Raw genomic sequence first — 515416 nt, forward strand, 5'->3', positions numbered from 1 at the left:
GCACATGCGCAGATTATTTGTTTACCACTTAGAACACAGGATGTCAGCGCCATCTTGCAACGGCGAATGTGAGGGCGGCTTCCTACAGACTTACAGTCATAAAATAGAATCGTGATAAGCGGAGAGTAGCAACTCTTGGGAAAATGGAGTTGCCCTTAACTGTCTACAGCTCAGTTAATGACCCCAATAAACTCGCTCACTCATCAGTATAAACTTAAATTCAGTCCTTCAGGCTGCTGGTGCCACCCTAGACTCCTCATAAAAATCATACAACAGCTATTTATTATGGAATAACAAATCACACTGAACCATGCACCTTAAAACAATGAACACTTATAACTGTTCAGTTTACACAGAATAGGAATTCAGGAATAGTTTGGCTTTGTGGTTCTGGCTCTGAGTTGTAACAAAGTGGTCAGTAGAGGCTTCAACTGCAAGAAAGCTTGAAACCAATGCTAGGGAGATGGCTCCTCATTGTGTAAAGTGTGTGCTGAGCAAGCATGAGAAGTGGAACTCAGGTTTATCAAGGGGGCATGGAGGCAGGCATGTAGCAAGGGGGTGTGGTGGCTGGCATGCAGTCCTTGGAACAAGTTAGCTGGTTAGACTAAATGGACCAGCAACCTTTGGGTACAGGGGAGAGATGTTGCCTCAAAAGGTGACCTCCACATTCACACAAGCACCTGCACACATATGTGCATCCACACACATATGGACATGCACATATATATTTATACCACCATATGCAGCATGAAATATTAAAAATCAATCCACACTATCACCGGCAAGGCACCAGTCTGTTCTCATCGTCTGGAGACTCTCTGTCCCGGAACTCTGAAATCTCTCCACCGAGTTGGCTAGGCTCCCATGGTGGATCCTTGCCATGCCAACCCCACACTTCAAATTCCCAAAGCTGGCTGGGGTGCCCTGCCACTGTACCTTTTCTATGGAACTCAGTTGAGTCACCGCATGAAGGAAAACACCACACAATTTTAGTTTAGAATCAAAAAGCAACAAGATCACTGGGTGCAACATCTAGTATCCTAATGTGTAAGCCATTCTAAGTTAAATCCTCTGGTAGTGGACTCCAACAGATCCGACACCTAAACCGGGTGTGTGTGTGTGTGTGTGTGTGTGTGTGTGTGTGTCTGCTACCTACATCTTGACTCCATCATCCTTCCCATCCAAAAAGCAGTATCTTTCATCCACACACATATGGATATACATACATATATATATATATATATATATATATATATATATATATATATATATATATATATATATATTATCACCATACACATACATATGTCAAAAAAAAGGAAAGGAAGGGGGACAGAAAGAAAAGGGGAAACAGTTCAACCTGCCATGCAGTAGGAAAACTTAAATCAGATCTCCAGCACCCATGTTAAAACCTGGGACCAATGTAAAAATCACTGGACACAGCAGTTTACGTCTGTAACCCCAGTACTGGGTGTCCAGCAGGGACAGAGAGATCCTTCAATTGTCCTGCCACATGAGTTAAATTGATGAGTTCCAAGTTCATGAAAGATCCTGTCTCTAAGATAAGATGGAGCATGATCAAGGAAGATATCCAGTGTCAGCTTGTAGCCCCCACACTAACAAGCACGTGAGCACCTGCACAATTACATGCACACTGGTAAATAAACTCATTTCCCACACACCACAGGGAGTGGAGGAAGAGGGAAAAATTGACTGGTAGAATTTTTCAGTGGTACAAGTGCTCATAAGTCCCCCACACTCCTGCAAGTAACTCCAAGAAACTCATTAATTCTCAAGCTAGACTTGCCATAATTTTTTTTAATGTGGTGATTCCCTCTCCATATGAGGAAAATAGACATTTCTTTTATGCCTCATTAGAAAAGTCACTGGTATCATACCAGTTGCCAGCCTGGTCTACAAAGTCAGTTTCTAGGAAAGCCAGGGCTACACAGAGAAACCCTGTGTCAAAAGAAGAAGAGGAGGAGAGTAGGAGAAGGGGGGGGAAGAAGAGGATGAGGAGAGGAGAGGATGTGGAAGAAGAGAAGAAGGAAGAGGATGGTGATGAAGAAGATGAGGAGGAGGAGAAGGGAGAGGAAGATGAGGAGGAAGAAAGAGGAGAGGAGGAGGGGGGAAGAAGAAGGAGGAGAAGGGGAAGGGGAAGGAAAAGAAGAAGAAGAAAGTCATTCAATATGGGGTCTACCTTCTTTCTTTCACAGAGATCCTCTGATGGGATGGATTCTCTATTTTGGTATAGCACCACAGAGAGCCCCAGCATGTCAGTTGTCCTTGCCCCAGCTTACAGAGTTATGCAGGGAGGATGCAAGGGACGTTTCAGGAGCTTGAAGCTGCTGAGACCCCTTTCTACCAAGCAGTTAGCTCCTGTGGCAGGGGTGTCTCTTAGGGCGACATACTGCTCCCACCACCACCACAGCACTGGCTCAGGGATTTCACTGGGCACAGAAGATGGAGATAAAAATGAGGCCTTTAGATCCTTACACAAAGGACCTGACTTTCTTTGCCAGCAGGTTGTAGGGAAGTTCAAGTCTACAAACATTTTCAAAAACAGTGGTGGGATGGGGTTAGGAGATGGTTCAGTGATTAAAGTGTTTCCTGAAAAAGAGTCAGGGCCAGAGGCTGGGTCTTAAGAAACCCAGGTAAATGCCATCTGGGCATGGTGACATCCCTGTAGTTCCAGGCCAGCATAAGAACTCCAGAGCAAGCTGGTTAACAAGATGAACCACTGGCAAGCTCTTAGTTTGAGTAAGAGACCCCACCTCAGAAGGGCAATGGAAGAGGATCTTAACATCAGCCTCGGCCCTTCTCGTGTGTGTACACATGTGCAAATCCACACACACATTCACCCACACACACGCAAAAACGTACATTGCACACACAAGGAAATGGTAGAGGAAAGAAAAAAATGGAGGTTTGTGAGAGGCGGTTTAGAGGAAGATGATAGAATTTGAAGTGGTATGCTACATAATAGGCTGCCTGGTTGTCTGGAGAGGAATTATTTTTTAAAAAGGAAAAGAAAAGGAAAAAAAAAAGAAAAAAGAAACTGGAGAATTCCCCTCGAATCTGAAGGATCGCAAACAGTGAGTTAGTGGATAGTTCCTTCGAAGTAGTCTCAGTCTGGAGACTGGATCAGAGAACTTTATATCCTGAACTGTTGGAGAAAATAATGGAGCATTCAACCTACAGTTATTGGAGCTTTGCAGCCACGTGTGGTCAGGAAGAGTCTGTGAGTCAAAGAGTCCTACCAAGGCCATTGCTACTACCCTAAAGTGCCTAGATACACAAGATTGCTCTAGGGAGGGATAATAAAGGCTTCAAACACCACCTGGCTCAAATACCATTCCCTAAAACGCAAGTAATAATCAGGAATCCTGGACAGAATAGAGCGGGATGCGGAGTTCTGAGACACAAAAAGTCATCTTCCAATGAAAAAATGAAAGACGGGGAAGCAATAAAGTATGCCTAATAAGCTAGTGGAAAATCAGGTTTGACTGGGATGAGAATTCACAAACTTAGCATTTCAAAAGCGCGGGGAAGAGCTTTTCCCTTTGTATAAATAGCGGTAAATGCCTTCTTGGTTCAACGTGTGTTACTGAGCTGTCACAACAATTCTGAAAGGTACCTATAATATTCGCGGTGTCAAAGATTTTCATAGGTAACAGAAACAGTAGCCTAATCCTAGCTCTAACTCTTTGTCTAGCTATGAATCAGGTTCATAGCCAGCAAGAGCAGCAGTCTGCCATTTCATTTCCCGTCTATAATCATATTGCCTTCCATGAAAAACCACATGAGGAAACAAAAGACTCAAGGGATTTTGCATAACTTGCTCCATATCAAACGCTAAGATATCACTGTGTCCAGCAGATGGCAACCCAGAACACGGCCAACAGCAGGCGCAGGATAAGGCGCTGAACTACATACCCACAATGCTGTGCGGAGACTCAAAGTCCCGAACTCCTGTTTGGCTGTCTAAGGTGATGCCTGTGCGCACCGCTGAGGGATTGTGTGTACTGAAACCATATAGGTTCTCGTCCTGCCTTCAGAGCGCAAAGTTCAATTAATTCTTAAATTCCGTAATTGGTCTTTAGTTGGAGAGCTGTATGCCTGAAACAAGACTGCTCTTTTTTGGTCTCATTTACCCTAGCCGAACACGAGGGCCCTTCACCTCTGACCCAAAATGGCCGCGCCCAGAGCGTAGTTCTTTGCTTCTCCGAGGCGAGCTAAGATTAAAATCCTACATCATGTCCAAGCTAAGCCGGGCCACTCGGACCCTCAAGAAGCCCGAGGCCGGCGGCGTGATCCGGTCCATCGTGCGAGCAGGCCAAGCTATTCCTGGGCCTCCACTAGGTCCCATCTTGGGTCAGGTGCGGTGTGCGGAACCCGGCCTGGGAGACGTGGGAGAGTGCGCTGGAGCCGGGGAAGTCTCCTTTATAAACGTTGTCTCCACTATTCACACCTTCAGGCCTTATGTCCTTGTATTACTTACGGAGCCTCTTTTGACCTCAGCACCTCTGACCCCCAAGTTGGCTAGTTGCTGATTAAGTGGTACCTTGTGGACGAATTGCCTGGCACCCAAAGCTATAGAACCAGAGTAGAAGAAATATAACAACACACACCCATACCCCCGCCCCCCCCCCCCACACACACAAAGATGAAAGGACAGGGGCTCCTGGTTGGTAGAAAGCCTTCAGCTCCCATACTTAACTTTGTGTATGCGTTCCTTATAGCGAGGTGTCTCTATCAACCAGTTCTGCAAAGAGTTCAACGAGAAGACAAAGGACATCAAAGAAGGCATTCCCCTGCCTACAAAAATTTTTATAAAGGTAGAGAGACCCATTCTCCCATATATTTCCTTGGCCCTTGAAACTAGTCACTCTGGTTGCTTCTCTGACTCTTAACTTGGTTGCTACCTTCCACTTATCATTTAAACAGAAGCCTAGACCATAATTTCTCTGAACTGGCTTGATCCTGCCATATTGTGGTTCTTACCTCTCATCTCACTGGGGCTTCCAGAGGAGATTTGGGCTAGGAATAAAAATGGCAGGGATGTGTGCTGTAGATTTGTTTTTCTGTCTTTTGTGGTGTGCAAGTTGGTGGGAGAAGGAAAGGGACATTAGAAATGTCTTGGACTGGATAGAAAACCAAGAAATTCTCATGTATCTTTGTCTGTTAAGCCCGACAGGACATTTGAGCTCAAGATTGGGCAGCCCACTGTTTCTTACTTTTTGAAGGCAGCTGCTGGGATCGAGAAGGGGGCCCGGCATACAGGTAAGGACTAGAGTGGGCACCTGAGAGTCTGATGTATCCAGAGAAATGTAGTGGCACTTGAAGAATTCTTTGCTCCTTCTTCCCAGGGAAAGAGGTGGCAGGCCTGGTGAGTTTGAAGCACGTATATGAGATTGCCTGTGTCAAAGCTAAGGATGATGCTTTTGCCATGCAAGATGTGCCCCTGTCTTCTGTGGTCCGTTCCATCATTGGCTCTGCCCGTTCCCTGGGCATTCGAGTGGTGAAGGAGTGAGTATCTTGAGAGGAATCCAAGTAAGTTCTTCATTTGGGAGGAAAGCTGAGAAGGCCCATTACAGTGAGGTGGTTGGGCTTTATTTGTTCTTCTTAATTTATAGCCTATGTTAGTTATGCATATTAAGCTTCATTGTGACATTTTCATACATGTCTAGCAGATTCTAGCAGAAGGATATGGGTTGAAGCCTCATCTTGTTTGGAATATATTTCATAAGCACCTGTTCTGTCCTGGACATGGATCTGGGCACTGGCTAGAACCAGGAATGGCCAGTAGTGCCTGGCCACTCTGGAGAAATGTGTAGTCCTAAAGGCCGACCCATACATAGAGGCCTAGACTAGCAGGTGTCAATGTTATAAAATCAATGGATGTCATGCAAGCAGAGAGGAGATTTCCTGCTTTTACCTGATGTGTCATTGAGGACTCTGAGGGAGGTGACATGGAAACTGCCCAGGAAAAGGAGGGTAAGAGAGCGTAAGATTACAAGGAGAGGGAAGGAGCTGAAGCTAAGTTCACTCTGGTCGAGGAGTCTTGTCTAGAGGCATATGGGATGTGGCCTGAGGGAGGGACGAGTCAGAAGGTTCCCTTGTCAAGTAGGAGAGCATTTGCCCCAGAGCGCAGCAGAGACAGGAGCAGGGACAGTCATCACTGGCCGCTTGCTGCTGGTGTCATTCCCTACAGCAAGACTGGCGTCAGTTGTTCCTCACGGGGGTGAGGTTAGAGCACAGTTTTCCTGGATGGTTTAAATCCTTAAAGTATGTAGATTTGTGGCTCAAAGGAAGGCCTAAGAAATCCCAATGGTATAATAGAGGCCACAGGTTAGGTAGGACTTTAAGACAGAGTCAAGGCAGAGGAAGGTAGCGTGTGTGAGTTGTGGTTCCAGGAAGAGAAACCACAGATGAGTAGAGGTATGACAGTTGGAAAGTCCAGGGAGGGGAGTGGACAGGGCAGCTGGGATCTGCGCCAGGACCCGCTCCTCACTGACTGTCTGTCTCCTTCTGTAGCCTCAGTGCAGAAGAACTGGAGGCTTTCCAGAAGGAACGAGCTGTGTTTTTGGCTGCTCAGAAAGAGGCAGATTTGGCAGCCCAGGCAGAAGCTGCCAAGAAGTGACCCCAACTTTCTACACTCTGAGAATTTGAAGTGAGAGGCTGAGAAAGGGGGCCACAGAGGAAGCTGAGCCAAAGGACTTCATGGCAACCCGATTTCTAGTTTCCTGACATGTTTCTGTACATTTGCTGTGCCAGGGGATCAAGCCTGAATAAATATCCTTTGTCATCAACTCTCAGCTTCTCTCCTGAGACCCCAGAGATGGGGACCAATACTGACAGTTCCCAGCCTTCACAGGTGTGAGCTGCCCTACAGGTGAACGCAGCCTCAACCAAGCAAATTATCATGCCCAGTGCCTTGGTCAGCCTTGTATTATATCAAAATAACCAAAGCTTGGTGCTTTATAAAGAAAAGGTATTGATTTGGCTTCTGATTCATGGTGCTGGAGTATGGCAAGGCTCACTTGCTGTATGACAGCATGGTACAGTGGAAACAGTCACATACATAGGGCCATCTGTGTGAGGTAGCCTCACCTGGACCAGTCCCCGCCTTAAGGCCAACATTAGTGAAGGTTGGACTCCCAGACCCCTCCGCCAGACCACACTTTGATTTATTCATTTTATATGTGACTGTTTTGCCTGCATATATGTGAGTGCACTGTGTGCATGCTTGGTGTCTGTCAGAAGAGGGTATTGGATCCCCTGGAGCTGGATTTATGGGTAGTTGTGAACCAGTATGTGGATCCTGGAGTTGAACCTGGGTTCTCTGTAAGAGCAACAAACAAGTGCTCTTACCTCCTGAGCCATCTCTCTACTCTATCCCCCTTTTTTGAGATAGGATCTCTGGATATCCTTGAACTCACGGAGATCCACCTGCCTCTGCCTTCCACATTGCTGGGACTAAAGCTTGCACCACCATACAGGGCATAGCCCCCACTTCTTAAGGATTCCACCACCTTCCACACTGGGAAGCAAGCCTTCAGCCCATGAGCCTCCGGGGCACGTGTCGTAACATTCAGGCTCTGAGTAGGTACAAGTGGAGTAGAGCCCAGGGAGAAATCCTATGTTCAGGGTTGAAGATGTTGTTTCCTGATGGAGCTGCTCCTTACACAAAGCCTCAACTTCTATTCCCAACACTTCAGAGCACATAAGCCTGTGCTCTTCCCTCGGGGATGAGAGAAGGCACAGTCGATGGGGTCCACAGACACTAAGGCTTGGCTGTGTTGCTTGTCTTTTCTTAGTATAACTGTTGGGGAGTTTGTATCTGAGAAGCAGGAGCCTGACAGAGAATTCAGACCACAGATAGGGTTATCCTTTATCCAGGGGCAGCTTCAGGCCTCCCTGCTGAGTTGACATGATTGTTTCTGAGGCAGAATCTCATTATTTAGCCTTGGCTGGCCTGAAACTGGCTGGCTAGGCTACAGCCTGACCTCTCAGTGCTCCAGTTAAAGGTGTGCATTACCCCACCCGGCTCCTTACTAAGTTTGGTTATTTGCTTTTTTAAAACTTGCCATTTGGGGCTGGAGAGATGGCTCAGAGGTTAAGAGCACTAGCTGCTCTTCCAGAGGTCCTGTGTTCAGTTCCCAGCAACCACATGGTAGCTCATCACCATATATAGTGAGATCTGGTGCCCTCCTCTGGCTTGCAGGTATACATGCAGGCAAAACACTACGTAGTAAATCTATAAAACAAAACTTGCTGGTTTTTTTGTTTTTGTTTTGTTTTGTTTTGTTTTAATGCTGTTGGAGATGAAACCCAGGGCCTCATTCAGCCAGAGCCAGGACTGTGTCCCTCTCAGCTCTGCCTCTGCCAAGCTTGTGAATCTACCCTGGGTCAGGGAGAACAGCCGAATCACAGCCCAGACCTACATAAGTGAAATTCCAGTAGACACCTGCCTGAGAAGTCCTTGTGGACCCTTGACCTGCCTGAGAAGTCCTTGGGGACCCTTGGTCTGCCTGAGAAGTCCTTGGGGACCCTTGGTCTGCCTGAGAAGTCCTTGGGGACCCTTGGTCTGCCTGAAAAGTCCTTGGGGGCCCTTGACCTGCCTGAGAAGTCCTTGGGGGCCCTTGACCTCCTGTTTTCCCATTCTACAAAACATCAAGTGTTCTCTCAGAAGAGAGGCAGAATTGACAGGAAAGATGAAGTCTGTGTTTGCCGTGTGTTGCATGCTGGGCATTATTTTTTGCTTGTTAACATTCTGAACAATTTAGTCAAATTTTCACATAGTATTAATAGTTCAACATTGTTTACTAATACAATTAAAACTTTTATTACGTGTATAATCTATTATATATAGGTATATGTCTTTACACACTATTACCTCTTACTGTTGAGACTATAATATAATTACATTATTTCTCCCTCCCAACCCTTTCCTATTCCCCTCTCTGCTCTCTTACATTCATGGCCTCTTTTTTCATCAGTTACCTTTTGCATATAGGTATATACATATATATTTCTTTTTTTTTTTTTTAAATATTTATTTATTTATTATATGTAAGTACACTGCAGCTGTCTTCAGACACACCAGTCAGATCTCCTTAAGGATGGTTGTGAGCCACCATGTGGTTGCTGGGACTTGAACTCAGGACCTTCAGAAGAGCAGTCGGGTGCTCTTACCCGCTGAGCCATCTCACCAGCCCTACATATATATTTCTAACGTCCTGCTCAGCCTGTGTGATGTTACTTGTATGTAGGTTTTCAGAGCTGGCCATTTGGAACTGGCTAACCAGCTGGCATGCTCGTCCCGAGGGAAGACTGAGCATTCCTTAGCTGCCTTTGCTTGTGTGTCAGGCCGGGGCCTCCCGGCGTCCCTCACCCCCCTTGGCATGTCCGCTGTGCTGTCGCTGTTTGGCTCATATTTAGATAGTCATGTTGGGGAGGCTTTCGAGTATAGCTTCTGCAACTACTGGAAGACACAGTCTTACGGTAAACCTCCTCGTTCGTCCTCTGGCTCTTACAACATTCTCACCCCTCTTCTGAAATGTCCCCTGAGCCTTAGCTGGAGAATGTTTCGTAGATGCGCCCATTGGTGCTGGCCTCCACAACTCTATTTTGATTGGTTGCGATTTTCTGTCCTGGTTTCTGTCTTACAAAGAGAAGTTTCCTCGCTAAGGGGTAAGGAGTACTCTATCTGTGGGCGTAAGAACAAACGTCTCCCTTTGGTTAGGGATTACGCTGGTTTAGTAAAGTAGTGGCTGTAGACTCTACTCGAGACCCATGGGTTCACTAGCTCCGAGTAGTTGGCTAAGTTACCCATTCCAGGCGTTGTCTCCCTCGTGTTGAGTGGGGCTTAAGTCCAATTAGAATCCTTGGTTACCAACGAGGAAGAGGCGCCACTACTGCAGCCTTAGCTCCGCCTTGCTGTTTGTTGAGGTTGTTCATGGTGTTGTATCTGGGGAGAACCATTGGTTGCCACTCTCCCTGGAGGCTGGTGTGGCTGGTGTGGCACCATGGAAGCCAGTCCTCAGGAAGGACGTTCTCAGTTCAGTGCTGGAATATTTGCAAAGTGTTACAAAGCAAATCTCTAAGGAAATAAAACTAAGATGGCTCAGTCTATAAGGAACTTGCTATACAGGCATGAGAATCTGAATTCAGTCACCTAGAACCCATATGAGAAAGTTGATTGTAGTGTTGGAGAGATGACTCAGGGGTTAAGAGTGCTGGCTGCTCTTTCAGAGGTTCAGTTCCCAGCAACCACAAGGTAGTGCACAGCAGTCTATGGGATTTGGTGCCCTCTTCTGGCATAGAGGTGCACATGCAGACAGAGCACTCAGATACATGGAGAAATAAATCTTGAAAAGAACAAAAAGAAGCTGACACCATTGCATATACTAGCAAGATTTTATCGAAAGGACCCAGATGTAGCTGTCTCTTGTGAGACTATGCCGGGGCCTAACAAACACAGAAGTGGATGCTCACAGTCAGCTAATGGATGGATCACAGGGCTCCCAATGGAGGAGCTAGAGAAAGTAGCCAAGGAGCTAAAGGGATCTGCAACCCTATAGGTGGAACAACATTATGAACTAACCAGTACCCCGGAGCTCTTGACTCTAACTGCATATGTATCAAAAGATGGCCTAGTCGGCCATCACTGGAAAGAGAGGCCCAATGGACACGCAAACTTTATATGCCCCAGTACAGGGGAACGCCAGGGCCAAAAAGGGGGAGTGGGTGGGTAGGGGAGTGGGGGTGGGTGGGTATGGGGGTCTTTTGGCATAGCATTGGAAATGTAAATGAGCTAAATACCTAATAAAAATGGGGAAAAAAAAAGAAAGTTTAACTCGCTGGGGGGGGGGGGCGGGGGGGATGGTGGTGGTGGTGGTGGAGGTAGCTCACACCTGTAGCCCCAGCACTCAGGAGGCAGAGACAGCAGACCTCTGTGATTAAGGCCAGCCTGGTCTACAGAGTGAGTTCCAGGGCTGTACAGAGAAACCCTGTGTTGAAAAATGGGAGAAAAAAAGAGAAGGTTAATTGTGAGTAATCCCTGTGCTGTCAGTCGCTAGGAAGGCAGAGTCAGGATTTCTGGGGTCTGCTGTCTAACCGTAGTCAACGAAGTCTACAGCACATGAACTCTTGGGTGCAGCACACAAATCTCTGGGTTCAGTGAGAGACCCTGACTCAAAATTAAGGTAGATATGAGGCTGGAGAAATGGCTCAGCAATTAAGAGCAGCTGCTGTCCAATTGTAAGCATTGGAGCTCTGAATCTGGCACCCACATGATTTCTGAATCAAGCTGGGCACCTAGCAGTGTCTGGAACTCTAGCTTTGAAGAAGGCTCCGAGACAAGAGGATTGGTGGGGCTTTCTCGCCTCCAGCAATGACAAGAAAATAGTCCCAGGATTAGGAGAGCCCTGCTTCAAAGGGAGAGTAAAGGATGATAAAGGAACAACATGAAGACCTGGCCTGGACTCCGTGTGTACAGTCCTGTGTGCCTGAGCACATACGCATAGACATATATATTAAAAACTCAAACATTAAAAAAAAATAGGGGGCTGGTGAGATGGCTCAGTGGGTAAGAGCACTCTACTGTTCTTCCGAAGGTCCGGAGTTCAAATCCCAGCAACCACATGGTGGCTCACAGCCATCTGTAACAAGATCTGACTCCCTCTTCTGGAATGTCTGAAGACAGCTACAGTGTACTTACATATAATAAATAAATAAATCTTTAAAAAAAAAATAAGGGGAATGGAGAGATGGCTCAGGGACTAAGAGCATTGGCTGCTCTTCCTGAGGTCCTGAGTTCAACTCCCAGCAACCACATGGTGACTCACAGCTGTCTATATCTATAGTTTCATGGGATCTGATGCCCTCTTCTGGTGTACAGATGTACATGCAGACAAAACATCCATATGCATAAATAAAAATAAATAAATAAATAAAAATAAGATAGAGATTGAAAAAGACATCCAGTGTTGACCTCTGGTCTCCACATGCACTGGTACACACAGGCACTCATACATAAATATGTATGCAGACATGAACATACAAACATACACAAAAGCAGAAGAGAAAGGGGAAGGGAAAGGTGGGTGCACTGCTAATTATGGTAGTGCATGCCTGGGAGACAGACACAGGAAAACCAGAAGTTCAAGGTCATCTCAGTTACATGACAAGTTCGAGGCTAGCCTGGGCTACATAGGACCCTGTCTCAAAAGAAAATTTGCCACCAATGATGGTGACTGTCTTAGTTAGGGTTTTACTGCTGTGAACAGACACCATGACCAAGGCAACTCTTATGAGGACAACATATAACTGGGGCAGGCTTACAGGTTCAGAGGTTCATTCAGTCCAGTACCATCAAGGCAGGAGCATGGCAGCATCCAGGCAGGCATGGTACAAGAGGATATAAGCATTCTACATCTTCATCAGAAGGCTGCTGGCAGAATACTAGCTTCCAGGCAGCAAGGATGAGGGTCTCAAAGCCCATGCCCACAGTGACACACCTACTCCAACAAGGCTACACTTCCTAATAGTGCCACTTCCTGGGGCAAGCATATACAAACCATCACAGTGACACACACTGTTTTTGTTGTTTTGGGGTTTGGGGGTTTTGTTTGTTTGTTTTTTGGGTTTTGTTTGTTTGTTTGTTTGTTTGTTTGAGACAGGGTTTCCTGGCTGTCCTGGAACTCACTCTGTAGACCAGGCTGGCCTTGAACTCAGAAATCTGCCTGCCTCTGCCTCCCAAGTGCTGGGATTAAAGGCGTGTGCCACCACACCCAGATAAACACACTTTTAATCCCAGCACACAGGAAGCAGTGGCAGTTAGATCTCTGTGAGTTGGGGGCTAGGCTAGTCTACAGAGAGAATTCCAAGATATTCAAAGCTACACCTAAAAACCCTCTCAAGAAAAGAAAGAAAGGAAGAAAGAAAGAGAGAGAGAGAGAGAAAGAGAGAGAGAAAGGAAGAGAGAGAAAAAGAATGAGAGAAAGAAAGAGAAAGAACGAAAGAAAAAAGGGAGGAAGAAAGAAAGAAAGAAAGAGAAAGAAAGAAAGAAAGAAAGAAAGAAAGAAAGAAAGAAAGAAAGAAAGAAAGAAAGAAAGAAAATGGCAAAAATCTCCTATAATCTCCTTCTGTATGAGACTCCTGCTGATCATTTGTTGTGACCCCCCCCTCTGTGTGTGTGTGTGTGTGTGTGTGTGTGTGAGTGAGTGAGTGTGTGTGTGTAGGGGTGCACACTCACATTTCATGCCATAGGACTATAGAACACATGAAGGAGTCAGAAGACAACCTCAGCTGTTGGTCCTCACCTTCCACCTTGTTTGAGACACAGTCTTTTTGATGTTCATACCTACATAGCCCAGGCTAGCTCCCAGGGATTCTCCTGTCTTGCTGTAGGTACACTGATTATAGACATGTGAATGTACAACTTTGCATGAGCTTTGGGGATTTAACTCAGCTCTGTACACTTGCTCAGCCAGTGCTTTACCCATTAACCTAGATCCCCAGTGCAGTTTCCTGCTATATAGGGTGCATATTTATACATAATGTTACCACTGGGATTTAGGGTAAGTAAATGGTGGAGACGCTATCTTTTCCTATCCTCTTAAAAACGAGGAATCTCTCTTTTTAAATATTCACTTTTCTGTGTGTATGAGTATTTGTTGGCATGTTTTTAGTACATCGCTTATATTTATATTTAGTGCATCACATCTATATCTAGCGCCCATGAAAGCCAGAAGAGAGAATTGGATTTCCTGGAACTGGAGTTAGGGCTAGTTGTGAGCTGCCGTGTGGGCGCCTGGATTCATCTCGGATCCTCTGCAAGAGCTGCAAGTGCTTTTAACTGCGGAGACAGCTTTCTAGCCCTCCTTTGTTTGTTGGTTTGTCTGTTCGTGTTTGGTTTTGTTTTTTCTTTGTTTCTCATTGTAGCCCTGGCTGTCCTAGAATTTGCTCTGTAGACCAGGCTGACCTTGAACTCAGAAATCTGCCTACCTCTACCTTTGGAATGCTGGGATTAATGGTGGCCTCTCTCTCTCTCTCTCTCTCTTTCTCTCTCTCTCTCTCTCTCTCTCATACTCTTGGATGACCTGGAACTTGCTCTGTAGACCAGTCTGATCTCTGCTTCTTGAGTGTTGTAATCAAAGACACACATCACCACTGCCCAGCTTCTTTTTCTAATTTTTGTTTTTGTTTTTTGAGACAGGGTTTCTCTGTGTAGCCCTGGCTGTCCTGGAACTCACTCTGTAGACCAGGCTGGCCTAGAACTTAGAAATCCACCTGCCTCTGCCTCCCACGTGCTGGGATTAAAGGCATGCACCACCATGCCTGGCCTTTTTCTACATTTTTTATATAATTTTTATTAGGTATTTTCTTCATTTACATTTCAAATGCTATCCCAAAAGTCCCCTATACCCTCCCCCCGCCCTGCTCCCCTACCCACCCACTCCCACTTCTTGGCCCTGGCATTCCCCTGTACTGGGGCATATATAGTGTGCTAGACCAAGGGACCTCTCTTCCCAATGATGACCAACTAGGCCATCTTCTACTACATATGCAGCTAGAGACACAAGCTCTGGGGGTACTGGTTAGTTCATATTGTTGTTCCAACTATAGGGTTGCAGACCCCTTTAGCTCCTTGGGTATTTTCTCTAGCTTCTCCATTGGGGGCCCTGTGTTCCATCCTATAGATGACTGTGAGCATCCACTTCTGTATTTGCGCAAAGCCTCACAGGAGACAGCTATATCAGGGTCCTTTCAGCAAAATCTTGCTGGCATGTGCAATAGTGTCTGCATTTGGTGGCTGATTGTGGGATGGACCCCCAAATGGGGCAGTCTCTGGATGGTCCATCCTTTTGTCTTAGCTACAAACTTTGTCTCTGCAACTCCTTCCATGGGTATTTTATTCCCTATTCTAGGGAGGAATGAAGTATACACCCATTGGTCTTCCTTCTTCTTGATTTTCTTGTGTTTTGCAAATTGTATCTTGGTTATTCTAGGTTTCTGGGCTAATATCCACTTATCAGTGAGTGCATATCGAGTGACTTCTTTTGTGATTGGGTTACCTCACTCAGGATGATATCCTCCAGATACATCCATTTGCCCAAGAATTTCATAAATTCATTGTTTTAAATAGCTGAGTAGTACTCCATTGTGTAAATGTACCACATTTTCTGTATCCATTCCTCTGTTGAGGGACATCTGGGTTCTTTCCAGCTTCTGGCTATTATAAATATGGCTGCTATGAACATAGTGGCGCATGTGTCCTTATTACCAGTTGGAACACCTTCTGGGTATATGCCCAGGAGAGGTATTGTGGGATCCTCCAGTAGTACTATGTCCAGTTTTCTGAGGAACCACCAGACTGACTTCCAGAGTGGTTGTACAAGCTTGCAATCCCACCAGCAATGAAGGAATGTTTCTCTTTCTCCAAATCCTAGCCAGCATCTGCTGTCACCTGAATTTCCAAGCAGTTTTTTAGACTATTTCTCACTGCCATTTTCTGTAACTATTTGTGTGTATTGGTGTGTCTGTCTGAAGGCCAGGGGACAACCTTGGGTGTTGTTCCCTAGTAGGTTTCTTTCTGGTTTTTTTCTTTTTTTTTTTTTTTTTTTCTTTTTTTTTTTTTTAGAGATTTATTATTTATTATATGTAAGTACACTGTAGCTGTCTTCAGACACTCCAGAAGAGGGATCTCGTTACCGATGGTTGTGAGCCACCATGTGGTTGCTGGGATTTGAACTCTGGACCTTCAGAAGAGCAGTCGGGTGCTCTTACCTGCTGAGCCATCTCACCAGCCCCTGTTTTTTTTCAAATCTTTATATTTTTTACTTTTATTTGTGTGCATATGTGGGATTACCAAATGTGTGTGAGAGTGCACGTGCCTATGGAGGCCGATGAGAGTGTGGGTTCCCCTGGAGCTGCAGGTACAAGCGTTTGTGAGCCAGCTAATGTGGGTGCTGAGAACTGAATCTCTGCCCCTTGGACTGCAGCAAGCACTCAGCCACTGAGCAAAAGCTTCGGCCCTTCCAGGTGGTTTCTTGAGACAGGTTCTCTCACTGACATGAAATCATCAACTGGGCCAGGATGGCTGACCCTTAAGCCCCAGGGATATGCTTATCTCTGCTTCTCCAACTCTAGGGTTACCCTAATTTATTTAGCCAAATTCTTAACTGTTTTGTATTCTTTCAGTTGCACTTAAACAGAACTGCCAGACTCGCATGGTAAGGCATGCCTAAAACCTGGGCGTCTTAGAGAGAAGAGGGGGCAAGATCATGATTTTAAGGCCAGCCCTGGCTATGCACAGCAAGACCTTGCCTCAGATAAACATCTCTGTAGGAGGAGCATATCTGTAATTCCAGCATAACAACCCACTTAGCAACTGGGTTCCTGGAGCCTTGCTGTGGGTACAAAAGAATCGGGAAAGGAGAGACACACATCAATGGAGCTGGGACCAGGTGGGTTCCCTAGCACTACTGCTACCACGGCCTGGACCTCACATGGTATTTGGCACATGGGGAGGGGTTAGCTAGATCTGTAGTAGATCTCTGTGAGTGAGCAGTCTCAGCTTATGACTCTCCTAGAGGAGGAAGCTTCTTACACACTGGTCAATCCTTCATAAACACTTATACTGGACTCCCAGGAAAAGCTTCGCCATTTCTCTTGAACCGCACCACACGAGGAACTGGTCTTGGAGTTCTTGACATGGTGTGACCATGACAATATATATATATATATACATACATTCACTCAGAACTTCGAACACTCAGTGTGTGCTGAATAGTTTTATGTCAACTTGACACAAGATGAAGTCATTTGAGAGGAGGGGACCTCAGTTGAGAAAATGCCTCCATAAGATCAGGCTGTGGGGCACCTGTAGAACAATTTTATGACCATGATTGATGGGGAAAGGCCCAGTTCATTGTAGGTGGGCCATCCTTAGGTTGGTGGTTCTGGCTTCTATAAGAAAGCAGGCTGTACAAGCCATGGGGAGCAAGCCAGTAAGCAGCACCCTCCATGGCTTCTGTATCAGCTCCTGATCCTGCCCACTCCCTGACCATTGGGTGGACAGAGGAACAGCCAGTGCTACGTGAAAACCCTCTCAGAAACAAAATAAAAGAAAGAACAGAAAAAGAGAGAGGGAGCTGGAGAGACAGCTTAGGATCCGAGTGCTTGCTGCTCTTCAGGGGACTGGAGTTTGCTTTCCAGCACCCACGTAAGTAACTGGCAGACATCTGCAACTCCAACTCTGGGAGGATTGGCGTCCTCTTCTGGCTTCTGTGGGCACCTGCGTGCATGTGCCTATACAAATGGAGACATATGTGTATATGATATATATCATGTAATATATAATATACATAAATATAATGTATATTGTGTATTATATATATACATAAACAAAAACAAACAAACAACTATGATAATGGATGCCTGCAATCCCAGTACTCAAGAAGCTAAGGCAGGGGGATTGCTTTAAGTTTGAGACTATCTTGGGCTAAAGAATCTCAAACAACAGAAAATTACAGACAATCCTGTGATGGATGTAACTTCTTGCAACCTTTCAGAGGTTATATTTCAGGGTTCAGTATCACCAGTACAGAGACCAAGGACAGTGGTGGGTGTCAGACCATAGCTCCTGCTGGAGGTTTAACACACACACACACACACACACACACACACACACACACACACACACACTGCAATTACAACAGTTGCAAACAGATTCCTGTTACACTGAGTAATATTGGTTGTTAATTTAAGATTTATTCTGTTTTATTTACATATGTGCTTATATGTTTCTTCATGTTTGAATCTGCTTATGAGCACAGTGCACACAGAGGCCAGAAGAGGCACTGGCTCCCCTGGAGCTGGAGTTACAGACTATGCTGTGAGCCATCTGACATGGGCACTAGGATCTTAGATCTGGCCCTCTGCAAAAGCAGTATGTGATCTTAACTACTGAGCCAGCTCTCCAGCTGCTGACTAAATTTCTGTCTACCTGATTTGAGCTATAGTCAGTCATTCATCTGAGAAGAAGAAATCTCCATTGAGAAAATACCTCCATAAGACTAGACTGTAGGCAAGCCTGTAGGACATTCTCTCTCTCTCTCTCTCTCTCTCTCTCTCTCTCTCTCTCTCTCTCTTTCTCTCCTCCTCCTCCTCCTCCTCTTCCTCCTCCTTCTTCTCCTTTCTTTCTTTCTTTCTTTCTTTCTTTCTTTCTTTCTTTCTTTCTTTCTTTCTCTCTCTCTCTCTCTCTCTCTCTCTCTTTCTTTCTTTCTTTCTTTCTTTCTTTCTTTGTGGTGCAACAACTCTGGGTGCAACAACTAGAATGCTAATCTTGTAAGCCATATTAAATCTAAATCCTCCAGTGGGGAATCCACCAGGATTCCCCATCTAATCTGGAAGACGCTAGTAGCTACATCTTGTCCTGTCACTATCCCCATCCAAAAAGTCCCTAACTCTCCTCTTTCCTCCCTTTCTCTGTCTAACCCAGAAGTCCCGCCTACTCTCCCCGTGATTGGCTCCTTTACTCATTAGGTGATGATTCACAAGAAGTCACCTGAGCAGGGTCCAGATGAGCCCTCCTGGGAAAGCAGAATTAACATCAAAATACAACAGCACCAGGGCCATCCACAACACTTCCCCCTTTCTGTTCACTTAAAAGACTATTTTATCTCAGATATAAATTGAGCACAACAATTACCATATTGTAACCTATAAAGTACAAGATAGACCTAACACCCAGTCCATCATTTTTATCAATAAAATAGAACACTGTCATCTATCCTAACTTAAAACACTTACAATTCTACACTTGACTTATGTCCTGGCTCTAGATTGTATGCCATCTGAAAACCATCCTCTCAAATCTGTCCTCTCAGTGTAAATAGGCTGGGTTGGCTTTGAGACTATAAGTAGTCTTCAGCCCTGTCAGAAATCTGAGAATGACCAATGTTAACTGAAACTATATAGGAAGCCTAACACAGTTTCCAGAACTGAGACAAATTGTAGACAGCTGCCTACCTATACAGCCTCAGTAAGTCAGGAAGCTGGAGCATCACTCTTCAGTCTTCTGGCCCAGGATCATATGTCAGTCCTTTGAAAAACAGGAGTTATTTAGGATTAGACTGTTCTGTCTCAGCAGAACTAAGCTGTCCTAACTCATAAATTGTGTCCTTTCAAGAACAGTACAGGTCTGCAGGAGAGACCTAGGCAGTTTCTGCCCAGTGGTGATCTAGCCACAAATGTACAGCCTCACCAGAAGGTAAGATGCTCAGTTGCTTCTTTGAATCCACTATGGGAAGCTGTTAGGAGCAGATTTGTCTCAACAACAAGTGAATAAATAACATTAAATGTCACTGTAAGACTCTGGTGAGCCTTAGCTTACTGGGACCCCCTGAGTGAACCATGTGGAACCAGAATCGATGCAAAAAGCAAGAGGAAGCTGGGCAGTGGTGGCACACGCCTTTAATCCCAGCACTTGGGAGACAGAGGCAGGCGGATTTCTGAGTTCGAGGCCAGCCTGGTCTACAGAGTGAGTTCCAGGACAGCCAGGGCTACGCAGAGAAACCCTGTCTCAAAAAACAAAACAAAACGAAACAAAACAAAACAAACAAACAAAAAGCAAGAGGAATTTATTGTTACAGTGCACTGGGGTCATCCCAGACCCAAAAGAGAGGCGGTGACCCCTGGTGGTCTGTTCAGCGAGTTTTTATTTGGTTTCCAGGGGCGGAATAGAGCATTAGCAACTAGGCACAATAACCCTGTAAGAAGGCCACAGCAACTACTGTATTAGTCTCTGATGTCTGTGTCCTGACTGGATCCGGCTGAAAGTCCAGGACATCAGGAGTTCAAGCAGGTCAGTTCAGCGTGGCTGACACGAGGAGACTCACCAAGTCTCCTCAAATCCCAAAGCAAATTTTAATATCATCAAGATAACTTTTTTTGTTTGATTCTTTGGAATCTAATTCTCTGGGGGTCTCTCTCTATCAAATCTGAGCCTTATTACTCTGAACTGTGCATAGACACTAATCACCTCTTCTAAAAACGCAAAGACAAAACCTTCCTTCTAAACCAGCATATCCTTGAGCCAGTAACCAGAAAAACCTTTATAGTGACTCTCTTCCAGAGGAATAATATAACCACAAAACTCAACATCACACTCATTTTGAAAGTTAAAACAATTCAAAACAAATAAAGTAAAGTAAAATACTGTATGTGCCCATTCTTAGGCCTTTTCTATCTTGCCAATCAGGATAAAAACCCAAGATTCCGGGATCCATCCCATAATCAGCCTCCAAACGCTGACACCATTGCATACACTAGCAAGATTTTGCTGAAAGGACCCAGATATGGCTGTCTCTTGTGAGACTATGTCGGGGCCTAGCAAACACAGAAGTGGATGCTCACAGTCAGCTATTGGATGGGTCACAGGGCCCCCAATGGAGGAGCTAGAGAAAGTATCCAAGGAGCTGAAGGGATCTGCAACCCTATAGGTGGAACAACATTATGAACTAACCAGTACCCCGGAGCTCTTGACTCTAGCTGCATATGTATCAAAAGGTGGCCTAGTCAGCCATCACTGGAAAGAGAGGCCCATTGGACACGCAAACTTTATATGCCCCAGTACAGGGGAACGCCAGGGCCAAAAAGTGGGAGTGGGTGGTTGGGGGGTTGGGAGGAGGGTATGGGGGACTTTTGGGATAGCATTGGAAATGTAAATGAGGAAAATACCTAATTAAAAAAAAGATTCCCATGGAGCCCACATAGACAGGATTTGAGCATCCTGTGAGGTGTGTTAGAGCAAACTATCTTCATACCATCTTCCTGTTCAGCTCTCTGCCTAGAGCAGCCATCTTGTTACACTGTCTATCTGCTCAGCACTGGGGCCACAGACATTAATTTTATTTAATTTTTTTTTCAAGATAGGGTTTCTCTGTGTAGCCCTGGCTGTGCTGGAACTCACTCTGTAGACCAGGCTGGCCTCGAACTCAGAAATCCGCCTGCCTCTGCCTCCCAAGTGCTGGGATTAAAGGCGTGTGCCACCACTGCCTGGGTGACATTAATTTTATTAATACCTGTTATAATATCCATCTTTTGAGCTCTCTACAGGGAGCCACAGACATAGTTAATTGATACCTGTTTGTAGCAGACGATAATCACTGTCTTTTCTACCTGGAGTCAGGGACTGATTTTTTTCCTATCCTAATTCTGAACAGTGGGCGAAAATCCCCATGTGATTCAGGCAAAACCCAGATATAAATCTTTCCTAAAAGCAAATAATACCAATTTTATAAATTCACAGTTCAATCCATCTCTGCCCTAAGAAGTAGGCAACTTCATCCTTCTTCTCCTGACTCAGAACAGCCTGCAGCCCCCACAGCAGGGGACCTCAGAGTTACAGTCTTTGTTTCAATTCCACGCTTGGGTCCACATGACTTGTGTCAGCACTACCCAGCTACTCATTTTAAATAACAAACAAACAAACAAACAAATAAAACTCTAACTCTCAGGCTAATGATCATACGTTTTGTTTTGTTTTGTTTGTTTTGTTTTGTTTTGTCTTTCGAGACAGGGTTTCTCTGTGTAGCCCTGGCTGTCCTGGAACTCACTTTGTAGACCAGGCTGGCCTCGAACTCAGAAATCTGCCTGCCTCTGCCTCCCGAGTGCTGGGATTAAAGGCGAGCACCACCACGCCCGGCATAATCTTACATTTCTAGTGGATTCTTCCCCAACATGCTGGTTCACCACCTGTTGTGGGAAATATTAAAAAGAACAGCAAGTTCCCTCATTATGCCAAGGTACCGGCAGGCCACATGGCTCCAGCCTGGTGTTCTCATCTCAGCAAACTCTCTGACCTGGAGCTCCAAAATCCCTCCACCCGGCTCAATGAGTTCCCACTGCCGTGCTAGCCCCATCGTTCAAACCCCCACTGCCTTTGTGGTGCGCATCTGGCAAACCCAGGCTTTGCCGCTGTACCTTTCTCTCTTGAACCCAGTCGAGCCACCGCGTGAAGAAAAACAGCACACAAACTTAGTTCAGAAACAATGGTAACTCAGTCTCTGGGTGCAACAACTAGAATGCTAATCTTGTAAGTTATGTTAAATCTAAATCTAAATCCTTCAGTGGCAAATTCTGGCAGATTCACCATCTAAACCAGAAGACTCTAGTAGCTACATCTTATCCTGTCACTATCCCCATCCAATATGCTCCTAACTCTCTCTTCCTTCCTCCCTTCCTGTGTAGGACATTTTCTTAATCAGTGATTGATGGAGGAGGGCCACGCTCATGGTAGGCTGTTGGTGCTGAGATCTAGCAGGCTGTAAAGCCATGTGGAGCAAGCCATAAGCAGCAACCCTTCATGACCTCTTCATTGGCTCCTGCCTCCAGGTTCCTGCCTTGCTTGCGTTCCTGTTCTGGATTCCTTCAATGATGGACTGTGATGTGGAAGTGCCAGGCAAACAAACCCTTTCGTCCGCAGTTTGTTTTTGATCATTGTTTTTCCTCATAGCAATAGGAACCCTCACTAGGACACCAGCACTTTGGTTTTTGGTTTGGGTTTTTTGTTGCTGTTGTTTGCAGACTTTTCTTTCTATGGAGCCCAGGCTGTCCAGGAGCTCAAGATTTTCCACCCTCGGCCTTTTGAGGCTGCAATTGCAGGTGTGCACTACCACGCTCAGCCAGAATGCAACCTACATCTTTTATTGTGGTCTAGAAGTACTGGGCGACCTTCTCTCCAGCCCCTCTCCTGCTTGTCTCAGCCCACTTCCTGTGTACTTCTTAAGCAGCTCAGACACTCTCCCGTTTTAATGTCATTACAGATGCTTCCTTTAGGTTGGACTCTTCTTTGTTGTCACCTGTTGCTAACAAGCTCAGTGTCACCTTCTCAGAAAGTGGCACTATAAATCAGTCCCCGGTTACTCTGTCACGATACCCTAGCTCTTGCCTTCAGCACTCAGGCTCTGTCTTACCTCTTGTGATGTTCCCAGTTAGAGCACAGCTGTCTGGCCCCACCCATCTTGTTTGTTCAGTTTTCCCAGAACTCAGGCAAGTGTCATGGATGATCTATTACAGGAAAAATGTACAACAGCAGAACCATCCTTAGGTTCGGTCTTTCTTTTGGATTTGTATGTGTGTGGGCATGAGCATCATGGTGTGCGCGAAGGCCAGGGGGTGACTTACTGGAATCCCGTTTCTTTCCACCATACAGAACCTAGGGATTGGACTTGCGTCTCCAAGCTCGGCAGCTAGCGCCTTTACCCACTAAGCTATCCCCTTGGTCTCCTGGGTTCAGTCTGTCTGGTCCCCAGACTCGAGCCTTCCATAGTGGTTTGGATGATAATGGTCCCCATATCTGAATGCTTAGTCTCCATTTGGTGGACTGTTTAGGAAGGATCAGGAGGTGTTTGTTGTTGGAGGGGGTGTGGGCTTTGAGGGTTCTCTCTGCCTCTATCTTGGGGATCAGATGCAAGCTCTCAGGTACTTCTCCAGTGCCGTGTCTACCTGCATACTCCCATGCTCCCTGCTCTGCTGGTCATGGAGCAACCCTTTTAAACTCTAAGCAAGTCCCCAACTAAATGCTTTATTTTATGTTACCTTGGTCATGGTGTCTTCTCACAGCAGTACTACAATGATTAAGACACCTTCTCTCATGCACTCTGCTTCCAGAACATCACTCACTCTCAGATCCTGAAGTCCTTTTCTCTCCCAGGGACTCAGTTTATCTCTCCATTCTAAGGTGAAGATATTCTGAGCTGCAAGGGCCTCAGCAGCCAGCAAGGAAGCAGCTTCTTTTCCTTCCAGCAGGTGGCAGTATTGCCTCTTCTACTTTATTTTCCTCACACAGGACCAGTTGGTCTGGTTCTTCTGTAATCCTAGCACCTGGGAGGCTGAGGCAGGGGGATTTGCAAAAGTCTGTGGCCACCTTGGACTACATAGTGAACTCCAGATTGACCTGAGCTGAAGAAAAACAAAACTAAAAACAAAAACAAACAAAAAAAATCACTTATCACCACCACAACAACAAAAATAAGCCCAAAACAAGAGGACATGATGCAAAGACAGTGCATATCTGTAATTATATTTTTTTAAAAACTAAAAACTTTAATCCCAGCACTCAGGAGGCAGAAGCAAGCAGATCTCTGTAAGTTTAAGGCCAGCTTAGTCTACAGAGCTAGTTCTAAGACAGCTAAGGCTACACAAAGAAATCTTGTCTCAAAAATGAAAAAAATATTTCAACATTAATTAATTTTTAAAAACCACCCAAGACAATTCAGTGCTTAGGAGGCAGAGGCAGGTTTACAACAAACAAGTAACAACAACAACAAAAAAAAAATCAAAAGCAAAATAAACAAAAAAACTACAACAAACAAAGACAAAGAAAGCATACACTATTGCCAGCCACCACCAAACATCAAGGAAGCCTTTCCTTTATTCTCACAGAAATTTCATTTCCTAAATCCACCCCATTTAAAAATTTTTATTATTTTCTATTAGTAGTATATATGGTGTGTGTGAGTGTGTGTTATGTGTGTGTGGCATATGTATGTACTGTATATACTGTATGTGTGGTAAGTGTGTGTGGTATATGTATGTAGTGTGTGTAGTGTGTGTGTGTAGAGTGTTTGTGTGTGGTATATGTGTGTGGTGTGTGTATGTATGTGTAGCATGTGTACTGTGTGTAGTGTATGTGGTATGTGTGTATAGTATGTGTGTGTGTGGTATATTGTGTATAGTATGTGTATGGTATGTGTATGTAGTGTGTGTAGTGTGTGTGTGTGCACATGTGAGTGTAACATGTCCTGGAGTGCAGTTACACGTCAGAGGACAACTGTCAGTTATCTCTTCCCATCAAGGATCAAATCAGAGCATCATGCTTGGCCCAGCACCTTTATCCATCTCCCCATCTCCGTGTCCCTGTGCTGAGGAGGGAACTGAGCTAAGACAGGTTCCTCTTGGGAGTGACAGGGAAGTTCTTGGCTCCACCCAAATACCCATCAAAGAAGGGAAAGGTCCCTGTGGATCCTTCCTTTCTGTGAAGGAAGGATCCAAAGGGCCTGTCTCCACAGTGAAGGAAGGACCCTCCAAAGGGCCTGTCTGTCTCCACAGTGAAGGAAGGACCCTCCAAAGGGCCTGTCTGTCTCCACAGTGAAGGAAGGACCCTCCAAAGGGCCTGTCTGTCTCCACAGCTGGGCTTCAGGATGAGTGGAGGCTACAGGGTTTTCAAGGCTGTGCCCCTGTGCTTCTGTGGAAAGACTGGAGCCTGGAGTTGTTGTCCTCTCCTTGAGGACAAGGCTTTCTCTAAGTCTGCGGGTCACCACTGAAATGGAGGTCGCACCGACCAAGCCTTCACTGCACTTCGTGAGCTGGAAGAGACTTGTCCTGTTCTGACACTGCCTCTTGATTGCTGCCCTCCTTTGACCTGTGAGGAAGTGGGGGCTTTAGGTGCACTCCAAATACAAAAGGTGGGATCGTGATTGGATCTGTCAGGTCCTTCTACCACCTAACTTTCATTTGTCCTCCACTAACCACACCCTGTGGGGTTGAGCCTACGAGTTTAGAGTCAAACACCATTTTCTGAAATTTCCTCCCCAGTGACTGGTCCTCAGCTCTGTGGTGAGATGGTCTATGATGGTTATTCGCTGGCATTGAGATCTGGGAGCTCCCCAGATTTGGGGAGGGGTTGATGTGTTTCTCACCTGTAACTGGAGGAACACCCGTTATCGGGTTGCTTTCCCAATGAAGTGGAAATTTATTGCAGTGGATTGGGTATTTGCTAACTGAACAGCCCTACGCAAGCGTAACAGGTTTCAGCTTCTGATTTTTAAAATCTAAGCCTCCATGAGGAAATCAATATCCTGAAAGACCAGGCAGGAAATGACCAGAAACTTTAAACCCATATCCAAGACCAGTGACAAACTTGCTCAGCCCCAGGCTCTTTCCTCCCCATCACACCATAAACCCAGGGCAGAGAGAAGACTCCAGTGTCTTTGGTGCAATGTCTGCTTCTGACAAGTACTTAGTCTTCTAGCACAGTGTGGACCAAGCAGAGTCAAATGGAGATATGAACAAACTCACTTAGAGATACCAGGGCTGAGAGGAGGTCTAACCTGTGACTCCTGCCCCAGCCTCCTATCTGGGCTCCTCAATCTCTCCCTTCCCCTCCCTTCCCTTTTCACAATAGCGCATGACACCAGAGATACCAAAAAGGCAAACTGGACTTTATTATAAAGTTGGCTACAAAGTCACCGCAGCACCACGAGGTGGCCACCTGGGCAAGCCTAGGCGGTCTGGCGGCCGGGTGAGTCCCGCACCAGGTACACGCACTCGTGCAAGCACACGTGTGACGGCAGATCTGCCTTCCTCCATCGGAAAGGAATGTAGCGTCTCTTCGCGCCCCCCACCCCAGGCGCGGGGCGCAAAAGTCACAGGAAGAGCCGCCAGGGCGGCAGAGTCCGTCGGAATTGAAATCCCGTTACTGGTTTGTAGAGAATTCTACGTGGGTGTCAAGAGCCCCTCGGGGCACAGGCTAGCCCCAGGTGGGCCATGCCTTTCCCCCACCAAAGCCCAGGGGTGGCTTTGCCCCTAGGAGTGGAGAACTGGCCCAGGCCCATGGGGCAGCGCGGTGAGGAAGTGAGACTCCCCCATTCTCCGCTTGAAATCCATTCAAGGAAACTCACTACGAGTGAATACAGATTGAAATGGAAACTGGGATCGCTCGAAGTCTCTTGATTTTAAAAAGTTGCTCCCCTCCCTTACCCTCCCACCTCCCCCCTAAATCCTTCAGGGCCTGGAGAATCAGATATATCCCCCTCTGGCCCCCAGAATCCCCCCAACAGTCCCGGGGGGGTGGAGAGCGGCTCCACGTCTTGATGACAATATGCCATACTTGAAGACGTTAAGTCACAGACTTATTCAAAACGTTGGTTCCCCTCCACTTCCATCTGTGGGGAAAGAGAGAGAGAGAGAAGAGAGAAAGTGCGTATGTTAGTCAAGCTTATTCAGTAAAAGCGTCATTGGGCTCAGGCAGTGGTACAATATTGCTATAGTCTATGGACGTCAAATGTGTTAGCCAAATGAACTGATCCCCAGGGTGTCAGCAGATAAGAGGCAATATGCAAATATGGAGGGAAACTGTGGCCACAGCTTTGGACAAACAGCACAAGGCCGCCAGATTGGAGCTAGGGGCTTGGCATTGTTCTTTCTGTCTCCTAATTTTAACCAGTTGTTGCTCTGGGTCCCCTTCAGGGGGAAGCATCAACTTCTATCAATTTTTGTGCCACTTAAAGTTTCTTTAACTCTGGGGCCTTGATTATTTTTGTCTATAAAATGACGGTGTTGTCTGGTCTAGGTCTCTCAGAAGCTTTCAAGCTTTTGCCTAGGGATTGTCTATCGCGTTTTTCTAGCTCACCTCCCCCGCCCACCAGGTCTACTCATCTTTCACACAAAGCTTTGTATTATTCCTACCTCACTACTCTTCTTAGTAGGAGGTAATATTGTTCTCTTAATAAAACAGAGTTTCAGAGTTGGGGACTGATTCACCCAATCTATGCAATGTCTGATTAGAAGGGCAGGGCTCTTGGACATTCAGGCTAGACTTACCTTCATGGAAGCTGTCTTGAACTTGGCTCTGGAGTTGATGCAACTCATCAGCAAACCCTTCGTAGGGGAATGTTGAGACACCTGTCTCAAAGGCGGTTTCATAGGTGGCCAAGTCCTCCAGGAAGCTGTGATCTTCTGGGGACAGGTTGTTGCAAGGTGACAGGGTCCCTCCTGGGACCTCTGCCTCAGGATCCCCTGAACCCCATTCCCCATTGGGGTCTGGAGTAGAAAGATCCATGAAGATGTCTTCCACTGGCGTCTCTTCCAGGAATAAATTATCAGGGTCAACCAGGAAGTCCAGCTCCTGGCATTTCCAGGGTTTAAGATCCAGGCTAAGCACAGGGGGTCCAGCCCCTGACAGGGACAGGTTAGGGTTCAGGGGCTCCAGCCCTCCAAGTGGCTCCAGCCCCCCAGTGCCAGCCTCAGCTGAGAAGGGCCTGTCCACGCCCTGAGCCAACTGGCTGATCTGCTGAATGAGACGATCTATCTCATTTTGCTCTTTCTCTGTGTAGTGGAAGAAACTTTGCTTGACTGGAGAGGCCTCAGGTGTGAGCAGGCCTTCGGGCACCAGGGGGACATCCACAGAGAGGGGGCCCCGGAGCTGAGCTAGGGCCAGGAGTGTACAGTCCCCATTACCAGGGCTGCTAGGACTTGGGGGCAACTTCTCATAGAGAAAACTGCATCCCTCCTGGGCGAAGTAAGTCTTGGTAGGATTGGGGCTCAGTTGCTCTGGGAAGGTTTGGCTGGGGCTGTTCAGATGAGCCTGGAATGCTGTGCTGGGAGGAGTCAGCTGCTCATGGGCGGGGCTGCCCAGAGGCTCTGGGAATGTGGCAGTGCTGGGAAGTAGCTGGTCAGGGAAGGAAGAGGTGCATGGAGTCAACTGGTCTTCAAAGCTTCTGGCTGAGCTTTCTGTCAACTGTCCTTGTAGTGAACTGGTTAGTGGGTCTGGGAAGGTAGCACTGCTGGGTGTCAACTGTTCAGAGAAAGTCACTGTACTTGGTGTCAGCTGTTCTTGGAGAGAGCTGGACGGAGGGGGCAAGTGAGTCTGGAAGGGTTCATGGAGGCTGAAGAGGAAGGCACAGCCTCCTGGCTGGTGGGGTGTGTAAGGTGGAGTACACACCAAATCCTTGCTCAGGTCTGCTTGGAGGGAAGGCTCAGGCCTAGCAGGGAATGGCAGGTAACTGAAGTCCAGCTCTTTGGAGGGTTGGGGAAGCTCTTCTGGTGTTGAGATCACACCTAGTTCAGGAGCCCTGGGGAAGCTGGCACTTCTAGGAGTCCCCAGGGATGGTGTAAAGAGTGGATTAGAGCATTGCTCCTGGGAGAAGACATTCTCAGAGAATGAGGGTAGCACAGCTGGGGTTCCTAGGACATAGGCTGCCTGGGTGTCTTCAGAGTTTAGCTGCTGGCGGAGGCTCCAGGCTTCCGTGTCACTGGAAAGGGAAGAGGTGGCAGCTTGTAAGGGTCTGCTGTCCATTACCAGAGTAGTTTTCTTCGTTGCATTTCTTCTATGCTGACCTCAGCTCCCCTCCCCTCTCCGCCATCTTGTATCTTACAGCTTACCTGATAGGGTAGTTATTGGCAGTAAAAGGGCCTTCTGGACCTTCTGAGTATAGCATGCAGTAAATCCATGTCCAGCCTCCATGCTTGGCTTGAAGTCTCACCACCATTTCAGCCTGAATATCTCCACTTTCAGCCACTGGGGAGAAAAAAGGAATACCGGATTAGAAGGTCCATCAATCAACACCACCTACACACCCACCTTTCTTACCTCTACACTGAATTGAGGGAGCCATGACATATTCTCTTCTAACTACCCTAACCTGTACCTCTAGGCTCCCCACTTGACCTTATCACACAGTGTTTTCTAACTCTGTCCTATTCTTGCCTTGACTTCTCATCCTCAAGCTCACTCTGTAGCCTCCGAAACTCCTTAACATCAGTTTGGACCACAGCCAGTCCCTGGCCTGTCTCCCATGCTTTCTCCCAGCTTCCTGTGTTATGCACGGCCTCTCAGGACACTCACACAGGCGGTAGTGTTGAGAAGAAGCTTGGGCCAGGTCCTCGGGGTGTAGCAGTCCATACCATGATTTACAGAGCAGTTCGCTGCGCTCAAAGCCCAGGTAGATTAGGACACTGGGAAGGTGGAAATGATGAGGTCAGCTTTCTGTTTACCTTACTCAAAATGCATGCACTTCACTCCCTCCCATGCTCTCTGCCCACTTAAGCCCCATCCTCCCTGCCCTGAATCTAAGATCACGAATCTAAAGTTCCCTTCTTTCTGGCCTCCCTTCTTACTGGAGTTTGAACACTTTGGGCTTACCTTTCAGAAACGTCCAGTAGGGCTAGGTCCTTAGCATGCCGGCTCTGGAACATGGCCAGGAAGAGAGAAGCAGGACCAGGGCCAGGGCCAGGGCCGGGGCCAGGGCGGGGTCTTGGCTCCAGTGGGGCGCAGAAAGCGGTGAACACAGGGTTTCCTGCCCAGTAGGCCCCAGGTGGGTGAGCATGGAATCGACCTCGAATAAGCACCAGTTTGTTTCCTGAACTCTGGCGCCGGAGGGACTTGGAGGTGTTGAATCGACAACGGAAAAGGCGATCTAGGTGAGCAAAAGGAAAAACTGACTAAGAGGGTGGGCATTGGAGGAGAGTAGATAGTTAGGGCAGGGCAGCAGAGGAGTAAACTGAAGAACCGAGAGGAGGTTCTTACCAGCATCCAGAGCAGAGGGCATGGTGAGCTGCTGGCGCACAGTGAGATGGTCAGCAGGGTCAATGATATCGTAGATACTGTCGCCCTGGGCAACCAGGTCCACCTAGAAAGGAGAAGTGATCATTAGTGAAGGCAGCAAGAGCCTATCTGCAACCAATGATTTTTCTTAGGGAAGACTCCCCCACACTCGCCTCTAATAACTCTGTTTTCAGTAGTGAGAGGCTCATTTTATCTCACATATACCCCAACTTGAGATGCAAGGACTTTTAGTACTCACCATAGAGTGGCCCAGATGCTCGCTCACACTCTCCGACAGGTATAGCAACTTCCCCTCAGCTGTGAATACAAGGAGAAATCCAGGTAGTGCTGCCACAATGTCTTCAAGCTCTTGAGCAGAGAGAAGCCCGGTGGGGCCAGCCAAAGGAGTGCCTGTAGGGTGAGAAGATGTGGTGAGTCAGGATAAGAATCAGGGACAACACAGAAATAAAGAGAACATCTTTTGAGTCTTGGAGAAGACACAGGAAATTCCCATAGACCTATTTCTGCCAACACCTGTTGACCCTATGCTTGTGGATCTTGGCCAGGAGACCTGTTGCTAAAACTATCTAGCCAGGGAGCCCCTGGACTTCCAAGCCTGGCCGGAACCTCAGCAGCCCTCTGCTGTCAGCACTGTGGACAGAGCTCTCCCGAAAGGACTGGGATTCAGCACCGCGGACAGCTCCTGCGAAAAGGGGCTATGGCCATTTCAGCACCGCGGGCAGCGCCAGAAAGGGTGATGGCTTCAGGACGTCGAACAGCTCCAGAGCGCATAGAAAGACCCTCTCAGCATTTTCTAGCACAAGCTACTCTTCCTCATACTTTGCCTTTGCAGGCTTTCCCTGTAGCTTGCCAGGCTTCCTTCCGTACCCTCCCCGGATTCCTGGAGTGCCTCTGAGGCAATGGGAGCCTGGACCATTCTGTTTTAGCGCTCTATCTCACACAAATCCAGTGCTAGGACTATCGTTTAGGCTAGTCTAGATGGAGCTCAGAAGAAAAAGTAGGAAGTCCAGGGTCCCCTCAAGTCCCTTCTCTCCACAGGCTTCCAGCACGCTGTGCTAGACAAGCGGCAGTTTTAGCACATTCCCTCAGCTCCTCCATCCCTGGTCCCCGTCAGCTCTGGTCTCCGGTAGCCCAAGCTGCTCACCTCCAGCAAAGAAGACACCCTTGCGAGTGTAGATGCAGGCAAGACTCATGATGTGCAGGTAGGACAGCCGGACCTTGTCCGCTTCAGCCAACGGCAGCAGCTCCTTGAGGTTCCGAATCTCGGCGTTGATCTGGTCGCGGCGCGCCTTGGAGGCGCCCTTGGTGGATCGGTACATGACTGCCGGCTGTGGAGCTCCAGCTCCGGCTCCCGAGCACCTGCGATCCTTTCCCGATGCACCGGAGGCTTCCTCTTCCTTGCTTCCCGGTCTTTTCGCTCAGGCTCTTGCTCGCTCTCGCTCCACTCCTGGGCTCCGCTCGGCAGCGCTGCCCCCCTCGCCTGCCTCGATCCGCCTTATATAGCTCCTGACAGGCGTGGGGGGCTCGTTTTTAGAGACGGGGGGGGCAGCGGGAGGCGGGAGGCTGGGCTAAAGCAAGCTGCAGAGGGAGCCACTGGCTGGGGAGGGGGGGTGCTCCTCCTCCCTCCCAGACTTCCGACGTCATCCCGTGACGTCGAACGGGAGAGGGAGGGGGCGGGGGAAGGGGGAGAAGGGAGGGTGCAGAGGGGGCCGGCTGGCAAGAGCTGTGCAGAGCCAGGAATGGGGTGCAGGGACCCAGGTTTTCCATTACATTCTATTAGGAGGAGGAACAGTACATGGATTAGGGTGGTCTGAAGCCCTTAACAAGAGAGTTTGTAGAAGGCAAAGCGAGGCTGCTATCAACATAGATTTTTCTAAGGAGGCAAAGGATGAGAAGGGGCTTGGTCCTCTGCCAATTTGCCGCCATCTGCCAGGCAGGGGTCGAAATTACATGAGGGACTTTCCTTGGCTTTTGGGGAGGGGCTAGGTCACAACTGGGGGTCTTTTCTGGGGTCTATTCAATCTGAAAGTCCCTTAGCCAGTTTCAAATAAATAATTCCTTCTTCGCCTCCATGCCCTGACCTGAGGGTCTAAATCTCCAGGATAGGGTGGAATGGTGGTCCTGTGGAGAAGAGACCACTTGAATTCGGTCTTGATCATATTTCCTTAGCACCATAGGAACACAAACATCTCCACTGTGATCTGCAGGGATTCCTTTTTCCTCTATTAGTTCATCTTAGCCACCTGTCGGGGAAACTGAGGCAAAGACCCAGGGCCTGGTGAGGATCTGGATGTGTGTTTGAACCTCTCCCACGATCCCCTCCCGCTTGTCAGCCCCCAAGACGAGCTGTTCCCCCGCCCTCTTGCGAGCCCCAGTCTCTCCGGCGGGCTGGGGGGCGGGGGCGGGGCCGGGGGAATCCCAGCTCCATATTAGGACAGGAATCCTCCGGCGGCTGCGGCGGCGGCAGCGGCGGGCGGGGCCTACCGGCCTCCGCACAGCTCTAGAAAGCTCTCCCCACTGCTTCAGCCGGGAAGAGGGGGAGGCTGCCAAGTAGCCAGGGTCTGCTGTGCCCTCAGTGGCTGCTGCACCTACCCAAGACCCTTTAATTCTGCCAGAGTCCCCTCCCCATCTCCCTTCAATTCTTGCTCCATCTTTAGCTCCAGGGCTCCTCGTTCTGCCTGTGCACTTGTCACTGAGTGAGCGCACAACATACACCTTTCTTTTTTTTTTTTTCCTTCGTTCATTGAGCGTTGGACAGTCTATCTCGGCTTTGTGGGCGCCCCCCACCCCCACCCCTCTAATTTGCACCTTTGGTTTAACTACCTGTCATGTCAGGCTTGTCTTTGTAGTGTGGCCTTTGCATCACCCCACCCCTCCAGACACACACCCCCACACACACCTTTCTTCAGTCACTTACATGCGATTGCTGTCTACACAGGGTATGGGAGCCCTTTTTTTATCCCACAACCATTTCACAAAGGACTAGAGAAACTTTTTGCCCAAAATTTCATTTAGAGTAGGAACATATAAAAGCACTTTTAGAGCCTGAAAAACAAGACCATTTAAAAAGTTGAGGGAAGCCGGGCGTGGTGGCACACGCCTTTAATCCCAGCACTTGGGAGGCAGAGGCAAGCAGATTTCTGAGTTCGAGGCCAGCCTGGTCTACAAAGTGAGTTCCAGGACAGCCAAGGCTACACAGAGAAACCCTGTCTCAAAAAACAAAAACACACAAACAAACAGAACAAAAAACAAAAAAAAATTGGGAGAGAGGGACAGAACTGGCTGCAGAAAGTTAGAGATGAACTTTGACACCAAGGAGAAAAGTTTGTGGTCAAGAAACCCCTGTTCTTCATGGAAAGGGGTGATAGCAAGAGAGGCAACGTGGAGTGAAAAGCAGGGGGTATGGGAAGAGGGTACTTTGGTGACCAGGGCCATGGCTTAGTAGGAGTTCACACTTCTATCATGCTCAAGACTTGAGTGCACTCCCTAGTAATGCCGGGGAGGGGCGGGGAGAGGTTCATGGTTGTAGAGCCCCTATCCTAATATTTTGTACAATTTTAGTTCAGATAGAAAGCATCTACATATACAACCATGTAGCCAGCCAGTGGTATAGCTGAGATGGAGAAAATGGTGTGTGTCTGTAAGACACTGTTTCCAACCTTATGGGTGACAGAAATGGTTTCTTCAGGATGTATTTCTCTCTGGCATGTTTCATCCTTATTAACTCTGATATCCCCACTCAACACCACCACTCCCTGTTCCATTCTCTTCCCTTGGTTTTTGGATTCTCTTTCCATATGCAAATCCAAGATGGAGTTTCTAGATTAGTTTCCCAAAGCTGAGGATGAAACCAGGGCTCTGTGTATGCTAGACAACCATTCTATCTCTGGGGTTCATCTCTGCCCTGTCTTCCTCACAGACAGGTGCTTTAAGCCCTGGCCAGGAGACGTTCTTGATATCTCCTCCACAATAAGTTGCATCTCTCTGCTGGGTCCACAGCTGGTCTCCAAGCAATTTAAGCAGACCTGGAAGGGGGAGGGGGGGGGGGGATGTTGTCGCTGTCCGTGGTGCTGAATGTTGCCTTCCCACTCAGAATGGTCGTGGTTTGCCTGTGACATCAAAGCCGAGCTGGGCCTCGGGATAGATGAGAATGGCATCCCGATGCTGTCATCCTCCTCATTGAGAATACATATGGGCTATTTACAGGTGTGGCTGTCAAGACTCCTCGGTTCTAGGAATTAGTTAAGCTTGGAAAGAAAATTGGGCTCAAGGGAGGAATCCTTGGATTTTTCCAGGAGGATGGACTAGGGATAAGGAACGTTGGAAGGGGAGAAGGTTCTAGAAAGGGGCAAGGGAGGGGGTAGGGAAGGGATCATCTTAGTTCGACTACTCTGATTCAAGTTGAGAAGCTCTGTATGCCCCCAATGTCTCCTCTCCCTAGGCCAGCTCCCACTCCTCTTGCCTCCCACCTCCATGAAACTATTTTTAACTGTGCAGAACCAAAAATAGCCTGGCAGCAGCTTCAGGCCGTGGGAGAAGAGCTATTTATATCACCAGTGACGGTTCCGAAATAGCAAGCAGGAGGAGGGGGGCGGCTGGCACGCTAGAGAGCTCCTGGCCGCTGCTAAAAATACTGTCAGTGTGAGTCATCCTGGCCTGGCTGAGTCACCCCACTCTCTCCCCCCCCAAGCGGCAGGCGGCGGCAGCAGCAGCAGCAAAACAGAATTGGAAGCCTGAGATGGGGGAGGTATCACAGCCTTTGGTTATGGGAAAGTGGACAAAGTTGGGAGAGGGGCTTTGGGGTGTGTGTGTGTGTGTGTGTGTGTGTGTGTGTGTGTGTGTGTGTGTGTAGAAGCAATAGGTGGGGGTTACAAGATATTCACAGCCAAACTTACTGGGTGAACATGCAGCATTTGCAGATCTGCCTTCCTGCTATAGGAAGCTTGAGCAACTGAAGGGGGAAAGGGGAGTGTGTGTGTGAGCGCACACGAGTGTGTGCACTTGAATGAGGCTGTGTTGCATGTTCTATGTCTGCATCCAAACCTATCTGTCTGGATACACTTATCTATCTGCATCCATGTATCTATTTGCCTGTGTTTTGATGATAGGCTCTGCATCCTTGTGTGTCTACATATCTGCCAGTACCTGCATCTGTGTTTTTATTTGTCTGTTTTATTTCTCTAAGTCTCTGCCTTTCTGTGTTGTATGCAGTTTTGCGGTTTTGCCTAATATATTTGCTTTTATACCTCTCTGTGTGTTTGTGTCCATATATGAGTCTGCCTTGAGCCTTTTCTTCAGCGTTAGGTGGTTTGTGCTGACTGTGCTTCCTGAGACTCCGTGCACCTTTGGTTGCCCACTAGGACGCCATTCGTTGGTTTTTGCACCATCTATCCTTTGTTCCCCTCTCTCCACCAAACATCCTTTTTTCTAACTCTTAGCCTCTAACAGTTTGCAAAGGCCTCTCTGCTGCACACAATCTCTGCAATGGAGGAAAACAAGTTCACAGGAGCACCCTTCTCTGGAACCATCCAGAACCTTCTCTGGCCTGCAGGAGTGCATGGTTTTCTATCACTCCATATTTGGGGAGCTGATAGAAGGGCTTTCTTTAGTTCTAAAAAAATTGCTGGTGTGGGCATAGGCATGTGTAGCACGCACATACACACAGGCACACACACAACTGAGAGAATGAGAGAGAAAAAATATCAAGGTCCCTTCTTTACTGAGCAGAGCTCGCATCTGTTGCCATGGAAACCCACCCACTCCTTCCCCGAAAAACCACCAAGAAGAGGTGATGGCATCGTGAAGGGATTGGCTGATTCCTTTCTTTATTTTTTTCCCGAAAAAGGCCTTTTTATAGCAAGAGCAGACCATGAAGTCCTCTGCTCCTCTCTTCATGGCTTTATTGGGGCTCTAGAGGGTCATCACCCCTCAATCCCTATTAGAGAAATGGTGCATCTTTTTCAGAGATTGTCCAGGAGGAAGACCTCCTGAGGAATTGGAATGGAGGGTTTGATTCTTAAGAATATCATGGAGACTCCTGGCTCCTTTTCTCAAATACTGGAGCAAGGATGTTGACGGGGGACTGTCGGCATACATGTGGTATTTGTCTGCACAAGTATGCCTATGAGGAAGAGAAGGAAGGATGAAGCAAAGGAGAGGGAGGGGAAGAGGAAGAGGGACAGAATGAGAAAATAAAGGAATCCCTTGCTAGGGCTTCTGAGATAAATCAGTGCTGAAGGATGCAGCACTCCGAGATCATCTGAGCAGATGAGCAGGACAACTTTCACTTTATGATGCCGTGGGTGGGGCTGCAGGTTCCCAGTGGACCACAGCTGTGGCTGCTTCGTGGAGACCCCAGGGAAGCTGGGACCAGAGCTGAATGTTCTGGGAGAACTCAGAGCTTTCTGTTCCTGACTCTGATCCCAGCCTGAGTCTTGAAGGCCTCTCCCAAGGTCTGGCACCAGCCACTGCGGCCATGTTGCTCCCTGACATGAACTCTAGCACCCTGCCAAATGCCCGGACAGTGGAGAGGAAGAGAGATTCCTCGTTTCCTCCTGTGCTGGGCTTGCTCCAGAAATGGGGTCACTGAGGACCGCATGTTAGAAAGACAGACCAAGAATCCAACTATAATGAAATATTTGTCTCCATCCAAGAAGGCCACCGTCACCTGCAGCAGACAAGGATGTGGCCTCGTGTGCTGCTAGACTCAGTGCCACTCAAAGGGGTGGAGTAAAGGGAGAGAGAGACTTACTCTGATCTCTTAGGCACTTTTTATTTTGCAATTTTTAATTTGTCACATGAAGAGAACACACATGTGTCATGGTGTCTGTGTGTGGAGGTCAGAGGTTAACTTGCAGGCGTCAGTTCTTTCACTTTGACACACAGCCTTCCTAGCCACCCTAACCTTCCTCTTAGCTATTGTCTCAGGACTGATGATTGAGATTATTACGTTCATTCTATAGTCGATGAGGTTAAGATCAGAAGTGAGCAATGACTTAAAGTCAGACAGCAGGGCTCTGGCAGTGCCCTGTGCATGGTTCATTCCTCCCCATTCAAACTTGTTCTCTTGCCGTGTAGAACGAGATTGGGGCCTATACACTATGGCACCGAATAAAATCTGGTCCGCTGTTTCTTTTCATTAATGAAGTTTTACTGGGACACATTCAGACCATTCACATACTTATGGCTGGTGCCCTTCTTCACACAGTCACAGAGTTAAGTGCAGAAGGGACTAGAGCTCCCACCAAGCCCAAACACCTACTACCTAACCCTTGACAGAAAATCCTGCCACCCTTAGAGCAGAAGGTAAAGAAATAGCTTTCCCTCTCTCTGGAAAGCTCTCCAGTCTCAGAACAAACTGAGCTGTCACATCCTCTCTCTACTCTCTTTACCCATCTTAGGGAGAAGAACTTGGGAAGTCCTTCCTAATGTCTAGCTTTCTTTGTAACTATGAATATATGGTCTCCCCATCCAAGAATGATTGTGCATAACCCATTTCCATGTCAACATGAGTTCTACTTGACAATGAAAAAGCAGGTTACCCTATCCATCCTTAGTGTCTTGGGACTGCGTTTTGGGAAGACAAATTGTTCCATATTGGAGGTTAAGTTGTAATCGAGAAGACCACTTTTTCTTAGAGGAAAAAATGAGCATATTATATGATTGGTCCCTCTAGTCTGACCCAAGAGATGAATATACACCTTCCCAGAGAGGATGAGAAACTTGCTCATAGTCACACAGCCAAAATGAGATGAACTCAGAATTAAAAATCCATGTTTGTTGGCTTCCACGTTCTGTTTTCATTTTAAATCTAGATTTTCTTAATATATTGTTCCTTTGAATTGACAGACTTGCAGTCTCATAAGTGTTTTCCAGAAGGTTCTCTGGCAGTCCCAAGTCCTGTGTTTATGGTATACCTCTTATGCAACGGCAAGCTCGCCCTCAGGTAGTGCTGGTTTGTGCAGCACCAAGCCGGTTTCAGCTGTGTCTCCACAGGCTGTTTTCCTTCTCCTACAGCCTTTTCATTGTGTGATCACTCCCTCAATTCTACTCGCTCATGGAAGCACTCAGAACATTTTATCTATTTATGGTTATGAAATCAACAAATCTCCTGTGAAGAGGGTACACGCTGCCACCTACGCATAGAAACGGTCAGAGCCAGGGGAGTGGGCTGAGCAGAGGTGAGGGCGGGGAGGGATGGTGTGGGCAGGAGGGAGAGACTGGAACCTGGATGAGAAAATTGAAGGTATCTGGGCAAGGCTTGAGGATGGGGCTGACTGGAGGCATCTGCTCCAAGGAGGAGAGGAAAATTAATTCATGGACCAGAGATAAAATTCAGACCAGGGACCCCATGTGCCTCAGTGGCATGAAGATAGAAACCGAGGGTGTGGCCCCTGCCCTCTAGATCTGCCTCACATGTTCATGTCTGACTTTCCTCAGCAAGGGAACTCTGCCCTGCTGATCTTCTAGAGGTGACTAGCTTGCCCCCTCTGCCCTCACACCCGACCTGTGCCTCTTCCTTGATGCACATTTTCTAAAATTTGAGAAAGAATCGCATGCATCCTCATATATAGCAGAGGATAACCTTGAACTTGTGACCCTCCTGCCTCTGCTTCTCAAATGCTATTCCTTGCCCACCCACACGGGACCTCAGGCTGGCCGCCATACTGCCAGCATCTGTCACAGGGACCGTGGGGATGGATGTCACGCTCACTGCACAGGGCTGTGGGATGAATTGAGGCCAGAGGCCAGCCTCTCTGGTGGATACTGGCGGGGGTCGGGGAGAGGCACAAGCTTGGCTTTAACATCATGGAGCTTCCACAGGGTAAGAGGAAGCCATCTGAATGAGATGCTGTCTGGAAAGGGGCATCTGGGGTGCTCGGTGGCTGCAACATGGGGAAGACCAAGCCTAGGGATATGGCAGTGGGGTTCCTAGGGAGGTGTGTTTGCGCCACGTTGCTTGGGAGTCAAGTGGCCAACTGACCAACGTGGCTGTGCTGGGTGGGTGGGGAGGATGAGATTAGCAAGAGCGTGGTCTCATGGCTTTATAAGGTGTGGTGAGTAGCAGTAGCCAAGGTAAAAGCAAACAATTAATTAGATGGGAATGAGGTGGTGCTGTGGGGGAAGGGAGCTGAGGCTTCTTTACGCAGCAGGTATGGCTGCAGGAGCTGTCCTATGAGGTGAAGTGGCCAGGCTTAGCTTCCATCATCAAGGATGTCAAGAACTGTGAGGAGCCACCCTAAGCCTTCTCCCAGGCTGCACTCTGGTGATCTTCCCCCCAACCCCCGACCCTGCCTCCTTCCTCCCCGTCCCTCTCTTCTAGCCACAGGCAGCTCTTCCATTGTGGTTCTGCAGCTCCGTGCACACATGCACGCCCCTTGCCTCTCCTTGCACCTGATCCTCATTTTTCACAATAGCTTGGCTCAAATATCACTCCAGAAAATCTTCTCTATCGGGTCAAATCCCCAGCTGTAGGTCCCAGGGTTCCCTGTGCTTCTGTTGCCAGTTGTGATGGTGACAGTTTTACACTTCGTTTCATTAATGAGCTGCTGTCTTCTCTGGCTTGTATTGGAGACCCCTGGGTAGGAGCTGTCACCTTTGTCTGCCATCAGCTCTGATCGAAGCATTCCAGGTATATTTGTAGGAAAAATTGAGAAGATGAAAAGAAGGAAGATAATTCTTCTCGGTGAAAAGAAGGCTGAAAGGGCATGGTTTGCCTTATTCCGAATGGAAGAGCCAGCAAGAAGGGGTTAGGGGTGGGCAGCAAGGTTAATCAGGTAAAGGCACTTGCTGCCAAGCCTGACAGCCTAACTTCAATCCCCAGGACCTCCATGGTGGAAGGAGAGCCGAAAGATGTCCTCTGACTGCCACACATAAACCACGGCACACACTCACTCACATGCATGCACACAGAGTAAATAAAAAAGCCATTAAAAAATTAAAAGAAGGGTCTGAATACATAGGATCTTCGCATAGAGACCGGAAGAGAGCCAAGGCAGGGTAGGCAAGAGGGTGGGGCCTGGAGGGAGGTCTTGCCTCTGTTACAGACTGTGACACTGCTGAGGTAAGGACTGCAGCCTCTCATGCCTCAGTTTACCAGTGTATTAAATAGAGTTGTGAAGAGGAGAATACAATTTGTGTTAGAGCTCTGACACAAGAGCCAGGTGAACTAATTTGTCAAAACACTCAGAACAAAGCCATAGGCACGGAAGGAACGGAGTAAGTGTTGGAGAATGCACGGGGAGTGGCCATTGTCTTAAGGAAACTATCGTTTTGAATGCAGTCAGACAGAAGTGGCTCGATGGGTTCATAGCCCTGGGTGCTTCCTGAAACCCTCCTTATGGAGGTGGCCAGAATAGGTGCTGTTCTCCGAATAAACGAACAAAGAAGTCAATGAGCCTTAGGAAACTGAGGTACGCATACCTAGTGACCCTGAGGGTCTGGGTTCAGACCCTTCCTGTGTGTCAGCAGGCATCCCATATCCCTCCAGTACAGAACAGAACATCCAAGACCAGTCCCAGTGTGTTCTCCAGGGGCCAACAATTGCAATCCTTGGCCATCTTTCATGTTCTTACCCAGCTTAAATTCTGGCTCCTGTTTCTCAGAGTTGCTTCTGACTGGTGCCTCCTCACTTCCTCTTCTACCTAGGTACACACAAACCTGCAGGCCACCACAGACCGAAGCTTTACACTTGTCTGTAATATCACCTGCGTGTACCCAGTGACATGGAGCCTACAGGTGAGCAGATGTCCATGCCTTGTGTGTCTGGTGTAGGGATTGGGTCATTAGAATCCCAGAGCAGACATGACATGGGCTCATCACTCCTATTGGCCCTAGGTATGCAGAGGGCAGGGCATCTTCAGGGAGGCCAAGCGGGGCCAGGAAAGACAGAGGGGCTTTAAAAATCAGGAGATCAGAAACAGTCAACAGGCCTGGTCCAGAGTCAGGAAGAAATCCCTAGGAGCCACAGAGAAGAGACTCCAAGAGCAGAGAGCTGGGGACACCCCCACCCCTGCAAGTGTTGCAACCACAGTTGGTTGAGCTGTGGCAAGAAGCAGAGAAGCAGCTGTTCTGGCCCATTGCTGGAGAAGCTTCTGGAACAAGGAAGAAATGAACACTATGTGGGGGAGGAGGGGACACCAGGAAGCTGCGGAGGAAAGGACCATCTGGTGAATGGGAGAGCTCCTGAGTGGCCCAGCCCTGGCTGGGGATGAAGAGGAAGTGAGCTTAGCCTCAGTGCCAGCAGCTTGTGTTTGAGGCAGAGTCCCAGGCTGGAAAGTCAAGAGACATGGATTCTGGACCTAACTCTGTCCACTGGGGCTATCAAGCTAGCCCCTTCTCCTCTAAGAGCCTCACTTTCCCTATTTGCAATGTGCAAGAACACCAGAACACTTGCCCTGAAAAGATCATCCTCCTATATCTGGCCTCCCGAGCATGCCTGTCCAGGTTCCACTTGGCCCTGTGCCCCTCAGGCTTTGGAATTTGAATACTGCAATACTAAAACCCAGTTTTGGGAGAAGTCAAGCCCGTGTGCACAGTGCCAGGGTCTGAAAGGACCTAAAGTCTTCCAGGGGACCACGCCTCACGGTCGGCTCTGGATGAGCAGGGTCACCTGGGAGTCCTGAACAACAGGACTGTCTGGACTTGGGGAAAGGAATGCTTTCCGAGGCTGTAGCTCAATGGAAAGCAAGCAGTTCGCTGACTTTCCCCCTCATTAGATCCAACCTAGCCAGGGTCATTCTTACAGGTCTGTGCCTGCTTCACCAGGGGACTCACCATTGGAGGAATCTGATGGAGTCTGAAATGCACAGAACAAGACCTCAGAGCAGTCTGCACGGCCTGTGTCGGAAGTAACTACCATCTGTGGTTCCCTTCACTTCAGTCTTGTGGAAGGAAGACAATCCTCTCAGCATGGTCCCTCAGAGACTCTCAGAGGCCCAACTGAAGTGGGTGACTGAGGGCACAGAGCAAGGTAACCCAAGGGCCATGTCCACACTCGAGAAGTAGATCCTGAAACGGGTCTTTGATTCACACACAGCGCAGTGAGCCTAAGTATTTTTCAAAAGCTGGACTCAAAAGAGTCCAGGAGGCAGAGTTCTGGGTTCTAACCTTAGCAACAAATATATTGTCTTGCCTTGTGACCTCGGCAAATGATGTCTCTTTGAAGACTGCCTTAGTTTTCCCTTTGTGCATTGAAGGTGTGGCCCTGGCAATGGGCGCCCATTGGAAACACCATTCAAGCTCCAGAGAGCTACACCCAGAACCACAAATGTTGATCTAGATCAGATCCACTCTGAGCCCCTAACCCTGGTCTAGAGTGGAGACCTGCAGATGTCTGGAAATTGCACATCTCCTTCAGAATGGCCAAGTATGTCATGTCCTCTGTCAGGGTATCATCAGGACTGGGCAGAGGGTCCAAGGGGCTGGGTCCACCTGGCTCTGGGGAGTGTCCAGCAGGGCCACATTCCCATCCAGAAGCCAAGTGGCACTTGCAGACAGTCTAGGGGAGGTTTGACTCCAGAAAGTTTCAGAGAGCTGGTGGGCTGCAAGAAGCCTTCGATGGATGCAGACGCTTGTAAGCAGCAACCTGGTTGTCTGGTCATGAAGTCCATGGGGTCCAGAAGTTTGTCCAGGATAGCCATTGGTCCAGAGAACCCACCTAAGATCTGGATGTTGCTGGGAAGAAAAGATAGCACAGCTGGTACCAAGATGGAATTGCCTCGCCCTTGGCTGGGTGAAGGACAAGGGACAAAGATGAACACAGTATTATCTGTAGTCACAGGTGACTGATTCCAGGCCAGGAAGCCAGGCTCCCTGGTCTCAGGCCTATTCCTCCAGGAATTAGCCATGGGACTCTAGCCAATCATTACTCTTCTCTGTGCCTCAGTTTCCCTTTCAGTTTAATGAGAGAGTTGAGTTTTCCTGAGATCCCAATCTACTTTAGACTAAGCCCCAGGCTTAATCAGGATGCTGAAGGGAGGCCCGAGGGCCTTGAGGTCCTCACCTGGCGTTGTCTCTCTGTGGCCTTGTCCGTAGTAGTATCTCCAAGCACGGATAGGCCTGGCATCTTGTTTGCTTCCAAGGTTTCTATGAGACAGTCTCCTCTGTTGGGGGCGGGGGGCGAGGGGTTAAGGGCAAGACCTCCTCTCTCCAAGGTTAAATGTCTCCCACAATAGTGGAGGGCATTAAGATGGGCATGGGGTGGGGCGATGGCTCCGGGGGGCTTCCAAGGCCGGCCAGGACTCTACCGCTCAGGGGCGGGGGAAGCTCCTGAGCACTGGCGAAGCCGCCACTCTGCCAGTTGCCTTAAAAAGGCGCCAGCGCGCGCGCATCAGCAGAAGGGCTGCGGCTCTCTTCCAAAATAGGCAAGAACTGGGAGGCCGCGAGAGAAGAGCTGCGAGGAGCACAGACGTCACGCAGGGCCTCCCTCCTCCGGGCCACCCCACTCTGTCTGCATCACATTGCCATGGCAACGGAGTGTCGCGGTTAGCAGATGAATGAGCTGCAACAAGCAGAGGAGCCCGCAGGGACGCGCGCCCCCTCTGCGGTCAAATAACAAGACTGCAGAATGAATGCAGAAACTACCAGAAAGAAAGAGTGCCGTGACCCACCCATTCCCCACTGATCCTACTGCGTCCCAGAGGCCTGGGGGCTATTGGGCCTAGACATCTCTGACCTTATGGTTCATTGCTTCTCTCTTCCCAGGGTTCCCCTTTCCTCAGTCAGTTTCCTAAATCTGTGGAAAACCTGACAGCCTGTCTCTTAGCGCCCCTGTGTGAAGGATCATGATGCTGCGGCAAGTGTTTGTGACTGGGGTTCTCGCCGTCTATGTCGCCCTCTGGCGTTCGCGCGGGAGAAAACATTGGCGTTAATGAAGTTGTGGGGAGGATTCAGAGATAATGAATGGCATATATAGTACGAAGGTAAGTGCTGCTCCACACTGCTTCATTTCATTCTCAAATCATCTCCAATGCAGATTACTACTATTGTAACCATTTTACAGGGGAGAAAAATCGAGGTTGAAAGACCGGGCAAGTTTACCCAAGAAATTCCAGCATCAAGGGGCGATGCCCCCAGAACTCATCACAGAATTAAAAAGTGCTTGTGAGCCGGGTGTGGTGGCGCACGCCTTTAATCCCAGCACTCGGGAGGCAGAGGCAGGCGGATTTATGAGTTCGAGGCCAGCCTGGTCTATAAAGTGAATTTCAGGACAGCCAGGGCTATACAGAGAAACCCTGTCTTGAAAAACAAAACAAACAAAAAAAAGTGCTTGTGGCCCTCTTAGTTTCACGTCTGCGGCCTCTTGACCAGCCTCACAGTCCCTTGGGATAAGCAAGATGGAACTCCTTAAAATTATTGCCGTTTCACCTGTAAGACTGACACTCATAGAAGTGAATGGCTTGCTGGAGAGTGTGGGGCCCAGGTCTCTAGACTACTGATCTTAGAATTGGGGACAAGGAAACTGAATGAAGCCTACCACTTCTGTGAGACATTACCCTTTAGGAGAGAGAGCGTGGAGTTCTTCATTAATAACACAGAGCTCTGATCAGAAGAGGGGCAAGGAACTCTGTCTCTTTCCTTCCATGGAGAGCAATAATTGTGTATGTGCCATGTGTCATATTTTAGTGTGGTTGTTTTACAATCCTACCTGCTTGCTTATCCTGGATGCTCTACAGAGCCCCTCCTGCCTTCGGATGATGTTTTGAACAGACCTGCCTTGATACCAGTGGGTAGCTCTGCCCAGACCCGACACTTCCTCGCTATCCCTGCACAGACACTGATCTGCAAGTCTCTGGGTGTCAGCTTTGGTCTTACTAGCTTGTATTTGGAGCATCATCCAGTTTTCTTGTAAACTTTGGCCACGTGATTAGGGCTTTTATTATCTAGTGAGGTCTTGGCGTGAGGATTCATAGAGACTCAAACCCCATGCCTTCCTTGGTGCTTCCCATTCTTTGTTAAGTTACCCTGCTTGTCCTGGCACCCATTATGTAGACCAGGCTGACCACAAACTCAGAGATCCACCTGCCTCTGCCTCCTGAGTGCTGAGATTAAAGGCGTGTGCCATCATGCCTGGCTCCTCCATTGTCTTATTTTTTTTTAAGATTTATTTATTTTATGTATATGAGTACACTGTAACTGTTCAGATGGTTGTGAGCCTTCATGTGGTTGTTGGGAATTGAATTTAGGACCTCTGCTCACTCCAGTCCTCGATCAGCCCCCTTCATTGTTTTTTTAAATGTTATATTTAAAAATATGTATTTATTTTTGTTTTAAATGTGTGAGTGTGTGCCTTCATGTGTCTATGTATGCAGTGACCATGGAGGGCCAGAAGAGGGCATAAGATGAAACTGGACAGCTAAGAGTCGCCATATGGGACAAAAAAAAAAAAAAGAGTAGCCATATGGGACTGGCAAGATGGCTTAGTGGGTAAGAGCACTGACTGCTCTTCCAAAGGTCCTGAGTTCAAATCCCAGCAACCACATGGTGGCTCACAACCACCAGTAATGAGATCTGTTGCCTTCTTCTAGTGTGTCCTGAAGATAGCAACAGTGTACTTATTTATAATAATAAATAAATCTTTGGGCCAGAGCGAGTCTTAAATTCAATTTCCAACAACCACATGAAGGTTCACAACCATTTGTACAGCTACAGTGTACTCATATACATAAAATAAATAAATCTTTTTTTTTTAAGAGTCATCCTGTGGCTGTGGGAATAGAACCCTGGTCCTCTGTAAGAGCAGTAAGCTCTCTTAACCACTGAACCAACCTCCAGCCCTTCCCCATCTTAGTATTTTTAACTCATGCACTTAGGGGTGGTGAGGCTCTGATTCAAACCACCAAAAGGAATGCAAGGGGCTGGTTGGCATCAAGGATGAGGCACAGCTGGTGGCTTTGAGAAAGGGGACATTTACAGTGACACATCAGGTATGAGGAACATCCATCCCCACGTGGTGACAATAACTGAATTTATCAAGCAGAGTCTGAACTTCCAATCCTGTCAGAAGCCATCTTACTGCATCTCAGGGAATACACCAATGTACCAACTCCCTTTTTCAGCCGCCATACCTTTGCTTTGTTCCCCGTTCTTCCTCAGTAGGATTCTCTACCAATTCTGGAGAGCTGGGAATATCCATTCAGGAGTAACCTTTATCCAGACACCGCAGATATAACCTCAAGGGCCTCTCCTGAATGCTTTCCTCCCATTCCCTTTGAGTGCTTTCCTGTCACCCTGAGGTGTTTTCTGGCTCCAGCCACAGTTTCTCTTGTAGGGGCTGTGGTTACAGTCGCCTTTATAACTCCTCCTGCAGGCTGCTATTTGGGTCTTCTGGGACATTTATGGGTTTTGAAAAAGATAAAAGGACAGTGCAGATTGGTGTTGTTGGTAAATGTCATCCTTGGCTTGCAATGGTCAACTGTAATTTTCCACCAACATTGCATCTCTGCTGCAGAGAATCTCAATTTGCCCCAGGCCTAGGTTTTTAGCCAGGTCTATCAGCAGCTGTTGCCGTTGACCTATAGAGTATCAGACAGGAGCTACTTCCAGGACAAAGTATTTACACTAGTCCATGACTCAGAGGTCACAGTCCATCCTAGTTAACTTTGCCAAATTGACACAGTCATCTGAAAGGAGACAGCCTCAGCTGAGGAACTGCCTGCATCCAACTGGTCTGTGGGCGTGGCTATGGGGGGATTGTTGTGATTATTAATTGAAGCAGAGGTCTCAGCCCACTGTGGGTGGCACCACAGGCAGCTGGCCCTGTGTTGTATAAGGACGCCAGCTAAACATGAGTCCTGGGGCAAACCAGCCATGTTCCTCTGCGGCTTCTATGCTGAGTTCATTCCTACCTTGAGTTTCTGCCCTGACTTCTTTAGTGATGTACTAGGACCTGGAAGTGTGGGATTCCCCTAAATTGCTTTTGGGCAGAGTATTTCATCACAACAGAAAGGAAAGCAGAACAGAGTTCATGGCAGGGAAGGAATGTTCATGGTTACAGTGTATCGTCAGTCAGGAGCCCTGAAGTTTGGGCTGGAACCAGCTGCAGGTGACAACCCAAAAGGCCCACAGGACTAACCTCTTCCAGGTAGACCCCTCTTCCTAAAGGTTGCACAATCTCCCCGACAGAGAACACTTGGAGATCAAGTGTTCAAATATCTAAGCCCTAGGTAGGAGAGATATATTGAAACCATATCACAAGGGTATGTGTTTTGGCTGTGACTGCTTAGTTCTAGTTTCTATTGGCAGGGTCAGGGCTAACCCTTTGTCGGTAGGGGTCATGTCTAGTAAATTCTTACAATTCAACCATTATAAGCCAACACGTTGCAATTAGACTACTGGTGAGAGACTATTTTTTCCATATTATACCTGCAATCAGTTAATTGCCAATCTTTGTGACACTGGGCAATTTTGATATGTTAGTTACTAAGTTTTGTATCAGTTAGCTATGACTTTGTAACAAATATCCCTGCTCCAATATTGTAGCTTAAAATTCTTCTGTGTTTTTTGTTGTGGTGGTGGTGGTAGTGATTTTGTTTGTTTTTGATTGGTTTTTGTTGTTGTTTTGGCTGTTTGGTTGGTTGGTTGGTTTGATTTTTCAAGACAGGGTTTCTCTATGTAGGCTGTCCTACAACTCTCTCTGTAGACCAGGCTAGCCTAGAACCCATTCCTCTCTCTGTAGACCAGGCTAGCCTAGAACCCATTCCAATGCTCCTGTCTTCTGTGTACTTGGATTAAAGGCAGGCACCACCACTGCCCAGCCAAAATTCTACACATTTTTCCTTACATAAAAGCATGTAAATTAGCTAAGAAAACTTTCGAGTCTCAGATATATTCACTGTGGTCAGTTGTGCACTAGCTAGGGTCTCTAGGATGTTTGGGCAGCTGCTGTCTGTAGGCTCTTCTGGCAGTGAGATAGTTTGTGTATGCTTGGCCCATGGAATAGCACCATTAGGGGGTGTGGCCTGGTTGAAGTAGGTGTGTCACTGTGGGCATGGGCTTTAATCCTCGGTGCCTGGAAGCCAGTCTTCTAGCTGCCTTCAGAACAATTGGTGAAACCTTCAGCTTCTCCAGCCCCATGTCTGCCTGGATGCTCCCACACTCCCACCTTGATGATTATGGACTGAACCTCTGAACCTGTAAGTCAGCCCCAATTAACTGCTGTCCTTTATAAGAGTTGCTTTGGTCATGGTATCTGTTCACAGCAGTAAAACCCTAACTAAATCAGTCAGTCAATCTAGGGATAAGACAGTTGAATTCCCCTCTACATGGTTTCTCTTTCTCCAGTGGCCTAGCGAGACTTTGTCCACATGGAAAGACAGGGCTCTTAGGAACAAGTAGCCTTTTGAAGCCAAGGCAAAAGACCAGCACAATATCATTTTTTTCACATTCTATTGACCTTACAAGGTTTAGCCCAGAGCTGCGTAAGACAAAAGTATACAGATAAAATGAATAGCATGGATTTGGCTAATCCACCACAGACCTGATATGTTTTCCTAGGCAGCTGACCATGTTGACAGTGAGGGATCCCTGCTCAGTCTTTGATCTGCAATGGGGTTATTATTCCATTATTTCATTCCATTGTAGTGCTATCTGCCAAAATACTTTTACTATATTTTACACTTATTTATCTGTTTATTTAGTGGGTGGGTGCACAAGCCACAGTGTACTTGTGTAAATCAGAGAACAACTTGTGGGAACTGGTCCTTCCCTCCCACTACATGGGTTCCAGGCAAAGCCAGTGAACCATCTTGCTGGCCAAATATTTAGGCTAGCCTTGAACACACAGAGATCCTCCTGCCTCTGCCTCCCAAGTGCTAGGATCAATGGGGTGTGCCACCATAGTCCACTTTTTACTTATATAAGTATTTTGAACAGGTTCTGAATTCTTAATAGGCTTTACAAGTGCCATCCACAGTAGAAAAAAAAAAAACTGAATCCACAGAACTTAATCATTAGCAACTGGACCTCACTGCATGCAGCTTGAAACTATCCACGCACCTTGTCCTTAGTTGCAAACAACAGAAAACCACCCTAAAGTGGCTTTAAAGAAAATTAAATGGGGGAAAACAGTTACTTGGCTGATGCATGTCTGTATACATATATTTGTGTGCACTGTCTGTTCATATGGGAAAGCCAGAGGCTGGCACCTGTGTTCTCCCCTGCTGCTGTTTGCTTTGTTTTGTGGGTGAGGAGATGCAGAGTTTTGCTTGCATACATCTCTCTGCCATGCCCGCAGAGGCCAATGGAGGGCATCAGATCCCCTGGAATTGGAGTTACAGACAGTTGTGAACTACCATGTAGATGCTGGGAATAGAACATAGGTCTCTGGAAGAGGGGGAGGGGTTCCATCTCTCCAGCCTTACTTTTGACCCAAGGTTTCTCACTGAGCCTGGAGTTCACAGTTGGGGCTGAATGGGCTGGTCAGAAGGTCTCCAGGACCCTTGTATCCCTGGCTACCCAGTTCCAGGGCGGCGCTTATGTGCTGCTGTGCCCAGCTGCCTCATGTGTGCTAGGGATTCGGACTCAGAAGCTTATGACAGCACAGCAGACACTGCCCAGAGCCACCTCCCACCTCCACCCCTTGGTCCGTTCCTTTAATTTAAAAAAAATATTAAGAATGATTCTATTTTACACGTGTGGGTGTTTTGCTTACATGTATGTCTGTGCACCATCTGCGTGCTTGGTCACTACAGAGGCCAGAGGAGGGTATCAGATCCCTTGGAAATGGAAATACAGACAGTTGTAAGCTGCCATATGGGCTCTGAGGCCCAAACCTGGGTCCTCTAAAAGAATGAATTAAAAAAACAAGCCTTCTGCCATGATGAACCTGCAAGCCAGCCCCAATTAAATGTTGTCCTTAGAAGAGTTGCCTTGGTCATGGTGTCTGTTCACAGCAGTAAAACCCTAACTAAGACATAACAAAAAAAAACAAAAGAAAGAAAGAAAGAAAGAAAGAAAGAAAGGAAGAAAGGAAGGAAGGAAGGAAGGAAGGAAGGAAGAAAGAAAGAAAGAAAGAAAGAAAGAAAGAAAGAAAGAAAGAAAGAAAGAAAGAAAGAAAGAAAGAAAGAAAGAAATTGGGCAAAACATAAAGTGTCCCTCAAAATTTGCACATCTACATCCTTGGACCTCGGCTGCCTCGTGGTCAGGAAGTCCTGGAGGGAGACTAGTGCCTAGTATTTGCAGAACCTGAAAACTTTCTTAAGCAGCAGTTGTTGTGCTGGCCTCCTAGGACATTCAGCAGCTGGTCCTGTCACCTTCCAGTTCCAAGATGCCTTCCAGGCTCGAACCCAGACATGTGAGCCACTGGCCGGCCCCAACAATAGAGAACTTGAAAAGCCAGTATACAATCCAAACTGCACACAAAATATTTGAAAACAGTGATGATAGCAAATCTTTAATTTGCTGCTAATGTCTTGGTAAACAACAAAAAATTCATGAAGTTTTCCTACTATGTGTTTATGTAAATTCTCTGAGATGTCCAAAGACCCCTGAATGAGGAAAATTCTGAAAATCATTGCATATGTGGAAAGCATAGGAAGTTCTTGGATCAAGACACCAAGTGCATTGTCCATAAGCAAATGAATATTCAAGAGAACTCTTCTAAATGTAACAAACTTAGCAATGTGATTTTTGAATCCACCGAAAGTATACCTCATAAAGCTAACCTCAGTGATACCTCTCATCAAGTTTCAAACCGAAAAAGACATAAACTTGGGAACACTAAAGAAGCTTGCAAATACAAAGACTGTGCAAACTGTCTAAATGTGTGTTCTATTATTAGTCCCAAGCAAGGAATCCACCTGGAGAAGAAAGAACACACACAAAGTACAGATTTTGATAAAGTTTTTGTCTCTAAACATAAACTCATGGTGAAACTAAACAATAGTGGTGTGAAAAGTTACAAATATAGTGAAAGTGACAAATGCTTTACCCATCAATCCCATCTTAGTGTTCATCAAGGAATTCATACAGGAGAGAAACCTTACAAATGCAGTGAAAGTGACAATTGCTTTACTGACAAAGTTAGTCTGACAAGTCATCAGATAATGCATACAGGAGAGAAACCTTACAAATGTAGTGAATGTGGCAAATGCTTTACCAAAAAATCCTATCTTAGTATTCATCAGAGAATTCATACAGGAGAGAAACCATACAAATGTAGTGAATGTGACCAATCCTATACCCAAGAATCCTATCTTATTTTTCATCAGAGAATTCATACAGGAGAGAAACCTTACAAATGTAGTGAATGTGAGAAATGCTTTACCAAAAAATCCTATCTTAGTATTCATCAGATAACGCATATGGCTGACCTTTCCCGGCTGGTAGTCAATGAAGGGTAAGAACCTGCTTGGCAGGTAAACATAAGACAGGCATGGCTAACTCTACTGGAGGCCACCTGAGATGGGGCCAGAGCAAGGAACTCTGATTCCCACTGGTATCCTGAGCCTGTTCCCGCCAGCAGAAACAGACACAGGACGCCAGATTCTTCCATGGTTAACTTTACTTCATAACATATTGAGGTAGACAAAGAAGGCTCAGAAAGTGTGTGTCTTAAATACTTTTTGGTGACTAGGACTGGTAGCAACACCCACGATTCTCATGCACCCTAGGGATAGGCTAAACGCCCCAGGGGTTGGGCTAGTGCCCTGGGGGATGGACCGGTGCCCTGGAAATGGGCTGGTGACTTTTGGTGGGTTTTTGCTTTTAGCACATGCGCATATAGCTTGTTCTTTGTTTAGGTGGCATAAGGCACTGCGGAGCCAGCGCCATCTTAAGATGGTAAATGTTATTGCGGCTCTCCACATACTGGGCTTTCAAAAATTAAAACAAAAGGGTGGAACGTAGCCAAGCAGACCCTGCCTCAACCTTCCTCCCTGAGGCAATCAAGCACTTACCAGCATGGACAGAGACCCCTGATGCAGGATAAGGCAATGGAGGAAGCCAACGAAAAAAAAGAGAGAGCCCCATATAATACTACTTGAGAGCCAATGAAATGCTGGGAGGAAGGTGTAAAGGTTTGTCCATTTCCTGAAATAAACAAGTCTGCTTTTTCTTAAAAAAAAAAAAAATTGCACTTCTACAATCTTACTCTTTTTTTTTTTTCTTTTTCCATGAACTTAGCATCTTACATATTCTGTCTATTGTGTGGTTTGTCTGTCTGTCCCCATCAAAACATAAATTTTTACATTTATTTTTTTATGGTCAAGCTGTTCCCAGGAATGTTTTAACTACGGGGCATACCTGGGTTTGTTTTTCTTTGTTTTCAGCCCCAGGCAGCCTCTAGCTCACAAACAACCAGTAATTTCTGGGTACTTTATATGACTTACAGGTCTTGAAATTTCATCTTTCTTTCAACAGTTTCTTGTTTCAGTGTCTGGGATCCACACATGATCTTCCGGGCTCCTCCAAAGGGCTGGCCTCGCTTCTCCAGCTCTGCCCTCTGTAGCACTCTAAGCTCAGGTTGATCCACTTCACTGCTGCTGCCATTCTTGGTGATCATCCTGTGGTACTGGCATCTCCAATACGATGGGGTCTTCTGCTGCAACTAGGTTTCATCAATAGCCTCTCATAGGCTCTCTTTATGGTGCCAAGCCTCAACTCCTTTGCATGACCCCTTCAGTCCTGGGCCACCAACTACAACTGAGGCTGCACTTTCATCAATAGCCTTCCCTGGCCTCTCACAGTGCCAAGCCTCAGCTGCTCTTCATGACTCCTTCATGTCTTCAAAGCCAGTAACACCTTACACATTACCAAGTGCAGCTGCAGCACGAGGTACAACCTTGGCTCTCTCTGGAACCCAGCTTCTTTGTGCTCTTAGAAAACACTTTCCAGAAGACTTCACCTTCTGGTGAAAAAAACAATGCCAAAAAAGGTATTTTATTATATGTAGAATTTTTAGGTTTCCAAACATGTCTAAATGGAGATAGACTTGCAATCAGTTCTGCTAATTTGATCATAATTACTGGGGCACATCCTACTGTTTTGATTATAATACATGTTTGAGATTTTTGTATGTTATTTTGATAGAATCTCTAGCCCAGAGTGGCCTCAAACTTGCTATGTAGGTGTGTTAGTCAGAGTTCTCTGAAGTCATGTGTATATGCATGATTAAACACATGCATTTTCATACAAACACACCCACATTACCACACACACACACACACACACACACACACTCCCAGTCTGGTGCTACAATCCCTGAAGATTCCTGGAAAGCAGCTGATCGACAGTCTGTGTTGGAACCCTAAAGACATTGGTTCTGATACAAGCAAGGGAATACCTGAGCAAGAGGATAGATGAACTGGGTGAGGCAAGTGGGCAAAAATCAAAGGCTTTCTTCTTCCATGCCATCATATATGGGCCACACCTTCTGGGAGTGGCCAAGGTTTGGTGTGTGTGTGTGGGGGGGGGGGGTCCTCCCTATCTCGAGACAGGGTTTCCCTAGCTGTCCTGGAACTCACTTTGTAGACCAGGCTGGCCTCGAACTCAGAAATCCGCCTGCCTCTGCCTCCCAAGTGCTGGGATTAAAGGCGTGCGCCCTTCTGCCCGGCTTTGCCCAGCAGTTTTAGTTGATTCTAGCTGTAGTCAAGTTGCTGTCCAAGATCAGCCAACACAGTAGCCAAGGATGGCCGTAAGTTTCTCATCTGCCTTCCTCTACCTCCCGAGGGCAGAGACCAGAGGCACGTGCCACCACACCTTGCTCTGAATTCAACAGTTTCATAGTTTAGATTAAATAAACCTACTGATAAGATCCATTCTAAACCAAGCGTGATGCGCATGCCTGTCATCCTAGCATTTAGGAAGCTGAGTCAGGAGGTTTGTGGAGAGTCCGAGGCCAGCCTAATACACAGAATGAGACCCAATTTCAACCAGAAGGAAAGGAGGAAAGAGAGAAAAGAGAAGAGAGGCCCACAGAACCGGGGCTTCCTCGTTGTGTTTGTGCTTACTGGAGGGCAGGTAAGAGGTTAGCTTATTGTTCAGCCCTAACTAGAGCTGCTAACCATCATGGCCAGCCCACCTTCTCCCTCACCTTCCTCAGTGGATTGAGCACAGAATTGTGACAGAGCAAAGGTTCCTCCATCTTGTCTTAGCTGGAGCTATCTTTAATTTAACACGAAACTGACCGGTCCCTTTTCCCATCTCCACTGTGAACAATCTTGTGGGAAAGCAACCACCCTTGCTCTAGAAACTCAGAGTCAAAAATGCCCAGCTAACGGCATGGTGTTTGATTTGTATTAAACTGCTGGCTTGCCCCACTTCTCCCTGCAGCTGCCAGCCTGTGTTCTTTGGCTTTAAACGCTCTCTGTAAAATGCACTTGAGGCTGCACTATGGGAAGTGTTTCTCTCCAGGCAGTCACCAGCCAGCTTAGTACAGACTCAATTCAGATTTTGGTTGTGGTCTTTGGAGCTCCACCCTGCAAGAGTAATAGGAGATACATCGATGGACCTATGGGCCGGGAGCTCCAGAACAAAGATACTGGCACCTGCACTGAATCACCAACCCTGGCACCATCTGGAAAGCACTGTGTGGTCTGTGCTCTGCCTGGCACAGGTTTTGACCCCACCCTCTATTAGGTGCATTCTGTCACCCAGTGTGTTCTAGCCCTAACTGGTGCCCTGCATCTTTTCTCTGGAGGTGAAACACAGCCGTTTCATCTCATCCATTTTAAGCCATCAAATGCCTAATAGATTTGCTTTAAAAGAACAGCCCCAGTGTGTTAGTCAGCTTTGCATCAGTATGACAGAGGGCCTAAGATATCAATCTCGCCGTTAGTCAGCTTTCCGTTGCTGTGACAAAGTGCCTGAGGAATCCGCTGTAATTAGGAATAATTTATTTTTGGCTCACAGTTGGCTCTTGTTTCTGGTCCTGTGGTGAGCCGGTCATGATTGCAGGGAGAGAGAAGTGAAGTTATTTAGCTCACCGTCGACAGGAAGCAGGAGAGAAAGAAGGGGCCAGCAAGGAAACAGGCTTCAAGGGCACAGTCCTGGTGACTAACCTGCTCCAACTCTATCTGCCTTCTGATTCCTCCCATTTCCTAGTAGCTCACTGTGCTAGGAATCCACACCCTGCCAGTCCAGTCCTGAAGTCGGAGCCTCAGGAGCCGCCCACTGAACACTGGTGCTTTGGGGAGTAAGCCTTCATTTAACATCCAGGTCACAGCAGCAACGTTCAAGGACGGAAGGTTATTTTAGCTCACATTTTCTGAGATTTTAGTCTGCTTTCGATTGACTCTAGCTTTAGACCTGGGATGGCTCAGTGTGCTATGGTGAAGGGGCGGGGTCCTCTTCATCTCTTGGTAGCAGGGAGACAAACTGAGAAACAGAGTAAGGAGTTAGAGTCCTAGTACCCCCTTAAAGGGCACACCCTCAGTGACATAACTTCTCTTATTTTTTATATATTTTTTCTTTTTTTAAGATTTATTTATTATTATATCTAAGTACACTGTAGCTGTCTTCAGATGCACCAGAAGAGGACATCAGATCTCATTATGGATGGTTGTGAGCCGCCATGTGGTTGCTGGGATTTGAACTCAGGACCTTCAGAAGAGCAGTCAATGCTCTTAACCACTGAGCCATCTCTCCAGCCCTATTTTTTTATTTTCCTAATGATTTATTTATTTTTATTTATGTTTGTATGAGGGTGTCAGATCCCTGCAGTTACAGGCAGCTGTGAGCTGCCATGTGGGTGCTGGGAATGGAACCCAGTTTCTTTGGAAGAGAAGCCAGTGCTCTTAACTGCTGAGCCATCTCGCCAGTAACCTGGTATAACTTCTTTTTTCTAATCCCATGTCTTAAAGGCTCAGTTACCTCCCAATAAGGTGACCCAGGCTGTGACCATGCCTTTAACACACAGGGCTTTAAGGAACTCCTACCCAACCATAGCAACTTGCACTTAAAATCTAATTATTTTTAATCTATATTTTTGTTTTTGTTTTATGTATATGAGTGTTTTGAGTGTTTGCCTGTGTGTGTTCACGTGTGCACCATGTATGTGCCTGCTGCCCAAGGAAGCTAAAAATAAAGCGTCGACTCCCACGGAGTCGGTTATGAGCTGCCATGTGCGTGCTGAGATCTGGACACCAATCCTCTGCAAGAGCAGAAACTGCTCTAAAGCACCAAGCCCTCTCTCCAGGCCCTGAAACTGCAGCCTGAGAGGCAGGTATGGTGGCACACACCTGTAACTCCACCACTTGGAAGGTAGAGGCAAGAAAATCAGGAGTTCAAGTTCATCTTTAACCACACAGAGTTCAGGCTAGCCTGGGCTATGACATGAGACCCTATCTTGGGAGGAAAAAAAGGAAAACAACTTTATTTCTCCACCATCTTTGCAGTTAAAATGTTAAGACCAGAGGACATCTTGTGTGTGGTAAGACGCCCACATCTGCTGACTGCCTTTTCCCATTTTTGCCTCAGGACCTGCCGATTGCCTTTCTCCTTTGTTATTCATGAAATTGGTTGTTGAGTCCAGGAATTCTGTAATTCCAGCGCCTGGGAACTGAAATCAAATGATCTTTAAGAGTGGAGCCAGCAGGGGGCGGGAGAGATGGCTCGGTGGCTGAGAGCACTGACTGCTCTTCTGAAGGTTCTGAGTTCAATTTCGGGGGCCACATGGTGGCTCACAAACATCCGTAACAGGATCTGGCACCCTCTTCTGGAGTGTCTGGGGACAGCTGCAGTGTACTTACGTATAGTAAATAAATAAATCTTTAAAAAAAGAGTGGAGCCAGCAGCCTTGGTAGGGAAAGACTCTGATTCAAAAAGAAACAATTAAAAGCTGCTGGAAATTCTATCCCATGTCTTTCCAATAGAGGGCGCTGAGGAGACGCTGCTGAAGGAAGAACCCACATCCACAGTCCCCACAAGAAAGGCATGATTATAAATCTGTCCTGGTTTCTTTTGTCTAGATATAGCAAAATCCACAACAGAATATTAGAGCGAGGTCATCTTCAAACCTGCTAATCTCTGTGTCATCCTCCCCTCAAAAGTTGACACCCCAAATCATTTAAGAGATGTGCTAAGGCCAGGTGTGGTAGTTCATGCCTTCAATCCCAGCAGGGGGTTAAGGGAGGCAGATCTCTGTGAGTTCAAGGTCAGCCTGGTCTACAAATCAATTTCCAGGACAGCCAGGGCTGTAACTGAGAGACACTGTCTGGAAAAACATGAGATGGGGCAGGGTTGAAATATGGGAACAGCTGGAGAGACGACTCAGTAGTTAAAAGTACTGACTGCTTTTCCAGGAGTCCTGAGTTCAATTCCCAGCACTCACATGGTGGTTCACAACCATCAGTAATGGAATCCGAAGTCCTCTTCTGGTGTGTCTGAAGATTAGCAACAATGTAGTCATATACATAAAATAAAAAAATAAATCTTTTTTTTAAAAGAAATATGGGAATAGAAGGGTTTAGGGTCTCTACTCTTATGACTTTCAGGAATGGGAGGGTGATCATGGGGACTCAGATTGAAGGAGTGAACCCCAGAGCAGCAAGACCATCTGAGTGAATCTCCTGCCAACAAGGAGATAAACTATGTCAACCATTTAGAACATACAAACCATAAACGAGAAGAGAGAGAACTAGACAGCAGTCGAGGATGCAAAATCCAAGGTTGACAGGCTTGCTCCCATTGTTGATGCTATTTTAATAGGCGTGTTGGGAAGGCACATTCCCAGTGTGGCACAGGGACACTCCACCACAGGGAAAGAACAAGGCGGTATACAGTTTACCTTTGCCAAAGGGTGCGAGACCCCCAAACAGGGTGAGCGGGGGAACTGGACTGGAGGTTCATACAGTTTCACCCCAAGGTAGGGGAATGACTGTGTCTCACTGCACGGGTGGGGGCTGGGCCTCAGGAACTTATTTATAACTGGTTAAACAGCAGCAACAACAAGGCTCAGGAATGCCTGGCATCCGGGGCTGGGCACACAGACTGGGGAGGTTTTAAGAACACTGGCCTTTGATGAGCTAGCTAGCTATCCTTAATGGAAAGTCTGTCTCTTACAGATATAGCCCTTCTATACCGTGAGATTCCCAGAGATCCAGTTCGGATACGTTCACCAAAGCCTAAGGCAAAGGAACTGACTGGAATTGTGACAGTTTCTTGGCAGCAGTTTCCCACATAGCAGGCTGGTTCAGGTTCACACCGCCCTAGGCCAGTTGCTTCCTGGTTGCTGTTTGAACCGTTGGGAAGTTTATGTAGTAGTCTCCCTTGCACAGTGCTCGCAGGGCATTAGGGGATCCTAGTGTTCTTTTTCTAGTCTCGTCCTCTGAGGCTTGTGAGCTCACCCGGGAGCTCGCTCCTAAAAAACCTGGCTTTTTATACTTTTGAAATTCGGCTCGAATTGGCTTATTTCTCGTCAGAGAAAACCTATTACCTTACTTTCTGCAAGGTTCTCTTTTCTAACACATGTATCCCCTCTTAAAACTTGAGAGTTCACGTGCTTGCCAGAATGCGGTTGAAAACCAAGGCTTCTTTGCTGTCTGCAAGCTGTTAGGCTGCCCCCCTGTGGCGACCACAGGCAACACAGACCTGACCTTTCTATAGACAGCAGGCATTGAGAAACCAAGGGGTTTCCAGTTTGGATGTGTTCTAACCTCAACATGCTGCTGTGCCTCCCCAAGGCCCTGCACTCGCACGCGCACACAACACACACAAATCAAAGAATGTAGAAAAAGAAATTAGGCCGGGCGTGGTGGCGCATGCCTTTAATCCCAGCACTCGGGAAGGCAGAGGCAGGCAGATTTCTGAGTTCGAGGCCAGCCTGGTCTACAAAGTGAGTTCCAGGACAGCCAGGGCTACACAGAGAAACCCTGTCTCGAAAAACCAAAAAAAAAAAAAAAAAAAAAAAAAAAGTGTGGCGGTCAGAGAACAGCTTGCAGGTGTTGGTTCCCTCCTTCTACTCTGTGGCTCCCAGGAACTGAACTTGGGTCATCCAGGGCCTTTACCTAGTGAGCCGTCTCAGCAGCCTTTAGTAGAATGTTTATTTGTATTTTAAGTGATTTGTATATGAGTGTGTGCACATGAATATGGTAGTTCTAGAAGGGCAGAAGAGGGTGTCAGATCCCCCGGAGCTGGAGTTCCAGCTGGTTGTGAGCTGCTGGCAACTGAATTCAGGTCCTCAACAAGGACAGGAGAGGCTTAGCCTCTGAGACATCTCTCCGGTCCCCACCAGTGCCTGCAGAGAAAATAAAACAGAATCTGAGCCTTCTTCCTCTTGGTCTAAACTCTCAGCAGGAAGAGCAGTGGACAGCTGGAAAGGGTAAAAACAGCGGTGTGGTCTGGATAAAACCCATGTATTACACACTTAATCCCAGAGGTATTTGAGGCGTGGGAATTATGAGAAGTGTTTGAGTCACAAGGGCTCTACCCTGAGAAACAGATTCATCTGCTCAGAGATGAGTGGCTTAGAGGCTTCTCTGGGAAGTGACTGTGACATGAGAGCAGCCTCCTCTGACACACCTTACACTGCCTAGCCCAGTGATGCCTCTACCAAGTTCCGACACAGGGAGATACCCACATCAATGCCAATAACAAGCTCTTGGACTTCTTTCCCCTCCCGAGAACAAGAACTGTGAGCTAAATAAACCTTGATTACTTATAAATTACCTGGTACCAGGTATTTTGTTATGGCAACAGGAAGTGACAAAGACAACCCATATTTCTTGACTCGATGCAGGGGTCTCTCAGAGGGCCTATTTTTACTCATTTTCCCCCCTCATCACTGTAGAAATGTGTGGTGATCCATAAGGTGTGCTGGGTTTGAGCCCTGACTCTGCGACTTTCAGAGAACAGAAACACGTACCTTAATCTCTCTGTGCTTCAGCTTCCTCATAGGCAAGGCAGCGCCTCTTGCCAGAGTCCCTGGGGATTAGATGAGGAGATGCTGGTAAAGAGCTCAGAACACTGACTGGAACCAAGGAAGCACCCAGTGGATGCTATTTTTAAGCTCCTAAAACAGCAGTTCCCAACATGTGGCTTGCCACCCCTTTGTGAGTCAGATATCCTGTATGTCAGAAATGTATATTACAATTCATATCAGTAGTAAAATTAGTTATAAAGTAGCAACAAAAATAATTTTCTAGTTGGGGGTCACCACAGCATGAGGAACTATATTACAGGAGTCTCAGATGTAGGAAGGTTGAGAACCGCTGCCCTAATAGAAAAACAAAAGCAACAAAGTAACAAACAGCCAACATTCCAAGCACAGCCCCTGGGGCCTCCCACTTGCCCGCACAGGTCTTTCAAACTCCACCTTTAGAAGCTGGAAATGTAGTGTGTCACCGGTGTGTCATAACAGCATGTACCCAGATGTACAACACTAGGAGTGAGCCCTATATAAGCTGTGGACTTTGGGTAATACTGACTGACAGGAAGTCGGCCATGGGGCAGCGGGCATGAGAAGTGTGTGAGGATTCTTTGTGCACTTCCATTTTGTTGTGAACCCAAAGTTCTATAGAAAAGGGAAGCTTGGGCTGAGCAGATGACTCAGCGGTTAAAGTGTTTGCTGTTGGGATCCCCGGAACCCACATACATGCCATGTTGGAGATGGTAGCTCACCTGTAACTCAAGCACTCAGAAGTCAGAGAAGGGATCCCTGGAGCAAGCCGGCTAGTGAGACTAGCTAAATCGATGAGTTCTGGGTTTGATTGAGAGACTCTGACTCAAAGAATAAGGAGAGTTTTTGAGAGTCCCGATTTTAACCTCTACATACACAGGCATATGCATGTATATATGTATATCCACATACAGGCAAACATGAATAAACATATGCACACCACAAACACATACGTATGAGAAAAAGAAAAAAAAGCAAAGATTATTAATTCAGAAAACAAGTTAACTTCTAGGAAGAAATCAGTTCTGAGGAAATGAAGGGAATTACATAGGCACGGGTTGGTTTATTTTTATTTTCATCATTATTTATTTTTATTTTATGTGTTTGAGTGTTTTACCTGTGAAACACAAGGAGGCAAGAAGGCACTGGTTCCCCTGGAACTGGGATTTATATAGATGGTTGTGAGCTGTCTGCTGTGGATTCTGGGAAATGGAGGAACCCCTGTCCTTTGCTAGGGGGCAGCCCTGACAGGGTCAAGTACTGAGATGGGACACAACTTGGGACCAAGGCCAAAGGCTGATGACCTCTGGCATTTAACTCTCAACGTTCTGGGGGCTAGAGCTGAGGGCTTCTGGCAATTTCAGAGAAAAAGGAAAAGAAAGAAAGAAAGAAAGAAAGAAAGAAAGAAAGAAAGAAAGAAAGAAAGAAGGAAAGAAAGGAGGGAGGAAGGGAGGGGGGGGAGAAAGAAAGTCGCACACACCCAACTTTATTATTGCTTTCAGCTTCTTATAGCTTTTTAGACAAAAAGTTCTTTATGTAAGAAAGAATTACCTAGTAGACAAAATGTTACATAAAGGGGGAGTTACAGAAAGATGTCAATAGTAAGTTCAAAGCAGTGTTTCATTCTATAAGTTCAAAGCAACAGTTTCACACGGCCTTGTTTTAATTTATCATAGTGCACACCTGTGGCTTCATCCTTGGACCTGACCTAGCATGGATGTTTTTCCTTGATCACAAATCTATCTATTCCAAGTCTTTTTTTTCTTCTTAGTCCAATTTATGAAAGTTCATTGTATTCCTTATTATGCAGCCTTAACTCACTATTCTATGAGAAGGGCACATTCTATTCTCTCTTTTTTTAAAGATTTATTTATTTTATTTATATGAGTACACTGTCACTCTCTTCAGAGACACCAGAAGAGGGCATCAGATCCCATTATAAATAACTGTGAGCCACCATGTGGTTGCTGAGAGTTGAACTCAAGACCCCTGGAAGAGCTGTCAGTGCTCTCAACCACTAAGCCATCTCTCTAGCCCCACATCCTATTTTTTTTTTAAAGATTCATTTGTTATTATAAGTACACTGTCTTCAGACACACCAGAAGAAGGCATCAGATCTCATTACCAATGGTAGTGAGCCACCATATGGTTGCTGGGATTTGAACTCGGGACCTTTGAAAGAATAGTCAGTGTTCTTACCCGCTAAGCCATCTCTCCAGTCCCCCCCCCCCACATTCTATTCTTGATTCTAACTTTATTACATCTTTCTGACAAAACAACTAAAGCCATCTCCTTAAACTTTCTTCCTAAAATTATTTTAATCAAATCAGGAATTCTATCAAGTCATCATTTCACCTAAACAGCATTAATTCATGAAAGTTCATCTTCATGCTAATCTGCAGGAAGTTTGCCCAACAGAGTGGGCCATCACCCAGGAAGTAATCACACCAGGCTACAGGCAGTGAGGGTCTCCTGGTGTCCACTCACACCAAGCCACATAAATGAGGACTATGGCAAAGACAAGCTGAGAAAGCACATCAGCCCCAAGAAGCAATCCTGGGACCAAGTCTCTGGGGCTGTGCTTCACTAGAGTGCGCCCATCAATGCTGAGCAAGATGGTAGGCAGGCTCCAGGGAGCTCAATTATCAGCTGCAACTCTTCCTGCATGGTGTCTGCCAATCCTCTGCAAGTGGATCAAATACAGCAAGTGCTCTTAAGCACTGAGCCATCACTCTAACTGGCACGGGAAAGGAACAAAACAAACAAACAAACAAACAACTTCTTTTGGGGAAATGAGCAGAGTTCGGTTCCCAGCACTCACATCAGACACCTTACACTCTTTCACAACTCTAGCTCCAGGGGATCTGTCTTAGTCAGTGCTCTATTGCTGAGAAGAGATACCATAGCCAAGGCAGCTCTTAAGCATTTAATTGGGACTGGCTTACAGTTTAGAGGTTTAGTCCATCCTCACGGTGGGGAGCATGGCTGCGTGCAGGCAGGCCTGGTGCTGCAGGAGCTGGGTCATACGGTTCACCCACTGCCTTGGATGTGCCACATTAGTGCAGGATTTGAAGGAGGGAGATTGAGTTGCCGTCCAGCTACTACACAGAGCTCTGTCCTGTAAATCTCAAACTGTGCTACAAATAAAACCAACATTTTTTTTTAAACCACCCTGATAATTTTCTGAACCTGGGCTGTAAGTCCACTTGACATGCAGACATAGTGAATTATCTGTAAGGTTTAAATATGCACAGCATTTTCCAGCAACTTGGCCAACTGTCTGCAGAGAGACAGCTGCATTGTTTCATTTGGAGTTTCGCCAAGCCTTGGTCTCCATTCCAGTATGGCACATCCTCAGGACACAGGATTTTTTGGGATTTTGCTTTTTTTGTTTTTTGTTTTTTTTGTTTTTTTTTTTTTGTTTGTTTTTTTGAGACAGGGCTTCTCTGTGTAGCCCTGGCTGTCCTGGAACTCACTTTGTAGACCAGGCTGGCCTTGAACTCAGAAATCCGCCTGCCTCTGCCTCCTGAGTGCTGGGATTAAAGGCGTGTGCCACCACGTCCGGCAAAATATTATTTATGTATTTATGTATGTGAGTGCACTGTAGCTGTCTTCAGACACACCAGAAGAGTGTGCATCAGAGCCCATTACAGATGGTGTGAGCCACCATGTGGTTGCTGGGAATTGAACTCAGGACCTGTGCGAGAGCAGTCAGTGCTCTTAACTGCTGAGCCATCTCTCCAGCCCACACCAGTGGCCTTTAAGAGTCTGCTTTTGGTGCCCCTGCCGTGTGTTTAAAACTGGTTTTATAAAGAGGGGCTAAGCTTGTGACTGCTTCATGTGTCTGAGCACTAACCAATCACATACTTATTATTTTATTACTAAGTGTTTTCCTTTCTTGCCTCCCTTAGGATGTCACTGTGCCATCAAAAATTGTCCTGCCTGGGTTCTGTTATGCACAGCATTTCGCCACAAAGTAGAAGCAAAATATTGGTTAATTACAGATCCCCAGTCAGGCTGAGCTGAGAATCTGAGGTAAAATCCAACTCCTCCCAGCCAAAGGGATCTATTAGTATGTCCCATAGTGTGCCAGCACTCTCCTGTCCCCGGTCCTGGTACAGGCCGTTCCTTCTCTGAAACGCCTCATCCCCTTCCATCCCAGCCCAAGACAACAGACTGCTCCCCAGACCCTCATCTCCATCTTCAAGATGGTGCCAGGGCAACATCCCACCCCCTGTCCCACTTTGACTCACTCTCCTATCACTGTCAAGTAGGAAACAGGTCAGTAATAGTTATTAGAATAAGCATTCGAAAAATGCAAGTGACTAACTGTGTGTAGGTAAAACTGTCGAGAGATGCTCAAGGCAGAGGGGATGAAGAGGCCTTGAAAACCTGTTAGAACTGAACTCAAGACTGTCCCTCTTGGCATAATGGAAGTCTGGAAAGAAAACTTAAAGAGTAACTGTCTTTCCCAGTGTAATCCATTGCTGTCTTTTCCCTAACGTCACCAGCTAGGGTTAGATGCAGCCCAGGGGTAAGAGTGTTTGCCTCGCATGCACAGGGCTCTGAGTTCAGTTCCCAGTACCACACAGTCATCTGCAGTCCACCATGATCTAAGGAACCACCTTCGATGAGCCAAGCCTGGTGGCTAGATTCCGGGAACAGGACAGAACAGGGATAGTAACAGCATGGTCTGGCTGATACATAGGAAAAACATTCTAAAAAACTATATTCTTTAGAAGACACACATTTATATAACCTTGTATATATATACTTTTATATATTCATATTTATTTGTATTTATTACTTAGAAGCACGTGTGCCACTGTGCTTGTGTGGAGGTTAGGGAACAATTTGCTGGAGTCGCTTCAGTTTTTCTAACATATGGGTCCTGGGCGTGGCCTCGGGGCATCAGGCTTGGCAGCAAACGCTCTCACCAGTCCACATAAATATATTTCTTTTTCTTTTTTTTTTTTTTTTTTTCGTTTTTTTGAGACAGGGTTTCTCTGTATAGTCCTGAATATATCCTGGAACTCACTCTGTGGACCAGACTGGCCTCGGACTCAGAAATCCGCCTGCCTCTGCCTCCCAAATGCTGGGATTAAAGGCGTGCGCCACCACGCCTAGTGAAAATTAGGTTTTTAAGCACTCCTGAGGGTGGCAGTGGCGACTACAGGGGAGGGGGCCGAACGTCACCTGGGCCACGATTCCCTCCAGAGCCTTTGTTCAATCCTCCTTGTTGGACCCAGGTACCGTAGGAGGGCCTATCTGTCCGTCTTCCACATATGTTGGGGATTTTCGTTTGCAAAAGTGCCTCGACCTCTGGGGGAACTCCCTCGGAGCACCGCGCTGGGACCTTCTGCGACAATTGATGACACTGGCTTCTTCCTTCTGGTCGGACTTACTTCCTAATCTGCTTAGAGCTTAGAGGGCTCCAAACCTTAGAACACGCCAAGAGGAAGAACCTCCCAGCTAGATCGACTGTGCCCAACAACCACCGGACCCCTTCCCTCCTGCGCAGTCCTTATCCCTTCCCCAGAGATTCCGGACCCGTGCCTAAGGAGAAGACGGGTGCGAGGCGAAGGGACGGCGGTGAGACACAGCTTCAGGCGCGGAAGCAAGCTAGAAGGCGGAACCTAATACCCTAAAGGCACAGCCACCAGCGAGGCGGAGTCTGGAGAGCGGGCGTCCGGGGGAGGGGAGCAATGGCTCTTTGTTCCCGCCCTGGAGGCGGAGCCGAGGTCCGAGCCTGCAAAACGTGGTCCGCAGTGTAACCCAACCCCGACCCTCCGCTACGGCGCTCCGACCTTGGGATTCCTGGACACCGACCAGCGTCGCTCTCCTTCGGCCTCCCAGCCCTGCGTAGGCGCAGGTGCAGCCGCCTTCTGTGGGCCTGGTGCAATAGGACTGCGGCAACCATGGCGCGGGGAAACGCCCCTCGGGACAGGTGAGGTGGGAACCCATGTGCTGCGTACCGTGGCCCAGGTGGCCACGAGCCTTTGAATTCCCGCTCGTCTTGATGCTCCTGGGCTCAAAGACGAACGGGACTACAATTCCCATCAGCCGATTCCCTTAGCTGCTTGAGCCAGGGTGATGGGGATTGTAGTCCGTTCTACTGAGGGGCGGCTAGGGCGGCCCAGGCGTACGTCCTCGGGGTGACCTTCTGATTGATCCCCACAGCTACCACCTGGTTGGGATCAGCTTCTTCATTCTGGGACTGGGCACCCTTCTCCCCTGGAACTTCTTCATTACCGCCATCCCGGTGAGACCCGCGGCCGCTGGGCAACCTCATGGCCACAAACCAACATCCCTCCAGCCGTCTTGAACTGAGCCACTTTCCTCACCAGGCCACTTACTACAGCTCAGCCTGTCAGGGACAGCACCAAGCCTCATAGAGGGAACCGCCTCTCCCCTGGCTAGGCAAACTTTTAGGAAGGTACAGATCTCAGAGGTGCAGGGCCATCCACGTAGGGAGTCTGACCAGCAAAGGAGTTTCCATCCCATGCCCTTTGTCGTTATTTTTGGCCAGTCACTCCAAAGTGTCTTTTTTCCAAGCCTTTGGCTTTCTTTGCAATGACATGAGTTACAGTCATTCAACTAATAATTAATGAGCAACTACTGTAGACAGATGTGGAGGAAGGCCCGATTCCCCAAAGCATGCATTCTTTTATAGAAAGGCAGAAATCTATAGCTTGTTTTCTCCTTTTTGTTTTATTGTTGTTGTTGTTTTCGTTTTTTTCGAGACAGGGTTTCTCTGTGTAGCCCTGGCTGTCCTAGAACTCACTCTGTAGACCAGGCTGGCCTCGAACTCAGAGATCTGCCTGCCTCTGCCTTCTGAGTGCTGGGATTAAAGGCGTGCATCACCACTGCCTAACTTTTGTGTTTTCTTTAGAATAGGGTTATTCAAACATATTCAGTGGGTTAACTTCCCAGGTGTCTGTGGAGTGCTGGCATCGGTGCTGGACCCTGATACCCAAAGATGGATCAGCTACTGAATCTGAGAGACACAGAGCCAGGGCTATTAATAATGAAACAAGACACGTGCCAGGCCATTCCACCCTGAAGCAGAGAGCTATAAAGGTTCTCAAAAGAAATTTCTTCTGCTTCATAGAAAAGATTTGTAAATTAGGAACTGAGCAGACAAAGGGTGGAAGCAAAGCGCATCCTATTTAGAGAAAGATCTGGAGCCTGCAGCTTACCAGAATGGAAGGATGCTAAACCGTGAGGTCTGCCTTGCAGGCAGGGTACGCATAAGAGTGCTGGGCTCTGTGTGCCCGAGAAAACGGATTGGCTTAGTTCCCAAGCTAAGGCCTCGCATACAGTAGATGTTCAATAAGTACCCATGGAATGAATAAGGGTTGAGGTGGTTATAGCAGGGGAATGGAGGCTAGGTCCAGGACACTGAAAAGGAGATGGAACCCAGAGATGCAGCAAGACCTTGGGCTCAGGCGCAGCAGTTAGCCATCTTTAATCCCAGCACTCTGGAGGCAGAGGCAGGCAGATTTCTGAGTTCAAGGCCAGCCTGGTCTACAAAGTGAGTTCCAGGACAGCCAGGGCTATACAGAGAAACCCTGTCTCGAAAAAAAAAAACAAACAAAGACAGCCCCACAGATGTTAACCAAACAAAGATGCTCAATTGACAAGTGTGGGGGGGTGCTTTCTGACCTTACACTGTCTACACCGTCTCTGTGTGGCAGTACTTCCAGGGGCGGTTAGCAGGGACCAACAGCAGTGCTGAGACCATGGGCACCAACCACACCAGTCCCACAGACACTTTCAACTTCAACAACTGGGTGACACTGCTGTCCCAGCTGCCTCTACTGCTCTTCACGCTCCTCAACTCCTTCCTGTATCAGTGGTGAGAACCAGCCCCAACCACCCTCTCCCTGTCACAGTCACAGAGGCCCGGGACACCTCCTGCTCCTCTCCTTCCCTGCTCCCACCTCATCACTCCAGCTCCCCTGCCCTGCCCCCTCTGCCATCTGCTCCTGGTGGCCCCCTGATGTCCTCTGCCCTCTTCTGAGCAGCATCCCCGAGTCGGTGCGGATTCTGGGCAGCCTGCTGGCCATACTACTGCTCTTTGCCCTGACAGCAGCGTTGGTGAAGGTGGACTTGAGCCCTGGGCTGTTCTTCTCTGTCACCATGGCGTCCGTCTGGTTCATCAATTGTAAGCACATCTCCGTCCGGCTCCCCCACCCCACCCTCTCGTGCAGGAACAGCCGAGCAGATCCTTTAAAGGAAGACAATACCGTCATCACCCAAATCCCCAGACAAGAAAATGGGCCCAAAGAGAGGAAAAGACACTTGTCTAGGAACCATAGTGACATAGGGAGACCTCCTAGTCAGAAGCCCCACAGACCAATGGTTATGTCTCAAAAGAGAAACAGGCTGGGTGTGGTGGTGCATAACTTTAATCCCAGCACTTGGGAGGCGGAGGCAAGAGATCTCTGAGTTCAAGATCATCCTGGTCTAGATGATGACTTCCGGGCTAGCCAAGGCTACATGGTGATGCCCTGTCTCAAATAAATAAATAAGAAAAATAGATGGGGGACATCCTACTAGATTGCCCTAAGTCCCCAGGGAAACCCACACTTGCCTAGCCTAGACTGCAGCGCCCCATGCACCTGATGGATGCTTCCTCTCGGATGCTGCTGTGGCTGTCTGAGTGTTGGTCCCCTCCATGTCTCTCCACAGCCTTCTGTGCCGTGCTTCAAGGCAGCCTCTTTGGGCAGCTGGGTACCATGCCTTCTACCTACAGCACCCTCTTCCTCAGTGGCCAGGGCCTGGCTGGGATCTTCGCTGCCCTTGCTATGCTCATGTCCTTGGCCAGTGAGTGCACCTGGGGGTCTGGAGGGCTGGGTAGAAAGAGCAGACACAGGAGGAGGGTGCCTGGGTTATGGGGTGGAGGCTGAGGGAAAGGACCCTTGGGCTTTGCATTGAGGGACAATGATGCTACAGAAAACTGGGACTGGGAGACTTGTGTCTCCTTGGCAGCTAAACTTTCTGTCCCAGGTGGCGTGGATGCCCAGACCTCTGCTCTTGGATACTTCATCACACCCTGTGTGGGCATCCTCCTCTCCATCGTATGTTACCTCAGCCTGCCTCATCTGGTAAGCCTGCCACAGGGCTTAGGTTATGCACCACCTTAGGGAATTTTGGATAAAACCCTGGAAGAGGCGAAGGGAGAGAAAAGTTGACTGGGGGACCTCAGCCTCCCAGCCAGGGGGGGGATGTGGGGGGTAGGCATACACAGAAGGGTGGGGGGTGGGTAAGCATACACAGAAGGGTGTGGGGTAGGTAGGCATACACAGAGGCCTTGCGCAGGACTGACTTGTTGATCCTTCTGCAGAAGTTTGCCCGTTACTACCTGACCGAGAAGCTGTCTCAGGCTCCAACTCAGGAGCTGGAGACTAAAGCTGAGCTCCTCCAAGCTGGTAAGCCCCAGGATCCTTGAGGGGATGTGGGAGAGACCCAGAGGAAATTCAGGTACACTCTCCTGGGAAGTCTTCCCTTCTGTCCTCCCAGTAGCTCATCCCTTTGAGCCTTGTGAGAGCAGAAGCAGGCCATGAAGGGAAGCCATCCCTGCTACCCTGTGGTTCAGTTTCCTCTTGAACAAAATGGAGAAGCAGGAGAGAGCATTTTGGATCCACGAGCTCTACTAAGCCTTGGGCAGATCGCTCTAGGCTCCATTTCCATGTTATTACTGTTGTCTTGGTAACAGGATCTTTCTACATTGGCCGGACTGGCCTCAGACTCAGAAATCTGCCTACCTCTGCTTCCTGAGTGCTGAGACTAAAGGCATTCCCCACCATGCCTGACTTAGGCTTCATTTCTTCATTGCAAAGTGACAATGACAGAATCTATCCAAGATACTTTTAACTCATTGCCTGGCACGTGGGCAGGGGAATAGCAAGTCAGAGGTCAGGTTAGGTAACAGAGAGGCTAGGCCTGTCTGGGCTAGAAAGAGATCCTATCTTCAGAAGCAAACAACAACAAAGACACGTGAGTGCTCAGGTGTAATTCAGTCACATGTCTAACAGCCCATGAAATCATGGGTCAATACCCAACACTGCAGTGAACGAGCAATAGGCAGGCTGTCACCACCATCAGCCCCTTCTCCTGTACTTAGGCTGGGAAGAGTCACTTGTTCTTTTTTTTTTAATTTATTTATTTTATGTATATGAGTACACTGTACCTGTACTACCGGGTGGTTGCTGGGATTTGAACTCAGGACCTCTGCTCACTCCAGCCCAAAGATTTATTTTTTATTATTATATGTAAGTACGCTGTCCACTGTAGTACACCAGAAGAGGGCATCGGATCCCATTACAGATGGTTGTGAGCCACCATGTGGTTGCTGGGATTTGAACTCAGGACCCTCGGAAGAACAGTCAGTGCTCTTACCTGCTGAGCCATCTCTCCAGCCTGAGTCACTTTTTCAACACTGAGGATTTCCGTACTTTTGGAAAAGTGAGTCATGCGTCTGACCCCAGCCTGCCCTCTCCCCTAGATGAGAAGAATGGGGTTCCCATCAGCCCCCAACAGGCCAGCCCAACTCTGGATCTTGACCCTGAGAAGGAGCCAGAGCCGGAGGAGCCACAGAAGCCAGGAAAACCTTCAGTCTTTGTTGTCTTCCGGAAGGTTTGTTGTCTTGTGGAAGGTTCAACTAAGAGATTAGCTTCTAACCCACTACCCAGAGATTTTCTCCAGCCCTGGGGCTCTCTGAGACCAGAATTAGACCTTAGTGCGTATTCCCTCGGCTCACTGGCTCATGGTGGCTTAGGGACAGTGGGCGGGGCTGCAGCAGTGGGGCTGGGGTGGGGGCTGCATGATGAACATGGGGCTTCCCTGCCCACTCACAACCCTGCCTCCGGCTCCCAGATCTGGCTGACGGCGCTGTGCCTTGTGTTGGTCTTCACAGTCACCCTGTCGGTCTTTCCTGCCATCACAGCCATGGTGACCACCAGCTCCAATAGCCCCGGGAAGTGGGGTGAGTGCTGGGATAACGCAGGGGATGGGGCGGGGAGGGAAGGGGGCAGATGGGGATTGGGCTGAGTGTCCACTCTGTGCTCCCCCAGGTCTGTTCTTCAACCCTATCTGTTGCTTTCTGCTCTTCAACGTCATGGATTGGCTGGGCCGGAGCCTGACCTCCTACTTCCTGTGGGTGAGCTTCTCTGGGCTAAACCAGCCAGAAGTTTAGGAAGTAACTGGGGACCAAAGGGAGGGGAGGAACATAGAAAGGTGACTTTCAGTAGTTCCTCTGACCCAACATTGGAACAGCCCCTGCCAAATGGCATAAGTGACTGGACCCTGGCATGGGCAGGCCAGGCTAGTGGTGAGTTCCTCCAGAGTAGAAGCCACCACATCTAATGGTGCACCGTGTCCCCAGTGGCCAGCCCCAGCCCAGCCCAGCCCTCTGCTGCGTGAAAGCTCTGACACCTCATGAGGAGTCGGACATGAGTCTTAGGGAACTGCTGTCAGTGGGTTATTCCTTCTGTGAAAGCTCTCTGGGAAGTGTAACAAGTATAGCAGCAGCAGTCTAAGTGGGACACAGCCTGGAGAGCCAGCCTACTTGGAATCCAATCCAAGGGAGTTGGCCGATGGGTTCTAGTTGTAGTTAGGCTGGAGGAACACCTGCCGGTGCTCCGACGCACATGGCTGTAGGTGATCTGACTGTCCTGTTTGATGAACGCTAAAGCACAGGAGATTGAATGCTCTTATTATAAAGACTTGATCAGGGCAGGAGAGATGGCCCGGGAGCTAAGAGCTTTTCCAGAAGACCTGAGTCTCCTTACCAGCACACATGTCACAGCTCACAGCTGCCTTTGACTTTAGCTCCAGGGGGTTACACACACACACACACACACACACACACACACACACACACACACACACACACACACGGCAGACCCCCTACCTAGCTGCAGGGCCCACACTCACCTGAGCCTCTGTCACAGCCAGATGAGGACAGTCAGCAGCTGCTGCCCCTGCTGGTGTGCCTGCGCTTCCTGTTTGTCCCACTCTTCATGCTGTGCCACGTGCCCCAGCACGCCCGGCTGCCCATCATCTTCAGGCAGGATGCCTACTTCATCACCTTCATGCTGCTCTTCGCTGTTTCCAACGGCTACTTGGTGTCTCTCACCATGTGCCTGGCACCCAGGTCTGGGAAGCAAAGGGTTGGGGGATGGGCATGGGGAGGACCTAGCTCCTGAGGGGTATCTGAAAAGGAAGACCAGCTAGGTAGCTGTCTTAAGACCTCTGGTGCCCTCCTATGGGCCAGCCCTTCACTGTGGCACTTGTCCCAGGCTAGGTAACTGAGGAAGTTACCTGCCTGCCCAGGTAGCCTAGCCATTTTCTACAGGGGCAATAAGGCTGGGACTCTCAGGAGACTGAACATGACAGGAAGAACCAGTTGGGGATAGTTTGTTGAGAAATGAAGCGGTAGTATGTAGAGCCCTATAAAGCCGGACCTCAAAGGTCCAGAAAGATGCTCTTTTTCAGCAACTTCACTTTACAGAGGAGACTGAGCCCAGAGAAAGGCCAGGTTATATTGACCCAGGATGGGGTCAGACCCAGACTAGAACTCCAGTGCTGAGAGACAGCAGAGGGCCAGAAGCTGTGTCTAAGGTTAGGCCTAGCATTCTCTATAAGTCCCTGTCTCTGTGTTCTAGGCAGGTGTTGCCACATGAGAGGGAGGTAGCCGGAGCCCTCATGACCTTCTTCCTGGCCCTGGGACTCTCCTGCGGAGCCTCCCTCTCCTTCCTCTTCAAGGCTTTACTCTGAGGACCACCAGTGCTCCACACAGTCCTCCCCTCAGTGCAGCTTCTGGAGTTGGGACGTTCACAGGGAAGGACCTCCAATATACCTGGTCTCTTGGTCTGTGGGTTCGTGGCTGGTAGCCACGTTGCATATGGTGAGGAAGAATCCACCACTGGTCACTCTGCCTCTCAGCTAGGAGTAACACGGGACACAGAAACCTGGAGCTCACAGAGATGCACAAAAGGGCAAGTTGGAAGGCAGCTATGGGGGAAGCAGGCGCAGGGCCCTTCACTGCCCTCCTGACTACATTTCTTCATCAGTCCATCCACTGACCCCAGGGAGCAAAGCCAGCTGTAGGTCTTGCTTAGGACACCCTGACGGTCTCTACCTCGGCTCAGAGTGGGACCTGGGACCAGCTCCAGAGCGTCAGCGTCCCCTTCTCACCCACAGGCCCTGACAGGGCATGAAGTGTCATGGAAACTGAGGGGAAGAGAAAGCTCAAAGGACCTCTGAGCCTCCAACAGGGTTTTCTCGAAGCCAACACCCCTAGAATCCAGATGGGCCTGTCTGACAGAAAGGCAGTTGGCCTGCATGTGTTGTGCACTGCACTTTACAGTTTGCAAAGTTTTTCCAGAAGCCTCTGTGAGGCCTTTGGAACAAGCTGGGCAGGGATCATCCCCAGGTGGGATTCGACTGTCTATGGAAGAGTAAGGCGATGGCCTTCATCGCCTTCCTTGTAGGTGCTGCCCCTGTCCCGCCACTTGCTTCTTTTCCTCAAAGTTCTCCAGGCAGGTGCCCTCGGCACTTGCTACTGTGTTTTTGCCCCATTTCTCCTCCGACCCTGCTCCTGCATCCAATTAAAACTGTTCATTTCTACGACGGATTCCTGGAGTGTTCACTTCTAAAGTATTGGCCTCAGTAAACTGGGTAGGGCCGAGATGGCTTTAAGGACGTGACAGATTGAGGTGGCCAGTTCTTGGGGGGGCAGAGGTTTGCATGCTGGCTCTGCTGGCTCTCTGGACCTCTTGACAGCTGAGCCCACCAAATGGGTTTGCAAGAAGCTGTCCTTCTAGATTACCTGGGCTTAATTCCCAGCACTTACGTGGTGACTGGAAACTCTAACTCCAGTTCCAGGGGATCCAACGCCCTCTTACGGCACCAGGGCTCTGTGGACACCAGGCACACATATGGTGAACATATAATTGTGTAAATTATCCAGTATTTATACCAATAAAGACGCAGGAGGCATAAACGGAATTAAGAACCTGCTAGCTCAGTGAGGTAACTTTTTATTGTCTGAACTACATACAAAATATTGATTTACAAGCCTGATTTTACAACTAAACTACTAGCTCTTTAGAAATCTCTATGTCAACCAGGGGTGGTGGCGCACGCCTTTAATCCCAGCATTTGGGAGGCAGAGGCAGGCGAATTTCTGAGTTCGAGGCTAGCCTGGTCTACAGAGTGAGTTCCAGGACAGTCAGGGCTACACAGAGAAACCCTGTCTCGGAAAAAAAGAAGTCTCTATGTCATTCTACGGAGCGAGTCTGCCTTTCTCTTGAGCTCCTCCAGGAGGGCCCCTTAGCTCTCTTTCCTAGGCTACTGTTTTACCCTTGTCCTGCCAGCTGCTTCGCCTGTTCCTGCAGCCCAGAAAGAAAATACCTATCTCTTACCTGGAGCTCATTCCATAAAGTCAAGTGGTGGGGGGGTGGGGCGGGGGTGGGAGCACTCTATCCCAGCTGCTCCTAAAAGTCTCTAGCTCCTCCTCCTCCACCATTGGCTGAACCAAGTCACTGCCATGGGGAGGGGCCCTCCAAGCCAAGCCAGTAGGGGCCATTTCACCTAAAGCTCCAGTCCAGCTAGCTGACTGCCTGGGGTCATAGGTCAAAGGCCAATTTCTGAGTTCGAGGCCAGCCTGGTCTACAAAGTGAGTTCCAGGACAGCCAGGACTATACAGAGAAATCCTGTCTTGAAAAAAAACAAAAAAAAAAAACAAAAAAAAACAAAAAAACAACTCAGAGAGGCAGTCGGGTCTGAGCAGGTCTTCTGCAGCCCAGCCAGGGTCCCTGATGGAGAAGTGGTCTCCATCTCCGCACACGTGTGCCACCTGTGTACCGTGAACATTCAAGGAGCACATCATGGTCCAGAGGCTGAGCCAGCACAGGGCACCAGGAGGGTAAGGTAAGCTATGACGCTGGAAGGAGAAATAAGTAAGCTACAAGGCAGACCTCAAGTAAAGGCCAAGACCTTCTGACGAGGCTGGTGGGACTGGGCCCCAAGGCCTGCTGAGTCTTCTTCAGAGAATTCTCTAGGCCTGGCTGGCTGGGCCAGGAAAGTACCTTTTCTATGCCCATCCCAGTTCTTTTTTTTTTTTTTTCAAAGATTTATTTATTAGAATAAGTTCACTGTAGCTGTCTTCAAACGCACCAGAAGAGGTTATCAGATCTCATCATGGGTGGTTGTGAGCCACCATGTGGTTGCTGGGATTTGAACTCAGTACCTTTGGAAGAGCGGTCGGTGCTCTTACCCACTGAACCATCTCACCAGCCCCCCACCCCAGTTCTTGAATAAAGACGTGTATATTTATTTTTGAATTCCTAGGCCTCATGCTAGGCTTGTTCTCCACTAGCTTTTAGCTCAGTCACCCCGTTTAGACCAAGTTCTGCCACATGATTCATTACCTCTCCTCCATCAATAGCTGCAGTCAGTTTCTCTCCTCTACATCTTAGTTGCTAAATCTCCCACGCCACCCTCTTTCCCAGAATTCCTTTCTCTGCCTAACCGTCCCATCTTACTATTCTGTCTTTTGCTTTGGGCCAGAGGCTTTTTATTTTAACCAATCAAAAGGTGCCCTAGGCAGGCAAGGAAGGACAGAGACACATCTTCACACTGTACAAAAACATGACCCCATCTTGTCCTTTTCCTGTTGCCCAGTGTCTTGCTCCTACCACCTCCTCAGCCCTGATACAGTTCTGCCATCAGACTCTGCCTCACCTCAAAGCAACCCATTCCCACCAGCAAGCCCTTGGAAATATCAGTATGGAGAGGACTGAGCCAGCTTCCTAGGAGGGACACAGACATTTGAAGCTCAGTCTTGACCCTAGGTTTTTGAACCTTTTATAAGGAGGCTGGGTAGCACTGGTTAAAATTCTACATATGAGAAGCACTTGGCCATGGGGTAGGTGCCTTCCAAGACTTAGAAGGTGCACCCAGGAGGATCAGGACTTCAAGATCATCTTTGGCCACTTAGGGACTCTGAGGCCAGTATGAATTACATGAGGCCCTGTCTCAAAAAGAAACAAGCAGGGCTGGGGAGACAGCTCAGAGGTTAAGAGCACTGGCTGCTCCTTCAGAGCCACGGTCCTCGAATTATGGTTTGCAACTGTTTGTAACTTCAGTCAGTTCCTGGGTACCCGACAACCCTCTTCTGACTGCTATATGGGGTACACAGGCATACATATACACATAAAATCATATGTAAAAATGGTTAGAAGGTGAATTTTAAACACTAAGCAATAATAACAAAAACATCAGAGAAGTATTTGACACCTGTGAACTTGTGCGCTCCTTCCCGGGCCCTAGCGGTAGTTTCTGCTTTGGATAGGGCTGCAGCCTTGGTCTGGCTAGAGGCACTAGGCCAAGGCTATGTAGGATTGTGGGTCCCGAGTCCACTCTGCCATAGGGTACGGCCACTTGGGAAGGCAGAACTCAGGGAGTCTGACTCTGCCCCACAAAGCTGTGAATGAATGTCTTGCCTACATGTATATGTACCATATGTGTGCATGGTGCCCTTAGAAGTCAGAAGAGAGCATTAGATGCCCTGGAACTGTTGTTGCAGATGTTTGTGACTACTGTATGGGTGCTGGGAACTGAACCTGGGTCATCTAGAGCAGCTGGTACGATTAACTGCTGAGCCAGCCCTCCAGCCCATTAGCTGAGTTTTGAGCAAGGACCAGGTTGCCCATGGGACCAGTTGCCCAAGGACCAGTTGGCCCATGGCCTTGTGATATGGCCTGATCCAGCTTCCCTGGTGAGAGGAACCAACCAACACATTCCTCTAGGGAGAGTGCAGCCACATAACGTGGAGAGACATCTTGAGGAGGTTAGCCTATTACAAGGAACAGGTGAGGGGATGTCAGAGCATGACAGAACAGGGCATGCCTCTGTAGTCATAGCTGTTGCCGTGATACTGTGGGTGGACCTGGATGGTGTCCAGGCTGTTTTTCAGGGTCTCTCAACAAAATCACAGTTGATTGAAGTCACCTAACTAGGCTTCGGCCACTGCTGTGACCCTTTAATACAGTTCTCATGTTGTGGTGATCCCCAGACATAAAATTATTTTTGTTGCTACTTCATAACTGTAATTTTGCTACTGTTATGAATCATAATGTAAAATATCTGTGTTTTCTGATGGTCTTGGGCAACCCCTGTGAAAGGGTCATTGGACCCTCAAAGGGGTCTGGACCCACAGGTTGAGAACCACTAAAGACTTGAGTTGGTTAGCAGGTGCTTCCATGCCAGCATCTCACTAGTCCTTTTGTTTGTTTGACGTTTTAAAGACTTTCACCAATAAATAATAAATAAATTCTGGCCCCCCAAAAAAAGGTAAGGCAACTAAAAGTAAGACTTCCTTGCAGTGTTTTGTCTTCGTCTCTCCTCTCTCCTGGGCTTGTTGGTTGGTTGTTACAGTTCGGATGTTAAACGTCTTCAAGGATTGTGTGTTGAGTCTGTTTGGGCTTTCTGTCTGTCTGAATGTCTGTTGGTTGGTTTGTTTGTTTTGACACAGGGTTTCTCTGTGCAGCCCTGGCTGTCCTGGAACTCAACTCACTCCTCCATGTAAGTTTTTAATCTCGGAGGTTTTGCTACAGCCACAAAAACTCAACTCACACAGTGTAGCTGTGAGGAGCCAGGTGATCGGCTCAGGAGGGAGGGAAAGCAGACCTTGTTAAAACAGAGCTGCCTTCCTCTGTCTCAACACATCTGGGAACAACCCAAAGGGCTGAGGCCAAGCACAGCTCAGAAGCCTCAGGAGGGCGCTGCTCTGGTCAAGGACAGTTCTCTCCACAGTGAAAGGCCCAGGGAGGCCCAGCGGCTGTCTGGATCCCAGTGAAGGCAAAGAAAGCTCAAGGTCTGACAGGGAAAATCTGGAAGGGGCTTCTGTGGTGACCTGAAAAGCTCCCTGAGCTTTCAAGGCCTCTCTAAAGTCATGTGCATGCAGAGTGAGGTGCATGTCCAGAACTGACCTGGGAAGAGCATGCGTTTCACCCGAGCAGGTCCTTAGAGTCGGGAGAGGTTACAGCAGAGTTGTAAGCATCTTGGCTGCTGTTGAAGACAAGCCTCAGCACAGAGCGAGAAGCCATGCTAGCTCTCTGGACAACTGTTACTAGTGGGAATGTAAGCCATACCATCCAGCCTTTAAAACAGAAATTGAGCTAGCCATGGTAGGTATGCCTGAAATCCCAGCAGTGGGGAACACAAGGCAAGAGAATCACGCGAAGACAGCCTCGGGCTCCATACTAAGGCTGAGGCCAGACTCAATGGGGCCAGGTACCCAGGCAGCAAACCCGAATCTCTGTGAGTTGGAAGCCAGCCTGTTTTACATAGTGAGTTCCAGGATCACCAAGACTACATAGATAACCTGTCTCAAAAACAAACCACCACCACCAACAACAACAAAACCCCACACCCTCTATCACAAAACCACAAACAATAAAATAATGTGCTGGCAGCACTCCAGAGGTGGTGGCAGGAGGCTCACAAGTTCAAGCCCATCCTGAACTACAATAGCAAGGTACTCTTTAAAATAATAATAATAAAATAAAATGGGGGTGGCTCAGGGGAGAGCACAGCTGCACCAGTGCCCATTCCACCACATCCCTACTTCATTCCTCCTCGCCATAGCCCCTTAGCTCACAAAAGCCACCAAAGGTTTTCTTCAAATGAAATATTTTAAAGTTCCATTTTAATAGTGTTTATTTTATGAAGCCTATTATTCTAAGAGTTCTGTTTGTGAAGAAAAAAGTTAAAAACAGGATTACTGAGCTATATATCAGTTAAAGAGAGAAAGAGAGAGGGAGGGGGGAGAGAGAGAGAGAGAGAGAAGATATGCCCACTTGCCCCCAGGATTTCTGTGTAGCCCTAGCTATCCTGGAATTAGCTCTATAGACCAGAACTTGAACTCAGAGATCTACCTGAGTCTGCCTCCCTAGTGTGTACCCCACTACAGCCCAGGTTATTAAAAAACAATACAAAACAATGCCTGGCAATGGTGGCACACACCTTTAGTCCCTGCACTCAGGAGGCAGAGGCAGGTGGATTTCTGACTTCGAAGCCAGTTTGGTCTACTGAGTGAATGCCAGGACAGCCAGAGCTACACAGAGAAACCCTGTCTTGAAAAACTAAACCGAACTAAAGTTCTCACAGTGCAGTAAGTCTGGTTTTTGATCCCTGTGTCTACAAAACCAGGCCTGAAAATTCGGAACCTCTCCTGACGCATGTCTTCACTGAAAAAGACACTACCTTTATGTGCAGGGCTCCCAGTCCCAGCGACTAACACAGCCTTGGCAGAGAGCTGGCACCTCTGAGTACTTCTGTGTCAATCTGTAAAATGGGGGTATCTTGAATGTTTAGGACCCTACAGCCTGTGGAAGCCCCCAACCCACCCAATCCAACCCTGCCACTAGGTGCCCTCCCTAGTCTGTCTTCTGCTCGCAGCATATCTCTTGACTCAGTTAAAAATAAAGTCAAGTATTTATTTATTAAGTCAGTTGATGAAGCAACGGAGGTACCCGCCCTTCCCCCACACGGTTTCCATTCACCCTCAAACACTAAGTGTCTTCAGTATACACTGTTTCAATGCATGCGATGGACCAAGGACTGTGTAAATAAGATGTTTCCACCCTGGAGGAAGCGAGAGGAAGCAGCAGTGATTTAAATAATCACACCCCTGCAGAGACGATCAGGTGAGGTGCTGATGGTCAAAATCCGAGTACTCCTCTTAGAGGAAACGACCCCTACGCTGTACTTAAAAGGAAAAGAAGAGTGGAACCTTAACGCCATGCACATCCTGAAAGCTGTAGTACAAAACCCGCTGGAAACATGGGTTGTGGGCAAATAGTTTGGAGAAGAGAGTCGGACCCCGGGTGTTTTCACTTCGCTGCTCACGAGAGGAAGAATGTAGAAAATTAAGAAGTCTTCTCCCTACAAAACAGGACCGACGAGGATGGGATTCGAACCCACGCGTGCAAAGCACAATGGATTAGCAGTCCATCGCCTTAACCACTCGGCCACCTCGTCCCACACACGATGATCCTTTCCACATTCCCATATCTCCCATCTCCAGCGCACCTCAACGCTTTCATTCATGACTCTGGTACTCACCCGGAAAAGTTCAGAAGAAGAAATAATAACAAAGAGTTTTTTAAATTTCCTCTAGGAAGGATTCAACCGGGACCCGCGCCATCACGCCAGTGATGCAGCCAAGCTCTATCGGGGATCCTGTTCCTGTGGCCCAGCGAGCGCATTGAAGTTTCAGGACGCGCTAGGACTGGGGGGGGGGGGGAGTAGGGGGGATCTGCGTCCAGTTCCCCGGGGAGAGAAACCGGTCCAGGGGTCCTCGGCCGCGCGCCGAGACCGCGGCTAGGTTCAGCGTTTGCAAAGCGCGCGCCGAGGAACCACTGCTGCAGTAGCTCCTCCTCTCTCACAGAGGGCGAGCTGGCACGCGCCTCCATGGAGGCGAGCGGATGGTGGGAGGAGCTGCGCGTAGGGCTCGGCTGGCCTCGGCTGGCCTCGGCTGCGCTCGGGAGGCTGCGGTAAATCCGGGCTTGCGGTGGCTGGCAGAGGCTACGGCCCGGTGGTCCCTGCTTCGTGCCGGGATCCCCGAGAGCCATGCAAATGTCCTACGCCATCCGATGCGCCTTCTACCAGCTGCTGCTGGCCGCGCTCATGTTGGTGGCAATGCTGCAGCTGCTCTACCTATCGCTGCTCTCTGGACTGCACGGCCAGGAGGAGCAGGAACAGTATTTCGAGTTCTTCCCGCCGTCTCCGCGATCCGTAGACCAGGTAAAGTCTCAACTCCGCACCGCACTGGCCTCCGGAGGCGTTCTAGATGCCAGCGGCGATTATCGCGTCTACAGGGGTCTATTGAAGACCACCATGGACCCCAACGATGTCATCTTAGCTACGCATGCCAGTGTGGACAACCTACTACACCTGTCCGGACTTCTGGAGCGCTGGGAGGGTCCGCTGTCCGTTTCAGTGTTCGCGGCCACCAAAGAGGAGGCGCAGCTGGCCACGGTGCTGGCCTACGCGCTGAGTAGCCACTGCCCCGAGATGCGCGCCAGGGTCGCCATGCACCTCGTGTGCCCCTCGCGCTATGAGGCTGCTGTGCCCGACCCCCGAGAACCTGGAGAGTTTGCCCTGCTGCGGTCCTGCCAAGAGGTCTTTGACAAGCTAGCCAGGGTGGCCCAGCCCGGGATTAATTATGCACTAGGGACCAACACCTCCTATCCCAATAACCTGTTAAGGAATCTGGCTCGGGAAGAGGCCAACTACGCCCTGGTGATTGATGTGGACATGGTGCCCAGCGAAGGGCTGTGGAGAGGCCTGAGGGAAATGTTGGATCAGAGCAATCACTGGGATGGCACAGCCCTGGTGGTGCCTGCATTTGAAATCCGCCGGTCCCGCCGAATGCCGATGAACAAGAACGAGCTGGTGCAGCTCTATCAGGTGGGCGAAGTCCGGCCCTTCTATTATGGGCTGTGCACGCCTTGCCATGCGCCCACCAACTACTCCCGCTGGGTCAACCTGCCAGAGGAGAGCTTGCTGAGACCTGCCTACGTGGTGCCCTGGAGGGACCCCTGGGAACCATTTTATGTGGCTGGAGGAAAGGTGCCCACATTTGACGAACGCTTTCGGCAGTATGGTTTCAATCGAATCAGCCAGGTACTTAAAAGGGAGAGGGCATGTAGGACTAAGACTGGAGGCGTGTCAGGGGTGAAGTGGCCATTGGTGGAAAGGAGGCAGTGAAGCAAGAAGAAAGTGGTTGGATGATGGAGAATTGAGGACAGTGGAGTGGAACTTTAGGGATGATCATGTGGGCCCTGGGGATATCATTAAGTTATTGTGATTAAATCACTGTGACCTCTCCCTGTCTCTCTCCCTCTCTTCCCTCTCCCCTCCTCTATCTCTCCCTCCCCCCCCCCCGCCCCTTTTCCAGGCTTGTGAGCTGCACGTGGCAGGGTTTAATTTTGAGGTGCTGAACGAAGGTTTTCTGGTTCATAAGGGATTCAAGGAGGCATTGAAGTTCCATCCCCAAAAGGAGGCTGAAAACCAGCGCAATAAGATCCTTTACCGCCAGTTCAAACAGGAGTTGAAGGCTAGGTACCCCAACTCTCCCCACCGATGCTGAGTCCTTGTCTTCCATGGTCTGAGAATTGTCAGTATCTGGCTCCAGGCCTGACTGGGGTAAGAAACATGCCTCCACTTTACAGAGGTAGCTATGGGTTTGGAACACTGGACTTGACTATGGGGTGCTGGGAGTCAAGTCTCAGCTTTACCACTAACTAGCTGTGTGGCCTTGAGCAAATACTATTACTTCTCTGAGCCTCCGTTACGCCGTCTGTAAAAAGGGAGGTGAAAATACCTACCTCACAGAACTGTTGGCTCAGATGAGACGCTGTATGTGTAAACATCCTGTAAACTTCGTACAAATGTGAAGTATTATTAATATTGCTACAGTGTTATTATGATATTGTTACTATTAACCATGTTGGGTGGATAGCGGCAGAGCAAAAAGTTTGAATGGGCTAGAGGTGGGAAGCTTGAGTGTTTAATAAAATGAGGCTTTTGGAAAGAAAGATGAAAACGTAGAATGTAGTGCTAAGAACGTTTCCCGTTCTCTCATGCCTTCGCCCTCCGCCCTCCGAGATCCCTGAAGGAGGAAAGAGATAAAGGTTAAAGTCCCAGATCTGTGCCCTCCAGTAGGTTGGGCTGCTCATTTGCCTTCGGATGACATTATGTAAATAAACGAATGTCACACCCACAGCTGGCTCTGTTACTCTCCTAAGCCGAGGGGTGGTGGGCCGGAGCACCGTGTTAGACGGCGGTGGACCCAAGGACACCGACCACAATGCTAGGACAGGCTGAAGGCCTGGGTTACTGGGGGCCAGTTGCTATGGAGACCCGTCCGCCGTATCCCGGCATGCCTGGACACCAGTGGTTCCATTGTAAGCGCCACAAATGGGCGCCTCCTGATGACGCACACGGAAGCGTCGACACCTCCTGGAGAAAGAGAATCCTGCGCAGCACTGTTCCGGAGATCAACGGCGGCGGCGTTCACACCCTGGGTCGGACAGCTCTCCGGGAGTCCTGGACGTGAGGCCGGAGGCCCCAGTGTCTGCGGTGCGTATGGCCACGCCCGGCGCTGGGTTGGGCTTTCCGGATCGGAGCTAAAGCAGAGACTTAACCGGCCCGACTCGCGCGCTGGCCTGAGAGGAGCCCGCGGTTCCGAGGGTGGATCGAGGTGGGATAGTTCCTTGCGCCGCAGAGTTTGTCCTCTGTGTCTGTAGGGAGGGGTCTGCTTTCCCTGGAGGTTTGCTGTGGAGGTGCTTATACACCGCGCGTTTACCGTGTGCCTCTTCCACTCCCTACAACCCTCAGCAATGGTATATCCCCTATTTGTACCCGGGTTAAGGAGGGACGATTGGTTGTGACTTCATTTAACGAAGTCAGGATCAGAGTCAGCTGGAGGAAGGAGATCCTTGAATTCATCCTGCGTCTTAGAAAGAGTATATACAACGGTGAAAAGGAATTGCCAGTGTGGAGGGTCTGAGGCGTGAAAAGGGGAACAGTGAGGCTGTTTTGGAGATCTGGATTTTCAGAGCAGGAGGAAATGCTACTAAACTCTCCTGCAGGTCCGGCGCTATAATTACTTGCATGGGTGTGAAGGAGCGTTACTCCAAGTAGGGTTGCCAAGAAGGAAAAGCCAGTTTCTATACTGCAAAAGTTTATGTTGTTTAATTTGGGTTTAGAAATTCCCAGTCATCAAGTGAGCTGGCACTGCACTGGGCGAGTAGGACAGCCTGCTGCCCTGTCCTGATGAAACACCCACATTTCACTGGGTGGTCGGACATGAGACTGGGAGAATATGAGATAAAAAACAAAGAAACCTTTAATCCCAGCACTAGGGAGGCAGAGGCAGGCAGATTTCTGAGTTCGAGGCCAGCCTGGTCTACAGAGTGAGTTCCAGGACAGCCAGGGCTACACAGAGAAACCCTGTCTCGAAAAAAACAAAACAAAAAAAAACTTCCTGGGGGAAGGAGTTATGCCTTCCCCATGGGAAAGACTTACAGAGCAGCAACCAGAGATGTAGAAATCACACCAGTGTGAACTAGAAGCATCTACATCCAAGATGACCTATTCTCTCTGGGGGCCTGGCAGTATCAATCTCTCGTTGTCTCCTTCCTTCTGAAAATACCTTCCACCCTAACTCTTGGATTTTCAATCTGTTCTGCAGAGGTTTCTCCTCCTGCCTCCTTTGTTGACCTTGGGAATTCCAACAGAGGCCCCTTCTCACAGTTCCGCCTGAAAAGTCAGACTGCACAAAGCCTAAATAACTTGCCGTATGTAGCTAGAGGAGCCTGGGTCTAGTGGAAGTTCACATGCCTGTGTCCCTGGTCCCTTTTCTCACTTCTAGGTCTTTGTACTTGTTTTTCACTCTGCCTGGAATGTTCCATCTCAGGCGGCCTGGTCCTCACCTAGTCTGTCTCCCTCTGGAAGCTGTCACTGTAGCAGCAAGCTCCAGCTCCTGTGTAGACACCTCCCATAACACCTTAATTTGACTCTCTTCACACCATTATAAAGGTCTGCTTCTTTGCGTTTCTCCCAGAAATTTGTCATTTCCTCGAGGCCAAAGGCTGTCATAGCTATACTGTAGCATCTGCCACAGTCCACGGTGACTGTTGGTGCCTGGCACACTTTAGGTGCTTAGTAAATACTGGATAAGTAGGAAGAAAGGTAGGGGAGGGGCTTAGTGTTCACTGTTTCTGAAAGGTTACCTAAGGCAAGCACTGGCAAATGTTGGTGTTTGCTACAAGGAAATTGATTCGTAATTCTGCCGCAGTGGTTTTAGTGTGAGTGCTGGGTATCCAAACACTGAAAGAGGAGGAGGTGAAAGTCAGAATAGCAAGTGTGCGCAAGGCCCAGAGAACTACAGAAAATTAACTAAACGGGGCTGTTTCATATTTCTGCATTCATTCTTTTACCTACTCATTTGGATTTGACACAGCCTCACCAGCTATTGCTAGCCTGAAACTAACTGTATATCAGGCTGGGCTTGAATTTGTAGTAATCCCCCTGCCTCCTGAATGCTAAGATAACAGGCCTGTACCACCTCACTTGGCTTTATTTTTTTATTTGTGTTTGTTTTTTCCAGAGAGATCTAGTCTAGGTGCCTCTTCAGACAGCAATCTACCACTGACCTGTACCCCCAGACATACTGCTTTTGTGTCTTTTTAAGACAGAGCTTCGCTGTCTAACCCAGAATGGCCTCCTGCGTCAGCGTGTGGATTATGTATATGAACCTCATCAGGCTCTCTCTGCTTTTTAGTTTTTTTTTTCTCTCCAGTACTGGGAATTGAGACCTAGAATTGAATTCTAGAAACACCTCGAACTCAGAAATCCGCCTGCCTCTGCCTGTGCTGGGATTAAAGGCGTGCGCCACCACGCCCGGCCTTCTTTTCCTTTTTTTAAAAGATTTGTTTATTTTATGTAAATGAGAACACTGTAGCTGTCTTCAGACACACCAGAAGAGGGCATTGGATCCCATTACAGATGGTTGTGAGCTACCATGTGATTGCTGGGAATTGAACTCAGGGCCTCCGGAAGAGCAGTCAGTGTCCTCTTACCTGCTGAGCCGCCTCTCCAGCCCCTCCTGTTTTTCCTCAGGAAAACCCTGAGCTTCCGCATCTGAACTTCCACAGAGGAAGGTGCTTCCTGTTCACGTCCTTAGGAGTGCTAGGGGCTTAGGATATTGCTCAGTGGTAGTTGGGGCTCAGCATTTATGGGAATCTGAGTTCAATCCTTAGTCCTTCACCAAAACAAAATAAAAACCTGAGTCAGGGCCATTTATGAAGAAGGGGATTTATCTGAGTGGAGAGAGGCAAGGCTGTAATCCTGTTGCAGCTTGGACAACTTAGTGAGACCAAGTCTCAAAAAAGGCTGTGAGCATCGCTAAATGCTGGCTTTCCCAGCATGCTTAAGAATCTGAGTTTACTCGGGAGGCAGAGGCAGGCAAATTTCTGAGTTCAAGGCCAGCCTGGTCTACAGAGTGAGTTCCAGGACAGCCAGGGCTATACAGAGAAACCCTGTCTCGAAGGGGGAAAAAAAAAAGAATCTGAGTTTAGCTGAGCAGTAATGATGCATTCCTCTAACCCCAGCATTCCAGAGGCAGAGGCAGGCAGATCTCTGTGAGTCGAGGCCAGCCTGGTCTGCAGAGGAATTTCAGGCCAGCCAGGGCTACACAGAAAAACCCTGTCTTGGAGAAAAAAAAAAAACCAAAAACAAAACAACAACAAAAACCAACCAAACAAAAAAGAATCTGTTTAATCCCCAGTATCAAAAGTTTTTCTAGTGGACGTTGGTGTTCCTAGAGAAATGGTTCAGCAATAAGAGCACTGGCTGGTCTTCCAGTTCCATTCCCAACCCCAACTTTGTAACTCAAAACCGGCTGTAATTTCGTTTCTAAGAAGTCTGATGCTTCCTTTGCAGGCACCGCACACACAGTGCAAAGACAGAGGTGCAGGCAAAACACTCACACACATAATGTTGAAGTTATATATGTAAAATATGCATACTTCTCAGCGCCCTGGGAAGACAAGGCTGTGGAGCTTGTGCCTGACAAGAGCCTTTTGCTAGTGCCCCTCATTTAGAAAGGTGGAAGGGAAAGACTCAAGTTTTCTCAGGAACCCTCTGCTGATGAAGGCCATCAGTACACTTGAGGGCAGACCTCATTGTCTTTCAAAGGCCCCATCTTGGGCTAACCAAATGGTTCAGCAGGTAAAAGCAGCTGCCACCAGTGTTCAGGCCAGGAACCCACATGGTAGGAGAGAGCTGACTCGTACAAGCTGTCTCAGACCTCCATATATGCTTTGTGGTCTGTGTGTGTGTGTGTGTGTGTGTGTGTGTGTGTGTGTGGTGTGTGTGTGTGTGTGTGTGTGGTGTGTGTGGTGTGTGTGTGTGTGGTGTGTGTGTGGTGTGTGTGGTGTGTGTGTGTGTGTGTGTGTGTGTGGTGTGTGTGTGTGTATGTGTATTAAATGAATAACAAAACCCTGAAGGTCTCATCTCTAAACACTTGAACATTAAGCTTCTGATATGGGCCAGGAGGAGGAACCAGAGGATCACAGAGAAGGAAACACTGAGGACTGAAGAAAAGTGGCAGGATTTGATCTAGAACACAGGAAAAGACCAGAGGGGTAGGAGTAAGAACTGGCTATTCAGTGAGGTAAAGGAGCAGGGCTTCAAGGTCAAGTGCAGTCTACCAAGGGTCTTGTTGCAAGCCAGTCAGGAACTTGGGTCCAGTCCCATTGGCAGTAGGAGGCCTTTCCCATTATGACTCATAGCCTTGGTGAGCATTCCCATGCATCTCAGAATTCTGTAAGAGGAGCAGGTTCCATCGAGCACGTTTTCAGTGTGGTGACACTAGTCACTTCCCCTGTCTCGTTCGAGGCTTGTGTTTGGTCAGCTCCCTGTGTGGCTGCTCCAAAAGTGGCCAGTGGCCAGTAATAGCCCATGCTCCCTCTCCCAGAGCCCAGATGCCCATCCAGCCTTCAGGCAAAGAAACAGAAGAGATGGAGGCAGAAGGGGATTCAGCAGCTGAGATGAACGGGGAGGCAGATGAGAGCGAGGAGGAGCGGAGTGGCAGCCAAACTGAGTCAGAGGAGGAGAGCTCAGGTGAGCCCCTGCAACCTCTCCATCTCCCCCTCCCGCCTCCCCCCGGGAGCAGCAGCCTGCCCCTGCAGAACCATTCCTAATTGCCCTCTCACCCCAGAGATGGATGATGAAGACTATGAGCGGCGCCGCAGTGAGTGTGTCAGTGAGATGCTGGACCTGGAAAAGCAGTTCTCAGAGCTGAAGGAGAAGTGAGCATGGGAGTGCTGGCGGGCCTTTGTGCAGCAGGGGTGCGGGTGCCCGTAGTGACGAGCAGCAAGTGGGGCACAAGGGGAGCAGGTATTTGGTAGGCATTTACCTGAGAGGACAAGTGACCATTGGAGAAGCCGGTGATACGCAGCTGCCTTTTTACCTCCAGGTTGTTCAGGGAACGGCTCAGCCAGCTACGTTTACGACTGGAGGAAGTGGGGGCTGAGAGAGCCCCAGAATATACGGAACCTCTTGGCGGGCTGCAGCAGAGCCTGAAGATCCGCATTCAGGTGGCAGGTCTGTAGCTGCCCTGCTCTGCTCCCAAACAGCTCTCTGTCACCTTCCACTTTGCCCCTATCCTTGTAGCTCTTCCTTTGGGGGACACTAGGGCCTCTGGCCAAACAGGACTCCTCTTCCCTCTGCAGGGATCTACAAGGGCTTCTGTCTGGATGTGATCAGGAATAAGTATGAGTGTGAACTCCAGGGAGCCAAACAACACCTGGAGGTGAGCTGGCGTGGACGGGCCCCACGGGAAGTTGGGTGAGACTGAGGTATGGCAGGTCCCCTGCTGAGCGGCTGTCCCCTCCCAGAGTGAGAAGATGCTGCTGTATGACACACTGCTTGGGGAGCTGCAGGAGCGGATCCAGAGGCTGGAGGAGGACCGGCAGAGCCTTGACATCAGCTCTGGTGAGGCCAGGGCCCGATCCTAAAGCGCCCCACCCTTTTCTGGACCTCAGTTTCCCAGGCTGCTTAAGGGGAGTCAAAAGGCCCACTTCTTGGGGTCAGGAAAGGGTGTAGCTCAGCATTCCACATATAGTGGGGGCTCATGCAGAGTGGGTCCCCTGCCTGACCCTATTGAGAATGCGGTACCCAACTGACACATGGATGCATATAAAAAAACCATTGTCCTCTCCGTGGTAGGGCGTCAGTGTTCATATGGGATCCACAAATTTCCTTCATCCCCATCTACAAAGCAAATAGAAGACCTAAGGCTTAAGCAAAGAAGGGCAGTGGTCTTCCCCAGGCTGCACTAGTGCACCAAGAGGCTGCCAGCCTCAACCAAGGTTGGGGCGACTCTCCTGGTGGTGATGGGGAAGGGAGGGAAGGCCAGGCTGTCCATGCCTGTGGGTTACTGTCCTGACCCTGACTCTGTGTCTCTGGGCACAGAGTGGTGGGACGACAAACTACATAGCAGAAGCAGCTCCAAGGCCGGGGACGCCATGCCACCCAGCAAGAGGAAGAAGGCACCGCTCGTTTCTGGTATCCTTCCACTCAAGTCGCCTGACACTGGGCAGGATGGGGCAGGCCCTGGACTCAGGGAGGTTAGAAGGATCATGTGGGACAGGGTCAAGCTACAATCACTCATGGCCATCTGGTGTCACAAGAAAGTGTACATTTGTCAGGATTTTCTTTTGAGTTCCATGGTCCCCAAACAAACAGGAAGCTCAGCTCACTGACTGTCCTGAGCTCAGTAATGTCCTGAGTAAAGATCAGCCTTTGAAGCCACTCTGGCTTCCCCTCAGTGTCCTGGTGTAGGCCTCTTGCTGTCTCAGTCGTTCCTACCCAGGCTGTGCTCAGCCCCTCTGCCGCGCTTACCTGTCTGTTCCATGGTGTCATGTCAGCTGCCGTCTTCTCTGAAGTCTCTCCTGATTCATAGCCCCCATCCCTTCCCCAGTGAATGTGGCTCTCTTGTGTGTGAGCATCCTAAGGGATGCACTGTCTTTGACCCTCCTGTGCTACACAGCACAGCGTAGCACTGAGCCGAGGTCTTCCGTAGCCATCGTGCCAGCCCTGGGACCACCTCAGGTGGGAGGGAGACAGTGTTGAACATTGTGGGTGAAGATAGCTTTCAGATACAGAGTTCAGTGTTCCCAGGAGGGAAGACGCCGGGATCTGCCTTCAGGTGAGGAAGGGCCCAGTAAGCCATTAACTGTCAGTAGCAGGTGCAGGGCCCCTCAGGGTGGGCTGGGCCTTGGTCACCTGGTCCTGAGAAGGGCTGAGAATGAGCGAGGGAAATGGGTAGGGCTTCATCCACTTGACAAGAACTGGAGTCCCTGAGGCAGGAGGCAGAGGCTGGTGGATCTCTGAGTTCCAGGCCAGCCAGGACCATAAATACCAAGCCTCAAAAAAAAAAAAAAAAAAAAAATTGGCACCACCTCCACAGTCTCCGTGTGCCAGCTTTCCTAAGCAGTGGGTGTGTGGTGTGGCACTGCCGCCTGTGGCCTTCAGTGGGGCCTTGTCGCATCCCTCCTATAGCCGCCCTGCTTCCTTGACCCTTGTGTAGGTCCATACATTGTGTACATGCTGCAAGAGATCGACATCCTGGAAGACTGGACAGCCATCAAAAAGGTGGGTCCACTGCTGCCTGCTTACCCCGCCCTGCTTTGCCACCCGCCCTCTGCTCCCTCCAGCCCCATCCTCCCTACTCTCCTCACCTGGTCCCATGCCAGCTCTGGTACCCAAGGATGCTCAGGCACTGTCTCCTCAGCAACAGCTGTCCCAGCCCAGGTGCCCTGACTTTGTGGCATCTTGTGGCCCTCCTGCCTAGAGACTGACTTGAGGAAGGATGGCTGTGCCAGCCCTTGTTCCAGGAGGGCAGGAAAGAGAGGGGCGGCTGCTGGGCTGGCCTCCAAGCGGAGACACCTCCGCGCTTGCTGTAGAACAGACTTCACACAGCTTGGCTCAGAGCAGCTCTCATCCTGGACTGTGGGGGGCAGTATCCACAAGATCAAGTGGACTCTAAGGGACCCTTTCTTCTGTCCACCCAGGCCAGGGCAGCAGTGTCCCCTCAGAAGAGAAAAGCAGACGGTAAGAGCCATGACGTGGGCCTGTCAGCTTGGTAGTCTGATCTCACTTGGAGGCTTTTGTGGGATTTTGAGGATAAGAACCAGGTTGGAGAGGCTCTTGGCTGAGGGAGCAGGGACAGGTAGAGGTGGAAAGTAGGCTGGAGATGTAGCTCAGTGGTAGTGCGCTTGCCGAACATGGGCAAGAACCCAGTCCCAATCCCAAGATCACAAGAAGATAAAAGTGCCTGGAGCCCCCAGGCAGGGTGGGTCCAAGAGGGCAGGAAGAAGAAACCCTGATGGACGAGGGAGTAAGGCACTTCCTCACTGCCGTCAGGAAGGAAGTGCTGGTGGTCCTTTTGGTTCAACTCCCTTCAGAAGTTTCCCATATCCCACTAGGACCCTGACCCTGCATTTACTCTCGCTCGGAGGGTCCTGGGAGCAGCTGGTACCTCACGCAGGATTAACATTTCTCTGCAAAGGCAGGGGGTTGCCTAGTAGCTCTTCAGTGTTGCTGCTGGCCCCTGACCCTCTGCCACCACTGGCCTGGACTCCTCTGCTCTCCTTGGGATCTGCACAACTGTGGCCCTGAAGCCGACCTGGCCAAGCAAGACTGTGGTCTCCATCCCTGACCAGCCCACTCCCTCCCAAAGAATAACTTCTTCAGCGTCCCCCCACAGAGAGACCAGGCCTCATCCAGAGTCACAGCAGCAGTCCTCCTGACCTTGAACCCTGGCCCTCAGCCACTGAGCCAGGCCCAACTGTAGGAGGAACTCTCAAGCAGACATGTTGGGCCTTGTCCACCCTGACTGCCGCTGGAGAGGACGGCTTCCCAGGCTTTCTCAGGGCTATTCCTGGTGTCTGCCTCTCAGATTCCAAAGACTGGAATAAAATTTAACCTGGGACCTTGGTGTGGCTGATGTGTGGCTGCTGTATCTTAAAAGGGAATCAAGGCTTTGTGGGAGCACCTAAGACAGACTTTGCTGGGGTCCCTGTAGTTTGTGACTTAGAGAAAAGCCTGGGAGAGGAAGTTGGGACCAGAGCAGGAAGCGCCGCATGGCACAGGCAAGCCAGAGAAGCACATGGCCTTGTGTGGTGAAGGGACTTTTGGACATGCCTGGAGGCCAGGTCATGTCTGCACCTGCCCCAGACACTCGGCAGATTGGCAAGGCAGGCTAGCTAGCAGGGCCTGTGTGTGGGAGGCAGCTAGCAGCAGCACCAAGTGCTGTCGACCTCACAGCCACACTCCCCCTCTGGTTAACAGTGAGTGTCAGAACCACCCCCAGAACCTCAGTTAAGCAAAGAGCTTAGTTTCCATGGAGACACAGCATCCTTTCTCCATAGCAACCTGAAATCACAAAACCCAAGTTAGGTTCAGGAATGAGTCATCTGCAACCAGTAGGGGGTGCTCTCCCACAAGGCTGACCTTCCCCCCCCCCCGCCCCCCCTTTGCAAGGCTGGAGCCGATGAGCCAGTGACCACAGACTTCTTAAGGTGACCCAGGGGTGTGGCTTGGGTCTATGGGAACTTGGCTGATCCAGCCTAACCCCTCCCTCCCCCACTGCCTAGTGTGAGGAGGCTGCAGGAGGTGCTGTGTGGGGGTGGTCCTCCCTTAGCCGGGGCCTGATGATGACACTGGCATGGAGGGCTTCTCTGCCATTCAAGACTGTCTAAGAGTAGAAGAAGTGGACACTGGCTACATGGAGTGGACATACAAGAGTTAACTGGCGGGGTGTGACAGGGCGAACCGCCTTCAGGAAGTGTTACTCACCGCCAGGAATGTGCACGCCTGTGCCTTGGGGGTTGGATTGTCTTCCTGAGTCCCAGGAGAAGCCGAAGGAGCTCCCAGCCATGGAAGACCCTGGTGAGACCGGAGCACACCCTCTGGGAGCCACCAACCTGAACTTTGTACCTGGGCACCAACAGAAAGAAAAGTTAGTAAAGTTGGGGGGTCAGCCAGGTGCATCGGGTGAGGGCAGATCTAGGAGGAGCTGGCAAGGACAGGATAGATGGGAAGCCCAGAATGGGAAGACGTGTTCACCCCAGGTCTGGGTGTCTGCCCCCAGGCCATCTACAGACCCACTGTATGACACACCTGATACCAGAGGGGTACAGGCAGGCGGGTCCCAACAGCCAGCACGTACTGTGAGCCTTCGGGAGCGGCTGCTGATCACCCGGCCTGTGTGGTTACAGCTGCGGGCCAACGCTGCAGCCGCGCTGCACGTGCTGAGGACAGAGCCTCCGGGGGTGAGTCTCTCCCTTTCCTCAAGGCCTAGCCCGCCAAGGATGGGAGGGAACCAGCCTGGACATGGAGGACCAGAGCCTCCTAATCTCGTTCACTCACAGACCTTCCTGGTGCGGAAATCTAACACTCGCCAGTGCCAGGCTCTGTGTGTGCGGCTGCCAGAAGCTAGTGGCCCCTCTTTTGTCTCCAGCCACTATATCGAAGAGAGTACTGGCGGTGAGGAGGGTGGCCTGGAGGGCAGGGGCTGGAAGACAGGCAGGGGAGGGAGGTCCCCAGAGAACAGCCTCACTCCCAATGTCTCTCAGGTGTCTCTTTGGAGGGCTCAGAGCTCATGTTCCAGGACCTGGTGCAGCTCATCTGTGGATACTGCCGTACCAGGTGAGCCTGCCTGGGGGGCACCTGCTGAGCCCTGGGCCTGCTTCCCTGGACTGCCTGTCCTCTGCATCTGAACCCCGCTCACTCCTGACTGCTCCTTGCTCTGTCCTTAGGGACATTCTTCTCCTCCCTCTCCGACTCCCCAGAGCCATTCATCAGGCAGCCACCCACAAAGAGCTGGAGGCCATCTCCCATCTGGGCATGGGTAAGGGTACCCTGCAGCCTGTTACACAGATGGACACACAGAGGTCAAATGGGGGAAGGAAGAGCAATCAAGATTTTCCTTTGTGGGCACCCTGCAGAGCCAGCTCTGAGCACCCCCCCCCCCCATTGGTTTCTCATTGCTAGAGTTCTGGAGCTCCTCACTCAACACCAAGGACCAACAGAGGCCTTCGGAAGCCCCACCCATACCCCGGCTGAAGGCTCGCTCCCCTCAAGAGCTGGATCAGGGCACTGGTGCTGCCCTCTGCTTCTTCAACCCCCTCTTCCCCGGGGATCTGGGCCCCACCAAACGAGAGAAATTCAAGAGGAGTTTCAAAGTGCGAGTGTCCACCGAGACCTCCAGCCCTCTGTCTCCACCTGCTGTGCCGCCTCCCCCAGTCCCGGTGCTTCCAGGGACATCTTCCAGCCAAACGGAAAGACTGCCCCCTCGACAGCTGCTGCAGAGGGAGAGCTCAGTGGGATATCGTGTGCCAGGAAGTGCTGCCAGCCCTTGTCTTCCTCCCCTACCTTCCCTTCAGGAGGTGGACTGCTGCTCTCCCAGCAGCTCAGAGGAGGAGGGCTCTTCAGGAAGCCCTACAACCTCCCCACGCCTAAGCCGCCCAAGGCACCGGCGGCCTCTGCTTCGGTCCATGAGTTCTGCTTTCTGCTCTCTGCTGGCACCAGAGAGGCAGGTGGGCCGGGCAGCCACAATGCTAATGCAAAACCGATACACAGCCGTGGGTCAGCTAGTGCAGGACCTACTGACCCAGGTTCGGGCTGGTCCCGAGCCCCGGGAGTTGCAGGGCATCCGCCAGGCCCTAAGTCGGGCCCGGGCCATGCTGAGCGCAGAGCTGGGCCCTGAGAAGCTGCTACCACCAGAGCGGCTGGGTAAGGCCCGACCCCTGGCCTCCACAGGTTCATGTCCCTGGCTCTCCATCCTCCTTTGTCCTCCTCTCTCCTTGCCTTGGGTGCCTAGTGACTGCTGCGTTCCCTGTGCCCCACCCTCACTCCCTTTCTCACTTACTGTTGCACTGAATTCCCCGTCCCTATCCCCACCTTTCTCCCTACCTCCTGTCTTGGCCAGGGCCTCCTGCTCTTCCGGGCTTCTTTCCCCTGACTGCAACCACCTCTTCTCCGGCAGAATTGGTCCTGGAGAAGTCCCTGCATCGCTCTGTTCTCAAGCCTCTTCGACCCATTCTGGCTGCCCGCCTGCGGCGCCGGCTTTCCGCAGATGGTTCCCTCGGCCGCCTAGCTGAGGGCTTCCGCCTGGCCCGGACCCAGGGGCCTGGAGCCTTCGGGTCCCACCTGACTCTTTCTTCCCCAGTGGAGACAGAACAGGTGCGCCAGAAGCTGCTGCAGCTCCTTCGTGCCTACTCACCTAGTGCCCAGGTCAAGTGGCTCCTGCAGGCCTGCAAGCTGCTATACACAGCCCTGAAGAGCCAGGCAGGTAGGACCCCCACCACCTTCCCCTGTGCCACTCTTTCTGAGTAGAAACCACGCATCACCTCCCTCCACAGGGAGCCTGTCCCAGAACCCCAGAACTGCAAACAAGATAGAAGGAGCCCACTCTCCACCCCAGGAACTCTAGAGAATAGTGCCTTTCTGCCCTGTAACCTTCCCTGAGGTTGCTATGATGCTCCTGGTCTGTCGCCTAGTCACTTAGGGCTTTAGCAGGTGTAGGGGAGGGGCCACACTGTCTAGCATGGAGATTGGACCCTAGCCTTTGGACCTCTGAGGAGGCTGGAATCTCCTTCTTCCATGTCTCCACAGGAGAGAATGCAGGTGCTGATGAGTTCCTGCCTCTGCTGAGCCTTGTTTTGGCCCAGTGCGACCTTCCTGACCTCCTGTTAGAAGCTGAGTATATGTCAGAGCTCCTGGAACCCACCCTGCTCACTGGAGAGGGTAAGGGTTCCCTCGCTTCTTGTCTGGGTGAAACTGGGGCTTGTGGTAGGTCCTTAGTAAGCAAGGAAGGGAAGGCAGGACCCGTACCCCAGCCTGAGCTGCGTACTATGTATCCTGTGTCTCAGGTGGCTACTACCTGACCAGCCTCTCAGCCAGCCTGGCCTTGTTGAGTGGCCTAAGCCAGGCCCGAGCACTGCCACTCAGCCCAGCACAGGAGCTCCAGCGCTCCCTGGCCCTCTGGGAACAGCGCCGCCTGCCGGCCACCCACAGCTTCCAGGTAAAGAGCCGGTCCCCACATCTTTCCCCTATTGACCATGCTCAGAGGGACTCTGACGTCACCCAGCACAGTTTCACTAGCCTTGCATCACCCTATAATTGCGATAAAGGCCCATCTGAGTATCAGATCAGCCCTTCAGGAGGATGTGTTCCATGGGACAGGCACTGGACTATGAGCTTCAGGGCAGCCTCCTTGAATCAGCACAGAAACTCTACTGACACGAGAGAGACAGCTAATTCCTGGCCCCTGGTACCAGCTAAGGTTCTCCCTTCCTTGTCCTTGAGCTTCTGTCTGAGCTCCCAGTTAGACCTTGGCCAGGGTGCACCATCTTTGACCTTCAACCTCCTCAGTCTTGCTTATGAATCCAGAGTTTGTAGCCAAATCCCAGATTCATCCCAGCTCTATCACTTTTTGTCTGTGCCTTGGTTTTCTCATCTCTAAAATGGGCACCTGGGTTGCCATAAAGGGTAGGTGTACTGGTGAACTGGGGGGGAATATTTCTAGGTAGGTAGCCCTAGGAATAGTTATGGAGAGAGCCCAGCACACAGTGAACTCTCCTCATGGATCTTTTCATAAAGTTCCCTCTGGCTGGCCTTGCACCATACCACAATCCCACACACATTTCTCCCTGTCTGAATGTCCCCCTCAGAGCTCACAAGTCAGTCAGGCCCACCATGGACGTGGACCACCCCACTCTGTCTTACACACCTTCGGCCTGTCCCTCGTGCTTTGGCAGTGCCAACCAAACAGAGCTGAGGATTTGTTCTTGCTTTCTGCACAGCATCTCCTCCGAGTAGCCTACCAGGACCCCAGCACAGGTTGCACCTCCAAGACCCTGGCTGTGCCCCCAGGGTCTTCAATTGCCACGTTGAGCCAACTCTGTGCTACCAAGTTCCGAGTGACCCAACCAGATGCGTTTGGCCTCTTCCTCTACAAGGACCAGGGCTACCATCGCCTGCCCCCTGAAGCCCTAGCCCACAGGCTTCCTGCAACTGGCTACCTCATCTATCGCCGGGCAGAGCGCCCTGAGACCCAGGGGGCTGTAGCAGAAAAGGCAAAGACAGGCAGCAAGGGGCCAGAGGCAGGAGCATGGGAGGAGGAGACAGGGGGTCTAAACAGAGAAGGGAAACCTCGGATAGCTGTTGACCAAGAAGGCAAGGATCAGGCCAGAGGAGGTCACATAGGACCAGAGGAACAAAAGGCAGAAGGAAGCCAGGCTTTGGAAGAGTAGCTAGGAAGAACCAAAGGGGTTACCTGGGCCCCCGGGAGCCTCTAAGTCCACTCTTCCCAGCTGCCAAGCTTCCTTTACCACCCACCCACAGTTCTCTGTGGTGTCTGCCACCACCTCTGGCCGATCTTCATAAGTCCACCTGCTAGGGAACAGGGAGCTGGCCATATAGACTAGAGCAGCGTTAAGAGAGCTGGGAGACTCACAGACCCTCTGTTTAAGGCCCCTGGCTTCTGTCTCCCCATAGCCCACAGGGATAAACGTGTCTGGTAAGGGGAAAATCCTCCTGATAGCCATAGGGGCGTGGTGGGAGGGTAGTCCTGGCTTCTTTTGCCTCTCCCACTGCCCATGGAGAGATGCTGGAGCATCAAGACCCTGTGCAACTCCAGTCTCTCCTAGTTCTAGGGGTCAGGGAACCAGAATGGCAGCAAAGCTCCCCAAACTAACAGCTCTTCTCAGACATAGCATCTGGTGTGCAAAGAAGGGATATGACTGCTGTTCTGCAGGGTTCCTAGAGTGACCCAGGACCTACATGGATGGTTGGCGGCTCAGCTCAGGCAGGAGAAAGAAGAAAGAATGAGTGTTAGCAGCTATGGCAAGCCTGTCCCGTAGGCAGCCTCTACCAGGCTACTACCCTCACCTGTGTCTTCTTTCCCGGTCAGTTCAGAGATGGTTGTCACCCTGGAGGTCAGGCCGTAGGAGAGAAAGCATCTATGTTCCAGTCTTTTCTCACGATCAGAAATCTGTTGAGGGGCTGGTGAGATGGCTCAGTGGTAAGAGCACCCAACTGCTCTTCCGAAGGTCCAGAGTTCAAATCCCAGCAACCACATGGTGGCTCACAACCATCTGTAACGAGATCTGACTCCCTCTTGTGGTGTGTCAGAAGACAGCTACAGAAATCTGTTGAGACACTGAAGTATTTCTGGGAAATTGGACCCTGAGAAATAATGCACGCTAGCAGGAAGAGAAGTTTCCAGAACAGAGAGGTGCTCCACAAACATTGCCGTCGTACCCCACTCCTTGGGTCCTTACTAAAGCTTGATAATGAGGAATGGTGTAGCTGTGGGCCCCACGGCAGTACAGGTTAGGTAATTCCCAAGACGTTCCAGCAGACTAGCCCTCCAGGCTCAGGCAGCAGCCCCAGAGGGAAGCCCACTGCAAATCTGAGCAGAGAAAAATACCCACCAAAAGCCACAAGAGGGCGCATACAGCCCGAGAAGCTGCTGAGGGTCACCCACCCTCTTCACTCCCCTACCCTGCCCGAGCAGTGGGAGGGGGGTGGCTAAAGAGAATTTAAGAGCCTCAGAATGTGGACAGTCACTGGCCTCACACACTCTTATAGCAGCTTGGGACATGCAGAGCAGAGACCCCTTATAGTCAGAGATTCTTAGAAGAGGATTGTTTCCGGACAAAGGAGGACCACAGCCAGGCTCAGAGCTGCTCTCCTGGGCCTCTGAGTACCAGGGCACCAACTTAGATGTGATGCACATACCAACAGGAGGTAGACTTTCAAATCCACATCTAGTCAGTATAGGGTTCCAAACTAGTCACTAGGCCACCAGTGTTCCTTGCCCACTTCTATGCCCCTCCCTCCGCAGGAGGGAAAAGTGTGTGATAAGGGACAAGTTCATCTGATATCTAACATCTGGTGGGGAGGGTGGCCACGGTTCTTTTGGCCTTTTCTCCACCACCCAGGAGGGGCCACACACAAGGCTGCTGGATCTTCAAGGCTCTAAACAGCATGGCCCCCTATTCCATTATATGTCTTTCCTTCCTCCCTAATCCTTTGTACAGGATGGAGCACTCTGCAGGTGCTCAATAAATGGTGTCTACTGACTGAAGCTTGATAACTAGAAATAAGGGACTGGGGTGGGCGGGGTGGGGCGGGCAGGCCGTTTCTGGGAATGAGACAGGACGTGTAGCACTCAGTCCCAGGGGAAGGACCTGGAATGTCTGCAGGGGTGCTCAGGCAACCCCAGGGGCAGGATGTGGGGCTCGTCTCATGGGAGACCTCAGGCCCTTCCTTTTTGTGGTCAATTCTAAATCTGGGACCCTAGAATTCAGTGTGGATCCTGCCATGGCTCAGAGGGGCACCGCTGGCTCCACATCGAAGCCAAATCAGTGTGAGCACAAGTTGAGTTCGGTGGCAGACCCACCAGGCAAGGGTGGTGGTAACATGCCAGTCTTAGATATCTCCACCTTATTTTATTTTTCCCCTCCCGATGTCTCCATTTTATAAAGTAGGAACCTGAGGCCTTCTTCAGGTAAGTGCCTTATTACGGGACTTAAAACTCCAACATATACAGAGAGAAAGGACCATTTATTCATACTCTCAGCAAACAAAGCCAGGCATGGTAGCACACATCTGTAATTGCTGTACTTGTGAGGCTGAGACAGGAGAATCAGAAGTTCAGGGGCATCCTTAGCTACATAATTGGAAGCTAGCCTGGGCTACATGGCAAGACCCCCATCTCAAAAAAGAAGTGTGTGTATTTTGTGGCCTAAAGAGAGACTCAATACCAAGTACTGTGATCTGGTGGGTAACTAAACCACTGCATCCCAGGGACTCTACCCTTCCTACATCTCCCATGTGCTAGAAGTCAAGGCTCTGAGCTGTGCTGTGCCTCAGCCAGTGTCCACTGCTGCAGAACAGGACAGGGGCACTGAGCAGCTTGGGTGTCTTGAAAGCAAGCACGCCATTTCCTTGCTTGGCAGTGTTGCATTTGTCATCTTAAAGTCACCCCAGTTGTATGTGTGAGTTTGTTTATTGTCTGTCTTCCTCACTAATGTGCCAGAGCCAAACTGGCCTTCTTCCCAGCAGGCCTACAAGACCTAGAACAATGCCTTGGCCGGAACTGGCACTTGTAAGACTGTCTGTGGGATGATTCAGAGTGGTGGGTCCGGCAAGACTTCATCAAGACCTGTTCTCTCTGCTCCTGGGGCTGCTGGCTCCTTTTCTCCGAGTTCTACTGAGGGGCGTGTCCACCTCACTCCAGCCTCACACCGGGTGTTCTTCTCCCCTGATGCTACCCCAAGGCACAAATACCCGACTGATGGATGATAAAAGACCACGGACCACCGGGCATCACTGCAAAGGGGGCCAGGGGTAGGGAGAAGAAAGGGCTGCCTGCTCAGGTTCTAGGGCCTGTGAAATGGTCTGAGGGGTGGAGTGAACGTTGAGACAGTCTGACCCACCCTCCTCTCCCTCCTTAACATCCTACTGTGACCTTGTGAGCAACGTTCACACCCACAGTTTAGAGCGTCAAACACTCTGACCCACATTCCAAAGCAAAGTGATGCTGTTATCCCAGGTGGGACCGATAGTGCTCAGGCATTCCCAAGATTAGCAAGCACTCCCAGACACCACTAGGACAGGGGACTGTGGATACAGGCCTATAGTGACACAAGGACTTCCTGACACTCGCCTACCTATGCAAAGGTGCTAATAACACACACGCCACCACTCAGACAGTTACATTCAAGCTCCTAGCTTCTGCTTCCTGTTCCTTCGGAGCCCTGGAAGTGTAAGCATCCCACAGCACACACAACTCACATGTTCTTATACTTTGGAGCATGAACAGGGGATCCACCCCCACTCTTCTAATCTCTCCTACCCAGCCTGGCCTATCCTGGCCTCACTCCCCCACACAGCCCCTGGTGGGCCCCCTGAGGAGACTGAATTACTGGGAAGACCCCTGAAAGGGTGCGGTGACCTCACAGGCTAGGCAGGAGCTGAGGCAGGCAGGCTGGGCGGGGCAGCCTGAGCTCATCAGATTCCAGCCTGATTCACTAGAGGGGCTGAAGGATGGAGGATGGGAAGAGCACTGGCCCAGGGGGTGGGGCTCTGGGGACCTGAGAGGGTTTTGGATCTGAGTGTCAGTCGCGATGGTGGCCCTTCCTGAGGAGTTCCCCTGGGTAGGACTTAGGCCCCTAGGCTGAGCTGGGGGATAAGACAGTCAGCCCCACCCTCCAGGCTGGGACACCCCCCACCCTTCCTGACTTCAGCAGCTGGATGTCTTTAGCTGGGGAGGTGACCTTCAGTCCGTCTTGGATCCTCCAGGCTCAGGCTGGCAGTCGCCTTGGTGGACTCTAGAGGTCAGGGAAGGCCAGATTTGCCTGGTCCCATTGCATGGGGCTGACAGGGTTACAGACCTATGCCGCCCCGCCAGGCAGAGCCTCTGCCAGAAAGGGAGGATGCATGGGCTGCCCAGTGCCTGAGATGTTTTCTTGCTGAGACTGAGCCCTTCACTCCTGCCATCCCCAGAAATCCTTGTGTTCCCAACTGAGAGATGCTTACAGGGGGGCGGAGTGGGGCCCGAGCTGCCCAGACTCAGCTGCAGGGTGACAGGAAGAAAGGATGGGGGCAGGGTGAGGGTACAGGAAGTGCCTTTCTTGGAACTCTGCACCAAAATAGACCATTCCATCCCTACTCTGGGTCTGGTGTCCCATGAGGGAGGTGTGTGTCACCAAGGAGACCCTCACTAGGAAGGAGCAAGATCTGACCTCAGTCTGGCTTTTGCTTGCCAGCCCCCTCTACCCCCACCACAGCCCAGGCTCCACTTTGAAGTCCCAACGTAAATATCATGTCTGCTTGAGTTCTCCTTCCTGGCCTTGGTCACAGACCCCAGACCTGGCTTCCAACCCAGCAACCCCCAGGATACAGAACAGAGAGAGAGGAGGGAGGCTAGACCACCCAGGGATGGGGGCAAGACAGACACGCTGCTACATCGATGGGGGTGAGATGGGAGATGCAGAGCCGGGGGAAGCTGAAAGCAATGAGGCCAACCCCAGACCAACAGGGGGACAATTCTTAGAGCAGGAGACCCCTGACTCCGGATCCTGGGGGACAAGGGTGCAGGAAAAGGAGGTGTGATCCAGGAAGAGACAAGGAAAAGAAAATTCTTGAGAAAGTTCCAGAGGTGGGGGGGGGGGGGGCAGAGATCAGAGAAGTTGGGACTGGGGTAACTGGGGAAAGATGTGGCAAAAAGAAACTTGTCCTGTGACAGTGAAGAGCAGTCGCCTTGTTTACCCAGGCCTGGGGTATGTGTCCGGGTGAGGACCTAAGTGTTAGGACTGAAGTTAGGGAAGTCCTCAACAAACTGGGCCAAGCCAATCTATCCTCCCCTTAAGCAGAAAGTCTACTCCTACTCCCCCAGGTACTGTTGCGCAGGCCTTCAGAAGAGCTGCCTGCACACTCTAGGAGCCCCTTTCTTGAGGGCAGATGTGGCCAGATGTTCAGGTCAGGCATCTGCTAGGAGAGAGCGCTAAGCTCCCAGCTGGACCTAGGCTGGATGTTGTGAGGAGCCATTTGCTTTGTTCTTGCAGCTGTGGGCACAGGTGTGAACTTGCTGGGACACCCAGCTGTGTACATGTGTAGCCATGCCAAGGCTGTGCAAACACGTGTGTGTGTGTGTGTGTGTGTGTGTGCATGGCTCTGTGCATGCAAGCACACTGTCCTGTAGACACATGCATACAAGGTCTTTATGACTAAGGCCCAGCTCTACCCTCAGCTACCCCCAGCTGTCAGAATTCTTTGGCTTCAAGGATGCTGAGGAGGGCCAAAACCCCTTCTTCCCAGTTTGGAGTTCTCCAAACCTCTGTCTCCCACCCATCCTGTCCCCAGCAGCATGACCCCCTCCCTGCAGGGCTGCCTTGCCAGAAGCACAAAGGGCGTGGCCCCAACAGTGGGGATGGGAGGAGATTGCAAATGTGCTCTTTCCTCCCCCACTGCTGCCCAGGGTAAACCTCTCCCACCCACCCACCCACCTTGGCTCTCACCCAAGACTGGGTGCCTCCCGCCCTCTCTCAGCCCTTCCTCCTGACAGCCTGAAAGCTGGGATGGTTTGAGAAGAGTTTAGACAGGGACTGAGGTGGGGGTGGGGACAGAAGAAAGAGAAGAGAAGGAGGTGATTTGCACACAAAGCAATGTGCTGGCTCAGCAGGCCAGCATGCCAAGGCTCTTAAGGATGCCTGTGGGGGGGGGGCACCCCCAATCTTACCCAATCCCCCCACCCAGCTGTCCTATGGGGACTTTCTCTGGGCCAGCTATTCTTTAGACCACCTTTCCCCTTTCCCTCTGGGCCTACAGATTACATCTAAAACCATTTCCCTCTTGCATGTCCTGGACAAGTTTTCCTGGGAATATGGGCTGGACCGCTATCACAGCATGGAAACCCAGCAGAATTTGAGATGGTACACCCTGCCACCCACCCACCTTCAGTCTAGCCAGGAAGACACACTGGCCTCAGGCCCCAGTAAAGAAAATGAGTGTGGGGACTCATCTCATTTGTTCCTTGCAGTGGCAACCCACGCTGTCCCTGTCTGGGATTGTCCTCCTGCAGAGATGTAGCGATCCATTCTCAGTATGCCACTCATCAGGGTGGCTGCCAGTGACAACTCAGGCCCTTTGCTTACATTCTCTAATGAGCAATGCATCCAGATGTTTTATAAACAAGGTGATAAATGCCTGTAATCCTAGCACTTGGTGATAAAGGCAGAGAGATTATAACTTCAAGGTCATCCTTGGCTACATAGTAGTTTGAAGCTATCCTGGGCAACATGAGACTTTGTGTCAAAAAAAAAAAAATCCACATATACATCTATCTACCTATCCACATATCCACTTACACATATGTGAATACATACCTAGAAACATACATATTGCATACATACATAGGTCCATCCATCCATTCATCCAACCCCTTCCTCCCTCCTAACCATCCTCGCTTCCGTGCATGCATTCATTCAGCTGTGTGTGTGGCAACCCATGTTGCCCTATCACCTCTCTGGGCATCTACCCAAGTACTCACCCTGCGCATCATTTACCCATGTGTATGACTATCCATCGTCTGCCTGTCTATCCATACATACCCCCATGCATCTGTATATCTACCCATCACATATCGACCACCAAAGCTGTAATCACTTGTCACATCAGTTAGCATCGTCTCCTTGTGGTGGGTGAACCATATGAATCAGACTCACCAGAACAACAGAAAAGAATCTCAAGCCCCGCCCCTCTCAAGCTCTTGTTCTCCACATCCTTGGTGCTCTGTATTCATGCTCCCCATCCCAACTAGGGAAGAAAGTTCTTAGGACACCTCCATTCTACTTTTCCAACCTGGAGGAGGACTAGACCCCCAACCTGGGCACTGAAGTATGTTGCCAACTCTTACTTTTGGCCACCCAATCTTTGTTGAAGCCAGAGGTGTGCCCTCACTCACCTCTCAGCCCCTCTCCTGCTTTGGCTTCCCTCCACTTAGAAGTAGGTCTAGCAAGTACATCTGGAAGTTGGCCTTTGACCCTCTTCCTTCTACTTACTTTGCCTGCTCCCCAGCCCTTCATCCCACTGAACCAGGCCCTGACCTCTGGTCTGACCCACCCACTTGCCAGACATCCTACAGCCTCTTCTCAGACGCCCAGCACCGGCCATTGCCCGAAGCATGACTGGGCTCACCACACCCTTGGACCAGGCTCAGAACCGCCCCCAAGGAACCTCCAGAGGCTGCCTCCCCCAACCCGGCCCGCCCTGTAGCCCAGCTCTCCAAGCCAGATCCCATCCCTTTCCCAGATGATTGCAACAGTCTCCTAACTGGTCCCTGGCCTTGGGTCCCATCCACCCACCATCCACCAGCCATGGTGTCCCCTTGCCCTGCCTCTCTTCCCAAGGCATCCACAGTGGAGCTTCTGCCTCTCAGGTAGCATCAAGGCCTCCCCTCCCTGCCTGTATTCTCCCTCTGCGCCTCACTTTCCTCTCAGGTCAGCAAGGAAGTCCCTGCACCCTCTAATCCCATCTGCACTCTCAGCCCAGGCCATCTTCCTGGTGTGCTCAGGAGATAACAGGTGTGCAACCTGGAAGACAGGCAGAATGGGATCAGGGGCCCCGGCTTCAAGTCTCAGCCCTGCCATTAATTAATTAAGTAAGTAAGTAATGCTCACTGCTTCCCTTCTGTTTCCCCATCTACAAAAAGATATGCGTACCACCAAGAACGTTCCACTTCTGGGGTGATCCAGTATCAACAGGGAAGCTAGCACGTGTGGAAAGCAAGCAGGCAAAGACTCCAAGGAGATCCTAGCCTCCCAAGGGCATCTTCAGGAGCCAGGCTCTTCACTTCTGTGCTCATTCAGTCATTCAACAAGTCCCCACCAACAACAACTTTTTGTTTGTCTGTTTATTTTGAGACAGGGTTTCTCTGTGTAGCCCTGGTTTTTCTGAAACCCACTCTGTAGACCAGGGTGGTCTCAAACTCAGGGGTCTGCCTGCTTCTGCCTCCCAAGGGCTAGGATTAAAGGCATGCACCACCATGTTGAGTTCTTTTGTTTGTTTTTTGTTTTGTTTTTAAAGATTTATGTATTTTATGTATGTGAGTACACTGTTGCTGTCTTCAGACACACCAGAAGAGGGCATCAGATCCCATTACAGATGGTTGTGAGCCACCATGTGGTTGCTGGGAATTGATCTCAGGACCTCTGGAAGAGCAGTCAGTGCTCTTAACAACTGAGCCATCTCTCCAGCCCATTGTGTTTTGTTTTATTGTTTTTGTTTTGTTTTGTTTTGTTTTGTTTTGTTTTGTTTTGTTTTAATAGAGTCTCATTTATCTTTTTACATCCCAGCCTGGCCTGAAAGTCACTATGCATCTAAGGGTCACTCTAACTTTCTATTCCTCTGTCTCCAACTCTGAAGTGCTGGGATTTCAGGCACTTCTTACTAATTCTTACTTACAGTTCTTTTGTTTCAGTTCTTTTGGTTTGGTTTTTTTTTTTTTTTTTTTTTTTTTTCGAGACAGGGTTTCTCTGTGTAGCCCTGGCTGTCCTGGAACTCACTCTGTAGACCAGGCTGTCCTCGAACTCAGCAATCTGCCTGCCTTTGCCTCCCAAGTGCTGGGATTTAAAGACGTGTGCCACCACTGCCCGGCTCTTACTTACAGTTCTTACTAAGCAAAGGCTCTAGGCCCAGAGGCTCCAAGGCACAGCAGGGCTCACTGTGAGTCTGCTGGAGCAGTCTCCCAAGATGGGAGTTCTCCACTGGGCACAGGATACCTGGCAATAACTGGAGATATGTTTTTGTTGTCCTAACTAGAAGGATGCTATTCACATATGGGTCAAAGCCAGGGCACAGATCAAACCACTCATAACTATATGTCACTGAATGGCAATAATGCCAGCTAGGATTGAGGGATTCTGGGTAGGAGTCAGGTCATAAGGGGGTTCAAGTCAACAACAAAGCATATACCATGGCAGAGGGAACTGGTGAGAGGTGGGAGGTAGGGGGACCTCAGAGAGAGGAGAGTCATGTGTGGGGGCTCAGGGACTATTCTGCTTCAACTGAGACCCAAGAAAGTGAAAGGCAAAGGGGGAGGGCATTTGGATGTTGCAGGAAGGAGAGAACATGGGATGAAAGCTCAGTGTCTGGTGGGCCTAAGGCTTGACACAGACACTGCTAGAACAAACAGAAGGACCAAGGGAGAAAGGGAGGGGAGGGCTGGCTGAGCGTTAGAGACAGATCACATAGCAGGACTTTGCTTGCCTCTGAGTGAGACATGGCCAGAGAGGGTCGTGAACAGAGGTGGCTAGATCTGGCCAGGTCTGCTTTTTCTTTGTGTGTACGTGGGCAAGATTATTTTATTTTATCAGCGTTTTTGCCTGCATATACTGTATGCACTACATGTGTGCCCAGTGTATGGAAGGGGTCAGAAGAGGACATCAGAGTCCCTGGAACTGGAGTTCCAGATGGTTATGAGCCTCCGTGTGGGTAACAGGAGCCTAGCCCTGGCTCTTTGCAAGAGCAGCAAGTACTCTTGACCACTGAGACAGCTCTCCAGCCCTCTTGTTTTTTAACGGTTCTCCCCATAAGGGAGAAAAGGAGGAAGAGGAGTGGGGGGCAGGGTCCTAACTAGGAGATGGAGTGTGACCGCGGTGGACAGAAAGGCAAAGGTGGTGCTGTGAAGTGGTCACACTCTTGATCTAGTTTTGAAAACGATGCCAACAGGATTTGCTGAGATACTGGACCAGGGGTGTGGGAGAGAGAGAAGGATGAGCTCAAGCTTTGGCTCTGCTCCAGCTGAGGGATGATGGCCTCTGCTCTCCTGAGAAGGGGCGTCGCCCTGCATGCTTTGAGCATAAGACTTATGCTCAAAGGCAAGTGCTGTATAAACAGCAGTTCTCACAGCCTGGCTGTGTCTGCAGTGCCGACCTGGGCACTGTGAGGAAGTTAGTGAAAGCACCCGGGTCCCCACTGGCATCCAGATTTGCTCAGGAGACTACCAAACCTTGGTCCTGTACAAAACATATATGCAAACAGGGAGGGCTATAACACAATAGCGGGCTGAAGAGTCCGCACACATGTATCCCCATGTTGTGGAGGGGGACAATGGAAACCTGGCAAGGTCACCTACACCTATAATCTCAGTACTGCTGCACAGAGACCTACACAAAAGGGAAGAGGAGGCAGGAAAAGAGAAGAGAAAGGGAGGGAAGGGAAGTGGAAAGGATTGAAATAATGAAGAGGAGAAAGAAGCGTGTGCGTGCTCGTGTGTGCGTGCATGCGTGAGTGTGTATCCTAGCACTTGGGAAGCAGAGGCATTTGGATCTCTGTGAGCTCCAGACCAGCCAGAACTACATAGTGTAAACTACATAGTGTCTTTAAAAAGGGGTGGGGTGTATGGGGGTGGGACATGAACGAGGACTCAGAGAGCCTCGAACTCACACAGGTTAGTAGCAGAGTATCCAGGCCAGGACAGTGTTCCAAAGAACAAACCTTCTCTTTCACTTTCTCATCCATGGGTCATGAGATTTTTAGTGCTGGGAATTCAACCCAGGACCAGACATCACCCTACCACGAAGCCACATCCCCAGCTGGCTCAGAATCTGCGGAGAATATAAAGGATCGTGTGTTAATGCCAGACTCAGAGGTGATGGGAAGACCAGGACTTTAAGGTCATCCTGGACCACACAGTGAGCTCCAGCTTAGCCTGGGCAACATGTAAGACTTTGCCTCAAAAAATCAAAAACGGACAGGGCGTAGTGGTGCATGCCTTTAATCCCAGCACTCGGGAGGCAGAAGCAGGCGGATTTCTGAGTTCGAAGCCATCCTGGTCTACAGAGTGAGTTCCAGGACAGCCAAGGCTATACAGAGAAACCCTGTCTCGGAAAAATAAATAAATAAAAAACGGGCTGGAGTGATGCCTAAGCAGCGAAGAGTACTTCTTGCTCTTGCAGAGGACCCAAGTTTGGTTCCCAGCACCCACACGGTAGTTTAAAAATACCCGTAACTCCAGTTCCAGGGAATTTGATGCCCTCTTCTGACTTCTGAAGGTAACAGGCACACACACGGTACACACGCATACATGCAGGAAAAACACTCATAAACAGAAAGCAAAAATGTTTTTAAAAGTCGAAATAAAAACCAAGAGTAGCCGGGCACGATGGCACACTCGGGAGGCAGAGGCAGGCAGATTTCTGAATTCAAGGCCAGCCTGGTCTACAGAGTGAGTTCCAGGACAGCCAGGGCTACACAGAGAAACCCTGTCTCAGAAAACCAAAACAAACAAACAAACAAACAAAAAACCCCAAGGGTATAAAAGGATTACCTGGTGTTGGGTGACTGTAGTACCTGCTACTTAGAATCCAGGAGTTTGGAATAGCCTTGGCAACAGAGCAAACTCCATCTCTTAAAAATAAATAAATAAATAAATAAAGGTAAAAAGAGAATGCAGGGGTTAATCCTTCACACAGAATCCCAGGGCCACCCTGGGTGCCTGGCCCAGTGTGCAAACCTCCAGAGGCCTCCAGGAAGGGCTGGAAGAGGACCCTGGGAGTAAGGAGGACAATGTGATGCCTGTGTCACACTTACTATCCTGTTGTGTCCCCATGCCCATACATGGTCTTGCACAGGTCCCCTCATAGCAGCCGTGCTCACCCTGAGCAGAGCTCAGTCTCCACAGAGCCCAGAGTCATGCACCCTGCCTTCCTGCAGCAGAAGCCTGGAGAGGCATTTCCTGTTAGGGGGCAGCCTCCTCCCGCTCTAAGCCCAGGTTCCCAGGGCCCCTGACTGAGCCAGGGTAAGGAGAGAGCAGGCCTTGGCCTCCTCCCCCCTCCCTAACCCCTAATGCTGGTCCTGCTGGAGCCAAAAAAACTTGGGAGTGAGGTAGGCTGAGCGAAGGGCTCATCAAATACGTGTCTGGTTGAGGTGGTTCTCAAGGAGGTTATCAAGTTGATTCTCACGCAGGGCCCAGGCAGGAATGGGTGGGGCCTCATCGTTGAGACCGTTTAGCAGGCCACATCATCCTAGCTTATCCACCTAAGGGCATACACAGCATGTCAGGAGAGCTGCGTGTGTGAGGCTGGGGTTTGGCGGCCTTAGATAGGGTGTCAGAGAAGATGCTCTTGCCAGGCTTGGAAGGAGTCGTTCACATATGTGTGATGAGAAAGGGCTGGCCCGATCAAGTCGTTGAGCTCAGAATGCAGCCAGTATACTGATACTGGTGAATCCAGATCCCGGCTTTCGGGAGTCTCTCTGGAAGACAGCTTCACCCCAGCTGCCTTAGCTGCAAACAACGCTGAAGTTTCAGAGGGTTGACTGGGGATGCTTCTCAGACAGACAGGTTCCCTTTTCCCTGACTCTCAGCTCTGTAACGCCTGAGGTAGCCCGTTAGTTGTACCTCCCCCCTCCTCTGCCCTTCGCCTCTCACCCCAGAACCCCCCCCACCCCACTGCTTCCTGCTCCAGCAGCCCCCGGGGAGCTAGCAGGGGAGCTGGCAGCGGCCCCAGCCCACTCCTTACAAGGCGTGAGTCCGCCGGGCCCGCCCCCGGCCCTCCCGCCAGAGGCCTTGATCCCTCCCCCTGTCAAGAGCAGCGGCAGGCCCGAGCCGGGCCAGTCGGGGGGCGTCGCGATGCTGCTGCGCCTGCTGCTGGCCTGGGTGGCCGCGGTGCCCGCACTGGGCCAGGTCCCCTGGACGCCGGAGCCTCGAGCCGCGTGCGGCCCCAGCAGCTGCTACGCGCTCTTTCCCCGGCGCCGCACATTCCTGGAAGCTTGGCGGGCGTGCCGCGAATTGGGGGGCAACCTGGCCACACCGCGGACCCCAGAGGAGGCCCAGCGTGTGGACAGCCTGGTGGGGGTCGGGCCGGCCAACGGGCTGCTATGGATTGGGTTGCAGCGGCAGGCTAGGCAATGCCAGCCGCAGCGCCCACTGCGGGGCTTCATATGGACCACGGGAGACCAGGACACCGCCTTCACCAACTGGGCCCAGCCGGCTACGGAAGGACCCTGCCCAGCCCAGCGCTGTGCAGCCCTTGAGGCCAGCGGAGAGCATCGCTGGCTCGAAGGCTCGTGCACACTGGCTGTCGATGGCTACCTCTGCCAGTTTGGTTTTGAGGGTGCCTGCCCTGCCTTGCCGCTTGAGGTGGGTCAGGCCGGTCCCGCTGTCTACACCACACCCTTCAACCTGGTTTCCAGCGAGTTCGAATGGCTGCCCTTTGGCTCCGTGGCAGCTGTGCAGTGCCAAGCTGGCAGGGGAGCTTCTCTGCTGTGCGTGAAACAGCCTTCAGGTGGCGTGGGCTGGTCCCAGACTGGCCCGCTGTGCCCAGGGACTGGCTGTGGTCCTGACAATGGGGGTTGCGAACATGAGTGTGTGGAAGAGGTGGACGGTGCTGTGTCCTGCCGCTGCAGTGAAGGCTTCCGTCTAGCAGCAGATGGGCACAGTTGTGAAGACCCCTGTGCCCAGGCCCCCTGTGAGCAGCAGTGTGAACCTGGAGGGCCACAAGGCTATAGCTGCCACTGTCGCCTTGGCTTCCGGCCAGCTGAGGATGATCCACACCGCTGCGTGGACACGGATGAGTGCCAGATTGCTGGTGTGTGCCAGCAGATGTGTGTCAACTATGTTGGTGGCTTTGAGTGTTACTGCAGCGAGGGTCACGAGCTTGAGGCAGATGGTATCAGCTGTAGCCCTGCAGGAGCCATGGGTGCCCAGGCTTCCCAGGATCTCAGAGATGAGTTGCTGGATGATGGAGAAGAAGGGGAGGATGAAGAGGAGCCCTGGGAGGACTTTGATGGCACCTGGACAGAGGAACAGGGGATCCTATGGCTGGCACCTACACATCCACCTGACTTTGGCCTGCCCTATAGGCCCAACTTCCCACAGGATGGAGAGCCTCAGAGATTGCACCTGGAGCCTACCTGGCCACCCCCACTTAGTGCCCCCAGGGGCCCCTACCACTCCTCAGTGGTGTCTGCCACACGGCCCATGGTGATCTCTGCCACTCGACCCACACTACCTTCTGCCCACAAGACCTCTGTTATTTCAGCTACACGCCCACCCCTGAGCCCTGTCCACCCACCTGCCATGGCCCCTGCCACACCTCCAGCTGTGTTCTCTGAGCACCAGATCCCCAAAATCAAGGCCAATTATCCAGACCTGCCTTTTGGCCACAAGCCTGGGATAACCTCGGCCACTCACCCAGCACGGTCTCCTCCGTACCAGCCCCCCATTATCTCAACCAACTATCCCCAAGTCTTCCCTCCCCACCAGGCCCCTATGTCTCCAGATACCCACACTATCACTTATTTGCCTCCAGTCCCCCCTCACCTTGATCCTGGGGATACCACTTCTAAAGCCCATCAACACCCTTTGCTCCCAGATGCTCCAGGTATCAGAACCCAGGCCCCCCAGCTTTCTGTCTCAGCTCTCCAGCCCCCTCTTCCTACCAACTCCAGGTCTTCTGTCCATGAAACTCCTGTGCCTGCTGCCAACCAGCCCCCAGCCTTCCCTTCTTCTCCCCTCCCCCCTCAGAGGCCCACTAACCAGACCTCATCTATCAGCCCTACACATTCCTATTCCAGAGCCCCTCTAGTCCCAAGGGAAGGAGTTCCCAGTCCCAAATCAGTGCCACAGCTGCCCTCGGTGCCCTCCACAGCAGCTCCAACAGCCCTGGCAGAGTCAGGTCTTGCAGGCCAAAGCCAAAGGGATGACCGCTGGCTGCTGGTGGCACTCCTGGTGCCAACATGTGTCTTCTTGGTGGTGCTGCTTGCCCTGGGCATTGTGTACTGCACTCGCTGTGGCTCCCACGCACCCAACAAGCGGATCACGGACTGCTATCGCTGGGTCACACATGCTGGGAACAAGAGCTCAACAGAACCCATGCCCCCCAGAGGCAGCCTTACAGGGGTACAGACCTGTAGAACCAGTGTGTGATGGGGTGCAGATGCCCCTTTGTGGGATAGAAGAAAAGGACTTGCTTTGGACACATGGCTGAGACCACACCAAGGACTTATGGGGGCTGCCCAGCTGACAGAGGAGGTTCTGTTCTTTGAGCCCAGCATCCATGGCAAAGGACACACCAGGACTCCAGGACCTCAAGGGGTGGGTGCTGGGATCTTCTCCAATAAATGGGGTGCCAACCTCACCCAAAGTTCATCATCCCCACTGATGCCTGAGGGAAGGGTCTGGGAGGCCTCAGGGGGAAAGGGACCTTCCATTTATCTAGGTGAGATAAGACCCCTTTCAGAAAAGATATGCTTCGTAATTTTCAGTGAAATGAGACAGGAGAGGGCAGGGCCTTACTTACCCTCTGTTACACAGCAGGCTGAGTGGCCTGGAGGTTTGATAAGGGAGAAAGTCCATACTTGTCCCCCACTTTATTAAAATGCAACAAAAATCTGGGGGAAGGTCTTGAGGTGAGGGTCTCTGATGAACTGGAGTCCAGCTGGAGTTTGGGAATCTCAGGTAGGATGGGGCTGGAGATTAGGGGAGAGAGGAGTCTCCAGCGGTCTGCTCTTCTGAACTTTCTTCTGAACGTTCTTTCTCATGGTCATAGGTTGCCCAGAGGTCTAGGCAGGGAATCGCCAAGGATGCAGCCACCCTAGGGTTGTAGGTCTATCGCCTTCATAGAAGATAATAGGGGGAAGAGGTAAGAATAGGTTGAGGAAAGCCCAGTTCTAGCTTCCTGGGTCCACTTAGAAACAAGGCCTTCCCACTAGGGAACACATTCTACTCTTTACCCTGTTGGGGTGAAAGTGGCACCGCTAGAAAAAAATCCCGGCAGACCCTAGCAGCACGAGGCTATTCAGGTTTGGGGTCCTGGTCAGAGATCACGAGTGTGAGATAACCTCCCCCCCTTATCCTCGCTGACTGTCTTGGGGGGAAGGGACGGGACCTGGAAGAGGGAGACGCCGGTTCCACCACCTCTATAATTTTTCAGCTTAGCCCTCGTGGGGCTTCTAATTAGGACTGGGCAAAGCCGCACACCCCACACCCCCCGCCCCCAGGCAGGTGAGGAGGGTGGCCCAGCGCCCTTTCTCTTCTTGAAGCCCCTATGCCACATTCTCGCCCAAGGATTGTATCCCAGGAGACTAGGAGAGGGAGTGCGGGCGCTGGGGACCAACTAGGAGTGGGGGTTCACAGAGGGGGGGCAGAGGGAACGCACCGCCCGGGTAGCCACTCTCACGTTCCCCTAACTCAAACCAGACGCCCCTGCCAGATCCTTCCCAGCTTTAACCTCGGAGAGGCAGTCGAGGGGGCGGGGGATTGATGGATGGAATGGAGGGAGGTCCCCTGGTTTTCCAGAAAGCGTGGGCCTGAGGCACCACTTTTGGAATGACACCGTCTGCTGGGACGGAGGCCTGAAGCTCCTTCCCATGACCTCTGGCAGAGAGTAGTCAGCACCCTGAGGGAGAGAAAGAGTTAAATGCGCTGCAGTCCGCGGGAGGATGGGTGTGGGGAAGGGGGCCCAGAGCCGGCTCTTTGTCATCTAGTAATGAGCACCAGATGCGGAGCTGCGTGCGGGCCTAAACAAACGGCCTCCCAGGGCAGAGCCCCCGCCTGCACCCAGACTCAGGCTCCGCCTCTACCGAAAGCTGAGTCTCAGGCTCCTCCCATTAACTCTCAAGCTGAGCCTCACCTCCGCGCGGCGGAGGTTGCCTCGATTATCAGCCCCGCCCTTCCAATAATGAGCCACGCCCCTTGGAGGCGGGGGCGGGGTGGGGGAGAGAAAACTCCCCGGAGGCCCCGCCGGCCAAAGCCATAGCCTCACCCCTCGCCAGCTCAAAGATGCCCTTAGAGCTATTGCTAGCCCCTCTGCCTTATCACCTCCCCCAGGACCCCGCCCATAAGCAACAAGCTGCGTCTCCACATCTAAGCAGAAATCGAGACAAGAGGAGTTTATAAATCTTGTCTTCACCGAGGTATGAACTCTGTCCAGACTTTGCGCATTCTCGTGCTTAGTCCCTTCCGAGTCTGGGATATCCCACCGAGACCAAAAACGCTGTTCCTAAAAGACCCAAGTAAACTCCGCCTCCAGGGAACGGAATTGCCTTGGAACTATTCTTCAGACTCCGCCCCTTCACTGAGCTCAGGCCGGCAGAAGAACTACCCCCAGGTAATGTTCATTGCTTAAACCCTCCTCTGTCTAGCCCTATGAAGCCACGCCTCTTAATAATACCTTTAAATCGGATCCACCCAAGGAAGCCCTTTTTAGGCCGCTAGATAGGTAAAGACGCCCACTGCCAAGCTTGACGGCCTGAGATCCATCTCTGGGACGCATCTAGTGGAAGGGAAGAATAGATCCCGGCAAGTTGTCATGTGACCTCCACAGGCGCACTATCACCAATACAACACACACAGTCCTCTGTTACTGGACAGTGGTGGTGCATGCCTTTCATCCCAGCATTCAGGAGCCAGAGTCAGATGGATCTCTGAGTTCGAGGCCAGCCTAGTCTACAGAGTGAGTTCCTGGACGGCTAGGACTACACAGAGAAGAAGCCCTGTCTCAAAACAGAATAAAACAAAACAAACAAACAAACACACACACACAACCAAAACCACCAAAAGCCTGCTCTCTAGACCACTCAGAAGTACCTCCCACTTAGGAAAAGAAACCAGTAACCCTTCCCACTCATGCTCCGCCTCCTGCCTCCCTGGATGTGAAATACACTCGGTTTGCGCGCACACAACCACCACGCGCACGCGCATACGCTCTAACCCTCTTACCTCTAAACAGAAAGCCCCCCGCCCCCCCCCCATCCCAGTCCTGGAGCCCCTTTTCCTTCTCAGTCATACGGTTAAAGAGCCGGACAGTGTCAATGATTGGCCATTTAGCGCCATCTGGCGTTGGCAACCACAGACTTACAGTCACCGGAAGGTTATAAAATGCATACTAATTGTTCAATAATTATTTGATTTGTTTGTGCTACTAAATATCTGCTGATTCCCCTGCCTCACAAGACAAATATTCTTCCTCATGTTTGGGATTCTGTTACCAAGGGTGCTTCACTTCAGTCATCAAGTCACCCTATCAAGTGACCCTGGAAAATCTTTAAATTGGCTGGTAGAACTCAAATTGTTCATTCCCATGATCCTGTTAGCAGAAGTGAGAGCACACTTTCTCCTCCAAAGCCCAGAATCATTGAAGCCGGGCTCCAGTCGCTCCATCCAGTGCTCTAAAGTATGGTATTTACTCTCACTTAAGGCGTGGCTTTGGCTCTGAAGCTCTGTTCGGAAGCTGAAGGTGGTAGTTTTTAGGAAGGTGTTGACGTCAGCCAGACTCTCAGGACAGACTTCTTTCAGCCTAAACAAAAACTAAAAATACTTTCCACCCACTTCTTTGTGAGAGTGTTTTAGAGGGCAGAAGTCCACAGGGTTCCATAAAACAGTTTCAGTTATCTTTGGGGCCAACAGAGAGGAGTTGGAACCTCGAAGGCTTCTACGGGTCACCCTTGCCCAACCTACTTCAGTTAGTGGTGAAGTTCAAGCACTCGCCATTCCCACAGGCCCCCCTGGGACAGCTTCAGGCCCAAAACTGCAAGCCAATTTTGGTGCTCTCAATACTACAGGTGATGGTAGCATTTGATGCAAATTGAAAATAACAGTGAATTTTCTGCCCAGTCCTAGTCCAAGACACAGCTAATTGTTCAGAGCTTGCCTGCTTGTCTGAAACATTGGGAAGGACCTTCTCTAGTAGTTACTGTGTCCCCCATCTACCGCTCAGGCATCTGACCACTCAGCTCTTCGGTATTTCTTGAAACCCTGTCATGCATCAGAAAAAGTGGCCAGAGACAGCAGGAAGAATCCGTACTGAAGTGCAGACTTAAGGGTTTTGGAAAGTCGTTGTGCTGGAAGGTGTTGGCTGGGGCAAACTTGTGAAGGAGCGGTCTCCTGAAGTGGACACAGGTGAGAGCCTAAGGCAGACTCGTGAAGGAACGGTTATCTGAAGCAGACACAGGTGAAAGGATGTTCTGTTAAAGCAAGCGCGTGAGAGGACACGTGATGAAGGAGTCTTCACTAACAACAGGCATGCATTGGCCCGCCTTACATTGCTTGGTTGAGCTTCACTTGTTGAGCCTCCATAGAGAGAAACATGCCAAAAAACCTTCTGGTGCTGTGCTGCAGGCTCTTGCTGGTTCTTTGGACTCGGACTGATTGGCAGAGTGATGTCAGCTGAGACAGACAAACATGGTGAGGCAAGACACATGGAGGACACTTGATGATAAATAGGACTTGATGGACAGTGGTGGAGGCTGGACTAAGCTTGCTTATAGAGCTAGTTGTGCAACGCTTGTGGGTCTCATGTCTTCAGTGATCGTCACTCTGCTGAGAGAGGCACAGCTGAGTACTCCTCCTGCTTCCCCTACTGACTTACACCGAGGCTCACGCCTGGCTATCTCTGCTAGGTCGTGTCACCGCTGTTGCTAACCCGACTCTACCAAACTGGTGTATCTGTGAAGTGTTTCAAGTGGATCTAGCTGCCACTGTCTTCTAGCCTGTGAACTCAATTGCTGATTTCCAGACAACATAGACTGGAGTCCCTCCAAAGAACCTTTCTAAACAGGTCCACTCCCCACCATACCCTTTCTTTCCCACTACCTCTGGTGGGTGGTGGGCTAAAGGGGAAGTTAAAGCATTTAAGAACCATCATTAAAAATGAGGTTTGAAAAAGTTAAAGTTATACCCTAAAGCAAGACCACTCTGGGCACTGGTGGGTGTCTGTCTTAGTTAGGGTTTTTGTTTCTGTAATAAAACACCTTCACCAAAACAGGTTGGAGAGGAAAGGGTTTATTTGAGCTTACAACTCCCTGATCACACTGTTCTATATCAATAAGGGAAGTCAGGCAGGAACTCAAGCAGGGCAGGAACCTGGAGGTGGGAACTGGAGCAGAGGCCATGGAGAAGCACTGCTTACAGGTTCACTTCTCATGGTTTTCTCTGCTTGCTTTGTTATAGCACCCAGGACCATCAACCAAGGGTGGTACCACTCAGAATGGGCTGGGCCCTCCCACGTCAGTCATTAAGCAAGAAAATGCACTCCAGACATCTGATGGAGGCATTTTCTCAGGTGTGATTTCCTCTTCCAAAATGACTCTAGCTTAATGTTAGGTTGATATAAAATCAGCCAGCACAGCAGACAGAGAAAGATCTGGCCTGAATTTAGGTAGTGGGGGAACTGGGCCGTGAAGGAGAAGAACAGAGAAGAGTGGGCACGCAGATTTGAGAGGACCCAGAGATGGACCGAAAGGCAAGGAGATGGAGAAGCTGTAAGATGTCTGAGGCTTGTGTTTTTATTTTTAAAAGATCTTGTTCTTTGTTTTGTTTGTTTTTCGAGACAGGGTTTCTCTGTGTAGCCCTGGCTGTCCTGGAACTCACTTTGTAGACCAGGCTGGCCTCAAACTCAGAAATCCACCTGCCTCTGCCTCCCGAGTGCTGGATGAAAGGCGTGCGCCACCATGCCCCACTGAGATTTTGTTCTTATTGTTGCTTTGTTCTGTTTTTGTTTTGTTTTTCGAAATCACACAGATCCACTTGCCTCTGCCTCCCGAGTGCTGGGACTAAAGGCATGTGCCACCTCCACCAGGCAAAAGTTTTTTTGTTTTTTATTTTTTGTTTTTGTTTTTTTGTTTGTTTTTCGAGACAGGGTTTCTCTGTGTAGCCCTGGCTGTCCTGGAACTCACTCTGTAGACCAGGCTGGCCTGGAACTCAGAAATCCACCTGCCTCTGCCTCCTGAGTGCTGGGATTAAAGGCGTGCACCACCACCGCCCTGCTTTTTTGTTTTTGTTTTTTTAAGATTTATTTATTTTATGTATGTGAGTACACTGTGGCTTTCTTCTGAGACACCACAAGAGGGCAACAGATCCCATTACAGATGGTTGTGAGCCACCGTGTGGTTGCTGGGAATTGAACCCAGGACCTCTGGAAGAGCAGTCAGTGCTCTTAACCACTGGGCTACCTCTCCTGACCTGAGTTCTGCCTCATTCCCCTGCTTGGTGTCATTTATTCAGGTGGGGATGTATGGAAAGCCATTCTGAGGTGGTACCACAGTCAGTGGCTTGTCCCTCTCTCATGCTGAGTTTTGATTTACAATGTGGCAGCACTAAGGTGATGAGGCCTGATGGGAAGTCCTTGAGTTGTGTGCATTGACTGAGACAACTTGTTTGTCAGTGTTGAGGATCAAGTGTTTGGCTGTTATCCCTGGATTGCCCAAGACTGGCATCTGCATCTGCATCTCCAGTCACAGGTCCCGGCTGAGAATGAAGGTCCATCTGTTCATCATATGGTGCTGCTGAGAGAATCCCAGACAACTGCCAGGGCATCCACAGAGAGCCCTGACACTCCTACCATTCTGGGGAAATAGACAGAACTAACTTTTCTGTTGTTATCACCGAATACCACAGCCTGAGTGATGAGGGTAAGTACATTAGGACTGTACTTACCCTGGGAGGTGGTGGTACGGGCCTTTAATCCCAGCAGAAGCAGGTGGATCTCAAGATCAGCCTGGTTTACAGAACTAGTTCTAGGACAGCCAGGGGACACACACACACAAAACCCTGTCTTAAAAAAAAAAAAGTCCAGGGGCTGGAGAGATGGCTCAGCAGGTAAGAGCACTGACTGCTCTTCCGAAGGTCCTGAGTTCAAATTCCAGCAACCACATGGTGGCTCACAACCATCCGTAGTGAGATCTGACTCCCTCTTCTGGAGTGTCTGGAGACGTGTACTTACATATAATAGTAAATAAATAAATCTTTTTTTAAAAATCCAAAAACATCATCCCTGCCATCATCCCTGCCACCTACATTTATGAGTATGAAAGCCCCCAATAAATGTGTAGCAGGTCACCCTGTCCTGAGAAGACCTACATCTGACATACTGCCACCACCCTGTTCTCCAGCCAAGATCATAAAAGGCAGATCAAGCTGTGGAGGTCAGTACGTAGCGGCCGGGCTCAGCCATCATCTCATTTGTAAGGAAGACCATGATTGTTTCTCCCATCTCCTGTTGTGGTTTTTTTTTGTGTGTGTGTGTGTGTTTTGAAAAAGGGTCTGGCGAGATGGCTCAGTGGTTAAGAGCGCCGACTGCTCTTCTGAAGGTCCTGAGTTCAAATCCCTGTTGTGGTGGCTCACAACCATCCGTAACGAAATCTGATGCTCTCTTCTGGAGTATCTGAGGACAGCTGCAGTGTACTTACATATAATAAATAAATAAATCTTTTTTTTTTTTTTTTTTTTTTTTTTTTTGGTTTTTTGAGACAGGGTTTCTCTGTGTAGTCCTGGCTGTCCTGGAACTCACTCTGTAGACCAGGCTGGCCTCGAACTCAGAAATTCGCCTGCCTCTGCCTCCCGAGTGCTGGGATTAAAGGCGTGCGCCACCACCGCCCGGCGTTTTTTTTCTTTTTTTAAAGATTTATTTATTATATGTAAGTACACTGTAGCTGTCTTCAGACACTCCAGAAGAGGGCATCAGATCTTGTTACAGATGGTTGTGAGCCACCATGTGGTTGCTGGGATTTGAACTCCATACCTTCGGAAGAGCAGTCGGGTGCTCTTACCCACTGAGCCATCTCACCAGCCCCAAATAAATAAATCTTAAAAAAAAAGAAAGTGGATGAGTAAAACCAAATGAATGTGACTTCTTAGGGTGGGCCTGAGGTTAAATACCTTAAAAAGAGAGAGAGAGAGTCTCAGGTACCAGAGTCTGGACTGGAACTCACTGTGCAGTCTAACATGACCTTGAACTCCTGATTCTTCTGCTTTCACGTCCTAGTTCTGGGATCCCAGGGCTGTGCTCCCCCACACCTGGTGGAGAAGTGGGGTCTGTGTTCTCCCCACTTAAGCCTGATGTCTGTATGACAACCTTCTGCTGTGCCTCTGTGTGACAGTGCGGTTCCCTTGCTGTTCTCCTTGTCCCTGCAGCCAGCTGGTGGGCATAAGGAGACCCAGGCGCCAGGAGTCCACCAGTGGCTGCTCTAGCCAACATCTCTAGTCAGTCCCGTGACGCCTATGACAGACCCTCAGAACAACCCAGCTTGACTCCTGAGACCTCCAGAGGAGGCCCTCTATGTGGGAGGCAGGGAATAGGGTGTCTTCATTGTGCTTTGACTGAATTCTTGACCCACAACTGCAAGAAGAGATGGCAAGGATCATAGTTTCTTCTTGTTTTGGTTTTAGTTTGGTTTTGTTTCTTCAAGACAGGGATTCTGGGCTGGAGAGAGGGCTCAGCAGTTAAGAACACTGACTGCTCTTCTGAAGGTCCTGAGTTCAAATCCCAGCAACCACATGGTGACTCAAAACCATTCATAATAAGATCTGACGCTCTCCTCTGGTGTGTCTGAAGACAGCTACAGTGTATTTACATATAATAATAAATAAATCTTAAAAAAGAACACATTTAAAAAAAAAAAAAAGAAAACACAAGACAGGGATTCTTTGCATAACCCTGGCTGCCCTGGAACTTGTTCTGTAGGCCAGCTTAGTCTCAAACTCACAGAGATATGCCTGCCTCTGCCTTCTGAGTACCGGGATTAAAGGTGTGCGCCATCACCACCTGATAATTAATAAAGGTTGTTGTTAATGGAAACGAAGGAGAAAATAGTGACTTAAATAAACTGTATTTTACTCCTTTGCATTGAAGTCTGGAAGTAGGCAACCAGGAGTGCTTTGGCAACCCCACTGAGGCAGTAGAGACCCAGGATCTTTTATCTTGATATTACTATTCTCTGCACATGGTTGCAATTTTCAAAGTTACCTCCAGATCCAAGATAACTGCTAGAGTTCCAGCTATCACATGTACATTCCAACATGAATACCGGATGAAGCAAAAGAAAACAAAAAACAATGGCTTTCTCCAACATTGTTTTTATCTTAAAAGACATCATTAGAAATCCCTTCTCAGGTTGGAGATATGGCTCAGTGGTTAAGAGCACTAACTGCTCTTCCAGTTGTCCTGAGTTCAATTTCCAGCAATCACATGGTGGCTCACAACCATTTTTAATGAGATCTGATGCCCTCTTCTGGTGTATCTGCATACAGCTTCAGTGTACTCAAAATATACATAAAATAAATAATACTTTAAAAAAATCCCTTCTCACTCCTTCTGACTATGTCTTAGAATTATGTCACACTATCCATGCAAGGGAGTGTAGAATGTTGCCTTTGGCTGGGGTCACTGCCATCTAGGATACAGTTGGATTTATACATTGAGGAAGAAAGAAGGTTCTGTGAGCACTTGGTAGCTATAGTATCAGAGGAGAAGGAAGGGCAGAGACCTCCCCCAGGAAGATTTCTTGGTATTTTGGGTACTGTAGGTTTTCTACTTCAGTTGTTTATTATATGGAGTCTCAGGTCTCCCAGGCTAATCTTGAACTCCAGACCTAGCTAAGGATGACCTTGAAATTCCAACCTCCTGCCTCTATCTTCTGAACACTGGGATGATAGACTCACATCACCACACTTGCTACTCATGTTATTGGAGCTGGAACCCTGGGCCACTTGCACGCTAGACAAGCACTCTACCCACTGAGCTAGACTTCCCTGCAGGCAGCTGGACGTTGTCTTCATGTAAAGCCTCAGCTTTCTTCTTTTTCAACTATTCACCATGGCTCCAGCTCCAACACAGACTCTGGTGTTTGTCCTAGAGCCATGGGTCTTGGCTTCTGTTTCCCCATGCTACTCAAAGCTCGGGAACTAATTATACTCCTGCTTCCCCGCAGCCTAGCACTCGTGTATAGTAGACATCGTGAGCAAACTCTGCATACAACATTGACACCTCACTCAGAAGAGTGAGGCCCTTCCTGTATTCTCTTTCTTTAGATTCCATTTTGGCTTGCCCATGTTTCAGCTTTCTTTCCCTCAACTTGCCCCAGACTGCTCAGTGGCCACAAATGGAACTGTATTTGGGTTACAAGCCATACCTTTCTCCCCACAGTGGGAAGCAGACATCACCCCTTAGTCCTCTGCATGCCCAGCAGGTTTGCAATTGCCACCAGGTTGGAAGAGGAGTCACCTGGGACAATGCATACTATGTAATCAAGTTCTGATACTGGGGTTGAGTGTAGTCAGCTACTCAGGCCATCTCAAAGCTGGGTCTCAGAGGCCCTGGGGGAGGCAGAAAGGCTCCCACCCTGTGTGTCTGAATACTAGACGCTACCTCTGGGTCTCCTCCCTGAGCCCACCATTACACCTGACTCTGTACTCAGTGGCCTTGGACCCATCACCCAGGAACACACGTGTGAAACCTCTCCCGTTTCATAACTTTATTTAATTTTCTCTGTCTCTTCCCTCCCCCGCCAGCCCCTGAGAGGGGGTGGAATCCCCAGTTGGAAGGGAAGGGACTAGTCTGTTCTCCCTAGGGAGGGATGGTGTCCCCTGGACAGGCTCCATGAATGGGAGAAGCAGGGGCCTTCAAGGCAACCAGGGCATCGTCCAAGAGGCTGTGGCCAAGGCAGAGCCCCTCGGATGCCCTGTAGTCCTGCATCCTGTGGATCACGCAGAAGGTGAAGAGCAGAGAAGCCCGGAGGGATGGTGGAGACAAGGTGCTGCGTGGCTGACAGAGGCAGATATGAATTTTAGGATGCTGGGGCTCAGAGTTGGAAAACCTGGGTCACAAGGAAAGCTGGATGTAATGAGGGTGCAGCAGGAACCAGGGAGACCAAGGTGGGGGCAGAGAGCAAGTCTGTGCTCTGAGAGCTGGGCGCTGTGGAGGGACTAACCACACCTTAGGGTCTAGGGATAATCAGGGCACTTGCCCGGAGCAGAGGCCAGAGGGCAGACAAAAAGAATGGAGCAGAGGAAGATGGAAACTCTGGTGGGCAGGGGACCAAGCTATGGGGTAGCCACAGCCAGCTGTTCAGCTTCAGGACAGCAATCCCAGCTGGCCATGGTCCCAGGCCACCAGTTTGTGCTTCTATGTTGCTGGAGGGCCCCACATGTAGCTCAGCGTGGCAGAGAGGCAGGCGGCCGTGCTCAGGTCTCTTCCCCATCCCAGTCTTTCTGGAAGCTTCTCTCCCTGCCCAGCATCATCTGCTATCACAGGGGAACATGGCGATGGTTGGGGGAGCCATGCTGGGGACAGATCACAGACTCAACTTAGATGGCATTTACTTCCTCCTCAGAGGACCATGTGTCACCGCATTTCAGTCTAAGGATCCCACTCCACTCCCACCCCTTGTGCGTGGCTGGTCTGTTTTCTTTCCTGTTTCCGACAGTTAATCAGACATCCAAGCCCGTGGTGAGATGGTGAGAAGAGAGGGGTGTTCTGGGACTGTAGGAGCGGGTACCTCAGAGTGCACCCTGCCCATCTCCCCGGCAGCCGCTGTCTCCGTGGACAATGAGCACCGGGAAGTAAAGGGCGTCCTCATAGCACGGAGGGCTTTCCAGAGGCTCCGTGTCCTCCCCTCTGCGTCCCAAGGGACCTCCACTTAAGCTTCGGAAGACCCCTGGGGTGGTTCGGCCCCCAGCACCTAGCGAGAGGCGGCTGCGACTGAAGGGTAGGCGAGGCCCGCTGGGGCGGGCAGGAGGCAGGGAGTTGCTGCTGACCGAGCGGCGGCAGCGTTGGCAGCCTCGCAGGTAGGCCCCAGAGCTGGCACCCATAACCACAGCCTCCGAGTAGCTGGGCACCAGCTGCCGGTTGGAGCAGATGTGCCACTCAAGCTCTGTGAAGTCCACGGTGGCCACGCGAGAGAGTGGTGGTCCGCTGGGCACAGCCCCTGGGGGCGGTGAGCTGGCACCGAAAAGCTTCTCCACTTGGTAGTGCACATGGGCTGTCCCATAGGCTGCCACCACTCGCAGTGGCCAGGACAGCGTGGCTGCAGACACCAGCCAGAAGACCCAGGCTCGGGCATACCAGGGTGGGCTGCGGGGGTCTGCAAAGACCATGAGGGACTCACGGAAGTCCACATCCTTCAGATGCATGCCCTCCCGGGCCTCTAGGTAGTCGTCCAGGCCCTCATTGGCACTGAAGAAGCGGGCCCTCTGCGTGAGGTACGAGGCCTCGGCCTCAGCACTCCCAAAGCTGAAGCACTTGGTGAAACGCAGCCGCGTGGCTGCGTGGTCTGCCAGGCCCACGAGCTCCTTAGAGACGTCACGGACACCATGTGCACTGTAGTCAAACTCACCCCGAGCTGTGCGACTGTCCGCCCTCTCATGGTAGACCTGTGTGGTGGTATAGGCGTCCCCATTGCGGTAGCGGGTGATCTGGCGTGTGCGGCGCACGTAGTGGTAGCTGGTGGCCTTCCACCAGACACAGGGCGGAGCCTGTTGCAGCCGGTGGATCAGGGCAAGCACTGTGTTGGCATCGGTGCGAGGCGCCTGGCATGACCGCACATGACAGTGCCAGCACTCGGCCAGGTAGAGGAGGTAGAGGAGGGAGACGAAGGCCAATGGGATGTACAGGTAGCCATCCGAGCAGGGACTGGCTGGGTAGGTGGGCGGTGGACCGCCAGCCCCACGAGCCAAGGCTGCCTCAGGCCCCAGGACCAGGCGGGGCACAGTGGCTAAGCGACACCAGGCCACCACAGCCCCACAGGCATGGATGAGCAGTGTAAGGAGCAGGCACTTCCAGTGAGACTCTCGACACAGAGAGCCTCCCAGGGACTGCTTCAGGGGCCGCTGCTGCGGGGTGGGCAGAGAAAGGAGAGGAAGATGTCAGTGGGGAACCACTAGTAGGAAGGAGGTGGACCCACTTTACAGAAGAAGAAACTGAGGCTTCTATTGATTGAGCGTTTTTTTTTTGCAGCAAGTCTCACAGTAGCAAACCTTGTTTATCTGTTATGAGCTTGCCTCCTCCTGTGCCCCGTGCCCTGCTGTTAGCAGCCCCCTACCCGAATAAGATCCCAACAGAGAAGAAATGACCCCGCCCCCCCTCCCCCAATGACTACCTAGAAATCTGATTTCTGGCAGTTGCTGTTCTGTCTCTAATCCTCTGTGTGCATTTGGCTACATTTTTACTCTCTCTGCCTCTGGATTTTGGTTATGGTGATCTAGGAGGCTGATGTGGTAAGAAGTGGTGTGTGTGTGTGTGTGTGTGTGTGTGTGTGTGTGTGTGTGCAGGCTAAGGAGCCCCAGCTCTACACCTTCTTCTCAGTGTGATTTGGGCGGACCCCTCACCTACTCCAACCCTGTTTTCTCATCTGCACACCTGGCTGTTGAGGATTCAGAGAGATCACATGTGGGAATTTGTTAGCACAGGGTCTGGCCCTGGGAATAAACACTTTTGCTGCTACCCTGTGGCTCCCACTGGTCCCCTGTTCCACAAGGGATGGCAGGAGACTCGGAAGAGGCTGTTAAGTCGGGGTGGGGGTGGGGGAGATGAGGAATGGGAGAGGTGTAAGTCTCAGGCCTAGGAGCAGATAGAGGGCCACCCTCCATCCCTAATCTGCTGAGGGAAGGGGTGGGACACAAGTTGCTGGGCAGCACAAAGTACTTTTTGACCCAAAGATCTTGGCATATTCTCCATGGTAGAACTGCCAGCCTGGCTACCTCAGCTCTGGTGTCAATAGAAGAGAAGGAAATGGGAAGGGGAAAGGGAACTGGAGAGAAAAGGTGGAGGGTATAGAGTGGGAGTCTGGGTAATGTCACCTACTCAGTCCTACCATACCTCGAGAGGCCCAAAAGGAGAGGAGACTGGCCCCCAGACCCATCCAGAGCAGCCTGGTCCCATGGTGCATGAAATTTACAGGTGCATTCTGCCACTTAGACCTGTGCCAGCCAGGGGCACACACCCACCCATCCACACCTCCAACACAGGCTCATCATAGACCCACCTACCACAAAGGAACACCATCGCTCATTAAGAAACAACAGAACCTCACTTATTTTCAGAGAACAAACATCAGGGCTGTAGCAAGGTACACCCACACACTCAAGACCACATCAGCACAGGGCATATGCACATACATGTTACACTCTGGCACCTAGACATGTAAGACCCTCACCTGACCACAGTGCATGCCTACCCCACCCTATAGCAACCTGACACCCACAGTCCATACTTAGCAACACACTAGAGAGGCACAGCATGAAATCATACACACCCACACTCTTGGGTGAAGACCCAAGGCAAGGGACCCACCAGAGGCTCACCTGACTACAGGGTATATATGTTTCTACTGAAGACACAGGGAACACATCACCAGAATTCTTTCACACACACACACACACACACACACACACACACCACAAAATGCATTTATATCCGCTCACACATGCAGACCACACACCACCCTGTTTTCCACACCTATCATCTTACACTTGGCACATCCTCCTAGCTAGAGCTGGGGAGGGGGTCTGGGGATCTCAGCCACTGGAGTGGGCCCTCAGTCCTCACCTGGGGGTGGGGGAGAGAAAGGTATCAGCAGGCTCCGCTCCTTTCTCTTCCGTTTTTCCCTCCCCCACCTCCAGTCCCTGCCACCGCTACTGCATTGCAGGCACCGCCCGACACCTCGTGAGCAACTGGGCTGGACTGGGGGCCTGACCCCATGGCCCAAGCAGTCACGGACAGCATCCCCGGCTGCGCTATGGAACAGGGACGTGTGGGGGCCACAGGGGCTGACGTCACAGGACAGGAGAAGATGGTTGAGGGGGCGTCGAGGGTCAGGGTCTCCCCTACATTCCTGCCATCTATTCCTGCCTTGACCTACGTGGATCCCGAAGCCTCGACCCCTACCAGAACGCTGTCTCCCCAATGACGTCATTGCTGGAGGGGCTCCGGGACTTTCCTCCTCAATCCCTCTCCGGGGATCGCCCCTCTACTTGTCCCCTTCACCTCTCTACAGCCCTGGCTTCTTTCCCACTACTCGCCCCCGGTACCTCCTCTCGCAGCGGCTCGCCGTCCGGAACGAGCGCGGGCACCTCCCCGCAGTCTCCACCTTCGCCCTCCGGCATGGTGTCCTGGCTGCTTCGGCTGCCAGGCCCTGGCTCGGGGCATGATAAGCAGGGGTGCGGGGGGGCTGCGGTGCGGCCCCGAGGGGCGTCCGCTCGGCTCGGCGGCCGCTGAAGAGTGCGCGGAGCCCAGCCCGAGCGCGGCGGCGTTGGCGGCCGCGGTGCCCGGCGCCCCGCCCTCCGCTGACCCCGCCCCCGCAGCACCGGTGGCGCCGCTGGCCGCGCCTGGCACCGCGGGCACACCCCATCTCCACCCCCTCGCCTGTGGGAAGCCCAGTCTGGACCGCCGGACGCCTGGTTTCTCTAGCCGCGCTCGCGCTTGCGACCTTGGGCGAGTCCTTGCTCTGCGGCACCCGAGTCTCCCCAACTGAGTAATGAAGACGGCCATGGTGGGTGGACGTCCGCAGGTTCCTCTCTAGGGAATAGGCCCAGCACTAAGCCCACCCAGACTTCACCCCATAAGCTTTGCTTGTTGACAGTTAATACCCAGAAGGGAAAGACAGTCTCATCTGCTGGATTACAGGCTGGTGGGCTGGAGCCAGGGCACCAGGAACTCTAGGCTGCGCGACTTTTGACCAGCATGTTCAAGCCATAAACTCAGCCTTTCTATCTGAGAAATGGGAATGATAATATGTTGGATTAAAGTCACTAGCATGTTTAGGCCAGGCGGGGGCGGGGTGTGTGTGTGATAGGTTTGCCCTGCATGGGACACCCTTTTCTCAGGTGTGTATAGCTCACGGGGCTGGTTTCTCACATTTCAGAGGCCTCAAATTCAGAGATTCACCTACCTCTGCCTCCTGAGCTGGGACTAAAAGTATATTTCACTGTCCTCCATCTTTGCTTATTTTGTGTTTACTTTTAAAATTACTATTTTATTTTATATGTGTTTTGCCTGTATGTTTGTCTGTACACCACATACAAGCAGTGCCCACAGAGGGCAGAGGAGGGTGTTCGATCCCCTGGAACTGGAATGATAGATGGTTGTGAGCTGCTGAGTGAATAATGGGAATCTAAGCAGGTCCTTTGGAAGAGCGACCATCTCTCCAACCGCACCCATTTGTTTACTTATTGGGCCTAAATGTTTTCTGGCTATTGTCTATATGTAGTTAGTGTGCCTGGGCACTAGGAAGACATAGATAGGTGTTAGGAATGACATAGTTCCTGTCCTCATGGAAAATATTCAGGGAAAATCTGATTAAAGAGGGGTTTAGAACCCAGACTCTAGCCATCACTCTGGGCCATGGTCAAGCCTCCGTTCCCTTTGTCCCTCTGTAAGGGCTAAAGTGATCCCCCCTTTTATTTTTATTTTTTAAAGGTGTATTTATTTTATGTATGAGTGCTCTATCTGCACGTACACCTGCATGCCAGAAGAGGGCATCAGATCCCATTACAGATGGTTGTGAGCCACCATGTGGTTTCTGGGAATTGAAGTCAGGACCTCTGGGTTTTTTTGATTGTTTGTTTGTTTGGTTGGTTGTTTTTTTTTTTTTTTTTTTCTGAGACAGGGTTTCTCTGTATAGCCCTGGTTGTCCTGGAACTATTTTGTAGACCTCGAACTCGTGATTTTGTAGGCTGGCCTTGAACTCGTGATCCTCCTGCCTCTGCCTCCTTCACCAAATCCTACCGGCGTACGCATCCACAACTGGCAAGATTTATTTATTTATTTTATATATACAATACACAATAGCTGTATAGATAGTTGTGAGCCATTGTGTGGTTGCTGGGACCTTCGGAGAGCAGTCAGCCAATGCTCTTAACCACTGAGCCATCTCTCCAGTCCCGATCTCCCCCCCCCCCCAAAATTAATTACATGTTAAATGTATTTGTTCTGTGTATCTCTCTCTGGGCGGGATGGTGCAAAGAGGTGCACTTTAACATAGCTCGAGTGTACAAATCGGAGGAAGATTTTTCGGAGTTGGCTCTCTTCTTCCACCGTCTGGGAATTGAATTTAGGTTCTCAGGCTTGGCAGTCTGCTGAGCCATCTCACAAGCAAGCTAACATGACTCTTAAAGGATTTGGACAAATGGATAAAAAGGGAAAGGCATATCTCCCGCATCCCAGGCGGAGGAGCAAAAGCAGCTGTTGGACAGCATGGGCTGAGTTTGGGGATCAGAAAAGTCTGACCTTATGCAACTAAACGCTGAGTAGTTAGTCAGCTGTAAGTATCCGAGGGTGTGTCATGCTATCTAGAGAATAGTACCTGACAGTCTGTGAGAGAGGGACCCTTGGAGGGATTGTCTCCAGCGACGATGGGAGTGGTTACAGCCTGGGTGGGAAGAAAAGAGCCTAGGAGACTAGGAGTGAAGCTTACGGGCCTCACTTGGAGATCACAGGACTGGTGATGACTCAGGAGACCTTCAGGAGACAGGTCACTACACCTCTGCCTCCCAAATCTCCCGGACCACTGGAGAAAGCGATGGAACAAGGCCCAGTACAGATTCCTGTCCCATGTATACCACCAGGACTTCGTATCTTCTGGGTGGTCTCAGTTTCTGTCTCCTGCCCCATGCGTGAGCGCGTGTGTGCGTGTGAGTGCGTGTGTGCATAACGTATTGAGCGCGATTCCAAACCCTCCCAGCAGAGGCCCTCGGGGATGAGCCCAGCGGCGGACTCTACAGGGCATTTTCAGCACCAGCCGACGGACAGCACCAGTTCTGAAAGGAGTGGGAGGGCGGAGGAGGAGTCAGCGTTCCAGGGCTCAGGGCCGCGCTGTCACTCTCCCGGTGCGGGCAACAACAACAATTTCTAGCAGGCCGGAGCTCCAAAACAGGATGGAGTGAATTGGAGGAAAGAGCACAGAGTAGGGGCAGGGATCAGTCAGAGCTTGACCGACCGCCGCATTCCTCTTGGACTGCATTGCGGCGGAGCCAGCTTTGTGCCCTGACTAGTTGGGTCGGTCAGGACTTTAATCTTCCTATTGGCGTAGTCGTGGCAAGGAGCGTCAAGCGCCTCTTGGCGCAGACGCGGAACTAAGTTACAACTCCTTCTCACCTATTGGCTGGTAGCGCCGCAAATTAGCCAGCCTACTAGTCAATCCGAGAACATCTTGAGTAGCTCCGCCCCCTATCTGTCGGAAGTTGAATATGACAAAACCCGATTGGAAGAGAGCTCACCAGTAGCCAATTGAAAGTGTAAAGGGGGAGAACCAGCTCTTCCGACGAGCCAATGGTAGACAGCGAAGTGTGACGCCAAGGACATGGCGGCCGCGATCGGACAGCCCTGGGACGTGTCGGGCCGTCGGGTAACTTCGGTCAGGACCAGGCAAGAGAAGTAGCTGTTTCAGTAGTGTTCGTACCCACGACTCAGCGAAGTACCCACGACCCTTGGGTAGAGCGAACGTCACGGCCATGGCTTACCATTCGGCATATGGAGTCCACGGTGCGTGAGGAGTGGGGAGGGCGGGGCGCGGCCTGGCAGCGGGGAGCCAAATACGCTGAGAGACCCACTGGTTCTGTTGGAGAGGGTCTGCAGTGACCGCTGCCCAGGGCGGGGAGAGTGTCTCTCGGGTTCCTGCCCTGCCACACTGCAGCGTGTCCTGGACTTCGCCCTTACTAGCCAGTCCTGAGATCAGGCTGCGACAGCACTACTGGGATCCTCAAGTCTAATCCTGCTTGTACCGAATTTGCCTCCAGAACTTCCTTTCCCTCTTACAACTCGGGCAGCATTCCTGACCACTGTCCAGGGACTCCGAATAGCCAATATTGCCTTTTCTACCTGTGTTAAGTCAAGGAATGTCTTTGCGGTGATTGTGCCCAAGCAAACGTCTTTTCACTCGCTAGTACTCAGAGATCATTTCCCTTGAGAGACTTCCTAGAAACCCCAAATGGGTAGCCATGTTTAGGCACACCTTTCCCACTGCATGCAGTAAATGATCCCCCACCCTGACCCCCCGAAGGATAGGAGATCGACTTTAAAACTCATCCTGCCTTTTCCTCAATTGTTCGGTGCCTTAGGACCTATGCACAGCTTCCCAGCCTGGGGAAAGGGCAGTGGTCTGGGTTCTTGCTCTGTAATTCTGTAATCTACTTTGGTCCTCTCACACCTGCAGGTTCCAAGCATAGGACCCGGGCAGCTCCAGACCCTCCTCCACTCTTCGATGATACAAGTGGTGGTTATTCCAGCCAACTGGGCGGATACCCAGCCCCAGGAGCTGATGTAGCCTTCAGTGTCAACAACCTGCTTGGAGACCCAGTGGCCAATATGGCAATGGCCTATGGCACCTCCATAGCATCCCAAGGGAAGGACATAGTGCACAAAGAGGTGTGCCCTGGGCTCCCGGGAGGAGGGAGGCAGGGCTTCTGGCCAGGGTTGGGGTGTCACAGGATCCCATCTTACTCCCCAGGCATCCTTTAGGAAGGATCACGGTAGGGCTCATCCATAGCCTCTTCTCTTTACTTCCAGCTGCACCGTTTTGTGTCCGTGAACAAACTCAAGTATTTTTTTGCTGTGGACACAGCCTATGTCGCTAAGAAGCTAGGGCTATTGGTCTTCCCATACACACATCAGGTGAGCTTCCCACCAGGAGAGCTGGCCAGCCTCTCCCCACTCGCGGATAACCTGACTGATCATCAGATCTCAACCCTCTCTCTCTTTCTCTCTGCTCCTGTTTACCCGACCACCTCGCCACGGCCAGAACTGGAAAATGCAATACAGCCATGATGTGCCTCTGCCCCCGCGGAAAGATCTCAATGCCCCTGACCTCTATATCCCCAGTGAGTCTCTGATGTGGGGCTTGGCCACAAAGGGGACTTGTGCCTTGAGCATAGTTAGGAAGACGATTCTGTTAATGACCCAGCGTTCATTCCTGGAGCTTTCCACGTGGGACTGTTACTAGACACTAAGTTGACAGGATGACCAGTAGGAAACTTCCTGAATGACCTTGATTTTTTTTTTTTTTTTTTTTTGGTTTTTCGAGACAGGGTTTCTCTGTGTAGCCCTGGCTGTCCTGGAATCCTGGAACTCACTCTGTAGACCAGGCTGGCCTCGAACTCAGAAATCTGCCTGCCTCTGCCTCCCGAGTGCTGGGGTTAAAGGCGTGCGCCACCACGCCCGGCACTTTCCTGACTTTTAAAGTGGACCCTGTCTCTCTCCAGCCTGGAGCTCAGGGTTTCACTCGGCCCAGCAGTTCCCAGCTGTAGGGCTTCAGACTTTGGATCCTCACAGCTGCCTGCGTCCCCATGGCGCTTGTCAGGCTACCTACTTGCCTCTGCACTTCACTCTGTCCTGTTGGCTAAGAAGGTTCAGGCTCAGGGCACACACAAGGAAAGCAGATATACTAGGGCAGAGCTGTCTGGAGGAGCTGTCAGGAAGGGCAGCCGCTAAGGTTGTTCCATCCTCTGTTCCTCTCATGATCTGTTACAAAGCTGGTATTGCCATCCTTTGTCATATGCTGAAGTCAAGGCTATAAGGCCTTAACTGCCCCATCGCTTACAGGTAGCAGTCCTGTGCCTTCTGGTGGCTCCATCAACCTGGTGTCTGGGGAGTTGAAATTGCTGCTGAAGCCTGCCTGGCTCCCTACATCTTTGAGCTCCTGTGAAAACAGCTCATAGTTAACCAGGGGTTTCTGCATGGCCAGTGGTCAAACTCATAATTGTTGGTGGAGAGGGACCCTATTCCCAGAATCCTGGACCCTAGGACAGCCTATGTTGTCCATGAAGCTTTCTTTTTGGTTCTAGTCTTGCCAGAAATCAGGCTGGTACCTGTCTAGGATGAGCAGAGGTCTTGACCGTGGTGTTAATTCTGGAGATATTGCAGGGAGCTGATGAGTTTCCTAATGGGAGGGAAGGTGATGGCTATGGTCCTGGGAGGCCCAGTAGTAGTCAGCTGGAAGGGGCAGTCGAGAGGCGCACCGGGGACAGGACATTGGAGAGTGAAGTTGGGATATGCAGGGAGGGAAGGATGGGAGAGGCTGGAGCACTAGTGGACTTGAATGCCTAATGAGGGGCTCTGGGTGAGGAAGCCAGAGGAACTACTTCCTCTCTTCTCTTCTCTTGGCAGCCATGGCCTTCATCACATACGTGCTGCTGGCTGGAATGGCGCTAGGCATTCAGCAAAGGTTAGTATTCTCTTCTCCCTCCTGGCTTATGTCCCTTCCTCTGTAGGGAATCTGTGCCAGGTCCTAGCTCACCCACCTTGGGCCTACCCTGACCTACCTTCTCCCATGGCTGCAGGTTCTCCCCAGAGGTGTTGGGCCTGTGTGCAAGCACAGCACTGGTGTGGGTGTTCATGGAGGTGTTGGCTCTGCTTCTGGGCCTCTACCTGGCCACCGTACGCAGTGAACTGAGTACCTTCCACCTCTTGGCTTACAGCGGTTACAAATATGTGGGGTGAGTGCCTGCAGGCTGAGAGGAGCCTGAAGGGTCTCAGGCTACAGGTTTTGGGCCTATGTAGCAACAGCCTTCACTGTGATGCTAGAGACAGTTCTACTCCGTCTCAACCGCCAGCTCTACGCTGTGAGTTGGTGGCTGTTTCTGACAGTCTCCCCTTGGAGCCAGTGACTTTAAAGAGACTGGGGATTTGTTAGTTACCTTGGGGAGCCCAGAGAAGGGAAGGGGAGTTTAGGCCCTGGGACTGAGTCCTGAACCTTGCAGGTCTATTTGGAGTCTGGTTCTTTGTAGGGAACAGCCCAGTGTTGTGGGTCATGGTACTGGGTAGTTGTAGGCCCTGGTGGGTGGGGCTAGTCTCAGGCTCCAACCTCAGGAACCTCCAGTTCACTCCTGCACCCCCAGTTCATTCCCACTTCACTCCTGCACCCCCAGGATGATCCTTAGTGTGCTCACGGGGCTGCTCTTCGGCAGTGATGGCTACTACGTGGCCCTGGCCTGGACATCATCTGCGCTTATGTACTTCATTGTGAGTGTGGGGCGGCCCCTCCCCCTCTCCTCTGGGACACATTCCCCTTCCTAGCCCACTCAGCTCTCCTCTCTTCCAGGTACGATCTTTGCGGACTGCAGCTTCAGGCCCTGACAGCATGGGGGGCCCAGCCCCTCGGCAGCGTCTCCAGCTCTACCTGACCCTGGGAGCAGCTGCCTTCCAGCCCCTCATCATATACTGGCTGACCTTCCACCTGGTCCGGTGATCCCTGGTCCTTAGGTGGCACTCATTTTTCCATACATTGAAGATTTGGTTTCCTTAACTTGGCTTGACCCTGGTTCCTGGGACCTGAGGGGAAGCCATAGGTATCTGCTTTGCCCAGGGGACTAGGCTTCAGGCTTCTAAGAGAAGGGTAAGCGGATTCTGGGAGAGCATCCTCGAGGCATCTTTTATACTGCTTTGAAAAACAGCTGGAAGGGTCGCATCGGACACAGCTGGAAAGGGAAGATGGAAGGGTGGCTACAAGGAGACTTCCAAGGCTTCAGATTCATCCGAGAGGGTTCCAGAAAAGCCCAGAGCAAGTAGGGCAAGGCTCACAGTGCTGGGGTTTAGCTCTGGGTTGTCACCTCTAGAATATTCCACCTAACCCTATGTGTTCAAGCCTTCCAGAAGCAGAATTGGGGCTTGTGTGTTTTCAGTAGTTTATTCATATTTTGTCACAAATGTCAGGGGATGGGGTGCTGGACTCCTCCAGGCAACATAGAAAATAGGTCCAAGGGACAGGGTAGGTTGGATTTGGGATAAGTAGAGACTGGGTTGGAGAGAGAGCCTGGGGAGGGGGGAGGGCAGACTAGGGATGGGGCTGCCCCCATGTTGAGCCTGCTCATTCCTGGTGTAGGTGCCCCCCCACCTGCACGGGGAGCTTCAGGGTGAGGGCCAAGGTGGGCTGCCCAGTATTTCCAGGATCAAGGTCTGCCTGTTGGCAGGGCCCAAATTCCCCTGGAGCGGACAAAACCGGAAGTCCTACCCCTTCCAGGACAACTGCCATGCCTAGCTGCAGGCTAGCAGAGAAGCCCCCACCCGTTTAGAGCTTTGCCTGGCCCTAGTCAGAAGGGGAGAGCTCTGAAGGCGGGGGTCCCCGCAGCAGCAGTTTGGGGGGTGGAGAGGCTGGAGGCACCAGTGCCTCCTCCCTCCCCAGGGCTGAGGCCTCTGTGGCCAGAGGGGCAGGGCTGGGGGTGCACAGGCGTCCGGTCCGTTCTGGGCTTGCTCCCTGGCCGGCTTCCCCCTTAGAAGCTCACCAACGTATAAACCATACTGTGGGGGAGATGAGGCTGTGAACGTGTGTACCTGAGAAAGCCTGCCACCCTTCAGTCATGCCCTGAGTTGTCTATCATCCTCAAAGGCAAAAAGAGGGACCCGGGAACTAAGGGCCCAAAGCTGGGGATGCCCCTTGCCTGGATCCCAACTGCTGTGTGGCCACAGCCTCACCTGTACAGGTAATAGAAGAAGGACAGCAGGTAGAAGGCGAGTTTGCACCAGGACTCCTTCTGGCAGTAGTTGAGGATGTCAGCATTCATGATAGAGACCGCATCATACATGACCTCAGAGCCATCCGCAGGACGGTGGAAGTACCTGGTGCGAGGGAGGCCTGAGTGCCCCCCTCTGGCCAACCAGATCTGACCCCCATCCTGCCCTGCCCCCATCTTTATGTCCCCGAGGTAACTGCTTGCCCTCACCTCCAGAGGTGGTAGAAGAGGAGGGGGATGTTGAGGCCCAGGGTCACCCACTCTGCTGCACACAGAAACATCAGACAGAAGAGGCCGTGGATGGAATATTCCGGGACCACCAGCTGGGGGGGGGTGTGAGGGTGAGAAGTCAGTGGTCTGGTGCCAGGATGGACCCAATGGCACAGAGGGGTAATGATGTTGGGAAGTGCCAACCCACCATGATCTCAGAACTAAAAGGCCTTTCTGGCTAGCCATTCCCACCCTCCTGGGTGGCAAAGTGGACCAAATAGCCTCAAAAGAAAGGCAAGACTTGCTGTGGCCTACAGAGAGCGAGAGAGCAAGCAGCACTAGCCAGGCGCTTCCTCACACTGACCTTCCTCAGGAGGCAGCAGATGCGTTCGATGTTTTTCAAACGCTCGCGCTGTAGGGAAGGAAAGAGCCTAGATAAGGGAAGCCAAGGAGTAGAAACCAGAGCGCCTCCCACGGCCCCGGGCGTGGTCACCAGAGGGCGCCAGAACTCTCTGCGGTGTATTCTCAGGCAAGCAGCCCGCCGTCCCCATGGTGACTGTCGCCATGGAGGGGCCTTCACCCGCATCTCCATGGCAACGGCCCAGAGCCTGGAAAAGGCATCCCCACCAGGAGGAACCGGAGCCCTGAGTCCGCTCCAGGTGTTTGCGGGGGTGGGGACGGAGGAAAGGACAGGGTCACCTCTTCAGCCCTCCACATTGCACCCCCATCTTCCCGATCTCCATTCCCACCCTCCACTATGACAAAAAGACAAACGGACGGACACACCTCAGCACAGCACATGTATCACTTACTGCCCGCGCTGGGTTCCCCTGGTCGATGGGGTTCTTGAAGTCAGTCCGCAGCTCATCAAAGGCTATGATCTGGGGGTAGGGGCGTGTGCCTGTCAGGGTTGGGGCAGGCCCACCACCCTTAACACCCCAGGCACCAGATGGCTCAGAGGAAAAGAACACAGGCTTCTTGGAGGGATCTGGATGGTAACACCTCCCTTCCTTCCAGACACACACACACACACACACACACACACACACACGCCACGCATGCCTGTCCTTCCTTGGAATAGGGACATATAAGTGGAGACCCTGTTGAGTGGAGCTTATTTCTTAGTGGAGAAGAATGGTAGCTCCAGGCTCACACAGCAGTCGACAATGCCTAGTTTCTACTGCACTCCCCGTACATTTCAAGACATGGCCTCTCCTCTCATGCTAGTACAGGAACCATAGAGGTTTGGTACACAGTTCTTGTCCAAGGAGAGCCCCAGGGCCTAGGAAGAGAACTCCTGATCAGAGTTAGGGGTAGCGCAGCACTCCATATGGGTTGGTGGGGTTCAAGCTGACTAAGCATTTGGTGAACAAATGGGAGAAATGCAGTCCAAGCAGTGGTGAGAACAGATACAAAGGCACAGAAGGTTGAAAGAACATTCAGAAAGTAGCAGGTTCACGGGGTTGGGTGGTGTGCGAATAGGAAGAAAGGGAACGGAGCAAGGTGGGTGGTAGGGTCAACAGAGCTAGTTCCAGGATGGCCGGCCAGCCGGCCAACAAAGACTAGATTTTAACATAGGAGTAGGGGGAGTCCTAGTGGTTTGTAAAGCCAGGAAATGGGGACAACAGTTTAGGAATGCTGGGGATACAAGCTGGCTAACAGTCACAGCCAAGATAAACACGCAGCAGGCTTCATTAGCTTGAACCCTGTAACAACCTAATGACTTAGGTGCTAGTATTGCTTTCATTTTTGACTTACAGATGAGAAAACAGGTTAGGTATCTTGTCCAGGGCCACAAGGGCTACTAGGTAGTAAAGTTATAACCCAGTTAAAAGTACTACCCACTTTGTCATACAAGGGCAGATCAGTGAAGGGCAGGCTGGCCTGCTTTGTGTCCAGGGAGGGGTTCATTGCATGGTGGTCTTAAGTGAGAAGGATGGTAGTCATGGAAATGGCTACCCATTGCTCTCTAGTAGCCAGTTTCAAAGGGCCTGTGTGATAGGGGGAGTGACAGTAGAAGGCCCCAAGATACCTTCTATTATGGTGTGTCTGTGTCTGGGGGATGGTGGTGTATTCAGAAATTCCTGAGGGAGCAGATATTTGAGATGAAGCTGTGGACCTGGAAGGAACTGCAGGTAACCTGGGGGAGGCAGGCTGGCAGAGAAGCCTGACTGAGGGGGAAGGGGAGTCCCTTTCCTTCCCCTGTAGCTCCAGGATGAGGCAGCAGGCCCACCACCCCCAAACATCCTAGACCCCATACGGTTTAGAGGAAAAGAACATGGGCTTCCTGGAGGGAGCTGGGGCCATCTGGAGCCCCTCCCCCAATTCCTCATTGACTCTGGGCTGCTGCCTGCCTGAGAGATACAGCAACAGGGTCCAGCAGGGGCGGAAGGGTACCGTCTGTCTGCCCCCGAACTGGCACCACCAGTAGGCAGAGGGTGTCGAGCCTCCCACCCCCCCCAGGCTGCCTGGCGCTGACTCAGCATCGTCTCCCCCCACCCCCAACCCCGGAACAAACAATTCTCCACTGTGACAGCTGACACACGTCATTCACCAGGGTTGCCTAGTGACTAGTGGGTCCTGGGGTTTTACTTCTGAACAGCTTTGACCTGAGGACCACGCTCTCTCTCCTGGACTTTGCATGTGCAAGCCCTGGTTTTACTGATAAGCCTGATAAGAGGACCAAGCTAAATGGGTGAAAAGCTCAGTGCCTCACAGTGGAAGGGGTCCCAGAAAGGTCTGTCGAGAGAACAGAGATGCTGCTCCCAACCTCAGGAGACTTCATCTCGGCCTGGACACTTTGCAAGGTCCAGGTCTTATGCAGCCTGACTCCCCCGCAGCTGCTATGCAACTGTCCTAGGCAGGCTCTGAGCTCCTAAGAAGGGCCCCACCAGGGAAAGTGGAGTTGTGAGTGGGAAGGGGCTCCTTGAATTTCAGGAGCTAGTTAGCTATCCTGCCTGGGTCCCCCCATTTTTTCTAATTCTTAGGACCCAAGTTGTTCTTCCCCCACAGAACTGTCCAAGGCCCTGGGGCCTGGGACAGGAAGCGCATAATGGATTCGAAGTGATGGAGGAAGAGAGAAACGGAGCAGAGGACAAGAAACCCAACTGGGAGACCTAGATCAAGACTGGAGCAAAGTGAGGGGTTGGGCTGGAGATGGTGTGTGTCTGGAGATGCCTGTGGGGGCTCAGGATCTAGTACCTGTCAAAGAGGAAGGAGGGGAGGACAAAGGAAGAGACAGGGTGCTTTCTGGGAGGCAGCAAGTCCCAGAAAGACACAAGAAATGGAGAGCAAGAAAGGTAAAGCAAGAGGGGACGGAGGCACGCTGGATGCAGTCAGATAAGAGAACACTTAAAAGAGGATTAGACCAGGAGATGTGCATGCTAGTAGCTACAACAGAGAGACAGGCCTGTATGGGACCCGTTTGAGTGCATTGGAGGAGGGGCAGCTGGAAGGAGCCGGCAGAGACCTCAACAGTAAGCCAGAGGCTCACAGTTCTAGAGAGGAGAAAGAACCAGGTAGAGGAGGCCCTTGGGAAAGCCCAGGAGAGAACTAGGTACAAGAACCCTCTCCAATGGGAAACCATTTGAGATGAGACAAGAGACATTCTGAAGAGTGAGGTGTGAGGCTAGGCCAGGGTGAGGGCAGACCAGGAGTGAGGGACATGAAAGACAAAAGGCACGTATGTGAAGGAATCAGAAGGAAGCTGGAGAGTCAGAGTGAGACCAGGTGGGAGCTAGGTTTCTTGAGCTGCTTCGAACCTATCCCACTTGGGTCAGAGGGGTCCAGGAGGGGACAGGGTTAATGGGTTCTAAGATATGCGGGTCTTGTAAACAGATGCAGTTGCCATAGCAACCATCTCCATCATTCTGGTTGGAAAAACCCACAAAGGAGAGGGGTTCAGCGGGGGGGCTGGGGGGGCACACAGACAAACTGCCCGATGGACAGACGGGGGTGGATGGATGAGAATATAGAAGGATCAAGAATTCCGCCCCTGCCCAATGACTGGATGAAGCAAGGAGAGGGTCAGGACCTACTGACATACCCACAGACAGGCGGGGGCGGTGAAGGAAGGGGGGGGCTGCCCCGGGGGAAGGAAGCCAACGACAAGGGGGTGTTGGGGGGTGCGAACAGAAACCATGGGGGCTAGTGGAAAAGACCTTTCAAGTTTCCCCGGAGCACTGATACCATCAGCCCCAGCCCCCTCCTGCTCCATAAGCCCACTTGCCCCCCACCCCGCCCCCAGTCCAAGCCCAGTCTTACGTGCCAGATGACAAAGAAGATGAGGGAGGCGCACAGCACCAGGGTGAGCATGTAGCAGAATGCTGCGAAGGTGAACGCCATGGCCCCCGCGCCGGGCGGTGGCCCGGGGGGCGCCAGCGCGGGGTCTGGGCGCAAGGGGACGCCCCCCGGCCCACACTTAGGGCCGGACGGGCATGGCCCACCGGACTCTAGGGACACGGACAGCGCGTCCGGGACCAGGGCCACGAGGCCGTGGGGGACGCGGGGCGCGGGCCGTGGGGCTCGGGGGGCGCGTCCGCTGCCGGCTGCCCGGGCCCCGATCGCTCATCCTGCGATCCCTCGCCCGCGGCTCCCTCGCTCTCCAGCCCGCGAAGCCGGCGGGGCGGAGCCGGGGGCGGGGCCGCCGTGCAGCGGCCTCGGGCGGGGCTGAGACTCAGAGCGCCCCTCCGCCAGCCTCATCAGCCCAGCACAGCCACTCACCCCAATGAGCCCAGTGTTTGTGCACCTCCAGAACATGCAGACCTGGAAGCCCGTTCCTGGTACAACTTTCGGACAACTAAGCCCACTATAGCCACATTCTGTACTCCCGTCTCCACAGAGTGCTGGCTCAGGGGGATACAACTGAGGTCCTAATGTAAAGCAGCGCTTGTCAAAGCTCAGGATAGCTGGCATCTGGCTTCAAGCCACAAGAGGGGACTAAAGTCGGGGACTGGAGGAGGGGAAGACTAAATGCAGGGGGACCAACGCCTGCTCCTTGCTTCTAACTTCATGCCTTGAACGCCTGTCCCAGTGGATGTTGGTGGCTCACCTGACGGCCTCCTGCCAGCCTCCCTCTGACAGATTCATGCTGGGCCCTTGGGGACATCCCATAGCCGCACAGCAGGCTTTCCCAGCCCCAGTATGTGGGTCAAGGGCTTTTACCAGCAAGCTTAAGATACAGTCCAAGCCAGGACCCCCCATGCATCACACCAAACTCTGGACTCCAGTTCCACCCAGCAACTCAAAGCTGACTCTGACCATAGACCACACTCAGTCACCACCGCTTCCTTGCAAAAACCCTTGGCTTATCCAAGGGCCAGTGGAAATTTATTTTTTCATCCTTTTCCATCTTCCCCCAAGTGGCTTTTCCTTGCAAGATGCCTGATGTGACATCAGAGGGGAACCTGGGAGAAGAGGCTCCCTCCCAGAGGGGCAGCCCAGGGACTTAAATACACACTGGAGGGGGAGGACAGGTTGTAGGGTGAGACTGGCAAGAGACAGCACAAAGGACATGGCTTCTTAGGTAAAGACCAAAGGTTTTCTACAGGAAGCTGTGCCAGAGGGTGGGGGCCAGGATTCTGAGTTGGGAGGGGGAAGAGCCCCACAACCCCAAGCTGCACCCACATTCCCCAGAGAAGCAGGTCTGGCCCTGTCAGGCTCTGAGGAATGGAGGAAGAACAAGCCAGATGTGCTGCCTCGGAAAAGGGAGGTGGTGCTGGCAGAGTGAGGGTTAAGGCTGGTGCCCGGCCTTTGGCAAGGTGGGCCTTCCGCCTCCGCTTTCCTCAGGGACAAAGGGGCTCGGTGGGCAGGCAGCACATGGGCCTGGCTCAGGCAGGGCAGGGGGAGGCAGGAGCAGGCTCCCTCCCGGCTTGAGACACAGGCCCCGCAGCCATCCGCCCACCTACCCTAGATGTGCTCAAGACCTAACCGCAGCTGGACGGCTCAAGCTGTGTGGGAGCGATGGAGTGAGGCAGAGATGAGGAAAAGGTGGCTATGGGGCTCTCGCAGCCCTGGCACCTGTCCTGAGGTCCGATGCAGGACCCTGGATCTGAGGCCCTGGATCCCCTGGCTACTGCCTGCACCCAGGGGCAGCAGAGGCAGGGAGGCCCTTGCTATTGGGAAGAAAGGAAAGAGAAACCCAGTGCAGCATACATGGGGGTGAGTGACAGACAGCGGAGCCCTCATTCCAAAGAAAGGTGCGTGGTGGGCATCTTTTCAAGGTACCCAGAGGCAGCAGCGGAGCTGTCCCTGTGACCACCCCAGCCACAGGCTCTGCATGTCCTCCACGGGGGCCCTGACAGGACTGGGACTCAGAGCAGAAGGCAGATGGGCCAGAGGAAGATGGGGAGCCCAGGACACCCCAAAGCTACAGACTCAAATGCCCTAGGAGAGGGAGGCACTTCCTGCCCGCTCCAGGGGCATCATCTGGACAAGGTGCCCTCCCCCAAGTGCCCCTCCTAGCAGCAGCCACCGCTAGCAGGCTTCACAGGGGTGCTGTCGATCTTCAGGTTGGGCCGTTCACCCCCAGACGCTGCTCCTGGCCCCATCCGCTTTTTGATCTCTGCAGCCATTGTCATGAATGCCTGCTCAACATTGGTGGCATTCTTGGCACTTGTCTCGAGGAAGGGGACACCCAGAGAGTCTGCAAATTCCTGCGAAGGGAAGAAGAGAGAGAGGGGAGCAGGGAGAGAAGGGGTGAAGGCATGTGGGCCCCAGACCCCTGACAGCCAGGGCAGGCCTGCTCACCTTGGCCGTGGTGTTGTCCACGACCTTCTTGGTGGTGAGGTCACTCTTGTTGCCTACCAGGAGTTTATTGACATTCTCACTGGCGTAGCGATCTATCTCCTGCAGCCACTGTTTCACGTTGGCGTAGGACTCCTAGGCACAGTGTCCAAAGTTACTGCACACCCACACCCAGGTCAACCCAGGTCTAGAGAACAGGACTCCTTTGAAAGGCAGGCCCCGAGCACGGGGATTCTGACAAAGTCTCTCCCCCACCCCAAGCCCAGGTTTAGCTTTCCCCTGGTTCTCTCCCATGCGGAAACCTGAAAACCAGAAGCAGAGTGGAGTAGTGCCTGCCAGTGGCCATCACCTCAACAGCCGCCTGCACCTACAGTCATTGCTGCTTCCTGCAGTTCTTTCTCCCTAACCCTCTCCTGGGAAGCCAAGGACATCAGAAGAAAGGCAGGTGACACCAGGCATGACTGATGCAGGAAGATCACAGGTTTGAGACCAGCCTAGGGTCTCAATGAGACCCTCTCAATGAGACCTTCTCAAAATAAAAGGAAAAGGGGGGCTTGGAGAGATGGCCCAGTGGTTAAGAGCACTGGTTCAACTCCCAGTACCCACAAGGCAGCTTACAACTGTCTGTAGCTCCAATTCCAGGGGATCTGACACCCTCACAGACACACATGAAGGCAAAACCACCAATGCATATAAAATACAAATAAGTCATTAAAAATAATGAAAAGGAGGCAAGCATGGTGGTGCACGCCTTTACTCCCAGCACTCAGGAGGCAGAGGCTGGTGAAGCTCTCAGTTGCCAGCCTGGTCAGTTCTAAGACAGCCAGAGCTACACAGAAAATGCCTTTTCAACACTTCCCCAAGCCCCCGCCCCTCCCCAAATGTGGCAGGCATTTCACGACTGAGCTACATAATCTCCTGCCTTTAAATTTTGAAGCTTTGGAGCCCATGGGAGGTAAAGGTTCCTCCCATGGCGACCATGGCTGATGAAGGAGATAGGTTCACCTGCTTCTGATACTAACAACTCTAGCAGCTTGACATGGAACTTGTACAAAGGATGGAATTTCTATAAATGGGCTACGCGTGCACCGTGTGTGTGGCTCATGCTCTTGGATGCCAGAAGAGGGGTCCGTTCCTCTGGAACTGGAGTGATAGAGATCTGTGAGCTGCCACGTTAGTGCTGGGAACAGGAGCCTAGGTCCTCTGTAAGAGCAGTGAGCACAATTACTGCTGAGCCATCGCCCCAGCTCCTCTTTTCCTTCAAGTACACTGTGTTCTAATGTACACACCGGCATGTCCTAAGCTGGGCTCTATGCTGAAAGGAGGGGACATCAAACATACACCTGCTTTAGGGTACTGGGGACCGTAGAGAAACAGACCAGTACACACACATGACAAGATGGGATAAAAAGCCAGCGTCAAGCAGCCCCAGGACGATTACTGCCTAGGAAGCAACAGCCAACCCTAGCAGGCAAGCATGGACTCAACTAAAAGCTACCCGCTGAGGGCACAGCATCTGCTAGAATGAGAGGGTGTGGTGTCTTTGGGAAGTGGGAGAAGAGCAGACTGCAGGTTGGGAGGAATTGGTCAGGACAGAGCTCTGCCTAGATGAACTTAGCACAATCATGAGCTAGTGGGGGTTTTCTTAGACGAAGACTGTAAGGTCACACCTGTGTTCTAGAAAGTGCCTGGGCAGGACCAGAGCAGACCAATAAGATGCAGAGCAACTAAGAAGCGGATGGGCTAATCTAGAGTCCTAAACCAGGGAACAAAGCAGGAAAGAGCACAGACTTAATCTGGACTGTCACCTAAGCTTGGTCATTTATTACATGACCTCAGTTATCTAGTCACCTGACCTGGTCAGTTTCCTCTTTTGTACAGACAACACCTCCCAGCAGAACTGTTGTCTGCAGGAGAATGGAAGCAGGCCTGTCTCATAACAAGCGCTCAATTAGCAAGAGCTGCTATTATCCTCATCACTGCTATTATTATGAGGGACAGATGAAGTGAGGAGGGAAGGACGGAGGTGCCTGGAGACTAACTATGGAGACGGCAAGTTTTCTGTTCAGGAAAACAAGGATTATGTTACAAAATGATGATGCAGGAAGTGGGTTGGGAAGATGGTGAGTGGAGCGATGGAGTCTGAATCCTGCAGCTGGTGTGGAGCCCACAGAGGCAGCTGAAGGCAGGGAAGGGGCTCTATCTTTTCTGGGATACCAGAGGCAAGTTACTGATTCCTCTGGAAAACAATTTCTTCAAATAGAAGCATGCTGTACTAGTCAGTGCTTTTCAACTTGACACAAACCTAAACATTTGGAAAGAGGACAACTAAACTGAGGGATGGCCTCCATCAGACTGCCCTGTAAACTTATGGGGCATTTTCTTGATCGATGGTTGATGGGGGAGGGAGGGGTGTGCAGCTCACTGTGGGCAGTGTCACCCTTGGACAGGTGGCCTTCGGTAGTCTAAGAAAGGATGCTGAGCAACCTATGGGGAACAAGGCAGGAGGCGCCTTTCTCTGTGGCTCCTGTTTGGATTCATGCCTTGGCTTCTTTGATGACGGACTGAGCACGAGGGCGTTGACATTTCATTCACTGGCTAAGAAGAGCATCGGGATTGCTCCCATTACAGACACTGAGGGCCAGCACAGCGCAGCGGAGAGCTGGGAACCAGGGGACATAAGAATCCCAGAACACAAGACAAAACCCAAACCACAGAAGAGGCTAGAGTCAGTCAGGATGCTCAAAATATAGGTTAGTGGGCAGTAAAGGTGTGTCAATAAAAAAAGAACTAAAGGGGTTGGTGTACAGCTCCCTGGCTGAGTATATGCTAGTTGGGGTGGGGGTGTGGGGGAGACGACAGGGGAGCTACAAAAATGTTCAAGGAAAGAGAAGAAAACCAGTGCAAGAAATCAATTCGGGCAAGAAGGTGACTGGGCTTTTTGGTAGTAACTAAAGTCTTGGTGACCTTTGCGTGACACTTGGGTCACCCAGCTTAGAAGAGCTGGGAAGTGAAGACATGGGTATCACAGCCTCTGGGCTCCCCCAGCCCAGGACTGATCACACTTCCATATCCCTGGCGAGATGCAAGCAACAAGGCTTAATAGGAAAAGCAAAGCAGATGGGTCAGGGGACCAGGCTTTTTATAACTAGATGGAAGGCCCTAGCAAGTTACTGCACCAGCCTGTACCACGTCTCCGTCTTTAAGATGGGAACATGAGGGACTTCTCATGAGCATCAAAAGACAGTTATATAGCCAGGCAGTGGTGGCGCACACCTGTACTTGGGAGGCAGAGGCAGGCGGGTTTCTGAGTTTGAGGCCAGCCTGGTCTATACGGATTGAGTTCTGGGACAGCCAAGGCTACATAGAGAAACCCTGTCTCAAAGTAACCAAAAGAACAACAACAACAACAAACAACCAATTAGAAGCTAGGCACAGTGGTGGCTGCCCAGGACCTCAGGACCACTTAAGCTGAGGAATTTGGGACAGGCTGGTAACAGAGCGAAACTCACATTTAATGGGGTAAACAACCAAGGAAATCTAAAGGCTACAGTGTCTATAAGCTGTAAGACACACTCAGGACAATTGTTGGCTGCTGCCAGTGTGACACATGACTGAAGCCACCACAGCAGATACAGGATTTCAGAATCTCTGCTTACACCGGACTCCTTCACGTGTTGTCTAAAGCCTTCCAATTGCTCCTCGAATCTGGAGACAGGAAGCATGGAACCAAGAGCAACCAACCAGCTGATTAACTGTCACCAAACATGGTAGTCTAGAAAGTCTAGAATAAAGTGGCAGGAGCCATGAAGCCTGGTTCTATCAAGACTCCATGACAGGGTTTGGTAGGATCCATTTCCTTTTTATGGAGCGATTCAATATAGTGTCTCCCTTCTAGAAAGCTTAAGGAAAATGAAAACAGGAAAAGCAGCAAGAATCAAAACTCAAGGCTAAGGAGGCAAGGCTGCAAGCGGTACCTGGTCAGTGACGTCATACACCACAATGATGCCATGAGCCCCGCGATAGTAGCTGGAAGTGATGGTCCTGAACCGCTCCTGACCAGCTGTGTCCCACTACGAGTCAGGAGGAAAAGGGTAGGTCAGCCACGGGAGAACTCCCACCCCGAGGAAGCCACTTTTGCCTGAGGGCTGGAGAGGGGTCATACTCACAATCTGCAGTTTGATGGTTTTGCCGTCCAGCTCAATGGTTCGAATCTTGAAATCCACACCGATGGTGCTGATGTAGCTCTCTGTGTAAGTGTCATCCTGAAAGGTTGTGGCTGGTGAAACGGACTGAGCAGACAGGTCCCTGCCCTGCTGTGCTCCTCACTGTGCCAGGCGAGGTTCTAAGCTCCCCAACTTGCAAGGAAGGCCTGGGCCCTCGCTGTGGCGGCTCCAGCAGCCTCACTCTTGGTTCTTAGGACTTGCAACTACACTGAGTTCTGAGTTGCCCCTTCTTCCTCCCAGTGGCAGCCTGAACCCCAAGTGGATAATAGAGGGGTGCTTCTTACTCACAGCAAACCGCAGGAGCAGGCACGACTTGCCCACGCCGGAGTCACCAATCAAAAGCAGCTTAAACAGGTAGTCACTGGCGAGAGAAGATGGGAAGGTATGAAGGCAAGCAGGAAGTCCTCCCCTGTCCCTTCCTGCACTAAGCACAGCAGGACTGTAAGGCATACTTCTGCTTGGTCTACTACGGTGCTCACTAGAGCCTTCTACTGTTCTGAAAAAGGGACAAAAGTAAGTAAAAAAAATTGACCCTTATTAGCCCCCAATAAGCTAGCACAGTTTGCTAAGAGATATGTGGTATCATTTGGTAAAAACTAAGAAAATCACATTAGGCCATACAGTATGCCAGTCTAGGACCCAAAAGGGAAACCTGACCCATAAAGTCAAAATAAATATGAAGCTGGAATGGGAGGTGATGAGTGAGTGTGTGAGTGTGTGTATGTGTGTGTGTGTCTGTGTGTGGTGAGGGGAGGACGGTGCTTGCCTCTTGGCAGAGGCAGACAGAATTCTGAGTCCTAGGCCAACCTGGTCTACAGAGTGAGTTTCAGGACAGCCAGGGCTGCAGAGAAACCCTGTCTGAAAAATCCAAAACAAAAAACAAATGTGAAAGAGCCTGAGATGAAGTCACACTAACAGGAGGCAGTCAACAAGTGGCCATGGAAGCAGCCGTCAATACTAAACTGGAACTGACCCTGTGTGAAGCACTTGAAATCACCCTTTACTAAACCCTCACAACAGTGCACACAAGTGGGTGAGTGTTATTTCCAACCACTGAGGAAGCCAGAGGTCACAGAAGGGAGGTGACTTGCCCTAAGCAGTTGAAAACTGTGAGACTGGAAACCAGGCCTGTCAGATTCCAAGCTCTTTGACAGCCAGCCGGTAGCTTCCCCCTCCTAAGCCCACTTCTGAGTTCGAGCCTCCTCAAGGAAATCTGAGGCCTCGAGTTGGGGAAGAAAAAGGAAGTGGAGACAGGGAAGAAGATAACGTGGGTGCAAAACTGCATGCCGGCCATCTACTCCAAAGGGTTTGGGCTTGAGGAATAAAAATTCTACTCCAAGGGAGCAAGCAAACTCCACATTCACCTAAAGTTCTTTGGCAGTGTGACAGGAAGCCAGCTGACAGTGGCACTGAAGGCCCGAGCAAAGGTGAGAGGACAGAAAAGAACAGACCGCCGGGAGCACCATGACAGCACGACCCAAGCAGGGCAAATGGTAGCCTCGGAGGAAAGGATCTGCAGGGGATGTGAATCAAACAGGGACTTGGGGGTCCCCTCTTGTCTTGTTAGCTTCTAGGCCAGCCCTGGGACCGAGGCTCCAGAAGAAAGGCAAAGGCAGAGAGGTTCACAGCCCAACTCAAAGTACTCGACTGTGGAGATCAGAAACTCTAGCGATGGGCTCCAAACCGCCTGCCCTTGGTCAAGCTGTAGGTGGGAAAATTGAAGCTCAGGGAGACCAAATCTGCACGGTCACCTAACCAAAAAGGCCTGTGAGGGCTGGTGCTGCGGGCTCCAAGTGCTGCCCATTCAGGCTGCAGCCTCCGGGCCTCGGGCTGCAGAACTCGGGGTGTTGAGTCGGGGTCCTGGGGATCCCGGGGGGAGGGGCAGGACCCGGATGTAAGGGGGGGGTCAGCGGAAGAGGGACCCGGATGTGGGGGCGCCGCGCAGTTCTGACCAAGGCCAGACAACTTCGGCAAGCATATAGCCCCATAGACAGGATCGAGGCTGCGCCGCACGGCGCGGGCGGGGCTCACTCACTATTCGGGGTTCATGGCGGCAGCGGTGGCCCGCTCGGTCGCTCCCAGTCGGCTCTGCTCCGCCTCCCGTTCCAAGATGGTTGCCACTCCGCCCTAGAGGCCCCGCCCGCGCCGCGCAGGCGCAAATCCTTCCGACTCGGGTTGCGCCGCGCTGCCTTGCGGAACCTGTAGTTTCCATGGATATTCGACTTGCCACTGCTGCGCAGGCGCAACTCAGGGAACAGAGCGGCCGTGCACTCTCCAGAAGCCACCCGCGAACGGCCTTCTGGGGTCTGTAGTCTTCCCAATCACTGAACCGACCCAGCTACAAAAAAATCTTCGTTGGGCTACCTAATCTGCAAGTTTGGATCTTGTTTAGTACCGGGGTAGGTAGGTATACTTCGCCTCTGAGGTGGGCAGCCACTTTTACCCTCTCGGTTCGCAGATTGAAACTAAAAGGTGTAGCGTATTTAGGACCAGAAAATTTTGACTTATTCAGTGTTCTTCGTGGAATGGACACTGCAGCCTTAGTACCAGGATTATATGATCACTAGTATTACATATATGAAAAACCATCTCAGGAAGCTCAGTCCAAGAACGTATTAAGAAGTCATAACAGGCAGAATTGTCTAGAACCCCATAAGGGCATGTGTTAGGTGCAACCCCAAAATCTGTAGCATCCCCCCCAAACAGTTCAGGATAATGGCAGAGTATTAGTTCCAGCCTCGAGGGCAGGGAATGATATGCGTGTGTATCCTGTATCCCTCACTCCCGCAGCCTCTCCCGATTCCACCCGACTCAAGGGATGCTCAGGGGCTCTGGGACTCCTCAAAACAAGCCCGGTTCAGATTCAAATCGTCTTTATTTCTACAGCAACATCTGAAAATAGAGAGTGACTGCCTTACCCAACAAATGGGGTAGCCCCTCCTACTGTGTGGGAGGAAGGGGGACATCAGAAGCTGAGGCAAGGATGGCGTGGCAGGATGGCTCAATGGGCTGTGCCCAGGGTGGGGTCAGGCCATGCCTGGGAGGGGCTGGGGTGGGGGCGGGGTGGGGGAGGACAGTGCATTAAGTCCCCGGAAGCAGCACAGGGCCCTGTGGTGTGAGGGTCTGGGCATTTGCAAGATGGAGTGGAACGAATCCCTCCAAGACCAGGCGAAGAGGTCTAGGGACCCCTTTTGGGAGGCTCTGGTCCCAGAACTTGAAGCTTGGGAGATACCACCACTGGGAACGGGGTGATTTAAGGCCTGGGCGGTACCACTGGATAAGAGAGAGGCAGGTGGTGGCCCGGGAATACCGTGGACTGAGAGGAGGGCTGAGAGGATGACACACGGCCAATAACTTATTTCTCTATATACAGAAGCAACGGCCGGGAGTGGAGGGCAAAGGTGCTGAGGGGACAGCAAGTACTTAGTGTTCTTGGCTTTGGGGCTGGGTAGACAGGCCACCACTCCCACAGGCCCTGAACTCAGGGAAGAAAGGCCCCCTGCTGGAAGAATAAATAAGGAGCAGAGCTGGAGCCGGCAGGACCGTCCTCCAGGGCCATGGCTGAGATGACAAGGGAGGAAGTTACCCTGAGATTGAACAGAAAAGACAGGGGTCCTTGGGAGGGGCAGGCAGGACAAGCAGCAGGCCCATGCGCAGGGCTGGGGGAAGGGACCATGTCGGATGGAGGCTCTGGTGACTGGCTGCCCCTTCAGCTTTAGCCCACCAGGGAGCTTCTTCGAGAGAGGTCCATGGAGCTGGAGCTCAAAGTGCGGCTGTCAGAAAGACCCGTGCCTCCAGGCTGTGGGCAGAGGATGCAGCTTAGTCCTAAACTGTTGGGAGTGAAGGGGGACGTGGGGGGTGGGGGGACGACACACACGCAGCATTCCAGAAGAGGAAGGGATGATAAAAGGGCCAAACTAGGTGCCCTGTGCAAATACAGCCAGTCTAAGACTGGCCAAAGTTAAAGTTTAGCTCACAACCAGGACCTGAGAGCTTCAAGTGGGAACTGGTTGACTGGATCTCTGCCCCAAGGCAAGAGTTTTCCCTTTATCTGACCTCTCCCTCCACTTGTTTCTACCAATCTCCGCCTGAAACCAGAGCAGTGGTTGGCTAAAGACTCACCAGGGGAAGTTGGGTGGGGCCATACACAGTAAAAACAGGGCCCAGAGGCCTGGGTCTAGGCTGCCTAGTACCAGGTGCCCTCCATTCTTACCTGGACTGGCTCTTCCACACTCTTGTTAAGGAAGTTAAGAGAGCTGGCCCTCTTCATCCTGAGAAAAAGGAGGGCCAGGATTTGTTAATATTAGGTGAGATAATAAAGGGATACCAGGTTGGGTCTGGGATGGAGGGCATGATAAAGCAGATCTGGTGACAGTGTTTTCCGAGAGGGATGGGAGGGTCAGCAGCTCACCTAGAGTTAGGGGGCTCCTGTGGGCCCCCTCCCTGCAGCTTCCTCACCAGCATCTCACTGCTGCGTCTCAGAGCATCCCGGAGCTTCCCAAAGGAGCCACTGCGCCGCAGAGAGCCGCTGCCGTCCTGTGGGAAGAACAGTCTCTAGGCCCTGCTTTGTAGTCTTACAGCCCTCCTCAGCCTCCACACTCACCCCACTCCACTCAGCTGCAGGCCCTGACTCCTCCAGGTCCGACTCAGATTGAGGCCCAGCCACATCTCTGCTGCCACGGCGGTGTCCTCGTCCACCACTGCCATCTTTTAACAGTTCTACCACCTTGGTCTGGCTGGCAGGATCCAGGCCCTGAAGGGGGCAGGAAGCATCAGACCTGACTAAAGCACACATGGAGCCTCATAGGTCTCTACTTATCCTCCTCCACCATGAAAGCCCTACCTGTTTGCGGCTGCGGCTGGCACAGTCTTCCAGTGTGTGTGCGGCTTCCAGCTTGCCCTGGCGCCGGTACAGGGCGCCCAAGCTTCGCAGAGTGGTGTTGACTGTGGGACTGTGGACAGATATCACATGGGGGTCTAATATCGAGCAAACAGGCCACGCAGAATCTGCCTTTCCCCACCTGCCTAAGCCTGTGGTAAACCCACTGGTCTCTCCCATTCTGAAAGACCTGGCCTAGCCCTAGATTTCTAGGATGCTGCCACCAGGATCAGAAGCTGGGGACCCAGCAGTGAGTGGGCCAAACTGTCACGGGGCAGATAGTGTTTTGGGTCAGGGCCTTGAGAGGTGAGCTAGCATGAGAGAGGCGTCACAGGAGTGAGGATAGTCTGAGGCCTGGGTCTCCCTCACCAAGGATGCTACTTCCCTGGTACTCATTCTCCTCCTGCCCCAGGCCCATCAGCCCTCACCTGTCAACTTTACAGGCTTTGTACCAGCTGCCATACTCCCCATAGGGGGCGCTGTCCCGGCGCTTATCCTGAGGGAGAGACCAGTCAGTTGAGAGCCGGGAGTAAGCCAGGCTCCTTCCATCCCAGCCTCAGAGCCGCCCTACACCTGCCAGCTGCCCACAGCTGCCCACCTTGCTCTCCTCGCGCTCCTCTGCGTGCATCCAGATGGGCTTGTTCTCTCCTAGAAGGGAAGGACTGTCACCTGCCTGCCACACAGATCTCTCCAATCGGGCTGCACATGGGAGTAATGTCAGGGCTATGTAGGAATGACCCAAACTGGGCTTTGTTGAATAGAAGAACAAGAGGCAAACCCAGAACATCACTGGCCATCCTCTGGACCCAGATGAACCAGCCACATGGAACAGGAGTAATGGGGAAGGCCCTTATACACCTTGGACTAGAGACTGGTGATGGGCCTGAATGATGGGCCAGGGTGAGGAATGGGGATCAGGAAATGGCCAGAAGGTTGTTCCGGGGAAGAAAAGACACTCGGGCCAGCCCTCAAAGTGAATGGAAATTGTCATGTAGAGAAAGAGGAGACTGGGTGTACTGATAGACGCCTTTAATCCCAGTACTCAGAGGCAGAGGCAGGCAGATCTCTGTGAGTTTGAGGCCAGCCTGGTCTACATAGTAAGTTCCAGGACAGCCAGGGCTACATAGTCAGACCTTGTCTCAGAGAGAGACAGAGATAGAGACAGAGAGCAAAAGACTGACTGAGCAGGGGGTTTGTCAATTTGTCTGGCCAGGGCATTGAATTGGGTGGATGGGTTCCTGAAGGTGTGTCTGGGCTTCTGCCAAACTCTAGGCAAGATGGCTTGCAAGGCCAAGTACTGCCCTGGGTACTCCTGGCTGAGTAAGCATGTGTTAAATGAACTGGAGGTACATAGCAACTATGGACTCACCATTGACTGAGCCAAACTCCTTCTCGTGCGCACGGGTAAGGATCTCCTTGTACAGGGTCTCTGCATCCTGGTACTTGCCCTGTTTCAGGTAGCAGGAAGCCTGGATGGCAGAGACAGTGGGTAAGCAGCCTGCAGGGAGCTTAGTTTTCTTTCTCCTTCCTCCTGGACATCAGCCCTCTCCCTCCCTGCCTCCTTCCTTTCCAGCCTCCCGCCCAGCCACAGAGCACCAGGTTGTTCTTGGTCTTCGCCACATTGGGGTCATCAGGACCAAGGCGTGTGGCATAGATCTCCAGGGCTCTCCGGTAGTAGTATTCCACCTCCTCAGCTTTGCCCTGGTTCTGGCACAGCAAGGCCAGGTTGCTGAGCTGCTTGGCCACATCTGGGTGAAACTTGCCCAGGACCTGGTAAGAGTCAGCGGTCGGGTTCAGAGTTGCCCAGATTCTACTGTCTGCCCAGCACTCTTGGCCCTGCCTGCTCCCACCTTCTCCCGGATCTCCAGTGCTCTCTTGCACAGTGGCTCAGCCTCTTTGTACTTGCCCCGTTTGCCGTAGAGAACAGCCAGATTGTTGAGGGTCGCAGCCACCTGGATGTAGGAGAATGGAGGTGTCTTCACTCAGGGCCCTAGCAGGCAGGGGGATCTGGAACTTGTGAGGACTGGAGAGGAACACTTAGGCTAACTCTTACTCACAGCTGGGTGGTCCTTGCCCAGTGTCTTTTCCCGGATAGCCAGGGCATCATTGAGCAGGTGAGCAGCATCCTTGTACTTATTCTGGTCCCTGGGAGCAGGCAGGACATTCAGGAATGTCCTCCAGCCCGAAGCCTGCCCCCAGGGGCCCGTAGTCCCTGCAGGCACTTCTCCTGGGGTCACTGATGAGTGGACACGATAGGAGTGCAACTCAGAGCATGGGAGGCCTGGGCAGCCCTACCCTTGAGAACTCTGAGGACATTAGGCAGTTTACCACACCTCATAGCCAGACCCCTGAGTAACTCAACTTTAAGTGATCCCCAATGCATTGGCTCACGGTCACTTTCTGCCACAGAAACCCTTTCATCCATCATGAGTTCTGGGCCAACTTTCCACCCCACCTGTCTTCCCTTGCTTGTCCTTTTCCTCTCTTCCCAGGGTTTCATGTATCCCAAGGTAGCCTTGAATTAGGTATAAAACCAATTCCCTAAACGAGGAAAATACCTAAAAAAAAAAAAAATTCCCAACTGTCTCACTTCCACTTCCTAAGTGCTTATAGTGTGCACCACCACACCTGGCTTCTAACTCACTTTTTTAATTTTTTGGTTTTTCTAGACAGGGTGTCTCTGTATAGCCCTGGCTGTCCTGGACTCACTCTGTAGACCAGGCTGGCCTCAAACTCAGAAATCCGCCTGCCTCTGCTTCCCCAAGTGCTGGGATTAAAGGTGTGTGCTATCACTGCCTGGCCCAACCTTGTATTAAAACTCTGACAGGTGTATTTCCAGTTGGAGGCCAGCTTTACAGAGGCATGTTCGTCTTTCTGTGCTGCTCAACTGTCCCCGAGACACTCATATGGAAGGATGCAGGTATGCCCACACAGCCAGGGGGCCCTTACCGATAAACCAGTGCCAGGATGTTCAGCATGGTGGCCACATCAGGGTGGTCATGGCCTGATGTCTTCTCCAAATCTTCCAGTGCCTGCTTGCAGAGGGGCACGGCCACCTCATAGCGGCCTTGTGAAGCATACTGGATTACCAGGTTGTGGAGGGTCCGTAGCCGTGCTGGGATCTCATAGCCCCCATGCTGTGCAGCTACATCTCCTCCTCCAGGGCTGGGGGCTACGAGGCCAAGGGTAGGAAGTCAGATGTGCCTTCTCCTTTCTGAGCCAAGCTGGCATATGCCAACTATACCTTTTGCTCTTGTGTACCTGGGCAAGTCACCAATCTGCCTCAGCTTCTGAACTTTCAGAGTAGGTTAGTTATTGCACAAGGAGTGAGTCCTACCCCTCATCTCATCTGCATCTACATTTTCTTTTGTTTGTTTTTCAAGACAGGGTTTCTCTGTGTAGCCCTGGCTGTCCTGGAACTCACTCTGTAGACCAGGCTGGCCTCAAACTCAGAAATCCGCCTGCCTCTGCCTCCCAAGTGTTGGGATTAAAGGCGTGCACCACCACCGCCCCGCCTGCATCTACATTTTAAGAGAAACATTTTGGTCCAGCTCAGCAAGGCCCTGCATGATTTTTCTGTCTAAAGAGGTCCAGAAAGTAACTGACTTTGGCCAGGCTCAGCTCCTCCAGACCTACTAAGCTTGTCATGTGCTCTCCACAGAGCTCAGGGATGCAGCAGGGAAAACCTGAACCTGCCCTTTGATTTTTGTTTTGTTCTGTTTGTTTGTTTTTTTCTTTTTTGAGACAGAGTTTCTCAGTGTAACAGCTCTGGCTGCCCTGGATGGCATCCAACTCACCAAAGATCCGCCTGCTTCTGCCTCTCCGTTGCTGAGATTAAAAGCATGTGTTACCACTGCCTGGCCAAGACTTGCCTTTTAAACCCTAACATGCTAGGACATTGTAATTGGAAATAAGGCAAAAAAAAGCATGGATCTCACTAATACCCACCTCTTATGACCTACAGGACTTAAAGGACCCTTCCCTCAACTCAGAGCTAACTGCCCTTTTATACCTGGGCTCTGTTCATCTTCATTGGGAAACAGGTCATCCAGGGAGTCTTTGGGGACATCACCCTTCTCCTCCTGGAAAGGAAGACAGGAATGATTGTCAGCCCCAGTAGCAGAGGTATCAGCAGGCATGTGGGAACTGGATGTTGGCCAGCTGGGGCTCACATTTGGGGAAGCATCCTCATCCAGCTTTCGGATCTGACTCATGAATAGCAGGTGCTGCTTCTCTTCCTCCAGCTGAGCCACCGCCTGTTCACTGCGCTGCAGCTTCTGCTGTGTCCCTGCCAGCTCCTCACGCAACCACTGGTTCTCTTGTACCAGGCGCCGCACCTGAGCCCGCAGCTTCTGCTTCTCTGACTCCACAGCCCCCAGATGGCTTGATAATGCCAGGATCACCTGTGCAGCCAGCCAGACCAAGGTCAGAATCCTAGCCATCACTTTGCCTATAACTACTGCCTCAGTCACCTGGAGGCCAGTGAAGGGCTGGGCCCTGGCTAGGTAAATGTCAGGCCTCCTAAGTTCTCCCCTTCCCAGGACCGCAGACCTACATCTAAGACCGAAGAGTAGGTTTGGTAATTTTGCTGGCCAAGATCCTGTAGGATCTGAGCTCTCAGACTCTCCCTTTGTTCCCCTTTGGTTACAATCTACCCACTGTAGCTATCACCAATATATTACTGCTTCCTGTCTAGGGCTAGTGATTGTTCAAAGAACCCTGAAGGGTGGCTGACAGGACACAAAGAGACCTCACCCTAATCTGCTAAGGGTCCACAGCCCTGTCTGCCTGCTGAAGGGAGGCAGCATATGTCCTAAGTCCCTAAAGGGTGGAAAGGGCTGCACTGGCCTTAGTCCCAACACCCAGCTCTTTTAACATCTGACTCTCCAGGTGTCCGTTAGTCATGGGCCTTGGTATAGGCTATATGTTCCTATCCATGCTTCTCAGACCAGGATCACTGCCTCTTTTCAGTCATGCCTCCCCCATGCTCCATCTCCACTGCCTGTAACCTCTATGACACTCTGTTCCCTATCTGTGAAAGACCTGCAGCCTAGAACCCTGCAGAACTATCTCTGTAACTGACAGCGAAGAGAGGAGGTAACACATTGCCTTTCCAGAAGGTTGGAGTCTAGGACCCTGTATTTTCTACTTAGTTAGCAAATGTTTTTTATTTTATTTCTTCTTCTTCTTTTTTTGGTTTTGGGAGACAGGGTTTTTCTGTGTAGCGCTGGCTGTCCTGGAACTCACTCTGTAGACCAGGCTGGCCTTGAACTCAGAAATCTGCCTGCCAAGTGATGGGATTAAAGGCATGCGCCACCACTGCCTGGCTATTTTTTCATTTTTTTTAAAGACAAGTTTTCTTTATGTAGCCCTGTCTGTCTTGGAACTTGTTCTGTAGACTAGGCTGGCCTCGAACTCAGGTATTCACCTACTTTTGCCTCTAGAGTGCTGGAATTAAAGGTGTGGGCCACTCTACTTGGATATTTGAAAACATTTCAAGGGATAGGTGTTTTTATAACCACTAATCTTAAAAAAAAAAAAAAAAAAAAAAAAAGTCCAGATGGCACATGCTCTGTTCCAGCACTTAGGAGGCAGAGGCAGAGGCAGGTGGATCTCTGTGAGTTCAGAGCCAGCTTGATCTACATAGTAAGTTTCAGGACAGCCAGGGTTATGTAGAGACCGTCTCAAAAACAAAACAAAACAAAACAAGTCCTCAAACAACCTGGAAGTACATACAATAGATGGCATGACCACTATGTTTTTTGGGAGGGTGGGGGGACATGTTGGTTTGGGGTTTTTTTTTTGGGTTTTTTTTGTTTGTTTGTTTTTCGAGACAGGGTTTCTCTGTGGAATCTGAGCTCTCAGACTCTCCCTTTGTTCCCCTTTGGTTACAATCTACCCACTGTAGCTAACACCAATATATTACTGCTTCCTGTCTAGGGCTAGTGATTGTTCAAAGAACCCTGAAGGGTGGCTGACAGGAACTCACTTTGTAGACCAGGCTGGCCTAGAACTCAGAAATCTGCCTGCCTCTGCCTCCCGAGTGGGATTAAAGGCGTGTGCCACCACACTCAACTTGGTTTGGGTTTTTGAGACAGGATTTTTCTGTCCTGGAACTCAGTGTAGATAAGGCTAGCCTTGAACTTGGAAATCTGCTTGCCTCTGCTTCCCAAGAACTGCCATGCCTTGCTTGCTATTTTAAAGACAAAGAAATTAAGACAATACAAGCACCCCAGAATTTCTGGATCCAGGCAGTGGCTTGGCCAAGAACCACAGAGAACAAAACCCTTCTCTATCCGACAGCCCAGTATATGGGGAACTAAACAGTCTTTCTTCCTGAAACTTGCTAAAAGCACAAACATCCAGGAGTTGTGCTGCCCCCACCCCAGTCTAGAACTGGTGTCTCCATGGCTACCCCTCTAATTCAAACTCCCTTCTAGCCTAGCAGTGGCTTCCTTGTCACTTGTTCCAAGAGTCCATCCTTGGCCTACTAAGGTTAACTCTCCATAGCTCCCAGAGAGATCTCAGAAGCTAAGTCAGGCATCTTCTGCTTGTTAGACCCTTCCACAGGCCACCTGATGGCCTGGACATATTCTGTCTTCTGCTTCCTCACAGCCTCTAGTGTCCCTCTCGCCCTCTCCGTAAGTTCTAGGTACACCATTCTTGTCTCCCTTCAAGCCCACGAGCTCTCCTACCTCGGTCTTTACACATGCAGCTGTCCTCTAGTTGCCTCTTTGGAGGCCAGCCCTTGAGCTAAAGTCATCTCAGAGAAGTCTTGCCTGATCAATAGACAAGACTCCCTTCTACAAACTGTCACAAGATCTTACTGTCCCTGGAGCACTGATCACAACTTGTTTCAAGTAACTAGTTGAATGTGTGTTTCTCTTCTCCTGTTGTACTAGGGGGGAAAATCATCTTATTTTGTTTTGAAGGGACAGTAGGGGAGCCAGGATCTTACTATGTGACTGACCCAAGCTGGCCTGGAGCTTGGGATCCTACTGCCTTCACCTCTCAAGAGCTGGGATTGCAGATACCATGCCTAGGGAGGACACAGACCTTGTCTGCATTCAATCTGCATCCTGAGCATTAACACACTGTAGCTCAGCACACAGTAAGTGAGAAGCTATACAACTTAATGAATTCATGCATAATTGTATTGTGAGGGGAGGTTACTAAAGTATTTCTGCTTTCTTCTGTCATCCCAGTCTGTTAGGTAGAATGAGGCCTGAATGGCATAGCTCAGTGTGAGGTAAGGGTGCCCGTTGGGGCAGGGCGCAGGGCTGGCATTTCCAAAGTGTATTCATTGAACGTTGCTTATTGTCCTAACGTGACGCTCTGAAAGACTTGTGTTTCCTTGCTGAGGGTGTTCCTACATCACCAGGGCCCTTCGGGTAATCTTCCACCACAGCCCCAACACTGACCTACCTGAGCCTCCCCAAGCCCCAGCTCGATGGCCTCCAGGGAGCGGCGCAGGAGGAGGCAGCGCTCCTGTGAGCCCGGCTCGGCCTCGCCTGCTTCATGAGAAGCTAGGGGAGCTAGCAGGGCACGATGCTCCCCTCTCAGGGTCTCTAAACCCTGGATCACCGCCTTGGTGCCCAGCACTATCTCGTCCTGACTCAGCTTCTCCTCTCGAGGAAGCACCATCGTGGCCATGGTCGTGCCGTCTGTGGAGGCAAGGGGTGGGGCAGGCGGACGCCAGGCCTAGGGCCACACCGCCGTCCACCCCAAGTTAGGTAAACACCGGGAGGTCCCCGGACGCCTAGGTCCCTATGGATGTCCAGATCCCTCAGCCCGCAGTCCTCGCCGTGCCAGCACGCGGCCTACAGGGGGCGCGCCAGGCTCGTCTAGCCTAGGGAGACGCAATGCGGTGTGACTGAAGTGAGGCTGGACCCCGATTCCGCCCCAGACCACCGGCTCAGGCCAGTTGATCTAAAGCCCATCTTCGAGAGTTATTCGGAACTGTCCTAATCGGTACACAGAGCACTAGGGCATTGCAAGGCGTTCCCAAGTCAGACGCCACAGGCTCTCCGGGCAACTGGGTCTCAGCCCTGGCGACAGCCCCTTTCCCAGGGCAAGCGGAACCACGAGCCCCTCCCCCAGGGCCGACCGAGCCCCGCCACCCCGTCCCCGCCCCCGCCGCTCCGGGGAGACTGCGGTCTTTAGTTTCGGGACAGGTCTCTTCAGGCCGCGCCCACAACGACCCCTCCCGCAGGCTGGCCTGAGGCCCGCAGACCCTCCCTAGAAAAGGCCGGATTCCCAGCCCCAGCCCGGGACCGCGCCCCCTCCCCGCGGGCCGGTCGGGTCCTCCCACAGGCCGCGCCCACGACCACGACGACTCCTCCTCTAGGCCGACCTGCAACCGCTCCTCACTGTCCGGCTTGACTGGGTCTCCCGGCCCAACCGGCCGGCGCCGACCTGCACCTTCTGCTTTGGCCCGGCTCCGGCTCCTGCTCCTGTCCCGCTTCACCCGGATCCTCGACCGTGAGCTCGTCTCGCTGCCTCCATCCCGCCGGCCTTCCCAGCAGTCCCCGCGCCGCCTTAAAGGTGAAGCCGCTACCTCGGCGGCGTCGGAGGGGGCGAAACACGCTCCAGCCGGCCAGCTCGCTGCCTTAAAGGGGCCCCGCAGGCCTGGCCGGCTTCGGGGTGGGGCCAGCCCAGACGGGACGCAGAGGGGCGTGGCTGGACTCGCCCCCTCGGACCAGAGCTTCCAGGTCTGTGCGCTCTGCGGAGCTCCGACCCCGGACCAGAGTGACTGAGGAGCAAGAAGGCCGACCTCCTCAGATTCCAGAGCGAGTCGGTCCACATTGATTGACTGTCAAGTGTTTTTGTCGATGTCTTAGTGCATTGACTTAATGCTCACAAAGGGCTGGTGAGGTGGGTGTTGCCATTACCCACCTCTCACACATCTGACCCCCCAGCCCCCTCCGCGCTCTAGAGACGCACCTCTTACCGGCTTCGGAGGTGACTGTGCCTGTAGGGAATTCTCAGCATCTAGGTTTGCTTTGTGAGGGAACAGAAGGAGGCTTCTGGTTAAAAAGGAGAATTGGGTGGGAAGGAGCGTGTGGAGGTCGGTGGAGAAGGGAGAAGATCCACGCCCCTGAGGGGAATATCTGGGTGGATACTGCTGACCAGATAAGGAGGTCAGACGAGTGCCTTTGGATTGTGGTGGTGTCATTGGGGGGCCTCAGATTGGGTGTCACCAACTCGGAAGGAAAGACCTCTGTGCTAGATAGTTTTATGTCAACTTGACACAAACTAGGGTCATTGAACAGATGGGAATCTCGGCTGAGAAGATGCTGCCATAGGATCGGGCTGCAGGAAAACCTGTTTTCTTACTGATTGTTGTGGGAGGGCCCAGGCCAGGGTAGGTGAGGCCAGAAGGCAGTTCTGAGCAAGTTCAGAGGGCAAGCCCAGAAGCAGCACTCCTTCATGGGCTCTGCATCAGCTCCTTTCTCTGGGTTCTGTTCTCTCTGGGTGCCTGTCCTGACTTCCTTCACTGGATGAAGAGTGCACCAAATAAACCCTTTTGGTCACTGTGTTTCCACACAGCAATATTAACTCTAACTAGGACGGCCTCTTTGGTCCCTATCCCACTAGATTCTACAGTACTCTTCCCATCTCTACTCCACACCCACTTGGTGCTGACACAACATCGGCCTTTCTAACATTTTTCTTGTTTTGCCTTCTGGAATGTAGGTCATCACCTGTTGGCTGGGGCCTGGGGTAGATAGAGAATGTGGTAGCAATCAGTAGACGGCTACCTTACAAAGCGTGCGGAGGGGAGGGGATGGCTGAAAGGATGCCTCGGTGGTGAAGAGCATTTGTTTCTCCTGCTCAGGACTTGAGTTTCATTTGCAGCACCCATTGGCTCACAACCATCTTTACCATTTCCAGGGCATCGATAGATACCGCCATCTGAGTTCAGCAGGCACTAGGAACTCATGTGGTACACACACATACTTGCAAGTGAAACACTCATACACATAAAAAATAAATCAGAAAGCCAGGCGTGGTTGGTGCACGCCTTTAATCCCAGCACTTAGAAGGCAGAGGCAGGTGGATTTCTGAGTTTGAGGCCAGCCTGGTCTACAAAGTGAGTTCCAGGACAGCCAGGGCTATACAGAGAAACCCTGTCTTGAAAAACAAAACAAAACAAACAAAACAAAAATCAGAAAGGAAAAAAAAAAGTCAGAGAGATACACTTGCCCCTGACTAGTCCTTCCAAACCTACATTTGGTCTCATTTTCTGTAACAAGGGGCCAGCACCACCCTCAGCCAACTTCTCAGTTGACAAGTCTATAGGCATCTCAGGGACCTGGGGTTTGTCTTTTTTTTTTTTAAGGTATTTTCCTCATTTACATTTCCAATGCTATACCAAAAGTCCCCCATACCCACCCCCCCACTCCCCTACCCACCCACTCCCCCTTTTTGGCCCTGGCGTTCCCCTGTACTGGGGCATATAAAGTTTGCAAGTCCGATGGGCCTCTCTTTTCAGTGATGGCCGACTAGGCCATCTTTTGATACATATGCAGCTAGAGACAAGAGCTCTGGGGTACTGGTTAGTTCATACTGTTGTTCCACCTATAGGGTTGCAGTTCTCTTTAGCTCCTTGGGTACTTTCTTTAGCTCCTCCATTGGGGGCCCTGTGATCCATTTAATAGCTGACTGTGAGCATCCACTTCTGTGTTTGCTAGGCCCCGGCATAGTCTCACAAGAGACAACTATATCTGGGTCCTTTCAGCAAAATCTTGCTAGTGTATGCAATGGTGTCAGCGTTTGGAAGCTGATTATGGGGTGGATCCATGGATACGGCAATCACTAGATGGTTCATCCTTTCATCACAGCTCCAAACTTTGTAACTCCTTCCATGGGTGTTTTGTTCCCATTTCTAAGAAGGGGCAAAGTGTCCACACTTTGGTCTTCGTTCTTCTTGAGTTTCATGCGTTTAGTAAATTGTATCTTATATCTTGGGTATCCTAAGTTTCTGGGCTAATATCCACTTATCAGTGAGTACATATCATTTGAGTTCTTTTGTGATTGGGTTACCTCACTCAGGATGATGCCCTCCAGGTCCATCCATTTGCCTAGGAATTTCATAAATTCATTCTTTTTAATAGCTGAGTAGTACTCCATTGTGTAAATGTACCACATTTTCTGTATCCATTCCTCTGTTGAGGGGCATCTGGGTTCTTTCCAGCTTCTGGCTATTATAAATAAGGCTGCTATGAACATAGTGGAGCATGTGTTCTTCTTACCAGTTGGGACATCTTCTGGATATATGCCCAGGAGAGGTATTGCGGGATCCTCCGGTAGTACTATGTCCAATTTTCTGAGGAAGGGGTTTGTCTTGAATAAGGGCTGGACTCGGGCTCAGAGAACAAGGTTTGGCATTTGCCATCTTTCACAGAGAGATTGTCCTGTCCTGTTAGCCTAACAGGGGGCTCACTCTCTTCTCCTGAGAAACTCTAACTCTTAGAAAGCCCCTCACCCCACCCTGAGACAGGGTCTCATGTAGTTCAGGCTGACCTCAAATTTGCTAAGTAGCTAAGGGTAACTTCTGCCTGCCATCATCTCCCATGTGCTGAAATGTCCAACTTTAAGACTTGCTGGAGACCAAACCCAAGGCTTCATGTATGCTAGGCAAGCACTCTACAGACTGAGCTACACCCCAGGTTAGAAGGGTACTTTTTATTTAAACAATACCAAAGTGCCTTCCTCATGGACTCAAAGCTTGTGTCTCTCACTGCACTCTCTTCTTTATCTAGGCTAGCCCCATGTCTTTCACTAAGTGCTATTACAGTCCCCTGGTCCTTCCCCTTCCTCTGTTAATCTAGATGCTGCTCCAAACATCATGGCATCCTAGGGCCCGTGATCCAGAATAAGTGAACTGCATCATGACCGAGATGGGGACTAGGGATATGTGCACCTGCACCGTATCAGTAGAAGCTCTCACCTAGCGTATGTGAAGACTTGGGTTCAATACTCCATGTAGCAAATACACAAAAATACAATCTTTGCTCGTGAAGCCCCAGGTCAGTCTAACTTTGGCAGCTGGTCTAATAAGTCACTAAATTATCACATTTCTTCAAGAACCCACCAGGTTTTCCTTGATCTTTTGCTGCTTCTATCAGTGATGTTTTTATTACATTTCAAAAATTATCTTGCAAGGAGTGGTGGTGCATGCCTTTCATCCCAGCATGAGAGACTTGGATCTGTGAGTTCAAGGCCAGCCTGGTCTATCTTTTTTTTGGGGGGGGGCAGGAGGGTAGTTCTTGTTGTTTCTCCAGACAGGGTTTCTCTGTACATGTAGGCCTGACAGTCTGGCTGTCCTGGAACTCACTTTGTAGACCAGGCTGGCCTCGAACTTAAAGAGATCCGCCTGCCTCTGCCTCCTTAACGTGCTGAGATTACAGGCGTGTGCCACTACCACCTGACAAAGGGAACCGTTTATCCTGTTGTTCTCAAGCAGCTCAGGCTCCCCATGAGCAGTTCTTCCCTCTGCATCTCTAGTCCAAATAGTTTGTCATTGAGAGTGTGTGAGGAAGCTAAGTGGCATGCCATTGCTGATCTCGAGGCACAAATGTGCATACCCTTAATTGACTTGCAGTAGGGTCCCCAGAAAGAGATGCTTGCTGCCTCTCTGCATTCTCTATGCTTTTGTAGTTATAAGTACTTACTCACCACCTCTGTTCCTTCTGCTTTTCTCTCTACTTAACAAAGGGACTCATTCCTTTTTACCGTCTTGTGCACTCTTGCTTTGTGGCGTTTGTTGGTTCTAGCAGAAGCTGCGGTGCAGGCTTTAGTGGTTTCGTGTGTGCTTTTCTTAGGCCGCTGGCCTTGCCTCTCGTGTGCTGGACCTTTTTTGTTTTGTTTTGACTGGTCTCTTTATCTTGTTTTCTGTGCTTAACCTTGTCTGTGTTCAGCCTTTCCAGCCACTTGTCGTGTTATCTGGTCTCTGGGACTACGCTGTGCTCCCCGAGGGGACAGACTGTTGCTCTGGCCTGCTCTGCCCTGTGTTCCTCCTGCCAGGCTGTTGCTGATTCTGAGTAAATGGAGAAGAAAGGAAGGAATTGGTTCAGAGATGAGGTTCAGCTTCGGTTGTTTCTATGATGCTCAGTAGGTCACCCACCCATCCCCAAGCCACTGGAAGTTGTTATTGCTACTTAAAAAAATTTAATGCATGGGTGTTTATAAACATACATTTATAAACGTATGTGCACAGAGCACCCAAAGAAGCCAGGGGTGGGTCTTCTGGAACTGGAGTTACAGTGGTGAGCTGCCATGTGGGTGTGGGGAATGGAACCCAGGACCTCGAGAAGAGCAGCCAGTGCTCTCCAGCCCCAACTATTTTTTAATATTATTGTGTACTCTTTGCAAATCTCTTCCATCCCACTGAAGTATACTTTTTCACATTCATCTTTTTCCTCTGGCAACTTTCTTCTTTTCCTTTGCCACTTGAAATTTCTGTGGATTCAACCATAAGTGCTCAAGATTGGCAACTCCTTAAAAATAATGTGTCTCCCCTTCTGTGGATGTTTCTGTCAGCCTTTTCTACAACTGAGACAGGATAAAGCCTACCTAGAGCTCTCATGGGAGGCCTCCAGTTCCTTCCTGGTGGTCACAAATCTGCTTCTACCCTTTCTGTGAATTCCCAGTCAGGCTGGAAGGTCTCCAACCTTGCTCAAGATTGGAACACAGGGGCTAGAGAGATGATTCAGCAGTCAGGAGGACTCAAAGGCTTTTGCCAAGAACCCAGGTTTGGTTCCCGGCACCTACAAGGTGGTTCATAACTCTCTGTACATCCAGTTACAGAGAATTCAATGGCCTCCTCTGGCCTTTGAGATACACATTCGGGCCAAGCACCCGAGCACATCCATAACAAAATGAGAGGGGATATGGGTCAGACTGCACTAAAGTCAGAGCCACATCTCTATCTGCCAATTGACAGTGTTTCCTGAAGCTTTGTTGTCCCTACCCAGTTCTTCATCTGATGACTTCCTAACGCCAGCTTTGTTGGATCCTGGGAAGCACTGAGGGAAACAGCAGAGAGCATTCACAGGAAGCCGTTTACAAGACACTCACTGTTCCTCACTTTTATTGTTATCAACACAGACAAGCTTATGATTTGATAGACCTTGTGCTAGGGAGGGAGGCAGGGAGAAAAAATGTAAAATATAGGACAGTCTTTGTTTAGTGTTGGAGAGAAAACATGGGAATGAAGATTGGTGGCAAAAAGAAAGGTGATTAAAAAACAAAAAAAAGGCTGGGCATGGTGGCGCATGCCTTTAATCCCAGCACTCGGGAGGCAGAGGCAGGCGGTTCTCTGAGTTCGAGGCCAGCCTGGTCTACAAAGTGAGTTCCAGGAGACAGCCAGGGCTATACAGAGAAACCCTTTCTCGAAAAACCAAAAAAAAAAAAAAAAAAAAAAAAAAAAAAAAAAAAAAAAAAAAAAAAAAAAGGTGAACCCAAACAGAAGCAAGATCTGCTGTAGTTGGTGCCTGTGTGTGTCTCTCTTCCTATCCTCGGCTCTCCTACATGCTGGGTGGGGGGAAATGCCCAGATGGCCAGAATCCCAGCTCTAGTAAGACCCCTGTGCTCTTTCCCTCAGAATGGCACTGCAGCCATGTTTGCATCATCTCATTCCCAAGTCTCCTGCAGAGATGTCTTACCATCTGCTCATATAGGGCAGATGGCCAGTCCTGTCCTCAATCTTCTCTCCTTCAGCCTTACTGATATTCTTTCTTTCTCCCTCCCTCTCCTTTTTCCTTCCTCCCTCCCTCCTTCCCTCGCCACCCTTCTACTTTGAGAGTCTGTGTATCCCGGGCTGGCTTTACACTTCTGCTCTTTCTGTTTCCCCTGAGTGGGGGGATTCCAGGTGTGCACTGCCTCCTTGGACACTGCCTGCCTGGCTTTCCAACTACCCACCCTGCTTATTCTGCCTTGAAGTTGTTCTCCACTGTTCCCGCAGCACACATTGTCACTATAGCATTTCTTCTTCTCAGACAAGGTCCCCTCCCCCCCAGAGTTTCTCTTTCTCTGTGTAACCCTGGCTGTCCTGGAACTCTTGTGTAAACCAGGCTGATCTTGAACTCGAGATCTGCCTGCACCTGCCTCTCAAGCACTAGGATTAAAGGTGTGCACCACCATACCTGGCTCCAGACAGGGTCTTAATTATGTAGGCTGTTCTCAAACTCAGAGATTACCCATCTTTCTCCAGTGCATGTGCTAAAGGCATGCCCCACCATGGCTGCCCCACCATGGTGGGGGGTGGGGGTGGGGTGGGGAGGGGCTACTGCTGCTACTCCTTTCTTCTTTTTTAGACTAGAAAAATACATTTAGTTATTTATTGGGGTGGGTGGGTAGTTGCATGTGTACCATGGTGGTCAAGGGACAACTTTCAGTAGTCTGTTCTCTCCTTCCACCCAGGGACTGAGTGCAAATCATCAGGCTTGGTACCAATTGCCTTTACCTGCTCAGCCATATCGCTGGCCCATCAGAATGTCATTTCTAAAGTGCTACGGTACCTTTTGACTGAATTGTTTTGTTGTTTTTGTTTTTGTTTTAAACATAATACTTCTATTATTTGGAAATTTCACACAATGAACCTCAGTCACATTAGTTTCCATTTCCACCCCACTGCCCTTGCTCCCTCTCTACCAAAAAAAAATAATAATAATACAAGTCCAAGTCCAATTTGTGTTGGCCATATACTCATGATAAGAGTCCTAGTGGCTGGTTCTCAAAGACAACAATCATCCCCAGCTATACCTTCCAGCCCCACCAGAAGCCAACTGTGAAGAGCTACACTTTGGTATCCTTATCACAAATTTTTATAAAGATTTCTATTTATTTTATGTATGTATATGAGTACACGGTCACTGTCTTCAGACACACCAGAAGAGAGCATCTTATCCCTTTATAGTTGTGAACCACCAATAATGTGGTTGCTGGGATTTGAACTCAGGACCTCTGGAAGAGCAGTCATTGCTCTTAACTGCTGAGCCATCTCTCCAGCCCCCTTATCACAGTTTCTAAGGGCTCTCTCTTCAATGGCTTTCTGTCTAGACTGTTTCTTTTTGGGATGGGGGTTTTGGGGTAGAGGTTGTCACATTCTTCAGTGTTATTCTCAACTGCGAGTTTTCACAGAAGCTTTCTTGTCCTCAGCCACAGCAGCACTTCAAGGACTTCCACATGGTTTCTGGCAGCAGCACAGACCACAGATATCTGTAAGGCAACACAGCTCTCGGCAGTAGAATAGTCCACCAACACCATCATGGTCCCTGGTTTTGGAGATGGTCTGAAAATGGAGCACTGACTGTTCTAGAATTCCCTATGTAAACCTGACCTTGAACGCACAGAGATTTGCCTCTGCCTCCTAAAGGTGTGTCCAACCATACCTGGCTTTGCATATGTGGCCTGATCTGGAGATACCTGCATCCTCTGGTGTGCTGTATAAGCCCTATTGTCTCAGAAGTGTCTCAGGACCAAGGGAATCCTTGCTCTGGCAAAGGCACTCATGGTCTGGCTCTACTTTTTAAGATTTATTTATGTATATGAGTATGCTGTCTTCAGACACACCAGAAGAGGGCATTGGATCCCATTACAGATGGTTCTGAGCCACCATGTAGTTGCTGGTAATTGAACTCAGGTCCTCTGGAAGAGCAGTCAGTGCTCTTAACCACTGAGCCATCTCTCCAGGTTTGATTAGACACCCTCCTGAGGGTTTCCAATTCATGCTATATGGCAATTATCCCTGTGCCTTGAGTCCGTAGGTATAAGAGTATCAAAGCATCACACATCCTTGTTATCAAACTGAGTTGGGGGGGGGGGCTGGTGAGATGGCTCAGCAGGTAAGAGCACCTGACTGCTCTTCCGAAGGTCCTGAGTTCAAATCCCAGCAACCACATGATGGCTCACAACCATCCGTAACAAGATCTGACTCCCTCTTCTGGTGTGTCTGAAGACAGCTACAGTGTACTTACATTAAATCAATCAATCAATCAATCAAACTGAGTTGGGACAAGAATCATCCACAGCAGGAACCTCAGATGGGTGGAAGGTGGAGACTGCTGGAGTAAGAGGGCCTAGGTGTGAATGTGAATCTGGCTCCTTGCCAAGTATGGGATGCCATCTCTGTGGGCCCAGGCATCTGGAAGGATAAAGCTAGAAGATCACTTGAGACTTCTAGATCAGCCTGGGCAAAGTAGTAACACACTGTCTCAAAATCAAGGGTAGAAGGAAGATAAGAAAGGCGAGAGAGAGGAAAGAAATGTAACTCCACAGCCAGTTTATGTCCTCTGTCAAGGTTTGCTGAATGCCACCAAATGGACACGGGTCATTGGTTGGGTACAGTTTCTGGCAACCTTGAATACAGGTTCTATCTGGTGCTGATTACCAAGACTGGGAAGATAAGAGGATTAGAGTCTTGCTATGGCCAGGTGAGGGCTGAGATATTTGTAGAATCAGGGTTATCAACACAGTGGTTAACTTAGTAGGAGTCTAGTGCTGGGAGCCAAGATTTGTGACCTCATGTAGAGGAGGCAGCAAACATAACAACTGACAGCTGCCAATGCTCTGCCCTCGGACACAGCAGTCGGGAGATGAAGGAAGTATTTTCAGACAATCGGGCTGGTTGTGGTGGCGCAGGTCTACAATTCTGGCATTCCAGTGGCTGAGGCAGGAGGATCATGAATTCAAGGCTAGGCTGGGCTACCTAGTGAGACACTGTCTCAAAAAGCAAAAAAATACACAAAAAATGAAATTAAAATGGGGGTGTTGGTGGTGGAGAGATGGCTCAGCAGTTATGGGATCTGATGCCTGTAGCCTTTCAAGGCAACTACACTTTCATGCACCTATTCATATGAAGATACACACACCTACACATAATTAAAAATAAATCATTTAGAATGGAGTCAGGTGATGTGGCACATATCTTTAATCCCAGCACTCAGGAGACAGAGGCAGGCAGATCTCCATGAGTTCGAGGCCAGTCTACACTCTCTAAAATACACACACACACATTATTAAATTGGGGCAGATGAGTGGCTCAGCTGGTAAAAGCACCTGCCATCAGGTAAAAGCCTGATGACCTGCACTTGATCCCTGCAGGGACCCATAATGTGGAAGGAGAGAACAGATTTCTGCAAGTTCTGCCTCTACTAGGTTGTTTGTTTGTTTGTTTTCTCTAGACAGGGTTTCTCTCTGTAGCCCTGGCTGTCCTGGAACTCACTTTGTAGACCAGGCTGGCCTCCAACTCAGAAATCCGCCTGCCCCTGCTTCCTAAGTGCTGGGATTAAAGGCATGCACCACCACGACTGGCTCTGCTTTTACTTGTGTGTCATTGCATATGAGCGTCCACAAGCAGATATATATGCATGCACATACAAAACAAATAAAAACACACCCAAACAAGCAAACAAAACAGGAGCTGAAAAGTTTACTCAGCAGTTAAGAGCGTTTGGTGTTTGCACATAGGATCAGGGTTCAGTCCCCAACATTCACGTAGTGGTTCATAACCATCTGCAACTCCAGTTCCAGAGGATCCGATGCCCTCTTCTAGCCTCTGCAGGCACCAGGCACAAACATGGTACACACACATAATGCAGACAAGGCACTCTTACACATAAATCATAGAAAACAAAACAAGCAAAACCCACCTACCCCCAAATTAGTCTGTTTGGAGACATCGTGGACGCAGCTTTACAGGGAGGGATCCCTGCCTTAGCCAGGGAGCAAGGTCACTGTCAGAAGCAGCAGCACACGGACAGCCATGCTTTGGAAAGTCCTAGCACTTGCACACCTGATGCCCTTCTTCTAATCTAGCCATAAAAAACCACATCAGGCAGATCTCATATTAGTTACGGATTCTATTGCTATGATAAGATATCATGACCAAAAGTAAGAGGGTTTGTTTCACCTTACAGCTTATAGCCCATCATTCACATCAGGAACTTATAGCAGGAACCTGGGAGCAGAAACTGACGCGGAGGCCATTGGGGAGTACTGCTTACTGGCTTGCTTCCCGATGGCTTGCTCAGTGTAGCTTTACACTATCCAGGAAGACCTGCCCAAGGTGGCCCATCACACAGTGTGCTGGGCCCTCCTACACCAATCGCTAGGAAAACGCCCTACAGTCTTGCCAGCAGGCAAATTTTGTGGAGCCAGTTTCTCAATTGAGTGTCCCTCTTCCTAAATGACTCTACTTATGTCGACATAAAACTAGTCAGAACAAACTCCAACTGAGAATCTACAAAATACTTGACTTGTACTCCTCCAAGCTGCCAAGGTTAAGACTGGGGTTACTGGAACTAGAGATGCCTCCGTGGCTAAGAATGCTGACTGCTTTTGCAGGACCTGAGTTCACTTCCCAGCACCCAAGTTGAGTGGCTCACAACTGGCTGTAACTCCAGCTGTAGGAGATCTGATGCTCTCTTCCATCCTCCATGGGTATTCACACACATGTGGCATACATTCACGCAAACATATAATTAAAAATAATAAAAGAAAATATTTAGAAACGTTTGGTAATGCTGCTTAGTAGAAGAGCACTTGCTCAGTATATGCAGGGTCTTGGGTTCCATCCCCAGTACCACAAAAGCAACAGCAACAACAACCCAACAAAAAAATGTTAGGGTTGCTGGACAATGGTAGTGCACACCTTTAGTCCCAGTATTTGGGAGGCAGGCAAACTCCTGAATTTGAGGCTAGCCTGGTCTACAGAGTGACCAGGCTACCTACACACAGAGCAGACAGCCAGAGCTGACAGCCAGGGCTACCTACACACAGAGCAACCCTGTCTCAAAAATCAAACAAAAGTTAGGGTCATTAAAAAAAAAAAAGATACAAAACTGGAGGCATGTCACAACTCAGACAAACCCAAGAAAACAGTAACTACATGTAGAGTGGCATTCTGGAAGGGCTTCAGGAATGGACAAGATATATCAGAGGGGAATAAAGGAAATATACATAAAATTCAGACATGGATTAATAATAATGAATTATGCAAATGAACATGTTTGCAATAGGGGTAATAGGGCAGACTAAGCAACCACCCTGTACTAGCTCTTCTGAGATTACAAACAAAAGTTAGGGGCTGGAGAGATGGCTCAGTGGTTAAGAACACTGTCTGCTCTTCCAGGGGTTCTGAGTTCAAGTTCCAGCAACCACATGGTGACTCATAACCATCTGTGAGTACTGATGCCCTCTTCTGGCATATAGGTGTACATGCAGATAGAGCACTCAAAGGGGCTTGCTGCCAAGCCAGATGATTTTGTGGTGTAAGAACGCCTGCAAGGTGTCTTCTGGTCTCCATGTCTGGGCTTCACACTCCCCTCTAAGTGTAATGAAAGCCAGTGTCCAGTTGTGAAGGCTAGATAGGGCTTCTACCCTCACATCAAAATGCACTCAGTCCTTAGATGATAACCTGCGGACTCTTGTGCTTCCCCAGCGATTGGCAGAGCTGTCTCAAGGCCTAAGCCAGCACCGTTGTATCCTGCTTGCAGGAGAAAACATTTCTGCACACCTTTGTTCCCCCTCTTGGCTCCAAAGTCTTTCTCTACCCTGTTCCTCCATGGCCTATAAGAAAATGCTGAGCATCAAGTGTCTTCTGTGACTGATCTGGATAAAGGCTGCTGTAGAACTTTAGTTGTCATCCTTAGAAGAGCAGCTGTGACTCTTTGTGAGGCCCTTAGGGCTGAGCTTGTTGATTCTTGAAGTTCCCTCAGAAGAGGGGGCAGGAAAGGTCACTGGACCTCAGTGAATGCATTCAGGGTCTAGGATGGGGAGAGGAGGTATAGACAAGAACCCAAGTTCCTGTTTCCCCGGCTAGGTGCTGAGGGAGGCCAGGGAGAAAGGCAGGAAGAAAGTGGTCCTTGCCTGAGCAGATTAAGGGTCAAGGGAGGAAGTGATTACTAATTTAAATCAAACATACCCAGGAGATTTCCGCTTGGACAATAAGGAAGATGACAGCCTGAAGGGAAGTGACAGCAGCTGTTATGGATTCTGCTCATGGGCCTTCCTAGTTCACAGAGCTCTGTGGAGGTCAGGGGTCAACTCTGTGAAGTCAGTCCTCACCTTCCACTTGACGTGGGTTTCGGGGATCAGGGCCAAGTGCTCTCCCCACTGTCTCACCTGACACCGTCTGATGCCCTTTCCCAGCACTCACTGCCTTCTGGGTCGGCCTCCGGAGTTCAGTGCCATTACCATTAGCCTAGAAAGCTTGTCATTCAGCTGAGTGGGCTCTGGAGTTTTCAGAACAGAACTTCTCGACACAAACTATAACATCTGAAGTTAACTGGCAGTCTGTCCTGCTTCATCTCTGGCACGTCTAGTGTGGCTCTGTGTCTAGGCCCCTGAGAGTGAAGGGAAGTCTGTGCCCAGGACACTGATAGTGGTGGCTAGTTTTAAATGCTGCCATCTCGAAATCTAGAATCACCTACAAGGGGTTGTTTAGATTAGGTTGGCTTGTGGGAAGACCAGCCCACTGTGGGCAGCAGCATTTTGTGGGAAGAGTCCTGCACTGAAGAGGACACAAACACTTGCATACATTCATGAAGTCCTTGCCCTCTGCTCTGAACTATAGGTCCATGTGACTATAGCTGCATCACGTTCCTGTTGCCTTGATCTTCCCGAAATGGTGGACTGTGACCTGGAGCGGTGAGCCAAGTAAACCTTTTCTTCCTTAAGTTGCTGTTGCCATGGTATTTCATCACAGCAACAGGAAGCAAGACTAGGGCACTGGCTATGACCGGTTCCTATTTCAGGTCAAGGACTAACAGGAAAATAAACTCAACAGATGAACCCAGGTTGGTTTATTTATTTATTTTTGAAGAGATAATTTTTTAATCCAGATTTCACAAACTCATGGTGCAAAGTGGGTCCCCCAGCTTTCTCTAGAGCTATAAACTGCTCTTGCTTATTGCCTGCCTATGAAATTTTCTGGTTGAAATAACTCACATGTTCCTACAGTACTAATCATATCCGCCCATGCTGTTCTGACCACGGTACCCGGCCCCGTAACAGCCACTCACTGACTGACTCTCCAGGCCACTGTAAGTTGCTTGGGCAGCTGACACACCCATGCCCTACATCACCTGGCTGCTATAAGCCCCACTGCTGGCCCCTGTTGTTCAGGAGGAGTCCTATGTATCTGTGTTACATGTTGGTCCTGTCCTTGGACATAGCTGCCACTGCTCCTTCATGAGTTGCAAACTCAACATCAGCTTCTGAGTCACTCTCCCATCAGGACCAATCTCAATATGAACTCTCACACGGTTGAGTGGAGAGAAGTTGTAAATGTGGTTCTCCGTTGTTTTGTAGGGCAGCCTTCTCGTGTGAATGCAGTGGCCGGTGGTGCTCTGCACTGTGAACTCGCTGTCTCCATATCTGTGGTCATACATTCCTGAGACAATAGCTGAGGTCTCTCCCACACAGGTCAGTGGTGAAGCCATAGCCATCACTGAGGGCACTGTAGTCTTCATAGCCCCCAGAGCCTGCACCATAGGCACCAGACCTCATCCTATCCAGGCTTGCGTGTTTCACAATGCCAGTGTACCTCCTGGCTGTGCCAGGCCTGTCCTAAGGCCCAGGCCTCTGCACAGACATAAACTTCAGAGGTGGGTCTGAGTATGACCTAACTTCCTCCTGACTGCTCATGAACACTTCAATATACCTGTGCCCTATTCTCTCCTTGTGCTTCCCTAACACTTTCTCAGCTAACTCTTGTAAGGCAAACTGAATGAAGGCCTCCCCTGTAATCTTGCCTTCTAGGTCCACAGGTAGTGTGATCCCGTTTGGCACAATTTCCAACCCTGAGAAGAACTGAACGATTTCTTTCTTTGTGCATCCAAATGGGAGTCCCTGAAGCCTCACAAAGCCATCATTGGCACTGTTGGCGCTGTTTGGACCACTGTGCTTCAACACCCAATCCATCTTGGTTCTGTGTGACTTAAACACCTCAATATACTGGTGTCCCATGCTTTTCCTGTCTTTTTTCAGAGCCAATTTTACATCATCTGATTCAAGTTCAACAAAAGCCTCACCACTCTGCCTGCCTTCTCTAGTATAAATGAAACGAACACCTGCGACCCCCATCATGAACTGTGCAGCTGGAGAGGAAGGTTTTTTACATTCTCAATTGAGCAGGGCCATGGTAGGCCATGGAGTTTGATCACATAGCCTTCACCTCCCTCAGGGCCCAGCATCATGGACACTTGACAGGGCTGATGTCACACAAGCCTGGGCAATTTTTTGTAGCTTTAGTCCCAGCAGTCAGAAGACAAGAGGTAAGTGGATCTATATAACAAGTCCTAGGCCAGGCAGAGCTATACCCTTAAAGAACCACCACAGATGCCTTCTGTAGGAAACACTTAATCGAAGATAACAAGTTTTCTATGGGAGGAAGGTAGAAATGACTTTTATTTTCAATAAGGAACGGGGCTTATGAACCCCAACTCCACCCGATGCCTTAAAAATGCAGAGGGCTCTGAGGAAAGTCCAGGTGCATCTTCTTTTTGTTCTCAACCTTCAGGAAGACGCAGGAGATGCAGGGAGCTGGAAGGAAGCAAGACTGTGACGGTGCAGAACCTCAGGCAGCGGACCATGGATCCAGGTTTTAACCACCCACCAGCCTTGACCAGCAAAGACCACTTGGACTCAGAAGGGAGGAGCATGACCCTGCCTTGGGAGGCAAGCTTGAGGATGGTGGGTTCTGGGGAAAAAGAGGCTCTGACATGGGAACAGCACCCACCCTCCTGATTGTTTCATTCTGGGCAGCCACCTTCAAGCCTGTTTCCACAAGAGAGGAACACAGAAGTGTATACTCCGTTCTACCTGTGCTTCTGGCTTATTCCAAGTGGAGTCACTTCTGCTGAGGGCGGATGGTTGTAGTGACAGAGTGAGGGGCAGGAGCCCAAGGCAGTTGGTAAGAAATCACCAGTTTATTGAATGAAAAAACCCAACATGGCCCCAGTCTTCCCACCCCACTTATTCTCAGGCCCAAGAGACACTCTGGACAGTAGGGCTGGGCAGCAGGAAGGGCTGGAGTCTTGGATGTGAAGAATGCCAAAACTATGTTCTGAGTGCAGTTCTGTGCCACACTGCTAGGAAGCAGTGAGAGGGCAACAGAGAAGCTCTGAAGTGCCAGAGGGCATGGAGGCTGGGCTAGCTCTGTCACGTGTCCTCAGCCTCTCATGAAGACACTGATGAGGAGGCTGAGATAGGTCTGGGACCCATCCATGGCTGAGAGAGGGAAGGAGGCTGCTGGAGGGAGACCTGGTGGAGATGGGCCTCTTTCTGCTGCCCTGCCATGACAGAAGTGGGAAGACAAAGCAGGGATGGGGACGCAAGCTGACACAGGAAAAGGGAGACATATGACTGGGTAAGAGTCACAGATAATGTATGTGGAGGGGTGGGTTTGCTGTCTCCTACCTCATGAAGCCACAGAACAATCTTAGGTGGGAGGCTGGGAGGCAGAGGGAGGAGCCTCAAGGACCTGTGCACAGGACAAGTTACCCAAACAACTAAAACACACACAAAACACAGGACATCCAAGTGATTTGAGATGCCAGGAAATCATGCATGGGAGAGACTGGGAAGGCCCCTTCAATCCCAGAAATACCGGGATGCCCAGGTGCCAGCCTCATTCCCCCTACTGGGAAGTTGCGCGGCAGGTGAGGTCACAGGAAGGGTAGGAGGCCCCAGCCCTGCTGGAGGAAGGCAGGGGGAGTACAACAGGCAACAGAGCCTTGGAAATGCAGAGCCAGGTGGCCAGGCTATGTAGGGTGCTGGGCTGTCTCACTGTACCAGAACTCCAGGTTTTTCATTTCCAGAAAGGGTACCAGTGCTGCAGGGGTGAGTGAGGTGAAGGAAGGCCCAGAGTATTCAATTACAGGGATTATGGGTACCAGAGTCAGGACCACCCAGCTCTGGGCCTGGAACAGGAGGAAGGGTAGTCCAGAGATGGGCTGGGCAGTGAGAGGGGAGGGCTGTATCCCCAGTGGCAGTGTCCTTTAGGACTGGGTGTGTAGAGACAAGCCCCAGTGCTGGGAAAGGGAGGCTGGGCTGGGGCTTGCTGGCCTTCCCCTGCCTGCAGGTGGTGAGGCTGGGTGGCAGTGCCAGGAGGGAGTGGTTGGGAGGCAGGGTCTCAGGTGGTCTTGCTGCCACTGAAGAGTCCCACTGGAAAGTGCTTGACATGAGTTGGCCACTGGGCTGCCAGCTGGAAGAACTTGATGTCACTCCACTCAACTCCATCGATGGACACTGGGGTGATAGGGAAGAGAAAGGTCAAGGGTTAGCTAAAACCCTCAGGGAGGATGTGGCTCCCTTCCTCACCCTGCAACCACTACCATCTCACCTCTCAGCATGGTTTGCTGCTGCTTTGCAGAACAGATGAGGCGGCTGATGCCCTCGATGACCTGGCTCTTAGAATCCACCTCCTTTTCTCGGGGCTTCTTGCTCAGGAAGATAGTGGGCACTGTAAAACATGTGTCAAGAGAGTTGGGAAACAGCCACAATCCCACCCCAGCCCCCGCCTCCAGCCCCATCTGCTTCCTTCTTGCTGGGGCTGGAGAGGTAATTGTTCCCCATGCTTCCTGGCCCTGGCCAAGAGGAGCTCTGAACTCCTGGGCCCTGGGCCACTTTGCCTATGATGCTTCACTTTGGCCAGGGCCCCTCAGCATCTGTACAGTGAAGCTCTGGGGTCAGATAGGCTCCAAAGTCCCTCCTGGGGGAGCGTCTGGGCACCTTGGGGCAGGGCTGCCTCCTTGTCCGTGTCACCAAAGCAGTGGCTGGGTGATAAAAGTGGCAGATGTTTGTACTACCTCTGCCCCAGATGTGGGAATAATTCAAGCTGGGTCTATCTACTCTGGGAAGTAGGGTAGGGCCCCTGCTGAGCTGATGGCTGATAGCAGGTCCCTATGCCAGTGGTGGGCTTGGCTGCAGGCCTGGTTTGGGCCCTGGGAGAACGCTGAAGGGAAGAGGCACAGCTTCCTAGGAGCTCCTGTAGGGGCAGATTTGGGGTCACAAAGGACATATGCTGTGGTACACATCTGGAGCTACAGTGTTGCAAATGGTTACCCAAGCAATGGTTTGGTAGGAATTCTTGTCTCACTCTCTTGGACCACAGGACCGACAACTACTCTTCAACTCTGCCTTCGATGCTCTAATTACCCTTTTATCTGCATTTGCCCCTCTTTTTGGGGTATGGGTGATTTTTTTTTTAAAAAGATTTATTTATTATATGTAAGTACAAATCTCACTATGGATGGTTGTGAGCCACCACATGGTTGCTGGGACTTGAACTCAGGACCTTTGGAAGAGCAGTCAGTGCTCTTACCGGCTGAGCCGTCTCTCCAGCCCGGTGTGGGTGATTATTTTGAGGTGGGATCTCATGGCCTTAAGCTTTTAATTTTCCTGCCCGAGCTTCCAAAATGCTGGGATTATAGATATGTACGGCTATGCTTAGCTCATTTTGTTGTTGTTGTTGTTTTTTGTATTTTGAGACAGGGTTTCTCTGTGTAGCCCTGGCTGTCCTGGAACTCACTTTGTAGACCAGGCTGGCCTCGAACTCAGAAATCTGCCTGTCTCTGCCTCCCGAGTGCTGAGATTAAAGGCGTGCGCCACCACTGCCCGGCTTAGCTCCTTATTTTTAAAAAGTGGTCATATCTTTTGCTCTTGAAACTTCCCTAGAATGGCTTCCATTCCTGCAGGAGGGACATGAAGGTGGCCCTCTTCATTCCGTACTCACCCTGAAGACAGTGGACTTCTCTAGCTGCTATAGAACTGCCTGTTGGGCCCTAGGCTAGCCTCAAGATCTGCATACTAATACACGTATCTTATCCAGAAGCAGATTTCGGCCCAGGCCCTAGGACAGGGGCTTGGAGGGGAGGCCAGTGAGGCCTGCTGATCTGGTGTCTTCCCTGGCCTACCTTTCTTGTTCTTCTCTTTGGTGACCACAGTCATTGCCATGGTGCCAGAAAGCTGGGCTTCCCCTGCATGTGGCAGGCGAGAAACCTGCACCGAGCGGAAGACACTCTTGAGGGTGTTCTTTGAGCTGGCATCCCTCTTATCACCTTCTCTCCTTCGCTCCCCAGGGTGGCCCAGCCAGTAGTCCACCTGGAGACCAATCACATCCCCATATGGGCTATTTGGGCTCCTGGAGAAGTGAAATAGAAACAAAATGTTGGCTTTGACTTCAGTGACTAACCACATAAGCCCAATGAGGGATGGGAGAGACTGCTTTTGGGAGCAGGAAATAAGAGAAAAAGGCTAGCCAGCTGGCTCTGCTTCCTCCAGTCACACAGAATCTGAGAACAAAGACAGAAGAAGATAAAAGCCCAAGTCACAGTGAGGAAATCAAAACTCATAAAACAAGGGAAGAAGAGAAAGCTTTGTGAAAGAGTGTGCACACATGCAAGCAAACAAGCCCAGGCCCAGAGCAGGCAGCTGTCTGGAGAGCAAAGCAGGGAGCAGGGGCTAAAACAGCACCATGGCTTCAAGGACGCCTTGGCAGCCAAAGGGATGCCACCCTGCACCTTTGCTTTTGTATGGCACTTTTAGCTCAGTGATAATTTTAGCTCCTGGGGAAAATGGAGTGTTTTCTTGAAAGGAGGCGTCAGACACAATAGGTGCCGGGCTATGAAAGTCATCCGACTTTTCCTTCTGCCTCATTTTGGTGGCTCCATTAAAAAACAAATTTAAATTGGATGAGAAAAGAGGTCAAGGTAGGGGTTGGTCCCAGTCCTCAAATCCAAGCTGGATAGAAGCCTTTCATGTAGTGGATGAAAAAATAGGAGAAAAGAGGCTTCCTACAAGCTTAAAAGTACTAGATTGCTGAGGCAGAGTGTGGCTGCATTCCTAAACTGTCTCTTCCATGACAGTAGAAGACCATGATAGGGAATATAAGGAGGAGAAGGGCTGAACACTAGCTCTAGGGCCCATGCCTTCCTCCAAAGTTACGATACTGTCATGGGCACTTCTGAAAAGCCACTGGCAACGGCCCCCTCTTGAGCTGTGACGTGAAGAGGGGGAGATGGTGACGACAGAAGAGTGAAGATGCTGTTCTCTGTGCCTGGCCACACCTAGCTTTTCTTGCCTGAAAGTCTTTGTCCTCTGCCCTCATGACACCTTCCCTAGCCCTCCCTCAGACATGGCAGAAAACCAGCTTGTTGGCTACCTCCCTGAACCTGAGATTGTAAAGAAAAATTCTCCCTTCCACCACTCCCAGCAATCTCAGTGACAAGGTCTTTGCCATCTCAGCACTGCAGGCCCAACCTGGACCTGAGCCATTGGCTGCTATAGCTCCAGGGGCTCCCATCAGGTAGGTACACAGAGGGTGCCACTCTGAAGCATGTCCCACACTGACACTGCTGCCACTCGGAACTGACAATATTCCTGTGAGGTGGTCATATCACCTGCACACACAGCAGAAACTGAAGCTCAGTAACCTGCCAAAGTCACCATAGTGCACACAGGATGGTGCCACTTGACCCAGGCGTCCCGAGGACAGTGACTCTCAGCCTTTCTAATCCTGCTACCCTTTCATACAGCTTTTTATGTTGTGGTGACCCCCAACCATAAAATTATTTTTGCTGCTACTTCATAAGTATAGTTCTGCTACTGTTAGGAATTGTAACATAAATATCTGTGGGGTTTTTTTTTTTTTTTTTGGTTTTGTTTGTTTTTTTTGAGACTGTTGTTTTTTTTTTTTTGTGGTGTAGCCCTGGCTATGGTGGAACTCTATAGACTAGGCTGGCATCAAACTTACAGATATCTGCCTGCCTCTTCCTCTCAAGACCTGGGATTAAAGGCATGCACCACCATTGCCTGGCTAATACCTATATGTTCTGATGGTCTTAGGCAACCCCTGTGAAAGGGGTCATGACTCACAAGTTGAGAACCACTGCCCTAGGAGACTCTATTAGAAGCTACCTGAACAATACTTTAACAGCCCGCTAGAGCCACTATATCAATACAGGCACAGCTGACCCTACAGTGATGAAGGCAAAGCAAGAAGAATCAAACTGCAGTAAACCTTCTTTCAATGTCTCCGCCGCCTTATGACCCGTCTCTGGATTCCACCTCAGCCAGTGCTCTCACCCAGCATGGCTATGCTGGGCCAGGGTGCCATGCCTGGGAAGGGAGTCAGCGTGGGAAGGAACCTTACCCCACGATGGCGAGGGCACTGCTCATGGATGGGGACGAGGGAGGGGTAGCTGTGGCATCTCGGCTCAGGCCTGAGCTTGAGGGTGGTGATGTGGAGGGCACAGTAAGGCTGACCACAGGTGAATCGTCCCCATCACCTGTCAAAGGGACAAACACAGTTGGCCAGAGGCAGTCACCCTTGACCTGCTGGTGGCAGGAGGTGTGCTTTCCTTTCAGTGGGCCCCAGGGTCTCCTCTGAGGAATGACCCAGACCTTCCCGCTCAACTGCCTCCGTGAGCACATGCAGCCAATTACAGCACAGAGTGCTGGGAAAGCATGGTCTCACTCAGAAGCAAAGGCACTCTAGTTTACCTGCAGTGGAGGGCGAGTCTTCAACAAGGCCCACTTTCACAACCTGTAGAGATGGGGCTTTTGTTAGGTCCTCTGTCAGGGTAGCAAGCCCCAATCCAACTATAACCAACATGTAGCCAGCAGTACAACCATAACTACATGGTGTTTTGTCAATGACTAAAAAATCTTTACACGTCTGAAACAGCCGACAACTTAAAAAGAAAGACTACTGTGTGGGTTTGGTGATATAAAGAGGTTCTGGTCTCCATCCTTGGAACCATAAAACTAAAGGAAAGAAGCCCAGTCCTGTGAGGTAGGCCCATGAGACGTGGTAGCCCTTCTCTGGGGACTATGGCAGAGCCAACTTTGAAGGCAGTGTCCTGATCTCATTTCTTCTAAAGCCATATTGGCTTTGGAATAAGTATATCTCAAGGGTGTCTAGGCTCTGTGTCAAGACAAGTGGACTGTTGAAGGTATAGCTACAACTTTTCCACATCCTACTTCCTAGAATCTGAAGTACCCTTGGAGAGTATGTCTCACGAATTCTGGAGAAGATGGAAGGTGCCCTCCAGTGGCCGGAAAAAAAAATACAGCCAGAAACACTTGGTTACTGTATTCTGTGTTCTAAATGACAGGTGTTCTGGCACCTGAGCCAGCCCATCCAGCAGAGCAGTTGTGCTGGAGGCTCAGGGCAGGGCTGGGCTGGGGTTGCTGCAGCAAATGCTATGTTCCCCTCTCAGGTGGTACCTGTGGGGTGGGTCCAGGTGACATCCTGGGCCTTCCTGGATACAGCTATCATCTCCCTAACTCCCCTGGCAGTTTGGCAAGCTGCTAGATCTTGTGGTTAATTTTTTCTTTTTAGATGCCGCAAGTAGAACCCAGGGTCTTATGTATGTGCTGTGTCACTGAGCTGTGGCCGCTGGAATAGTTTTTCTTTAATGTCACTCACTCTGAGAGCACAGAGAGTGTTCTCACATCCCTAGTTCCATGAAGGCAGCAGCTCTGCCGCCAGCCTGTGTGGGAGCTGGGACTCTGGACTGCCATGCAGCAATAGGAGCTTTCCAGAGGCTAAGCGGCAGTGCCTGACTAGGCAAGCGGCAGTGCCTGACTAGGCGGCTGGAGGAAGCCTGCCCATCTCCCCAGATGAGGTCACTCAGGACATCCTTCCAACGCAGGACCAGTTAAAACAGGTCTGCTTAGCTCTTCCCTGTAAAGATTCTGAGAGAGCTTCAAGATCACAGGAGACAAAAGTCAACTCTCTGAAAGGAAATCACAATGCCTTCTGAATGGAATTACCAGTTTTCAGCCCTCTGTAGAGTGCTCTGGCTTCTTGAATTCCAAGGCTCCTGAGATCATGTCATTGCTAAGGGAAGAATACCAAAATCCAATACACTTGACCCCAAAGGCATCCATGAGGATCTTGCTTTATTCTGAGATAAATTTACTCCAATTTCACTAATTCACTAATATATACATCTGCAACAGAGAGGCTCTTCCTCCAAGTCTACCCTGTGAGGTAGCTGGTTTTAGACTTGTGAGAATGGCAAGTTTCACTATTTCTGAGGCCACTTCCCCCTCCCTGAACCTGGACCAGCTACACTGTGGAATAAGCTTCAGCAGTCCAAGGCCCCAAGTTCAGGGCTTGGCACAATAAACAGGAGAACCCAGTAACTAATCTGGGGTAGCTCTTGATTTGGGAAAGGATGTCCCTCTGTAAGCCTAGCATTTAGGAAGCTGAGGCAGGAGGATCACAAGTTCAAGTTTAGCTACAGACATCCTACTGCCTCTGCCTCCAGAGTTCTGGGTTTAATGGTGTATGCCAGCACACATAGCATTTTCTTGTATAGAGGGGAAGTAAGGGGCCAGGATGCTGGGGTCAGAAGGGGGAAGCAAGTACATACGCCAATGAAGGGGATGAACTTCTGGTAGGAGTCCTCATCAGGGCTGTGGGAAACAGGAAAGATTTACAATCAGTGGGCTTGAGGAGTGCTGGAGAAATAAGCTTCCCACACTGTATCCTGCTCAGTGGGATCCAGAACACAAGGCTACCACTTTCTGTCACATTGCAGGGTGGCCACTCATTGAGGACAGAGTAGAGCACAGAACAGAGGCAGAGAGCATGCTGTGCAAACAGCTCTGCTCATACTTGCCATCTGATTTCAGTCACCAGTGAGGACAACAACTGATGCCTCTGCAGGAGAAGGTGCAGGCATGGAGGCATGCACATCCTTTAGGGCCTCTCCAACAGGAAATGGAATGGTGAAAAACAAAATGTGAAAAATCAAAGAACTCAAGGTTCCTCTAACCTACCCAATCTGTTTTTAGAAAACTCCTAATGTTAGACTTACAACTTATGCCTGCAGGTCAACATGGCTTCAGCCACAGGCAGCTGGTGTGTTGTGGTAGCTCCATTGACATACTGCATCACACGACCCACCACGTCCAGTGGCTCTGCAGAAAAGCCAGGAGGAATGTGTCTATTTTAGTAGCCCTATAGCTCCTCAGAGAGGTCCTCCTGAGTCCCAAGCCAAGACCCTCAGAGCTGAAGTGAAGAAAGGACTCTAAGATCCTGATGGCCATGGCTTAAAGGAATCATAAACCAAAGCACAGTCCTCTCTTTCCTGAGCTGGACTCTGATGCTAGCTAGCATCACCAGTGGGTGGAATGGCAATACCTGCTGGTACAGTGTCACTCACTCAACAAGAGCTTGATCAGTGGCACTCTCTATTGCCTATGTCGTCTCTATAAGCAGAGCTGGCCCACATACCAGCCACTTTGACCTTACTTTTAGCTGCAGAAACTATCCTGAAGAGAGAGAGGGCCACACAGGGTACACCTCCATTAATGACCATCACCTGGAAAGGGGATCTGCACAGTGGGCAATAGCTGGGGGCTACAGGAAAGGAGAAGGCTGCTCCTCATGCTCTTGAGCTGCACTGGGGACTAGAACCTCACTGCTCGGAGGTTCCTACTAGGGGTCCTTACCTGACACTGGAGGCTCTGAGCGACTGAATAGGTCTCTCCAGGCAGAATCAAGAAAGGTGCTGCTATATCTACTATCTACTGAGCCCAAGTATTTGGCCACTGGATGAGAACCTGGAACAGGGAAAACCAGAGAAAGTGAAGTGTTAGTGGGTAGAGTAGAGGGAGCAGCTATCCCCAGCCATGGCCCAGCCTTTAGTTTCCCTGACTAATTCCCATCCTTGCTGTAGGAACCAGGTCTGCTAACAGAGGTCTCCTCAGCTGCCAGACATTACCTAGGGGAATGATGAGGAAGCGCATGTAACCCAGCCAGTCTGGGGTCTTGCTGGCAAGGGACTTGACAAAAAAACGGAGGATGGAGCTCAGGTAGCTCTGGCTGCCCACAGCTGCCACCTTGACCGGCCTCGGCATGGATGAGTTGCAGTTGCAGCTGGTAAGAGAGGGGGTACACACACCATATTAGGTCTCAGCATCCTGCTCAGGGCAGGCCTCAAGCTCTGACTTCATGCATTCCAAAGGCCACAGGGGAAGCATGCCAAGAAATAAAATGATACAGGGAGGCTGCTCAAGGGGGCAGGCAGGTGTCTATGGAGAAGGCAGAGGCAACAGGAAGTTGGAAGTGCTGCTTGTGAGGCCTGGAATTAGCCCAGACCCAGGCACCTTGAATCTCCTTGCTGTCACGTGAGAGAATACCAGGTCTCTCTCTCTCTCTCTCTCTCTCTCTCTCTCTCTCTCTCTCTCTCTCTCTCTCTCTCTCTAAGGTGATCCTGGAGAGGTAAACAGGCTCTCCAGTAACAAGCAACACGTTACCATAGAGAGAAGGAATATAAGATATTTTCAGAACCCCGTACTCTCTTCTTTGTCTTAGATTTAGGAGAAAGATGAAGCAAGTCTAAGTGGGGCATGAGTCCAGGGTGTGGAAGTGGTGGGAGCAGAAGTTTCAGGAGCTGATACTCTACTAGAGGTATAGAGCACTGCTGCAGGCTCTGTCTCCAAGTATAAATTAGAGCTGCGACTTCCTAGCCTAAGCGTATCACCATCACTAGAAGTCAGATGGGAGGATGAGACAGTAGAAAGAGAGACAAAACACCCTAAGAAGCAAAGCCTTACTAGCGCTGAATCCTAGTGAGAAGGGCGGACAGCACTGCCTGGACCTCCACTGTTGAGCAGGTGCATACCACAGGCTTCCTCTGGTCTTGAAGCAATTCAGCCACGTACTGGAGGGGGAAAGGCAGGGACACAGGTAAGCTACACCACTCCCCACAGATGCTGAGAAGGCAGGCAAGGCCCAGATGGAGCTGCAGAGCACCTGTCCTCTTCAGGTTATGTGTCAGACCCCATGGAAACATGCTGACTGTGGAATGAGGAGGATTAAGGGTTCCAAATGCCCATGTCCAGGCATCCTTGGAACCAACGTCTATGAGGCGGACATAGATGGCAGATGAAGTCACTCTCCTGTCTCCCTGGGTGCTGTTTCAGGCCACACACTGGGAACATCTGTAGACCCACTACCCCTTGACCCTCAATGCTCTACCTGGCCCTGCCAGTCTGTGGTGTTCACCAGGATGACATTTTCAGGGAGGGCTGCATCCGATACCAGGATCTGATTCAGTTGGTCGTATACCACCTTCCTTGGAATCTGTAGGAACAAGTGTTGGTTGGGCAGGTGGGAATAGATAGGACATCTGGCACAAAGGTAACTAAGATCTGTGGAGAGAGTCTCCCATTGGTCAAACTAAAATGGAGATGTGGAGGAAGATCAGTGTCCTTGGAGAATACACTAACACACATAAAGTCACGGCAGCGGTTGTTCTGGGGAGAACCCGTGGAGCTGGGAAGCAGAGACATCATGTGAAGGGCATGGCTCCAAGGGAGCATGGTGGTTAGGGTCTGAGAGCCGAGAGTGAGCTGCTGCTTGGAGAGGGTAGCGAGGGTGAGGGCAGTGGAGAAGGGGAAGGGAGCGGCAGCGGGCACTGTGTGGGGCCCACTGTCCCAGGAACAAAGGTATTTCAAGAACAGTGATCAAGCAGAAGGATAATACCTCACCCTAGGTGCTGGGCTATTCTAGCCTCAGGTTCACTTGCAGCTTTGTGATAGCATCAAATTCAGGAAGCCATACGGCCCCAACCTTGTCCTTCCATAATACTTATCAGAGAAACGTGTCTGCTCAACTTTAGAAGCACAGTAAGCAGCTCGGGCGGCTTCTTGGCCTGGCTCTGATTGATGCCAGTGCCACAGTGAGGACACTCTCCTCAGATCTGGTTTGTGCTCACATCTTCTCCAACTACCCTCAAGGTTGAGAGTAGCCTAAAAAGAGCTTGGAATAACCACAGCACATTGGCAGGGGAGCAATGCTAACAGTTCTTGTTCCTGTCCCTGTTCATCACCACTCAACTGGACCCCAAATTCCATACAGCAGAGGATAACAAGTGAGATAACTTCTCTAACTTAGGTATCCCAGAAAGGAGCTAACATCCCCCCTTCTTCTCCACACAGCTGTCAAAGAAACAGACTGAAATCCAAGAAAGGGGACCTGATCTTGCAGGAACCTGAGATTACCTGTGTGCTGTGGCCCAGATCAGGAGATCGCTCACTGTCAGAGCTGTTGGTTCTCTCACTCAGGGGCTTGGAGAGCTGTCGCTCCTTCAGGGGAGTGCTCCTCTTCTGCCGAGGTGTGTGTGTCCCTTCCACCTTGCTGATGGTAGCAAGAATGGGGTCAATAGCCATTTCAACCCCAAAGCCACATCAGCCCCACCACTCCCCGTAATATGTAGCTGGTACTGAGTATGGCGGCAGGGTCAGCTGCCTGTGTCCTTCCTCACTGGGGTACCTGGGAGAGGCAGAGCCCTGCAGATCAGCTTTGCTGGACTTCATAGGAGTTTTGACTTTTTCTGGTACAACCAGACTTGTGCTCACATCTCCAAACATGTCCTGGTCAGTGATTTCCTGCCACAAGAAAGGTGGCAAAAAATGTTACCTCTTACTTGATAACTGCAGGAGTCTCCACAGAGCCCTGGAAGCATGCTGAGTGGGAGCACAGGGCTCTAGTCTGCTGATCGCACTCGTGTTGCCCTTGTGCTGGATGCCATGTGCTCCCATCCACCCCATCTTCCTCGGCTCTCTCAGGCCCATCTTCCTCTCACCCTCTGCGTCAGAGCTTTGCCTAGCCTTCTTCAGACAGTGCTGCGGCTCGGCTCGGACCAGGGTGTCTTCCCAAAGTACAACGACAGTCACATCAGGATGTGACTCCACCCTGCTGCAGGGGGCCTTGAGGCTCCGCCACCCCTGGAACTCTTTCCCCAGTCACTCCCCACCTCTCCAAGCACTGCTTTCCAAGTACACCAGAGCCTGATTACCTACTGGCAGCTTCCTGCCTACCCTTCAATATTTTTAAGCATCCATTCCTTGAGGACTAACTTTTACAAAGTACTCAAATCTAAAATACAAACTTGATTTAAAAACCTTGATTGAGACATGTATGTATCCTAGCCTGGCTCTGAGCTCCTGATCCTCCTGCCTCTATATACTGCCTCCTGTATGCTGGGACGATAGGTACGTGCTACTCCATCCAGCTTTATGAATGTTAAGCAAGTACTCTGTCAAACTGAATGATTTCCCTACTCCAACTTTGAATATGTATGGCTGGGGATGGAACTCAAGACCTCAAACATACTAGAAAAAAAGTCTACCACTGAGCTACATCCCTAGCCTGAACTAAACTTTAATGTAAACAGCCCAGAGACCATTAGCTGGATCAAGACAGAACACTCCACACACCTGAACTATCGCTTGCCTCTTTCCACTCCCACAGTTACTAAGTATCCTGACCTCCACATGAGTAAGAAAATCCTATGGCATGTATGCTAATGTATGCTATGTGTGTATGTATGTATGTATGTGTGTATGTATGTATGTATGTATGTATGTATACTTTGGGTATCCGCCTTCTCTCTTGGACACTGAGTTAAGATTCAGGCTGAGATTTGGTCAGTCACTGGAGAGTCAGAATCAGGAAGTGATGTAACTGAAATTTCACTTTGGACAGATCACTGTACTGCTCATGTGTAGCAATGGGGAAAGAGGAGTTTATTTCAAGAACGGAGTGATGAAGTAATGGTGCAGTAGGTTTTAGTCTTGGATAGACCTAATGCTTTATTGTTTTCAAGATGAGCAATGCAGTGGTTAGTTATTATAGAAAACATAAGCCTAAATACTACTGGATTCAATTCAACCACTAAAAGGTCTTGCCATGTGATTGTCCCAGACAAAATCTACTTTGTAAAGTTCCCCCTCTAATGTCTAGCTCCCTGTGCCATTGGGCACATTTCCAGGTACTCCATGAGTGTGGCCAACTCAGAGAACCTCTCATCCCAGGACCTCCATCAAGCCTTGTCCAGGTTTGCACAGGTGATGTCATCTTTGTGTTCAGCATTAGCAGGTGCACAGGAGCAGTTAAAGGCTTAGGAGGTGGTGCCCAGCTGGTTCAGTTCTACTTCATGGGGTGTGGCTTGCACTCCTAGCCAGCTCTAGCATCTCCTGGAGGAGAAGCTGACCAGCGTCCCTCAGAGACTTAATGCCACTAGCTTCCTGAATACTGATAAGGCAACAGAGTCGGGAAAGGAGTGGCTCTCCAGGGCCAGACATTGGACATCATCTTTCAGAAGTAAATGAGGGTGACAGTAAAAAAAATACAAAGTAGCATTTGGTCAGTTCTACTTAGGGCAGAATGGGGACATTTCTAGTTTACTAACCTAGGGGAGGACCTCCCTGCCCCCAGCCTGTGCCCTTGGTTGCAGGTGAGCACTATTTTACCTGGCTTTCCCTATGTTTTTAAAGGTACAAAGACAATCTGAAGTGATCAAGGCAAGAGACAAAACCATACTTACTAAAGTGTCTGTTTCAGTCAAGCTGTCATCTTGGTTTTTAATCCAGGTAGATTTGACTTTTTCTAAAGCAGCCAACTCCATCTGAAAAATCATCAAAATCACCACCATCATCATCACCATCACCACCATCACCCATAATCCAAGTGACTAGCAGTCTAATTTATTAGGCCTCCCCAGAAGCTTAAATACTTTCACTTTATCTCAACCTCACACAGCCTTTAGGGCTCTCATCTTTTGAGGGGTGCATGTGAGGTGGTTTTTGTGAAAACTCAGCGGTAGAAAGGCCAGTTTGTTTCAGGAAATCAAGTATGGATTGGCAAGACAGCTTAATAATCACTGGCTGAGAACTTGCTGGGTTTGCTTTCTAGCACCCCGTCAGGTAGTCCACAACACCTGTAACTCCAGTTCAAGGGGGTTCAATACCTTTTCTAGCCTAGACATAACAAAATTAAAAAAATATATATGTAAATGATACACAGGGTGCAGAACTAAAAACCCCACTCATTTATTTTTTGGTTTTTCTAGACAAAGTTTTGCTGTGTAGTCCTGGCTGTTCTGGAGCTTGCTCTGGTAGACCAGGCTAGCCTCAAAACTCAATAGATCACTTGTCTGCCTCCTGAGTACTAGGACAAAAGGCATGCTACCACACCTGGCTCAGAGCCAGATATTCTGACTCTCAGTTATGTTGCTAGGGCGAAGGGGCTTGATATTAGGTGGTTTTCTGTTGCATCTATAAAATCTGAACACTTTTGCATCAAGAAGACTCTGCTTAAGGGAGACTCTCACAGTTTCAGACTTTCACTTTGAGAATAAAGACATCAACAGTAGTTAAATGCCTTTGCTTGGTAGATGCATCCGGAAAACGGTTCCTCTAATAATATATTAAGAAAAAAAAAGTCCCATATGAATCTGTCAGGCGTGAATTAATTCTCCACTGTCTTATTAGCACTTCTCATAATGTGAAGAATTTATTAAGCAGACACAGATGGACAAACAAGATCATTCATATTTGCTAATAATCTGGCCAGACAAGCATCACAGCCAGTTATGGGCAAAAAGGTACAGGAGTCAGGGAGGCACTGGCCCCAGAGAATTTCTTTCTTCTATGAAACCAAAGGATGAAGAAGATATTCAGGATATCTCATTTAATCTCAACTACTCAAAGTTTTTTTTTCTCTTTGTAAAATATACATAACTGGAAATGGTAGGCTAATTCAGGATGCCACTGGGTGAACTAACCAACCAGGAAAACCCTCCCTATGCTATACTAAAAGCCAGGGTGTTTCCACCTGGAATAACATTTAGGGCTCCACCATCCGTGTCCCCAGTTTGTCTTTGATTCTCTAGATGCTAGTAGTAGCCCTTCCTGTTGGGCTAAAATTTTTCAAACCAATGACAAATGTCTTCTGAGAGGCAGACCATCCCTTGTGGAGAACCACAGCTTAAAGCCATCTGCAAGACATATCTGACGTACCTGAGCTAGAGGCAGTAACATCAGAGCTTGAAATGGCATGACCTGTGTAACAACTCACAGCCACACAGAACAGGCTGCCTCCAGAGTGTGTGTTTAGTCTATTTACATCACACAGACTAACCAATATTAACAGTCTAGAATCCAGAAAAGCCCTGCTTGGTTGGACCTAGGGTAGAAGCTCACTCTGGGGGTTCAGCAAGAATTTCCACTGGGTGGTTTCAAGGTGGCATGACTTGTCAAACCCTGAGACAGCTACACTGTTGTTTTCATGGCACTATGGAAGCTTCTGGGGACATCTACTTCCCCACTTCTATAGGAGCTGCATTAAGGGCATGTGACAAAGAAGAACTGGAACAAACTCATGACTCCTGAAACTTCTGTTCCTGCTCCAATATACCTAAAGGGCAGGGCTGGGCAGGGCAGGGCAGGGCAGGGCAGGGCAGGGCAGGGCAGGGCAGGGCCGGGCAGGGCAGGGCAGGGCAGGGCAGGGCAGGGCCGGGCAGGGCAGGGCAGGGCAGGGCAGGGCAGGGCTGGGCTGGGCTGGGCTGGGCTGGGCTGGGCAGGGCAGGGCAGGGCAGGGCAGGGCCGGGCAGGGCAGGGCTGGGCTGGGCTGGGCTGCGGTGTAGCTCAATGACCTTGGCATGTTAGGGGAAGTACTAATCTCTAACACTTTTGGTGCTGCCTCTGCTTGGCAGAGAAGGGAGACTGTCACAGCTTCAGACTTCCGCTTTGGCTGACTGCGGCTTGGGTGGGGGTCCTGAGGCAGGCTTTACAAGCACAGAGAACCAAATTATGTTGTGATTGTGTGTTTGAGTCTCAAGAGTTGAAAACTCAACAACTGCTACAATCTGTATCAGCAGAAATCCTTTCTTGTTGTAGTAGTAAAGTGAATCCTCTAAGAATTTGGAGCCTAAAAGTGGGAGATTAAGAAACCCCACAACTGGGCTGGAGAGATGGCTCAGTGGTTAAGAGCACCGACTGCTCTTCTGAAGGTCCTGAGTTCAAATCCCAGCAACCACATGGTGGCTCACAACCACCCATAGTGAGATCTGATGCCCTCTCCTGGTGCATCTGAAGACAGCTACAGTGTACTCACATAAAATAAAATAAAATAAATCTTTGCAAAAAAAAAAAAAAAAAAAAAAAGAGTAGTTTGTTTCCCCAGTGAGACTCCCTTGGAGGAAATTAAAAAGAAACCCCACAAGTCTTGAGAACTGGCTCCAGGGTTAAGAGCACTTGCTGTTCTTGAAGTTGTTCAGGGTCAGCTCCTGACACCACATGCTGGCTCACAGCTATGTGTAACTCCAGTTCTAGGAGACCCTACACCCTTTTCAGACTTCTGTGGGCACCAGGCACACATGTATACATATGTACAGACAAAACACTCATACACAAAGTAAAATTTAAAAAAAGAAAATACATTAGCAAGGTTGGTGACATAGCTCACTGGTAGATTCCTTAGTTCAGATAAAGCCTGGGTTCTATTCCCTGTGCCACAAAAAGAAAAAAAGTTAAAAAAAAAAAAAAGTAGGCCAGGCATGGTGGCACATGCCTTTAATCCCAGCACTCCAGGGTGCAAGGGCAGGTAGATCTCTCTAAGTTCTAGGCCAGCCTGGTCTACATTGTAAGTTCCAGAAGAATAGCCAGAGCTACATAGTCAGACCCGATCCTGAAACAAAACAAAGAACTAGTGCTTAGCCATGGGGGTGAGAGGCTCTCAAGGTGAGACAGGAAGTGCGCAACCACTAGATCCAACACTCACACCTTTGCCTAATCTACCTTAAGTTAAGAGCACAGCCTTGTTCTACCATCCCAAAGTGCCTCCATCCCAACGGATTCCACAGTTCTACACCCACACCCAGACATATGGGCTCTTCAAAATAGAAATCTCAGCAGGGAGACAACAAAGCGGATTTGAGGTCTGGCCAAGGGAACTAGCATTGAAGGACTTGCGCAGAAGACACTCATGGTCTGTCAGTTTTGGAACTCTAAAATGGGATGTGCTAAAGAACTGTACTTCAGTAGGCCTATCAATCAGCACACTCTGCCTAAGTCTGACCCACAGGATCTCACAGCGTTCCCACATGGCTTTTTAGAGAACACGTTTTCCATGTAGGCGTTGCAGATGAGGAAACAGCCTTGAGAAGAAGCAAGTCAGCGGGAAGATGGAGTTAAGATTCACTCTGGAAAACTCACCCCTTACAGTTGAAGGCTTTCTGTTTCCTTGTTTGAGCTAGGGCCTCAGTAAGTAGACCAGGCTGGCCCCCAACTTACAAAGATCCACCTCTGCTGGGATTAAAAGTGGCTTCCTTGTTTGTTTTTGCCAAATCAAGGGCTACATAGTCAACTTCTGCCAATGCAGAAACACCTTTCCCCCCATATTAAACAGCTCCTCTTACTCATTTAGTGGTCATGACCATTTACTGAACACTCACGTATGCCATACTCTATGCTTACTGCTTCATGACCACTGGCTTGGTTAACACCTTACGAATACTCTGTCACAGTAGCACGCTGCTCATCACTCACAGAGCACGGTGCAATCATCTTCCCTTCAGCAGGCTCTGGGGTTCTTCCCAGAGATGGTGCTCTGAGTGCTCTAGTGGTCAATTATTTATCCACAAGGACAGAGACTTTCTGTAGCCATCTGGCAGGTCTCTGTGAGGAAAAGCTGTTCTGAGCCATGCCCCAATATTAGCAGCACACTAAACACTGCCTCTTTGGCTCTCAACCACTATGAACCTGCTTGAAAGGTGCTGGGAAGGTGGATCTGCAAGCTGCAGGCTGACGCTTCTCCAAGGGCAATTTTTAGCATTGGCCACAGTTTTCCTTCTTTCACTTCCTTACTGTGGTACAGTTCTAGGTGGGCTTGGCAGCCAGCTGTTCTTTAATAAACAGATAAGCTGGGAGACAGCTCCATCTGGTGGCAGAAGGAAGAAAGGTCGCTGAGATGCCCCAGAAGAAGGTACACACACACACAGGACAGGAGCCTGGCCAGCCACAGACTGCTTTTGGACAGATGGAGTGCCTGGCACCGCCAGCTCATCTCCTCACAGTTAATAGCCACTGCAGAGTAAGATGTGTATTCCCCCTGTGAACACATTATTATGCCTCATTTGATGCCAGAATAGTAAGAACTGGAGATAATCAGTTTCTCTCATTAACAGAAAAATATGGCTCTAAATAGCACATCAGAGCTCGGTTCTAAAACTATATATGGTGACTGTCTGCCTTTAGTTGTGGGCAAAGGTATGAACAGCTTCTTTCTGCAAGGCTGAGGAGGGCTTGACAACGACAGGCTTCAGTCTCTGACCAGCTGCTAGGAGCCATAGCAGACAGCTCTCCTGCTCAGCAGGCAGAATGAAACCTACTCACTAAACAGTACATTCTTCCACCGTATTGCTCTCCCCTGTTTCCTGGACAGATCACTTTGTCCTTTTATACCTGATTCTTTTTGTAGCCTGAAGGCAGACTCTCTTCCCGATAGGCCAAATGGCATGCACTCTGCCCCATGCTCTCAGGGAGGGTTCCGAGGCAGGGCTCAGAGGAGGAAGACTGAAGATACTTTGTAGGCCCCCAAAGGAGTGACATTTAAGAGAAGCAGAGGGCCCAGAGTGAGAACCCAAATACGGCAGGTCCCTCTCCCAACCCTTTTCACCATCGTTCTGCTCACAGGACTGGTGGTGTCTTTCCCGAGGCTGCCCTTGCTGTTGAGACTGCCAATCTCCGTCTGTGAGCTGGACTGAGACATCCCCTCAAAGAAGGGCCTGCAGCAAAGAAGCACAGTGGCTGTCAGCGGTGACTGCAGCTCAGAGAGCAGCTCCCAAGGCTGAGTGAATCAGCACTCAAGGCTCAGCAGCAACTCAGGCTTCGCAGACACTGGTTGGGTAGCATGCTACGGAGTTGGTCAAGGGATCTGCAGAGATTCCTATCAGGACTCTTGCCATGGAGATGATGAAAAGCTACAGTCCTCTGAGTGAATGAGAGAGGAGGCAAGGGACACAATGATGGAGGGAAGGGGAGCTTGGGAGGTGGCCTGGGAGGAGCTCTGGGTCTCACTTGAGCTTGGGCTTTGGGGTGCTGAGGATGCTTTCTGTTTCCTCCATCTCAGGGCCACTGTCGCTGGGGTTGTACATCTCTAGACTGTCGTACAGTTCATCCAAGTCCTCCTCCACTTCCCGAATCTGCTCCCGGGACACGTGTTCTAGCCCAAAGCCCACCTGTAAGCAAAACAAACATCTATGAGTCTGGAGTTCTCCCTATTAACACTTGTGGTTAGATGAGCAAGTCCTGTCTCCCAGGTCATCTGTCAGTGGTGCCCTCAGTGTCCCCTAGAGGGACATGCAGCACTGTCCCTCTAGACCAACGGAGTGCGAGTACTCGAGTAACCTTTGTGACCTTATATGGTCAGCCTCTGAGAGCAGGGACATGCTGGGGCTACTTTCTCCCTCAGTTACGATCAGTATCCAAACCAGGGCCGGCACCAGGGGGAAGACACAGTGCTGGCGTGCCTCCCAGGGACTCATACAAGAAACCCCAATCTGGTAGCCTAGCCCATTTCCTGCTCTGTCCTTTAAATTCAGGTGTAAGCTACTTTTTGCAGCCCACAGTGAGACAAAAACCCTTTCTCAACATTTTCTATCTTTACTCACTTTTAGTTTACTTAGGAACCTGGGTGAATGAAGCCAGGACCTCCAGGGTCTAAGGATTTCTACCCAGAGGTGATCAATGAGGATATATCACACTTGGGATGTTGTTCACTGTAGCTGCCCTTGGGATATGAAGACAAATTAAACAATAGCCAAATCTTTCACTGCTACCCTTATCAGAGACTCGAGTATTATGGTTACATATGACTGTTCTAAGTGTTTCTAAATACCATGAGACCACACTCTTCATGTGAAGCCCTCATTTTCTCTTCAAGAAACGTAATGCTCTTCTCCATATGCCATCTCTCCTGGGGCTCTGCTATGCATGCAAGCGATAGGAATCATGATCCCATAACCCTGATTGCTAGTGGCCATATAGGGCCTAGGAGTGAAACTGGAAATAAGGCATCATACCTCGTCAGAAACTTTGAATCGTTTCAGGAGGGCCACAAACTTCTGTTTGATGTTAGGTTGCTGTGGGGACAAAAATATACAAATTGTTCTCAAGTAACATGTACTAGTCGTCAATCTGAGAGTGTCAGGAGCTTACCTCACACAGAGAGAGAAGACAGACAGTAGCTGCATTCACACTGCACACTCTCCAGAAAGACAGCCAATGCTAGTGTACTTCTCAGAGCCCTGGGCAGCTCGCTGGACATCTCATGTCTCCAAAGCCTCCAGCGTACCCCAGGACTTTCTAGAGGTGCACCTCCAACCCGTCTTTTGCTCTGTCTGGCAGAGCCAGGCACCAGCTGGTGAGTGTCCAGGACCTCCCTGTCCCCACATCTCAGAACAACATTTGTCCTCTTGCACAGCCAACCCACCTAATTACCAGCCACACCTGGAGTCTGTCAACCTCTGCCCCCTCAGCCTGCAATGAGCACTGCCAGCAGAGGCCACTTTTCCATGGTGTCCTCATTGTCCCTATGCAGAGCTCTGCTCTATGATACCCACTCACTGCTGTGTCAGTTATCTGTTGAGATGAGTCTTCATTTCCAGACACTAGAGTTCACTGGGCCCAGCCTAGGCTCCCTGATCCCTGTTTCTTATTCTACTTTAGGCACCAGGGTTAGTTTTCAGTCACACATATTTCTGGCCTGAAGAGCTAAACCTCATATGGGAATGGGAACAACACTACTTGCACTTAAGGATGAGAGCAGTGGGAAGAGCAAGTTCAACAAGGAAGAAACTCAAAGAACAAAGTGCTCGTGGTGGGGAGAGAAGACTGTACAGGAGCAGAAGGAGACCATTATCAAGTGTCCAGAAATACAACAAGAAAGCACCTGGAAAGAGCCTCTGAGAGATGGCTATTATCACTAACCTCTGGCTACACGTGGGGGACAATGCTACTGAAAAGGCCACAGGAGGGGATACTTAGGAAGCCTAGGAGGTACTTTTGGGAGAGAAAACAGGGCCTCCTCATGATTTAAGAGCAGAAAAGATAAAGGTTAGAAGAAAACAGGGAGGGTCCTACAGCTCTTTTCTTTCTCAGAGTTTAAAAAAGGAAAGTTTGGACTCTGGGACTTGTCTTCCCTACAGGGCTTGAAAACCTGGGAAAAAAATGGAGCCGTTGGTATGTTCCTGAGCCACTGCTGCAGAGGAGAAATTAGGCTTGCAGTCTCGTGGGCTCTCTTACAGCCTCATGAGCCCTGACTGTAAAGGTTGTGAGTGCTGTTTCATGGCCAGAGGCCAGGCTTGGACACACCAGGGCTGGCTTTAATTTTACCCCAAATGAGAAGAAAACCTCACTTTCAGGGTATCAGTCTGCAGACTGTTCCTGCACTTGAGAAAACCAGAATAAAAAAGACTTTTTCCTCCGAGAAGCTCTTGGTACCTCTGACCCTCCCTACCCTGGAGAACTGAGCTCTAGGATCAGCCACAAGTTACCAAAGAGCTCAGGTTTTAGCTTCTGAGTCCACAACTCTGACTTTAACATGGGCTCAGGAATCTTAGTTAGGAGATGTAATACAAACATTGTTGATTTCAGGGACTAGATCCGAGGTAAGAATTGTATTTAATGTAATTGCACATTATCAAACCCAGAGTTCCTGTAGTTTTCACGTACTATTCTAACACAACAATACCCCACAGACCTGCTTTACTCTGCAACTGACAGAGCATCGCCTGAAGCAATCACCAAGAAAGGAAAGGTCTGAGGCACTGTACTCCTTAAAGAAATATTTGGATTGTTTGAAATTCTAGAAAAATGGTTATAGCCTTCTTTCTGTTCTGCATAATCTATAGCCTATAGCATCCTGTAGATTAACATGCTGGTTCTTATGGGTAGAGGTTCTGGGGATGTATCAGAATATTGAGGGTGCAACCCCAAGTATACAGGGTTTTCAAAACCCCCACAAGGTCTTAATGTACCCATTCACTCTCCACATACTTTAGAGCAAGAGTCTGAGCTGTCCTATGCCCTAGACCTGGGTGGCTCACCCTAGTGATGGCTGAGGTTGAGGTCAGTTTCCTCCGAGTCTTCTTTACTTTCCGAAGATCTTCATCTTCATAGAATAGGTCCTGAGTGAGCAGGAAACAGAATGAGACTGGGAAATCCCAGGGACCTCTGGCTCATCCACTGTGAGGAAGGACCCACAGGAAGTTACCTGCCCATGCAATGGGTCGTCACTGCCTTCCTGCTCTGAGGAGAAGCTTTCCTCCTCTTCTTCAGAGTAGTTGTCAATATCTGGGGAGCGATCTAGAACAAACACCCTATTAAGAACCTTGATCTGGTTTGGTCTATCCTAAGTGATGCTGAGGACAGGAATCAATAAAACTGGGTTGAAGAGGGAAGGACCACACAGAGGGTTGCAGCCCCACATCACTTTCAGGGATCTCTAAGCTTATCTCGCATGAACACATTTCCCAGGATGGAGGTCAATGAGTGAACTGGCTCCCCTGTCTTTTATGGTGTCTGCAGACACTGCATATATACGTGTATACCACACTTGGATGTCAGAAGAGGGTGTCAAATCCCTGGGAACTGGAGTTATGGATGGTTGTGAGCCAACATGTGAATGCTAGAAGTCAAACCCAGATCCTCTGGAAGAGCACCAAGTGCTATAAACCATTGAGCACTCTCTCCAGCCCCACTGTATACATCTTACCAGACAGCTTAGACTTGATTCCTTCATGGTCAATGGGCTGGCTGGATAAAGAGTAGATTTTTATTTCTGCCACTGGCACAGAGACATCCTTCACATTGCTGTGCAGGCCAAGTACTAAAGCGCCCTCATTAGGGTGTTGCATCACCTGTGAACAAAGAATACAGCACAAACAGCTTACCCAGTGATAGGGTTGTCAGTATTATAAACCCAAGTGATATGTAAGCCAATGGCAACAGCATTCTGTTAAGGTCGTTTCACTTCCACGTCTATGCCTAGCTCCCTTCCTACTGCTTTCAAGGACTTACTTTTACAACTATCTCTAGGGACTAGAGATGGCTCAGCAGCTGAGAGTGCCCATATGTCTTTTCTGCTCCCAGAACCCATCTTGGGTGGCTTACAGCTATCTGTAAATCTAGCTCCAACTTATCCAACACTCTCTTCTGCCTCCTTAGATACCGGTGCTCACATGCACATACTGCACCCCCCCACCCCCAATTTAAAGATAATGAATCTTAAAAAAAAATCTCTCAGTTGCTTCTAGCTAAGTCATTAGTGATGCTGAAGTGAGAGGATCTCCTGAGTCTGGTAATTTAAAATAATAACAAACAACAAGAAACAGCAGAGCTGTCTCTAGAAAGTGCCAGCTGTTAATCAGGGCCATCTGCTTAAAGACAATAACTGAGGTTTGAGGCGGTAAATGAGTGCTCATCACTAGGGTTCCATGTTAAACCAAGTCCTTTCCATGGATAGTAGCTTCCAAGTCTGGGTAAAGCTGGACCTATAAGCGTGGTCAGTCAACTGCCTGGAGAGGAGCTGAAAGGAGCTGGAATACAGGGAAGGCGGGGCTTGACCCAATTGGAAGATGGGATTCCTTCCCACAGTCCCTCATCCTCATATAAAACTTCAAGAGGACAAAAGGATGGGTTGGGACAAGTCACATATAAACACTACCAGGACCATAAATTTTTTCCTATTTTACCTATTATTATTTTTTTGAGACAGGTTCTCTCTACCTATCCCTGGCTTCCTGGAACTCACTATGTAGACCAGGCTGGCCTCAAACTCACAAAGATCCTCTGCCTCCTGAGTGCTGGGATTAAAGGCGTGTACAATCACACCCAGCCTGTTTCACTTATGAAGGCACAGAAATAATTTTTTTTTCCATTTTTTATTAGGTATTTAGCTCATTTACCAGAAATAATTTAAAAAGCTGTCTTGCAGCCTCTTTCTTCTTTGTCTTTGACACATAGGAGTACTGCACAAGAAAGCAGAAATGTTGAGGAAATTTGGGGCCTAGCTTTTTGCTGCTGGAGAAAGGAGTTTGAAAGGAAGAAAGGAGGATCAGGCCCTATGCTATTAGGCTGGAACTGAAGTTGCCACTGTGTGCTATGGGTGGGACAGCTATATACAAACAGGAAATGATAATGATGTGCATGTGTGCATGTGTGTAAGAGCATGTGTGTGCATGTATATGCACTTCCTAGTTCTTTCTGCTGAGAGACAGCACAGGTCATCCCTGTTCGGTACATGAGCACTACTGCGGGTACCTGATCTGAGACAGGCTCTCAACTCTGCAGTGCTGGCTGTCCTGGAACTCACAGTCAGATTCATCCACCTCTCTGCCTCTGCCTCCGCAGTGCTGGTATTAAAGGCGTATGTTACCATAGCCCCCACCCTTATTGGACTTTTAAAGTACTATTCTCCACTAAAACACTCCAGGAGCCTCAGATAATCAGCTCATTGTAGGAGATTAAGCTTGAGCTATTCTGTACCAGGAAGCAAGATGGCCTGTTAAGAAGGGAGGAGCTTATCAAAAAGGGCATAGAAAACAGCGTGGAGGGGCTCTGACTGCCAAAACAAGACATAAAATTTTATGGATACATACATATTATATATTTATAATTAAACTCCATTAAGTAAAACAAGAACCCACAGTCCGTAACTGATATAAAGAAGTGGATCAATTGGTAAATGGAAGAAAGGAACGCTCTACTCCTACTTATCAACCGACATATGCAGAAAGGATGGCTGCAAGTTTGGTTTCTTTAAAAAACACAGAAATATTGCAAGAATCTGTTTTCACTTTAACCCAGGTGTGGATGTGGGACTGCTGCAGACTGCCCAGAGCAGCTGACTATGATTTGTCTCGTGCTCTAGCAAGGGAGGGATTTTACCAGCTGCAGATAGTTTCTGTGATTGTATGACATTTAGAATTCTGGGGACTTTTATATAAAAGCTAGGGCCTCAAAAAAAAAAAAAAAAAAAAAAAAAAAAAAAGCTAGGGCCTCAAGAGATGGGTGGGTTGACGGGCGGTGGTGGCGCACGCCTTTAATCCCAGCACTTGAGAGGCAGAGGCAGGCAGATTTCTGAGTTCCAGGACAGCCAGGGCTACACAGAAAAAGAAACCCTGTCTCAAAAAAAAAAAAAAAAAAGAATCCAAGAATCCACATCACAGTCATAAAAGTCATGGAAAATATGGCAACCACCACAGACTGATGGAGACCAAAGAGCTATGAAAAAAAAGGTAACCAACCAACTCCTAGATCGGGATGTAGGTCTTGGGAAGGTCACTGAGACATTCTGCACTGTGAGGTTGGGGACTGAGGGCTAGACAGAACCTTGAATTAATGTTACTACCCTGACTGTGGCAGGGGAATGGGGCTTATGTAGGACAGTATCCTCGTGCTTAGGAAATTAACATGGTATAGTATTAATGTGACATGAGGCTTCACGTCTGCAAGAGTCAAACTGCTCAGGAAAAAAACCTCCACAAAACAACAGCCAAAATATACAGAGATACTATAAAACCATAATAATATGTTATCAAGTTAAATATTTGCGTGAATCTGGTATATGGGAATTGTTTACATTATTCTTACTAAAACTAACTTAAAACACATAACACACATATATTAAAGTTAGTCATAGTGATGCAACTACAGTTACCAGTTACATGGGAAGCTGGAATGGAAGATCTTTCGAGTCTAGGAGTTTGGGCCTAAACTGGCCAACCACAGACAGAACCATCTCAAAAGACAAAGGCAGCTAGAGAGAAAGCTTAGTGGTTAGGAACATATGTTCTTAACTAGATTTGGGTTCGATTCTCAGAACCTATATGTTGGTTCACAACCATCTGCAAGTCTAGTTCCAGATTGGCATACATTGGAACAAAACACTCATATACATAAAGTAAGATAAATAAATCCTAAAAATCAAATGAAGATTAAAAAAGAGTTAAAAAGGCCGGGCAGTGGTGGTGCATGCTTTTAATCCCAGCACTTGGGAGGCAGAGGCAGGCGGATTTCTGAGTTTGAGGTCAGCCTGGTCTACAAAGTGAGTTCCAGGACAGCCAGGGCTACACAGAGAAACCCTGTCTCAAAAACAAAAAGCCAAAACCAACCAACCAACCAACCAAACAAACAAACAAAGAGTTAAAAGGAAAAAAACTTTTATGTAAGAGAAATTGAGAAAACTATTAACAGACTGAATTTCCAATAAAATAATTAACCTATAAAGAAAAAAATAAATGCCTGCCTGCAGGCTGGAGAAACAATTTGCTGGAGAAACAATGGATTGAGAGACCTGCAGTCTAAGACTTGTGTTCTGCTCACCTCTGCCATGTTGATGAGTCCCACAGCTAAGGTTTTATAGCCCAAGATAGTTCGGTTCTTGTACCGCTTCCTCCTTTGCAACATAATCTGCAGTTTGTTGGCATCTCGCTTAAGGAAATGAGGGTACTGAAGAGGAAAACAGACTAAATGGTTAACCAGGATAGCAACCAGAACCTTGGTGGTTCAGGTCCAGCTAGAGGACTGAGTGTTAGTGGCTTTAGCGTCTCTTGGTTGTAAGAGTGATTGGTCAGAGAAAGAAAGAAAGAAATGCCAGAGGGCCTGGTACTGCAGGGTGCTGGTAGGTCTACATAAGCTTAGAAACATCATTTTCTCTGTTATCTGCCCAGATGTTTTCTCTATGTGATTCAACACAGTCACCAGGATTATGACGAAAGAGATGTTCTAAGAGGGATGAAGGGAGAAGGGTGGACCTGAGATTCAGATCAGTAATGACAGGGAAAAGCTAAGTGTGGTGGTGGAGCTCAGTGGGTAGCTACCAAGCATCATGTAAGGGGAGACTGGGCCACAGTACCCACTCAGCATCATATCCAGTACACCCCTACTTGTGCTGGCTCAGGTACTGCTTGGAAGATGCCTTCCAGGTTGGCTATTAGCCCATGAGTGACTTTTGTTCTTTCTACTCAAACTGGGTTCTGGCTGTTTTTGGAGAATAAAGTCCTCAAATGTCACGACTATTTGGGTGCTAGACTGTTGCATCACTAGAAATGTCAGGATTTAGACTTCTCTGACCTGGAGGGAGAAGGTTAACTGGAGCTCTGTCTCCACCAGGCCACTGGCTGGAAGGATGATCTCATTGGAGCGAAGAATCCTTTTTGAACCCTGAAACCAAGAAAAACTCCTGTCAAAGCTGTGTCACTACACGATGACCTAAAGAACTATGTATTGTGCTGCAAACACCAGTCAGCCTTTATATAAGTTCCCCACCCCACCACCATCAGTCCTCCTATTCCTGCTCTGCCAGGCTTATTCTACGGTGCTGAGAACTGAAGTCATGGCTTTGATGTACCAGACAATGACCCTATCACTGAACTATGTATGTTCTTAGTCCTTTAAGACTGTTTTAGATTCAACTGTACCAGATGAACATGTATAGCAACACAATTTGGCTACGAGGTCTGACTAAAGTTATGGGCCCCATCTTAAGTGGGGTAAGTATCCCTGCCTAGGAAAATGTCTCAAGTCCATTCTCTGTCCTCACAGGATGTACCGTGCCTTCCCAATTCCGTGACATATGACCACTAACATTTCCCAAATGCTGTTGACCTTCATTCTTTTCACTGAGAAAGCTGGAGCAGCTCACACCTCATAAACCTACCCTGGGTTGCTGTCGTCACACACCCCCCCTTCCTCCCCTTCTGTTATAGACAACCACCTATGTCTCCATCCAAAGTTAGGGAGCACTGCACTCAGGTACTAACCTCCCTTCTCGCCTAGCAGAAGGCACTGTGGAAGTTATTCTTTCTGCTCACATACTTTACTCACTGTCCTAGACCATTCTCAGGAGCAAATGTACTATTATTTCCAACAAAGCAAACGAAATCCCTCCTGGCCTCACTGGACAGCACCTCACAGGTCTTCTTTTCACAGTAGACATCTCTTTTGAGTCTCCTATTCTGACTTCTCCTAATGTATCTCTGTATTTCTGTCACCTTTTCTCCATCAATCTACCATCAGCAAGATGGATAATTCACTCTTGATGAGTCTGATGGCCCAGGTTCTTTCTTGGCCTGTCCCCAGCCTTTAATAGGACATCATTTGCTGTCCCAGAACACCACAGCTTTGGGATTTCATCTGACCCTGGAGATGCTCTTATTCTGCGTCCTTCCAGACTTCCTGGCACTGGAGGGCCTGGGGCTTCTGTCCACAGCTGGGTACTATTTGTGCTTACTCCCTTTATGCCTGTTGTTCCAGCCAGTCTTGTAGCTATCAATTCCTCCCAAGCCCTCTCCAGAGCCTGACACTCAGTCTCTACTGTGTCTTCAGTATTTCCTTCTGGCTGTTTCACTGGCATCTCAAACAACACAGTAACTGAATTCCAGGTTTCCTTGGAGTCTGCTCTATCCCAGGCTTCCCGTTCTCACCGAAGGGCAGATCCATTCTACCAACTTGCTTGAGTCATCTCAGCCCACTCTCCTCTCACCCAAACCATCACCATTATAGGGAGTGCCTGTTATCTAGCACCCGACTCCCTTTTTGTTCACAGAACAGCTCTCTCAAGAAACAAGGCTGGGGTGCACTGCCTTTCCACTGCATTCCTCACCTTATTTCTTACTTGTTTTTCCTGCTCTATCCTCTCCATTCAGCCAGACATGCCACAGCCAATGAATCCAGAGAACCTAGAGTCAGTCATATTAGATACAAACAAGCCACAGCTAGACATTTGAGAATCAGACATCACCAGGGCTGTGTAGGGCTATTAACTCCACCTAGAATGCTCCTCTTGGAATCTGTGTAGCTCACTCTCTTGGTTTTTCACAAATGTCATTTTCTCAGTGAGACCTACATCTACCATCACCACCTGTAACTTCCTTCATCCCTTCATCTTGTTCTAGTTTCTCCAAAAGGCATTTCACTTTCCATTAGCAGCAGCTCTCATTAACTTCCATTTCCCTCCCAAGTGTGAAAACCTGAGTTCTAACTCCAGAGCACCCATAAAAAGAGCTTGGTGTAGTGCTGTGCACTTGTAGTCCCCAGTGTTGGGGAGGCTGAAGCAGAAGAATCCCTGGGGCTCACTGAGAGTCAACCTAACCTATTTACAGAGTTCTAGGCCAAGGAACAGAGGAATTTTGTCTTTAAAAAACTAAGAGTCGGGGGCTGGAGAGATGGCTCAGTGGTAAAGAGCACCGATTGCTCTTCCAGAGATCCTGAGTTCAAATCCCAGCAACCACATGGTGGCTCACAACCATCTGTAATGAGATCTGACGCCCTCTTCTGGTGCGTCTGGAGTCAGCTACAGTGTACTCATGTATAATAATAAAGAAATCTTTGGGCCAGAGCAAGCAGGGACTGAGTGAGCAGAGTTCACCAGAGTGAGTAGAGCCGACCAGAGCGAGCAGAGGTTCTAAAAATTCAATTCCTAACAACCACAGAAAGCTCACAACCATCTGTACAGCTACAATGTACTCACATACATAAAATAAATAAATAAATCTTGGGGGGGAGGGAGAGGTGAGAATGGTCATGTAGCGTGCGTACAGGGGACCAGACTTGGCTACACTGCACCCCTTTGTGTGCTGTGGTCTGTACCCTGTTACCTATATGTACAGGTGCCATTAATACAGCTTACCATCCAGATGGTGCATTGGAGTTTAGGTTTGTTTTTTGCAGTGCTATACCCTACAGAGTGTATTGGACAGAAGGTGTTTGTGTGTTGAAAGGAGTGTTTATGTAGGCGAGTCCTAAATATCATTCCTCAAAGTTGTCCACTCTTAACTTAAAGGAAAAAAAAGTCAGAGGTTTTTTTTGTTTTTTAAAAAGATAGATTTATTTATTTATTTATTTATTTATTTATTTATTTATTTAATGTGAGTACACTGTAGTTGTCCTCAGACACACCAGAAGAGGGCATCAGATCTTATTACAGATGGTTGTGAGCCATCATTGCTGGGAATTGAACTCAGGATCTCTGGAAGAGCAATCGGTGCTCTTTACCACTGAGCCATCTCTCCAGCCCCCGACTCTTAGTTTTTTAAAGACAAAATGCACCATCTGGATGGTAAGCTGTATTAATGGCACCTGTACATATAGGTAACAGGGTACAGACCACAGCACACAAAGGGGTGCAGTGTAGCCAAGTCTGGTCCCCTGTACGCACGCTACATGACCATTCTCACCTCTCCCTCCCCCCCAAGATTTATTTATTTATTTTATGTATGTGAGTACATTGTAGCTGTACAGATGGTTGTGAGCTTTCTGTGGTTGTTAGGAATTGAATTTTTAGAACCTCTGCTCGCTCTGGTCGGCTCTGCTCACTCTGGTGAACTCTGCTCACTCAGTCCCTGCTTGCTCTGGCCCAAAGATTTCTTTATTATTATACATGAGTACACTGTAGCTGACTTCAGACGCACCAGAAGAGGGCGTCAGATCTCATTACAGATGGTTGTGAGCCACCATGTGGTTGCTGGGATTTGAACTCAGGACCTTTGGAAGAGCAGTCAGTGCTCTTACCCGCTGAGCCATCTCTCCAGCCCCATTCTCACCTTTCTATCTTTCCACAAGACTTAGTTTCCATGAGTCTCAAATCAGCTTCTTGAAATTATGCAGGACACTACCAACGTGGGTTCAATTTTGGAACAATATAATAGTAATAATACTTATTTTATTTGAGACAGGATTTCTCTGTGTAGCCCTGGCTCCTGGAACTCTGTAGACCAGGCTGGCCTCAATCTCAGAGATCCACCTGCTTCTGCCTCCCGAGTGCTGGGGTTAAAGGTGTGCATCACAACTGCCCAGCTTCAGAATTATTTTCAGTACCTTTATATCTTATTTATCTAATTTTTTATTTTTTATTTTTTGTGTATGGGTGTTTTTCTGCATGTGTTTCTGTATTTTCTGTGTGTGTGCAGTGACTACAAAAGCCAGAAGAGGGCGCCATATGCCCTGGGACTGGGGAGCCAGTAGAGATGGGTGCAGAGGATGGAACTTGGATCCTTTGGAAGAGCAGCCAGTGCTCTAACTACTAAGCCATCTCTTATGCCAGTCATCTACTGTTTTGTTTTTTTTTTTAATTAAAAAAATTGTATGTGAATACATGTGGGCATGTGTATTTTAGTGTGTGTGGCATGCACAGGTGTGTACACACGTGTGTGAAAGTCAGAGGATGCTATCAGGTGTCTTGTTCTATTACTGTACCTTATTCCCTTCAGGCAGTCAGTCTATTGCACACAATTTGGAGCTATGCTGGGAGCCAATAAGACCCTGCAATATGATCCCTCTGACTCTGGCCCCTACTTCACTGGAGTTAAGTACAACATGGCCATGTTGGCTTTTTACATGGGGATTGGGGGGTTGAAACTCAGGTCCTCATGTGTATACTGCAAGTACTGTCACCTGCTGAGCTATCTTCCCAGACCCCCACTTTTATTCTACAGTACATTTTCAATACACAAGCAAAGAAAAAAAAGTGTTTAATAACATATAGTATCATTACAAAAAAAAAAAAACTCATTAATGAATAATGTCTTTTAAATTAAGCTTCTATTATTTTAAAATATTTGTTTTTGAGGCAGGCCTTGCTATACAGCCCAGGCTAACATAAAACTCAATCCTCCTGCCTGAGTCTCCTGCTCTCACTTTCTCCCATCCACTGTAGTGTGAATTACCAATGTGGTAGTGGCAGGGCTGGAGGACAGAGTTAATGGATGTGAAGTCTCTTTGGTGGAGTGGAGACGATGTTTGGACACTGTGCTGATGGCTGAGAACACTGTAGCAGCTTCAGGTTGTGTGCTCCAAGTAGGTGAGTTGAATGGAATCTGAATTTTAGCCCAATAAACATACTATTTAAAAAATTATGCTATATTTATTCTGCATAGGGTGGTTTTACATGTCTTTAATCCTACCATATAGGAGGCAGAAGCAGGCAGATCTCTGAGAATTCTAGGCCAATCTGTACTACACAATAAGACCTTGTCTTAAAAAACAAACCAACCAAAACCAACCAAACACACACACACACACACACACACACACACACACACACACGCCCTCTTCTGGTCTGTCTGAAGACAGCTACAGTGTACTTACATATAACAATAAATAAATCTTTGGGCCAGGGCCAGAGCCAGAGCAAGTGGGGCGGAGCAAGTAGAAGTCCCGAGTTCAATTCCCAGCAACGACATGATGGCTCACAACCATCTGTACAGCTACAGTGTACTCATAAACATGAAATAAATATTTTAAAAAATGTTAGCTTTATTTTATATGTATACGTGTTCTGCCAGCATCTACCTATGTGCACCATGTGTATACCTGGTGCCCACAAGGTCATAAGAGGGAATCAGATTCCCTAGAACAAAAGGATGTGAGCCGCCACGTGGGGGCTGAACTCAGCTCTTCTGGAAGAACAAGTGCTCTTAACTGCTAAGCCATGTCTTCAGCTGGAAAATTTGATGTTTTAAAAAATTACTTTTGGAGGCAGAGGCAGGCGGATTTCTGAGTTCAAGGCCAGCCTGGTCAACAAAGTGAGTTCCAGGACAGCCAGGACTATACAGAAAAGCCTGTCTTGAAAAACCAAAAAATAAAAAAAATTTTAAAAATAAAATTAAAAATTACTTTTATTGTTCGACATGGTAGAGCACACCTTTAATCCCAGCATTCAGAAGGCAGATGATCTCTGAGAGTTCAAGGCCATCTAGTTAAATGTAATAAGTTATAGGACACCCAGAGCTACATAGTAAGACCATGTTTCAAAAAAAAAATGTTTTTGAATTTTTACTTTTAGTTAAGGGTATGTGTGAGTTACACATACGTACACATGCCCGAGGAAGCCAGAGGTGCTGGATTCCTTGGATCTAGTTACAGGCAGTGTGCGCTGTCTTACATGGATTCTGGAACAAATTCAGGGTCACTGAAAAAGCAGTACAAGTTCTTTTTGTTGTTTGAGGCAGGGTCTCTCTATGTAGACAAGGTTGATCTTGAGTTCACAAAGATCTGCCTGCCTCTGTCTTCCAAGTGCTGTATTCAAAAGTGTGTCCACCATATCTGATTAGTACATGGTCTTAACTGCAGACCCATTTTCCTAGTCAGTTGTGAGCCACTATGTGGGAATCAACTCAGGTCCTCTGGAAAAGCAACTAGTGCTCACAACCACCGAGCCATCTCTGCAGCCCCTCAGCTGTAAAATTTAATGGAGGTCATTTACTATAATAAATATCACTTAGCAAGCTAGCTAATCAATATGATGGTTTATAGAGGATCATCCTATAGTTCACTGTTTTTTAAGGAAAGAGACTCAGGGATGGAGAGATGGCTCAGTGGCTAAGAGCACTCTTCCTAAGTTCAATCCCCTGAAGCCATATGGTGGCTCATGACTATCTGTATATAATGTGATCCGATGCCCTCTTCTGGCATTCAGGTGTACATGTAAATAGAGCACTCATACACATTAATAAATCTTTAAAAAAAGAGAGAGAAACTCAGCCAATATAGCACCCTCAAGTGAAAGACTGAGCTGTTATGTAGGCACTGCAGAGGCCTCGGGGCCTCACTAAGCTCCAAGGAGTCTTCATTGGGAAGGATCCATCAGTTAAGGAAGAGCTGGGAATGGAGTTTAATTAAATGTAAATTACATACTCTTTGGTTTCCAGTCTCAGCTCTGCCACTTAATTATTAAGTGGCAATGGGTAAATTCCTAAATGTTTTCGCTTTTGTCATTTAGTTTCTCTCTCTCTCTCTCTCTCTCTCTCTCTCTCTCTGATTCTCTGAATTCAGGAATGCTTGGGAGTCCAAATTTTTATGAAATATGTTGAATTCCTTGAGAACACAAACTTAGATGTAAGAAGCATTAAGCGTGAGGGCTACCTAGAAAATAAAACACTCTAGTAAACTTTAAATGGTTAGGGCTAAAATGCTAATGTATACTTTTTTATAGCAAGCCTTCAAAAGTGCTGTCCTAACCTAGACACTGGAGAGCTAAGGCTGGAGTGGCCCGCATCCCTTTATGACACCGAGTGGTTCCAACAGGCTTCAGCCTGTCTCACTTATCTGAACAGGCAGGCAGCAAAGAAGGACCATTTTGTTTTTCAAGATAAAATATAATGAAACTGAGGACCCAAAGTAAAGGTGGAATTGGGACTCTGCATGTCTCATGCTCATGCTCTCCTCCACAACTGCTCCCCACATAGCTGAAAGGAGCGGCTCCAGGGAATTTCTACAGCTAGAACATCAAAAGGCACCATCCAAGCTCCCCAGGCTCAGAGCACTCACTGCTCAACTCACCTGCAGCTTCACAGCAATGACTACTGAGTTAAGATCTTTGTCCATTTCTTTAAGCATAACAAGTTTCTTCAGAGTTAAGCTGAAGAGCCTAGAAAAATACAGAGAGAAGGTTCTGTTAAGTAAAGAATTTGTAGGAAGGTAACATCTACTGTGGAACATGGTCTACTTAAATAAGACTATGAGAGGGCCAACTGAGGTCAAAGAGCTTTAGCTTGTAGGTTTGAAAAGTGTCAGAGGCATATCATTCTGCAGACTTACTTCAGTGAATGTTTGTTTATACATCCCAAGCCCAACCCACAGTTTTTCTATTATGTGTCCCACAGCTTCAGGGGACACAAGAAGCAGAGACATGGTGATCTTCTCAGTTTCTCCCCTACCTGCCATCCAAGCATATCCGAAACAAAGCAAAAATGATCTCTCTCTCTCTCTCTCTCTCTCTCTCTCTCTCACACACACACACACACACACACACACACATACACACACACACACACACACACACAGATACTTGCAAAGTAAGTAAAAGGAGATACGTGCTAAAGTCTTCAGGATTTAACAGCTAACTACAAAATACTTCAGATATAAAAGCAGACGAAACCAATAGGACACATTTTAATAAATGTTGCATTGAGGAGAGGAACAACACAGGAACACATTAACCCTTCCTGTAAGATTTTAAATGTTCATAGGAATAAACAAAACAGGTAATTTCTGGGGAAAAAAGAGTAAAGAAAGTTTTATTCTGCACATATGAACATGCACTCTTGGGTAAGTGGTCCAAGCGTCACGGTGACGGGGAGTAAACAGGGATGGCTGACGGCAGGGAACAGTCGGAACTGAGGCTTATGGGTAGATGGGGATTTACTTTAGGCAGATTCAGTATTCAATCAACAAACAGTACCAAACTGGAAAACTAGCTCTATGAACAAAAACAATGACAGATAACTGTCTTACTCCTCATAACAAAGGCAGCTCATGAGTTAAATCAAACAAGGAAAGTGCTCAGCGTTAGTGGCACACACTTTAATTCCAGTTAAAATGAACTTAAAGGCCACTCGTGGAACCAAAGAGAAGAATGCTGACTAGATAAGCAGGGGCTGGAGAGATGCTCAGTGGCGAAGAGCACTTGGAACTCTTCCACAGGAGCTGCAGAGTTCGCTCCAGCACCCACAGCGACCCTGCACACACAGGGACGCACTCACCTGTTTCACTTTTTATGAAACTACTAACAAGAGCTGATGAAGATACAGCTCAGTGGTAACACGTGTACTTGGAATGTGCATGGCCTGGGTTCAGTCTCTAGCACAGAATGGAAGAAAGGAAGGAATGGGAGGACTCCTCTTTCTCCATATCCTCACCAACTTTGGTGGTTGTCTATATTTTTTATTACAGCTATTGAATGAATGTGGAGTGGTATCCTACCATACTTTAGTCTGCTTTTCCTGATGATTAATGGTACCAAGCATCTCTTCATACGTTTATTTTCATGTCTAACCATTGTGTCTTCTTTGGTAAAACATCTATATTCAAATATTTTCCCATTTTAAAATTGTATTGTTATTGGGTCTAAATCCCCCACCTCCAGATAGGGTTGGGTTTCTCTGTGTAGCCCTGGCTGTTTTGGAACTCACTCTATAGACAAGGCTGGCCTCAAACTTGAGAGATTTGCCTGCCTCTGCCTCCTGAGTGCTAGGATTAAAGGCATTTGACACCACCACTAGGCTGGGTGTTCAGTTTCTTACATACTCAAAATACCACTCTTTTCTTTGACAACGGTATTTTAATATTAGGAAATGATGGAAAAGAGAATGCAAAAAATAACCTCAATGTGATGAGAGAAAAATAATTGTGAATATAAAATTGTATATATAGATAATATATACTTCAGGAATGAGAACTAGTTAAAGAAATTTTCAGATAACAATAACTGACAGTTTTTCACCAAACAAATTTCTTTAGTATATATTAATTATTACTATAAAACAATATTAATTGCTTAAAGTAATATACACTCACTGTTATGACCTGTTTTGTATGTCATAGACTTAGAAGCAGCTAATCTGAACAGTCCTACCTGCTCAAGGTCTCTCTGAGGCAGTGTTTTGTAACCAAGTCTACAGCTACGTAAGTTAAAAATGGGCAGAAATGCCATAGTGGTGGCGCATGCCTTTAATCCCAACACTTGGGAGGCAGAGGCAGGCAGATCTCTGAGTTCGAGGCCAGTCTGGTCTTCAGTGTGAGTTCCAGGATAGCCAGGGCTATACAGAGAAACCCAGTCTCCAACAACAACAACAACAACAACAAGTTGGCAGAGAGTCACCAATGTGGGTGCTGGGAGCTGAACTGTGGTGGTCTTCTGAATTCAAGGCCAGCCTAGTTTATACAGCATGCTCCAGGCCAGCCAGAGTTACACAGTCAGGCACTGTCTCAAAACCAAAGCAACAAAATACCTGAAGCCCTTCCATATGCTCTAAGAGACAGACTAAAACAGAAGACTGGACATGTATGCCAGATATATAAATATCAAAAGAAAGCTGTAGCTGATCTTTTTGCTACTTTGTGGGTTTTACTCTCTTCCACCCTTCCCCATCCCTTTTCTTCCACCCTTTCAACCCCCAAACACTAGATAAGAGAGATAAAAGGCCAGAGAGAAATGGAAAGAGATCCCTGAATAAAGTCAGGGGCTGGAAAGTGGATGACGTTATCACTAGACTACTTCCTGTTGATTAGGGACACTGAGTTCCTTGGGACAAGTTTGATCTTTGCTGTCAGGATATCTAGTTTCTTCTTTGTGGACAACTACTTAGCAACTGACTCACCTCTTGAGGCTCTAGCATTTATATGCCCTCTGAAAAGTCCCCAGAATTCCAACTGTCATACAATGACAGAAATTATCTGCACCTGGCAAAATCAACCCTTCCTAGAGCATGAGGCAAATCATACTTAGATGAAGCATCCCCGTATCTCATACCTGGGATTAAAGTGAAAATATATTCTTATAATATTTCTGTGTTTTTAAAAGAAACCAAAATTCCAAAATGTCACTACAGAAAGATTAGGTATGGCTATATAATTCTGGCAAGATAGCATTATGAGAACTGAATTATCAATTCACCAGGAGTTAATTCAAGACCAGTATACATTTAGTAAAAATAGCTTTAAATTTTAGACTATGGGGCTGGAGAGATGGCTCAGCAGTTAAGAGCACTGACTGCTCTGCCAGAGATCCTGGGTTCAATTCCCAGCAACCACATGGCTCACAACCATCTGTAATGGAATTTGATATCCTCTTCTGGTATGTCTGAAGATAGCTACAAAGTACTCATATAAATAAAAAAAATTACATATCAGAATTTTGTTATACATCTACAGTGGTTCCAATAAACTTGCTTGCTGTTATTACTTTATTTTATAAAAGAAAATAAAACAAAGCAAAAAATAAAAAATCCCTTAGTACATAGATCAGGCTGGTCTCGATCTCATGGCAATATTCTTGCCTCCCTGTGCCTGTTTCCTGAATGATGGGATCATAGGTGTGCATCACTGTACCAGGATATCATATTAATTTATTAATTTGTGTGTATGTATTCATGTATGTGCAGAGGTGTAATATGCATGCACTCATTTGTGGAAGTCAGAGAAAAGCCTCAGGTGTAACTCCTCACACATTGTCTGCTTAAAATTTGTTTATATTGAGATAAGGTGTTTCACTAGCCTGGAACTTGCCATATAGGCTAGGCTGGTCAGTAGTAAGTCCCAGGGAGTCCCCAGTCTCTACTGCCCCAGTGCTAGGATTATATGAATGTGACACTCAACCTGGCTCCTTCCCCACAGCCCCCACAAAACAGTTTTCTGTGTAGCCCTGACTCTCTTAGACCTTGCTCTTTAGATCAGGCTGGCTTCAAACACAGAGAGCCATTTGCCCCTGACTAGTGCTGGAATTAAAGGTGTGAACCACATGCCAGGCTCCACCTGGCTTTTTAGAATGTGGGTTCTGGGGATGGAATTCAGGTCCTCTTGCAATCACTTTACCAATTGAACTCTCTCCTCAATCTCCTTTTTAAAACTAGTTAGAGAGAGTGTGTGGGGGTCAAAAAATAACTTCGAGGAGTCGGTTCTCTCCTGCCACCTTGTAGGATCCAAAGGTGAAAACTGAACTCTACCCACTCTACTCCTCAAGGATCCGCAGATACTAGGCCTTACAGATTAATAAAGTTTGGAAACCCGGACGTTTTTAAAGGGACATTCTCCAGATGAAGCAGAATTTTAAAAATTAAATTATTCCTGTAGAGAGAATCCTTTGTGCACTGTGTGAAAGTTCCACCTGACAAAAAGCCTGTGGACAATGAATTGGGCCCAGAAATAGGAGGTGGAAGTTCTGGTAGAGAGAGAAAGAGAGGAATTCTGGGGGATTCACCCTGAATGCTGGAGGAGACAGACACATGAAACTGAGGGAGGTAACTAACCACGTGGAAGACATAGAATAGTTTAGAAGTAATGAGCTGATCGAGGATCAAGTTGAAGACTAGGGCTTGAACATTTATTCATATATATGAAGTCTCAGAGACATTATTTCCGGGAACAAAGAGGCCAGGGTGGAAAAGCCGTCCGTTCCAATTCCACAAAGCACTTTATTCAAGTAAAGCTGCAATTGGATGAATATAGAAGATAGCTGAAGAACTTGTAGCAGGAATTGTTAAGAAAGCTATAGCTACTTGCATAGAAACATCACCAGTAACAATTAGAGACACTGGTCAGTGACTGCAGAGCCCCTGAAAAAGAAAACCTCAGGTTCAGATGATGTTCATATGCAAATTCTGCTAACAGTCTAAAAAACAAACAAACAAAAATTAAAAAACTAATCCTATATACATTTTTCAGAGGATCTAAAGGAAGAAATAGATTCCAATTTTATAAACTCAAAGAGAGCCTTACTGTACATCATCAAAGAAGAACGATGAGCCAGTCTCACGCCAGCATGACTAACTGAAAGAAACAAATGTCACTGCTTTCAGGGTAATGTATTTAAGTTTATTTGGGAAATTCAAAAGAATCTCATTAGCCAGGCAGTGGTGGCACACGCCTTTAATCCCAGCACTCGGGAGGCAGAGGCAGGCGGATTTCTGAGTTTGAGGCCAGCCTGGTCTACAAAGTGAGTTCCAGGACAGCCAGGACTATACAGAGAAACCCTGTCTTGGAAAACCAAAAAGAAAAAAACCAAAAAAAGATGATGTCAGGACTAGGAGTGGAGAAGCAGGCCTGTTCACCCCAGCACTCAGGTGGCAGAGGCAGGAGGATCACGAGGAGGCAGAGGAGGGAGGGAGAGGAAGAGAAGCAGCAGGATTCCCTAACTAGGAACAGGACTGACTACACAGAATACTACTCGGCGTATACATGCAATGTAAGGTTTAGAATACAGGACTGTGTTCTTTTACACTTTTTATTATACTTTAATTAATCAATTGATTGTGAATGCATGCACATGCGTGCCACAGCATGCAGAGGAAGTCAGAGAAGAGAATTGGTATTCTTTTACCACATGGGTCCTGTGGATCTAACTCAGGCTTTGCAGACAGTAACTTTAACCACTGAGCATCTCACCAGCCCCAGGACAATATTATTATGATTCTGAGATATTCTAAAAACAAGATACTGGGAACAATAAATTAACTCTTTAAAATTAGGATTTTCTGCTAGCAGGAAATACCATATAATCAATGAAATGACGGGGGCTGGAGAAATGGCTCAGCAGTTAAGAACACTGGCTACTCATCCAGAGATCCTGAGTTCAATTCCCAGCAACCACATGGTGGCTCACAACCATCTGTAATGAGTTCTGATGCCCTCTTCTGTCATGCAAGGTGTACATGCAGGTAGAGCACTCATACATAAAATAAAATCTTTTAAAAAAAATTAAAAAAAGACAGTCACGACTTTGGAGAAGATATTCGAAACGCGTAACACTAACAAAGTATGTAGAATATGAAGGCTGGCAAATCAATTTAAGAGTAGGCAAAGGACATGAACAATTTGTGTTTCCAAGAGGAAATGTTAATGGCTGATAAATATTTTTTTAAAAATCAGGAAGATACAAATTGGAGTCAAAATACAAATTTGGCAGAATTACGTATGCATGACAATGTGGTACAATGGGAACTCATATGCTGCCTATGGGACTGTTGTCTAAATCATTTTAGAAAACTATGAACATCCACTCTCCAGCAATCACACTCACTGGCGTGATGGCACTGAGCTTGCTACCTTGCCTCCTCCCTTTGCCTCTGTGTCTTCATATATAAAACGAACATGTAATAGCATCAAATCATGGGCTGCCGAGAGTCATGCATAAAAATGTGAGAACACTGCCCTCCCACAGTGAGAACTCTATATGCAACGCTGCCGGCATCATGCGCAGTAGAATCCATAGAAGTGTCACCAGAAGCAGCCCCCAAAGCTGTGGTACAGCCATACATTCAATGCTGCCCATCAGGAAAAAAATTAATGAGTTAAGGTTTTATTTCAATTATCAATTTCTTTCTAAACATAACACCATGTGTATGGCTGGAGAGAAACTGAGTTGGAGAAGACCACAGAACGCATGGTACATAACATTTAACACCAAGCAAAAGCTATCTAGTGATTGTACAGGGACGCGGGAGGGAAACTCCAGAGGACTGGGTGACATATGAACAAAAGGAGGTTGGGATGTTTAGAGAAACAAAGCAAGAATGTCTGGAGCTCGAGGAATGTAAAAATGAAAAGTGAAAGTTAGACTCTGCAGTTGGGGGCTTTGATTGTGCTTATGATGGGAGACACTGATAATTGAGAGACGAAGTTTGGTCTCAGACCCTAGATAATGAATGAGAGAGTAGAATTCACAAATATTCTAGTGGATTGCTTATGTCTTGCTAATAGACTGAATGCAGGTTCTGGGAAAAAAGAAAACGTCATGAAAGGTCTGAGGTGTTGGCTTGAGCAACAGGCTGGATGATGGTAGTCCCACTTAAGATGAAGGAGGAGACAGGGAAGTTCTGGAGCAGAGTTTGAGACATCTTGACAACTAGATGGCTGGCTGTGGATGTCTCCAGCTCAAGAAAAGCATCAGGCTGGAGTTATGGATTTAGAAATCAGAGCAGAGGACTGACAACTGAGATCTTCCAGGAGTTCAAACAGGGAAAAGATGATCCTTGCGCAGCTGAGGAGGACTGAGCGCCGCCAGCCAGGTAGACACAGGAGGAACTGTCAATGCAGTCCACAGGTAGACTACGATGAGGACAGAAAGCTGACTGGTAAATGTTACAAAATGGTGAACACTAGTGACCCCAATCCTACACATTCCAGTAGCATACAAAGTCTCAAATGAAGGGTGCCAGACATGTAAGCAGCTGCCGATAAGGTAAGGGAATCAGAAAATAAGATCTCAAGCTAGGAAAAGCAATGTGGCAAGGTGGGAGGAATGGAAGCTTCACTTTGGCTTCCACCAGGACTAGCAGATCAGTCTACCATCCACACTTTTAAAAATGGTCTCATCTAATTTTCCCTGTGGTCCCAAGGTGCCCCCTGGTAAGAGAAATGTGGTTTTGTCTGAAAATACAAGGAAGAGAAAAGAATGGGAATCTGAAGTGGAAATTTCTGGTTTCTTTGGAGACTCAGTTGTGTCGTGTTGTTCTGGAAGCTGTCTGGTGAGAGGGTGTTTTGCTGAAGCAGGCACTCGAGAGGACGTGTGATGTTAGAAAGAGCACAAGTAGAATACAATAGACAGTGAGCAGCACTCTTGCACTGGTTCACCTTGCAATGCTTTGCTGGTCTTTGCTGATCTTCACTCGTTGTGAGGTTGTAGAGAGAAAAGTGCCAAAGAACTTCTCATGGTTCTCTGGCTGCTTCCTGCCACTTCTGCAGTCTCATGCCAATACGGCAGAGCCTCCAGGTTTCTTCTGGATCGAGCCGCTTCTATTGATCTATGTTCAGCGTTTGCTGACTACACTGGACTGCTGCTACGGATTTGTGTTTGAAGTTTTAGACTGGACTGCTGCTATCCTGACAATGAAGATTGGAATCACCCCAAAGAACTACTTCTAAATAGGTCTACAACCTCCCTTTCCTATTAACCTTTCTTTTCTCCTAACTCTGGTAGGTGGGCTAGAAGGGAGGTTGAAGCACTTAAGAACCCTTATTAAAACAGGTTTTGAAAAATCTAACACTACAGGAATTGGAATGTAATAAATCAAGAAAGAAATTAAAAGGGTGTTTTTGTTTTTGTTTTTGAGACAGGGTTTCTCTGTGTAGCCCTGGCTGTCCTGGAACTCACTCTGTAGACCAGGCTGTCCTCGAACTCAGAAATCCACCTGTCTCTGCCTCCCAAGTACTGAGATTAAAGGTGTGCGCCACCACTGCCCAGCTAAAAGGGTTTTAAAAAGTAGTTTTCATGTCTTTACTAAACACACACAGAAGGACACAGCATATAAGTGCCCAGAAGGACCAGTTATGCCCTCTTGTAGCACCACCCCAAGCTTAAAGTGCTTTTTCTAAAGTCCCATAAGTGGGCTGATTAATATTCCCTTTGTGATGAATCTTACTGATGAGCTGTATCCATGCATGCATGAAATCTTTAATTCAGTGAAGCTCAGAAGAAGTGCTGTAATAGCTAACTATGAACATCTCTGTCCTGTTTCCTAGTTCTGGAAGCATCACAGGCATGCAGATATCTCAGCTTCACAGAGACTGAAGAGCTGAGACAGGAAACGCTACTCTGTGGTCCTGCTTGTCTTGCTAGTCGCCCCTCTTCTCTCTCCTTACTTCCCTCCCTAAGAATCCAACTGTGCAGATCCTTACTGTCTGAACAAATAAAACGAGAAACTGGAGTAATTTGAATTTAAGACGGTTTTCTTCATCAAGAAAGTTAAAAATTTCAAAAGGAGGTCCCGCTGTAGACTGCAATAAATTTCGACTATCTTTAAGTGGCACATTTAAAATTATTTTAATAGCCAGGTTGCTTGCTTATTGAGAGACAATTCCATTTTTCTCTGATCTTTCTACACATTCTGGACCAAGGTAAAACCTGAACTTCTCTAGACACATAGAGAGCTGCTGGGATAATGGTAGGAATAGGAATGACAGCAGAATCCTTACACATGCCTAACAAAGCCTCACTCAGGAGAAAGCCTTTCCTGTTTGAAGATACGGGGTTCTGAATCCATCAGGAGGAGTTAAGGAAGCACAACCTAGGAACTGGGAACTGACGACCTCAAGCTGCATTCACCCGAGGGGGCGGTTTGCTTCTGCCTCTATGCATGAAACTACAAAGGATTGTTCTGGGAGAGCTGACCTTCATCACCAGAGACTGATAACCTAGGGCTGCCATGAGCCTGCACCGACAGCTCTAAAGTGACCCCCATTTCACACTAACTTCACTCCTTGACTGAGTACATCTTTCCTGGCAAACCTAGAGTTTACTGCCCTGATCCTGATTCTCATCTGTCCTTTCTCACTCAGAGATTAACTACTCTTTTGAAATGTAAAAAGCATCATGCTTTGGTTATTTCTTTATATATCACTGTCTTCTGAAGATTTCCACTGTACATATGAAATTAATGAAACAAGTATGATTTCCTCTCATTCCTTAAGAGTCTTAGCATCAGCCAAAGGGTGCACATAAGAACTACAGAGTGGAGGGGGACATCTTTCTCCCCTGTGGTTTCACACCACAGCTATTTTAAGACCTTGAAAACAAAAATTCCCAGACACGTCATGCACATATGGGTGGAACTAATTGGACTCAATGGTTATAATGAAGGAGGGGGGAGAAGATAAGGTCTGTGTGTGTGGGGGGGTGGGGGGTGTTGGGAAGCCTAGCAGGAGTGGAATAGGAGAGTTAGGTAAGAGTTAGATAAGATAAAAATACATTGTATACATGTATGAAATTCTCAAAGAATAAATAATTATAAACATTTAAAAAAAACCCTCTGGACGAGCACCTTCAGGTCTACTATGGGGCCCCTAACACATGAGGTACACATTTTAGACCTACTTAATCAGCTAGCTTTGTATAAGCAGACTTACAGACAATATGAAAATAAGCTAGCAGGCCTAAAAGTAATTTAATACTGGGGCTGGCAGAGACACTGGGGGAAAAACAATAGCAGGTCAGGCTCTACTAATAATCACTATCAAGGAAGAACTACAGTCAACCCTCTCCCTAATAATATAAAATAACCCTTATCCAATAGTATCATTTGTAGTTATTTATTTACTCATTCTTTAATGGACAATTGCCACACCCACTCCAGTGGAGTCTGCGTGACAAGTCCAAAAGCTGGCTGCAGTCCTGAGGCAAAAAGTTTCATGGAAACTGGTCTCCTGGAGTCTTTGGCGTCCCATAACACAGATGTATTTCAGATTTGTCCTTGAAATAGTTGGTGAAGGGTTCTGTGTGCTTTCCTTTAGTATTGTTTTATTATAGGTGCCCCCAAGGAATGATTTGACAAATAGCTAAGTTAGATTGAACATTGCTTCCTGGCTTTCACTCGTGTCCCAATGTCCTAGGCAGTCTTTGAGCAGACCCTGAGCTTGGAATTTTGTAAAAACATTACTTATTCAGATGAAATGCCTCCAGTGTTGAAAGAGAGATAGTGAAAGAAATCACACATTGCAATCTACTAGATAGAGTTGGAGATTTCAGGGCAAGTTTAACAAAGTAAGTTTAGAATTCTTATTATAGTCATGTATGGCAGACTACATTACCTAATAGAGGAAAGTTTGTGGGCTCCTCTGGTAAATGGAGGTCCCTCACAAAACACTTAGAATAACAGCTGAGTCACTCCCATATACAAGAATTTACAATGGTTTCGGAAGAAGCCTGGGCTGTGGTTAGGAGGAACTAGAGTATTGCATTACTTATGAAAAGGTTAGCAAGAGTGGAGCCCTCCCGAGTGCACACTTTCACAAGCCCAGAAGAATAGCACAGCTAGCTACTTACTAGGAGCCGGCTGGTGGTGGGTTACACAATCAATTAGAATTAGAACTATGGCTTGGGCGTGAGAGCCCTTGCCCCGGGGGTGTAAAGACCTCACACCCAGCTTCTAAGAATATGGCTGACCTTAGATAGGGCTGACTCCCAGTTGTTACATTGCCTGGTTCCTGCCAGTCTTTATGTACACATTTTTGTGTTTTGTGTAAAGAGTCATTATGCATCGAGTAACCTCAGTGTACCTTAGCTGACGTGTCACCTAACTTCCTAATTTTCTTCTGTAATATAAGTCTGATGCTTGCTTTGAGAAATTACATTCAGATCCAACACTCTCTTGTGTTTGTGCCTGTTTGTAACTTGCTGACTCCTTGCCCACCTGAATACTGGGACCCTGATTTCTCCCTCGGGTTGAGGGACTCTGATTGACCCAGCAATGTAAAAGATAGCTTTAAAAAATAAAATTATGAGCAAAGTATAGTGGTGGCTTTAATTCTAGCAATCAAGAGGCAGAGGCAGGTGAATTCAAGGCCAGTGTGGCCAATATAGTGAGTTTCAGGACAGCCAAGGCTACTTAGACACCCTATTTCAAAACAAACAAACAAACCAACCAACCAACCAACCATCAAACAATAATAAAATAAGGGGTCTAGAGAGACGGCTCAATGGTTAAGAATACATACTACTCTTGCAGAGGCCCAGAGTCTGTTTACCAGCACCCATGTTGGGCAGCTTACATTCCCTTGTAACTTCAGCTCCAGAGGTTATGATACCGCTCGCCTTCCCTGGCACTTACAGTGGCATATACATAATTAAATAGAAAACAAATCTTGAAAATACTTTTTAGGGCTGGAGAGATAGTTCAATGGCTAAGAGTACTGGCTCTTGCAGGAACTGAATCTGATTTCTCAGTACTGACTTGGTGGTCTCAACCATGGATAACTCCTTCTAGGGGATCCAACACCTTTTCAGACCTCTGCAGGCACCAGGCTTGAACACGGTACACATAGCATACATGTGTAGAGGGCACAAGGTTCTTGTGGTTTCAGATAAGCACTAGGGAAACGAAGAATGTTAAACACATAGGATTGTCTCTTGAACAGAAGGGATAAATACTTGTTTTCCACACAGAATGCTAGCAGTGAGTGTTGTTAATATCCTGGTGATCTATGCTATCTGCAGGGGCCAGGCCACACCTGAATTACCCAGACTACTATGTTTATCCCAAACTCTTCCTCCCTAGACCTTTAACTTGACCATTGTTTCTCAGTCAATAGAACCTAGGGGGAGAAGTCACATGTACTTTGTAGTTTGGTGACCTCTACAATTTCTGTATGAGTGAGACCACACCTGATACTCCCCTAGGCCTTAAGCTATAGAACCCATCTTTATGGAAGAGGTCACATGTACTATGCAAAAAAGTTTCAACGTAGTCATACCTTAAAGCTTTACTGTGCACATGAGACAAAACTGTACTATACTTAAATGTCTAAAATATAATAATGTCAGACTCCAGAAGTCTGAACCAACATCAGCTACTGAGCCACTGAACCGGGTTTCCTGCTTACCTCAGTCAGATGTTTCTCTGCTGGCCATGGCCCAAACATGCAGGTCAAATATTTATGCACATAAAATAAAATAAAATAAAGCTAAGCAATTTAGATTCTTAAGACGTCTTTGTGTGGGGGCACAGTGTGCCATGGCACACTCTAAGTCAGAAGGCGTTCTGCAAGAATTAGAATTGTTCTCTCCTACTATGTGGTCATCACCGTGACTGACCTGACGTGTTCAGGCTTGGTGGCAACTGTCTTCACCTGCTTAGCTACCATCTCACCAGCCCTTTTACTTGAGGGTTGTTTTTTTTAAGATTTATTTATTTATTATATGTAAGTACACTGTAGCGGTCTTCAGACACCCCAGAAGAGGGCGTCAGATCTTGTTACAGATGGTTGTGAGCCACCATGTGGTTGCTGGGATTTGAACTCAGGACCTTCGGAAGAGCAGTCGGTGCCATCTGTCCAGCCCCTACTTGAGGTTTAAAAGGTGAGTTTGTTTACTTTTTCCTAATTTCTTAGATGAAACCATTTTCTAATTAGTTATAGAACCAAGAAGAGTCCATCTAGTCCAATTGCAACCTCTTTTGGGCTAATAGTGATGATGATGATGATAATAATAATTATTATTATTTTTGTTTCCTTTCTTTATTCTAGCTGGGTTATTTGAGACAGGGTTTGATGATTCATCCTAGGTTGGCCTAGAATTTGCAACTCCCAGCCTTAGCTTCCCAGGAGCTGGGTGGGAGTCCAGGTGTTTGCTACCATATTCAGTTTGTAGTACCTTTATAAAGCTACCCCTTCTACAGGCCAAGTGAACCTTGTGTATATGTGTGTGTGTGTGTGTTCCCTGCAACAAACCCTTGATGGCTGTACTACTAACTAGGCAGTTCTCCATGTGCATCCTCAGATGTTAGCTAGAATGTACCAAGGTTTAGAGAGTATACTTTCACTGCCTAAGGTTCAAACTAGACAAAGAAAACAGCTGAAAGTCCAGTGTGAATCAATACAGTTGTAATTCCAGCCACTTGTAAAACTGAGGCAGGAGGATTTCAAGTTCAAGGCCAACCTGGGCATTTTAGGGAGACATCTTATGTAAGGATTAAAAAGGGCTGGGAATGTAGCTCAGCATAGCACTGTCATAGCATGGATGATGTTCCAGAACTAATCCTCAACATGTGAGACAGAGAGGGAGGGACATAGAAAGCCTTTGCTTATTTCTAGTTCTCTAAGCCAACAAACTCATTATTTCAAGTCTCTCCACAGCCCTTCCTTTTCAGATTTTTCCATTGTAGGTCAAGCTTTTTTCCTTCTTTGAAGTCTGCAGTTTTCCTACTTCTTCAAGCTTTCATCTAGTTCTACCTTGAGCTAAAGGACAGAGACTATGTCATCCTCTTTCTTGGATACTTCCAATTTGCAACAGAGTAATGTGAAAGAAAATGAGCACTATGTAGCTTATTTAATTAAAACTATCCAATGTAAAAATACTAAGAAAAATTATGTTTCACCCCACTAAATATAAAGCCCATGTTTTCATCCAACAGCTTCTTAATTGGACAACACTAGCTCAGATTAAAGGGCACTAAATTACTCTTTTCTAAACAGTGACACAAATGCAGAATATTTTCTCTCTTTGTTGCACTGGGCACTCTGCCAAATTTTTCTCTAATTAGGTCCTGTGGTTATTAATTCCTTAATCTGTTAGCAAGCATTTCCTTGCCTTTTTTGGAAAAAAAAAGGTGGGGGGAGGAGCTGGAGAGATGGCTCAGCGGTTAAGAGCATTGACTGTTCTTCCAGAGGTCGGGAGTTCAATTCCCAGCAACCATATGGTGGTTCACAACCACCTATAATGGGACCTAACTCTCTCTTTTGGTGTGCATAGAAACAGACCAATCTTATACATATAATAAATAAATCTAAAAAAAGAAAGTAAGTTCTACATTGGGGAGAGGGAACTTGTAGAGCCCACCTCCAGCATAAAGACAGGACATTAAGTGAGGGTTGCCACCCCACAGTCAAAACTGACCCATAATTGATCCTGACTGAAAGAACTGCAGGGATGGAAATGAAAAGGAGCCTGAGGAAAACAAGCTCCAGGGACAGTCCCAAAGTAGGATCCAGCTCAAGGGGAGGTCCAAAGGCCTGACACTATTATGGAGGTTATGGAGTGTTCACAAAAAGGGACCTATCATGACGGCCCTCTGAAAGACCCAAGCTGAAAGAGTCAGATGCAGATATTTGCAACCAATCAATGGACAGAAGCTGCTGACCCCTGTAGTTGAATTAGGGCAAGCTGGAAGAAGCGGAGGAGGAGGGTGACCCTGTAGGAAGACCAGCAGTCTCAGATATGGGAACACCAACCTTACAGCATACACCAGCTGATATGAGGCCCCTAGCACATATACAGCAGAGGACTGCTGGCTCTGGGTTTAGTAAGAGAAGATGCACCTAACCCTCAAGAGACTGAAGGCCCCAGGGAGTTTAGAAATCTGGTGGGGTGGGGACATCCTCGTGGAGACAAGGGGGCAGGGAGGAGGTGTGGGATGTGGAACAGTTGGAGGGTGGACCAGGAGGGGAATAAAATCTGGAGTTTAAAATAAATAAATAAGCAAGCAAGCAAGCAAGCAATATAATAATAATAAAGGGGGACAGGAAGAAAGAGTCTAACAATTTAGCCTAACTCAGACTGGAATTTGAGATCTTCACACCTCACTAGGTATGGTGGTACATGCCTTTAACCGCAGAACTCACCAGGCAGAGGAAGGCAGAAAGCTCTGTGAGTAGGCTGGGTTACTTCTGTATAGAAAATTGGAGGCTACCCCTCCCCTCCCCTCCCCTCCCCTCCCCTCCCCTCCCCTTCCCTCCCCTCCCCTCTCCTCTTCTCTTCTCGGTTGAGACAGGGTTTCTCTGTGTTTCCTTGGCTGTCCTGGAACTGACTCTAGACCAGGCTTGCCTCAGACTCAGACCCACCTGCCTCTTCCACCTGAGTGCGGGTATTAAAGGCATGTGCCACCATTGACCTGCTAGCTTTTTCTATTCTAACTATTTCCTCCCTATTTCCACATACATTTTAGAACCAGACTGTCAATTTATATTTGCATGTTCAAGGGTGTGCATGTGTTACATATGTGTCAAGTGTTGGATGTTTTTCTCTATTGTTCTCCACTTAATTTTTCTACATTTTAAAAAATTTTAATCATGTGTATATGTAGGCTATGATTTTTCAAAATCTATTTTAATAAGTGTCCTTAAATGTTTTATTGTTTCTTCTAGCTCATCACTCACCAGAGGTAGTAGAAAGGATAGGCAAAGAAGGATGTGGACATTATTAGAAATTTTTTTTGGAGAAAATCCAATCTGCATTGTCAGGATGTCAGCAGTTCAGTTCACACGAATCAGCAGTGGCAGCTCGATCCACTCACAAACACCATCTATGAATCAGCAATAGCAGGTCAATTCAGAAGCAACAGCAAGGCTCTGCCAATCAGCCCGAGTCTGCAGAAGTGGCAAGAAGCTGCCAGAATACCACCAAAAGGTTTTTGGTATGTTTTTTCTCTATGAAGTCACAACAAATGACGACCAACAAAGAATGGTAAGATGTACCAAAACCATCCAGCAGCGTCAGCAAAGCCCAACGATGCCCAGCAAAGAATGGCAAGGTGTACCAATACCATTCAGCACCATCCACTGTATGTTGGGTTATATTTATATCCTAACCAAACATGGCGTGCTCTCTCAAGCATCTGCTCTAGTAAAACATTACATGCCCTTCCTTACAGGCCGCCTCCAGAAAAACATCCTCCACGTGTCTGCTTCAGTGAAAACATCCACTCATTAGACAGTTTCCAGAAAAACATCACATACACAACTGAGTCTCCAAAGAAATCAGAAATGTATACTTCATGTATGTTTGTTTCTGTGTGTGGGTATGTGCATGTGAATGCACAGATACAATGGAGGCCAGAATGTAGCATAAGAGTCCCTGGAGTTGGAGTTAGAGGCAGTTATGAGCTGCATGATGTGGGTGTTGGGAAATTAATTCAGGTCCTCTCTAAGAGAAGTATGGTTTTGGTTGTGAGCCTGGCCCTTTTTTGTTGTTGTTTGTTTGTTTGAGACAGGATTTCACCTCCCAAGTGCTGGGATCAAAAGCAAACATTACTGTAGTCTCCCCTCTCCCAGCCTGAAACCTGCTTATTCAGGGGTGGAGCTTCCTGCTCATTCGTTTTACCACGCCCACTGCTGGAACCTGCAGCTTTGCTGTTTGGAACCACACACGTGTTCACCTTTTTACTGGACCTGAGATTATTCGGCGGGAATCAGGTCCCCTCCCCCTTCCTTTATAACTAGTGTTGCAACAATAAAATTTGAGCTTTGATCAGAATAACTGTCTTGGCTACATTTCTTTCTCTCGCCACCTAGCCCCTCTTCTCTTCCAGGTTTCCAAAATGCCTTTCCAGGCTAGAACCCAGGTTGTGGTCTGCTGGCCGGACACAACAATTGGCGCCCAATGTGGGGCTGAGAAACGGCAAAGGATTTTTGGAAGAGACACTGCTGGTTTGGAGCTCCATAAAATAAAGGATAAAGAAAATTCATACCGGAGAAGGTATGGGCTAAGCTAAGACAGAGTTAAACCGGAGTGCTGGTTCACTTAGGTTCAGCAGTGAGGAGCTGGGTAATAGGCAGTAGGCCATAGCTCTCCGAAGCTACATGAGGCGTGAGAAAAGAAAGGGTTTATTAAAAGGAATAGGCGGATTGCCCCAGTTAATAAAAAATTCATCATAAGGGAGAAAAATGTCCCAAAAAGCAGAGAGAAATTTCTCTCTGGGCCTTATAGCAAGAGTACTCTGTTCCCTTTTGTGTCTTGTCTAATGTCCGGTGCACCAATCTGTTCTCGTGTTCAATTCATGTATGTTCGTGTCCAGTCTGTATAAATGAATGTTCTATGTTTTGTGTTAGATAATAAAGATGGTATAAAAAACTTTATCTACAAAGCCGAGAGCTGCCACGTGTTTCAGCCAGGAATCAGACACATGGTGGGAGGGCCCCTGCTGGAAAAACTGTTCGTTTTAGGAAATAAGGGCGAGTGCACAGCCTCTTAGTTTCGAAGTAAAAAAGCTAATAAATGGTTTGTGACTAATGTGTTTGACAATGGTAAAGTTTTTTTTTATTATTCTATGATTGTAGCTACAAAAATTATTATTCTATGATTGGTCTAAATGTAACTGCTTCATTTGGTTCTTTTTTATTGGTAATGTGCTCTGAGTGTTTTCACAATCAGCTCATAAGTTGTTGGTTAAGATTAATAATTGTTACATTGCTACAGATGGTTAGTGTTAAATTTGATAACTCAAGTTTAGAGTCCTTCCGACACGTGACATAAAGCAGGCCAAGAGGCTGGGTCTCTAAAGATATTTCTAGTTTAGGTAATAATTAATGTGGTTTGTATCCTAAATAGTAAAATTTAAGATTTAAAACAATGTCTTTTTATTAAAGCATTAAAGCTTGCTTTAATAGGTATTCATAGGTATTAATTGACATCCAAACTTCGTAATATGATAGTAATGCTTCTAATATTAATTTTAAAGATAATAAATTGTTTTAAACTTGGGTTTTGCTTTCCCAAGGTTATAGGTATTATCCTAACCTTGCACAAAAAACTTAAAAATTATGGTTAAAACTGCCATTGTTCCATTGACTGCAGCTTACAGTTTAATTTCAAATTTAAAATCTTTAATTCACCTGTATACTGTAATTAAGATAATTACAAGAGTAATCATCTTATGAGAGCGCTCATACAGCTCACTTCATACAAAACTGTGACAGAGTTATCTAGTTATGTTTGTCTTTATAAATAAATTAGACAAACAGTTTGGCTATAGTTGCTGCCTGGCAGGAAACTGCAGTATGGGCCACAGATGTGGGTCTTAACAGTACCCACAGCAGTATACTCTCTTAATGACTGAGCCATCTCTCCAGCTCTTCCTCCTTATTTTTTGGGAGTGATGATGGTGGTTTGAGACAGGGTCAGTTGGTCTCTCTCTCTCTCTCTCTCTCTCTCTCCCTCTCTCTCTCTCTCTCTCTCCCCCCCCTCTCCCTCTCCTCTCCTCTCCTCCCCTCTCCTCTCTCCCTCTCCCCTCCCCTTCTCTCTCTCTCTTCCTCCCTCCCTCCCTCCCTCCCTCCCTCCCTCCCTCCCTCCCTCCCTCCCTCCCTCCCTCCCTGTGTAGTTATGGCTGTCCTGGAGCTTGCTATGTATTATCAGGTTAGCCCCAAAGTCTGAGATCTCTCCATCTTTAACCCAAAGGAATGTGGCTAAGAGCACCTTGTCCTGCTCTGCTTTACTTTTGAGATCTGGTCTCTCAGTGCATCCAGAGGACAGTGGTAGGAATTGTGTCCCTATTTTTCTTTTTCCTTCCTAGTACCCCAAACTCAGCTATATTCCACTTCTCAACTTTGTCCTGGAGGTGCCACTCACTTTTCTCCACTTTTCCTGTCTCTTCTTTCAGTGAGTAATTTCCATCAGTCTAGATTCAAGCACACAGATTTATATGTATGTATATGAGTACACTGTAGCTGTCCTCAGCCTCACCAGAAGAGGGCATCAGATCCCATTACAGATGGTTGTGAGCCACCATGTGGTTGCTGGGAATTGAACTCAGGATTTCTGGAAGAGCAATCAGTGCTCTTACCCTCTGAGCCACCTCTCTAGCTCCTGCTCCCCAATTTCTTTTACTGTTATTTCAATATAACACTGTTGAGCATATCAGTGAGGTTTTTTTTTAACTTCAGTTATTATTTTATTTCAGCTCTCTAACCTCATGTTTTATTTACATTTCAGGCTTAAAGTTATCTGTTTATCTATTTTTCCTTAGTCATTTAAGCACAATTTGTAATATTTCAACCCCAAGACATTTACACGAAAATAGGAACTTGGTTAGGTCTTATAGATTGCACTGCTTTTCTTCTTCCCTGTGAGTTCTGTTTCTTCACATGTCTAGTGATTATAGATCAAAACTGAACATTGTAGATAAGGCACTGTAAGATTCTGGATCCAGCTGTGTCCCTCTGGGGATCCTGGGGATTTTGTTTTTGTTTTCTGGTTGGTTTGTTTTTTCCTAAGTAGGTAACTGACTTACCTAGACGCACCCTGGAAGCACGTGTCTGTGGTGTGCAGCAACTGATTCCTCTGCTGAGTTCTTCTGAGAGTCTAGGGACTGCTTTTAGAATTTGGACCCTGGGGAGTGTCCCTTGTACTTGAGTAATCTGGCTGTTGGCCAAGGATTTTAGTAGCAAGCACTCAGGAGCTCACCCTGTGATTCTAGAGTGGTTCTTTATTTTTTTTAATATTTATTTATTTATTTATTTATTTATTTATTTAGTGCTTTCCCCTTAATCTTCCAGCTGCATGATACCCTAAGCCACCAAAGCGTCAGTTTTGTTTTGTTTTTTAAAAACTTTTTGAGCTGAGTAATATAGGAATAGAGGTTGCTCTATTTTTGAAAAAGGAAATTTGGTGGCAGGAGGCAATGCTACATGATAGAGGCAGAATCAGGTGGATGTCTGAGTTTGAGGCCAGCCTGGTCTATACAGCAAGTTCCAGGACATCTAATGCTATACAGAGAAAGAGACCTTGTCTTGAAAAGCCAAAATAGGAAAGAAAAGATTAGAGAGAGAAATAAAAACAACCACAAAACATTGTGTCAAAACCTTTGATAGATTTGAGTCACACAGAAAAGTTTCTATTGATTATTTCCTCTGAATATAAATCATTCTCTACTGTGTCATTGTTCCTTAAGATTTATTTATTATTTATACAGTATTCTGCCTGTATGTATGCCTGCATGCCAGAAGAGGATACCAGATTATAGATGGTTATGAACCACCATGTGGTTACTGGGAATTGAACTCAGGACCTTTGGAAGAAGAGCCAGTGCTCTTAACCTTTGAGCCAACTCTCCAGCCTTAGTATTATTATTATTTTTTAAAAAATTAAAACGTAAATGTCATACCAATTGTGGATTTTAACTTATCACATCAGCTGTAATTTTGTTTTTCACTTTTTAGTAATTTGCCTTAACTGCATCTATACAAATATCAGGATCCCTTCTCAGCTCTTTCCAGTATCATCTGCACATGTATGTAGACTACAGTCAGTCATGTGTGGACATCTCTGCAAACGCTGCTATGTTGTTAGTTTTATCTCCTCTGCTGTTTGACACTTAGGACTGCTCTGTTAGGCTTCCTCACTGCTTGTCACTGAGGTCTTTACTTCACTGCCCACCACACTCAGTAAGGACTTTTCACTTTCCTTTCTCCCCACTAAACTCATCCTGGCCCTAGGTTACTAGCTTTCAGACTGTCCTATTCTGAACTAAATGCCACAGCAATCAAGGCTCCTGTAAGAGAAGAGCCTCAGGCAAAGCTGTCAAAGATTGCTTTGGCCTGAATTTCCATGGCTTCCTTTCCTGCTTGCACTTGTTCCACTTTGAGTCCTAGAATGAGTTATTAACAATTCAGTTGTTCAGTGTTATTAAGACTTGATAATGCTCTTACTCTACCAAAGTCCTAATTCTCGTCCTAAACTAATTTAAAATCCTTTCATCTTCAAGTGTACCATGTAATATGGTATTATAAGTTCTCACATAATACCATAAGTCAAGTGTAAGATTAGAAAGAATATTGTCCATACCCAGATATCTTTACAGGCTATTATTTATACTGCACCTCCAGAACCTGAAAAAGCAACGCCTAACTTTTAAAGGAAGGTCATCCGAGTCAGCCTCATCTAAAAGTGAGCAAATAGCATGCTTGTTTCCTTTGAGTCTTTAAAACAATAAAAAAAACAGAGCTGGGCAGTGGTGGCGCACGCCTTTAATCCCAGCACTCGGGAGGCAGAGGCAGGCGGATTTCTGAGTTCCAGGACAGCCTGGTCTACAGAGTGAGTTCCAGGACAGCCAGGACTACACAGAGAAACCCTGTCTCGGAAAACTGAAAAACCAAAAAACCCAAACTAACCAACCAAACAACAACAACAAAACAGTTTTGCTGTGCAGGCTAGTATGATAGTTGGAATAAGAAGTATACCAGGACAGCCAGGGCTATACCAGGACAGCCCTGTCTCAAAAAACAAAACAAAACAAAACAAAACAAACAAACAAACAAGCAAACAAACAAGAAGTATACCACACAGGCTCATGGATTGAACACTTAGTTTCCAGCTGGTGGCACTGTTTAGGGAGGCTATGCAACCATTAGGAAGGACAGCTTTGCTGGAGAAATGGTGTCACTGCAGACAAATCTTGAGACTTTATAGCCTCGTCCCACTGTAGTTCTTGCTTCTCTACTCTCTGTTGAGATTTGATTTCTCTGTTTCCTGCTTCTGCTGCCATGCCTTCTCTGCCATTACAGATAGCCCTCTAGAACTGTAAGCCAAATAAAATCTTTCTTCTCTAAGTTGTCTTCGGTCATAGTATTTCATCACAGCAACAAAACAGTAACTAGTATACCCAGGCTGGCTTGGAACATGTAATCATCCTGCCTCAGACCCCCAATGTTGGTGATTATAGGTGTGTATTACCACATCTGACTTTCTTCAACTCTTTAAGTACCAAGAACAGGTTACACACTGATTCTATTAGAAAACTGTTTTCTGTTTTCCTCTGTTGTAAGTGTGGCCTCTCTACTGACTGACATCTAAAGTTGCTATAAGTTGTAAAAGCTATTTATTTAGCCCAGGGCAGCCCAGAATACTTTCTGTGCTTACTTGTTCACAGAGAAGGCTGAGGGAGGCTTTGAGATGGCTCAGTGGGTTAAGGGGACATCCAGTCTCGTTTAGTGATTTAAATTCAATATCCAGGACCGATGTGGTAGAACTGACTCTTTCAAATTGTCTTTTGATCGCTATGAAGCTGTAACTCTCTCAAAATATCTAGGAGTGATGGCACAGTCTTTGATCTCCGAACCTGTGAGGTAGAAGTCGTTTATCTCTCTGAGTTCAAGGTCAGTCTTGTTTACACACAGTGTTCTAGGCAGCAAGAATTACATAGTGAGGACCTGTCTTTTTTTTTTTTAAGGTGGCTGGAGATGTAGCTCAGTGGTCTTGTGTAAGATGTACCCTGTTATATTCAGTATCACACACACACACACACACACACACACACACACGCACCTGCATGCAGGAATATTGATATAAAAAGAAGCCTAAGATTTGGTTTCCCATCTTAAAAAATCTTATTCATCCTTTCAATAACACACAGCTTATTTCTGTTATAGAAAGGCTCATATGCTATTATGTACCACATACTACGTATACCCTTGTACCTTATACTATAAAAGTTGCAAGACACACCTGACTTTTGCTCTTTCAGCAAAGTACCACTGTTAATACTTGTTTCTTCACTCTCTGATAAAGACCTAAGTAGAGAAAAAGCTGAATAGTCAATTACCAATAAAAGGCAATGTTCAAGAATTTCTGTCTCTATGCACCCACAAAATTAACACCATTATTTCAATATGATGCTATAAGTTTTCAATAAGGCATTTTGTTCTACATAGTCGGCAATTGTGAGCCCATTCATAAAACCTCAAAAACTAATTTTCTCCTCTTAACTAAAAAAACAAATGACTTCCCAAACTGAGTATGCATCACAGAATTCTAAATTTCCCGTCTACTTCTTTCCCTGGGTTAGTGGCCCTAGATAGGCATGTGTGAAAGGAAAGAGTAAGCACTACACAAAAGAGGACTCAGCTGAGCACACACAGGGAATCTCCTACAAAACAAACTGGTCACTGCGACTTGTGTTCAGGGCCGCCAACAGCTCCAAAAGCACTTGACAGGAAAACTCTCCTCCTCGCCCCCTCCCCCCCAAGGAGAAATACCCCAGAGAATGCATCTTCTGTATAGCAAGAAGTATTAAATAACCCTACGACTTCTGAAGCCAGCGGTCCATTACAAGCAGAGTTAACTGATAAGGTCAGGTCGATGACAGGAAGGGAATCCAATTGCAAGCCTATATAATATAACCTAGCTCCAGGGCAGCAGGCCACTCTTCATTAATAGCACCATCTGACTGCAGTTTTTTAAAAAGCTGCCTTAGGAAAAACTGTCTCTTTCCCTGTTCCTCTTGGATAAACTAATCCAGATTTATCTGTGAACAATGGAGTGCTGCTGCTCACACCTTACAGCAGCAGTACATGCAGGCCCAGCCCTGGCATGATTAATTTTTTTCTCAGCAAGGACATGTTAGATAAACACTATTGATGGATTTTCCCCCATAGTAAAAGAAGCTAAAATATAAGGCAGTGGAGTGTAAGACCTTGGGCATGGCTTAAGACCCACTCAAAGTATTTGAGAGCTGACTGTGAGCGAGAATAGCATTACATGGCAGCCAGCTTGGTTCCCCTGCTCCTAAGGAGTCCGGTCCCTTGACTAAAACCAACGTAACAGTTTTGAATAAGTAAACACATTTATCCTTTATCTTTTAAAAATAAGATGCTGTTTCCTTTTTTCTTAACTGTCTTCTTGTAGCACTAGGCAAGCTCTCTACCACTGACCTACATCCTAGCTCTTAAGATGATGATGGCTAGAGATGGCCCAGCAGTTAGGAGAACTTGCTGCACTTGCAGAAGCTGGAGTTTGGTTCAAAGGAACCATGTTGGGTGGCTCATAATTGCATATAACTCCAGATCTGGGGATCCAACACCTGAACACTGTGTATATATGTGCTTGTGGTACATGGACAGGCAAAGAGACAAGAACATACAGACACACATGCATGTACGTACACGTATACACACACACACACACACACACACACACACACACACACTCTCTCTCTCTCAAGGGGGAGGGGGATGAATCAGCTCTTCATATCTGTGGGTTATGTATCCAGGGGTTAAACCAAAAAATATTTTGAAAAAATATTACCCATACTGAATATGCTCAGACACTTTCCTTGTCATTATTTCCTAGATAACACAACTATTTACTTAGCATTTACATTGTTTTTATAGAGATAAATATGTCTTTTCAGTGAGAAATCACTCTCAACACTAGAGATGAAAGAAAGCTCTCTGATTGCTCAAATAAGAGCTGGCCTTGAATATGAGATTTCACTAATATATATATACTTTAGGCTTATGCATTCTAAAGTCATTCTTATCTCTCTTAGGCCCTGGTTTCAGGTTACACTCTGAACAATTTAAACAGACAAACTTCAAGCCTAGGTGCTTAGGCAATCAGGAGATTTACATAGCAAAGACATTACCAGAACTTTAATTTTTTTTTTTTTTAGTTTTTACTTTTTGTTTTTTTGAGACAGGGTTTCTCTGTGTAGCCCTAGCTGTCCTGGAACTCAATTTGTAGACCACCTCTGGGATTAAAGGCCTATGCCACCACCTGGTCAGAATTCTTTCTTAGGTACACTATTGTTGTTCTTTTACTAATAGTAATTACCCAGAGTCATCTTGTCTACCTGGCAGAATTGTGTTAATGGAAGACCCCGTGTTGCTTGCTCCCCTTCAGACATGTCTTTAGACAATGGGCCTAATGGCTCCTTGTAGATAGGGGCTGGCTTGGTTATAGGAATGGACCCTGCTGGCTAGGGAGTCCTGGTGAATAACTGTTTACATCCTAGTCCCTCAATGCTAACTGTTTTCTAACAGCCTTGGTTAGTTTACTACTTATCTTTGGGTATTTTGGAGCAGTGCTCCTTAAGCTGATTCTACTTGTTTAACCTTAATATTACATACCTAAGCAAATCTATTAGTAAACCCTTTATAACATCAGTTTTATTGCTTAGGGTTTCTTCTCACATCAGTATTAAGTCTCATAGGTAATACAGAGACGATTTAAAGTATATGGGAATAAAGTGCTATAAAGATGGCCTAGTCATTAAGAGTACTTGTTGTTCTTCCATTCTGTTCCTTGCATCTGTATCAGGTGACCCACACCATTTGTAACTCCAGTTCCAGGGAATCTGACACACTCTTTTGGCCTCTGTGAGTACACACATAGCACAAACACATAAATACAGATAAAAATAAATCCTTAAAAAAATTTAAAATTGGGGGCTGGAGAGATGACTTAGCGGTTAAGAGCACTGACTGCTCTTCCAGAGGTCCTGGGTTCAATTCCCAACAACCACATGGTGGCTCACAACCATCTGTAATGAGATCTGATGCTCTTTTCTGGTGTGTCTGAAGACAGCTACAGTGTGTGTGTGTGTGTGTGTGTGTGTGTATAATAAATGACTCTGGGCTGGAGAGAAGGCTCAGCTGTTAAGAGCACTGTCTGCTCTTGCAGAGGGCTGGGTTCAATCTCCAGCTCCCACTCGGCAGCTCACCACTGTCTGTGGCTCCTGCTCCATGGAATCTGACACCCTCCCACAGACATGCATGCAGGCAAAACACCAATGTACATAAAATAAAAATAAATTATTAAAAAAATAAAAAATTTTTATGTGTAGAGTGTTTGCTGACATGTATATATGTGGGCCATGTGTGTCTAGTGTCTGAGAAGGCTAGAAGAGAGCACTAGTGCCTCTGGAACTGGAGTTATAGCCACCATTTGGGTTCTATGAGTCAAATTCAAGTCCTGTGGAAAGACTGCCTGTCCTGCTGTCCTGTTAACCACCGAGTCACCTCTTCAGCTCGAAAAATGGTCTTGTAGGTTCTGGAGAGCACACAGTATGGCAATATTAATATTTTAAGAGATTAAGAAAAACAAGAAAATATACAATTACATATAAATATATGAATATCATAAATACAGAAAAGTATCTGGGAAGACATGCAACATGCAGCACATCACGATTTAGCAGGCTGGCGTGAGAAGCTAAGAATGGCAGGGACTAAGCTAACTGTACTTTCACTGTGGCTTTACCCACCTTTCATAAAGATTTATTTGTTTATTTATTTTATGTATGTGAGTACACTGTAGATGTACAGATGATTGTAAGCTTTCATGTGGTTGCTGGGAATCGAATTTTTAGAACCTCTGCTTGCTCTGGTCAACCCCACTTGCTCTGGTCGGTCCCACTCGCTCCAGTCAACGTGGCTTGCTCAGTCCCTGCTTGCTCTGGCCCAAAGATTTATTTATTATTTTATATATATAAGTACACTGTAGCTGACCCCAGATGCACCAGAAGAGAGCATCAGATCCCACTATGGGTGGCTGTGAGCCACCATGTGGTTGCTGGGATTTGAACTCATGACCTTCGGAAGACCCACTGAGTGCTCTAACCCACTGAGCCATCTCATTAGCCCTTTTTTCTACTTTTAATTTGAGGATCGTGTACATGTATTGTTTCTTCCCAGGTTTTTATAAACAAACTAGAAATGTCCTACATGGGAAGCACTCCCTTCAGCAGAGTATGGCGTGTGTGAGTCTGGGCTGTCTATGGTTGGGAACCCAGCACAGGCTCACCAGTGGAGTTAGCATTTCCCTATCTACTGAAGCAAACCTAAGAACTCCAAATATTCAAAAGCTTCCCCTTGCTTCTGGGTGGTACAGCTGTGGATCCCAAGCCTTAGCATCACCTAAGAGGTTGTCAGAAACAGACCCGGGGCTCTTGCAGCCCTGCTGATCTGAATCTGAATCTATCAAGGTGCATGGAGATTCTTATACACAGGAGAGCGTGCAGTGCACTGGCCTGTGGCACACTTTCAATTATGCTGTTACTACTCTTCTGCTGTTTGTTGTTGTTTCTTAAGTAATTAACTAAATTTTGGTTTTTCAAGACAGGGTTTTTCTGTGTATCCCTGGCTGTTCTGGAACTCGCTCTGTAGACCAGGATGGCCTCAAACTCAGAGATTGGTCTGCCCCTGTCTCCCAAGAGCTGGGGTTAAAGGTGTGTGTGCTAATATGCCAGGCTCACTTTTACTACTTAAAACAGGTGACTTTTGGGTGAAAAAAAAAATCTCACCACCAGTCATGGGTACCCAGTGAAAATTCAGAAAAAGCCAGTTTTCCTCTGTAGGGTACCATATGAACAACCATTGTGGACACTAGGGCTCAGACACTAACATCTCAAGTGAATGACAGAATTGAAAGGTGAAGGTCTAACCTAGTATTTTCAGGTTGTAAAGAACTTGTTTTACAATGGGGCTGGAGCGACGGTAGCAGTGAAAGCACTTTGCTCTTGTAGAGGCGGCTAGGTTACCAGCACCCACGTGAGAAGGTGCAGAGCCACATGTGACTCCAGTTCAGGATATCTAGCACTCTCCAGACATCTGTGGGCACTCACACACGTGTGACACACAAATACACATGCATAAAAATAAAATAAGGTCAATTTGCTAAGAAGCATAAGAAGTACTTTCACAAAGAATTGCCTGAGCGGCCTGGCCATCACGTCAGCCAATGTTTTGTCATTATGTCAATGGTCTAGATAAGGACATTAACCTGTAGGTGGCACCAAAGAGGCAACTCTAACCACAAGAAGCCAGTCAGTCAGGTCACCTTGCTGTCTAGATGGCAGGATGAATATTTAGCTAAAAAGGTACACATTAAGGTTAAATTGACCAATAGTGAAGGCCAAAGATGTGTGATGGTTTGTCAGGAAAGCAGGCAAAGCTAAGGAAGCAGGTCTGTGGAACAGCACCACGTATGTCATTAATATAAAACACAGCCTCCAATTAAGGAGAAAGAGTAAACCATGTTGGATAATTAGTTAGCTGGCTGGAAAAATAAATACATTTGAATCCCTACTTGACATATCAAATTAAGTTTCAGATGACCAGAGGCTTAATATCTATCTATCTATCTATCTATCTATCTATCTATCTATCTATCTATCTATCTATCTATCTACACACACACACACACACACACACACACACACACACACACACACACACACACATATTAGAAAACTGATCCATCCAAGTACTAGAAGAAAAGATGAATAAAATAATTTTAAGCAGTCTTAAAATAGGGAAAGATAGGGAAAGGTTTTTGTAAGTTAAAAAAAATTAATAAAGACAATTAAAATCCAGGGATTACGGTCTGGGCATGGTAGCACATGCTTTTAATTCCAGCACTCGGGAGGAAGAGGCAGGGAGATTTTCAAGAGTTCAAGGCCAGCCTGGTCTACAAAGTGAGTTCCAGGGCAGACAGCTATTATATAGAGAAACCTTGTCTCAAAACAAAACAACAAAGTCCGGCTTGAGGCCCTGATCATTAGTCCTGGGGCAAATGCTCAATAAATGCTCCCTGACTGACTGAGACTGCTGTTCATGTAGTTTGTGAAGTGACTCCTGGACCCAAGAAGACACCAAGAAGGCTGAAATAGTCTTCTGATGGCTAAGCAGCATCCTGTGAGACCGAACAATGAAGCCTTTTGCTGCTACAAATGGGTTGAATAAGGACTGATGATGGTTAAGAGTTCACACCTATCCCTAACTCCAGTTCCAGGGTATCTGATGCTCTCTCCTGATCTCCACAAGCACCAAGGCACACATATGGTGTAAATACACACACACAGTCAAAATGCTCATACGCATAAAACAAATAAATCTAAGGGAAAAAAGATTAAAAATTATTGGATTCTTATTTAGTTGAAGTATTTTTGCTACGGCTAGAAAGTCAACTTCTCCTAGGGTAGTTCTGAAAGGCAAAGTTACATTAAATGGGTAAGTAACTTCAAACACTAAAATAATGCAATTCTATACCAAAGACTGCATCAATTTTGAAAAAGTTTTAAGAATAAAATCAAATCATGATATGCAATCACACGTCTAGAAAGGTCAGAAATCAAGGAACTTATCTTAACTTTTCCTTCTTAGACATGGCCATGCTTTGTTACCCAGGCTGACCTGGAAAACACTCTTCCAAGCCAGCCTCCCAAGAGCTGGAATTACAATGTGTCACCATCCATTATCAGACCACCTGATAATTAATTATCACTATCATCTTTTTATTCAAGATCAAAGTCCTCTTCCTTTCCTCTAAGGTACCGTTCTGACTTTCTTCTCTCTACAGTGTTCTTTGGAGAGAAAAGGAAGAGGAGACTGATGTAGTGAGTCATGGCTACTGTACTCAGTAGTGTTCGGCATTGTTTCATTCATTCACCCCAAACCCTCTGGTTACAAAACATTCCATTCACTGTTTGCAAGACAGCGAATTACGGTTGGAGGGTTAATTAAGTACTGGGTCTCAGGTGTAAAACCCTGTAACTCATGGGAAAGGATTATATATCGATGACACTTTCATTATTAACTAAATTTCATTATTAGTTAAAAGCACAGACAAACAGTATAAGTTAAATTTACAAATTGATGTACTCTACAATATTAGTTTTCAAGTCAGTTGGGTGAAATTTGAACACACAGAAGAAGAATGGGTAGTCCCCACTGAAGAGTTGTTTTACTTAGGTTGGACTCCAAAGTTTAAGATAAAGCAGATTTAGGTGCTGTGCTGGATGGTTTTATGTCAAGGTGACCCAAGCTAACGTCATCTGAGAGGAGGGAACCTCAATTAAGAAAATGCCTCCATAAGATCAGGCTGTGGGTGCCAGCAGGTGCTAGTGCGCACCTTTAGTTGCAGCCTTTGGGAGGCAAAGGCAGGCAGATCTCTAAGATCTTGAGGCCAGTCTGGTCTATAGAGTAAGTTCCAGGACAGCCAGAGCGACACAGAGAAACCCTACCTAGGGAAAGGAGAGGGACATGGGGCTGCAGGCAAGCCTGTAGGGTATTTTCATAATTATTGATTTATGGGGTAGAAGTCAGTCCCCCAAGGTGCTTCATCACAGCAATAGAAACCCTAAATATGACAGCTGGGGAGCACTGAAGGTCAACAGCTGCAATGATTTTCACATATCCAAAAGTTCTAGGTTGTCAATACTGAATCTTACTGTGCCATCTAAATTCCCTCAAAATCTGGCATTCTCTTTTTCCTGGACATGAATAAACTCTACATACTGGTCAGCCATCACCAGGAAGAGGTATAATGAAACCAAAAGGGAGGAGGTGGTGAGGAAGCGAGATACACGCATGTAATCCTAGTATTTTTGAGGCAATGGTAGGAGGATCTTGAATTCAAGGCTAGTCTGTGCTACATTCTCAGACCTTTTTCAAAATCTTCAAAGGCCAGGACTTAAGTTCATGGCAATGTGCTGGCCCAGCCTGTGAGAGACCCTGACTGGATCTGCAGCACTGCACTGCTCCTCTGGGGGGGGGGGGGGAGGTGGAAGGGAAGCATTTCAAAGAAAAGGGTAAGAGGAAATGAGAAGCCAAAATAGGAGATAAGAAGGATACTCCAGTATAAATAGGAACCGTGCAAGAGACACTGGGAGGAAGTAAGGGTAGGGAGAGAAGCAAGCTCCAGAGAGGTGGCAACAGAAGGATTCAGACACCACAGCAAGGCCACTGGAGGCACCATGAACCCAGATACCCATGGCTTCGGAGATGTGGTGTGCCCGAGAGAACCTTCATATTTTTAAGAATGATAATTCCACCTTGGAAGTGTGATGCTAAACTACTACAAACCATTAGAAATGCTTCTACAGCCTCAGTAGTAAAACAAAAACATATCACAAACAAACATGCACAGCTAGTCACCTTCCATCTGCCCTTTCATTTACTTATCCAACTCAGAAACAACAATGACAAACTGCATTATTTGGTATTCAGAGGAAAGAAAGCACAGGGAAGCTCGAAGAAATTTCATTTTTGGAAGTCCTACCACTGAAACTCAACAGGTGGTCAGAATGGCCCTGGGCAGTAGCACACAGAATAACTGTGGTCCTCCACCCCACCCTCAGGGACTTCAGGCTAGGGCAGAGAAAAACTCAGAATTAGGAAAATTTGATAAGCACCTCAGGAGTAAACATGATTATGGTTACTGGCTGTTTATAACCCTGAGAAATTAGAATAAAAAATGGAGTATAAAACAGGCAATTGAAAAATAAGGTCATCATATGTCTTGCTGAATAACACATTTAAGCAGGACAAGCACCCAACTCCCTCAGAGGCTGAGGCTTGTTGTCTTGCGATGTATTTATTTTCATCTTATGTACATGGGAGTTTTGTCTGAATAGATATCTGTGCACCACGTGTGTCCCTGGTGCCCACAGAGGCCAGAAGAGACCATCAGGTCCCCTGGAACTGGAGTTACAGATGACTATGAGCCATCATGTAAAATCAAAGCTGAGTCCTCTGTAAGAACAGCAGAAAATTTAACCACTGAGCGAGCTCCCCAATCATCCTGCCTTTTAATAAATAGATTTGGAATGAGAAAGAAGAGAATTTTAAAAGTTCCACATAACAAGAAGCTCTGCTGAAGCTCTCTTGAGTACAGAGTTAAACATGAAAGCATAGCTCTTCCGACAGAATCCACTCTCTATGGCCCTTAGTAAAGACCTGCTGGCAAAAATCTCTCTACATGGTCTGTTAGCGAGACTCAAGTCAAGTGTCATCCATTAAACAGCAGTGCCTTCAGCAGCCACTAGTCAAGTCAAGGAGAGGATGGGAAAAGGCCCAGGCAAGTACAGAGAAATGACTGCAGAAACTTTCCTACAAAGGACAAAAACTGGTTTATTCATGTTAAGACTCCACTGACACTAAGTAACGATAAAGTTGCTGTGTTCACCTGATCCCTAAATAGAATTAGAATTGTTATGATTTGTACAACTTTATTATTATTGGCTTTAAATTTATATAACAGAATCAAACTTTATATAAGCCGAATTTATATAAGCAGAGCCATTTTGGAAATACAGATGTTACAGAGCTGGGAGATGGTTTTGGCAGTTAGGCTCAGGATAGATTCCCAACACTCACATGGTGGTTCACAACCCTTGTAACTCCAGCTCCAGGGGATCAGATGCCGTCTTCCGACCTCTGAGGGCATTAGGTATGTATGTGGTACACAGACATTGTGGTGGTTTGAATAAGAATGACCCTATAAATTGATTATTTGGAGTCAAGTTGGTGGAACTATTTGAAAAATATGAGAAGGTATGGCCTTATTGGAAGGAGGTGTGTCCCTTGGCTTTGAGGTTTCCAAAGCACACGCTATTCCTAGTTAGCCTTCTCTTACCTCTCTTTCTGCTTCCTACTTACAGATAAGGATATAAGCTCTCTGCTACTGTTCCCCAAGCTATTCCTGTCTGCCTGCTGCCATGCTCCATGATGGTCATGGATTTAACCTCTGAAATCATATGCCTCCAGTAGACTCTTGTATAAATTGTCTTAGTCATGGTGCTTTGTCAGAGTAACTAAGACAGACAGACAAGCAGGCAAAGTACCCATACACACAAAACAAAATAAATTAACCTAAAAATGTTTTTTAAAATATCGATCGATGAGATTGGTGGCACATGCCTTTAATTCCAGCACTCAGCAGGCAGAGGCAGGTGGATGTCTATGAGTTCAAAACCCTGTAGGGGGGGCTGGCGAGATGGCTCAGTGGGTAAGAGCACTGACTGCTCTTCTGAAGGTTCTGAGTTTAAATCCCAGAAACCACATGGTGGCTCACAACCACCTGTAATGAGATCTGACACCCTCTTCTGGTACGTCTGAAGTCAGCTACAGTGTACTTATGTATAATAAATAAATAAATAAATAAATAAATAAATAAATAAATAAATCCCTGTAGGATCTGGTCTACAAAGTCAGTTCCCGGACAGCCATGGCTGTTACATAGGAAATTATGTTTCAAAAACAAACAAATAAACTAACAAACAAAAACAGTACTGATTTTAATTTGAGATACCTGGCGTTTGTCAGCCCTGAAACCTTTAATCCCAGCATTTAGGAGAAAGAGGCAGGACAATCTCTTGAGTTTGAGGCCAGTCTAGTCTACAGAGCAAGTTCCAGGACATCCAGGGCTACAGAGAAATCCCGTCTCAAAAAAAAAAAAAAAAAAAAGAAAGAAAAAGGAAAAGGAAAAGGAAAAGGAAAAGGAAAAGGAAAAGGAAAAGGAAAAGGAAAAGGAAAAGGAAAAGGAAAAGAAAAAAAGGCAGCCCTGAGCAGGCAATAAGTTTCCAGAACGTACAAAAAACACTAGTAAGGCCTACATGGAATGCTAAGGCCAGGGTAACTGTTACCTGGCTAGCATGCCATTATAATGAAACTTTCTCATACATTTCTGCTGTAACTAGAAAACGTTCTAATGTCAAGACTGACTACATATTCGGTAATGTTCTGTGCCCTTGGAAACCAACCATGATAGATGTCAGTAGAACTGTTTTGTATAGTTACCCACAATAAGCTTGGACCTGAACCAACCATCCAACGCACTTCCTGCATCTGTACATAAGCTTTTATGGCCTTTGCTTTCTTTCATAAGCTGCCTCTGGGATAGACCCCAATATAAAAGAGATACCTGCACCAATGTAAGAAACTATGTAGAATAAGACTTCTGTTTTGCGTAGTGGCCAAGAAAGTTTAAGTCTCTGGGAACTGACATCCTACTTGGCAAGAAAAGACATGTATGTGAGTAACTGACATCCTGGTCAGCAAGCTAAGACGTGAGTGTTGGACAAGTCCCATCCTGCTAAACAAATTAAGACATGAATATTAGAGAAGGTAAGTCCCCTGCCACAGTTGAATACCCCAACTAAAGGGAGCAGAATAAATGTACAACCAAGTCATGCTCCTAAGGAAACCCCCATCCCTAAATTCTGACTGGTGAATAATTTGGCAAGGTGTTTGTGGATTTTAGACTTAAAAACCCTGTAGAATCTTAACTTAATGCCACAGTTCAGTTCCTAAGTCTGGATCGTGGCCCTGGTCAATCCATCCTGGGGCATATGTTGAATAGACTATCCTATCTGACTAAGATTGGTGTTCGTGTGGTTTGTGAGGCAATTCATGGACCCCAACAATGATAGATGTTATATCTGGGACAGCCACTCCTAGGAAAGTGTCTTAGGATTTTACTGCTGGGATAAGTCAACATGACCATGGCAAATCTTATAAAGAAAAACATTTAATTGGAGGTGGCTCACAGTTCAGGGGTTTAGTCCATTATCATCATGATGGAAAGCACAGTGGCAGACAGGCGGGTACGGTGCTGGAGAGGTAGCTGAGAGTTCTATATCCAGGTAGCTAGGCAGCAAGAAGAGAGAGGGAGAAAGAGACTGGGCCTGGCTTGAGCACTGAAAACCTCAAAGTCCACCCCAGTGACACACTTCCTACAACAAGGTCACACTCTCTAATAATGCCACTCCCTGGTGACCAAGCATTCAAATCTATGAGCCTATGGGGACCATTCTTATTCAGACCACCAAACAAAAAGAAATGATGGTCTCAAGCCTTCAAAAATAAGTGGAAAGAGCTGGGCGTGGTGGCGCAAGCCTTTAATCCCAGCACTTGGGAGGCAGAGGCAGGCGGATTTATGAGTTCGAGGCTAGCCTGGTCTACAAAGTGAGTTCCAGGACATCCAGGGCTATACAGAGAAACCCTGTCTCAAAAACAAAACAAAACAAACAAGCAAACAAAAACAAAAAAGTGGAAAAACCAGAGTCAAGCCTAAGGGCTCTGCTGTAACAGCTACCTTCTTCTCATGGAAGAACAGTGTAATTCATCCTTCTGGCAGCATGTGGGCTCTCTGGGGCTGTGTTTGCTGCAGGGCTGATATCATTCACTGGGAATATAGTCACTAATTGCCACCTGATGTTTGTCAGTATCTGTCACAGATCCTAACACAGTGGTGACTGAGATAGACCTGGTGCCCTACTCTCACAGCTGGTGAGAAGTGATGAGATTCAAGTGCTAAACTATTGTTAAGATCTACAAAAGAAAGAACCAGCCATACAAATAGCTTGAAACGAAATGCCCCAAGGGTGTGGGCAGTCATTAAATAAATAAGAAAGCACTATTCTTTATAAGTAGAATAACCAGTATCAAAACGAAGGATTCCTAGGCCAGGTGTGATGGCATATGTTTACTAATTAATCCCAGCACCCAGGAGGCAGAGATAGATGGACTTCTGTGAACCTGAGGCCAACCTAGTCTACCGAGCAAACTCCAGGTCAGTCAGGACTACACAGTGAGGACCCTGGCTCAAAAAAAAAAAAATCTAAATAGGGAACACTATTATAAAGAAGACATCTATAATAGCTATCAGGAATTCTATTAGGAAAAAAAGAAAAGAATATGACTGGGTAATTAATAAAAGAAAAATTCATAAATTTACTATCATAGTCAGAAAGCCCCACTACTAGCTGGGATTAGAGATACGTGCCTTGAATCCTAGCACTCATGAGGCTGAGGCAGGTAGATTTCTGTGAGCTCAGGATAGCCTGTCTACCCAAGAATTCTAGGACAACCAGAGCTGCATACAGAGGAAAAGAAAAGAAAAAAGAAAGAAATCTCACTACTAATAAAAGAAACTGTAGCTAAAACATGTTAACACAAATGGCAGGCAGACACAAAATCAGACACTATGCCTTGCACTCTGTGACCCGGTAGGGACGCTTGCTGCCATTTACCCATATAAGCATCTGAGGAGACATGAGGTCATTTATTGTCGTTATTGTTTGTAGTGCAGCAAGGTAGAGAACAAACTAGGTATCCTTATTGGGAGAATTAAAAAACAAAACAAAAATCAGTTGATTTATAACATAGTAGCTAAAAGAAATACTTTAAATATACTTTAAGAGTAACACAGCTTTAAATAAAAATTTATCAGAATAAGGATATATATATATATCCTTAAACACATTAAGGAAGAACCTGGTATATGTGTGTTGTAGGGAGTGAAAGTAGGAAAAGAATGGAAAAATAATAGCAATGGAAAATAATACAAGGGGGATATTTTGATATCCATTAGTGTTTTATGGTCTGAACAGTATAAAAAAAACCAAACACAGACTTGAAATCTAAGAGGAAAAAATAACAAACTTTCAGGCACAAAGGGTGTTTTAATTCCAACTCCTTCTTCCAAACTACCTGACACTGTGTCCAGTGATTGGTGTAATTCAAGAGGCAAGAAAGCAAGCCTTGAGTGGGTAGACAGTACTATAGCATAGCACTGAGCCCTGCACCCACACGTTTTCCACGGCTGCAGCCACACTGCTGAAAGTATACATGTACTGCTGTTTTCCATCCCGAGAGTTCTATTCTCATGGGCAGGACACATCATATTCACACTAATAAGCCCACAATAATAATGGCTGGTATAAAGAACATATTCAATAGACTGGCTGATTCGTCATAACTGAAAACAAATCACAATTACAAGTCAAATTAGTTGTTTTTAGTTCAAGCACATTCTTAGTTATAATTTATTAAAATGGAGCCAACCATGTTCAGTGCTTATTATCATGATAAATTAGCAGGTGAAGCTGGCCATTGTGCTCCACACCTTTAATCCTGGCATTCAAGAGGCCGAGGCTGGAAAGACCCCTGATACGTCAGTGTCTACCTACGAAGTCTACACGGTTTCAAAACAGCAGAGCAAACCAAAACAACAAAAACTAGTAGATGAATTCTTTTTTGTTTTGTTTTTTTGTTTTAGTTTTTTGAGACAATGTTTCTTTGTGTAGCCTTGGCTGTCCTGAAAGTCTGTAGACCACTCTAGTTTTGACCTCACAGAGATCCACCTGCCCTGTGTGTGTGTGTGTGTGTGTGTGTGTGTGTGTGTGTGTGTGTGTGTGTGGAAAGTCTGTAGACCACTCTAGTTTTGACCACTCTAGTTTTGACCTCACAGAGATCCACCTGCCCTGTGTGTGTGTGTGTGTGTGTGTGTGTGTGTGTGTGTGTGTGTGTGTGTGTGTGTGTGTGTGGAAAGTCTGTAGACCACTCTAGTTTTGACCTCACAGAGATCCACCTGCCCAGTGTGTGTGTGTGTGTGTGTGTGTGTGTGTGTGTGTGTGTGTGGAAAGTCTGTAGTCCACTCTAGTTTTGACCTCACAGAGATCCACCTGCCCAGTGTGTGTGTGTGTGTGTGTGTGTGTGTGTGTGTGTGTGTGTGTGTGTGTGGAAAGTCTGTAGACCACTCTAGTTTTGACCTCACAGAGATCCACCTGCCCAGTGTGTGTGTGTGTGTTTGTGTGTGTGTGTGTGTGTGGAAAGTCTGTAGACCACTCTAGTTTTGACCTCACAGAGATCCACCTGCCCAGTGTGTGTGTGTGTGTGTGTGTGTGTGTGTGTGTGTGTGGGTGCGGGTGGGGGTGGGGGTGTGTGGGAGGGGTGGGGGTTGGGTGTGTGTGTGTGTGTATAAAGGTGTGAGACACTACCACAGCTGGGAGATGAATATCCTTTGGGTAACAGACACATAGACAAGCGTATAATTCAAGCTGGCTTTACAGCTAGCTGCAAGGAAGCATCAGAGATGCCAGAGCACAAGCAGAGGCTAGAGAGAGAATTTATATGATGACTGCCAGTTGCTGGGCAAAGCAACTGATAATCAGCTCTGAGTAGTGCCAAGCCTCTAAATTACTGATTTAACACTGTGTATAAGACATAAATTATTTTATTTTTCATTTTAAAGCAAAAATTTTGTGAAATTGCTAGCCCAGACTGTCTTGGTATTTACTACGTAGCCCTGGATTGTCTGGACATTGAGGCAATCCTCCTAGCTCAGCCTCCCATGTGCTGGGATTACAATTAGAAGCCACCATACTCAGGTTAAATTCATTTTAAAACTAACTTTATTATATTTTACAAACAGCAAAATGAACTGGGGTGGAGGTCTAGCTCAGGAGCTAACATATACCAGGTCTTTGAGTTCAGTACTTAGCAGCAAAAATAGTTTATACATAAACGCAATGGGGGAAGAAGAAAGGGAAAGAAATAAGAATGGTTAAGGAAACATACTCATCTTATGTGGGTTGTTTTGGACTTTTGGGGGTGTCAAGATAAGAAAGGATATTGCTCTGTAGCCTGGGCTGGCCTGTAACTGACCACGTAGCCCAGACTGGTCTTACACCCATAATTCCTCCAGGTTTATGGAGGTCTTACCTCCATAATTCCTGAATGCTGAATTACCACTCTGTAAATTACCACTATGCCCAGCTTCAAATGCACCCATTTAAACAAGCAGTTCAATTTTCAATTTATATGCCGCTACCACATCAAAATCTAGAATACCTCTCTTCTGCCCTTTCCATCCCTAATGGCTACAGGCAACTACTGACTCTACTTTCTGTCAAGATGGCTTGTTTTTAAGCCAGGTGCAGTAGAAATACAGCCTGTTTGTTTGTTTGTTTGTTTGTTTGTTTTAGGACAGGGTTTCTCTGTATAGCCCTGGCTGTCCTGGAACTCACTCTGTAGATCAGGCTGGCCTCAAACTCAGAAATCCGCCTGCCTCTGCCTCCCAAGTGCTGAGATTAAAGGCGTGTGATACCACTGCCTGGCAAAATACAGCTTTAAACCCAGCACTAGAGAGACAGGGACAGGAGGATCTCTGTGAATTGAAGACCAACCATAGTTACAAAGTAAGAGGCAGATACTAGCAGTGAGACATGCAGAGGAACTTAAGTCATTAGCAGAACACATCAGGCCTCTCTTCCTCTCCACTTGCTGAAGCTCTGCACAACTGCAGCTCTGGGCTACACGAAAAGCTACAAGGCCCTGGGCTGGCAGCTGCTTCTCACTCACCTCTGTGCTTGGCTGGTTCTTTGCTGGCTCCAGAAATAAAAGATAGAACATGATACTTATTATGCCGATTACTGCTCTATGATAAACAAATTCCAGAAGCTCTGGCCTTTGCTTACTTGCAAAGGAAGAGCACAAATATGGATGGAGAGGATACACCTCACTCATTTCCGCCCCACCCTGGACAAGCACAGATTAAATTAAGAATTCTCAAAATTCCCAATGGTGCCCAAAGTATTTAAAGTTGCTGGGTCAAAGATTCCTTTTTGCAGCAGTCAACCACAAAGGATTTCAGTGTTACATACAGAGAAAATGATGGCAAGAAATTCTAAATATGGACAAACCAGTAATTTAAATCCTGTTCTGAGTGGCTGATGTGTTCTTTTCAGTTCAATATCAGATTCTAAGTCAGGCTCCAATAAATGAAAGCAAGACCCAGGCATCTGGTTCCTCTGGAATCCCCTCGGTCTGGGGACGGCCTGCCTGCCAGTTGTGAATCTCTTGACCAACACAGATGTGTTTCACAGCAAGGAACACCTGAATACTGGAAGTCAAAGGTGAAGCTAAGCCTCAGACAAAGCAGTTTCCCTTGGAGTCTTGGAGTACACAAGCAAGAACTATGAAGCCAGCTGATCTACATGAGAAAACAGGGCTGGAGACCAGCACACAAAAAGGTACTGAGGATGGACGCCTGGCTGGTTCAAGCAGAAAAAAAAATTTTTTTTTTTTGGTTTTTCGAGACAGGGTTTCTCTGTATAGCCCTGGCTGTCCTGGAACTCACTCTGTAGACCAGGCTGGCCTCGAACTCAGAAATCCACCTGCCTCTGCCTCCCGAGTGCTGGGATCAAAGGCGTGCGCCACCACACCCGGCTCCAGAAAATTTTCTTAAGTGAGCTGGTTATCTAAATTGCCCTAGTTTTCAACTTAATTTTGGCCTCATAAGAACTGGTGACTTTGGTTTGTTTGTTTGGTGTGAGTGCTTCTGTGCGTGTGTGTGAGTGTGTGTGTGTGTGTGTGTGCGCGTGTGCGTGTGCATGCACACACACTTCCCGCCTCAGCTTTCCAAGTGCTGGATAATAAGCCTGAACTGTCATGTTCAGCAAGTTGTATTTTGGTTAGCAGAAGATACAAATGAGTGTAGGATGTGGTGGTACAATGCCTTTAATCCTAGCACTGGGAAGGCAGTAGCAGAGGCAGGTTAAAGGACAGCCTGGTCTACATAGAGAGTTCCCAGAAAGTTACAAATTGGGCTAGAGAGGCTTGGACAACATGTACTGCAGAAGACCTGAGTTTGATTTCTAGCATACATATAGGAGAGCTAATAACTGCCTCTAAGTCCAATTCCAGGTGATCCAATGCCTCTGGTATCCTCAGACACCTGCACTCATATGGACATACCCACACAAATACACAGAAATAAAAATTTAAAAACCTATGTGGTAACTCTATCTGAACCTGTGACTAATATGTGCTTTTACTCACTTTCAATTACTTAATGCTAACTAGCTCTCTGAAAAGTCATCGTGAATCCAGAATATCATCAAATCAGATAGCATAAAATTATTTCAAGGATCCTTTTATTCCCCCACCTCATCTACCCACCCAGTATGTCTCTGACTCTGTGTGTTGGGGAGGGGGGAGGGAGAAGGAGGGGGAGAAGCGCAGAGACAGAGACACAATGAGAGACAGTGGAGGAGGGAGAGAGGGAGCAACAGAGAGATTGACTATGCTTAGTAGATAAGTCTCATGTAGCCCAGGCTGGCCTTGAAGTAACTATGACAAATGTACTGCACCTCATTGGAGCTGTCTTACTTATTTGGCTTATGTTTTCTTTGCAATGGAACTGAGTCTCATTAACCATCAATCTAATGGATCAATATATTTCAGATACTAGACTTTTATTACAGTAAATGTTGTTGGAATAGTATTTTAATTGTTATGTGATTTGGTGTATTAATGAAATGACGCTACATTTAAAAATGATTTTAAAGTTGGAGGCACTGTTCTGTCTCAGAAGTACACCTTATATGCAAAATGCTGGGTTCTTAGCACAACAAAAGCAAAATCTATTGCACATCAATGTTATTCACAAAAGCCAAAAGGAAACCATCCAAATGTCTAGCTGTAGAAACACAAGGAAGAAACTATTCTTCCTCAACTAGATAGTCTACAATCTATCTCCCTGTGGTTCCCAGTGACTACCTGAGACCAGGTTGAGTCCATGCTAAGCATGGCAGAGTGAGAATATGAAATGAACCTAGGTCCTTGATGTCTCAGCTGAACCATTCAGCTAATCAGCATGGTTGTCCACCCTAGCCCAGTTTTAAAGTAGCAAATGTCCATGTGTTTGTCACTGAGTTGGCGTCTCTGTCTCTGTTTTTAGAAGGCAAAAGGATTATAATATAAGCTGACCTAGGACTTTAGACACACTAAGATTTAGGTAGCAAGGAAAGGCTAAGTTTGATCTTTCTAAACAGGCAAATGAAAGGGCAGATCAAATGATCCTATTTCTGACATTAAAACAACACAGAGGCTTTAGGTAAAAGAACAAGGTTTCTGAAAAAGTTCCACGAGTAGATTTACACACTCAGCAACTCAACAGTAACTGGCAGTGTGCCCAGTGAATCAATTGTGCTTCGTTAAAGAACTATAACTAAGACAGTAGTATCTTTAAATTCAATCTTTATGTCTATGACAACACTACAACATGGTTATATATCTCATTCTATAAATAAGGAAACTACAACACAGAAGAGCTGAGCCCCTTAGCCTAAGTCATCCCAGCTCCAGTTTTCTCCACCTAAACGCTTCCCCTTCTGCACTGAACTGACTGACTTCTACAATCCACCCTGGTTGCAACTGAACAGTTATCACCTCCATAGAAAAGGGCTTTTCAAAAGTACCTAGACAAGACAAGAGATCCTCCTGCCTCTGCCTCCTGAGTGCTAGGATTAAAGGTGTGCATCATAATTTCTTTTCTGTCATTCATTTACATTGTTCACTACTTTCTCCTCCTCTTCTTCCTCACCCCTCCTCCTCCTCCTTTTTCTAAATTTTATGAACGTGAGTACACTGTAGCTGTCTTCAGACACACCAGAAACAGGCATCAGATCCCATTATACATGGTTGTGAGCCACCATCTCTCCAGTTCCCAGTCCACTTCTTAGATCTGTCATCAATCTACCCACTAATGCACCTCAACCCCTCCCACTCTCCTTGTCTCTCACACGGCCAGGCATCTGACTGACTCGTTAGATAAACCAGGACGAGAATGGTATAAATAGAAATCTTAGATGATCAGGGCTCTCAGAACAGCTCCAGGATACCATGCTGCTGGGGTGCAGAGGAATGACAAGTGGAAACACTGATTTTGATAATATGAGTATCAGAGTGAAAAATAATCTAGAGAAAACCCATAGAGGCCCAAATAAACAGATAAAACATAGAGGTCTATGTGGAAAAGTCTGGCACATCATTACCACATGAAGCCCAAAAGATGAAATCAACAAAAGAACGGCTAGAGGAGGAAGGAAGGACGGACGGACGGAGCCTCTTGTATAGTGGGGACCTTACCCTTTCCATGGTGCACTCTCTCTGGTAATCTGGGCCTCTGCTTAGAGGTTTGTTTGTTTTTTTAAATAAAATAAAATAAAATAAAATGCATAAATTTAAACAGGAAATCAGGTACAATATTAAACAAAGTACATGGCCACCCTGTACACTTTCCATCTTCTTTCCTGTTTTATTCATTCATTCATTTTACCTAGCACTCTCTAGCTGTCTGTTACTGTATAGCTCTCCTGTTTGAATCTTAAGCTCCTTGAGGCCAGAGATAGCCAAATATTATATTTACTACTCTATTCCCTAAACCTAGAATCAGCCTCATGTGTACATATTCAATAAGAATTTGTTAAATTATTAAATGAACTCTCTTCCAAGTGTTTTACTTTATTCAATTGCTGTCCTACTGTTTTCTTTTCTTTTCTTTTTTCTTTTTGGTTTTTCGAGACAGGGTTTCTCTGTGTAGCCCTGGCTGTCCTGGAACTCACTCTGTAGACCAGGCTGGCCTAGAACTCAGAAATCTGCCTGCCTCTGCCTCCTGTGCCTGGGATTAAAAGCATGCACCACCATGCCCGGCTCAACTGTTTGCCTTTTTAAAGAAAGACTTTATATAATACTTCATATTTATAAGTTTCTTGGTAGAAAATGTTCTGAAAACATTAATTCACAAAAAAATTAGTCTCTACGGACTGAGGGCAAAGATACACTGTGAAATGCCTTAGGATGAGTCCATAGACAAAGTCAGTGACACCAGCATGCTCTGCCTCTTCACGTCACCTGATGCCTGCTTCACTGTTTGAAAACAGGGTATATCTCCAACAACAAGCACTAGTTACACTGGGCAGTGGTGGCACATGTTTTTAATCTCAATGCTCAGGAGGAAGATGCAGATGGATCTCTGAGTTAGAGGCCAGCCTGATAGACAGAGTAAGTTCCAGGACAGCCAGGGCGACAGAAACCATGTCACGGTGGGGGGTCGGGGGTAAGGGGGATGGCGTCATATAAGAACATAAACCCTCAGACATGACAGGCTGTCTATATTGTTTGTTCACAAGGAAGGAAGCTGACTACCAACCAGGACAACTAAAATGAGCAGAGTGTAATCATTTCTACATAGCGCTCCAACCTCACATTGAGGTGGGCAACTAAGTAGAAAGACGATCCAGAAGTCAAAAACAGAAGAAGACGAAAGGAAGGAAGGTGAGGTTAACACCAAGGTCAGTTAATGTGAAAGCAAAGCAGGTCTCAGACGGTTTCATAACCAAATAGCAGTCCACACCAAACAGGAAGGCCCCTGGCCCTTCCTGGGTGGATAAGCCAACAGAGGCTTGTTAGTGCCTTGCCCTCCCTGCTTTCTGCCTAAAAGCAGCGCTGAGGAAAAGTACTTGTGTTACACAGGTCTCTAACTTGTCTGCCTGAAATACAGCTTTCTAATTGGCTGAAATACCAGAAACTTCCAGGTCACTTATCACTGAGTCTACTCATATAAAATATACCCATATTTTAGCATACTCTGTACATAAATGCTTAGGAAGAAATCTGGAAGTTATCAGCCAAACTCTTAATTGTGATTTTGAATAGGAGGACAGAGAGGCCACAGGAGATCAATTTCCCACTATATCCTCTATAGTACTTAAATACTTTATTCACATATGCTTGCTGAAAAATAAAGTCTTCTTTGTTCTGTTTTAGAGATCAATTCATGTAGCCTGGGTAATCTTGACCTTACTATATAGTCAAGGTTAACCCTGAACTCCTGATCTTCCTGCTTCTGAATCCTCCAAAGTTCTGGAATTATATGTAGAACCATCACACTGGTCCTGCAAAATAAGAGTTTAATTTCTTTCTTTCTTTCTTTCTTTCTTTCTTTCTTTCTTTCTTTCTTTCTTTCTTTCTTCCCTCCTTCCTTCCTTCCTTCCTTCCTTTTTCTTTTCTTTTCTGTTTTTTTTTTTTTTTTTGAGACAGTTTCTCTGTGCAGCCCCAGCTGTATAAACTAGACTGGCTTCAAGCTCCAGAGCTCTCTACCTGCCTTTTTCACCTGTGTGCTGGGATTAAATAGAAGATTTGAAAGATTTTTTAAAAATGTTATGTGCATGAATTCTTTGTGTGTATGTATATCTGCACACCAGAGAGTGGGATCCCATGGGACCACAGTTATAGAAGGTTGTGAGCCACCATGTGGGTGCTGGGAATTGAACCCATGACCTCTGTAAAAGCAGCCAGTGCTCTTAGGCACTGAGGCATCTCTCCAGTCCCAATAAAGATTTAAACATTTTTACTACATTTATTTATTTGGAACTGTGTGCGCCTTGAGCAGAGGTCAGAGACCACTTGCAGGAGTTAGTTCTTTCCTTCCACCATGTGGGTCCCAGAACCAACTCTGTCATCAGGTTGGTGACAAGCACCTGTGTCTGTTAAGCTATCCAACTGGCCCAAAATCAAGTCTTTTTATGTTTTTAAGTGTTTGCCTATACGTCTGTATAAGCACCTGTGTGTGTCTGGTGCTTGTGGAGACCAGGATGAGGCACGAGATGCCCTGAAACTGGAGTTACAAACAGTTCAGCAAGAGCTCTTAATTATTAAGCCATCTCTTCAACTCTTCTTCACACCAAAATAAAGTCTTAAAGGAAAAAAATACTGGAAGATTTTTATGAACTAAATGGAAGAAAAACAAAAGAAAACAAAAAAAAAAAAAACAAAAGAAAGCTAGGCTTGCTATTCAGTAAAGTAATGAAACCCATCCCATCTTTTACACATCAGCCAAAAACAGCTACAGAGAACAAGATAAATCATGAGCAAGAAGAGTAAGACTCTGAAGTGATCTATGATCAAAGCTAAGTTCCATTATCTCACAATTAGAATGTTTCAAACAACTGAGGCTTTACATTTTCCTATCAAGCTGGAACCACTGTGAAACTGCCACACCTGGATTGGAAGTGCTGACTCTGGTACTGAAACAAACCAGCTTTGATGACAGGCCCAACAGAGTATCTTGAGGAGAGCAACACTACAATTGCGAAATGGTTTGACAAATGGAAACAGAGGATAAGATTCTCAAAGGATGTCCTGCTGGTTCAGGAAGAGGAAACTGAATGTACAAGATGAATCAGAAATTGAGCAGGAATTACGGGAATTAAAGTTCACCTAACCAGGAGAGGCAAAGCAACCAAGTTAAAAGCAATCGAAACGTATTTGTATGTCGCACATAAGATCTTTAAAAGTTTGGAATGGTTTATATGCTATAAAGTAACCCTTTGTAGCTGTGTGCTTCAGGGTTTTCCTTTTTCTTTTGAACGTTTGGGGAGGGGCAGGATCTCACAACTATGAAGAATGAAAGCGATGCCAGAGAAAAGTTCACAGCACTAAGGGCCCTGGTAAAGAAACTGGGAGGTCTTACACTAGCAATTTAACAGCACACCTGAGAGCTCTAGAACAAAAGGCAGCAAACATACCTAAGAGGAGTACAAGGCAGGAAATAGTCAAACTCTGGGCTGAAATCAATCAAATACAAAGAATCAATAAAACCAAAAGGCTGTTCTTTGAGAGAATCAACAAGATAGATAAACCTCTAGCCAAACTAACTAAAGAGCACATAGGCAGTATCTAAATTAACAAAATCAGAAATGAGAGACATAACAACAAAAACTGAAGAAATTGAAAAAATCATCAGATCCTACTACAAAAGCCTATTCTCAACAAAGCTGGAAAAGCTGACGAAATGGATGGTTTTCTAGACAGATGCCGAAGTTAAATCAAGAGCAGGTAAACTATCTAAACAGAGTCATATCCCATAAGGGAGCACAAGAAGTCATTAAAAACCTCCCAACCAAAAAAAGCCCCGGGCCAGATGGATTTAGTTCAAAATTCTACCAGACCTTCAAAGAAGACCTGATAACAATATTCCTCAAACTATTCCATAAAATAGAAACAGAAGGAAAACTATCTAACTCATTCCACGAAGCCACAATTACTCTGATACCTAAACCACACAACGACCCAATCAAAAAGGAGAACTTCAGACCAATTTCCCTTATGAATATCAATGCAAACATACTCAATAAAATTCTTGCAAACCAAATCCAAGACCACATCAAAACCATCATTCACCAGAATCAAGCAGGCTTCATCTCAGGGATACAAGGTTGTTTCAATTGCGAAAATCCATTAACATAATCCACTATATAAACTCAAAGGAAAAAAATCATATGATCATCTCCTTAGATGCAGAAAAAGCGTTTGACAAAATACAACACCCCTTCATGTTAAAAGTATTGGAGAGATCAGGAATTCAAGACCCATACCTAAACATAATAAAAGCAATATACAGCAAAACAACAGCCAATATCAAATTAAATGGAGAGATATCTGAAGCAATCCCACGAATATCGGGGACAAGACAGGCGGCCCACTCTCCCCATATATCTTCAATATAGTATTTGAAGTGCTAGCTAGAGCAATAAGACAACAAAAAGAGATCAAGGGGTGTCTCAGTCAGGGTTTCTATTCCTGCACAATCATCATGACCAAGAAACAAGTTGGGAAGGAAAGGGTTTATTCAGCTTATATTTCTACATTGCTGTTCATCACCAAAGGAAGTCAGGACTGGAACTCACGCAGGTCAGGAAGCAGGAGCTGATGCAGAGGCCATGGAGGGATGTTCCTTACTGGCTTGCTTCCCCCGGCTTGCTCAGCCTGCACTCTTATAGAACCCAAGACAACCAGCCCAAAGATGGTCCCACCCACAAGGGGCCTTGATCACTAATTGAGAAAATGCCTTACAGTTGGATCTCGTGGAGGCATTTCCTCAACTGAAGCTCCTTTCTCTGTGATAACTCCAGCCTGTGTCAAGTTGACACAAAACCAGCCAGTACAGCAACGGTAGCATCATGGCCACTGGAGGCAAGTGTTCTGGCTATGAGGCCCATTACATACCTGTCTTATTATCATTACCCCGGGGAGGGCTGGGGTGAAGCTCAGTTGGTGGGGTCCCTGGGCTCCATTCTCAGCATTGCACAGAATGAGGATGGCTGCACACCTGTCATCTCAGAACTCAAGCTGGAGACAGAAGCACTAGAAGTTCAAGATCATCCTCAGCTACAAACCAAGCTTGTGGGAAGCCGGGCTGGGCTACAGGAGAGCTTGTCTGAAAGGAAACAAAACCTGCCAGGACAAGGGGATTCAAACAGGCAAAGAAGAAATAAAGATATCACTATTTGCAGGTGATATGATAGTATATATAAGTGACCCCAAAAACTCTACCAGAGAACTCCCCCAGCTATAAACAACTTCAGCAAAGTGCCCAGATACAAAATTAAATCAAATAAATCAGTAGCCTTTCTTTATACAAATGATAAGCAGGCTGAGAAAGAAATTAGGGAAACAACTTCGTGGACAATAGCCACAAATAATATATCTTGGGGTGATTTTAACCAAACAAGTGAAAGATCTGTACTGCAACAACTTCAAGTCTCTCAAGAAAAAAATCAAAGATCTCAGAAAATGGAGAGATCTCCCATGCTCATGGATTGGCAGAATTAACATAGTAAAAATGGCCATCCTACCAAAGGCAATCTATAGATTCAGTGCAATCCCCATCAAAATCCCAACACAACTCTTCAAAGACGTGGAAAGAGAAATTCTCAAATTCATCTGGAAAGGCAAAAAACCCAGAATAGCGAAAACAATTCTTAACAATAAAAGAATGGCTGGTGGAATCACCATCCCTGACCTCAAGCTGTACTACAGAGCAATAGTGATAAAAACTGCATGGTACTGGCACAGAGACAGACACATTGATCAATGGACTAGAATGGAAGACCCAGAAATAAAACCCACACTTACAGGCACTTGATCTTTGACAAAGAAGCCGAACATACACAATAGAAAAAAAGAAAGCATCTTCAACAAATGCTGCTGGTCTAACTGGCTGTCTGTATGTAGAAAAATGAAAATAGATCCATATTTGTCACCTTGCACAAAGCTCAAGTCCAAGTGGATCAAGGACGTCAACATAAAGCCAGATACACTGAATCTAATAGAAGAGAAAGTAGGAAAGTGCCTTGAACTCATTGGCACAGGGGGAATTTCCTAAACAGAATTCCAATGGCTCATGCTCTAAGATCAAGAATTGATAAATGGGACCTCATGAAACTGGAAAGCTTCTGTGAGGCAAAGGACACAGTCAATAAGACAAATTGGCAACCTACAGATTGAGAAAAAAATCTTCACTAACCCCACATCCAATAGAGGGCTAATATCCAAAATATATAAAGAACTCAAGAAGCTAACCACCAAAAACCAAACAACCCAGTCAAAAAATGGGGTATAGAAGATCAAGCTAGTTTCAAATTCAGAGACATTGCTTCTGCCTCTTGAGTGTTGGGATTAACGGTATGTGTCACCACACCCGGCTGCCACAGGTTTTGATGAATATATACATGATGAATATGAATATATATAATGCTAAGCAATTGCCAACATTTCCAAGATAAAGAGATTCCTGGGGCCTTAAGTTTTCTTGTGTTCACCCTTGTAACTTCTCTCTCATTCTAGGCTACAGTTGAATACATTTCTGCAAGTGAAACTGTGAGGCTTCAAGACTAACTGATGAATATTTTGAGAAACTGCCAAGCTACTTCCCAAAAGCTGCTACACCATTTAAAGTTCTCTTGCTCTTACTAGCTATATCATAGCAGACATGATTCTAATGAGTCTTGAGTGGTATCTTGTTGTTCATTTGTTTTGCTTTTTAAATACAGGGTCATACTATGTATCACTAGCTGGCTTTGAACTCCATACTTTGCTGTGCTTGCTTGCTTGCTTGCTTGCTTCCTTCCTTCCTTCTTTCTTTCTTTTTTTTTTGTTTTTCGAGACAGGGTTTCTCTGTGTAGCCGTGGCTGTCCTGGAACTCACTCTGTAGACCAGGCTGCCCTCGAACTCAGAAATTCACCTGCCTCTGCCTCCTGAGTGCTGGGATTAAAGGCATGTGCCACCACTCCCGGCCTTATTTCATTTTTAAAAAAATGTGCTTTTAGATCTGTCAGTTCAGAAAAACTTAGAAAAATAGGAGCTTGCTGATTACTTCATAAGACCATTACTTGGTACTACGAGGCCACACCATTATCTCTCTTTTATAGATGAGGCCACAAGAGATGTTAAATACCTTAATGGAAAAAAAATCACAGCTGGAGAGTTGCAGAGGAGCTGGAATATGCCTGGCTATCTATCTTTAAAGCCCATCCTTCTCCAACAGTCCTGCTGAGCAGCAGAGTAGTATGCCTGAAGCTCTATATAGAGCAATATACTGCTGAAGGCAGTACAGACAGCTGAATCCTGAAGCTGGACGCCACAGTTCTTGTGGTTCATTTTAATCAACAGTACTTGTGGGTTCTGTTGTTGTTACAGGATCTCATGTAGCCCAGGCTGGCTTTGAACTAATCATGTAGCAGAGAGTGATCTTGAACTCTAGATCCTCTGCCCATGATCTTCTAAAAGTGGGGATTTCAGCAGACTATGATATCTAGCTAGGTGTATTAGTAAAAAGTCTAGATAAACCAATTTCTCACTAAAATTAACGAGAATTATTTTGATATAGTAATAGCAAGACAAGATGTCAAATACCCTAAATATATTCAGCGTTTAGTTTCGATAGAGCAGTAATCACATCCATTGTTCACAGAAAGGCTCATCCTTGCCAGTTAAGTCAGTAGGGACCAGTGAAAGCTCTGACAGAGGAGACCTGGGCCAGAGCTATTAGCCTCAGAATGTAATCAGACTCCATCTTCCTTAGATGAGGATCTTAATGTTCCAGATACCCCTGAACACTCTCAGAATCTCTGCCTGCTACTTCCTCTCACACTTTTTAATGGGTTAAACAGAGTCAGGACATAGCATTATTAAATGGTCATAAAATTTACATTTTCAGCCAGGCGTGGTAGCGCACGCCTTTAATCCCAGCACACGGGAGGCAGAGGCAGGTGGATTTCTGAGTTCGAAGCTAACCTGGTCTACAAAGTGAGTTCCAGGACAGCCACGGCTACACAGAGAAACCCTGTCTCGAAAAACAAAACAAAACAAAACAAACAAACAAACAAAAATTACATTTTTAAAATTATCACCATTGCCTAAAGCAGAATTATCTTGGAACAGGATTCTTTTGTTGTTGTTCTTGTTGTTGTTTCATTTTGAGACAGGATTCCTCTATGTTATCTTCCTCTATGTAGTCCTGGTTGTCTTGGATCTAATTATATAGAACAGGCTTGCCTCCAATTCACAGAAGTCCTCCTGCTCTACTGGGGTCAAAAGTGTGGGCCACACCTGGCCTTACAACAGATTCCTGATCTAAAACACCAAAAACACAGCCACTGCTATGTGTGGCTACCAAACAATAAAAATGTAGGTTGTACAACTGAATAACAGCATCTTAACTTAAGAGAGAATTGTAGGATTCACTAGAACTGGAATTAAGGACACCATGTGGGTACCCTGAGTCAAATCCAGTTCCTCTGGAAGAAGCAGCAAGTATTCTTAATTGCTGAGCCATCTTTCCAGCCCAACATTTTATTACTTTACTTAATTTTAATGAATTTAAATTTAAAAACAAACTGGGTGGTATACATTTCTGTAATTCTAGCACCTGAGAGGCTAAGGCAGGAAGAAAGTGAATGTGAAGCCAGCCTGGGATAAACAGTGATTGCCTATTTGAAAAACAAAACAAACTAAAAACAGAAGCAGTAAAAAATTCTTTCATATTAGTTACATTTTGAAATAATAGTTTAGATATATCAAACTCATTTCTTTTTGATAACTATTAGAAAAATTTAAAGTACACATCTCCATAAACATTAAAAACCAAGAAACTGTCTACTTTTAATGGGTGAACTGAATGGTATATGTATCTCATCATAAAGCTATTTTTAAAAAAGTAACTGTGGCCCACATTATATTTACACTTTGTTATAACACTGATTCCCCGTTTCTGCAGGTGATTCAGTAACAGAAATAATGAAAAAGAAGGGAGAAGAAATGAGAAATCACATTTATTTCCTACTCGTATTTACAAAACAAAGCAGGTAAAATTCTAATTAAAAAAAAAAATCTCCTGGAAACCAGGCTTGGTGGCCTATACCTGTCATCCCTGAAATAGGAGGAGTGTGAGATTGAGGCTAGCCTGGGCTACATATTCAGGCTGTGTTTCAAAAACAAACAACTAACTCCAAAAACCAAACCCAAACCCAAAACAAAATTTAAAAACAAAAAACAAAAAAAGCCAACCACTACCACAATAAAAATCCAATGGTGTATGCCTTTAATGTCAACACTCTTGAAGGTCAAGGTACGGGGAACTCTATGAGCCTGAGGCCAGTCTGGTGCACAGACAATTCCAGGCTAGCCAGGACAATAGTGGGACACTGTCTTAAAATAAAATGCAAGTAAAAACAACAACAATAAAAAGGGAGGCTTAGGACGATGGCTCAGCTGATAAGAGTGTTTACTGCTCTTGCAAAGGATCAAGGTCTGGTTCCCAGAATCCACATGGCAACTCATAACTGTAATTCCAGTCTCCGGGAATCTAGTGACCTCTTCTCTTCTCTGTGGGCTCCTGTACAAATGTAGTGCACAATGCACATATATGTTAAATAAATAAACACATCTTTAAAAAATAACTAGAGACAGTGAACATTCACTATATTGATTCTGACTCATAGCTTCGATGTATTTCTAGACAATATTCCATGAGAATGGAACTGAAAAATGGAATAAAGAAAATAGCCAGTAAAGACCCTTACCAAGGCCAGAGTTATGGGGGAAAAAAACGAGAAAAGCATGCAACTATAACTCTATGAAAATTATCTACATATTCGAATGAATGGATGACTAGATGGAACAGAAAGTTAAGGTAACAGGAAAGGAAAAAAGAAAATTTTTGTTTGTTATTTTAGTTTTTGAGACAAGAGTCACACTAGAAAGCCCAGGCTAGCTTCAATTTTGTAGCAATTCTCCTGCTCTGCTTCCGCTTCCTGAGTGCTAAGATTACAGGGCTGAGTCATAACATCCAGATACTTGAGAGGCAGAAGCAGATGGCGGGCAGTCCATGAGTTCCAGGCCAGCCTGATCTACACAGTGAGTTCCAGAGTATCCATTACTACAATGAGACCCTGACTCAAGGAAAAAAAAAAGGGGGGGGGGGAGAACTAAAATAAATAAATAAGGCCTCTATTGCTGTGATGAAACACCATGACCAGAAGCAACCTGAGGGGCAGGGTTTGTTTAGTCCATGGATGAAAGCCAAGGCAGGAGCTCAAGCCAGGTGGGAACCTGGAGGCAGAGCTGACACAGAGGCCATGGAGGATGCTGCTTACTGGCTTGCTCCTCATGCTTTCTTATAGACTAGAGGTGGCCAACCCACAATGAGCTGTCACTAATTAGGAAAACCCTAGCACTCAGGAGGCAGAGGCAGACAGATACCTGCGTTCAAGGCCAGTCTCATCTCTATATTCCAGGACAGTCAGTACTATATAGAGAAACTCTATTTTGAAAAACAAACAAGGCCTGACACTATTTCTGAGGCTATGAAGCACTCACAAAAAAGGGACCTAGCATGACTGCCCTCTGGAAAACATAACAAGCAGCTGCAAGAGTCAAAGGCAGATAGTTGCACCCAACCGATGGGCAGAAGCAGCTGACCCCTGTTGTTGAATTAGGGCAAGACTGAAAGAAGCTGAGGATGAGGGCAAGCCTGTAGGAGGACCAGCAATCTCAATCTGGACCCCCCAAGATCTCTCAAACACTGGACCATCAAACAGGCAGCATACACCAGGTGATATGAGGCCACCAATACACACATACAGTAGAGAATTGCCAGGTCTGTGTTCATTCAGAGATGATGCACCTAACCCTCTAGAGACTGGAGGCCCCAGGGAGTTTAGAGGTCAGGTGGCATGGGGGGAGGGGAACATCCACGTGGAGACATGGGGTGGGGAGGAGGTATGGAGAATTGCCAGGTCTGTGTTCATTCAGAGATGATGCACCTAACCCTCTAGAGACTGGAGGCCCCAGGGAGTTTAGAGGTCAGGTGGCATGGGGGGAGGGGAACATCCACGTGGAGACAGGGGGTGGGGAGGAGGTATGGGATGCAGTAGGAAGGTGGGGGGTGGGAATAAAATATGGAGTGTAAAATAAATTAATTGATTAATAAAAAGAAAAACAAACACTCTACAAACAAAAGCAAAGAAAGAAGAAAATGCTCTACAAGCCTGCCTACAGTCCACTCTGTAAGTAGGTAGTAGGCAGAGATAGTAGAACCCCAAATCTGAGGTCAGCCTAGGCTACACAGTAAGATCCTGTCCTCTGCCCCAAAGTTTCTATTTATTTTAAATTATATGTGTATTTTGACTGCACGTGTACCATGTGTGTATCTGTGGAGGTCAGAGAGAGGGTCCTGGATCCACTAGAAATGGAATACAAATGGCTGTAGGTCATTCCTGTGGGTACTGGGAAAAGAACCCAACTCCTCTGCAAGGGCAACAAATTCTCTTAACCACTGAGTCATCTCTTTAGACCCAAACAGATTTATTTACATTGCAGTTTCTGCTTCTACGGTCAGAGAACATCTCTGAAGACTGTCAGAAAGAATGTAAGGGCCTGATTGCCAGGAAATCTGCTGTCAAAAAGCCTCAGTCTCACACAGAAATGGCTGCATAAACAAGACTGAGACACTGGCAATGTCAATAATCATGCTAATATGGAAGGGGCAAGATTTCAAGGGTCTCACACCTAGAAAAAAACAAAACAAAAACTAGAGGCAGTGAATGACTGCTGGGAGAAGCATAATTAATCCCTTCCAGGGATAAGGCCCCTTATTGGTTGTCTAATGAGAATGGTCAGTCTTGAAACCATATGCATATAAACAACAAAAATGGGCTCAACAGGTGATGTTTACATATTTGTGCATCATATACATATACATACATACATACACACACAAACACATACATACACACATATATTGAAAGTAAAGAAAAAGAGACTATCAACCTGAGAGTGTGGGGATCTGGGGACGGTTTGAGGGGAGAGTACCTGGGAGGGAATGAAGGAAGGCAAGAGAGTAGAAAATGATAAATTCTGTTTCAATTAAATATATATACATTATTGGGCTAGGCATGGTGGTATATGCCTTTCATCCCAGCACTAGAAGTCAGAGGCAGGGAGATCTCTGTGAATTCAAGGCCATCATGGTTACATAGATTGTTCCAGGACAGCCAGAGCTAAGCAGAGAACACCCATCTCCATCCCCAACACACACACACACACACACACACACACACACACACACACACAATTCAAAACATTCAACTTACATAGACGGTCACCTAAAAAAATGGAAGTTAATAACCCAAAGACAAGAAATATCATAAACAAATGCTTGGTGAAATAAGGACTGTAGTGGCTGCTGTCAGGTAAAGGCATGCTGCCAGGCATGTAAGCACGTGCCTATAATCTCGGTTGGGAGGCTGAGCCAGGGGGTACAGAGTTATACTATCTTGACTTCCCCCTCCCAAAAGAAAAACCAAGCCCCTCGGCTCTCGGAAAGTTAAAGGGGTCAAGAAACAAGAAGACATGTAAAGGCACTTTTCATTAGTTCACAACCACATAGTATCCATGAGTTAAAGGTAGAAAAAGGCTAATTCCTCCATCTCCATGATGTCAGAGGAACCCATTTCCTTCTCATAAATACATCTGGGAATAGGCAGAGAGAAAAAGAGTTGATTTCAAGTAAGTGGCAACCAAGACAGACTTAATTTAATGTTATTTGTATCTCCCCTGAGACGGAACAAGAAATGCTGGCTTACTATGCAAGCAATTCTCTGGAGCCATAACTTATCAAATCACTTGTGCCATTTATGTAGTAAGAACTTTCCCAAATGCTACATCAGTAATTGGAATTTCATAAACAGAGTATCAGTGCTGGCTGACAACCTCACTTATCATTTATTAATGGAAAACAGGAGGCTCTGGCAAAAACAGCGTTTACTTAACACCAGGAATTGCCTTTGCAGAAAGCTGGGAGATGAGAAGGAGGACTCCAGTACAAGAGCTCTCTTGAGGTGAGATGGAAGGTGGAAGGAAATGGGCTGATTCTCAGCAGTTCTCAAACCAGCTGTCCTGGCATACCCTGTCTCAGAATGGAAAGCAAAGACCTGCACCCAGGATAGTCCTCTGACCTCCATGAACATCTGAACACATGGACAGCCGCAGCACAACTAAGCTTGTACTCATGCAGACACATACATATTTCATGCACACACATGCACATATAAAGATTAAGAAAGAAAACGATGCTAGAGAGATGGCTCAGCAGTTAAGAGCACTTGTTGCTCTTGCAGAGAAATCAAGTTTAATTCCTAGACCCACACGGTGATTCACACCAACCTTAACTCCAATTGCAAGTAACTGAGTATCTCCTTGAACACTAGGTATGTACATGGTGAACAGACACAGACACAGGTAAAACATTCACACACACAAGATAAATCTAAAAAATTTCTTCAAAAACAACGGAAGATAGGTAAGTAAGTTACTGGTAGTTAAGACTGGAAATAATGTTGGGAGGCAGATACTGAAGAGAGGAACTGAGGAACAACAGCTGAAGAACTAGACACATGAAGACCAGGAAACCACCTTGTCATTCCTGGATAAAGACCACAATGATGAGGGTGAAGACATGACTCATCCAACTCCTGGGTTGGTCATGTTTATTCAGAGACCTTCGAGAACATATGGGGACCTACCAAGGAAACCTTCCCTGGCACAAATACACACCTGCATCACGTTCATGTCTGTCTCCATCACTGTCTCCTCACCTCTTCTGCTGCCTGTGAACGGTGTGCCACTTTTCAGTAAGTGCTGTTCAAAGAGTGAATGAAGGCAATCCAAGTGTGAGAGCCAACAGAGTAGTGCAAGTGAGGGCTGAACTTTATCCCCCAGTGTGGCTGAGGATAGAAGACCTTGGGGAGGCAATTACACTTAAATGAGGTTGGAAGATACAGCCCTGATTTGACACAATTTGTGTCTTAATAACAGATAACCAAGTATGTTCTTGTCTTGCTTTTCTCTTCTTTCTCTCCCTTCCTTTTCCCCCTCTTCCCTTCTATTTCCTCTCTGTAGCCTCCCCCCAGCCTTAAGTAGGCTGGCTTTGACCTTGCTGCCACTGAGAATGAGACCACCTGGGGTGGAGCCTTCCAAGATTTAGATGGCTCTATTGTTCTGTCACCTGCCGCTGCAAGCTGCACTTCTCCTAGACACTGCTACCTGCTGAGAGGCCCTTGAGATATTCTGGATCCAGCAGATCACCTACTTTTATCACCTACTTTTATGGGCAAATCACCCCATTTATAAGCACAGACTCTTAGTAAACTTTGGGGCCTTGAACAGAAACATGTCTTGGCCTCTGTTATTTCTCTCGCTGTTTCCTTCCATACAGCTCCGGCCTCCTACTCAGGAACCCAGTTAGTGTGGCGGCAGGCGGTTACGCCTCTCCTCTTTCTCTTCTCCACTCCAACTCCTCACTTCTCTCCCTGAGTCCTTGAATGTTTATAGAAGAAAAGCCAAGGATGAATCAAGAGAGGCCCCATAAAAACCAATCCCACTGACACCTTGATTTGAGTTTTCCAGTCTCCATAACTGCTCTGTAGTTTGCACAACATGCTCTGTAGTCATCTGTTATGGCGACCTGAACAGACTAACATAACATTCAAACTAGTAGATGGATGCTCTCATGGTTCCGCTAAGAGCTGTCAAGATATGTAAGAATGAACTCATCAGTAGCAGATGCTAGGATTCACAACGTAAGGTCAGCAGATACTAGAAATAGATTTCTCATAAGGGGATAGGCTAAATTATGGCCTGCAAAATACAGGAGTACAAGAACGGTTTAACAGTCATACAGTGTAAGTGAAGCTGTCTTTAATAAATGCACTAACTGTGCAAGTTGCTCTACTGATCTTAGTACCTTGAACTGCAGTCATTCTCAATTAATCCAAAGACCCAAAAGATGCTTTGTTCTTCTTCAGAAAGGGACTAGAACATTCTTGAGATAATGTGACAGGCAGTAACAAGCACGTAAATAAACAGATTCCTGATGGGAGGTGGAGCCCAGCTTCCCAGATATTTCATTCATTCAGGAAATACTTGCCAAGAAAACTATGTGTTTGGCTGCACACAATCTAACTACTGGAGATGCAACAGTGACAAAATCTGTTAAAGCTCATGTCCTCATATGGCCCACTCTAGCTCAGTGTGGGGAGGCAATGGTAAATAATGCATGTAACAAATATAGGCCAGATGGAGTATGTTAGAAGTTACCAAGAGTTACAGAGGTGAATCGGCAACGATGTGGGGGAGGAGCTTAAAGACCTCACTGGGAAAGTGACACCTGAGTAAACACTTGGGGGTGGGGCTACAGAAAACCCAAGATTCTAGCAAGCATAGGTAGTAGAAGAGCCAACACAGGTCATCCTTGACATTTTTTTAAAGATTTATTTATTTATTATATGTGTGTACACTGTTGCTGTCCTCAGACACTCCAGAAGAGGGCATCAGATTTCGTTACAGATGGTTGTGAGCCACCATGTGGTTGCTGGGATTTGAACTTGGGACCTTCGGAAGAGTGGTCAGCGGTCTTAACCACTGAGCCATCTCGCCAGCCCCATGCTTGACATTTTTTTTTTTAAAGATTTATTTATTCATCATATGTAAGTACATTGTAGCTGTCTTCAGACACTCCAGAAGAGGGAGTCAGATCTCGTTACAGATGGTTGTGAGCCAACATGTGGTTGCTGGGATTTGAACTCTGGACCTTTGGAAGAGCAGTTGGGTGCTCTTACCCACTGAGCCATCTCACCAGCCCTATGCTTGACATTTTTAAGGAAAAGCAAAGAGGTAGAAAAAGCTGCATGTTTGAAGTGAAGCAACCCCAAAAGAAAAAGTAGGTGGTCAAATTTAGAACACAAGGAGTTGGGAGGTGGTGGCATGTGCCTTTAATCCTAGCACTGAGGAGGCACAGGCAGGTTGCCACATAGTTCCGAGAGAGCCAGGGCTACAGAGAAATACCACCTTGAAAAACCACACATGCAAACTCACATACACACACACACACACACACACACACAGACCCCTTAGAGGATTCTGGTTTTTATTCTGAAGTAAATGAACAGGTACTTAATGAATTCCCATTTACTAACCTTCAAAGGCAATCCTCTCTACCCTGAGAAGTAAGTTCCTGACACTGGATGTGGTGGCTCATTTTTATACTTCTGGCACTCAGGAACCAGAAGCTGGAGGATCTGCTGTAAGTTCAAGGACAACCTGGTCTATATAGCAAATTCCAGGACAGCCTAACACAAGTAGTAAAAAACCCTGTCTCAAAATCAAACACATAGGCTTCTGGAACTGGCCTGACAGAGAAGGTCTGTAATCCCAGGACGTGGAAGGCTGAGGCAGGAGATCACAAATACAAGCTCTTGGGCTATAGAATTCATGGGTAACTTAGCAGAATCCTATCTCAAAACAAAAAAATTAAAAGGAACAGGACTGGAAAGATGGTTCGGCAGTGAAGAGCACTGGCTACTCCTCCAGAGGACCTGGGTTCAATTCTCAACACCTCTCTGGCAGCTATAACTACACCTTCAGTTCCAGGGGATCCGTCATCCTCTCTTGCTTCCAAGGGTACCAGGCATGTACATAGTAATGGACATATATGCAAAATAAAGTAATAATAAAAGGCTTTTATTTTTCTTTTTAAATATGTTTTGTTAGCCGGGCGTGGTGGCGCACGCCTTTAATCCCACACAGGAGGCAGAGGCAGGCGGATTTCTGAGTTCGAGGCCAGCCTGGTCTACAGAGTGAGTTCCAGGACAGCCAGGGCTACAGAAAAACCCTGTCTCAAAAAACCAAAAAAAAAAAATATGTTTTGTTTTCTGAAACAGGGTCTGCCTCACTGTATGATTCTGGTTGGCCTGGAAAGGTCAACATCAAACGAACTCATCACCTCTGCCTTCTGAGTTCTACCACAGCAGAACTAAAAACGTTTCTAAGAGGGAGATTATAGCTTAATGGTAAAGTGTGTATCTAACACTTAAAAACTTAAGTTCTATGGTTTATTAATTCAAAATCTTAGGTTCATTCTGAGGTAGGGGCAGAAAGAAGCAGGCTTCTGAAATTAAAGAATCTCTCTGCTCTGCTTTGTGATATAAAATTTTGGCTCTTGGAAAGAATGGTTACATAAAGAACCTCAAGACAATGGGGTAAGGGAGTATGCACATCACACACACACACGCACGCACGCACGCACGCACGCACGCGTGTCTAATAGAAAAACCACAAAGAGGCAAAGGGAGGTGAGTCAATGGGTAAAGTGCCTACTGTGTAAAACCAAGGACCTGAGTTCCGAGTCCTGGGATTGTGATGGCAAATCTGTAACCCAGGCACCACAGGAAGACAAGGAGACATGGGATTCCTTGAGATGATAGCTGGCTCACCTAACTGAAATGGTGAGCACCAGGCTAAATGAGCCCTGTCTCAAAAAAATTAGGCAGAGCCAGGTATAGTGGCACATGACTTTAATCCCAGCACTAGGGAGGCAGAGACAGGCAAACTCTGTGAGTTAGAAGCTAGCCGAGCTATATATATATAATGAGACCCTGTCTCACAAAAAGGAAAACAAAAAACAATTAGGGAGAGAGCTACTGGAGAAGACAAGAGATGTTGACCCTTGGCCTACATGCATGCACGCACACATACACACCTGAAGACATATACACACAAAAGGAAAAAGTACAACAACCTTTTTAAAATTATTTTTACATATGGCAAATTGCACATTAAGAAACTAAAGAACAGCCGGGTGTAGTGGCGCACGCCTTTAATCCCAGCACTCAGGAGGCAGAGGCAGGCTGATTTCTGAGTTCGAGGCCAGCCTGGTCTACAGAGCGAGTTCCAGGACAGCCAGGGCTACACAGAGAAACCCTGTCTCGAAAAAAAACAAACAAACAAAAAAAAACAAAAAAACAAAAAAAAAAAAAAAAAAAGAAACTAAAGAACAATAAAAAAATTTTAAAGACAAGCTGAACATATAGTGTGAGGAAAGGTAAATGACAACATCTACTGGAGAATGCTGCCATCGTGAGATGTACATCAGACTGAGAAGAAGCAGGAATGTTACTCTGAGTATATCTAAACATAAGACATTGTTGCCCAGACCACTTCCTTCTAACACACCTGTTTAGATCTGATCTCAAATCAAATAAATTCATCCTAATTCAAAGTCTATAAGCCCAAATCAGGCTGCAATCAAGGGTGTTTTTAGGATTATTGTTCATAAGCATATTGGCAGTACTCACTGCAGGATGATCAGAAGGCTGTCTGTAATGCAAAGGAGGGTTAACAGAGTGTGCAACACATCGTTTTTGTCATCCATGGTCCACACTATGAGTATTTCAATACTGCAGCAGCATAGCAAGGGAAACAAGGCGTGGCACATTATGTAGTTCAAAACCATTACTGGAAGGATGAGTAAGGATTAGGATATGACGTCAGCTCTGTATTATCTTCCAGACTTTGTTCACACTTACATAAAAGTTAAAGGTAAAATATAAGCAAGACTGTGACACATCCCAAATGTTTACCCTCATCTCTATAGTCCTTATAATAATTATTGTTTTAATTGCTACTTACTCAGCGGTCCTGAGTTCAATTCCCAGCAACCACATGGTGGTTCACAGTCATCTGTAATGGAATCCAATGCCCTCTTCTGGTGTGTCTGAGGACAGCTACAGTGTACTCACATACATAAAATAAAGTGATTAATTAAAAAAGAAAACAAAACAAAACAAAACAAAATTTCTAATCTCTGCCACTTACAAATATGCCATTCTTATACCAAGAAATTCCAACGGCATTCAAGAAGTATCTTATTTATTTTCTATTGTGATAAGACACCTTATCCAAGAGCAACTTGGAGAGGAAAGGGTTTATAGCTCCAGGGGAGTCAGGACAGGCAGCTGAGGCCGAGCTGAGGCAGCGCATGGAGGAGCACTGCTTACCTGCTTGATTCCCATGGCTTGCTCAACCTGGTTTCGTTTTATTTATTTTTTTTAAATCTTTATATCTTTTTTCAGAACCTATATTTTGATCATACTTTTCCCCTCCTCAGATCCCATCCACCCACCCAATTTTATGTTCTCTCTTTCTCTTAAAAAACAAAAAAACAAAAACAAAGGGACAACAATGCAGGGGGTAGACACACTTTCATTCTGCGCTCCAGACGCAGGTACATCAGAGTTTCAGGCCAGCCTGGTCTAAGAGTTCCAGGACAGCCAGGGCTACATGGAGAAACCTTGTATCAAAAAGCCAAGGCAAAGCAAGAGTGCATGCAGGTAACCACCACTCACTCACACGCACGAATGCACGCACAGCCCACAAAAACAAACAAACGTGGAGTTCTTTTGTGTTAGGCAACTAACCACTCATGGACATGCGCCTGGAGTGTGATTCATATACCTAGTGACACTCAGTTGGAGTAAACTGATTTTTCCCTTTGCTAACAGGTATCAATTATAAAAAGCTTCTTGGTGAGGGCTCGTGAGGCCCCATCTCTATTTCCTGATTTCAGTGCAGGCACCCACTCTGGCTTGAACCTGTGCAAGTCTTATGTATACTGGCACAGTCTGTGAGTTCATATGTTCAACCTGTTACTATCCAGGAACACCCTGTGGGACAGTCCTACTTTTATCAATCATTAATCAAGAAAATGCCCCACAGGCATACACATAGGTCAATCTGATAGGAATATTTTCTCAACTGAGGTTTCCTCTTCCCAAATGACTCTAGTCTCTACTGTGCTAATATTAAAAAATTAGCTAGCAGGAAGAGGATGAAAGTACTCATCTACTCGACAGCTATTTATTAGGTGTCTGCTAAATGTCTAGTAGTGATCTGACCCAGGTTCTGACAGCAGAGTACTCAACTAAAAACATAAAAGCCCTTGACTTCATTGAGCTTGGTTCAATGAGAAAATATACAAAATAAAGCTGGGTACCAGTCAAACTGACAAAGATGCCTAAAGACCCATTTTCTTAAACCAGAATGAATGATGAAAACATGGCAAAACAACCCCAAGGGTTCTGACTCCTATGTGCTAAATGACAAAAACAATGGCTATTTCTTTTTCTTTCTTTCTTTCTCTTTCTTTCCTTTCTTTCTTTCTTTCTTTCTTTCTTTCTTTCTTTCTTTCTTTCTTTCTTTCTTTCTTTCTTTCTTTTTTTGTTTTTTTTTTGGTTTTGTTTTTGTTTTTTTCCCCGAGACAGGGTTTCTCTGTGTAGCTCTGGCTGTCCTGGAATTCACTTTGTAGACCAGGCAGGCCTCGAACTCAGAAATCCACCTGCCTCTGCCTCCAGAGTGCTGGGATTAAAGGCTTGTACCACCATGACCGGCTCGGCTATTTCTGCTCAATATTTAACACACCTCCTCTGACAGCACTAAACCCAAGACTCAGTTTCTTTTTAACTAGGGGTTAGCAAACTGCCTCTATAATGGGCCAAAGATAATAAAGATAAAGGGCTAAGGCTGGAGCGATGGCTCAGTGGTTAAGAGCACAGATTGCTCTTCTAAAGGTCCTGAGTTCAATTCCCAGCAACCACATGGTGGCTTACAACCATCTGTTATGGGATCTGATGCCCTTTTCTAGCGTGTCTGAAGACAGCTACAGTGTACTTATGTAAATAAAATAAATCTTAAAAAAAAAAAAAAAAAAGGTGTAGGACTCAAGGGTCACTGCTGTTTAGTAGTCTGTTCTACCACTACTTGGCAAAGCAGTAAAGCACAGTATGTCAATGAGTCCCAGTGTGTTCATAAAAGCCATCTACTAACAGTGGGGACAGCTGGGTGTGGTATGTAAGTAACTGTTGATTCTGTTCTCTATGGTTCAAAATGAGCAAACCCTGTCAATTAGAAAAGGAAACCAACCCTCCTTTAGTAAAGCCCACTCGGTCAGAACTCACATCTTGTAATTCTGTTTCCAAACCCACTGCCATAGCCCCAATCAGACTTAACACATGAAAAACCATTAATCTGAATTATTTTCCTTCTAACCATCACCTATTAAAATCCTCTTTTTGTTAAAGTACAGCTCTGCTAACTACACAGTAAATAGTTAAGGGCTCACTATTAACTATTTTTGGAGGAATGATGGTATTACGATTATGTACTTTTTGAGAATGCCTATTTTTTGGAGATACACATTGAAATTACTATAGAATAATATGGATATGCTTAAAAATAATCTGGGAAGATGTTGCAGTTGAGATAGGCAGGATGCAGCTGAAATAAAATGACTGTGAGCTGGTAATGAAATTAGCTGATGAGTATATACTGGATTGATACATATCTTTATCTAAATATGTAAAAAAACTTTCTACAACAAAAAATTAGAAACAAAACTTGCAATTCAAATGTCAGACTCTACAGAGACATCAGTGCCCCACCCTACCCCTGTACCACCTCTCTTGTTGCTACAGCTATCAGCTTACTCTGAAATGAAGTATACTGTTTACACCAAGGCTGAACTCCTTGTAGATAGGCCGGATCACCTTCAGCTCTCTAGCTATCTCAGCATGTTTCACATGCAATGGGTATCTAATGTTTTGTCCCAGTTATTTGAACATAGACTAAAACCAAACAGATCACAGGAGAACAGTAAAACATCCCCCATCTCTATGCAGAATGAAATGTTAAGGCATTTTCTCATTTTGACTATACCATTTATGTAGTACTCATGAGTTTATATAGCACATTATATAGTGCTCAGTTCTAGTGACCCAACCTAACAGAAAAAAATACAACCACCATTTTCCTGGAGTCAGGGACATGGGGAGAGCAAGAGTTTTATTCTAAAAAGAGAACCAGCAGCATAATTCTTCACTAGTGGGTTGAAAGCACTATAACTTTAAAAATGAGTAATAATAGCCACCATTATCCTAGTGGAATCCAAGTGGCCACTAGATCTGGCCAGCTCAAAGTCCATAGAAATCACATACCTAGACCTAGAGAAGAAAGAGGGCAATAAAGCATTTGTGTAGCATGTGAGAGGCCTGGGTACATCCCTAGCACAGCTCCCCAGGCAGAGAGAGAATAAAAAAAGACAGAATTGCATGTATGTCTTACTCTTCAGGCATCCATTACTTAAGTTACTACATAGTTTCTTTCTAACATAAAAAGGAGAAGAAAAACTAAAACCTTACTCGGTCATCAACTATTCATACAGAGAGGCAAATTACCAAGGCCAGCTTTCCGTTGGCTTCACAGGGAGGCGAGAACAGAGAAGTTCCAATGAGTGGCTCTGGCTTTGCTTTTTTTTTTTTTTTTTTTTTTTTTTTTTTGGTTTTGCATTTTAAATGTCTTAAGTGCCTTGGTAAAACCAACAAACTCACAATGCTATACTTAGCGCAAGATCCCTTAGCCTGCATTACATAAAATGGAAAGTCAAATCTGTTTCTGAAAATGGATAACTTTTTAAAGAATAGAACTTAATGCATAAAAAATAAATGCATAGGACCATGGCCTGGACTAAAGAACTCCAAATGCCCCGCTATCAACATTTAATGCTGAGCATCTCTCCCTTGGGGGTCCTCTACGCCTCAGTGTTACCTCCCAGCTCCCATATTATCATTGGACTTGTGCCCTATTCCTGCATCTTTATGATCTGCTAAGCAATTTCACTGTATGCAAAAGTAGTCGTATGCCTGTTAAGGCCAAACAACATGTCACTCCCCAGCATTTTCCCAACTAACCTATCATTTCAATAGCACACAGGTCTAGGCCCATAAACTAGGATTCCTGGAAAGAAGCTCTCTGCAATAGACTGACCAACAGATAAAAACTATCACTGATAGTTTAATTACAATTTCTTTTAAGCTATCTTTACTCAGTGGAGAGCCATTTCTTCTTGCCCATCTCAGCATCCGAATCTAACCTGAGAAACAGATTAAAAACCTCTGGAATGTATTAAGAAAACCCTATTCTCCACCAAGAACACTCGGAACACTAAGAACGCTCTGAGACAGCATCTGAGGCCTACAATGGAGATCCCTCTGCCTCCAGAATCACACAACTTAATGTTTTTGCCAATGTATCTTAAACATGCCTTGACTTATATAGCTTTGTTCTATTACTATAAAAATTCTATATAATTGCTTCCATGTTGGAACATGGAATCTGGGGTAATCTAGCTTCATGTTCCTAGGACCACAGTGACTCAAATTTGGCTCCAGAATAAACTATCTCTAACTCCCTTTGGGGTGAATGCTATTTATTGCATGACAGACCTCAGGACTATTCAGTATTCCTCTCGCCTCCTCATTCTTGGTTACCATTCCCTTGAAGGCTATCATGCTACATTCCAATTTCCCATCCCTTCATGATCAAATACTAGAAAACAGATATGAGCAGCCACTAAAAAAAAAAAAAAACACATTGGACCAAAACCTTCTGACTTCCAGAAATTTCTACAAGGGATTCAGTAGAGATAGATAGATTGATAGATAGATTAAATGTGATTTCATTTTTAAACAGTCTCAATGTGTTGTAGATTTTCTGAATAAAAATGGAGACATTATGGAAGGACGTGTGTAGAAGTTACTTGGTAGAAAAAAGAGAAAGGGGAATGAAGTGAGCCAAAGAGAGAAACAGTTTCTGTTGCAGAAAATATTAAAAAAGAACCCGCCAACTCTCTATGCTCCTGCTTCTCTCAACCCGCCAACCCCCCGACAGGACCGAACTGTGCTCCTGTGCTCCAGCATTATCTGGCTCACTTGTCCCTGGACCCTGGTCCCACATTCCAGTAACCAAATTGAACGGCCAACATCTCGGTTAGATATCACAATACCCAGTAACCTGGTAAAATGAAAACTCTTGCCAGGTGTGGTGGTGCACACCTTTAGTCCCAGCACTCGGGAGGCAGAGGCAGGCGGATTTCTGAGTTTGAGGCCAGCCTGGTCTACAAAGTGAGTTCCAGGACAGCCAGGGCTATACAGAGAAACCCTGTCTCGAAAAACCAAAAAACAAAACAAAAACTCTTAAAGCTTATAATTATGGCTAACCAATCAGATTTATGCATCAGTAAAAAATCACAATTTACAAGATGACAATACAATAATTTCAGAGCCAATTGATATTGATAAAAGCTTTATCCCAATCATTCTAACTTTATGATATCATAACTACCTGTGGCTCATTCAAACCAAGCTGGTTCACATCTGCCTCCATTCTCCTTCTTCCTTTCTCGCCTGTGGCTCTGTCTCTGCAACTTTCAGCCCCTTCCCCTTTTCCCTGTCCAATCAAAGGCTTCCTCTGTGCTAATGTAATGGGACAGGAAAACAACTGTGACAATACTCCTTACTAAATAAATAAAAAGATCTATTTTATGTCTCTATGTAAAAGCAGGTATAAGTGTTTTAAATTTCTTAAGCCAAGCCAACAAGATGGCTGAAACATTTAACTCCCTCTTGACATACATCAAACAAATTTAATAATAAACAAATTTAAGTACTTTAAAACAAATGAAAAGCATTGAACAAGTCCATCTACAAATGAATGAATGTTCTGTTCATTCAGAAAAAGATGTTTTCAGCTACTATGCCACTCGTAAAGCATGCCTACAGGAGTCGGGAGAAGATGGTTCAGCTGTTAAGAGTACCAAATAACCCTATTAAACATGGGTACGGACTACTCAGCTATTAAAAACAATCAATTTATGAAATTCTTGGACAAATGGATGTATCTGGAGGATATCATCCTTAGTAAGGTAACCCAATCACAAAAGAAGTCCTTAGATGTGCACTCACTGATAAGTGGATATTAGCCCAGAAACTTAGAATACCCAAGATACAATTTGCAAAACACAAGAAAATCAAGAAGAGGGAAGACCAACATGTGGATACTTCATTCCTCCTTAGAATAGGGAACAAAATACCCATGAAAGGAGTTACAGAGACAAAGTTTGGAGCTACCCCACCTAGGGATCCATCCCATAATCAGCCACCAACCCAGACACTATTGCATATGCCAGCAAGATTTTGCTGAAAGGACCCTGGTATAGCTGTCTTATATGAGGCCTGGCAAATACAGAAGTGGATGCTCACAGTCATCTATAAGATGGAACACAGGGCCCCCAATGGAGAAGCTAGAGAAAGCACCCAAGGAGCTGAAGGGGTCTGCAACCCTATAGGTAGAACAATGATATGAACTAACCAGTACCCCCAGAGCTCATATCTCTAGCTGCATATGTAGCAGAAGATGGCCTAGTCAGCCATCACTGGGAAGAGAGGCCCCTTGGTATTGTAAACTTTATATGCCCTGGTACAGGGGAATGCTAGGACCAAGAAGTGAGAGTGGGTGGGTAGGGGAGCAGGGCAGGGGGAGGGTATAGGGAACTTTCGGGATAGCATTTGAAATGTAAATGAAGAAAATATCTAATTTTTTAAAATGGGGTACAGAGCTAAACAAAGAATTCTCAACTGAGGAATCTTGAATGGGCAAGAAGCATCCTTAGTCATCAGAGAAATGCAAATCAAAACAACCCTGAGATTCTACCTCACACCAGTCAGAATGGCTAAGATCAAAAACTCAGGTGACAGCAGATGCTGGCAAGGATGTGGAGAAAGAAGAACACTCCTCCATTGCTGGTGGGATTGCAAGCTGGTACACCACTCTGGAAATCAGTCTGGAGGTTCCTCAGAAAATTGGACCTAGTACCACCTGAGGAACCAGCTATACCATTCCTGGGCATACACTCAAAAGATGCTCCAACATATAACAAGGACACATGTTCTACTATATTCATAGCAGCCAGAAGCTGGAAACAACGGAGATGTTCCTCAATAGAGGAACGGATACAGAAAATGTGGTGCATTTACACAATGGAGTACTACTCAACTATTAAAAACAATGACTTCATGAAATTCACAGGCAAATGGATGGAACTAGAAAATAACCTGAGTGAGTTAACCTAATCACAAAAGGACTCACTGATAAGTGGATATTAGGGAAAAAGCCAGAATACCTACAATACAACTCAGAGACCATATGAGGCTCAAGAAGAAGAAAGACCAAAGTCCTACTTAGAATGGGGAAGCAAAATAATCACAGGAAGTAGAGGGAGGGAGACACTTGGGAGAGAGGGGGGAAGGGGTGCAGGATCAGGTGGGGGAGGAGATGGTGGAGATGTACAAAGGGTCAGGAATTTGAATGGAGGTGTGTAGCAATGGGGGATAGGGATCTGGGGGTAGCCACCAGAAAGCCCCATATGCCAGGAAAGCAAGAGGCTCCCAGGACCCAACAGGGATGACATTAGCTGAAATACCCAACCAAAGGGGAGAGAGAACCTGTAGAGACCATATCCAGAGGTTACGCACAGCCCCTGGTTGAGGGATGGGGCCACTTAACCATCTCAAAAATTTTAATCCAGAATAGCTCCTGTCTAAAGGAAATACAGGGACAAAGAGTGGAGCAGAGACTGAAGGAAAGGCCATCCAGAGACTGCTCCATCTGGGATCCATCCATATGCAGTCACCAAACCCAGACACTATTGCTGATGCCAAGAAGTACTTGCTGACAGGAGCCTGATACAGCTGTCTCCTGAGAGGCTCTGCCAGAAACTGACCAATACAGATGTGGATGCTTGCAGCCAACCATTGGACTGAGCAAGGGGACCCCAATGGAGGAGTTAGGGAAAGGACTGAAGGAGCTGAAGGGGTTTGCAACCCTATAGGAAGAAAAACAATATCAACCAACCAAACCCTCCAGAGCTCTCAAGGACTAACCCACCAACCAAAGAGTACACATGGAGGGACCCATGGCTCCAGCCACATATGTAGCAGAGGATGGCCTTGTCTGGCATCAATGGGAAGGAAGGCCTTTGGCCCTGTGAAGGCTTGATGCCCCAGTGTAGGGGAATGTTAGGGCAGTGAGGCGGTAGTGGGAGGGTGGGTGAGCACCCTCATAGAAGCAAGGGGAAGGGATATGGAGAAGGGGGTCGCACAGGGGAAACCCAGAAAGGGGATAACATTTGAAATGTAAATAAATAAAATAACTAATAAAAATAAAAATAAAAAAATTTAAAAGAGTACTTGTTCTTTCTGAAGACCTACTTCAGTTCCCAGCACTCACATAAGAGTCAGCCAACAGCTAGCACAGGTATTAGGAAATGTTAGTGAGCACGTCTATAGAAGGTTCTAGATACTCCAACTAAATCTGAGTGGAAGAGGAGAACTTACCACTCTTGCAAAGCAGCATCCAAAGTGCAATTTCTGCTCAAATAATACAGACCTTATTTCAGATGAAAATATTTTGAAGTAGCTTTTTTTGTTGCTGAGTCCAGGTCTGAGGTGTATGTCCACACCCAACTTTTTTTTTAAATTTTTTATTAGGTATTTTCCTCATTTACATTTCCAATGCTATCCCAAAAGTCCCCCATAACCACGCCCCCACTCCCCTACCCATCCACTCCCCCTTTTTGGCCATGGTGTTCCCCTGTACTGGGGCATATAAAGTTTGCAAGTCCAAATGGCCTTTCTTTCAAGTGATGGCCGACTAGGCCATCTTTTGATACATATGCAGCTAGAGACAAGAGCTCCGGGGTACTGGTTAGTTCATAATTTTGTTCCATGTTAGGGTTGCAGACCCCTTTAGCTCCTTGGATACTTTCTCTAGCTCCTCCATTGGGAGCCCTGTGATCCATCCAATAGCTGACTGTGAGCATCCACTTCTGTGTTTGCTAGGCCCCGGCATAGTCTCACAAGAGACAGCTATATCTGGGTCCTTTCAGCAAAATCTTGCTAGTGTATGCAATGGTGTCAGCGTTTGGAAGCCGATTATGGGATGGATCCCTGGATATGGCAATCACTAGATGGTCCATCCTTTCGTCACAGCTCCAAAATTTGTCTCTGTAACTCCTTCCATGGCACACCCAACTTTTGAAATGGCTTTTCAGTAGAACAGTAAATAACTAAGTTCTATTTAAGAACTTCTGAGTAACTGGTTTGCTTCTCATTTTCCATCTCTGTTGCCTCGAGTGTCAGTGTTTACGGTGTGTCTGCTTCCCTACAGTGGCAAGTACATGTGTGTATGCACATATGCATGAAGATCAGGCTAGGTGGAAAGCTAGGTGCAATGGGGTAGCAATGAGGATAGGAGGGGTCAGACTTCTCCCTCTTAGAAAAGGTATTTATAAAGATGAAAAAGGATATGACTGATAGTACCCTAAGATGCTGTACTGGAATTAAAGCTGACAATTTGAACTGACTGATAGTTGTAAAGATGTCTATGTCTTTATATTGCACATATATAGTTGTATTTCCTCACTCTGTCTGCTGAAAGCATCAGATGCAATGACATCCTATTACAACCAGCACAACAAACTCTTACACACTGGTTTCTAGATGCTAATCCTCCACTAAACTGCCTAGTATTCAGCCAGTCACTGGTGGAGCATGTCTCTAATCCCAGCACTTGGGAGACAAAGGGAGGCAGATCTCTGTGAGTTCAAAGCCAGAGATGAGTTCTAGGACAACCAGGGCTACACTTAAATACCCTGTCTCAAAACAAAACAACAATAGCCTAGTATTCTGTGGTGGTTTGAATGAGAAATGTCCCTCCTAGGTTCATGTCTTTGAACACTTGGTCCTCAGTTGGTACCTATATTTGGGAAGGTTATGGAATCTTTAGAAGGTTTACCCTTGCTGGAGGAAGTACACCATTGGAAGTTGGGGGTGAGGAGGTGGCCTTGAAGGTTCATCACCTCACTCTGCTTCCTATATGTGGATGAAAAATGTGACCAGTCAGGTTTCTGGTCTTGCCAGTATGCCATGTCCTTTCCTGTCATTATGGACTTAACTCTCTGGAACCATAAGGTTAAATAAACTCTTTTTTTCTTAAGTTGCTCTTGGTCATGGTATTTTATCCCAGCAAGAGGAGAATAACTAATACATAATCTTTAAAGAAAGAGCTGATCCTAGAGCTAATAAAAAAGATGCTAGAAAGTAACCTGGCATCTCCCCCCACCCCCACCCCGAGACAGGGTTTCTCTGTGTAGCCCTGGCTGTCCTGGAACTCACTTTGTAGACCAGGTTGGCCTCGAACTCAGAAATCCGCCTGCCTCTGCCTCCCAAGTGCTGGGATTAAAGGCGTGCGCCACCATGCCCCGCACGTAACCTGGCATTGTATTCTAGAAAATCATTATGCATTCAAAGAAGGATAAGGACAGGTAAGGTAAACTGGCTCCCTTTGGCAGATTTATAGTAATGGGGGTACCAATGATACAACAAACTATAATGCTGTGAATAAATATAAATCCATGAGTCCCCAAGGAAGGAGGGAAAAGGGAAATCTCATCATTACAATGCAAGATGGGCAGAAATATGGAAGAAATAATAGAATCAAAATATCATCACTTGGCAACTACGCAGGGGTGACTGACGTGGGGAAGGCATACTGGCAACTTCAAGTCTGCTGAGGAAAGCACTTTGGCATAGTCTTAAATACCTGCATACAACATTCTTTTCTGTTGGGAAGAAGAAAACAATGACACTCTGATTGGGGGAAGAGCATGAGACACTGGCAAACACCAACATGACCATGTGATCAGGGTTAGTGCAGTGTACCTTGATGTGAAGTGCTGGGAATATACAATAGCATCTTTGTAATAATACCTTTTGTCAAGAAATCATTGACTAAAATATGGTCATGAGGCAATATTGAAGGGTTTGGTTTACAAATCCTCCCCTTTAATATAGGACATAAATAATTGAAGAGATTAAAGGTATATGCAGACTATAGAGCATGAAAAGTCATGACAACTGAGCACGGTTCATATGTCTAGATGCATTTTTTTTTAAAGACATTTAGCTGGCCTGGAACTAGCTGTGTAAACTATGCTGGCCTAACCTCAAAGTTCTGCATGACTCTGCCTCCCAAGTCAGTTTTGTATCAAGGGAATATGGCCGAAGGATTTTCTAAAAATTGCTCCAGGCTGGTCTAAGTGAACATCTACATGTAGAAGAATGTAAATAGATTCTTATTTATCACCCTGCACAAAATTCAAGTCCAAATGGGTGGAAGACCTCAACATAAACCAGATACACTGAACCTGACTGAAGAGAAAGTGGGGAAGAGCTTTGAATACATTGGCACAGGACACCACTTCCTGAACTTCCAGAACACTGACAGCACAGGCTCTAAGATCAAAAATTAATAAATGGGACATCCTGAAAAGCTTCTGTAGGCAAAGGATATGAGGGGTTATACTAGTCTTCGTGTATCTTGTTATGCTATGTTAGGTGGATATTTCTGGGAGACCTGCTCTTTTCTAAAGGGGAACTGAGAAGGAGTGGATCAGGGTGAAAGGGAAGGTAGATGGATAGGATAAGTGGAGGGAGGGATAGGGGTGTATTCAAAACAAAACAAAACAAAATGTAAAAAAAATATTGTATCAGCTATGGTGTGCATTGATATGATTTGCTTAAGGAGGTAGAGGCTGGAGGATCATGAGTTCAAGGCCAGCTTGGGCTACAGGTTTGCTATCAGTTTGTCAATTATCTCTGTTCACCATGTAACTCCTGAGGACTGAATTTAGGACACCAAGCTTAACCCACTGAACCATCTCACCATCCCACAGAGTTATCTTGGACTATTAATTAAGAGAGACACATAGTAGTTATTGGGAACACTTTTTAATATAGAGACTTATTTTTAATGAGGTGTACACATATGTCTGTGTCTATGTGTGTGCATGGTGAGTGCATGCGCCTATACACATATGTCTGTGTCTATGTGTGTGCATGGTGAGTGCATGCGCCTATACACATATGTCTGTGTCTATGTGTGTGCATGGTGAGTGCATGCGCCTATACACATATGTCTGTGTCTATGTGTGTGCATGGTGAGTGCATGCGCCTATACACATATGTCTGTGTCTATGTGTGTGCATGGTGAGTGCATGCGCCTATACACATATGTCTGTGTCTATGTGTGTGCATGGTGAGTGCATGCGCCTATACACATATGTCTGTGTCTATGTGTGTGCATGGTGAGTGCATGTGCCTATACACATATGTCTGTGTCTATGTGTGTGCATGGTGAGTGCATGCGCCTATACACATATGTCTGTGTCTATGTGTGTGCATGGTGAGTGCATGCGCCTATACACATATGTCTGTGTCTATGTGTGTGCATGGTGAGTGCATGCGCCTATACACATATGTCTGTGTCTATGTGTGTGCATGGTGAGTGCATGTGCCTATACACATATGTCTGTGTCTATGTGTGTGCATGGTGAGTGCATGCGCCTATACACATATGTCTGTGTCTATGTGCGTGCATGGTGAGTGCATGCGCCTATAGAGTCAGAAGAGGATATCAGATCCCCAGAACCACTGGGTGTGAATGTTGAGAACTGAAGTCAGGTCTGAGAGAGTAGCAGATGCTCTTAACTGCTGAGCCATCTCTCCAGCCCTGAGAGAGCTTCTGACTGAGGAAAATAAGCACTGAAGTATTTTAGGATGACAGAAGACATTACTTGTATAACTTGATCTCGTGTGGCTTTGAAGACCTTAGAGAATAGCAGAACAGAGGGAATGCAGTAAATGTCAAATGTTTGGAAATCTGAGTGACATGGCAGATGTCACAGACTGGAACAATGTAGTATTCATTAGACATATAGACAAATAATAGATTTGATTTGTAAAATAATTTACAGATAAATTACAAAGGATAAACACCAATTTTAAAAATAAGAGAAGGACTTAAGCAAATACTTTACAAAAGCAGATATCCAACAATACTCAAGGTCATTAGTTATAGAAAGGCAAACTAAAACCATAAAGGTTGGTGAGATGGCTCAGTGGGTAAAAGATTTTGTTGCCAAGCCTGAGACCTGAACTGGATTTCCCAGAACCCACGTTATCCTCTGGCCTCCATTTATGTGCTGTGGACACATCCACATGCATACACACACATACACATACAGAACAAAAAAAGGTTATTAAAAAACTAAAGCCATAAGGGAACTAAACACTCTTATCAATTAACAAGACTATAAAATCAAAGAGATTGGGCTGGAGAGATGGCTCAGTGGTTAAGAGCACCGACTGTTCTCCCAAAGGTCCTGAGTTCAAATCCCAGCAACCACATGGTGGCTCACAACTATCCATAACGAGATCTGATACCCTCTTCTGGAGTGTCTGAAGACAGCTACAGTGTATTTATATATAATAAATAAGTCTTTAAAAAAATCAAAGAGATTGACAAAACTACATGTTGGAAGAAATGTACAGTAAAAGAAACTCTGATATAAAACTACTGTACTTAGCAGAGGAGATGGCTTCCTGGTTAAGAGAACTGTCTGCTCTTCCAGAGGTCCTTAGTTCAATTCCCAGCAACTACATGGTAGCTCACAGCCATCTGTAATAGAATCTGATGCCCTCTTCTGTTGTGTTTGAAGATAGTGTACTCACATAATATAAAATAAGTAAATATTTTTAAAAATACTACTATACTTATATATAAATAATAATATCATCTACTGTTATATAACAATATTACTACAAACCTATAAACAGTCAAAAACAATATAAGTTGATCATGGGGGTGAGAGGCACAGGCATAGCTTAACTAGGCCCTCTATTGTTACAATCAAAATATTAGCCAAGACTGTGGTGGAACAACAACGATTACAAGCTCATAGTTATTGGCAGCATTCAATTCTGTTGGCTACTGAACTGACAGACAAAGCTTCTTGAGCACAGAGTTATGACACATGCCTTTAATCTCAGAAGAGACATATCTCTGTAAGTTTGAAGCAAGCCTGGACTACATAGTGAGTTCTGGGAAAGATGGGGCATCATAGAGAGACCTTGTCTCAAAAACAACAACAAATGAACAAACCAACCCCAAAAATAAGTCTCTTGGTGTCTACGGCTTGAAGTTGCCCAAAGCTCCATACCACTCAAAATTCTTCATTGACAACTCACACACAATATGGCAATGTGTGCAGATCCAACAAGATATGATTACAATCTTATGGAACATTATCATGCAAATTGTAGCTGCTTGCCAAAATATTCAATAACTCTACTCACGAATTCCACCCAAAACCAAGATGTAGGATTACATGAGAATATAAAAACCAGGAGACAGATCTTGGGGTCACCTAGTAAGATTTTTTTTTTTTTTTTTTTTTTTTTTGGTTTTTCGAGACAGGGTTTCTCTGTATAGCCCTGGCTGTCCTGGAACTCACTCTGTAGACCAGGCTGGCCTTGAACTCAGAAATCCGCCTGCCTCTGCCTCCCGAGTGCTGGGATTAAAGGCGTGCGCCACCACGCCCGGCTCCTAGTAAGATTTTAAACTGATATAATTGCATTTGATAAACTGATTATTTCTCATACAGTTAATTTAAAGCACACACTCCGCTCAGACCCACCACTCCACTCTCACATATTTACCTCCTTTGTGTCTACAAGAAGACATGTACAAGAATTTTCCTAACAAGCCTGACATACTGGTGCACCCCTTTAATGCCAGCATTTAGGAGACAGAGGCAGGCTGATCTCTGAGTTTAAGGCCACCCAGAGCTAAGACCCTGACTCAGAAAACAAAACAAAACAAAACAAAACACAAACAAAAACCAAAAAGAATGTGCACCACATGACTGGAGTGCCAACTGAGATCAAAACTCATCAGACCCCCTTGGAACTGGAGTTAGAAATGGTGAGCTACGCCGGGCAGTGGTGGCGCACACCTGTAATCCCAGCACTCAGGAGGCAGAGGCAGGCGGATTTCTTAGTTTGAGGCCAGCCTGGTCTACAGTGTGAGTTCCAGGACAGCCAGGGCTACACAGAGAAACCCTGTCTCGAAAAACAAAACAAGAAAAAGAAATGGCGAGCCACTATATAGGTGCTGAGAACCACATCCAATTCCTCTGGAAGAGCAACAAGTGCTCTGAACACCTGGGCCAGCTCTCCAGCTCCAGATCTATACATTTAAAAAAAAGAACTCAAAAGCCTAAGATCTGTGAATTCATTACATTTAATTTTACCTCAATTAAAAAGTCTGAGACCAGCTGGGCAGTGATAACACATGCATTTAATCCCAGCACTGGGAAGGCAGTGGCAGGTGGATCTCTTTGAGTTCCAGGCCAGCCTCACCTACACCGTGAGTTACAGGACAGTCAAGGCTTTTACACAAAGAAACCTGTCTGGGGGGTGGGGGTGGGGGTGGGGGTGGGGGGAGAAAGGAAGGAAGGAAGGAAGGAAGGAAGGAAGGAAGGAAGGAAGGAAGGAAGGAAGGAAGGAAGGAAGGAAGGAAGGAAGGAAGGAAGGAAGGAAGGGAGGGAAGAAGGAAAGGAAGGGAGGGAGGGAAGGAAGAAGGGAGGAAGGGAAGAAGGAAAAGAAAAGAGCAAGGAGCTGAGCTGAGCACAGAGGCACATGCCTGTAAGCCTAGCACTTCAGAGGCAGATCTAAAAGGCCACCATAATCTACATAGCAAGTTATAGGCCAGCCGGAGGTGCATAGTGAGACTCTATCTCAAAAGCAAAAAACAAAGAGGGGAGGGGAAGCTGGAGAGACAGCTCAGTGGTTAAGAACACTTGTCACTCTTTTTTTTGTTTGTTTGTTTGTTTTGGTTTTTTTGAGACAGGGTTTCTCTGTGTAGCCCTGGCTGTCCTGGAACTCACTTTGTAGACCAGGCTGGCCTCGAACTCAGAAATCCGCCTGCCTCTCCCTCCCGAGTGCTGGGATTAAAGGTGTGCGCCACCACGCCCGGCCACTTGTCACTCTTGCAGGGGACCCAGGTTCAGTTCCCAGAACTGATATGGTGGCTTACAACCATCCATATCTCTACTTCCAGGGGATCTGGTGGCCTCTTTTGACCTTCACAGGCACCAAGCAAGCATATGGTGGGTACATATACATACATGTGTGCAAATGCTCATACACATAAATACTGAAAATAAATAAAATAATAAAAAATGTTTGAGTATATACTAGTTGAAGACAAAGAATGTGACACAATAGTTAAGGATATATACATTAGAGAGCCAAACTACCAAGGATTAAACTCACAATGTGCTGCTTTCTTGGGCAAGGTTCCTAGCCATTGTGTGCTTTGGTCCCTATTTAACAACTGAAATAACACACAGACAGACAGCAGCCAGTACAGCCCTTTGGCCTTCACAAGTGTACTGTGACATATGTACTGGACTTATACATAACTCTACAAAATAACTTTAAAAACAGCACTGAGAATACATTGTTACTCAGTATCAATGATTATTAAACAAATCTTAACATGTCTATAAAAACTAAAAAAATTAAAATAGGCCAGGAAAAGAAAAATTGTAATTTACTATCCAACCTGGCTATGGTCATAATTATAAGAGTAATAATTTAATTAACATCATATTCTAGCTGGTATCATGGTACATTCATATAATCCCAGCAACAGAAGGAAGGAAGGTCAGACAACCCTGGGCTAACAGACAAGACACTGTCTGGAAACAACAAGCAGAAGAAGCACGGAGGACAGGACGGCTCTGGGGAAGCCTTGCTGTGTAAGCCTTCCATTCCTGGATCTCAAATGGAAGGAAACAACTGGCTCTTGAAAGGTGTCCTTGGGGCTGGCGAGATGGCTCAGTGGTTAAGAGCGCCGACTGCTCTTCCGAAGGTCCCGAGTTCAAATCCCAGCAACCATCCATAATGAAATCTGATGCCCTCCCTCTTCTGGCGTATCTGAGGACAGCTACAGTGTACTTACATATAATAAATAAATCTTAAAAAAAAAAAAAGAAAGGTGTCCTTGGCCTTCACAAGTGTACTGTGACATATACCTGGACACACACATATCACACATAACTATAAAAAAGTTGCTACATTCTACAGGTATACTAATTATGGAGACTAAGGTTTACAGGAGAAATCATACTAAAATTCAATCTTGTTAAGAAAAATCTTTCAATAAAAAATTAATAAGCTCTGTATTAAACCCCTCCCCAGCAATTTACATTCCAAGGGCTACTTTCTATCTAGTAATAAACTATGGATTTATTATAACCCCAGCTGGAAGGCTGGGGTTATAATAAATTCATATGACTGGGAACTTTTGCATTTTTTGAGAAGCCCAGGGCTTCAAACATGCTCTACTGATGCTGTATTACTGATATACTTAGATGATAGATAGATAGATAGATAGATAGATAGATAGATAGATAGATAGATAGATAGATAGAGATATATAGCCTAAGAATTTAATTCTCACAATTCATCACCTATGTTCACAGTGTAACATTCACTAAGGAACACAGAAGTGCTTAGTGAGTTTATCTTAACCCTCAAAGCAATTTTAAGCAACAAGACAATGAAGGAAATGGAAAGTGAGTAGTTTGCTTACGTTTCATTTGCAAAACCAGAATTAGCCATAGGAATCCCAATAGGCCAAGGTTCCTGTTGCCTTCCTATAAACACTCTCGCTTCTGGAAAATGGATGCCAATTTCCATGAATAAGTTATGGCTGTAGTTCCCCTATTCAAACTGGACAGATCCAAACTATTTAGCAGGCTTCATCTTAAGGCTTTAGTCTCGGCAAAGACCAGTTAGCAAATAAATGCGTGAATGGACACTAGGGGTTCTGTAACTTACAATGAAACTTAACTGCACCTGCTCTTCCCAACAACTACCAATAGCCCACCAGATGGCTGTCTCTATTTCTTTCCACTGTGAAGGGATGAGTAGGATCCAAAAGAACGCTAATATAACTCGGGCTCTAAATCCAGTGCTCAGTCTGCTTTATCAAGAAGCCTATGAGCAGAAGTCTGGAGATTATACATACATGCCAACAATTAAAAACTGTCGGCTTGGGACAGGGGTGTAGTTGAATTGGTGTAGTACTTGTTTAGTTTGAATAAGATCCTGGGTTCAAAGCTGGGCATGGTGGCACACGTCTTTAATCCTAGCACTTGGGAGGCAGAGGCAGAGGCAGAGGCAGAGGCAGGGGGATTTCTGAGTTTGAGGGCAACCTGGTCTACAAAGTGAGTTCCAGGACAGCCAGGGCTATACAGAGAAACCCTGTCTTGAAAAACAAAAAAACAAAAGAAAAAAGATCCTGGGTTCAATGCCCAGCACCACATAAAAGCAGGTACCAGTGGTGCATCGTTGTAATGAGCTAGCGGTGGAGGCTGGAAGACTGAAGTCTAAAGTCGTCCTTTGATGCACAGAAGGCTGGAGACCAGCTCTGGCAATGAGACTAGATCTCAAACAAACCAAGCAAGAGACTGGAGACAGTTCAGCAGGTAAGAGCCGAACTGTCTGTAACTCCAGTTCCAGAAGATCCAACACCCTCTTCTGGTCTTTGAGGACACTAGGCCTGTATGTGGTACAGGACATACATACAGACAAATACTCATTCACATAAATAAGAACATATTAATTATTTTAAAAAGCAAAGAAAAACAAAAACAAAATATCTCTAGGCTTTAGGTTTCTTTCAACAAATAAGCAAAAGTCAAACAGTTAAGAGTTAGTTAAAGACTAAGACTCAGAATCAAGAGAAGAAAATTTTTAAATGTTTTTTTTTTTTTTAAAAATCCATAACATAGTTGAGGTTAGCTCAGGAGGCAGAGACATGGTAAGCCTCATCTTCAGCAGCAGCAGCAACAAGAACAACATCAAACAATAAAACCCACTTTAGGACACTCAGACACACAATAAATATAACATATTATATAGTGAAGGCAAAATATTAACAAGTAAGTCTAAAGAGGGGTGTGGTGGTGGAAATACCTCTCAAGTACTTTCTAGACCATGGCAACAATTGCAAATAGTTCATAATTTGGTGTCAGAAAAAAAACAAAAGAAGGTCAAACGTCTTATAATCCACATGTACACAATGGAGAAGTGACTGGCTTCCCACATGACTTGTAACATTCATGTAAGTGACTGAGTGCACAGCTCTAAATAGGACAACTATAACAGCTCCCTACTAGCTCACAAGGTTCAGGAACCATCTTGAAAGAGGAGGATGGAAAGAATGTAAGAATCAGAGAAAGGGAAAAAGAGCTGTAAAATGCTGTCTTTTGGACATGACATGGCCATTACATTCACTCAAAGCAACAGTGGATACTTGCAGCACAAGATCAAGACAGTCAAAATAGTCAAAATTACAGCACAAATTGGTGGACGGAGGCTCACAAGGACTCACCTCTAGCAGAGAAACTATTAGCAATTGATCCAGGATTGACAGTTAATGCCCACTGGCAGGGAGCTGGGGATTGGGTATGGTGACCACTGGTAGGTTGTCCAAGCTCCAGTGGATGGCCACACATACACACAAATAAAGGCAGTACTAATAGGACTCATTGAGTTATTACAACAAAAAGAATGAAATCCTAAAGTAAATAAGAAACACAGCTCCGAGCCGGGCATGGTGGCGCACGCCTTTAGTCCCAGTACTCGGGAGGCAGAGGCAGGCGGATTTCTGAGTTCTAGACCAGCCTGATCTACAGAGTGAGTTCCAGGACAGCCAGGGCTACACAGAGAAACCCTGTCTCAAAAAAAAAGAACAAAAAAACACAAGAGAGAGAGAGAGAGAGAGAGAGAGAGAGAGAGAGAAACACACACACACACACACACACACACACACACACCACTCCCTGGAGAGATGGCTCAGTGGTTAAGAGCACCTTCCAGAGGTCCTGAGTTCAATTCCCAGCAACCACATGGTGGATCACAACCATCTGTAATGGGATCTGATGCCCTCTTCTGGAGTGTCTGAAGACAGCTACAGTGCACTTAGATATAATAATAAATAAAAATAAACCTTAAAAAAAAGAAAAAAGGAAAAGAAAGCACAGCTCCAGAGGAAGGAAGATGGAGGAAGAGAAAAACAATCCAGACTCCGTGTGGCTTTAAACAGTCACAGGTAGCCATGAAAATCTTATAAGGGATGGATAATTACAGGACAATTTGTCTTATCTAGGTGGGCAATTTATATCAATATCAATTGGCTCTGAGTAAACTGTGTAGATATTTTGTGGGGTGAGAATTTACTGATATGAATCTCACATATAAATTGCAAAAAGAAAAGAAAAGAAAAACGGCTCCCCACAAAAGGAAACTGACCCAATCAAATCATCCATGAAGGATAATATCACAGTGATCCTGATGATCAACAAAAGGAAAGGGGAAATGTAAACTAAAACCACAGGACAAACCATCTTTGCCCCTAGCAGAATGACTTAAGGGGTGAGGGGAGTGGCAAACACCAACTGTTAGTGCAGATGGACAGCAACAGAGGCTATCGTATGGTATGAATATGAACACATATGTTTCCTGTGACCCAGAATTTCATATTCAAGAGAAATGAGTACATAGATCTACCAACATTCAAAATAACCCCAGACTGGAAATGTCCCACACAGCTAACATCAGCAGAATAACTAAGAGAGCACAGAATCCATGCCATGAGATGCATATGAACATATACCATTCAGTGAAATACTATGCAGCAAGAAGAAATGAACTGCGACTAGTATGCAAAAGGCTCCCAAACACAAGAGCACACACTAAAGCAGCACTGCTTCATCCCGTCAGAAGCTGGGCTACTGCTTTCCTGGTGGCAGAAGCTGTGACTAGGAGAGAAATGGTGACATTCCGACATTAGGCATGCTCAGCTTCTCCATGTGGGTGCTCGAGATGTATGTTCAGTTTATAAAAGCTCACTAAATTGAACTTACTAAATTGTATACTTTTCTGAGTACATATGACACTTTCAGTAAAGTTTTTTGTTTGATTTTTTTTAAATTAGTTATAGAGCATAGACGTAAATCTTTGCATGTGAAAGAATTCCAAATTGTACTTTTATCAATTATAAAATAAGCCTTCTTTATAATAAATCAGCCTTTAGACTCACTCACATATATGTCAGTAAAAAGTAGTTTGCAATTATCTAAGTCTCAACACAAACATGTTTGCTTCTTTAACCATTCAGCATAGAGTAAATATTCCATGAATGTAAACTCCATGAACACAGGAGAGATTTCACTCTATTCAAAACTCAAAAAGATTTATTAACTATTTTGGGAAATCATATTCCAGTAGCACTGCCACATATCATGAATCACCAAAGCAACACACCTAAATGAATCTCTATTCATAGATGTCATGTCCACAAAGATAAAGCTACATGTTCCCGCTGGCACACAATAGCTATGGTTCCTAATGCAGAGTGTACTTATTTACATTTGTCTCCTAAGAAAGACACACCTTTTGTTTCCTCTGTATTGCTGTGAAGACAATGCAGATGTGCCAGTAAATTTTACTATCTAAGCATTTCATTTCAGAATAGAAAAGGGACCATATAGACTGAATGAATTAAACAAACAAACAAACAAACAGTTATAAACCACCAGTCTAAGCTGGGAATGTAGTTCATACCTGTAATCCCAGAACTCCAGAGGCTGGAAACAGTCAGGACTACAGAATGAGTGAGATTTTATCTCTCAACAAATAGAAAGAAAAAATAAATCACAGCTTATCACAGGAACTCTAAAGAGAACTCAAGAATTCTAAACCCAGAACTTAGTAACTACCCTTTCAACTACTCACATTTAAATTCTAAGTAGAGTAAATACAGTTACCTAAAGAAATGTTCAAAGTTTAGTGATTAAATCAAAACGACCCTGAGATTCCACCTTTCACCAATCAGAATGGCTAAGATCAAAACCATAGGTGACAACACATGTTGGAGAGGATATGGAGAAAGAGGAACACTCCTCCATTGCTGGTGGGATTGCAAACTGGTACAACCACTCTGGAAATCAGTCTAGAGGTTCCTCAGAAAATTGCAAATAGATCTACCTGAAGACCCAGCTATACCACTCTTGGGAATATACCCAAAAGATGCCCCACCATGTCACAGGGGCACCTGTTCCACTATGTTCATAGCGGCTTCATTTGTAATAGCCAGAAGCTGGAAACAACCCAGATGTCTCATGACAGGAGGATGGATACAAAAAATGTGGTTCATTAACACAATGGAATACTACTCAGCTATTAAGAATGAGGACATTTGGAGTTTTGCAGAAAAATTGATAGAACAAGAAAATATCATCCTGAGTGAGGTAACTCAGACCCAAAAGGATATGCATGGACTCAAGATACAGTCCCCAGAACTCAAAAAGGTCAACAAGCCAAGGTGCTCAAGTGAGGATGCCTCAGTCCCACTTGAGAAGGAGAAGAAAGCAACCACAAGTTGGCGGTGGGGGGAACCTGATCTGGTATTGAGTGAGGGAAAAGGACTGAAGCCCTGAGGGCCAGCAGAAAAAATGGAAACAGGCAACCTCTGTAGATAGGAGGTTGGGGGGACCCTCCAGAATGCACCAGAGACTTGGGAGGTGAGAGACTCTCAGGACTCAAAGGGACCTTAGATGAAATGCCCTACAGTGGGGAGAGGGAAGTTATAGAGCCCACCTCCAGCAGAAAGACAGGACATCAAATGCAGGATGGAGTTGCCATCCCACAGTTAAAACTCTGACCCATAATTGTTCCTGTCTGAAAGAACTGCAGGAATGGAAATGGAGAGGAGCTTGAGGATAAAAATGGTCCAGCACCAGGCCACAGTGGGATCCAGCTCACGGGAAGGTCCCAAGGGCTGACACTATTACTGAGGCTATGGAGCGCTCACAAACAGGGGCCCAGTATGACCAAACTCCAGAAGAGTCAGAGGCAGATAGCTGCACCCAACGAATGGACAGAAGCAGCTGACCCCTGTTGTTGAATTAGGGAAGACTGAAAGAAGCTGAGGAGAGGGCGAGCCTGAGATTGAGGAAGACCAGCAATCTCAATTAATCTGGACCCCCCCACACACACCCCCTAAGATCTTTCAAACACTGGACCACCAAACAGGTACCATACACCAGCTGATATGAGGCCCCCAACACATACAGTAGAGGACTGCTGGGTCTGTGTTCATTCAGAGATGGTGCACCTAACCCTCAAGAGTCTGGAGGCCCAGGGAGTTTAGAGGTCAGGTGGAGTGGTGGGGTGGGAACATCCACGTGGAGAAAGGGGAGTGGGGAGTGGTGTGGAACAGTCAGAGGGTGGACTGGAGGAGGGTTGGGGAAAATAAAATGTGGGGTGTAAAAAAGGAAAGTAATTAATTAATTATTTTTTAAGAAAAAGAATGTAAAGAACCCAGCAGCCATTCCTTACCTAGGGACACATATCATACACTGACTCTAGACACAGTAAAGGAAACAGAAACGCAGAGTGCAAGATCTGAGTCCCTCTCCTTTTAAGTCAGTGAGATACAGTTTGGCATGCAGGAGCAAAGGGCCCCATTATTTTTCTGTTCTATTTCAAAAATAGCTCCACCTTCAAGACTACACAAATTAGATCACTCTGCAGCAGGATTCCTCCTCACTGAGACCCTTGGTCAAACAGAAAGTATGCTACAGCAAACTCATGATTTTTACAAAAACCAACATGTTTTTGAATCTTCAGTTTCCCTAGGTAGGTAACAAAGAATTGAAGCTGCTATTATCAATGAATTCTGCACAAAATCACCTCTTCAAAAGCATCTAACAAATCCAGATCAGAGTGAGCACAGACCACACAGCAGCGTAGCCAGAGCTGCTGAGACTGAACTGCTTCAGTGGCTACATTATGGCCTAACACAGGAGTAATGTTAAGTAGATCTTTAACACATCAAGAGCTAAGCTACCAGTTACTCTATAGCCTAGTAAAAGTGGAAACAAATTCCAAAACTGCTCTGAAGACTCCTATTATAGATACTGTTTTCACGATGGCAGTAAGAGCAATAGATGCGAAAGAGTGACTTCAAATGAAAACAGAAAGCAGATACAATGCAGTCAGATGAGATGCTGAAGGTATTGTTGAATCTTTTTGCTCTGTCATACCCCAAATCTGGGAGGAGAATGTACTCAGGATCCTCAGCTTCTGAGTTCCCACCTGCTTCCACCTCCATCCTCACAGCCGCCTAGCACAGCGACCCCACCTGCCCTGCCCTTTTCTCCTGGGGAGTGAGGCCAGTGGTTCTGCTGAGGCCCAAGGAATCATAATGCATCTTTTCTAGCTCTAACTCAAATGACTCAAGGTCAAACCAAGAGTTATGCAATGACCAATAAATTCTGTTGTGTCCGTGGTAGAGCACCTGCTGTGTCTCTCTCCAACACTGCAAAACAAATGATGTATACACCTGTATGTGTCCTCCCCCACCCCCAACCTGTCCCTTAACTTCTCTGATTTTACTTTCTATAGTTTTCCCCCTTATTTATGTGGCTCCAGCCACACTGGCCTCCTGGATATTGCTGGTACCTATCAACACCTCTTGTCCCCTCTACCAGGCAGGCTCCTCCCAAAAATTTTACTTGGCATGGCTCATATAATCGCGTGCTTCACCTGGCTTGCTGAGCTCTCAGGTTTTCTGGACTATCTTATTTGTGTGACTAGAGGAAAACCCTAGGTGTTGTTTCTCAAGCGCCGAGTACCTTGTTTGACTGTTTTTATTTTTAGTCAGGCCCTCTCACTGGGCTGTGGGTCTTACCAAGTCAGCTAGGCGGCTAGCCAGTGAGCTGAGGGGATTCTCTGTCCACCTCCCCACACCACCGTACAGACAGGTCAACCTCCTCCTCTACACTGCACTGCTGTCCTCCTTCCCGCTCAGCCTCTCTTCCTACCCTGTCACTTGTTTACTGTCTGATGCACACCTGTCCCTAGAGGCTGGGATTTTTCTGTTTTATTCACCATTCTGTCCAGTATCTACAACAGTAAGTGGTACAGAGCATTTGCTTGATGTGTCTTTTCATTAAAAGACGGCACTAAGAAGAGGTAGGTAGACTAGGAGACTTATCAAAATCTATTCAGCCAGGAACAGCCAAATGAGAAATCAAAATTTAAAGTCAAACCATTTCTAGAATGTCACTTAAATGAGATTGCTACTGACTTTTTCTTCAGATACATAAGAAGAAAAACCTGAGTGAGAAAATACAGCAAGCGAGAGAGAGAGAGAAAGAGAGAGAGAGAGAGAGAGAGAGAGACTGAGACTATAATCTTAAAATTATTCTTAAAATATTTTCTTAAATGCATTTCAAAAAGACGAAGCCTCATTCAGGGCCATGGTGTCCATTCATCAGTGGTCCCTGGAGTCGGGACACGGGGACACTAAGTAAATATACCACCTTTCCCTGTTCTCAAACAACCAAGCCGGTCTTATGCCTCACCTTAGGCTTACAAGTCCTTTCCCATTTACAGTCCCACGAGATGAGCCTGTTCCCCAATGAGATAATCCTTTCTTTATTCTCCATGGAAGGAAAAGTCATTCAAGGATTAATGGACAAAACTTCAAATGTTAATATTTTTCTTTATTATATATATTTAAAAGAAAGCATTAGGACTCTTCAGTGATAAAAAACAAAGTGATTATGATATTGCATGTACTTAATAAGCAATTCTCTCTGTTAAAGGAAAGGACATAAACAACTTTACTGCACATCTTGGTGGCAGAGAGGAAATACAATTAAATCCATTAATAGCCACAAGAGTTATATTCCCAGTAGACCTTGGTTTTCATCCACAGCAAAAGTGGTACACAGCAGAGATGACAAAATACTGCAGCAACTTGTTATGTAATTTAATTTTGAGACGATCATTTTATTAAAAGTAGATCTATGGCTACTTCACTATCAAATTTCACTGTCCATGACAAATCCAAGGACTAAATGAAAACATGCTTGTGAAGACAATGTCAATGGCAGCTTGTCAGTCAGATCAACTGAGGACACATCCCACCCCTTCATGAGCATAGATCACTGACATTCCCAAAGATGAGAAGGTGACAACATCAATGGATATAGAAGCCCAAACACCTTATATACATGCTACATTTTTTTCTCCTTGTAACACAGTAATAGTGGGTAGGGAGTATCCTCACCTTAACTTCCCATGAGAAAAAGGGGGAATGGGGTAACCAAGGCTAATATAACCAAGCAAACGATGCTCAAACACAAACACAGCTAACTCACAGCATGCATTTCTATCTCTAAATGACCTCCAGTGTAGTACTTTTAGATTCCTAAGATTACAAAAGATTAGACACTTTCTATAATTCCCATTTCTCTGGAGCACAACCTGGACCAGGAGGTAAACAAACTATTCACTGTTCTTAAATACCCAGCCTTGAATCTCATACTCTCAGGCTATACCGCCAGCAGTCCTTAGTCAAAACTTCAAAATCTGTCCTTCCTTCCTATCTGCTTTTTTTTTTTGGGGGGGGGGGGTTGGTTTACTTGTGTTTTTTTGTTTTTGTTTTTGTTTTGCTTTGTTTTGTTTGAGTGCTGGGGACTAGTCCCAGGCATTGTACATGCCTGGTAACACTTTACCCCAGAGCCTCAGCCCTCATTATTAACATTTTTCAATTAACTGTTTAATGGCATATAAAAAGCAATGGAGAAAGAGATTGTACTGACAAGAATCAAAAGCAAATACATGAACATGAATAGTTATGCACTATGCACAGTCATTATTCAGCAAGCTCCTCTGTCCTGAAAAACCCAGTTAGTCAAAATGATCCACTCTCAAGGAAAGGTTAGTCTGCTTTAGACATCCTTAAAAATGAGCAGCAAGATAACAGGGTCACAGATTTCCAAGCAAAATGGTAAAGTCTGGTGCTCCTTTTTTTTTCTTTTTTTTTTTTTAAGATAGATTTGTTTGTTTGTTTGTTTGTTTGTTTGTTTATTATATGTAAGTACACTGTAGCTGTCTTCAAACACACCAGAAGTGGGCATCAGATCTCATTACGGATGGTTGTGAGCCACCATGTGGTTGCTGGGATTTGAACTTCGGACCTTCGGAAGAGCAGTCGGGTGCTCTTACCCACTAAGCCATCTCATTAACCCAAGTCTGGTGCTCTTAAAGGAAAAAATTAAAGCCAGGTATAATAGCACACACCTTCTCTGTAAGAAAGAAAGAAAGAGAGAGAGAGAGAGAGAGAAGAGGAGAAAAGAGAAGAGGAGGAGAGGAGAGGAGGAGAGGAGAGGAGAGGAGAGGAGAGGAGAGGAGAGGAGAGGAGAGGAGAGGAGAGGAGAGGAGAGGAGAGAAGGAGAAGGAGAGGAGAGAAGGAGAGGAGAAGGAGAAGGAGAGGAGAAGGAGAAGGAGAAGGAGAAGGAGAAGGAGAAGGAGAAGGAGAAGGAGAAGGAGAAGGAGAAGGAGAAGGAGAAGGAGAAGAGAGAGAAGAGAAGAGAAGAGAAGAGAAGAGAAGAGAAGAGAAGAGAAGAGAAGAGAAGAGAAGAGAAGAGAAGAGAAGAGAAGAGAGTGGGGGAGGGAGAAAGAACACACGGATGATGAGGAAGTAATGAGAGAAGAGGAACGAAGGGGGAAGGAAACCAAAGAGAGAAGAAAAGAAAAAAGAAAAAAAATACACTCAAACAAAGCTTCAGGAGAGGTCATAGGCTATCACATTTCTTCTGAAAAAGGAGAATACAATTTTTCTGTAGTTTGAAACAAAAAGGAAAACTTAAGGAGACAAAAGAAAAGTATCAACTCCAACTTAAATCCTTACTTTCCTTTAGAGTAGCTCAGCTTTCTTTGACTAAACTGTGAGCTGTAAACCGGTTTAGTTGCTTTTCTGGCTGCCAAATAAAAGCTACAGAAGTCAGCAGGTAAAATAGAGAAGCTGTCAAGTCAAACTGGATCAAAACAAAGTTGTGGTTTGCAGGCGGGGCTTGAGCCATCTCTTCCGTTCATGTAAGTAAGCAAGATGTAGCAACAGGATCCCAACCCTGCCACCTCTTCAGACCAAAATACTTTGTTTTAGCTTTTTAGTTTAATATGCTTGAGGGCTGGCAGGATCTGTGCCTAAGGTGAATTCAATCAAGAACAGTGGTGCTCCTCTGTAATCCCAGTATTTGAGAGACTGAGGCTGGAAGATGGAGAGTTCTAGGCCAGTCTGGGATATACAGAAAGACCAAGTAAAAAGCAAGCAAGCAAGCAAGCCAGCCAGCCAGCAAGCAAGCAAGCAGAAATTAACCCACAGTCTTGCAATAGTCCCAATCAGAATCTCATGACAGGATAGCACACACCTTTAAACCCTGCACTCAGGAGGCAGAGGCTAGTGGATCTCTGTGAGTTTCAGGCTAGCCTGGGCTGCACAGTACATTCAAGGACAGCCAAAGCAAACAGTGAGAACCTGTCTTTAAAAGAGAGAGAGAGCCGGGCGTTGGTGGTGCTCGCCTTTAATCCCAGCACTTGGGAGGCAGAGGCAAGCAGATTTCTGAGTTCGAGGCCAGCCTGGTCTACAAAGTGAGTTCCAGGACAGCCAGGACTACACAGAGAAACCCTGTCTCGAAAAACCAAAAAAAAAAAAAAAAAAAAAGAGAGAGAGAGAGAGAAATGAAAGAAATTAATTGGCAATCAAGGACAGTAGAAAGAATTAATTTTCTATGTGCAACACATGTAATTAACATGTATTAATCCTACCTTAATTCTCACAGCTCTGTGAAATAATTATTATACCCATTTTATAGTTGATAAAATGGAAACATTAGAAAGGTTAAATAATTTGCTCAAAGTTACTCAAATACTAAACAGCAGAGTCAAAATTCAAAGCCAGGAGGATTCTAAAACCCAAACTCACAGTCACTATATTAAGCATCCCCACAGTGCCCATAGTGACGTGAGAACAGCATTCCATCCAACAAGGCATAAAGTGGCCCATAGTGCTGTCAGCTGTGAGAGCAGCCAAAGCTTAGAGAGACACATTTCTATAGAAACCCTTCTTCTGACTTGAGAATGCCAGCTCTGCTCATCTAAACTGGGTGGCTAAGGGAGGCAGAGGCAGGCAGATTTCTGAGTTCGAGGCCAGCCTGGTCTACAAAGTGAGTTCCAGGACAGCCAGGGCTACACAGATAAACCCAAGTCTCAGAAGGAAAAAAAAAAAAAAAAGAAAGAGAGAGAGAGAGAGAGAGAGAGAGAGAGGTAGGTAGGTAGGTCTCCCCAAGAGTGGTGAGAAGCTTCCTTCCTCTGGTTTGGCAGCTTTTACATCTAGTTGTCAAGGACTTGGCCATTTGCAGTTTCATCACATTCAGTAGCAGGTCAAAATGCAAATCTTTATGAAGACCCTGGCCAACAAGACCGTTGCCCAGAAGTTGAGCCCAGAGACACCACTGAGACTGTGAAGGCCAAGACCTAGGATGAAAAGGGTACTCCACCACCAACAGCACGGGCTCACCTTTTCAGGCAAGCAGCTAGAAGATGGCCACATTTTTTCTGATTACAACATTCAGAAAGAGTCACTGCTGCATCTGGTAGTTATTAATTTTCAGTCTGCATTCCCAGGAGGCAGTAATGGCATTATTCTGCACTATAACCATTTGCCCCTATTTAAGTTTAGAAATTACAAGTTTCAGTAATAGCTGAACCTCTGTTTAAAATGTTAATAAAAATTTTGATGCACAGTAAACAAAAAAAGAAAGAAAGAAGAAAAAGAAAAGAAAGAAGAGAAAAGAAAAAAAGGAAGGAAATGTTTTGTCTCATAAAACAAAAACAAAACACCTTCTCAAAGAGTCCTGACTTCTTCTGAGGCATGCAATCTCAGGTACTAAGATCCACTGCATACAACTCACCAGAAGCATTCCTGACTAGCCTGTCCATCAGAAGCAGCCAATCCCCAACCTTCCCAATGACCACACAGATAGTGGCAACACTCACTGTCCGACCATTATTACAGATCAAATTACTTGATGGTTTATTGTTTGTCTCCCTGCACTGGAATGCCCACGCCAGCAGAGAAGTATCTTTGTCAGCATCTTTGCTACCCTTTCCTAAGCAATTAGGCATTTGCACCTGGTACGAGGTAAATACCTGTTAGAGGAGTGACCTGTGTATAAGAGATATCCATTCGTTAATATTTAAGATAAACAGGCACTATAAGAAAATCAGTCATCAGCTTGGCAAATGTATTATTGATTACCCAGACAGTAACTGAATGTGTGAATAAGAACATTTCAAAGACTAGGACATCATGAAGAAGCTCCAGGATGGACGACTGGGCAGATGATGGACTGGGCAGATGATGGACTGGGCAGATGATGGACTGGGCAGATGAAGGCACCCTTTGAAGGTGGAAGACTCAATGGAGACTGCCAGTGAGTTGTCCATCACCCATGCAGAGAGGAACCTTTTTGGTGATGTTGCTGAGAGAATCATCCATGCTCCTCTACAGAAGCCAACTAATCCCAACCACTCACCAAGTTGGACTGCGAATGCGGTCTGTCTGCGGTCTGTCTGCGGTCTGTCTGCGGTCTGTTAGGGATGCCTCTCGTGGGTAAACAGGTATTCACATCTCCACAGGAAAAGCAACATAAAACCTGGCAATCCCCAAAAGCCAGATGCTCCAATATGAGCACTTCAGCCACACAATCCCTGAGGATTAGTACGCCCAAGTCTATAAGGAGGATAGCAGATGATGTCTGTCAGGAAAGGGTCAGCCACGTTATCAGGAGGTGTTTCCTAAGTCATGGAAAGGGTTTTGTTTTGTCACTGTTTTAAGGTCTCATTCTATAGCCCAGTGGTTTGTGGCATACAGTGACATGATCAGATGTTCTTTTTAAAAAATTAATTAAGTAATTTATTTATTTATTTGAGACAAGATCTATTATACAGCTCTGGCTACCATGGAACTCCCTATCTAGACCAGGCTGGCCTTGAACTCACAGAGATCCACCAGCATCTTCTGTAGCTGGTCTTTGCTACTTTGTGGGTTCTTCTTTTCCTACCCTTTATCCCTCACCCCATTTTACCCCCTATATAGGAGTGAAAAAAGGATAGAGGAGAGACAGATAGAGATCTTTGAATCTAATTTCTTTCTTTCTTTCTTTCTTTTTTTTTTTTTTTCTTTTCTTTTTTTTTTTTTTGAGACAGGGTTTCTCTGTAGCCCTGGCTGTCCTGGAACTCACTTTGTAGACCAGGCTGGCCTCGAACTCAGAAATCTGCCTGCCTCTGCTTCCCGAGTGCTGGGATTAAAGGCGTGCACCACCAAGCCTGGCTGAATCTAATTTCTTATCCTTTGTTTCTTCTTTGAGCACAACTACTAATAAAACTGCAACCAATCCCCCTGAATGACCAACAACCACTGACCCCACTCTGAAAATTTCCCAGAATTACAAATAACACCAAGTCACAAAAACTATCTGCAGATGACAAAAACATGCTTCTGCTAGAGCATCAGGCAGATTACAGTCAGCTGCTGTAGACAGTCTGAGGGAGCCCCCCGAGTCTTCCTCACAAGTGCTAGGATTAAAGATGTATGCCTATCTAGTTATCCACTTTTAAAACATAATCTTGAGTATGTGTGAGACTCTGGGAGGGATATATATATAAATACAAATATAGATACAGATATACATAAAAATGAAAGCAGAACAATAAAAACAAAACCCACTCTGAATTGCCACTAGATAAAACTACGGCTATGTGTAGGCTAGAGTGACAGGAGGGGCTTAGGAACAAACTACATTATGGGCAAACTACATTATGGGCAATGTATTTGAAAAGTGTCATGAAAGAGACAGAAAAGAAAGAAGTCATCCAGTGCTGTTTTTTTTTTTTGTATGCTCTTTTAATTTTGACTTCACTAATCATTTGAATGCACTGCACATGTTAGTGGGCAAATCGAATTCTTAAGGTTCTCAGAAAAACTGTAAATCACAAAGTCTTCTTACAGTTATAGGACATTTTTTAAAAGGAAAAGGAAACAGAGGGACACAGGCAGCTCAGTGGATAATGGTGCTGTGGACAAGCCTGGCAATCTGAGTTGAATCCCTAGTTCCCCACATGGTGGGAGGAGACTCCTTCAAGTTATCTTCTAAACTCCATAAGCTCAACTTGGCACACTACAGACAGACCAACTGACCAACCGACCGACAGACAAGCAGACAGACACTACACACACAATGAATATATGTAATTTTTTTTTAAAAAAGGAGGGAGAAAGGGGGGAGGGAGGGAGGGAGGGAGGCAGGAAGGGAGGGAGGAAGCAAGCGATCTGGGAAGATAGCTCAGTGGATTCAGGTTTCCTATACAGGCAGAAGGACCAGACCTCAGATCCTCTGCACCTATGGAAAAGTCAAGAGCAGTGATGCATGTCTGTAAGCAGTTTTGTGCTGGGAGGACAGAGAGCCAGTTGTTGGGACTTACTGTCCAGCCAGTCTTTGTGAAACTCAAGTTCCAAATTCAGTCAGAACTTGTAAAAAGGGCTAGCTTCTTAGTGGTTAAGAGTATTCACTGTACAATGAGGTCCACCAGCACAAACATAAAACCTGTTATGGTCCTATGCACTGAAGAAGTCAAAGATAGGATGATTGCTGGGGCTTGCTGGATGTCAGTCCAGCCAAAAACAAAACAAAACAAAATCAAATAAACAAACAAACAAAAAAGAAAACAGCCACAGGTTCTGTGAGAGAGCCTTCCTCAAAGAAACAAAGGCAGATAGAGAAGAGACAAAAGGAAACTCAAGAAATGCCCTCCTCTGCCCTCAGCATACTCATACATGAACATACACCACACACCATACACACATCCACAAAAAAGGAAAAGAAAGAGAGAGAGAGAGAGAGAGAGAGAGAGAGAGAGAGAGAGAGAGAGAAATAAGGGTGACACAGAGCAATAGCCATAGAGGAAAAACATGGACCTCTGGCTTCTATATCTATATGCATGGCAGACAGCACACATACACACACTAAACATACAGAGTGGGACAGGGGAAAGATTAGGCAAGTGACATCAAATCAAGTAAGGGATGACTAAGGTTCTAAGTCTTTTGTGTGTTCTAAACAACATTTAACAATACTACAATAAAGAATTAATATTTGGCAGCTATGGCGGTATGAGAGGCAGAGATAGGCAGAACTCTGTGAGTTTGACATCACCCTGGTCTACATAGCCAGCTGTAACTCAGGGATACATGACTTAAGTCCCTGGAGAGAGAGAGAGAGAATATGAATATCTTACCTATGAAAAGACTGACAAAGGGAAACTCAAGAAAAGCACTGTTGTGCATAACTGAAATGAAAAAACACAGGACTTCCTTAGAAAAATAACTTATGTAAGCTCCTTAGAGATGCTTAGCATGTCAACCTCACCTCAAATGTCATCTAGGACATAGGGTGCACACACTAAGGTCCTAAGAGACAAAGGTCACAGAGAGGAGCAACAGTATATGAGGTGGTATAGAAGGAAACAAAATTTAAAGATCATGTCTCCCTGTCTCCCAAATCTGTAGCAGGTTGCTAACAACCACACAAAGTAATTCCTAATATATGCATGACCTAAAAAATGTTTTTGGGCCAAACCACCTGTGGCTATATCTGATATAGTTCGCTTTACAGAACTAAAAGTACTTCAAGCACCAAAAAGATAAACGAAAACCAGGCTTAGTCAAGATGAGGATCCTTATTTAAAAAAAAAAAAGAAAAGAAAAGAAAAGAAAAGAAAAGAAAAGAAAAGAAAAGAAAAGAAAAGAAAGCTGGGCAGTGGTGATGCACACCTTTAATCCCAGCACTCGGGAGGCAGAGGCAGGCGGATGTCTGAGTTCGAGGCCAGCCTGGTCTACAGAGTGAGCTCCAGGACAGCCAGGGCTACACAGAGAAACCCTGTCTCAAAAAACCAAAAAACCAAAAAACCAAAAAACCAAAAAAAAAAAGGAAGTATGATAGTCAAAGTTCCAAAAACTTGGCAAATTCAAATATTTTACCCTCTGGCATATCTTCAACATTTAAAGGAATCTGCATAGGGTCTGGAGAGATGGCTAGTGGTTAAGAGCACTAGTTGCTCTTCCACAAGATCTAGGTTTTGCTGCTAGGAGGATCACAATCATCAGTAACTCTAGTTCCAGGGAATCGAAGGCCCTCTATGGCCTCCATGAGTAACAGACACACATATGTACCCATACACACATACAGAGAAAACACTCATACACATAAAACGTTAAAATCTTTTTTTTTTTTTTTTTTTGGTTTTTCAAGACAGGGTTTCTCTGTGTAGCCCTGGCTGTCCTGGAACTCACTTTGTAGACCAGGCTGGCCTCGAACTCAGAAATCTGCCTGTCTCTGCCTCCCAAGTGCTGGGATTAAAGGCGTGCGCCACTACGCCCGGCCTTAAAATCTTTTTTTTTTTAAATGTATGTATATGGGTGTATATATATAAATATTAACTAAATCAATCTTCCACTATCAACACAAACTTATCATGTATGCTTTATCAAGTATTGCAGAGAAGGTAATGGTCTAACACTACAATATTCTCCATTTGCCATTTTTGCTACCAAAAATGAGTAGGCAAGGCCCTCAAGATGGCTTAGCAGGTAAAGGTGCTTGCAGCATGACCTAAATTCAACCCACAGGACTAACGTGATAGAAGGGTCAAACCAGATCCTGTAAGTTATCTTCTTAGTCACACTTATGCTATGGCATGCATGCTTATACATCCTGGCCAGCCTTTACTATGCTTTTGTCTTTCTGTTGCTATAACATTCATTTCGACTAAGGTGAAAGGACATTTCATTGTGATTTTGATCTGATGATTAGAATATTGAGCGCTTTTTTCTTACATCTGTTGACCATTTGGAGGTCTTATTTTGAGAAATTTATTTGTTTAGATAAACTTTTTGTTTGTTTGTTTTGAGATAGGTTCTCTCTATGTAGCCCTGGCTGTTCTGGAACTCAATCTGTAGACCAGGCTGGCCTAGAACTCATCTCTGACCTGAGTGCTTGAATTAAAAGGCATCATCACACTTGGAAAGTTTCCACATTTTAAAAGTCAGATTACTTTGAATTTTGGTTTTTGTTGCCTAATTGAGTTCCTAGTAAATATTAATGAATGAGATGTATAATTTGCAAAAATATCTTTTTTTGTTTTGTTTTGTTTTTTAGACAAAGTCTCACTATGTAGCCCTGGCTATTCTGGAACTCTGCACTTCTAGGAAGACCAGGCTGACTTGGAATCACTAGGATCTGCCTGCTTCTGCCCCACAAGGGCTGGGATTAAAAGAGTGTGCCACCATGCCCAGCTGAAAAAAAAATTTTTTTTGTTTTGTTTTTTTTGAGACAGGGTTTCTCTGTATACCTCTGGCTGTCCTGGAACTCACTCTGTAAACCAGGCTGGCCTCGAACTCAGAAATCTGCTTGCCTCTGCCTCCCAAGTATTGGGATCAAAGGCATGCACCATCACTGCCCGGCTGAAAAATATTTTCTTAACAAGCCATAAATATTAACACTAGAAATATTTAGACAACTTTTCCCCACTAAACTTATGTTATCTAGAAGGTCTTTCCTAGTCACTAAAAGATTCTAGATCTTCTCTGTCTAGAATGGAAGCCATTAGGCATATGTGTCTAGAGTGAGTTGAAATGGAACTGATATCATGCCAGGTGGAGTGATGGACACCTGAAATCACAGCACTCCAGAGACTAAAACAGGGAGATCACAAGTTCCAGGACAGCCTGGGCAACGTAGTGAATTCAAGGATAATCAGAGCTTCCTAACAAGATGCTATTCTCAAAAACAAGCAACAACAACAATAAAAGGGAAAGAAAGAATAGAAAGAGATCCTTGAATAAAGCCAGGGGTCTGAAAGGGGTGATGTCACCATTACACTACTTCCTTCCTGCTGATTAGGGAGCAACAATTTCGTGCAGCAAGTTTGATCTTTGCTGCCAGGATATCTGATGTCCTCTTTGCACATGACCACTTAACAAACTGCAATGACCAGCAACCACCACCAACAACCAACCAACAACCCACCTTATCTATTGGGGCCCTAGAATTTATATACCTGCTAAAAATCCCCAGAATTCCATGCATCTTATAATCACAGAAAGTATCTGCAGCTAACAAAATCATGCACCTGCCAGAGCACAAGACAAATCACAGACCACAAACTGTGGTCAACCTGAAGCAGCTCCATATCCTATACTTGGGATTAAAATGGAAACACATTCTTTGTTTGTTTGGTTGGGTTTTGTTTTGTTTTGTTTTGTTTTGTTTTTAGAGACAGGGTTTCTCTGTGTACCCCTGGATGCCCTGGAACTCACTCCGTAGACCAGGCTGGCCTCGAACTCAAAAATCCACCCGCCTCTGCCTCCCAACTGCTGGGATTAAAGGCGTGCGCCACCACTGCCCAGCTGGAAACACATTCTTAAATTTCCAAAATTGTCACTACATAGGTGTATATATCTGCATGCAGGTATGTGCACATGAGTGGAAGTTCAGATCCCCAGAGATGGACTACAGATGCTTAAAACCTGTCTGATGGGAATGCTAAGAGCAAAGCTTGGTACCTTGCCTAGCCTTTTTTTTTTTTTTTTTTTTAACAAATCTTTTTTTCTAACTTTTTATCTTTAGATTTATCTATTTTATTTTATGTGATGAATGCTTTGCCTGTGTGTATACATGTGTACCCACCACATGTGTGCATGGTGCCCATGGAAGTCAAAAGAGGTCATCAGATTGGGGGTGGGATAGGGGAGACAGAAGTTAAAGGCTATTAAGAGTAGCCACTTGGGCTCGACAATGGCAACAAATGCTCTTAACTGATAAGCAACTCTCCAGTGCTGGTTATTTTTTAAATCGGTTTCAGTAGCTGAGGCTGACTTTGAACTCACTATGTATAGCAAAGACTAGCCTAGAACTCTGATCTTCCTGCCTCTGCCTACTAAGCACTGATTATAGTAATGTGCCACCACGCCAGACAACTGAGATATTTTCAGAAACTATACTCTTGCTGGGTGTGGTGGTCTATAATGTCTATAATTCCAGCACTTTGGAGATAGAAGCAGGAAAATCAGGAGTTCAATGTAGCAAGCCTACAGCCAGCCTGGGCTACACGATACCCTGTTTTAAAAAGAAAAGAAATGGCTGATGAGATGCTTACTGAGCAAGCTTAGCAACCTGAGTTTGCTGCCTACATGTAAAGGTGGAAGATGAGAATCAAGTCTACGAAATCCATGTCTACAAAGTTCTCTGATCTCCACTTATACAACATAGTAACCACACTCTGCCAAAATAAATTTTTTAAATTGAAAAGAATGTTTTTTCTGGAGGTTCTCAAGTTAAGCAGCAATGTATATCATTAGTTATTTGCACTTCCCAAGGACAAAAGGACACATAAAGGGCTGCCTCGGTGGGGCCCTTGACTGAGACTACAGTCCTTTCTAATTTTCTTTCTTTTTTTTTGGGGGGGGGGGTTGGTTTTTTTTCGAGACAGGGTTTCTCTGTGTAGTCCTGACTGTCCCAGAACGCACTCTGTAGACCAGGCTGGCCTCGAACTCAGAAATCCGCCTGCCTCTGCCTCCAGAGTGCTGGGATTAAAGGCGTGCGCCACCACTGCCTGGCACTCTTAATTTTCTAGTCAGCTTTCTAAGCAATTGTCTCTAAGTTTCTATGTAAAGGAACCACTCTAGAGTACTTATCAACACATATACATCTGGGTTCTCTAAAACCTTCCTGCAGTGCTAGTGACTCCTGGGTCTAAGCCTAAAGGAGCGATCCTGTGAGGGCTTATCAACCTGGAACCACCTTGTTCAAGGCCCTCTCTGTAAGAAGTTCTCAAGCCAGCTTCAACTCTGGCTTTTCTCATGAGCGCTGCAAACTCTATGCTGGCAAGTCATTCCCAGTTTCCCTAGATTGCCCAAGCACTTCCAGAATGATGTCAGAGGCAAGTTAGGCCACGAAAGGTCTACTTTAACAGTTTCAAGTCCAGGCCAAAGCAGGACCAGTTAGTCTCCCCAGGCGAAGGAGTCAAGACACAAGATAGCACAAACAGTCTCTGACTTGCATTTCCTCCTACAAGAGCAGAAAGCAAGAGTACTCAGTGGTTTGGCCAAGAAACTAGAAAACTAGTTTTGAAAGAAACCATGTAGCTGGAAGGTGGTGGCACATGCCTCATTCCCAGCATTAGGTAGGCAGAAGCAGGCAGATCTTTGAGTTTGAAACCAGCCTGGTCTAGAGATCAAGTTCCAAGATAGCCAGAGTTACAAAGAGAAACTCTGTCTTAGAAGAGAAGAGGAAAGAAAAGAAAAGAAGTGAAAAGAAATCACATAACTACGGTGTTCCAACTATCTGTAAATCAATACATGTGAAACGGACTCAGTGAAAGTCATTCTCTTTCTGACTTAAGGAATCTGAGCTTTCTACAGGAATGATATTACCCTGATAGGAAGGATATCCTATTACAACACTCACAATGTGAAATTCAAATCTCCTAGGGCACAAACAATGCTTTTAGTACTTCCAATGCTAGAGCGATAACAGACATTTCACAAGCTCTCTCTTATTTGATCACTTGCATTTACTTACATCTATCATTTAAGAAGTACTTGCCCCTGTGGCTTTATAGGCCTTTTTTGTATTTATTTAATGTACATCTTAGAATGGATGGTAAGTAAAAGTATTTGTAACCAATTGCTGGAAAGTCTAAGGCATAAAGGGTCTGTCCTAGCATCCAGTAATCATACTGAGGTTCCAGCTTGCATGTGCTTTTGTGGTAAGAGTAGCATCCCTTCCTTCCCAAGTGCTTTCATGCAGATAACATTTCTCCTGCAAGCTAGCCTGCCAGTGCAGCTTGGCCACCTCCTTTGGCTATAACACTTTTGTCTGATAAGGGTTAACTTTAGTAACTCTTTTCTGTATGCTTAATATAATTTAGGAAGAAATTGTGCACTCCTTCCCTACATGAAAAGATAAGGACATTCAAGTGTGCTTTGAAACCAAGTCCCAATTTGATACAATTTGTATGTTATACAGTAGGGCATATATCAACTCCTAATCAATTTTATACAGCTGAGAAATTTTTGTATGTTTATACAATTTAATAATTTTCTGCCTTTCCTAACTTTAGCGATTCAAAAAAGAAAATATGAAGGGGAAATCTCACCTTACAAAGACTGAGGAGAATATAGGTAATGAGACTCTAAAACCCTTCGTTTAACCTGAGCAACAGTCTCCCCTTTCCTCTCCCCCTCTCCCCTCCCCTTACCACCTCACTCCAGGCCTCTACTTGCCATATGGAGCCACAGCAGAGAACAATTCAGTAAGGGAGGGGACAACTCCAACTCTTACAGCTATGAGTTTCCTAAGGGAGCAACAGCAGAGCTGACTATTCATGTTGTAACAGTTTGGCTTGATTTTTGTTGTTTTGGTGGCCTATTGTATCCCAGAGAGACCTCAGGCTTACTCTATAACTAAGGATAACTTTGAACTCCTGTCTTTCCTATGTAAATGCTGGGATTACCAGTATGGCCTGCCACACCCAGTCTTACATGGTGCTGGCCCTGAACTGAGGGCCTTGTGCGTGCTAGGTAAGCACTCTACCAAGTGAGCTACATCCCCAGCCCTTTATTTTATCATAATAAAGTCTTAAAGATAACCATATTTCACGGTGCTAATTTCTGAGAAGTGAGAACAGGGGTGGGATCGGGGCCTTTCCCATTACAGAGTCTCTCTTTCTACACTGCTTGAGTCATGGACATATGCTAATGCTGTTTTCTGTTTTAATGCTGATAAAAAGAAGCATCAATGCAAAGAACAATTAAGCCATTTTAAAGCCAACTGTAAGTATGCTATTGAAAGTTTTAAAAATAATACTATCAATTTTGAGAATTTAGCAGAAATTAAAAACCAACAGGCAGGCACCTAAAAGCATCTAGAATGCTCACTTTTAGCTCACCTTTATTTAAATGTCCACAAAGATTTTTTTCAAAAGCAAATAAAATTTTCTAAAGTATCAAAGATAGCAGCATGACCTTCCTATTGCTCCGTTGCACCCCCTCTTTTCCGTATTAGGTGACACCCACTCTTACAGTGCTGACTGCTTTTGGATTTTTCTCTTTGTCTAATCTCAAGTAAGTCTTGCTATCTCTCCCTGGCTGGCCTCAAACTATGAACTCTGGCTGTCCTTGAGTCATCAATGTTCTGCCTCAGACTACGCATATGTCGTTATGCCCAGCCCCACAGTGTTCTCATGCACATCTGTCCTCAGATTCACATTTCTTCATTGCCTAGCTCACAGGTTTGTGTCTCACTGGATTACACGAGAGAAGGTGGTTAGTTCCAGTTCTACATAGAGCTTCATGTTGGTAGGTTTTTGGTTTTTGTTTTGTTTTGTTTGTTTTTCGAGACAGGGTTTCTCTGTATAGCCCTGGCTGTTCTGAAACTCACTTTGTAGACCAGGCTGGCCTGGAACTCAGAAATCCACCTGCCTCCCGAGTGCTGGGATTAAAGGCGTGCGCCACCACGCCTGGCCTGGTAGTATATTTTAAATAACATGGACAAGTACAAGGAGACAACAAATTAACCAAACGACTTCCTATTTAGAAGGGCCAATAGCATGTCCTTTTCTGCCCACAGAAAAGGTGTTTTCCTTCTAAAGACACAGCAGCATGCTCCAAGAAGCACAAGTGTTTCCCAAGGTGCTGGGAGGCACAAGGATAAGGGCTAAAAGCAAAGTCATAGAAGGGCAGAAGACAGGCCAGGACTGGTCAGTAAACAAGACATAGCCATACACATCTACATATAGAATGCCTACCCTGTTTCTGGAGCTAGTAACTTATTATTGCAGACTTTTTAGTAACCAAGAGTTCTTACGGTCAAATCAAAACTCAGTGGTGATTCTATTTGTTTCCCTTTATGACAGCTTCTGCCCATCAATGCACGCTTTTTCAATCTAACAAGCTAGACAAGGCCACGATCCAAAGTAGAACATGTTTTATTAACAGCAGACCCATGCAGGGTGGAGCACAGGACTTTTATGCAAGGAAGAGGTGAATACCATACTTCAACAATGGACAGGCCCACATAAAAATAAAAAGAGGCCTGCTCAGGACCAAAAGGCATGCCATTCCACAGTGAGCTCTAATTTGAGTTTGGTGTCATGCTAGGGCTCTGGCCAAAGTAAATTACTGTGGTTCCTGATTTCCTCAAAGGAGGACAAAGAGGACACTATAAATCAGTGCAGGGACTACTGTGCACAAAGGGATGAAACGTGGAGGGCAGAAATGGCAAACAGTCTAGTACCATCTCTTGAAGCTTCAAATCCACACTCTCCAAGTATCAACTCCACTCCTTTATATATGCTTCGTATATACTTATGTGTGTATGTACATATAAATATAAATATATTCAAACACACACACACATATACTTTATATATACTTCAAACATACTCTAAAGAAACTTCTGCCCAAGAGCACAAATCCTGAGCAAATACATACATATATACATACATACTTACACATACACACACACACACAAAACTGCCCATGTTAACAGGGAACAACCTAAATATTTATCAGAGTCATATATTAGTTCATATAACCAAATACTATACATTAGAGAAAGTACTAAAAACTAGAGCTACTAGACAACATTGATGATTTGCATAAGCCTGAGTTAAAAGTGACAGGCTACATACAATATAAGAACATTTCTGCAAGCTCCAAAAAAACGTTGAAGCCAAGAGTAGTGGTGCACACCTTTAATACTAGCAACTGGGAAGGCAGGAGGCAGGCAGATCTCTGTGAGTTCCAGGCTAGCCAAGGCAAGTAAGATCCTGTCTCAAAAACAAACAAACAAAAATAAAAAACACACAAAACTAAAAAATATATTTACAGACTTATATGTAGTACACTGTAATGGGGGGGGGGGCATAATTCAGAAGTGTGTAGGGGAAGCCAGAATGTAATTCAGCAAGGAACCTGGAGAGTTTGACAGGTGGGGTAATGTTCTATATTTTTCAATAAATGACATAAGAAAGATGTGCTTGTGTCATCATTTTTCATGCCCTATATATTGGTACAATGTTGTGGTGTGATGTTGTTCAAAATAAAGGGAGAGAAAGAAACACCAGCAGAGTTGAGTTGAGGGTGGAACCCCACAGGGCACCCAATCTCTGGCTTACAGGCACATCCACCTGCTCTGCTGGACTCACAGGGTAAGAAAGAACAGAACCTGAGAATCAACTCGGTTTAGAAGCACAAAATGAACACCTCCAGGCATTTCTTTGTGCTTACTGGGCAAAACCAACCCTGCAGGCTGTCTTAGCATAGGGTCAATCCAACACACTGTCCCCAAAGAAGTATATACAACAACTGCTTTGCCATAGAGAAACAAGCATAATTTTTTGATGCAAGTTTTCAGATAGTTCCAATGGACAGAAAAATGGGTTGAATTTAGGAACAAGGCAGTCATTTTACAGAGCTCATAGGAACCTGGAGACTCTGTGACCAGTATCTAGTGGAGGAGGAAATGAAAACTTGCATTTAAGAACACATTCAACTGATGTCCAAACTAAGAGCACAGAGTACCCAGAGAATGTGTGTAGCATGAAGAACATATGAATGTATGTACTGAACCCCCAAGTGTTAACCAGCTTTACCTGCAACAGGTGACAAATGAATTTGGCACATGCTAAGTACGTTGGGAAAGAACTATATCAAAGCCATCTTTACCACATCTGTGTAACATTAACATATGTACAGCCCACGGGCGCCAGTGAGGCAGGAAGAAGAGTGACTTACTGACCGTAAGGAAGGCCAGATTCGGTCAGACCCAGCCAAGGAAGGCCACTGGGCTGGGTCCCCGAGGCCACCATTGCTCCAGGAGGACAGGAGGGTGGTTCGAGCCAAGGCGGAAGGTGGGACTGCTGGAGAGGGCAGGCCCACACAACAGTCTTGGAAGGCCCAGGAGAAGACAGCCCCCACCCCCCAAAGCCAAGATGAGCTAGGAGTGGAGGACGTACCCTCCACTCGCCCCGGAGAGATGGGGAGGCGGGGCCTGTCACAGAGCCAGCCTGGCGGTCCCCTAGGCCAACACCTTTTCCCAGCCGCCCGTTGCTCACCTGGGCACGCAGCTGGATGAGCTCCGGTCCACCTCCCAGGTAGCATACAAATTCATCTGCACTGGGGCGGGGGTGCGGCCTGGTCCTGGACCGCCCGGAGGCGCAGAGCCCGAGGCCACCGCGACGGCCATGGAGGTGGAGGTGGAGGAGGACGAGGAGGAGGCGGCCGCAGCCGAGGTGGACGAGGAGGACGAGGTGGCCTGGGCCAGCTTGGGGGGCGTCGGCTGTTGAGGCTGCGGCGGCTGCTGCTGCGGCTGCTGCTGCGGGGACTGGGCGACCCCAGAGCCCCGCTGACTGCTGCCGCCCCCGGAGCCTCCGGGACCACCGCCCGCCCCTCCGCGTTCCGCCATGGCCTGGCCAGGGGAGGAAGGGGCGCGGGGCTTACGCAGACTGAGGGCACGCGAGCGACTCTCAGGCTTCCCCCCGCGGCGGCAGCGGCTCAGCGCGTCTCCTCAGAACGCCCGGCGGAGCGCGAGCCACCAGCGAATCTGCACGCACGCGCGGGCTTTCGCTGCGCGCGGTCCTCGCGCTCGCCCGCCGCCGCCTGTTGCGGCCCGCGAGGCCCAGACACTGGGTGGGCGTGTCCGAAAGGGGCGGGGAGCCGCGGCCCCACCCAGACCGGCGCCGAGGGGCGGGGCCAGACTCGCGCTCGGCCCCGCGGCCCCCGGGAAGGGGCTACAGCCCGCGCGCTCTCGCGGCGCGGCCCTGGAGTCCCTAGCAGGCCTCGGCGTGCAGGCTCCGCGCCCCTCCTCCCTCCGCCCTCCTCGGGCGGCTGCTACCCCGCCAGCGGAAACCCGGGTTTTCCGGGGCGCGGTCCCGGACCGGAGAAGACTGTACGAGAGCGCGCTCAGCCCCTGGGATCTGCAGTACACGTAGTTCTGGTCACGCGTTGCATGGAAATCGGATAGCCCGCTGTGGCGACCCCTTCTGTGGTTATTTCGCCCACTTCTGCAAAAGAAGCAGTAGGTAGAGATCCAGGGGCCGGCCACCACCTAAGGAGCTTAAGTTCCAGCTTGACTGTGGGCAGGAGCCAGTTGAGCTAAGGTTGTCTAGGTCCAACAGCCTTTCTTGGTACAGCGCCCCCGACACAGCCTTCTTTACAAAAGTCCCAGAGTGCCTCGGTGCTTTCTCAATTTCTAGAATTCTATTTCTCTCAAGGCCTGATCAGCTGCCATCCCCACACACCCCCACCCTACCTAGAGCTCTTGCACTCTCCTACACCCACACCTTCTCCCCAGTACTTGAGCAAATGTTATGGAATCCTGTGCTCCAACCTAGTCTAGTTTTTCAAAAAACTTCTCAGAACTCAGTGACGAAGACAAAACAAGCCCTTCAAACCCACCCACCCACCAACACACACACACACTAGTAAATCCAAGTAGTTAGCCAGTACTCTGGAACAATTGAGATTTTATTTAGAGACAGATGTTCTCCAATAGGTAAGAAATCGGCCTTTCTGCCACAAGGTCAATGAGGAAGGCCTGACCTGGCCTACTTCCCTAGCCTACAGTTACTTCCCAGCCTAGCCACGGTGCTAAGCTGGCTATTTTTATTCCCCACGGACAAAGCAGTAAGGTCAGACCAGACCCAAAGGTACCTTCAGCAGAGCCTTCACACACAGGAGGGGTAGGGATAGTGAACTACCCACAAGTTCAGTTCAGAACTACAGTCCCATAGTCCTATGGGCCATCTGTGATTACAGGCAAGAAGTAGATGCTTTTGCAGAAGCTAAAAGAGAGAGAGGTTCAAGAGCGCCTGTATTCATCCTTCCTTGGGAAACAGCTTTATTTACAAAACAAGTCTAAAATAAGAACAGGAAGTGACGAGCCTAGGGAGTCCAGATCTAGCTTTAGGGAGCCACAGAGAAAGCCCAGACATACAAAGAGCCTAAAGGCAGGCCAGCTATGCGAGCAGGACCTAAAATTTGAACTCCTTGTATTTCTTGCTGCCCCCACGGCTGTCCTGGGGCTGAGCTTTCCGTTTCTTTTGCTGTAGGAGAGAGAGAGAGAGAAGTTACAATAGGTTAGACAACCCCAGACAGGAGGCAGCCTGACCCAGACATAAAATTAAGGTAAAAAGCACTGAAACCACACTCTCCTCTCCCCCTGAGAGCTAAATGACTTCCTTCCTCTTCCTGAACTTAAGAGACTGCCACCAATGGAGCATCTCGGAGACCTTCAGGCACCGAGTCCACCCGCCTCTCCCTCCACCAGAAAGGACAGCCCTCCTCCTAGGCCCACAGGTTGCTCCCACCTTCTGCTTAGCAGCATGCTCAGCCACCATGTCGCTGAAGTCTTCCTTCTCTACTTGTGCCTGCTGCTCCCGAACGTGCTCCTCGTACTTCTGCGTCATGGCCATGGGGTCCAACTCCAATTCCTCAGGCGCCAGCGCTACTTCCACACCTTGCAATTCAGGGGCTGGGCCCTTCCGGCTCATAACCTGAAAAATTCAGAACCTTATTATCTCCAGACTCTCAGAAACGCGGGCTCCATCTCAGTTACAAAACAATGTTCTCCAATGCTTACCGTGGACATGTCATAAATGTGGGTGGATCCCATCATGGCTCCCCCAACAGTGGCTGTTCTCTTCTCTGGCAATACAGTGAATAACTGAGGTGTCTCACTTCTGCAAAGGACAAGAAAATAAAACCCAATAAGGGGCAAAAGGGTCTCCTGAGTCAAAAGAAACATAAGTGACACTTGAATTCTAAGAGAATCCCAAGATAACTACGGCTGAAGGTTCTGCCACTGAAGGAGGCCCATAAGAAACGCTGGGTGAGGGGTGTGGAGTGGGGTCAGTACTGGCCCCACAGGACACAATCTGTAAGGGGTACAGAGACTAAGCTAAGGGATCCTTTAAGCCAAGACTCATAAGGAAGCATTAGTGGACAAAGAGGCTAAAGCTTCATAGAAAGCTTTCCAACAGAGAAGCTGTCAAAAGAACAGGTGAGGGCCAGCAAAATAGCACAGCTGATAAAAATCCTTGCTGTACAAACCTGACTGAGTCCCATCCCTGGAACCCACATAAAGGAGAAAAGAGAAAACCAATTCCACACACAGGCGCACACACACGCACGCGAGCACACACACACACACACACACACACACACACACACACGCCCCCCCATACACGCCCACATGCGCATGCGCGCGCGCACGCGCACACACACACACACACACACACACACACATCAAGTATGCACACACAGTAACGTTGATTGCTTTTCTAAAAGATCGAAGTCAGGTCTGGTGCTGTACTCAGCACTTCAAAGGCTAAGGCAGGCGGATATTTGTGAGTGTGAGTAAGAGACCAGCCTGGGCTACATACTGAATTCCAGGACAGGCAGATCTATATAGGAAGATGATCTCAAAAAAACAAATAGTAGAGGTGTTTCACACCATTAAGCACAACACTTTGTATGTAGACAGAGGCAGGAGAATCTATGAGTTCGAGGCCAGCCTGGTCTACAGAGTGAGTTTCAGGACAGCCAAGGCTACACAGAGAAACCCTGTCTCAAAAAACAATCAAAAACAAAGTTACCTCTTCGATGGGAAGAGTTAGAGAGCACATGGTCTAGAGTGGTAGTAATGAGCTTGCCATTTGACCTTGACTGTGCTAGTCTATGCATAATTGAAATCAGTGGTTGAAGGCCCTTTTTCTTTGGGAGGGCTAGAACATTAGAACTTCAGGCACTACCTCTGAGAATGTCTATTTTATTCATTTATTTTTACTCTTTGGTTTTGGTTCTGATTCCCTAATTTGGGACAGCACTGCTTTAGAGCCCTTGTCTTTAAAGTTTACCAAAAAAATTAAAAATAAAATAAGATAAAATAAAATAAAAATGAACCTTACAATGGTACTGAGTTTCCAGGCCACAGACCAGAGGATACCCATACAGAGCTGAGAGGATTCTGTGAATTGAGAATCAGGGTCAAAATCTAAGAAGAGCAATGCTTTCAGAGTCTGCAGGACACAGAGAGAGCTCAAGAGCTCCTTCTTCAAGCATTGGGGGAGAAGAGCGAGGAAACATGCATGTGAGAATTCCCAACACCAAGCAGTTCCTGGAAGGATGAGCAACGACAGCAGCCACTGTTCAGCCAAGATGCAAAACAGCACCAAGTCCCACTGATCAAATGGAAAACCCTCCAAATTCACAGGGCTTGGGGGTGAGAACAGAGTCTCCTGAGCACTGCCCCCTAGTGAGGAGGACTATTTCAGTCCTACTAAGAAAACCAAAAAACCAAGTTTCAGAATATCAAACTGTTTCTAAACAACCATTAATAGTAGTCAAAGGTAAAGATGGGGAGGAATATAAAATGCTCTAACCCAGTAAATTTCACAAAGCTAAACTGCCTATCAGGAGCTATCAGGCACATGTGAGGCATAGTGATGCACATCTATATTTAACCCGAGATATAAAAGCTGAGATAGGACCGGCGGTGGTGGCGCACACCTTTGATCCTAGCACTTGGGAGGCAGAGGCAGGCGGATTTCTGAGTTCAAGGCCAGCCTGGTCTACAGAGTGAGTTCCAGGACAGCCAGGGCTACACAGAGAAACCCTGTCTCAAAAAAAAAAAAAAAAAAAAAAAAAAAAAAGCTGAGATAGGAGAACCATGAGTTCAAGGCCAGCTGTAGTTCAAAAATCAGGGCGGGGGGGCGGGGGGGGGGGTGAGAACACTGCTCTTCCAGAAGTCCCAAGTTCAATTCCCAGCAACTACATGGTGACTCACAACCATCTGTAATGGGATCCGGTGCCCTCTTCTGGCATATGGATGTATATGCAGCAGAATAGTCATCAAATTAAAAAGAAAAAGGCCAGTCATAGCAGTGACAGCTGCACATGGCTTTTATCCCAGTACTTAGGAGGCAGAGACAGGTGAATCTTTGTGAGTTCAAAGAAAGCCTGGCCTACACAGTTCCACACCAGCCAGGGCAACACAGTAAGTAAGGCCCCATCTTGGAAAGGGGTGGGGAAGGTTACAATCCACAGTAACAAAAATAGCAATCAAAATCAACCCAGAGAGCCCGAATAAGTGGCCTACACTTGTAATCCCAGCCCTTAGGAGGTAGATGCCAGAGGATCAACAGTTCAACCTAGAACTGGTAAATGTTGTAATAAGCAAGCAAATATATAAAATATTATTACAGGGCCTAGGGAGATTGGTCAGTAGGCTATATGCTTGCTGCAAAAGCATGGGGTTCTGAGTTTAGATCTGCAGACAAAGGTGTCTCTAAACATAGCACCAAGCCAGTGGAGACAAGAGCAAGCCTGTACAGGTTCTGTGAGAGATCCAATCTCTAAAACTAAGAGGGCAACCAAGAGATGAAGACTCTGGTATGCGCATTTACACACACACACACACACACACACACACAGGGAGGGTGGGTAGGTCAGAAAAAATGGTGAGAGAAAAATCTGAAGGGGAAGAAAACTGTCAACCTCGAATACTCTATATAGTCAAAATTACTCAAAAAATGAAGACTTTTAAATATTACAAAATCTGAGGCTGAGAAGATGACTAAGTCACTAACCCGCTGGGAAAGCACAAGGCTCTGAAGTTGATACCCAAGACCTACATAAAAAGTGGGCACAGAACACACGCCTGCAACCCCAGGTCTGGGTAAGCAGGAACACAAGTAAGCCTGGGATTTCTGGCTATCTAGCTTAGCAAGGTTCAGTGAGATCCTGTCTAAAACAGTAATGCTGAGCACAATGGGAGACACCTGACAGCTGCCTCCGGCTCCTACACCAGTGTATCACATGCACACCTCATACACATGCGCACAGTACAAATAACACAGGATAAAGGGGTGTGTAGGTTGGTTTTCTGTCATCTTGACACAAACTAGAGTCAAGTTGGAAGAGAGAGCCTTGCTTGGAAAAATATCCCCAGCAGACTGGCCTGTAGTCACACCCATGAAACATTTCTTGATCAATGTTTGCTGTAGGAGAACCAAACCCAATGAGGAATGTGCCAGCCCTGGGCAGGCGATCGTGGGTTGTATAAAAAGCAGATTGAGCAAGCCATAAAAGCCAGCCAGCAAGCACATCCATAACCTCTCTTCAGGCCCTGCCTCCAGGCCCCGCCTCCAGGGCCCCGCCTCCAGGGCCCCGCCTCGTCTTCATAACGGACTGTAAACTGTTAGCCAGGTAAATTCTTTTCTCCCAAGGTTCTTTAGGTCATGGTGTTTATCACAGCAAGAGAAAGCAAACTAGAAAAGGGAACAATGCTACGTTCTCACCTAAAATAGAGGTATATCATCTGGGACAATGCAAAAAGCCGGCCTCAGGGACCACCACTGGCTGATTCTTTCCTAATATTTAGCTCAAATACCCCTCTTCAATGAGGCCTTCCAAGAACTTCTCCATCATTCAGCATTCTTCTCAAACCAACTACTCAGGTTTCCTCAGCTTCGTCACTGCTAGCCAGACTCACAGTTAATTTATTCTGACCACTAGTATACCTCAACCATCCACCCTGCTGATTTCCCATTAGCACAAAGTTGGTGTTTAATAATTGTTAAAAAAAGAATGAAGAGGGGCTGGAAAGATGAGTGCTAATGCCTTCTTCTAGCATGCAGGTATACATGCAGATAGAGCACTCATATACATAAGGTAAATATATCTTTAAAGGGGTGGGGGAACACAGAAAAATAGAAAGTCAGCCAACCAATCCAGAAAACCAACTGAAGTAAAGGCCCTCCCATCACTGCTGGTGACTTCTCTCACCCATCCATCGCCTCTTCGATCTTCTTCTTCCTCAGCTCAATGAGTTCAGGGGTCTCCATCCCAGCTGGCACGGATGAGAATCCTCCGGGAGTGATGAGGCCGCTGTGCAGGAAGAAGCAAAGCTCCACTGTGAAGAGCAGTCCCCACAGACAAAGCCACAGACAGACAGGCTGCTCTGGAGGAAACAGGCTCCGAGACTACCTGTCTGCAGGTGTGATGAAGCCAGTCTCATCTGGCTTGTCTTCATCGCTTTCCTCCTCCTCCTCCTCTTCTGAGGATTCTTCATCAGATGGTTCCAGTTCCCCCCACGGGGTCCGGTCAATTTCTTCTTCTTCCGTTTTGGTCTAAAAGAAATTCCTCATTCCTTCAACAAGTACTTACTGCGTCTGTCACCCCACCCTGCTGTTCCCTGAGACAATCTTCTGTGGGAAAGCGGCATCACACCTCAAGAACACATGTCCCTCTTCAGACTGGAACAGTACCACACTCCGCTCCCTGACAATGACGGTTTAGACCAACTATTGCTAACCTTTCTAGCACGGAGTAAAATGAAACTAAACAGTCTACCCATACCTGAAACTCAGCAGCATTGGTTCCAAACACGTCCCCATAGAGCGGCTTCCCAGTCTCATCCACTGGGGGTTTGCCCCAGCCACCAGCATGGTATCCAAAGGAGCAGCTCTGCAAGAGAGGACACACGAATGCGCTGAAGCCCGAGAAAAAAGCTACACTAAAGGTACACAACTTACACAGAAACTAAAACTGCACAACATTAAAAACAAAACAAAAAGCAGAGACTCAAGAGATGGTTTAATCTGTACTAGTGGTTGCTAAGCAACACTCAGACCCAAGTTTGTAACTCCAGCCCTGGAAAGTCAGAGGCATGAAGATTCCTGGGGCTTACTGGCCAGTCTAACTGAATGGGTGAGACCCAGAAGTTGAGGAAACAAGGGAGAAAATAACTGAACACACTCACTGTCCACCTCTGGCCGGCCTCCAGGTGCACAGGCACCAGATGCACAAGCGCGTACACAAGGGAAAACACGACATCTCCCCCATGCCCCGTCACACACACACACTCACTCACTCCCTCCCTCCCTCCCTCCCTCCCTCCCTCCCTCCCTCCCTCCCTCCCTCCCTCCCTCCCAGGAAACATTAAAAACCTAATAAAGCACCAAAACTCAAGGCTACAGGATCAGCAAGGACAGGGGCAGAGGCTGGGTGCATGTCCTCCTCTGGGACATAGTGTGAACTGCCTAAATCCAAAACAAATTCTTTAAAAACCAGGATTCTAATTTATTCTTCCCAATTCTTCCTAAATAGGAAAATTAGTTGGTTAGCATCTATCTCATGAAATAGAAATTAAGTTTGACAATATTTTCACTGCAATAACTTGTCTCTCAGTACTTTTCAGTTAAGTTTATTTAAAAATAATTTAATGCTTGGGCGGCAGAGGCAGGCGGATTTCTGAGTTCGAGGCCAGCCTGGTCTACAAAGTGAGTTCCAGGACAGCCAGGGCTACACAGAGAAACCCTGTCTCGAAAAACCAAAAAACCAAAACACCAAAAAAAAAAAAAAAAAAGGTAATGCCACTCTTGAGCTGGAATTATCTATCCATGTATACATCAGAGACCTCCTTACAGTTTCACCAAAGACAAAATTTAGTAACTCTTGAGTACTGAAACTGTAGCTAATTCCAGTATCAGGAGGCAGAAGCTGGCAGGTTTCTTGTGAGTTCAAAAGTAGGCTGATCTATATGGTAAGTTCAAGACCAGCCAGGAACAACATAGTGAGACCCTGTCTCAAAATAAAAAGTTGTGAATAACCTGTCTTCTTTGTATGGTATAAAAATGATGAATGTGTGTACGTGTGCATGTGTCAAATGTACAGAAACTAGAGAACAACTTTTGAGAGTTTTTTGGCTCACCATGGGGGTCCTAGGGATTGAACTTGGTTCTCAGGCTTAGCCACAAGCTCCTTCACCTGCCTGAGTTATTTAATCAGCCCAGTACTTAGTAATCATGATTGAATATTTTATCACAAGTATGCTGTAGTTTGGCTTTTTTTTTTGTTACATATCCAGTACGTTGGTTTTTTTTTTTTAAACTGTTTGTTGGCTCCACCACCTGCCCCTAGAATTTAAGTTGTTTTTGTGTGTTTTGTTTTGATTACAATGAATTGACACTCATAAAGTACTCTCCTTTGCCATGTGGGTCCTAGGGATCAAATTCAAGTGAGCAAATTCGGTGGTGAGCACTTTTACCCACTAAACCACCTCAGTGGTCCCATGGCATTTTTCTTAAAATAAAAACTGCTCGGGATAAAAAGATGCCTCAGAAGTTAAGAGCATGTGCTCCTGCCCCCACAGCAGCTCCTCCTGTCACAGCTCCACTCACAGGGAACCTGACACCCTTTCCTGGCCTCTGCAGGCACCAGGCAAACAGATGTATGCAAAACACCCATAGACACAAAAAGTAAATTAGTAAATAAAATCTATTCCTCCTTTTTAATTAATTAATTTATTTATTTATTTATTTTTGGTTTTTCAAGGCAGGGTTTCTCTGTATAGCCCTGGCTGTCCTGGAACTCACTTTGTAGACCAGTCTGGCCTCAAACTCAGAAATCCGTCTGCCTCTGCCTCCCGAGTGCTGGGATTAAAGGCAAGCGCCACCACGCCAGGCACGTAACCTGGCATAGTATTAATTTGTTTATGTAAGTACACTGTACCTGTCTTCAGACACACCAGAAGAGGGCATCAGATCTCATCACAGATGGTTGTGAGCCGCCATGTGGTTGCTGGGATTTGAACTCAGGACTTCCGGAAGAGCCGTCAGTGCTCTTAACCGCTGAGCCATCTCTCCAGCCCAAATCTATCACTTTTTTTTAAAAAAATGGTGGATCCAGCTCAAGGGGAGATCCCAAGGCCTGACACTTTAAATGAAGCTATGGAACGCTCACAAAAAGGGATCTAGCATAACTGCCCTCCAAAAGACCCAACAAGCAGCTGAAAGACTAAGATGCAGATATTTGCACCCAACCAATGGACAAAAGCAGCTGACTCCTGTGGTTGAATTAGGGAAAGCTGAAAGAAGCTGAGGAGAGGGCAGTTCTGTAGGAGGACCAGCAGTCTCAATTAACCTGGATCCCCCACACACCCTGAGATCTTTCAAACAATGGACCACCAAACAGATAGCATACACCAGCTGATATGAGGCCCCCAACACACATACAGTAGAGGACTGCCTGGTCTGTGTTTATTCAGAGATGATGCACCTAACCCTCAAGAGACTGGAGGCCCCAGGGAGCTTAGAGGTCAGGTGGAGTGGGGGATGAGGGCATCCATGTGAAGACGGGGTGGGGTAGGGAGGAGGTGTGGGTAGGATGTAGAGTAGTTGGAGGGTGGATGGAGAGGGGTGGAGAATGGAATATGAAGGTTAAAAATGAATTAGAAATAAAATTAAATTTTTAAAGAATTTAGAAATTTTAAAAATGGTGGCTCAGTGGTAAGGAAGGGCATTGTTCTGCAAGGGTAAGGACCTGAATTTGAATCTTAAGCTACATATGGCTGCTAATGTCTACGAATCCAGCATTAGGGATGAAGACAGATGGGTCCAAGAGCTCACTGCCCATCCAGCCAGCCTAGCTAAAACAACAAGCTTCTCACTCAGTGAGACCTTATCTCAGGGAAGTGACAGAGAGCCACGAGGAAGACAGTCCAGCACTCCATATTCTGCTCCACAACATTCCTGTGCACACAACACACACACATGCCCACACATTCCTGTGCACACAACACACACACATGCCCACAACATTCCTGTGCACACAACACACACACATGCCCACACATTCCTGTGCATGCAACAGAAAGAGAGACTAGAAAAGGGGAGAGGAAAAGAAGAAAGAGATCTAGACAAGGAAAAAACAAAATCATCCCCTATTAAAACAAAACAAAAAAACCAGCGGGACAGTGGCAGGCATTTAATTCTATTACTTGGGAGGCAGAGGTATGCAGATCTCTGTGAGTTCAAAGCCGGCCTGGTCTACAGAGTGAGTTCAAGGACAGCCAGGAATATACAGAGAAACTGTTTCAAAAAAACCAAAAGCAAGCAAATAAACAAACAAGAGCAAAAACAAAAGAACCAGAAGTTGACCAGTATGCCTTTAATCCTATCATTGGGGAAGCAAAACCAGATTCATCTCAGAGTTCAAGATCATCCTAGTCTATGAGAAAGATTTCTAGGACAGCCAAGGCTACACAGAGAAACTGTCTTTAAAAAAACAAAACACACACACACAAAAGACAAAAGACAAAAAAAAAAAAAAAAAAAAAAAAAAGAGGCAGCCAAGAAGGCAAACAGGCTCACTGCTCACCTCAGGGATAGGTGAATTCAGTCCAGGGATTTTCAGGTTTGGGTAGGATGGGGGTGGCCCGTATCGCTGCATGGCAATCAGCCACGGAGGAGGGACTTTGTGGGCATTCTGTAAGAAAAGCAGACCAGGATGTTACCTACCTTCCCCTACCCTGCCTTTCCTTTCTGCTCATTCTCCCCCTCTCCAGCTTTCCCAAGCACTCAGCCAACACTCACAGGTCCTACTGGCATTCCTAAGGAAATCCTTAGCTCATCAGATAAATCTCCAGGCTTCTTCTCCTTCAGCCGTGTCTCAAACTCCTTCCCCTGAAGAAAAAGCAGAGCTTGCTTTATCGGGGCTTCTAGATATACTGAGAACGCAGTGGCATGAGAACATGAGAACAGGCAAGCCGTCCTAATCTCTATCAGTTACAAAGTCCCGTGAGGGTTGTCTGGCTCCCGCTTAGATTCTGGATAGAATAAGAAAAGAAGGCCAGACTCTGTGCTGCTAACGCACTGTGAGAAACAGGCCGAACGAATATGGAACCTGCTCTTTCACGTGACATCGAGGTCACTGGACAGAATGACCGTCAGCATCCTCCTCGCACAAACATCAAGTGACGCCATGGTGATTAACATTTCAAAGATCAGGGGGAAAATAAAACTTTTTCTGCTATTTAAAACAAAATGCTTGGCCATCTTGTGCCTAAACCACCCACCAACCATCACTTCAAATGCATCACTTCAAATGCTTGAGCTATAGATTTTTTTCAGGGGGGAAAAACTTGTTTGGAGAAAACAAACAAACAAACAAACCCCAACACATCCTATCTCAACGAATGGCAGGCATGAACAATTTTAAGGCTGAGGACCGCTGTACCAGCTCTGAAATGGACTCTAACCAAAGTCAACACTAAGACTCAGCCTTGCCCCTCCTCCAGCCTCCTCCCCAACCTCATAATAAAGGTCCCCATGGATGGTGAGTTTCGGCTTGGTCTGCCACTTGAAGAAGGCATCGTGTAGCTTCTGGTAGTCAATGTCGATCTTCCCCATCTTCGGCCGAACCTTCTCTCTCATTTTTGACTTCATGGTTTTTTGTTCTTCCTGTAAAGAAGGCAGAAGAGATGAATTACTGGGTTAGTAGTCAAGTCTTTAGTAGAAGACCTGGCCCAACTCAAGGGAACCTCATTTATCTCACTCTGAAAATGCAACTCAGCACCAGCAAGTTCCTGAGCTCAACACCAACACCGAAGATTCAAATGGCACAACCTATGCTGAACACAGACTTACTGTATGACAGCGCCTTGGCTTTCTGTGTCAGAACTGCGTAATCAAATAGGACCGGATCAGGGCTGGAGCGCTGTCTCCCTGGTTTAAAAGCATTTGCTGCTTGCAGATTCGGCTTCCAGCACTAACAGGGCAGCATCACAATTCCAAGCCCAGAAGGCTAGGAGACCCAGAGGTTCCTGAGCCCCTCCTGTGACCTCTGCAGGCACCAGGTGTGCACGCAAACAAGGAACATGGACACAGGCAAGCCACACACACACACACACACGTGACAATAAATAAGTCAGAAACTGAACAGAGGACTGGAGAACTGAAGGCTCAACGGAAGGCGCTTTTCGCTTAGTTTGTTTTACTCACAGACAACTAGTACTAACCACATTAAAACATTTAGGACATGATTCACACACACACTGCACTAGATAGTTTTATGTCAACTTAATACAAGCTAAAGTCATCTGAGAGGAGGGGACCTCAATTAAGAAAATGCCTGCCTAAGACCTGGCAGCACACAGCCTTCCTAATGCTCTCACCCTCTAAAACAGTGACCCCAGCCTTAAAATTTATTTTGTTGCTACTTCATAAATGTAATTTTGCAGCTGTTATGAATAATAATGGAGATATCCGTGTTTTCCTGATGGTCTTAGGCTACCCCTGTGAAAGTTTGGTTCAATACCCAAAAAGGGGCCTCAACCTGCAGGTTGGGAGTGGCTGCTGTAGTGTATTTCCTTAATTAGTGATTGAGAGGAAAGATCTAATCACTGTGGGTGGTGTCAGCCCTGGGCAGGTGGTCCTGAGTTCTCAGAGAGCAGGCTGAGCAAGCCATGGAGAGTAACCAGCAGCCTCCTCCATGGCCTCCGTCAGCTCCTCCTCCAGGTCCCTGGCCGTCCTCGCTGCTTTTGCTGGTGAACTGCTGCTACGCTGGGGCTGTGAGTAAAGTAAACCCTTGCCTCTCCAAGCTGCTTCTGGCCATGGTGTTTCAGCACAGAATTAGCAACCCTAAATAAGACAAGCATCATTTCCACCTCTAACTACAAGTTCATTAAAAAAACAAAAAACCAAAAACCAAAACAAAAACAAAAACAAACAGCAGTCAGGCAAAGGAGAAGAAAACTGCTATTTAGGACCAGGAACCTCAACATGACAAAGGAGTGACACTCTAACAGACCCACGGTCATCACACAGTGCTGACTTCTGAACTGGAAAAAGGCTAATTTGTACCAAGCAGGTAGTCCAGCTCTGAGGCAAGCTGCTACAAAGGGTCGTGCCCCAGCCTTGTCTCACCTTCTCCTGCAGGGCCTCTCTCATTTCCTGAATGCCTGTGCGTTTGATGAAGTCTGGCAGCTCAAAGGGGGGCTTCTCAATGCCCCGTTTGCCTTGAAGGTACTTGCGCTTAAAACACCAGTGGCGTGGCACAGGGACGGAGTTCCGGGTGGCCTTGAGGTGGACCAAGAGCTTGGGGTCCTGTGCCGTCACGTCATGCATCTCCACAACATCAGGCCGGGCCACCAGCTGAAAAGCACAGTGGGTTTGCAGAAAGGCCACCTCTGGGTTAGAGCTGTGTTCTCTTTCTCAATGACCCCCAGACCAAGCCTGCCTTATAAAACATCTAACAAACTGGGGCTGAGTCCCAGCGAGGCTGCAGAGCTGACTCGGCCATCCCAGATCTAACCTGCTTGAGTTCTGCCACAGTAAAACGATTCATTCGGCGCAACTTCTTCTTCGACAGTTTAGGGGCTTCCGGCTTCTTTTCCTAAAAGAGAATAACCTCTTAGGTGGCATCAGGTAGCAATCAAACTGCCAGCCGTGGCAATGCTTAAGCCACGAAAGCCCTTTACCATGGTCTCTGAGGAAAACACTCCACCTCCCTGGGCCCTGCATCTCTCTCCCACGGAGGGGGCCTGACCTGCTCATCATCACTGCTGTCATCGTCACTGTCCTTGTGCTCCTCCTCAAAGCCCTTCTTCTTGGGGACTGCAGAGCTCTCCATCTTGTCAAGCTTCTCTGGCTCCTTTTCTTTTTCCTTCTTCACATCATCAGTTAGCTGAGGAGACAGACCATGTGGAGATTCCACTCTTGGCACACCGCCTTTTCTGACTCCGGTACTGTGTGCCCCCGTCCCCCTCAGCAAGGTAGGCTACTCAGAGCACACCACCCTCTGTACCTTGAAAGCCTCAAAAATCCTCTTGAAGAAGATGAAATTGGGCTCGTAGATCTCAGGCTCCTCGGTCACATACTCAATCTCCACGTCAGCAGCAGGGGGGTCCGAGCCGCGGGACCGACCGGAGTCCTTCTCTCGGTCCCCAGAGCTCTCTGATGAGGCTGCCCGCACCCGCTGTGGCTTTTTCTTCTTCTTTCGGTTCCGACGCTTTCGGTTTTTCTATCGAGACAGGAAAACTACCTAAGTCAGAGGATCTGCATCCCACACCTGCCCTCACTACTTCCCAACTTAAGTCTTCATCCAAGTGGGCAGATGTCAGAGCGCTGCTGTGCACCCCGGAGCCCCAGCCTTTTCAGTTGTAAATGTATCCACAGTACTTGGAACTCAAAGGGCTTTGTGGCAATTGAAAGATAGCCAAGAAGCTCAGAGGATATTGGCACGCTCCTCCCAGACAAGCTTCATCACCAACCTCTTTTTTGGATATGGACACCGTGTCCTCCTCAGTCTCTGATGCTGACTGTCCCAGAGATGAGCGAGTATCTGTCTCCATTTCCTCCTCCTCTGTTAGGGAAGAATACAACCATCAACTCTCCTAACTGTAACCATCCCAGGCTGGTCTAAATCGTATATGGAAACAAGGATGACTTTGAACTTCGGATCCTCCTGCCTCAGCCTTCCAAGTGCTGGGATCACAAGAATATGCTACCGCACCCTGGTTTCTCCATTGCTACAAAGTAGCTGCTCGCTACACTGTTTCCTCAGGGACTGAGACGGGAGGAAGGACCAGGCCTCAGCTTATATGGCTCAGTCCTGTGTTGCAGCATCAAGATACAATAGCACTCACCCTGCTGAGAGTTCATCTCTTCCTGCCGGCTCTCCTTCAGCTGAAGAATCTTTTCCAAAGCCTGGGGGATCTTGGGGCCCACAGAAGGATCATCCATCTGCAGGAACACCCAGTCGGAAGGGCTGACACCCAATGCCTTCCTCCTCTAATGCCAGCTCTTACTGGAGGGGCTACTGGGTGGTGATAAATACAACACACCAGGTTCTGCAGCCCTCAGAATTCTGCCCAAAATGTCTCAAGTCCCTAACCCTAAAAACTCACTTTAGCTAAGTGTGGCTCCTACCTATACCCAAGAATTTAACCCAGCCCCACTTCACAGACATCCCTGAGATTCTAAGGCAGCCCCCTCTAAACTGCAACCTCTGACCATAGGAGGAAGTCAGCAGTCTCTCACCTCTCTGTTCTCATCTCCAGGGGGTGGGGGGGGACCCCGAGGGCGAGGAACAGGTGCCCCCATGGGCAAAACCGTAGGCGTGGGAACCACAGGGCCTACTGGAGCAGCTACTGTGAAAAGGAAAAAAAGAAATCCAATGTCAGAATTCTCTCATTGGTGATGGGTGCCCTGCAGGGCAAGGGGTGATGAAAGGGTCAAGTACTTCTGGGGTGCCGGCAACGTTTGGCTTTTGGTTCACAAGCTGGCTACAGTACACACCTTATATGAAAATTCATGACATGCCATATTCTTGTTATAGTTAAGTTTTTCTTCTAGATTTATTATTTTTCTATTCTCTTCTCTCATATTTCATATGTGTGTTGTAGCCACAGAAGCCATAACAGCAAGTCAGATCCCCTGAAGTTGTAGTTTCCAGCGGCTGTGAGGCACCCAGTGCGCGTGAGGCACCCAGTGTGCATGGCAGGGTCAAATGCAGCTCCTTTGCAAGACTAGCAGGCGCTCTGATTGAGTCATCTCTCCAGCCTCTTCTTTTGTTGTTTTTCAATTTTTATTTTATGTATATGACTGTTTGTCTGCACATACTTATATACACCACATGCATGCCTGATACCTGCACGTCTAAAGAGGGGGTCAGTTCCCCTAAAAATGTAGGTGCTGTTTATAAACCAGCATGAGGGAACTGGGAACTGAACGTGGGCACTCTGCAGGAGTAGAAGTGCTCCAAACAGCTGAGCTCTCTCTCCAGCCTTTCTTTGGGTTTTGGGAGGTAGAGTCGTGTTGCTCAAACTCAGGATCCTTCTGCAACATCCTGACCACTAGGGTTACAGGTTACAGATGTGCACAGTCATAGCTGACACAAGTAATCATTTTTTTTGTTTTTGTTTTGTTTTGGGAGACAGAGCCTCACTACGTGTAGCTCAGGCTGTCTTAGAACTTGCTTTGTAAACCAAGTTGGACCCAACCTCACAGAGATCAGCTCCTTAAGGTATGTACCACCAAGCTCAGCAAGTAACTTTTTATAGATCCGATGGGTTTTTTGTCTTCATGGATGTATGTGCACCGGTCAGAAGAGGCCATGCATCCCCAGGAAGAAGCAGAGTTAGAGGTGACTATGACCGCTCAGGTAGGCGCAGGGAACAGACCTGGGACCTCTGCAAGAGCAGCAAATGTCTTAACCACTGAGCAATCTCTCCAGCCTCAGTAACACACACACACACACACACACACACGTCTCTTGGTACAGAGAAACTTTGTTTCAGGACCCCACCCAAATACTGGAATCAGGATACTTAAGGCCTTCATAAAAAACAGGATTTACACAGACTCTATAAGTACTTTTGTATTTAAAGCCATCTGGAATGCCCACTACAATGCAAAGCTATGTGAATAATTCTGCTGAGGCTTAGGGGATGACAAGAAAGTCTGTTAATGTTGTAAATAGGTATTTTTTAATTATATGTATGTGTATGTGGGAGAATATGCAGGAGTGCAGTGCCTACAAGCCCAAAGAGGACGTAAGATCTCCTGGAGTTGCATGCAGCTGCAAGCCACCCGATGTGGATGCTGAACTTGGGTACTCTGCAAGAGCTACTTACAAATCTCTCCAGCCCAAATACAACATACTTGTTTTACTTTCCACTTAGTTATATGAAATGTGCTTAGCTATAGATCCACAATCTACTGAGGGCTCATTGTATTTACAAGTTTCTGAAGTGCTGAGAATATAGCCAAATGCCCCAGCTCAGGCTCAGTGTGTTCAGAGCTTTAAGTTCAAACCCAGTAGAAGAAATTTTTGTTTTAAGACTTTTAATAACTTACTATTTTTAGTTTGTTTTTTGTTTTTGTTTTCCACGCAGAGTTTCTCTATGTAGCCCTGGCTGTCCTGGAACTGGCTCTGTAGACCAGGCTGGCCTCCAACTAAAGAGATCTCCTTGCCTCTGCTTCCCAAGTGCTGGGATTAAAGACATATGCCACCACTGCCCAGCCAAGTTTATTATGTTATGTGTAGGGATTCTGCTACACATGTCAGTCATGTCCTCTGGAAGAGCAGCCAGGGCACTAAACCACCTTTCCAGCTCTGATTGTTTTCTTTTTTTAAAATTATAATATGTGTCTATGTCTGTGGGTATACATGAGAGGCCTTCGAAGCCAGAACATAGTGCTGGATTTTCTCTGGCTGCAGTTACACTGTGAGCCATCTAATATGGGTACTGGGAACCAAACGTGTGTCTTCTTGGAGAGCAGTTAAGTGTTCCTAACTACTGAGCCATCTCTCTAGGCTCTGGGTCTTTTCAAAACATTTTTTCAAGACAAGGTTTCTCTATGTAATAGCCCTGGCTGTCCTGGAACTTGCTTTGTAGGCCAGGCTGGTCTTGAACTCACAGAGATCCTTCTGCCTCCCAAGTTCTGGGACTAAAGGTGTTCATCACCTTGCCCAGCTTGCTTTTAGTCTTTCTAAGATAGGTTTTCAAGCCAGGAGATGGTGGTGTGTGCCTTTAATTCGAGAACTCAGCAGGCAGAGGCAGGTAGATTACTGAGTTCAAGGGCAGCCTGGCCACAGAGTAAGTTCCAGAACAGCCAGGGCTACAGAGAAACCCTGTCTTGAAAAACAAAAACAGGGCTCGAGAGATGGCTCAGCGGTTAAGAGCACTGACTGTTCTTCCAGAGGTCCTGAGTTCAAATTCCAGCAACCACATAATGGCTTACAACCATCTGTAATGAGATCTGATGCCCTCTTCTGCTGTGTCTGAAGACAGCTAAAGTATACTCACATAAATCAATCTTTAAAAAAAGAAAAAACAGAAAAAACAAAAGCAAACAACAATTAAGAAAAGGTTTAAGTGGCCCAGACATCTTTGAATTTACTATAAATTCTAGGACCACCTTTTCCCTTCTGCCGCTGCTTTGGCAGCAGAATTACAGGCACGTGCCACCACACAGAGATAAAGGAAACGTTTTAAGAACAACTTCTTTGCTCTGCCCTTCCACTCCAGGGTCTTACCGCGAGGCCCCAGAGGAGTACGGACACCCAGCTGCCCCATATCCTGAGGCGGCCGAGGGACTGCAGTGCCCATCTTGGCGATCTCCTGCTGCCGTTCCTGCTCCATTAACACAGCTGCCTACAAGAAAGAAGTGCGGACTCAGCTTGGAAAAGAATTTGGCGCATAGCCCTGACAAATGGGTTCCTTCGAAGGAGAATAACAGGGACACTGAGGTGGTCATCTTCCCCACACCTGTTTGCATGTTAACTAGAAACTTATCATGATGGAAAGTTCCTAAAAACAAATATGAAAAAGCCTAGGAAGTTTCTGGTTTCTGGAAGAGATTTCTACTTTTCAATGAGTTTTAATACACAAAAATGAAACCATTAGAAAGAACCATGAGACATTTTCTTAGAGCTTCCTCTATGTTTCCAGCACTTCCTCTATGTTTCCAGCACTTCCTCTGTTTCCAGCACTTCCTCTATGTTTCCAGCACTTCCTCTATGTTTCCAGCACTTCCTCTATGTTTCCATGTTGTGTTTGATGTTCCCTTTCCTTTCCTTTCCTTTCCTTTCCTTTCCTTTCCCCTTTCCCTTTCCCTTTCCTTTCCCTTTCCCTTTTCCCCTTTTCTCCCTTTTTTTCCCTTTTTCCCTTTTTTCCCCTTTTTTCCCTTTTTTTCCCCTTTCCCCTTTCCTTTCTTTTGGTTGTGTCAGACAGGGTTTCTCTGTGTAGTCCTGGCTGTCCTAGAACTTGCTCTGTAGAACAGGCTGGCCTTGAAATTACAGAGATCTGCCTGCCTCTGCCTCCCAAGTGCTGGGATGAAAGGCGTGCGCCACCACCAGCCAGCGGCTAATGCTTACTTTCTAATATTCTTGAGTCACCCACTGGGTAAAGCTGATGCGGGGAAGGACACCCCTACAGCATTCCTCAATCTGTACCATCATAGTTTAAATTCAACTCAAATGGTATGCCAGCATTCTCCACAAGCCACCTAAATAACACACATAAAACTAGCCGCAAAGGGCTGGAGAGATGGCTCAGCAGGTAAGAGCACTGACTGCTCTTCCAGAGGTCCTGAGTTCAATTCCCAGCAACCACATGGTGGCTCATGGCTATCCTTAATGGGATCTGATGCCCTCTTCTTCACATAAAATAAATGAACACATCTTTAAAACAAAACAAAACAAAACAAAACAAACAAAAAAAAAAAACTAGCAGCAAAGTATTTTCTATAATGGATAAAGAGTAAAATTACATGTGTTACTATCATAGGAATTCTACAATATACTTGGTTTAAAATGTTTGGTTTTCTTTCTTTTTTAATGACAACCCTCCAAAGTTTGAAAAAAAAATCATTTTTAGTTTATAGGCCATCCACAAGCAGGGCACACATAGTGTGCTAACTCCTGGACTACAGAAAAGATGGAAGCACTAGAACCTATTTGGTTATCAGGTAGCCTCCAAGGCAAATTTGAATGAAGCATCTTGGTTTGGACATTAAATAATGTTAAATGGCATCCTCTGGATAGAGCAAGATGTCAAGTCAGAGAGAAAAACATCACCGTCTTCCAGTACCCCAAGAGTTCATGTTGCTTCAGTGAATCTCACACTAGCAGCAATAGGGCCCAGGCCAATCTGCCAAAATACTGGCTTCCTGGGAGTCTAACTATACCTACGTTCTAGTCTTCAACCAAGACCTTCCTAAAAGGCTTGGCCTCAGGGTCTAGCTTTCTCAGGCTCCATTTCCCCGTCAGGGACCTAATGTGTCCCAGGTACAGGTTTCCACCTGTCCTACCTGCTTGGCACGCTCCTCTTGCTGCATCAGCAAAGCTGCCTGCTGCTGTGCCAGCTTCAGCCGTTCTTCTTCTGACAGCGCCACAGGCTCACCCACTCGAAGAGGTGGTGGGGGCCCCAGATTTGGTGGGTGAGCCATAGGAAAGCCAAGGCCAAGGCCTGGTGGAGGTGGTGGAGGTGGTGGAGGAGGCTGTAGAGGGGGAAGTCCCATAGGTGGTGGTGGCATAGGAATCCCAGACAGCTATGGGGAAAAAAATACAGCTATGAATTAGAAAGCATTTATTCAATTTATAAGCATTTGCTAGAGACCTAGCAAAAGAGCCAGATACTAGAATTTGAAGTCTAATGACGTAGGATTCAAGAAAATACACCATAAAAGAATCAAAAGATGCTAACTTTAGCACACTGATCAAAGCTATTAGCTTCTCTGAAAAAATATGAGGAACATTCATATTACATTTTGCATTCAATTTAAGGAGGTACAAGGACACCTCTAAAATCCATACAGGAACTTCACAAAACACACATACACAAACACACCAATAAACTCCAGGTCAAAGCCACAACTTTAGAGGAAGAGAAACAAATACTAGAATCAGAAAGGACTTAAAGAAATAGGAACTAGGGCTGGATAGATGGCCAAGCAGTTAAGAGCTGCTCTTCTATAATATCAGGGCTCAATTCCCAGCACCCCGATGGAAGCTCACAGTTCTGTAACTCCAGCCCCAGAATGACCCAACGCCCTTCAATGGCCTCCTAAAACACTGCATGCACGTGACGCACAGGTAGAAACTTGGACAAAATACAAATTCAGACAAAACACTTATATACATAAAAATAAGTTAAAAAAAAAGTAATAACCAACATTCCAAGGCATAGGATATCTACGTTGTACTAGATGCAGGGAGTATATTATTCAAGTCAGGGCATTATCCTTTACCGTTTCAATAACTTTGGGAGCTATACCTGGCAGGAGAAAGCATGACCACTTCCAGCTGAGAAAGGATCAAGGAACATTTCCAGATATTCTAGTGGAATCTTGAGTGATAAGTCAAATTTGGAGGAGTAGACATTGGGGATTAAAACAGTAGCAGCACTAAATCAGAAGTGAAGAGGTCACAATTTTGTCTCCTTAGACCTCACCCTTAACTTACGGTCCCATCTGCTAGCTCAACACATGGCTATCCTGAGCAGAAAAGATCCTCGAAGCAATCTCTTACCTGTGCTGACATAGGAGGAGGAGCCGCTTTGTCCCCATCTTCTCCTCTCAAAACTGGTCGATTCAGGACAATGCCCGTCTACAAGAAAAAAGAGAGCTCTAGGTCAGACTACAAGGACGTATTCCATTACATAACCTCCTCTTCCATTTATTTACTTAACAAAATGTACCCAGTGCCCACTTGACAGAGACTGGGGCTGGAACCTGAGAAAAGCAACAGGAGTAGAAGTAATTACAATAAAGCAAAACCAAGAACTGACAAAATGGTCAAGAGCCGGCTTGCTGCGTTGAAGTACACAAAAAAGACCTAGCCCGGTGTGCTGGAGCACTCGGAAGGCAAACGCATTAGGATCTCTTAAGTTTGAGGCCAGCCAGGGCTACACTGAGAAACCCTATCGCGAAAGAACAAACAAAAAAAGTATATGAAACGAAGATCCAGCCGCGGAGTGGTGGCGCACGCCTTTAATCCCAGCATTTGGGAGAGGCAGGCGAATTTCTGAGTTCCAGGCCAGCCTGGTCTACAGAGTGAGTCCAGGACAGCCAGGGCTATACAGAGAAACCCTGTCTCAAAAAAAAAAAAAAAAACCAAAAAAAAAAAAAAAAAGAAAAGAAAAAGAAAAAAGAAAGAAGAGAAGAGAAGAGAAGAGAAGAGAAGAGAAGAGAAGAGAAACGAAGATCCATCCGTGAGTAGTCTTAAAGGCCTCCAGGAAAAGTGAGACCTAGCCTGCACTGACAACACTCACCTGACGGGTGTAGGTCTGCAGCCGCTCTACTAACTCCTCGCGACTCCCTATAGGACGAAGCACAGAATCAGGGGGTCAGCATCACCTCGAGCAGGCCAATTTGGCGAGGTCAGGTCCCACAGGCCTGTCTCCGCCCCCCGCCCCGTGGGTCTCCTGGGTAACCAAGCTCCACTTCGCCACAAGCCCACGCAGGGCCCCTCTCGACCGCCTCTGCGCCTCACCCTGGATCGGCGCTCCTATCTCTGCCAATCTGGCCTGAAGCTCCTGCGCAGCCCAGGCTCCATAGTGGCCTGGAGGTGGAGGCGGTGGCAACTGCAACTCTCCTTTGGGAGGTTCGGGATGCTCCGCCGCCATCTTAGCCACAAGAAGGCGCGAGACCAACACGGAAGCTCGGGTCAGCCGCCGGGCCTACTTCCAGAAACTTCCGGTTGCGTAATCCACGTCCCGCGGTGATTGGAGAGAACTTGGTCCAAACACACGCCCTTTCCCTTACCGGGGAATAGGAATCGCCGCCAACGGAGGTTGCAGAGCCTTCTGGGAGTTGTAGTTTGCGGATGCGCCATCTAGAGGACGAACGCTCGCTATGACATCCGGTATGCAGCAGTAGTAATACATCCGCTGCCTGGCTGCAAGAGCTTACTCTACCCAGAGCAGATGCATTCTTCTTCTCTCCTGGCCAAACACATACTAAGTCTTCTGTCCCGACACCCTTCAATGATGAGAGACCTGGGTGCTTATTTCTCCTAGGAGCTCATAGAGATTCCTTTCCGGCGCCCGAATGGGAGGTTGGTGCCGATGGCTCTGATAAAACAGTGTTTGTCTGCTCACTCCCGCCCAGGCGTGCTTGAATGGGCTGAAAGGGGATCGGAGCCGGTGGAGGAACGGACCGCCAAGCTGAGTTCCAGCTGCTGACCTGGGGGAAGGGCACTGCTAAAATAAAATCCCCTTTTGCACCTTCGAAAAAGTCTTAAATAAATGTATTCTCTGTCAAATGCTTCCTTCCCCCTTTCGAGGAATGTTCATTAATACATTTTCCACCTTTCAGGTGTTTTATTATATGTATATGTACCGCTTGCATGCCTGGTATCTGTAGAAGCCAGAAGTGTCAGATCTGGAACTGGAGTTACACTTTTGTGAATCGAACCCAGGTCCTCTGCAAAAGCAACAGTGCTCTTAACACCAATTCTCAAGCCCCAAGGTTTTTGTTGTTTAAGACAAATGTGTCCATATGTGGCCCAGGCTACCCTAGAACTTCTGATCCTTTGCAGGCTACAGATATATACTATCACACCCGATTTCATGGAGTGGAAGATCAAGAGTCATGTAGTTCAGACTGTCTTGGGACAAAATCGAGCCCAAGCCAACCTCTAGCTCTTGGCAATCCTCCTGCCTCTGCTTCTTGAAAACTGGGCTTACTGCTGCCAGCTAATCCATTGTCTTTGTTTCATTTTTAAGTCTTTCCTGTCCTTTATTCCCACCTCCATTCCCCCAAACAGGATCTGGAACTTGATCTTCTTCTATCTTGAAGTATTTAGCATCCAGGAGGCAGCTAATAAATGAGTTGGGAGGTGGGGGTATCTAACCTGGGGACTTTATATTCTTGTAGGAAAAACAAAAAAACCTCAGGACCTTTCTTGGGGCAAGACACCATGACCCTTGCCTGCCCAACATCCACCAATTTATTTTATCTCCTTCCCTCTCCTAGTTCTGCCGCTCTCAATGACAGCCTGTTTGGTTTGTGTGTGATGAATAAAGGAGAGGAACACAAATGGTCTCATTTCCCACCCACGCGCTTCAGATCTTTTCCTAGCCACCTCCGTTTCACCAGCTGTCCTCAAGGGAGGAGTAATTGGAAAGGAGGGGTGAGCAGGATGCAGGAAAGGTGGGGTCTGAGACAGACAGATAGAGTACAGCTGGTAAAAGCGGTTCTTGTTCCCTTCACCTATACCCAAATGGTGACTCTTCCCCATTGGGTTCTCATCACTACCCTACACTGGGATTGCAGACGGAACCAAAGCCGGAAAGGACAGAACTAAAGAATGAGCGGCGGTGGCTTTTCCTTGTGCTTGCCAGCTTACTCAGACAACCATTTTTAACCCAAAGGAAGTCTCTGCTCCCTGTAATCAGAGAGCCCCGGACAGGTCACCTGAGGCTGGAGGCCCCAGTATGCTCAGGCAGGACTCCAGAGGAGTCCAGGGGGAGGAAGAGGAGGAGGAGAAGGGCAGGGTCTCTAAGGCAAGATAAAAGAGCAGATGGGTCGGTAATATAACTAGGGCCAGAAAAGGACATACCAAACAGGATGATTTTTTTTTTTCATGATTGCCCTGGGATGCAGATAGGATACCAAACTCTGCAAAGAGAAAGACTGAAAGAAAACAGAAGCTGACATGCCCGTGTGCCCCTGCCTCTGAAGTCAGGATCCTTACATAATGCCCACTTATTGGCTGTGTGAGACCAGAAGGGACCAGTGCAGCCCTGTTAAAGTACCAGAGTTGGGTGGTTAACCTACCTGAAGATCCTTTCCTTGCCCAGAATAAAGGAGACAACATCCATGCCATCCCTAGAATCAACTGTGGTCTCATGGCATCTAATGTGGCTGTAGGGGGTGCCACTATTAGACACCCACCAGGAGCTCTTTCAATTAGAGCTGCTACAAGGAAACAGGTGCCCATTTCAGTGCTGAGAAGTGGCAGGACTCTTGACTCCTGTTGCCTCTTGACTCCAAGATGGAATAAAAGCAGAAACCAGAAATGAACTGGAGTTTCTGACTCCGAGTGCAAGGTGCCTTGGCAGAGACCCCAGATCAACAGCAGCTCTGGTCAGAACTGAGAACGCTGGAGTCCTGACCAGGCCTGGGTAAACTTCTAGGTTCTGCCTCAGGAGAGCTGGAGGGCAAACTGGAAGGGAAGGGGCCAGACAGGCGAGTAGAGGTGGGAAGTACGGGGGAAGAGAGAGAGGGAATATAGGAGACTCCTTGTGCACCTGAACCTCTAAGCCAACCACAAGAAGCGCCAGTGACCGACAGGACCCAGCCATGCCTCGGTTTTCGCTTCTGATGGACAATGGTGTTGAGCTCTTTCTACAAGATTGCAAGGGAAAGATACCTGTATCTAAAGATGCCAATACCAACAGGAGAACGCTCACCAGCAGCAGGCAAGCTACGCAGTCCCCCTCCTCTTGCTGCTTTTTCTTTTCCCCCTCCTCTGAGCCGCCAGGCCCCCGCCCCCGCCCCGCCCCCGGTGTGAGATGGGGGACGGGCGGCGGGTATAGCTGAGCTGAGCTGAGCTGAGCGGACAGACTCAGACGCTGCCACCTGATCCCATCCAGGCGCAGCAAAGCAAGCTATCGGCATTCTGCGTTCAGAGCCCCCGTTGCCCTAAGACCCGGCAGATTTCAGGACAAGGGGCACAGGGGGAGCGGAGGGTAGCCCTGACCCAAGTCGGAGACAGAGCCTGCCTGCGTGAGTACTGCAGTAGCCAGCCCGGGGCTGGAGGGAACAAGGGTGCACTGCAAAGAGGATGGGGGCCTGGGCAGTTGCAGAAGAGTATCTTCGGGGCCTTGTGCCAAGAGAGCTTGAGGGGGTGGCTCCGGACCCTCAGGAAGCTGGCAAGGGGTTGAATCTGGCCAATTGCTTATAGTGACCAGATCTCTGGATGAAATTGTGGGAATGTGGGGCGCGGTGGGGGTGGGAGTGGGTAGTAATGGAGAAAGGAGAATGAAGAGAATTAAGAGGCAGGGATGAAAGCGTGTAGGGGGTGGGATGACAGAGAGAGGAGACTCGGGAAACCTTGTGCAGGGAGCAGAAGGGATGGAAAGATATTCGATCTCCTAGGCTCTATTGTGCTTCCCACCCTCTCTGCCCTTTTCTGTTTGGGGACTTGCGTGACCTGAGATATGCCATGCCCCAAGACAGCTTAAGTCTCCACATCACTGAGAGGACAAGTCTCAGTGGTCAGGCCCGGGATCCACTCCTCCAAGAGCATCAGTATCAGTCCCGTAGCTCTGAGGGGAGAGTGAGAAAGATATCTTTTGGGATTAGGGTGGACATCTGGGTTAGCTTTCAAATCTCTGGCTGGCAATTCCATTTCTTCTTTGGTTCCCTGGAGAAAAGAAAGCAATTTACAAAACTGGGCAGCAGCCTGAGGTAGATTATTCTGACTAAAATTAGCACTGCTATTCTGATAAGGCTGGCACCCTGACCTGCTGGGTATGGTGAGGAGACCTCTTTCCAAAGAAAAGAATATGTGAAGCCTCTGTAGGCGGCACGCACACCAGCAGCGTGGGCACACCAGCAGCGTGGCCACCCATTTGCTTCAGCCTCAAGACCAGAGGGAAACTCAGCCCAGGGAACTCCTCCAGGCCCCCACTGCTAAGTCCTTCTATACAACAGGCATGGCCTGACCCAGGGAATGCAGGCCTACCTACTCTAGTAGCCAAATGTTACTCTCTATCTGGACCTGGGATGGTTTCTCTGGTTGGATGCCCACATATAGGACACAGAATTCTTGCTTTCAAATACCTGAATCTGTCATGAAGAAAAAAATCTGCCCTGTGCTCTGAAGAGTGACATAGCTACAACACAGAATAAGAAGCCAGGGCAAGAGCCGGGCAATGGTGGAGCATGCTTTTAATCCCAGCACTTGGGAGGTGGATTTCTGAGTTCAAGGCCAGCTTGGTCCTCAGAGTGAGTTCCAGGACAGCCAGGGCTATACAGAGAAACCTTGTCTCAAAAAAAAAAAAAAAAAAAAAAAAAAAAAAAAAGGAAAGGAAAGTGAAAAGAAAAAAGAAAAAGAAATAAGGGCAAGCTAAACCCAGGAATGGTCACAAAGTAGGGTGACTGGTCCTCACAGTCCCAGAATGGTCCCTGGAAGGAACTGTAGGCAAGAATGAACTAGGTTATATTGGGAGGGAATAAGCCAGAAGCCAAAATCCCTGGTGTTCCCAGCCTGGAAACTGGTACCTAGGGAATCCCCTTGCAGACCTTAGCAATCTTGTTGGCTCCCCAGTTCCAAGCCTTGGAGGCAATGGATAAAGCTGTTTGTAGAATAGATGGGATATCGAGACAGCAACCTCATTCTCTGAGGCTAGGAAAAGATCCACTGTAGCTCCCCTTACACTTGGCCTCCATGGCTGGGTCAGATTCCTCTAAGATACAGCGTAGTTTAAGCAAGTTTAAGAGGTAGAAAAAGACTTGTCCTCTAATTGTCTCTTGGAAAACCATCTGGTCACCAAGTTCTCCAAACAGGACTTGTGATAGAAACTTTGTGTCCTAAAAGGGCCAAGCCCTTGACTTCCTCCTGCTGGAGACCAATGTTCTATCTCAGAAATCCCCAAATTGGAAAGGACCTAGGCTGCCTCCCTGTGCCCTTGATTGCCTTCGGAGGCCAGGCCCTTTGCTCTCTGTGTTCCAAAATGATTATGTCTCACTGGCTGGTGGAAGAAACCAGATGTGACCTGGAGATAAGGGGAGTTGTAAACAAGACATCTTTCCACCTAAACAGGTTTAGATGTAATCTGGTATTAATAGGGAAGGGGGCACAAAAAAAGAGAAACTGGAAGCCACGCCTAGAGCCACAGAGTTACCTCACCCCTCCTGGGACCAGGTGTCCTGGTTCCTTACCCGTGCATATTCTCCTAAGGTTGCAAACCCTCCTCCCTTCAGAGGTAACAGTGTGAAGGCTAATGCTGAGTCTGAACCTGTACATACGCCCTAAGACAGACCCACCCTAGCCCGGGGGCAGGCACGGCTGCTGAAGCTAACTTTTCACCTGAACTGCCAACACATTCTTGCAAAGAAAGCAAGCCTGGCTCTTGCCTCTCTCTCCCTCCTCTTACCTAGAAGGCTCATCTCCTGCTGGGAATTCTCAGCAGAGCAATTTGTAGCCACTCTGCCCATCGCTCCTAGGCTAGTCTTGGCCAAGCACCTACACAGTCAGCTGATGAGCCACCTGCTTTTTACATGGGGATGGGATTCAGACAAGGATCCAGGGTTTCAAGTACTTCTTTCCCTGGTAGATTTAGTCCCAGGTCCTTAAGGCAGTGGAGACACAAGCTGGAGGGCTCGGTGCTCAGAAGTATGCAAAATTACCAGACCAGGCAGGGGTGGAAAGATAAAGTTTTCCGAAATTATTTTACATCTGTGAGTACGTGTTTTGCCTACGTGTATATCTGTGCATTGTGTGCATACCTTGTACCTCTGGCAGAGGCCGATCATCTGGAACTGGAGTTACAGAAAGTTGCAAGCCATCATGTGGGTGCTAAGAATCAAACCTGGATTCTCTGAAAGAACGACTTAAGATTCTCTTAAGTACTGAGCCATCTCTAGCTTGAAAAATCAGTTTTGAATGGGAACAGCTCATATAAAGTCTAAGAACAAGGACTTTGGAGACAGAAGAGTAGATTTGGCCAGATGTGGAGGCACACACCTTTTTTTTTTAATTGTTGTTGTTTTTAAATATTTATTTATTTATTATTATTTATACAAGTACACTGTAGCTGTCTTCAGACACACACCAGAAGAGTGCATCCGACCTCATTACAGACAGTTGTGAGACACGGTGTGGTTGCTGGGATTTGAACTCAGGACCTTTGGAGACCAGTCAGTGTCATCTCTCTGGTCTGGGGCGCACACCTTTAATCATAGCGTGTAGGAAGCAGAAGCAGGTGACCTCTGAGTGTGAGGTCAGCCTGGACCACGTAGCAAGTTTCAGGCCAGTCAGGCCAGTCTCACAAAAAATAGTGAGACTAATTGTTTTTTTAAGTAAGTAGATCTGAGTCAGCAGTCTGCTATCGCTGGCTGCGTGTCTATGAATAAATGACCGTTACCCTCAGCACCTCATTGCCATCCACTGCTTAGTGGGAAATGCTTGTGGTGTCCAACGTTAGTAATAATATATTAGGCCCACAGCACTAACTGGAGGCTGAAGGAGGTGAGGGCTTGGCTGTTTCTGAGGAGTTTACTCTCAGGGGACTCAGGACCACCCGTTGGCTCAAAGAGTCAGATAACAAGTCCTGGAAGAGAGAAAATCTTGGACTGGGACTTCTTGTGTCCTGAGCCACATGCTAGTGCTGAGGGAAGACTACTGTAGAGCTAGATTCAAATGGCTGTGAGACAAAGACAAGTTAGATACAGTCAGAGAGTTAAACACACAGGGCTCAAGAAACAGAATGGCTATAGTCTGAGTGCTGGACACATCCCAGACCTGTAATTCCACCCAAGACTAAGTTCTCCGGAAAGAGAGGAGATAGGGTCTTGGGGATAGGAGGTGGAATTCGATCTGCTCTGGCATCTCGGTTCACCCCACTCATTGAATCTTTCTTTTGCAGCAGTCCTGTTAAGCCTGGAGTCTTTTTCCTCTGGCCACTGCAAACCTGTCTGTTTCCTTGTTCTGGCAGGTTTTTCAGGAACACTGGCCCTGCTACCAGAGCCACAGGAACCCCCATGAGTGCTGGTGAAGGAAGCCCGGGATAATGAGGCCCTGGCTGGTCCAGGAGTGAACCCTCACCATGCCACCTATCCTCCAGCGCTTGCAGCAATCCACCAAGATGATGAGCCACAGGAAAATTCTGCTGTTGGTGCTAGGGTGCAGCACCGTAAGCCTCCTCATCCACCAGGGGTCGCAGCTCAGTTGGTAAGTGGTGGCCCTTAGTGAGGGGGGATGGCCCCACAGGAAGTACTGCAGGCCAAAGAAACCAAAAGGCTTCTTTGGGCTTCCCTCCTTTCCTGTAATCCACAAGTACTTTCCATTCTCTAGAGCAGTGGTTCTCAGCTGAGTCCCTTTAATACAGTTCCCCAGCCATAAAATTTTCATTGCTACTTTGTAACTATTTAGCTATTGTTATAAATCCTAATGTAAGCCGGGCATGGTGGGGCACGCCCTTAATCCCAGCACTTGGGAGGCAGAGGCAGGCGGATTTCTGAGTTCGAGGCCTGCCTGATCTACAAAGTGAGTTTCGGGACAGCCAGGGCTACAGAGAAACCCTGTCTTGAAAAACAAAACAAAACAAAATCCTAAAGTAAATATGTGTTTCCCAAAGGGTTAAGACCCACTAGTTGAGAACTGCTGCTTTAGAGCCAATAAACAAGGACAGGACTCCATGGGCAAGACTGAGTAAATTGCTCAATCACAGAATAAGTCAGTTAGTCAAGATCTGTATCTAGCCTTAGTCTTTCCTACAGCATCACCCTGGGTTGCTTTTGTTCTTTGGAGACAGGGTCTCATTTTGTAGCCCCTACTCCACCCCCTTTTCTTTTCTTTTCATGGTTTTTCTGCTTCCTGAGTGCCGAGATTAAAGGCCTGCACCACTTATATTCTGCTTCACCTCTGCCACTGGTTACCACCACTGGTACCCAACTTTGTAGCCTCTTTTAAAGCTCTCCTTTGCAACAAAAGGCTCCTCCTGAAACAATTTAGACCAGGCTGCTTCAAACAGTGTTGAGTTTAAAATTTTTAACAAGATTTATTTTATAGATGAGTACACTGTAGCTGTCTTCAGACACACCAGAAAAGGGCATCAGATCCCATTACACATGTTTGTGAGCCACCATGTGGTCGTTGGGAATTAATCTTAGGATGTTTGGAAGGGCAGTCAGTGCTCTTAACCACTGAGCCATCTCTCCAGCCCCAGTGCTGAGTTTAAAGGACTGCAATGCTACACCTACCTGTCCTGAGCTCCTGATCTCCCACTTCTGAGTGCTGGGACCACAGGTGTGCAGCACCACACCCACACACCAAGTTTTTGAAATGCTAGAAAGCAAACCTATTGCCTCAAGAGTGCTAGGCAAGCATTTTACCAACTGAGCTAAGTCCTAAGCCCCACAAACAACTTACTAGTCCACTACTTGGGATACAGTCCTTCATTTCTGAGCTCATGTCCTCAGGTGTGACCCTCTGGTCATGCTGATATAGGACACCATGCAATGAGAATTAGCCTCTGTTCCTGATTCCCTGTGGGAACCCACCAAATCCCTGCACCTTTCAAGGTGTCAAGTTCCCCATATATTTCACATACTCTTCAGAGTGATTTGCTAGTTTTATAAATGATGCCTGTATAGGCATTATCCTGAGCCCAAACCAGCTACACACAGGAAATCCTTGTGGGGCTCTCAAGCTGCTTAGAGCTGTCCTTATCACTTAAAATGCTTAGGACAGAAGACTCAGGTGTGATTCAAAGACTGTCCAGATCTGATAGCTGACCGGTAATCCCAAACATCCTTGTTTCAGGATCTAGGAACAGAGGTGAAGGTGGCATAAGGGCTATGCTTGTTTAGAACAATACCTAGCACAAAGCAAAAGCTCCAGAAATGCACACATACACGAATGAGTGCATCTCCAAAGACCTTAATAGAAACATGTAACAAGAACAATAAATATGTTGCTGCAAGTCTGTTACCCCACTCCCTCCAAAAGAGTGCTGAACTAGTTAAAGAGCAGAAATGAGGAAAAAGACACAGTCAAGATTGGTGACTGAGTTGGCCCCAGTCTTCTCAGGTCCTCAATTTCTAAACATTTAAAGTAAGATTCCCACAAGGGTCTCAAAGGGTCATTGTCCTTTACACTATTTCTGCATTTAAAAATAACCCTAGGACAGGCAGTGGTGGCGCACACCTCTAATCCCAGCATCTGGGAGGCAGAGGCAGGCAGATTTCTGTGCGTTTGAAGCCAGCCTGGTCCACAGATCGAGCTCCAGGACATCCAGGCCTACAAACAGAAACTCTGTCTTAAAAAGAAAAAAAAAATGCTTTAGATAGAGCCAGGCATGGTGATGCACTTTTAATCCCAGCACTCGGGAGGCAGAGGCAGGCGGATTTCTGAATTCGAGGCCAGCCTGGTCTACAGAGTGAGTTCCAGGACAGCCAGGGCTATACAGAGAAACCCTGTCTCGAAAAACCAAAAAAAAAAAAAAAAAAAAAAAAGTCAAGGCCAGCCTGGTCTACATAGGAGATTCTAAGACAGCCAGGGCTAAATAGTGAGACACTGCCTAAAAAAAATTACCTTAAAACTTAGCAGCAGAGAAAGCAGGTGTCCTGATGCAGAAGGCTGAGACAGGAAAATCACAGGTTCAGACCCAGACTGACTCTGCTTTAAAAAAAAAAAAGTGTTGGCTGCAGGTCATAGGACTTTTGAAGCCAGCCTGGACTGGAGCTCGAGCCACAGAGCCCAAGGAAGAGCCAGGTGTGATGACTCACAATTTAACCCCAGAACTCTTTTTCCTTTTCTAAGACAAAGTATCTCTTATGTAGCCCCGGCTGTTCTGGAACTGCTATGCATATACACTATATACTATGCATACCAGGCTGGCCTCAAACGTGAGGTCCTCCTGCCTGTTTCTAGAGTGCTGGGATGAGATCTTCCTGCCTCTGTTTCTAGAGTGCTGGGATTAAAACGTGAGCCTCCACCTCTTAGCTAAGCCCAGAACTCTTTTTTTTTTTTAAATCTATACTGTGTTTTTATTTTATGTTCAGTAGTGTTGTCCCTACATATATGTCTGTGAGTCTGTCAGGAGACCTGGGCTGGAGTTACAGACAGGTGTGAGCTGCCATGTGGGTGCTGAAGATGGAAGCTGGATCCTCTGGAAGAGCAGTCAGTGCTCCCAACCACTGAGCCAACTCACCAGCTCTCAATCCCAGAACTCTTCAGGAGAAATGGGAGGCGGAGACTGGAGGATCAGCCAGAAGGGCACAGTCCAACAGAAACAGGAGAGTCTTAGCCTCAACGAGGTAGAAAGAAAGAACCAATTCTAAAATGGTATCCTCTGATGTCCGCCTGCTCGCCTTGGCATATGTGCACCTGCTGCACATACACACATTAAATAAATAAAGAGTAAAGAACTTAGCTGCTGAAAACAACAAACATTTATTCTCTTTCCATTTCTATAAATCATGAATCCAAATGCGGCCGAGAACTCGTGACTCCAGGTCTCTTGCAGGTTTTCAGTCAAGGTGTCTGCCAGACACACAGTCTTTTCTGAAGGACTGACTAAAAGCAATCTGAGAAAGTTCAGGTAGTTCCGCACTCTCCAGCTCTTCAAGCAGGCTGACAGTACTCGGTGCTCAGTTTCTTTGGGACCGCCTCCTTCTAATGCACATTATCCTGGAGAGAGAAACCAGTGGCCTTTCCCCACTATAAAATCAGAGACCATTCCGCATCATTTCTACCTTACTCTGTAGCATAGAGTGCATCAGTCAGTCTAGTCCCGCTCAGTGGGAAGAGACTATGTGAGGGTGTACCTGCTACTAGGAGTCATCTCCCCACCTCGCAACCCCTTTTAAACGGGATTTCATTGTGTGGTTCTGGCTAGCCTGGAACTCATTCTGGAGACCAGGCTGATCTCGAACTCACCTTGATCCACGTAGCTCTGCCTCCCACGCCATACACAACCCCAGCCCCTTATGTGTCTGTGTATGGGTGGTATTACATGCAGTGTCATCTGAGGCCAGAAGAGGGCATTGGATCCTCTGTGATTGGTGTTACAGACAACTGTGGCCACATAGGGCCTGGGGAGATGAACCTGGGTCCTCTAGAAGGGCAGCCAGTGTTCTTCACAAATAGGCAGTCTTTCCTGCCCCTGTAGAACCCATCTTAAAGGCTACCTGGCACCTGGTCTCTCCAATCATGAGAGGAAAGATCAGGCCGACTCACTTCCTTGCCTTTACGCCTCTCACACACCCTGGGCTTTGCAGGTACCCCAAGTTGTTCCCTCTGAGCTGCCCGCCTCTGCGAGAATCGCCACCTCGGGCCAAGCACATGGCCGTGGCCTTCCTGAAGACTCACAAGACAGCAGGTACTACGGTGCAGAACATCCTGTTCCGCTTCGCAGAACGCCACAACCTCACGGTGGCCCTGCCTCACCCTAGCTGCGAGCACCAGTTCTGTTACCCGCGAAACTTCTCGGCCCACTTCGTGCACCCAGCTACGAGGCCCCCGCACATGCTGGCCAGCCATCTGCGCTTCGACCGTGCAGAACTCGAGCGCCTCATGCCTCCAGACACGATCTATGTCACCATCCTGCGCGAACCCGCGGCCATGTTCGAGTCGCTTTTCAGCTACTACAACCAGTACTGCCCGGCCTTCAGGCGCGTGCCCAATGCGTCGCTCGAGACTTTCCTGCGCGCACCCGAGGCCTACTACCGTCCAGGCGAGCACTTCGCCATGTTTGCTCACAACACGCTGGCCTACGACCTTGGAGGCGACAATGAGCGCAGCCCTCGTGACGACGCAGCCTACCTGGCGGGCCTCATCCGCCAGGTGGAGGAGGTCTTCTCGCTCGTCATGATCGCGGAGTACTTCGACGAGTCCCTCGTGCTGCTGCGGCGTCTACTGGCCTGGGACCTGGACGACGTGCTCTACGCCAAGCTCAACGCGCGCGCTGCCTCGTCGCGCCTGGCCACCATCCCCGAGGCGCTGGCGCGGGCCGCGCGCACCTGGAACGCGCTCGATGCGGGCCTCTACGACCATTTCAACGCCACCTTCTGGCGTCGCGTGGCGCGCGCGGGCCGCGCATGCGTGGAGCGCGAAGCGCGCGAGCTGCGCGAGGCCCGCCAGCGTCTGCTGCGTCGTTGCTTTGGCGACGAGCCGGTGCTGCGACCCGCTGCCCAGATTCGTACAAAGCAGCTGCAGCCGTGGCAGCCTAGCCGCAAAGTGGACATCATGGGCTATGATCTGCCTAGCGGCGGCGCTGGCCCTACTACGGAGGCTTGCCTCAAGCTTGCTATGCCCGAGGTGCAGTACTCAAACTATCTGTTGAGGAAGCAAAAACGCCGCGGTGGTGTGCGGTCCAGGCCAGAATCTGTCCTGGATAATCCTCCCCCTCGGCCCATAAGAGCACTGCCCCGTATCCCCCAGGGTACCTGAGATCCGCCTGCCTCCAGGAACTCAGGTCTTGCTCCATTAGGGCCCTTTTATTCCCCACGGCCTTGAGCCCTGTGTCCAAATGGAGGTGCGTCTGCATCTGAGCCTGCCATCCTAGTGTCGCCCGTTCGAACCCCACTTTCTGGGATGGCATTGATGGGCCACCCACTCCTTCCCAACTTGTTGGTGACTTTGAGAAGAATCCAAGGGCGTTCTAGTACTGCCCACCCTGCCTTTTTCTGGGGACTGAGCACCCCACCTGTCATTTGGGGGTGTTGAGCCCACACTTGTGTTTAGTGGATGACCACAAGCCCCAGAGAGGGACTAAGTCCTGGGAAAATGCTGTACTTCCAGTCAGCACCTGGGCTTTTGTTCTTCCCAGGGCTGCCTAAGTCCCCTATTGTCTTCCAGGTTCTACCTTCCCTACACACACCTAAGCTGCTCCCAGACACACAGAACCAAGAATTCTTCGGTTGGGCTTTTTGTTGTTTGACTACTACTACTACTTCTTCTTCTTCTTCTTCTTCTTCTTCTTCTTCTTCTTCTTCTTCTTCTTCTTCCTCTCCTCCTCCTCCTCCTCCTCCTCCTCCTTCTCTCCTCCTCCTCCCCCTCTCCCTTCCCCTCCCCTCCCTCTTTTTCCTCTTTCCTTTTTTTTTTTTTTTTTTTTTTTGAGACAGGGTTTCTCTGTGTAGCCCTGGCTGTCCTGGAACTCACTCTGTAGACCAGGCTGGTCTAGAACTCAGAAATCCGCCTGCCTCTGCCTCCCAAGTGCTGGGATTAAAGGCATGCACCACCACTGCCCGGCCTCTTTCCTCTTTATTCTTTTTTAATAAAACAACTCTAAATTATGCAGGGTGTATGTCAATTATTGAAAGCCAGAGTCCCCAGGTTTGAGGATGAGGCAAATCTTAGTGAGATACCGTGGCTGGACCCACCCAGACTTGACCGAGTTTTCTGCTGCCTCTTCCAAAGGCCCACACCTTCCTCAATCCTTCCACCTGGCATAGCCACACAACCCATAGCATTTTGAGCTCCATCCATTTGCCAAAATTTATCTTTGTATTCAGTTCAACCATATTTCCCATCAAATGGAATGCATATGAACAAGGGAAGCAAGTCTAGAAACCATGAACAACTACAATATGGCTTTGGCAGGCTGGAAACAGGGTCATTTTCAGGTAAAGGGGTTCATAACTCCAGTTTTACCCCACACCCCTGTGAGGCCTGGACTTCACCACTGGGCATTTCCCCCCCCCCACAAGAAGATAAGACTTGGATAATAACCCGCCCCTACCCCCCCACAAGAAGATAAGACTTGGATAATAACCCGCCCCTCCCCCCCCACAAGAAGATGAGACTTGGATAATAACCCGCCCTCCCCCGTTTCCTTAGCACAGCTACATACGCTGGACTTGTCTTCTTTCTTTTTATTTATTTATTAATTATATGTAAGTGCACTGTAGCTGTCTTCAGACACTCCAGAAGAGGGCGTCAGATCTCATTACGAATGGTTGTGAGCCATCATGTGGTTGTTGGGATTTGAACTCAGGACCTTTGGAAGAGCAGGCGGCACTCTTAACCGCTGAGCCATCTCAGCAGCCCCCTGGACTTGTTTTTAATACATGGCTTCTCTGTGCAGCTCTAGCTGTTCTGGAACTCACTCACTCTGTAGACCTGAATGGCCTTGGACTCAGAGATTTGCCTGCCTCTGTCTCCTGTGTGCTGGGATTAAAGGTGCACACCACCACTGCCCTGAGAAACTCTTAACTTTTAAATAAAATCTCCCTTTTTTATTGGATATTTATTTACATTTCAAATGTTTATCCCCTTTCCCAATTCTCCCCCCCCAAACTCCTACCCCCCTCCTCCTTCTATGAGGGTGTGCCCCCACCCACCCACCCACTCCTGCCTCCCTGCCCTCAAATTCCGCTACACTGGGTCATCCAGCCTTCACGGGTCCAAGGGCCTCTCCCCCCATTGATGCCCAACAAGGCCATCCTCTGCTACATATACGGCTGTAGCCATGGGTCCCTCCATGTGTCCTCCTTACATGGTGGTTTAGACCCTGGGACTTCTGGTTGGTTGATACTGTTGTTCTTCCTGTGGGGTTGCAAACTCTTCAGCTCCTTCAATCCATTCTCTAAATAAAATCTCCCTTAAAGAATAGCAGAGAGAGCGAGGCATGGTAGTTCACGTCCCAGCACTCGGGAGGCAGAAGCAGGTGGACCAAGGCCCAAAACAACCAAACAAAAACCAGCAGAGAGGCAAGGCATGGCAGACAAAGCCTTATCCCAGCACTCGGGAGGCAGAGGCAGAGGCAGATTCGTGTTTGAATTTGAAGACAGCCTGGTCTACATAGTTCCAGGCTAGTCAGAGCTATCAATTGAGAGCTACCTTGACATATTTAGTCAAGTATGTCAATAAAACTATAGCTAACATGGTCTGCTAGGTTCCAGCTATTATTGTAGAGCTTTGCTTGAACTAGTTTGTTAGATAAGCATTCTTTTCCTCATGATGGAACTATACCTTAGGTTAAATGATGATCCAGTCATATAGCTAGAAAATACCATCAAGATTTGAACCCAGACCCTGCAGTTTCAGTATCTGCTCCCATGTGCTGTGTCTAGTGCTATTCAAAGAGAGAAGGTCACATGCCACAGGCAGACCTTCTCCCAAAAGAATGTAAAGTAAGACGCTGCTATCAGCTCTTAGGTTATTTTTCAGTGAGACAATGGTTGGCTTGTTTGGGCAAGGAAGATTGTAGCGGCTGGCTGGCAAGCTTTATGAAACTCCATCTTATTATTCTGTTTACTCTTAGTATAACAAAATATCTGTGAGTCCACAGCTTATGAAGGGAGAAATCTCTTTTGGCTCAGAGTTCTGGAGGCTCAGAGCATGGCACCAGTCTCTGCTTAGCTGGTGAGGGCCTCATGGCAGAAGGACAAGTAGGTGCACATGAAAGAGAAAGAAACAAAATAGCATGGCACACTCTCACAGAAATTAATCCAGTCCCCAAGAACAAGAACACACACCCAACCCTGTTACTTCTCACAGGCCCTTCCTGCCTCCAATCAACTCACTTAGAGGCCAAATTTCAACACAAGGTTTAGAGGGGACAAAAAGGATAAAAACCTCAGCACTGTCTGAATTTGAATGGGGCGATTTGTGTAGCACCCGCTTTGTACCAGTAGAGCTCAGAAAGAAGCAATAATTAGTGCCATGCAAAGCTGTAATTAGGTTTCTGCTGCTAAGCAGCAATAAAGAATTGTACTAGACTTGAGGCCATCTATCTAAAGACAGGTGTCCTCCAGCTCCCAGGCCCTGAAAGTGCCATTTTACCACCTCTCTTGGTCCTATACTTGCAAGGAATATCCTTCCTCCTGCCCTTGGTTGGTGTAGAAAACTCAGACATGCTTTGTATCTGCCTTGATGGGCCTCTCCTGTGCTCCTTGGCCCTTGGACATGGCCTCTTTTATATGGTTCAAATCCAGTATAAGAACAATGCTGGATTCAAAACTACCTGTGTCAAGAAGCAGGCCACATATTAGGCAGCAAACAAAATGCATCTATAAGGAACCTTGTTACAAGGCACTGGAGACCTAAGGGATTGAGCCTGTCTACTGGGTATAGCTGACACTGGAGCTACTTGGATCAAGGGTCCTAGAGTCCCTTCCTCAAGTGCACCCTCTTAAACCCGCCCTTCCCTTCCCTCAAACCTTAGCTTTCACCTCTCTCCAAAGCTTTTTGTAAAACCTTAATTGGCTTTGACTATAGAATGAAATTTAAAGGTTGCAGTTTTTTCTAACCTGGCTAGTGTCCAAGTAATTGAGATGGAGACTTATAGATTATTCAACAAGCATTAAGCACAATAATTGGGAGATATTCCCAACCCTTTATGTTATCTAGTAACTTTCCAGCCACAGGCCCAAGTTACTGCATTCAGTCTCTCCTTGGCTCACTCTGCTGTGGCTCTCTGTCCTCCTGGCAGACTCCTCCTCATGCCCAGACTTATGGCCAACATCTTTTTTTGTTTTTTCGAGACAGGGTCTCTCTGTATAGCCCTGCTGTCCTGAAACTCACTTTGTAGACCAGGCTGGCCTCGAACTCAGAAATTCACCTGCCTCTGCCTCCCAGGTGCTGGGATTAAAGGCGTGCGCCACCACTGCCCGGTGGCAGACATCTTTTTTGTCTTCCATCTTACAGCCCTTCTCTTGGATCTTTACCTGCTTCTTCTCATGACAAATCCTTCTCCTGGCTCTTCTCACTCACACCCCTGGCCAGAACCAAAAGTTCTATCTTCCTGTCTCCTCTGCCCAGTCATTGGCTGTAGAACTTTTTATTAAACAGTCAGAGATTATTGAGAAACATTCTTTATATCACACTGATACAGGGGACTCTTCAATATTCATGAAAATGCCCACATCTGGGTTGCACAGAAATCAGCACCTGAATACACGGAGCACAAGACCTCGGCATTGCTCTAGACCTGTACCCAGTGCTTCTCTTTGATCTTCTAATCGGTGATTAAAACAAACAAACAAAAAAACTCCTCCTCCCCTCAAGCTCTCTTCTGGGGCAGTCAAGGCTTTAGGTATCATCAATCCAGCCCCCAAAGACATAGCACGTTCTAGGTATGATCCAACAGTGCCCTACGTCGTCTTCTTTTTAACTCCTCCCCTATTCTCATGGAGCACTGTATCAGCCCCAGGGATTACTGGAGTGGCTCCACATCTCGGTGGGCAGTGCACCTAGAATTCTAACTGTGGTTCATGTAGTCCCAATTATAATTAGAAATGGCAGGGAGAGCGCCCTGGAGACCTAAGAGAAGAACCCCATATCCACTTCACCCTGTTCTCTCTCCAATATGCAACAGCTACTCAGAAATCACTCCCACTTTGATATTAGCATAATAGGGTTCCTGGGACAAACTGATATTATTATCCTAACTAAAGTTGGATTTCTGCCCCTACCTCTGTTACCTGCTTGGCTTTAAAAAGGCCCATCACTGAGACCTGCTCAGTATTTACTGGTGGAGGGAAGAGGGGAGCCATGGCAATAATGTACTACCCCCCCCAGGAATGAACTCCCCACTCTTTGATTCAGACAGTTGCCCCATCACTCCCCAAATATAAGAAACTACATGTAATTTATTTAGTCCTCAAGGAAGTCAATGGGCCCTTTTTTCTTTTCTTGGACAGTATATATGCTGTGAATTTGCTTCCCTGGTTATCAAGCTTCTTTGTCAAACTAGCTGAGAATCCACTATCCCCTTTTCTCATCCACATCTCCATCCTCTTACAGGAAAGGGCGTCACCCCTCTACAGCCAGCAGGTCAAATCTCACAGATCCCTACAAGGTCTAATATCTGAGCCCTCACTGAGCAAACTGCCTCTATAGGAACATTCACAGCCTCTGCTGAGCAAGCAGATCGATTTCATTCACACACGCGCGTGCATGCACGCACACACATACACACACAAAAGGGTTTCATGCCTACTTCCCCTGCGTCCCTATTGCGCAACCTCAGAGGATAATATGAGCATGCTCCTCTTGTGTGCCCTTATTACCACCCCAGCTTCACAAACTATGGTCATTAACCTCCAAAATTTTCAAATCCAGTGCCTCTTGAAAATTGATGACACCCACATTTCCCAATTCAGACACCAAAAATATATCTTTGTCACTATAGACATATAAACACATTTCATATGGGCTACAGCCCAAATGGGGGAAAGCTCAGAAAGATTAATTCACACGTGCACTCCACTTTTGCCATCATGGGCATTCCTAAGCAGATTAAACACGGACAATGACCCTGCCTTTACCAGCTCCCAATTTAAGCCTTCAGCTCACAGTGGAAGATTGCCCATCTCAAGGTGATTTCTTACAGTCCCCAGAGCCAAGGAATTATAAAAACACATGAAACTCTAAAAGCTCAACTTGAAAACAAAAACAATCACCTACCCTCCTAATAATGTTCACTTAGCGATGGCCCTAGCCATTCTAAATATATTTGATATTTACAAAAGCTCTAAACAGCCTCCACCACACACACCAGGACTAAATCCTCCACCCTGGTACCATGGCCTGACCCCTTAGACAGAATATGAAAGGGAGACAACCCTCTCCTCACAACAGGAAGGGGTTTTGTGTCATTCTACAGAGTGTGCCAAGACCTATTTGGGTACCAGCAAGAAATGTCTAATATCACCCCAATGTCTAATATCACCCCACCAATCAAGAAGATGGCCTGGTCAAGGACTGAGGCAGTGAAGGAGATGCTACCCATGACCGCACAACATGATCTCCTGGAAGTATCATGACCTGGTGGCTGCTGTCCAAGCCATGTTCTGCCCCCTGCCCCCTCCCCCGCCCCCACCTCTCTCTCCTCTGTTCTTATGGTTGTCTTTGTTAATCTCCATTCTAACTCCACTACCGCCCAGGCCCTCCCTAATCCTTCTAATACCTATCACTGGAGATTTTTTTGTTAGAGAAACCTATTATTATAGAAACAGGAGATTGTGCTCCACAAGGGTGCAGGAGCCTTTGAGAATCCCAATGCGTGCAGACTCTCTTGGCCTTGATCACCCCTCACCTCCTTTCCATATCATCAAACAGGGATAAATCCTGTCTCCAAGATCTCGGCACCCATGGAGCTGCTGCCATTAGAATTACAAAACAGAAATGCCAGGATCTGATACACTCAACGCAACAACCAACCCCAGACACACATATCCCAGGCCTCTGGAGCAAACACTGAAGGACACCAGTGCTTCAAGTGTCATTCCCAGCCATCTGCTCCATACCCTGTCACGGACTTAGACATTTCTCCACAAGTTGTTCCTGTTCCACAACTAGTGCTAATCTACTGACACGGCACGGACCCGGGGATCAAAATCACCCAGGAGGCCTGAGCCTCCCTTTCCTCGTTTCAATCCATCCAGTACATGGCTGACTTCTTCCACCGAACAACTCACCCCAGCTCCTCCCCAAGCTTTTCCTGTGCCTCTTCTCCTCCCCAGCCCCGAGCCCTGCCATTGTTGGCCATTGTTCCCATTAACATCTTGCTTTATGACCCCTGTGGGTCCTTACCCACAATAAACTTACAAAACATTCCTCTCTTTTTCTAACCTTCCCACTTTGCCTCATAGGACCTTCTCCCAAGCCTCTTCCTTCATGGTCGTGAAACATCACTGTCACCAGCCCCGCCCCGCCCCGCCCCACCTCTGCTTTTCTCTAGTGCAGTAACAGCATCAGTCCGTGTGCTAACTCCTCCCTCCAAGGTTTTGCAGGCAGGAACTGATTACCCCACAGGTTTACCATAAATCTAAAGAAATCACCTGGCAGCTAGGAGGGGACTGGAGAAAGAGGGAACTCTTCATCCCCGTGTGCCTGGCTGACAACTTCCAGGACAAGCTTGACCAGGCCATGGCCTCCACCTCAGAAAGCCTCAAGTCCCCCCAGTGAGAGACAACCTCCCTCATGAGGTTTGCCTTAAAAAACAGGAGAGCTCTCTACCTGCTGACAGCTGAGCTGTTGGGGGAGGGGGGGAGTGCTGTTTGTATGTTAATGAATCTGGGCTGGTAGAACAAACAAAACATACAGGTACTTAAGGATCTCTGGTGAGATCTCTGAGCCCGCTAGGTCCCTGGCACCTACACACCATGGTACTCAAATCCTCTGGTAGCCTGGCTTCTTACTTCCCTGGCTCTGTTCTGGCCATTAGGATGTTCCTCATCCTGCCCCCCCTCCCCCGTTTCATTCATTTTCTAAAACAGCAAGTAAGCAATGTTACCAAAGTCACTACCAACCAGGTTCTGATTCAGTACCACACCATCCAATCAGGTTCTGATTCAGTACCACACCATCCAATCAGGTCCTGATTCAGTACCACACCATCCAATCAGGTCCTGATTCAGTACCACACCATCCAATCAGGTTCTGATTCAGTTACCACACCATCAAACATGGTCCTGATTCAGTACCACACCATCCAATCAGGTCCTGATTCAGTACTGAAGAATAAAGATAAAAAATTACTGAACTCTTCCTCACCCCAGAGCCCGACCCCTCCCATCTAGAGATTGTTCCCAGAACACTCCTGAACTCTTCACCCCAGAATGCATTCCTGAACTCCTCACCCTAGAGTTCGAACCCTCCCAACTAAAGACTGTTCCAAGAACATTTTTGAGATAAGGGCCTCCTGGAACAACCTCAGAATGAACCGGGTACATTGCCAAATAATAGGACATGACCCCTTAGTTACGTAGAATTCCCTTGGCAGAACCCCTTATCCCTTGGCAGAACCCCTTAGTTATGCAAACTTGTACTTTCCCTGCCCCGCTCTCCCCCCTTGAGTTTTTCCTATATAAGCCTGTGAAAAACTTGGCTCGAGGTCGATTCTCCTCTACACCATACTAGGTGCATGAGTTTCGACCCCAGAGCTCTGGTCTATGTACTTTCTTGCTGTTGCTTTATTAAATCTTGCCCTCAACATTTTGAGTTCGGTCTCAGTGCCTTCTTGGGTTCGCGGCTGTCCCGAGGCTTGAGTGAGGGTCTCCCTTCGGGGGTCTTTCATTTGGGGGCTCGTCCGGGATCAGCGCGACCACCCAGAGGTCCTAGACCCACTTAAAGGTAAGATTCTTTGTTCTGTCTTGGTCTGATGTCTGTGTTCTGTTTCTAAGTTTGGTGCGATCGCAGTTTCGGTTTTGCGGACGCTCAGTGAGACCGCGCTCCGAGAGGGAACGCGGGGTGGATAAGGATAGACGTGTCCAGGTGTCCACCGTCCGTTCGCCCTGGGAGACGTCCCAGGAGGAACAGGGGAGGACCAGGGACGCCTGGTGGACCCCTTTGGAGGCCAAGAGACCATCTGGGGTTGCGAGATCGTGGGTTCGAGTCCCACCTCGCGCCTTGTTGCGAGATCGTGGGTTCGAGTCCCACCTCGCGCCTTGTTGCGAGATCGTGGGTTCGAGTCCCACCTCGCGCCTTGTTGCGAGACCGTGGGTTCGAGTCCCACCTCGTGTTTTGTTACGGGATCGTGGGTTCGAGTCCCACCTCGTGCAGAGGGTCTCAATCGGCCGGCCTTAGAAAGGCCATCTGATTCTTTGAGTTGCTTGTGGTCAACGCGAAGTCGCCGCCGTTTTTGGTTTCTTTTTTGTCTTAGTCTCGTGTTCGCTCTTGTTGTGTCTACTATTATTCTGGAAATGGGAAAATCTGTGTCCACTCCCCTTTCTCTAACTCTGGAGCATTGGAAGGAGGTGCAGGTCAGAGCCCACAACCAGTCGGTGGAGGTCAGAAAGGGTCCGTGGCAGACCTTTTGCGCCTCCGAGTGGCCGACGTTTGGAGTGGGCTGGCCACCAGAAGGTGCTTTTGACTTGTCACTAATCGCCGCCGTCAGGCGAATTGTTTTTCAGGAGGAAGGGGGTCACCCTGATCAGATCCCCTACATTGTGACCTGGCAGAATCTCGTCCAATTCCCACCTCCGTGGGTCAAGCCTTGGACCCCAAATTCTTCGAAACTGACGGTCGCGGTTGCCCAGTCTGATGCAGCCGGAAAGTCCGGCCCGTCAGCACCCCCCAAGATTTATCCAGAGATTGACGACCTCCTCTGGATGGACTCCCAACCTCCCCCTTACCCCCTGCCCCAGCAGCCACCTGCAGCTGCCCCACCGCAGGGACCAATAGCGAGAGGGGCTCAGGGACCGGCGGGGGGGGACTCGGAGCCGCCGAGGCCGAAGCCCCGGGGAGGAAGGGGGGCCGGATTCAACAGTTGCCTTGCCACTTAGAGCACATGTGGGAGGGCCAGCGCCAGGACCTAATGATCTCATTCCTTTACAATACTGGCCTTTTTCCTCTTCTGATTTATATAATTGAAAAACTAACCACCCTCCCTTCTCAGAGAACCCCTCTGGGCTTACTGGGCTCCTTGAGTCACTTATGTTCTCCCATCAACCCACTTGGGATGATTGTCAGCAGCTTTTGCAGGTTCTTTTTACCACAGAAGAAAGAGAAAGAATCCTGATGGAGGCGAGAAAAAATGTTCTAGGAGAGGATGGCACACCCACTGCCCTCCCTAACCTCGTGGACGAGGCTTTCCCCTTGAACCGCCCCAACTGGGACTACAACACCGCGGAAGGTAGGGGACGCCTCCTTGTCTATCGCCGGACTCTAGTGGCAGGTCTCAGAGGGGCCGCTAGACGGCCCACCAATTTGGCTAAGGTAAGAGAGGTCTTGCAGGGGCAGACTGAACCACCCTCAGTCTTCCTTGAGCGTCTCATGGAGGCATATAGGAGGTACACCCCTTTTGACCCCTCGTCAGAGGGGCAGAGAGCCGCTGTAGCCATGGCCTTCATTGGTCAGTCCGCTCCCGACATTAAGAAAAAGCTCCAAAGGCTGGAGGGGCTCCAAGATCATACGCTCCAAGATTTAGTAAAAGAAGCAGAGAAAGTCTATCATAAGAGGGAAACAGAAGAAGAGAGGCAGGAGAGAGAGAAGAAAGAAATGGAAGAGAGGGAAAATAGACGGGATCGCCGTCAAGAGAGAAATTTGAGTAAAATTTTGGCCGCAGTTGTAAATGATAGACAGTCAGGAAAAGGTAAAACAGGGCTCCTGGGCAACAGGGCAGTGAAACCGCCAGGTGGCAGAAAGATACCACTGGAAAAAGACCAATGCGCCTATTGCAAAGAGAAAGGACACTGGGCTAGAGACTGCCCTAAAAACCGGGAGCGATCCAAGGTCCTGACCCTAGAAGATGATAAGTCGGGGCTCAGACCCCCTCCCTGAGCCTAGGGTAACTTTGTCCGTGGAGGGGACCCCCGTCAACTTCCTGATAGACACCGGAGCAGAGCATTCAGTACTCACTAGCCCCCTAGGCAAGCTAGGCTCTAAAAAGACCATGGTGATTGGAGCCACTGGTAGTAAATTTTACCCCTGGACGACCGAACGAGCCCTACAGATAAACAAGAACATAGTGACCCACTCCTTCCTGGTGATACCTGAGTGTCCTGCTCCCCTCTTGGGGCGCGATCTGCTAACCAAGCTAAAGGCTCAAGTCCAATTTACTTCAGAAGGCCCACAAGTAAGCTGGGGAAAAGTCCCCGTTGCCTGCCTTGTCCTCAACACAGAGGAAGAGTACCAGTTGCATGAAGAGCAACCCAAAAATGCAGTCTCTTCAGGCTGGCTAACTGCGTTCCCCAATGTCTGGGCAGAACAAGCAGGAATGGGGTTGGCTAAACAAGTGCCTCCGGTTGTGGTAGAACTTAAAGCTGATGCCACCCCCATCTCGGTAAGACAATACCCCATGAGCAAGGAAGCTAGGGAGGGCATCCGGCCTCATATCCAGAGGTTGCTAGACCAAGGAGTTTTGGTGGCCTGTCAGTCCCCCTGGAATACACCACTTCTGCCGGTTCGAAAACCAGGGACCAATGACTATCGCCCGGTGCAAGACCTCCGGGAAGTTAACAAAAGGGTCCTGGACATTCACCCCACAGTCCCGAACCCGTACAATTTATTAAGCTCTCTCCCACCCGAGAGAACATGGTATACAGTCCTGGACTTAAAAGATGCCTTCTTTTGCCTGCGTTTGCACCCTAAGAGTCAGCTCATGTTTGCCTTTGAATGGAGGGACCCAGAGGGCGGACAGACTGGTCAACTAACCTGGACTAGGCTACCACAGGGGTTCAAAAATTCCCCCACCCTGTTTGACGAGGCCCTCCATCGGGATCTCGCGCCTTTTCGCGCTCGAAACCCTCAGCTTACCCTACTACAGTATGTGGATGATCTCTTGGTCGCCTCCTGGCTTCTTTTGTCACACCTGTCTTAAATGAGCCACCTTGTCCTGCAAATCTTACTGAAGCTCCCAGGAAAGGCACAGGCCTGAGCGCTTTCAAGGCATATCCAAACCTTGAAAATCTCATCCTAAGATCGACAGGAGTAGGATCACTCCCCGCCCCACCCTGGGCCTGCATCTCCTAGCACACACAGCCCTGTGCCCCCACATTTTCCACCCCAGAGGAGTTTACATAGCCCGGTAGCCAGATAAAACTTCCTCTTGGGCCAGGCGAGGTGGCGCACGCCTTTAATTCCAGCACTCGGGAGGCAGAGGCAGACGGATTTCTAAGTTCGAAGCCAGCCTGGTCTACAAAGTGAGTTCCAGGACAGCCAGGGCTACACAGAGAAACCCTGTCTCGGAAAACCAAAACCAAAAACCAAAACAAACAAACAAACAAACAAACAAACAAAAACCCTTCCTCTTGCCTTATAGGGCCATGTCCAACAGCTCCTAAAATTCTTCCGTATGCAAATGAAGCATCCCCAGTGCCCTGGCCCTGGCCAATGATGAACACTCACCCCAAAGCACCTACCCACTCCCAAAGGTTTAAGCAGCCTTTGTTCTCCCCACTAAATGTACACTCTCACTAAAGCTTCTTCCGGAGTCTGTTCTCACCCACCTTCCTAGCCACCTGAGGTCTTGTCTCTTCCCAGCCCTTCCTCCCTCGATTCCCTCCTCAGGAACCCATGACGACAAATTCAGGCAATCAGTCCTCTAAGGGCAGGGAAGTGGAGCGGGAACAGCAGTGTGTGAGACACCACTGGGAGAACAAGACTGCAGCAGGAGAGGATCCCTGGAGGAGGGACAGACAGCTGAGAACGGACAATGGAAGGTACTTCAGAAATGTAATGTGTGGAAGGCTGGTCATCGGTGAGACAGGGGTTCTGCATGCTATAGTTTAGGCCTGGCATGTCCACCCAAGCCCGTGTTACATACGTGACTGTCAACTAAGCCCATGTTACCTACGTGACTGTCAACTAAGGGATATTGGGAAGTAGTTAAAAACACTAAGAGGTAGGACCTGGAGAAAGGTTTATGGGTTATTGAGGGTATACCCCGGAGTCTCTCACTTTCTTTGTTTTATGTCTTGGCCATGAAGTAAACAGCTCCCATTCCTGCAGTGTTGCCTCACCACAGGCCCCAAAACAATGGAGTCAGAACCCACTAAATCTATCCTCTTTATAAGCTGTTCCCAGGTTTCTGTTAACATAGAGAAAGCTACTAACTAGCACACTGGGCCATACGGTGGGGAAGTGGCGCTCCATGGTGTGGAGACCCTATGCCAGCGAGATGGCTCAGCTGTTAAAGCACTTGCCACAAAAGCTGAGTAACCCACCTTTGACCTCTGGAACCTGTGGTGGAGAGAGAGAGCTGAGTCCTGAAAGCTGTCCTCTAACTATCCTCTGACCTTCACACACACACACACACTCACATACACACGCACACACTCGCGCGCGCGCACACACACATGCACACACTCACACACACTCACATACACACACACACACTCGAGCGCACACACACACTCACACACACACACACTCACAAATCATCATCATCTTAAAAGGTCCTCAATGTTCTGCTTAAAAGTTCAATTTAGTGGCTTTCTAAGATCATGTCCACAAGACTGTCACTGCAGAGACAATGGCTCCACAGCAATGTTGTCAAAAGTTATCCTCAAGAGCCAAAGGCATTGAGGTGGAGAGCTGTGGTAAGAACCACTTGAAGTCCCTCCCTCCTCTACGGCAGCCGATGGGTTCTGGGGTTTGTTTGTTTGTTTGTTTGTTTGTTTTGCAGTTTGGGGAATGAACTTAGGTCCTTAGACACCCTAGGCAAGCGCTCTGTGACGGAGCCACGTCCACTACACCCCAAACCGGCACTATGCCTATGTTTTTTGAGAAGCCGTCTGCCATCCAGCAACAAACCAATTGCCCTTGTATCAGAGATTATGATGTAATCACTCAATCCCAAGCTAGCCCCAGGAAAATGCTTACATTTGCTATACTAATTCTGGAGCTGATTGAATTGGATCTAAGGGTCACCAAAAAATTTGGTCCTGACATCCACTAAAGAACTGATTGGCTAGCGGGGCATGGTGGCTCACATCTTTAATCCCAGCACTCAGGAGACAGAGGCAGGTGGACCTGTAAGTTTGAGGCCAGTGGCTAAAAAAGTTCCATTTTATGCTAGGCATCCATCTTGCCATTTATCTCTGACTCCAGTCCCTGGAGGATAAATTCCCAGTAACCCTGACTCAGTGACCCCCCCCACACACACACACACTATCCATTTGTTATGATATGACTAACTGCTGTTTTTGCTTCCGTAAGTTCTGTAACTTGACTATGTAGATATCCAAAGATTGTTCCGAGTTGTCTTAACTACTCAACTTGGCAGAACGGAAGAGTTTTACTTGCTTGCATAGATATTGAAGGCCTTCCTGTGACTTTCCTCCTTTAAAAAAGTCTTTCCCATAACCCTCTGTCATGTTAATCTCAAGTTTGGGTCAGAGATTGTTCATCCTGCTAGAAGCTGATCAATAAACCTTTTCATTATAATTGGAATGAATCTAGGGTCTTTTCCCAGGGGTCACTAGCTCCATAACATTTGGAGGCCCCCAGCAAGATCCCAGGGAGACCCCAGACTCAAGGCCAAGGGTCTGGAAGAGGCCCCAGAGGGAGCAAGGCCATCGTGGACTTGATAGGCCCTAGGGACCCTAGACTGCAACAGCCCCAAGTTTGCAAGTTGAAAGTAAGAATTGCTGGCCTTCTGAAGCCTGGATCTGTCAGCGAATTGTTCGGTTCTGATTTGGAGTTCAGACATTTGGAGAGACAAAAAGCGAGATCTGATGAGATTATATGCCCAGTCTCTAGGGCAGAGGGGATGTCCTGCTATCCTTGTTTTAGTGTATGAGTGAAGGTGGCCACCTTAAATCTGAGTTCGTGTGGTGTTTTGTTTGTTTGGTGTTTGTTTTTCTTTTTCTGATCATGTGTACTGACTTCTCCTGCTGTTCTCTATTGCTTATTGGATTTGTGTTTTCAAGCATTGTTGCAGAGATGGCGACTGAACTGAGCACAACCAAACTGAACATGAGCTGCAGGCAACATTTTCAGGATTACTGGAAGGTAGACTGCTCACAGCTGCCTCGACGCTAGCTCCCCAATGAAGCATACTCTGGGTCTGTCCCTCATTGGCTTGTAGGAGTCTGGGGTCTAAGTCCTGCAGGGTCATCTGGGTCGTCTCTGTGCCCTCCTGTTGGAGATCCTTTTCCTTGCCACGCTGCTCCTGAATGATGTATTTCCCATGATGTTCTAATTCCCAACGGGCTCCTGTCAAAGTACTTTTTATTTGCCTGAATGATTGGTGCCTCTGAGGCTCGCTGCCTCAACCTGCTGTCATAGGCCTAGTCCTGGAAGCTTCTAGCCTCTGTACGATCTAACGTCGGCCTAGAAGGTTTCGAGCCTCTGAGACTTGCTCCTGAATAAGCTCACCCTTTCTTGTTCTTTCTGAAGTCTACCTGACTGGTTCAATGCAGCTGCTCTGGCTCAAACTCCTCTCCCGGCTGACATAGTTAATCTGGCTTTTCTCTCTGGTGAGACTTGGCTAAACTATTAAGGCATAGATGGAATGTTAAGGCCTAGGTAAAAGGCCTAGGTAACAGTTACCTTGATAGTCTGCCATTTTGTGCTGTTACTAATGTTATAAGGAAACATGTTTTTCCTGATGTTACTAATTTCTTATGCCCAAGTTGATTTCATATTCTGTTATGTTCTGTGCCCTTGGAAACCAACCATGATAGACGTCAGGAGAACTGCTTTGTATAGTTACCCACAATAAGCTTGAACCTGAACCAACCACCTAGGTCCACCTAGGTCCTGTGTATGAGCTTTTATGGCGCTTACTTTTATAAACTCCCCTGGGATGGACCCCAGCATAAGAGAGACACCTGCACCAATATAAGAGAAGACTTCTATTTTGGATTGTGGTCCAGGGAAGTTTAAGTTCCCAAAACCTCCCTGAGGACTGGCATCCTACTTGGCAGAAGAAGGAGGAGGAGGAGGAGAAGGAGAAGAAGAGAAAGAAAGAAAAGGAAGGAAGGAAAGAAAGGAAGAAAAAGAGAGACATGTAGGTGGGTAACTGACATCCTGTTTAGCAAGTTAAGACCTGAAAATTGGATAAATAAGCCCCGCCCTCCCTGGACCCGCCCCCAGTCCGGTTCCTGGCGAAGCTTGAAGAGGTAGAACCTCGCAGAGGCAGTGCTGTCCCGCCCCTCGCTTCTGACCGCATTTCCCATGGCCGACTCTGCTGTACCTTGCTCTCTGGGCCCAAGTACCCGGGCTTCCAACACCCACCGAGACCCGACCGGTACTAAACAGACCAGAGCCCTGAAACGAGGAGATGCGTTTAAAAGGCAAGCAGAACTGGAAGCTGCTGTACAAAGGAAGTGGAGTGTGAAAGGAAAGCTGTACGCATCGCAGAGCAGCTCTTAGAGGAGAACATCACAGAAGAATTCCTGAAGGAGTGTGGGATGTTCATCACACCAGCTCACTACAGCGACGTTGTGAATGAGCGGTCCATCATCGAACTCTGTGGCTATCCTTTATGTCAGAAAACACAAGACCACAGCCGCACACAAAAAGCAGCTAAGGAGAAAGAAGGTTGCTCAGAACAGAACGTGGACTCCAAGGCAGGAGAACAAACTGTGTCAGAGGTTACCGAACAGCTGGATAATTGCAGATCAGATAGTCAGGAGAAAGTGGCCACTTGTAAACTTCCTTTAAAGAAAGAAAGTACTCAGATTTCTTCACCTGGCCCTTTGTGTGACAGATTTAACACCAGCCATTTCTGAACATAAACACGGTGTATCACAAGTTACACTTGTAGGTATAAGCAAGAAGAGCGCTGAGCATTTCAGAAGCAAATTTGCCAAGTCTAGGTTCTGGGTCAGCCTCTGGTTTGGTACAGGTGCGTCCTGAGGTTGCGAAGGCAAACTTACTCCGAGTTCTGTCGGACACTCTGACTGAATGGAAGACAGAAGAAACACTGAAGTTTTTATGTGGCCAGGACCACGATTCTGTGTGCCTGAAACCCTCTTCAGCCTCTGAGCCTGATGAAGAACTTGATGAAGATGACATAAGTTGTGACCCAGGTAGTCGTGGTTCTGCCCTGAGTCAAGCTCAGAACACCCTGGACGCAACACTGCCCTTTAGAGGCTCAGACACAGTCACTAAGCCACTGCCAAGTTATGAGAGCTTGAAAAAGGAAATGGAGATGCTGAACCTGAGGGCCAGGGAGATCTACAGAGGGCGCGGTGTTTTAAATGAAGACACTACGGAGTCTCAGGGCTCTAAAGAGCATGTGCTTCAGCGTGATCCCAGCTTCCCACTGATAGATTCAAGTTCCCAGAACCAGATTAGAAGACGGATTGTTCTTGAAAAATTGAGCAAAGTATTGCCTGGACTTTTGGGTCCTCTTCAGATTACAATGGGAGATATTTACACTGAACTTAAAAACCTCATTCAGGCCAGGCGGTGGTGGCGCACGCCTTTAATCCCAGCACTTGGGAGGCAGAGGCAAGTGGATTTCTGAGTTCGAGGCCAGCCTGGTCTACAGAATGAGTTCCAGGACAGTCAGGGCTACACAGAGAAACCCTGTCTCAGAAAAACAAACAAACATAAATGCAATTTTGGGCTGGCGAGATGGCTCAGTGGGTAAGAGCACTGACTGCCCTTCCAAAGCTCCTGAGTTCAATTCCCAGCAACCACATGGTGGCTCACAACCATCCATAATGAGATCTGACGCCCTCTTCTGGTGTGTCTGAAGACAACTACTGTGTACTTACATATAATAAATAAATAAATCTTAAAAAAAAAAAAAAACTCATTCAGACTTTCAGATTACCAAATAGAAACATTATACAAACCTGTGGAATGACCTTTCATTTCTGTGGTCTTGCTGTTACTATTGACACCGATTCTTGGCATTCAGAAGCATTCTCCGAAAAATGTGGTTTTTACACAGTTTATAGCCACCCTGCTGACAGAATTTCATTTAAAGTGTGAAGATCTTGAAAAATTAACCATTATATTTAGAACCAGCTGCTAGCTAAAAAGAATGGTGTAAACTGAGGAAGACAGAAGAGGAATGCTCCTCACCAGACCTGGTGTTTTGCCAGTGAGAGTCCATGGGTGACTGATGACTGAGTGTGTAAGTTCCTCAGACACAGAAAAGCCATTACCCCAGCAAGAAGGAAGCTCTTACATCCAGATCCTCAAAACACAGGATTTGAGGGGAAAATGAAGTCTTAAACTGGAATTTGAATGAATATTGGAGAAAATGTAGTTAACTTTATTCTTTTTGACTGGTTACAACCAACACAACCAGAACTTAAGAAAATGGTAATTGTGGCCTATTGTAAACTCTATCATTCAAATGACAGCAAAGTTAGGTCAATAAATGTGATCTTCAGTGGAAAAAAAGAAAATTGGGCTGGAGAGATGACTCAGTGGTTACGAACACTGATTGTTCTTCCAGAGGTCGTGAGTTCAATTCCCAGCAACCACATGGTGGCTCACAACCATCTGTAATGGGATCTGATGCCCTCTTCTGGGGTATCTGAAGACAGCTACAGTGTACTCACAGATATAAAATAAATAAATCTTTTAAAAAAAGAGAGAGACATGAAAGTTAGGCAAGGCCCCTGCCACAGTTGAGTACCCCAACCAGTGGGAGCGAGATAAATGTATGACAAAGACATGTTCCAAAGGAAATCCCCCATCCCTAAATTCTGATTGGTGGAATAACTTGGCACAACTATTTGTAGATTTTAGGCTTAAAAATCCCTGTAGGATCTTGACTCAACTTCGCAGTTCAGCTCCTGAGTCTCAATAAACTATCCCTGTCTAATTGTTTGGTGTTTATGTGGTTTGTGAAGTGACTCCTGGACCTCAGCACTCTCAGCCTCTGAATTGCTCTGCTTTGCCTCAGACTAACTCTAGCAAACTTTGTCATCTTTTGGTTCCTTTTCATTCTCTACTTGCTCTGTCTTTACCTGTGTCTAGCTTGTTCTGTCTTCAGTTTATCTCTCTAAAACTCTTCTCAGTAAAACAGCCTCCTTCCCCCTCTCTGGGCTGCTCTACTCTCCCTCTCAACTCTACTGCACTGCTCTCCAGGAACTCTACTGCATTCCTGTGCTGTACTCTCTTCCTCCTGTCCTGCCCTGTCTGTCTCTCCTTAGCTTCCCTTTCCACTCTTCTCAAGAGAGTTGAGTGTATCCTATTCTGTCAGACCTTTCTCTGATTTGTAACTTTGTCTGCCACTCAATTAGGCATCACTTTCAAACATCGGTGCTTCCTTCTACAAATCAACTTTACCCTCATTATTTGAGACTAAAGGTGAGTACTAAGAGTGTGTCTGTATTCCAGCCAGAGGGATTAAAAGTGTGTGCTAAGGGCCCTGACTAGAAACAGGTTCAAATATCCTATAACAGGCTCCTTTGTCTGACCATGGAGCTCTGGCTCCGGCCAGTGCTCCACTGCTGGGCTGGGATGATGTGGGCACCCTGGTGGGCATCATAAGGCCTCCTGCTGCTCTCTGCAGTACAGCAGCTGCCCCGCACCCAGGATTTCTTATTTCTAAGCCTTTTTTTTTTGTACTCTGTTCTGCTCTCTCCCTTTGATCATTGGTTTTGTGGGGACTAGATGTCTTTTGAGTGTGGTTAATATTAAAATATTGTCTTATGCTGCTTTATTTTATTAAAGAGATGGCTCTGGAGTTGGGGTATATGGCTTCCTTCTTCTGATCCATGTATGGTTGTTTAAAAATTTCCTTCAATATCTTTGTCCTAAGTCAGAATGCCATCTGATTCTAGGACAGAGAGAAAACAAACAGCCCCCCAAAACACACTATGTGACTTAAAACAGATAAAATACAAACTTTCTGTACCTTTAAGATTTATAAGCTTATTGGATATGGTTTTTTAAACTATAAAACAAAAATCCTTAAATAAAACATAAACAACCTGATGCCAACATTTCCAAGTTCCTGTAGAGGTCTGTCTTTGTCGTTTTTGTTTAATGGCCTCTAGGTTACAGATACTTAAATTGTTCTGCAACTTAATGACTTTATAAGAAAAAAAATACCCACTAAGCTTTTAAGGTTGCATGCCTTCATCTGCACGGTTGGGTTAAAGAATAAAATACAATCTTCTGTTTAAAATCTCTCAATAACTGGAGATATTCCTGCTTAAAACAAGCAGGAGCTGAGCCCCCGGCGAGGCGCGGCCACTTCCTGGTGGGAAGGCCGGGCTGTCTGCGTAGCTCGCTGGTCCGAGTGTCCCGCATCGGGTTGCTTGCGGGTCCGGAGCGGCCAAGGCCAGCGCAGGCTTGGCGCTCAGTTCTCAGTGCATGTGGGTCTCCCGCAGCTGAGCCTGGTCACTCCATAGCGCCATGTCCAAGCCACCTCCCAAACCGGTCAAACCAGATCAAGAATTTCATTTGTACTCTACCACAGCAAGAAACTTCTGGATACAGCAAGCCACATGACATCTGCAGTCCAGGAGAGAGAAGGATGTATGCTCCCACTCAGATAGCATCCTCCTTTTTATCCGGATGGAGTACTCAAACCAGGATGGTGTGGCCCTTGTTTAGGATCAGGGTTCACAACTCAGTTAACCTAATCAATGCAATCCCTCTAGGCATTTTTTTCCAAATTTTTATTAGGTATTTTCTTCATTTACATTTCAAATGCTATCCTGAAAGTCCCCTATACCCTCACCCACCCTGCTCCCCTACCCACCCACTCCCACTTCTTGGCCCGGTGTTCCCCTGTACTGGGGCATATAAAGTTTGCAAGATCAAGGGGCCTCTCTTCCCAATGATGGCCAACTAGGCCATCTTCTGCTACGTATGCAGCTAGAGACACGAGCTCTGGGGATACCAAAATACCCATGGAAGGAGTTACAGAGACAAAGTTTGGAGCTGAGTCGAAAGGATGGACATCCAGAGACTGCCCCACCCGGGATCCATCCCATAATCAGCCACCAAACGCAGACACTATTGTATATGCCAGCAAGATTTTGCTGAAAGGACCCTGATATAGCTGTTTCTTGTGAGGCTATGCCAAGTGCCTGGCAAACACAGAAGTGGATGCTCACAGTCATCTATTGGATGGAACACAGGGTCCCCAATGGAGGAGCTAGAGAAAGTACCCAAGGAGCTGAAGGGGTCTGCAACCCTATAGGTGGAACAACAATATGAACTAACCCTCCAGGCATTCTTAAAGGCTGACTTACTCTAGATGATCCTCATGGGTAAATCTGGACGCTTGTCCCCTGTGTGATTCCATAGCCTATGTCAGTGTGAAGCATCACAGAGAGCAAGGGACATTAAACAACAAAGTTAATGATGCATCTTTCAGGCTAAGCAGCCTGTACCCAACAAGGGCCATTGGTGGGAGGAGGCAGCCCAGGCAAATTCTGGGAAATCTTGAAAGGAGAGACCTCTCCCCCATTTCCCCTCCCCACAACAAGAGTTGGGGGAGAAGGGGAGCATTCAGAGTTGCCCTTTAGACATTTCTTTTTTTCTTTTCTGCTTTCTTCTTCCCTTGATTCTGCTTGCTTCTATCTGTTTCTTTTTGAGACAGAGTCTCCCTGTCTAGCTCTAGCTGGTCTGGAACTTACTGTGTATAGCCCAGGCTTGCCTGGATGGAATACACTGAGCTCAGTCTGCCTCTGCCTCCTGGGTGCAGAGATCAGATGCATTAGAAACCCTCCTCTGTGTCTGGTTTAGACCTTCCGTAATCTAGCTTGTATGTTAGGCCTTGCACTGGGCTCTGGGATCTCCCAGGAGCTGTCAGATGAAGCTCCATCCTTACTTGTTGTGTCCTAACTTAGTTTATGTATCTACAATTCGATGTCTGACTATTCTCATTTAATTGTTTAATCTTGTAATTAAAAAAAAAGAAAAAAACGGGCTGGTGAGATGGCTCAGTGGGTAAGAGCACCCGACTGCTCTTCCGAAGGTCAGGAGTTCAAATCCCAGCAACCACATGGTGGTTCACAACCATCCAATCACGAGATCTGACTCCCTCTTCTGGAGTGTCTGAAGATAGCGACAGTGTACTTACATATAATAAATAAATAAATAAATAAATAAATAAAATCTTAAAAAAAAAAAAAAAAGAAAAAGAAAAAAGATAAAACAAAACAAACAAACAAAAAGCAGAGCTGATCTTGTTAAAAGTTAATATTCGCCGGGCATGGTGGCGCATGCCTTTAATCCCAGCACTTGGGAGGCAGAGGCAGGCAGATTTCTGAGTTCGAGGCCAGCCTGATCTACAGAGTGAGTTCCAGGACAGCCAGAGAAACCCTGTCTCCAAAAACCAAAAACTAAAAAACAAAACAAACAAACAAACAAACAAGTTAATACTCCTTTGGAAGAAGGAGGTAAGGGAACTGATGAGATGGCTCGCAGTTAAGAGCACTGGCTGCTCTTCCTGATGCCTGGAGTTCAGCTCCCAGCAGCTACATGCTGGCCCACATGCAGACAGAGCACTCATACATAAAAACAGAATACATACGTAATTTTCTTTTTTTTAAAAAGGAGATAAGCAAGATCATTGGACCTTCACCTACGAATCCAGTCACTCCTTCCAGCTGGTCACATGCATTAGGCCCTAATCCCATGATGCTTCAAGGTTTTGTGGAGAAACTTGGGTATACAGGCTAAAGACTAAGGATAAGGATGAGGTCCAGCTGTGCATCAACGGAAAAGCTGTTATGTACACTGGACAAAGGCTCCAGACATTGTCTAACTCCCCCTTAGGAAAAAAAATATCTTGCAACAAATGATAAACTTGTTATTGTTGTGTCTCATGCTATTTCAATTTTAAAAGAGGAATATATATATATATATATATATATATATATATATATATATATAATAAGGATAGCTAAATGTAATGTAGGCGTTTGACTTTGCCTCTCTTTCTTGGTTCTTGTTTACAAAAATTGGTCCCTCGTTCAAGGTCATGTCTTAGATATTCAAATCTACTGCTAAAATATAAACTTTCGTTCTCTCTCAGGATCCGTAAGACAATTTGGGTTACATACTCCATAACAGCCAGCCTGGTCTACAGAGTGAGTTCCAGGACAGCCAGTACTACACAGAGAAACCTGTCTTGAAAAGAAATATTTATTTATTAAATAAGTAAATATTCTCTCAACCAATACAAAAAAAAAAAACAGTCATAGCATTAGACCATTATTTGACTGCCACTCTGATGCACTGCGTGCTGAGGAGTCGAGGTCATGAATGACTGGTCCCTATCAACAGGGACACCACTGAGCCATGTGTTTGTTGTGCTTGAAATTGGGGATGGCTGTTACTCAAATCCATCGGATATCTGGATCAGATGGAACTGATGGTATGTTAAGGTATCAAGGACAGGACTGGAAAGATGGCTCTGTTAAGGGCACTTTCTACATTTCCAGAGAGCCTTGGCTCTGTTTACAGAGCAGACATGGCAGCTCACAGCAGCTGTAACACTTCCATGGCTTCTAACTCCCTCTTCTGGCCTCCAGCAGCACATGCATACAGGCGGGCTAAACATCCATAAAATAAATAAACTTTAAAAAGGAAAAGTCTGGTGTAATGGCGCATACTTCTTATTCAAGCATTAGGGAGGCAGAGGAAGGCAGCTCTTCCTGAGTTCAAGACCAGCCTGGTCTACAGAGTGAGCCTATACACACACACACACACTACACATACACACACACACACACACAAACTACACACACACACACTACACACACACACATACTACACACACACACACACACACACACAACTACACACACACACACTACACACACACGCACACACACACACACACACACACAGTGTGAAGGACTGGGCACCTGGTGGCATCAGTGAAAACACACATACCCCATCCCCATCCACACTGACATTTTCTGGAGATGCCAGAGCTGGGCCCAGGCTAGAGGCAAGTGTCAGAGAACCACAAGACCCACACAGTCATTTTGCGACCAGGGACACAAAAGGCATCCCACACTGGTTTCCTTGTCCTTCCCAGGAGGCTGGCCACAGTTCGTGGATCCTTCATGTGGGTAGTGGATAGGGAGTTGGGTTTGGAGGGGAACCAGGCTGGTAAGCATCGAGTACCCTGGAGGATCCTGAGAAGAAAGAAACTCATGGTGCCTGCAGGGGACACCACGGATCCTAGAGCCAGGAACTGATCTCTGCACCGGATATGCTAGCTTCTGAGTGAGGAGGAGGAAGAGGACGGTGATGGGCAAGAGCAGCCTCGGTGCTGGAGGGACTGCATCTCTGAAGGCTTTGGCTAGATCCGTCTAAAAGAGATGTTACTAAAAATAATGGAACCCGGCTTTTAGTTCTGCTTGAGAGGCACAAACAGGAGGATCTTTGAGTTTGAGGCCAGCCTGGAGGCACAGAACATCCATGGGCTACATAGTGAAACCTGTTGAGAGAGAGAGAGAGAGAGAGAGAGAGAGAGAGAGAGAGAGAGAGAGAGAGGAAGGATGAACTAATAATAATTAGAACAGGCTGGAGAGAAGGCTTGGCAGCAAAGAGCACTCGCTTCTCTCCCAGAAGACCCAGAATAGATCCCCTGCACATGCGTGGTGGCTCACAAAGGTCTATATCTCCAGTTTCAGAAAATCTGATGCCTCCATTTTGGCCTCTATCAGCACCATGCACAAATGTGGTGCACAAACATACAGGTAAACACTCATACACATTAAATTAAGAATTGTAGCCGGGCGTGGTGGCGCACACCTTTAATCCCAGCACTTGGGAGGCAGAGGCAGGTGGATTTCTGAGTTCAAGGCCAACCTGGTCTACAAAGTGAGTTCCAGGACAGCCAGGGCTACACAGAGAAACCCTGTCTCAAAAAACAAAACAAAACAAAACAAAACAAAAAAAAATTGTAACTTTAGGGTTGGAGAAATGGCTCAGTGGGTAGGAGCACCGACTGCTCTTCTGGAGGTCCGAGTTCAAATCCCAGCAACCACATGGTGGCTCACAACCATTCATAATGAGATCTGACACCCTCTTCTGGTGTGTCAGAAGACAGCTACAGTGTACTTATGTATAATAATAAATAAATCTTTGGACCAGAGCAAGCAGGGACTGAGTGAGTGGGATTGACCTGAGTGAGCAGAGGTCCTTTAAAAAAATTTAATTGCCAACAACCACATGAAGGCTCACAACCCTCTGTACAGCTACAGTGTACTCACATACATAAAATAAATAAATAAATAAATCTTTTAAAAAATTGAGGCCAGGCAGTGGTGGCGCACACATTTAATCCCAGCACTTGGGAGGCAGAGGCAAGTGGATTTCTGAGTTCAAGGCCAGCCTGGTCTACAAAGTGAGTTCCAGGACAGCCAGGGCTATACAGAGAAACCCTGTCTCGAACCACCCCCAAAAAAAAATTGGAAAAAAAATCTTGCTTATGGCAAAGAAAGCACTAACATTTTAGATGCCTCTTACTTTGGAATAAGCTCTTTCCACAGTCCCATCTTTTGACCCAAAGCACACTGGTTCATTTCCTTCATCCAGTCCTCTCCTGATCCCAGAGTCCCTAAACATCTGAAACAATTTTGTTTGTTTTTGAGACAGGGTTTCTCTGTATAGCCCTGGCTGTCCTGGAACTCACTTTGTAGACCAGGCTGGCCTCGAACTCAGAAGTCCACCTGCCTCTGCCTCCCAAGTGCTAGGATTAAAGGTGTGCGCCACCACCGCCCCGCTCATCTGAAACAATTCACCACCGCCCCGCTCATCTGAAACAATTTGAGGGGCTATCCTATGCTACTCAATTTCATTTGCTGGACCAAATCTGGAGGAAGTTTATATACATAAAATATACATACACACACATATATATGATAGTCTCACTAGGTAGCCCACGGTGGCCTCAAATTCATGATCTACCTTGCTGGCAGGCATTACAGGTGTGTACCACCAAATGGCCAGTCCATATCAACAACACACATTCACTTGGGACTTCACAGGCTCAGAGCATCCTTCACTTCCCACACCTCCCACCTTGAGACAGGATCTTATTGTTCAACACTGCATACAGCAGCCTAATTCGCCACGCAGCTTCTATAGGGCCCCCTGGTTTTGCATCTCATCTCTCCATTGGAGCCTAGGGATTACTGACACCTGTGTCGCTGTGTCCAGGGTTTTAGTGGGTTCTAGGGAGCTGAGCTCAGGCCTATACAGCTTATACAGCAAACATTTAACCCATAGAGCCACACACTTTTTCTCGGACTTGATTTGGCATTACCCTAATGGGTTACCTTCAGCTTGTTGAGGTTCTTGTTGTTTTGAGATAAGTTTTCACTGTGCAGTGAAGCGGAAACTTATAGTTCTTTGGAAAGTTAGTTATATCAAATGCTGTGTTGCTGGGGCACACAGGTGAAAGGATATCTTGCTAAGCAAACACACGAGAGACTGTTTTCCTGAAGCAGACACAGGTGAAAAGGATGTTTGGATATAGCAGACATGTGAAAGGACGCTTGATGAAAGAATATAAATCTGACGCCACAGACAGTGGCAGACGAGCACCGAGCCAGGGTTTGGTTTGCTCTGCCTTGCTATTCTTTACTAAAGACTGTTTTTCTTCTTTGTATTCTTCTCCCCTCCTGCCACTGTGGCCTTGGGGTCAGGGTGGGGGGTGGGGCACAGCCACCCCCTCCCACCACCTACCTTCTTCAAGTGGAGGCTAAGGCTGAGGCTGAAGGGCTGCTGGAGGTGAATCCTTTCAGGAAAAGGCATGAGGGGAGGGGTAACTTGGAGGATGGGCAACACCAGGCTTTCGTCAACATGGAAGGCTGTGGAGATTAAGGCCTCAGGCATTCTGTTTTAGGTTGTGTCTGCCAGATTCTCTCTTCCTTGGAGCTGCTCCGGTCCCTGAGAGACTATATCTCTGAGCTGGGTCAGCAGGGCCAGTTGAGTGATGACGGTCAGACCAGTTTCTTCTGTGGGTCTGAACCAGGGGGCCCCATCTTCTCTGTAGCAGCCAGCTGCACACGTCCATTCTCTGCCAGCTAGCTCCCTCTTAGTCCTGTCCTCAGCGTGAGGGAGCCCATTTACATAGCAATGTTGAGCTCAACTTGAGATAACCCTGACATTGTGGGAAATGCCCAAGAACCACTCTTCATGGTCCTGCGGCAGCTTGCCAATTCCATGGCCTCAGGCTCAGGCCTGTTCGTGAGCCTGGCGGTTTCTTCAGGCTTGAACTACAGTTGCTGGTTTGTGTCTGATGTCTGCTTGATGAAAGGACTGGTCTGCAGCTGCTGGTTCATGTGTGTAGTCTGTATGCCTAGAGGACTGGTCTGCAGCTGCTGAGTCATATTTGGTGTTTGCTACAGGACTGAACTGCTGACAAAGATCGAACTCGTCCCCAAAGAACTATTGCTGAACAGGTCCACTTCCCCCAGACCCTAATAACTTTCCTCTAACACTGCCTCTGCTGGGTGGTGAGCTAGAGGAGAGGTTAAACCCTTATTAAAAGTAGGTTGCAAAAAATGTATGCCTACAGTGTAGCCCTGGTTGACTTGGAACTCATTGTGTAGACCAGACTTGAGCTCACAGAGATCTACCTGCCTCTGCCTCCCTAGTGCTGGGTTCGGGGGTCTTTACTATCACACCCAGCCCAGTTTTCTGATTTTACAATAAAGAGGTGAGTGAGCTATGCTAATTCCTTTTCTTCATCTTTTATTTGTTTGGGTTTTGTTTTGTTTAGACACAATAGTTCTCAATTCTGAATGATAAGCTCAAAGAAAGTCCTCATTTGTAAAGCGAGACCTAAGCACACTGATGACATCATAGAAAGGAAGATTCCGAGAGAAGAGTCAGAGCTCCCTGGAAGCCGGGGCTGTGGTTGGACTGAGCTTGGCTTGAGGGGATCCCGAGAAGGGACTTTGGGTTATACACCTGAGCTGTCTTTGTTCCAGGGGCTCCAAGACAGTCATGGATCAATCTTCAAGGAGGGACGAGTCTTACCATGAGACACACCCCGGTAGCTTAGACCCAAGCCATCAATCCCACCCCCACCCCCACCCCCACCCCACCCTGCATAGGCCAAACCAAGGTGGCGTCTATTACGATTCTCCTCAGCATGGGATGTTCCAACAACCATACCAACAGCATGGTGGGTTCCATCAACAAAATGAATTGCAGCATTTGCGTGAGTTCTCAGACTCCCATGACAATGCTTTCTCCCATCATTCCTATCAGCAGGACAGGGCTGGTGTCTCTACCTTACCTAATAACATCTCTCACGCTTATGGTGGATCGCACCCCCTTGCTGAGTCCCAGCACTCTGGTGGACCCCAGAGTGGACCTCGTATTGACCCGAATCATCATCCCCACCAAGATGACCCCCATAGACCCAGTGAACCTTTGTCCCACCCCTCCTCTACTGGCAGCCACCAAGGGACAACCCATCAACAATACCATGAGAGGTCTCACCATCTTAACCCCCAGCAGAACAGAGATCATGCAGACACCATTTCCTATCGCTCCAGTACGCGGTTCTATCGCTCCCATGCGCCGTTCAGTCGCCAGGAAAGACCTCATCTCCACGCTGATCACCATCATGAGGGCCATCATGCCCATTCTCACCATGGTGAACATCCCCACCACAAGGAGCAACGGCACTATCACGGAGATCATATGCATCACCATATCCATCATCGCTCCCCAAGTGCCTCCCAACTCTCACACAAGTCTCACAGCACACTTGCCACCTCTCCATCTCATGTGGGATCGAAAAGCACAGCCAGTGGGGCTCGGTACACCTTTGGAGCTCGCTCTCAAATTTTCGGCAAAGCTCAGTCCAGGGAGAGCTTGAGAGAATCAGCCTCTTTGAGTGAAGGGGAGGATCACGTTCAGAAACGCAAAAGTGAGTCTTTCCTGGGGTCCCAACCCAGACTTCTTCCTTGCTCAGATTCATACGCCCAGATCCTGAACTTGCTTTTCAGCCATCAGCAAGCCCAGTCCTCACTTGTTGTGTGCATTCAATCAGCCATTCGCTTCTGGCTGCTCACTCCCCCTTACTCCTTACACTATGGCTCTGAAAGTCTTGCACTGCCTCCTCTAGCCCTCACTCCATTCACTCACATGTGCATGTCTTCACCATTGAGCTAATCATGTAGATACCCAGTCTTCCTGGGTCCTGGCAGCGCAGAGAAAATGCTAGGACAATTGCTTCACTCACAGGGTCCAAAGGTAGGGTTGGGTACAATCCCAGACCATCTAATGATAGGAGCCTGGCATCTTGTACATCAGGAGATTTGGTTCTGTGGATTCTGTGCCCACGTTTGCCCCACTAAACTGTGAAACACTTGCTGAGGACATAACCTGAGAACCAATACTAAAAGGAAAAACCAGTTTACTGGCGAGCATGGAGCGATCCCAATAGTTACAGTCTCCCAGACTCTACCTACAAGTCCAGCAAACACAGCAAAAGTCTCATGAGTGTGCAGAGAAGGACTAATGACTTACTGAAAGGGAATAAAAGTGGTCAGAGTAGGATGGTTTAGCAGGATCTTAAATAGGAAAAGAGATCATCAAGAAGGTGGGATGGTAACAAGAATCAGGTTTTCTTTAAGTTTCCATATGAGCAAAGATAAATCTAGAGTTGTAGGGTCAGGAATGTTTAGAATCTGTCAAACCAAATCCCAAACTGGGCCCCTGATGTGGAAGGTATAAGGACAGTGACCCCAAGGCCAGAACAGGACAAGCAGGATGGCAGGCACATAAGAGGAATGATAATGATGCCCATTCTGGGAGGGTACCTGGGATCACTGCACCCCATCACTACCTGCAAGAGCATAACTTTCTGACTCCTTTACAGAGGCCCAGAGGGCCCACAAGAAGGCACACACCGGGAATATCTTCCAATTGCTATGGGAAAAAATAAGCCATCTCCTTTTGGGTCTTCAGCAAATGATATTGTCACTGACCCAGTCCCTGGGCTTTGAGACCTTTATCTTCATCGTGGTCTGCCTCAACACAGTCATCCTTGTGGCCCAGACTTTCACTGAGCTAGAGATCCGAGGTGGTAAGAGTCACGGGGCCTTGTCCATTAAGCCCGGCAGTGGTGGTGCATGCCTTTAATCCCAGTACTCAGGAAGCAGAGGGACTCAGGTCTCTGTGTGAAGCCAACCTGGTCTACAGGTCCCAGGATAGCCAGGGTTGTACAGAGAAACCATGTCTCAGAAAAAGCAAAAAACAAAAGCAAAAACAATCGACAAAACAACAACAACAACAACAAAAACCTTAAGTTTCCTCATCTTTGCCTCCTGGCAACTTGTTGACATCCCCAGAGGTAGAAATAGTCTGCAGAAAAGCCAACGAACTGTAGGCCATGCTGTTCATAATGTAGCCACCAGGTGGCGATATGCTCTGAGTATACCACTCCAGGTGGGCTGGGTGCTGGGAAGACTTCTACCAAAAGGCCTGGAAGCTTAAAAGTGGAAGGCCTGAGATCACTGGCCTCTAGAAACCCAATATAGCCAGGTGATTGAAAAGTCGTCTCTCAGTGCAGTACATGCACTACCGTTCAAGGCTGCAGTTTTAGAATGCTTATAAAGAACTCTGCCAAGCCTGTTTCTTGTTCCTATTTTACAAACAAGAAAACCCACAAACTGCGTGGTTAAGTCCTTTAAAAGAGCTAGGGGGCTGGAAATATACCTTTAATTCCAGCAGAATGAAGCAGAGGCGGGCAGATCTCCATGAGTTTGAGACCAGCCTGACCTACATAGCAAGTTCCAAAAACAAACAAATAACCAAACGGGTAAAGCAAAACAAAACAGACCAAAAAATCCCAGCCAGGGAAGCCTGGGTGTGGCCTACATGAGGTCCCAGTAACGAGGGAGGAGTAGAGGGTGACCAGGATTCTGGGGATTGTCACTGAGAAAGCCTCTGGTGTCCCCACAGAATGGTACTTCATGGTCTTGGACTCCATCTTCCTCTCCATCTATGTACTAGAAGCAGTCCTCAAGCTAATTGCCCTGGGCCTGGAGTATTTTTATGACCCATGGAACAACCTGGGTGGGTGGGTAAGGTTGCTATAGGATGGGGAGGGGGCACTGAACTGTTTGTGGGGAGCTAAGGACAGAAAAGGGGTGGGGATGGGGTGGTTTTGGAAAGCCTGTAGGTGTGGGCTAAGGGTCTGTTGGGGCCTCCCTAAAACTGAAGCAACACTCTGCCCTTAGACTTCTTCATCATGGTCATGGCAGTGCTGGACTTTGTGCTCCTTCAGATAAACTCGCTCTCATATTCATTCTACAACCACAGCCTGTTCCGGATTCTCAAAGTCTTCAAAAGTATGCGGGCCCTGAGGGCCATCCGGGTTCTTCGGAGGCTCAGGTCATTACCACCAACGCTACTCGCCTTTGTGGAGAATTCTCAAGGAAAAAGGGAACATGGGCCTGGATTTCCAGGGGTTCCGTGGGACATGTTTCTGGGATGGTTGTGGGCCTGCACTGTGGCCCCTTTCCTGCTTGGAATACTTCCCCCTCTGCGGTCCACGCATGAACCACTCTCTTTATTTTTCCTAGGAAGGATCATGACTTGACTAAGTCACCAATGAATTAGGGACACCTTAATTTTAGCATCCAGTCTGGTTACCAGCTACAGCTCTCACTTGCATCCCCACTAATTCAGACTCCCTCTCCATCACTGCCCACAGCATCCTGACCAGCCTCCACGAAGTGGCCGGGACTCTGAGTGGATCTTTACCATCCATCACGGCCATCCTCACCCTCATGTTTACCTGCCTCTGTATCCTGTGCAATGGAGGTTGGGCAGCTGCTGGCCTAGGACAGCTGGGAGTGGGGAGAAGCAGGTCTGGAGGGGCTGAGTGTGACCTGGTGAGAAGTGGTTCAGCGGTGGGTGAAATCAAATCTGGTGACGGTTTGACCCTCAGCAGTCGCTAGTCCTCTTCTCTGTGGTTCTCCGAGCACTGTTTCAGGACTCAGACCCCAAGCGCTTCCAGAACATCTTTACCACACTCTTCACCCTGTTCACCATGCTCACCCTGGACGACTGGTCCCTCATCTACATAGACAACAGGGCCCAAGGTGGGCAGAGGCCAGGATCCAGGGCCTGGTTAGCAGACACTAATAATGACTTAGTTACATCTGCCATGTGGGGGCTGCTGGGACCTGCTGGAAAGGGTGGAAGCTTGGACACCTGTTGATTTCCCTCCCCTAGGCGCCTGGTACATCATACCGATCCTCATGATTTACATTGTCATCCAGTACTTCATCTTCCTCAAGTGAGGCACCAACCAGCTTTACTGCCCAGCTACACCACTGGGTCTTTACCTAACCCACACCAGCCCTCTCACCCTTGCATGCCACACTGCACTCAAAGGACAGTATGTGGCCTCTTCTCTGGTGTCTCCTTTGAGAGCATCCTCCTGTCCCCTCTGCAGCCTGGTGATTGCTGTCCTGGTAGATAACTTCCAGATGGCGTTGCTCAAAGGCCTAGAGAAAGTGAAGCTGGAGGTACCATACACATGGGGCGAGGACTGGGGGGGATGGAAGAACAACACTCCAGGGAGGAAACCCTGGTAGAACGGAGGCCTTTTCTCCAGCAAGCTGCCCGGGTCCATGAGAAGTTGTTGGATGACTCTCTGACAGATCTCAACAAAGCAGGTACTGACCAGTCCTCCCTCCTGTCCCTCTACTTCCCCTCTAGAGTAGCCAGGCTGTTTCAGAGGTTCCGAATCTGCGATATGAGACCATCTAAGTTTAGAACTTTGAGCCAAAGGATTCTAGACAGTCCTCTAAAAGCCAATTAAATGTATCAATTTTTGAAAGACCTTACTTGAAAAACAAATTATGGTTTATCAAACTATTGCTTGTAATGAACTTTCATGGCCTGCAGCAGTTAGTCTTCCTTGAAGCATTTACAACTGCCATTATGAGTCACATAGAACTCAAGGTCACATACACTCATCCAGACTTATGCCTGTAATCCCAGCATTTGGGGGGAGGCAGAGGAGAATCAGAAGTTCCGAAGCAGCCTAGACTATATGAGACACTGTCTCAAGAAAAGGGGTATCCCAGGGGACCTGATGCTCTCTTCTGGCCTCCATGGGTGGGTAGGGTCACACACATAGTGTGCATATATGCATCCTGACAGCACATTCACACAGAACTTTTTAAAACCTTTGAGACGAAAAGAGAGGAAGAAAAAGGGATGGAGATTAGAATCTGAGTTTCTAGACCCTGCTGTAAAATCAGCATAAGATATCACCCACTTATGGTTGATAATTACCTTAAGTAAAAAGATAAATTGGCTCCAATTAACAGAGTGCAAGAGATCTGAGGAATGGCTTGGTCCAGCACTCAAATGATAGTCTGCATCTGGCCTACATTTCTGCCTTGTTGCCCTTTGGTGTTTGGTTGGTTGGTTGGCTGGTTTTGTGTTTTGGTTTTTTACTTTTTTGAGACAGGGCTTCTTTATGTAGCTCTGGCGGTCCTGGAACTTGCTCTGTAGACCAGATTGGCCTTGAACTAAGAGATCCACTTGCCTCTGCCTCCTGAATACTAGGACCAAAGGTGTTTGCTCCCACACCCAGTCCTCTCCCTTCTTGAATGCAGTCATTTGCCGGGTCACCTCCTCACCATGTCCCTTCTTCTTACCCAGACGCCAATGCACAAATGACCGAGGAGGCCTTGAAGATGCAGCTTATTGAGGGAATGTTTGGCAACATGACAGTGAAGTGAGGAGACGGAAGGGAGCGGCTAGGGCTGGGGAGGCAGGGATTGGGTCCAGGGCAAGAGATCTGGAAGCCGGGTGGTAGGGCGGGAAGCAAGAGAACATTGCCTGTCTGTCTTGGGTGGAAGGAAGTAGGTGGAGGGCTAAGGCTTGTTTCCAAGGCTCCAAATGGGACATGGGAAACAGAAGCATCCCTGGGCAGTGAGGAGCAGTTTCTAGCTCACAGATGACTTGTGTTGGCTTCACTACAAGGATCATACCAGTAGCAGAGTGCTCTCTCTCTCTCTCTCTCTCTCTCTCTGCCTCCCTCTCTTTGTGTGTGTGTGTTTTGTGTTGTTTTGTGTTTTGTTTTGAGACAGGGTTTCTGGCTGTTCAAGAACTTGCTCTGTAGACCAAGCTGGCCTTGAACTCAGAGATCCAACCGCCTTTGCCTCCCAAGTGCTGGGACTAAAGGTAGGTGCCACCACTGCCCAGCTTCTCTAAAATCTCCTGACCCTTGTCAGATGCAGGCTCCATGAGGGTTCCAGGGACCCAAAGAGAAATGTTCCTCTGTTACTGCCACTCCTGTCCATCCTGCAGGCCTTGCTGGGTCACTTGACTGACAAGGTTCAGCCAAGTGAAGGGTGAAGGGTGGAGAATCGTGTGGGCGAGGTCTGGGGATCACATGGTGAAACCTCATCGATAATCAATACCCATCCCCGGCCGGGCTAGCTGAAGATTCTTGGTGATGACTTAGAGTCCTTGGCAACAGGCTGGTAACTCAGTTCTCAGGCCTAGTTCTCTTGAGGTTCTCTGTGGAAGCCAAGCCCTGTGCTCCTTCCCCACAGCCAGTCTGGCTCCAGATCATTATACAGGTCACAATTGCAAGCCGTTATCCTCTGGAATTCCACTCACCATGACAGAATCCAACATCTGCAGCCTGGTGTTCAGAGTTCTATATGATTGGGGTAGTGTTAGCTTCCCTCAGATCACGGCCATTGCTACCTACGGCATAACCTTGTTTTGCCCACATTCTTTTCTAAGATGACATATGTATTACTGACAGGCCTCTACCTACACTGTTGTTCTCAGGTTATCTATTGATATCAGGCTCAGATGACCAGTATTTGAGAGAGCCAGTTTAAATTCCTAACTACTGTTGCCTCCTGGGTCACTCTCCTGTTTATCTGACATGTTCCAGGATCTGAGCCACCATTGTGGCCTCTGCCATACTTCTTTGGGGGTATCATCCCTACTGGTCCCCCCACTTAGAATATCTTTCAGTATAGCTTTGGTTTTTACTCTCCGTTAGGCTTAAGCTCGGATCCTAGGCCTTCCTTTACTCTCTGGATAAAGTCCTGGCTGCTTCCTCTACAAGGGCCCTAGGCATTAACAGTGGGTTGTAGTGTCTGGGTCCAAAGGTGATATCAATTCTTGTTCATTTCAACATCCTTGGAGCAACCTGTTTTTCCTACTCCCAGTGTATTTGGCAAATGGATTGATAAGATCCAATGAGTGGGCAAGTGAATGAGAAAGAACACAGGGAAATAAATGGGGGGATGGATGTTGTGTAGACTGAGTGGGTGGATCCAGAGAAGTATCGGTGGGAGAGGGGAGGTAAGTATGCAGTGGTTGGATGGGCAGATGGTGGAATTGGTCCATGGAGAGGCTTGCATGATGAATGGGCAAGATGGAGGTGCAAGTGGCTAAAAGATGAGCCACTGCTGATGCCTCCACGGCACAGACACACACAGACTTTTGGGGGTATTGGAAAACAGTCAGACATATCCGATATAATGGTGTATGCTGGTAACCTCAGTTCTTTGAAAGGCAGAGGCAGAAGAGTCACAAGTTCAAAGCCAATCTGGGCAGCTCAGTGGGAACTCATCTCAAAATAAAAATGCAGAGGCTAGAATAGATGGCTAAGTCTATAAAGCAATCTCTATACAAGCATGAGGGTCTGTGTCATGTAGAACACTAGGTGACGGCGTGCACTCCTGGACCTGTGGTGCCAGCGCTGAGGAGGATGCAGAGTCAGGAGGATCCTGGGGCTTGCTAACCAGCCAGTCTAGCCAATCAGCGAGCTCCGGGTTCAATAGCAGACACCATCTTAGTGAGTAAAGTAGGGAACAATAGAGAAAGACGCCCAATGTCGACTTCTGGCCTTCACATGCGCACACTCCACTCATGTATACCCAGAGACACACATATGTATACCCACAGGCACACACTCATGTATACCCACAGGTGCACATGTACACAAACATACATCTACAAAATAAGTAAAAAAGCAAAATCTAGAGGAGGAGACATACTGGAGATAGACACCTCGTTCATGGTGAGGAGAGCCATGTTGGTCCCTAGGAGCCCAGTCCTTGCCTCTGCCCCTCTCCAGGCAGCGGGTGCTCCACTTCCAGTTCCTGCAGTTGGTGGCAGCGGTAGAACAGCATCAACAGAAGTTTCGTTCCCAAGCGTACGTCATCGATGAGCTTGTGGACATGGCATTTGAGGTGAACCAGGAAGGAGAGGGGCAGGGGAAAGGAAAGGAGAGGCTTGGGGGTGGACGCTCTTACTCAGTGGCGTGGTATCGGCAAAGGCTGGCCCTGGTTCCTTCACACACACACCCTATCTGACCCTACAGGCTGGAGACGACGACTACGGGAAGTGACCCTGAAGAATACTAACCTGAGTTTCTGGCAAGCTACCTACCTCGGTGGGTTGGGACATGGCCCTAATGCTGCTGGTATTATCCAGAACCATGTTGGACTGAGGTCCCAATAGAGTTTTTAAAACCCCTGGAGGGCTCTGTGTCCTTACTGGCTAGCCTGAAGCAAAGGTCAAGAGGCAATCGAATAGTGTGCCGTAGACATATGTTGAAAGTTGCTTGTGGAAGAGGCTCTTCTTGGATCTCCTCTGACCTCACCAGGTTCTAGCCTCTGAGTTCAGTCCAACATGACATTAGCAGAGATCAGAAGAGCGGTATAGAAAGAGGAGCCTGGGGAGAGGATGGAAGACCCACTGTGAAGTCCTTTGATGGGGAGAACCTGTCTGTCCTGGGGTTGGGAGAAAAAAGAACAGACTGAAACAGTCCAGAACTTTCAGGGTTGCATTAGAGGCCAGGCATGGGGCTCAGCACCCAGGAACTCAGGCTTACCAGGAACCCCAATATTTAACATAAGGGTAGCAACTCAGTAGGAATACTAAGAATCCAAATGGATAGTTGGTGACACATGCCTTTAATCCCAGTACTGGAGAATCAGAGGCAGGTGGAACTGTGAGTTCCAGGACAGCCAAGGCTACACACAGAGAAATCCTGTCTTGAAAAACAAAAACAAAACAAAACAAAACAAAACAAAACAAAACAAAACAAAAGCAAACAAGCAAACCCCTCAAAAACCCAAAGGGCCAGGTACATTGGCACATACCTTTAACCCAAGCATTTGGGAGGCAGAGGCAAATGGATCTCTGAGTTTGAGGTCTGGTCTACAAAATGAGTTCCACAACAGCCAGAGCTACACACAGACACCCTGTCTTGAAAAAACAAAAATAAACAAATAATTTAAAGGAACCAGAGGTTTAAAAGAGAGCTAGAAGAGCTGTGGAGATGGCTTGGACCTTAGAGGGCAAGATCACTTCCTGCTCTTCAGAAGGAGTCAAGTGCAGTTCCCAGTACCCACATCAGACTGCTTACAGCCACCTGTAACTCAGATCTAAAGGACCCGCTGGTCTCCGTGGGCACTGCACTCACATGTACAATCCACACACAGAGACAAAAACATTTAAATTAAAATAAAATTCTTTAAACCCCTGTAAATTAAAGGTCACTGACATCACCTTCCCCACTGAAGTGAGCCGCACAACCTTAGTGGAGGCCTAGAGAAGGCCTCTTATCCTTCTAGTGGATGGAGACAGGGCCATGTGACAAGGACCAGTTGCTTTTGGGAGAGGGCCAAAGACAATGAATGGCTACTTCTGCCCAGCTGCTTTAAGGCTCAGATGAGTCCCAAGGGTCTGACTCATCGGAGCCCAGGCAGGATGTCCAGAGCCTGTGTCCACAGTGGGACACAATGGGACTCTTGTCTATACTGAGCATTGAGTCGAGGTGAAACTCAGTTCTGGCTCAGGGGCTCCCCATCAAGGGTCAGCCATCTTCCATCATTTCTAACCATATTGCTCTTAGTAGAGGCCAATCTAGAGGGTTGTGGAGGTTGGAGACTGGTGGTTTGACCAACACCCACACACACCATTGGTTTGTTCCAGGCAGCAGTTCTTTCTCCAGAAACTTAAGACAGAGCATCGCTTGGTGGAGGCTCCTCTCACTAACCCTTGCTTAGTCATGCCCAGGAATACATAAAGCAGAGGAAATACCATCTGGGATTTGGGCACTGATTCCAGGGGTGGAGAAGCCACTAGAGACAGATGTCCTGACTCTTGCCTCCCCTAGCCCTCACACATTCATTCAACAAGTATTTCCTGTCACCTGCCCTATACTGGCTCCATGCTTGGTATCTTCTAGTTGATGGAACTTGGGAAACCTTCCAAGCAGTGACTGCATAGCACAAACTGCACTGTCATGGGTATCAGGTTCCAGTAGAAGCAGGGCTGCGAGTCCCCTCTCAATATCAAATCCAGTCCCTCGGTGTGTCAGGTTTCCCAGGTGACACTCGGCCTCCATTTCCTCCATGACGTGGCCTTTGAAGGCAGTAGATGGAACCCCAGCTGCCCTGGTGTTCATGAGGTCACAGAAGTGGGGTGGGAGAGTCAGACAGGAACAAGTTAGGTGTGAGACCTTTCTTAGGAAGGAAGTGTGAGATAGTGAAGAGTGGCTGTCTGGTTACCCTCCCTGCTACCCCAGTGATGCCAGCTTGAGCCTAGCACCTTCAAAGCAACTGGTGACTATGGCCTGTCCCCAGGTTAGATGCATGTTGGTGTATCTGAACAAGACTTCTGGATGTGATGTAAATGCTGGCTTGGAGGGAGGGGTGCTGTATACTCATCTCTGGGTTACTTAATGCTTCTCCAATGTGTGTGCATTCTGCCTGGTGCCTCTGCTTCTGTCTCTAGGCTGTGTTGCTAGCATCTTCAGGACATGTCCACAGGCACCTGAATGGGTCCTGGGACTGCCTCCCCTAACTGTTTGACCATGTGTATAACAAGAATTACAACTACAAAGAAATTTACAAAGAATCTAACACCTGCTTCCTTCAGTCCAACATGACATTGTCTGGTCCCTGTCCCTCCTGTGAGAGTGATCCCTCCTGGATAGCAGTTCTTGTCCCCTCTGGAACTCCATGGCTCAGGATCATTTAGGAATCTTTCCCAGAGCAAAACTCTGAGAAAGTACCCCTGGGAAGGATGTGAGGGGTGTGTACTGGCTTCATGACCTCTGGCCTAAGGAACTCAGGAGAGAAAGTCACCTCCAGCTGCCAGTACATACGAGAATCTTTGTGAGCTGGAAACCCAGTCCTGTAGGGCCCATGGAGTTGAGCAGCCATCTTACACAACTGTTTGGTACTGAGAGTTCAGCAGGATAGGGGCTTCCCTTCACAAGCTAGCTGATGAGGGGACTGGACTGGATTGGAGACTGCTTGGAGGTCCCTCATGTAGCCACAGTCATGCCCATAAGGCCTGGTGTCGGGGCCTTAGAGGGCTGTAGTCTGAGAACTTGACATTCCCCCAATATATATGTGGTCAAATGTTCCAGACATGCTGAGTTGGAATGGTGCGTGCCTGTGATCCCAGCACTTGGGAGGCGGAGGCAGGTGGACCTCTCAGTTTGAGGCCAGCCTGGTCTACAGAGTGAGTGCTAAGACAGCTAGGGCTATGCAGAGAAACCCTTCCTCAGAAAAAAAGAAAAACATTCCAGCTACCGAGATATGAAAGGCTTTGCTGCTGTCGCAGAATGTACCTTGCTAAAAGCAAGCAAGGTCTCATGAGGGCCCTGTAAGCCGCTGGCTGGTGCTCTTTGCTGCTTCACCATTTGAGGGCAATAACAAGAGCTGTGTCACTAAAAAACTCACTGGTCTGAGCCATCAGGCTTTGCGACCCTCCTGACCCCAGGTTTTGACACCCTCCTCCTCGGAGTCCCAGCATGAACCCTGGGAGAGAGGCTGGACTGGCTCACACAGACATCCCTACTGTAGCTAGTCTCCGGTATCCATCTTCTGTGTCTTTCTTTCCTCCTCTGAGACCACTGAAAATGTCTGGAAGAGGGGCTTCCTCTGAGGACCCTACCCTCAGTACTGCCTCAGAGGGATCAGTAGGGGCTCCCCTGGAGGGTAAGGACATGGTGCCCAGTCAGCTGTGGGGTTCTGAGAGTCACTGGGAGCAGAGTGAGGGTCAGGGTGAGTGAAACACACAGGAGAAAGCAGTGCAAGAAGCAGAGCTGCAGATTTATTGCAACAGACGTGGCCCGTGGCCCTGAGGCGCCTCCACCATGCTTGTTCCCATGGGGCCCTGACTCTGTCACCCTGGGGCCGGTCACACCTGCACGCAGTCATGCTTTAGAAGCTGAGTAGTGTTCTTCCAGGGGACTTCAAGGAGCTCAAAGTTGCAACGCAGTTTCTGAGAGGGAAGCACAGAGGACAAGGAGGGTGAGGTTGGCAGCAACCTCCTCCTCCCAGAAGTCAGCCCCCCTGACGGCCACGTCTCTCTGGAGCCGGGGACAGACCATGAGTGGTCCCAAAACATGGAATCAGAAGGCAGGAGATGCTCCCAGGTTTATCTCAGGCAACTCCTACCCCACGAGGAATCCCCAGTCTCTCTTCTGCACTCCACCCTGGCCTGAGTCATACAAGAGCCAAAGCGAACAGGTGGAGCCAGGCTTCTGCCTGACCAGATAGACTGGTCAGGATAGACAAGCTAAGGGCCTCAGACCCTGCATGGGGTTGGGATGGGGTCGGTGCTGTTACCTCCTGCTGCCCCCCTGCAGCCAGAGGGCAGGTGGTGAGGTCCATGTGTTCTCCAGAGACTCTGGTCTTTCGGCACTCTGTGCTTTCTATGTCCAAAGTCAGGTAGTACTTGATGCCAGCCACCAGCTGGGAACCAAACAGGGCAGGTGAGAGATGCCTGGGAGTCCAACCTGTGTGTCTATGCTTTCCCTCCCTCTAAGAGTCTCCACTCTCCCAGGCAAATGCAACCCTCTGACCTACATATTCAGACCTGGAGTGGAGGCAGGAACTTCTGTGTGTGAGCAGAGCCCTAGGCTGGGCAAGAAGCTGGAGAGCTCCTGTCTGCGGCTAGACTGTAAAGGTGAATGGTATGTGGCACCTACACTGGGCCCTTCCACTCCACCTGGCAGGTTGGGGAAGTGAGGTTAGTTATGCCAAAGGAGGCTGCATCCTGCATTTCTTTGATAGTTAGATAGCGCTGCTTCCAGAGGACTTTACTAATCTGTTTTGTTTTGAAGTATTTCATAGAAAGGTCTGGGGGTTATGGTTGGTTTTAGTGCCCCCTTGTGTTTGGTAGCAAGCTAAGCAGCTCTCTGTTTATCTCCTGTCTCCTGTCACCTGTCCTCGGTCCCCCTGTCCCTGTCCCTCTCCAAATTGTCCCTCTCCACAGCCACTCTGTTCCATAACCTGTCCCACAACCTCTGTCCCAGCCACCGCACCTGATATTTTGCATCGATGACTTTGGTGTCTCGGAAGTAGTAGAGGCTGTCGCTGCCCATATTGTAGCTGGCCACAGCTGCCTGTGCGGCCTTTTGCACCCGCGGGTCGGTGGGTGACAAGTTCTGGCGTTCTCCGGTCCTGCGGCTCCGCAGCTCGGCGCGGGCGTCAGGTGACAGGGTCAGGAGGCAGAATGCGAGCAGGCCAAGGCCCATCGCCAGCGGGAAGTGAGGACGCTCCATAGCCGCGGATTCAGTGTCTGGACTTCCATCCTGCGCGGCTTTTACAGCCTTCGCGGGCCCCTCCCGGCCCCGCCCAACGCCTGCTTGTTTCCTTAGCAAGCCTGGACCAGCTTGCAGGTGCCTGGAGGCGGGTGCACCTCCCCTACCTACGCAGTGTAAGAACCAGAGATGGCACACAGGTCCCAGAACCTCTACGTGTAGAGATGCTGGCCTATCATTCCTATCTCCCAGGAGGGAGAGAACAGTTCATACCAGGGCCCTGACGTTTGAGTTGCCAAAAGCAATTATATGGTTACATTCTTACTGCTATCATTTTATCATTTCCTTTTCTCTTTCTTTCTTTCTTTCTTTCTTTCTTTCTTTCTCTCTCTCTTTCTTTCTTGTTTGTTTGTTTGTTTCGAGACAGGGTTTCTCTGTGTAGCTCTGGCTGTCCTGGAACTCACTTTGTAGACCAGACTGGTCTCGAACTCAGAAATCACCTGCCTCTGCCTCCCGAGTGCTGGGATTAAAGGTGTGCACCACTATCATCCGGCATTGCCACCATTTTCTTATCGTGCCATTTTTAGAGAAATTATAACTCCCAGCCTGCATTTCTTCTTCTGAAAAATAAATGCTATAAGGATCGATGAACTGACACAGGTAAAGAGCCTAAGAGAGGCCGGGTGCCATGCAAACAAACGGTGGGTGGGTAGGAGTCCTTACTACTCAAGCCGGCACTACTGTCCCTCACAGCCATGGTGGACCCGGTTGGCTGACCCTTTCACTTTGCAGAGGTGGGACGCCATGGCACAGAAGGGAGAAGTAATATGTGCAACGATTTCAACTGGTCCCTAGTAAGTAAGTATACTGAAGAGCCTAAGTCGTGTGTGTGTGTGTGTGTGTGTGTGCTATAAAATAAGATCTTGTGTGTCCCTGGCTGACCTTGAATTTCATAGCTCAGGATGACTTTGAACTCCTGATCTCCCTGCTTCTCCCTTCCAAGTGCTAGCATTACCATCATATTTTATTTGGTGCTGAGAACAGAATGCAGGGCTTCATGTGTGCTAGAGACAAGCACTCTACCAACTAATATCCCTAGCCTCATTTCATTTTGCTGGGCTTGAACCTAGGGTCTTATGCATGCTGGGCAAACACTTCACCTGCAGCCCTCGTTTTTTTTGTTTGTTTGTTTGTTTGTTTGTTTTGTTTTCAAGACAGGGTTTCTCTATGTATCCCTGGCTGTCCTGGAACTCACTCTGTATGTAGACCAGGCTGGCCTCGTACTCAGAGATCTGCCTGCCTCTGCCTCCCAAGTGCTGGGATTAAAGGCATGCGCCACCATGCCCGGCATGCAGCCCTCGTTTTACTCCTTATCTCTAGATAGGGACTTGTTGATCACCCAGGCTGACCGTGAAGCCCTTGCTCTGTAGACTGCAGGCCTTGAGTCTGTGGCTTCCCAGCTTCAGCCTCCTGGCAGGGATTACAAGCCTGTGCTACCAGGTCAAGTTCTTGTCTATGTTCTTAGCTCAGGCTGAGTTTGAAAAGAAAGACTTGCCTCCGAAGAGGGGTGAGTCACGCCAGGTGCCATCTTTCTAACTGGGAGGCTTTGGATAGTCACTCAGGGCCTGGGTGTCCTACGGGAAATAGGATGACAAGTCTTTTTTCCTAAAGCTGTTCTTCTGACTGACAATGACAGTTCCACACTCTCATCCCTAAGGACACTGGACATCCAGTGGGGTAGGAGCAGATCAGCCACCCCATGGCAGCTGCACGTGGGCTGCCCTGGCAAAGTTTCCTTCCCCGGGCATCTTATTTCATGTTTTCTGACTAGCTCAAAGCCACTTTCCCTCTTTTCTTTTTTTTTTCCCCACTTTACTTATCTATTTTTTATTACTTTTTTTTAAGAGAAATGTTCATGCCTCAGCATGGGAGAGGTGCGTGTGTGTGCGTGCCATAGCGTGCACACGCAGAAGGTGAGAGAGGTGTGCGTGCCATAGCGTGCACACGCAGTTTCCCAGAACTGGTTTTCTCTTTCCACCAGGGGGTTCTGAAGTTTGAACCCAGGTCTTCAGCCTTGGCAGCACGCGTCTTTACCACTGAGGGCCATCTCACGGGCCCTCCCTGAGGGTCCTAAATGGAACTTGAAAGAAGAGGCTGCTTTCAGCACCTAGCAGACGATTAGAACTTGAGAAGCCATTGCTCCGCTGTGGTGACTATTACAGGCAGGCACCGGGAACATTCTTCCTCCAGTTCTAGACCTTTGAGCATGCCAGGCTCGTGACGCACTGATTCTGGACCCCGAGTGTGATCGCTCCCCATCCAGCTACGAGCTTGCTCCACCCAACAGCCCAGCTATGAAAGACAAACTGCCAGGCCCAGGGGATCCCACCTGTGATTCCAGCACTCGGCAGCAGAGGCAGGCAGAGCTCTGTGAGTTCAAGACTAGCCTGGTGTTCATAGTGAGTCCCAGACCAAGGATACATAGTGAGTCTTATGAGACTTTGTTGTCCCCTCAGCCTCCCCTCCCCCCCCCCAAAACAAAGACAAAGAACTACTACCTTAAGACCACAAGTTTGGTGCAGGCCCATAGACACCAATTTAGAAGATAACTACACCAATCTTGATCTAAACCAGGCAGGGTCCCTGAGTTGGAAACCCTGAGTTGGGGACCCTGGGAAGGGGGTAGAACAAGAAACAAGACAGCTCACAAGGGACTCGGGAGTGAAGCAAAACCAAGGGGCCAGGAAGCCTCCCCAGCTCTGAGCTCACCTGTCATGGGATTCAGTTACAGCCACGTGTACCTCCTACAGCTCCCTCAGGAATCCCTCAGTTGGAGGGGCTGAGCGAAGGCTTGAGTAGTAAAGCGCCCGCCACACAGCGTGTGGATCTCAGTTCAGATCCTCCGCACCCACACAGAAAACAGGCTGGTTCCAGGAGCTCTGGCCAACCAGGCTGGCTGAGCTAATGAGCTCCTGATTCAGTGAGAGACCCCGTCTCAGAAAATAAGGTGGAACGCAAGTGAAAAGGGCACTTACTGAGTTCTGGCCTCTACACACACTGATGGAGAGTAGATGAGTTCCTGGGTTACTGAGCCCTGCCCTCTTGTCCACTGCCAATGAAGCCAACAAGTCCCTAACATGCAATCTAGCAATGCCCAAGGGCCTTTCAGCACACTGATCACTTCTCGAGCACCAAGGTAGGTGGGCTCTTTTACAAATGTATCATTCAGGGAGTTAATCTGAGGCCATTTGGCTAAACTGGAGTCTTGGAGAGAAAGAAGGGCCTAGAACGGTAATTGAAAATTCCAGCGTCTTGCCATACTTTGTCCCAGGGCCTGACATATTTCACTCTCATGGTGGCTCTGCAGAGCAGTGGCCATCATCTCTTCCTTCCAAGAAATGAGACCAAAGGGAAAGAAAGGGTCAGTAGTGGCACCTGGAGTAGCTTCCACATGCCACCAATGTCCTAGGGTATTAACCCCAGTCTGTTCCACAGGGATATAAGGCCCACTTCGTGGAGAAATGACATTTACAGGTGTGCTGCTCCATCCTGCAAAGGTCTTGGGCCAAGAATAAGCTAAAAATTGCCTATCCCCACTGGCCACAGGACAGTCTCCAGTTGTACTGTGGCCCAGAGGCCCCCAGCCTCGGTTGTCCACAACAGTCTTCTCTGGCTTGTAGCCCAGCAGATCTTTAATTCTCTTGCCTGAGTCTTTAAGTAGGTGGAAGACATTCCACCCTTCAGGCTCTTGCTGTCATACCACATCCTGGAAAGAAAATTTTATAACAAGGACACCTGTGGCCCAACAGTGACTAAAGGTCACCTGTAATCCACCAGTGACTCCATGGAGGAGTTCCCCTAAATGCCTTCCCTTATGCAGCTGGTTGAGGTTTCCAGTCTCTTCCCTGTGGAACGGAGGTGAGGCTCAGGGCAATGGAGCAAATTCCTCCCGATCTCTGGGAATAAAGACAATTTTGTTGAACACAGGTCTACTGGCACTCCATCCAGACCTAGCAACGACACTCAGAGTGTCCTGATCTTTGTGTGGAGGGGACATCTAGATCATGAAGGATGACTGTCAGCTCCCACATCATGCCTTCAATACCACAGCGTAAGGAAGTGCCCTGGGCTATGTTCGTTCAAGTAGCCCCCATTTCTTCCTTCTCAGGGATGGAAGGAGAGAGCCCCAGTGGCCCTTGGATTAGTGAGCTGGTTTGTTACACTCTCTAGACCACATCTGAGCACCAAAGATGACAGGGGCTGAGGGATCAAATGCTGGCAGGAAGCAAGGATGAGGGACAGGCTCACCCATGTTCTCAGCCCAGTGGGCAGGTAGGCCCAGCATGCTGAACACTGTACACAGATACTAGAAAAGGCCATTCCTGTCTTCCCTCACCAGGTTTACTTTCCCCATCAGCACACCAGCCTTGGTCTCTTTGGTAGGCTAATCAAGTTGGATCTGGTTATACTATACACTCTGAAGGCCCTTTGTCCCCTGCTGCCCTGCCCCAGGACTGATCCAGGAACTTATGTGGGTTGCAATATGAGGCCTTGATAAAGGGTTCATGGCCTGCCAATTTGTCTCAGGCACAGCCCACGGCTCAAGGGAGGGACGAAGCAGGTTTCAGACCCTTCAGAAACAAAGCCTGTGGGAAAGCCAGAGAGACAAATGGGAAGTGAACAGTGTAGAGAGCCTGTCTGTTACACACAGTCACAACAAGGGCCAGGGCCAGAGCCAGGTGGACTAAGACAGGTAACCAACACAGACTGGAGCCAGAGGGCAGGGCAATGGTGGCACACGCCTTTAATCCCAGCACTTGGGAGGCAGAGGCAGGCAGATTTCTGTGTTTGAGGCCAGCCTGGTCTACAGAGCGAGTTCCAGGACAGAGGGGTATACAGAAAAACCCTGCCTCGAAAAACAAACAAACAAAAACCCTGGAGCCAGAGAAGAGGAGATAAATGGAGGTCTCCCTTCCTTGCTTGGCTTTGGCTACAGTCTGGCAGAATTAAAGCTGAAGTACGGGTAGGCTATGGTTTAACCAAGACCTTGCCTAAGTACACTGGGCCTGTGTGATAGTGTCATGTATGTGGGTGAGGCCTGTGAGGCAGGGTAGGAAGAGGGGGAAACTCCAGACATGTGGAGGAAAAGGACTTTCTCACACTAGAATCTGGTTGAAGTCTTTCACCAGCTGAGAATCAGGGGATTCTAACACACTTAGCATCTGGTTAGGGCCTGTCTCCCTTCCCATCTGTAAACTTACAATTTTCTAGGACTCTCAGCAGAAATCCCTTAACCCCAGAAAAATCAACTCTCCCTTTAGAAGACCATACCCCTGCTAGAGAGACAGCTCAGAGATGAAAGGCGTTTGCTTCTCTTTCAAGGACCAGGATTTGACTCTCAGCATCCACACGACAACTCACAGCTGCCCATACCTCTAGTTCTAGAGCAGATAACACTCTGTCATGGCTTGCTCTGGCACTGCACATGTGTGGTTCACAGGCCAATATCCATGCAGGCAAGCACTCATACACATAAAGTAAAAATAGCTGGGTATGGTGGCGTATGCTTTAATCTCAGCACTGTGAAGGCAGAGGCAGGTGGATACACACCTGTGAGTTCAAGGCCAGCCTGGTCTATATAATGAGTCCTAGGACAGCCAGGGATACATAGGGAAACCCTGTCTCAAAACAAAACAAAACAAAACAAAACAAAACAAAACAAAACACATAACAACAAAAATGGGGGGGAGGGTGCTGGATAGACAACTCAGTGGTTAAGAGCACTGACTGCTCTTCCAGAGATCCTGAGTTCAATTCCCAGCAACTACATGGTGGTTCACAATCATCTGTAATGAGATCTGATGCCCGATTCTGGTGTGTCTGAAGACAACTACAGTGTGCTCATATACATAAAATAAATAAATCTTTAAAAAAAAGTGTATCTGCGTAAAAAAAAAAAAAGCTGTGTACCACCACTACCCATTTTGTTTTTAGATCTTAAAAGAAATCTATACTTGCTTAAAAGAAGTCTGCTGTGGCAACTATCTTCCAGCAACTCACCAAAATGACAAATACAGTGGAAATAGAAGGGACACTTAGTGCATTCCTCTAGGCCTCTTAGGAAACTTTGAGTTGTGCCCTTGGCTACATACAGGAGAGTCCACAAGAAGGCTGATATTGTAGACACTAAGGTAATGGCACTGTTCAAGAAGTGCCCCACAAGCCAGGTATGGCACACACCTTTAATCCCAGCACTCGGGAGGCAGAGGCAGGTGGATTTCTGAGTCCAAGGCCAGCCTGGTCTACAGAGTGAGTTCCAGGACATCCAGGGCTACACACAGAAACCCTGTCTCGAAAACAAAACCAAAACAAAACAAAACAACAACAACAAAACAAAAACCAAAAAAAAAAAGTGCCCACAAGGAAGGGCCTGCATCCCTCAGCCCTCTGTGAATCTCATCCTAAACAAGCAAGGTAAGGGTAAGACTCTCGCCATAAGAACGAACGATCGCCAAGGCAGCTGGCTTCCTGAAGCTGGTGAAGGAAAACAGTCAGAAAAAAGAAAGAAAGCCAAAGAACGCGGTTAGTGTGGACCAACAGACAGGGAGAAGCCGCTGGGTCCTGCTTACGGCTGCCTTCCAGGGTGAGATGCACACACAGCCCTGCTTCACCGTTAAGGATCCCTGGCAGGACAATCAGTAATCAATACACAGTGGTCCCACAATTATCCCAGCCCTGTTTCCTCAGAGTTTCCCTTTTACAATTCTATTATTCCAAGATAATGGCATAAACCTTATGTTCCCCTTGACAAGCAACTACAGATTCAACACATATTTCTAGCCTTCAGGTCAAGAAACAGAAGTGCCACACCAGGTGTTATAACACATGTCTGGAACCTCAGCACTCTGGAGGCAAGAGGCAGGAGGGTCAAAGTTCAAAGTCATCCTCAGCTACAAAGCAAATCTGAAGCTAGCCTGGCCCCATGAGTCCTCTGAGTCAAAGGAAGAGGACAGAGAAAAAAGGAAACAGGGAAGGGAGGGGAACGGAGGGGAGGGGAGGAGAGAGGAAGGGAGGGGAGGGGAGGGGAGGGGAGGGGAGGGGAGAGAGGGGGAGAGGGAGAGGGGGAGGGGGGATGAAAGGGAGAGGAGAGGGAGAGAAGAGGAGGGGAGGGGGAGAGGGGAGGGGAGGGGGAGAGGGGAGGGGGAGGGGAGGGGGAGGGGGGGAGGGGGAGGGGAGGGGGAGGGGGAGAGGGGAGGGGGAGGGGGAGGGGGGAGGGGGAGGGGAGGGGGAGGGGGGGAGGGGGAGGGGAGGGGGAGGGGGAGAGGGGAGGGGGAGGGGGAGGGGGAGAGGGAGAGGGAGAGGGAGAGGGAGAGGGAGAGGGAGAGGGAGAGGGAGAGGGAGAGGGAGAGGGAGAGCTGGACATGGCGGCTCACCCCTTTAATCCCAGGACTCAGGAGGCAGAGGTAGGCAGATCTCTGTGAGTTTGAGGCAGCCTGGCAAGTTCCAGCCCAGCTAGGGCTATATAGTGAGACCTTGCTCAAAAGTAAACAAAGAAAGAAAGAGAAAGAAAGAAAGAGAAATACCAAAGCTGCTTGTGGTTGTTTATGTCTGTAATCCCAATATTCAGAAGGCCAGGGCAAGAGACCCAAGCCTGGTGGTGGCGCCTGGGCTTGGCTTATGAGACTCAGCTTCATAAAACGAACGGAGGTGGCCGTAAGATGTCTCGGTTGCTAAGAGTCTGGTGCTCAGGCTTGTGAACTCGAGTTCAAATGTCAGCACCATGTAAGAGTCCAGCTGTCAGGACACGTGTGTAGCCTCCATGCTGGGCAGACAGGCGAGAGGGGCTCTGCGGCTTGCTGGCCAGTCTGATGGAACCAGTGGGCTCGGGTTCCAGTAAAAGACCCTGGCTCAAAACTACAGAAAGACACGTGACACTCATCTCTGCTGGCCTTTCCACAAATGTTCTCTCTCTCTCTCTCTCTCACACACACAGAGAGAGAGAGATGCCAATCCATTTGACCTTTTCCTACCTTCCTTTCTACCTCCAAAGATAATCAATATGGAATATTTTCTTCTTCTTCTTCTTTTTATTTACTTTCATTTCACATGCATTGTATTGAATTCCCTACCACTGAGATTACCCGCAGCTGTGAATGCTGGGTGCTGGGAATTGAACCTGGGCCCCCGGGAAGAGCAGCCAATGTTCTTAATGGCCTATATCCCCAGACCTCAGGAATTTTTATTATTGACTCTTTTGTTTTGCTTTGTTTGAAACAGAATCTCCATACACAGCCTGGAGTTCCACACTAACCCGGAACTCTCTGCCCACCCCCAATACTGGGTTTGCAGGCATGCGCAGCCACACCTGGCTCTGCTATTGGCTTTAGCAATAAACATTTTCTCACTTTTTTATTGAGTTTCATCACACGTTTGGATCACTAAGCAGGATTTGACTTCTTAAATTTGCTTGAAAGTGACCACACTATTTTTCTTCATTTGCTCGGTACTATCTGATATTTATCTACTGTATTTGCTCCGTACTATCTGATATTTATCTACTGTATTTGGCTTCGAGGGCTTTTATCTCACAGCCCCTAGGACCTTAGCCTGGGCCCCAAACGGCCAAAATCCAGCCCCCACAAGGCATCTGGTGACTGGGTCCTAGTGATGGGCAGGGACCAATTGGGAGATGGAAGCAAACAAAATGAGGTATGGCAACTCACTTAGAAGGAAGGGACTGTGAGCAGCGAAGAGAGGACGCTGGGGTATGATACCTGGGTCAGACTCGTGAAGGTTGAACCACCACTGGCTCCTTAGGTGTGTTGAACCAAACTGCTTACCTCTTGTGGATCATTACTCTGCTGGCCATGGTGGTCACAGAGACCCTGAACTAAGGTGATTTTCATTCCACCCCTATACTGCCAGCTTGGGCCCGACACTGCTGATACTTAGTGCTCTCAAAGTCTCATTCGCTGCATCCTGTCCCCAGGTGTGGTGACGTGTCTGTGCATCAGAACACACCTTTGGCAGGGCACAAGGGGCTCAGACTTTTGAGTTTGGGAACTATGTGCCCATCCCTGGGTTGTCTCTCTGGGGCGTGGTCCTTCTGTGTTGACTTTGCTGTGGGTGTTGATGTTTTTCATGGCATGTCCTTGGAGCATCTGAAGACATCTTGCATCTGTTTGTCTTTCGCTGTCTCTCTGTGTGTCTCTCTGTCTCTATCTGTGTCTCTGTATCTGTCTGTCTCTGGGTCTCAGTATCTGTGTGTGTCTGCCTGCCTGCCTGTCTATCTGTCTGTCTGATACTTGTACTGACAGGTTCTTCTCAGGAGAGGCATCAAAAAGGATTTCGACTGCCAAGTAAGGCTGCACAGAACATTGCGGTTGGGGACTGGTGAAATGGCTCAGCAGATAATGATGGTTTCAGCCAAAAGTGAGTTTCATCCCTGGACCCCACAAGGTGGAAGAAGAGCTGATTCCACAGCTTGTCTCTGCGTGCCCGCCCCCACACTCAGATAAACACATAAAAATAGTGTATCTGTACCTTTGAGTTATATTTCTCCTGGGGACTCACCCCTCTGGGTCAGTACATTTGAGTTTGCTCCTCTGGGACTGTGTGTCCAGCTCCTTAGGGCAAGGCATTGTGCCTTTGGGAAGGATGGAAGAGGGACTGTCAGCCTCGTGGCCCCCAGTAATTCAGAAGGACAGCCAGCCATCTCTAGCCACCAGCAGTCACAGGACTGTAGGCTAGGCCTTCAGTGTCGTACCCATGGCCCCACCAAGCGTGCTTCTGTGCACTGAAATCATCAGGGTGCTGCCCCCCTTCAGAGTTCTCCCGATACCCCATGCCCTAGCTAGTCGTAGAGCATCTACCTCTGACTGTGTTTCTTTAGTACTATCACATATGCAGGAGTCACTACACATATGGAGGGAGTCTGTGGCTGTGCTTAGGAGTGGTGGACAGAAGGTGGTCTCTCTCCGTCTGAGATTCTACAACATTTGAGGATCCACATTGTAGAGTTGAGCCTTGTGTGCTCTGTACCGCTTGGGCCAGGACAGCAGAGATGGCCCGGGTGGCACTGTGCTCTGTCAGCTGTGGGGTTCTGAGTCACTGGGAGCAGAGTGAGGGTCAGGGTGGGTGAAACACACAGGAGAAAGCAGTGCAAGAAGCAGAGCTGCAGATTTATTGCAACAGACGTGGCCCGTGGCCCTGAGGCGCCTCCACCATGCTTGTTCCCATGGGGCCCTGACTCTGTCACCCTGGGGCCGGTCACACCTGCACGCAGTCATGCTTTAGAAGCTGAGTAGTGTTCTTCCAGGGGACTTCAAGGAGCTCAACGTTGCAGGGCAGCTCCAGGGGGTGGTGGGGGCACAGTGGACAAGGAGAGTGAGCTTGGCGCCAGTCTCCTTCTCCTAGCAGCCAACCCCCAGTCTGCCACATCTCTCTGTGACCAAGGGCAATCAATGTCCAGTATAGAGAATGAGAAGGCCCTGTGTAATCCCAAGTCCTTCAGGAAACTTCCACCACAGGGGGACGCTCCAGCCTCTCCCTCCTATACCCCATGCTGGCCTTAGGCTGAGTCAGGATAGGTTTAGCCAGGCCCCTACCTGACTGTACCTGACTGTACCTGACTGTCAAGATGGAAGCCAGGGGGTCTCAAGGCTCTACATGGGATGTGGATATTATCTCTTAATACACCCCTATGGCTGCGGGCTGGTGGTGAGGTCCACATGCACTCCAGAGACTCCGGTCTTCTTGTACCCGGGGTCAATACTTGATGCCAGCTGCCAGCTGGCAACAAGGCAGGTTAGTCAGGGGCACTTGGGAGCCCAGGCTGGTTGCCCATGGCTCTCCCTTTAGCCTTTCCCATTGCCAGTTAAGAATGGTGTTCTGACCTAGGGACTCAGACATGGAGTATGGGGGCTTGGGGGTTCGTGCAGGGAGCTACAGAGGGAACAGTAACTTGGCCCTTGAGGGAAACTGAGGCACCCATGCTCACCTTTCTGAAGCAGGGATAGACATGTGATGAGGAGCACCCACGATGCTTTCTATATTCCTACCTTTCTAAAAGGAGAAACGAGTTATTTCACTCAAGGCTGGAGTCAGTCTTTAAAATTCAGGCATTTTTCGCAGCTGGTAGTGTACGCCTGTAATCCCAGCACTTGGGAGGCAGAGGCAGGCAGATTTCTGAGTTCGAGGCCAGCCTGGTCTACATACAGAGTGAGTTCCAGGACAGCCAGGGCTACACAGAAAAACCCTATCTCAAAAAAACAAAAAACAGGGGCTGGTGAGATGGCTCAGTGGGTAGGAGCACCCGACTGCTCTTCCGAAGGTCCAGAGTTCAAATCCCAGCAACCACATGGTGGCTCACAACCATCTGTAACAAGATCTGACGCCCTCTTCTGGAGTGTCTGAAGACAGCTACAGTGTACTTACATATAATAAATAAATAAATCTTTAAAAAAAACAAAAACAAAAACCAAACAAACAAAAAAAACCCCACAAAATTTAGGCATTTTTCAGTCATACATTTTACATTCATATTTCTTTTTAAAGATACTTATAAATAAACTTATTTTTTTCTTTGAGACGGGGTTTGTCTATGTAACCCTGGCTATCCTAGAACTACGTAGAGCAGGCTGGTCTAGAACTCTCAGAGCTCTACTTCTCCACCTCCTCCTCTGCTTCCTGCCTCTGCCTCCTGAGTGCTGACATTAAAGGTGTTCATTGCCAAGCCTGACTCAAAGATGAGTTTTTATTCCTCTCTTGGTTGTCCCTACATCTAGCATCTCTGCAGGGCCATTGCTGGTGGCCTGACTGTACCTTGCTTTGCACCTTGGAGGTATGTACCCAGTGCAAGTGTTGCAGCCCCCACTGAGGGTATCTGGTCACCACTCCAGGTGGGCGACATACGCTACCTAGACCCAGCCTGGAGTGAGCTCTCCGCATACTCATGTCAGAGAGTTTCTGACTTGTCTCTGATGGTTAGAGGCTCAAATCTTGTTTTGTTTTCATGGTCTGTTTGTCTTGTTTTGATTTTCTGGGGGACTGTCTTACTCCAGAGCCCAGGCTGCCTCTCCAGCTCATGCCGGCATCATGGTCACACACTGCCACACATAGCACTCCTGGGGACGTTATTTTTGGTTTTGCTTTTATCTTATAGTTCTGCAATGTCACCAGTACACACACAGAACAGGGGACAGAACACTTTTGTTCTTGTTCTCTGAGAGGAGAGACCTGGCACGCAGGACTTAACGCATGCTGGGTAACCGTTCTGTGAGTTAGCTACTTCAGAAACCCTGCTCAATTCAATACTTAGTGTCACCAATTTCCCCACCTCTAGGACCAGAAACTGTCACCTGCACTTACAAGCCCCTCCATCATCATTAACCTTCCTTCTCCAAAGATCTGTGGTGACTCACCTTGACTATTGACGTTCCTTTTTTAACCCTTTGGTGTCTGCTTTGGTGTCCACTGCATACAAGCAAGCATAGAGCAATGCTGTGCCCCCAAACCTGTCACTAATTCTTTGCAGAAAGCAGTTCTTTGGTGTCCTTTCTAACTTTACTATCTATCTAGGGATCCCTCAGCAAGGATTTACTTCTGAACATGGATGGAAGCAGATCACTGTGTGGGACTGCGATCCTGGCATCCAGGACCTTAAGGCAGAATTGCCGTGAACTTGAGGCTCACAGTGGATCCCAGGCTAGCCAGGCCCACACAGCAAGGCACAAGCATAAAAATACTAAGAGTAAAAAAAGGCAGTTTGTTTTGAGACAGGGTTTCTCTGTGTAGCTCTGGCTGTACTCATTCTGTAGACCACATTAGCCTTGAACTCAGAGATTTACCTGCCTCTGCCTGTACTGGGATCACATGATTTTGTGTCCATGGACCCAGGCTGAGATTGCTCTGAACTACTGGTCTGGTTCACTTTGCCTGCTGTGGCTCACACTTGGAACCACCAGTCTGTCCAGCAGCGTCTCACAGACTAGGCAGCTGTGAGCGGTTCTTAAAGTCCTGGTGTAGGTATTCAGTAGGTATTCAGTCTCTTACAGGCACAGTCCAAAGAATGGAATTGATGGCTCATGGGGTGTGTCAGTTTTGCAAAATAATACTCAGCTGTTTTCCCAGAGTGCTCATAGCAATTTACTCCCACCAACTGGGATCAGTTCCTGTTGCTCCTTTTGCTCAACACTTGATATTGTCTGACTTGAGGTTTTTGCCATTCTGGTAGGCATTAGGGGCATTTGTTTTTCTGATTTCTAATCAATGTGAACCCTTTCCATACGCTTTCTGTGTGTGTGTTTGTTTGTTTTGTCTTTGTTTTTTGTGGGTTTTTTTTTTTTTTTTTTTTTTGGTTTTTCAAGACAGGGTTTCCTCTGTGTAGCCCTGGCTGCCCTGGAACTCACTCTGTAGACCAGGCTGGTCTCGTACTCAGAGATCCGCCTGCCTCTGCCTCCCAAGTGCTGGGATTAAAGGCGTGCGCCACCACTGCCCGGCCTCCCTTGGGGCTGCCTTTCAGCTCCTCTACCACGTTCCCTATTCTGTTGTCCCCTTTGCTTTTTTCACTACTAGGGACTGAACCCATGGGCTCATGAGTGCTAGGCATCCTACCACACAGCTACATCCCCAGCCTGTGTCCCCGTGTGCATATGTATGTGTGTGGTGAGGAGTGGTTCCTTGCCTAATCATGTGGAGACCAGAGGAGGATGTGAGGCATCGTCCTTTAACGTTTTCCACTCCTCTTACTGAGAGGCTCTCACTGAGCCTGAAGCTGTTTCAGCTAGGCTAGCCGGAGAGAACTTCTTGGATTCTCTCTGCCCTGACACAATGGAGTGATGGAACTAAAGGCACAAGCAACCATGCCTGGTTTTAGGTGGGTGCTACGGATTTGAACTTGGGTCCTCTTGCCTTCACAGCAAGCGTTTAGTTCCTGAGCCATCCCTGCAGACCGTTTGCTTCAGGAGATGTACTCTCATGCACCCTAGACTGGCCTGGAACTTGCTTCGTAGCTAAGGATGACCTTGAACTTCAGGTCTGCATGCTCATATCTCCCGAATTAGTGAGTCCAGGGACCACCTCAAGCAATGTTCCAATTGGGCCAAGTCCCAGACACTTCCTAGACTGCAGCTCTGATATGAATTCTGGGTGGGGATTTTATTGATAAGAATATCTTTACCCACGCTGTGTTCATCTCATTACTCAGGTTTTAAATTAAGTTTCTAGTTTTTTTAGACACCATCTTTTCTTTTTTCCTTTCCTTTCTTTTCTTTTTTTGAGGTAGGGTTCTCTATGTAGCCTTAACTGCCCTGGAACTCTGTAGACCAGGCTGGTCTCAAACTCACAGAGATCCTCCTGCCTCTGCCTCCCAAGTGCTGGCATTAAAGGCATGCGCCCCCACGAGGCAGAACAGAGAGAGACCACCCTATTAATTAACCTTCCCTTTATCAAATGACCATGAGAATTGTCTCATCTCACACCCAGTCCCGTACTGCCATCCTTACCTTCCTGGAGAGTAAACATGCAGAAAAGCATTTCATTTGTATAATCAAGCCATTGTTCAATGATACTTTCTGTTGAAGGAATGACTATCAAGCAGGAACCATTGTTACACAGCACTGTACCTGCTCCCCACAACCCTCACCGTATGAAGCTCAAAAAGCATAGCATGGGTTACATGACACAGGAACACAGGCTCCCACACACTTTGAGCTCCAGTGGCTAGTTTCTTGAAAGTTCAAGGGCAAATTAGCTTTCTAAGCTCCAAATCTCTTACCATTCCAAAATAAAAAATGTAATAAGTGCTTACAAAGATACTAGTTTCAGGGTTGGCTCACAATATGAGCTTGAAAACAATAGAAGTAGGATTTGGCTTTCAAGTTTAACCATTTCCTTCCTTTTCTATGGTAGCTTGGCAAACAGCAAAAGTCCCACCCATTCATTCTTGCCAGACGCTAAGAGCACATGCTATGATGACTGGCAGGTGACCTCTTACCCACATCCCATCCACCCGCTTCCTGGTACCTTTGACTCCCACTGACTTTCCACCAGGTGCTGCCTAGACTGACTGCTGACATCTGGAAGCCTTCAGCCTACCTGGCTCCCAGGAGAAAAAAGCCAACCCACACTCTCTCCCACAATGTTTAGGAATTGGGACACCCAGGGCACCTGCCCAGAGCCCACATGGCTAGGGTGGCTCCCTCTTGGGAGGGGAAATAGAAGGCACCAGTTTCGGTCTGCACTGATAACGAATGAAGTAGACGTGTTCAGCCCTGGGAATACACAACTCCCCAGCCTATCTGCTCTCTGACACAGAACACCAAGTATGAAGGCCACTGATTTTATTAATTTAAAAATCTTTTATAAGGACAGTGACTGTTTTTGCCAAAAAAAGGAAAGGAGCCAAAGGGCATCCAACAGATAGTGAGGGAGAAGGGGGCCAGGAATCCATTCAGGAAAGTTGGTAACTGCTGCCACGGAACTGCAGGGGGAGGTGGAAGGGAAAGGCATGCAAGGGAAACGATCCCAGAAAGATTGAAACGCTGAGGGGAGAGAACTCCCCATAGACCCTGGAGTACATAGGAGGTGAGGGTGACAACAGCCATCTTTTCCTTTATGGAGGACAGGGAGGAGCCCTGCCCTGCTGCAGACTCTGGAAACTGTGCTGTGGCTGGGGTATGAGGGATCCCCAGAGAACACTACAAGAAGGCATCACACCATTCTCGAAGGCACCCAAAGCAGTCCCGGGACTGCTTGGCATTGGCACCACATGTATCCTTCAGCCATTCTCGGAAGAGGTCTTCATCTTTCTTTAGCACCAGAAACTGGCCAAGGACCACATAAGCCTGCAGAATAGAAAAGGGCATGTGGCTAAGTGTCTCATGGGCTAAAGCAACAGGACTGTCCACGCTGATACCACTCCGAAGAGGCCAGATCTCTGAAGCTAGGGAGGGTTAGGTGGTAAATACTTCAGAGGGCAAGGCCATTTTTATTTTGATTAAGACAGGGTTTGTTGCCAGGCAGTGGTGGCGCACGACTTTAATCCCAGCACTTGGGAGGCAGAGACAGGCGGATTTCTGAGTTCGAGGCCAGCCTGGTCTACAGAGTGAGTTCCAGGACAGCCAGGGCTACACAGAGAAACCCTGTCTCGAAAAAAAAAAAAAAAGAAAGACAGGGTTTGTTCCTTTGTTGTCAGGGCTGGCATTAAATCCCACGGGAATCCTCTTAGCTCAACTTCCCAAGTGTTAGGGTCATAAGCACAATCCACTATGCCTAGTTTCATTTTCGTGATATTTAAAACACACAAAAGGGCAGGGGACAGTGAGCCACACCTTTAATCCTAGCACTGAGAAGCCCTGTCTCAACAAAACACAAAAATGAAGGAGGCACCATGCCTCCCCAGGTACCCCCCAAACATGTGTGGGCCTCACTCCCAATCTGCGTGGTACCACCTGTTGCCAACCTTCGCTCCTACCCCTCCCTGGCATTTGCAGCCCCCCCACACCTTGTCAAAGCCCCTTTCCTCCAGCCTCTTGCTCAGGACGTCACCAATCCCGGCCAGGCTCCCCACTGGCTTTTCCCCCATGGGCTCTGCCACGAAGTCTCGGTGCTTTTGGGAGGTTGTCATCGTGATCAGGCTTAACCTGGGAATCCCCCCCGCCAAAAAAAAAAAAAAAAAAAAAAGAAAAGTAGGTTAGGGCTGAAGACCACAAGTCCCAAGGGCAATATCCTACCACAGCTACTGTGGCTGCTCCCTTGAGTCCCCCCAACCCATCCCCGGCTATTCGGAAATTTCCACTTTCCGTGGGTCCTGGTTTTGGGTATATTGGATATATCAGCTTGCACTAGCTGGTGGCGCACCTAAGGCAACAGAGCGACTCCCAGACTCAGTAGTCAAGGTCCGCCCTGAAGCCCTCACAGCCCGCGACCCTGGCTACACAGACACTGACCCCGTTGGGAACTAACACGTGGTAGGAACAGCACGCGGCTCTCGCCAGCCTCGCCGCCCTCACTCGGGCTGCCGGCCTCTTCCACGCCTCTCAGGTCCCGCAGGCCCCGCCCTGAGGCCCCGCCCCGCTCCGAGCGCCCCGCCCCCTCCACGCGCCGCCACCCGGACACACCGCGCATCGCCCCTCCCGCAGACTCGGGCTGCCCCGCTGCAAAGGCGCGCCTCCGCGATGGATTCCCCTCCCTCCCGCCTCTGCGCGCCGCCACCGCACGCCAGCCGGAGCACCACTCCGCTTCTCACGCTCACCGGAGGCTCCGGCTCTGGTAACGGCTCCTCGCGCCACTCGGCCGCTCCCGCCCAGACCTCAAGCTACGAGACGGTTCCTCGACTTCCGCTTCCGGGTCGTTTTATGCGCGACCTTCAAAACTAATCCCCAAACTGGGCAGGTCTAGCTACCCGGAGCCATAGAGTTGACGCGCAATCGCCAGCCGCGGCGCCCACGGGGGTCGCTGTTTTCCGGTTCCTCTCAAGAAGCCATCCGGCTTTCGATGGCTTTTGTTTCTCCAGCGGCCCTTCCGGTCTGTGGGATCGAGACCTCCGAGGAGAATGCGTTTTCCTGCCCCGCACTCGGAACTTAGGCTTGCCTCACTTGATGGAGGGAAGAGTTAAAGGGACGGACGAAGAGGGGGCGGGAAATCCGGAGGACCTCTGAGCGCCCCGGAATCGCAATTCCCGGCGCGGTTTCCTCAGGTCTGTCACCTCAGACCGGCAGACGGGAGGGAGGAACAACGGAGGATTGGGGCCGAGCGTCCAGACCGGCGTTACCGTCGGGGCCACCTGCAGGTCACAGTTGTTTGCTCTTTGGTCCCTCGCTGTCGAGGCGCGTCGTGGACGAGCTACTGTCGCCGTCAACCTGGAAAGCGGAGCGTGCTGGTGTGGCGCCGAGCGGGTGAGTTCCGTGGGCAGCTCTCGTGCTGGGCGCCGCGTCGGTCGCTCCGTGCCTGGGATGTGTCGGGAGGCCGTCGTTGTGTGGCTCTCCTGCCTTGGGTGTTGAAGCCTGTGGCGGAACGCAGCTCACCTTAGATTTCGCTCAGAGAGCTTGGCGGGATGACCGATCGGCCTGGGAGGGGGAGGCGTCGCCGTCCTAACAGGACTGAGACGTAGGACTCAGGGCTTGCCCTGTGCTGGGTAGTTTCCGTGATCTCGCCGATTTACTTAGTTTTTCTTTGTTATTGAGAGGGCCGGCCCCGTGCTCCGTGGGTTGGGATTAGTGTTGAGATCGAAGGCTTGAGCCACCCTGACGTCTCAGCTGACACTATAAAACCTGTGTTTCCTGGTTTGGTTTGTTTTTTTTTTAAAGATGTCCCCCATGGGTGGTGTTGTGAGTGCCCTCGGAAGCCAGAAGAGGGCGGTGGATGCCCTTGAATTGGAGTTAAAGGTGGTTGTGAACCATCTGATGTGGGTGCTGGCTCATAGGACATCTCCCTGGCCCTTGAAGGTCCTGCTTGTTTGTTTTTGGTTTACGGTCTCCCTATGTAGACTAGGTTGGCCCAGGACTCAACAAATTTCTGCCTACCTCTCCCTCCCAAGTGCTAAGAATAAAGATATACACCAGCACCTGGCTAAGTCTGTGATTTGTCTTTCAATGATTTCATTCATGTTTTATGTGTATTAGTGTTTTTACCTGCATGTGTGTCTCAAAAGAGGGCGTTGAATCCCCTGTGGCTGGAAACCATACCTGGTTCTCTGCCAGAGCAGCAAGTCCTGCTGTCCCCTAAAGTGCATGTTTTTAACAGGGCGAGGTGGCACTTTTTCGTATAAGGCTGCTTCTCTTGAAAGCAGTCCTGGCTTCTAAGGCTGGCATCCAAATAATTCTGGAAGAAGAACTGACAGTCTGTGCACCCTAACAACCCTGGACAGAAACCAGCATGTCTCAGGCCAGCAAGAGGAAGCATGTGGTGCAGGAGGTGCTGGGGGAGCACATGGTGCCTTCTGACCACCAGCAAATAGTGAAAGTGAGTGCCGCCTGTCTCGGGCTTCCCGTCCTCCTCCCAATGCTCCCATTGCACCGCTGGGTGTGGAAAGGGAAGGCTCAGTGCAGGTCGGAGCATGCTTGATTTAACTGATGAAGTGGCTAGTTCTCGCTTTTTCCTGGACCAGGTCCTCAGGACTCCTGGGAACAATCTGCATGAGGTGGAAACAGCACAGGGGCAGCGCTTCCTGGTGAGCATGCCCTCCAAATACCGCAAGAACATCTGGATCAAGAGAGGTTAGAAGCATCCCTTCACAGTACGGAACCATGGCCTTGACTTCCTTCTCCATAACAGGAGTGGCTTTATCCTTTATCATCTACAGGGGATTTCCTCATTGTTGACCCTATTGAAGAAGGAGAAAAAGTGAAGGCTGAGATCTCTTTTGTGCTCTGCAAGAACCATGTCCGCTCTCTACAGAAGGAGGGTCACTGGTAGGATGGTCTTCCTCAGCCACCCTCTGGCTTCTGGGGAGAGATTATCCTAGCTAGGGAGGGGGAGGGGAAGGAGAAAGTTACGCCGTCCCAGGAGGAACATTTGGAAACAGCTGTTTCACTGAGAGGGTTCTCTCTGCTCTCTAACCTGGCTCTTCTCTTGTCACAGGCCTGAGGCCTTCTCTGAGGTAGCTGAGAAACAGAACAATATGAACAGGTAAGGAGCAAGCCCCCAGCCCAGGGAAGACAAGAAATGCAAGTTCACACCTTGGTGCCTCAAGGAGAAAAGGGAGCCTGCTTTTCTTGTTTAGAGAACTGCGGCACATATAATAGAATGGGTGGTTATGAGTGTGGCAGGAAGGTCACATGTTAAAATGCTGGCTTGGCTACTTAATAAGCAAGTGACTTTAGATGCATTTTTTAGTATCGTAAGAAGGTTCTTAATTGGATGTGATTGGACATGCCCGCAGTTCTAGATCAGGAGTTTGAGACCAGCATGGTCTACTCATAATAGGTTCAAAGCCAACCTAGGGTACAGGAAACCTTTTCTCAAAAACAAACAAGAGTTCATCTAAGACAGAGTTATACAGAGAGTAAGATTGCTTGGTGCAGCAGTCCTCACCTGTGGGTCGAGACCCCTTTGAAGGTCACGTGTCAGATACTTAAATTATTATTCATAAAAGTAGCAAAATTACAGTTATAAAGGAGCAATGGAATAATTTTATGGTTGGGGTCACCACGTGAAGAGCTGTTAAAGGGTCACAGCATTAGGAAGCTGTCGGTACATCAGCTGTTAGGAAATGTGAGCATGCTAGGTGTCAGTGTGCTAGTAGGGTTGCTTCCTCACTGAACCCGATGAAGGGCTGCCTGGAGGCAATCCTGAGTCTGTTTCTTTGACTGGATTTCCCTATTTGCTGTTTCTCTAGAAAAAGCCTCTCCCAGAATTTTTTTTTTTTTGGCTTCTGTTTGTTCTTGAGTCAGGATCTCATGTGGCCTAGACTGTCCTCAGACTCAACCATCTTCTGCTTTAGCCATCTAAATACTAGGCATGTGCCACTACATAAGGGTTTGGGGCTCTTGGATTTTCAGAAACCTGTCAGATTCTGATTGTATAGTTGATGGTCCTGGTTTTGGGGCTCTAAATGAATAGATCTGGTTTCCCCGGAAGATGTCACCTATTCTTTCCTCCTGTTCCCACAGAGAGAGTCAACCAGAACTCCCTGCTGAGCCACAGCTGTCAGGAGAAGGGTCAAGTTCTGAAGATGATTCTGACCTCTTTGTCAACACCAATCACAGACAGTATCATGAGAGTGAGGAGGAGAGTGAAGAAGACGAGGAGGAGGAGGAGGAGGCAGCCTGAGCCCCAGGACCCACTTCTCTATTTGCTCAGGGACTACCCCTTGGCTTTTCTGGGCTTGGACATCCCCAGGGTGCCCTGCAGATCTTTTCCTTTGGATGAGGACAAAGATGGCCCCTTTCTGAACTGACCTAAAAGAATTAAACCCCTGGTGGGTGATGACTTACACTGGTGTCTGAGTGGCTCTCTGTGGAGGGAAGCTCATGGTGAAGTCTCTTCGGTGGTGGAAGCCTTGGTCACGTATGAGGAGAATGGAAAGGAAATGGTTTGGCCTAACTCTGCTGCATGTGTCTGGTTCACAGTACCTCTCTGTACACTTTATGCCTCGCTCTACACTGTGCCTTACTGGGTCTTCTTCATACCTGCTTTCGTTTAGTCGTGATTCCAATAGTTAAGCTTGTTGCCTAGGACCTAGTACTCACTTGCCTCTTAAGCACAGCTGAGGACAAACCTCTTGGTGCCTTGTTGTCCCTTATTGCAACAGTGCATACTACCTGCTGCCATACAAACAACACCCATGCACCCTGTCTCTCTTCACCTTAGGCACCTGTCATTTCCAGAATGTGTCTGTGGTCAGGATAACCTCCTTACCGTCTCATGTTTTTTTAATTTTTCCAATTTCCTCAGGGTATAAATTTCCTGTAATCTTGAGATGGTCTGTAACGTAGGTTTGCTTGGGAATCACTGTATAGCCTAGGCTGACCAACTCAATGGCTGTCCTGCCCACAGGCATGAACCTGTGGGGCTCCTAACCTTTTATTAGAGGCTATTGCAACGCCCTTACCCCTTGTACCTCAGCATCAAAAGGCTGATCGTGGCAACTCAGACCTCTGCTCATGACTGCCTCCATTCATTTACTCACTCTCATTGCCTTAGTTCACAGATCCTTCAGTAGCCCAGGTACTCACTAAACTTCGAGCTTCTGTGAACTGTGTCTGTCCTCGCTTGTTGGAAGGCTTTTGCTTCTGGCTATACACTGCTAGCATTAACCCAGCCCCTGCTGAATACCATTGAAATTGACCTCTCAGCTCAGTATTGCCCCTGCTGGTCATTTGCTCCATCCCACAGTGGAACTCTTCAACCCTGTTGCCCACTCCTAATGTGTGTGTGTGTGTGTGTGTGTGTGTGTGTGTGTGTGTGTTTTCCGTGTGCACTTGTACTAATGGAACTTCTACTTTGGAGCCTTTCTGAGGGATTTTGTTTTTCTGTTGTGGGTAGTTGGTTGAGTGTGGAGGCATGTATTAGCTTCATATGCTATATAGAATCTCTTATTTTTGAACAAATCTTATGATCATACCCTCTCTGGCTTTCATTTATGTCCGTCATGTTTGCTTTTTGTGATAGTAAATGTATACTTGGGTATACACATGTATAAAATACAGATGTATATACATGGAAAAATAAACTAGATGGGTTAAAGATGAACCTATCTTTAACTTCTCTGAATTTTTTTTATGAAGAGTTTTTTTTTTTTGTTTTTGTTTTTCGAGACAGGGTTTTTCTGTTCTTTTTTGTTTTTGTTTAGTACTGAGCCTTGAGCACTTGGCATGGTAGACTGGTGTTCTTTTGGTTTGGTTTGGTTTTTTGAGACAGGGTTTCTCTGTGTAGCCCTGGCTGTCCTGGAACTCACTCTGTAGACCAGGCTGGCCTCTAACTCTAGACTGGTGTTCTTAACAAGCTAGATCTACAGCTTTTTGCTGTCATTTATGGGAAATAGAGAACTAACTTTAACTAGAGAAATAGCCACTTGCCCCTAACTCACTCATTAAAGGGCTCGTTCTTTTCTCATTGATACACCTTTTACCTTTTTTAGATGCAGACAGGTACAGTTAGTGCGCTCCTCTAATCCCAACCCCAGCACTTGGGAGGCAAAGGCAGGCAGGGCTCTTGAGTTCTAGGTCAGCCAGAGCTGTAGAGTGAGTTCCTGTTCAAAAACAAAAAGCAGGCGAAGCACTGTGGAGGCAGAGGCAGGGTGACCTCTTGAATTTGAGGCCAGCCTGCTCTACATAGTTTTAGGACAGCCAATGCTACATAGAGAGATTATGCCCCACCCCAACCCCACCCCCCCAAAATAATCCTAACCAGTTGTGGCACCTATCTGTAATCCTACTTGGGAAGGTAAAGAGAGAGGATCAAGACATTCCCACATCTGGACTACACAAGACTGTCTAAAAACATTTCTACAATAAGGATCTTTTAGTATTCCAAATCTGCCCTGTGGGTCTTTGTATTTACACTACATATTACAGTACACTTGCTACCTCATAGTTCCCTGACTCCATCGTCCTGAGGCTATCTCAGATTTCCTCATTACATAAGAACTTTAGGATCAACTTGATTGATTTCATTGAATAGTCCTCTTGGCATGGCCAATGAAATGGTTCAGTAGGTACACACTTGCTGCCAAACCTGAGGAACGTGTTCAAACTCCAGGTTCCAAATGTTGGAAGAAGAGAACCAACTCCTGAAAGTTGTTCTCTGACCTCCACAAAAGTTCTTAGACCTCTCCCTACACACACCCGTCTTCCCCAGTTCTGAGATAATGAACATGCACTACCAGCTTAAGGTTTTATTGTTGTGAAGAGACACCATGACCAAGGCAACTCTAAAGGAAAAACTACCATCATGGTGGGAAGCATGGCATGCAGGCAGGCATGTTGCTGGGGAAGGAGCAGAGCGGTCTACATCTTAATCCAAAGGCAACAGCAGGAGATTGTGCCACACTGGGCATAGCTTGATCATAGGAGACTGCCCCCACAGGGACACACTTTCTCCAAGGCGACACCTCCTAATAGTGCCACTCCCCATAGTCAAGCATTCAAACAGGAGTCTGGGGGTGGCAGGGGTTCCTATTCAAACGCGTGCACACACACACACACACACACATGCACTTGTTCATGCATGCATGTACTGTGGCACGTGTGTGGAGGTCAGAGGATAACTCTCCTCCTATCATGAATTCCAGACATCAAATTCAGGTTGTCAGGTTTGTGGGGCGTGCATGCTTATCCACTTCTTGCCAGCCCGGTTGTGGTTTTGTTTTTTGTTTTGTTGTTTTGAAATAAGGTCTCAAAAAAGGGGTGGTGGGGATGACCACCATCGTAATATTTCTTTCAAAGACACACCCCAGAGATCTTTTTTACTACACTCTTTTTATTATGTATTTTTATTATTTTAAGATATTCTATTTTAACCTTTAGTATTGGGGGACATGAAGGCTGAGGCAGGTGCATCTCTGAGTTTGAGGCCAGCCTGGTATACATGGTTCTACCACAGCACGGCTATGTAGAGAAACCCTATATCAAAAAAAAAAAAGCTTTTTTTACTTTTATTATTTTAAACCGAGTGTGTGCTCATGGGTTTGTGAGTGCTGTGCCCACTGAAGCCAGAGGCATGGATCCCCTGGAGCTAGAGTTACAGGTGGTTGTGAGCTGCCAGACCTGGGTACTAGGAACAGAAATTGAGTCCTTTGCAAGAGCAGTAAGTGTTCTTAACCTCTCCAGCAACCTTTATTATTTTTAATTTTTTTTCATGATTTCTATGTTGCCTGACTGGCTTTTGTGGTGGTTTGAATAGATTTGGCCCCTATAGACTCATGTGTTTCAATGCTTGGCCATAAGGAGTGGCACTATTACAAGGTTTGGTCTTGTGGAGGAAGTGTTTCACTGTGTAAGAGAGCTTTGATGTCTCCTATGCTCAAGCTCTGCCCAGTGTGAAATCAGAGCCACCTCCTGGCTGCATGTGGAGGACAGTCCCCTCCTGCTGCCTATGAATCAAGATGTAGAACTCTTGGCTCCTTCAGCACCATGTCTGCCTGCATGCTGCCATGCTTCCTGCCAAGGTGACAATGGACTGAAACTATAAGCCAGCCCCAATGTTTTCCTGTATAAGAGTTGCCTTGGTCATAGTGTCTGTTCACCGCGTCAAAACCCTAACTAAGCCTTTATTATTATCTAGTTGTATGTATTTATACAATCAGACACTGTGTGGAGGTCTGTGAATATAAGCGCCTGCATTAGGGGCAGAGAGAGATCTTGCAAGTATTTTGGGCCCAACAAGAAAAGTAATTATTATGATTACCAGTTCTAATATAAAGAAAAGAACCTAGGAAATCCCTTCATTAATGCCTTCAATGGGATTCTCTAAAACACCTGCTTTGTTTTAATCTTACTGGGTAACCACGAGTTACCACACACTAGAAACCTTTGTTCCCCACTCAGGCTGGTGACAGGTTCTTAACACTGGATCTTATCAGTGTACTCTGCTCTAGTAATTCCTGTATGAGAAGTGTGCTCTCTTCTCCTTGTGTGCTGATGGCTCCAACTGCATGAGGCACTCGCACCCCCACTCCTGTGATATAGTACAAGCAGTTTCTGCTGACTCTTCAGCCAGCAAGCACATATGGAAGGTGGCCACAACAAGCGCACCCACACAGCAAGGCAGCTTTGCGATGGCTGCAGGACCCTGTCTTCCCACTCAAAGTACCTCCACTTTAGAGTCGAGTGTCCCAGTGGCAACTGAAACTCTGGTGGGTCACTGCTGGACTTTCAAATGGAGTCATCCTCAAAACAGTGGCAATTCCCACAAGCCTTTGCTCCCAACTTTCCGTAGATAGGAGGGCAAAAACAGAAGCACCGCCTGCCCTGAGAAACGGACAGGAGCATCTCTCTGTGGGGAGAGTTGCTTATAGAACATCGAGGCACCCTTGGAACAGACCGGGAGGGAAAGGTGGCTCCTGGTTCTTTGGAAATGGAGTCCTGGAATGTAGCAAACTTTGGACTTTAAGGAGTTCGGCTCAGGGTCAAAGGGTCAGCTTCCTTCAGTGTTTTAAGCAATAGTCTAGACACTTTTATCAGTGCCTGGGAGTAATGATGGCCATAGCTTGGGCTTGTGCATGCTCTGAAAAACTTAGCTTACCAGGTCATAGGTCAAGGCACAGAAAGCAAGGAGTGGAGGCCCTACAGCTTTCACAGGTTCCACACTGTGGAATGTGTCCACTGAGGCAGCAGCAGCACCATCCCCCCACCCCCGTTTACAAGCTAGAGAAGCATGGGGTGGAGTGCATTGTGGGGAGTGGTTGGGGACCTGCCATGGTCTTTCATTTAAATGTGCCCACACTGAAAGGCAGAGAACTGTGGCTAGGCATGTTCCCTAAAACCTTGCTCTGGGCAATGCTCTCCCTTCATTTGCCCTCTGAGGGTTCACTGAAACAGGTGAAGGACAGGAGAGTTCAGTGCTGCCATCTCCCCAGGGCGTCCTTCCAGCCTTCAGAGGGTCTCCTGGCAAGAGCCGGGAGCTTACAGCTTTCAGACAGCCCTGCTTCCACTCTGAAGCCTTCATGGGCCTTCCTCTTCTGTGTGATTTCTGGCCAATTCTGCCCCAGACTCAGAGCAGGGTCTGTCTTCTCAGTCACTCACAACTCTGGCCACACTTGTCTTGCTCTGTGGTCCTTAGCAAGCAGTCCTGACCACCTACCTTCCATCTCTTGCTTTTCACTGTGACCAGAACTGACATCAGCCATTTTGCCTGACATCTCCAGAGGTAGAGCTCACATCAGCACAGGACTTTTTGCTTCTCTGCTTCCCCAGAGAAGGCAGGTCTGTACACGGGCAGTGTGTACAGGTGCTCACCCAGGGGAGAAGTGGGGAGGAAATGAGAAGGCCTACCAAAGCTCAGAGGCCTGGGCGAGGCTAAAGAAGTTCAGAAACAAGCAGGAGGTATGTCAAGAGTTGAGGGGTGGGGAAGAGGCTACGGCCCAGCCTGGCTGAAGTAGACATGCTGCTAAGGCATGGAGACCACTCCATCTTCAACCAGGGGAAGAGATCTGGGCCAAGACGACACAGGGTTCAACACTGACAGATGGAAGGAACACTTCAAAGGATGGAAGTCACCCACATGAGCTGAGAGGCTCTCTGATAATGGCATCAATGGTGGCAGTAGGTTCACAACATTCTAGCTAAAGCACTGAAGGACAAAACCAACTGATGGTCAGCCCTAAAAACATACACTCAAGTGACATTGCAAACATTGGGCAGGCTGTATTTATGTATTTAGGAGTATGCAAGTGAATGGATAGAGCTCATGAATTTGAGAAAACAAAGAGGGATAGGACTTGGTGGGAGGAAATGGATGTAATTATAATCTCAAAAAATAAAATAATTAAAACAAAATGATTACAGCAGGGCCAAAATTGTGAAGGCTCTGTACAGTTTAACAGAGTAAGGGAGCCGGAACAACTAAATACAGACTATTACTGCGCACAGGAAAAGCTAAAGGTAACTTCCACAGACATAGGAACTTTCCCTTTGTCTCTTGTGACAGGGTCTCGCTAGTATAGCCCAGGCTGACCCCAAACTTGACCCTCCTACATCTGCTTCTGCCTCTTGAGTGCTGGGATCATGAGTGTACCACCACACCCATCCCAATGTGTGGCTTCATTCTTGCACAATACGGAGGTAAAAAGGCCAGAATCAAGGCTGGAGAGACGGCTTAATGGTTAAAAAGCACTTGGTCTTTCCTAGCGCTCGAGTTTGCTTCCCAACATGTTAGGTATGTACAGAGGCACCTTCACTTCAGCTCCAGAGCGACTGACGGCCTGTACAGGCTCCCACAAATACAAAAAAAGATGTGAACTTAAAACAATATAAAAAACCACCCCAAAAGTAACTTCATGACCAGTATAACAAGTATTAAAGACTCAACTCAGGCCTCTGGAGAGCTTTAGTACATGGGCTAATCTTCCAGATGTCCCGATTTCAATTTCTAACGATCATCTATACTGGGATCTGGCGCTCCCTTCTGGTGTCCACACATACATACATGCCGGCAGAAAACTCATTTACAAAGGGGGTGTGTGTGTGCGTGCATGTGCGTGTGTGTTAGTGGCAGGGTTGGGGGAAATTTTCAGGACGAGTTTCTCTGTGGAAGAGCTGTGGACCTGAAACTCACTTTGTAGACTAAGCTAGTCTCGGACTCTCAAAAATCTGCCTTCCAAGTGCCGGGAGACACACATAAGTAATTTAAAATTTAAAAACCCTATGGGTTGGAGAGATGGAGCACTGACTGCTCCTCCACAGGTCCTGAGTTCAATTCCCAGCAACCACATGGTGGCTCACAGCTATCTGTAATGGGATCCGACGCCCTCTTCTGGTGTGTCTGAAGACAGCAACAGTATATTCACCTACAGTAAATAAATTTAAAAAAACCTAATTCAGGCAACTCTGAGTTGCATACATCTTGTGCTCTCCGAGTGCCTCTTAACCCTTGTGCTATGATCTATGCTTAAAATATCTTTTAGCCAGGCAGTGGTGGCACACGCCTTTAATTCAGATTTACCCACAATCTGAATTCAAGACCAGCCTGGTCTATAGAGTGAATACAAAATCAGCCAGAGACACACAGTGAAACCCTGTCTGAAAAAAAAAAAAACAACCAAATAAATAATCTTTTAATAAACTCAAACTTTATTGCTTTGGGGCAGGGGAGCTGAAGAGATGGCTCAGTGATTATGAGCCAAGTTTCAATACCCAGCATGGTGAACATGACAGCTCATAACCATCTGTCACTTTAGTTCCAGGGCATCTGCCACCCTCTTCTGGCTCTGTTGCCTTGATATGAATGTGACTAGACACAGGCAGATAAAACACCCATAAACATTAAAAATTTTAAAACCTCAATTCAAAACGGAAGAAAAACTGTTAACAAAACACAGGACAAACAGAAATTATTACCTGATAGTAAGTGTTCCAACAGAAAACCTATTTTGTGGGCCATTCTTGGTCCCAGAGGCATTTCTGGAGTTAGAGAACTAATCTGCTACCTTTTTAAATCCATCCCCAACTACGATATGGTTCTGACCTCTGACAGTAATTAAATTTGTCTATTAGGTTGCAGATTGGAAGCAGGAACAATTTTGGGTCTGGCTACCTCCTCATCCATAAGATGCAAACCACATTTTTCATTCGGTCACAGAAGTTATTGACCCATTCTGTCAATGGGTGTGGCATTAGTGCTGTTAGATACATCCCTCTTCATGTACTGAGCTGACAAAAGGGCACTTTCATTGCTAAGCCAACGTGGTCTGTTCTACAATGGGACATTTCACAATATTCAGAAACAGACGGAAGGACTCCCTCACACTTGCTACTGAGCCCAGTGCACTGTCTCCTCTCTTGCTCCTGGTTTTGACTTATGGTGGGGTAGAGAGCCCAGGTAGTGCCACATCCACCTACTAGGCATGTGGGCCAAACCTGGAGAGTCTCAAGCTGGAAGATGACCTCTGGGGACCTCAGCAAGACACAGGCATGGCCTGAAGGGATGAGGACCCCAGAGCAAGGGCTAAGGCACAGCTGGCGTCAGACTTCTGGGGTTCTCATGACCACACTCCGAGAGCTAAGATATGCCTATGGTGTCCATGTGGATGGAGAACAGCCCTCCCTTCCCTCTCCATGTTAGGAGAGGGCTAGAGGTAACAAGAGGCGATTCTCAGCAAAGCCCGAGTGGGAGTCAGAGATCACACGCCTCTGCAGCTCAGAACCCAAGTCAGTGACTTGCCTGTGGTAATCATTCAGCAGTGAGTGAAACTCAGTAACCAAATATGCGACATTAGACCAATGTCCCAAATACAAACCTAAGTCGCTAACCTTCTCCACCCGCTGACAGCGAACCTGGGTTCCTGTCTGCCCTTGGCATCAAGTCTCCTGCTACTTGGTAGCCCCTAGGCCCTGCTCTCCCTAAGGTGTGGCAGCAACAGCACCAACCCAATTTCCTGAAAATAAGTGTGAGCTTTTAGTTAGGTGGTGGTGGCACACACCTCTAATACCAGCACCCAAGAGGCAGAAGCAGGTGGATCCTTGAGTTCAAGGCCAGACTGTTCTACAGAGTTCCATGACAGCCAGGGCTACACAGAGAAACCCTGTCTCAAAAAAGGAAACAAAAAAAGTGACCTCTGACCAATGGCCATAGCCAGTAGACACCATAATCAAGCACCTGAGACTTAGAGAAATGGACACTCCTGCACAACCATCACTAGCCAAGATCCACAGGCACAGCCGAGAACACCAACTGACCTCACCTCTTTTATGGTCAGTGTCTCAGGAACTGCTACCTAGTATCACTTATAAACAACTGGGTTTCCTGTCTCTTGCTTTTTTCTAGTTATTTGATACACTCACCAGAGACCCACATGGGGCTAGCTTCAGTAACTGACACAGGGCACTCATCTTCTGATTCAAAGTAGCCACCTGTGGGGCAGGGTCCTCCCACAGCCTGTGGCTCAGCAGGGCTTCTTCCACAGCGCCTTCCTAGAAAGCCCATCTTTCCAGGCACAGTTGCAGGCACCTAGCAGGGTGGCTCAGTCCTCGTATATAAGTGCACTCGAGGTAACCCCTACCCCAGTCCTGGGATGACCCTCATGCCTCCACAAATGCCACAGTAACACAGGGGACAGGAGGTAACATCTCTACCCTTCCAGAGAGCCTAGGCAATCCTTACTTAGTACCCTGAAAACTGTAACCAGGACAACACAGGGTGGTTAGTGGCTCTCTAAGGCCTAGCAACACGCATGTGACCAGTCTGAAAACAGCAATGATTTGGGATCAAGAAGCCAATTTGACCGCAGTGTGACAGGTACACGCCACTGGGTGGAGGGCTTCTGTTACAATGGAGTCAGCTCACAGAGGAATGTCCTCTGAGGGACCAGGCTGGTTTCTCACCTCCTCTGTTCATTAAATGGCCAGTCTTACAGGCAGAGATCAGACTTTAAATCACACAGGTTCAAGGATCAGGCCCATCCGCTCCTGGATAACCAGAGAGTGAACGAAAGAGCTCACCGGCGCCTCACGCATGAAGCAGGTGTTCTGACCACTCGGAAGGCAACACAGAAGGGCGAGGAGGCTCAGCGACTTGCCAGATGGCAGAACTGACCGTGACAGAGGCCTTGCCTAGGTCTAACCTTAGACAGCAGCACAACCAAGAGGAAAAATAAGGAGGGAACTTTATTTAACACTACATCTGGGCCAGGGAGGAGGGCGGCTTCATTTGGTGATGGTGTTCCTGCAGGGAGAAGAGGGTGGGCGATGAGGCTGTGAGACTGGAAAGGGGATGCAGTGCCTCCCCACCCCTCCGGCTCCTACTCACGCATTCATGCTCTTGCCACTGCCACTGAGCACGATATACGGTGTCTTCTGGGCCTTCTGCTTCTCCTGGAGCAGTGCCACGGTGCCCAGGGGCGTGTCACTGGAGCTCATTTTCTTCAGGAGCTGTGGGGCCACAGGAGGTCAGAACAGGGGGAGCAGGCCCAGCATATCACACATCACCCAAAAATGCAGAGCCCCCACCTCCCTCCCAAGACCCACCGCCTCCTCATCCAGCTTCTTCATCCGCCGCTCAGTCTTCATCTTGCCTGAGCCCTTTCCGTGGAAGCGGTGGGACAGCTGCCGGAATGCCTGGGATACAGAGCAGGAGCAGAGGCATCAGAAAGGCCAGGCAGCCGGGATGTGGGCGCACGCCTTTAATCCCAGCACTCGGGAGGCAGAGGCGGGTGGATTTCTGAGTTCGAGGCCAGCCTGGTCTACAGAGTGAGTTCCAGGACAGCCAGGGCTATACAGAGAAACCCTGTCTCGAAAAACCAAAAAAGAATCCAGGGTCCAGGGTGAGCCTGCCTCTGGGAGCTGGAGTTAATGCCAGCAAACATGGAACCAGCATACAGAGATGGGAAGCAGCAGGGGATGCTGGTAGGCATACTCAGGGCACAGGGCTTCAGCTGTGGCAGTCAGCACAGGTGTAACCTTCCTGACAGCCAGCCTGTGGGAACTTCAGTACTACGCCCAAAGTCAGCAACGGAGGCAGAATTCACCTCGTCACCTGTGGTCTGACCATCTCCACAAGACCCTGCTCACCTCCTTGGGAGTCAGTTTCCTGCCCGTCTCATCCACGTATTCAATCTTAACATCAGGCTTGTAGCCATCTTTCTCCTTGAAGTCCTGGGTGAAGCCCCTGTACTCCTCCCGTCGGCTGTACTTGTCATCAATGGCCCTAGACCAAGGCAGAGGGGCTCAGGGTGAGCTGCCTGCTGCCTACCCCATGTTCACAGCTGCTCCTATTTCATGTCGCCACGGCCACACTTACATCTTATCCTCGATGCAGTACACTGCTGAGGGCAGTGACTTATTGGGAGCCTTCACCCGGGCCACCTTTTGTACTGTGGTCTCCAGCAGTCCTAGGGACAGAGAAGTTTTGACACCCAGCTTCATACAGGTCCCTCAGAGCCCTGCTCAGGAGTTAAACATGCCGCATCTTTACGGACATCAAAGATCAGCACTTCCCTAAGGAGGCAGCACAGCTGGGATCTGGCCCCAGTGTATCCGGTTTAGCCCACTTCTGAGGCACGGAAGAGAAGCAGACCTCTCACCCCGCAGCAGGAGAGGCAGTGAGAGGCTCCGCGTCTAGGGAGCTGCTTGAAGCCCCGAGACTGAGGGGAAGAGGAGTGGAAACCCAGGACACCATACAGTACTCACAGGCAACCATCCAGCCCGTCCCGGCTATAGTACCCACACTGCCAAGGCTCCCACCCTGAGCCCACACCTTTGTTCTGACACAGGAGCAGGGCAGCAGCCAGCCCTCTGTTCACGATGGGCTCCTCATCCAGGATGGTGGTAGAGGAAGCAGAGAACTAGAGGTGAGAAAAGAGAAGTGTGAGCAGGCTGCCCCATCTCTTCTATCCAGCGGTCATCCTCACCAGGCACTAGGCTGTGGGACCAGTTTTAACTGACCCCCAGCTGGCTCTGGAAGGGTTAGTGCCCCTTCTATGGATGGGTGGAGGCTTTCAGGCACTGGACAACTAGCCTGGGTCCCCACACCCACGCCCACCGGTGCTCACATCCTGATGCTGCTTCTCCTCATCCAGGTTGACGGTGCTCCAGCCAATGTTCTCTTCCCCATCTGATTCAGAGCCACCGTTGGCCGAGCGCTCCTCATCCCTTTCAAAGTCCTAGGACCACAAGTCAGTGTCAGGGTGGGCAGCCTCAACCCTACCTGCTACATTCAAGCACTAGAAGCAGAAGTCAGCAGCCTAAGGACAACAGCCAGGGAACTGCTGACGTACCATGAGCTCTTCCTGCTCCTCGCGGTTGCCAGCCAACCCGTAGGTGGGGATCTCCCCCAGCGTGCGGCAGAATTCAGAAGTGGCATTGAACACGATGGTCCCCTTCCTCTCAGGGTCCTCCTCCTCCTCCCAGCCGCGCTGGCGAGACTCCAGTTTCTTCACAATCTCCAGCACCTGGGGGAGGCAGTGGCTGTGGGCAGACCCCAAGTTTCTGGGGTGATACCACAGAGACTCAAGAACCCACAGATCCTCCCTCGTGGCAATAAATAAGCAACTCCCACAGCCCCAATGGATCTCCCAAGCGGGCTCCATTTCCTCTCGGCCTCTGTAGTTCACTCTGTCCAAACCCAAATGGCTCCCTACCGCCTACGGCATCAGTGCCACACAGGAGACACCGATGAACTCTGGAGACATGGTCCTAACCTGATGTTAAGCAAAGGACACTTTCGAGGGGGTGAGGGCCCTGCCTGTGGGGACAGCGTCACACGCTCAGAGACAGGTCCCACATCACGTCCCTGCTCAGCCTCACCTTCTCACCACTGTCTCGGAGCTGCTGCAGTTGCTGCAGCTGCCGCAGCCGGCGCCCCTTCTCCAGCTGCTTCTGCAGCTCCAGCTCTGCCTCGTCTTCCTCCAGCCCCTCTGGGGACCCTGGCGGAAGAGCTCCCCCATCCTCTGGTGAAAACATGGAGGGCACCTGCTCACACTACTGCCTTGGCCCACAGACTCACCCCGTCCCCATCAGCCAACCCCGCACCTTCATCACTGATGTCCATGTTCTCTACTCGAGTGTCATCCGATGGTGGCGGCTGGGCCACAGGGTCCTTCTCCTCATCCTCAAGGGCCTCCTCCTCCACCTCAGGAACTCGGCGCCGACCCCGGCCCCGGAGCCTAAGAGGGTGACACGCTTTCAGTAAATGGTGTCTCCTAAGCTGGCCCAGCCCTCACACCCACTACTGTGTCCACGCCAACCTGGATCCAAAGTCCCCATCCTGAGTCTGGTCGCCCAGGGGCAGCAAGTCATCTGCCCGCATTATCACCTCCTTCTCCTTCTTTCGGATTTTCTTCACTCTCCGTTTGGTCTTCTTGAAGGTCACCTTCAGAGAAGAGCAAAGCATGGTATGGAGCATGCAGGCCCCCTAAGTCCTGAAAGTACCTAGCTCCATGTTCCCGTTTTTCCTAACATCACCCCACAAGGTGCCCAGGCTCAGCTAAGTGACTCACCCAAGGCCCAAGCTGGCTTGGGAACAGAACTGGAACAAAAACATAGGTCCATCCGGCCCAGCGCCCCTGCCACAGACACTAGCACACTTCCTCGGGCTGCCATTTACTGCTCAGCCAGTGTCAACACTCAGCTTCCCACCACCACCCCCAAGCGCATGTGGCAGCTCGTGACCTCAAGTGGCAGAACTGTACCATCACAAAGCAGAGACTCACCATCTCCTCGGGACTGAGGTACTCAGAGGCAAGCCGGGGCCCTACGGAGCTCAGAGACTGAGCCTGCAGCCGTAGCTTGGTGCGGATTTCTTCTAACTCTCGTTCCCTCAGGCCATCGGCCATCCCACCCTGCTCCAGACGGAAGGAATGTGGTCGCTCGCCCTCCAGTTCCTCATCATATTTGGCCAGGATAGAACGAGGTTTTTGCTGTAAGACAAGATGGTGGCTAGGACCTAGGCCAACTCTTGAGAAGCCATGGAACTCCAGATTTCTTAGCAAACACCATCTGCCCCAGCTGCTGCCCCACAGGCAAACCTGTGCCAAATCGTCCACACTCTCATCTTCCGCATAGGGCAGGTAGTCAGGCTTCTTTTTCCGAAGCTCCACGTTCTTGTCCGCCCGCTCCTTGTCCACCATGTTCACATTCACCAGCACGTCCTCCCCGTCCTGCAGTACCCCTGAGACGGCAGAGCAGAGCCAGCAGTCACCACCTGTCACAGCTCAACAGCGTCTAGACCCACACAGAGTAACCAGCCCAGCTCACCTTTGTCCTTGAGGGTGAGGACCACAGTCTCCCCTTCTCGAAAAGAATCGATGGCATGTTCCACAGTGAGGCCTTGCAGGTCCCGGGCACTGTACAGGTCCTACAGAGAGAGCTACCCAAGTCAGAAGCCAGAAGCCACTCAACTCTGGGATGCCCATAATTGAGATAGTGTCTACCAGATAAAGTCTCTGGAAGCTGGAACTCACCTGTCGCCTCTGCTCAAACTCCTCCTCCACTAAAGTGCTCACACCAAACTCTTGGTCCATCTCCTCTAGTAGCTTAGCCTGTGGCCAAAGAAAGCATGGACAGTGACCTCATCATCAGTGCCCCAAAACCCCCAGGATGCTCCCACTTGGCTACACAAAAGGACAAGTGGGCAGTGAACATGGAGAACCCACATGCCCCTGAGCACAGACCACCCTGGCAACTGCCCTACACTGCCAGGTGCTCTCACCCGCTTCTCTGCCAGGTCCTTCTCTTTCTGTAGCTGCCGGCTCCTCTCTATCCAGGCTGCAGTATCATCCAGCCAGGGGTCATCCTCCCCCAGTGTCTTTATTTTCCTGAGGAGGAAGACACTTAGGAGGGAACCCAGATGTGTTCTCCCAGCCCAACCCAGGAATTGGGAAGCAAGCCTCTGTCCTTGGCCAAGAAACCCTCACCCCAATTTTTGGTTCAGCAAGCGTTTTTCCTTGGCAGCTGCCAGCTTCTCCCGCAGTTCTTCCCGCTGTCGCAAGGCCATGGGGTTGATAACATCGGCTGCCACGGGCTCCTCCTTGGTGCCCGCCTCTGGAAGGGGGGCCCAGACGTGAGGCTATGCTTGCCCATGGCTGGTGGGGAGAGGAGGGAGCCACTCACCCTGCTCCTTCCAGCTGAGAGGGCCAGAAGGGGCCAGGAGAGGGGAAAGAATCCTTTCACCTCCCTGTTTCTACCTCATCCCCCCCACTTTTTTTATCACTCCACACAGTATGACAAGAATCCTCCCTCTATGCCGTACAGAGCTTCTCAGATCACGTGGGGGGATTCCCCCCATTTTCTGGCATGTATGTTTGTTTAAAAAACACAAATTAACACCACTCAGACAGATTACAGCAACTGTGCATATATATCCCTTAGTCTGTCTACAGTCGGGATGCAGGACCCAGAGAAAGCACCTCCCAGATTCCCACTGAAATATAAATGGGAGTCTTGGTCCTCTGACAAAATATACATAAATGTGCATAAGTGGTGCTGCCTCTGCCTGCTAAGACCCACTGTCTCCCTCAGAAGCCCACTCAGCCCTCTCCTCCGCCTTGCACTCACCTTTCTTAACAGCATTGACCTCCAAGGGCTTCAGCCCCAACTTTGCTCGGAGTTTACTGAAGACAAGAGATAGAAGTATTAGGGTCTGAGAAGTGGGGCTTCAAGTGCATTAGTGGATAGGCAGGAGGGGAGAACAAGGTGAGACCTGGCAGTCCTGAGGACACCAGGCACAGGCCCTCATCCACATCAGGGGATCCTCCTTCCTCCTGGTTCTTAGCGCTCCTCTGGTTGGCTACCTGACTCATCTGGCCCTTCCAACTGGCTCCACCCATGATGAAAAGCTTTCTGCAGGCTGCCCTAGGTGCACCCTGTCTCTGAGGAAAGCAGACTCTAAGGAGCTGGCACTTACTTGGTCTCCTCAATGCTGAGGGATGAGGCATCGCCAGAGCTGGCTTTGGAGCTGGCAGCTAGAACAATAAGGAGAACGGCTTAAGGGACCCATGAACCAGGACCAGGAAGCAACACTGCTGGTCCAGCCGCAAGGTCAAAGACAAGGGCCCCTCACCAGCACCTGGGTAAAGGACAGGAGCTTTTCCCGAGCTCCCTGACAGCTCCTACCCAGGCCCTGGGCTGGCAGGACTGCCTCTTCCAATACCTTCCCTTCTCACCCAACAGCCCAACTTTCTGCATCCCTCACTGTGGCACTCCATATTGTACCTTCAGCCTCCACTGTCCTTTCTGCTCTTGTTATGATAAAATTCTTTTTTTTTTTTTTTTTAATTTTTATTTTTTTTAAATTTATTTATTTTTATTATATGTAAGTACACTGTAGTTGTCTTCAGACACTCCAGAAGAGGGAGTCAGATCTCATTACGGATGGTTGTGAGCCACCATGTGGTTGCTGGGATTTGAACTTCAGACCTTCGGAAGAACAGTCGGGTGCTCTTACCCACTGAGCCATCTCACCAGCCCCGATAAAATTCTATCAAGAATCAAGAGCCGGGCAGTGGGCTGGGCACGCCTTTAATCCCAGCACTTGGGAGGCAGACGCAGGTGGACTTCTGAGTTCGAACCACCATGAAGCCCTGTTCAATTACTAACCAGAGTTAAGGCTCTGCCTTCAACTGCACAGCACTGCTCACCATTTCTGGCCCTTTCTGCCCACAGCAGTGTTCCACGCCCGATGTATACACGTGCCCTTCCCCCAGCCTTGAGCAGGCTACAGTAACGACCCAGACCCAGGTGGAGTCAACTTCCCACAGGAGCAGACTGCCCACTGAGCTCACTTTGCAGCTCAGTCCAGCAGAAACAAATCTGCGGGCTCTCCCTATATAAATGCAGGGCTGACTATTGAACTTTGAGCCGTGCAGAAACGTTTGTCTTGGCTTCATCCTTCTCTCGCACCCAGTCCTTTTCATTTCCAGCCCCCCTTTCAGGGTAACCCAGCTCATCCATGGCTGCTGAACAGGTACATGTACATAAACAAGAACATAAATAAGCAGGCATGCACCCTGGACCTGCTCTACCCATCCCACAAACAGAAGAGAACTTCAACAAACACCATACAGAGGAAGATGCATCAAATTTAGCTCCCCCAACCAGGCCCTACCAGGAGGGCATCTTCTCAAAAATCTCTGCCGTATTCAACCACTGCAGTCACTCTCTTCTTTAACCCAACAGTCCCTTTCTCTGCCTTGGCACCACTCCACTTTCTGTGGGAACTGTCAAGTCCCAAGTCTCCCTTTTTCCAACTAGCAGATTACTTTCAAGAAAATTTCTGATCTGGAGACTGGAGAGATGTCTCAGGGGATAAGAGCACTTGCTGTTCTTACAGAGGACCCAAATTTGGTTCTCAGAATCCATATGGCAACTCACAGCCATCTAATTCAGTTCCAGGGGATCCGATGCCTTCTTCTGACCTCTGCTGGCACGGGCACATGAGGGTAAAATACTCAAATGCATTAACATAAAAACAATCCTTTGTTTAAAAGATTAATGTCCTGTGGTGGATCACACTTCAGCAATGCTCTCTTTGCATAGATCCTATGGGCAGACTGTGGGTTCCTGCCACTGGCTACTATTTATGCTCCTCAACATGTTCCTCTGCCCACAACTGAACTACTGGAATTTAGCAGGTTCTATGCCTGACTCTCGTTCTCATTCCACATGTTCTAAGGCACTTCTTTGGTTTCCTGAATACACACCAGCCCAAAGTCACTCTATCTCACTTAAACTGTAAGGTTTCCCATATACACCAAACATAAAGTTCTCCCAAAACTGTGTCATTCTCCCCTGCCTCAAATCTGCTTCTCTTCTAAACTCAGTTCCAACAGATGACACCTCCATTCACCAGGCCAATCAGACCGAATTCCTATTCAATCTGTCCACTTCTCTCCGGCCCGCTGCATAGAGAAACATGCATACTATTAGCCCTCACCTGGTTGCTTGGACCTCCCTCCCGATCTCTTGATCTCTGGTCCTACGTTTGACAAGCTCTCAACCCACTGATCTTCATAAAATATCATGCAATTCAAGTCACTTGCTTACTCAAATCCTTGGCTCCCTACCATCCTCATAACAAAGCCCAAACTTCTCAACAGGGCTTACAGCGCTGGTTCAGACCCAAGCCTATCTTACTGCTTCATGTCTCCGCTATGAGCTATTGGTCGATTGTCTGTACACGCTCGTCCCACCTCATTCACCCACCCAATGCATTGCTGTGAAGTGCCAGGAAGACAGGGAAGGCAGGAAGACTCCTGTCTTCTTAAAGCTTAACGTGGAGACGTCAACGTTTAACCCCAAACACCCGGAGGACGTCTTTAACCCGAGAGGCAGATGGCCCTCGAGGTCCTCCCGTACCCTCCGTCCTGGGCATCCCAAGACCCTGCCCCGCCCCCGGGCCCCGCCCTCACCGGCCTCGTAGCCGTCATCGCGTTTCTCCCGCTTCACGCGCCGCTCCGAGGGCTCCGCTTGGCTTCGTTCGCGACCGTGCGCGCCGCTGCGGGCCTCGGCTTCCGCCCCACGCCGCCCGCTCCCGCGCTCACTCCCACGCTCCCGGCTCCGCTTCCGTCGTTCGCCGCCGCTGCTGCCGCCGCCGCTGCTCCGGTGCTTGTGTTTCTTATGCTCGCGATGCCGTGGCGGCTGCTCGGTCGTGCCCCCAGTCCCGGCCGCAGCCGTCGTCCCGGCCGCCTCCTTCTCGCCACGGTGCTTCTTTGACGACCCCATGATTATTGCGTCCGCCTGGAGCCGGGCCGCTACCCTAGCCCAGACGACGCGAAATGGGAACGCTTCCGGGTCGCGCGACCGCCCCGTTCCTGTTGCCGGAAACTAAGAGGGGCTGTTTCCGGGGCCTGCCTGGGAACCTCCAAAGGCTCACGGGAGGGACTGATTGAGGGTGCGCGGTCCCGCCTGCCAGCTACTGGTCTCTGCGCACGCGCACCTGTAGAGACTGCGCCGTCCACCCTCTCGCGCCATCTAAGATGGTAGTCGTAGAGCCGTAAGAACTTTAGCATGGTACTGGGTCATCATCTCCGGAGCTAGAAGTTTCCCCTGCCTCCTTCCCCTTCCACTCTGATCGCTTCGTGGTGCTCTGTGCCTCAAGTCTCTCTGTGGGCAGCCCCCTCTCCAGTGACTGTCCAAGCAAGCTCCCTAGTGCCGGGGCTCCATCCAGAGTTGGAAAATACTCTTTCTTTTAGCGAACGCTACCGTCATCCTATGTCCCCTAGACTGATGGATTGGACCGTTTTATTATTATTTTTTAGACAGGGGTTTTCTCTGTCCTGGAACTCACTCTGTAGACCAGGCTGGCCTCGAACTCAGAAATCCGCCTGCCTCTGCCTCCCAGGTGCTGGGATTAAAGGCGTGCGCCACCACCGCCCAGCTGGATTGGACCTTTTTAACTAGGCTTTGGAGTGCTCTTTGAATTTGTGCCTATAAACCTGGTGATACTGAGTGATGGTTTGTTTCTAGTTTTCTTTTTTTGTAAAGGTAGGTCTAGTACTTGTTACTTACCCCTGGCTGTCTTCAAACCCACCACAGTCCCTCTGTCAGCCTCTCGTGTGCATGGCCACTCCAGGCTTGAGTGCAAATTCGGCACATTTGTGCATGTATATGCTTTCCCTCCTTTTTTTGTTTTTCCCGTTCTGTCTAGCCTGTTAACTATGTAGCCCAGGCTGGGATTACATGCTTTTCTCGACTTTTCCTGGGTTTCTGTTTGTTTGATTGTTTGTTTAGTTTGGTTGCTTTGTTTTGGGTTGAGTAAAGGGTTAAGGGTTTAAGTTAAGGGTTCACACACTCCCATCTGATAGTCGTTGCTCCTCTCTGGACTTCCGGTGTAGCACCTCGCTGGTGTGGTTTGGTGTGGGGGATGGGCACCTTTGAAGGTCCACCCCGAGACTGAGCGCCTTCAGAGGCAGGGTCCTGTTCACTAAGATTTCTAGGTCCCCTGGCATGTTGGGGAAAGCATGGCAAAGTCTCAGCGGATTCCTTTCCGGTGCCCCACGCCTCAGTAGAGAGACGGCTTGTTGAGAATGAGGTGTAGCCTGGGTTTCCAGGGCGTGGGGGAAACAGCTCAACCTCTGCCACCCACTTCCGCTACCTATCTCCGACCCACAGCCAACTCCCCTCAGAAGTCTCACACTGTACTTGGCCATAAAGCGTTTAATTTTTCTCTCGGGGACTGTAGTCTGGGTCCAGGGTTGGGGAGGGGCGTCTTCCAGGCTGGCTGCTGGTTGGCTCTGTTTTGGGGGGGCTCTGAGAAGAGGGCTCCATTTCTGCTCTAAGTGATCGGTTGCTCCTTAAAGACACAGATGGAGACCAGTGGGCTCCACAGCACCCTCTTCCATGCCCAGTGCAGCCTTTTACCCTGTGATCTAAATCTAAGTCCTATACTTAGTTGCTGTGTAACCCTGAAAAGTGACACCCCCTCCTGCAGTCTCAGTTGTTTGGGGGTTGGTTTTACTGTGAAGTGAATCTTACAATCCCTTCTCTGTACCAGGTTCCTCACTCTAAGGTGTAAGGGACAGTCTGAAGGGTGACAGAGTGGCACCAGCTGCTTGGCTTATCTTGCTTAGAGTCCTAGACTAGCTTTACTGTGTATTTGTTCCTTTGTCCTCAAGTAAGGTCCTACTCTGGTCTCAGTGGAAGGTGGGGACAATAGCCCTGGGTGACATGGAGAACACTAGGCGGGTACCTTGTCCCCCCTCACCTGTGCTTCCGGGGGGTGCTCTCAGCATTGCCTGCCTCGGCCAGCAGCTGGTCCTCGTCTACCCCCAGTGCTGACAGCACCTGGGAGAAGCGCCGATTTGCAGTGAGTCTGGCGTTGGTCTGATGGGAGAAAAAAAAAAAAAGGTTCCTACCCTTCACCAAGGCTGCTTGGGGTCACCATGGAGCTCCGATTATTAAGAAGGGGGGACAGATAGGACCCTACTCCAACTTTGTTTCACTACACACTTGTCGAAGCAGCTCCGTTGGTGGTGATGGAGGTGGGCCTGCACAGCTGTTAGCCCTCACCTGCATGGCCTGCTGGAACAGGAAGGGCCGGGCCTGCACCCTATGCTGGATACCTTGGAGCTCTGCTTGGTACTCAGCAAAACGCTGTCGCTCCTTGCGCCTGTGAGGGAGACAAGACAGGCCTCTAGGCAGCTGAACATCGCCACTCCCCAGAGTAGAGCCTGCTGGTCTTTTTTGAAGCCTGTCAACATAAAAGTTTCCCCTGACACTCACAACGCCATTACACTCCCACTCCAGCCCTGCATTGCTTGGGTGGGATCACCATTTTACTGCTGGCTCATAAAGGTGGTGGGGACTTAGCCTAGATAGTAGGATTAAGCACCTGTCCCAGGTTTAGGCTATGTACATCCAGGGCTTGCCCACCCTTATGGCTACACCCAAAGGAGGGAACCTGTCCTCCTGGCTTTGACCTCCTGCTTCTACAGCCTCCGTTTGTAAACCTCCCCTTATTCTCCCCCATTGAGGATGCTGTGGGGTGTGTGACCTGGGGAGTCCATTTTTCTTCACTACAGCAGGAGTTAGGCAGCGCTCCTAGGTACCCTGTGCCTTCTCTGTGTAGATAGCTTAGAAGGCGACAGAGGAACCAAGGAATTGCAAATAAAAGAACATCTCCCAAAGCTAGACTAGTGATTAACATTTAAGAAGCTGCGGCAGGAGGATTGCCTGAACTCAAAGCCAACCTGGGCTACAAAGTAAATTATAGGCCAGTCTGGATTAAAGAATGAGACTATAGAAAACAAAGATCTGGACTGCACTAGAGCAAGTTTTCCTGTTTATAAAAATCAGCTTGAGGGTGTGTAGCTGGTTCAGCAGGTGCAGGTGCTTGCCACACTTAGGCTAGCAGGCTGGGTCCAAGCTCCGGCTCCTGGCGTGGCTCACTAACCTCTGTGTTCGTGCAATGGCGTGAGCTCCCCTTCCCTGTGTGTGTACGCGCCCGCAGTCCCCGCACTCCTCAGAAGTAGGAAGATCAGAAATTATCCTCTGCTACATGCTCCTGGGCTACCTGAGACAACATGGCTGCTCAACTAGCTCATGGTTGACAGGCATGTCAGTTACAGCACATAAGATATGTCCAGGATGGAGCGGCAGGACCCGCAGACAAGATGAAAGGGATAACCAGACAAGACCTGAAACTTGTGCTAGGCTCTCAGGCATGTTTGTTGGATCCCTGTGGGATAGCCCTCCATGCTTGGCCAGGTACCAGGGAAGGAACCTTCCTCCCTGGAGAGGAGAGAGAGAGAGAGAACAAAAAGTCCCCAGGGAAGACCAATTCTCACCAACCCTGAGAGAGGTTCTGAGGCTACAAGTGTAAGAGCAGTCGTGAGCTGGTGTTAGGACACTGCCTTTTTCATAATGTCCTGCTTTTCTTTTTTCCTTTCTTTTGTTGTTTTTTGTTTTGAGATAGCTGTACTGCTGTCACTGTGTCCAGCTCGGCCTGGTCTGGCCTGAAATTTGCAGTGTAGACCGGACTGGCCTTGAATTCACAGAGATCTACCTGTCTTTGCCTCCTGAATGCTAGGATTAAAAGCATGCGCCACCACACCTGGCTAAGATTTATTTATTTTGCGTATATGAGTACACTGTAGCTGTCTTCAGAGACAACAGAAGAGGGCATTGGATCCCATTACAGATGGTTGTGAGCCATCATATGGTTGCTGGAAACTGAACTCGGGACCTCTGGAAGAGCAGTCCGGCTCCGCTGGCTAAGCCACCTCCCACGCCCCTATTTAGATTTTGGAGACTGGGTTGTACTTTGTCGTACAGGCTGACCCCAAAATGCACTATCCTCCTGCCTCAGCCTCCTAAATGCTAGGAATATAGGCACCATGCCAAGCTTGTTTTTGAGACAGTCTGGCTGTATTGCCCAGGCTGGACTCCAATTCCAGGCCTCAAGCCCTCCTCCTCCTCAGCCTTGCAAGTAGCAGGGATTGTGTGTGCATTGTTATGCTGGATATCGTGTCCTTTCTGTTAGAAAGAAGTCTGTGTCTTGAAGTTCATGCCAAAACAAAAACAAAAAAGCCTGGTGCCAGTAGATATCAGCCCCGTCATTCCAAAGTGTGGGATGACATTCTTCCTTGCCACAGTGTCCCTTCTACTGTGTGTCTCCTCCTGGGCAGCACTGAGTGTTGTTGGTCGGTAAAGTTGAACAAACCTTCTCATGGAGAAAAAATTTCTCTCTGGCATCCGTCCCAGCCAGGCTGGAAGACTGCCAGGGAAGGTCTGCCTGTGCCTTCACCCTGAAGTAAGAAGATTCTAGCATCCCTCTCATGCACCTGTCAGCTGTAGGATGGGCCTTATACTCACCTCTTACTAAAGACCCAGTAATAGCAGGGCATGGTGGCAGCTGTTTGTAATCCCTGCGCTTGGGAGGCTGGGGCAGGCAGATTGCCACAGATTTGAGCAGCCTGAGACACAGAATGAGACTTACCTCAAAAGAAAAACTGGGGTTGTGGGGGGGGGGCACTTCACAATAGATCAGTGAGTATAGGTGCCTGAGGAGCTGAGTTCAGTCTCCAGGACCCACTTGGTGAGAGGAGAGAGCCGACTCCTGCAAGTTGTCATCTGACCTATAAACACTTAAAAAACTTGCCTAAAAACCAGTGCCCTGCAAGGAGAAATGTGTCCCTGGAAGACATTGTTCTGTAGAAATGCCTCTGAAGTTGAGCTAGCCGGGCGTGGTGGCTCACCCCTTTAATCCTATTACTAAGAAGGCAGAGACAGAAGATCTCTGTGAGTTTGAGGTCAGCTTAGTCTACTTAGTGAGTTCTAGGACAACCAGAACTACAATGGGAGATTCTGCCTCAAAATATAAATAATAATTTTTAAATAAAGCTGAGATAAAATTGACTGTGTGGGTGATCTGAGTCCTGCCAAGACCTTGGTGCTATGCTGCAGCCCGTGAAATATCTTCCTGCACGTTGCGAGCCAAAGCAAGGCAGGAAAGGACAGGAACCCATAGGTGTCCAGGTCAAGGCTTAACCTTTGTCTGGTTTGGGTTTTTCGAGACAGGATTTCTCTGCATAGCCCTGGCTGTCCTGAAACTCACTCTGTAGACCAGACTGGCCTCGAACAAAGATCCACCTGCCTCTGTCTTCCAAGTGCTGGGTGTTTGCCACCAGGCCCGGCCTCACGTTAACGGCTTAAATGACTGTACTTAATCATACTATCTATGTCGTAAAGTTGAGCCATTTCAGGGACTGCCATGTGTCCTTTCACTGAAGCACAAGCACTAACACATTGAGCCAGTGTGGCAGGTAACAACTGTCATGGCTGACTTCAGATGTTGGCAAATCATTTAAGCTTTCTGTTCTCTGGGTCTTAGTTCTTCTTTTGTAGTTCTACCTTGCCCAGCAAAGCCTGGCTTCCTACCTTAGCTCCTCTAGTTTGCGCTGAGGTGCCAGGGTCCCTCTGTTCCCTCCGGATGTGTAGGCTGCCAGGCAGCGAGCCACCTGCTGCTGCACCTGCTGCTCCCGGGCTCTGCGCACCTCGGCCTGCTGCCTCTCCTTCACCTGCTGCTGTTCCCAGGCCCGGAGCAGGTTCCTGGTGATAAAAGGAGGATGTCCGTCCGGGATCAGGAAGACCACGGTAGCATAGAGGGGCATGTAATCCAGAGGTGAGGGACTGTGGGGAGAAGTCTGTCTCTGAGAGCCCAAGTCCTGGGAAACAAATGGCGTTTGTCACAGAAGCCAGGCTTTATGGAGCAGCCGCCTGAGACCTCTCCCTACTTACTCTGCAGCAGGGAGATCCACTTCTTTGGTTGTTTGGTTAGTTTGGTTTGGTTTGTTTGTTTATTTGACACAGAGTTTCTCTGTGTAGCCCAGGCTGTCCTGGAACTCAGAGATTCACCTTCTTCTGCCTCTTGAGTGCTGGGATTAATGGCACGTGCCACTGCCTCACTGCCTCCCAGCTGACAGCCAGTTCTTAACACTTGCCCCAGGACTCCCGAGCCCTGAGGGCTCAGCGCACAGCCTGGAACCCTTTGAATTGCTCACATTCCCTTCCAGCAAGCTGTCTTTGAGAAAGGGCTAGATCTCTAACCACTTTACTTGACAGCAGCTAGGTTAATGCCTAGCAGCCTGGGGCACGTTCGTATGGACCGACCATCAGTTGGATGGATAAATGTGTAGGAAAGAGTTAAAAAGTTGAAAGAATTCACCTATGGAAGAATAGGGCAAAAGGTGGAAAACAGAACAGCAACTAGACAAACCTGGAATAGTCTTCCCCAGATACCATGGCCAGTTTCTTCTCACCAGTCATGTGGTTGTTGAAATGTCATTTCTCCCAGCAAGACACTTCCTTCTTAGGAGCCCCCATCTCCAACTGCGTCCTTTGTTCACTTCACTTCTGCATCCCTGGCCGGCCTCAGCTCTCCATGGGGCTGAGAGTGACTCAGGCCTGGGCCTGCAGAGTGCTGGGATTCCAAACTGCACCAGCACACCGGACACTAAATCTCCTTAACAGAAAAAATAACTGGAGTATCGTATGCCCCGATTTCATAAACCATCAATCAGTAATCAAAACATGACAGTGATGGCAGACGGATGGACAGACCAACAGGCCAGAATGCAAAGCTGGTCCATTGATTTTCCAGAGATGCAAAGGACCATGGAGGAACAGAAAGTGTCCTCATAGGTGTAAGAAAACTGGCTACCTCTATTAGAAGAATTACGGTAGACTATTAGCCCATACAATATGCAAACACCAACTCAAGTGGGTGAAGCATTTAAACATAAAACCTGAAACTGTAAACATGCTCAGGTTGTGGTGATGCACTTTAGTCCCAGCCCTCACAAGGCAGAAGCAGGTGGATCTCTGTGAATTCAAGACCAGCAAGCTCTACAGAATGAGTTCCTAGACAGCCGGGACTGCGGAGAGAAACCTTGTCTCAAAACAACAACAGAAAAGTGCTCAGAATGAAAGGGGAGTGCTCCATGGTGTTGGCCTGGGCAGTAACTTCTTTGAGTAGTTTTGGTATATGTGTAGGAAATTAAAAGTCTCTACATAGCAAAGGAAACAAAGAGCACCTGCAAACAGATCACTAATAAAAGATAACAGGTGAACACAGCGCTAGTTAGATAACCCAGTTTGAAATGGCAGCTAGGGGCTGGGAGGCTCAGCTGTTAAAAGCCATACATGCCTTAGTTCAAGCCTTAGGACCCATGTATAAAGCCAGCTATGGGTGTGCGCATCTGTAATCCCAGCATTCCTATGATGAGAAGTGGGACAGACTCACAGGCCAGGGAACCTAAAGTGCACAGCATTCTGACAGAAACGAGAGACCCTGCGTTAAAGTGGTGGGAAAAACCAACACTATACATACAATGTCCATACTCACACAAAATAAACTTAAAACAGAAAATGGTCAAAAGATTGGGCATGATGATATAAACCTGTAATCCTGGAACCTGGGAGGCTGAGGCAGGAAGATTACAGAAAGTTCAATGCCAGTTAGGGTACATAGCTAGTACTAGACATGGTAGTTCTGGCTAAATAGCAAGAATTGCCGGGCAGTGGTGGCGCACACCTATAGTCCCAGCACTTGGGAGGCAGAGGCAGGTGGATTTCTGAGTTCGAGGCCAGCCTAGTCTACAGAGTGAGTTCCAGGACAGCCAGAGCTACAAAGAGAAACCCTGTCTTGAAAAACAAAACAAAACAAAAACAAACAAAACAACGGGCTCTTATACATAGTGGGAATATTAAAAACAGCACAGAGGGGCTGGAGAGATGTCTTGGGGCTTTAGAGCACTTGTTGCTCTTCTAGAGACATAGGTTCAATTCCCAGTGCCCACATGGGATGTCACAGCCACCTGCAACTCCAGAATAGATGGCCTCTTCTCACCTCCCTGTGTATGAAGCACACTCATGATGCATACACATGCACGTGGTGCACAGACGTAAATGTAGCCAAAACAACCGTACACATAAAATAAAAATAATCTCAAAAACTAATTTAAAAAATATATGGGAGCTGGAGAGATGGCTCAGCGGTTAAGAGCACTGACTGCTCTTCCTAAGGTCCTGAGTTCAAAATCCCAGCAACCACATGGTGGCTCACAACCATCCATAATGAGATCTGACGCCCTCTTCTGGTGTGTCTGAAGACAGCTACAGTGTCTTATATATAACAATAAATAAATCTTTTTAAAAAAAGAAAAAGAAAATGCTATCTTAAAATATATATATATAAAGCCAGGTGGTGGTGGCGCTCGCCAGCACTTGGGAGGCAGAGGCAGGCAGATTTCTGAGTTCGAGGCCAGCCTGGTCTACAGAGTGAGTTCCAGGACAGCCAGGGCTAAACAGAGAAACCCTGTCTCAAAAAAACAAAACAAAAAAACAAAACAAAACAAAAACAAAAACAAAAAAAAAAAGAAAAGAAAAAGAAAGAAAAGAAACCCGGTCTGGAAAAAACCCCAATATATATATACATAGGTACATATATAAACAAGCGGGGTGGGATGACTTTGATCCCAGCACTAGAGAGGCAGACATAGGCAGATCTTTGTGAATTTGAGGACAGCCAGGTCTACAAAGTGAGTTCCAGGACAGCCAGGGCTACACAGAGAAACCCTGTCTCAAAAGAGAGAGAGAGAGAGAGAGAGAGAGAGAGAGAGAGAGAGAGAGAGAGAGAGAGAAACGAGAAAAGAAAGGAAGAGAAGGAAAGAAGGAAGGGACGAAGCAGAGGGATCTGAAACTCAAGGTTGTTGGAGACTGGCTCTGATGCTTTGATTCAATCAGGAATCCGCATCCAGACACTGAAGCTCCTTGTCCCCAATTGTTTTTTTTTTTTTAAAGATTTATTTATTTATTATATGTAAGTAGTACACTGTAGCTGTCTTCAGACACTCCAGAAGAGGGCATCAGATCTCATTACAGGTGGTTGTGAGCCACCATGTGGTTGCTGGGATTTGAACTCAGGACCTGTGGAAGAGCAGTCAGTGCTCTTAACCGCTGAGCCATCTCTCCAGCCCCCCAATTGGTTTTTGATTGATCAACAAAGATGCCAATGGCCAATGACTGAGTGTGAGGCGGGACACCGGTAGCATGCACAGGAGAGTTGCCATGATTCAGGTAGAAGGATGGAACACAGGAGCGGCAGGAGATAAAGTCAACCAGCCATGTGAAATTTTGGGTAATTGGCCACTGGCCATTTCCCCAGTTGGGCCAGCAGGGGAAAATTTAGGAGTGTCCAGCCTTTGAGGTAGCCAAGGAATTTTTTTTGTTTTGTTTTTTGTTTTTTCGAGACAGGGTTTCTCTGTATAGCCCTGGCTGTCCTGGAACTCACTTTGTAGACCAGGCTGGCCTTGAACTCCGAAATTCACCTGCCTCTGCCTCCCAAGTGCTGGAATTAAAGGCGTGTGCCCAGCTAAGGAATTTTAAAACTAAGCTAATGTGTGTGTGTGTGTGTGTGTGTGTGTGTGTGTGTGTCTTTCATTCAAGGATCCAAAGACAGCTCCTGGGCAGGTGCTCGGGTGCATCAGCTGGGAGCCAAAGCAGGGTAGCACAAACTCCCACTACACTATATAGCTCCAGCTGCTTAGGAAGTTCAAGACCATTCTGAGATACATGAGACCAGCCTCAACCATCTTCCCTCATCAGAAAAAAAAAAAAAATAATGCTGAATGAATTTGCCTCTCCCTCACATACCACTGCTAATCAATCCTCAAGGAGCATTAAGTCAGACTCAAAATCTCAGCGCTGGGCCAGCAAGATGGCATTTGCTGCTAAGCCTGACAGCCTAAGTTCAAACCCCAACTCACACGGTAGAGAGCAAGAACTCCCTCCCTCAAGTTGTCCTCTGAGCCTCACACCAGTGCTGTAGTACTCACATGCCTGCACAAATAGAAAAAAATATATATATTTTTTAGGTCTCAGGGCTGAGGCCATAGCTCAATAGTAGAGCACTTGTCTAACATTCCCTGGATTTGATCTCCAGTACCACACACACATAAAGAACTCAGGAGTGGGTACCCTCCTCTCCATCCATTCTGATACACCACCATCCCTCGGCTGCAGTTGCCTCCTCATCTCCAGGCTTTTCTGAGTTCATGGTCTCTTGTCCTAGCCCAAGTGTAGCAACTGTGGAACTAAACAGACATTGGCCATCCATCTTCTTTTATAGACCTTGAACTTCTTAGGACTGGCCCAAATCTTCCTCCTTCCTATCCTTCGGACTTACAAGTAGACGCTCTGTATATGTTACATTAGTCGGCTGACAGAAGAATAGGAAAATAGAAAGTAATGAAAAGTGGTGTGTGTTAGGTGGGCAGTGATGGCGCACACTTTTAATCCTACTGCCTGGGAGGTAAAGGTAGGAGGATCTGTGAGTTCAAGCCCAGCCTGGTCTACAGAGTGAGCTCCAGGACAGTCAGGGCTACACAGAGAAACCCTACCTTGAAAAAGAAAGGAAGGCCGGGTGTGGTAGCGCACACCTTTAATCCCAGCACTTGGGAGGCAGAGGCAGGTGAATTTCTGAGTTTGAGGCCAGCCTGGTCTACAGAGTGAGCTCCAGGACAGCCAGGGCTACACAGAAAAACCCTGTCTCGAAAAAAAGAAAAAGAGGGCTGGTGAGATGGCTCAGTGGGTAAGAGCACCCGACTGCTCTTCTGAAGGTCCAGAGTTCAAATCCCAGCAACCACATGGTGGCTCACAACCATCTGTAACAAGATCTGACTCCCTCTTCTGGAGTGTCTGAAGACAGCTACAGTGTACTTACATATAAATAAATAAATCTTTAAAAAAAAAAAAAAAAAAAAAAAAGAAAAAGAAAGGAAGGAAGGAAGGAAGGAAAAAAGAGAGAGGAAGGAAGGAAGAATGAGAAAGAGAGAGAAAGAAAAAAAAGAGAGAGAGGAAGGAAGGAAGAAAGAAAGAGAAAGAAAGAAAGAGAGAGAGAGAAAGAAAGAAAGAAAGAGAGAGAGAGAGAGAAAGAAAGAAAGGAAGAAAGAAAGACGCCCCTCTCCACCTTCCCTCACTTCTTGCTTCCCTTCCTCTTTTGTCCTCACCTGGTGGCTTCCTGTCGTTTATGGAAAGTACGATTAGGGAAGTTGGCAGACAAGAAACTTTCATCATCTCCCAAGATGGGGGTCTTCTTGTTCCTGGCAGAGGCCTGGACAGCTGCCCGCAGCGCCTTCCAGGTCTGCTTCTGGGGACCTTTCCATGGGAACACCAAGTCTGGATCACACTCTCTCCTGGTTCCCTGGGCAGTTCCACCCAGCATCCAGACAACTCCTGGCCCACCCCAGCTTCTACCGCCGACCCCACCCCTCCATCTGAGCACAGAGTTCCCAGGATGGCGGCACCTCAGGCCTCCCTGCGGTACTAACCACATTCCAGTTCTTCCTGTAACTGCCTGTGTAGCCGCTCCAGGTCCCAGGGCCCCTTCAGGTCCTTGGCCCTTGAGATCCCCTTCTGTGGCTTTCGGAGACTGTTGAAGCTAGAGCTGCTTCCCTGGTTGTGGCTCTGCAGCTCCCCCTCTTCTGAGCCCTTCTCTCCAGAATTCCCCCCCTTATTGACAGAACTGCCCTTTCCCTTGTGGGGGTCGCTGTGTTCCTCCTCCATCGCCTCTGATATCAATTCCTCCTCCAAGATCAAGCTCTGCCCTGGGAGCTGAGGCAGTTCCCCAGAGCTGAGACTTTTCTCAGCCTCTTCAGAATTCTGGCCTTCTATCTCTAAGACATCCTCAGACTCTGATCCTGACCCTTTCCCTGATAACCAGAAGCTAGGTTGATCTAGCCCTTGACTCTCCACTTTGCTCAGAGGCAGGGGAAAGTTGGCCCAGCCCCCTAGGTGATGTCTCCTCCCCACGCTTTGCTCTTCCATCTTGTGGCAGGCTCGAAGGTCTTCTGAGAGGTTGGCTACTGACTTGTGCCTGGACTTGCACTGGGGGGCTGCTGGAGGGAGGAGCAGGGGTCGATGGCCCATGGCCATAGAGGAACTTGACTGAAACAGAGCCTGGCCATCTATGATGAAGCTCTCCCAGGCCCACTGGAAAGGGAAGGAAGGCTTTCGAGAAGGTGGACTGAAGAGACTGCAGGAGGAAGAGGAGAGAAGTCAGAATGAGGGTCCTCCTAGTCCCCAGTGCACCTTCCAGTCCCTCCCCAGCAACTTACTCCTCTGCCTCAGCTGAGCCACGGCCTTTCTTGTTCCGCCTCCGGGCCTTTCGCTCTTTCTTTGTTGTCTGCCCTGCGCTGTAAGATCTTTGTAGCTGGCAGCTCTGACTCTGGAGACTGTCACCACTCCCAAGGCACCTCTGGGCAGGGACAGGGAAGAGGGGAGCTCTGACTAGCCTCCCATATGGTGCTTCCTCTTCAGGTTCACCTCCCAGGGGCTTCCTCTCTGTCTAGACTGTGCTGTGGCTGCCTATAACCTTCTCTGATCATTCACTACCTCTTCTGTTAAGACAGCACAAGCTGGACTGGAGAGATGGCTCAGTGGGTAAAAGCACCCGACTGCTCTTCCAAAGGTCCGGAGTTCAAATCCCACCAACCACATGGTGGCTCACAACCATCTGTAATGAGATCTGACGCCCTCTTCTGGAGTGTCTGAAGACAGCTACAATGTACTTACATATAATAAATATTAAATATTTAAAAATAATATAATAAATATTAAAATATTTATAAATATTATTAGTTTTTGTTGTCTTGTTGAGATGGTGTCTTGTGTAGCTGAGGACGGTCTCAAGCTCACTGTATAGCTGAAGATAGCTTTGTTTTGAGATGGTGCTTTTCTGTGGAGCCCTAACTGTCCTGGAACTCACTCTGTAGACTCGGCCTCCAACTCAGAGGCCAACCTGCCTGGGATTAAAGTTATGTGCCACCATGGCTTGGCTGATGATAGCTTTGAACTACTGATCCTCCTGCCTCTGTGTCCCAAGTGTTGGGATGACAGGCTGCACCAGCATGCCTGGTTTGGACTTCTTTAAATTTTAGAAAAATATCGGGGTGTGATGACACACAGCTGTAACCCCAGATACGCAGGAAGCAGAGAGGGGAGGACTGTGAGCTCCAGGACAGCCCAGATCAGGTAATTTGGTAGGAGACTGCCCAACAAGCCATCCACTGCTGGCACCCCAAAACACCAAGCCACACCACCCACAACAAAAGCTCACATTTTTCTGGATGTCACCCAGGGCTCTGGACTTAGTGCTGAGGAAGTGACAAGTTCCTTAGTGGAAGGAAGGAAGGAAGGAAGGAAGGAAGGAAGGAAGGGTTTTTATTTCCCTAAACTCCTTTCCTCCCTGCAGTGTTCCCAAACTGCTCCATCTGTCCTCTGTGGTCCTTGTCCCAGGCATTCCCAACTGTTACCAGGACCTGAGCTCCAGTCTTACGTTTCCTCAAGAGCCTTAGCCAGGGCTGACCTCTTCTGGCCTAAGATGCCAATGGGCGGTTGAAGCTCCCCAACTGGGCCTGCCTCCCTCACCTGGTCCTCCGGAGAGATGCTTGATAGAAGTCTGAACAGCCCTGTAGATGTCCCTGGAACCAAGGGCTCTGTACTCTGCCTTGGTCTCTCCGATAAGGCCCTAACCAACAGTTGGTCAGTGTTTAGCATATTGGCATGTTGCCCTCTCCCACCCCTACCTGCCAGCTCTGGAACTGCCCTCTCTGCCATCTCCATGACAACCAGGCTGTGACCGGTCTGAATGATTCCAGCAAAAAGTACTCGGTAGCGATCAGCCAGAGTTCTGCTGGTCTCCTTTACGAGACTGTGTTCAACAGCGCCCAGAACTGCCTTGGGCCTTGCCTCTGCCCCTGCAACCTGACCTGGTATAAGCTCCCTACTTCTCTAGGCCTATGTTTATCCATCTGCTTTTGAAGGGATATCAGAACTTGTCACCTCAAAGGGCCCTCAGGTCCTGTGAAAATGCCCCATTGCTGCACAAGGCAGGCCATGGCCTTCTGGCCGCAGGATACTGTGTCCCTCAGAGAGGCAGCAAGCCCCTCAACCTGAGAATGACAGAACTTCAGCCATACTTGTTTCCTGAGCCTAATGGTGTATATTTATACATTGACTGGCTTTGTTTTGAGCATTTTGTTTTGCTTATTTTAGACAGTGTCTCACATGTAGCCTAAAAAAATTAAAAATTAAAAAATAAAACAAAAACAAAAACAAAACATGCTGGGCAGTGGTGGCACACACCTTTAATCCCAGCACTCGGGAGGCAGAGGCAGGCAGATTTCTGAGTTCGAGGCCAGCCTGGTCTGCAGAGTAAGTTCCAGGACAGCCAGGGCTACACAGAGAAACCCTGACTCAAAAAATCAAAAACCAACACAAAAACATGTAGCCTAGCTAGCTGGCCTGAAAGTCACTGTATAGGCCAGGCCGTCCTTGAACATACCGTCCTCTGCTTTTCCTCTGCTTCAAGAGAGCACTGGGATTAAAGGCGTGCGCCACCACACCCAGCTGGCATGTACATATTTTAAACCTCTCTAGCCATGTAAGGGCCCATTGGATCTGAGAACTCCTGGTTCACTTCATAATTGGGGGAGCACATGATGAGTGGTTGGAAGTTGCCACTGAGCCACTAGGCTTAAAGGGAAGAAGAACATAGGATTACCGAATAGCCGCTGGGCAAAATACAATTTTAAATTTCAATTAAAATAAAAATTTCAAATACAATAAAGTTCAAAATATGATTTAATTTTCAATTAAAAGAATAAGCCTGGGTCTGGAGAGATGGCTTAGCAGTTGAGAACACTGACTGTTCTTCCAGAGATCCTGAGTTCAATTCCCAGAAATTACATGGTGGCTCACTACCATCCATAATGGGATCGGATGCCCTCTTCTGGTGTGTCTGAGGACAGCTGCAGTATATATATGAAAGAAAGGAAGGAAGAGAGAAAGAAAAGAAAAAAGAATAAGCCTGTCATTTTACTGTTTCTATTGCTACAATAAAACACCATGACCAAACAGCAAGTTGGGTGGGGGAAGAGTTTGCTTGGATACATAGTTCATCATCCAAGAAATTCGGGATAGGAACTCAAGCAGGCCAGGAACCTGATGGCAGGAGCTGATGCAGAGTCCATAGAGGTGCTGTTTATTGTGTTGCTCCCCATGACTTGTTCTGCTTCTTTCTTATAGAACCCAGGCCCACCTGCCAAGGGATGACCCCAGCCACAATGGGCTGGGCATTCCCACATCAGTCATTAAGACTAAAGGCTTGCTACAGCCTGATCTGACACAGGCATTTTCTCAACGGAGGTTTCCTCTTCTCAGATGATTTTAGTTTGTGTCAAGTCACTATAAAGCTTTGTGGCATGCCTGTATTGTTAGTATTCTTCAGTGAGACATGCTAAGTAAGGCGTAGAGATATATAGGACAGGAAACTTATTCATGGAATTAACTTATGTAACGAGGATGGCTCAGATGCCCCACAATAGATCATCTGCCTGCAAGATAGAGATACCAGCAGCAGTGGGGCTTCAGAAAAAGTTGAAAAACTTAGAGCCAGGGAACTCCTCTTATAACTTATAGTTCATGGTCAAAAGCCTGAGAACCAGAGCTCCCTGGGGCAAAGGCCAGAGACGCTTGAGTTCTTTTAATTTGTTTGTTTGTTTGTTTGTTTGTTTGTTTTTCGAGACAGGGTTTCTCTGTGTAGCCCTGGCTGTCCTGGAACTCACTCTGTAGACCAGGCTGGCCTCGAACTCAGAAAAATTTTATTGTGTGTGTATCTGGGGGATGGGGGGACACCAACATGCCACCGCATATATCTGGAGGTCAGAAGACAGCAAAACTCTAGGAGTCCTTCCTGAGGATTGAACTCAAGCCATCAGGCCTGACGGCAAGTGCCTTTACCTGCTAAGCCAACCACCTTGCCACCCAGGAGCCTGGAATTCTGGTGGCAGCAGAAGTTAGCAGAGCTCCTGAAAAGTCCTGTTTTCTTCCTGTGTCTACCCCAGCTGCTCCAGCTGCGTGGATGATGCCCATCAGCTGCCGGGGCCCATCTCCCTGCTTAGTTCACTAAGACTCGTGGTCTAGCTTCTGGAAGCATCTGTGCTCTATTGACTACTTAGTCTGGTGACGTTGACACCCAGAATTAACCATCATAGAAATTATTCTATTTGTTAAAGGCAAGGTCTTATGTTTTGAACACTGGCCTCAAGCTATATGTAGCAAAGGATGGATTTGAACTCTTCAGCGCCTGTCTCCACCTCTCATATATTGGAATTACAGGCAGAAGTTTCCAACCCATTGCACTTTTGCCTGAGACAGGTTTGTTTGTTGTTTAGGGTTTTTTGTTGTTTGTTTTCAAGAGAGGGCCTTACTCTGTAGCCCTGGCTGTCCTAGAACTCACTCTGTAGACTAGGTAGGCCCTCCAACTCACAGAAATCTGCCTGCCTTTGTCTCTCAAGTGCTGGGTTTAAAGGTATGTGCCACCAAGCCTAGCTCTTGAGATGTGTTCTTGCTGTGCAACCCAGGCTGGCTTTGAGTTCTTGATCCTCTTGCCCAGGCTCCAAGTGCTGGAACTGTAAGTGTGTGCCACATTTTAATTGTTTTTAATTTTTTAAAAAATATTGACATTTTTACTTGATATGTATGGGTGTTTTACCCACAAGTATATCTGTATGTATATCACATGAATTCAGTGCCTGCTGAGGTCAGAAGAGAACACTGGATCTGGAAAGGAGTTACAGTTGTGAGCCTCCATGTGGGTGCTGGGAACCCAACCGAAATCCTCTGGAAGAGCAGCCAGTGCTCTTATCCTCTGAGCTGTCTCTCCAGCCCCAGCCTGATCCACACTCTGCCACTTTTGACCCTCATCCTTGTCAGAAGTATGAATGGATTCAAATTGGATTCTATCTATCTATCTATCTATCTATCTATCTATCTATCTATCTATCTATCTATCTAAGAAAGAGTCTAATGTAGCCCAGGCTAGCTTTGAACTTGCTATACAGACAAGGATAAACTTCAACTTCTGATCCTCCTGCCTCCACCTCCCTAGCGTGGAGATTACAGTGCTCGCCACTGTGCCTGGTTTATTTGGTGCTGGACCCTTAACTCAAGGCTTCTTGCATCCCAGGCACGCACCCTGCCTCCTGAAACGTGCTCCCGGTGCAAGGGTAGATTTCTTAGACTTTTACACTTATTTATCTATTTGTGGATAGGCTGGGGTGTGTGGTCTGGGATGCATGTGACCACTGGGAGGATAACTTATAGTCAGTTCTCCCCTTCTGCCGTGTGAGTCTCAGCTGTCAAGCTTAGGTTGACGTTATGTTTCGTGGCTCCTTTACCCGCTGAGGTGTCTTGCCAGCCTCTAGGGTAAATTTTGAGAGAGTGAGTTGGTAATGACATCAGTTTGGAAACAGCTGGTATCCTGCTGAGATCTCAAACCTGAAGCTACTAAACTGTCTTCTTTCCCTCTTCCTGTCCTCCTCCTCTTCCTCCTCCTCCTCCTCCTCCTCCTTTTTTATGTTTGTTTTTTTTTTCAAGACATGATTTCACTGTGTAACTCTTATTCGCGTTCTCACGACCGGCCAGGAAAGAACACAACAAACCAGAATCTTCTGCGGCAAAACTTTATTGCTTACATCTTCAGGAGCCAGGAGCGCAAACCCCCAGCCCCAAAAGCGAAAGCCACCCCAATCTTACATCTTTAGGAGCCAGAGCTCCGGCGCGCCAAAGCGCAGAGCGCGCTCTATTGTTTACATCTTTAGGAGCCAGAGCGCCGGGCGCGCAGAGCAAGAGAGAATGGCCGAAACCCCGTCCCCTTTAAGGAGGAGTTATCCTTCGCTTAGGACGCATCACTCCCTGATTGGCTGCAGCCCATGGCCGAGCTGACGTTCACGGGAAAGGCAGAGTACAAGTAGTCGTAAAATACCCTTGGCACATGCGCAGATTATTTGTTTACCACTTAGAACACAGGATGTCAGCGCCATCTTGTGACGGCGAATGTGGGGGCGGCTCCCAACATGTAACCTTGACTGGACTGGAACTCACTCTGTAGACCAGGCTGGCTTCAAACTCAAAGATCCACCTGCCCCTGCTGGGTGCTGGGACTAAAGGCCTGCACCACACGCCTGACTGGTGAATTGTCTTCTAATTCTAAATCTGGTACTAAGTGCTCTAAGAAAGCTCAAGAGGCTCACTGGTGTTGTGGTGGCCCAGGGCGTCAGTAGTGCCGTGACCTCCAGCAAGCGTATGGCCTGGCAGTGGAGACTGACTAACCCTAAGGTAAAAAAACGGATCCTGTGAGGGGAGCCCCCATAGAATGGGTCTGCGTGTGCCAGAGGGAAGAAAATCAGAGCCATCGAAACATAGGGGCTACCATTTGCTGAAGTTGGGGTCGATCTGGAAAGGTGTCCCAGAAAACACAGGCAGCACCCACAGATAAGAACAGCTTTTGTAGTTTAAACTCTTTAAATGTGTAAGGATGTTTTGCTTGCGTGTATGTCCGTGCCCCACATGCCCAGAGAGTCCAGAAGAGGGCGCTGGTCACTGAAACTGAAGTTACAGATCGTTATGAGCCGCTATGTGGGACCTGGAAGCTGAACCCTCTGTGGTACACTCTCCCATCTGTGGTACACTCTCCCATCTGTGGTACACTCTCCCATCTGTGGTACACTCTCCCATCTGTGGTACACTCTCCCATCTGTGGTACACTCTCCCATCTGCTGAGCATCTCTTCCTGCTGGAGTAGCTTTATCTTGCTGGAGTAGCTTTATCCAGCACCTGGAGGAGCCAGTCATGCCCACTCCTCCTTTACCACCGTTCTCCTCCCATCCCTTTACAATAGGAGAGCAGGAGTTTGGAGTAGAGGGTGAGGATAGGAAGGACGCTTCCCTCTGTGCTCGATGGTAGGGGCTCCACTGGCCAGGAGAGCAGCAACTGTGTTGTTCTAAATCAAGTTCAGAGAGGCGAACACAAAGTAAGAGTGAGTCAAGCTCAGAGATCTGACGGTGACGTAAAACCAGTCACTTTATTTTAAATCACTCATTCATTTGTTCTATTTATTTTTATTGTTATTGTGTGTGCATGATAGGAAGGGGGTGGCTACTGCCACAGCATGTATGTGGGGTCAGAAGTCAACTTTGTTCTCTCTTGCCACTTTCATGTGGGTTCTGGGAATTGAACTCATGTCATCCGGCTTGCACAGAGAGCACTTTCCCCATTGAGTCACCTCACTATCCCCTATTTTATGTTTTAGGGGGGTCACCTCCACTATCTTACTCTGCAGCTCAGGCTAGCCTCAAATTTTCTTAAAGGTGTGTGCCTTCATGCCAGGCTAGCAGAGATTTCTTTAGTGACTTTAGAAGACTCCAACACTGGCTGCTAATGGGAAGTCAGATGGGGGTGGGTCCAGAGAAGACACTCGTCAGGGAGACTGTCACACACTTGAGCTGAGGGGTGCTGAGAGAGAAGAGCAGAAGTCAGGATGCCTTGGGGTCAGGAGAGGTCACGGAGACCAGGCTAAAGTGACCAGCACAGAGATTGTGACTTTTGAGGTGGCGCACACCTTTAATCCTAGCACGTGAGAGCAGAGGCAGGCAGATCTCTGTTGTGAGTTCAGGACCAGCCTGGTCTACCGTGTGAGTTCTAGCACACTCAGGACTATATATAGAGACCCTGTTTCAAAAACAACAACAAAAGAGCAAAGACTGCTGGGTAAGTAAGGGCTCTCAGCCAAAGGAACAGTATTTCAACAAAAGGGAAGTGACTAACTGTGAGAAGAGCCACTGAGAGGTCAAGACAAGGACAAAACTTAACAAGTGAACTTGGCAACCTTACTTGCTCCCTAGGCCCCGTTCTCTAAGGCATCGTGTAGAGAGCTCATTACAGAGTCCAGCTAGGCAGAGTTAGGATGTGGCTGGGAGCTTCTAAGCTTGATGACCTGACTTTGATCTCTACATGGAAGAAGAAGGACCCACATGGAAAAAGAAGACAGATCCAAGTCCTCGGACTTTCACAAGTACGCCATGACATGCACAGCTTCGCGCCTTCCTTTTTGTGGCACAGGGTTGTTGTATGACATCATTTCTGGGGCGATAAGAAGAAGCATCCTCTCAGCCCAGATAGAACTAACACCGTGCCAAAGTAAGATCCCAGTGTGGGTGAGGGGTTACTTAAAAGAGCAGAAGCCACTGAAAAGGAGCTGCAGTAACAGAGCTGGTCCCCAGCAAAGCGGAAACCTGCAGCTCACTGCACAGCTTGCAGGCAGCTCGGCAGCTCCTTTCTGTGCTTTCAGACACGGCCTCACTGTGTAGCCCTGCCCAGCCTGGAACTTGTTATATAGACCAGGCTGACCTCGAACTCCTTCTGAAGCGATGGTTAAAGGTTTGTGCCACCATATCAGGCAAAAAAATGTAATTCTTAACAGTAATGAAAACCATCTGTCCCTAAAGCAAGCCCAGAGAGGAGCAAGCTCCACAAAACAGCTGTGCTGAGAAGTCCCTGCCAAAACCTCGGCTGGCAGACTGGTGGGGTGGCTCAGTGGATGAAGGCACTTGCAGACAAGGCTGATGATTCAAACTCCATCCCTGGAGCCAACAGATAGATAGGGAGAGCTGACTCTCAAGGTGTTCTGATCTCCACACCTGTGTGCACCTCCCTCTACACACACCATATATAAGGGGAAAAAACAGTACCTGAGCTGTCTTTCCAAATCTTGATAAGCTGACCTTCAAATTCATATGGAAGTCCAAAGGTCTCAGGATAGGCGATCTTGAAACAAAACAAGGTTGGATAATATATTTTACAGTTTCCCATTTGAAAGTCTTGGTGAGGACTGGAGCGATGACTCAGCGGTTAAGAGCACTGACTGCTCTTCCAGAGGTCCTGAGTTCAATTCCTAGCAACCACATGGTGGCTCACAACCATCTGTAATGGGATCCTATGCCCTCTTCTGGTGTTTCTGAAGACAGCTGCAGTGTACTCATATACATTAAATAAATAAATAAATAAATAAATAAATAAATAAATAAATCTTTATAGAAAAGAAAAGGAAAGAAAGGAAAAGACAAGACAAGACAAGAAAAGAAAAGAAAAGAAAAGAAAGGAAAAGAAAAGAACAGAGTGTCTTGGTAAAAGCTTCAGCCATCAGACAGTGTGGAACTAATGTAAAGACAAACCTTAGAGAAAATCGTGGAGATCCACAGGATGGGGGGAGGGGCTCAGCAGTGAGATCCCTCAGCCTGGTAGGGAAGTGCACCCTGTAACGCCAGCATTCAAAGAGGAGGTGGCAGGAGCTTCAGGAGTTCAAGGTCATCCTTGGCTACATAGTGAGTTTGAAGCCAACCCAACCTATGAGAGACCTGTCTTAAAAAATGGGAGTAAGGGAGAAACTGGGGAGATGGTACAGTGGTTGGGAGCACTGTCTGCTCTTGCAAAGGACCTGGGTTTGTTTCCCAGCCTGTGGCAGTTCACAGCCTTTTGTAACCCAAGTTCCAGTGGATCCAGAGCCCTATTCCACAGCACACATCTGTTTTATAGACATACGTGCAGGAAAACACCCAGACACATAAAGATAAATACAATTAATTAAGTAGTTAATGTGAGTTCGTTACTGTTCTATTTCTGTGAAGAGACATCATGAGCAAGGTAACCTGTCAAAAGAGCATTTAATTGGGGGCCTGCTTATGGTTTCAGAGACGTACTCACAGTCCATGGCCGTCAGGGCAGGGGCCATGGCAGGAATGGTGTTGGAGTGTTGTCTGAGAGCTGGTATCCTGATCCTCACACAGAGAGAACATGCAAGACTAGGGTTAGCAAGGGACCCCCACTGACACCCCTACTCCAAATCATGCCTAGACAGTCCACTTGGTAACTAAGTCTTTTAAATCTATGAGCCTTCGGGGCCATTCTCATTCAAACTGCCACCCCATGTTATCTAGTAGTTCCACTTCAGCGTGTAGACACCAAGGATCAAAGCAGGGTCTCCAACAGCGAAATGTTCAGAGTAGCTTTTCCCCCCACAGTCTCCGAAAGGTGGAGGCAGACAGAGGCCAGCTGGTGGAGGCCAGCTTGCTTGGTTAACTTAGGAAGTTCCAGGCCAGACAGTGCTACACAGTGAGACCTTGCTGCAAAGAAAGTGTGGTGAGTATAGAAAACAAATCTAAGAAATCAAGCTCTGCACACCAAGTTAGATGGTAGGTAAAGGGCAACCTGCGGCTGGAAGCAGGGACCACTGCCTCACCCCAGGAACTGACACGTGGGTCCGCCACCAACAGCATCCCTTGGTTCCCAGCATGAAAGGTGGGGCTGGGAGGTTTCTCTCACTCCAGTCCTGGTGTCGCTTTCTCCCCAGCACTGGGCACCAAGCACTAAGTGTTGCCTATTTGTTGAGCTCTGCTCATTAGCCCTGTCCCACCCATGTGTCATACGGGCAGGACAGTAGCTGTGTCTGACTCACCTCCAGAAACAGAAGCTGGGCAGGTGCACCAAGTAGGTGCTCAGTAAACAGGCTGAGTGATTGAAAGAAGACAGATCCCAAAGAGCAGCCAGCCTGTATGGGAGGCTTAATTAACTTAGCAAGGCCAGACAGTAGTTTTAATTCAGTCTAAAAGACCACAAGACAAGGTTGGGCATGATGGCCCATGCCCTTAATCCCAGAATGCAGGAGGACCTCTAAGTTAAAGGCAGTCTGGTCTATATAGTGAGTTTCAGGACAGCCAGGACTATGTAGAGAGACCCTGTCTCAAAACAACAACAACAATAACAACAACACACAAACCAAGATAAATCATTTTAAGTCATTCTAGAAGACAGCAAGGGGCTAGAGAGACAGATCAGCTGTTAAGAACACTGGCCTGCTCTATCGGAAGACAGAGGACTTGGGTTTGATTCCCAACACCCACAGGGCAGGGCAGTTCACCAAGCTAGCAAGTGGTGCACAGACAGACACATGTGCAGGCAAAACGCTCAGCTTAGTGGCACTCAGTCTTATGTGGCATCCAGGGTACATATGTTTGACTAGCTCAAGCTCGTTGGTTTAGGGCACTCGATGAGTTAACAGAATCCCGAACAGCCTTTCCTTTAAACCCACTTTCCACTGCCCTGCACCCCTTATTCCCTGCTTCCCAGAGCGTCCCCAACCTCCACGCATTTCCTGTCAGCTTCTCAGGCCCTGGTTCCTACCCACATGCACACTTACCTGTTGCTAGCACAATTCCTGTCAGGCAGGAGCTCTTTAAGGAACGGTTTATTTTGGCTCACAGCTGCAGGGTGTAGTGTGACACACTTGGGAGTCACAGTGGCCCGAGTGTGAGGCGGCTGGTCACATGGCTTCCATGGTCAGGGAGCAGAGATAGCAGCTGATGCTCAGCTGGCTGTCCCATTTTATCCAGTCCAGTCCCTCACTCAGTGGGCCAGCCCCTCACATGTGCTGATGCTTGTTTCCATGGTAACTTAAATTCCACTAAGTTGATTAGCCATCACCGCATGGGATATGTAGTGTTTCCTGTGTGCCGGGTTCCATGCTGGGAACTTCAGGTGTCAAATTGTATATACCTTACCATCCCCAGTTTCTTAAAGCTTTAAAAAGAATGATTTATTATTTATTTAATGTATGTGAGTACACTGTAGTTGTCTTCAGACACACCAGAAGAGGGCATCGGATGCCATTACAAATGGTTGTGAGCCACCGTGTGGTTGTTGAGAATTGAACTCAGGACCTCTGGAAGAGCAGTCAGTTCTCTTAACCGCTGAGCCATCTCTCCAGCCCCTTGTCATTCCCATTTTACAGAAAGAAATACCACTGCAGGCCCCATACTTTCTTTCATTCCATTTCTCATAGCAGCCCATCTGTCCTAGCCTCTTTAACTTTTTATATGAATAGGTGTTGCCTGCATATATGTTGTCTTAGTTAGGGTTTTAGTGCTGTGAACAGATACCATGACCAAGGCAACTCTTATAAGGACAACATTTAATTGGGGCTGGCTTGCATGTTCAGAGGTTCAGTCTATTATCATCCAGGCAGGCACGATGCAGGAGGAGCTGAGAGTTCTACATCTTCATCTGAACTCTGCTAGCAGAAGACTGACTTTCAGGCAGCTAGGGTGAGGGTCTTAAGCCCACGCCCACAGTGACACACCTACTCTAACAAGGCTATAACTTCTTTATGGTGCCACTTCCTGGGCCAGGCATATTCAAACCACTACATATGTCTGTGTACCACGTGCATGCCTGGTGCATGAAGAAGTCAGAGAGGGCACTGGACCCCAGCAGTGGAGTGATGGGTGGTTGTGGACTGACTTGTTCTCTAGAAGATCCAATGCTCCTCACTGCTGAGCCCTTTCCCCACTTTCTGCTCTTGTCAGCACGATGGGTGTTTTCCTTTGCAATTCTGATTGCTGACATAGCTCAGGAATAGTGCTTATTTCTGTTTGTTTGTTTCTTTGTTTGGTATTTTGAGATAGGGTTTCACTATGTAGCCCTGGCTATCCTGGAACTCACTATGTAGACCAGACTGGCCTCGAACTCATAGAGATTAGGTGTGTGTTACTATGTCCAGTGATTATTCAGTTTTTTAAAATGATGTTTGAGGGACTGGAGAGATTGCTCAGCAGTTAACAGCACTGGCTGCTCTTCCAAAGAATCCAGGTTAAATTCCTAAGGCCCCCTTGAGAATTCCCAACCACCTGTGACTCCACTTCCAGAGGGCCCAAGGCTCTCTTCTGGCCTCCACATGCACTGCACAAACATGACATTCATGCAGGCAAAAAGCCACCCATTCCAACTAATTTTTTTAAAAAATTAGATGACACTGGAATAGGGCCTGGTGGCATATACCTTTAACCCCAGTATTTGGAAGGCAGAAGCAGACGGATCTCTGTGTGTTCAAGGCTATCCTGAACTAGGCTACAGAGAGGTTCCAGGTTAGCCAGTGGAGTTAGTTGTGGGCAGGGGGTTGGGGAAGGTGCTAGGAGCTAGGTACGATTTTGTTTGTTTTTAAATAAGACCATTTGCACATACATGAATACCCACACAATAAGAGCTGTGATTTGAGAATAGAGAGCCCCCCCGCCCCCCACAGGGCCCTGCACACTCAACAGCTATAAGGAGAAGTGCAGACCTATTGTTACCAAAGGCAGAGAGTACCAGTACCGAATGCTCTTCCCCAGCCTGGGTACATGCCCATCCCTACAAGAGTGAGCACATTGGCCGCATCTGGGTCCCACAGCTCTGTTTCTTGCTCCAGTGAAGACATGGGACTGGGGACAATGGCAACCCTGTTCCTCCACGTGCTAGTCCACTGCAGGAGATGTATTAAGCCCCCATTGCAACTCTGCCAATGGGAAAACTTGGTGCTCACCTCCCTTCCTCATCTGTAAACTGGGGATGGTGGGGGTGGTGGGGGTGGTGGGGACACTTCCTCTAGAAGATGGTTCTGCAGGACAGGTATCCAACAGGGGACTTGGATCTAACAATCCCTGGTACCTGAGAGGCTAGAGGTAGAAGGTGATATACCAAGAGAGGAGGAGGGAACTGTCACCCAGGCTTGGAAGACATATTCAAGGGAGGTGGGCGAGATCACTCAGACTCACAGCTCTCCTCCCACTGCCACTGAGGTTCCAGGCCAAGCAGTACCCTAGACAAATGTGCTGTAAAAGTGTCCCACGACACTAAGATCCCCTTCCTAAACTTCTGGGCCAGGAGGACTGCCAGTTGCCATGAGGATACACATCTGCTAGAATGGGACTGAGTTGGGCTCCAGGCAGTGTCTGAGGAGGTGGAGGCTGGAAAGGAAGGGAACTGATCAATCCCCAGTAGGTCCTCCCCAGCAGGTCCTCCTGTCCTCCCTGCTGAGCCTTTCCCACAGAGCTCTGTCCGCTCACTCCCTACTCACTGGGAGTTTTACTCAAATCTCCTTACCCTTTTCAAGTTGTTTCCACGCCCAGTGCAGAATTCTAGGTCACCCTCTTCCTGCCCTGGGCACCCCCACTCCTCCCTATGTTCTCCACAACACAAATCACCATCTGACATGCTATTTCTGGCTGTTATCATCTGTGTCCTCTTCAGATATAAACTCCAAGAACATTTTGTTTGCAGAATTACACCATCTAGAACACTCAGTGCTGAGGATAGAGAAGTTCTTAGGTCCTTTTTATTTTTTTACTTTTTTTTTTTTTAGAAATTTTATTTGTTGTTTTGTAATTTTGAGACAGGAACTGTGTTTCTTACTGGCCTGGAACTCACTACATAGACCAGACTGGCCTGAAGAATCAGAGATCTGCCTGCATGTGCCTCCAGAGGGTGAGGATTAAAGGTGTGTCCACACTAGACAGAGGTTTATTTCTTTTTTCTTTTTTTAATTAATTTATTTTATGTATGTGAGTACACTGTAATTGTCTTCAGACAGACCAGAAGACGGCATTAGATCCCATTACAGATGGTTGTGAGCTACCATGTGGTTGCTGGGAATTGAACTCAGGACCTCTGGAAGAGCAGTCAGTGCTCTTAGCCACTAAGCTATCTCCCCAACCCCCAGATGTATTTCTTTTCTTTTTTTCTTTTTCTTTCTTTCTTTTTTTTTTTTCATGAGCACTTTGCATTTATTTGCTGACAGCTGTAGTCAAACACAGCAGAAGTGAGTCTGTTTGTACAGTGGAGCCATAGCTTGCGTGAACAGCAAATAAAACTCATCCTTAGGCTGAGGCCCCAACTCCAGGCAAACAGCTGACCAGCGACTGTTCCTTCGGGCCCCACAGGGGCAGGGTGTTACTCCTTGTTCTCATACAAGAACTTTATATGTTTCCACAGTTTCCCCTCGTTGATGTGCTCATAGATCGCGTCTGCGCCCTGATCCAAGGCACGCTCGAAGAACAGGGCGCCCACTGCGATGGTGAGGGCGAAGGTGGAAGTTCTGCGGAACAGCAAGGAGTACAGACGCGAAGGGATCGTCGGCAACGACATGTTGCCTCACTGCCGAACTCGCGCCACTGCCAGATGTATTTCTTTATGTTCCGGTATGTATACATGCTTGAGTGCATACAGAGCCCACAGAGCCCAGTTAAGGGCATCAGTTCCCCTGAATCAGGAGTTGTAGGAGATGGTGGGTTGCCTAATGTAGGTGCTGGGAATCAAACTCAAGACCTCTGAAGACCAGCAAGCAACTGAACCAGCCCAGCCTACATCCTCATAAAATGTACACATCGTAAATGTATAGCTCTATGTACGTGACCAGCATGGAGTTTACAGCTGTGTCCTTCAGCCGATCCCCACCTCAATGGCCTTACTAACTCCCACCACCGTAGACCAGTTCTGCTTCCCTGATCTTGGTTTTTTTGTTTTTGTTTTTGTTTTTTCGAGACAGGGTCTCTCTATATAGCCCTGACTGTCCTGGAACTCATTTTGTAGACCAAACTGGCCTCGGACTCAGAAATCCACCTGCCTCTGCCTCCCAAGTGCTGGGATTAAAGGGGTGCGCCACCACTGCCCGGCCCTGATCTTGTTTTTAAACAGCCCCTCATTTTGTAGCCCAGTAGCCTTGAACCTGGGATTTTCCTGTCTGCTTAAGGACTAGGGTTACAGGTGTATGCTGCTATTGCTGGCCCCTGATTTTTTTTTTTTTTTTCATTTAAATGCATTACATCACCCAGTGGACTTTTTTGGCTTCTGATGCTTAGCATGATCTATAAGATTTCCCTATTGTGTGTAACAGGGCTTGCTTTTTTTTTTTTTGGGGGGGGGGTTTGGTTTTTTTGAGACAGGGTTTCTCTGTGTAGCCCTGGCTGTCCTGGAACTCACTCTGTAGACCAGGCTGGCCTCGAACTCAGAAATCTGCCTGCTTCTGCCTCCAAGTGCTGGGATCAAAGGCGAGCGCCACCACACCCGGCTAAGGGCTTGCTTTTTTTTTTTTTTAAAGTAGATTCACCATGTGAATCTAGGTGGCCTCAAACTTGTGCTGTAGAACAAGCTGGCCTTACACTCACAGAGATCCTCCTGCCTCTGCCTCCTGAGGGCTGGAATTAAAGGCGCACACCACTCCCAGCTCTCTTTTTCTTTTTCACTATTTTCTGTCTGTCATGCACATGCTTATGTTTATCCATGTGTTCATGTGTGCCCTGTGTATGGGCAGCAGGCTGTTTCCATCAGAGACTATAAGAATCTTTTTCTTTCTTTGGTGTTTTTTTTTTTTTTTGGAGGTGGGGGGGCAGTTTGAGACAGGGTTTCTCTTTATAGCTGGGGCTGTCCTGGAACTCACTCTGTAGACCAGGCTGGTCTCGAATTTAGTAATCCACCTGCCTCTGCCTCCAAACTATTGGAATTAAAGGCATGCGTACCACTGCCCAACCCATCTTTTTCTTTTTTAATTTTTAAAAAAGACTTATCTTTTTTTTTATGTATATGAGTACACCACTGCACTCTTCAGACACACCAGAAGAGGGCATCAGATCCCATTACGGATATTTGTGAGCCACCATGTGGTTGCTGGGATTTGAACTCAGGACTACTAGAAGAGCAGTCGGTGCTCTTAACCAGTGAGCCATCTCTCCAGCCCTCTTTTTTAATTTTTATTTATTTATGTTTTATTTTTATTTGTCTAGGTGCCACATGCATGCCTGGTACCTGAGGATGACAGAAGAGGACATCAGGTCCCCTGGAACTTGAGTTGCAATTGTAAGCCACCTTGTAGGTGCTGGGAAGCAAAGCTGGGTCCCCTGGAAAAGCATCCAATGCTCTTAACTGCTGAGCCGTTTCCCAGCCCCCTTTTAAAGGTGTTTTCTTTTGTTTAACTTGCTGTGTAGCTGAAAGTGTCCTTGAATTCCTAGTCCCGGCGCTCCCATCTTGGTTTCTCTCCTCCCCCTGCCATGTCCAAATGTGAGTATTCTTCTTTGAATCTTTTGGAGGACACATGCCTAGACTTCTCCTGGAAAGTGGCCTAAGAGGAAACTAATGGGATTGTGGGTAAAATAAGTATGGCAATAGAGTAGATGAGCAACTACCACATGATTTTCCGAAGAGGGTCTCCAGCGACATGGCCACCAGCAGGGTATAACTTCTGTGTTCACACATTGTCCCTAGCACGAGGTGAAGTCAGACCTTCCTCAGGCTCCTTTCTGGTGGGTTCTTGGAAGCCCATCTCTCTTTTGTGTGTTTGCTTAATAAGTCCTGCAGTGAGCTGCGGGGCCCTTTCCTGTTGGCAGGGAGAGTCATGGTCTTTAGCTGACACTCTGCGTCACACTCAGGGCTGAAGTAGTCACATAGATCTTGGCTCAAGGCTCTCTTATGGATCCTGGTAAAGCTCAATAGGCCAGCAAGACAGACTGCCTCTTCTTAACCACTGAGCCATCTCTCCAATCACTTAGACTGCCTCTTCTTGATATGTGATGGTACCCAGCGAACCACAGGATCTGTCTCCACTCCAGGAACTCTCCAGAGGCCAGCAGCATTGCCCTTTTAAGGTTTGTGTCCTCTGACAAAGATTCCAGCCATTTCCCATTGTTCTGAGGCCCTGTGATAGAAAATGGCTCCTGTGGGGCTGGAGAGATGGCTCAGTAGTTAGGAATGCATACTGCTCTTCCACAGGGCCCGAGTTTGGTTCCCGGGGCTCACAATGAATGCTCACAACTTCCTGTAACTCCAGCTCCTGGGAGATTCAATGCCTCCCATCTATGAGGGCACCTGTGGTACATCACATACATGCGTGCGCGCACACACACACAGGAACTAAAAAGGGGCCTGGGGAAGGAGGGGGAGAGGAGGACACACACACACACCCCTTCACTTGCTAGCCTTTGACAAGTTCTGTAGCTTCTCTGCTTTATTTTCTCACCTGTAATGTGGGGTTCATTATTATCTGTGCTAGGTGTGTGTAAGCAGGAACGCACACACATACTTTCTCACGCATACAAAATTCAAAGTAAGACCAACCTGGTCTACAGAGTGAGAGTCCCAGGAAAACAAGAGCCACATAGAGAGACCTTGTCTCAAAAAACAACAACAAAATTCTTTTATTAGTTCTTTGAAAAAATATATCTTAAAAAAAATAGCTGGAGGTCACCTAGGTGGGTTTGGGTAGACTGGGAACCATTTTAACTGGGCCTGGAAGAGCTTCTGTGTTTCCAGCACTTGAGAGCTGCTGGCGCAGGAGGACCGTCGCAAGGTCCGGAAGCCTGGGCTACAAAGCGTGTACCAGACCAGGTGGGTTGTATAACAAGACCTTGTCCCGGCCAGGCATGGTGGCACACACCTTTAATCCCAGCACTTGGGAGGCAGAGGCAGGCAGATTTCTGAGTTCGAGGCCAGCCTGGTCTACAGAGTGAGTTCCAGGACAGCCAGGGTTACACAGAGAAACCCTGTCTCGGAAAAACAAAAACAAAAAAAGGACCTTGTCCCAAAAGAGGAAAGTTTAATTCCAACAGAGGGAGGCCAGCTGGTCTACAAATCTAGTTGCAGGACAATCAGCATTACATAATAAGACTGTTTCAAAACAAAGGCCCCCAGGGGCTCTCAACTTTACTGTTCTAAAGATGTCAGAGTCAATCCTGAGGATGGTGGGGCCATGAGGACCATGAGGGCCAAAGCCCTAAAAGTGTTAAAGATCAAATAAAGTCCATTATGACTTATATTCATATATATGAATATGAACCTTAGGTGAGCAAGAGACAAACTCTGTATCTGAGCATTTGAGTGTTTTGAGGTTTTTGTTGTTTGTTTTTGTTTTGTTTGTTTTACACAGGGTTTCCCTATGTAGCCCTGGGTGTCCTGTAACTCACTGTGTAGACCAGGCTGGCCTGGAACTCAGAGAAATCTGCCTGTCTCTGCCTCCCCAAGTGCTGAGAGTAAAGATGTGTGCTGGGGTTTTATTAGATCGAGTTTGCCACATACAGGTATAACTAGTGTACACACAGCTAACACAGATGATAAGGAGCGCCACATTACAGGTGAGAAATAAGGCAGAGAAGTTACAGAACTGGTCCAAGGCTAACGAGTGCAGGTGATGTGAGCCAAGGGTCCGGAGAGGCCGCAGTTCTAGACCTTAAGTGAGCTGACGGCCCAGGTCAGAGGGGCACGCCAGCTGCCGGCAGGCACCACCTTATCTGAGCTTCCTCAGGCCTTCTGCCTAGAAGCAGCAAGGGTTTTCCCAGCACCTCAGGCTTCCTTGCCTTCCTATCATCCTATGAACCCTGAGTTCAGAACTGATCTTCTGTTCTCGGGAGACAGCTATACTATGCTGTCCCGGTCAACCTTAAACTTGAGATCCTCCTGCCTCTATTGGGATTATAGGTGCCACTACACTTGGCTCCAGAACCCACATATTTTTTAACATTTTAATTTTATGTGTCTGTTTACCTGCATGTATGTATGACCATGTATGTTTATGCATGTATGCTTATACACATGTTTATGCATGTATGTTTTACGTGTCTGTTTACCTGCATGCATGACCATGTATGTTTTATGTGTGTTTACCTGCATGCATGTATGACCATGTATGTTTTATGTGTCTGTTTACCTGCATGCATGTATGTTTATGCATGTATGTTTGTGCATGTATGTTTTATGTGTCTGTTTACCTGCATGCATGTATGGCCATGTATGTTACCTGCATGCATGTATGACCATGTATATGCACTGCCAGAGGACATTAGGTCTCCTGGAACTGAAGCTACAGATGATTGAGCCACCGTGTGGGTACTGAGACGAAACCAGGGTCCTCTACAAGAGCATCCAGTGCTCTTAACTGATGAACCATCTCTCCAGGCCCAGAATCCACTACTTGGGTGGACATCAGTGATGGGCTCTTAAACATCTCTTCCTCCTCTAACTCCAATCCTCAGCCTGTTTAGCATGGCCTTTGCTATGGTGTCCCATGTGTTTGCCTTCCCTGGGTCTGTCCCCATCTGTTGCTAAAACCTACTGCTCCTAGGAACCACACCCTACTCAGTTCCGGTGCCACCCAGAGTTCTTTTCGGTAAACGTGGCACGGAGAGAGAGGAAGTCTCCTGGCTAAGGTGACCAGGAAACACCGGCACACCAGGGGCCTGATGGGTTCCAATGTCCTTAGGTTTCAGCCCCGGCACTGGTTTCTTTCTCAACCTTTAGAGTGGGTAACAAGTTTCCAGTGGCCCAGCTCAAGTGTGCTGAGGGTCCCCAACCTTACAGCAGTCAGCATAGCCAGAGTGTGGCACTAACTGACCAAGCTGCATCATGTCTGCTCCTCAGTCCTAGAAGTGGGGTCAGCTGCCCACATGTGACTCATGTTGGGAGTCACAGGAGCACTGTAGTGAAATTGGGAGTAGAAGGCAGGCAGATAGCATCCTTGAAGGAGGTCTGTCTCCAGCACCCAGCCATTCTTAAATCGTATCTCAAGTCTTCCCACTGTTCTCACCACTGCCCTAACCTACCTTCTTCCCTCCCATAGCCCAGGACTTTACCTCCTGCTTCACAGTGCAGTCTGCATTAAACTACTAGCTCTTCAATGCTCCCTCCCTCCTCACACTGAGGCTGGCCACAGACCCAACCTTCATCTACCTGCTCTGCTATCTCCTTCTGCCCCTTTCCCCATTCTTCTCTGGAAACCTAAGTTTCTGCCATTTATAAGTCTCTCTGTCTCTCTCTCTCTGTGCGTCTCTCTCTTTCTCTCTCTCTCTCTTTTTTCAGTGCCAGGGCTCTAACCCAGGACTTTGTAAGCACTAGGTAAGTGTTCTATCTGTAATCCTACACCAAACTTTTTTGCCGTCCTAAAAAGCAGGGGGCTAGAGACATGGCTCAGCAGTTAAGAGTACTTCCTACTCTTCCAAAAGACCAAGATTCAGACTCTCAGGACCCAAAGGTGGCTGTCAACCATCTCTACAGAACTCTGGTTCTAGAGGATTCAGTGTTCTCCTCTGTTCACACCAGGCACACGTGCAGTGCACAATGCAGGCAAAACACCCACACACATGAGAAAATTTTTAAAAGAAAAAAAAACAAACATGGCGTGCATTCTTTTAGTCCTGTCTTAGCCCCAGCAGAACCACAGCTCCCCACTCTCTCAATAACTAACTGCTGAAGCAGGGGTTCAGAGGCTCTCCTCTTTGGGGAGACTTCTTTTGGGGGTACTTTGACAGCTGTCCTCTCCCTTCCCCCATCTGGACCATCTGGATAGCTCAGGGTCTGGCAGCTCGTGTTTGCTGACTTGCCCTTCAAGTCCATACACCTGTCTCTAGGTCTCAACTGTCAACAAGATCTGCACTTTCTTCAGTGTCCTCAAGAGCACCCAAAATTCATCACAGCCCAACTTGGGATCTTCAAGCTGAATCTTGTCTTTTTCTCCTGTGTCCCTCAGCTGGAAAAGGGTCCCACCCCTGCCAAAGAGCGGCAGAAAACGAGAAACGGCGCTTCCTGATATTCTCCCTGGCCCTTGTATCCTGTCTTCAAGCCTAAGGCCAAACAGCTCTGGGTCTCCCCAGACTGTCGCCACCCCCGTCTCACCCTCATACCTAGCACATCCCCAAAGGGTCTCTGAGCGCCTCCATCAGGAAGAAGTCAGCGAGCTTGGCAACAGATGACTTAGATGACTCTGGGTCTTACAGACGTCGGGAACCCCACATGGCCTCTGCCTCCTGCCCCACTCAGCACCGCTGCTCCCTGAAGATGTACCGCTTGCCTTTGGCACACAAGCTGCCCAGGCTGCTCATATTCACAGTAGGCAGACTGCTTGGCGCTGCAGAGCACTGTAGTTTTCAAGGCCCAGTCTCAGTCCTGACTCCATCTGTCCCTCCTCAGCAGGCCAGGGAGGGGAAGAAGGCTGCTCAAGGTCCCGCACGATGAGAGCTCATCCCTTGGTGCTTCCAGTCTCTAAACCACACCCCTTTCTTCGGTGCCCCTTCACCAGACTCCTGTCAGACTCCCCGTTTTTGCTCAATCACTGGCTGCCCCCACACCATCCCTGCTGCCCCTCATGTGGGGAAGTAGGTGGGTGGGCAATAAGAATACAGCCACAAAGCCACAGGATGAAAAGAAACCAAAATCCTTTTTTTTTTTTTTTTTTAATAAATTTAAGAACAATCCCACCTTTCTCCTCTCCCCAAAGCAATTAATACTAACTAGAAGAGAGCATGGCTGGGGTACAGGGGCACAGGGCGCTAGGAGTCATAATCCTCTTCATCCTCTGCATCGGCTGCTGAGGGGCCGGGGGGTGCTGGTGGCAAAGGCAGGGGAGATGTGAAGGGTATGAAGGGAGTTGGAGGGCTGCGACAAAATGGAGAAAATCAGGCTTGCCACTATGCTGTGCCCAGCCCACAGGCCCCACCCCCTCCTCCAGAGGCAGAGGCAGATGTGGTCGTCCCCCCAGGAGGGAAGGTGCCAGAGAGGACCACTCTTTAGACTGTCTCCCTGACTACCGTGGAGACAAGACCTTCTCAGAACAATGTCTTGTGTCTAATGTCCCCTCCCATTCCCTAAGTCAGCCGCCACCATCAAGTGGCCAGGGAAGCAAACCTAACTGGCTATGGGGAGTTTGGCGTGCCCCTTTCTGGTGCTCCTGGGGTGCTCACCTCTGAAAGTGGGCAGGAGGGTGACTGGCTTGGGGTGGAAGCTGTGGTGTCTCTTCTTCCCCATCAGTATCTGTATCCTCAGACTCATCCTGAGAGCACGGAAGGGGTCAGGGTTAATGAGAGGGCCCGGGCCCATCTCTGGGGAGCCCAGACCCTGGGAGAGGAATGGAGATGGAGGAACAAGAGGCAGCAGACAAGGCTGAGGCCATCACCCATCAGCCTCACTCACCTCCTGCTCAGAGTCTGTCCCGGACAGCTTCTTGTCTTTGCCTTTGCTTCCCGTGCCTCCGTTCTTCCTGCCGCTGCTGCCCGGTTTCCGGCCCCTTCGGGAAGGTACAGTCCATCTGCACGAGGACTCTCTCCTCCTGGTTCATCCCCCAGCCACCCCCAACCTTGTGGCCTTGGCCTTCCCCACCTGTATACCGGGTCTTGGCTACCCACCTTCGAGGACCCTTGTCCCCATCCACGTGGTTGTCCTCCCCATCCCCCTGCATGTCAGGCACTGATGCCACCAAGTCTTTCAAGAAGTCAAACTGCTGCTCGAGTTCAATGCACTGCTTCCTAAAGAAGTGGGAAAGGAAGGGGTTCAAATGGGGCCCCCAAAACACTTAGGGAAGGATACAAACAACTTCTTCGTGTCAGTACAGTGGAACGTTAAAAACACCCCTACTTCCACCAGGCCTCCTGGGAGGGCCGGTGGCTCGGATCTGGTTGTATTCCCTGCACCTGAAACACCTAATCTCTCCTGCATCAGTCCAAATCCACAAAGCTGGCCTCCCTGGGCCTTGCACCACTCCCCCTGTCGGAACTCTGCCTCCTCAAAAGCCCCTCCCAGCTCGGCGGCCACTCACAGGTGGGACGTGGTCATGGTTTTGGCATTTCGAGACTGGGTCACCTGGCAAGCCTTCTTCAACAGGGACTCCAGGAAGAGCTCAAGGGCCCGGGCTGAAGACGTCAAGGAGAATCCAAAAAGGGGAGTGCCGCAGTCCCGCCCCACGCCCCTCAGCCCAACCGGCCCCTAGTAGGATACAGATGATGACAGGCACAGCTGCCGCCACCTTCCCAATCTCTTCGTCCGTCTGCATGATCTTTTTGATCCGCGCCTGCCGAAAGGAAGAGGACAGAGCTCGTCTCTTGCGTCCCTAACACGGGGGACAGAGGGAACCGGGGGTATCCCGGGAGAAGGAGAAGAGGGCGGGGGGCGCTAAGTCAGGAGGGCATGGAAGGGGCGGGGCGTCAGGCCGTGAACACCTAAAGGCACCCGCCCCCCCCACCAGCAGGACCTGGGCCCAAGCCTCCCGGGAGCCCTGCCTGCCGGGGCCCATCCGGGCCACGTGCTCACCGGCGGAAACCGCGCGTTATACTTCTTCTTCTTGCTTGGCATCTCGGGGCCTCTCGTTGCGCCGGGCCCAGCGCCGCCGCCCGCAGCCTCCCGGCCCCGGGCCTGTCCGCCGCCGGCCCGCCGCGGTCCCCCCCCCCACCCTCCCCGGGTCCTGGTGCCGTTTACTCCGCCTACACCACTTCCCGCAGGGTCCTAGTGCCGCCCGTAGACAAGCAGCTCCCCAAACTCGAGCGCTGGGCTTCGGATCCTCTGGGGCGGTGCGCGTCCTTCCCCGGGCTCGCCCGCCACGCCCACCCGCCCCCCAAGCTAAAGTACGAACGTTAGCTCCGCCTCCCGAAGACCTGCACCTCCCGGGATTCTCGCGCCGGCTCCGCCCCTGGACGCTGCCCGCCCCTTCCCCTGGAGCCCCCGCCCCTAGCCTTCTGGTTCCGCCTCTGGCCCCGCCCCGTGACTGTGTTTGTCTATAAAGTTGTTGTTGAGGTGGCGGGACCCTAAGATGGCGGCGGCGGCGGCGGCCGTGGCAGGGGCGGGGCGCGGCGGGGGTGGCGGCGGCGGCGGCGGCGGCGCAGCAGATCCCGGGCAGGAACGGAGCCGGGCCCGAAGTTGGGTTGGCGCGGAACGGAGTGAAGGCCGGAGGTGACTGCGGGGTGGCGAGAGGGACGGCAACCCTTAAGCTGTGGGCACTAATGGCGGCGGATGTGGTAGGGCTGGAGCCTGGTCCTCGCGCAGGCCTGGTCCTATCTGGTTCGAGTCTGGATGGTACCCATTGACCCCCTGATGGGCCGCTGCCCTCTCTGGGGCTCAGAGCCTCGGTGTTTCACGGTGCCCCCAATCGTTCACCGGGGGAGGCCTGGCCCTCTACAGCCATCCTCTGAGGTTGGCGACCCTGCGTTTTGCCTACGTCCATTATATTGCAGCGCCGCGCTACCTTGCAGGACTCTAGTCCGGTGGTGTAGCCGAGCCCCGTGCCAGTTCACACTTAAGCTCTGGCGCTCTTTACGGGCATGACCTTGGGCAAGCCCCTTTTCTTAAGAGTTTCAATTTCCTTGTTTGTAAGCAGTGAAAGTAGTACTAACTATAGCTACTCCACCTCAGGCGTCTTATTCTGGAGACAAATCTAGACAGGATCAGTTGTTACCCATTGTGAAGATGAAGCAACTGAGGCACAGACATTATGTCTTGCCCAGGGCCACAGTTTACTGCAGTGCCTGGCACCCTCCAGGACCCAGCACTTTTTATTTACTGTCTCAAACCTCTGACTCAGTTCCCTCACAACAGGATGGAACCAAATGAGGAGCTGGAAGAGGAAGACTCTCCAGGTGGCCGGGAGGATGGCTTCACTGCTGAGCACCTGGCTGCAGAGGCCATGGCAGCCGATATGGACCCCTGGCTGGTATTTGATGCCCGTACCACACCTGCCACAGAGCTGGATGCCTGGTTGGCCAAGTACCCACCATCTCAAGTTACTCGCTATGGGGACCCAGGTTCACCCAACTCTGAACCTGTGGGCTGGATTGCAGCCTATGGGCAGGGTTACACCCCCAACTCAGGGGATGTACAAGGGCTGCAGGCGGCCTGGGAGGCTCTGCAGACCAGTGGGCGACCCATCACACCAGGTACCCTGCGCCAGCTGGCCATCACCCACCATGTGCTCTCCGGCAAGTGGCTGATTCACCTGTCACCTGGCTTCAAGCTGGACCACGCCTGGGCTGGCATTGCCCGGGCTGTAGTTGAGGGCCGTCTCCAGGTGGCCAAGGTGAGCCCACGGGCCAAAGAGGGTGGGCGCCAGGTCATCTGTGTTTACACGGACGACTTCACGGACCGCTTGGGTGTGCTGGAAGCAGATTCTGCCATTCGTGCTGCAGGCATTAAGTGCTTGCTCACTTACAAACCTGATGTCTACACCTACCTGGGCATCTACCGAGCCAACCGCTGGCACCTTTGCCCCACTCTCTATGAGAGCCGTTTCCAGCTTGGAGGCAATACCCGTGGCTCTCGAGTGCTGGACCGTGCCAACAATGTAGAACTGACCTAATGGGGCCGAGCAGGAGAGACCACCTTTTGCTTGGATCCTTCCTTCTTCTCTTCCTTGTCCCAAGAAGGCTGAGCTCCTTAGCCCTGAGGACTCATTGGCGTGGGAACTGCCTGCACTCAGTCCCTTTGCACTTCTGCTCTCTTTGTGCAGGGCCAACTCCCACCCTCACAGGTTGGGGGCTCTGGCTCTTGGAGGGCGGGGCCCTCGGCGGCCCTCTTTGATGCTGCTCCCCACCACTGCCCAGGACCACAGCTTGGGTGCAGAGACTCGAGGAAGTCTGTCCTGGCCACCTCTGTCCCCACTATACTTAGCCTGCATTCTTCCTTTTCTTTCCTCCCTCAGAAGGGAGAAAACTTAGTGCTTCCAGCCCCTGCCCTTGGCGCCATCATAGTCCAGGTGGCCGGGCCCTTCCAGGACTAAGCATGCTATTGGGACCTGTACATGTTCTGGCCAAGAGGAGACGCAGGGTCATGGACATGGGGTCTGCTCCTCCCTGCAAACTCATAGCCTGCATCACCACCACCCCTTCCCTGGCTACCTTGACATGTGCCTGCTCCTGACATTTCAATAAAACCCAGCTCGGGTCTGTGTCTTGAGTGTTTTTTACAAACACTGTCCTGATGGTTATCTGTGTTGGCTCTCGAGGAAAGATGGGGCCGGAAGAGACAGCTCCAGCCTGAGTGGGCCGCCTTCTCCTCCTCCCTCAGTGGTGAAAGTAGTGTGCTGCTGTGCGGAGGCCAGGCACCATCGCTGAGAACCTCTTCAGAGCTGTTCCCCTCTGTAACCATGGATCAAAATCAGTTTTTTAAGTCTTTCCAGAAAGGCCCAAGGCCTTTTTTGGTATATTCTTTTGGTCCCAAGGTATATTTGTTTTACATTTTATTTTATTAAGAAAGAGTCTCTCTCCCAGCACTTGGGAGGCAGAGGCAGGCGGGTTTCTGAGTTCGAGGCCAGCCTGGTCTACAAAGTGAGTTCCAGGACAGCCAGGGCTACACAGAGAAACCCTGTCTCGAAAAGACAAAAAAAAAAAAAAAAAAAAAAAAAAAAGTCTCTCGATGTAGCCTTGACTGGCCTAGAACTTACTATGTACCTTAGGTTGGCCAGTAACTCTGGGAAATGCATTTGTGTTTGCCTCCCAAAGTTCTGGATTTAAAATCCTGCACCACCATCTCCAGCTTTTAGGTTTTTAAAAATTTCTGTTCATAGTGGTACATGCCTTCCATCCCAGCACTTGGGATGCAGTGGCTGTTGGATCTTTGTAAGTTCAAGGTTAGCCTGTTTAACAAGGTGAGTTTCAGGGCAGCCAGAGCTACCTACATAAAAGTGAGACCCTGTCTCAAAAACATTCATAGCCTTTGGTCTCAGTACTTGTGAGACAGTTGGATCTCTGAGTTCTAGGTTAGTCTGGACTATACAGTGAGATCCTGTCTCAAAAGAGAGATGGGGTTGGGGCAAGGAGGCTGATGATATGGTTCAGCAGTTAAGAGCATTAATTATTCTTCCAGAGGACCTTTAGTTTGGTTCCCAGAATTCACATGGTGGTGATTAGTAACAGCCTGTGACTCCAGTTCCAGGGGATAAAATGACCTCTTCTGGCCTCTGTAAGAACTGCACACATGCTGCTCTGACATGCATACAGGCAAAACTCCCATACATGGAAAAAAATCTTTACAAAGTATTGAAAACAATAAAATATAAAATGACTTTTCAGGGGGCGGGTACCGAGTCTGCTTGCCTCACATGTTTGGAGAAGTGGGTTTCCCTCATATGGCTCCCAAGGATCCGGCTCAGGTCAGGCAAACACCTTTGTCATCTGAGCCATCTCAGTTGCTCAGGCTTTTTTGTCTTGTTTTATCTTTTGAGACGGTTTCTCTCTGTAGCCCTGCTGTCTTGGAACTGTAGACCAGGCCAGCCTGGAACTCAAGAGATTTGCCTGCTTGTCTTTTCATGTTTTCATTATATGGCTCTTGCTGACCTGGAACTTGCAATGTAGACCATCTGCCTCACATGTGTTCATCTTTTTTTTTTTTTTAAAGATTTATTTATTATATGTAATTACACTGTAGCTGTCTTCAGACACTCCAGAAGAGGGCATAGGATCTCATTACAGATGGTTGTGAGCTACCAAGTGGTTGCTGGGATTTGAACTCAGAACCTTCAGAAGAGCAGTTGGTGCTCTTACCCGCTGAGCCATCTCTCCAGTCCTGTGTTCATCTTGACTTTATGATCCTCTGCTAACACCCCCTGAGTGTTAGGATTACATGTGTGCACCATCACACCCAAATTTATGTAGTTCTGTCCAGGTTTATACAGTGGCCAAGATTAAATCCAGGGTTTAGTGTCTGCTATGCATTCTGTCAGTGTAGCTATATCCACAGGCCCTCTGCTCCCATAATTTTGCCTTTTTGAAACAGGGCTTTGTTATGTAGCACAATTTGAGTTCTGATCTTTCTGCCACAGCTTCTTGAGTGCTGGGATTGCAGGTCTGAACCACCAAGTGTGTTCCGCAGGATTTAGATAAAGGGACTCCCTCTGTCCTTGCAGTTCCAGGCAGGGCATGCAGATTTCTAAGAAGAGATGGGCTGGATTTCAGCACCTGGGCTGGAACAGCCTAGCCAGTGAACAGCTTGAATATCCATGGACAGTTTTATCCAGAAGTCCTGGGGTTGGCATGCACTTCTGCCACCCTATCCAGGAGCCACACAACAGTTTATAAAGAACTTCCCACATGCATCAGTCAATTCTGACCTCTTTAAAGAGATACTGACCACATCCTGCCGTCAAGGAGCTGCTACTGCTATGTGTGATGGTATACGCCTTTAAGTCCATACCCGCAAGTGAATCTCTGGGAATTCGAGGAAAATCTGGTCTACACAGCAAGTTCAACAACAGTCAGAGCTACAAAACCATCTTAAAAGAGAGAAATTAAGGCCAAGAGGAGAAAGGATGGCCTGGGGTGGTGATTCAGTGTGAGAGCAGAGCTGGGACTTGCCACTGATCCTTCCCTTCTCGGGCAGAGTGTGGTCCTTGACCCCTGTTGTTGTCTTGACAGACACATACACAACCCACAGAGCAGGGACACTGGCGTGACTTTTTGTCTTTGGGCCATCCTCTTTTGCATGGCTGCTAGAGTCTTAAGGACCTGGCTTATGCACTATTCTGCCTCCCCAGACCAGTGCCCGCCCAGGTCTTGGTTGGAGGCCAGGGAGGTGTTGGCAGAGAGCTCCCTGAGATGTTGCTCCCGTGCCGTGCCAGCGCTGAATCAGCCTCCAGCAGCCTCACCGAGTTGGAATTTGGAGCAGAGGAGCGGAGATGCCGCTGGGATGACTGGGTGGAAGTGGCTGAGTCATGAGATGCTAGCTTAACCCCCTCCCCAGTTGCCTCCCTGTCCCGAGCTTCCCCAGGACCAAGTCCACCTCAGCCCAAACTTGGGAAATCCCCAGAGCTCAGAGTTGGAGCCAGGTGCCCTGCCTGTCTGATTGTCAATGCTTTTGTACTTGACTAAAGTGGGCCAACTCTCCCTAGGCAGAGGAGTGGCATCCTGGCAAAGCCTTGTGTTCCCACAAAGATGTCTATGTGGTATGGAGAGCCCAGGTTTTCTTTCCTTGCAAAGCCTGGCACATCCCTCTTCTGTATCTCTATGGCCTTCCATGGCCTCTTGCACTTTCTCATTGTCTCCCAAACTAAGCCAACAGCCACTAACTTGCTCCTCCACCCCAAATCTCTGTCCTATTCCACAAACCAGGTCCACAGATCTCTATAGAGATGCCCACACTCCTGATTCTCTACAGCAACTAGAAACAAGGTTTCTGCCCTGGGCTGGCATTGACCAGGTCCCCAACAGCTGTCTCAGCTGTCCTTAGGCACAGCTTCCTTATCTCTGCACTCAACTGAAGCCAACTGGCACATCCTTTACCACCTTGGCATGGAGCCTGGGGCCTCAGGCCTTCTTTGTTCTTAAACACCTGCTGTGTGGTACCCATCACAGAATCAGCGGTTACTTGGCAATCACTTGGTTGATAGTTGTCTCCTGCTGGTCCCCAAACCACAGACCCAGACTGTCCTCTACTAAGGCTGAGTGATGTCTACATTTCATCTCCCAGTCCAGAATAACTTCTTCAGAGATCATGAAGTAAAAGACTTGCATCAGATCTAGGTATTGTGAGTTCCACCTGTTTGATCTCTCCGCTTTATCTTTATCTTTGCTCTAGAACACGGCTTTCCTGCCCACGTTCTACCCTTTCCCACTTTGATGCCTCTGTTGATGGGTAACCTCTGTTGGCATGCCTGACATCACCACTGCTAGCTTATGGCACATCTCAGACCCACTAGCTTTCTAACCGTGTGGCTCTCCTACGTGTGGCTTTCAATCTATATGTCTAGGGACTCTCAAGGACAATGACTAGTTTATCCTCAGGGCACCTTCAGCATCCAGATCAGAGTCAAGCCTGGTGCAAGCACCAAATAACATTCTTGAATCCAGAGGGATTGTATGAAAACCATACATTATCTAAGCTCCATTTAGTTCTTTTATTTTTAAATGATTTTATGTGGTGGACGTTGTTCCTGTGCGTCTGTCTGTGTGCCTCGTGTGTTCTTTGTGTCCAGGGAAGCCAGAAGAGGATGTTGGATTCCCTGACACTAGAGTTACAGATGGTTTTGATCTACCGTGTGGATGTTTGGAATGACACTTGCGTCCTCTGCCACAGCCAGTGCTTGACTCGTGTGTGCCCCCTCTGCAGCCTCGAGCTCTGGCATTCTTGCCATTTTTGCAGAAAGGGAAACTGAGTCCCAGAGAATTCCAGTTCATTGTCTCAAGGCTGCAGAGCAAGCATATGGCAGAGCCAAGACTTGAACTCATTCAACTCCAGAGCAGCTGCTACATGCTTAAGTCTTGCTACTGAACGTGCTCTTGAGGCAGAGGTGCTGCAAAGAGAACTAGTGCCCTGCAGGGACATAGGGTTAACTTGTGAAGTACACAAGGTAGCTTCTCGGACTCACATGGGAGACAAGCAGAGCCCAAACACAGATTCCTCCAACACTGATCAAGAAGCTGAGTGCAGCCTGTCTGGAAAGGAAGAGTCTCTCCAGCCTACAGGGAGGACTGCTCCTCTGACAAGCTAAGGGTTTCCCCGAAACCTGGGCTAGCAGGGCTTCTCTTGCTTAGCCAGTTCCTGCCTACATGGAAGTATGGAAACACTGGGTTGTGTAGGAGCTGGCCAAACTTAGACAAACCCCTGTGTCTGCTCCATTAGTAAAACTGAGAGAGGTCTGACAGAGGCCTGAGAGACAGACATACCCTGCCATGCCTTCCTAGTACACTGCAAACCTCAAGCCCCTGGAACAAGGGGGTGTTCTGGGAAGGAGAGACTCTATTTGACCCCCAACTCCAGCTAGGACCTGGGGCAGAATCCGGGAGTACAGGGCACAGCTGGATTGGGAGATGCTTCCACCAAAGCTTTGGCACGATTTGGGGGATTTTCCTAGTAGGCCAGCTGCACCCCGCTCTTGCTGACTGGGAGGGGCCTTGGCAGGAATGAAGATTGGGTCACAGGGCTGATTCACTGAGGAGGGAAACTCCCCACTTCTGTGACGTACATGCCCTAGGCACTGAAGGGTAAAGCTAAGGGCACTAGTCTGAGAAACACTTCACCTGGTTTTTCTTTGGCCAGTGGCCTCCTAGGAGGGGATAGTATACCTGAGTTAGGCAGAAGGATGAGAGGGCAGGGAGCAGGTTTGTGGGGACAGCTTTTCAAGAAAGGAAACTAGAGATTGCAACTGGAATGAAGTCTGGACAGGACAGCTCAGGTATCCTTTCTTGTCTATTTTATGAACGAAACAAGCAAGGCTCATCGTAAGAGCAAACACTTATACAGGCCTGCTCTGCACAGGCAAACACTGGGTACCTTATATTCCTTAGCTCTCTCCACCCCACACAGCACTCCTTTTATTGATGAAAAATGAGATTAAAAGATGCTAAGATGGTCAAAGTGGAGTCAGGCACCCGAGAGGCTGAGGCAGAAAGGTTAGGAGTTCAAATTCAACTTCAGTTACACAGCAGTGTGAGGCCAGTCTAGGCCACATGATATCCTGTCTCAAAACAAACAAGAAAGTAAAAACTGGACAGAGCCAAGACTACAGATGCTCTAGTGGCCTGCCCAGCTCCTAAGGATGCCTCCTACATCAGGGCATCAGGGCATTCTGTCTCTGGTCCCCCAGCAATCCTAGCTCGCAGAGGCAGAAGCCTCTTTAAGATTAAGTCTGATTGGTTTCTACCATTGGGCCCAGCTATGCCTGTCAGGCACCCTGGAGGATAGCCAAGTCCCATACCAGGCCTCCTCTGCGGCTCCTGAAGGGAGAGAAAACTGGCTGCCACAATAAAATAAAATAAAATAAGTCAGCCAAACGTTCAGAGGCCAGGAGAGGGCAGTGAAGTTCCTGCCAGAACCTCTCCAGAGTTTTGACTTTTGACCAAACAAGCTTCCCTTTCCTGTGTTGACGCTCACCTCTTGCATCGTGTGCATATATGCACATAGACATAGCCCCCCCACACACACACACACACATGCCCAGAAACAGAGATACACACACACGTGCACACACACACACACACACACACACACACACACACACACACACAGACACACACAGACACGCCCAGAAATGTACACACACACAGGGAAAGTCTGGCTCAATTGCCCCAGATGGTCCTGGTCATCTCGGTCTGTAAGTACCCCAGGGGGCCTGACAGCTATGGCTTTTTGAGGTGGGGCAAGCAGCCCCTGCGCAGGCGCAGGCAAGCTTTGCCCCACTTGGCTCTCTTTCAGGCTCCATGACTCACTCCCTTGCCCCCCATGACTCAGTTTACACCAGTGCCTGGAGGTCCTCACAGCTCGGGTGGGGCGCTTTGTGGGTGCAGCCCAGGCCCGCCAGCCTTTCATCCCAGGATAAGCGTCTCATCCCACTCCTGGCCAGAGCAGGAGTTGGCACCGCTGCGATCAGCAGGGCAGGCTCCTGGGAGCCTGGGGACCGGAAGTGTTTATGGGGGAGGGGAGTCCTTGGTCTGGGCTTTTGAAAGAGCTGAAAAACTGCTAGACAAGCTCCAACCCTCCTGGGCTTGGGTTTAAATGGAACAGGACCCACTCAGTGGGTCAGGCTAATTGGACAGAGCCGTTGTGGACACACAGAAGAGGAAATGGGCTACATGGCACCAATCTTATCAGCAAGAGAGAACTCTAACATGTTTCTTGCATTTCTGGGAGTCTCCCTCCGAGCATTATCCATGATTTAACCTGTCTACTCCCCCAAGCAACCCAAAAAGCAGATACAAATGAAAGGACTGAGCCATAGACACCGAAGGAAGTTTGCACCGTGATAAAAGGAGGTTTTGCAAAGAGGGACTAAGCTAAGACATATACACTACCTTAAGGATGGTTGCCAAGGGGGTTTGTATATGCGTTTGCTCTTACAGTGAGCCTCTTAGTTATACACTGGGTAAGAAAGGATATCTGACACATCCTGGCCAGCCTCGCTGACACATCTAGCCAGCTACAGTCTCTTTTCCCTCTCTCGGGAACTGCTCCCACAGCCTGATGCCTCCCTAGCTACGTGGGTTGCAGTGGGACTGAGAGGCCCAGTGTTCACCTCCACCCTTAGATCTCCTGGGTCCAGGAACTCAGTGTGTGATGGGTGAAAAAGAAGGCAGATCTACCACTACACGACTCTATTCCCCAGCTATGAGACCCTTGCTTCTTTCCGCTTCTCCAGGTCATGTGGTTCTGCTCCATCCTCCTTCCACCTCTTCTTCCTCTGCCCTTCTTCCCTTACCATTCCTCCCCTCTCTAAAGCCTCCAGCCACACCTTTCCTTCCACTGCCCAATCACAGTCTTTAGCCTTTATTGACCAGTTAAAGGGCTGGAAGGATGATGGCTCAGTGCTTAAGAGAGCTGGCTGCTCTGCCCAGGGACCTGAGTTCAGTGCCTGGCACACATGTCAAACAGCTCACAGCCACCAGCTCCAGAGGACTCAGCACTGTCTTTCGGCCTCTGCAGAAACACACACACACACACACACAACACACACAACACACACACATAGTGGGGGCAGGGAAAGGGAGCAGAGACGGAGACAGAGACAGAGACAGAGACAAAGAGACAGATCTTCTAAGAGCCAGGAATGATAGATCATGTCTTTAATCCCAACATTCCAAAGGCAGAGGTCACCCTTGTCTTCAAGTTCCAGAATAGCCAGAGATACACAGAGAAACCCTATCTCAAAAAGAAAAGAAAAGAAAATTGTGGGTTGTATTCTGATATTAATTTTGCTTCCTCACAAGGAGCTGCCCCAAAGAGGAGTGGATCACATACTCAAGTGGTTTCATATGAACCTCCTCCCCATTTTAACTGGTCAATAAAGGCTAAAGACTGTGATTGGGCAGTGGAAGGAAAAGGTGGGGCTGGAGGCTTTAGAGAGGAGAGGAATGGTAAGGGAAGAAGGGCAGAGGAAGAAGAGGTGGAAGGAGGATGGAGCAGAACCACATGACCTGGAGAAGCTGAGCGAAGCAAGGGTCTCATAGCTGGGGAATAGAGTCGTGTAGTGGCAGATCTGCCCAATGTAGGCATATAGCTTATAAATATAACGACTTAGTTGTGTGGCTTTTGCACAGGGTCTGTAGTAGGCTAGCCCAGAACTCACTGTGTGGGCTTATTGGTGTTGGATTTTTATTGTAACAGGAAGAAGAAAGAAATAAAGAGAGAGAGAGAGAGGGATGGAGGGAGGGAGAGAGAGAGAGAGAGAGAGGAAGGAAGGAAGGAAGGAAGGAAGGAAGGAAGGAAGGAAGGAAGGAAGGAAGGAAGCATGGGAGAGAGAGAGAGAGAGAGGGTCAGTACACACCGTTGATCCCAGCACTTAGGAGGCAAAGGCAGCCTGATTTCTAAAAGTCCAAGGTTAGCCTGGTCTACCTAAAGAGCTCCAGAGCATCCAAGGCTCCGTTGTAAAGCCCTGTGTCAAAAAGCTAAAAACAGATAAATAGAATGAGTTTGCCAGGTAGCTCAGAGATTAAGAACACTTGCTGTTCTTCCAGAGAACAAAGATTTAGTTCCCAGCACCCAGGTCTGGCAGCCTCTACTGCTTCCTTGGGTACCTATATTCATGTGCTCAAACCCACAGGCACAGGTACAGAACCTATTTTAAAATCAAATAGATTAAAAAAAAAACATTAAAAAGGCAATACTGGCCAGTCCTGGTGTCTGAGTGATTCCCAGGGCCCAGCAAAAGGGGACCGAGTTTCCAGAGCCCTGAAGACAAGGGGTAACACACCAAAATATGGACTCATTTTTCATTCCACCTTCATTGGCCGAGCAGCTGCAAAGAACAAAGGCCGTATCTCCCGATACCTAGCAAACAAATGCAGTATTGCCTCAAGAATTGATTGCTTCTCTGAGGTCCCCACAAGTGTATTTGGGGAAAAACTCCGAGAACAAGTTGAGGAACGGCTGTCTTTCTATGAGACTGGAGAGATCCCACGGAAGAACCTGGATGTCATGAAGGAAGCTGTGGTTCAGAGGAAGCGGCTGCTGAAATCACCAGAAAGCTGGAAAAACAGGAGAAGAAGCGCTTGAAGAAGGAAAAGAAGCGACTGGCTGCACTGGCCCTGGCCTCGTCAGAAAACAGCAGTACCCCAGAGGAGTGTGAGGAGGTAAATGAAAAATCTAAGAAGAAAAAGAAGTTAAAACCCCAGGAAAATGGAATGGAAGACCCACCTGTCTCTCTACCTAAATCCAAGAAAAAGAAAGCTCCCAAGGAGGAGTTGGCCAGTGACCTTGAAGAGATGGCCACTAGCAGTGCTAAGAGAAAGAAGTCCTCACCTAAGGAGGAGGTGGCCAGTGAACCAGAAGAGGCAGCAAGCCCCACCACCCCTAAGAAGAAAAGGAAATTTTCTGAGGAGCCTGAAGTTGCTGCTAACTTCACAAAGAGCAGCACAAAGAAAAAGAAAAAGTCCCAGAAAGCACAGGAGGATTAGAACGGACCTGCTTGGTGGGAGGGGCATACCTTGTGGTGGCAGCTCCTGCCCATGATAAAACCCCAATAAAAACACAAAACCAGGAAAAAAAAAAAAAAAAAAAAAAAAAAAAAAGGCAATACTGAGGATTCCAGAGGAAAACAGAGTGACATGGTCTCGTGTGACTTGTAAGACCCAGCCAGTAGGGACGAGTCACTTCTTGGATTCTGGAAAGTGACTGGCGTGGTGACAGGGACTCTCTATAAGACTGAGGACACCAGAGCTGCCCCTGACACTCTGTGGCATTTATCCTGGTCCAGTCACCTCTTTGGGGACTAGGTCCTCCTCTGCCTCACATCGGTGTAGTGTGGGTGACGGCAGATGATGTAACACAGGTGAATCAGGGTGTTCCGAAGGAAGGCTGCCACACACACAGCACGAGCCCCCAACCCTGGCTGGGGCTTTACTCTCCACTGTTGCCTTTCCCTCTTCCACAGTCCGCCCATCAGATGGCTTGGCCCAAACCTTGGGAGTCAGCAAATGGCTTAATCCCTTTCCCAGACCCCAGCCATATCCCTGTTCAAATATCTACCCCAGATATTTCGTTGCCAAACCTGGGTCAGGCTGCTCAGCCTGCTGTCCCGGGGTATTGGCTGAGGACTTGCCAGCCCACCTTCCAGCTCACCCCTTCAATACACATTCTGCTGTGTGCCCTGAATCGTGGCTACCATGGCCTTCCCGGCTGCCCACCCACAGGCCTTTGTACTCACTGCCTCCAGCCCTAGGAATGTCTCCCTTGACTTCCAGCCCTTTCTGCCAAGAAGCCTTTTCCCACTGACCCCCACCCCAGCTGCAAAGAATGTTTGCATCCATCCTAGGGGCTCCAGGAATGCCCCAGATGCTCTCAGGCTACTGCCCCCATGCTGTTGAACCTCAGGACTGCTTTCTTTGTACTCTGACCACCTCTCTAGGTTGTCAGTGTCTTGAGTGTCTTGTTTTTAGTCAGCCCTGCCTCCCTGACAACTGACTCCATTCCACTTCCTCTAATGTAGTCCAGGCTGGCCTTGAACTTGCTATTAGTAGAAGATAACCTGGATCCTCTTTGCCTCCCAAGTGCTTGAATAACAGCTATAAACACTATAGCTGATGTTTGTTGTCCCAGGGTCTGTAGCAGGCTAGCCCAGAACTCACTGTGTAGACCAGGGCGGTGTTGAACTTCCAGGGATCCCCCTCCCTGAGTTCGGAATTGCAGGGTCCATTCAACCTTTAGTGCAGTTCATTTGGGTCAATGAAACTGTGGTTGCATGCATGGAATACTACACAGTCATAAAAGAGTCAAACATAGCCACACCCACTGTGAAGGAACTGCACAAGATAAAGAGAGTCAGAGCCAGAACAGAAAACCTATGCAGTGTGACTCTAGTGGTACAGAATTCTAAAAGAGCAAAACTTAATCTATGGCTATGGAAGTGACTCCCGACTGCAGAGGGGCAGGAGGGCCCTCAGGGAGTGCGCAGATGATAATATCCTGATTGGAAGATGACTACATAAGTCAATACACATAGCCAATACACTAAAGAAGTGCAAGCTGTTTTAAGTGTAAAACACATATCAAGGGCTGGAGAGATGGCTCAGCGGTTAAGAGCACTGACTAACTGCTCTTCCGAAAGTCTTGAGTTCTATTCCCAGCAACCGAATGGTGGCTCACAACCATCTATAATGAGATCTGACGCCCTCTTCTGATGTGGTTAAAGACCGCTACAGTGTACTCATATAAATAAAATAAATCTTTGAAAAAAAGAAAAACAAACAAACAACAAAATGAGGTTGGAGAGATGAATGACGGGATAAGAGCACTGACTGCTCCTGCAGAGGGCGTGGGTCAGACCCCATCACCCAGGCTCTAGTACCTTGGCTCTGACACTCCTCTGGCCTTCGTGCCCACAGCACACACAAGATGCACCTACAAAAATGCAGGCAAAACACTCATATAGATAAAATAAAAATTAATAAAATCATTATAGATTTTGTGTTTGCTTTTTGAGACAGGGTCTCTCTTGGCTGTCCTGGAACTCACTCTGTAGACCAGGCTGGCCTCGAACCCACAGATCCACCTACCTTTGTCTCCTGAATGATATGATTAAAGGCATGTTCCACCACTGCCTGGCCACAATCAATATAGTTTCAAAAATATAAACTGCACAAATGAGTTGGGCCTGGTAGCTTACACCAGAAATCCTAGCACTTGGGAGGCTGAGACAGGAAAACTGCATGAATTTGAGAACAGCTTGACCCTGGCCTACAAGGTGAGACCCTATCTCAACAAAGCAAACTAACAATCAATTAAAACAAAAAATAAAATAAAATAAAATAATTAAAATAGTCCTTTCCCCACAACCCTTTTTATGTCTCCTTACTTGGGATATATAGGTAGTCACAAATACAGATGTAGACACATACATAAATTTCTTTCAATTCAATTCATAAATTTCTAAATACATTTTAGAAAGTATTCTAGGAAGGAGACTTTTTCCAGGTTCATAATTTATTGTAGAAATTGAGTATTACATGCTGAGTTCACATCAGCTTCTTCAGGCACAGGACTTAACAGGTGAGGTCACACATCTCTAAGTCCATTTCTGTTGCTTTCACCGCTGGAGATTTTTTTAGGCCTTAACTTGAAGGATAAGACCAACAAAGCAATGCTTCCAATGTGCCCAGGACACAATTCATTCTACCTGTGAGGGTATAAGAGTTGAAATATTTTTTAATATTAGTGAACTGGAATTGGCCATCACTTTCTGGACCAGCCATGACTTCAATCTCCGTTCGAATCACAAACTCCGAAGCCGATGTCCTTCAACAAACCCAGCAACTAGCATGGCTGAACCGGAAGACACCCCTCCCTGCATTCACGACAGGCTGCAGCTGAGATTTTTTTTTTTTTTTTTTAAGTAAGATTGTTCGTAGAATCAGAGAACCAAACTGTATTTCACGAGGAATTTGACCCAGAATGGTATGACCAGTCTTTTGTTACTTGGTGGGTTCTTCCCTCTTCCACCCTTCTCCACCCTTTTTCTTCCACTATTTCAACCTCCTAACCCTAGATAGGAGAATTAAGGACAGTGAGGAAAAGAAAGAGATCCCTGAATAAAGGCAGGGGTCGGCATGGAGGTGATGGACTGCTAGGCTGCTTCCTGCTGATTGGGGCATTAAGCTCCTTGGAACATGTTTGATCTTCACCATCAGGGTATCTAATTTCTTCCTGTTGTGTGTTTTTTCTTTGTGCACACTACTTAACAAACAGACCAACAACAACCATCAACACCCCATCTTTAAAGGCCCTAGCATTTATACACCCTCTGAAAAGTCCCCAGAATTCCAAACATTACACAATCCCAGAAATTATCTGCCGCGGGCAAAATCACACCCCTGCTAGAGCATGAGGCAGATCATAGTCGGCTGTTGTGGTATGACCAGTCTATTGTTACTTGGTGAAGCAGCCCCATGTCCCACATCTGAGATTAAAACAAAAACATATTCTTATAATATTTCTGTTTTTTTTTAAGAAACCAAATTCCAAAATTGTCACTACAGATGGGGCTGAGGAAGTGATGGGGAACTGAGTGGTACGAGATGGAGTGGCAGTGAGAGGAGAGGGGAGAGCGCCCAGCAGAGAGGCCAGCCCGAGAGCTGAAGAGGTTCAATACAGCAGGTAACCAGGGCAAAGGAAGCCTAGTGTGCTGGAAGGCCCAGGTTTGGTCCCCTGGAGTGACACATGTCAAGGGCACATGTAACCTCTGCATTTGGGACATGGTAGGAGGAAGGTCAGGGATTTAACGCTAGCATCAGCTATGCAACAAACTTGAGGCTAGCCTGGGGTATATGACACTGTTTCAAAACAGGGACTGGAGAGACAGATCAGCGGTTAAGAGCAGTGGCTACTCTTACAGAGGACTGGAGTTGTGTTCTCAGCACCCACACAATGGCTAACAACCAACTATGATCCCCAGTTCCAGGGGATTTGATGCCCTCTACTGACTTCCCTGAGTACTGCATGCGTGTGGTCCACAGACATACATGCAGACCAAACACACATAAACACATAAAACAAAGACAAATAAATGTTTTAAAATAAATGAACCAAAACCAACAAAAGTAACCAGCAGATGAACTTTGAGCGCAATTGGTGAAAATCCATGGAAGCCAAATAAGTGCTTACTCTGTGGCCCCGACATTCCCTCCAAGAGCAATGATAGTGACCATCCACCGAAGGATGTATCAGGAATCCTTTTGGCAGCCTTCTTCGCCATGCCCTCTTCCTCTAAAGTGGGAGAGTCCCCGAGCCACCAGCAGGGAAATAGGAGGACTCGCCAGGCATGGTGGCGCACGCCTTTAATCCCAGCACTCGGGGGGCAGAGGCAGGCGGATTTCTGGGTTCAAGGCCAGCCTGGTCTATAGAGTGAGTTCCAGGACAGCCAGGGATATACAGAGAAACCCTGTCTCAAAAAAATCAAAAGAAAAAAAGAAAAAAAAAAAAAAGGACTCTCTGGGTTCGTCATGGAACAGCACTCCATCACTCCATTTGGTATGGGTGACAGCTACGAGGGTTTATGTATTCAGGAAAAAAAAAAGTCAATGGGCTAGCCAGGCATGATGGCACACGCCTTTAGTCCTAGCATTTGGGAGGCAGAGGCAGGTAACTCTAGTTCAAGTTCCAGGACAGCTGGGGCTATACAGTGAGTCCCTGTCTCAAAAAACAACCAACCAAATCAACAACAACAACAAAACAGTGAGCTGAACATTTGGATGTGGCTTTTCTCCTCCTTAAGCTTCTTTTGAATTACTGTTTTTTACTTTTTATTTTTTAAAAAATTAAAAATCTGTGTACCCTTGGCTGTCCTAGAACTCACTCTGTAGACCAGGCTGGCCTCAAACTCAAAGATCCACCAGCCTCTGTCTCCTGAGTGATGGGATAAAGGTGTGTTCTACCACTGCTTGGCTGACTCTTAGATTTATCATCAGAAACGCCATCAACAAATGAAAAAAATACATACTTTTGTATTCACAAAATACTTTTGTGAATCAAAAGGACATTATTGCTGGGCATGGGGGCTCTCGGCCAGCTAAGTGACATGGTAAGACCCCGTAGTGAAAACAAAACCAAACAGAAGGACAACAGCAAGCTGGGTGTCAAACGCAGCGCTGTAATCTTGACATTCGGGGACCGGGGGAGGAGCAGCAGTAGTTGAAGGCCAGCCTCTGCTATACAGCATGTTTGAGGCTAGTCTGAGCTGCAGAAGACCCAGTCTCCAAATGAAACAGACAATAGCAAAACCACATTATCCCCAGGCATAGTTAGACACACATGGTTATACACGCATAGTTATACACGAATGGTTATACATGCATAGTTATACACGCATAATTATACACGTATAGTTATACACGCATAGTTATACAAGCATAGTTATACAAGCATGCAGTTCTAACACTCCAGAGCCTGAGGCTCCAGGAGAATATGAGTTCCAGAAAGTCTATACTTTATAAACAGATCAAAAAAAAAAAAAAAAAAAAAACCACCCAGGGCTGAAAACCATCCTACACACACACACACACACACACACTTTTATTCCAAAGTCTTACTATGTAGCCCTGACTGGCCTGGAATTCACTATATAGACCAGGCTGGCCCCTCAAACTCATAGATCTTCCAGCTTCTGCTTCCTGAGTACTGGGATTAAAGGTATTTACCATCACATCCAATCATGCATGAGTTCAAGCACTTGAGTGTGTGCCTGTGTTTAAAAGAAGGGTGTGAGATGGCTCAGCAAATAAAGGAGCCTGTTCCTGAAGACCTTTGCTCAGTAAATCCCTTGGATTCATATGGTGGAAGGTGAGAGGTGAGAATCTCTTCTCTCAGGTTGTTTCCACATAACAGTGGTGCCCATAAAATAAATCAAATGTAATAAAAAAAAAAATGTGAGGACAGCTAAGAGCCAGGTATCATGAGGGAAGCCTGTACTATGACCACTATAGAGGTGGAGGGAAAGGGATTATGAGTCAAAGGATAACCTGGACTACATATCAAGACTCTGGCTGGGCAGCGGTGGCGCACACCTTTGATCCCGGCACTCGGGAGGCAGAGGCAGGCAGACTTCTGAGTTCGAGGTCAGCCTGGTCTACAGAGTGAGTTCCAGGACAGCCAGGGTTATACAGAGAAACCCTGTCTCGAAAAAAGAGAGAGAGAGAGAGAGAGAGAGAGAGAGAGAGAGAGAGAGAGAGAGAGAGAGAGAGAGAGAGAGAGAAGAAAGAAAGAAAGAAAGAAAGAAAGAAAGAAAGAAAGAAAGAAAGAAAGAAAGAAAGAAAGAAAAGAGGGCTGGAGAGATGGCTCAATGGTTAAGAGCACTGACTGCTGTCCCAAAGGTCCTGAGTTCAAATCCCAGCAACCACATGGTGGCTCACAACCATCCATAATGAGATCTGACACCCTCTTCTGGTGTGCCTGAAGACAACTACAGTGTACTTATTTATAATAATAGATAAATCTTTTAAAAATTAATAAATAAAAAGAGACCCCAAAAAAAGACTCTGCCTTTCTTTTTTTTTTTAAAAAAAAAAAAGATTTATTTATTATTATATGTAAGTACACAGTAGCTGTCTTCAGACACTCCAGAAGAGGGCGTCAGATCTTGTTTCAGATGGTTATGAGCCACCATGTGGTTGCTGGGATTTGAACTCTGGACCTTCGGAAGAGCAGTCGGGTGCTCTTAGCCACTGAGCCATCTCACCAGCCCAACTCTGCCTTTCAACAATAACAATAGAATGAGAAAGAAACATTTGTAAATCATAAGAATTTGTATTCATAATATACAAAAACTACTCTATACATCTCACTAAAAAAGAAAAAGAAAAAGAAAAACCAAGTGTGGTGTCCCACGGGGAGGCAGAGGCAGAAGAATCCTCCTACCTACATAGAAAGTTGCAGGGCAGCCTGGGCTACATAAGAAAGAGAAAAACAAAATCTCTGATCTCAGAAACACACAAAGGACTGGAATAGATACTGTGTATGAGCCCAGCAAGCCAGGGGATGGTTGCACACTTGGGAGGCAGGAGAATCTCTGAGAGGCCAGCCTAGTCTATACAGCAAGCTCCAGGTTGGCCAGTGCTACACAAAGAAACCTTGTCTAGAACAAAAAATCATAGAAAACAAAATAAACAAACAACCCCCCCAAAAAAAAATCAGTAAGATGGCACTGTGCGTCCTCCTGTCTTTAATTCTTATTTTTTTATTTTAGGTGTTTATTTTATGTGTTGTGTGCTTTGTCTGCAGGTGTGTCTGGGCACCACATGAGTGCCTAGTGCTCTTGGGTTCCCTGGGTGCTGGGTATTGAACTTGGGTCCTTTGGAAGACCAGCCAGTGTTTTTAAGTACTGAGGCATCTCTCCAGCCTGTAGTCTTACTTTGTAAATCCCCAATTGCACACTAATGAGGGTTAGCCATGCTGAAGAAATCCAAGCCCTTGAACCCCACTTTGGAAGATGTGCAGTACACAGTCCCTTTGGAAGATTGCCTGGAGGCTCCTGAGAAAGATGTACCAATCCCATCCAAGGCAAATACCTGAGAGAAAAGAAAGCCTTCATCCTCCCCAAAACTGCTGCTCTGGTTTCCATCAAAATGCTGTTTGTATCTGGCCCAAAGTGAGCAACACCAATCCAGGCACTTATGGATAAACTGTAGCACATTCATAGCACAGAATATTATTCAGTCCCCAAAGGGTACAAATTATCAAATCCATGGAAAAAAATGAGCCCTGAAAATCTTTATGTTGAATTAAAGAAGCCCGATGGAAAAGGTCACATGTTGCGTGAGACCATTTACGTGAAATGCTCAGATTGGGCAAAGCCGCATCCACAGAAAGTAGATTAGTGGCTAGCAGGAGATGGGGCAAGGGGTAAGTTGGAGTGATTACTTAATGGACACAGGGTGTTTTTTAGACCAATAAAGTTTTGAAACCCGAGAGAAGGGAAGGTTGCACAACACTGAGTGCATGGAAGACGTGTAGCTGTGCACTTAAGATGGTGTGGTGTGTGAGTTTCACCTCAATTTAAAAACTTCAATTTAAACGGAGAACGGGAACTGCAGAACATGAGCATCACCTCCTGCTCCCTGGCAGCCCTGAGAACCGCTAGATGCCAGACTTTCTTCCTTTGCCCCCCTTTTGCCTCACTACATCTCGAGGTGGGGATTCTCTGGGCTCAGAGATGGGAAGCCATTGAACCCAGAGCACACAGCAACCAAGGGACAGTGGCAGGGCTTCCCAGCAGTCTGCAGCCCCTGGGGTTCTCCTCTCGCTCCCTAGCCTAGCCGCAAGCCCGCGGTGAGGTCAGGCATGGGGAACGTCTGTGCAACCGCAAGGCAGGGGTTAATGAGTGATGAGCTTGGAATGTGCTGGTTCTGAAAGGCCTCTTGTGGCTCCAGTTACAGCAGGAAGGGACTTCCAAAGTCACGTACACACACTCCACTGGAGACCTGGGCCCAACTCAGCTGCCACAGTGTGAGGAGAGGGTAGGGCAATATCTTTGCCACAGGAGGATGGATGTTGTCAGGGTGGACTCAAATTCTTCCATGTGCCACCACCATCTGTCTAGTCTAACACTGGTCAGCCAAAGGGTTCAAATACCAATCAGGTCCCCCAGCTTCTGTGTGTGTGTGTGTGTGTGTGTGTGAGCATGTGTGAGCATGTGTGAGCATGTGTGTGTGTGTGAGCATGTGTGTGTGTGTGTGTGTGTGTGTGAGCATGTGTGTGTGTGTGTGTGTGTGCATGCATGAGCATGTGTGTGTGTGTGTGTGCACATGTGCACATGTGTTCATGCTCTCGTGCTGGAGTGCAAGAGTGCACGTATAACACTCATAAGAAAATCATGGGACAATCACTAGGAATCAGTTCTCTTCTGACATCATATGCTCCAGGGACCAAACTCAGGTAGTCAGGCCTGTTGTAGCAAGCACTTTGACCTGCTGAGCCATCTCTGCAGCCTTGATTTGTTTTCTTGAGACAGTGTCATGTAGCCCAGGCTGGCCTTGACTGAGCTCATCTTGTAGCAGATGCTGAGCTTGACCATCTTCGGTCCTCCTGCCTTTATTTTCAGCACTCTGGGGTCACAGAGCTCACCGTCAGGCCTGTCTCTGTGACATTATTGTGTGTATCTCTCTAGCAATTTTCAGATGCAGTTGTCACTGTGCCCCCAGTTCACAAATGCGGAAACAGGAGGTCACAGTTGGGTGAATCATCCTGGATTCACAGTGGATGGTCAGCCCAACCAGAATTCAAACCCAGAACCCAGAGCATTCTGAGTGTACCGTGCATGTAGGCGTATTCTTTCTATGGATTCACTACCAAGACTCTTCTCCCCTCCTCCCCTAATCCCCAACACACATGCCTGCATTTCTCTTTCCTAGCTTAAGGAAAGAGCCCTAGAGCCCTAGAGGGGCTCTAGGCTGGTGATCTTTTGAGGATGCTTCAACAGCAAAGCTCTGTCACATCCGTGGTCTCCTTTGGTCCCATAGTAGCCCTGTGAGGTCAACAGTGAGGCCCACCCCAGACTCAGGAAGGAGACCTCCCCGGGTCACATGGACACAAAGTATAGTTCTATGATGAGATATACTGGCCTCCAGGCCTGAGTCCAAACAGCAGAACCCCAGCCTTTGTTCCCAATGAAGACAGCCCAGGCCTCTGCTTCCCTGAGGACAAGTTTCTTCAGTCTCCATTGAGATGGAAGAAATCAGAGAAAGAGTTTTGGGACCCATGCTCTCCCAGTCTGCCATTCTTCGTGTACGTACAATGTAAAGGCTTGAAGCTCATGGCCTGACTTGGTCACCAGACTCAGCCACTTACTCAGTGGCCTTGAGCAACTCATTTCAATACCTGTCAGCCTCAGTTTTTCCCATCTGAGAAGTGGGGGTTATGATGGCATTTACCTCCTCAGCACACCTGGTCAGGACCTCACCCGTATCAAGGCCTTTCACATACTTCCAAAGTGGGCTGGTGACACACATAGTACTGGAGGAGTGCCTCCAGTCAGACCTTCAGTCAAGAAGCCTTACTGACTGTGTCTCAGGACACCTATGTCCTTCTGTAGGCGCTCTCTGCCTGTAGAGGCCTGGATTAAAGCTTGTGATAGCTCCAGAGACGGTCTCAAACATGTAGCGCCTTCTATCTGTGGGTACACTAAATGCCACTTCACGTAGTATTCAAATATAACAACATTTCATAACCCTGGTTTGTCAATAACCTTTCAGTCTATCAAAAACCTTGACAACAGTTGAAACTGGGTGTGGAGGGGCACATTTGTAATGTCTGCCCTCCACTTGAGAAGTGAAAGCAGGTTATTCTAAGCTACATAAGGAGTTCAAGGCCAACCTGCACAACAAGAGACCCTATCTACAAAAGCCAGGTGTGATGGTGGCACAGTCCAACACTTGAGAGGTGACGGAAGGATCAGGAGTTCAAGGGCAGCCTCAACTAGATACCTGAGACCCTGTCTCAACCAACCTCCCTCCACAAACCACAAGCAAAGCAAACTCAACTAAAGAAACTTCTCACCCCACTTGAGAGGAGCGGTCTTAAGTCAGGACTGCAGACTTGGGTGACAGTTGGAATGATTCTCTCCAGGTAAATAATGATGATGATAATAATAACCCATATTTATAATTCACTTCCCAGCTTTCAGACACTCTCCCCGTTCTTCTTTCTAAGTCTTGGCGCGAGGCCAGGCGGCCACAGGATTTTGTTTCGCCCTGTGTTGGGAACCTTGGCTAGTCTGAACGGGGCGGGGCGCAGTTGCAAGCCCCAACTTCGGCAAGGTGCGTCAGGGGGAATCCTCGGTGCACCTGGGCGCGGCAAGGAAATTGCACCATGTATGGGCAGCTGCGTCAGAGGGGGGCGTGGCCGCCGCGGATGCTAGGGGACGCCAAGTCGGTCGCTTTCTGTCTGTAGAGGCGGCTTGCCACCCGAGCAGAGGGTCGTGAAGTTCCGAGCGGACCGGTCCACAGAGGTTCATCTGGAGAGGTGGGTCCCCTGCGAGGTGAAAGGCGCCGCTGAGACACGCCCCCACCCCCCGTGGTGCAAGTGGTTCAGCCCAAGAACTTTTCATTCATAAAAAAGACCAGACTCCGAGAGGCGCGAGTGAGTCAGAACCGCAGCCGCCAACGCGGACCCTACCGAACATCCAGCCCAGGGCATGTACCGAGACTACGGGGAACCGGGACCGAGCTCCGGGGCTGGCAGCCCGTACGGTCGCCCCGCGCAGCCCCCGCAAGCTCAGGCACAGACCGCCCAGCAGCAGGTGAGACTGGCCGAATCGTCGGGGGGGGGGGGACCTGAGTTTGGACAGCATCAGGGATGCTGGGATTAGTCTAGTTTGCTCCGGGATTTGGACTGGGGCCCCGAGCAGCATCTGACTCTGGTGGTCGCGACCGAGGATCCTGCACGTTCTGTGTGGTCGGGGAACCTATGTACCCGGTGGCCAAGGGGACGAGCGCAGCGGGAAGCGCGAATATCTGCGAATTCCCCTTCTCGCTCGCCCGTATCTCCCTAGCTGACTGTCTTTCTGCCCCTCCGTCTCCGTTACGGTCTTACATTTCCTCCTATCTGCCCCTAATACGCTGTCCCTCTAAATACCTGCCCCATCCCTGCCTGGACAGGATCAGAGGTGTTCTCCATCTCCAGTTAATAACTGGGACCTGGGGTCTGGGCACATAGAGACGGGGTCCATCAGAACTCAGCCGGGACAGAGAATTCTTAGCAGCCTGTCCGAGGCTGTCCGTGTGTTGCTCTGGTTGTCCGTGTCCCTTTATCCGGTCAAGTCCTCATCTCTTTGTGCGCAGTATAGAGCCCATGGGCCCCAGGCAGTGGTTCCGAGGGGTTCCTGGAGACCACGAAGTGTTGGGATGTGCGCGGGGTCACCTGCCCGGCCACACTCGCGCTCCACATTCTCGGCACCCGACGTCTCTCACTGCTGGATAGGGGCACTTGAGAGGTTGCAGGTGTCCATTTCCTGTCGAGGGGCCGCGAGCACGTGTCGCCAGGGGAGGGAAGGAGCTGCGTCCGTTTCGCCGAGTCACAGCGGGCCGAGTCACTGAGGCTGAGTCACCCTGGGTGCCCCTCCCTTCCTGGCCCCAAACGGCCCCTAAGGACCGACGACCTGGGAGCGAGAGATGCCCCTGGCAGTGCTTCTAGCCCAGAACGGGGGTCACTGAGATGCTGGGTCCCCCAGTATTGGGCTGGGGACATAGCTGTCCAGACTTGCCTAAGCATGTGAGGTGCTTCCTGGACTGGAGGGGCCCCACATCCTTAGCTCACAGAGCTTGAACCCAGTTTTCTCTCCCAGAACGCTGAGCCCCCACCCCCACCGACACTCAATCCCAACACATGCCTCAGATTTCTGCAAGAAAAGGAAGGAAAGGATGCCAGACCCCTTATAGGAGGCTTTTACTCTCTTCACTTTATTTCATGGACTTAAAAAACCCCATCAATTTTGAACTTTCAAGTTTTTAAGTCGACAGCTAGGCATGCATTTAATCCCAGCATTCAGGAGGCAGAGGCAGGCAGATCTCTGGGAGTTTGAAGCCAATTTGGTCTACAAAGTGACTTCCAGGTCAGCTAGAGCTACATAATAGAGATCCTGTCTCAAAACTTAAAAAATAAAAAACAAAAACAAAAGCCGATTAAAACTCTGATTTCTGAGCTATGAGAGCTGGCTTCTCAACAGCAATGGAACGTTGAATGATGTTAATAACAGGGAAACTGAGACTAAATAACATGCCCCAGTCTCAAAGCCCATCAATGGCCAAGCTCCAAGCTGATGCTGGACTCCCAAGCTCTGGTGCTACATGTCTATAGTCTTGGTGCCTGGGAGGTAGAGGCAGAGGAATCGTGAGTTTAGGTCTAGCCTGAGCTATGTGAGATCCTGCCCACCCCACCCCCGGCCCCCAAACAACAAATTCTCATCCTGATTCTCAGAATTGCCTTGGGAGCTAGAAGCTGAAAGTATGCCCATCTGTGAGGACTGGGTCTCAAATCTTAGTTTCTACTTACTAGCTGTGGGTCTATGGGCAACTGCTCTCCTGTCTGAAAACAGGATTATGGCAGCTGTGTGAGTCACTATTTGTTAAATAGTTGGAACAGTGTTACGCAGTCCATACTTGATTTAAAACAAAAAACCAAACTATCTCTGGTGGGGAAACAGACAGACGAAGAGAGACATTTTGTGACCTGCCCAAAATCACACAGCTCCTGAACAAGTAAGTTTCTGGTTGCCAAATGTTGCTCCTTGTGGTCTCCCAAAACTGGTATCTACACTGAGGTGAAGGGAGACAGAAGTCCAGCCTCTGTCCCCGGGAAGCCCCTCAGTCCACACAGACCTTATCATTTCCCTTCTTATCTCTCAGAAGTTCCACCTTGTGCCAAGCATCGACAGCAGCAGCCAGGAACTGCACTGGATGGTGCAGCCTCATTTCCTGGGACCCACTGGCTATCCCCGACCTCTGGCCTATCCCCAGTACAGTCCCCCTCAGCCCCGGCCAGGAGTCATACGAGCCCTAGGGCCACCTCCGGGGGTGCGTCGCAGGCCCTGCGAGCAGGTAAGAAACAGCGATGTTTCACTTTCCATAGCCCGTAGGGGTCCTACTAGACAGGGACAGGATCTTGCTACGAGGGAATTTCTATTCAGCATTGAAGTTCCTGAGAGGCCAAGAAGGAGGTAAAAGGTCACCTTTGAGTCAAGGAAGGCTTCCTGGAGAAGGCTACACGTTAACCTAAACCACGGATAGGATTTGCGTATGGAAGCTGAAAAGAATCTTCTGGGAGGAGGGTTGGAGGCACAGAATTGAGGTGAAGGGGACAGAGTGTTAAGTGAGCATGTCTCCACTGTCTGACGTGCACAGGGTGGAAGGAAGCCTGATGCTGGCTTTGTACCTCGGGGTGACTCTTCTTTTCAACAGTCACGGAATCTCAGCCTATTTCTTTTAATTATCACAAAAAGTGAGTGGGCAGTGGTGGCTCACACCTTAAATTTCAGCACTGGGGAGGCAGAGGCAGGTGGATCTCTGGGTTCAAGGCCAGCCTGGTTTACAGAGTGAGTTCCAGGACAGCCAAGGCTACAGAGAAACCCTGTCTCAAGAAAGGGAAAAAAAAAGTGAATGGGAAATGTATTTCAATTTTTCCATCTTCCATCAGAGGAAGTGAAGCATAGAGGGGTACTCACTTGTCCAGATTCATACAAATGTGAGTAATGAGACAGGACTGGTCCTGGCCTGAGGTCTACTCAACTCCCAAAGTCAGAGCTTAATGAGCCACTGTCTCAATGGGAGCTCACAGAAGGCTGCAGAGGGAGTGAGCTGAGAACTTTTGCCTCCCTGAATGCCTTTCTAAAATAAAGAAGGGTGTGTTTTGGTTGGTTTGTAGAGGTGGGGTCTTGAGAGCCTCCTGCCTTCCCAAGTGCTAGGAGTATAGGTGTATGCTAGATACCCGACAGGGATGACGGATCTTTTAGGCCATAGCACTTTCTTTCCTCTCCCTGAAGTACTGAGACTGAGTCTAGTGCAGGGAGGCCTCCATACTAAAAAGCTGGGTGTACCCGTAATCCCAGAACTCGGAAAATCAAGACAGGAGGAGCCATTCAAGTCACGCTCAGAAACATGGAGAGTTTAAGGTCAGCCTGGGATATATAAACCCTATCTCCGATAACCAAACAACAATCAAAGCAAACCTGACTTAAGTGTTAAGTAGGAAAGAATATGCTGTAAGTCATCAGCCTGGCTGGGGGACTGACCGCCTCTGAGGGACTGAAGAACCTGCTTCAAGCCCGGAGCCCTGCACTCAACCCCTAGTGGATGCACACACAGATCCTTGCCATGATGGCTCGAAGAGGGATGGCAAGACCCTGGGAGATATGTGAGATTGGCCAGAGAAGAGCCAGCAACAGGCTTCCCAGCAAGGGAACAGCTTACCTCTGTGATCAGCTGGGGCGTGAGCAAGAGGCAAGCCCAGGGTGAATCCTTCCTTTAGCCCTGTCCTGAGGAGACACCTTTTGACCACGGGTACTAGTGGGTTGGAGCTGTGAGCTGTGGGTAGGTGGCTTCCCCTCGGTGTGCTCTGGAACTTGAACAAATCACTCATCCTTCCTGAGCTTCCTCACATGTGAGTGTGCAGAGATCTGGATGGGTGACTCAGCAGCGGCTCTGGCTGCTCCTTAGAGGATCCGGGTTCCAATCTCAGCACCCACGTGGCAACTCACTGTCCACAACGTCCCCCAAAGGTTCTGATGCCCTCTTCTGGCCTCCACCAGCACTGAATGCACAAGGTGCTCATACAAACACACAGGCAAAATACTCAGAGGTAAATTTGTTCTTTTTTTTCTTTTGAGACAGGGTTTCTCTGTATAGCCCTGGCTGTCCTAGAACTCACTCTACAGACCAGGCTGGCCTCAAACTCACAGAGGCATCTGCCTGCCTCCCAAGTGTTGGGACCAAAGATGTATGCCATCACTATAAGCCTTTTTTTTTTTTGTAAATTTTATTTATGAATGAGTGCTTCCATGTATACCTTCATGCCAGGAGAGGGCATCAGATCCTATTATAGGTGGTTGTGAGCCACCGTGTGTGGCTGGGATTTGAACTCAGGACCTCTGAAAGAGGAGCTCTTAACTGCTAAAACATCTCTCTAGCCCCAGTCTACATATTTTAAATCTTTTTTTAAGATTGATTTATTTATTATACATAAGTACATTGTAGCTGTCTTCAGACACTCCAGAAGAGGGCGTCAGATCTTGTTATGGATGATTGTGAGCCACCATGTGGTTGCTGGGATTTGAACTCAGGACCTTTGGAAGAGTAGTCAATGCTCTTACCCGCTGAGCCATCTCACCAGCCCCTTTTTTAATCTTTAAAAAAAAAAGGGGGGGGGCCTGGAGAGATGGCTCAGCCGTTAAGAGCACTGAATGCTTTTCCAGAGGTCCTGAGTTCAATTCCCAACAACCACATGGTAGCTCACAACCATCTGTAATGGGATCCAATGCCCTCTTCTGGTGTATCTGAAGACAGCAAGGGTCTACTCACATATGTTAAATAAATAAATAAAAATTTAAAAGCCAGGTGGTGTTGGTTCAGACAGCAGATCTCTGTTTAAGGCCAGCCTGGTCTGATCTACAAACCAAGTTCCAGGACAGCCAGGGCTACACAGAGAAACCCTCTAAAAAACCAATCTATGTAGGGGGTGCTGGTGAAATGGCTCCGTGGGTAAAGGTACTTGCTGCGAAATTAATGACCTGAGTTCAATCCTTGAAATCCACACAGTAGAAGGAGAGAACCAACCTCCAAGGGTGCTATGACACACACACACACACACACACACACACACACACACACACACACACACACACGACTATATATATGAATATATGACTCTAGCCAGGCATAGTGTGGCACATGCCTTTAATCACAGTACTTGGGAGGCAGAGGCAGGTGAAGTTTGAGGCCAGCCTACAGAGTGAATTCCATGACAGCTAGAACTATGAAGATGAACCCTGTCTTTAAAAACAACAGCAACATAAAGAATCTATGTAGGGAAGCTGGAAGGGATGCTGATACAGTCTGCAATCCTATTACTCTAGAGGTGGAAGCCAAAGAATCAGGGGTTTCAGGCCGGTCTTGCCTATACACTGAGCTAAAGGCCAGCCTGGGACACATGAGACTTTGTCTCTTTTAAAAAGACAAAACAAGGGGGTTGGTTAGATGGCTCAGTGGGTAAGAGCACCCAACTGCTCTTCTGCAGGTCCGAAGTTCAAATCCCAGCAACCACATGGTGGCTCACAACCATCTGTAACGAAATCTGAGTCCCTCTTCTGGAGTGTCTGAAAACAACTACAGTGTACTTACATATAATAAAAATAAATAAATCTTAAAAAAAAAAAAAAAAGACAAAACAAGCCAGATGAGGTCTGTGAGTTCCAGGCCAGCCTGGTCTATAAATCAAGTTCAAGGCCAGGCAGGGCTACTCAGAGATTCTGTCTAAAATACAAAGAAACAAAACTACAAAAAGCAGAAAAAGGAATCTACGAAAGGGCTGGTGAAGGGGTGTAACTCAGTGGTAGAGCATTTGCCGAGCTAGCATGTACCAAGCCATGGGTTTGATCCCTAGCACTAAGCAAAAGAAAAGTCCTACAAAGGGCTTTGTTGGCATAGTAGATTGATTCCCAGTAGCTTTTGGCACTCAAGAGCACCTTCTACAATTCACAGCTCCTGGGGGAAGAAATCCCATCTTCCACAGATGAGGAGGCTGAGAGTCCTGTGAAAAGAGATAATCATGTCTCATACACTCAGGAGAGAAGGCTACTTCTGCCTGAGAAATGAAAAGGCTTCCTGGGGTCCCAACATCTTAGTCCAGTCCTAAGATGCGGAAGGGAGGAAGATCAAAGTTTACAGAGAGGGAAAGCATTTCAGGAAAGAAACCAGCAGTAAAGCTAGGTGTGTGTGAGCTGGAAATGTCACCAATGAGATGACAAGCGTCCGGTACAGAGAAGCAACTGTGGAGTGTTGGGTGGTGGCACCTAGACTACAGACTGAAGGAAAGCTGGATGACCAGCTCAGGGCAGCTGGTGGCTCAGAGTCAGCCTCATTGTCTCCCTTCTTCTATCCCAACCTAGATCAGCCCAGAGGAGGAAGAGCGCCGCAGGGTGAGACGCGAGCGGAACAAGCTAGCAGCTGCTAAGTGCAGAAACCGAAGAAAGGAGCTGACAGACTTCCTGCAGGCGGTGAGCATCATCCCCAGGCCCGGACCCACAGAGCCCCAAGAGGGGTCTCGGCTCCCAAGAACACAAAAGACCCAAAATTACTCCTCAGGACTCTGTCATCCTCCCTGCCTGTGGGGAAGTCCTGGAAAAAGGATAAGGGAAAGTGGCTTAAATATTGTTTGTCGGGCTTCGAGGCAGAGTCGAAGATGGTAGGCAGCAATTCTCCTAAGATGCCCCCGTCTGATGGGAGTCATGGCCATTTTCTCCCAGAGGCTCACGGGAGGGAGTTGCAGTCCAGACTTGTTGGGGATGACAGGCACAGTCCCTACTCCAGCCTGAGGCTTGGGGATCTTTAGCCTTCATTTTCCTATCTTTCTGCTAATCCTGTAAAGGAGACCGACAAATTGGAGGATGAGAAATCGGGGCTGCAGCGAGAGATTGAAGAGCTGCAGAAGCAGAAGGAACGCCTTGAGCTGGTGCTGGAAGCCCATCGCCCCATCTGCAAAATCCCAGAAGGAGACAAGAAGGACCCAGGTGGTTCTGGCAGCACCAGCGGTGCTAGCAGCCCACCAGCCCCCGGCCGCCCAGTGCCTTGCATCTCCCTTTCTCCAGGACCCGTACTTGAACCGGAAGCACTGCATACCCCCACGCTCATGACCACACCCTCTCTGACTCCTTTTACTCCGAGTCTGGTTTTCACCTATCCTAGCACACCAGAACCTTGCTCCTCCGCTCACCGAAAGAGTAGCAGCAGCAGTGGCGACCCCTCCTCCGACCCCCTGGGCTCTCCTACACTCCTGGCTTTGTGAGGCACCCAGCCACATCCCTTGCTGGTGCTACTCCAAGCCATCCCCTTTCTCCCATTGATCCAGCAGGCCTGGACCATACCCTTGCCCCAAACCAGCAGATCTTTTATCTCTTCCGACTAGAACAAACACATTATGCTTTGATGTAGAGCCAGCTTGGAGGGGATCCCCAAAGCTGCTCACTGTTTTTCTAGAGCTGGCCTATCATAATTTGCACAAAATTAGAGGAAAATATGTTCCCTCTGCCAGAGAACGCCTGGCAGCCCAGACTTTGTAGATCCCCAGGGGTCCTTTGACACCCTTACCCCTTGCAGACCACTTTCCCACACCACGTCACTTTCTTCATGTTATCCAGCCTACTCTACACCTAGACAGAAGGTGCCCTTTGACTAGCCTAGAACACTAACTCACACAGCATCAACAGCCAGCAGCACCGGACATCCTGCAGGCTCCTCCTGAATGGCACAACGCAGGAGGCGCCAGGGGCTTCTGTGAGGAGCGGAGCTGCACTCCCTAGCTCTGAGAAGCGCTTAGCTTCAGGGTATCCGAGCCTCCACCGCAAGGGCAGCTGCTATTTATTTTCCTAAAGAGACTATTTTTATACAAACCTTCCAAAATGGAATAAAAGGCTTGAAGCTCTAGTCTGGGTTGTCATGTTGGATCCAGAGGCTAAAGGAGACCATTTGGAACAGGAGTTCCAGGTTCCAGTCTCAGCATTGACCTTGAAGAAACTACCATATGTTTTTGGACTTCCATATTCTCACCTGAAGAATGGGGCGACCCTCTGCTCTTCCTTGTCTCCTATACTGAGAGACTAAGAATGCTCTGGAGTGCAAGCAAAGAAGATTATCAATTATTTTCCCCATGGGAACCCACACTGCTCCTGTCTTAAGGACTGGGGGGGGGGCAGGGAAGGCCGGTGGTATATCCTTCCACCATCCATGCAGGCGGTTCAGTGGGCTTTAGGCCCCCAACACCTGCTTCCTGTCCCATTGTTTTAGACAGGAAGGAGCCTGGAAGGGAGCTGGAGCCACTACAGCGGCCGGATTTCAGCCTGTCTTGGCGCCCATCGGGGGAGTTAGTGGTCTACCACCGTCTCAAATCCCACCCCAATCCCAGGTAATAGGGAGTCAGCCCTAGCTCTGCAGTTCCTCCGGATGAGAACTGCACTGCATCTCTGGGTTTACGCCCTCTTCCCAACCCCGGCGAGTTCTAGACACAAGCTGGCCAGGCTTCGGGCTCTGCTTCCTTCCCAGTTTATTAGTCCCCACCCAACCACACAGCAAGTCCCTCCACTTCAGCCTCCATTTCCCCTGCTGCTCTGCCAGCAAGAGCAAGGAGCCCTCCTCAGTGCCAGGGCTTTTCCAGTCCATTCCAGCGCCCTGGTGCTCAGCCGAAGCTACGACCAGGTCTGGAGGTCCACAGCATTCCCCGAGCTCAGGGAGCAATCCAGGCAGGCATTGGCGTGGAAAATGCGGCGCCCTCAGTCATCAGGGGAGCAGGCTAGGGGCAACTGATCCGGGCTGCCCACACTGCCAGTGCTGGAACTTCCATCGCCTAGGTCGCGGGGCCCGCACGGTGGCAGGGCGAGCTCGGGTGTGGGCCCAGCACCTGAGCCCACTGCGCCGCCGGGGCCACCGCGGGGGCCCCACTCTTCGCCCAGTGCTAAGCAAAGCTCCTTAAGGGCCAGATTTTCCCGCAGCAGCTCCTCCTGGCGGCCTTCCAGCTCCGCTAGCTTCTGCCAACAGCCACCCAGGTCCTCGCGCACCGCCCGGGATGCTTGGGTCCCAAAGAGCTGCCACTGGCGCGCCGCACGCCGTCCTCGTTGGCGCTCCGAGTCCAGAAAGCAGCAGAGGTCGCGCAGCTCCCGGTTCTCCGCCTGCAGGCGCCGGTTGAGCTGTTTGAGCTCACGGATCTCGCCCAGGTGACCCTGCAGCTGCCGATTCACCTCCTGCATCAGGCGGCCGCGCTGCACTAGCGCTGCCAGGCGCGCCGCCTCCTCCCGCCGCAGGCGCCGCACCAGCTCCTCCTTACCCAGCGCCGCCATCTCCTCGTCCGTCAGCTCCTCCAGGCCGCCTGCTTCGGCCTCCATAGTTGATCAGGCAGCTGCAGCATCGCCCGCCCACGGCCGAGGCTCTGGAGCCCCTCCTCGGGCCGGTTGCCTCTCAGGCTCCGACCCGGGCTCTGGCTCCGAGGACCGTAGGCAGTGGAAGAGGCAGCGTAGGCTGCAGCAGCTACCCTGGGGTGGGCACGAGGCAGGGCGCGCGCCGGGGCGGGGCCTCGTGATGTTGCCCAAGAACAGCCAATCCAGAAAGTCTCCCAGGAAGGGGCGGAGCCTAAGCCTGTAGCTCTCTTTTCTCGCCCACTCCGGACCTGGGTGTCACGACCCTCAAACAGTAGAGACCTTCTCTCTCCTTTCCTTCTATGGTCATCTCAGCGGGACTTGAAGGCGTTACAGGACTCCATGTTCCAAAATCCCTCGAGCACTTTTTGAGAAATGATATTCAGGTGTCTGCCTTTGACTCCTTCCCACTCCGCAACAGAAGCTAAACAGATGGCTTACCAGGCTCTTCTTCCTTTCCGAGAACTATGAAGCATCACTCCCTCGCAGCTACTCCGAATCTAGAGTCAAAGGTCCTGGCCCATTCCCAACCCTCCCTCCCTTCCTCCCAGGGACCGTTTCCTGCCTGCAGGATGGGCCATCCAAAGGATTTGTTTGTTTAATAAACCTTTGTTGTGTGAAAGGTCCGTGTAGAAATACGCTTAACAATAATCCTGTACTTGATCAAAAAGGTCAAAATCTGACAGAAGAAGCCAAGGCTACACAGAGAAACCCTGTCTTGCAGAGAGAGAGAGCGAGAGCGAGAGAGCGAGAGAGAGAGAGAGAGAGAGAGAGAGAATCTTTTGGGGAAGAGAGAGAGGGCAGGCACAGAAGCTCACGTTGAGCATATGGCTCAATGACAACGCACTTACCTAGCATGTGGAAGGCCCTGGTTTATTCTTGGACCATAAAAAAAGGATGTGATACAGAAGTAGTCTCTGAGATCCCCAAAATATTTCCCAAAGAGGAAATACCTGAGGGGCCATTAAAGATGCATAAGATGCCAGCAGGGAGTTCCAGGACAGATAGGACTATGTAGAGAGACCCTGTCATCAAAACACAAAATACAAGACTGCCAAGAGAGAAAGAGTATGTGAAAGAAGCAAGAAGTGTGGGAAGAGTCACTGCTGCCCTGGAGAGTCTAGCTCCTTTAGGATTAAGCGAGGCTAGTTCTGAGAGTCTGGTAAGCGTGGGTATATGGGAAGTGGTAAGATGAGGAGGCTTTGAAGAGCAGGGTATATTGGTGGCTCCTATCCTGCAATCCCAGTGCTTGAGAGGTTGAAGTTGGAAAGGGAAGTAGACTTCAATGGCGGATAGATGTCGAGTTCTTAAGGACCTGCAGTTCTGGGCTAGAGGCTTGACAAAGGCCAGGTAGAATTTTAAAGAGGGAAATAACATTTCAAAATGTTTTGAGACAGGGTATGTAATCCTGGAGAGCCTGAAAGTAGACCAGGTTGGCCTCCAATTCACGGAGATTCTCTGGCCTCTGTGTAGGAATTACAAGCATGAACCACCACAGTCAAGAAAATATACATTTTAAAAAGACTTTTCTGAAGCCAGTTGTGTTGGTATTTGCCAGTAATCCCAGCACTTGGAAGGGAGCTGCAGGAGCCTCAGGAATTCAAGGTCATCCTCCCCACAGCAAATTCAAGACCTGATCTGTAGGAGACTTTGTCCCCAACTCTGTCCCCGCCAAAGAAGTCTCCACGTGTGCTGTGTGGGGTGGATTCTGGTGGCAGAGTGCACTGTAGATGAATAACACTGTGTCAGTGAACAGAGAGCTGTGCAGAACTAGGCTGGCACTGAGTCAGTGGGGCGGGGAGTAAGCCGCAGAGAGAGGCACTCAGCAGGCACATCAACAGCTCTGAATGCCTGAAGAGAGAAATTTGGGAGATAGCCCAGGTTTCTAGAACGAGATGGGTGCTGAGGCTGCCACGGAGATAAGAGTACAGGGAAACAGACTGGAGCTGAGAGGGATCTGTCTAGAAACCCTAAAATGTGCTCCGCCTAGGGACCAGAAGTGGAGTGGGAGACCTGGTCTTATAAACCAGGACCTCCTCCAGGACCTCCTCCCCCTGTCTCTAGGTAGCAACCCGCAAGTGCACTGAGATGAACTGGCTTTTGTAGAACTCATTTTCCCCCATTTTTCGAGACAGGATTTCTCTGTGTAGCCCTGGCTGTCCTGAAACTCACTCTGTAGACCAGGCTAACCTCCAATTCAGATATCTGCCTGCCTTCCAAGTGCTGGGATTAAAGGTTATACAGGGTTAATTTTATTAGTAATTATAGCCAGTAAGCTATATTTATGTATTATACAACAGTGCATACATATGTAGAGATCAGGTGATAAGGACTAGGTATACTGGTGGTTCCTATCCTGTAATCTCAATGCTTGGGAGGTTGAAGATCAAAGACTGCTGCCAATTTAGACTAGCCTGGACTACAAAGTAAGACCTTGTCTTAACAAACAAACAAAACAAAACCTGGAGCTGGTTCTTTCCTTACACAGTATGGGTGCAGGAGAACGAACTCAGGCTTGGTGGCTCCTGTGTAAATCTTTTACTGCCTCATGAAAAGACAAAGAAGACAGCCTTACTAGATGGGTGCCCCTGCAGATACCTACTTCCAGGCAGAGCTCTGAAAGACTTTAAGTGAAGTCACTAGCTTGTGTGTGGGTGTAGTATGTGGTGAAAAACTGGGGCTGGAGAGAAAGCTAAGTGGTTACAAGCAAGGAACCACAACCATATGTGCAACTAACTCATATTTGCCTGTAAATTTAACTCCAGGGGACCTGATACCTCAGGTCTCAAAGAACATTTGCACTCACACGTACACACCCTCTCCCCACATACACATTATTCAAAACAATAAAAATAAATACACTCCGGGAACAAGAAAAATGGTCATCTGTCTGTCTTATGGACAATGGAAGTAAGGGCCACATACACCTAGCAATCGCTACGATAGAACCTTGGAAACATTCTAATTTAGGATACAGGTCAAAACTGGGAGGCTCTGAGAAAACTGAGAAGATGGGAGTGACAGAAGGGGTTAACGGGAGAATCTGCAAGACAGGGTAGACTGAGAGAAGACTATCCCGACATCTTCCGAAAAACCGTTCACAGAGCTGAGCGGTGTCTCACTAGCTCCGTCCCGGAAGTGGTCCTTCATCAGCTCCGGGTGCCCGGAGCAAAATCTCCGAACTCCCGGAAGTCGCTCTGCGGCTACTCGCCCGGCCGGGGCCCGTACAAGCTCCAGCTTCGGGCGAACCCGGCCCGGGCATCGTCATGACCAGCGAACTAGACATTTTCGTGGGGAACACGACCCTTATAGATGAAGACGTGTATCGCCTCTGGCTGGATGGTTACTCAGGTCTGTGAGCCGCCCTCCCGGGAAGCTGTTGTTGGGGATCGGGAAGAGGGGGCGTGGCTAGGATTTAGGCTTGGTTTAGGGAAGTGGACAGACTGCGGGAAGTCGGGGAAGTGTAAGGATTGGAGGTGGAGGTGGAACCCCTGGAGGGCCTCTAGGGTCTTATGGTAGCGCCCACTCCTCAGTGAACGATGCAGTGGCTCTGCGAGTACGCTCCGGAATCTTGGAGCAGACGGGAGCCACCACAGGAGTGCTGCAGAGCGACACCATGGACCACTACCGCACCTTTCACATGCTTGAGCGTCTGCTGCACGCGCCGCCGAAGCTGCTGCACCAGCTCATCTTCCAGATTCCTCCCTCCCGACAGACACTCCTCATCGAGAGGTGCTCACCAGGGGTGGGGGACGGGGGTGGGTACTGGCAGGGATGTCAGTCAATCTGACTTATACCCATTTTGTAGACTGAAGCTGAGTCTGGGGGGAGGGTATTGGGATATACACAGGGGTAGATGGGGTGAACTCAGGAAATTAGAAAATTGAGAACAAGAGAAACCAATTCCAAACTCCCTTCTCCTTCCCTAATGGATCACCAATAATGACCTGTGCCTCCACAAGGTACTACACCTTTGATGAGGCCTTTGTTCGGGAGGTCTTGGGCAAGAAGCTGTCCAAGGGTACCAAGAAAGACCTGGATGACATCAGCACCAAAACAGGAATTACTCTCAAGAGCTGCCGGAGGCAGGTGGGTTCTACACATAACACCACTACCTGTCTAGCCCACCTCTGGATCCTTCTTACTACTCTAGCCCCACCTCTAGCCCGTGGTCTAGCCCATGATTGTGGAACCAGTTCCTTCTTCATATAAACCCTCTCCTCCCTCCACCTCCCCTCTGGCCAGGCGGACCAGGCTTAGGCTCAGTCTGACCGTGGCTTTCCTTTGCTTATAGATTTTCATTGGCTCCCACTGTCCTCGACCTTCAGACTCAGGTTGGGTCACTATAGACCTCTCTGGACTTAACATTTCTTGAGCCCCAAGTTTGTTTTTGTTCATGGTACTCCTGCCTAGAAGATGCTGTTCTTGGCCACATCTATCCCTTGAAATCGACAAGGGAGCTAGATCCTACCTTATCCATGAGCCGTTTTGGTAGCATTCATGCCTTGTCTTTAAGGGAGAAGTACCAGGGTGTAAACTGGGCGCAGATGGCTATGGGTATGGGTCTGGGCTCTTGCTACAACCTTTATAGGCCTTGAGTGCCTTTCCTTTGTGTCTAGAATGAGTTCGTGTGTGTATGCTGCTTGGTTCACTCCAAGTTACTCAGGAGAATCCGTTCTAATTCAGGCTCTTGAAGAGCCAGAGATTGACGGTCGTGATGCTAAATTGAACTTAAGGACAGGAATAAGTAAGCATTCTTTTAAGGAAAAATGCCAAAGGCTGGCAAACATTGTCAAATGATGGTAGTTATTAATACCTAGTCATGCCAGGGGTGCTGGCGCATGCTTTTAATCCCAGCACTCAGGAGGCAGAGGCAGGTGGATTTCTGAGTTCGAGGCCAGCCTGGTCTACAGAGTGAGTTCCAGGACAGCCAGGGCTACACAGAGAAACCCTGTCTCGAAACAAACAACAAAAACCTAGTCATTTGTTGAAGTGTTAGTGCTAAATTAGTACCTGCCCACCAGATAGGAGGACAGGAGGGAGAGATCCCATAGCAGCTCGCTCATGAACGTCTCCTGACCAGTGTTCTGTAATTGCCGGACAGTTTGACAACTTTAAACGAGTCTTCAAGGTGGTGGAAGAAATGCGGGGCTCCCTGGTGGACAACATCCAGCAGCACTTCCTCCTCTCTGACCGGTTAGCCAGGTGAGGGTCGCCGCCTCCTCTCTGACCGGTTAGCCAGGTGAGGGCTGCCACCTCCTCTCTGACCGGTTAGCCAGGTGAGGGCCGCCGCCTCCCTTCCTACTCGAGGTTTCCTGGGCCCTTAGCCTGTACGCCTTCCCTCTCCTAACCCTTTCCCCTCCGCTCTTCTGGAGGAATGATTATTCTGTTAGTGACCTGTAAACTGCATCAAATTGCCAAGCGTAAGGCATTTGTAAAGCATTGAAGAAGTGCCCAGTGATGCAGTGTGGCCTTCCGCTGTACTCCTTAGGAACTCCTCGTAGAGGTGGGAGGTTGGTAAGGAAATGGTCCGTGGTTGGTCCCTTGGTGAGTTAGAGCAGAAACACACCAGAGCTAAAATGTTGAACCAAGACTGCAGGTGGGAGCTACCTGCTAAGAGGGATTTAAAACAATAAAGAGTTTCTTCAAGCATGGTTCTGTGTAAGCTTACTCATCAGACACTGCTGTGTGAAGCAGAAAAAGGGATTTCTGGTCCTAAGAGAGCCACTGTCCCTGTCTGCAGGGATTACGCAGCCATCGTCTTTTTTGCCAACAACCGCTTTGAAACAGGAAAGAAAAAGCTGCAGTACCTGAGCTTTGGGGACTTTGCCTTCTGTGCAGAGCTTATGATCCAGAACTGGACCCTTGGAGCCGTCGGTGAGGCCCCCACTGACCCAGGTGCCTGGACTCCCTACCCCCTTGGGGACTGGTTCCCTGCTGTCAGTTTGTCCTAGCGTATAGATAGCTTCCACAGCGCCCTCAGCCCCAGACCACCTCTACGGATAGTCCCCTGGCTCCACGCACACCTGCCTGCAGGCCAAGGGTTCACCACTGCGTGGCCTGGGGCATGACATTCCTCTTTCCATCTCTGAGACTCCAGTGAGGTAGTGGTGAAGAGGGTTCACCTCCCAAGATGGTCTTTCATGCACCCACAACGTCTTTCATGGCCTTCGCAGACTCTCAGGTGGACGACATGGATGTGGACTTAGATAAGGAGTTTCTCCAAGACTTGAAGGAGCTCAAGGTTCTCGTGGCTGACAAGGACCTCCTGGACCTGCATAAGAGGTGACTGTGGGGTCCGTGAGACCAGGGATAAAATACTCTTAGTCGGCTAGAGACATAACTGCATCTTCCTACAGCCTGGTGTGCACTGCCCTCCGGGGAAAGCTGGGTGTCTTCTCTGAGATGGAAACCAACTTCAAGGTCCGTTGCCCTGTGCAGACCCTTCCCCCTAAAGTGTCAAGAGCCTCCTGTGCGCTACCCCTGCCAGGCAGCTCTGCTCATTCCTGAAGGTGACCAGCAGGTGGCACTGCTGCTCTCCCTGTCTGCCCTTGAGGGGGTCCCAAGCTCATAACAAAAGGGACTTGATTGTCTGAGGGAGGTGGATGAACTTGGGGAGGGGCCTGGCCCTCCTTCCGCCTCAGTGCGCAGCCTCCGCATCTGGAGCAGAAGACAGAACTCCCGAGATCCTTGCCCCACAGAATCTGTCTCGGGGGCTGGTGAACGTGGCTGCCAAGCTGACCCACAATAAGGATGTCAGAGACCTATTTGTGGACCTCGTGGAGAAGGTGAGCAGTCCTGTCCCCACCCCCTGGTCCCCAGCCTGTCCTGTCCCCACCCCTGGTCCCCAGCCTGTCCTGTGTCTAAGCAGTCCTAGTGGTGCCACCTGTTCCCTTGGACCTACAGTTTGTGGAACCCTGCCGCTCTGACCACTGGCCACTGAGTGATGTGCGGCTCTTCCTCAGCCAGTATTCAGCGTCAGTCCACTCCCTGGATGGCTTCCGGTGAGAGGTGCCAGGCCTGCTGGCTAACTTCCTTGCCCTCCAGGAGACTCAGGCTTCTCTGTTGAACTGCCCTGTGGGTGGAAGCTCCGCCTCTCCTTGTTGTGACCTTGGCCAAGTTCTTAACCCTTCTGTGCCTTAGCTCTCTTAAATGTAAACTGAGACTAAAGCTAGAAGACTCATAAGGTTTATGGAAACTAAATAGTCCTCAGATCGGCCCTCAGCACTGGGTGGAGAGCAGGGAGAAGGAAGCCGGGCAGAATGGCTCAAGTTTGTATTCCCAGCACATCGGAAGCTGGGACATGAGGATTGCCGCTGTTTTCCAGGCCAGCTTGAGCCACACTGTGAGACCCTGTCTCAAAAACAAACTATCCAAAAAAAAAAAAAAAAAGGAGGGGCTGTGGTGAGGAAGAAAGTGTAGAAAACACTGAGCGGTGGTGTGGCAGGCATGGCGGTGAGTGGACATCAGCTCTCACCGTTATCTTCTTCATTGCAGGCACCAGGCACTCTGGGACCGCTACATGGGCACCCTCCGTGGCTGCCTTCTGCGCCTCTATCATGATTAAAGCCCTTTTCCTTCCTCCCTCCGACATACCCTGAGAATAAAGTTGCCATAAGTTTGGAGACTGGTCCTTGTTCCAGGTTGAAGGGCTCATGGGGATTCCCACAGTGCACACATGTGTGCTCAAGTGCTGTGCCATCACGCGTAAGGATGTGTGCACTAGCACCTCAGGGACCGGACCATGACACATTCGGGGTCTTCCCAGCCCCACCTCGCCTCTCCACACCCCAGCTGAATCCACACAGGAGCCACGGAGCAGTCTTGGTTTATGAAGCCATACAGAGAGGATGTGGGCAGGGCTGACAAGGGGCAGTGGCCATGTGGGAGAAGCAGAAGAGTGGCTGCTGCCTTCAGGGAGGACAAGAGGTCCGTGCCTTCTTTACTGGTGAGTCCACTTGAGCTGTGAAGGGATACTTGGTGACTCCACAGGTGTTGTTTCCCCGATACAGCCTGAAGTAACCCTACGAAGTTAGGGGGTGTCAGGGTCAGAAGATAAAGATGACGTTATAGCCTGCCCCGTTGCCATTTCACTCGCTCACCTTCTCGCCCCAGTGAGCTCCCCAGGAGTTCTTCAGGATCCAGTATGGGGAGGAGTGGCGACGTTTTCGAGAATGGGACAAGACTGTCCCTGTCTGCATGCCCTCTTTCTCCTTGCCAAAGCCCACCAGCAAGACAGAGTGGTCCACTTGCCGAGGGTCACAGGAGCTGGGTGTAGCCTTGATGACACCCTTCTGGTAATGCTGCCAGGGTGGGGACAGAAGAGCTGAGTCCAGGGCACCTCTCCGTATGCCCTCACTTTTCCCTGTCTACCCACCTGGAGTAGTTTCATGTTGATGGTCACGGTGATAGGTCCATGCACGGCCAGGTAGTGGGCAATTGCTGGAAATTGGTAATGACTGGAGCCTTGAGGGTGCCATCAAGCCCAGCCTACCCTGCCATTGCGGCTCTTCTCACAGGGGCGTAGGGTTTAGTTAGGTCTCCCATAGCCAGGCTGTCTGCCCCCACCCTCCTGGTCTACCCTGGCCATACCCTGCTCATTATTGGACAACATGGTGAAATCCTGGATCCAGGCCACCTTCTTGTACTTCTTGGCTAGGCATCTGTGAGGCTTTCTGTCCCCCTGGAATGGATAATCCTTTTCACTGGCCAGGCCACCTGAAGACAAGCAAGACCAGGAAGGAACCTTGGATACCGAACACTCACCATCCCTACTGACCTCCCACAAGGCCTGGTACTCAACTGTTGTTGAGGACAGTTAGATATGCGTCCCACACGAAGCCACCATTGCAACCATTTCCACAGCGTTCGCAGTCCAGCAGCTCTGGGACAGAAAGGGACAGCATAGGTGAGCAGGTCCCCTAGGCCACTGTCCCGACACATGTCCATTCCCTGTCATACCCTGCACAGAGACGTCCACAAACTGCTGGTGTTTGATGCGCCACAGAGCCTGGATGTTGTCGGCAGCTGCCATGGCCCAGCAGCATTTGCAGCTTCCCTGAATGGAGAGGGTGGGATGGGGTAAGGCCTTGGCCTCATCTCCCCACTCCTTGGGGTGGATTGGGCCAAACTGGGTGGGGACAGGACAGATACCTGGTTCTTGACCGACGAGATGATGTTCTTTGCTTTACGCCAGTCACAGGTGCGGGGCACAGATTCCCCCCACGTGTTAGACTCTACCTTTTTGGTCATGTTGGGGGTCCTTTCTGGTGACCTCTCCTGCCCGTATAACTGGCCAAACTCCTCCTCTGAAGACAGACAAGGCCAGAGAAGTCCCGGGTTCCACACCCTCCTCTTCCATGTTCTCTTTCTAGCTGTCACTTTGTCTAGCTGATAACTTTGAAGGCATCATGTGGGACATTGAGGCCTAGAGAGGTCCAGCTTGTGCTGATACAGTCTCTGGCCTGAGAGCCAAGCTGGACACAGGCCACAGAAGTCATGTCTTGCGCTCTGGGATTCAGGGAAGTCACCCAGGCTGGCCTTGAGAGGGGAGATTTACCCTGTCCATTTGCCAGTCACCCTAGGACTCTGGTACCTGTGAGGTCACTGAATGGAGTCTCTCCAAACTCAGCTGTACCCAAGTCTTCTTGCTGTAGCCTTTGAGCCTGAGCCAGATTGTGGGCAAAGATGCTCAGACGGCGAGTGTACTCTAGACCAAAAAAGAGTTGCTGTAGGCCAGTCTCAGGGCAGGAAGTGGCCACTGGTTGGGCCACCCACACCCACTCAGGTAAGTGCTGGCACTTTCTGTCACTACAACTCTCCTGCAAGAAAGTGATTATCCAGCCCCACATGAGATTAGAATTTTCCCCAGAGACACTAACAGGCCCACTCTAGGGGGAAGCCGAGCAAAGCCTTTAGAGGCAGTAACTCAGAAAGGAAAGTTAACAGTGGCTGGAGGCCAGTTTCCTGCACCCGTGGGCTGCACCATCTCTGTCTCCTCTTCACACATCTGACCACAGGTTTGGAGGATGGGTAGGTGGGGTTTGGCGCACAGACACAGAAGTGGGGAGGGAGAGAGAGGAGACAGAAGAAAAGAGAAGGTGGGGGAGAGAGAGCAAGCCTGCCCTTTATGGTAGCTTGGGACTGGGGTTGCCACCTTGAAGACGGATCTACTGATTGAATATGTGACAATATGGCAGTCCTCCGCACCCTGCCTAAAGTCATGGTTAAGTGGCTATAGACCCTGGGGATCATTCCATTCCCATCATGCATCGGGGAAGCTAAGGAGTACACTACAGATCCTAGTTCCCACTCAGTGGCCTGGCCCAGGTCTATCCCCATCCGAAAGCATAAGTACATCTCTTAAGTGGACAGCAGAAGTCAGACTGGGAACATCTGTGCCCGTGGTACCTGCTGGGTTCCAGTAACTCCGGTTGAACCGGATCTGGAACAGCTTGAAGACTTCCTTCAGCTCCAGTGGCCGGGGACCTGCATCCTGGCAAGGAACCAAAAGTGGGGGAAAAATTATTGTGACCCCAAACTTATCTCCAAGGTACAGGCGTCATCCTGGGTTGTTCTCTGTTCTAAATGTGAGCATCCACACAGTTCCCTCTGAGAAGTCGGGACGGTAAAGCTAGACAGGACAGCTCACCCCTCCAGTTGAATGCTCATTCCAGCATTCAAGAGGCTGAGGCAGGAGGACGACTGAGAGTTCCAAGCCAGTGAAGCATTCTGGGCTACACAGTTAAAAGCTAACCTGAGCTACAAAGGGAGACCTTTGTCTTAAGGTCTCTCCTCATAGCCCTGTCCTCACTACATAGACCAGGCTGGTCTCGAACTCACAGATCCTTCTGCTACCAAGCCCTTCGGGACCCTGTCTTAAGAAAATTAAAAAGGAAGAAGAAAAATATGCCAGTTCATAAAGAAAAGACCCCAGAGGTGGAGTGGGTATGGAAAGCAGGTTAGAAACATTTACCTTGGTGAGGAGGGAGTCACTGAGGCCTTGGCCCGCTAACAACAGGACCAGAAAGTAGGAGAGGTGGGCAGTCAGTGTCATGGTGCAGCCACAAGTGCTAAGCTAGAGGCAGGAAGCTGTGTAGACTAAGCTGGAAAGGGCGGGGCTGGAGAAACCACGAGGGGGAAACCAGGCTTAGGGAGGAGGGGAGACCCTCCACCTGCCTGCCTGGCTAACCCCACCCATTTCTTTTCGAAAGCAGCTCTTGGCTGTCAGGCTCCAAACTATTCTGGGGTATAAAGACAAATCTGTTCCTAGGGAGACAGGGAGCCAAATCTCAGTGGGCAGTGATGATACCGGCATCACCAGTGTGATGGAAAACCTAGCAAGGACAAGCCTCAGGTGCCTGGTATCCAGACAGTGATGAGCGGCAGTCGGGAATTTTTAGAGACTCTCTCTTGCTTTGCTTGTGAAACAACTTAAGGGCCACCTTAAAGAAGTCTTCCCTGCTCGAGAGCCCAACCTCGGGTATAAATGCTCATAGCCTCTTGAGCCCCGGACATACCGTTGTCCATTCATCTCCCTCCCAGCCTTAGAAGTGTCCGATCCATCTGTGTCTAGACCCTTCGGGAATGTGGGGCGGGCCCTGTGAGTATTGATCTGGGTTGTTTTGTTTGCTTGGTGTTGAGGCAGGGTCTCACTAAGTCACCCTGGCTGGCCTAATGCTCCAGCACTGCACACCACGCTTTTACCCACAAATCTTTGCTTGCCTCTGCCTGAGTTCTGGAATTAGAGGCAGGTGTTACTAGACCAGACAGTTTGAGGCTTCTTTTGTGATAGAAGGAAGTGGGACTAATGTGGCCCAGGCTGGCCTTAAACTCCTCTTGCTCCTGCTTAGACCTGAATACTTCCATTAGAGACACCAAGGCGTTTTGAGTGACTGAAAACTTGTAGACAGCTTCTGTCACCATTTCTTTTCCTCAAGATGGCCTATGAATGAGGACAAAGATAAGAGAAAGTATCCTAGAAAAAACAAGCCCAAAGCCTGTATGGCCTGGGATGGGCAGTGCCTGATAGCTGTTAAAGATGTCTTCATTCTAAGTGGGTCCTTGAGCTAAAGAGGCTCTCAGCCCACCACCAACCTTCAGGCCGGGAACCAGCTGCCAAGCCCAGAGATCAGTGCGAAGAGTTGGCTTTCCAGGGTTCGTGCCCTGGGCAAAGGAGGGGGGTCTCATCCTGGAGTCATCCACTTGCATGCTCTCTACCTTGAATCTTCATTAGGGGTTGTCTTAGAACTGCGATGTTCCATTAAACTCCACCCATATCTCTCCCTGGACAGTAAGCCAAAAGACCTCTCTATTTTTTTTTAAATGTTACTTTCATTAAAACAAAGTGGACAGACTGTCCATATGTGCCTAGCCCAATGACCCTGGAGCCCAAATATGTACCCCAAGTCGATCTTGTGATGTGTGGGTCGAATATAGGTGACATGTCATTTACGCTTTCTCTTGTGGAAGGCTAAAGGGACTGGGGGCTTTTCTCCTTGTTCCTTCCATCCCTCAAACAGGAACTCTGCAAGGACATGTGTTTTGGACAGCACTGTGTCCTTGGTGCCTGACACATCCTGATCAGCAGTGGCCACTCAACCAACACTTAAATGAATGCATGGCCCTCCCCCTGTTGATCCCTCGGTCACTGCCTTATCCTGGAGTCAGTCACAGGCCTGTCAGGGCTGGGCTGTGATTCCAGGAACCTCACTGTCTTTGAAGAAAGAGAACACTCTACAATCCTGTGGTCAAGCCAGAGATGGGATACCATTGCTACCTACTTCACAGGCGAAAGGGGCTGAGAGATTGGGAAGCAACCAAATAAGAAGCTTTCCAGGGCCATGATGCCAATCCAGGGCAGTTAGGCAAAGTCACTGGGTTGGCAGAGGGCAGAGAAGACCGTTGGGAAGGCAGGAAGGCAGGAAGGCAGGGGCAAGATGACTTGAGCTTAGAGGTACAAAATTGGAGGTTCCTGCTCAAGTTTGAGTCATCCGCTGTGTTTTGAGTCCTCTTTGGATCTTGGTGCCTTGGTCTAAGTGACAGCAGCAGCTCTGAGTGGCATGGGACTTGAAGAGCCTGTCCAGGTAGCTGCTTCTTGTTCTCCATGGGGACAAGGTTCAGCCTTTTTTTTCCCCCCTCTTTTTCGAGACAGGGTTTTTCTGTGTAGCCCTGGCTGTCCTGGAACGCCCAGCCACGGCTCAGGCGGGATCGGAATTCTAACAGTCCTCTCATTATGTTGGTGGCACATGGGACAAATCTCTCAGCCCTTCTCATCTGTGAAGCAGGGTAGCAATGACATCTCGTCTCTGGCTTGACAAGAGAATTGTAGTGTGTCCTTGCCAGTGCCCAGGATGCTTAGAGCTTAATAATCAGGACTTTTACTTAACATTATTAACAGCTTAATTAGGTGGTTATGGTGGCTCATGCCTGTAATTCTAGCACTTAGGAGACTGAGACAAGAGGCTCCCTAGGAGTTCAAGACTAGCTTTGTTTTCCTAAAAAGTTCCAGACCAGCCTGGGCTATATATATGAGTCCCTGTGTCTGTCGGGCAGTGGTGGCGCATGCCTTTAATCCCAGCACTTGGGAGGCAGAGGCAGGCAGATTTCTGAGTTCGAGGCCAGCCTGGTCTACAGAGTGAGTTCCAGGACAGCCAGGGCTACACAGAGAAACCCTGTCTCAAAAATCAAAAAAAAAAAAAAAAAGAGCCCCTGTTTCAAACAAGAACAACAAACAGATTAACTGAGATGTAAGTCACTTACTATGCAACTTGCCCTTTTGGTTCTTTTGTTTGTTTATTGTTTGTTTTGTCTTTTTGTTTTCAAGACAAGGTCTTACCGTGTAGCTCTGGCTGCCCTGAAACTCACTATGTAAACCAGGCTGGCCTCAAATTCACAGAGATCTACCTGCCTCTGCCTCTCTCAAGCTGAGATAAAAGTTGTATGCTACCACTGCCCAGCTGCAATTTACCTTTTAAGAAAATATATATGTAAGCCAGTGTGGCGGTGCACACCTTTAATCTTAGCACTCAGGAAGCGGAGACCCACGGATCTCTAAGTTGGAGAATAGTGTGATCTACATAGTGAGTTCTAGGACAGCCAGGGCTATGTAAAGAGACTTTGCCTGAAACACCAAGACAAAAACAAAAAACAAAACAAAACAAAAGTCCCCCCCCAAAACAAACAAAACCCCGAAAGGATTATATGTATATTTGAGACAGGGTCTCTCAATATAGCCAGTCCTGGAATTCCCTATGGAGACTAAGCTGGTCTCAAACTCAGAGATCCACCTCGTTCCTATGTGCCACTAAGCCAGGTATTTTTCCTTATATTTATCTTCTCTTCCTTTCCTTTCTCTCTCTCTCTCTCTCTCTCTCTCTCTCTCTCTCTCTCTCTCTCTCTCTCTCTCTTTTTCTTCTGCCCCCCGCCCCCCCATTAAGCTTTGAGATTGGCCTGATTGGCAATGGGGAATGAAGAAACAACAGACAGGCATAAAGAAAACCCGGGGAACGGGCCATGTGTTCTGAGGGAGACAGCAGCAGCCTGGAAACTCAGCTGATTCATTATATGAGCTGAAGCTAATCCTTAGGGGATCTCTGCAGGGGAGCAGTTTCAGGCTACAGTCATCTGGGCTTTCAAAATACACATACTGTCAGCATCTGTCCTCATGGATGGCCCCGCCTGAGCCTGACCTGGAGAAGGCCCTGCCATCCCCACGGGTCTGAGTGATTGGGGCCCTTCACATGACTATGTTAATATCAACAGTACACATTTGCTCAGGACCATCTCTTCCTCACACTTCTCTCTGTGGGCTTTGTTCTACCTCAGAATTCCAACACATATTCACACACTCACATGCACACTCTTTTTTTTTTTCTTTTGGTTTTTCAAGACAGGGTTTCTCTGTATGTGTAGCCCTGGTTGTCCTGGAACTCACTCTGTAGACCAGGCTGGCCTTGAACTCAGAAATCCGCCTGCCTCTGCCTCCCAAGTGCTGGGATTAAAGGCGTGCGCCACCACGCCCAGCTCACACGCACACTTTACACTCACATTCACACTCATATATTCACATATACTCATAACATACACTCACATACACAGACATTCACACACATGAACACTCTACACTCACACACATACATTCACATATACTCATACACTCACATACACAGACATTCACACACACATTAACACACTCATACACTTACACTCACGTACATACATTCACATCCATACACACACACTCATGTACATACACACACACACACACACTCTAGTGTGTCAGGAGTTAGTTCCTGGGATTGAACTTTGGATCTTGGTAATGCTAAGCAAGCAGGATGCTACTGAGCTACACCCCTCACCCTCTATTGCTTAAAAAAGTCAGTGCTGGAGAAATGGCTCCAGTATTCCTCTTCCGGATGACCTGAGATTGGTTCCCACATCGGGCAGTTAACAACTTCCTGTAATTCCAGGTCCAGGGGACACTGCTGGCCTCTGTGGACACCTGCACTCGGGTGTATATACCAACACACAGATACACATGTATATGCATCATTAAAAGTTAATTTTTTTATTTTTTCTTTTTTTTTTTTTAAAGATTTATTAATTTATTTCATGTATGTGAGTACATTGTTGCTGTCTTCAGACATACCAGAAGAGGGCATCCAATCCCCATTACAGATGGTTGTGAGTCACCATGTGGTTACTGGAAATTGAACTCAGGACCTCTGGAAGAGCAGTCATTGCTCTTAATTGCTGAGCCACCTCTCCAGCCCGTTAATTTTTTTTTCTTTTTTCTAATCAAGGCAATGGAAGCTGAGGAAATGTCTTATTGGGTAAACCGCTTGCTACACAGCATGAGGGTCTGGGTTCAGATTTCCAGCCCTAGCATAAAGGCCAGCTATAGTGGTGATGCAGGTTTGTAACCCTTAGAGGGCCAGGGAGGTGAAGACTGGCAGACCACTCTGGCACTCTGGCCACGCAATCTAGCTAAATTAGTAATTTCCAGCGACAAACCCTGTCTTAAAACATAAGGTGAATAGGTACACACGAATATACCACATACATTACCACTCAGACAGTTAAATGAAATGAAGCAGATTTTTTTTTTTAAACGTCAAGGCAGAG

The 515416-nt window shown here is 48.0% G+C and overlaps 27 protein-coding genes, 6 long non-coding RNA genes, 1 other non-coding gene and 5 pseudogenes across 78 annotated transcripts; 19 read left to right on the top strand and 20 right to left on the bottom strand.

Annotated features, from left to right (window-relative positions):
* Nucleotides 1–4015: 4015 nt before the first annotated feature.
* Mrpl11 (mitochondrial ribosomal protein L11) lies at nucleotides 4016–8859 on the top strand. Of its 2 annotated transcripts, none has more exons than XM_006531821.2 (5): nucleotides 4016–4379; nucleotides 4743–4838; nucleotides 5190–5283; nucleotides 5370–5553; nucleotides 6538–8858. In XM_006531821.2, the coding sequence occupies exons 1-4, from the start codon at nucleotides 4116–4118 to the stop codon at nucleotides 5531–5533; spliced, it is 618 nt and encodes a 205-aa protein (XP_006531884.1). In that variant the 5' UTR covers nucleotides 4016–4115; the 3' UTR covers nucleotides 5534–5553; nucleotides 6538–8858. The 2 variants fall into 2 exon arrangements, with proteins under 2 accessions (XP_006531884.1, NP_079829.1); NM_025553.4 differs by having other exon boundaries at nucleotides 4170–4379; nucleotides 5370–5529; nucleotides 6538–8859.
* A 17357-nt stretch (nucleotides 8860–26216) lies between these two features.
* On the bottom strand, nucleotides 26217–45303 carry Npas4 (neuronal PAS domain protein 4). Of its 4 annotated transcripts, none has more exons than XM_030250872.1 (9): nucleotides 43365–45303; nucleotides 31506–43036; nucleotides 30600–30751; nucleotides 30323–30425; nucleotides 29939–30212; nucleotides 29642–29751; nucleotides 29179–29314; nucleotides 27619–29048; nucleotides 26217–26960 (listed from the first exon to the last, which is right to left on the bottom strand). In XM_030250872.1, exons 2-9 carry the CDS (start codon nucleotides 31678–31680, stop codon nucleotides 26932–26934), a joined length of 2409 nt encoding a protein of 802 aa, XP_030106732.1. In that variant the 5' UTR covers nucleotides 31681–43036; nucleotides 43365–45303; the 3' UTR covers nucleotides 26217–26931. The 4 variants fall into 4 exon arrangements, with proteins under 4 accessions (XP_030106732.1, XP_006531784.1, XP_011246921.1 ...); XM_006531721.4 differs by having other exon boundaries at nucleotides 31506–31867; nucleotides 42137–45303; XM_011248619.3 differs by having other exon boundaries at nucleotides 31506–34386; nucleotides 42137–45303.
* A 15617-nt stretch (nucleotides 45304–60920) lies between these two features.
* On the top strand, nucleotides 60921–73836 carry Slc29a2 (solute carrier family 29 (nucleoside transporters), member 2). Of its 4 annotated transcripts, none has more exons than XR_003952750.1 (12): nucleotides 60921–66141; nucleotides 66375–66456; nucleotides 67892–68052; nucleotides 68222–68361; nucleotides 68889–69023; nucleotides 69207–69304; nucleotides 69544–69628; nucleotides 70705–70835; nucleotides 71116–71184; nucleotides 71273–71358; nucleotides 72152–72354; nucleotides 72866–73836. XR_003952750.1 is itself a non-coding variant. In NM_007854.3 (12 exons), the coding sequence occupies exons 1-12, from the start codon at nucleotides 66113–66115 to the stop codon at nucleotides 72975–72977; spliced, it is 1371 nt and encodes a 456-aa protein (NP_031880.2). In that variant the 5' UTR covers nucleotides 65870–66112; the 3' UTR covers nucleotides 72978–73836. The 4 variants fall into 4 exon arrangements, 3 of the variants coding, with proteins under 3 accessions (XP_030106598.1, NP_031880.2, XP_030106599.1); NM_007854.3 differs by having other exon boundaries at nucleotides 65870–66141; nucleotides 71076–71184; XM_030250738.1 differs by lacking the exon at nucleotides 66375–66456 and having other exon boundaries at nucleotides 71076–71184.
* A 5844-nt stretch (nucleotides 73837–79680) lies between these two features.
* Gm30581 lies at nucleotides 79681–80758 on the bottom strand. Its single transcript, XR_388294.3, has 2 exons — nucleotides 80334–80758; nucleotides 79681–80153 (listed from the first exon to the last, which is right to left on the bottom strand). It is a non-coding gene; the product is annotated as a predicted gene, 30581 (long non-coding RNA).
* Nucleotides 80168–80249, bottom strand: n-TSgct6. Its single transcript has one exon. It is a non-coding gene; the product is annotated as a tRNA-Ser (tRNA).
* Nucleotides 80690–82998, top strand: B4gat1 (beta-1,4-glucuronyltransferase 1). Its single transcript, NM_175383.2, has 2 exons — nucleotides 80690–81896; nucleotides 82171–82998. The coding sequence occupies exons 1-2, from the start codon at nucleotides 80841–80843 to the stop codon at nucleotides 82360–82362; spliced, it is 1248 nt and encodes a 415-aa protein (NP_780592.1). The 5' UTR covers nucleotides 80690–80840; the 3' UTR covers nucleotides 82363–82998.
* Nucleotides 82999–83226: 228 nt separating this feature from the next.
* Brms1 (breast cancer metastasis-suppressor 1) lies at nucleotides 83227–91776 on the top strand. Of its 3 annotated transcripts, none has more exons than NM_001374047.1 (10): nucleotides 83227–83475; nucleotides 87757–87902; nucleotides 88000–88090; nucleotides 88258–88385; nucleotides 88514–88593; nucleotides 88679–88775; nucleotides 89256–89348; nucleotides 90373–90437; nucleotides 90857–90896; nucleotides 91271–91776. In NM_001374047.1, exons 2-10 carry the CDS (start codon nucleotides 87764–87766, stop codon nucleotides 91276–91278), a joined length of 741 nt encoding a protein of 246 aa, NP_001360976.1. In that variant the 5' UTR covers nucleotides 83227–83475; nucleotides 87757–87763; the 3' UTR covers nucleotides 91279–91776. The 3 variants fall into 3 exon arrangements, with proteins under 3 accessions (NP_001360976.1, NP_598916.1, NP_001360977.1); NM_134155.3 differs by having other exon boundaries at nucleotides 83227–83354; NM_001374048.1 differs by lacking the exon at nucleotides 89256–89348 and having other exon boundaries at nucleotides 83227–83354.
* Nucleotides 91777–91862: 86 nt separating this feature from the next.
* Nucleotides 91863–98935, top strand: Rin1 (Ras and Rab interactor 1). Of its 12 annotated transcripts, none has more exons than XM_006531710.3 (11): nucleotides 91863–92365; nucleotides 92649–92805; nucleotides 92938–93118; nucleotides 93218–93332; nucleotides 93422–93494; nucleotides 93605–93696; nucleotides 93840–94580; nucleotides 94834–95139; nucleotides 95463–95594; nucleotides 95720–95871; nucleotides 96653–98195. In XM_006531710.3, the coding sequence occupies exons 2-11, from the start codon at nucleotides 92651–92653 to the stop codon at nucleotides 97100–97102; spliced, it is 2397 nt and encodes a 798-aa protein (XP_006531773.1). In that variant the 5' UTR covers nucleotides 91863–92365; nucleotides 92649–92650; the 3' UTR covers nucleotides 97103–98195. The 12 variants fall into 12 exon arrangements, with proteins under 12 accessions (XP_006531773.1, XP_006531774.1, XP_006531775.1 ...); XM_006531715.2 differs by having other exon boundaries at nucleotides 92321–92365; nucleotides 93065–93118; XM_006531713.2 differs by lacking the exon at nucleotides 91863–92365 and having other exon boundaries at nucleotides 92643–92735.
* Nucleotides 98936–109941: 11006 nt separating this feature from the next.
* Cd248 (CD248 antigen, endosialin) lies at nucleotides 109942–112504 on the top strand. The gene has a single exon (NM_054042.2). The coding sequence runs from the start codon at nucleotides 109990–109992 to the stop codon at nucleotides 112285–112287; it is 2298 nt and encodes a 765-aa protein (NP_473383.1). The 5' UTR covers nucleotides 109942–109989; the 3' UTR covers nucleotides 112288–112504.
* Nucleotides 112505–121196: 8692 nt separating this feature from the next.
* Nucleotides 121197–127355, bottom strand: Tmem151a (transmembrane protein 151A). Its single transcript, NM_001001885.2, has 2 exons — nucleotides 127162–127355; nucleotides 121197–124965 (listed from the first exon to the last, which is right to left on the bottom strand). Exons 1-2 carry the CDS (start codon nucleotides 127234–127236, stop codon nucleotides 123634–123636), a joined length of 1407 nt encoding a protein of 468 aa, NP_001001885.1. The 5' UTR covers nucleotides 127237–127355; the 3' UTR covers nucleotides 121197–123633.
* Nucleotides 127356–130401: 3046 nt separating this feature from the next.
* On the top strand, nucleotides 130402–134743 carry Yif1a (Yip1 interacting factor homolog A (S. cerevisiae)). The gene is made up of 8 exons (NM_026553.4): nucleotides 130402–130612; nucleotides 131283–131494; nucleotides 131636–131740; nucleotides 131868–131946; nucleotides 133232–133289; nucleotides 133405–133560; nucleotides 133993–134086; nucleotides 134166–134743. The coding sequence occupies exons 1-8, from the start codon at nucleotides 130582–130584 to the stop codon at nucleotides 134310–134312; spliced, it is 882 nt and encodes a 293-aa protein (NP_080829.1). The 5' UTR covers nucleotides 130402–130581; the 3' UTR covers nucleotides 134313–134743.
* Cnih2 (cornichon family AMPA receptor auxiliary protein 2) lies at nucleotides 134732–140385 on the bottom strand. Of its 2 annotated transcripts, none has more exons than NM_009920.4 (6): nucleotides 140047–140385; nucleotides 136596–136664; nucleotides 136148–136195; nucleotides 135784–135896; nucleotides 135536–135679; nucleotides 134732–135361 (listed from the first exon to the last, which is right to left on the bottom strand). In NM_009920.4, exons 1-6 carry the CDS (start codon nucleotides 140125–140127, stop codon nucleotides 135334–135336), a joined length of 483 nt encoding a protein of 160 aa, NP_034050.1. In that variant the 5' UTR covers nucleotides 140128–140385; the 3' UTR covers nucleotides 134732–135333. The 2 variants fall into 2 exon arrangements, with proteins under 2 accessions (NP_034050.1, NP_001289262.1); NM_001302333.1 differs by having other exon boundaries at nucleotides 136570–136664.
* Nucleotides 140386–141070: 685 nt separating this feature from the next.
* Rab1b (RAB1B, member RAS oncogene family) lies at nucleotides 141071–148860 on the bottom strand. Its single transcript, NM_029576.3, has 6 exons — nucleotides 148789–148860; nucleotides 147042–147114; nucleotides 146697–146792; nucleotides 146505–146600; nucleotides 142531–142662; nucleotides 141071–142436 (listed from the first exon to the last, which is right to left on the bottom strand). Exons 1-6 carry the CDS (start codon nucleotides 148800–148802, stop codon nucleotides 142242–142244), a joined length of 606 nt encoding a protein of 201 aa, NP_083852.1. The 5' UTR covers nucleotides 148803–148860; the 3' UTR covers nucleotides 141071–142241.
* Nucleotides 148861–149609: 749 nt separating this feature from the next.
* Klc2 (kinesin light chain 2) lies at nucleotides 149610–160162 on the bottom strand. 5 transcript variants are annotated; one of them, NR_045528.2, is made up of 16 exons: nucleotides 159986–160162; nucleotides 159058–159333; nucleotides 155805–156035; nucleotides 155645–155714; nucleotides 154582–154804; nucleotides 153690–153777; nucleotides 153483–153584; nucleotides 153229–153402; nucleotides 153002–153101; nucleotides 152236–152280; nucleotides 152061–152128; nucleotides 151597–151705; nucleotides 151357–151506; nucleotides 151165–151289; nucleotides 150967–151024; nucleotides 149610–150552 (listed from the first exon to the last, which is right to left on the bottom strand). NR_045528.2 is itself a non-coding variant. In NM_008451.3 (16 exons), exons 2-16 carry the CDS (start codon nucleotides 159283–159285, stop codon nucleotides 150469–150471), a joined length of 1860 nt encoding a protein of 619 aa, NP_032477.2. In that variant the 5' UTR covers nucleotides 159286–159296; nucleotides 159986–160162; the 3' UTR covers nucleotides 149610–150468. The 5 variants fall into 5 exon arrangements, 4 of the variants coding, with proteins under 4 accessions (NP_032477.2, NP_001356291.1, NP_001356289.1 ...); NM_008451.3 differs by having other exon boundaries at nucleotides 152231–152280; nucleotides 159058–159296; NM_001369362.1 differs by having other exon boundaries at nucleotides 152231–152331; nucleotides 159058–159296.
* LOC115489018 lies at nucleotides 155997–161196 on the top strand. Its single transcript, XR_003952889.1, has 2 exons — nucleotides 155997–156057; nucleotides 158565–161196. It is a non-coding gene; the product is annotated as an uncharacterized LOC115489018 (long non-coding RNA).
* Nucleotides 161197–166959: 5763 nt separating this feature from the next.
* Nucleotides 166960–167991, top strand: Gm30840. The gene is made up of 2 exons (XR_001782652.1): nucleotides 166960–167152; nucleotides 167797–167991. It is a non-coding gene; the product is annotated as a predicted gene, 30840 (long non-coding RNA).
* Nucleotides 173604–174836, bottom strand: Gm5242 (predicted gene 5242; annotated as a pseudogene).
* On the bottom strand, nucleotides 175549–314983 carry Pacs1 (phosphofurin acidic cluster sorting protein 1). Of its 2 annotated transcripts, NM_001362451.2 has the most exons (25): nucleotides 314788–314971; nucleotides 314403–314671; nucleotides 209788–209875; nucleotides 202582–202671; nucleotides 201832–201957; nucleotides 198221–198365; nucleotides 197720–197811; nucleotides 197553–197633; nucleotides 195528–195587; nucleotides 194524–194684; nucleotides 194138–194231; nucleotides 188991–189071; nucleotides 186935–187050; nucleotides 186664–186799; nucleotides 185639–185743; nucleotides 185215–185321; nucleotides 184380–184534; nucleotides 184108–184218; nucleotides 183471–183573; nucleotides 183024–183066; nucleotides 181144–181186; nucleotides 180794–180929; nucleotides 178557–178783; nucleotides 176984–177103; nucleotides 175549–176889 (listed from the first exon to the last, which is right to left on the bottom strand). In NM_001362451.2, the coding sequence occupies exons 2-25, from the start codon at nucleotides 314531–314533 to the stop codon at nucleotides 176774–176776; spliced, it is 2667 nt and encodes an 888-aa protein (NP_001349380.1). In that variant the 5' UTR covers nucleotides 314534–314671; nucleotides 314788–314971; the 3' UTR covers nucleotides 175549–176773. The 2 variants fall into 2 exon arrangements, with proteins under 2 accessions (NP_001349380.1, NP_694769.2); NM_153129.3 differs by having other exon boundaries at nucleotides 314403–314983.
* An 801-nt stretch (nucleotides 314984–315784) lies between these two features.
* Sf3b2 (splicing factor 3b, subunit 2) lies at nucleotides 315785–337321 on the bottom strand. 2 transcript variants are annotated; one of them, NM_001362454.1, is made up of 21 exons: nucleotides 337126–337321; nucleotides 336905–336951; nucleotides 336163–336240; nucleotides 334944–335183; nucleotides 333169–333286; nucleotides 330168–330274; nucleotides 329774–329870; nucleotides 329399–329490; nucleotides 328933–329148; nucleotides 328675–328812; nucleotides 328441–328521; nucleotides 328053–328280; nucleotides 326439–326588; nucleotides 325722–325811; nucleotides 325507–325614; nucleotides 321706–321813; nucleotides 321334–321476; nucleotides 321133–321234; nucleotides 316928–317027; nucleotides 316656–316841; nucleotides 315785–316391 (listed from the first exon to the last, which is right to left on the bottom strand). In NM_001362454.1, the coding sequence occupies exons 1-21, from the start codon at nucleotides 337256–337258 to the stop codon at nucleotides 316320–316322; spliced, it is 2634 nt and encodes an 877-aa protein (NP_001349383.1). In that variant the 5' UTR covers nucleotides 337259–337321; the 3' UTR covers nucleotides 315785–316319. The 2 variants fall into 2 exon arrangements, with proteins under 2 accessions (NP_001349383.1, NP_084385.2); NM_030109.2 differs by having other exon boundaries at nucleotides 330168–330277; nucleotides 337126–337319.
* Nucleotides 337322–340194: 2873 nt separating this feature from the next.
* On the top strand, nucleotides 340195–350603 carry Gal3st3 (galactose-3-O-sulfotransferase 3). The gene is made up of 3 exons (NM_001024717.2): nucleotides 340195–340364; nucleotides 344300–344535; nucleotides 348588–350603. The coding sequence occupies exons 2-3, from the start codon at nucleotides 344411–344413 to the stop codon at nucleotides 349756–349758; spliced, it is 1296 nt and encodes a 431-aa protein (NP_001019888.1). The 5' UTR covers nucleotides 340195–340364; nucleotides 344300–344410; the 3' UTR covers nucleotides 349759–350603.
* On the bottom strand, nucleotides 347742–348967 carry Gm42064 (predicted gene, 42064). Its single transcript, NR_166897.1, has 2 exons — nucleotides 348784–348967; nucleotides 347742–347997 (listed from the first exon to the last, which is right to left on the bottom strand). It is a non-coding gene; the product is annotated as a predicted gene, 42064 (long non-coding RNA).
* Gm7074 (predicted gene 7074) lies at nucleotides 366197–367117 on the top strand (annotated as a pseudogene).
* Catsper1 (cation channel, sperm associated 1) lies at nucleotides 377479–386145 on the top strand. Of its 4 annotated transcripts, XM_006531708.2 has the most exons (13): nucleotides 377683–377785; nucleotides 377875–378538; nucleotides 379493–379699; nucleotides 380578–380691; nucleotides 380856–381009; nucleotides 381332–381423; nucleotides 381579–381722; nucleotides 381856–381919; nucleotides 382079–382151; nucleotides 382241–382301; nucleotides 383299–383374; nucleotides 385745–385859; nucleotides 385991–386145. In XM_006531708.2, the coding sequence occupies exons 1-13, from the start codon at nucleotides 377753–377755 to the stop codon at nucleotides 386015–386017; spliced, it is 1824 nt and encodes a 607-aa protein (XP_006531771.1). In that variant the 5' UTR covers nucleotides 377683–377752; the 3' UTR covers nucleotides 386018–386145. The 4 variants fall into 4 exon arrangements, 3 of the variants coding, with proteins under 3 accessions (NP_647462.1, XP_006531771.1, XP_017173630.1); XR_001782577.2 differs by having other exon boundaries at nucleotides 377479–378538; nucleotides 380578–380695; NM_139301.3 differs by having other exon boundaries at nucleotides 377489–378538; nucleotides 385991–386144.
* A 423-nt stretch (nucleotides 386146–386568) lies between these two features.
* On the bottom strand, nucleotides 386569–391438 carry Cst6 (cystatin E/M). The gene is made up of 3 exons (NM_028623.5): nucleotides 390959–391438; nucleotides 390261–390386; nucleotides 386569–389913 (listed from the first exon to the last, which is right to left on the bottom strand). The coding sequence occupies exons 1-3, from the start codon at nucleotides 391196–391198 to the stop codon at nucleotides 389830–389832; spliced, it is 450 nt and encodes a 149-aa protein (NP_082899.1). The 5' UTR covers nucleotides 391199–391438; the 3' UTR covers nucleotides 386569–389829.
* Nucleotides 391439–406496: 15058 nt separating this feature from the next.
* Nucleotides 406497–408740, bottom strand: Banf1 (BAF nuclear assembly factor 1). 4 transcript variants are annotated; one of them, NM_011793.3, is made up of 3 exons: nucleotides 408432–408740; nucleotides 407682–407820; nucleotides 406497–407022 (listed from the first exon to the last, which is right to left on the bottom strand). In NM_011793.3, the coding sequence occupies exons 2-3, from the start codon at nucleotides 407802–407804 to the stop codon at nucleotides 406876–406878; spliced, it is 270 nt and encodes an 89-aa protein (NP_035923.1). In that variant the 5' UTR covers nucleotides 407805–407820; nucleotides 408432–408740; the 3' UTR covers nucleotides 406497–406875. The 4 variants fall into 4 exon arrangements, 3 of the variants coding, with proteins under 3 accessions (NP_035923.1, NP_001273537.1, NP_001033320.1); NM_001286608.1 differs by having other exon boundaries at nucleotides 408298–408740; NM_001038231.2 differs by lacking the exon at nucleotides 408432–408740 and adding an exon at nucleotides 408127–408227.
* On the top strand, nucleotides 408677–413382 carry Eif1ad (eukaryotic translation initiation factor 1A domain containing). Of its 2 annotated transcripts, none has more exons than NM_027236.2 (6): nucleotides 408677–409074; nucleotides 409922–410140; nucleotides 410286–410394; nucleotides 410481–410589; nucleotides 410759–410806; nucleotides 411790–413375. In NM_027236.2, the coding sequence occupies exons 2-6, from the start codon at nucleotides 410054–410056 to the stop codon at nucleotides 411947–411949; spliced, it is 513 nt and encodes a 170-aa protein (NP_081512.1). In that variant the 5' UTR covers nucleotides 408677–409074; nucleotides 409922–410053; the 3' UTR covers nucleotides 411950–413375. The 2 variants fall into 2 exon arrangements, with proteins under 2 accessions (NP_081512.1, XP_030106933.1); XM_030251073.1 differs by having other exon boundaries at nucleotides 408985–409074; nucleotides 409486–410140; nucleotides 411790–413382.
* Nucleotides 413383–419386: 6004 nt separating this feature from the next.
* Nucleotides 419387–430567, bottom strand: Sart1 (squamous cell carcinoma antigen recognized by T cells 1). Of its 2 annotated transcripts, none has more exons than NM_016882.3 (20): nucleotides 430179–430567; nucleotides 427676–427733; nucleotides 427327–427382; nucleotides 426687–426813; nucleotides 426482–426587; nucleotides 426234–426311; nucleotides 426028–426127; nucleotides 425799–425941; nucleotides 425484–425690; nucleotides 425019–425143; nucleotides 424804–424937; nucleotides 424579–424721; nucleotides 424050–424223; nucleotides 423825–423935; nucleotides 423530–423617; nucleotides 423074–423164; nucleotides 422845–422980; nucleotides 422302–422391; nucleotides 422084–422205; nucleotides 419387–421999 (listed from the first exon to the last, which is right to left on the bottom strand). In NM_016882.3, the coding sequence occupies exons 1-20, from the start codon at nucleotides 430489–430491 to the stop codon at nucleotides 421981–421983; spliced, it is 2421 nt and encodes an 806-aa protein (NP_058578.3). In that variant the 5' UTR covers nucleotides 430492–430567; the 3' UTR covers nucleotides 419387–421980. The 2 variants fall into 2 exon arrangements, with proteins under 2 accessions (NP_058578.3, XP_030106658.1); XM_030250798.1 differs by having other exon boundaries at nucleotides 419392–421999; nucleotides 426687–426854; nucleotides 430179–430542.
* On the top strand, nucleotides 430200–431933 carry D330050I16Rik (RIKEN cDNA D330050I16 gene). Its single transcript, NR_033224.1, has one exon. It is a non-coding gene; the product is annotated as an RIKEN cDNA D330050I16 gene (long non-coding RNA).
* Tsga10ip (testis specific 10 interacting protein) lies at nucleotides 431911–444370 on the bottom strand. Its single transcript, NM_001373978.1, has 8 exons — nucleotides 444196–444370; nucleotides 442884–443023; nucleotides 442098–442801; nucleotides 441777–441924; nucleotides 436147–436317; nucleotides 432778–432877; nucleotides 432473–432591; nucleotides 431911–432061 (listed from the first exon to the last, which is right to left on the bottom strand). Exons 1-8 carry the CDS (start codon nucleotides 444322–444324, stop codon nucleotides 431926–431928), a joined length of 1647 nt encoding a protein of 548 aa, NP_001360907.1. The 5' UTR covers nucleotides 444325–444370; the 3' UTR covers nucleotides 431911–431925.
* A 4308-nt stretch (nucleotides 444371–448678) lies between these two features.
* On the top strand, nucleotides 448679–464711 carry 4930481A15Rik (RIKEN cDNA 4930481A15 gene). 2 transcript variants are annotated; one of them, NR_015545.2, is made up of 5 exons: nucleotides 448679–448947; nucleotides 456872–456976; nucleotides 457471–457676; nucleotides 459258–460115; nucleotides 463985–464711. It is a non-coding gene; the product is annotated as an RIKEN cDNA 4930481A15 gene (long non-coding RNA). The 2 variants fall into 2 exon arrangements; NR_027938.2 differs by lacking the exon at nucleotides 456872–456976 and having other exon boundaries at nucleotides 459258–459330.
* Nucleotides 457335–457680, bottom strand: Gm6293 (annotated as a pseudogene).
* On the bottom strand, nucleotides 464668–466843 carry Drap1 (Dr1 associated protein 1 (negative cofactor 2 alpha)). Of its 2 annotated transcripts, none has more exons than NM_024176.2 (7): nucleotides 466537–466843; nucleotides 466225–466297; nucleotides 466046–466139; nucleotides 465636–465755; nucleotides 465424–465517; nucleotides 465195–465283; nucleotides 464668–464889 (listed from the first exon to the last, which is right to left on the bottom strand). In NM_024176.2, exons 1-7 carry the CDS (start codon nucleotides 466576–466578, stop codon nucleotides 464784–464786), a joined length of 618 nt encoding a protein of 205 aa, NP_077138.1. In that variant the 5' UTR covers nucleotides 466579–466843; the 3' UTR covers nucleotides 464668–464783. The 2 variants fall into 2 exon arrangements, with proteins under 2 accessions (NP_077138.1, NP_001278009.1); NM_001291080.1 differs by having other exon boundaries at nucleotides 465424–465538.
* Nucleotides 466844–467007: 164 nt separating this feature from the next.
* Nucleotides 467008–469181, top strand: AI837181 (expressed sequence AI837181). Of its 2 annotated transcripts, none has more exons than NM_001256515.1 (2): nucleotides 467008–467172; nucleotides 467801–469181. In NM_001256515.1, the coding sequence occupies exons 1-2, from the start codon at nucleotides 467033–467035 to the stop codon at nucleotides 468204–468206; spliced, it is 546 nt and encodes a 181-aa protein (NP_001243444.1). In that variant the 5' UTR covers nucleotides 467008–467032; the 3' UTR covers nucleotides 468207–469181. The 2 variants fall into 2 exon arrangements, with proteins under 2 accessions (NP_001243444.1, NP_598910.2); NM_134149.2 differs by having other exon boundaries at nucleotides 467815–469181.
* Nucleotides 469182–477792: 8611 nt separating this feature from the next.
* On the top strand, nucleotides 477793–478664 carry Gm25432 (annotated as a pseudogene).
* A 2434-nt stretch (nucleotides 478665–481098) lies between these two features.
* Nucleotides 481099–481385, bottom strand: Gm31070 (annotated as a pseudogene).
* Nucleotides 481386–489561: 8176 nt separating this feature from the next.
* Fosl1 (fos-like antigen 1) lies at nucleotides 489562–497802 on the top strand. Its single transcript, NM_010235.2, has 4 exons — nucleotides 489562–489919; nucleotides 492024–492215; nucleotides 496277–496384; nucleotides 496756–497802. The coding sequence occupies exons 1-4, from the start codon at nucleotides 489815–489817 to the stop codon at nucleotides 497170–497172; spliced, it is 822 nt and encodes a 273-aa protein (NP_034365.1). The 5' UTR covers nucleotides 489562–489814; the 3' UTR covers nucleotides 497173–497802.
* Ccdc85b (coiled-coil domain containing 85B) lies at nucleotides 495027–499427 on the bottom strand. 2 transcript variants are annotated; one of them, NM_001243307.1, is made up of 2 exons: nucleotides 499204–499427; nucleotides 495027–499048 (listed from the first exon to the last, which is right to left on the bottom strand). In NM_001243307.1, the coding sequence occupies exons 1-2, from the start codon at nucleotides 499259–499261 to the stop codon at nucleotides 498849–498851; spliced, it is 258 nt and encodes an 85-aa protein (NP_001230236.1). In that variant the 5' UTR covers nucleotides 499262–499427; the 3' UTR covers nucleotides 495027–498848. The 2 variants fall into 2 exon arrangements, with proteins under 2 accessions (NP_001230236.1, NP_941018.1); NM_198616.4 differs by having other exon boundaries at nucleotides 495027–499427.
* A 3034-nt stretch (nucleotides 499428–502461) lies between these two features.
* Fibp (fibroblast growth factor (acidic) intracellular binding protein) lies at nucleotides 502462–506916 on the top strand. 4 transcript variants are annotated; one of them, NM_001253832.1, is made up of 10 exons: nucleotides 502471–502642; nucleotides 502825–503023; nucleotides 503254–503380; nucleotides 504396–504496; nucleotides 505035–505189; nucleotides 505468–505576; nucleotides 505651–505714; nucleotides 505993–506079; nucleotides 506198–506295; nucleotides 506789–506916. In NM_001253832.1, the coding sequence occupies exons 1-10, from the start codon at nucleotides 502558–502560 to the stop codon at nucleotides 506856–506858; spliced, it is 1095 nt and encodes a 364-aa protein (NP_001240761.1). In that variant the 5' UTR covers nucleotides 502471–502557; the 3' UTR covers nucleotides 506859–506916. The 4 variants fall into 4 exon arrangements, with proteins under 4 accessions (XP_006531868.1, XP_030106870.1, NP_001240761.1 ...); NM_021438.4 differs by having other exon boundaries at nucleotides 505035–505168; XM_006531805.3 differs by lacking the exon at nucleotides 506198–506295 and having other exon boundaries at nucleotides 502462–502642.
* Ctsw (cathepsin W) lies at nucleotides 506907–510492 on the bottom strand. Of its 3 annotated transcripts, none has more exons than NM_009985.5 (10): nucleotides 510267–510371; nucleotides 509702–509786; nucleotides 508887–509000; nucleotides 508445–508599; nucleotides 508253–508349; nucleotides 508095–508175; nucleotides 507884–508009; nucleotides 507669–507733; nucleotides 507394–507594; nucleotides 506907–507315 (listed from the first exon to the last, which is right to left on the bottom strand). In NM_009985.5, exons 1-10 carry the CDS (start codon nucleotides 510345–510347, stop codon nucleotides 507205–507207), a joined length of 1116 nt encoding a protein of 371 aa, NP_034115.2. In that variant the 5' UTR covers nucleotides 510348–510371; the 3' UTR covers nucleotides 506907–507204. The 3 variants fall into 3 exon arrangements, 2 of the variants coding, with proteins under 2 accessions (NP_034115.2, XP_006531724.1); XR_879413.3 differs by having other exon boundaries at nucleotides 507104–507315; nucleotides 507884–507974; nucleotides 510267–510492; XM_006531661.4 differs by lacking the exons at nucleotides 506907–507315; nucleotides 507394–507594; nucleotides 507669–507733 and having other exon boundaries at nucleotides 507888–507974; nucleotides 508058–508175; nucleotides 510267–510492.
* Between the last annotated feature and the right edge of the window lie 4924 nt (nucleotides 510493–515416).

Source organism: Mus musculus, chromosome 19 (assembly GCF_000001635.26).
Source record: "Mus musculus strain C57BL/6J chromosome 19, GRCm38.p6 C57BL/6J".
NCBI lineage: Eukaryota > Metazoa > Chordata > Mammalia > Rodentia > Muridae > Mus > Mus musculus.

What these genes read in the sequence shown, in the direction of transcription:
- Mrpl11 (XM_006531821.2), top strand. Translation starts at nt 4,116, where the DNA reads ATGCCTGAAACAAGACTGCTCTTTTTTGGTCTCATTTACCCTAGCCGA. An exon ending in TAGGTCCCATCTTGGGTCAG is followed by an intron (nt 4,380 to 4,742) that starts GTGCGGTGTGCG and finishes CGTTCCTTATAG; the next exon opens with CGAGGTGTCTCTATCAACCA. An exon ending in CTACAAAAATTTTTATAAAG is followed by an intron (nt 4,839 to 5,189) that starts GTAGAGAGACCC and finishes TTGTCTGTTAAG; the next exon opens with CCCGACAGGACATTTGAGCT.
- Npas4 (XM_030250872.1), bottom strand. Translation starts at nt 31,680, where the DNA reads ATGTACCGATCCACCAAGGGCGCCTCCAAGGCGCGCCGCGACCAGATC. An exon ending in GGGTGTCTTCTTTGCTGGAG is followed by an intron (nt 30,752 to 31,505) that starts GTGAGCAGCTTG and finishes CTCACCCTACAG; the next exon opens with GCACTCCTTTGGCTGGCCCC. An exon ending in TCAAGACAGCTTCCATGAAG is followed by an intron (nt 26,961 to 27,618) that starts GTAAGTCTAGCC and finishes CTTTCCCCACAG; the next exon opens with ATGGAAGTGGAGGGGAACCA.
- Slc29a2 (NM_007854.3), top strand. Translation starts at nt 66,113, where the DNA reads ATGGCGCGGGGAAACGCCCCTCGGGACAG. An exon ending in CAATAGCCCCGGGAAGTGGG is followed by an intron (nt 71,185 to 71,272) that starts GTGAGTGCTGGG and finishes GTGCTCCCCCAG; the next exon opens with GTCTGTTCTTCAACCCTATC. An exon ending in ACCATGTGCCTGGCACCCAG is followed by an intron (nt 72,355 to 72,865) that starts GTCTGGGAAGCA and finishes TCTGTGTTCTAG; the next exon opens with GCAGGTGTTGCCACATGAGA.
- B4gat1 (NM_175383.2), top strand. Translation starts at nt 80,841, where the DNA reads ATGCAAATGTCCTACGCCATCCGATGCGCCTTCTACCAGCTGCTGCTG. An exon ending in GTTTCAATCGAATCAGCCAG is followed by an intron (nt 81,897 to 82,170) that starts GTACTTAAAAGG and finishes CCCCTTTTCCAG; the next exon opens with GCTTGTGAGCTGCACGTGGC.
- Brms1 (NM_001374047.1), top strand. Translation starts at nt 87,764, where the DNA reads ATGCCCATCCAGCCTTCAGGCAAAGAAACAGAAGAGATGGAGGCAGAA. An exon ending in GAGCCAAACAACACCTGGAG is followed by an intron (nt 88,594 to 88,678) that starts GTGAGCTGGCGT and finishes GTCCCCTCCCAG; the next exon opens with AGTGAGAAGATGCTGCTGTA. An exon ending in ACTGGACAGCCATCAAAAAG is followed by an intron (nt 90,438 to 90,856) that starts GTGGGTCCACTG and finishes CTGTCCACCCAG; the next exon opens with GCCAGGGCAGCAGTGTCCCC.
- Rin1 (XM_006531710.3), top strand. Translation starts at nt 92,651, where the DNA reads ATGTGCACGCCTGTGCCTTGGGGGTTGGATTGTCTTCCTGAGTCCCAG. An exon ending in TATCGAAGAGAGTACTGGCG is followed by an intron (nt 93,333 to 93,421) that starts GTGAGGAGGGTG and finishes AATGTCTCTCAG; the next exon opens with GTGTCTCTTTGGAGGGCTCA. An exon ending in TGTGGATACTGCCGTACCAG is followed by an intron (nt 93,495 to 93,604) that starts GTGAGCCTGCCT and finishes CTCTGTCCTTAG; the next exon opens with GGACATTCTTCTCCTCCCTC.
- Cd248 (NM_054042.2), top strand. Translation starts at nt 109,990, where the DNA reads ATGCTGCTGCGCCTGCTGCTGGCCTGGGTGGCCGCGGTGCCCGCACTG.
- Tmem151a (NM_001001885.2), bottom strand. Translation starts at nt 127,236, where the DNA reads ATGCCGGAGGGCGAAGGTGGAGACTGCGGGGAGGTGCCCGCGCTCGTT. An exon ending in GCGAGCCGCTGCGAGAGGAG is followed by an intron (nt 124,966 to 127,161) that starts GTACCGGGGGCG and finishes CCCACCCCGCAG; the next exon opens with CAGCGGCCCCTGAAGCAGTC.
- Yif1a (NM_026553.4), top strand. Translation starts at nt 130,582, where the DNA reads ATGGCTTACCATTCGGCATATGGAGTCCACG. An exon ending in TCTTCCCATACACACATCAG is followed by an intron (nt 131,741 to 131,867) that starts GTGAGCTTCCCA and finishes CGCCACGGCCAG; the next exon opens with AACTGGAAAATGCAATACAG. An exon ending in GCGCTAGGCATTCAGCAAAG is followed by an intron (nt 133,290 to 133,404) that starts GTTAGTATTCTC and finishes CCATGGCTGCAG; the next exon opens with GTTCTCCCCAGAGGTGTTGG.
- Cnih2 (NM_009920.4), bottom strand. Translation starts at nt 140,127, where the DNA reads ATGGCGTTCACCTTCGCAGCATTCTGCTACATGCTCACCCTGGTGCTG. An exon ending in AGGGGAACCCAGCGCGGGCA is followed by an intron (nt 136,196 to 136,595) that starts GTAAGTGATACA and finishes CCTTCCCTACAG; the next exon opens with CGCGAGCGTTTGAAAAACAT. An exon ending in TCTGCTGCCTCCTGAGGAAG is followed by an intron (nt 135,897 to 136,147) that starts GTCAGTGTGAGG and finishes ACCCCCCCCCAG; the next exon opens with CTGGTGGTCCCGGAATATTC.
- Rab1b (NM_029576.3), bottom strand. An exon ending in GCCTGCTCCTGCGGTTTGCT is followed by an intron (nt 146,793 to 147,041) that starts GTGAGTAAGAAG and finishes ACAACCTTTCAG; the next exon opens with GATGACACTTACACAGAGAG. An exon ending in TGTATGACGTCACTGACCAG is followed by an intron (nt 142,663 to 146,504) that starts GTACCGCTTGCA and finishes CACTGTGCCTAG; the next exon opens with GAGTCCTACGCCAACGTGAA.
- Klc2 (NM_001369362.1), bottom strand. Translation starts at nt 159,285, where the DNA reads ATGGCCACGATGGTGCTTCCTCGAGAGGAGAAGCTGAGTCAGGACGAG. An exon ending in TGAAGATGAACAGAGCCCAG is followed by an intron (nt 154,805 to 155,644) that starts GTATAAAAGGGC and finishes TTGGCCTCGTAG; the next exon opens with CCCCCAGCCCTGGAGGAGGA. An exon ending in AAAGCCTGTAAAGTTGACAG is followed by an intron (nt 151,706 to 152,060) that starts GTGAGGGCTGAT and finishes ATCTGTCCACAG; the next exon opens with TCCCACAGTCAACACCACTC.
- Pacs1 (NM_153129.3), bottom strand. Translation starts at nt 314,752, where the DNA reads ATGGCGGAACGCGGAGGGGCGGGCGGTGGTCCCGGAGGCTCCGGGGGC. An exon ending in TCATCCAGCTGCGTGCCCAG is followed by an intron (nt 209,876 to 314,402) that starts GTGAGCAACGGG and finishes GTATTTTTCTAG; the next exon opens with GCTCTTCAGCTTAACTCTGA. An exon ending in ACCCCAAAGCCCAAGCTCAA is followed by an intron (nt 194,232 to 194,523) that starts GTGAGACCCAGA and finishes TCTTTGCTGCAG; the next exon opens with GCCCTTCTTTGAGGGGATGT.
- Sf3b2 (NM_030109.2), bottom strand. Translation starts at nt 337,258, where the DNA reads ATGGCGGCGGAGCATCCCGAACCTCCCAAAGGAGAGTTGCAGTTGCCA. An exon ending in AGAGATGAACTCTCAGCAGG is followed by an intron (nt 329,491 to 329,773) that starts GTGAGTGCTATT and finishes CTTCCCTAACAG; the next exon opens with AGGAGGAGGAAATGGAGACA. An exon ending in ATGGGGACCTTTATTATGAG is followed by an intron (nt 325,812 to 326,438) that starts GTTGGGGAGGAG and finishes CTTTTTCTTCAG; the next exon opens with GGGAAGGAGTTTGAGACACG.
- Gal3st3 (NM_001024717.2), top strand. Translation starts at nt 344,411, where the DNA reads ATGCCACCTATCCTCCAGCGCTTGCAGCAATCCACCAAGATGATGAGC. An exon ending in CAGGGGTCGCAGCTCAGTTG is followed by an intron (nt 344,536 to 348,587) that starts GTAAGTGGTGGC and finishes TGGGCTTTGCAG; the next exon opens with GTACCCCAAGTTGTTCCCTC.
- Catsper1 (NM_139301.3), top strand. Translation starts at nt 377,605, where the DNA reads ATGGATCAATCTTCAAGGAGGGACGAGTCTTACCATGAGACACACCCC. An exon ending in TGACCCATGGAACAACCTGG is followed by an intron (nt 380,692 to 380,855) that starts GTGGGTGGGTAA and finishes CTCTGCCCTTAG; the next exon opens with ACTTCTTCATCATGGTCATG. An exon ending in CATAGACAACAGGGCCCAAG is followed by an intron (nt 381,723 to 381,855) that starts GTGGGCAGAGGC and finishes TCCCTCCCCTAG; the next exon opens with GCGCCTGGTACATCATACCG.
- Cst6 (NM_028623.5), bottom strand. Translation starts at nt 391,198, where the DNA reads ATGGAGCGTCCTCACTTCCCGCTGGCGATGGGCCTTGGCCTGCTCGCA. An exon ending in TCATCGATGCAAAATATCAG is followed by an intron (nt 390,387 to 390,958) that starts GTGCGGTGGCTG and finishes TTTGGTTCCCAG; the next exon opens with CTGGTGGCTGGCATCAAGTA. An exon ending in CTGCAGGGGGGCAGCAGGAG is followed by an intron (nt 389,914 to 390,260) that starts GTAACAGCACCG and finishes CTTCCCTCTCAG; the next exon opens with AAACTGCGTTGCAACTTTGA.
- Banf1 (NM_011793.3), bottom strand. Translation starts at nt 407,804, where the DNA reads ATGACAACCTCCCAAAAGCACCGAGACTTCGTGGCAGAGCCCATGGGG. An exon ending in AGGAAAGGGGCTTTGACAAG is followed by an intron (nt 407,023 to 407,681) that starts GTGTGGGGGGGC and finishes TCTATTCTGCAG; the next exon opens with GCTTATGTGGTCCTTGGCCA.
- Eif1ad (NM_027236.2), top strand. Translation starts at nt 410,054, where the DNA reads ATGTCTCAGGCCAGCAAGAGGAAGCATGTGGTGCAGGAGGTGCTGGGG. An exon ending in GAACATCTGGATCAAGAGAG is followed by an intron (nt 410,395 to 410,480) that starts GTTAGAAGCATC and finishes TATCATCTACAG; the next exon opens with GGGATTTCCTCATTGTTGAC. An exon ending in CTACAGAAGGAGGGTCACTG is followed by an intron (nt 410,590 to 410,758) that starts GTAGGATGGTCT and finishes CTCTTGTCACAG; the next exon opens with GCCTGAGGCCTTCTCTGAGG.
- Sart1 (NM_016882.3), bottom strand. Translation starts at nt 430,491, where the DNA reads ATGGGGTCGTCAAAGAAGCACCGTGGCGAGAAGGAGGCGGCCGGGACG. An exon ending in TACTGCATCGAGGATAAGAT is followed by an intron (nt 422,981 to 423,073) that starts GTAAGTGTGGCC and finishes GCCTTGGTCTAG; the next exon opens with GGCCATTGATGACAAGTACA. An exon ending in GGAAACTGACTCCCAAGGAG is followed by an intron (nt 422,392 to 422,844) that starts GTGAGCAGGGTC and finishes TCTGTATCCCAG; the next exon opens with GCATTCCGGCAGCTGTCCCA.
- Tsga10ip (NM_001373978.1), bottom strand. Translation starts at nt 444,324, where the DNA reads ATGCTAAACACTGACCAACTGTTGGTTAGGGCCTTATCGGAGAGACCA. An exon ending in GCATCTCTCCGGAGGACCAG is followed by an intron (nt 443,024 to 444,195) that starts GTGAGGGAGGCA and finishes GTCCCTGCCCAG; the next exon opens with AGGTGCCTTGGGAGTGGTGA. An exon ending in AAACGACAGGAAGCCACCAG is followed by an intron (nt 436,318 to 441,776) that starts GTGAGGACAAAA and finishes TTTTATCACCAG; the next exon opens with GAACCTGCTCCGGGCCTGGG.
- Drap1 (NM_001291080.1), bottom strand. Translation starts at nt 466,578, where the DNA reads ATGCCAAGCAAGAAGAAGAAGTATAACGCGCGGTTTCCGCCG. An exon ending in AGCTGTGCCTGTCATCATCT is followed by an intron (nt 466,140 to 466,224) that starts GTATCCTACTAG and finishes TGACGTCTTCAG; the next exon opens with CCCGGGCCCTTGAGCTCTTC. An exon ending in GGACAGACTCTGAGCAGGAG is followed by an intron (nt 465,284 to 465,423) that starts GTGAGTGAGGCT and finishes CCGTGCTCTCAG; the next exon opens with GATGAGTCTGAGGATACAGA.
- AI837181 (NM_134149.2), top strand. Translation starts at nt 467,033, where the DNA reads ATGGCGGCGGCGGCGGCGGCCGTGGCAGGGGCGGGGCGCGGCGGGGGT. An exon ending in GAACGGAGTGAAGGCCGGAG is followed by an intron (nt 467,173 to 467,814) that starts GTGACTGCGGGG and finishes CCCTCACAACAG; the next exon opens with GATGGAACCAAATGAGGAGC.
- Fosl1 (NM_010235.2), top strand. Translation starts at nt 489,815, where the DNA reads ATGTACCGAGACTACGGGGAACCGGGACCGAGCTCCGGGGCTGGCAGC. An exon ending in CACAGACCGCCCAGCAGCAG is followed by an intron (nt 489,920 to 492,023) that starts GTGAGACTGGCC and finishes CTTATCTCTCAG; the next exon opens with AAGTTCCACCTTGTGCCAAG. An exon ending in TGACAGACTTCCTGCAGGCG is followed by an intron (nt 496,385 to 496,755) that starts GTGAGCATCATC and finishes AATCCTGTAAAG; the next exon opens with GAGACCGACAAATTGGAGGA.
- Ccdc85b (NM_198616.4), bottom strand. Translation starts at nt 499,261, where the DNA reads ATGGAGGCCGAAGCAGGCGGCCTGGAGGAGCTGACGGACGAGGAGATG.
- Fibp (NM_001253832.1), top strand. Translation starts at nt 502,558, where the DNA reads ATGACCAGCGAACTAGACATTTTCGTGGGGAACACGACCCTTATAGAT. An exon ending in TGAGGCCCCCACTGACCCAG is followed by an intron (nt 505,190 to 505,467) that starts GTGCCTGGACTC and finishes TGGCCTTCGCAG; the next exon opens with ACTCTCAGGTGGACGACATG. An exon ending in CTCCTGGACCTGCATAAGAG is followed by an intron (nt 505,577 to 505,650) that starts GTGACTGTGGGG and finishes ATCTTCCTACAG; the next exon opens with CCTGGTGTGCACTGCCCTCC.
- Ctsw (NM_009985.5), bottom strand. Translation starts at nt 510,347, where the DNA reads ATGACACTGACTGCCCACCTCTCCTACTTTCTGGTCCTGTTGTTAGCG. An exon ending in TCCATTCAGTGACCTCACAG is followed by an intron (nt 508,600 to 508,886) that starts GTACCAGAGTCC and finishes GTCTGTCTTCAG; the next exon opens with AGGAGGAGTTTGGCCAGTTA. An exon ending in TGTGGACGTCTCTGTGCAGG is followed by an intron (nt 508,176 to 508,252) that starts GTATGACAGGGA and finishes TTTCTGTCCCAG; the next exon opens with AGCTGCTGGACTGCGAACGC.